Source organism: Hippocampus zosterae, chromosome 3 (genome assembly GCF_025434085.1).
Source record: "Hippocampus zosterae strain Florida chromosome 3, ASM2543408v3, whole genome shotgun sequence".
Classification (NCBI taxonomy): Eukaryota; Metazoa; Chordata; class Actinopteri; order Syngnathiformes; family Syngnathidae; genus Hippocampus; species Hippocampus zosterae.
Window position 1 is genome coordinate 10031551 of NC_067453.1, and position 508450 is coordinate 10540000.

The 508450-nt window shown below is 43.5% G+C and overlaps 14 protein-coding genes and 1 long non-coding RNA gene across 25 annotated transcripts; 9 read left to right on the plus strand and 6 right to left on the minus strand.

The window, feature by feature from the left end:
* Nucleotides 1-34360: 34360 nt before the first annotated feature.
* LOC127597358 (potassium voltage-gated channel subfamily KQT member 4-like) lies at nucleotides 34361-35269 on the plus strand. The gene is given in 2 exon segments (XM_052060347.1): nucleotides 34361-34764; nucleotides 34766-35269. Coding segments are annotated over 2 exon segments (753 nt in total). The 3' UTR covers nucleotides 35115-35269.
* A 5115-nt stretch (nucleotides 35270-40384) lies between these two features.
* On the plus strand, nucleotides 40385-122710 carry uevld (UEV and lactate/malate dehyrogenase domains). Its single transcript, XM_052060098.1, has 13 exons — nucleotides 40385-40394; nucleotides 116152-116239; nucleotides 117763-117847; nucleotides 117947-118012; nucleotides 118086-118249; nucleotides 118315-118453; nucleotides 118528-118622; nucleotides 119582-119687; nucleotides 120049-120219; nucleotides 120723-120887; nucleotides 121036-121120; nucleotides 121220-121343; nucleotides 122089-122710. The coding sequence occupies exons 2-13, from the start codon at nucleotides 116198-116200 to the stop codon at nucleotides 122251-122253; spliced, it is 1407 nt and encodes a 468-aa protein (XP_051916058.1). The 5' UTR covers nucleotides 40385-40394; nucleotides 116152-116197; the 3' UTR covers nucleotides 122254-122710.
* On the plus strand, nucleotides 42051-43007 carry LOC127597359 (potassium voltage-gated channel subfamily KQT member 4-like). Its single transcript, XM_052060348.1, has one exon. It carries the CDS (start codon nucleotides 42051-42053, stop codon nucleotides 42825-42827), a length of 777 nt encoding a protein of 258 aa, XP_051916308.1. The 3' UTR covers nucleotides 42828-43007.
* tmem86a (transmembrane protein 86A) lies at nucleotides 91908-109359 on the minus strand. The gene is made up of 3 exons (XM_052060134.1): nucleotides 109191-109359; nucleotides 101068-101332; nucleotides 91908-96989 (listed from the first exon to the last, which is right to left on the minus strand). Exons 1-3 carry the CDS (start codon nucleotides 109209-109211, stop codon nucleotides 96562-96564), a joined length of 714 nt encoding a protein of 237 aa, XP_051916094.1. The 5' UTR covers nucleotides 109212-109359; the 3' UTR covers nucleotides 91908-96561.
* On the plus strand, nucleotides 110894-115521 carry spty2d1 (SPT2 chromatin protein domain containing 1). Its single transcript, XM_052060075.1, has 6 exons — nucleotides 110894-111404; nucleotides 112229-112343; nucleotides 112413-113861; nucleotides 114510-114666; nucleotides 114757-114834; nucleotides 114932-115521. Exons 1-6 carry the CDS (start codon nucleotides 111342-111344, stop codon nucleotides 115023-115025), a joined length of 1956 nt encoding a protein of 651 aa, XP_051916035.1. The 5' UTR covers nucleotides 110894-111341; the 3' UTR covers nucleotides 115026-115521.
* Nucleotides 122711-122975: 265 nt separating the features above from the next.
* si:dkeyp-19e1.3 (USP6 N-terminal-like protein) lies at nucleotides 122976-147741 on the minus strand. 2 transcript variants are annotated; one of them, XM_052060067.1, is made up of 14 exons: nucleotides 147285-147741; nucleotides 138654-138721; nucleotides 138395-138454; nucleotides 138228-138267; nucleotides 138050-138130; nucleotides 137554-137661; nucleotides 137320-137429; nucleotides 135478-135526; nucleotides 134070-134190; nucleotides 129281-129375; nucleotides 129041-129106; nucleotides 128215-128314; nucleotides 127014-127166; nucleotides 122976-126698 (listed from the first exon to the last, which is right to left on the minus strand). In XM_052060067.1, exons 2-14 carry the CDS (start codon nucleotides 138659-138661, stop codon nucleotides 125467-125469), a joined length of 2223 nt encoding a protein of 740 aa, XP_051916027.1. In that variant the 5' UTR covers nucleotides 138662-138721; nucleotides 147285-147741; the 3' UTR covers nucleotides 122976-125466. The 2 variants fall into 2 exon arrangements, with proteins under 2 accessions (XP_051916027.1, XP_051916026.1); XM_052060066.1 differs by having other exon boundaries at nucleotides 138369-138454; nucleotides 147285-147737.
* Nucleotides 147742-151498: 3757 nt separating this feature from the next.
* On the plus strand, nucleotides 151499-169179 carry cpt1ab (carnitine palmitoyltransferase 1Ab (liver)). 3 transcript variants are annotated; one of them, XM_052060062.1, is made up of 19 exons: nucleotides 151499-151655; nucleotides 155123-155287; nucleotides 155728-155870; nucleotides 156343-156514; nucleotides 156830-156931; nucleotides 157194-157331; nucleotides 157440-157517; nucleotides 157838-157945; nucleotides 158515-158602; nucleotides 163334-163529; nucleotides 163909-164097; nucleotides 164187-164292; nucleotides 164400-164516; nucleotides 165259-165423; nucleotides 165826-165957; nucleotides 166054-166206; nucleotides 167338-167451; nucleotides 167562-167654; nucleotides 167739-169179. In XM_052060062.1, exons 2-19 carry the CDS (start codon nucleotides 155147-155149, stop codon nucleotides 167823-167825), a joined length of 2322 nt encoding a protein of 773 aa, XP_051916022.1. In that variant the 5' UTR covers nucleotides 151499-151655; nucleotides 155123-155146; the 3' UTR covers nucleotides 167826-169179. The 3 variants fall into 3 exon arrangements, with proteins under 3 accessions (XP_051916022.1, XP_051916025.1, XP_051916024.1); XM_052060065.1 differs by lacking the exon at nucleotides 158515-158602 and adding an exon at nucleotides 159072-159156; XM_052060064.1 differs by lacking the exon at nucleotides 151499-151655 and adding an exon at nucleotides 152506-152640.
* A 1848-nt stretch (nucleotides 169180-171027) lies between these two features.
* On the minus strand, nucleotides 171028-208260 carry si:ch211-236l14.4 (SITS-binding protein). 4 transcript variants are annotated; one of them, XM_052060070.1, is made up of 11 exons: nucleotides 207953-208249; nucleotides 207238-207688; nucleotides 205144-205315; nucleotides 188831-189038; nucleotides 187422-187572; nucleotides 184563-184760; nucleotides 184185-184453; nucleotides 183974-184110; nucleotides 178761-178882; nucleotides 175662-175841; nucleotides 171028-175512 (listed from the first exon to the last, which is right to left on the minus strand). In XM_052060070.1, the coding sequence occupies exons 1-11, from the start codon at nucleotides 207955-207957 to the stop codon at nucleotides 175339-175341; spliced, it is 2067 nt and encodes a 688-aa protein (XP_051916030.1). In that variant the 5' UTR covers nucleotides 207958-208249; the 3' UTR covers nucleotides 171028-175338. The 4 variants fall into 4 exon arrangements, with proteins under 4 accessions (XP_051916030.1, XP_051916029.1, XP_051916028.1 ...); XM_052060069.1 differs by having other exon boundaries at nucleotides 207238-207839; XM_052060068.1 differs by having other exon boundaries at nucleotides 207238-208249.
* A 6538-nt stretch (nucleotides 208261-214798) lies between these two features.
* On the plus strand, nucleotides 214799-273398 carry mrpl23 (mitochondrial ribosomal protein L23). The gene is made up of 5 exons (XM_052060142.1): nucleotides 214799-214962; nucleotides 217567-217689; nucleotides 230162-230244; nucleotides 235792-235865; nucleotides 271690-273398. Exons 1-5 carry the CDS (start codon nucleotides 214943-214945, stop codon nucleotides 271852-271854), a joined length of 465 nt encoding a protein of 154 aa, XP_051916102.1. The 5' UTR covers nucleotides 214799-214942; the 3' UTR covers nucleotides 271855-273398.
* nap1l4a (nucleosome assembly protein 1-like 4a) lies at nucleotides 258776-478888 on the plus strand. 4 transcript variants are annotated; one of them, XM_052060111.1, is made up of 15 exons: nucleotides 258776-258786; nucleotides 463416-463444; nucleotides 464275-464310; nucleotides 464428-464500; nucleotides 471132-471276; nucleotides 471695-471781; nucleotides 472727-472861; nucleotides 472946-473017; nucleotides 473091-473230; nucleotides 474108-474253; nucleotides 475347-475369; nucleotides 475465-475578; nucleotides 475665-475694; nucleotides 476040-476105; nucleotides 477654-478888. In XM_052060111.1, exons 3-15 carry the CDS (start codon nucleotides 464295-464297, stop codon nucleotides 477693-477695), a joined length of 1089 nt encoding a protein of 362 aa, XP_051916071.1. In that variant the 5' UTR covers nucleotides 258776-258786; nucleotides 463416-463444; nucleotides 464275-464294; the 3' UTR covers nucleotides 477696-478888. The 4 variants fall into 4 exon arrangements, with proteins under 4 accessions (XP_051916071.1, XP_051916073.1, XP_051916074.1 ...); XM_052060113.1 differs by lacking the exon at nucleotides 258776-258786 and adding an exon at nucleotides 477288-477311 and having other exon boundaries at nucleotides 463410-463444; XM_052060114.1 differs by lacking the exons at nucleotides 258776-258786; nucleotides 475665-475694 and adding an exon at nucleotides 477288-477311 and having other exon boundaries at nucleotides 463410-463444.
* Nucleotides 327101-329383, plus strand: LOC127597210 (uncharacterized). The gene is made up of 2 exons (XM_052060104.1): nucleotides 327101-328143; nucleotides 329137-329383. The coding sequence occupies exons 1-2, from the start codon at nucleotides 327118-327120 to the stop codon at nucleotides 329344-329346; spliced, it is 1236 nt and encodes a 411-aa protein (XP_051916064.1). The 5' UTR covers nucleotides 327101-327117; the 3' UTR covers nucleotides 329347-329383.
* igf2b (insulin-like growth factor 2b) lies at nucleotides 420750-430636 on the minus strand. Its single transcript, XM_052060136.1, has 4 exons — nucleotides 430384-430636; nucleotides 429645-429795; nucleotides 428192-428373; nucleotides 420750-426986 (listed from the first exon to the last, which is right to left on the minus strand). Exons 1-4 carry the CDS (start codon nucleotides 430459-430461, stop codon nucleotides 426747-426749), a joined length of 651 nt encoding a protein of 216 aa, XP_051916096.1. The 5' UTR covers nucleotides 430462-430636; the 3' UTR covers nucleotides 420750-426746.
* On the minus strand, nucleotides 432773-439401 carry th (tyrosine hydroxylase). Of its 2 annotated transcripts, none has more exons than XM_052060095.1 (13): nucleotides 439301-439401; nucleotides 438551-438748; nucleotides 438291-438465; nucleotides 437400-437488; nucleotides 437239-437306; nucleotides 437069-437119; nucleotides 436195-436340; nucleotides 435970-436105; nucleotides 435462-435531; nucleotides 435049-435105; nucleotides 434817-434912; nucleotides 434587-434720; nucleotides 432773-433512 (listed from the first exon to the last, which is right to left on the minus strand). In XM_052060095.1, exons 1-13 carry the CDS (start codon nucleotides 439382-439384, stop codon nucleotides 433353-433355), a joined length of 1464 nt encoding a protein of 487 aa, XP_051916055.1. In that variant the 5' UTR covers nucleotides 439385-439401; the 3' UTR covers nucleotides 432773-433352. The 2 variants fall into 2 exon arrangements, with proteins under 2 accessions (XP_051916055.1, XP_051916054.1); XM_052060094.1 differs by having other exon boundaries at nucleotides 438551-438754.
* A 6794-nt stretch (nucleotides 478889-485682) lies between the features above and the next one.
* Nucleotides 485683-487351, minus strand: LOC127597242 (uncharacterized). The gene is made up of 2 exons (XR_007961616.1): nucleotides 486096-487351; nucleotides 485683-485877 (listed from the first exon to the last, which is right to left on the minus strand). It is a non-coding gene; the product is annotated as an uncharacterized LOC127597242 (long non-coding RNA).
* A 5456-nt stretch (nucleotides 487352-492807) lies between these two features.
* On the plus strand, nucleotides 492808-493987 carry phlda2 (pleckstrin homology-like domain, family A, member 2). Its single transcript, XM_052060143.1, has 2 exons — nucleotides 492808-493357; nucleotides 493638-493987. The coding sequence occupies exon 1, from the start codon at nucleotides 492931-492933 to the stop codon at nucleotides 493345-493347; it is 417 nt and encodes a 138-aa protein (XP_051916103.1). The 5' UTR covers nucleotides 492808-492930; the 3' UTR covers nucleotides 493348-493357; nucleotides 493638-493987.
* Nucleotides 493988-508450: the final 14463 nt, after the last annotated feature.

A 508450-nucleotide genomic window follows, 5' to 3' on the forward strand; every position in this document is an offset into this window, starting at 1 on the left:
TGTTGTCAGGTATGGTTAAGTTCTCCAGTGCTGATTCTATTTCAGAGGTGTATCCTTCCCAGTCTGCTTTCCTGTAATTTGTGTAAGTTTGAAGGTGTTGTTGTAGGCGGAAAGGAGCACGCGTGTTGTGTGTGATTTTGATAGGAAGGTGGTCTGAACTGAGTGCGTGTATTGTGGTCCATGTTGTTCTGTTTGTGATGCTGTTGCTGGCTGTTGTGATGTCCGGTGATGTTGGTTGTTGGTTGATGTTTGTAGGTTTTCTGGTGGGTGTGTTTGTGTTTAGAGTGATTTGTTGGGAGTTTTGTAGTATGTCTGCAATGTGGGTGCCTCTGTGGTCGTCGTAGGGAGAGTGCCATTGTGTTGAGTGAGCGTTGATGTCTGCGGTTAGAATGGTGTTGTTCAGCGAGTTTATGTATTGGAAGGTGTTGGTGATGTCTGTGTCTTCTGTGGCGTGGTCTGGTCGGGTGGTATCTCTGGGGGGTATATACATGTTGCATATGTGATGGGACGTGTGGTCAAAGTGGAGAAACAGATTCAGTCCATCGAGAAGTCTTTTTTTATTTTCAATGCCTTTACAATCATACATTCTATGCACATACACTGGTCTAAACATGGTATTCAGATGAATTTTACCTTTGTGGAATATGAATTATGCAGAAAATCTCACTTGTTTTTATCCAAATCAGGGGGCTAACATTTTGTACTTGCTATTGACCGAACAGTACATCACAGTTTCTGTGAGGACAAAATTTCTGGTTCTGTCACAGTCCACCGGAAGCAGAAATTGCTTTCACATCGCGCAGCTGTAACTTGGGCCGATCACAAGTGCTGCTTAACTTGTTAAACTAAATGAAGAGATGCCTCCGTGCAATACTCAGAGTAAGAAGACGTTGTGTAAAGGAAGTGGCATGATTTATAGAAGCTAATGGAGTGCTGTGTCTGTCTCCTAAATACAATAAGATCTTTTTAAATGGCTTTTCAATTTTTCTTGCAGGGAAAAATGTACATCTATATATCTACTGTATATCTATAAAAAAAATCCTTGTCTCACCCCTCAGGTGGTGTCCATCCCTCATTCAGCTGGGGTCCTCTACCAGAGGCCAGGAAGCTTGAGGGTTCTGCGCAGTATCCTTGCTGTTCCCAGCACTGCACATTTCTGGACTGAGATGTCCGATGTTGTTCCCGGGATCTGTTGCAACCACTCATCATGTAGTTTGGGGGTCACTGCCCCGAGTGCTCCGACCACCACAGGCACGACTGTCCCCTTTACCTTCCAGGCTCTCTCCAGCTCCTCTCTGAGCCCTTGGGATTTCTCGAGTTTCTCGTGTTCCTTCTTTCTGATGTTTCCAGCACTTGGGACCGCTACATCCACTACAACGGCTTTCCTCTGCCCTTTATCTATCATCAGGATATCTGGTTGGTTCGCCATTACCATCTTGTCAGTCTGGATCTGGAAGTCCCATAGGATCTTCGCTCTGTCATTCTCCACCACCTTCGGAGGTGTTTCCCAGTTTGACCTTGGGGTGTCCAGTCCATACTCCGCACAGATGTTTCGGTAGACTATGCCAGCCACCTGGTTATGGCGTTCCATATAGGCTTTCCCTGCCAGCACCTTACACCCTGCAGTTATGTGTTAGATCGTCTCAGGTGCCTCTTTGCACAACCTACACCTTGGGTCTTGGCTGGTGTGGTATATCTAGGCCTCGATGGCTCTGGTGCTCAGGGCCTGCTCCTGAGCAGCCAGGATGAGTGCCTCTGTGCTGTCCTTCAGGCCAGCCCTCTCTAGAACTCTGATAGGACTTCTTGAGATTGGCCACGGCAGTTATTGTCCGGTGGTACATCCCGTGTAGGGGCTTGTCCTCCCATGATGGTCCCTCTTCCAGCACCTCATCTTCTGTTCCCCATTGTCTGAGACATTCTCTGAGTACATCATCCGTTGGTACCTTCTCCTTGATGTATTTGTGGAGCTTGGATGTTTCATCCTGGACAGTGGCTCTCACACTCACTAGTCCCCGGCCTCCTTCCTTTCGGCTTGTGTACAGTCTCAGGGTGCTGGATTTGGTATGGAACCCTCCATGCATGGTAACGAGCTTTCGGGTCTTAACATCCGTGGTCTGAATCTCTTCCTTTGGCCACCTTATTTTTCCTGCAGGGTATCTGATCACTGGAAAGGGCATAGCTGTTTATTGCCCGGGTCTTATTCTTGCCATTGAGCTGGCTTCTTAGGACTTGCCTCACTCGCTGGAGGTATTTGGCCGTAGCCGCTTTCCTTGTTGCCAGTTTGAGGTTGCCATTGGCTTGTGGTATACCGAGGTACTTGTAGCTGTCCTCAATGTCTGCTATTGTTCCTTCAGGGAGTGAGACCCCTTCAGTGCGGACTACCCTTCCTCTCTTAGTCACCATCCGACTACATTTCTCCAGCACGAATGACATCCCGATGTCGCTGCTGTAGATCTTGATTGTGTGGATCAGGGAGTCTATGTCCCTTTCGCTCTTAGCAAACAGCTACATGTCATCCTTGTAGAGGAGTTGACTGATCGTAGCTCCATTTCTGAGGCGGTATCCATGGCCTGTCTTGGTGATTACTTGGCTTAGGGGGTTCAGTCCTATGCAGGACAGCAGTGGGGAGAGTGCATCACCTTGGTATATGCCACATTTGATGGACACTTGGGTAAGTGGCTTGCCATTGGCTTCAAGTGTGGTTTTCCACATCCTCATCAAGTTCGCAACGAAGGCTCTTAGGGTCCTGTTCACCTTATACACATCCAAGCATTCAGTGATCCATGTATGTGGCATCGAGTCATAGGCTTTCTTTTAATCAATCCAGGCTGTGCACAGGTTGGTACATCGGGACCTGCAGTCTTGTGCGACTGTTCTGTCAACCAGGAGCTGATGTTTGGCTCCCCTGGTATCTCTACCAATGCCCTTCCGTGCTTCGCTCATGTATTGATCCATGTGTGCACTTATCTTAGCCGCAACATGAGCTTCCAAAATTGTGGAGGGACAGGTTATTGGCCGATACTTGGATGCGACTGCACCCTTTGAAGGATCTTTCATGATAAGGATCGTTCGCCCTTCGGTTAGCCATCCTGGGTGAGTCCCATCCCTAGGCAGCGGTTTCATTTGTGCTGCTGGGCGCTCATGGAGTGCTGTGAGTCTCTTTAGCCAGTAAGTGTGGACCATGTCCGGGCCTGGTGCTGTCCAGTTCTTCATATTTGAGACTATTTCCTTTATGTCTGCCACTGTTATGGTAATTGGGTTCTGTTCAGGGAGGTGTCTGTGCTCCTCTCTTTGGGTGACCAGCCATTGTGCACTGCTGTTATGTGCAACCTCCTTCTCCCATCTGCCTCTCCAGTACCTTTCAGTTTCCAGTCTTGGTGGATCAGCTCTGTTGTTAGGACCCTGCCACTGAGCGTACACTTTCGCAGGTTGTGTTGCAAACAGCCTGTTTATTCGTCTGGCCTCATTCTCTTTCGTGTACCGCTTTAGGCGGCTGGACAAGGCTTGGAGCCTTTGTTTCGAGTGCTTCATATATGGTCATCTGGATGTACCTCTCAGGATCGGCCTTTTCATCACACCTCTCTGGACCTCAGTCAATTGACTCACATCTTTCCGAGCCGCCTTGATCTTAGCCTCCAACCGTCTTTTCCATGGTCGGTAATGTATCTCATGGCTTCCATGGTTGCTCTTATAGCCAAGCATCTCAAGGATCACTGATGCTGAAGCGTATATCAGTTCATTTCCGTGATCGTTACGGTAAGGATCGCCCTCAGTGCTGCATTCACACTTTCCAAGAGACTTTCAGGTGGTACTTCACATAGCCGTTGTAATCGGATTCTAGGTTTCCCAGCTTTCATTCTTGCCATGATCTTAGCTTTCAGGTCAGTTGCTGCCTCGCTCAGCATTTCATTCATTGGGGCTGGCCTCCCAATCTCATCATCTGCATTCACTCTGGTATGAACTCCTCCTCTGATCTGGCAGCCTGGGGCCCCTCACCATGGAACCTGCGTTGTACCTCATCAATCTCAAGTTGTGACAGCAGTTGCCGTTTGTGGATGTTGGAACACTGAGTTACGAGTTGTTTCGTGGCCACCCGTGACTGTGGGTTTCGAAGTAACCATTTAGCCCACATTCTCTCCATGTAACCTCTCTGACTAGGCTTGCTTGAGTAGTAGCATTCCAACAGAGCCATGTTATTGCATCTTGCCCATCTCTGCTCCATTTTTCATCAAGGTGCTCTGGTTCCCCAGCACCTGACGCAGACCTTGTTTGGCCGGGCGACGTCTGAGCTGGCATGTCATTCATTTTATTGTCTCTCATCATTGTATGAGGTACGCATTAGCGTGAAGGCTCTTGCCCAAGGACCCACACTGGATGGTGTTATGTGCTCATTTTTTGCCCCAAGTGGGGAGCGGAGGGACGGGCGCTGGGGGGGGACCATCGTGGTGGGGCGGGCCCCTACGCGGGATGTGCCACCGGACCGTGGCTGAGGTGGCTGATCTCAAGAAGTCCTATCGGTGGCTGGAGGGGACTGGCCTGGGGGACAGCGCAGGGGCGCTCATCCTGGCTGCTCAGGAGCGGGCCTTGGGCGCCGGAGCCGTCGAGGCCCGGATGTGCCGCGCCGGACAGGACCCGGGGTGTGGGTTGTGCGGGGAGGCGCCTGGGACGATCCGGCACGTGGCTGCGGGGTGTGGAATGCTGGCAGGGGGGGCCTGCGTGGAGCGCCATGGCCAGGTGGCTGGCGTGGTCTGCCGAGGCATCTGTGCGGAGTGTGGACTGGGGGCCCCGGGGTCGGAGTGGGGGGCACCTCCGAGGGTGGTGGAGGGTGGCGGAGCGGGGATCCTGTGGGACTTCCGGATCCAGACTGGCGGGATGGTGGTGGCGAGCCAGCCAGATGTCGTGGTCGTGGATGGGGGGCGGAGGAGGGCCGTTGTGGTGGATGTGGCGGTCCCAGGTGGTGGAGGCATCGGGAGGGGGGAGCATGGGGGGCTCGGGGGGTACCAGGGGCTCGGGGAGGGGCTGGGGAGGGCCTGGGGGGTGGGGGTGGCGGTCGTGCCTGTGGTGGTCGGGGCGCTCGGGGCAGTGACCCCCGGACTGGATGGGTGGTTGCGACAGATCCCGGGACCAGCGTCGGACATCTCGGTCCGGAGGTGTGCGGTGCTGGGAGCGGCGGGGGTACTGCGCGGGGCCCTCGGGCTTCCTGGCATCTGGTGGAGGACCCGAGCTGAATGAGGGACGGACACCACCCGAGGACACCTCCTATTGGCTCCATGATAAGAGCTCCACCCAGCAAAGAATTAACCCTTTAAAACCTGATTCTGAGCTTTCACAATTATTTACCGCCATTTGCGTAATATCTACAGTATACAGAAGGAATCAAGCAATTTTTACCAATGTATCTGTAGGTGATGTTTATTTATTATGTACACAGAGATAAAGAGTAATGGCACAGCTCTGCAGTATCTTTCCACTTTTATATATGTATGCTATACTAAATAAAATGAATAGGGCACCATATAATGCAACAGTTATGCAACTCCCTAAATAATGATGTGAATTTTCAGTTGTTGCTAAATCAGTTAGGATGTTATAATTTGTGGTGTAGATGCGAATTTAGGAGAGCAGTACAATATATCGCATTGCAATTGGAGCAGCAGCTTGGTTGATGATGTCCCCAAACCGGCTCATCTATTATATTTGTCGTGCAATACAATGAAAATGAGCACAATTGCAAAACATAGGCTTCTTATATTTTAAAATAAAATAATCACATGTTTACCGTTCTGGGGTTTCTACAATCATGAATGGAGGCATTATTTACAGCAGGTTGATGTTGTTGTTGTCGACCCCACCCGTGCCCCGACATTGGGGGACCGGGCCCTCACTCCGTCTCCCGGATCCCCAGACCCCCCTCCGCCGCCCAGCGGGCGAGCAGGGCCGCCACTCCGCTTGGGTTTCGCCAGAGGTCCTCCGGAGTCAGTGTGGTGGGTATGTTTGTGCAGGTGAACAGGTGTTGTGTGTCGTGCACTTGCGTGCCGCATAGCGCACAGAGTGGTGTTGGGTGTGTGTCCGGTGTAATGTTGTGTAGGTAGGAGTGGAGGGCTGGTGATTTGTTGGTTCGGAGTTGTGCTAGGAGTTGTCTGGTTCTGTGTGGTAGGTCTTGCTCTGATGGGTCTATTTCTGGTGCTGGTGCATGTATTACTTTGTTGTGTTGTCTGGTGTCCAAGTGTGTTTGTACAAAGTGGGTGTGTATGTCTTTCATGTTCTGTTTTATGGTGTCGTTGTTGGTGTCCTGTGGTGCTGTGTCTTTGTTGTGTGTGTAGTTGTTGTTGTGGAAGATTGTTTGTTTCTTTTGTCTGGGTGGTGGTGGTTGTTGAGTGAGTGGGTGTAGTGGGTGGGTTGGGTGTTGGGCTTTTTGTCTGATTTGCGATGCGTGTAGTTTTAGATGGGTGTTCAGTGGGAGAGTTTTTGTTTCCTCATGCAACTGTTGTATGTTTGTGTCTTGTGTGCATCCTGTTGCTATTCTGAGTGCTGTGTTCTGTGTGGTCTGGAGTTTTGTTTTGTTTGTGTCCGATAGTGTTGGTGACCATATAGTGTTTGCGTATTCGAGGCGTGTGAGTGTGGTTGCTTTGTATGTGGTGAGTATAGTTTCTTTGGATTTTCCCCAGTGAGTGGTTGTTAAGGCTTAAAGTATTTTGTTTGATTGCTCGGCGCGGGTTAGAGTGTGTTGTGTGTGTTTTGAGAAGGTGAGTTTGGGGTCCCATGTTAATCCCAGTATTTTGGGTTCGCGGACTGTGGGTAGGGTGGTGTTATCTATTTGTAAAGTGAGTCTGTTGCTGTATTCTGCCGGATCCGGTGTGAACAGAGTGGTGGTGGTTTTGTCTGCGTTGAGTGTGAGTTGGTTCTGTTTTGTCCAGTTGTATATGTCGTGGAGATATTTTTGTACTTGTTGTTGTGCCTGTTGTGGTTTGACATGTGTGGATAGAATGGTGATGTCGTCTGCATATGTAACTGTGTGTACATTTGGAGGTGGTTGTGGTAAGTCTGCCATGTATATGTTGAATAGTGTTGGTGAAAGTACTCCCCCCTGTGGTACCCCCGTTTTCGTGTTTCTGTGTTCTGATGTTTCCCCCCGGTATTGAGTGTATTGTCTGCGTCCCCTTATGTAGTTGAAGATGTATTTGATGATGATGTTTGGGGTGTTAGTGTTGTTGAGTTTGTTTGTGAGTGTGTAGGTTTACCGTGCCAAAGGCTTTGGACATGTCTAGGGCTATGGCAACTGTTCGTTGTGGTGGTTTTTGTTGATTGAAACCTGTGGCTATGATGTTGTGTATGTGGTGTAGTGCTGTGGTTGTGGAGTGTTGTTTTCGGAAGCCGTGTTGGTGAGAGGGTAGTTGAGTGTTGTTGGTAATGAAGGGTAGTATTACCTTTTCCATTGTTTTGGCTATTGGGCTGAGTAGTGCTATTGGTCTGTAGGATGGGCCGAGTGCGTGGTTTTTGTTGGGTTTTGGTATTGGGATTATTTTTGCAGTCTTCCATATTGCGGGGATGGTGTTGGTGTTGAGTGATGTGTTGTAAGTGTGTGTGAGTAGTGTTATTGCTTTGGGGCCTAGGTGTTTCAGATGTCTGATGTTTATGTTGTCTGGGCCTGTGGAGTTGTTGTTTTTGGAGCGTTGTAGTGCTTGTTTGACTTGTTGTTCTGTGATGGTTATGGGCGTGGTGTTGAATTTTCGTATTTTGCGTTGTAGTTGTCTGTATGTTCTGTTGGTTTTGTGTTGTATTATGTTGGTGAATTGTTTGTTGAATGCTCGTGCTTTCTGTTTGTTGGACATTGCCGTGTGTTGTCCGAACTGTATTGTGGTGTTTTCTGGTGCTTTTTGTTCTTTGTTAGATAGTCTTGTTACTGTGTTCCAGAGTATGTATTGTTTGTGTCTGTGGTTCCATGCATCCGTTAAGTGTTCTTTCCATAGCTCTTGTTTGTGTTATTCGATTTGTTTGTCTATTTCTTTGTTTAGGTCTGTGATGCGTGGGTCTTGGTGGTTTTGTTGTCTGATGTCGTTTCTTTGGCTGATGAGTGTTCTGATGTGTTGTGGTAGGAGAAGTGATTTGCTTTTTATTTTTCCGTGGGGTATGTGGTGTTTGTCTGCTGTAAGTATGAGGTTTGTGAGCATGGTGTTGGCTGTGTGGATGTTGTCAGGTATGGTTAAGTTCTCCAGTGCTGATTCTATTTCAGAGGTGTATCCTTCCCAGTCTGCTTTCCTGTAATTTGTATAAGTTTGAAGGTGTTGTTGTAGGCGGAAAGGAGCGCGCGTGTTGTGTGTGATTTTGATAGGAAGGTGGTCTGAACTGAGTGCGTGTATTGTGGTCCATGTTGTTCTGTTTGTGATGCTGTTGCTGGCTGTTGTGATGTCCGGTGATGTTGGTTGTTGGTTGATGTTTGTAGGTTTTCTGGTAGGTGTGTTTGCGTTTAGAGTGATTTGTTGGGAGTTCTGTAGTATGTCTGCAATGAGGGTGCCTCTGTGGTCGTCGTAGGGAGAGTGCCATTGTGTTGAGTGAGCGTTGATGTCTGCGGTTAGAAAGGTGTTGTTCAGCGAGTTTATGTATTGGAAGGTGTTGGTGATGTCTGTGTCTTCTGTGGCGTGGTCTGGTCGGGTGGTATCTCTGTGGGGTATTTACATGTTGCATATGTGTAGTCTTTTGTGGTTGGTTATGTGAATCTTTACGGTTTGAATTTCTGTAGTGTTGGTGTTAATGTTGTTGGGGATGTTCATGGGAGTGAATGTGACTGATTTGTGAATGTATGTGAGCAGTCCTCCTCCTCCCTTGTGTTCTCTGTCTTTCCTAATGCTGGTGTAGTTGGTGAGACGAGGTGTGTTGTGTTGTTTTTCTAGTTTGGTTTCTTGTATGGTGATGATGTCTGCGTGCTGTTGTGAGGCGAGTTCTTCTAGTTCTGTTTTCTTGTTTTGGATGCCGTTGATGTTTATTTGTAGTATGGTCAGTGTGTGTTTGTTGTTTTTGTTGGTGGGTGTTGTTCTTTGTGGGTTGTTCGGGGGTTGTGGTGTTGGGGTGTTTGTTGTTTGCGTGTGTGTTCTGCATGTCCACGTGTTTGTGTATTGGCGGGTGGTGATGCCGGAGCAATGTCTGTGTATCCAGTGTGGGTGTGTTGAGTTGCATCTGAGTGAGGTTTGTCTGCGTGTGATGATTCTATTGCAGCTATTGCAGGTCCAGGTTTGGGGGGGTGGTCTTGTGTTTGTTGTATCTCTGTTGGAGTTGTCTGTCCGTGTTGCATTTGAGGGTAGTGTTGGTGAGGCGAGTGTGTTGTTTTGGTCTGTTTGTGCTCTGCTGCCTGTTGGTGTCCTACGAGGTGTTGTTGTTCGTGGTGGTGTTTTGGGATGTAGTCTGCATTTCCATGTTATGTTGTATTGTCTAGTGTTTATGTTTGTGCAATGTTTGTGTACCCAGTGTGGTGTGTGGTGGTTGCATCTGAAGGATGTCTGTCTTCTTGTAATCTGTTGTGTGCAAATGTCGCATGTCCAGGTAGTTTGTTGTGTGTGTGTTTGTTGCGTGCGTGAGAGTGTCTGTGTGGGCCCCGGATTTGTCTCTATGTCCCCCGCCTGGAGCAAAAGGTCCGCCCGCCACCCTGCCAGGTTCAGGGGGCGGTTAGCCGAAAAAAAAAAAACGGCCGTAAGGGCACCCCGTTCGGGGTGCAGGGATTGGTTCCTTGATTTGTCCCCCCGTTCGGGGGGAACCCTCCAACTGCGAGTAAGCCAAGGAGTTTGGAGGTACAGCAGGTTGACAGCAGTGTGATCGAGCAGATTAGATAGAGTAGAATTTGAATGGGGCTTCACTGATTTATTTCATACAATTCATATCTAAAACACAGTTGAAAAATATTTGATTGTTAAAATATTTAAATACAAGAACTATATCAAGAAATTAACAAAACATAGTTTTTTTAGTTAGGAGAAAAGTCTAAAAACATATCACAAATGACAAACGTTGTGCCTCTCCTCCTCCTGTTCTTCAATGAAGCTGATCACCCTCCAGCTCCCGTTAGAAACATCGTGCTGCTGAAGGTGTGCCGGCAGAATGGTTGTGATACAGGAGGTGCTGTGGACTCTCCCAGAAACGAGGACCTAGTTTAGTTGTAGATCCAGTAAAACATAGTGCAAATGTGACATTATTTATAATGCACAGTTACAGTCTTGTGAATATTAAAAAATGTACTTCATGTAATGCAGGAAGCGAATATTTCAAACGAACTAAGGAAGCAAACAGTAAGAGCAAAATCGTGTTCCAAACATTAACTCTTTTTTTAAATGTCAATTAGCTTGTGAGTAATAAGACAAAATGTGACTGTCAGACAGAGAACTGTCAGAGCAAACGGCAGATTTTAGAAAGTCCTGCCGAAATAAATCTGCACCCGACTGCGACTGTCAGCGTTGAACTGCCGCCATTGCTGTCAAAGTCAGACACATCTCCAAAATTGTTGGAGCAAATTTTTAAGCAGGCTTCATCTTGATAAATTGACCACGTATTTGACATTTACACCATAACGTTACCGCCTAAAATAATCGTAAAACAAAATTTTGTGTAACAACAAGAGTAATATGTACCCCAAAAGCTTTCAAAGCGCCTGAAAGTTTTCTCCTCCGTTTTTGTTGGGGCTTGGCTCGAAATGCATCATGATTGGCCACCCGAAGTCCACGTGTCTGTCGGACGTGCTCTCATTGGTCTACAATACCATCACGGATGAATAAATACTCAAAGGGCTTGCCAGGCAAGCCCTTTGAGTATTTATTCCATATTGCCCACTAGTTCACTAGTAAGGTCATTTTGACGCTTACTAGTGAACATGTAAGGCCATAAATGTGCCCACTAGTTCACTAGTAAGATAATTTTGAGGCTTACTAGTTGACATGTAAGCCACAAAACGCCCGCTAGTTCACTAGTAAGATAATTTTGAGGCTTCTAGTGAACATGTAAGCCACAGAACGCCCACTAGTTCACTAGTAAGATCATTTTGACGCTTACTAGTGAACATGTAAGCCACAAAACGCTCACTAGTTCACTAGTAAGGTCATTTTGACGCTTACTAGTGAACATGTAAGCCACAAAACGCTCACTGGTTCACTAGTAAGGTAATTTTGACGCTTACTAGTGAACATGTAAGCCACAAAACGCCCACTAGTTCCCTAGTAAGATCATTTTGACGCTTATTTATGAACATGTCAGCCACAAAACGCTCACTCGTTCACTAGTAAGATCATTTTGACGCTTACTAGTGAACATGTAAGCCACAAAACGCCCACTAGTTCACTAGTAAGGTCATTTTGACGCTTACTAGTGAACATGTAAGCCACAAAACGCCCACTAGTTCACTAGTAAGATCATTTTGACGCTTACTAGTGAACATGTAAGGCCATAAATGTGCCCACTAGTTCACTAGTAAGTTCATTTTGAGGCTTACTAGTTGACATGTAAGCCACACATCGCCGACTAGTTCACTAGTAAGATCATTTTGAGGCTTACTAGTGAACATGTAAGCCACAAAACGCCCAATAGTTCACTAGTAAGATCATTTTGACGCTTACTAGTGAACATGTAAGCCACAAAACGCTCACTAGTTTACTAGTAAGGTCATTTTGACGCTTATTAGTGAACATGTAAGCAACAAAACTCTCACTAGTTCACTAGTAAGGTCATTTTGACGCTTACTAGTGAACATGTAAGCCGCAAAACGCCCACTAGTTCACTAATAAGATTATTGTGACGCTTACTACTGAACATTTAAGGCCATAAATGTGCCCACTAGTTCACTGGTAAGATGATTTTGACGCTTACTAGTGAACATGTAAGGCCATAAATGTGCCCACATGTAGTGCTAGTGACATTACACTGTACTTGCATTAAATGCAAATAAGGATGATTACGAAAACATGTAACGGTATCCTATTGGCTGTACGTTTCAAAATAGTGTCATCCCACCAGTCAGGGCTCATGATTTTGGAAATTCTGTGCCCACTTAGTTTTTTAAAACAACAATGGCGGACAGTGTCCTGAGACGTATTCGGCGAAGGTGCAGGGCAATAGAGAGTGCCTGTCATCAAGGGTCTGCCGGTGAAAGTGAAGCACGCGCGATAAACATTTCAATTGCTAATTTAAGAAGAGTTAGTGACCAGTTTAGCGCTGATACTATTCAAAGTTTGATTCAAAGTCCAATAGATCTCCGATCTGTCATCATTGCGGGACCCACTCCTAATGGTGGACGTGTTTGTTCCCATGTGGCACATCGTTTGCACACAGGTAAAATGGCTACCATTTTTTGTCATTGGTTTTTCGTATGTATTTTTATTCGAACTACACATGGGTTTTACTGACGACTTGCTGTGACTTACCTTCTATCACCCTGTCAAACGTCGTTTTATACCAGTGGTTTTCCTGCAAATCAGTAGACTATTAAGTAACGCGATGGCTGTACACTTTTAAGCAATAACTAGTGATCTTTTAGTTATTCAATTATAAGTTTGAATTATTTTTTTCTTGAGTAAAATGGTTAGAGAAAATAGCTGCTCGTGGTTTTGAAGCTGCATATACTTTTATGTACATCTGTGTCTATATGCCTGTACTGTATACAGTATATAAAAAACACGTAGTGATTCGTTTGCTTGAATTCCTTAATCCTTTTATTTCCATACTTTAGGTAGACGAGGAAGACCAGCACTTGACATTACAAGTGATCAAATTGAACTGCTCCCCACTCAGGGCTTTACAGTGAGAGCCATCACTGAGATGTTGTGTTGTTCCTCTTCATACCTGCATAAAAAAAATGAAGTTTTTTCAGATTTCAGCCAGAAATAGATTTACTCCCATTCATGATGTTGACCTGGAAGAGCATGTCAGAAGATTGCACAGCCAATTTCCCAGATCAGGCTCGGAAGCAAGTGTTCTGCTACATACTCTTGTCCCTTCATGTATATATCATTATATTCATTGTGAAAGTGTACTTTCTTTATTGTGTTGTTTTATGAACCTGTTGCAGATGATGAGGGCATACCTGCGTGCTGATGGTATTGTAGTACAAAGAAAAAGAGTTCGAGAAATCCTCAACCGTATTGAGCCAGCTGCTGCAGCCCAGAGATGGAGCCAGACTGTGGCTAGAAGAACATACTATGTGCCATTCCCCAATAGTTTATGGCACATAGATGGGCATATGCGTCTCATTCGGTAATAAGGGATCATCTTATATTTGTACTCGTGGGAGCATTAGAAAGCCATATTGTATGGACAGCACAGATTAAATTGAATTTTATCATTTGTATATCCAAGTTACACAAACTCCAAATTGCCTCCATGTAGTCTTAAGTGCACAGCAATACCTTCTCTACCGAGATGATATTTCAAACAAGATATGAAACTTGATTGTTTTCTTGTATTTAATCATTATTCTTTTCATGTTTGTTTTACAGGTGGGTGTTTGTGACACATGCCGGCATTGATGGGAATTCCAGGCTAATAACGTACCTTCAACTGGAGCACAGACAACACAGCTTTGACAGTGTTGAAATATTTTGTCCAAGCCACCTGCCTGTATGGGTTACCCTCCAGAGTAAGATCCGACCATGGTGGTGAAAACACTGGTTGCTCTTTTAATGAACCTACTGCAGGGACAAGACACCAAAATTATTTCTAGCTCCAGCCAACACCCCCTCACAATTTACTCACACCTCCCATGGCCTGATTATCCACCAACAGGGGCCCTTTTTGGATTATCATTTTGGCATAGGAACTTTCCTTTCCTATCCTAACCGAGTGAGATGAGCCGGTAGCACCTGGAGCAAAGATCGTCTAAATTTTAATAATGCTTAGGAAAGGTTCTGACCATCCTTTACGAAAGGAAAGGAGATATATTATGCAGCAGGAATATTTAAAGGGGAAGTCTTTTTTTATGTTGTTGTTGTTGTTGTTGTCGACCCCACCCGTGCCCCGACATTGGGGGACCGGGCCCTCACTCCGTCTCCCGGATCCCCAGACCCCCCTCCTCCGCCCAGCGGGCGAGCAGGGCCGCCACTCCGCTTGGGTTTCGCCAGAGGTCCTCCGGAGTCAGTGTGGTGGGTATGTTTGTGCAGGTGAACAGGTGTTGTGTGTCGTGCACTTGCGTGCCGCATAGCGCACAGAGTGGTGTTGGGTGTGTGTCCGGTGTAATGTTGTGTAGGTAGGAGTGGGGGGCTGGTGATTTGTTGGTTCGGAGTTGTGCTAGGAGTTGTCTGGTTCTGTGTGGTAGGTCTTGCTCTGATGGGTCTATTTCTGGTGCTGGTGCATGTATTTGTTGTGTTGTCTGGTGTCCAAGTGTGTTTGTACAAAGTGGGTGTGTATGTCTTTCATGTTCTGTTTTATGGTGTCGTTGTTGGTGTCCTGTGGTGCTGTGTCTTTGTTGTGTGTGTAGTTGTTGTTGTGGAAGATTGTTTGTTTCTTTTGTCTGGGTGGTGGTGGTTGTTGAGTGAGTGGGTGTAGTGGGTGGGTTGGGTGTTGGGCTTTTTGTCTGATTTGCGATGCGTGTAGTTTTAGATGGATGTTCAGTGGGAGAGTTTTTGTTTCCTCATGCAAGTGTTGTATGTTTGTGTCTTGTGTGCATCCTGTTGCTATTCTGAGTGCTGTGTTCTGTGTGGTCTGGAGTTTTGTCTTGTTTGTGTCCGATAGTGTTGGTGACCATATAGTGTTTGCGTATTCGAGGCGTGTGTGTGTGGTTGCATTGTATATGGTGAGTATAGTTTCTTTGGATTTTCCCCATTGAGTGGTTGTTAAGGCTTTAAGTATTTTGTTTGATTGCTTGGCGCGGGTTAGAGTGTGTTGTGTGTGTTTTGAGAAGGTGAGTTTGGGGTCCCATGTTAATCCCAGTATTTTGGGTTCGCGGACTGTGGGTAGGGTGGTGTTATCTATTTGTAAAGTGAGCCTGTTGCTGTATTCTGCCGGATCCGGTGTGAACAGAGTGGTGGTGGTTTTGTCTGCGTTGAATGTGAGTTGGTTCTGTTTTGTCCAGTTGTATATGTCGTGGAGATATTTTTGTACTTGTTGTTGTGCCTGTTGTGGTTTGACATGTGTGGATAGAATGGTGATGTCGTCTGCTTATGTAACTGTGTGTACATTTGGAGGTGGTTGTGGTAAGTCTGCCATGTATATGTTGAATAGTGTTGGTGAAAGTACTCCCCCCTGTGGTACCCCCGTTTTCGTGTTTCTATGTTCTGATGTTTCCCCCCGGTATTGAGTGTATTGTCTGCGTCCCCTTATGTAGTTGAAGATGTATTTGATGATGATGTTTGGGGTGTTAGTGTTGTTGAGTTTGTTTGTGAGTGTGTGTAGGTTTACCGTGTCAAAGGCTTTGGACATGTCTAGGGCTATGGCAACTGTTCGTTGTGGTGGTTTTTGTTGATTGAAACCTGTGGCTATGATGTTGTGTATGTGGTGTAGTGCTTTGGTTGTGGAGTGTTGTTTTCGGAAGCCGTGTTGGTGAGAGGGTAGTTGAGTGTTGTTGGTAATGAAGGGTAGTATTACCTTTTCCATTGTTTTGGCTATTGGGCTGAGTAGTGCTATTGGTCTGTAAGATGGGCCGAGTGCGTGGTTTTTGTTGGGTTTTGGTATTGGGATTATTTTTGCAGTCTTCCATATTGCGGGGATGGTGTTGGTGTTGAGCGATGTGTTGTAAGTGTGTGTGAGTAGTGTTATTGCTTTGGGGCCTAGGTGTTTCAGATGTCTGATGTTTATGTTGTCTGGGCCTGTGGAGTTGTTGCTTTTGGAGCGTTGTAGTGCTTGTTTGACTTGTTGTTCTGTGATGGTTATGGGCGTGGTGTTGAGTTTTCGTATTTTGCGTTGTAGTTGTCTGTATGTTCTGTTGGTTTTGTGTTGTATTATGTTGGTGAATTGTTTGTTGAATGCTCGTGCTTTCTGTTTGTTGGATATTGCCGTGTGTTGTCCGAACTGTATTGTGGTGTTTTCTGGTGCTTTTTGTTCTTTGTTAGATAGTCTTGTTACTGTGTTCCAGAGTATGTATTGTTTGTGTCTGTGGTTCCATGCATCCGTTAAGTGTTCTTTCCATAGCTCTTGTTTGTGTTTTTGGATTTGTGTGTCTATTTCTTTGTTTAGGTCTGTGATGCGTGGGTCTTGGTGGTTTTGTTGTCTGATGTCGTTTCTTTGGCTGATGAGTGTTCTGATGTGTTGTGGTAGGAGAAGTGATTTGCTTTTTATTTTTCCGTGGGGTATGTGGTGTTTGTCTGCTGTAAGTATGAGGTTTGTGAGCATGGTGTTGGCTGTGTGGATGTTGTCAGGTATGGTTAAGTTCTCCAGTGCTGATTCTATTTCAGAGGTGTATCCTTCCCTGCTTTCCTGTAATTTGTGTAAGTTTGAAGGTGTTGTTGTAGGCGGAAAGGAGCACGCGTGTTGTGTGTGATTTTGATAGGAAGGTGGTCTGAACTGAGTGCGTGTATTGTGGTCCATGTTGTTCTGTTTGTGATGCTGTTGCTGGCTGTTGTGATGTCCGGTGATGTTGGTTGTTGGTTGATGTTTGTAGGTTTTCTGGTAGGTGTGTTTGCGTTTAGAGTGATTTGTTGGGAGTTCTGTAGTATGTCTGCAATGAGGGTGCCTCTGTGGTCGTCGTAGGGAGAGTGCCACTGTGTTGAGTGAGCTTTGATGTCTGCGGTTAGAATGGTGTTGTTCAGCGAGTTTATGTATTGGAAGGTGTTGGTGATGTCTGTGGCTTCTGTGGCGTGGTCTGGTCGGGTGGTATCTCTGGGGGGTATATACATGTTGCATATGTGTAGTCTTTTGTGGTTGGTTATGTGAATCTTTACGGTTTGAATTTCTGTAGTGTTGGTGTTAATGTTGTTGGGGATGTTCATGGGAGTGAATGTGACTGATTTGTGAATGTATGTGAGCAGTCCTCCTCCTCCCTTGTGTTCTCTGTCTTTCCTAATGCTGGTGTAGTTGGTGAGACGAGGTGTGTTGTGTTGTTTTTCTAGTTTGGTTTCTTGTATGGTGATGATGTCTGCGTGCTGTTGTGAGGCGAGTTCTTCTAGTTCTGTTTTCTTGTTTTGGATGCCGTTGATGTTTATTTGTAGTATGGTCAGTGTGTGTTTGTTGTTTTTGTTGGTGGGTGTTGTTCTTTGTGGGTTGTTCGGGGGTTGTGGTGTTGGGGTGTTTGTTGTTTGCGTGTGTGTTCTGCATGTCCACGTGTTTGTGTATTGGCGGGTGGTGATGCCGGAGCAATGTCTGTGTATCCAGTGTGGGTGTGTTGAGTTGCATCTGAGTGAGGTTTGTCTGCGTGTGATCAGAATCAGAATCAGAATCAGAATCATCAGAATCAGAATCATCTTTATTGGCCAAGTATGTAGAACACACAAGGAATTTGTCTCCGGTATAACACGCTGCACTAGTATCATCGTAAACAACAAGATCATTGAACCATCTTAGAGTATACCAGTAGTTTTGTAATACCATTTTGTGGTGCAAGAAGAGTGACTATGTCAGTGACTGTTTAAGGAGTTAATGGCTAGAGGGAAGAAGCTGTTTAAGTGTCTACTGGATTTGGTACGCATAGATCTGTAGCGTCTGCCTGAGGGGAGTGGCTGAAAAAGGTGGTGGGCAGGGTGCGGGGGATCCAGGAGGATTTTCCGTGCCCTTGTCTTGATTCTTGCAGTGTGCAAGTCCTCAAGAGTGGGTAGGGCGGTGCCAACGATTTTTTCTGCCGTCCTAACTGTCCGTTGAAGTCGGATTTTGTCCTTTTTTGTGGCGGCCCCAAACCAAACCGTGATGGAAGAACACAGGATTGATTCGATGACTGCCGTGTAAAACTGTCGTAGCACCTCCTGTGGCAAGCCATGCTTCCTCAGCAGCCTCAGGAAGTACATCCGCTGCCGGGCCCTTTTCAGGATGGAGATGGTGTTGACTTCCCACTTCATGTCCTGGGAGACTGTGATTCCCAGGAACTTGAAGGTCTCGACGGTTGACACAGGGCAGTTGGATAGTGTGAGGGGCAACTGAGGAGAAGAATGTTTCCTGAAGTCCACGATCATCTCTACAGTCTTGAGCGTGTTCAGCCCGAGGTTGTGTCGGCCGCACCAGAGCTCCAGCTGCTCCACTTGTTGGCGGTACGCAGACTCGTCGCCGTCTTTGATGAGACCGATGACCGTGGTGTCGTCTGCGAACTTTATGAGTTTGACAGCTGGATCTGTTGAGGTGCAATCGTTTGTGTAGAGAGAGAAGAGCAGCGGCGAGAGGACACATCCCTGTGGGGCTCCAGTGCTGGTGGTGCGTATTGATGATGTTGTTGCTCCCAGTCTCACCTGTTGTGTCCGTCCCGTCAGGAAGCTGAGGATCCACTGGCAGATCGCAGGGGACACACCGAGGTGGAGTAGTTTGGGGGTGAGGAGTTCCGGGATGATGGTGTTGAACGCAGAGCTGAAATCCACAAACAGAATCCTTGCGTAGGTCCCTGTGCTGTCGAGGTGCTTGAGGATGTAGTGCAGACCTATGTTGACTGCGTCTTCCACAGACCTGTTTGCCCGGTAGGCAAACTGGAGAGGGTCCAGCAGGGGTCCAGTGACGTTCTTTAGGTGGTTCAGCACAAGGCGTTCAAAGGACTTCATGACCACAGACGTCAGGGCGACAGGCCTATAGTCGTTCAGTTCCGATGTTGGCGATTTCTTGGGAACTGGGATGATGGTAGACTGTTTGAAGCAGGATGGGACCTCACACAGCTCCAGGGATCTGTTGAAGATCTGTGTGAAGACCGGAGCCAGCTGGTCAGCGCAGACTTTCAGGCAGGAGGGGGACACTTTGTCGGGCCCCGGAGCTTTCTTGATCTTTTGCTGCTTGAAGAGCCGTCTCACGTCCTGTTCGTGGATCTGTAGTGGAGAAAAAGAGGGTGGGGGGGTAGGTAGAGTGGTTTCTGGTAGAGGTGGGTGTGTGTGGGAAATGGGGGTGTCCTTTTCAAATCGGCAGAAAAACATGTTTAGTTCATCAGCAAGACCCTTATTGTTCACTGTTTGGGGGGATGGCATTCTATAGTTAGTGATTGCTTTCAGGCCATTCCATACAGATGCAGAGTCGTTAGCAGAGAACTGGTTTTTCAGCCTCTCTGCATAGCTTCTCTTTGCGATGTTAATTTCCTTCGTCAATTGGTTTCGGGCATGTTTGTACAGTGCCCGATCTCCACTTCTAAATGCGGCCTCTTTCTCTTTCCTGAGTTGCCTGAGTTTGGGAGTAAACCATGGCTTGTTATTGTTAAACGAGCGGAAGGACTTCGTTGGTACACACATGTCCTCACAGAAACTGATGTATGATGTTACAGTCTCTGTGTATTCATCCAGTGTGCCCGTTGAAGTTTCAAAGAGGCCCCAATCGGTGCAGTCTAAGCATTCTTGTAGAGCTAGCTTTGCTTCATCTGTCCATTTTTTCACAGTCTTAACAGCCGGTTTAACACATTTGAGTTTCTGTCTGTATGTAGGTATTAAGTGGATTAAATTGTGGTCAGAAAGACCCAATGCTGCGCGGGCGACCGATCGGTATGCATTTTTGATTGTTGTATAGCAGTGGTCTAGAATGTTGCCTTCTCTGGTGAAACAGTCGACGTGCTGCTTATATCTGGGAAGTTCACGGTTAAGATGTGCTCTATTAAAATCGCCCAAAATGATCAGGGGTGACTCTGGGTATTTTAGCTCGAGTTTGTTTACTTGTTCGGCTAGCGTTTGTATCGCCGTGTTAGCGTTAGCTTGTGGCGCAATGTAAACACCGACTAGTAAAAAGGAGGTGAACTCACGTGGCTAGTAGAATGGCTTGCAGTTTAAAGACAGCGACTCCAGGTCCGGGCTGCAGTGTGCGTCGAGCTTCGTGACATCAGTGCACCATTCTTCATTGATATAGAAGCAAATCCCACCACCTTTCGATTTCCCCGATAGCTCCGTGTCGCGGTCGGCTCGGAGAAGGCGGAAGCCGGGTAGATGTAGCGCGGGATCTGGATGGCGGTCACTGAGCCAGGTTTCAGTGAAGCAGAGCGCAGCAGAACGTGCAAATGTTTTGTTGGTCTTTGTGAGGAGAAGAAGTTCATCCATCTTGTTTGGCAGAGATCGTAGATTAGCAAGATGGATCGATGGGAGCGGGGTTCGAAATCCACGCTGCCGGAGCTTGACGAGCACGCCGGCTCGCTTCCCCCTCCGGCGGCGTTTCCATGCTGCGTACAGCGCAGCCGCTCCGCTCGCGATTAGTTCCGAAAAACCCTGTGGATTTTCGTGTACTGGTGAAAAAAGACCGAGCGTAGACTCCCCAATGCGCAGCAACTTTTCCCTCGTGTAAGTAAGCCGCCCAGGGTCGCCAAAAACAAACGAAAATGACAAAAACAGGGATAATACTAGGGAGCGTGTGACCGAGGCTGCCATACCTGTCGGCGCCTGATGATGACGACCTCCTGATGATTCTATTGCAGCTATTGCAGGTCCAGGTTTGGGGGGGTGGTCTTGTGTTTGTTGTATCTCTGTTGGAGTTGTCTGTCCGTGTTGCGTTTGAGGGTAGTGTTGGTGAGGCGAGTGTGTTGTTTTGGTCTGTTTGTGCTCTGCTGCCTGTTGGTGTCCTACGATGTGTTGTTGTTCGTGGTGGTGTTTTGGGATGTAGTCTGCATTTCCATGTTATGTTGTATTGTCTAGTGTTTATGTTTGTGCAATGTTTGTGTACCCAGTGTGGTGTGTGGTGGTTGCATCTGAAGGATGTCTGTCTTCTTGTAATCTGTTGTGTGCAAATGTCGCATGTCCAGGTAGTTTGTTGTGTGTGTGTTTGTTGCGTGCGTGAGAGTGTCTGTGTGGGCCCCGGATTTGTCTCTATGTCCCCCGCCTGGAGCAAAAGGTCCGCCCGCCACCCTGCCAGGTTCAGGGGGCGGTTAGCCGAAAAAAAAAAAAAAACGGCCGTAAGGGCACCCCGTTCGGGGTGCAGGGATTGGTTCCTTGATTTGTCCCCCCGTTCGGGGGGAACCCTCCAACCGCGAGTAAGCCAAGGAGTTTGGAGGTACAGCAGGTTGACAGCAGTGTGATCGAGCAGATTAGATAGAGTAGAATTTGAATGGGGCTTCACTGATTTATTTCATACAATTCATATCTAAAACACAGTTGAAAAATATTTGATTGTTAAAATATTTAAATACAAGAACTATATCAAGAAATTAACAAAACATAGTTTTTTTAGTTAGGAGAAAAGTCTAAAAACATATCACAAATGACAAACGTTGTGCCTCTCCTCCTCCTGTTCTTCAATGAAGCTGATCACCCTCCAGCTCCCGTTAGAAACATCGTGCTGCTGAAGGTGTGCCGGCAGAATGGTTGTGATATAGGAGGTGCTGTGGACTCTCCCAGAAACGAGGACCTAGTTTAGTTGTAGATCCAGTAAAACATAGTGCAAATGTGACATTATTTATAATGCACAGTTACAGTCTTGTGAATATTAAAAAATGTACTTCATGTAATGCAGGAAGCGAATATTTCAAACGAACTAAGGCAGCAAACAGTAAGAGCAAAATCGTGTTCCAAACATTAACTCTTTTTTTAAATGTCAATTAGCTTGTGAGTAATAAGACAAAATGTGACTGTCAGACAGAGAACTGTCAGAGCAAACGGCAGATTTTAGAAAGTCCTGCCGAAATAAATCTGCACCCGACTGCGACTGTCAGCGTTGAACTGCCGCCATTGCTGTCAAAGTCAGACACATCTCCAAAATTGTTGGAGCAAATTTTTAAGCAGGCTTCATCTTGATAAATTGACCACGTATTTGACATTTACACCATAACGTTACCGCCTAAAATAATCGTAAAACAAAATTTTGTGTAACAACAAGAGTAATATGTACCCCAAAAGCTTTCAAAGCGTCTGAAAGTTTTCTCCTCCGTTTTTGTTGGGGCTTGGCTCGAAATGCATCATGATTGGCCTCCCGAAGTCCACGTGTCTGTCGGATGTGCTCTCATTGGTCTACAATACCATCACGGATGAATAAATACTCAAAGGGCTTGCCAGGCAAGCCCTTTGAACCCTTTAAATACTCAATGGGCTTGCCTGGCAAGCCCTTTGAGTATTTATTCCATATTGCCCACTAGTTCACTAGTAAGGTCATTTTGACGCTTACTAGTGAACATGTAAGGCCATAAATGTGCCCACTAGTTCACTAGTAAGATCATTTTGAGGCTTACTAGTTGACATGTAAGCCACAAAACGCCCGCTAGTTCACTAGTAAGATAATTTTGAGGCTTCTAGTGAACATGTAAGCCACAGAACGCCCACTAGTTCACTAGTAAGATCATTTTGACGCTTACTAGTGAACATGTAAGCCGCAAAACGCCCACTAGTTCACTAATAAGATTATTTTGACGCTTACTACTGAACATTTAAGGCCATAAATGTGCCCACTAGTTCACTGGTAAGATGATTTTGACGCTTACTAGTGAACATGTAAGCCACAAAACGCCCACTAGTTCACTAGTAAGATCATTTTGACGCTTACTAGTGAACATGTAAGGCCATAAATGTGCCCACTAGTTCACTAGTAAGTTCATTTTGAGGCTTACTAGTTGACATGTAAGCCACACATCGCCTACTAGTTCACTAGTAAGATCATTTTGAGGCTTACTAGTGAACATGTAAGCCACAAAACGCCCAATAGTTCACTAGTAAGATCATTTTGACGCTTACTAGTGAACATGTAAGCCACAAAACGCTCACTAGTTTACTAGTAAGGTCATTTTGACGCTTACTAGTGAACATGTAAGCCACAAAACGCTCACTAGTTCACTAGTAAGGTCATTTTGACGCTTACTAGTTAACATGTAAGCCGCAAAACGCCCACTAGTTCACTAATAAGATTATTTTGACGCTTACTACTGAACATTTAAGGCCATAAATGTGCCCACTAGTTCACTGGTAAGATGATTTTGACGCTTACTAGTGAACATGTAAGGCCATAAATGTGCCCACTTGTAGTGCTAGTGACATTACACTGTACTTGCATTAAATGCAAATAAGGATGATTACGAAAACATGTAACGGTATCCTATTGGCTGTACGTTTCAAAATAGTGTCATCCCACCAGTCAGGGCTCATGATTTTGGAAATTCTGTGCCCACTTAGTTTTTTAAAACAACAATGGCGGACAGTGTCCTGAGACGTATTCGGCGAAGGTGCAGGGCAATAGAGAGTGCCTGTCATCAAGGGTCTGCCGGTGAAAGTGAAGCACGCGCGATAAACATTTCAATTGCTAATTTAAGAAGAGTTAGTGACCAGTTTAGCGCTGATACTATTCAAAGTTTGATTCAAAGTCCAATAGATCTCCGATCTGTCATCATTGCGGGACCCACTCCTAATGGTGGACGTGTTTGTTCCCATGTGGCACATCGTTTGCACACAGGTAAAATGGCTACCATTTTTTGTCATTGGTTTTTCGTATGTATTTTTATTCGAACTACACACGGGTTTTACTGACGACTTGCTGTGACTTACCTTCTATCACCCTGTCAAACGTCGTTTTATACCAGTGGTTTTCCTGCAAATCAGTAGACTATTAAGTAACGCGATGGCTGTACACTTTTAAGCAATAACTAGTGATCTTTTAGTTATTCAATTATAAGTTTGAATTATTTTTTTCTTGAGTAAAATGGTTAGAGAAAATAGCTGCTCGTGGTTTTGAAGCTGCATATACTTTTATGTACATCTGTGTCTATATGCCTGTACTGTATACAGTATATAAAAAACACGTAGTGATTCGTTTGCTTGAATTCCTTAATCCTTTTATTTCCATACTTTAGGTAGACGAGGAAGACCAGCACTTGACATTACAAGTGATCAAATTGAACTGCTCCCCACTCAGGGCTTTACAGTGAGAGCCATCACTGAGATGTTGTGTTGTTCCTCTTCATACCTGCATAAAAAAAATGAAGTTTTTTCAGATTTCAGCCAGAAATAGATTTACTCCCATTCATGATGTTGACCTGGAAGAGCATGTCAGAAGATTGCACAGCCAATTTCCCAGATCAGGCTCGGAAGCAAGTGTTCTGCTACATACTCTTGTCCCTTCATGTATATATCATTATATTCATTGTGAAAGTGTACTTTCTTTATTGTGTTGTTTTATGAACCTCTTGCAGATGATGAGGGCATACCTGCGTGCTGATGGTATTGTAGTACAAAGAAAAAGAGTTCAAGAAATCCTCAACCGTATTGAGCCAGCTGCTGCAGCCCAGAGATGGAGCCAGACTGTGGCTAGAAGACCATACTATGTGCCATTCCCCAATAGTTTATGGCACATAGATGGGCATATGCGTCTCATTCGGTAATAAGGGATCATCTTATATTTGTACTCGTGGGAGCATTAGAAAGCCATATTGTATGGACAGCACAGATTAAATTTAATTTTATCATTTGTATATCCAAGTTACACAAACTCCAAATTGCCTCCATGTAGTCTTAAGTGCACAGCAATACCTTCTCTACCGAGATGATATTTCAAACAAGATATGAAACTTGATTGTTTTCTTGTATTTAATCATTATTCTTTTCATGTTTGTTTTACAGGTGGGTGTTTGTGACACATGCCGGCATTGATGGGAATTCCAGGCTAATAACGTACCTTCAACTGGAGCACAGACAACACAGCTTTGACAGTGTTGAAATATTTTGTCCAAGCCACCTGCCTGTATGGGTTACCCTCCAGAGTAAGATCCGACCATGGTGGTGAAAACACTGGTTGCTCTTTTAATGAACCTACTGCAGGGACAAGACACCAAAATTTTTTCTAGCTCCAGCCAACACCCCCTCACAATTTACTCACACCTCCCATGGCCTGATTATCCACCAACAGGGGCCCTTTTTGGATTATCATTTTGGCATAGGAACTTTCCTTTCCTATCCTAACCGAGTGAGATGAGCCGGTAGCACCTGGAGCAAAGATCGTCTAAATTTTAATAATGCTTAGGAAAGGTTCTGACCATCCTTTACGAAAGGAAAGGAGATATATTATGCAGCAGGAATATTTAAAGGGGAAGTCTTTTTTTATGTTGTTGTTGTTGTTGTCGACCCCACCCGTGCCCCGACATTGGGGGACCGGGCCCTCACTCCGTCTCCCGGATCCCCAGACCCCCCTCCTCCGCCCAGCGGGCGAGCAGGGCCGCCACTCCGCTTGGGTTTCGCCAGAGGTCCTCCGGAGTCAGTGTGGTGGGTATGTTTGTGCAGGTGAACAGGTGTTGTGTGTCGTGCACTTGCGTGCCGCATAGCGCACAGAGTGGTGTTGGGTGTGTGTCCGGTGTAATGTTGTGTAGGTAGGAGTGGAGGGCTGGTGATTTGTTGGTTCGGAGTTGTGCTAGGAGTTGTCTGGTTCTGTGTGGTAGGTCTTGCTCTGATGGGTCTATTTCTGGTGCTGGTGCATGTATTACTTTGTTGTGTTGTCTGGTGTCCAAGTGTGTTTGTACAAAGTGGGTGTGTATGTCTTTCATGTTCTGTTTTATGGTGTCGTTGTTGGTGTCCTGTGGTGCTGTGTCTTTGTTGTGTGTGTAGTTGTTGTTGTGGAAGATTGTTTGTTTCTTTTGTCTGGGTGGTGGTGGTTGTTGAGTGAGTGGGTGTAGTGGGTGGGTTGGGTGTTGGGCTTTTTGTCTGATTTGCGATGCGTGTAGTTTTAGATGGATGTTCAGTGGGAGAGTTTTTGTTTCCTCATGCAAGTGTTGTATGTTTGTGTCTTGTGTGCATCCTGTTGCTATTCTGAGTGCTGTGTTCTGTGTGGTCTGGAGTTTTGTCTTGTTTGTGTCCGATAGTGTTGGTGACCATATAGTGTTTGCGTATTCGAGGCGTGTGAGTGTGGTTGCTTTGTATGTGGTGAGTATAGTTTCTTTGGATTTTCCCCAGTGAGTGGTTGTTAAGGCTTTAAGTATTTTGTTTGATTGCTTGGCGCGGGTTAGAGTGTGTTGTGTGTGTTTTGAGAAGGTGAGTTTGGGGTCCCATGTTAATCCCAGTATTTTGGGTTCGCGGACTGTGGGTAGGGTGGTGTTATCTATTTGTAAAGTGAGCCTGTTGCTGTATTCTGCCGGATCCGGTGTGAACAGAGTGGTGGTGGTTTTGTCTGCGTTGAGTGTGAGTTGGTTCTGTTTTGTCCAGTTGTATATGTCATGGAGATATTTTTGTACTTGTTGTTGTGCCTGTTGTGGTTTGACATGTGTGGATAGAATGGTGATGTCGTCTGCATATGTAACTGTGTGTACATTTGGAGGTGGTTGTGGTAAGTCTGCCATGTATATGTTGAATAGTGTTGGTGAAAGTACTCCCCCCTGTGGTACCCCCGTTTTCGTGTTTCTATGTTCTGATGTTTCCCCCCGGTATTGAGTGTATTGTCTGCGTCCCCTTATGTAGTTGAAGATGTATTTGATGATGATGTTTGGGGTGTTAGTGTTGTTGAGTTTGTTTGTGAGTGTGTGTAGGTTTACCGTGTCAAAGGCTTTGGACATGTCTAGGGCTATGGCAACTGTTCATTGTGGTGGTTTTTGTTGATTGAAACCTGTGGCTATGATGTTGTGTATGTGGTGTAGTGCTTTGGTTGTGGAGTGTTGTTTTCGGAAGCCGTGTTGGTGAGAGGGTAGTTGAGTGTTGTTGGTAATGAAGGGTAGTATTACCTTTTCCATTGTTTTGGCTATTGGGCTGAGTTGTCACGTCGCGTGCTCGCCAGCAGGTGGCGGGTTCTCCCACCGCCTGTTCGGCACACCTGCCCGTTATTTCGGGCTGATTACGTGCCTTTATTAGGCGACTCCGGCAGTCATCTCACTGCCGGAGAATTCCTTACCGTGCCATTGCTCTCGATTTGCTATTCTCGTCGTTCGACTATTTCTCGCTGCCCTATTGCCTTACGGCCTCAATCATTCGCGTACTTCTTATAGTGATCAGATTGTTATCTCGGTTGTTCCTCGCCCTTTATCGTTTCGCGAGCGTTTTCAGTTGTCTTCCTTATTTTTTCCTGGTCCTTATTTGACCAGCGTTTTCTGTTACCGTTTTCCCTGTTCGGGCTCCTTTTGTTCTTTATTAAAAACCCCTTTGTTCTCACAAGATCTTTTCGTTGTCTGCTTCTCCGGGGATCCACCTCTTTTTTTCTGTTGTGCACGAGGCGATTCCTCATCGCCTCGGGCTCAACGTGACAGAATTCTCCGGCCACCATGGATCCCGCAGGCGCCGAAAAGATCTTGTCCGCTCTTGCTCGACAAGAGCGGCAAATGAGTCAGCACAGCCAGGCCCTTACGGAACTCAACGGCGCGGTCTCCATGCTGGCTCATTGGTTCGATGATCTCGAACCTCGCCTTATTCGGGTGGAGGAACGAAGACCACCTTCCGGGCTTCGTCCTACCATCCCGGAGGCTCCCTCCTCGTACCCTACTATGTCGAGGGAGCCCTCGCTTCCACATCCCCCTCGTTACGGGGGTGAGCACGGGCAGTGTGGACACTTTTTACACAACTGCTCGCTCGTTTTTGACCAACAGCCGTCCTCCTATGCCACTGACGCCGCCAAGGTGGCTTATATCATGAGTCTCTTGACAGGTCCGGCGGCATCGTGGGCAATCGCGACCAGCGACGCTAAGCCGAATCTCCGCACCTCCTATCCTGATTTCGTGGCAGCCTTCCGTCGGGTGTTCCACCATCCCGTGCGGGGCAGAGAGGCGGAGGGGCGGCTGCTCGCCCTGCAGCAGGGAAGGCGTTCGGTCGCTGACTACTCCATCGAGTTCCGGATCCTGGCCGCGCAGAGCGGGTACGACGATCGGGCCCTGTGTGGACTGTTTCGCCGTGGCCTGAACTCATTACTAAAGGACGAGCTGGCGACCCGCGACCACAGCACCGAGTTGGAGGAGCTGATCAACCTCGCCCTCCTTATGGACAATCGCCTGAGGGAGCGAGGCCGGGAGCGTGGGGGTGATCGGTATCCGTCCCGCCGCACCACGTACCGTGAGGAACATCGTGGGTTCGGTGATCACTCCCGGGACGAGCCGATGCAGCTGGGCGGCAAGGACGGTGGTGCGGAGGTAGGAAGGCGCCGTCATCGCGACCATGCTACAACAAACGGCGCCCAACCATCCCCCCGCGCCGCAACCAGCCATCCGGGATCGTCTTTCCACGCTCCTCCCGAGTACTGTAAGTCACGGCCCCGCGCGTCGCCCCCCGAGTCTAGGCGAGTAGACAAGCGACCAGGACACCCCAATAGACTCGAGCTCGAGGCGGAGGTATTCGGCGGTTCCCGGTCAAGACGGGTTCGGGCCCTGGTGGATTCGGGAGCAGATGACTGTTTAATGGACACTGATCTCGCGTCCGAACTGGGGTGCTTTTTAGAGGAGTTGGTTGTGGCGAAGCGGGTGCGTGATCTAGATGGGCGCCTCCTGGCGGTGGTAACGCATCGAACGGAGCCGTTAAAGCTTTCGTTATCCGGTAATCATATTGAGCATCGCCGTTTTTATGTTATGCGGTCCCGGAACGCCCCGATCATCCTCGGTTTACCCTGGCTTCAGACGCATAACCCGGTGATCTCATGGGCGCGCCCCGCTATCGATAGCTGGAGCCCTTATTGTTACCAGCACTGCCTGCAGTCAGCCGTCGGGAGGCACGAACGCGTCACGCCCCCCGAGGAGATCTGCCTTGACGGAGTGCCGGAGTGCTATCGGGACCTTAGGGAGGTCTTTAGCGAGGATCGCGCGCGCTCCTTGCCCCCACACCGCCCCTACGATTGCGCGATAGACCTGCAGGCGGGCGCTCCGTTGCCAACCTCGCGTCTGTATCAGGTATCCCATCCCGAGCGTGAGGCGTTAACGGAGTATATAAACAGCTCGCTCGCTGCAGGTCTCATCAGACCTTCGCGCTCACCGTTAGGGGCGGGTTTTTTCTTCGTGGGGAAGAAGGATAAATCCCTACGGCCCTGCGTGGACTATCGTGGATTAAATGAAATTACAATTAAAAATAGATACCCGCTACCCTTGTTGGACTCCGCCTTCGCTCCATTACAATCAGCCACAATATTCACAAAATTAGACTTACGCAGCGCTTACCACCTGGTTCGCATCCGAGAGGGCGACGAGTGGAAAACCGCGTTTAAGACCCCCCTGGGCCATTTCGAATACCTCGTCATGCCTTTTGGCCTCACAAACGCGCCTGCCGTCTTCCAGAACCTCATTAACGACGTGCTCCGGGACATGATCAACATCTTCTGTTTCGTTTATCTTGACGACATTTTAATTTTTTCTCGTTCTCTGCATGAGCACCGGCAACATGTTCGGCTGGTGCTACAACGTTTGCTCGAGAACCGGCTCTTCGTCAAGGCAGAAAAATGTGAGTTCCATGTTCCCGTCATCTCCTTCCTGGGGTTCATTATAGAACAGGGCAAGCTACGGGCGGACCCCATTAAGACGCGTGCGGTCACTGAATGGCCGGTCCCGTCCAACCGTAAGGAACTGCAGCGCTTCTTGGGGTTCGCCAACTTCTATAGGCGTTTCATCCGTGGTTACAGCCAGATGGCGCTTCCACTAACCCGCCTTACTTCAACCAAGATCCCTTTTAAGTGGGACCCTGCCGCGGATGCGGCGTTCGCTCGTCTTAAGGCGGCGTTCACTAGTCCCCCGGTTCTGCAACATCCTGACCCTGACCGCCCTTTCGTCGTAGAGGTGGACGCCTCGGATTCAGGGGTGGGTGCGGTGCTGTCCCAACGCTCCCCAGTCGACCAGAAGCTGCACCCCTGCGCCTTCTTCTCCCGTCGACTCAGTGCCGCCGAGTCGAACTACGACGTGGGCAACCGGGAACTGTTGGCTGTGGTCACCGCATTACAGGAGTGGCGGCACTGGCTCGAGGGGGCTAAGGAACCGTTTACCGTATACACGGACCATAAGAACCTCGCCTATCTCCGCTCCGCGAAGAGACTTAACGCCCGTCAGGCCCGGTGGGCCCTCTTCCTCACCAGGTTCGACTTCGTTCTCACCTATTCCCCCGGATCTAAGAACACTAAGCCTGACGCCCTTTCCCGGCTCCACGAACCTGCGGGGAGGGACCGTTCCCCGGAGACCATCCTCCCGACCCAGTGCATAGTGGGGGCCGTCCAGTGGGAGATTGAGCAGCGGATCCTGTCCGCCCTGGTGGGGGTGCAGGTGCCGGCAGGGTGCCCAGCAGGGAAGCTGTTCGTGCCTCCTGCCCTCCGTTCGGAGGTCCTGCAGTGGGGACACGCATCCAAGGTGGCGTGTCATCCCGGGGTGAACCGGACTGTGCAGCTTGTCGCCCAGCGTTTCTGGTGGCCGGAGCTCCGCCGCGACACGACGGAGTTCGTCAAGGCCTGCACCTCCTGCGCCTGCGGCAAGTCGTCGCATCAGCCTCCGGCGGGACTGCTCCAGCCGCTGCCCATTCCTCCTCGCCCGTGGTCTCACATCGCTGTGGACTTCGTCACGGGCCTGCCGCCTTCCCGGGGCCGGACGGTCGTGCTCACGATCGTGGACCGCTTCTCCAAGGCCGCTCACTTTGTGCCCTTGTCCAGGTTGCCGTCGGCGCTGGAGACCGCCAACCTCCTCATCCAGCACGTCTTCCGTCTCCACGGCATTCCGGCGGACATCGTGTCAGATCGGGGGCCCCAGTTTGTGTCCCGCGTCTGGAAGCGGTTCTGCCGGTCCCTCGGAGCTACGGCCAGCCTGACCTCGGGGTACCACCCTCAGTCCAATGGACAGGCTGAGCGCGCCAACCAGGATCTGGGGGCAGCCCTCCGCTGTGTTTGTCTCCACCGTCCGGCATCCTGGGCTGACCACCTGCCCTGGGTGGAATATGCCCACAACACTCTCGTTTCCTCCGCTACAGGCAGATCGCCGTTCATGACGGCCTACGGTTACCAGCCACCGCTGTTCCCGTCCCAGGAGGGGCAGGTGGAGGTCCCCTCCGTGCAGCACCACCTTAAGCGGGCCCATCACGTGTGGAGGGAGGCCCGGGCTGCGTTGTCCCGCACTGCGTCCCGGAACCGGCGGATCGCTGATCGTCGTCGGCGCCCGGCGCCCTCATATGCGGTGGGAGAAAAGGTGTGGCTGGCTGCGAGGGATCTTCGCCTGGCCGGCTCGTCTGCCAAACTGGGGCCCCGGTTCGCTGGCCCGTTCGAGGTCGAGGCCGTCATCAGCCCCGTCGCGGTCAGGCTCCGGCTGCCGGCCTCCATGAAGGTCCACCCCGTGTTCCACGTCTCCCTGCTCAAGCCTGTGTCTTCCAGCGCCTTGGCGCCCCCTCCCGCTCCGCCGCCGCCCCCGCGGGTGGTCGACGGGGACCCGGTGTACACGGTCCGTGCCATCCTGGACTCTCGGCGCAGGGGCAAGGGCTTCCAGTACCTGGTCGATTGGGAGGGCTACGGGCCGGAGGAGCGGCAATGGGTGCCTCGCTCCTGGATCCTTGACCCGTCCCTTCTGCGCGACTTCCACACTGCTCATCCGTCCAAACCGGGTAGTCCGCCGGGAGGCGTCCATTGAGGGGGGGGTACTGTCACGTCGCGTGCTCGCCAGCAGGTGGCGGGTTCTCCCACCGCCTGTTCGGCACACCTGCCCGTTATTTCGGGCTGATTACGTGCCTTTATTAGGCGACTCCGGCAGTCATCTCACTGCCGGAGAATTCCTTACCGTGCCATTGCTCTCGATTTGCTATTCTCGTCGTTCGACTATTTCTCGCTGCCCTATTGCCTTACGGCCTCAATCATTCGCGTACTTCTTATAGTGATCAGATTGTTATCTCGGTTGTTCCTCGCCCTTTATCGTTTCGCGAGCGTTTTCAGTTGTCTTCCTTATTTTTTCCTGGTCCTTATTTGACCAGCGTTTTCTGTTACCGTTTTCCCTGTTCGGGCTCCTTTTGTTCTTTATTAAAAACCCCTTTGTTCTCACAAGATCTTTTCGTTGTCTGCTTCTCCGGGGATCCACCTCTTTTTTTCTGTTGTGCACGAGGCGATTCCTCATCGCCTCGGGCTCAACGTGACATGAGTAGTGCTATTGGTCTGTAAGATGGGCCGAGTGCGTGGTTTTTGTTGGGTTTTGGTATTGGGATTATTTTTGCAGTCTTCCATATTGCGGGGATGGTGTTGGTGTTGAGTGATGTGTTGTAAGTGTGTGTGAGTAGTGTTATTGCTTTGGGGCCTAGGTGTTTCAGATGTCTGATGTTTATGTTGTCTGGGCCTGTGGAGTTGTTGCTTTTGGAGCGTTGTAGTGCTTGTTTGACTTGTTGTTCTGTGATGGTTATGGGCGTGGTGTTGAGTTTTCGTATTTTGCGTTGTAGTTGTCTGTATGTTCTGTTGGTTTTGTGTTGTATTATGTTGGTGAATTGTTTGTTGAATGCTCGTGCTTTCTGTTTGTTGGATATTGCCGTGTGTTGTCCGAACTGTATTGTGGTGTTTTCTGGTGCTTTTTGTTCTTTGTTTGATAGTCTTGTTACTGTGTTCCAGAGTATGTGTTGTTTGTGTCTGTGGTTCCATGCATCCGTTAAGTGTTCTTTCCATAGCTCTTGTTTGTGTTTTTGGATTTGTGTGTCTATTTCTTTGTTTAGGTCTGTGATGCGTAGGTCTTGGTGGTTTTGTTGTCTGATGTCGTTTCTTTGGCTGATGAGTGTTCTGATGTGTTGTGGTAGGAGAAGTGATTTGCTTTTTATTTTTCCGTGGGGTATGTGGTGTTTGTCTGCTGTAAGTATGAGGTTTGTGAGCATGGTGTTGGCTGTGTGGATGTTGTCAGGTATGGTTAAGTTCTCCAGTGCTGATTCTATTTCAGAGGTGTATCCTTCCCAGTCTGCTTTCCTGTAATTTGTGTAAGTTTGAAGGTGTTGTTGTAGGCGGAAAGGAGCACGCGTGTTGTGTGTGATTTTGATAGGAAGGTGGTCTGAACTGAGTGCGTGTATTGTGGTCCATGTTGTTCTGTTTGTGATGCTGTTGCTGGCTGTTGTGATGTCCGGTGATGTTGGTTGTTGGTTGATGTTTGTAGGTTTTCTGGTGGGTGTGTTTGTGTTTAGAGTGATTTGTTGGGAGTTTTGTAGTATGTCTGCAATGTGGGTGCCTCTGTGGTCGTCGTAGGGAGAGTGCCATTGTGTTGAGTGAGCGTTGATGTCTGCGGTTAGAATGGTGTTGTTCAGCCAGTTTATGTATTGGAAGGTGTTGGTGATGTCTGTGTCTTCTGTGGCGTGGTCTGGTCGGGTGGTATCTCTGGGGGGTATATACATGTTGCATATGTGTAGTCTTTTGTGGTTGGTTATGTGAATCTTTACGGTTTGAATTTCTGTAGTGTTGGTGTTGATGTTGTTGGGGATGTTCATGGGAGTGAATGTGACTGATTTGTGAATGTATGTGAGCAGTCCTCCTCCTCCCTTTTGTTCTCTGTCTTTCCTAATGCTGGTGTAGTTGGTGAGACGAGGTGTGTTGTGTTGTTTTTCTAGTTTGGTTTCTTGTATGGTGATGATGTCTGCGTGCTGTTGTAAGGCGAGTTCTTCTAGTTCTGTTTTCTTGTTTTGGATGCCGTTGATGTTTATTTGTAGTATGGTCAGTGTGTGTTTGTTGTTTTTCTTGGTGGGTGTTGTTCTTTGTGGGTTGTTCGGGGGTTGTGGTGTTGGGGTGTTTGTTGTTTGCGTGTGTGTTCTGCATGTCCACGTGTTTGTGTATTGGCGGGTGGTGATGCCGGAGCAATGTCTGTGTATCCAGTGTGGGTGTGTTGAGTTGCATCTGAGTGAGGTTTGTCTGCGTGTGATGATTCTATTGCAGCTATTGCAGGTCCAGGTTTGGGGGGGTGGTCTTGTGTTTGTTGTGTCTCTGTTGGAGTTGTCTGTCCGTGTTGCGTTTGAGGGTAGTGTTGGTGAGGCGAGTGTGTTGTTTTGGTGTGTTTGTGCTCTGCTGCCTGTTGGTGTTCTACGAGGTGTTGTTGTTCGTGGTGGTGTTTTGGGATGTAGTCTGCATTTCCATGTTATGTTGTATTGTCTAGTGTTTATGTTTGTGCAATGTTTGTGTACCCAGTGTGGTGTGTGGTGGTTGCATCTGAAGGATGTCTGTCTTCTTGTAATCTGTTGTGTGCAAATGTCGCATGTCCAGGTAGTTTGTTGTGTGTGTGTTTGTTGCGTGCGTGAGAGTGTCTGTGTGGGCCCCGGATTTGTCTCTATGTCCCCCGCCTGGAGCAAAAGGTCCGCCCGCCACCCTGCCAGGTTCAGGGGGCGGTTAGCCGAAAAAAAACGGCCGTAAGGGCACCCCGTTCGGGGTGCAGGGATTGGTTCCTTGATTTGTCCCCCCATTCGGGGGGAACCCTCCAACTGCGAGTAAGCCAAGGAGTTTGGAGGAGTCTTTTTACAGCGCCCCCTATATGTCGGGGGACAGCAGTAAACTGGGCTTCCGGAACAGGATCCGGATGAACAACTCCCGCTCGGCGCAGGTGATCCGGAACAAGGCATCGCCCCAGGCGCCCGGCCTGGCCGTGAGGCACTCGCCCAACCAGGAGAACGTCCCTGAGGCGGCCAGCCCCGGGAAGGTGCAGAAGAGCTGGAGCTTCAATGACCGCACTCGCGTTCGGACCTCGCTGCGGCTCAAAGCCAGGCCTCCCGTTGACGTGGAGGGTCTGGGAGAGGACAGCGTGGACGACACAGGCTACTGCGACATTGCCATGGACGAGGTCATTCCCGCCGTCAAGACGCTCATACGAGCCGTCAGGATTTTGAAGTTCCTGGTGGCCAAGAGGAAGTTCAAGGAGACGCTGCGTCCGTACGACGTGAACGGGACACCTGGACATGCTGGGCCGTATCAAGAGCCTGCAGATGCGGGTGGACCAGATCATCGGGCGAGGCGCCGTCCAGGCCGATAAGAAGGCACGACCAGAAAAGGGCGAGAAGACGCCGCCGGAACTGGAGTCTCTGGATGAGCTGAGCATGATGGGACGTGTGGTCAAAGTGGAGAAACAGATTCAGTCCATCGAGAAGTCTTTTTTTATTTTCAATGCCTTTACAATCATACATTCTATGCACATACACTGGTCTAAACATGGTATTCAGATGAATTTTACCTTTGTGGAATATGAATTATGTAGAAAATCTCACTTGTTTTTATCCAAATCAGGGGGCTAACATTTTGTACTTGCTATTGACCGAACAGTACATCACAGTTTCTGTGAGGACAAAATTTCTGGTTCTGTCACAGTCCACCGGAAGCAGAAATTGCTTTCACATCGCGCAGCTGTAACTTGGGCCGATCACAAGTGCTGCTTAACTTGTTAAACTAAATGAAGAGATGCCTCCGTGCAATACTCAGAGTAAGATGACGTTGTGTAAAGGAAGTGGCATGATTCATAGAAGCTAATGGAGTGCTGTGTCTGTCTCCTAAATACAATAAGATCTTTTTAAATGGCTTTTCAATTTTTCTTGCAGGGAAAAATGTACATCTATATATCTACTGTATATCTATAAAAAAAATCCTCGTCTTACCCCTCAGGTGGTGTCCATCCCTCATTCAGCTGGGGTCCTCTACCAGAGGCCAGGAAGCTTGAGGGTTCTGCGCAGTATCCTTGCTGTTCCCAGCACTGCACATTTCTGGACTGAGATGTCCGATGTTGTTCCCGGGATCTGTTGCAACCACTCATCATCTAGTTTGGGGGTCACTGCCCCGAGTGCTCCGACCACCACAGGCACGACTGTCCCCTTTACCTTCCAGGCTCTCTCCAGCTCCTCTTTGAGCCATTGGGATTTCTCGAGTTTCTCGTGTTCCTTCTTTCTGATGTTTCCAGCACTTGGGACCGCTACATCCACTACAACGGCTTTCCTCTGCCCTTTATCTATCATCAGGATATCTGGTTGGTTCGCCATTACCATCTTGTCAGTCTGGATCTGGAAGTCCCATAGGATCTTCGCTCTGTCATTCTCCACCACCTTCGGAGGTGTTTCCCATTTTGACCTTGGGGTGTCCAGTCCATACTCCGCACAGATGTTTCGGTAGACTATGCCAGCCACCTGGTTATGGCGTTCCATATAGGCTTTCCCTGCCAGCACCTTACACCCTGCAGTTATGTGTTAGATCGTCTCAGGTGCCTCTTTGCACAACCTACACCTTGGGTCTTGGCTGGTGTGGTATATCTAGGCCTCGATGGCTCTGGTGCTCAGGGCCTGCTCCTGAGCAGCCAGGATGAGTGCCTCTGTGCTGTCCTTCAGGCCAGCCCTCTCTAGAACTCTGATAGGACTTCTTGAGATTGGCCACGGCAGTTATTGTCCGGTGGTACATCCCGTGTAGGGGCTTGTCCTCCCATGATGGTCCCTCTTCCAGCACCTCATCTTCTGTTCCCCATTGTCTGAGACATTCTCTGAGTACATCATCCGTTGGTGCCTTCTCCTTGATGTATTTGTGGAGCTTGGATGTTTCATCCTGGACAGTGGCTCTCACACTCACTAGTCCCCGGCCTCCTTCCTTTCGGCTTGTGTACAGTCTCAGGGTGCTGGATTTGGTATGGAACCCTCCATGCATGGTAACGAGCTTTCGGGTCTTAACATCCGTGGTCTGAATCTCTTCCTTTGGCCACCTTATTTTTCCTGCAGGGTATCTGATCACTGGAAAGGGCATAGCTGTTTATTGCCCGGGTCTTATTCTTGCCATTGAGCTGGCTTCTTAGGACTTGCCCCACTCGCTGGAGGTATTTGGCCGTAGCCGCTTTCCTTGTTGCCAGTTTGAGGTTGCCATTGGCTTGTGGTATACCGAGGTACTTGTAGCTGTCCTCAATGTCTGCTATTGTTCCTTCAGGGAGTGAGACCCCTTCAGTGCGGACTACCCTTCCTCTCTTAGTCACCATCCGACTACATTTCTCCAGCACGAATGACATCCCAATGTCGCTGCTGTAGATCTTGATTGTGTGGATCAGGGAGTCTATGTCCCTTTCGCTCTTAGCAAACAGCTACATGTCATCCTTGTAGAGGAGGTGACTGATCGTAGCTCCATTTCTGAGGCGGTATCCATGGCCTGTCTTGGTGATTACTTGGCTTAGGGGGTTCAGTCCTATGCAGGACAGCAGTGGGGAGAGTGCATCACCTTGGTATATGCCACATTTGATGGACACTTGGGTAAGTGGCTTGCCATTGGCTTCAAGTGTGGTTTTCCACATCCTCATCAAGTTCGCAACGAAGGCTCTTAGGGTCCTGTTCACCTTATACACATCCAAGCATTCAGTGATCCATGTATGTGGCATCGAGTCATAGGCTTTCTTTTAATCAATCCAGGCTGTGCACAGGTTGGTACATCGGGACCTGCAGTCTTGTGCGACTGTTCTGTCAACCAGGAGCTGATGTTTGGCTCCCCTGGTATCTCTACCAATGCCCTTCCGTGCTTCGCTCATGTATTGATCCATGTGTGCACTTATCTTAGCCGCAACATGAGCTTCCAAAATTGTGGAGGGACAGGTTATTGGCCGATAGTTGGATGCGACTGCACCCTTTGAGGGATCTTTCATGATAAGGATCGTTCGCCCTTCGGTTAGCCATCCTGGGTGAGTCACATCCCTAGGCAGCTGGTTCATTTGTGCTGCTGGGCGCTCATGGAGTGCTGTGAGTCTCTTTAGCCAGTAAGTGTGGACAATGTCCGGGCCTGGTGCTGTCCAGTTCTTCATATTTGAGACTATTTCCTTTATGTCTGCCACTGTTATGGTAATTGGGTTCTGTTCAGGGAGGTGTCTGTGCTCCTCTCTTTGGGTGACCAGCCATTGTGCACTGCTGTTATGTGCAACCTCCTTCTCCCATCTGCCTCTCCAGTACCTTTCAGTTTCCAGTCTTGGTGGATCAGCTCTGTTGTTAGGACCCTGCCACTGAGCGTACACTTTCGCAGGTTGTGTTGCAAACAGCCTGTTTATTCGTCTGGCCTCATTCTCTTTCGTGTACCGCTTTAGGCGGCTGGACAAGGCTTGGAGCCTTTGTTTCGAGTGCTTCATATATGGTCATCTGGATGTACCTCTCAGGATCGGCCTTTTCATCACACCTCTCTGGACCTCAGTCAATTGACTCACATCTTTCCGAGCCGCCTTGATCTTAGCCTCCAACCGTCTTTTCCATGGTCGGTAATGTATCTCATGGCTTCCATGGTTGCTCTTATAGCCAAGCATCTCAAGGATCACTGATGCTGAAGCGTATATCAGTTCATTTCCGTGATCGTTACGGTAAGGATCGCCCTCAGTGCTGCATTCACACTTTCCAAGAGACTTTCAGGTGGTACTTCACATAGCCGTTGTAATCGGATTCTAGGTTTCCCAGCTTTCATTCTTGCCATGATCTTAGCTTTCAGGTCAGTTGCTGCCTCGCTCAGCATTTCATTCATTGGGGCTGGCCTCCCAATCTCATCATCTGCATTCACTCTGGTATGAACTCCTCCTCTGATCTGGCAGCCTGGGGCCCCTCACCATGGAACCTGCGTTGTACCTCATCAATCTCAAGTTGTGACAGCAGTTGCCGTTTGTGGATGTTGGAACACTGAGTTACGAGTTGTTTCGTGGCCACCCGTGACTGTGGGTTTCGAAGTAACCATTTAGCCCACATTCTCTCCATGTAACCTCTCTGACTAGGCTTGCTTGAGTAGTAGCATTCCAACAGAGCCATGTTATTGCATCTTGCCCATCTCTGCTCCATTTTTCATCAAGGTGCTCTGGTTCCCCAGCACCTGACGCAGACCTTGTTTGGCCGGGCGACGTCTGAGCTGGCATGTCATTCATTTTATTGTCTCTCATCATTGTATGAGGTACGCATTAGCGTGAAGGCTCTTGCCCAAGGACCCACACTGGATGGTGTTATGTGCTCATTTTTTGCCCCAAGTGGGGAGCGGAGGGACGGGCGCTGGGGGGGGGGGACCATCGTGGTGGGGCGGGCCCCTACGCGGGATGTGCCACCGGACCGTGGCTGAGGTGGCTGATCTCAAGAAGTCCTATCGGTGGCTGGAGGGGACTGGCCTGGGGGACAGCGCAGGGGCGCTCATCCTGGCTGCTCAGGAGCGGGCCTTGGGCGCCGAAGCCGTCGAGGCCCGGATGTGCCGCGCCGGACAGGACCCGGGGTGTGGGTTGTGCGGGGAGGCGCCTGGGACGATCCGGCACGTGGCTGCGGGGTGTGGGATGCTGGCAGGGGGGGCCTGCGTGGAGCGCCATGGCCAGGTGGCTGGCGTGGTCTGCCGAGGCATCTGTGCGAAGTGTGGACTGGGGGCCCCGGGGTCGGAGTGGGGGGCACCTCCGAGGGTGGTGGAGGGTGGCGGAGCGGGGATCCTGTGGGACTTCCGGATCCAGACTGGCGGGATGGTGGTGGCGAGCCAGCCAGATGTCGTGGTCGTGGATGGGGGGCGGAGGAGGGCCGTTGTGGTGGATGTGGCGGTCCCAGGTGGTGGAGGCATCGGGAGGGGGGAGCATGGGGGGCTCGGGGGGTACCAGGGGCTCGGGGAGGGGCTGGGGAGGGCCTGGGGGGTGGGGGTGGCGGTCGTGCCTGTGGTGGTCGGGGCGCTCGGGGCAGTGACCCCCGGACTGGATGGGTGATGACGTTGTGGTGGTTTTTGTTGATTGAAACCTGTGGCTATGATGTTGTGTATGTGGTGTAGTGCTGTGGTTGTGGAGTGTTGTTTTCGAAAGCCGTGTTGGTGAGAGGGTAGTTGAGTGTTGTTGGTAATGAAGGGTAGTATTACCTTTTCCATTGTTTTGGCTATTGGGCTGAGTAGTGCTATTGGTCTGTAAGATGGGCCGAGTGCGTGGTTTTTGTTGGGTTTTGGTATTGGGATTATTTTTGCAGTCTTCCATATTGCGGGGATGGTGTTGGTGTTGAGTGATGTGTTGTAAGTGTGTGTGAGTAGTGTTATTGCTTTGGGGCCTAGGTGTTTCAGATGTCTGATGTTTATGTTGTCTGGGCCTGTGGAGTTGTTGCTTTTGGAGCGTTGTAGTGCTTGTTTGACTTGTTGTTCTGTGATGGTTATGGGCGTGGTGTTGAGTTTTCGTATTTTGCGTTGTAGTTGTCTGTATGTTCTGTTGGTTTTGTGTTGTATTATGTTGGTGAATTGTTTGTTGAATGCTCGTGCTTTCTGTTTGTTGGATATTGCCGTGTGTTGTCCGAACTGTATTGTGGTGTTTTCTGGTGCTTTTTGTTCTTTGTTTGATAGTCTTGTTACTGTGTTCCAGAGTATGTGTTGTTTGTGTCTGTGGTTCCATGCATCCGTTAAGTGTTCTTTCCATAGCTCTTGTTTGTGTTTTTGGATTTGTGTGTCTATTTCTTTGTTTAGGTCTGTGATGCGTGGGTCTTGGTGGTTTTGTTGTCTGATGTCGTTTCTTTGGCTGATGAGTGTTCTGATGTGTTGTGGTAGGAGAAGTGATTTGCTTTTTATTTTTCCGTGGGGTATGTGGTGTTTGTCAGCTGTAAGTATGAGGTTTGTGAGCATGGTGTTGGCTGTGTGGATGTTGTCAGGTATGGTTATGTTCTCCAGTGCTGATTCTATTTCAGAGGTGTATCCTTCCCAGTCTGCTTTCCTGTAATTTGTGTAAGTTTGAAGGTGTTGTTGTAGGCGGAAAGGAGCACGCGTGTTGTGTGTGATTTTGATAGGAAGGTGGTCTGAACTGAGTGCGTGTATTGTGGTCCATGTTGTTCTGTTTGTGATGCTGTTGCTGGCTGTTGTGATGTCCGGTGATGTTGGTTGTTGGTTGATGTTTGTAGGTTTTCTGGTGGGTGTGTTTGTGTTTAGAGTGATTTGTTGGGAGTTTTGTAGTATGTCTGCAATGTGGGTGCCTCTGTGGTCGTCGTAGGGAGAGTGCCATTGTGTTGAGTGAGCGTTGATGTCTGCGGTTAGAATGGTGTTGTTCAGCCAGTTTATGTATTGGAAGGTGTTGGTGATGTCTGTGTCTTCTGTGGCGTGGTCTGGTCGGGTGGTATCTCTGGGGGGTATATACAAGTTGCATATGTGTAGTCTTTTGTGGTTGGTTATGTGAATCTTTACGGTTTGAATTTCTGTAGTGTTGGTGTTGATGTTGTTGGGGATGTTCATGGGAGTGAATGTGACTGATTTGTGAATGTATGTGAGCAGTCCTCCTCGTCCCTTGTGTTCTCTGTCTTTCCTAATGCTGGTGTAGTTAGTGAGACGAGGTGTGTTGTGTTGTTTTTCTTGTTTGGTTTCTTGTATGGTGATGATGTCTGCGTGCTGTTGTAAGGCGAGTTCTTCTAGTTCTGTTTTCTTGTTTTGGATGCCGTTGATGTTTATTTGTAGTATGGTCAGTGTGTGTTTGTTGTTTTTCTTGGTGGGTGTTGTTCTTTGTGGGTTGTTCGGGGGTTGTGGTGTTGGGGTGTTTGTTGTTTGCGTGTGTGTTCTGCATGTCCACGTGTTCGTGTATTGGCGGGTGGTGATGCCGGAGCAATGTCTGTGTATCCAGTGTGGGTGTGTTGAGTTGCATCTGAGTGAGGTTTGTCTGCGTGTGATGATTCTATTGCAGCTATTGCAGGTCCAGGTTTGGGGGGGTGGTCTTGTGTTTGTTGTGTCTCTGTTGGAGTTGTCTGTCCGTGTTGCGTTTGAGGGTAGTGTTGGTGAGGCGAGTGTGTTGTTTTGGTCTGTTTGTGCTCTGCTGCCTGTTGGTGTTCTACGAGGTGTTGTTGTTCGTGGTGGTGTTTTGGGATGTAGTCTGCATTTCCATGTTATGTTGTATTGTCTAGTGTTTATGTTTGTGCAATGTTTGTGTACCCAGTGTGGTGTGTGGTGGTTGCATCTGAAGGATGTCTGTCTTCTTGTAATCTGTTGTGTGCAAATGTCGCATGTCCAGGTAGTTTGTTGTGTGTGTGTTTGTTGCGCGCGTGAGAGTGTCTGTGTGGGCCCCGGATTTGTCTCTATGTCCCCCGCCTGGAGCAAAAAGTCCGCCCGCCACCCTGCCAGGTTCAGGGGGCGGTTAGCCGAAAAAAAACGGCCGTAAGGGCACCCCGTTCGGGGTGCAGGGATTGGTTTCTTGATTTGTCCCCCCATTCGGGGGGAACCCTCCAACTGCGAGTAAGCCAAGGAGTTTGGAGGAGTCTTTTTACAGCGCCCCCTATATGTCGGGGGACAGCAGTAAACTGGGCTTCCGGAACAGGATCCGGATGAACAACTCCCGCTCGGCGCAGGTGATCCGGAACAAGGCATCGCCCCAGGCGCCCGGCCTGGCCGTGAGGCACTCGCCCAACCAGGAGAACGTCCCTGAGGCGGCCAGCCCCGGGAAGGTGCAGAAAAGCTGGAGCTTCAATGACCGCACTCGCGTTCGGACCTCGCTGCGGCTCAAAGCCAGGCCTCCCGTTGACGTGGAGGGTCTGGGAGAGGACAGCGTGGACGACAGAGGCTACTGCGACATTGCCATGGACAAGGTCATTCCCGCCGTCAAGACGCTCATACGAGCCGTCAGGATTTTGAAGTTCCTGGTGGCCAAGAGGAAGTTCAAGGAGACGCTGCGTCCGTACGACGTGAAGGACGTCATCGAGCAGTACTCGGCGGGACACCTGGACATGCTGGGCCGTATCAAGAGCCTGCAGATGCGGGTGGACCAGATCATCGGGCGAGGCGCCGTCCAGGCCGATAAGAAGGCACGACCAGAAAAGGGCGAGAAGACGCCGCCGGAACTGGAGTCTCTGGATGAGCTGAGCATGATGGGACGTGTGGTCAAAGTGGAGAAACAGATTCAGTCCATCGAGAAGTCTTTTTTTATTTTCAATGCCTTTACAATCATACATTCTATGCACATACACTGGTCTAAACATGGTATTCAGATGAATTTTACCTTTGTGGAATATGAATTATGTAGAAAATCTCACTTGTTTTTATCCAAATCAGGGGGCTAACATTTTGTACTTGCTATTGACCGAACAGTACATCACAGTTTCTGTGAGGACAAAATTTCTGGTTCTGTCACAGTCCACCGGAAGCAGAAATTGCTTTCACATCGCGCAGCTGTAACTTGGGCCGATCACAAGTGCTGCTTAACTTGTTAAACTAAATGAAGAGATGCCTCCGTGCAATACTCAGAGTAAGATGACGTTGTGTAAAGGAAGTGGCATGATTTATAGAAGCTAATGGAGTGCTGTGTCTGTCTCCTAAATACAATAAGATCTTTTCAATTTTTCTTGCAGGGAAAAATGTACATCTATATATCTACTGTATATCTATAAAAAAAATCCTCGTCTCACCCCTCAGGTGGTGTCCATCCCTCATTCAGCTGGGGTCCTCTACCAGAGGCCAGGAAGCTTGAGGGTTCTGCGCAGTATCCTTGCTGTTCCCAGCACTGCACATTTCTGGACTGAGATGTCCGATGTTGTTCCCGGGATCTGTTGCAACCACTCATCATCTAGTTTGGGGGTCACTGCCCCGAGTGCTCCGACCACCACAGGCACGACTGTCCCCTTTACCTTCCAGGCTCTCTCCAGCTCCTCTCTGAGCCCTTGGGATTTCTCGAGTTTCTCGTGTTCCTTCTTTCTGATGTTTCCAGCACTTGGGACCGCTACATCCACTACAACGGCTTTCCTCTGCCCTTTATCTATCATCAGGATATCTGGTTGGTTCGCCATTACCATCTTGTCAGTCTGGATCTGGAAGTCCCATAGGATCTTCGCTCTGTCATTCTCCACCACCTTCGGAGGTGTTTCCCATTTTGACCTTGGGGTGTCCAGTCCATACTCCGCACAGATGTTTCGGTAGACTATGCCAGCCACCTGGTTATGGCGTTCCATATAGGCTTTCCCTGCCAGCACCTTACACCCTGCAGTTATGTGTTAGATCGTCTCAGGTGCCTCTTTGCACAACCTACACCTTGGGTCTTGGCTGGTGTGGTATATCTAGGCCTCGATGGCTCTGGTGCTCAGGGCCTGCTCCTGAGCAGCCAGGATGAGTGCCTCTGTGCTGTCCTTCAGGCCAGCCCTCTCTAGAACTCTGATAGGACTTCTTGAGATTGGCCACGGCAGTTATTGTCCGGTGGTACATCCCGTGTAGGGGCTTGTCCTCCCATGATGGTCCCTCTTCCAGCACCTCATCTTCTGTTCCCCATTGTCTGAGACATTCTCTGAGTACATCATCCGTTGGTGCCTTCTCCTTGATGTATTTGTGGAGCTTGGATGTTTCATCCTGGACAGTGGCTCTCACACTCACTAGTCCCCGGCCTCCTTCCTTTCGGCTTGTGTACAGTCTCAGGGTGCTGTATTTGGTATGGAACCCTCCATGCATGGTAACGAGCTTTCGGGTCTTAACATCCGTGGTCTGAATCTCTTCCTTTGGCCACCTTATTTTTCCTGCAGGGTATCTGATCACTGGAAAGGGCATAGCTGTTTATTGCCCGGGTCTTATTCTTGCCATTGAGCTGGCTTCTTAGGACTTGCCTCACTCGCTGGAGGTATTTGGCCATAGCCGCTTTCCTTGTTGCCAGTTTGAGGTTGCCATTGGCTTGTGGTATACCGAGGTACTTGTGGCTGTCCTCAATGTCTGCTATTGTTCCTTCAGGGAGTGAGACCCCTTCAGTGCGGACTACCCTTCCTCTCTTAGTCACCATCCGACTACATTTCTCCAGCACGAATGACATCCCGATGTCGCTGCTGTAGATCTTGATTGTGTGGATCAGGGAGTCTATGTCCCTTTCGCTCTTAGCAAACAGCTACATGTCATCCTTGTAGAGGAGGTGACTGATCGTAGCTCCATTTCTGAGGCGGTATCCATGGCCTGTCTTGGTGATTACTTGGCTTAGGGGGTTCAGTCCTATGCAGGACAGCAGTGGGGAGAGTGCATCACCTTGGTATATGCCACATTTGATGGACACTTGGGTAAGTGGCTTGCCATTGGCTTCAAGTGTGGTTTTCCACATCCTCATCAAGTTCGCAACAAAGGCTCTTAGGGTCCTGTTCACCTTATACACATCCAAGCATTCAGTGATCCATGTATGTGGCATCGAGTCATAGGCTTTCTTTTAATCAATCCAGGCTGTGCACAGGTTGGTACATCGGGACCTGCAGTCTTGTGCGACTGTTCTGTCAACCAGGAGCTGATGTTTGGCTCCCCTGGTATCTCTACCAATGCCCTTCCGTGCTTCGCTCATGTATTGATCCATGTGTGCACTTATCTTAGCCGCAACATGAGCTTCCAAAATTGTGGAGGGACAGGTTATTGGCCGATAGTTGGATGCGACTGCACCCTTTGAGGGATCTTTCATGATAAGGATCGTTCGCCCTTCGGTTAGCCATCCTGGGTGAGTCACATCCCTAGGCAGCTGGTTCATTTGTGCTGCTGGGCGCTCATGGAGTGCTGTGAGTCTCTTTAGCCAGTAAGTGTGGACCATGTCCGGGCCTGGTGCTGTCCAGTTCTTCATATTTGAGACTATTTCCTTTATGTCTGCCACTGTTATGGTAATTGGGTTCTGTTCAGGGAGGTGTCTGTGCTCCTCTCTTTGGGTGACCAGCCATTGTGCACTGCTGTTATGTGCAACCTCCTTCTCCCATCTGCCTCTCCAGTACCTTTCAGTTTCCAGTCTTGGTGGATCAGCTCTGTTGTTAGGACCCTGCCACTGAGCTTACACTTTCGCAGGTTGTGTTGCAAACAGCCTGTTTATTCGTCTGGCCTCATTCTCTTTCGTGTACCGCTTTAGGCGGCTGGACAAGGCTTGGAGCCTTTGTTTCGAGTGCTTCATATATGGTCATCTGGATGTACCTCTCAGGATCGGCCTTTTCATCACACCTCTCTGGACCTCAGTCAATTGACTCACATCTTTCCGAGCCGCCTTGATCTTAGCCTCCAACCGTCTTTTCCATGGTCGGTAATGTATCTCATGGCTTCCATGGTTGCTCTTATAGCCAAGCATCTCAAGGATCACTGATGCTGAAGCGTATATCAGTTCATTTCCGTGATCGTTACGGTAAGGATCGCCCTCAGTGCTGCATTCACACTTTCCAAGAGACTTTCAGGTGGTACTTCACATAGCCGTTGTAATCGGATTCTAGGTTTCCCAGCTTTCATTCTTGCCATGATCTTAGCTTTCAGGTCAGTTGCTGCCTCGCTCAGCATTTCATTCATTGGGGCTGGCCTCCCAATCTCATCATCTGCATTCACTCTGGTATGAACTCCTCCTCTGATCTGGCAGCCTGGGGCCCCTCACCATGGAACCTGCGTTGTACCTCATCAATCTCAAGTTGTGACAGCAGTTGCCGTTTGTGGATGTTGGAACACTGAGTTACGAGTTGTTTCGTGGCCACCCGTGACTGTGGGTTTCGAAGTAACCATTTAGCCCACATTCTCTCCATGTAACCTCTCTGACTAGGCTTGCTTGAGTAGTAGCATTCCAACAGAGCCATGTTATTGCATCTTGCCCATCTCTGCTCCATTTTTCATCAAGGTGCTCTGGTTCCCCAGCACCTGACGCAGACCTTGTTTGGCCGGGCGACGTCTGAGCTGGCATGTCATTCATTTTATTGTCTCTCATCATTGTATGAGGTACGCATTAGCGTGAAGGCTCTTGCCCAAGGACCCACACTGGATGGTGTTATGTGCTCATTTTTTGCCCCAAGTGGGGAGCGGAGGGACGGGCGCTGGGGGGGGACCATCGTGGTGGGGCGGGCCCCTACGCGGGATGTGCCACCGGACCGTGGCTGAGGTGGCTGATCTCAAGAAGTCCTATCGGTGGCTGGAGGGGACTGGCCTGGGGGACAGCGCAGGGGCGCTCATCCTGGCTGCTCAGGAGCGGGCCTTGGGCGCCGGAGCCGTCGAGGCCCGGATGTGCCGCGCCGGACAGGACCCGGGGTGTGGGTTGTGCGGGGAGGCGCCTGGGACGATCCGGCACGTGGCTGCGGGGTGTGGGATGCTGGCAGGGGGGGCCTGCGTGGAGCGCCATGGCCAGGTGGCTGGCGTGGTCTGCCGAGGCATCTGTGCGGAGTGTGGACTGGGGGCCCCGGGGTCGGAGTGGGGGGCACCTCCGAGGGTGGTGGAGGGTGGCGGAGCGGGGATCCTGTGGGACTTCCGGATCCAGACTGGCGGGATGGTGGTGGCGAGCCAGCCAGATGTCGTGGTCGTGGATGGGGGGCGGAGGAGGGCCGTTGTGGTGGATGCGACAGATCCCGGGACCAGCGTCGGACATCTCGGTCCGGAGGTGTGCGGTGCTGGGAGCGGCGGGGGTACTGCGCGGGGCCCTCGGGCTTCCTGGCCTCTGGTGGAGGACCCGAGCTGAATGAGGGACGGACACCACCCGAGGACACCTCCTATTGGCTCCATGATAAGAGCTCCACCCAGCAAAGAATTAACCCTTTAAAACCTGATTCTGAGCTTTCACAATTATTTACCGCCATTTGCGTAATATCTACAGTATACAGAAGGAATCAAGCAATTTTTACCAATGTATCTGTAGGTGATGTTTATTTATTATGTACACAGAGATAAAGAGTAATGGCACAGCTCTGCAGTATCTTTCCACTTTTATATATGTATGCTATACTAAATAAAATGAATAGGGCACCATATAATGCAACAGTTATGCAACTCACTAAATAATGATGTGAATTTTCAGTTGTTGCTAAATCAGTTAGGATGTTATAATTTGTGGTGTAGATGCGAATTTAGGAGAGCAGGACAATATATCGCATTGCAATTGGAGCAGCAGCTTGGTTGATGATGTCCCCAAACCGGCTCATCTATTATATTTGTCGTGCAATACAATGAAAATGAGCACAATTGCAAAACATAGGCTTCTTATATTTTAAAATAAAATAATCACATGTTTACCGTTCTGGGGTTTCTACAATCATGAATGGAGGCATTATTTACAGCAGGTTGATGTTGTTGTTGTTGTTGTCGACCCCACCCGTGCCCCGACATTGGGGGACCGGGCCCTCACTCCGTCTCCCGGATCCCCAGACCCCCCTCCGCCGCCCAGCGGTTGTTGTGTCTCTGTTGGAGTTGTCTGTCCGTGTTGCGTTTGAGGGTAGTGTTGGTGAGGCGAGTGTGTTGTTTTGGTCTGTTTGTGCTCTGCTGCCTGTTGGTGTCCTACGAGGTGTTGTTGTTCGTGGTGGTGTTTTGGGATGTAGTCTGCATTTCCATGTTATGTTGTATTGTCTAGTGTTTATGTTTGTGCAATGTTTGTGTACCCAGTGTGGTGTGTGGTGGTTGCATCTGAAGGATGTCTGTCTTCTTGTAATCTGTTGTGTGCAAATGTCGCATGTCCAGGTAGTTTGTTGTGTGTGTGTTTGTTGCGTGCGTGAGAGTGTCTGTGTGGGCCCCGGATTTGTCTCTATGTCCCCCGCCTGGAGCAAAAGGTCCGCCCGCCACCCTGCCAGGTTCAGGGGGCGGTTAGCCGAAAAAAAAAAAAAACGGCCGTAAGGGCACCCCGTTCGGGGTGCAGGGATTGGTTCCTTGGTTTGTCCCCCCGTTCGGGGGGAACCCTCCAACTGCGAGTAAGCCAAGGAGTTTGGATGTACAGCAGGTTGACAGCAGTGTGATCGAGCAGATTAGATAGAGTAGAATTTGAATGGGGCTTCACTGATTTATTTCATACAATTCATATCTAAAACACAGTTGAAAAAGATTTGATTGTTAAAATATTTAAATACAAGAACTATATCAAGAAATTAACAAAACATAGTTTTTTTAGTTAGGAGAAAAGTCTAAAAACATATCACAAATGACAAACGTTGTGCCTCTCCTCCTCCTGTTCTTCAATGAAGCTGATCACCCTCCAGCTCCCGTTAGAAACATCGTGCTGCTGAAGGTGTGCCGGCAGAATGGTTGTGATACAGGAGGTGCTGTGGACTCTCCCAGAAACGAGGACCTAGTTTAGTTGTAGATCCAGTAAAACATAGTGCAAATGTGACATTATTTATAATGCACAGTTACAGTCTTGTGAATATTAAAAAATGTACTTCATGTAATGCAGGAAGCGAATATTTCAAACGAACTAAGGCAGCAAACAGTAAGAGCAAAATCGTGTTCCAAACATTAACTCTTTTTTTAAATGTCAATTAGCTTGTGAGTAATAAGACAAAATGTGACTGTCAGACAGAGAACTGTCAGAGCAAACGGCAGATTTTAGAAAGTCCTGCCGAAATAAATCTGCACCCGACTGCGACTGTCAGCGTTGAACTGCCGCCATTGCTGTCAAAGTCGGACACATCTCCAAAATTGTTGGAGCAAATTTTTAAGCAGGCTTCATCTTGATAAATTGACCACGTATTTGACATTTACACCATAACGTTACCGCCTAAAATAATCGTAAAACAAAATTTTGTGTAACAACAAGAGTAATATGTACCCCAAAAGCTTTCAAAGCGTCTGAAAGTTTTCTCCTCCGTTTTTGTTGGGGCTTGGCTCGAAATGCATCATGATTGGCCGCCCGAAGTCCACGTGTCTGTCGGACGTGCTCTCATTGGTCTACAATACCATCACGGATGAATAAATACTCAAAGGGCTTGCCAGGCAAGCCCTTTGAACCCTTTAAATACTCAATGGGCTTGCCTGGCAAGCCCTTTGAGTATTTATTCCATATTGCCCACTAGTTCACTAGTAAGGTCATTTTGACGCTTACTAGTGAACATGTAAGGCCATAAATGTGCCCACTAGTTCACTAGTAAGATCATTTTGAGGCTTACTAGTTGACATGTAAGCCACAAAACGCCCGCTAGTTCACTAGTAAGATAATTTTGAGGCTTCTAGTGAACATGTAAGCCACAGAACGCCCACTAGTTCACTAGTAAGATCATTTTGACGCTTACTAGTGAACATGTAAGCCACAAAACGCTCACTAGTTCACTAGTAAGGTCATTTTGACGCTTACTAGTGAACATGTAAGCCACAAAACGCTCACTGGTTCACTAGTAAGGTAATTTTGACACTTACTAGTGAACATGTAAGCCACAAAACGCCCACTAGTTCCCTAGTAAGATCATTTTGACGCTTATTTATGAACATGTCAGCCACAAAACGCTCACTCGTTCACTAGTAAGATCATTTTGACGCTTACTAGTGAACATGTAAGCCACAAAACGCCCACTAGTCCACTAGTAAGGTCATTTTGACGCTTACTAGTGAACATGTAAGCCACAAAACGCCCACTAGTTCACTAGTAAGATCATTTTGACGCTTACTAGTGAACATGTAAGGCCATAAATGTGCCCACTAGTTCACTAGTAAGTTCATTTTGAGGCTTACTAGTTGACATGTAAGCCACACATCGCCTACTAGTTCACTAGTAAGATCATTTTGAGGCTTACTAGTGAACATGTAAGCCACAAAACGCCCAATAGTTCACTAGTAAGATCATTTTGACGCTTACTAGTGAACATGTAATCCACAAAACGCTCACTAGTTTACTAGTAAGGTCATTTTGACGCTTACTAGTGAACATGTAAGCCACAAAACGCTCACTAGTTTACTAGTAAGGTCATTTTGACGCTTACTAGTGAACATGTAAGCCGCAAAACGCCCACTAGTTCACTAATAAGATTATTTTGACGCTTACTACTGAACATTTAAGGCCATAAATGTGCCCACTAGTTCACTGGTAAGATGATTTTGACGCTTACTAGTGAACATGTAAGGCCATAAATGTGCCCACTTGTAGTGCTAGTGACATTACACTGTACTTGCATTAAATGCAAATAAGGATGATTACGAAAACATGTAACGGTATCCTATTGGCTGTACGTTTCAAAATAGTGTCATCCCACCAGTCAGGGCTCATGATTTTGGAAATTCTGTGCCCACTTAGTTTTTTAAAACAACAATGGCGGACAGTGTCCTGAGACGTATTCGGCGAAGGTGCAGGGCAATAGAGAGTGCCTGTCATCAAGGGTCTGCCGGTGAAAGTGAAGCACGCGCGATAAACATTTCAATTGCTAATTTAAGAAGAGTTAGTGACCAGTTTAGCGCTGATACTATTCAAAGTTTGATTCAAAGTCCAATAGATCTCCGATCTGTCATCATTGCGGGACCCACTCCTAATGGTGGACGTGTTTGTTCCCATGTGGCACATCGTTTGCACACAGGTAAAATGGCTACCATTTTTTTGTCATTGGTTTTTCGTATGTATTTTTATTCGAACTACACACGGGTTTTACTGACGACTTGCTGTGACTTACCTTCTATCACCCTGTCAAACGTCGTTTTATACCAGTGGTTTTCCTGCAAATCAGTAGACTATTAAGTAACGCGATGGCTGTACACTTTTAAGCAATAACTAGTGATCTTTTAGTTATTCAATTATAAGTTTGAATTATTTTTTTCTTGAGTAAAATGGTTAGAGAAAATAGCTGCTCGTGGTTTTGAAGCTGCATATACTTTTATGTACATCTGTGTCTATATGCCTGTACTGTATACAGTATATAAAAAACACGTAGTGATTCGTTTGCTTGAATTCCTTAATCCTTTTATTTCCATACTTTAGGTAGACGAGGAAGACCAGCACTTGACATTACAAGGGATCAAATTGAACTGCTCCCCACTCAGGGCTTTACAGTGAGAGCCATCACGGAGATGTTGTGTTGTTCCTCTTCATACCTGCATAAAAAAATGAAGTTTTTTCAGATTTCAGCCAGAAATAGATTTACTCCCATTCATGATGTTGACCTGGAAGAGCATGTCAGAAGATTGCACAGCCAATTTCCCAGATCAGGCTCGGAAGCAAGTGTTCTGCTACATACTCTTGTCCCTTCATGTATATATCATTATATTCATTGTGAAAGTGTACTTTCTTTATTGTGTTGTTTTATGAACCTGTTGCAGATGATGAGGGCATACCTGCGTGCTGATGGTATTGTAGTACAAAGAAAAAGAGTTCGAGAAATCCTCAACCGTATTGAGCCAGCTGCTGCAGCCCAGAGATGGAGCCAGACTGTGGCTAGAAGAACATACTATGTGCCATTCCCCAATAGTTTATGGCACATAGATGGGCATATGCGTCTCATTCGGTAATAAGGGATCATCTTATATTTGTACTCGTGGGAGCATTAGAAAGCCATATTGTATGGACAGCACAGATTAAATTGAATTTTATCATTTGTATATCCAAGTTACACAAACTCCAAATTGCCTCCATGTAGTCTTAAGTGCACAGCAATACCTTCTCTACCGAGATGATATTTCAAACAAGATATGAAACTTGATTGTTTTCTTGTATTTAATCATTATTCTTTTCATGTTTGTTTTACAGGTGGGGGTTTGTGACACATGCTGGCATTGATGGGAATTCCAGGCTAATAACGTACCTTCAACTGGCGCACAGACAACACAGCTTTGACAGTGTTGAAATATTTTGTCCAAGCCACCTGCCTGTATGGGTTACCCTCCAGAGTAAGATCCGACCATGGTGGTGAAAACACTGGTTGCTCTTTTAATGAACCTACTGCAGGGACAAGAAACCAAAATTATTTCTAGCTCCAGCCAACACCCCCTCACAATTTACTCACACCTCCCATGGCCTGATTATCCACCAACAGGGGCCCTTTTTGGATTATCATTTTGGCATAGGAACTTTCCTTTCCTATCCTAACCGAGTGAGATGAGCCGGTAGCACCTGGAGCAAAGATCGTCTAAATTTTAATAATGCTTAGGAAAGGTTCCGACCATCCTTTACGAAAGGAAAGGAGATATATTATGCAGCAGGAATATTTAAAGGGGAAGTCTTTTTTTATTTTCAATGCCTTTACAATCATACATTCTACGCACATGCAATGGTCTAAACATGGTATTCAGATTAATTTTACCTTTGTGGAATATGAATTATGCAGAAACTCTCACTTGTTTTTACCCAAATCAGGGGCCTAACATTTTGTACTTGCTATTGACCGAACAGTACAGGACAAAATTTCTGGTTCTGTCACAGTCCACCGGAATCAGAAATTGCTTTCACATCGCGCAGCCGTAACTTGGGCCGATCACAAGTGCTGCTTAACTTGTTAAACTAAATGAAGAGATGCCTCCGTGCAATACTCAGAGTAAGATGACATTGTGTAAAGGAAGTGGCATGATTTATAGAAGTTAATGGAGTGCTGTGTCTGTCTCCTAAATACAATAAGGACTTTTTAAATGGCTTTTCAATTTTTCTTGCAGGGGAAAATGTACATCTATATATCTACTGTATATCTATAAAAAAAAAAATCCTCGTCTCACCCCTCAGGTGGTGTCCATCCCTCATTCAGCTGGGGTCCTCTACCAGAGGCCAGGAAGCTTGAGGGTTCTGCGCAGTATCCTTGCTGTTCCCAGCACTGCACATTTCTGGACTGAGATGTCCGATGTTGTTCCCGGGATCTGTTGCAACCACTCATCATCTAGTTTGGGGGTCACTGCCCCGAGTGCTCCGACCACCACAGGCACGACTGTCCCCTTTACCTTCCAGGCTCTCTCCAGCTCCTCTCTGAGCCCTTGGGATTTCTCGAGTTTCTCGTGTTCCTTCTTTCTGATGTTTCCATCATTTTCAGACCAAGCTGAGCACATTTTTTGACTTTGAATATATCTTCATAGGAATGAGTTGTGCTGTCAAATTAATGCTCATTTAGGCTTCAGGAGGTCAACCTGAACTAAATACATGTTGAGTGTGTGCATAAGTCCTTTGGCTTAGGCGTGACACTCAATTTGAGTTTTATTGCTTAAAATGTATTTTCAGGCCGAGCTGAGCACATTTTCTGAGTTTGAATGTATCTTCGTAGGAATGAGTTGTGTGGTCAAATTAATGCTGAGCTGAGCACGTTTTCTGACTTTGAATGTATCTTTATAGGAATGAGTTGTGTGGTCAAATTAATGCTCATTTCGGCTTCAGGGGGTCAACCTAAACTAAATACATGTTTAGTGTGTGCATAAGTCCTTTGGTTTAGGCGTGACACTCAATTAGAATTTTTATTGCTTTAAATGCATTTTCAGGCTGAGCTGAGCACGTTTTTTTGACTTTGAATGTATCTTCATAGGAATAAGTTGTGAGGTCAAATTAATGCTCATTTCGGCTTCAGGGGGTCAACCTAAACTAAATACATGTTTAGTGTGTGCATAAGTCCTTTGGTTTCGGCGTGACACTCAATTTGAATTTTATTGCTTAAAATGTATTTTCAGGCCGAGCTGAGCACAATTTCTGAGTTTGAATGCATCTTCATAGGAATGAGTTGTGTGGTCAAATTAATGCTCATTTAGGCTTCAGGAGGTCAACCTGAACTAAATACGTGTTGAAATGTGTGCATAAAACCTTTGGTTTATGCGTGACACTCAATTTGAGTCTTATTTATTTTAAATGCATTTTCAGGCCGAGCTTAGCACATTTTCTGACTTTGAATGTATATTCATAGGAATGAGTTGTGTGGTCAAATTAATGCTCATTTAGGCTTCAGGAGGTCAACCTGAACTAAATACACGTTGAAGTGTGTGCATAAGTCATTTGGTTTAGGCGTTAAACTCAATTAGAATTGTTATTGCTTTAAATGCATTTTCAGGCCGAGCTGAGCACGTTTTTTGATTTTGAATGTATCTTCATAGGAATGAGTTGTGAGGTCAAAGTAATTGTCATTTGGGCTTCAGGAGGTCAACCTGAACTAAATACGTGTTGAAATGTGTGCATAAAACCTTTGGTTTACGTGTGACACTCAATTTGAGTTTTATTTATTTTAAATGCATTTTCAGGCCGAGCTGAGCACATTTTGTGAGTTTGAATGTATCTTCATAGGAATGAGTTGTGTGGTCAAATTAATGCTCATTTAGGCTTCAGGAGGTTATCCTGAACTAAATACATGTTGAAGTGTGTGCATAAGTCCTTATGTTTAGGCGTGACACTCAATTTTGAGTTTTTATTGCTTTAAATGCACTTTCAGGCCGAATTGAGCACGTTTTCTGAGTTTGAATGTATCTTCATAGGAATGAGTTGTGTGGTCAAATTAATGCTCATTTAGGCTTCAGGAGGTCAACCTGAACTAAATACATGTTTAGTGTGTGCATAAGTCCTTTGGCTTAGGCGTGACACTCAATTTGAGTTTTATTGCTTAAAATGTATTTTCAGGCCGAGCTGAGCACATTTTCTGAGTTTGAATGTATCTTCGTAGGAATGAGTTGTGTGGTCAAATTAATGCTGAGCTGAGCACGTTTTCTGACTTTGAATGTATCTTTATAGGAATGAGTTGTGTGGTCGAATTAATGCTCATTTAGTCATCAGGAGGTCAACCTGAACAAAATGCATGTTCAAATGTGTGCATAAAACCTTTGGTTTATGCGTGAGGTCAAATTAATGATCATTTAGGCTTCAGGATGTCAGCCTGAACTAAATACATGTTGAAATGTTGACATAATGTTTTGGTTTAGGCGTGACACTCAATTTGAGTTTTTATTGCTTTAAATGCATTTTCAGGCCGAGCTGAGCACATTTTTTGACTTAGAATGTATCTTCATAGGAATGAGTTGTGCGGTCAAATTAATGGTCATTTAGGCTTCAGGAGGTCAACCTGAACTAAATACATGTTGAAATGTGTGCATAAGTCCTTTGGTTTAGGTGTGACACTCAATTTGAGGTTTATTGCTTTAAATGTATTTTCAGGCCGAGCTGAGCACATTTTGTGAGTTTGAATGTATCTTCATAGGAATGAGTTGTGTGGTCAAATTAATGCTCATTTAGGCTTCAGGAGGTTATCCTGAACTAAATACATGTTGAAGTGTGTGCATAAGTCCTTATGTTTAGGCGTGACACTCAATTTTGAGTTTTTATTGCTTTAAATGCACTTTCAGGCCGAATTGAGCACGTTTTCTGAGTTTGAATGTATCTTCATAGGAATGAGTTGTGTGGTCAAATTAATGCTCATTTAGGCTTCAGGAGGTCAACCTGAACTAAATACATGTTGAGTTTGTGCATAAGTCCTTTGGTTTAGGTGTGACACTCAATTTGAGGTTTATTGCTTTAAATGTATTTTCAGGCCGAGCTGAGCACATTTTCTGAGTTTGAATGTATCATCATTGGAATGAGTTGTGTGGTCAAATTAATGCTGAGCTGAGCACGTTTTCTGACTTTGAATGTATCTTTATAGGAATGATTTGTGTGGTCAAATTAATGCTCATTTAGTCATCAGGAAGTCAACCTGAACAAAATGCATGTTCAAATGTGTGCATAAAACCTTTGGTTTACGCGTGACACTCAATTTGAGTTTTATTTATTTTAAATGCATTTTCAGGCCGAGCTGAGCACATTTTCTGAGTTTGAATGTATCTTCATAGGAATGAGTTGTGTGGTCAAATTAATGCTCATTTAGGCTTCAGGAGGTCAACCTGAACTAAATACATGTTGAAATGTGTGCACAAGTCCTTTGGTTTACGCGTGACACTCAATTTGAGTTTTTATTGCTTTAAATGCAATTTCAGGCCGAGCTGAGCACGTTTTCAGAGTTTGAATGTATCTTCATAGGAATGAACACCCAAACACCCGGACATCCTTTACGTGCCCCGGCGAAGGTGCACTCACCGGGGCTCACGCCGAAACTATCAATACGACAACTCCAGCTCCATCAGGTCGTTCTGGTCCACCGCTCGCCGCCCACGGAAGAACACCGGACGCCGTGCGGATGCCTCTGTGTTGACACGCGTCCCGAGGTCGGATAGCATCGCGGTCACTCGCAGCTGCACTCCTGTCAACGTTGGCCTACTGAACATCCGCTCCCTTACGAGCAAGGGCCAGTTCGTCCACGACCTCCTGACAGACCGTGAGTTTGACATTCTGTGTCTGACTGAGACCTGGCAGCAGCCAGATGATTATGGTACTCTTAATGAAGCTACTCCACCGGGCTTTGTTTATCACGCTGTGCCGCGCACGACTGGGAGGGGAGGCGGCCTCGCGATGATTCTGCGCGAGGATTGGAAATTTGCACCTGTAAATGTGCCTGCTTTTTTATCTTTTGAAGCGACAGTTATACAGCTCTCTGGATCAACTCCCACACTGATTGCCACTATTTACCGTCCACCAAAACCAAACAAGAATTTTATCACTGACATTACTACACTCCTCACTCATCTGTATACACTATCACCAAATGTGATTCTCTTAGGAGATTTTAATATACACATGGACAATATCAATAACTCACTTACCAAAGACTTTACCTCCTGTCTGGACAGTTTTGGTTTTCAACAGTATGTCAACTTTCCCACACACAGTAAAGGACATATTCTGGACTTGATCTGCTGTATTGGATTATCACCAACAAACTGTAAAACCGATCTCCTCCCATACACAGATCATCTATTGCTTTCATTCAATGTTAACCTGTCATTTTTCAAATCCAACCCACAACGCATTATACATTTCCGTAAAATCAAGGACATTAACCCGGACAATTTAGAATCACTTATCAACAACCTCCCCAGTACTGATTGTCTTTCTACAACAGATGAGTTTTTGACACACTACAATACAAATCTCCATAACATTCTCAATATCCTGGCCCCACTCAAAACCCGAACTGTCTCCTTCAACCAAACAGCACCCTGGTTTACCCCTACCCTCAGACAACTTAAATCAAAAGGCCGTCAACTTGAAAGATTATATAGAAAAACTGGACTCGCCATTCATAAAGAAATGTACACTACCCACTTTCTCCATTACAAGGACTCAATATCCAAAGCCAAATCAATCTTCTACTCTGGATTAATCAGTTCCAATGAAGGCAACCCCAGATCACTCTTTTCACTCATTTCTAAACTCACTAAACCTGCTGACACTCTTCCCTCACATCTCTATTCCACTGATTTTTGTAATACTCTGGCCTCATTTTTTACATCCAAAATCCAACTTATCCACCAGCAACTCACCCCTTCAGCTGCTCCTAACCCTCCTTCTCCATTCTCCCCGGTTCCTACCCACCTATTCTCTGCATTCACATCCCCATCTGTCCACCAAATCTCCATCTTAATCCAGAAGTCCAAATCCTCTACTTGTCAGCTTGACCCTCTCCCTACTGTTTTAGTCAAAGCTTCTATCCCGGCCCTCTCCCCTCTCATCACTAACATTATTCAAACTTCCCTCTCTACTGGCATTGTACCATCTCATCTCAAAACTGCTGCTGTCACTCCCATACTGAAGAAACCTGGCTCTGATCCCTGCGACTTGAACAACTTTCGTCCCATATCAAACCTTCCGTTCATCTCCAAACTTCTAGAGAAAACAGTAGCTGCTCAACTTCACACCCATCTTTCCTCCAATAAGCTATACGAACAATTTCAATCTGGCTTCCGTCCCCTCCATAGTACTGAAACTGCCCTCCTCAAAATATGCAATGACCTTCTTCTCTCTGCTGACTCCGGTTCACTCGCCATCCTCCTCCTGCTTGACCTCAGTGCAGCCTTTGACACCATCTCTCACTCCATCCTCCTCGACAGACTCTCCTCCATTGGCATCACCAGCATCCCCCTCTCCTGGTTCCGCTCCTATCTTTCTGACCGCACCCAGTTTATCCAGCTCAAACGTTTTAGATCTCACCCCTTTCCCCTCACTTCAGGTGTTCCTCAGGGTTCTGTCCTTGGCCCATTGCTATTTCTAATCTATCTTCTTCCCGTGGGTAATATCTTCAGGAAACATCACATTCATTTTCATTGCTACGCGGATGACACCCAGCTCTACATCTCTACCAAACCTAATACCATACTTCCACCATCCTCCCTAACCAACTGCCTGCAGGAATTAAAATCTTGGTTCACCTCAAATTTCCTCAAACTGAATAGCAATAAAACTGAATTCCTCCTTATTGGCACTAAATCCAATCTAAACAAAATAAACAATTTCTCCATTCCCTTCGAAAGCTCTTCCATCTCCCCCTCCCCTCAGGTCAAGAGTCTGGGTGTCATCCTTGATAGCACCCTCTCCTTCACCTCACATATCAACCACATCACTCGTTCTGCATATTATCATCTTCGAAACATCCACCGGCTGCGCTCTTCTCTCACTCCTCAGTCCACTGCTATACTTGTACACACCCTCGTCACCTCGCGACTCGATTACTGTAATTCCCTTCTGTTTGGTCTCCCTCAAAAAACCCTCCATAAGCTTCAGCTGGTCCAAAATTCAGCCGCCCGCATTATCACACTCACGCCATACATAAACCATATTACACCTGTCCTTCAACATCTCCACTGGCTTCCCATTTTACACCGCATTCAATATAAAATCCTGCTACTCACATTCAAATCCATTCATGACCTAGCCCCTCCATACCTATCTGACCTCATCCATATTCCTACGCCTGTCCGCTCTCTTCGTTCCTCCTCCTCTGTCCTCCTCTCTGTCCCCCCTGCTCGCCTCGTCACCATGGGAAATAGAGCCTTCAGTCGCTCTGCTCCCCAGCTATGGAACTCACTCCCCGCTGACCTTCGTAATACAGCCTCATTAACACATTTCAAATCCCGCCTCAAAACACATCTGTTTCGACAAGCCTATTCACTCAGACCATAAAGCCATTGTTTTATTTATTTATTTTGTTGTATTTTTTTCTTATCTTATTTGATGTAGTTTTTTAACATTGTACTCGTGATTTTAACTGCTTGTTGTAAGGTGTCCTTGAGTTTCTAGAAAGGCGCCCACAAATAAATGTATTATTAATGAGTTCTGTGGTCAAATTAATGCTCATTTAGGCTTTAGGGGGTCATCCTGAACAAAATACATGTTGAAGTGTGTGCATAAGTCCTTTGCTTTAGGCGTGACACTCAATTTGAGTTTTTATTGCTTTAAATGCATTTTCAGACAGAGCTGAGCACATTTTTTGACTTTGAATGTATCTTCATAGGAATGAGTTGTGCGGTCAAATTAATGCTCATTTAGGCTTCAGGAGGTTAACCTGAACTAAATATGTGTTGAAATGTGTACATAAAACCTTTGGTTTACGCGTGACACTCAATTTGAGTTTTATCTATTTTAAATGCATTTTCAGGCCGAGGTGAGCACATTTTCTGACTTTGAATGTATATTCATAGGAATGAGTTGTGTGGTCAAATTAATGCTCATTTAGGCTTCAGGAGGTCAACCTGAACTAAATACGCGTTGAAATGTGTGCATAAAACCTTTGGTTTACGTGTGACACTCAATTTGAGTTTTATTTATTTTAAATGCATTTTCAGGCCGAGCTGAGCACATTTTCTTACTTTGAATGTATATTCATAGGAATGAGTTGTGTGGTCAAATTAATGCTCATTTAGGCTTCAGGAGGTCAACCTGAACTAAATATGTGTTGAAATGTGTGCATAAAACCTTTGGTTTACGCGTGACACTCAATTTGAGTTCTATTTATTTTAAATGCATTTTCAGGCCGAGTTGAGCACATTTTCTGAGTTTGAATGTATCTTCATAGGAATGAGTTGTGTGGTCAAATTAATGCTCATTTAGGCTTCAGTTGAAATGCATAAGTCCTTTGCTTTAGGCGTGACACTCAATTTGAGTTTTTATTGCTTTAAATGCATTTTCAGACCGAGCTGAGCACATTTTTTGACTTTGAATGTATCTTCATAGGAATGAGTTGTGCGGTCAAATTAATGCTCATTTAGGCTTCAGGAGGTTAACCTGAACTAAATATGTGTTGAAATGTGTACATAAAACCTTTGGTTTACGCGTGACACTCAATTTGAGTTTTATCTATTTTAAATGCATTTTCAGGCCGAGGTGAGCACATTTTCTGACTTTGAATGTATATTCATAGGAATGAGTTGTGTGGTCAAATTAATGCTCATTTAGGCTTCAGGAGGTCAACCTGAACTAAATACGCGTTGAAATGTGTGCATAAAACCTTTGGTTTACGTGTGACACTCAATTTGAGTTTTATTTATTTTAAATGCATTTTCAGGCCGAGCTGAGCACATTTTCTTACTTTGAATGTATATTCATAGGAATGAGTTGTGTGGTCAAATTAATGCTCATTTAGGCTTCAGGAGGTCAACCTGAACTAAATATGTGTTGAAATGTGTGCATAAAACCTTTGGTTTACGCGTGACACTCAATTTGAGTTCTATTTATTTTAAATGCATTTTCAGGCCGAGTTGAGCACATTTTCTGAGTTTGAATGTATCTTCATAGGAATGAGTTGTGTGGTCAAATTAATGCTCATTTAGGCTTCAGTTGAAATGCATAAGTCCTTTGCTTTAGGCGCGACACTCAATTTGAGTTTTTATTGCTTTAAATGCATTTTCAGACCGAGCTGAGCACATTTTTTGACTTTGAATGTATCTTCATAGGAATGAGTTGTGCGGTCAAATTAATGCTCATTTAGGCTTCAGGAGGTTATCCTGAACTAAATATGTGTTGAAATGTGTACATAAAACCTTTGATTTACGCGTGACACTCAATTTGAGTTTTATTTATTTTAAATGCATTTTCAGGCCGAGGTGAGCACATTTTCTGACTTTGAATGTATATTCATAGGAATGAGTTGTGTGGTCAAATTAATGCTCATTTAGGCTTCAGGAGGTCAACCTGAACTAAATACGCGTTGAAATGTGTGCATAAAACCTTTGGTTTACGTGTGACACTCAATTTGAGTTTTATTTATTTTAAATGCATTTTCAGGCCGAGCTGAGCACATTTTCTTACTTTGAATGTATATTCATAGGAATGAGTTGTGTGGTCAAATTAATGCTCATTTAGGCTTCAGGAGGTCAACCTGAACTAAATATGTGTTGAAATGTGTGCATAAAACCTTTGGTTTACGCGTGACACTCAATTTGAGTTCTATTTATTTTAAATGCATTTTCAGGCCGAGTTGAGCACATTTTCTGAGTTTGAATGTATCTTCATAGGAATGAGTTGTGTGGTCAAATTAATGCTCATTTAGGCTTCAGGAGGTCAACCTGAACTAAATACATGTTGAAATGTGTGCGTAAGTCCTTTGGTTTAGGCGTGACACTCAATTTGAGTTTTTATTGCTTTAAATGCATTTTCAGACCGAGCTGAGCACATTTTTTGACTTTGAATGTATCTTCATAGGAATGAGTTGTGCGGTCAAATTAATGCTCATTTAGGCTTCAGGAGGTCAACCTGAACTAAATACATGTTGAGTGTGTGCATAAGTCCTTTGGTTTAGGTGTGACACTCAATTTGAGGTTTATTGCTTTAAATGTATTTTCAGGCCGAGCTGAGCACATTTTCTGAGTTTGAATGTATCTTGATAGGAATGAGTTGTGTGGTCAAATTAATGCTGAGCTGAGCACGTTTTCTGACTTTGAATGTATCTTCATAGGAATAAGTTCTGAGGTCAAATTAATGCTCATTTAGGCTTCAGGAGGTCAACCTGAACTAGATATGTGTTGAAATGTGTGCATAAGTCCTTTGGTTTTGGCGTGACACTGAATTTGAATTTTATTGCTTAAAATGTATTTTCAGGCCGAGCTGAGCACATTTTCTGAGTTTGAATGTATCTTAATAGGAATGAATTGTGTGGTCAAATTAATGCTCATTTAGGCTTCAGGAAGTCAACCTGAACTAAATACATGTTGAAATGTGTGCATAAGTCCTTTGGTTTAGGCGTGACACTCATTTTGAGTTTTTATTGCTTTAAATGCATTTTCAGGCCGAGCTGAGCACATTTTCTGAGTTTGAATGCATCTTCATAGGAATGAGTTGTGTGGTCAAATTAATTGTCATTTAGGCTTCAGGAGGTCAACGTGAACTAAATACGTGTTGAAATGTGTGCATAAAACCTTTGGTTTACGCGTGACACTCAATTTGAGTTTTATTTATTTTAAATGCATTTTCAGGCCGAGCTGAGCACATTTTCTGAGTTTGAATGTATCTTCATAGGAATGAGTTGTGTGGTCAAATTAATGCTCATTTAGGCTTCAGGAGGTTATCCTGAACTAAATACATGTTGAAGTGTGTGCATAAGTCCTTATGTTTAGGCGTGACACTCAATTTTGAGTTTTTATTGCTTTAAATGCACTTTCAGGCCGAATTGAGCACGTTTTCTGAGTTTGAATGCATCTTCATAGGAATGAGTTGTGCGGTCAAATTAATGCTCATTTAGGCTTCAGGAGGTCAACCTGAACTAAATACGTGTTGAAATGTGTGCATAAAACCTTTAGTTTACGCGTGACACTCAATTTGAGTTTTATTTATTTTAAATGCATTTTCAGGCCGAGCTGAGCACATTTTCTGAGTTTGAATGTATCTTCATAGGAATGAGTTGTGTGGTCAAATTAATGCTCATTTAGGCTTCAGGAGGTCAACCTGAACTAAATACATGTTGAAATGTGTGCACAAGTCCTTTGGTTTAGGCGTGACACTCAATTTGAGTTTTTATTGCTTTAAATGCATTTTCAGACCAAGCTGAGCACATTTTTTGACTTTGAATGTATCTTCATAGGAATGAGTTGTGCGGTCAAATTAATGCTCATTTAGGCTTCAGGAGGTCAACCTGAACAAAATACATGTTGAAATGTGTGCGTAAGTCCTTTGGTTTAGGCGTGACACTCAATTTGAGTTTTTATTGCTTTAAATGCATTTTCAGACCGAGCTGAGCACATTTCTTGACTTTGAATGTATCTTCATAGGAATGAGTTGTGCGGTCAAATTAATGCTCATTTAGGCTTCAGGAGGTCAACCTGAACAAAATACATGTTGAAATGTGTGCGTAAGTCCTTTGGTTTAGGCGTGACACTCAATTTGAGTTTTTATTGCTTTAAATGCATTTTCAGACCGAGCTGAGCACATTTTCTTACTTTGAATGTATATTCATAGGAATGAGTTGTGTGGTCAAATTAATGCTCATTTAGGCTTCAGGAGGTCAACCTGAACTAAATATGTGTTGAAATGTGTGCATAAAACCTTTGGTTTACGCGTGACACTCAATTTGAGTTCTATTTATTTTAAATGCATTTTCAGGCCGAGTTGAGCACATTTTCTGAGTTTGAATGTATCTTCATAGGAATGAGTTGTGTGGTCAAATTAATGCTCATTTAGGCTTCAGTTGAAATGCATAAGTCCTTTGCTTTAGGCGCGACACTCAATTTGAGTTTTTATTGCTTTAAATGCATTTTCAGACCGAGCTGAGCACATTTTTTGACTTTGAATGTATCTTCATAGGAATGAGTTGTGCGGTCAAATTAATGCTCATTTAGGCTTCAGGAGGTTATCCTGAACTAAATATGTGTTGAAATGTGTACATAAAACCTTTGATTTACGCGTGACACTCAATTTGAGTTTTATTTATTTTAAATGCATTTTCAGGCCGAGGTGAGCACATTTTCTGACTTTGAATGTATATTCATAGGAATGAGTTGTGTGGTCAAATTAATGCTCATTTAGGCTTCAGGAGGTCAACCTGAACTAAATACGCGTTGAAATGTGTGCATAAAACCTTTGGTTTACGTGTGACACTCAATTTGAGTTTTATTTATTTTAAATGCATTTTCAGGCCGAGCTGAGCACATTTTCTTACTTTGAATGTATATTCATAGGAATGAGTTGTGTGGTCAAATTAATGCTCATTTAGGCTTCAGGAGGTCAACCTGAACTAAATATGTGTTGAAATGTGTGCATAAAACCTTTGGTTTACGCGTGACACTCAATTTGAGTTCTATTTATTTTAAATGCATTTTCAGGCCGAGTTGAGCACATTTTCTGAGTTTGAATGTATCTTCATAGGAATGAGTTGTGTGGTCAAATTAATGCTCATTTAGGCTTCAGGAGGTCAACCTGAACTAAATACATGTTGAAATGTGTGCGTAAGTCCTTTGGTTTAGGCGTGACACTCAATTTGAGTTTTTATTGCTTTAAATGCATTTTCAGACCGAGCTGAGCACATTTTTTGACTTTGAATGTATCTTCATAGGAATGAGTTGTGCGGTCAAATTAATGCTCATTTAGGCTTCAGGAGGTCAACCTGAACTAAATACATGTTGAGTGTGTGCATAAGTCCTTTGGTTTAGGTGTGACACTCAATTTGAGGTTTATTGCTTTAAATGTATTTTCAGGCCGAGCTGAGCACATTTTCTGAGTTTGAATGTATCTTGATAGGAATGAGTTGTGTGGTCAAATTAATGCTGAGCTGAGCACGTTTTCTGACTTTGAATGTATCTTCATAGGAATAAGTTGTGAGGTCAAATTAATGCTCATTTAGGCTTCAGGAGGTCAACCTGAACTAGATATGTGTTGAAATGTGTGCATAAGTCCTTTGGTTTTGGCGTGACACTGAATTTGAATTTTATTGCTTAAAATGTATTTTCAGGCCGAGCTGAGCACATTTTCTGAGTTTGAATGTATCTTAATAGGAATGAATTGTGTGGTCAAATTAATGCTCATTTAGGCTTCAGGAAGTCAACCTGAACTAAATACATGTTGAAATGTGTGCATAAGTCCTTTGGTTTAGGCGTGACACTCATTTTGAGTTTTTATTGCTTTAAATGCATTTTCAGGCCGAGCTGAGCACATTTTCTGAGTTTGAATGCATCTTCATAGGAATGAGTTGTGTGGTCAAATTAATTGTCATTTAGGCTTCAGGAGGTCAACGTGAACTAAATACGTGTTGAAATGTGTGCATAAAACCTTTGGTTTACGCGTGACACTCAATTTGAGTTTTATTTATTTTAAATGCATTTTCAGGCCGAGCTGAGCACATTTTCTGAGTTTGAATGTATCTTCATAGGAATGAGTTGTGTGGTCAAATTAATGCTCATTTAGGCTTCAGGAGGTTATCCTGAACTAAATACATGTTGAAGTGTGTGCATAAGTCCTTATGTTTAGGCGTGACACTCAATTTTGAGTTTTTATTGCTTTAAATGCACTTTCAGGCCGAATTGAGCACGTTTTCTGAGTTTGAATGCATCTTCATAGGAATGAGTTGTGCGGTCAAATTAATGCTCATTTAGGCTTCAGGAGGTCAACCTGAACTAAATACGTGTTGAAATGTGTGCATAAAACCTTTAGTTTACGCGTGACACTCAATTTGAGTTTTATTTATTTTAAATGCATTTTCAGGCCGAGCTGAGCACATTTTCTGAGTTTGAATGTATCTTCATAGGAATGAGTTGTGTGGTCAAATTAATGCTCATTTAGGCTTCAGGAGGTCAACCTGAACTAAATACATGTTGAAATGTGTGCACAAGTCCTTTGGTTTAGGCGTGACACTCAATTTGAGTTTTTATTGCTTTAAATGCATTTTCAGACCAAGCTGAGCACATTTTTTGACTTTGAATGTATCTTCATAGGAATGAGTTGTGCGGTCAAATTAATGCTCATTTAGGCTTCAGGAGGTCAACCTGAACAAAATACATGTTGAAATGTGTGCGTAAGTCCTTTGGTTTAGGCGTGACACTCAATTTGAGTTTTTATTGCTTTAAATGCATTTTCAGACCGAGCTGAGCACATTTCTTGACTTTGAATGTATCTTCATAGGAATGAGTTGTGCGGTCAAATTAATGCTCATTTAGGCTTCAGGAGGTCAACCTGAACTAAATACATGTTGAGTGTGTGCATAAGTGCTTTGGTTTAGGCGTGACACTCAATTTGAGTTTTATTGCTTAAAATGTATTTTCAAGCCGAGCTGAGCACATTTTCTGAGTTTGAATGTATCTTCATAGGAATGAGTTGTGTGGTCAAATTAATGCTGAGCTGAGCACGTTTTCTGACTTTGAATGTATCTTTATAGGAATGAGTTGTGTGGTCAAATTAATGCTCATTTAGTCATCAGGAGGTCAACCTGAACAAAATGCATGTTCAAATGTGTGCATAAAACCTTTGGTTTATGCGTGACACTCAATTTGAGTTGTATTTGTTTTAAATGCATTTTCAGGCCGAGCTGAGTACGTTTTCCCACTGTGAAAGTATCATCAAGGTAATGAGTTGTGTGATCAAATTAATGCTCATTTAGTCATCAGGAGGTCAACCTGAACTAAATACATGTTGAAATGTGTGCATAAGTCCTTTGGTTGATGCGTGACACTCAATTTGAATTTTTATTGCTCTAAATGCATTTTCAGGCCGAGCTGAGCACGTTTTTTTGACTTTGAATATATCTTCATAGGAATAAGTTGTGAGGTCAAATTAGTGATCATTTAGGCTTCAGGAGGTCAGCCTGAACTAAATACATGTTGAAATGTTGACATAATATTTTGGTTTAGGCGTGACACTCAATTTGAGTTTTTATTGCTTTAAATGCATTTTCAGGCCGAGCTGAGCACGTTTTCAGAGTTTGAATGTATCTTCATAGGAATGAGTTGTGTGGTTTAATTAATGCTAATTTAGGCTTCAGGGGATCATCCTGAACAAAATACATGTTGAAGTGTGCGCATAAGTCCTTTGCTTTAGGCGTGACACTCAATTTGAGTTTTTATTGCTTAAAATGCATTTTCAGACCGAGTTGAGCACAATTTCTGAGTTTGAATGCATCTTCATAGGAATGAGTTGTGTAGTCAAATTAATTGTCATTTAGGCTTCAGGAGGTCAACCTGAACTAAATACGTGTTGAAATGTGAGCATAAAACCTTTGGTTTACGCGTGACACTCAATTTGAGTTTTATTTATTTTAAATGCATTTTCAGGCCGAGCTGAGCACATTTTCTGAGTTTGAATGCATCTTCATAGGAATGAGTTGTGTAGTCAAATTAATTGTCATTTAGGCTTCAGGAGGTCAACCTGAACTAAATACATGTTGAGTTTGTGCATAAGTCCTTTGGTTTAGGTGTGACACTCAATTTGAGGTTTATTGCTTTAAATGTATTTTCAGGCCGAGCTGAGCACATTTTCTGAGTTTGAATGTAACTTCATAGGAATGAGTTGTGTGGTCAAATTAATGCTGAGCTGAGCACGTTTTCTGACTTTGAATGTATCTTTATAGGAATGATTTGTGTGGTCAAATTAATGCTCAGTTAGTCATCAGGAAGTCAACCTGAACAAAATGCATGTTCAAATGTGTGCATAAAACCTTTGGTTTACGCGTGACACTCAATTTGAGTTTTATTTATTTTAAATGCATTTTCAGGCCGAGCTGAGCACATTTTCTGAGTTTGAATGTATCTTCATAGGAATGAGTTGTGTGGTCAAATTAATGCTCATTTAGGCTTCAGGAGGTCAACCTGAACTAAATACATGTTGAAATGTGTGCACAAGTCCTTTGGTTTAGGCGTGACACTCAATTTGAGTTTTTATTGCTTTAAATGCAATTTCAGGCCGAGCTGAGCACGTTTTCAGAGTTTGAATGTATCTTCATAGGAATGAGTTCTGTGGTCAAATTAATGCTCATTTAGGCTTTAGGGGATCATCCTGAACAAAATACATGTTGAAGTGTGTGCATAAGTCCTTTGCTTTAGGCGTGACACTCAATTTGAGTTTTTATTGCTTTAAATGCATTTTCAGACCGAGCTGAGCACATTTTTTGACTTTGAATGTATCTTCATAGGAATGAGTTGTGCGGTCAAATTAATGCTCATTTAGGCTTCAGGAGGTTAACCTGAACTAAATATGTGTTGAAATGTGTACATAAAACCTTTGGTTTACGCGTGACACTCAATTTGAGTTTTATCTATTTTAAATGCATTTTCAGGCCGAGGTGAGCACATTTTCTGACTTTGAATGTATATTCATAGGAATGAGTTGTGTGGTCAAATTAATGCTCATTTAGGCTTCAGGAGGTCAACCTGAACTAAATACGCGTTGAAATGTGTGCATAAAACCTTTGGTTTTCGTGTGACACTCAATTTGAGTTTTATTTATTTTAAATGCATTTTCAGGCCGAGCTGAGCACATTTTCTTACTTTGAATGTATATTCATAGGAATGAGTTGTGTGGTCAAATTAATGCTCATTTAGGCTTCACGAGGTCAACCTGAACTAAATACATGTTGAAGTGTGTGCATAAGTCATTTGGTTTAGGCGTTACACTCAATTCGAATTTTTATTGCTTTAAATGCATTTTCAGTCCGAGCTGAGCACGTTTTTTGATTTTGAATGTATCTTCATAGGAATGAGTTGTGCGGTCAAATTAATGCTCATTTAGGCTTCAGGAGGTCAACCTGAACTAAATACGTGTTGAAATGTGTGCATAAAACCTTTGGTTTACGCGTGACACTCAATTTGAGTTCTATTTATTTTAAATGCATTTTCAGGCCGAGTTGAGCACATTTTCTGAGTTTGAATGTATCTTCATAGGAATGAGTTGTGTGGTCAAATTAATGCTCATTTAGGCTTCAGTTGAAATGCATAAGTCCTTTGCTTTAGGCGTGACACTCAATTTGAGTTTTTATTGCTTTAAATGCATTTTCAGACCGAACTGAGCACATTTTTTGACTTTGAATGTAGCTTCATAGGAATGAGTTGTGCGGTCAAATTAATGCTCATTTAGGCTTCAGGAGGTTATCCTGAACTAAATATGTGTTGAAATGTGTACATAAAACCTTTGGTTTAGGCGTGACACTCAATTTGAGTTTTATTTATTGTAAATGCATTTTCAGGCCGAGGTGAGCACATTTTCTGACTTTGAATGTATATTCATAGGAATGAGTTGTGTGGTCAAATTAATTGTCATTTAGGCTTCAGGAGGTCAACCTGAACTAAATACGTGTTGAAATGTATGCATAAAACCTATGGTTTACGCGTGACACTCAATTTGAGTTTCATTTATTTTAAATGCATTTTCAGGCCGAGCTGAGCACATTTTCTGACTTTGAATGTATATTCATAGGAATGAGTTGTGTGGTCAAATTAATGCTCATTTAGGCTTCAGGAGGTCAACCTGAACTAAATACATGTTGAAATGTGTGTGTAAGTCCTTTGGTTTAGGCGTGACACTCAATTTGAGTTTTTATTGCTTTAAATGCATTTTCAGACCGAGCTGAGCACATTTTTTGACTTTGAATGTATCTTCATAGGAATGAGTTGTGCGGTCAAATTAATGGTCATTTAGGCTTCAGGAGGTCAACCTGAACTAAATACATGTTGAGTGTGTGCATAAGTCCTTTGGTTTAGGTGTGACACTCAATTTGAGTTGTATTTGTTTTAAATGCATTTTCAGGCCGAGCTGAGCACATTTTCTGAGTTTGAATGTATCTTCATAGGAATGAGTTGTGTGGTCAAATTAATGCTGAGCTGAGCACGTTTTCTGACTTTGAATGTATCTTTATAGGAATGAGTTGTGTGGTCAAATTAATGCTCATTTAGTCATCAGGAAGTCAACCTGAACAAAATGCATGTTCAAATGTGTGCATAAAACCTTTGGTTTATGCGTGACACTCAATTTGAGTTGTATTTGTTTTAAATGCATTTTCAGGCCGAGCTGAACACGTTTTTTGATTTTGAATGTATCTTCATAGGAATGAGTTGTGTAGTCAAATTAATTGTCATTTAGGCTTCAGGAGGTCAACCTGAACTAAATGCGTGTTGAAATGTGTGCATAAAACCTTTGGTTTACGCGTGACACTCAATTTGAGTTTTATTTATTTTAAATGCATTTTCAGGCCGAGCTGAGCACATTTTCTGAATTTGAATGTATCTTCATAGGAATGAGTTCTGTGGTCAAATTAATGCTCATTTAGGCTTTAGGGGGTCATCCTGAACAAAATACATGTTGAAGTGTGTGCATAAGTCCTTTGCTTTAGGCGTGACACTCAATTTGAGTTTTTATTGCTTTAAATGCATTTTCAGACCGAGCTGAGCACATTTTTTGACTTTGAATGTATCTTCATAGGAATGAGTTGTGCGGTCAAATTAATGCTCATTTAGGCTTCAGGAGGTCAACCTGAACTAAATACATGTTGAGTGTGTGCATAAGTCCTTTGGTTTTGGCGTGACACTCAATTTGAGTTTTATTGCTTAAAATGTATTTTCAGGCCGAGCTGAGCACATTTTCTGAGTTTGAATGTATCTTCATAGGAATGAGTTGTGTGGTCAAATTAATGCTGAGCTGAGCACGTTTTCTGACTTTGAATGTATCTTTATAGGAATGAGTTGTGTGGTCAAATTAATGCTCATTTAGTCATCAGGAGGTCAACCTGAACAAAATGCATGTTCAAATGTGTGCATAAAACCTTTGGTTTATGCGTGACACTCAATTTGAGTTGTATTTGTTTTAAATGCATTTTCAGGCCGAGCTGAGCACGTTTTCTGACTGTGAATGTATCATCATGGGAATGAGTTGTGTGATCAAATTAATGGTCATTTAGGCTTCAGGAGGTCAACCTGAACTAAATACATGTTGAAATGTGTGCATAAGTCCTTTGGTTTAGGCGTGACACTCAATTTGAGTTTTTATTGCTTTACATGCATTTTCAGGCCGAGCTGAGCACGTTTTCTGAGTTTGAATGTATCTTCATAGGAATGAGTTGTGTGGTCAAATTAATGCTGAGCTGAGCACGTTTTCTGACTTTGAATGTATCTTTATAGGAATGAGTTGTGTGGTCAAATTAATGCTCATTTAGTCATCAGGAGGTCAACCTGAACAAAATGCATGTTCAAATGTGTGCATAAAACCTTTGGTTTATGCGTGGCACTCAATTTGAGTTGTATTTGTTTTAAATGCATTTTCAGGCCGAGCTGAGCACGTTTTTTTGACTTTGAATGCATCTTCATAGGAATGAGTTGTGTGGTCAAATTAATTGTCATTTAGGCTTCAGGAGGTCAACCTGAACAAAATGCATGTTCAAATGTGTGCATAAAACCTTTGGTTTATGCGTGACACTCAATTTGAGTTGTATTTGTTTTAAATGCATTTTCAGGCCGAGCTGAGTACGTTTTCCCACTGTGAAAGTATCATCAAGGTAATGAGTTGTGTGATCAAATTAATGCTCATTTAGTCATCAGGAGGTCAACCTGAACTAAATACATGTTGAAATGTGTGCATAAGTCCTTTGGTTGATGCGTGACACTCAATTTGAATTTTTATTGCTCTAAATGCATTTTCAGGCCGAGCTGAGCACGTTTTTTTGACTTTGAATATATCTTCATAGGAATAAGTTGTGAGGTCAAATTAGTGATCATTTAGGCTTCAGGAGGTCAGCCTGAACTAAATACATGTTGAAATGTTGACATAATATTTTGGTTTAGGCGTGACACTCAATTTGAGTTTTTATTGCTTTAAATGCATTTTCAGGCCGAGCTGAGCACGTTTTCAGAGTTTGAATGTATCTTCATAGGAATGAGTTGTGTGGTTTAATTAATGCTAATTTAGGCTTCAGGGGATCATCCTGAACAAAATACATGTTGAAGTGTGCGCATAAGTCCTTTGCTTTAGGCGTGACACTCAATTTGAGTTTTTATTGCTTAAAATGCATTTTCAGACCGAGTTGAGCACAATTTCTGAGTTTGAATGCATCTTCATAGGAATGAGTTGTGTAGTCAAATTAATTGTCATTTAGGCTTCAGGAGGTCAACCTGAACTAAATACGTGTTGAAATGTGAGCATAAAACCTTTGGTTTACGCGTGACACTCAATTTGAGTTTTATTTATTTTAAATGCATTTTCAGGCCGAGCTGAGCACATTTTCTGAGTTTGAATGCATCTTCATAGGAATGAGTTGTGTAGTCAAATTAATTGTCATTTAGGCTTCAGGAGGTCAACCTGAACTAAATACATGTTGAGTTTGTGCATAAGTCCTTTGGTTTAGGTGTGACACTCAATTTGAGGTTTATTGCTTTAAATGTATTTTCAGGCCGAGCTGAGCACATTTTCTGAGTTTGAATGTAACTTCATAGGAATGAGTTGTGTGGTCAAATTAATGCTGAGCTGAGCACGTTTTCTGACTTTGAATGTATCTTTATAGGAATGATTTGTGTGGTCAAATTAATGCTCAGTTAGTCATCAGGAAGTCAACCTGAACAAAATGCATGTTCAAATGTGTGCATAAAACCTTTGGTTTACGCGTGACACTCAATTTGAGTTTTATTTATTTTAAATGCATTTTCAGGCCGAGCTGAGCACATTTTCTGAGTTTGAATGTATCTTCATAGGAATGAGTTGTGTGGTCAAATTAATGCTCATTTAGGCTTCAGGAGGTCAACCTGAACTAAATACATGTTGAAATGTGTGCACAAGTCCTTTGGTTTAGGCGTGACACTCAATTTGAGTTTTTATTGCTTTAAATGCAATTTCAGGCCGAGCTGAGCACGTTTTCAGAGTTTGAATGTATCTTCATAGGAATGAGTTCTGTGGTCAAATTAATGCTCATTTAGGCTTTAGGGGATCATCCTGAACAAAATACATGTTGAAGTGTGTGCATAAGTCCTTTGCTTTAGGCGTGACACTCAATTTGAGTTTTTATTGCTTTAAATGCATTTTCAGACCGAGCTGAGCACATTTTTTGACTTTGAATGTATCTTCATAGGAATGAGTTGTGCGGTCAAATTAATGCTCATTTAGGCTTCAGGAGGTTAACCTGAACTAAATATGTGTTGAAATGTGTACATAAAACCTTTGGTTTACGCGTGACACTCAATTTGAGTTTTATCTATTTTAAATGCATTTTCAGGCCGAGGTGAGCACATTTTCTGACTTTGAATGTATATTCATAGGAATGAGTTGTGTGGTCAAATTAATGCTCATTTAGGCTTCAGGAGGTCAACCTGAACTAAATACGCGTTGAAATGTGTGCATAAAACCTTTGGTTTTCGTGTGACACTCAATTTGAGTTTTATTTATTTTAAATGCATTTTCAGGCCGAGCTGAGCACATTTTCTTACTTTGAATGTATATTCATAGGAATGAGTTGTGTGGTCAAATTAATGCTCATTTAGGCTTCACGAGGTCAACCTGAACTAAATACATGTTGAAGTGTGTGCATAAGTCATTTGGTTTAGGCGTTACACTCAATTCGAATTTTTATTGCTTTAAATGCATTTTCAGTCCGAGCTGAGCACGTTTTTTGATTTTGAATGTATCTTCATAGGAATGAGTTGTGCGGTCAAATTAATGCTCATTTAGGCTTCAGGAGGTCAACCTGAACTAAATACGTGTTGAAATGTGTGCATAAAACCTTTGGTTTACGCGTGACACTCAATTTGAGTTCTATTTATTTTAAATGCATTTTCAGGCCGAGTTGAGCACATTTTCTGAGTTTGAATGTATCTTCATAGGAATGAGTTGTGTGGTCAAATTAATGCTCATTTAGGCTTCAGTTGAAATGCATAAGTCCTTTGCTTTAGGCGTGACACTCAATTTGAGTTTTTATTGCTTTAAATGCATTTTCAGACCGAACTGAGCACATTTTTTGACTTTGAATGTAGCTTCATAGGAATGAGTTGTGCGGTCAAATTAATGCTCATTTAGGCTTCAGGAGGTTATCCTGAACTAAATATGTGTTGAAATGTGTACATAAAACCTTTGGTTTAGGCGTGACACTCAATTTGAGTTTTATTTATTGTAAATGCATTTTCAGGCCGAGGTGAGCACATTTTCTGACTTTGAATGTATATTCATAGGAATGAGTTGTGTGGTCAAATTAATTGTCATTTAGGCTTCAGGAGGTCAACCTGAACTAAATACGTGTTGAAATGTATGCATAAAACCTATGGTTTACGCGTGACACTCAATTTGAGTTTCATTTATTTTAAATGCATTTTCAGGCCGAGCTGAGCACATTTTCTGACTTTGAATGTATATTCATAGGAATGAGTTGTGTGGTCAAATTAATGCTCATTTAGGCTTCAGGAGGTCAACCTGAACTAAATACATGTTGAAATGTGTGTGTAAGTCCTTTGGTTTAGGCGTGACACTCAATTTGAGTTTTTATTGCTTTAAATGCATTTTCAGACCGAGCTGAGCACATTTTTTGACTTTGAATGTATCTTCATAGGAATGAGTTGTGCGGTCAAATTAATGGTCATTTAGGCTTCAGGAGGTCAACCTGAACTAAATACATGTTGAGTGTGTGCATAAGTCCTTTGGTTTAGGTGTGACACTCAATTTGAGTTGTATTTGTTTTAAATGCATTTTCAGGCCGAGCTGAGCACATTTTCTGAGTTTGAATGTATCTTCATAGGAATGAGTTGTGTGGTCAAATTAATGCTGAGCTGAGCACGTTTTCTGACTTTGAATGTATCTTTATAGGAATGAGTTGTGTGGTCAAATTAATGCTCATTTAGTCATCAGGAAGTCAACCTGAACAAAATGCATGTTCAAATGTGTGCATAAAACCTTTGGTTTATGCGTGACACTCAATTTGAGTTGTATTTGTTTTAAATGCATTTTCAGGCCGAGCTGAACACGTTTTTTGATTTTGAATGTATCTTCATAGGAATGAGTTGTGTAGTCAAATTAATTGTCATTTAGGCTTCAGGAGGTCAACCTGAACTAAATGCGTGTTGAAATGTGTGCATAAAACCTTTGGTTTACGCGTGACACTCAATTTGAGTTTTATTTATTTTAAATGCATTTTCAGGCCGAGCTGAGCACATTTTCTGAATTTGAATGTATCTTCATAGGAATGAGTTCTGTGGTCAAATTAATGCTCATTTAGGCTTTAGGGGGTCATCCTGAACAAAATACATGTTGAAGTGTGTGCATAAGTCCTTTGCTTTAGGCGTGACACTCAATTTGAGTTTTTATTGCTTTAAATGCATTTTCAGACCGAGCTGAGCACATTTTTTGACTTTGAATGTATCTTCATAGGAATGAGTTGTGCGGTCAAATTAATGCTCATTTAGGCTTCAGGAGGTCAACCTGAACTAAATACATGTTGAGTGTGTGCATAAGTCCTTTGGTTTTGGCGTGACACTCAATTTGAGTTTTATTGCTTAAAATGTATTTTCAGGCCGAGCTGAGCACATTTTCTGAGTTTGAATGTATCTTCATAGGAATGAGTTGTGTGGTCAAATTAATGCTGAGCTGAGCACGTTTTCTGACTTTGAATGTATCTTTATAGGAATGAGTTGTGTGGTCAAATTAATGCTCATTTAGTCATCAGGAGGTCAACCTGAACAAAATGCATGTTCAAATGTGTGCATAAAACCTTTGGTTTATGCGTGACACTCAATTTGAGTTGTATTTGTTTTAAATGCATTTTCAGGCCGAGCTGAGCACGTTTTCTGACTGTGAATGTATCATCATGGGAATGAGTTGTGTGATCAAATTAATGGTCATTTAGGCTTCAGGAGGTCAACCTGAACTAAATACATGTTGAAATGTGTGCATAAGTCCTTTGGTTTAGGCGTGACACTCAATTTGAGTTTTTATTGCTTTACATGCATTTTCAGGCCGAGCTGAGCACGTTTTCTGAGTTTGAATGTATCTTCATAGGAATGAGTTGTGTGGTCAAATTAATGCTGAGCTGAGCACGTTTTCTGACTTTGAATGTATCTTTATAGGAATGAGTTGTGTGGTCAAATTAATGCTCATTTAGTCATCAGGAGGTCAACCTGAACAAAATGCATGTTCAAATGTGTGCATAAAACCTTTGGTTTATGCGTGGCACTCAATTTGAGTTGTATTTGTTTTAAATGCATTTTCAGGCCGAGCTGAGCACGTTTTTTTGACTTTGAATGCATCTTCATAGGAATGAGTTGTGTGGTCAAATTAATTGTCATTTAGGCTTCAGGAGGTCAACCTGAACTAAATACGTGTTGAAATGTGTGCATAAAACCTTTGGTTTACGCGTGACACTCAATTTGAGTTTTTATTGCTTTAAATGCATTTTCAGACCGAGCTGAGCACATTTTTTGACTTTGAATGTATCTTCATAGGAATGAGTTGTGCGGTCAAATTAATGCTCATTTAGGCTTCAGGAGGTCAACCTGAACTAAATACATGTTGAGTGTGTGCATAAGTCCTTTGGTTTTGGCGTGACACTCAATTTGAGTTTTATTGCTTAAAATGTATTTTCAGGCCGAGCTGAGCACATTTTCTGAGTTTGAATGTATCTTCATAGGAATGAGTTGTGTGGTCAAATTAATGCTGAGCTGAGCACGTTTTCTGACTTTGAATGTATCTTTATAGGAATGAGTTGTGTGGTCAAATTAATGCTCATTTAGTCATCAGGAGGTCAACCTGAACAAAATGCATGTTCAAATGTGTGCATAAAACCTTTGGTTTATGCGTGACACTCAATTTGAGTTGTATTTGTTTTAAATGCATTTTCAGGCCGAGCTGAGCACGTTTTCTGACTGTGAATGTATCATCATGGGAATGAGTTGTGTGATCAAATTAATGGTCATTTAGGCTTCAGGAGGTCAACCTGAACTAAATACATGTTGAAATGTGTGCATAAGTCCTTTGGTTTAGGCGTGACACTCAATTTGAGTTTTTATTGCTTTACATGCATTTTCAGGCCGAGCTGAGCACGTTTTCTGAGTTTGAATGTATCTTCATAGGAATGAGTTGTGTGGTCAAATTAATGCTGAGCTGAGCACGTTTTCTGACTTTGAATGTATCTTTATAGGAATGAGTTGTGTGGTCAAATTAATGCTCATTTAGTCATCAGGAGGTCAACCTGAACAAAATGCATGTTCAAATGTGTGCATAAAACCTTTGGTTTATGCGTGGCACTCAATTTGAGTTGTATTTGTTTTAAATGCATTTTCAGGCCGAGCTGAGCACGTTTTTTTGACTTTGAATGCATCTTCATAGGAATGAGTTGTGTGGTCAAATTAATTGTCATTTAGGCTTCAGGAGGTCAACCTGAACTAAATACGTGTTGAAATGTGTGCATAAAACCTTTGGTTTACGCGTGACACTCAATTTGAGTTTTATTTATTTTAAATGCATTTTCAGGCCGAGCTGAGCACATTTTCTGAGTTTGAATGTATCTTCATAGGAATGAGTTGTGTGGTCAAATTAATGCTCATTTAGGCTTCAGGAGGTTATCCTGAACTAAATACATGTTGAAGTGTGTGCATAAGTCCTTATGTTTAGGCGTGACACTCAATTTTGAGTTTTTATTGCTTTAAATGCACTTTCAGGCCGAATTGAGCACGTTTTCTGAGTTTGAATGCATCTTCATAGGAATGAGTTGTGCGGTCAAATTAATGCTCATTTAGGCTTCAGGAGGTCAACCTGAACTAAATACGTGTTGAAATGTGTGCCTAAAACCTTTGGTTTACGCGTGACACTCAATTTGAGTTTTATTTATTTTAAATGCATTTTCAGGCCGAGCTGAGCACATTTTCTGAGTTTGAATGTATCTTCATAGGAATGAGTTGTGTGGTCAAATTAATGCTCATTTAGGCTTCAGGAGGTCAACCTGAACTAAATACATGTTGAAATGTGTGCACAAGTCCTTTGGTTTAGGCGTGACACTCAATTTGAGTTTTTATTGCTTTAAATGCATTTTCAGACCAAGCTGAGCACATTTTTTGACTTTGAATGTATCTTCATAGGAATGAGTTGTGCGGTCAAATTAATGCTCATTTAGGCTTCAGGAGGTCAACCTGAACAAAATACATGTTGAAATGTGTGCGTAAGTCCTTTGGTTTAGGCGTGACACTCAATTTGAGTTTTTATTGCTTTAAATGCATTTTCAGACCGAGCTGAGCACATTTCTTGACTTTGAATGTATCTTCATAGGAATGAGTTGTGCGGTCAAATTAATGCTCATTTAGGCTTCAGGAGATCAACCTGAACTAAATACACGTTGAGTGTGTGCATAAGTGCTTTGGTTTAGGCGTGACACTCAATTTGAGTTTTATTGCTTAAAATGTATTTTCAGGCCGAGCTGAGCACATTTTCTGAGTTTGAATGTATCTTCATAGGAATGAGTTGTGTGGTCAAATTAATGCTCATTTAGTCATCAGGAGGTCAACCTGAACAAAATGCATGTTCAAATGTGTGCATAAAACCTTTGGTTTATGCGTCACACTCAATTTGAGTTGTATTTGTTTTAAATGCATTTTCAGGCCGAGCTGAGTACGTTTTCCCACTGTGAAAGTATCATCAAGGTAATGAGTTGTGTGATCAAATTAATGCTCATTTAGTCATCAGGAGGTCAACCTGAACTAAATACATGTTGAAATGTGTGCATAAGTCCTTTGGTTGATGCGTGACACTCAATTTGAATTTTTATTGCTTTAAATGCATTTTCAGGCCGAGCTGAGCACGTTTTTTTGACTTTGAATGTATCTTCATAGGAATAAGTTGTGAGGTCAAATTAGTGATCATTTAGGCTTCAGGAGGTCAGCCTGAACTAAATACATGTTGAAATGTTGACATAATGTTTTGGTTTAGGCGTGACTCTCAATTTGAGTTTTTATTGCTTTAAATGCATTTTCAGGCCGAGCTGAGCACGTTTTCAGAGTTTGAATGCATCTTCATAGGAATGAGTTGTGTAGTCAAATTAATTGTCATTTAGGCTTCAGGAGGTCAACCTGAACTAAATACGTGTTGAAATGTGAGCATAAAACCTTTGGTTTACGCGTGACACTCAATTTGAGTTTTATTTATTTTAAATGCATTTTCAGGCCGAGCTGAGCACATTTTCTGACTTTGAATGTATATTCATAGGAATGAGTTGTGTGGTCAAATTAATTGTCATTTAGGCTTCAGGAGGTCAACCTGAACTAAATACATGTTGAAATGTGTGCATAAGTCCTTTGGTTTAGGCGTGACAGTCAATTTGAGTTTTTATTGCTTTAAATGTATTTTCAGACCGAGCTGAGCACATTTTTTGACTTTGAATGTATCTTCATAGGAATGAGTTGTGCGGTCAAATTAATGTTCATTTAGGCTTCAGGAGGTCAACCTGAACTAAATACATGTTGAGTGTGTGCATAAGTCCTTTGGTTTAGGCGTGACACTCAATTTGAGTTTTATTGCTTAAAATGTATTTTCAGGCCGAGCTGAGCACATTTTCTGAGTTTGAATGTATCTTCATAGGAATGAGTTGTGTGGTCAAATTAATGCTGAGCTGAGCACGTTTTCTGACTTTGAATGTATCTTTATAGGAATGAGTTGTGTGGTCAAATTAATGCTCATTTAGACTTCAGGAGGTCAACCTGAACTAAATACATGTTGAAATGTGTGCACAAGTCCTTTGGTTTAGGCGTGACACTCAATTTGAGTTTTTATTGCTTTAAATGCAATTTCAGGCCGAGCTGAGCACGTTTTCAGAGTTTGAATGTATCTTCATAGGAATGATTTGTGTGGTCAAATTAATGCTCATTTAGTCATCAGGAAGTCAACCTGAACAAAATGCATGTTCAAATGTGTGCATAAAACCTTTGGTTTACGCGTGACACTCAATTTGAGTTTTATTTATTTTAAATGCATTTTCAGGCCGAGCTGAGCACATTTTCTGAGTTTGAATGTATCTTCATAGGAATGAGTTGTGTGGTCAAATTAATGCTCATTTAGGCTTCAGGAGGTCAACCTGAACTAAATACATGTTGAGTGTGTGCATAAGTCCTTTGGTTTAGGCGTGACACTCAATTTGAGTTTTTATTGCTTTAAATGTATTTTCAGACCGAGCTGAGCACATTTTTTGACTTTGAATGTATCTTCATAGGAATGAGTTGTGCGGTCAAATTAATGCTCATTTAGGCTTCAGGAGGTCAACCTGAACTAAATACGCGTTGAAATGTGTGCATAAAACCTTTGGTTTGCGCGTGACACTCAATTTGAGTTTTATTTATTTTAAATGCATTTTCAGGCCGAGTTGAGCACATTTTCTGAGTTTGAATGTATCTTCATAGGAATGAGTTGTGTGGTCAAATTAATGCTCATTTAGGCTTCAGGAGGTCAACCTGAACTAAATACATGTTGAAGTGTGTGCATAAGTCATTTGGTTTAGGCGTTAAACTCAATTAGAATTTTTATTGCTTTACATGCATTTTCAGGCCGAGCTTAGCACGTTTTTTGATTTTGAATGTATCTTCATAGGAATGAGTTGTGTGGTCAAATTAATGCTCATTTAGGCTTCAGGAGGTCAACCTGAACTAAATACATGTTGAAATGTGTGCATAAGTCCTTTGGTTTAGGCGTGACACTCAATTTGAGTTTTTATTGCTTTAAATGCATTTTCAGACCGAGCTGAGCACAATTTTTGACTTTCAATGTATCTTCATAGGAATGAGTTGTGAGGTCAAATTAATGTTCATTTAGGCTTCAGGAGGTCAACCTGAACTAAATACATGTTGAGTGTGTGCATAAGTCCTTTGGTTTAGGCGTGACACTCAATTTGAGTTTTTATTGCTTTAAATGCATTTTCAGACCGAGCTGAGCACAATTTTTGACTTTCAATGTATCTTCATAGGAATGAGTTGTGAGGTCAAATTAATGTTCATTTAGGCTTCAGGAGGTCAACCTGAACTAAATACATGTTGAGTGTGTGCATAAGTCCTTTGGTTTAGGCGTGACACTCATTTTGAGTTTTTATTGCTTGAAATGCATTTTCAGGCCGCGCTGAGCACATTTTCCGAGTTTGAATGTATTTTCATAGGAATGAGTTGTGTGGTTTAATTAATGCTCATTTAGGCTTCAGGGGATCATCCTGAACAAAATACATGTTGAAGTGTGCGCATAAGTCCTTTGCTTTAGGCGTGACACTCAATTTGAGTTTTTATTGCTTAAAATGCATTTTCAGACCGAGTTGAGCACATTTTCTGAGTTTGAATGCATCTTCATAGGAATGAGTTGTGTAGTCAAATTAATTGTCATTTAGGCTTCAGGAGGTCAACCTGAACTAAATACGTGTTGAAATGTGTGCATAAAACCTTTGGTTTACGCGTGACACTCAATTTGAGTTTTATTTATTTTAAATGCATTTTCAGGCCGAGCTGAGCACATTTTCTGACTTTGAATGTATATTCATAGGAATGAGTTGTGTGGTCAAATTAATGCTCATTTAGGCTTCAGGAGGTCAACCTGAACTAAATACATGTTGAAATGTGTGCGTAAGTCCTTTGGTTTAGGTGTGACACTCAATTTGAGTTTTATTGCTTTAAATGTATTTTCAGGCCGAGCTGAGCACATTTTCTGAGTTTGAATGTATCTTCATAGGAATGAGTTGTGTGGTCAAATTAATGCTGAGCTGAGCACGTTTTCTGACTTTGAATGTATCTTCATAGGAATGAGTTGTGTGGTCAAATTAATGCTCATTTAGTCATCAGGAAGTCAACCTGAACAAAATGCATGTTCAAATGTGTGCATAAAACCTTTGGTTTACGCGTGACACTCAATTTGAGTTTTATTTATTTTAAATGCATTTTCAGGCCGAGCTGAGCACATTTTCTGAGTTTGAATGTATCTTCATAGGAATGAGTTGTGTGGTCAAATTAATGCTCATTTAGGCTTCAGGAGGTCAACCTGAACTAAATACATGTTGAGTGTGTGCATAAGTCCTTTGGTTTAGGCGTGACACTCAATTTGAGTTTTTATTGCTTTAAATGTATTTTCAGACCGAGCTGAGCACATTTTTTGACTTTGAATGTATCTTCATAGGAATGAGTTGTGCGGTCAAATTAATGCTCATTTAGGCTTCAGGAGGTCAACCTGAACTAAATACGCGTTGAAATGTGTGCATAAAACCTTTGGTTTGCGCGTGACACTCAATTTGAGTTTTATTTATTTTAAATGCATTTTCAGGCCGAGTTGAGCACATTTTCTGAGTTTGAATGTATCTTCATAGGAATGAGTTGTGTGGTCAAATTAATGCTCATTTAGGCTTCAGGAGGTCAACCTGAACTAAATACATGTTGAAGTGTGTGCATAAGTCATTTGGTTTAGGCGTTAAACTCAATTAGAATTTTTATTGCTTTACATGCATTTTCAGGCCGAGCTTAGCACGTTTTTTGATTTTGAATGTATCTTCATAGGAATGAGTTGTGTGGTCAAATTAATGCTCATTTAGGCTTCAGGAGGTCAACCTGAACTAAATACATGTTGAAATGTGTGCATAAGTCCTTTGGTTTAGGCGTGACACTCAATTTGAGTTTTTATTGCTTTAAATGCATTTTCAGACCGAGCTGAGCACAATTTTTGACTTTCAATGTATCTTCATAGGAATGAGTTGTGAGGTCAAATTAATGTTCATTTAGGCTTCAGGAGGTCAACCTGAACTAAATACATGTTGAGTGTGTGCATAAGTCCTTTGGTTTAGGCGTGACACTCAATTTGAGTTTTTATTGCTTTAAATGCATTTTCAGACCGAGCTGAGCACAATTTTTGACTTTCAATGTATCTTCATAGGAATGAGTTGTGAGGTCAAATTAATGTTCATTTAGGCTTCAGGAGGTCAACCTGAACTAAATACATGTTGAGTGTGTGCATAAGTCCTTTGGTTTAGGCGTGACACTCATTTTGAGTTTTTATTGCTTGAAATGCATTTTCAGGCCGCGCTGAGCACATTTTCCGAGTTTGAATGTATTTTCATAGGAATGAGTTGTGTGGTTTAATTAATGCTCATTTAGGCTTCAGGGGATCATCCTGAACAAAATACATGTTGAAGTGTGCGCATAAGTCCTTTGCTTTAGGCGTGACACTCAATTTGAGTTTTTATTGCTTAAAATGCATTTTCAGACCGAGTTGAGCACATTTTCTGAGTTTGAATGCATCTTCATAGGAATGAGTTGTGTAGTCAAATTAATTGTCATTTAGGCTTCAGGAGGTCAACCTGAACTAAATACGTGTTGAAATGTGTGCATAAAACCTTTGGTTTACGCGTGACACTCAATTTGAGTTTTATTTATTTTAAATGCATTTTCAGGCCGAGCTGAGCACATTTTCTGACTTTGAATGTATATTCATAGGAATGAGTTGTGTGGTCAAATTAATGCTCATTTAGGCTTCAGGAGGTCAACCTGAACTAAATACATGTTGAAATGTGTGCGTAAGTCCTTTGGTTTAGGTGTGACACTCAATTTGAGTTTTATTGCTTTAAATGTATTTTCAGGCCGAGCTGAGCACATTTTCTGAGTTTGAATGTATCTTCATAGGAATGAGTTGTGTGGTCAAATTAATGCTGAGCTGAGCACGTTTTCTGACTTTGAATGTATCTTCATAGGAATGAGTTGTGTGGTCAAATTAATGCTCATTTAGTCATCAGGAAGTCAACCTGAACAAAATGCATGTTCAAATGTGTGCATAAAACCTTTGGTTTACGCGTGACACTCAATTTGAGTTTTATTTATTTTAAATGCATTTTCAGGCCGAGCTGAGCACATTTTCTGAGTTTGAATGTATCTTCATAGGAATGAGTTGTGTGGTCAAATTAATGCTCATTTAGGCTTCAGGAGGTCAACCTGAACTAAATACATGTTGAAATGTGTGCACAAGTCCTTTGGTTTAGGCGTGACACTCAATTCATACTGAGTTGAAAGAAACCAAACAGGTCCCCAGTGACAACAAGCACATTTGTTAGAGTGCCATGTAACAAGATGCTGACTTGCCAAAGATGCACACCAGGGCATGTAAATATCTTCACAAGCGCATTTGTCCTGTGCGGCTGGAGGAAAGAAAGAACAGTCATTTAGGTTGTGTTAATTAGTCGGAGTCGAAATCCTTAGTTGTTATTTTACCTCTTTAATGAGGACATACTTTGTGAGTACAGAGTAATTTCTGCTTTTTTCTTTATTTATAGTTACTGAGTTTATGTTTGAAATACTCAAATGGGTGCTGTTGTTGTCCCCCCCCCCCCCCATTTCTCATTACCTTCACCATTACCTTCAGCTGAAGAATGTAACGGAGAAAGGGAATCCCACCTGGATTGTTAAATGAGCTCAAAGGATGTTCACATTCATTGGTTGAAACAATGTAAATTCCACTTGTCAAAGATTAATCTTACATTCATTCGAACCATCCATCCATTTTCTTATCCACTTATCCTCATGAGAGTCGCGGGTGTGCTGGAGCCCATCCAAGCTGCTCTCGGGCAGTAGGTGGGGTGTGTGTGTGTGTTTATTTGCTCCAAGTGTCTCGATGGGATCACCACCTTATCGTGGTGAGGCACTTTGCGCGTCTCCATGACCCCGAGAGCTATGTTGGCAGGAGTCCCGCACTCCAGGCAGGGTCACCCAAGCCGAACAGGTCGAAGGGTAGAGGCCAGACAAAGAGTGATCCCAAACCGGCACCTGGGGGCAGGCATAGGCGGAGTCCAACAGACCGGACTACCGGCAGCCCCCTGCAACTCTTGCCAGGAGAAGGTCGTCATGGGTACCCTCATGCCACCGGAAACCACCTGGCAGGAGTGAAGATGGTGGGAGTGAGGACTGTGCACCCACACCCTCACCTTAATCCGAACCGCTGCGCAAGCTTCTTGCCCCAACCCCACACCCAATCCCCCACCCTGCATCACCCTAATCCCCCAAAGTCCTGTGGCGATGTGGAATGGCGGTGGGCACAGGCCAAGGATGTGGCTGGGAGTGCCTAGCCAAACCATGCACACAGGCGGCAATGGAGTGATGGTCGTTGACACTGCGGGATGGAGCAGCGCATCTCTTCGGCAGCTTCCATTGTGACTGAGCAGCTCCACACTGCTCACCCCTGTGATGGGGAGGGACCTAGAAAAAATGGTCTAAAAATTGTCTGCTCTCCACACTCCGGACGGTAAACCGCAATCGTCGGAGCATCCCCCTTGCGGTCGAAAGGATAATAAACGAAATAGAAAAAATCTATGCATAGCTTCGTGGAACGTCCGCACACTGCTGGACCTGGCTGAAACTCCTGACAGGCCCCACCGGAGGACAGCACTTGTGGCCACAGAGCTCACGAGGTATAACATCGATATCGCAGCTCTCAGCGAGACCAGAAAACATGGAGAGGACTCCCTGACAGAAGTTGGTGCAGGGTATACCTTTTTCTGGAAAGGAGTCCCCGAAGGCACTCGTCGAAACCATGGAGTTGACTTTGCTGTGAAGTTCCAACTGCTGAAGCGCATCCCAGAATCCCCCACCGGCATCAATGAAAGACTGATGACATGGCGCATTCCCCTGGCAAAGGGACGCTTCGGCACACTCATCAGTGCCTATGCACCAACTCTGAATGCCGAGCACAATATAAAGGAGGATTTCTACAGAGCTCTGGACACCATCCTGCAGCAAACACCGGCTACGGACAAGCTCATAGTCATGGGAGATTTCAATGCTAGGGTGGGCACGGAACACCTGGTATGGAGCAAAGTTATTGGCCAGCACGGAGTGGGAAAAATGAACAACAACGGCCTTCGGCTCCTCTCCCTCTGTGCAGAACATCAGTTGGTCATCACTAACACCATTTTCCAAATGAAGAACAGGTTTAAGACCACCTGGCAGCACCCCCGCTCCAAACACTGGCATCTCCTGGACTATGTGATTGTCCGTCAAAAGGACATACGGGATGTCCTCATCACCCGTGTCATGCGCGGAGCTGAGTGTTGGACTGACCATCTCGTGGTCAGATCCAAACTCCTCATGAGCATTCAACCCCCTCATCCAAGGACAGCTCCCAACAAAAGGCTCAACTGTGCAGCATTGAACAACCCCAACACCAGAGCCAACCTCCGGCGACTCCTTGCTGAAAACCTGAGGAATCAGGTGACTGGCCAGCTCTGCACCAGGCTATCCAGAGCACAGCTTCAGAGGTGCTTGGCCAGTCAAGGAGGCGCCACCAGGATTGGTTTGACTGCAACTAAACCGAGATACATACACTTCTGAAAGCAAAGCATGAGGCCCATAAAGCTCTCCTGTCCTGCCCTACATCTCTCACCCGTAAAGCCACCTTTTCTGCAGTTAGAACAGTGACCCAGCGAGCACTCCGTATCATGGAGGACACCTGGTGGGTGCAGAAGGCAAATGAGATCTAAAACCTGGCAGACTGTAATAACACCCAGGGCTTCTACAATGCCATCAAAGCACTGTATGGTCCCAAGAAGCGGGCAATTGCTCCAGTCCAATCAGCTGATGGCTCTGCACTCCTCAAGGACCACCATGAGATCCTTGCCCGTTGGGCAAACAACTTTGAAAATCTTCTCAACCATACCAACCCTGTCAACCCACACATTCTGGACAATCTTCCAGACCTGCCAACAATCATGAGCCTCGACACCTCACCATCCTATTCTGAAACCCAGCAAGCCATTGCGGGTCTAAAGAACAACAAAAGCGCCGGTCCTGATGGCATCCCTGCAGAGGTTTTCAAACACGGAGGTTATCTCCTCACGCGCCGACTGCGCCTCCTGATTCAAAACATCTGGGAACATGGGACCGTCCCGCAGGATTGGAAGGATGCTAACATTGTTGTTATTTATAAGCAGAAAGGGGACAGAGCAGCCTGTGGGAATAGCCGAGGAATCTCTCTCCTCTCCGCCGCAGGAAAGATCTTGGCCAAAATCATGCTCAGCAGGCTGGTCAAGCACATCTCAGAAAGTGTGCTTTCAGAAACTCAGTGTGGCTACCGTAAGACTAGATCCACCATTGAGATGATCTTTGTTTTAAGATAAGATACGATATCCTTTATTCGTCCCACAATGGGGAAATTTACAGCCTCCAGCAGCAAGAATGTATGTAGAAAGGAGAAAGAGAAAAAAACCAAACATCTTTCAATTAAATACAATATGAACACAAATGGATAAAAAATATTATTAAAGACATTAAAGACATTCATCTTCCGAGCCGCTTGATCCTCACTAGGGTCGCGGGGGGTGCTGGAGCCCATCCCAGCCGTCTTCGGGCAGTAGGCGGGGGACACCCTGAATCGGTTGCCAACCAATCGCAGGGCACACAGAGACGAACAACCATCCACGCTCACACTCACACCTAGGGACAATTTAGAGTGTTCAATCAGCCTGCCACGCATGTTTTTGGAATGTGGGAGGAAACCGGAGCACCCGGAGAAAACCCACGCAGGCCCGGGGAGAACATGCAAACTCCACACAGGGAGGCCGGAGCTGGAATCGAACCCGGTACCTCTGCACTGTGAAGCCGACGTGCTAACCACTGGACTACCGGGCCGCCCACATTAAAGACATATTAAAGATTATTTAAGACAGCTAATGGAGAAAAGCAGAGCTGGGGGGAAAAAGCGACGCCTCAAGGACTACAGTAGGGACCTCCTAAAGCGAGCCGTCAACCCCCCACGCAGCTTGAAATACTTGCACTCAACAGACCAACCTGGCAGATCACTTGTGCCACTGCAATCTCTCAAATTCACCAAATTAAGCAAGCCAGACGAACCGAGAAACGCATTCAACGACATCAGCGTGCAGCTGATACCCCCCTGGTATCCGCTTTCCCTAGCTCCATCTGTGGTCGAGTCTGTGGCTCAAGGATCGGTCTCTATGCCCACGAGAAGTGGCACCAGCGACAGAGTCGCTGACCCCCCCCCCCCCCCCCCACCCAACCCATCCTCCCCTCCCTTGGAGCAAGTGTCATCATCAGACATGATGGACAGCTAATAGTATATAGTGTGTGTGTGTGTGTGTGTGTGTGTGTGTGTGTGTGTGTGTGTGTGTGTGTGTGTGTGTGTGTGTGTGTGTGTGTGTGTGTGTGTGTGTGTGTGTGTGATTTTGACAGCAAATGTATTTCATAAATCCTGGACAAAAAAATCATAAACTCTATTACAGAGACCCTCCGAAGATGGATTCCTCTGTGTTGGGCATGTTAACAAGCCAGCCTGTAACAGTGAAGGCTGGCCACACTGCCACTATTAAGATCCCTTTCAAAAGGAAGCCACCTCTCAAGGTTACATGGTAGAAGGAGGGTGGGTTGTGGAGGATGAGAGGTTGCAAGTAGACAGCGGAAAAGCACCGGATTGGTGATCAACAGGTGGGTGGCAGTAACATGCATATTGAAGGACTTTCATGCCCTGCCAACCACTGTAAAACTCTTCCAACATACACTACCTCTCCTCACCAAAAAGTTAAGGATATTTGGCTTTTGCGATGAATATAAAAAGCACTACCGTGAACCTACTCTTCATTATTTGCTCCAAATTCACCTCAAGGTTCGAAATGTTGATTTCATTCTTTAAGTCTACTCAGAACATCCGGGCACGGACTTCCAGGTTCAGGTGTCCAATATCACCAAGGTCACTATGACAGTGAGCTGGTCACCACCAATCCATGACAGGGGGAAAAGAGGAAAAGAAGGGCAGCAATACGTGGCTTCAGGTTAATAAAAAGTTGACCACGGGCAAGTCTTTTAACCTTTTTTTTAACGTCCATTTTCAACACAAGTATAAGCCATAAGATAGCAGTTGTGGTCAAAATGCTAATTTCTGCATGAGGCAGGCCAGCTGCAGTGCAACAAGTGGGAACTGTGTCCCTCCATTTTAAATAAATAACCAAATAAATGCTTATGATGTGAGGTTTGGTGCAACAGAGCAGGCCTGTCTTACTTTTCTGACTCTCAGCTCCAGCCCAAAGTTAGCTAGAAGACGCTAGGAAAATTGGGTGGATTCATGGGAGTTATAGTTATGTTTTGGTTTTGTTGTTGTTGTTGTTGTTGCTTTTGTTGTGACCGAATGAAGCATTGGTAGGAGTGAGGCTGTTGCCATATTGTATTGTGTGAGGCCACTGTGGGGGCTCAGCAAAAAGCACTTTTTCTTCCTGGTGGGGCCACTTGTCACATTTGTTTTAATAGCTGTCACAATTCTTAATCGAGTGAAGATTTCAAGTTATATTTCAACAGGATGCCCAAACATAAAAAAATGCACAAATGTTGTGAGTATCTCTTCACCCAAACACGTGCATCTCCTCGATTGTTCAGTCGCAATTTGCAGGACGACAGTCTGACACTGGCAATGCTATAAACGGACGCTAGAGGTCAGTCTCTTACTCTTTTAAAAACGCAACTGTCCACATGGCTTCCAGGTTCAGGTGTCCAATGTCACCAAGGTGTGCATGCAGTCCAACATGTCCAGACCAGTACAGTTAAGAGGAGGGGAATAAATTGCAAAATTGTCAAAGAAAAAAAAACAATCCGAAATAATAATGAGTTAGTATTTTAAGAGCCAAAATCTAGAACTAAAGGGCTAAGGTAGGATACTATTGGCGTGGTGAAACAAAACACCGGTGTGAAGAAATCAGTCTTAATCCAAGATTTTAATATTTCTACAGAGGTAGCAGCTTTAATTCCCAAGGGTAGAACATTCCAGAGTACTGGAGCCCAAATATAGAATACTTGGACCTGCTCATTTTCTTGTGGCTCTGAGTCACCTGAAAAGCAGCATGTTGTAGGTTTCAGATGCAAAAGGTACTTAGTCAGCAAGACGGGAAGGTGCTAATCCATGTAATATTTTAAGTAAAATTTGATTTCATGTGGACCGTGACCCAGCGCAAGTTGACCCAGTATAGGGTTCATTTGATCAAACTCTTTACCCAGTCAAAGGTCTTGCTGCAGCAATTTGTATCAATAACAGGCCTTTGAAAGTAGACATGCCACGACCAGAAACTAGAAATTTACAATAGTCGAGCTGAAAAATAACAAAGGCGTGGACTGTCATCTCTGCATCACTCGTGGATAGAATAGGTCTTATCCTAGCAATGTTTGCAACCATTTTCAAAAAGCAAGTTCAATGCTTTTGGCACAACTTACTGCCTAACAAGGAAGTGGACGGCAAAAAACAGGCGTCTGCACAATTAATGGATTTCCAAGGACGTCCACTTCAAGCTTTCTGAGACTCTTCAGCTGCTGCCGATGACATGATAATTTCAGTTGCCGCTTGACTCTGGCAATGTTCTGTTTGAAGCTCTGCATTGGTGAGGTAGAGTGGATCAATTGTTAGGTGTTATCTTGGTCGCATGATGTCCAAATGTGAACAGCATGATGAAGAGGACTCTTTCAATGCCTATTCCAATTGAAGTAGGTCATGTATGGGTTGATTCATGAATAAACAGTTGTGTTCAGCTACTTGTGAGAGAACAGCAAATTGTACCTATCACAAACCTTTTGTGAGGAGTGGATCTAGTGCCTTAAGGAATTAATGGAATCGTTCTCGGACACGCGAGTAATGGAAACTGCAAAATGTTTTGTGGCACTGACAGGAGTGTGTGACAGCTTCTGTTAGGTCAGCCCAGTCCTGACAGCTGAGGTGCATGACACTGTGTGTGTGAGGTGTGCTCGAGTGTGTTCTGGTTACCAGTTTCCATTAAGTCCGAGGGGAGCTGAAACTGATCTCAGGACATCGCCGTGCTGGCTCACACAAATGCGGAGTCAATAGACGCAAGTGTCAGGTTGCCAAGTTCCAATCAATTGAGCGCCAAGTGGCTGATGTCATTGCTTCCTTTACTCCTGACTTAAGTGACAATAAACTGGAAGTGGGGTACATGCTAGAACAGCCAATCTCACAGAACGTAATTGAAAACAAAGGCCGCTGCTCCAAAGTGGTGCAGCATTTCTGATTAGTTTGCATTGCTTGAGTGCACCGCGTTCAAGTGACTCAATTGCATGCCATCCTTTTGAACACAGAGAAAAAGTGCAGAAAATTCCAAAAGGCTCAACTAGTACTGAGTGTGACCGTGTCTTATATTTCACAGTAAGTTCTTCCGTACCTGCACATGCAGTAAGTAGCCCGCATGCCGGTTTACCCATCACGGGACATTGTGAATTCTGAGGAATACTGTAAAAGTGAGTTCATATCTTGTAGGGGCTATCTCAGAGTCTGTGATTGAATTTTTTTATGCAGTTTGTATAGCAAACTAATGAAGCGCAGCAGTTTTATACAGCCAAGTCAATGGCTGATGATTTCCCTTCATGGATTTGAGGTTTTCTGCTGACGTTTTTCAAAAGGGCTAGTGCACAGACTCTTCTTTTTAGCAGAAGAAAGGAGCTCTTTGATGGGACGAACTTGGCAGTGAATGAATGACAGACATTTGCAGAAAAAAGGCCAGTTTTGTGTGTATTGAAAAAGCAAAAAGCGAGGGAAAAATCAAAGGGGAGATTCATCGCAGTCTGGGGGGGCCTTCCACAGGGTTCCCCACCACAGCCAGACAACAAAATGTAGCAATCACTGTAACAGATCAGTGTGTGCAGTTCCTTCCACCATAACTACACTAAAAGCTGCTGGAGACCTGTTGACATAATAAACAGTTATAAATATGAGCTGACATTTTGGATTCTGACACTTTACCGCTGATAGTATGAAACACTAAGAAAGAGACTTTTTTTTTAAGTTGCATTGCAATTGCATTTATTCCTCCAATAGATATTCACATTCATCGCAGTTTCACTACAGCAAAGGAACTATTTTGTCTATACAGTCTTGAAAGAAATAACAAATCACAAGTGAAAACCAAGGACAATAAGGGATAATAGACAGTATCATAGCGTAGAAATGCAAGGACATTATTTTTCCATTAAATAAAGTTAAATTATACATGGCCGTCTAAAGTGGGAAAAAGCATGCTTTCAGAAGAAGAGAACACTGATGGGTTGGAGAAACACTTTCAAAACAAAAATGCCTTGGTCTAAAAATCCTCACTTCCACATTGCTTTCTTGTGCTTCAACAATCGGTAAAACATTATTTTCCTTTTCATGTCGTTGCTACAAGGGTTACATCATAATAGCAGCACAAACTGTGGATTTGTCTTAAGTGCATCGTTTTTACATCAAGTGAAGCCGACTGAGTTTTTAGTGAAAGTGAATTGATATCGTCTGGCAAGAAATGACACAAGAAAGTAGAACCTTTTCTTGTTAAAGTCGCCCAGTCTTCAACAATTTTGACAAAATACACTTTTGACTTTACTCAAACTTTAAAAAGTGATTCTACTAGCCTCTCGCATAGCTACTTAAACAATGGATATGCATTAATTGCCTTTTTTTTTCATTTGTGTCAAATATAAATACAATAAAATATCTTAAGCTCAAAGTGTTCAACAAGTACATGTGGCCAGCATCATCATTTTTGTTTGAACCTCACCGCAAGTTTTACCTTCAAAGGGATGTTGGAAAAGCGATGTTGGAAGTCTGTCAGTCTTACAATGAAAAACCAAAACAAAATAACACACAAACACAAGGTCTGCACTTCATCATTGAAGATGAGTGTTGACAGTGTGGATTCATTTCAGCCAACATTGTCATGCGCGTGTGGAAGACACAGAGTGATGTTCTGAAGGTCAGTGTGGTCAAGAGACGGAAGATGCAAGGGTCGCAAAATGAAAAACACAGGCGAGAAACAGCAAAGTGCACGTTGAAACCTCGACCTCTGCACTACACTAGCTACTGGCTCTGCATCGTTATGACAGTTGTGCACAGACCCAAAAGGCCTCCTGCGTCTCTCACGGGTTATTTTTGTCCGCTTGCACAAAGCTCAAACTAGTCAGAGCAGTGACAGCCTGAGGTGAAGCGGCCTTCCTAACTGTCTAACAGGCTGATGGACAGGGAGTATTCCACCACATTTAATTCCAGCGAGCTGATCATCAGTCGACGTCAACTTCCTTCCCATTTGGAAAGGCAGCAGGACACTAGCAGCACAGGAAAACGTCATCATAGAGGTGGAGCGGTTTGCTTTGGTTAATTGTGTCCAAGACTAATCCAAATGGCACTTTGGTAGGAATCAATAACTTGCAGCTTTATGATTCGATCCACGGACGAGCAATTTCACCGCACACGACTTTACGAGAGCGTGGGGTTGCCGAAACAAAAATAACTAATGACTGTTCATCTTGTCTTACGCATTGAAGCCAAGAGGATGGGAGAAGACGAATCCTCATGCCTTTTTTTTGACAAGGGGCAAAAGGGCCGCTTACATAAATTGCCCACAGACGAGTAAGAGCGCTTGACTCAATCTTCTTATTCCCGACATGGTTCGATCGCAGCTCAAGACTAAACAAGGAGAAAAACGCATGGATGAGCAAGAATTCCAAGTGGGACTCAGCCACAATGCTGGGTGGACAGATTAAAAAGTCATGGCCACGCTGATGAAACTGACTGACAAAGCGATTACCGGCAACCATGCTGACAGGCCAAAAGCAGATTGAGGAACTATCCAGCGAAACAACAGCCACAAATATAGTCTTGACTTAGTTTTCCACTCCTGTTGATGTCAGAAAAAGTGAAAAACAAGCAAAGTCATCACTATGCTCTCGCTGCAGATTCCTTCTGGTGGAATGGAAACAAGTGTGTGTAAACATTTCTTGCCCGTGTGTGGGTGATTAAGTCTATGGGTCATTGACCAAGAAGAAACCCCAAATCCAGGTCAGATTTTTTTCCTATTCCAGTTTGTTTTGTATGTTACAGTACATATCAGTTCGCTATCAAACGGACTAAACATAGTCAGTGTAAATTTGCACGGACAGTGATTCTCTTTTTATAAAACATTACATCATTAGTGTTATTAATCATAATGTATGAGATCTGAGGAGGCATTTGCAACAAATATAGCGGAAACTCCTAAGTTGAATGCCTCTGAAGGGATACAATTTGGAATGGCGCCCATAAACACGCTGCTTCGCTGCCACAAAAGTTTAAAACCACTGTCATCATGCATAACGTCAAGAGAGACATTACGGTATCATGTGAGGCCGCGTTTTGATTTATTTATTTTGCAGGGAGGCGGGGGGGGGGGGGTGTAGCAATGATTTCAAGATGGGTCAGTCTCAGTAAGATGTGTTGAAAGAGGCACATACACGCCTTCTATGCTTTTCACTCAATGAGTGGTTTGGTTCTTGTTGTATGTATGGCCCGTATTCTCTTGAAATCTTCAAATACTGAATGGTGAGACCTTTGGAGGTTGGCAGGGATGTCACTCACGGTTGTCTTTGGACGTTTCTTCACAGCTCCCACAAGCTTTCCTTTGGCAGACCTGTTCGATGTCTGTTGCTCAGTACACCGGTAATTTTGTTATTCAAATCGTTGTATTGGCAATGCCCAGTGTTTGCGCAATAGCTTTGATCTACTTTTTCCCTCTTCTGTCAGCTTCAAAACGGTTTGCTTTTTTTTCGTAGAAACCTCTCTGGTCCCCACGTTTGCTTAACAGCAAATGCAGTTTTCATAGGTGAAACCCAAAAGCCAAAAACATGCACAACACTAATGTTTAAGCAATCAATCTTGAAGGCAACGCATGAGCAACTCGAAACACCAATCAGTCACACAATTTTACTCACTTGAAAAGTGTGGGGCTTCAAACAGAAGACTCTCTTTCCTGAGTTGTTTGCCATCTACTTGTAAATACGATGAAATAAATATGGAATTCTGAACTATTGGTTCTTACTCATCTTTTGATCTGAAACATGAAAGTCTTCAGTGTATAACAGAAACAAAGGAATTCAACTTGCCGTTCTAATACATTTGGAGGAAATATTATTTTATCTTCCTTGGCCTTAGTTTTGGGGAAATAGGTCACAGCATTGTTTTTGTTTATTTGTGCAACCTATACGAATCAGCTCCGTAGATTCGTAGCATCAAAGCGGAAAATTTCCTCCTAGCATGACAAGACTGGTGCCTTTTTGGTTGAAGAAAAGGCCTCTGAGATTCCAGATACAGTAGATTAAGAAAACACTTTCATTGTATTCAACGTGACACAACTGCAGGCCATTAAAATAACTTTCCTTTCATAATGCACAACGCCAACATTTACAGCTCAGTGTTGCCTGTATCATACCTTTCGGAGGAGAGCTGGAGTGAATCTCAGATCAAGTTGGCGTAAAACGGACTCCACCTTAGACAGGTCATACGACTTATGACGATGACAACCATACACAAAATTATCACTGAGCTTAACCTGCTCAACAAAGGAACGCCACACAAAAGGGGATTGAGTCAAGAATCCTAATACGGCAAGACTGGGTGTGTTGCTGAGTTTTATAAGGGGAACGAAATGCAAAAATGAACAAGAGTAAGTGGTATGTGTCCCAACTAGTCTAAGCAATGTATTCTGATCAATATTGCATTACTTTACAAGGCTCACCTATTTTCTGGATGTGGTCAAGTGACATTCACAATGCAAGCCTGAGGACAGTTGTGACGTCAATTTCAGTCGACAGCAGTGGGCGTTATAATGTGAAAATGGCAGCCCCTTGAAGCGGATGAAAACAGATGGATTTATCTGTTGAAGTTAATTAGGCTAGTTACAGGGTACATACAAAATATTCTTGCTAAGATAATTATTACCCTTAAAAAAAATAGCACCTTCAAATCCGTTAAAGATGAATCAGATAAAGTTTGGAATCCAATATGGGCGAGTCAGTAGGATATCCCTTTTTTAGACAGCTACAGCTACATCACAGTTGCCTTTGATCCGGGGATCACTTTGATCTGGTTACACAGATGTGGCAAAGTTACACAAAACTTACTGAGAAATTATAAAGTGTCATAAATATTGAATTGCATTTCTGGACCAAGTTAAGTTGATGTTTAAGTGTCTTGAGTCTGGAGATGATGTATTGCTAAAGTATAGGTGAGGTATAGGACCTGAATAAAATAAATCCAGGACCTGACCCCCCCGCCCCCCCCCCCCCAACACATTCCTTAAAGGTCCCCAATGGCATGCTCCACTGAAACCAAATAAAATAGAACTAATGCTTGATCAGGTATGTTACCTATACCGTGCACATATCCACGGTCATCAGTTAGCAGGAGGCATTCCATTCAGGAATCAGAAGAAGCAGACTGCGGTTGGGAGTGGATGAAGGTAATACTACCACAGCATCATAGTGAGGAAGAGGTGTGAGACTATCAGACGAGACTGTGGGGTCCAGTTGCCATGGCAACAATGGAGCTGAGGGCTGAGGCCAGGTGATGTAGTCGTGAAATGTGTGTCCACGATCACGCGGGGAGCAGCTACCATCTTGCTGTCACATAGACAGAGAGGCCCCTCATATTCTCTTTCGCGCAACCTCCACATCCTGGCATTCCACGGCTGACAGAGCAATCAGCATCTGGGCAGCGTAGTAGGTCGCCATGATGATAGCACGCGAGTGGGGCACGGGAAAACAGAACTTGTTGACGGCTATCGTGAGGTCAGACACCATGAACAGGACAGCGCCTAGACAGGCTGACAGTTTGGTCCAGGTCCACAGGTCATTGGCTAACTGCAAGCCCGCAATGGCCCTCCAGCCCATGAAGCCAATCAGAGCGATGTAGACAGCCACCAAGTAGGTAAAAGGGCCTGACAGGTAAGGGTAGAGAAGCATGTAGCTCACACTGGACACAGCTGTGATCACCAGGCCTGCGCGCACATTGATGGGCTTCATTCCAAAGGCAGATGAGTAGAGGATGTGGGTGATGGCAAACATCAGCAGACCTGTGAAATAATCAAAACATCAGTCTTAATGTAAACCTACAGAACTAGCCAACAAAGTACGGGAATAGCTGGAGTGCACTGCATTATACAATATATATATATATATATATACGGAATTAAATCTGTCCATCGCACGTAACATTCATTCATTCATTTTCCGAACTGCTTTATCCTCATTAGGGTATGTGGGGTGCTGGAGCCTATCAGAGCTGTCTTCGGGCAGTAGGCGAACCGGTTGCCAGCCAATCGCAGGGCACACAGTGACAAACAACAGCACACTCGGTCCCCTGGGAGAGGCTAACACCAATTGCTGCAGCGTGCTGAAATGACCAAGACATTGGAAGGAGTATTTTCATCAATAAAATAACATGACTCCTTCTTGTGACTGGCTCTATTTCAGGCCTAAGATCCTTCAGAAGATTGCATTATTATGGGTAGATATTATGCGACAAATGTTGCTTCTGACATTTCAAATAAAATGATTACGGCAGACGAAAAGATTGGTTTTCCTTATTGCCTAATTTTGCGATGTTTCTCCCGTTCGTCAAAGCAACCACTGTCGTCATGGACAACATTACCAATTTGCACATGCCTTTAAGATGCTGTATTTCAAGATGCAAAATGAAACTTAGCAATTTGTCTTAGGTTTGACAAATCACATTGCCTGGGTAAATTATTTATTTACTCCATTTATACTCCATTTACTCCTCCCAGATTACACCGTTCAATTGCGTAAATTTCTTTCCCAGCATAATCACGGATGCACCTGGTTCGAAGATCAGCTTCCACATAAGGTCACAAACTAACCTTTACTCAGGCCCTTGGTGTTCTCACAATAAATCTATATGTGTTGAGTCTTTAGGTAAACGATGAAGTCTCAATGTTGGGCTGAATCTTTACATAATCTATAAAGTCTTAACGTTCAATGCTATGGACATCTAGCAGACAAATAAGCAAGACTGCACATGACATTTGGCCTATAAATTATACAGACCAAATTTCAGGTTGTATAGACCAGTATGCCATGGGAAGTATGGCTATGTTTTGCTGTCTGCAGCATAAACTCCCAACTTTAATCTTACCCTCTCTCAATTTGCAGCCTGGAACAATGAAATTGGCTTCCAGTAACTATTTGTTTCCTTATGATGCTAATGTCCATTGAGCCAGAGTATAAACATATAATTAAACTCCAAAGGCATGCACTAAGCCCCATCATTCAAGTGGTAAGTGGTTCCGTTTTAGGAATAGTGGTGGTTGCATCATTTACGTAAATATCAAGTGAAATACCAGATGACGGTGTGAGTGGGATTGGATTTTTCTTTTGAGACTTTTATTAAAGGACTCACAAAAGTGTGCCCTTCTGTAGGGTCTACTTCTATTTTAAATTGATTTCACCCATATTTTATATATCTTATCCTGTTCAAAGGCGCTTCCTTTTCTTCCATTTCCAGCCCTGTTTTCAAACAGAAGTGACAATTCTCTGTTGACCCTTCAACAGAACCCTTGTGTTTAGGTCCAACACCGATTAAAGAGTGCTAAAGGGCACAGGCTTGTTTGCTTTCACATCAATGAAAATGGAAAAATCAAGCAAAAAACACTGCTCGGTGAAAATACCGCCTCGGGCAACAAAGGCACTGGTACTGTGCATTCCCAGGCTGTCACAATAACTTTTAGAGCTCTATTTCCCTCGACAGAGGATGTGCGCTCGGCATGAAAACTAGTCAAACTTGATTTTTGTGCCGGGGCAATCTAATTTACCGTGTTTGGGAATTGGGCAGACCATGCTGCGCCATGATTGGCGTTCCAGCAGATAAGGGGCCTTTTCTTTTCCACAGCCTCAGAGCGCCTGCCTATTTGGTGACTGAAAGTAGACTAGACCTTAGACCAGCTCAGAGAAGGTCTATATTCTAGGCAACAGGACACGAACGATCGAGGTGGAAGGGAGTCTCCAAGTGGCCACTTCACATTGATCTGTGATCACCCTGGCCCATTTTACATGATCCACCCATAAAGGTCTACTTGCAGTTCCACTGAAACCTTCCGTTTTTTGTTGTTTTTGTCTTTTGTTTTGTCACATGGTGTTGTTACGTCTTGTGGACCTGATGTGGATTGTTTTCAGGATTTTTGGCCACGTCAAAGAAGAACAATCTGTGCTTGGTGGTTGCGCCTTCTCGGCAGCACACGTGTACCAGCACTGATTTTTTGATTGGGAGGAATGTCGGCCTCATCTGACTGTCGTTGCTGGACAGCCGGGGACTTGTGTTTTTTGCGCCTGAAATAGGCAGCATTTTTCACAGCCCCACTTTGTTCAGCGGAAAGGTCGATGCTGTTGGACTGTCTGCAGCTGGATGGATGCATGGCTTGAGGAGCCGACGATGATAAGAAAGGAGCGTCAGCGTAGGGTGCCGATGCATATTTGGAAATGGGAGTCGCGGCTTGGAATTGAAGCGGATTTACATGGGACAGGAGATGAGAGCCAATCTCTTTTTCGTTAATGGACGCTTCTTGTTTGCTTTCAAACTTAGCTTGTAGCAGACGTGTGCACATTTTCAGCATGACTTCATTGATACGCTGGTGAAAAGAATACTTTGATTCGCTCCTCTTTCATCTATAATTGCTTCAAACAACAAAGTGTATGTAGGAAAAGTGGTTAACGATTGCACGACTGTCTGTGTCTTATATGTTGTGTTGCATTATTTTGTCATTTTATGTTAACTGTTCCTTTGATGGTGGCATGGGCACCTGCAGCGGCTCCTCTTGTTGTCTTGTTGTCTGGTTGAGAGGGAGGAAATTTCATCTGTGCTGTATGTTGAACTCAAGGGGTGTTCACACGGCAAGATTTGGTTCGGTGCTACGTCGGGGCTGCCCCAGTAGAGTGTTCACACGTGAAAATTAGCTACGGCGTAGCCCCGGAAAACAGCTTACACCGGACCAAATTTGACGCACCTCAGGGAGGTGGTTTAAAAATTTGCTCCGGAGCAAATGCACCTTTACAAAGCAGCACCGATGTAAATTTGCACGTGTGAACGCAACTGGGTTAAATTTGCTCCAGAGCAAATGCTTGTGAAGAGTACGTACGGCGAGAATGCGTTGCTTCCGTGCTCTGTCGGACTTCCGTCATGTGTTTGTTAAATAACAACACAAAACTTGGCTGGTAACATCTTTCCTTTTGTAGGAGACTGGACTGTCTCGGAGTTGTTTGTGTAGTTTGTTCCTTTGTTGTGTGTTCACAACCTCACGCCCCCCATATAATTTATTTTGTGATTTCCTCTCTTGATTTTCTTTTTGGCGCATTACGTGTTTTCTTTTCTGAGTGTCACTGAAGTCATCATTGACTTACGTTTTCGGGGGCGGTCACTCTCGAGCAGAAGGCACGGAACGGAGACCGAGAAGGAGAAGGACGTGCCTGTCCAGTAGTCGCTTGAGGTGTGTATACGTTTTAAAAAGAACCAACACGACAGCTGATTTGTTTTCTGTCGTTTTGCTCCGCTGCTGAAACTGCCGTGTGAACCCAAGTGGCGCCGCACAGACGCTGTGCCGGTGCTGACACACTCAGCGGCTTTGTACGTGTGAACGCTCCTCACAATTTGCTGCAGTGCAAAATATACCGCAACAAAATACATCGGTGCAGCGCTCCGGAGCAAATGTGTGCCGTGTGAACACCCCTATAGAGTGCATTTGACAATAAAATTGTACTTGACTTGACTTCAGTGAGTCTAATTTTGCTTCCACAATGTCAAAGACTGCCCTGAATTAAAAGAGGATGGGGGGAGTTGCTTCGATTGGCCAGGAAACTCGTTAGTTGTGTTCACTTCCACTATACCGAAAACACCAAAAGAGATAAGACTCTACTGAAGCGCTCAGTTAGACCGCGCTTTGCACTAAACTTGTGTTGGGCACGAAAATAGGGCAATGAGAATACATCTCCAGTGACAACCCGATTCTTGCTATGATGACACTCAAGTAACGAACACAATTTCTGACCATTTCTGTTGGATTTCCCTGCTTTTTAAGATAAAATTACAACAATACATTGAAAACAGAATTGTCGGTTAAAGTTGGTTTAAGTTTTTCTCACCATGAACGAAGTAGCCTTGCTCCTGCCAGATGAGGAAAGCGTCACCCAGCGCAGAAAAGATAAGGCCGGCGAGGATCTTGCGGGCACTGGAGTGAGCCCCCAAGAAGCTGAAGCCATGCGCCAGCAGAAACACCCAGAGGCAGAAGATGGGCAGACATTTGATAAGTGCGCTAAACCAGGACGGACTTGAGGTTGGCAGCCAGAGGACGAAGTAAACACAGGTTGACTTGAAGAATGGCACCAACTTGGGGCCTTCACTCTTGACCTGAAAGCAGATTAAATATGGAGATTCACCATTAGAGTCTTAATGTGATGTTCTTGTGTCTCTGATTTTTATGATGTTCTTTGTCTCTATTATTTATTTATGTCCATCAAAATAATACAGGAAACAACGTCTAGACAACCGGTAGTTCAAAGGAGAGTACTTCTCATTATGTGCAAGAGTGGTTTGTGGTCAGACAAGAAAAGCCTGTCCTCCGTGTGGTCAATGCACATGATTGAGTACTAAAGAAAAAGACTGCACATCTGAACGTCTATGTCTATGGAATCGTATGACTCCCAATAACCTTCTCTCTTCCTCTTTTTGGACAAACCAGACATCTTGTTTTTTCTTTCCTCTCGTCTTCCCACTACTTCTCCTATACTTGAAGCTCGTGCCCTCGACTACCCCTGACTGGTCAAACAGTCCTGCTTGTTTCTGTTAAAATGTACGAGGCTCAAGTACATTGTGTTACACACCGGGAAAAAAAGAAATCAAAGCACTGTTTCCTAGCACCTCGAGAACCCACATCCACCCGCGGTTCGTCCAAAGGCAGAAAGCGATGGGTGGTCCGTGTCGATGAAGGTTGTTGATTTCAGTGTGAAAGTTGAGAAAGATGAGATGAGTGGGAAGAAAGGAGGAAAGGGGGCCATAGAGCAGGGGAAAAAATAGGAGATATTGCAAGACCAGCAACTTCAAGTCCCTCTCCCAAACCATGCAGTGGGAGCATTGTGTGACAAAGCAAAAGCGACACTTTACACTGCTCACAAAAGAATAAGTGGGGCAGAAGAGAGGAAGCAGGAGCATGCATGAGGAATGGCTACTCTGAAGTAGGAGAAATAGGATTTAGCAAATTGTCAAGTGATGTGGCTCAGAGTTTCGGAACAAAAGCCCCTTTCACGGTGCCCATTTGTGTCGCCTTTTTCACAGTTTTTTTTCCCAGACTTGCGGTAAGTTAAGACTTGAGTGTAAGTTACCAATGCGACATTGTGGGGTTGAACACTTAGACTGACAAAACACCACCAACGACTGGCAAAACACCACCAACCATGAGTGGGAAGTATCACACTCAAGATTCATCTCCTGCCACAGTTGTCACTGACCCAGAAACCGGCAAAATCATTATTTGGAAGACAGTGGTATCGACACTTACGAGCACCCCAATTTACGAGTAGGTGTCAGAACCTTCTAACTTTGTATTTCGGTGAGTTAAACACAAGTACGAAATGGAGAAAACTCACAGGGAGCACGGAAAAGACACACTGAACAAACCGTGTGGTCAACCGCCCTATAAATCACACAAACATTACTTTGTGTTTGTGACCTTCTGCCCAGCTGTTATTGGAAAAACATTTCATGTGTACAAAATACATCATTAGTCGATTAAGAATATTTTTCATTTTCAATAGAAATGCAAAGAACCACAAGAAAAAAGGAAATATGACAAGTGTTGGAGCTTGTGTGTGTGCGTGTGTGCGAGTGCGAGCGTGTGTGTGCAGTGGATGAAGTCCACCCAAACATGCACACACCAGGATTAGATTAAGACCTAGAAACAGGATATGGTATGCACAGTATTTTCTGATTTGCTTTACACTTAAAACTTGGAAATGTGCAGTAATCATCATAAAAAAAGTTGATAATACTTTCAAAAAGTGAAACTTGTGTAATGCAAACATCCATTCCATATAGACTGAGACATTTCAAGCGTTAATTCATCTAAATTTAGATGATTACGTACTGTATGAAAATGAATTTTAAAAAAAGAATTCACTCTCTCAGAAAATTAGAATATTGTGAATCTTGTATGCCAGACATGCATTTCAGATGTTGCTTTGTGGTCCAAAGTCATGTTCTCTGAAGAAAGCAAATTTTGCATTTCCTTTGGAAACCAGGGTCCCAGAGTCTGGATGTAAGCGAGAGGAGTCATAGAATCCACGTTGCTTGACGTCCAGGGTCAAATTTCCACAGTCAGTCATGAATTGGTGGCGCCATGTCATCTGCTAATGTTGGTCCTTTGTTGTTTTCCTGAAGTCCAAGATCAACGCAGCCAGACGGCTACCAGGAAATTTTAGAGCACTTCATGCTTCCTGCTTCTGATCAGTTTTACGGAGATGCAGATTTGATTTTCCAACAGGACTTGGTGCCTGCACACAGTGCCAAAGCTATCAGGACCTGGTGTAAGGAAGGACCATGGTATTCCTATTCTTGACTGACAAGCAACTCGCCTGACCTTAACCCTATCGAAAAAGGGGTGTTGTGAAGAGGAAGATGCGATACGCCAGACGCAGCAATGCAGAAGAGCAACATGGGCTCTCATAACACCTGAGCAGTGCCACACACTGATCGACTCCATGCCATGTCGCACTGCTGCAGGAATTCAGGCAAAAGGAGCAGGCCCCAATAAAGCATTGAGTGTTGTACATGTACATACTCTTCATGTTTATACTTTTCCGCTGGCCAACATTTCTCAAAGTCCTCTTTGTGTAGACTTAAGTATTAATCTAATTTTCTATTATTAGTTTTCAGATATAATCATCTAAATTAAAATTAATTTACACTTGAAATGCATCAGCCTCCGTGGAATGAATGTAAGCATTGCACAAGTTTCACTTTTGGAGTAGTATTACTGAACTAAGTCAACTTTTTCGTAATTTCTTGACGAGCACCTGTATGTATCGCCTCTCTCACCAACAATCAACAATGGGTTTGCACCCCAAAATATTCTAGAATGTAGGATTATATTGCTATAATATTAGCTTCGTTTTTTTTTGTGCTGAGTTTACGATATTTTAGTATATTATTTGAGATGTATGCCAATCCTAATTCGTCCTTCCCACGAGGACACGTCTGGTACTTTCTGGCAGGAGAGACTAACAACAGACATCAGCCGTGTGACGCTCATAGTAGTGTACTATACTAACATTTTTTGGCACGATTCAAATGTTCATGAATGAAAACTGTTCCTTATTAACAAGTAAAATGCTCGTAGTTTGAAAGACAAAGTGCAAAACGTCCGTCGCGAAAGTAGCTGCCTTAGTGATCTACAGATGGTAACTTGTTCATAGTAACATCACCAAAGACTCTAATCATGCATTTTGGTGCAAAGACAAGGAACGGTTAATGCTAACAAGGCCCTAAAAAAGTGTGCTTGTGTGTTTCTACTCCCATTGACGCACACAGCCAAATAAAACTTCAAATCTCGTACCAAGTCTACCGACTGAGTGGCCACCACTGCTTCTCGTCACCATAATGTCAATGCCCACACACAATAAAATACAATATATGCTGATTTATATAGCGCTTTCACAACAGCGGCAGCTGTAACAAAGCGCTTAACAAAACAGTTAACATAATAAACACAACACATAACATAAAACACGGACAGTCGTGCAGTCACACAAGCCACATAAAGTGGAATGCTCGGATAACAAATATACAAATGTGAACAAAAGTAATAAATACTTTGAAGGCACCTTAATTTTAGAGATTTTCCCCAACAATGAAAAGCTTTTGGGTCATTCTACAGGTTGCCTGTGTATCGTTGGCATATACACGTGCTAACCTAGCCAAAATACCCTGAGAAGGAAAATATTTTCCACTCTGGGAGCGTACACAATAAATGGCTTGGTTGACTTGCTGCGCAAAATAAAGGGTGCCTTAAGGCCATACCAGTGCCCCGGAGAATGCGACATTTCATCTGATATTGGAAAGGGCTATAACAGTTCAGGGACCACAAACTGGTGTACGGCGGGCCGGATGTGGCTCGGGGGGTCACCTTTTGAGTACCCCCGTTCTAGCACTACCTATACCTGAGCTAATTAACTGCACAAAGCAGTAATGGTTAACTTCTCAGAGATAACGGTCAAAATGCCCATCAAGAGTTTATTTATAGTCTTGGGAGCAAGCGACAGACACCAATGTCCTTCACACTTGTGTGCTATTGTGTGTACACATCAGCAGTTCTTGCATCCTTCCTCTGCCAGTCAGATCGGTTTTGACCTGTCCTTCCTCCTCCACAACACCATTGCTTTATTCCATCAACAAAACACACTTCCCTTACATCGGCGTGTACATTTTGGGAGCTCAAGGCGTCACCGACTGAATTGTTTATTCATTCATTCATTCATTCATTTTCCTAACCGCTTGATCCTCACTAGGGTCGCGGGGGGTGCTGGAGCCTATGCCAGCTGTCTCCGGGCAGTAGGCGGGGGACACCCTGAATCGGTTGCCAGCCAATCGCAGGGCACACAGAGACGAACAACCATTCGCACTCACACTCACACCTAGGGACAATTTAGAGTGTTCAATCAACCTGCCATGCATATTTTTGGAATGTGGGAGGAAACCGGAGCACCCGGAGAAAACCCACGCAGGCCCGGGGAGAACATGCAAACTCCACACAGGGAGGCCGGAGCTGGAATCGAACCCGGTACCTCTGCACTGTGAAGCCGACGTGCTAACCACTGGACTACCTGGCCGCCCTGAATTGTTTAATGTCGTCAAAAAACAAATTTCCTCACTGATTTCTACATGTGGCACAATTTCAAAATATACAGCTAACAATCAAATGAGGTGGGTACAGTTGTCCTCTTAAGTTCAAATACACTGGCAGAATTGGGCAATTTGGAAAATTGGCAATCATTTTAGAAAATCAGAGTGAAAATGGACAAGCCCAATTTCTTTATTATGTTTTGTTTAATGACTGTGGTATTCTGAAATACCTTATCATGTGGCTCAAATTGCATCCTGTGAAACAATGAAATGTGTTTGGCCCGATCACTCATGTTTTCTCTTAAGAATGGCACACATCGGCCAGGTTGTGTCAATGTTAGAACACCGCTGTATACTTGACACCAACTTTTAACGAGGAAGAACACTATCTGAACTGAAGCAATGTTCTCTGCTTTTAAGTTGTAATTCAACTTGCAAATCAGACAGTCTTTCTTATGAACTACATATCCCCATGAGTCACAGTATAAGAAATACTGTAACGTCTGGCCCAATGATGCAGTGAGGAAATTGAGTAACACTGGTTTAATTTATGCTGTGTTATAAGGTTGTCTTCCTTTCTATTGTTTGTATCAGGTAAACCTACAAAACCGAACTGAGGCAGCACTGCATCAAGCATAAAAAGGCTCCATGCCTTGTAATAGAAACATGGAGAAGACCAACAGCGGCTCACGAAATAGACACAATGCTTCAAACCAAGTTATTACTGGGTCATTAATTGCATACATGGGCTAAGCGCCTTCCGTCTTTTTTTATTATTGCTTCAGTTTATTATCATCGATTATGCCACTCCACAGTTAAGTTAGAGCTCAGCATCATATTCAAATGTCGTTGAGAAATGTAACTGACTCTTCTCAGTCTGAGAGAGGCTTCAACTTTGTCCGCGGGAATAGGCGTCAAGAATTCAGTGTATGCAGTAGAAAATAATGACATCAATTTGGAGAAAAATAAAAGTCATAGCTACTGATAATAAAATCCTTATATTTCATATAGTTTGTCACTATTTTCCTCTTTACCAAACAAAAACTTCTCGTGGGATGACCAGTTCACAAAAAACTAACGAAACAAAAAAATGCAAAAGCATCAGGAATAAATGAGAACATCCTTGAGCCACAAAGAACACAAAATAATAAAAGCAAATAGTACAGCATTACATACACACAATGCATTTTCTATGAATACAATAACATTAGAGCATAGCAAGACAGGTTGTGGTACAGTAGACACAAAACGTGAATACGGTGTCCTGAAAAGGTGTCACACTCCATCGGATTCATGATATACAAGGCATGGTTGCCAGCTAATTTAAAAAATAAAACCCAGGCAACGCACTGAATGACATCCCTTAAGTAAGACATTCATTATTCAGTCTGACTCGTGTTGCTCACGTGTCAGAAACATGATACAGAGAAACAGAAACCACCTGTAAATGCCTGTATAAATAGAAATGTGTAACTTAAGCATGGCCTTGGCAGACAAATGGAACAGGGGTCATATCATAAAGTAATTCCCATGTAACATCACGTTGCTTCCTGATATAATATGTTAATTAAAAGTTGCTGACAATTTGAAATGCAGTTTTGGAAGCAAGCAAGACTGAGAAGAACATGCATGATTGTGAAGTATGCTTGGGTAATTCAAGCTATCATTCAAAGCTGAGTTATGTAGGACCATGTGGGATGGTGTCAAAGTCCTCGAGGGCCACTATTCTGCATGTTTTAAATGTTTCCCTCCTCCAACACACCTGGTTTAAATGATCGGGTCATCGGCAAGCTCTGTAGGTGTCTGATAACGATCCTGATTGGTTGAAATGGGTGAACTGCGGGGTTCCTTCTAAAACATGCAGGATAGTGGCCCTCGAGGCTCAGAGTTTGACACCTGTGGATCATAAGCCATCACAATATGGCTAACTTGTTAGGTGGCACAAAATTTTGAAGTCAACAGTATTTTTAACATGGTATTAGTCGGGGTCTGTCTCTGCTGCAGACACTATCAGAAACACTTACTTACAGGTACATTTACAACTTAAATTCTAGTGATTGTTTCATGAAACTGCATTCAGTTACTCCCAATTCTGCACTATTTATCTTGGCTGTAGTGCTTCCAGAAACGGGACTGCTCCGAGGCGGTGTGTTACATTATGCTTCGTATAGTTTGATGGTTTCTATAACTGCAACCCGATACTGGCGGTATTAAGAGGTGGATTAAGTTAAGTTCCCACTGGAGGCCAAGGTACCAAATGCATGGCCAACAACCGCTTGTATACCTATTTTACGTTTTTAAAGAATGGTGCTTTGTAAATACAGAATGTTGTGGTAAGTGATTGCCAGTACTTTTTACTCTTGTGCCGTCTTGACATAAAGCGTTGTCCTTAGGTGAACTTGAGCCGGTGCCTCTATTTCAGGCAGCGCATAACTCTATTTTCCATCTCATTGAAATCCTGGGGCTATGGCTGGGTCTAAATTAATTTAACAAATTCACACTGCCTGGGCAGCATCACCATCGCTATGGGAACAAGTCTGCCTGGCACGCATTCCTTCACACAGGCTGCCCTCACCAGTAATCACAGGCTTCACATGAGGGTTTACTTGCAAGGGGCCAAGTTACGACACACCATCCATCCAATAAAGGACCCTGCAAAGGAACTACAGCCTTCCATATCGCTGCTCAGTTGGCGATGTTGAGGACAAGTTGAATTGAATTGGGTAAAATGATCATCTTCCCTCACTTGGGGCAATATGTTAAGGGATTAGGACGCTTCGGCTACACTATAGAAAACAATGCTCACTAGTCCGTACAGCTGTGGCATTATTACACCTAAAAGCATAGTTACGTATGGCACAAACGTCATAGGAAGCGCAAAAAGAAAACACGCCCACAAACACAGACACACACAAAAGGACGTCACGGGACTTTTTCCCTTTAGTTGGTGGCGGCCTTTGGATATTGGTAGAAATGTCTCCATTGTACACTTGCTGTTGGAACTTGCCAAACAGCGTTGACGCAAAGATCGTTTAAAACAACACCGATGTATGTCATCGTATGCAAAAGGGAAACGACGAGATACACAACCTGGTTGATGTGCTGGAAGAATATTATCGTAACGACTGTACCATAAACTGTTAATTACATTGTCCCCGAAAGAGAACACGTTGTAGCCTCCGACGGATCCATGTATGACATGCAGGGTGATGGCGCAAAAATACGTATGCTTTACCGGTGTCTCGACAATGACAACACATACAAGCGTTGATAAGCATGCAGCGATTTGTTACGGGGCGATTGTGCTAATCAAACTAGCAATCACCAACAACACCGATCTTTGTGTCAACGCTAGTTTGAACGTGGTACTCACCACAGTGACCGGGGAAACCATGTCGAGGACGTTGGTGGGGACGTTGTGTCGGGAGATTTTGGTTATGTCCTCTTGTTTATGTTCTTCAGCGAGAGAGATGCCGATTGTTTTTGTCCTCTCTCCCAGGGGCAGGCAGACATCCTAGGGAGGTGAGCGGCTTGTCTCTGTTGACCAATAGCAGGGGACGCTGTATCTGAGTAGGCGGGACAAATGTAAGTGACGCCTAAATGGGAAGGACCAATCTCATGTTTACATCTGGGAGCAGATGGCCTTTTATTTACAATTGACGCAGTACTTGAGCTTATTAGGTACATTCGTATGCAGTACTGTATCTATTGATGTCGTCATTATTGTGTCGTAAATATTACCCCGATATCAACGTGCTACTCTATTTAATTTGTGTCAATAAAAATTAAATTATAAAAACGGCAAATCTCAGTCTTCTAATCAACATAATATGATATGTCGAGGCTCTTATAACACATCAATACTTTAACACAGCGCAGTATGCCATGCATTTGCTGATATACATAAAAATGTACGTTAAAATGGAACATGTCATGAATGACACAGTTAGCATAATGTGTTGCATATACTTATGTTTTATTAGAATCTTGCATCTGCTAGTCAAATTGTTTCAGATGAGAGACTATTCAAAAATATGAAACTCGTCAAGTTGTACATGTATCAATATAGTATTAAATAAAATACACTTCATACGTTCAGCGGTACAGTACGACGTTTGAATGGGGAATAGCATAATAGTGCCACTAGAGGAAGACATTTAAAATCAACTTTGTTTCTTGGAAACTTTGACCATTGTGAGGATAAGAGAGTCAGATAATGGAGTTATGGATTTAAAAGCAGTTTGTCATTAAATAATTCAACCCTTTGCAAGGGTATAGGAAAATAAATTCATATAGGTGCAGCAATCTATTTTCTTTACCGGGGTAAACACACACTCACGCGTTCACAGTCAATAATAAATATATTCATCCTATTGTATCCATACATTAGATGAATCGCTTATCTTCCCAAATGAAATAAATAAATAAATAATTTTAAGAAGCTCAGTAGCTATCTTCATATAATTATCTATAGATTTCTTCGTTCTATTTCAAACCAATGCTATGGATTTATAAATTGAGTTGAATAAAAATAACAATAAGAAAAGTTGGTTTTGAAGCCAGTTTTTTTTTATTGATTTGTTTTTTGTTTGGCATTGAATAACAGTCTAAATGAAAGAAATTTATTTGCGAAATGCAGAAGTCAATATTTATAGTTTAAATGACATGTCCACAAAATTTACGAGAACGTCCAAAAGTCTAGAGATGGCCGACCTTGCAGGATATATTTTGCGAAGAATTTTGGGATTGATTGCTTTTACATGGTACCTGAAATGAAGTGAAATGAATACAATATGTGAGGCAAAATAGGTGAAGGCAGAAAACCAGGACAGGGGAATTCCAGGTACCGAGAATGGTGTATGCTTAATGTTAGAGCGCCCTCGAGTGGTAGAGACATGTCAATGCTATAGGCGGAAGTGCTTTTTAACTTGCTTAACTGTTCAACTGTTAATTCTAAGACCTCGTCCGTTTTTTAACACTGCACTTGTAATACTGAATTGTGAAAATACAAAAATTAATGGAATGGAAATGACATCCCGTTATCTTTCGAATTCATGGCGATTTCAAACACGGAAGTACGTCTCATTGAGCATGTCATTTCCGCAGATTGCCTTCGAGTTCTTTGATATTTCCCGTCGCAATCGTCGACCAAATACCAGTCGCCTAATGTGTTTTGAGTTTTTTATGTTTTATTTCAGAATTACTGAATTTGACTGAATTGCTTCCAATAGTCTTATGTATCGGCCTGCTCACATCCAAAGCTTCTTGGTTACCCCTGACGTAGGCTTAGCTAACTTTGCTTCTCATTGCTAGCCTACGCTCGGGACGCAAAGTAGTTTTGTACATCACTGTTTGCCACAAAGTTGACTAAATACATTTCTAACAAGACATACGTAGCGTTTACGTGTATCACGCCAAATCCAGCGTGACAGCTGTGTGAGCTGTTGGGAACGCTCAAATCAATCAATCTCCCCACTGTTGGAGTTTTGTCCATCGAAAAAGACAGCTGCTATATGCTGCTAAAATGATGGACTTTGACAACGTGCTGTCAATCGCCACTCAAAATCAGGGCGTCGGCAGCGTACAGGTAAGTGAAATGAGCAAAGATCTTGTGTTGAATTTCGAGAAAAGTAGGCTTTCGTGCCCGATCGCGTGGGCACATAAATGCCACCTCATCTTGGCTGTCAATGAGTTTCCGAATGGAGCATTAGCAACCTTGTTGTGAACGTTCACCTGTCTGAGCACGTATATGGTTACTGTGAATACGACGATTAAAATACCATGTATTCACGAAGTAATGTTCACGCAATTTATTGTCATGCACGCATAAACAGACCATAGGCAGTCTATTCTCAAGCTAAAAAAATAAACACACATTACTAATCCTCCATGTGCATCTTATTTTTCGACATAACCTGTTTTAGCACAACTTTAGGGGTATTTTCCATTAAAGATTTTGGCCGTATTTCAAATTGTACGTCACGTAGAGCGTTTGTGCTGTTAAGTCCCACTGTGAATATGTGTCTGTCACTACTCCCGCTCCTTATGTCATCCATGAATTTGCAGGTTAACGTTCAACTTGATAATAACTGAAAGAAGGGGCCATCATGTGACGTTTCAACTTTTAAAGTTGTAACTGGACCAACCTTAACTCGGAGTGTGCGATAAACAAGAGTTACACATCCCTTTTGGGCCGGTGAACTTTCTGTATGTTGTTTTGGGGATAATAAAAAGGCTCTTAATATTAGTGTTACAAAAAACCTTGTAACTTATTTTGGTTTGGACTGAACTTATGGGATAAGAATAAAATGTTCACATTGCTGACTTTCACTCAGCTAGTAGCCTATTTCAGTGTTAGATGCTGACCGGAGAAGATTCTTTCTAATTATATTATCCTCTTTTTCTCAACAGAAAAGGTATAGTTTACAAGCTGGTCCCCCTAAAAAGGACCCAAAATCAAAAGGGGTAAATCCTGCTGCTGTGCAGGCACTGCTGAAGAAGCGACAAAATGATGCCAGAATCAAAGGTAAGAAATGCAATTTGTTTTGCATGCAGTGTGAATTGTTTTAATGAATACATTTATGTATGTTTCCAGAAAATGAATTGAAGAAACAGAAGGAGGAGCTTCTGGCAAAAAGGGTTGAGCTGAAGTCTGATCGTAAAGCGAGAGCCATGGCTTCCAGAACGAAGGACAATTTCCGAGGTTACAACGGCATCCCAGTGGTGGATGTTCCAAAGAAGAGGAGGTCAAAGCAGGAAATTGAGAGGGAAAAGAAAGAGAGTGAAGAAACATTTAGAAATTACTCAGTTAACCCAGAGGATGATGAAGACAATTATGAGTATGAGCAGACAGATTCTGAGCCCGATCAAGATCCAGAACCTCTAAGACCCGGCAAAGACTCAGGTTTTGGTGGATGCAGTGGTGGCTCCAGAGCCTCTCCTAAAAAACCAAGCAGTGCTCCCAAGCCTGTCGCATCCAGCATGAACTTTGCAGACTTGCTCAAATTGGCTGAGAAGAAGCAGTATGAGCCGGTCGAGCTAAAAGCAAAAGTGGTGAAGGAAGAAAAGCTCCGCACAGCCGAAGAGTTAAAGGAGCTTGAGATGGAACGCAGAGCAAAGAGCCGCAACAAAAATTTGAAGGCAGAGAAGGGACACAAGCCTCAGTCTAGTTCTAATACCATGAGAAAAAACATGTCTGAAAAAGAGACAAAGAATTATAACCCGTCAAGGAGTTTATCAGAAAGGCCAAATCAGTCCAATGGGATAGTGAAAAAGTCTGTAGCAACACCTTCGAAGGTCACCAGTGGTGAGAGAGAAAGAGAAAGACCCAAGATCCCAATTACTTCGAAAGCCACTTCTCAGGTTCCTGCCAAAAAGGGGGTCCCTAAGCCTTCATCTAGTCATGCATCTAGCATTTCCAGTGACCTTCGATTAAAAAAAGACAGCACCTTATCTTTTCAAGGAAGACCTTCAGGCATACCTCAGTCCAAGCCTCATGCTACATCTGTCAGAGAACTCAAGCCTTCAAATAGCAACCCACAAAAAAACAAACCTACTCAGCGCAGCTCAGCAAAGCAGGAGCGTCCAGTTTTTGGAACGGGAGGACCACCGAGGTGTGCAAGCAGTCCTGCAGTAAAATCAAGTGGTCATTCCACGGTCAGACCTTCGTCAAGTGGCCGTCCTAAAGAAGGGAACCAACCTCTGGCAAGGCCAGGGGTAACACCGCAGCCAAATGCTATTGGGCGTGGCTTACAGCCTCACCTTGCTAGTAGAGGGGGCCGGCCACCGGGTTTTGTACAGGGTCGAACCTCTAGCGGAGGACCAGCCATCGGACCAGGTCGAGCTCCTGGCGGAGGACCACAACCCTCGGGCAGCTTTGGATCAGGACCTGGGAGACCCAAGTGCACTGTGGTGTCTGAGACCATCTCATCCAAAAATGTTAGCGGAGCCAGACCAGGTGTTCCCCCTCGGCCAGGCATATCACAAAGACCCGGCATGTGCCGTAGACCAGAAGGGCCAATCAGACCTTTGAACAGACCACCAGGTAAAATATAAACAAGACTTGACTGTAGTTATCATTCATTTTGCATTGGTAAGTGGTAAATATTAGGGTTTTTAAAATTTGTTTTAAACTTTTTTTTTCTGGCAGTGCAGAAATGTACAAATGTAAATTGATAATGATTCTGTTCCTGGCTTGATCTGCAACATGTCATCAAATAGGCAAAAATGTTGATCAAAATAAAAGCACATTGTTTGTAAATGTTTTATTTTAAATCAATCCAAAGATAACAAATCTGCTTTCATGGAAGGCAAATGGAGGAAATCTGAGAATATTTACTGTTGAGAGGCGGAAATTTTGAGGATGTGGACAATTTTAAATGAAAGTTTCTAAACCATTAATCCAATGTAATTATCGATGAATTCAAGAATTGATTAGCTGTCAATTATTTGATTCATTATTGTATCTCTACGTGTAATCAAGCTCGCATTTTGAGTTATGAAAGCTATTAAAAATGTTAAAAACTTCAAATAATCGAGAGTCCAACTGCAGGTATAGAGAATGTGTACAATTAATTGGATGCTCGGTGAGATGCAGTATGTTCTCGCCGACAATGCATTTCAAGTTCGATCAGTTAACACTACTTTGTTATAACATCCATACTCGATTCCTTTTTCTTCATCTATTATCTAGGTACAACTCTACCACCCATCACTATAGCATACAAGAGAAAATATGAAGAGGAAGACGAGTATGATTCCGAAATGGATGACTTTATCGATGATGGAGATGATGAGCAGGCAGAGGTTTCCAAACACATCAAGGAAATCTTTGGTTATGACCGAACCAAGTATGAGTTGCTAATATCCTTCTGTATTCTATCATGTGAATGATTGTATGCTTATATTCTTTTTTTCCCTTTTTAAACTATCCCACACAGATACAAAGAGGAAAGTGATTATGCTCTCAAATTCATGGAGAGCAGCTGGCGAGATATGCAGAAAGAAGAAGCAAAGAGGTAACAAAGTGGATTACCTTGATTTTGCATTTTCAGGCATTTTCCATCCTTTGAGCTGCCTTTACTGACTGTCATTTTTTTGTCTTGCCTGTCTTAGTCTAAAATTGGCTGTGCAAGAAGATTTGGAGGAGGAGCGAAAAGAGCAAGAGGCGATGAAAAAGATGAATACCAAGAGGAAAAAAATGAACTGAATCACTTGAAATTATTGTAATGGACAAGAAAGACTCCAGTCGGCTGGCAATAGGACAATGCTTTTGATATTACTTCATGTAAAGCACACTGGCACACCGTTATTTTCACTTTTCTCATCTTGTTTTTACCAACACTGAAAGAAGTGATCATGACATTGAAACAGGAAAGGACCTTGAAGGATACATGATATTGGTTAAAGTCAATCAAGAAATAACTTGTAAAAGCGAAATATGCACAGATGTCTCTGGTGTTAGATACATGTGGCTTCCCCCTCCCCCTTATTTCTCCCCATTATTTATTTCCTTCCATCAAAAGTAGAGTCATTAAAGAAAAGAAATAGTTTAAAAAGTAATATTTGAGCGTGAAAGTGTTTTTGTTGAAAGCTGGCATACAATGCCTGCGATGCCTCTTTTTGAATCATCGACCGTATTTCACATAATTTGGATTGTTAATACACAAAACGTGTAACGTTTGTTTGTAAAAGATTTCGAAACAGGTGGGGCTTGAAGAGTCGTGTCTTCTTAAAATTTGATGTGTGAAGGCGAGGTGGACTGGTAATAAACAGGTCAAAAATATGCATGATGGGTTAATTTAAAGATTCCATAATTTTTCCGATATGTGAAGTTTGGTGTCAACGGTGGTTTCACTTTGTGTGCCCTGTGATTGACTGCATGGTAATCATCAGTTAAGAGTGTACCACGAATCTATCCCAATGTCAACTGGGATTTGCTCCTACTCACGTAAGACCCTTACAACATTCACGTGCTGCTTAAATAGATGACTGGAGTATGAAGACATTGATGTGAGATAATGGGGTTCGTCAAGACTGTCACGAAATTGGGGTAAAGTCATTTTATGTCTGCTGTCAAAATATGATAGAAAAAAAACAATGTATTTACAAACTTACCTATGCAAAAGCGGGGTGGAAATTTAAAGTCCACACAAGAAGTCCACAGCCGAAATTTTTATAGCTGTCAAACATTTTCCCAACTTTATTCGCAATAAATGTCAAGAAGCAAGATCAATATGTTCGTCACGAGCCACCGTACTTGACTAGGAGAGGGGAGGTGCTTGATATTACCTTAGCTACTCGAGGAAGTTTGCGGAAGTTAGTGAAGTTTATCAGAAGCAAGAACCGAGAGGGAGCTCTGTAAACGAAATCATTCCATAGATGGACCTCCGATCGGAGAAAATACAGCGAGTCATATCCAAGGTAAGTCATAAACGCCCTCCAAAATATGGGACTTTGGTAGTAAAACTATGACTTACAATGTAAATTGCCGGCCCGCAAGCACAGCCTCCTCACATAAGTTTACCGCTGTCAGCTGTCAACTGGCTCGACCAGTTCCGTGACTCAGTCTTTCCTAAATTAACACGGAAGCGTTGGATCATTTTGAAAACTGAATGTATTTTATGTATTCTGATTTAGATTTGCCAAGATTTAACAATACCTGATTCCTTTAACATTCAATTGAATGCTAACGAAGGTGGTTCTGTCGTTGGTCATCTAGTACACCCGTACTAAATTACGACACAAATAAAATAGCTAAACTAATTTTCACAAGTTTGTAGAGCTTAAAAATATCTGTCTATCTATCCATGGACCCACCCACCCATCCATCCTAAATACAGTGCTATGAAAAAGTATTTAGCCCCTTCCTGATTTCTGTGTTGTTTGTATATTTATCACACACAAATGTTTCATTCATCAAATGAATTTTAATATCACACAGAGACAACCCAAGGAAATCCAAAAATGTAGTTTGTAAATGCCAATTTAGTTGATTAAGGCACCAAAAAAATCCCAAACTAGCTCCCTGTATATGAAAAAGTAACCCACCCTTTGAAAATCACAAAGTAACTGTGACTAACGGCAGTTTAGTTCAATTTCAAAGGCAACACCATTGCACCACATTTGTTGAATCAAGAAATCACGTCAAAAGAATCTGTCAGAAAAAGTTAAGGTGGCTACACGATCTTAAGAAACAAATTCATCATGCCGCGATCCAAAGAAGTTCAAGAAGAAATTAGGAAAAAAAGTTATTGCTTGATGGGACAATGAATTCTGCTGTCTCCCGGAAAGTCCTGAAGGCGAAAGTCCGATCACCAGTTTGCACCTTCAAATGCAAGCGCTCTTAGATCTTGCAGTTGCAGTTCATGTCAGAAAACCCTCCACTATGGCAGAGTAGAAAAAATTCTGTGAAGAAGAGTGGGCCAAAATTCCTCCACAGCGATGTGACAGACTCCACCAATTATCACAAACGCTTGATTTCACTTATTGCTGTCAAGAGTGGCACAACTCATTAGTAGGTTCAGGGAGCAATTACTTTTTCACAGAGGGAAGAGTAGATTTTGATTTTAGTTTTCGGGCCTCAAATTAAATGGGCATTTAGAAACTGCAACTTTGTTTGTGATAAATATGCAAACAACACAGAAATCAGGAGGGGACTAAGTGGGTTTTCAGCCTTTAAGGAGGCACACCTCTACAGCTGACTCTAGGTGAAAGGCAGGTACACTCCAGACAATCTTGCTCAGGGTCACAGGTGCCCCGGGATGCAACTCGCAACTTTTGGATTGAGAGACAACCGCTCTATCACCCTAGCCATGCTGCCTCACCTGAGCCAGGCCAGAGGAAGCACAACAAAGCGCCAAAACAAACATGATTCAATCTAATAACAGCCAATAGGAAGAAGAAACAATTGAATTGATTCTATCTGCACATGTGTCTAACTTCAGTACAAGTTCCACGATGTTGCTCTGGAAGAGTTGGACAAGATTGAGAGCACCTTTCCTGGGATGATCCCTACTGTAGGCAGATATAGTGAGTTTTCTGCATGTTCACTACTCTCTCTCTCACACTCACACACATACACGTACACAGGGACTGCAATGTCCCACTAACCTTTGTTCCATAATGCAGCATTCAACGATGGCTCCCAGAAAGAGCTCCTCAAATTGAATGGCAACCTTCCAGTCAAGTATGAAGGTAAGATTTATATTTGAAAACGTCTGGTTGCTTGTCCTGTGATGAAGCACATCAATGTCATATCCTCTGCTAGGACGCTCCTACAACTTCCCCATCCAGCTGTGGCTGATGGACTCTTTCCCAGTCACTCCTCCCATTTGCCTCCTAAGGCCCACATCAGACATGATGATCAGGGAAGGCAAACACGTGGACGCCCGAGGACGCATCTATCTGCCCATGTTGCACAACTGGGATCACGTATGTTGTTCTTGTCTGTAAATGTTCAGCGTGACTTGATCTCATGAGCTCTTTCCCCGATGCAGCCCAAGTCATCAGTAATACAGCTTCTGGAGGAGATGATTTCCAAGTTTCAAGAGGATCCCCCCCTGTCCTCTACCATCACAGGACAGAAAGATCCACAGGAGCTCCTGGCGTTTGTCAATAATCTCCGGATCAATGAAAGTACGCCACTTGAAACTGCTCTGTTTATGCTAACCACTTGCCATTCAACAGCCTTTTCCTTTTTTCAATTTCAGGTACTGTCAGACACCACGATCAGCTGGTCCACAAAGTCTCTGTTATCGGAGGAGGGGATTTAGGAATGGCTGCAGTGATGAGCATTTTGGCAAAGGTTTTCAAGTTAATTAAGTACAATGCAAAAGTGTACGCACAAACACCATTAGAAGTACACAAAACATAATTTTCCCAAAGCTGTGTAAGCCGAAGAAGGACCGTTACATTTTAGCGCTGATCAAGATAAAGGAACAGATATCTGAATTTATTTTCACCATTTAAGTCACAATGGTAGAGAATGATGTTGGCACTTTTCTGGGTTTCAATCTCTCTGGTTTTCAAGTGTGGCATTCGTACATTATGTTCCCCCTTTTTGAACTTCCCACTTAATGTACTTCAAAGTCAAAGACTGTTAACCAGTAGTGTATTTGATTTGAAAATGCTTGTTTTGATGTAAATGTTTTTAGAGTATATATTTTTGCATTTGAACACACAATACGCACTTTGATTTCGTTTTAAGTCTTGCCTACAAGAAATACACATTTATAAAAAATACTGTATAGCAAAACTAAATAAAAAAAAGACCCCTCACCCCCCCCCCCCAAAAAAAAAAAACTACCGGTAGTAAAATCAAACAAACTTGCTCTGAAAGCTCATCAAAACTAAAAAAAACAACAACAAAAAAAGTCAAACCTAACTATAATGAAAATTCCCAAACTAGTCTAACAATGCGGCTACAAGGGGGGAGAAAGGGAGAAGTTAGTGACACAGCATCTTAAAATGGATGAGTTGTCACAGTAAAATAGAAAAAAAAATCAATTGTTCATCATTACAAATGAAACTATGCCTAAGGGCCTTAATGTCACCTCTTCCACGATGCTGAAAGGAGACTGCAGCAAACCTTTCTTCAACTTTTTGTCAACAGTCCAGAAGTTTGCATCAGCCCAGCGAATCATGGTTCTATGAGGTCATAATAGTTTACTGATGACGAGGAGTTTTGCGCAGTCACCATTCTTCCTGTCATACATTTGAATTGATTCAAAGAGACGGTTCATCCCTTTTTCTGTTCTCCTGCAGTGTAAAGTTGATAAACTTGTCTTCATTGATGTTGCTGAGAGTTCCACTAAGGGTGGCAGCACAGATCTGGAGATATTCAGGCTGCCAAAGGTGGAAGTTTCCAGAGGTGTGTAGTTCTTCATGCAGCCACACAAAATGTACACACTAAACCAGGGGGAGGCAAACTCTGTTCTATAATTTGCCTCGCCAATTACATGATCAAGAATCCTATTATTCATTCATAAAAAATAATATACTTTATACAGTTTTTCCTTTTACCTCATGGACAAATGACCTGAAGTATCTGTGTTTTCAAAGTCAGTTTGGTCCTTGAGCACAAAATACCCCCTGCACTAAATAACTTGATTAGATTCCATTTACATTGAGGAATTGTGCTGGCAAGGAATTCCCCACATTCTTCATCTGCTTGGTGCCTTCCGTCTGCAACACAGCAGCCATTTTTGACATTTTGACTCCGCTCTTGTCAGATTTGTCTGCCTCCAGGGGGTCCAGGGTCATCGTGGTGACCGCCAATGCATGGAGCGGCGATCAGTCGTACGTAAGCGTGGTCCAAACAAACGTCGACTTGTTCAGAGGGATCATTCCAAAGTTGGCGCATCTCAATCCCAGCGCGATCATGATCATCGCTTCCCAGCCAAGTGAGTGGATCCCCCGCTGACTGTTGTCGACAATGTTTTGGGGATATTAGGAAATTCTTACATCTACTGCTCTCAAGAAAGTGCAGTACAGGGCAGTTTGTGTGCTTGGAGTTCACTGATGTAGGGTGACAGGCCCAGTTGTAGTTCATGTCAGATGTGCTCGATTGGGTTGAGGTCAGGGATATGTACAAGCTCTTCCACAGCAAAAGCGTTGGACGTATTACATTTAAAGGACCTTGCTTTGTGCACTGGTGGCCCAGTCATACTCAAACTGTTCTCATACATCCTGTAGTTGCAAACAAAGAGCTGTGGAATATTTTATCGGTGTAAGCAGAATATTAGGTACAGCTCTCTTGATGAGGTAGTACTGCTCTACACCACTGCAAACAACAACTATGGAAATAAACATATTCTTTAATTAAGGGCGAACGAAGGGCCAAATTAATTCAATAGATTGAGACTGTCCAAAATGTCATCTTGTTGTCTTTCAACCTTCTCTCCAGTGGACGTGATGACCCACATTGCATGGAGACAGAGTGGCCTCCCGCCAACACAAGTCATCGGGGCAGGCTGTAATCTGGACTCTGAGCGTCTTGGTCACATTCTGGATATTTCCTTGAATACTCACAAACAAGCCTGGGTCATTGGAGAGCACTCGGACAATAAAGGTGAATGTGAAACACTCGGTGAGCTGTTTGCATGCTTTTGATTCTTGGCGCGAGTTCACTTGTATTGACTTAACCAGCTATGCTGCTCTATCTGCTAGTTTTGTCCTGCTTCCCATTGAAACTAACTTATCAGCACGTTGTCACACAGTCCCTGTCATGAGTAACAATGAGCCGGGCTCCAAAAACGGGCTGGAAATCCCAGGATCGGAGTCCACCAAACCACTGCTCAGCAGGTTAGATCCTCAGTTATTAATTTCACTCCAACACGGTATTCAACAAAGGACTTTTGAAAATAGTTGAATAATTGAAATGCCTGTGTTGTGTTCCTCCAGAGCCTTTGATATCATGAAGAATCGAGGTCAGCGTTCATGGTCTGTCGGTTTATCTATTGCTGACATCACAAACAGCATCCTAACAGATACGAAGAAAGTCCACTCCATTACCACTCTTGCCCAGGTGACACATAATGCTAAAAACACATACTGTCACCACCAGCACCACAACTGAGAAATCTTTGTTTTATAATCAACTCTCTGGTCCCTTTTATGGGGTAAAAGGGTGCACACATTAACCTTCCTCGAGCAGGGATGCCCTTGCTGTGCTGGTGGCCGTTTGTGGCCTGTTGCGTGTTTTTCCATTGTTCCGCTATATATTCTGATAAGGAAGTTAAACGCGTTAAGTGAAAATTTTGGAAGAGAGTAAGTAAAAATAATCCAATTTAAATGTGACAAGACATCATAAAAAAATACATAGTTCAACTTGTCACACCAAATGTAAAATTATAAATGGATTTAATTGTTACCCAATGTCGATGTTGCTTATTAAAAAAAAAAGGTGGAATGTTAAGATATCATACAATTTCATCATATATTCTCTATGGCTTATCTTGGTCGTGGGGGCATTAGCATTAGCTTTAGCAGGGAAGCCCAGACTTCCTTCTTCCCAGCCACTTCTTCCAGCTCTTCCAAGGGGATCCCAACGCATTCCCTGGCCAGCCAGGAGACAGTCTCTCCAGTGTGTCTTGGGTCATCCCCAAGTCCTCCTGCTGGTGGGACATGCGCAGAACACCTCACCAGGGAGTATTTTGGAGAGTTAACTGCGAATATTTCTTTATATTTAGGCCCACAATGTGTGCTGAATATCTTAAGTGTGTTCAAATGAGAGCTATTTAATGGGTGATTCATGTACACGGTTTGTTCAGGGCTGGAGCGGCATAGGAGCAGAGGTGTTCTTCAGCTTACCGTGCCTTCTGGGGTCGAGCGGGTCCATGCGACTGGCTGGTGTGTCACTGGGGAAGGAGGAAGACTCTAAGCTGAAGGAGAGCATCAGCTCGCTCACGAACCTCATGAGTCAGCTGAGAATATGAAGGATAGTGATTGCATTGTATTTCAGTGAAATCATTGATCAGTCGGGGGAGTGGCTTGTTACTTGTTGGCCTCCAATCACAAATTTGTACAAATTCTATATTTATACGAAACCCGCGGAAATATTTTGTGACAGAAATTGTCATTTGTTACATTTTACATTAAGCTATGCATATTTACAGTGACGGCAAAAACACTTATTTCTGCTTAGAATCATTTTCAAGGAATTATAAGTTTGATGTGATTTTTTTCCCAACCTCATAAACGTGGCAATGGGGCAAGAAGTCATTGGGTGAAGTGCAACCAAGGTATTTCAGTTTTGTTTTGTTTTTAAATTATTGAACAGAACATGCTCTTTGCACAGCTGGGCCATAAAAAGGACATGTACATGTTTGTGGGAGTGCAATAAACCAAATAATCACCCAGGTGCCTGAGTGACGAGGTATAAAACATGCACAATTTCTGTGTTTCTAACACTTATTTTACTTTAAGCGCTTTGTTACAGCTGCCGCTGTTGTGAAAGTGCTATATAAGTCAGCATGTATTGTATTGCTGCACAACAGAAAGCGACTGGACATCACCAAATTCCCACTCGGTGACTATGAATGTTAATGTCTCCGTGTTTGACTGGGGACCACCAGTCCGAGAGGTTATCTGCCTTTATGCAGATGTCAGCTGGCCTCGGCTCCAGCAACCCTCATCAAGATGACCCATAAAGAAAATGTATGGATAAAATTTTTCATTGGTCATTAAATGAAAATAAAACTCAAAGCTAAAGTACATCACTTTTCACTGGACAGTGACAACATGGAGCCTCCATTGGTCAGCTATCCACCACAATGGATTGTAATACAACCATGTAAAGTTCCATATTGCAAGTCTTGAAGAATACAGTATTGTCGAATATGCTGCATAGGAGTGAAAACATATAGAAACCCGTTTAGCAGCACCAAAGAAGGGCAGTTATTTTTGTGCAGTTTGTGGGTCATAAAAAAATAGCACTCAAGATATTTTTTTGATATATCAATTAATTTTTTTTTCCAAGATGGCGCCCGAGTAGGCAGCCTTCGGCAAGTGCTCTTCAAGACCCTTGCTTTTTTGTTCTTTTTTGCTGTTTTTGTCTTTTGTTTTGTCACATGTTGTTTGTTGTTTCATTGTGTGGACCTGATATGGACTGTTTTCAGCGCTTTTTGGCCACGACATTCGTCAAAGGAGCAGTATCTGTGCTTCGTGGTTGCGCCTTCTCGGCAGCACGCCTGTACCAGCACAGATTTTGATTGGGAGGAATGTCGGCGTCATTGACTGTCGGTGTTTTTTGCGCCAGTAATGGGAAGCATTTTTCACAACCCCGATTTGTTCAGAGGCTATGTCAGCGCTGTTGGACAGTTGGCGTTGGTGCGGCTGGATGGATGGCCGCTGAAGTTGAGGATGAGGAGAGAGGAGCGTTGGCGAAGAGCGCCGATGCGTATTTGGAACCGTGAGTCGCCGCTTGGAATTGAAATAGATTTCCATGGGACAGGAGAAGTGAACCAATCTCTTTTTTTGTCAATGGATGCTACAGCTTCTTGTTGACTTTGAAACTTTGCTTGTAGCCGACGTGTGCACATTTTGAGCATGACGTCTCTGATCCACTGGTTAAAGGACACTTTGATTCTCTCCTCTTTCATCTCAAACCGCTTCAAACAACAGCGTGTGATGGAAAAGTGATTAGAACTGCATGACTGTCCGTGTTTTTTTTGTTATGTGTTGTTACAGCTGCCGCTGTTGTGAAAGCGCTATATAACTCAGCATGTATTGTATAATTTAACAGGCAATACAATATTTACAGCAATAACGTAAAGTATATATTGTGGGATTTAGGATCAACCCTGATAAATAGTGGGCTCCACTTCAATCTCTGACTGCCTTTCAAATAAGAGTAAGGCTAAAATTCCACATCTCCAGCACATTTGCAATGGGCCATTACCATAGCTTTAAAATGACCTAACCTCAGACTATGCTTAGACACAAAATATATATATATATGTCTTCATATTCTCACAAGGGTCTCTGAAATGCCTTCATAGAGAAAAATAACTATGCCCATGCGGCATGTCATTTTATAAGCATCATCCCTGAACATGCAATACAGAATGTAACAGACAAAAAGACTACCACTAGCGGGAGATGTTCAAAAGCGATCATTTTCTACTTCATGACATGTTTGCATTTCACTTCATTTTACAGAATGTGGGATTACTAATTTACACGCTAACAAATAAAATTACAACAACAACAAATGGTAACAACTTTGTAATCACTGCTTCGTGCCTGTTGATATGGTTTTCAATGACAAGAACAAAATGCAGGTACGTCAATGCACGAGCAATATGCATGGTAAGGCAAACAGCAGTTTTAAGTACAAAATTAAAAAAAGACCTTCTAAAAAAAGGTTCCGTCGTAGAAATGTGGGCATATTGATAACAAAACACAAACACCCTTGGAGCCACTATGGCAAGTTGTTCGAGCATTTATTCAATGTCCCACTTGTGTGCTGAATTGTCTTGTGTGCCGTCTCTGCAAGAGGAAGACAACATATTTTCCACTACTGTGTGACATTACTGCACACTTGTAGAATGAATGGGGCACGCTAATCGAACAACTACATGTGCACTGCTTAACAACTCTGCGCTACTAGTGACAATATAACATTCTTCAGTGAATATTTAGCGCTTCACAAGTGGAACTAAAAGCACGCAGATATGAAGTTGTGCAGTTCTGCCTCACTAGTAACGTGACTACTCTACTTTTGTGCCATAGTTGATCTACTAGTGTGTGGTAATGTGATACAAGAATGAAAAGTGTGTTCCTATTAAAACACATTCTACTGGTGCGTTGTATTTGTTCTACAAGTGTGCAGATATGTCAGACAGTAGTGGTGAAAAATATTACTAATTAAATGGTTGCTCTACTGATGGCACTCCAGTTGTTTCACTAATGCACAGAAATATTATTCAGTGGTGGAAAAACACCACAAGGAAGACATTGTACTATAATTCACTGAATTGTCTTGCGAGTGAGGACAGAGGGTGTAGTAGTACATGGAAACTTCAGTGCACGAGTACAATTTGTGATAAAAGCTCAAACGACTTGTCATGGAGGCCCACTAAATACCTACTGGCCTTTTAAGTCAAATGCTTTAAACTGGTATGATCAGTCAATATGTGAATTCCACTTCAAAAGGTGATCGATTTTGGAAGCTGCTGTCGAGCAGGAGGAATCCTGCAAAAGTCTGGGCTGGATTGAACCTCCGGCATCCCCAACTGTCCCGAGAAACTGGGGTGACCCGGGGGAGACCTGGTGTACAGGAGTGGTGCAGGGAAGGCAGAACGGTCCCTGGGGCTACGAGAGAAAGGCTTGGAGTAAGCGGTGGGCGAGGTAGCTCTGTGACAGCGCTGGGGAGACAGTCTGTCGGCAAAGTTGGGCGGAGGAGGGGGGATGACGATGGAGTCCTCCACCCAGTGGTCCTCTTCTTCATATTCTGGTTCCTGAGGTAAACTGGGAAGAGCGCAGCACAAGGGTGGCAGAGGAGAAGCTAATGGAGGGATGAAAATGGGAGGTGGAGGCAGCGGATAGTGAGCGGGGTCATAGTCTCTGTTCAAAGCAACCTCCTCGGGGGTGGAGCCCAGCAACCTCTCCGGGCAGCGATCGTCGTCATCTGCTTCAGACAGATTATCATACTGGGAGGTGTTGGAAGGTCGCCTGTTGGCTGAAGACGCCGGAACATACAGGGACACGGGGAATTTGGTGGGTTTGAGGGGAGGGAGCTTCAGAGAGGAAGATGTTGTGAAGCCGCGGGGCGAAGATACCAGCGACTTGGGGGGCACATCTGGACATGGCTTTAAAGTTGCCACAGATCGGGGAGAGGAGCGGTGCTGGGCCAGTGGACTGACTTTTTGCTCCTCTTCTGTAGAGTAAAACAATGGTGGAGGTGGCAGATCTGGAAGATCCAATATCTCTGTATTTATGCTAAGATCATCCAGAGGAGGCGCTTCATAAGGTGGGGGCCAATACATTGGCTCCTTCTGGGCATCTGGGGCGGCACACATTTTCCCTTCTTGTGCTTTTTCAGGCACAAGTTCTTTCACAACACTGACATTATTTACCACAGCACACGATTTTGCTGGTTTGGGAGGTAATGGCGGTGCTCTACAAGGCACCAAGGTAGATAATGTCGCTTTCGCGGGCAATGCAGTCAGGTCAGGTAATCGCAACGAGGGTGTGCTCGACCTGCTGGGGCTTTTTGAATCCTGAGGCTTGATGTCCTGCGGCCTGATTCTCTCCTTATTAGACTGGCTGAAGGGCTGCTGATCACTCTTCATCTCGTGAGGCGATCCAGGCTGCAGAGGGAGTAGGAGAATCGGCCTCTCTTGACCGAGGGGCTTCTTTGGTAGCTCCTCTGACTTTGCTTTAAAAAAAAAAAGGAAACACAAAAAGTCAGCAAGGGCAAAAAAAAAAAAATGCATACGGGGCCCCTCGGTTTTCTAACCCCGATTTATAGGTAAAGCGAGGGACATGCATCATGATAATCCGGCCAAATTTGGGGCTTTTTCTCTCCCTTGCGATCTAAAGCCAGCAAATGCCTGATTCTCAGATAGCTCCAAAAGATTTTCCTAATCACTTACCCTGTGGTGTGTGGGAATGTTTAAAGTGCCATCTCCCCACCGATCTGTACTGAAAACTGTTACATATCTTAATATATTAAAGTGGGCAAAGAATGTACCGGGAGGAGGTTGGTCCAATTTTTTGCTGCGTAGCTCAGACATGGCAGCCTGCAGTTGTTCCACCACTATGTCATCTGGAAGAAGGAACGAAGCAGCCAGCTGCTCCTGAAGAAACTCCCTCAGGTCCTCCATCTGAAACTTCAGCAAACGCTCTGATTGGACACAAAGAATAGGGACATGTTGCATTAAGTTAAAGGGGGGCTACAAATCAGATGCATTGTTATTATTAGGTTTTAATAGTATGATGATGATGATTGTTTATTATTATTATTAATATATCACTGGAGCAGCCATTTCATTTATGTAAGTCACCAAGTTACATGTCACCATTGTATTTATTTGCAAGTTCATAAACCTATTTAAGTTTGAGGCATTTATGAGTCGGCAGGTTTGCAAATAGACATAGGGAGCAATACAGCTTTTGGACTGTCATTACTGGACCAATGTTGGGTTACCGGTAATTATTTTGTAGCATTTGATTATACTTGTCAGATCAATAACGTTTGTAATTAAAATATATTTTCATAGGACTTATTTCGCCAGGTGTGTCAAACACTTCAGGTCGAGTCACCCTCAGTGGCTGAAAGATGGACGTAGCCACGACAATTACGATAGAGCACAGGTGTCAAACCCAAGGCGCAGGTGCCAGATCAGTTCCGCTGCATCACTTGGTGTGGCCCAGTACAGCAAATAAAGAGTATATGTCATATTTCCAAATTTTCTGTGATTTCTGATGGGAAGTCAATTTTTATGTACAGATACATATACAAATCAACTTGGGGGGCAATTGTGCATATTGCAATAACATGAAGTGACTAGACGTTGACGTTGACTATTTTCTGAAAGCCAAAATGGACCTCTAGGGGAAAACCAAACTACAATATGGCATGCGACAACAATTAGATTGTGACCCCTGCTATAGAACAACAACAATTCATTATTGTGTTCAAGGTGGGAGTTTCACAACAGGTTTGTTTAAGTATCGACTGTAGAAGCAATCAATGATAAATCTGCCTTCCAATTTTCTCCACAGTAACCACTTGCATTATGCAAGCCATCCGGTGAAGAGGCAGCCAACCAGAGGGCTGCGTGCGGTAGTATAGCAACAGCAGCCATGTTGAGTTCAAAAAGCTGTGTATCTTGTGTCCAACACATACAGAGACAAGTCACGGAAGACCAGCCGATGGGTCTCATACTCACTCTTGTGTAACTTGAGGGTTGTGTAAGCCATGGCAGTCAGCATCTTCTCTCCCTCCAGAATATAAATGTCCCATAAGCGTAGGGTGAGGGTGAAGGGGCTCTGTTATGTAACAAGATAGGACAGAGACCATTTGATTAAAAACAATGATTTAATATGCTGTGAGAAGGGACTCCCATGAATTATTTATACCAAATTATTTCATCAGTAAAAAAATAGTCTGAAAAATGTACCGGTACTCATTTTCAAGATTTTTAAATGTTCATTCCTTGACATGGTGGTTGATATGATATGAGTTGAGGGAAAGTAGGGCCCATAGGTGGTGTAATGGTTCACATAGCCAAGTCACCAGCTGGAATATGTTACAACAATGGTTCTCAACTGATGAGTCGGGATCCCAGAAGTTGGCCACAGGCCAATTTTGAGTGAGTCGGAGACAGCTAGTAAAAATGTTGCACATTCAGGGGTGGAGCTCCCTGCGTTCACACACGGAATATATTTGTAAAGTTGCAAGAAATGTTACTTCCTTGTGCTCTAGCAACTGGTTTACTCTGCAAACAAATACAGTGCTACTCTGCCTCTGGCTGGCGGACGTCATTGCTAACAATAGGCTTGAGGTGGTACACCAAAATTAATTAAAACAACGTTTTGAAACTATCAGGTAACATGCATGTGTTTTCACAGGCTATTTAAATCCCCAAAAATGGTCTTTGAGTCATAACAATAGGAAACAGGGAGACAACTGTTGAGAACCACTGGCCTACAGAACCCCTGCAATTGTGCACCGGCCAAGGGGAATAGGAAAACGGACGAAAGCAAAACACTCACTCTGTCAATAAAGCACTGGAGGAACCACTTGGTGGTGTAAACCCCACATGACATCTGCTCCTTGTCCTGTAAAGTAGGAGTTCATGAAGAAAAGGCTAGTTAAAATTTTCAGTCCAAGTGAATATACATCGAAACTCTGACAAAAATGAAAGCACTGGTGCAAGCCCTTGTAAGATGTCTCTTAGTCCTCCGAGATTGAGAGGCAAATAAGACGATTGATCTGAATGTGCTGCCACTCACCATGTGCTTCCTCAGTTTCGGCAGCATTTTGGAGAGTATACGCTCATGGTGGGCCTGGAAACGCTGCAGTTTGGGAAATCCCGGAATGAAGAAACCTGGCACAGTGGAAAAACATGCATCAGCAGACCATACATGGTGGCTGGGAGGGACATTGTTTTTTAAATGAAACAATCTTACACTAACTGCGCTGAAGAGCACCGTTATATCCTTAACAAATGTGTTTTCACGGGTTGAAAACCTAAAGCTACTGTAAACTCCTGCACAAAGTATTTTGAAAATATTTTCCTGACTTCAAATAATCCCTCTGTGACAGGCTTGACCTCACCTGTGACCCCAATGAGGACTAGTATGGAAAACATTTGGGTGAGGAAAAAAATATATATATACACAGATATACAGTATAGATATCTATATCTATCTATATATATTAGAGCTGTCAGTTTAGTGCGTTTTTATTGGCATTAATGTAAATGAATTTTAACGGGATTAAAAATTTTCTTGCGAGATTAACGCGGCACACGTCACAAGCGGATGTTACGTTGCTCTATAAATACACCAGAAACAGAACAACAAGCGCGCTGCAGAAGTCCATGCCCATGTCCGTTTTGCCAGCCACGGCAGTGCGAGACACCGAAAACAGATACTTAAGAGTTCATGAATGAAAAGTTTACATTTAAAAAGTCACCATATTGCTCCACTGACAAGACCAAAGTTATCTGTTCTTCTCTCTCTCTGTGTATCATACAGGTATACGATGTATGCCACTGACGCGATTGTTATTTGTTTGGAACTATTTTGTGTGGAAGGTTACAGTGGTCTGTGTCCATATAAATAGAGCGGGTGGAGCTTCTCTGTGTTCGTCTGACAGTGACAGTTAGTGATGGGAATTCCGGCTCCTTTTAGAGAGCCGGCTCTTTTGGATCGGCTCCCTAAAAAGAGGCTCCTCAGTTTTCTTGTTGCTTAAATTGATTTAATACCAAAAAATAACGTAATATTATGTGTAAAATGAAGTACTAATGCAAAAAATAGACATTACATTAAATATTTATTATTTATATGGCGTTATTTATATTCTTCTGAAAATACTCAACATGGAGTGCTACAAAAATAAAAAAGTACAAAGACCCATCTCAAAACAAGGTCGTCAAAACGTTCCAATCTCTGAATGTGTATATTTATAAGCTTTTAACTATTTACAATAAAACAACATAAGTAAGCTTTGAATACCACACAACAAACTATAAATTGAAATTTGTAAAACAAAAAGAAAAAAAGCAGCATCCAGGTAAAGGTTTTAGCTTGTCTTTAGCGAAGACTGGCATGAGGAAAAACCAATTGCCTCAGCTTTGAGGGGTTGATCCTCTTTCTCCTCTCTTTTAATATTTGCCCTGTTTTGGAGAAGATTCTCTGAGGGGACAGATGTTGCGACAACACACAGCCAACACAAAATGGATGAAAATCCCTTGCAATCATTTTACCCAGTTTCTCATCAATTATGTTCTGTTTTGCTGGTTTTATAGCTTTTTGCATAAAGTGGCTCATAGAGCTCTGGGTTGTACATCTAGGCAGTTGTGCAATTGCAGCAGCAGCAACAGTTGCAGACACACTAGCACCTTCATTAATAGGTTGTTCCCTTGCTTGTCTTTTCTCTTCAAATTGTACTGATGTGTGGATATTTCTGATGTGTCTGTGCAGGTTATTTGTGGAGCCTGATCTATGGGATATTTTAACCTTGCACAGTCTACACGCTGCCTTTGAACTATCAATTAAATTGAAATGAGTCCATATTTCACTGCGTTTCCTATCCATTTTCTCACCTTTCCACTTTCCACCGTGTTGTTTTTTTTCACTAACTAGCTCTCTCGTCTCCTCGTCTGTCTTGTTCGCGTGCTGCTCAGTAGTGATGTGTCGTTCGCGAACGAGCCGGCTCCCAGAGCCGGCTCTTTGAAGTGAACGATGGGGAGCCGGCTCCCACCTCATTGGGAGCCGGCTCCTCATTGGGAGCCGGAAGGGGAGGGTTACACGCACACACACACTTACACACGCACACGAACGCGCGCGCTGCAGTTTAGAGAAGGGGGAGGGGTTAGAGAAGAGACGCACACAGCAGCACACTGAGCAGCACGCGAATAAGACAGACGAGGAGACGAGAGAGCTAGTTAGTGAAAAATAAACAACAAGGTGGAAAGGTGAGAAAATGGATAGGAAACGCAGTGAAATATGGACTCATTTCAATTTATATGATAGTTCAAAGGCAGCGTGTAGACTGTGCAAGGTTAAAACATCCCATCGATCAGGCTCCACAAATAACCTGCACAGGCACATCAGAAATGTCCACCCATCAGTACAATTTGAAGAGAAAAGACAAGCAAGGGTACCAGCTATTAATGAAGGTGCTAGTGTGTCTGCAACTGTTGCTGCTACTGCAATGTCACAACTGCCTAGATCAGGCATGTCCAAAGTCCGGCCCGGGGGCCAAATCCGGCCCGCGGTCGAATTTCTTCCGGCCCTCGGCCCCTGTCATAAAATCAGTGCCGTCTGGCCCGCAGTTTGGGCGCAATGGAACACGTGTTGCATTGACTGAGGTCTCGTAGACTGGTGAGTGATGTTTCATAGAGTACTGCTTCCCTCTAGTGGCTAAATGAGTAAAAGCATTCACTAAATGAGTAATAGCATTTAGACACTAGAGGGCATCACTCACGAGTTAACAAGACATCACTCCGTGTTTATATTGACTTATATGTCATATTTCAAATGATCCTTGCAGTTGTGGATATGTGTATTGCTTGTTCATTTCCCCGTTATTCGAGTCAAAGGTTTTGTGACTATTGAAAAGTCATGGTGATACATTTTATGTTTTAAATCAATCAATTTGCACTCAGGAGACTTCTGTTTAAGAAAAAGTCAAGTGAATAAGCAGTTGCATGTGATATACCTGTTTCAAATGAACCAAAAGAAATTCTTAAGATTGTTGAAATTAAAATAAAAATGGAAATGTGAAACAGACTGGCTTACTAAAATTTGTTGAACAATATTGTTGTTCAATGTAAAGAATGTCAGCCAAGGTCGGTCCCCCGACATTTTACCACATAAAATCTGGCCCCCTTGGCAAAAAGTTTGGACACCCCTGGCCTAGATGTACAACCCAGAGCTCTATGAGCCACTTTATGCAAAAAGCTATTAAAACCAGCAAAACAGAACACAATTGATGAGGAACTGGTTAAAATGATTGCAAGGGATTTTCATCCATTTTGTGTTGGCTGTGTGTTGTCGCAACATCTATCCCCTCAGAGAGAATCTTCTCCAAAACAGGGCAAATATTAAAAGAGAGGAGAAAGAGGATCAACCCCTCAAAGCTGAGGCAATTGGTTTTTCCTCATGCCAGTCTTCGCTAAAGACAAGCTAAAACCTTTACCTGGATGCTGCTTTTTTTCTTTTTGTTTTACAAATTTCAATTTATAATTTCATTCATTCATCTTCCGAGCCGCTTGATCCTCACTAGGGTCGCGGGGGGGTGCTGGAGCCTATCCCAGCTGTCTTCGGGCAGTAGGCGGAGGACACCCTGAATCGGTTGCCAGCCAATCGCAGGGCACACAGAGACAAACAACCATTCGCACTCACACTCACACCTAGGGACAATTTAGAGTGTTCAATCAGCCTGCCACGCATGTTTTTGGAATGTGGGAGGAAACCGGAGCACCCGGAGAAAACCCACGCAGGCCCAGGGAGAACATGCAAACTCCAAACAGGGAGGCCGGATCTGGAATCGAACCCGATACCTCTGCACTGTGAAGCGGACGCGCTAACCACTGGGCTACTGGGCCGCCCACTGGGCTACTGGGCCGCCTAAATTTATAATTTGTTGTGTGGTATTCAAAGCTTACTTATGTTGTTTTACTGTAAATAGTTAAAAGCTTATAAATATTCACATTCAGAGATTGGAACTTTTTGACGACCTTGTTTTGAGATGGGTCTTTGTACTTTGTTTTTATTTTTGTAGCACTCCATGTTGAGTATGTTCAGAAGAATATAAATAAAGCCATATAAATAATAAATATTTGATATAATGTCTATTTTTTGCATTAGTACTTCATTTTACACATAATATTACGTTATTTTTTGGTATTAAATTAATTTAAGCAACAAAAAAACTGAGGAGCCATTTGGGAGCCGAAAGAGCCCCAAATGGCTCCTGCATGTGTTTTCACCACTGGCCTACAGAACCCCTGCAATCGGTCTCCTTTTTAGGGAGCCGATCCAAAAGAGCCGGCTCTCTAAAAGGAGCCGGAATTCCCATCACTCCTCAGTGTGCTGCTGTGTGTCTCTTCTCTAACCCCTCCCCCTTCTCTAAACTGCAGCGCGTGTGTGTGCGTGTGTGTGTGTGCGTGTGCGTGTGCGTGTGCGTGTGTGTAACCCTCCCCTTCCGGCTCCTAATGAGGAGCCGGCTCCCACCTCATTGGGAGCCGGCTCCCATCGTTCACTTCAAAGAGCCGGCTCTGGGAGCCGGCTCGTTCGCGAACGACACATCACTAGTGACAGTGCGCTACAGTGGTAGCGACCTAGCGAAAGTAAAATGTCTCCATTGTTGTCATCGAACCAAGTGTAGTCATTCGAAATGAGGTCTACACAAAACCGCGCAAGAAGGACCAACACAATCAACATAGCATGACTGTGTTAGAGGGAGTGAACCACCCGATATTTCAATATTGACTAACTGAACACAGATTGTAAATACCAAAATGCTAGGATTGGTCCAGTCATTTTTCAGCTCAAATTTGTGTTGTCTCACCATGCATGGCATGTTTGCTGTTGGTGAGCAGCTGGGAGAGAGCCCAGAAGGCGTCCTCCTCATTCAGGTACATGAGCAGGATAGCAGCGATCTGACTCATCCCCTGACAGTAGCTCACCTCCTGGGAACGGGGCAGAAGAGACAGTTCTACTCTACTGGCAAATAAGAGGAATCATTCATAATTTATCAGAGCACGCACAAGAGCGAGAGACGAGGTTTTAAGAGCATACTGAATGCATGACGGGGACTTGTGGCGGCTTTTTTGGGGGGGGGGGGTGCACTTAGAACACACAGCCCTCCTCTATGTGCTGCAGTAATATAAACATTTACACAGAGGTTGTTCAAATATTTACTGTAGAGTCAACACTTCCACAACTGTCATGTTTTCATCTTGAATTTCTACCACCTTGAACCGACATGAACGAAACTGCCCTTGTCCATATTTGGGCCTAGGAATTGCCCATTCACAATACCCTTGAAAGGATAAAAGTAAATGTCATTGGACTGAGGTTACACAACATTCTCCACATTCTTCTCTGCTGTCACATAGGCGAAAGAACCCCCTCTGCCCCCACCACCATCACCAACAGGACCCTTCCTCCAATTTTCGCTCCCGTGCTCTCGAACTGACCCACTTTCTTTTGAGCAGTTTGTAAGTGGAGGGAAACAGGGAAAAGGGAATTAGCACATGCCCATTTCCTATGACTCAAACACCTCTTCCACACAGGAACTGCAAACACATCCCTGTGAGGAAAAAAAACTGCACTGGATGATGAAAAATATATCATCCCACTTCAAATAACAGCCGGCTACGCGTTACAAACACTATATTGTAGTCTGATTCGGTTGTCTTCAATTGAGTTTATTTGAAATGCAGTCCACGCAAGGAATTACAATGCGCCTATACATCTGTTTCTAAGATTTTGTGAATACACGTTATTCAACTTTATACAGTCTGTGTAAATGTACATAAACTGCCTCGAGCAAATTGGATAACTGTTGTGCCAATTGCTTCATTGGATTTGACATGTCGTATGGCTCGCATGAAGATGATGAAGGGGTTGGTGTAAAAGACTCATTCATGCATATTCAATTGATTGTTGCATTGTATTTCCCGTACATACAGTACTTTGAAGTGAAATTCATAAATCACATATTGCACCAAAAGATTACCAACCCGACAAAAAGAGAAGCCTTTGCGGTGACGGTTCTTTTTTGCAATACTCACACTATTTGTAATAACACTTCTTGTACATATTTATTCGTAAACCATCGTAATGACTTGTAACTGCAGCACCGCTGAGGTGTTTTTTTGTTGTTGTTTTTTTTGCTTGCCTCTGTATTAATGCAAATGAGACGGCATGATGTGATGTCATGCACTTGAGAACGTGGATCTACTTTATCTTACCGTATTGTAGACAGAGTAGGCTGCGAGTACATGAAAGAGTGCCTGTTGCCTGAAAAAGGAGAACATGGAAACCCACAATTACCATGAGAAATATGACTGGTTTACAATTAGCGAAGCTGAAATACCACTGCTGGTTTCATAGCGTCACGTAAATCAAGATGAAATTGGCATATCCCCAAATTAAAGCTGCCGGCCAGCACATTGACACATTAAAATAGCGATAAGAATCACTTGAGGGAATCGGACAATACCTGGATGCAGTCTAGCGTTAAAAATTGTGTTTGATTAAATTAAAATGTAAACGAGAAGTGACCCAGCAGCATCATAAAGTGCTTCACAGAATACGCTAGATGTTTTATGATTTATGAAAAGTGAATTCACCTAAACTGGAGCCAGGGATACATGCAAATATCCAGAATTCAATTGTGTTAGAAATATGAATGTGTTATTTTTTGAGGGAAGGGGGGGGATTTAAAACTTTTTTTTTTTGTTGCAAAAAAAATCTTCATTAAGAATCAAAATTTGGTCAGAGTTTCTACATAATGAAGGATTAGCCATCAACGAATACAAAAGATATGTTGGTAATTATTAGTTTCGGGCATATACAGCATATACAGTTCTAGTTGTAGCATGTAGACTACTATTATCGGGGAGAACTTCCCCTTCCTTGTCTGTTTTTTCAGTTCCCCATTCAGATGAAAAGGACCTATAGGGGACGTAATACATTGACCTAGTGACTCAATCCATCAATCAATCTCTTTCTTACAGGCTGTTAATCACATTAACTCAACCTCATAAGGATAAGGAATCGATGCATTGTGCTGATTGCTCTGTACAGGTCAAGATATAAAACCTGTCATCAAGTCTGAGCATGTGTGTGTGTGTGCGCAAACACGTGTGTGGAGTTAACAAATACTGTGCGAACAACAGAGGATATCTCCCCTCCAGAGTCCCGTATAATATACACATCTCACAGACATTAACCGAGACAGGAAAGGACCTTTAAATAGTGGCCGGTGTTGACACGCGCATGTGTGGAGGTGTCTATGCATGCGTGTATGCCTGCATTTGTGTGCAGGTGTGTGTATGCAAGTGGTTGGCCATGTGTGGGGGGAGAGCTGTTGACTTGGAGGGAAAGAGTGGGCAACAAAGCAGGATGGAGCCGTTTTGGTCTCAGTCGGTCTCAACTGTGGGGGAGAACACTGTGACGCATGCGGTGCTCGCACAACCAAACCCACTAAGCAAATGACAAAAGCCAAGTATTAAAGCCAGGCATGAAATCTCATGCGTAAGTTTTCTTCCATACCCAAGTCTATGTGATGTCAAATTATTAGGCGGTTGGAGATGTGACTGTTCTGTATGAGCGCATTTGTGAATAAATGTCATTTCCTGTGGGGCTTTGTGCACTCAGAGGAAGGCTAATAAAACAGAGAGAAGAGGAAACTGGTGCTTTAGTCTGTGTGCCCGTGTGAGCACGCGTGTGTGTGTATGTGTGTGTGTGTGTGTGTGTGTGTTGGGCATCTCCCAACACACACACAAGCCAAAGGTCACGCCCAAACGGACACCAGCATGAACAAACCCAAACTTGTGATGTGGAAGGAAACAAAAACAAGAACTCTGGATGGTACTGGATATAACCAAAGACATTTGTGATGAACATTTTTAGCTCTGTCACTCCCTTTGCAAGGACATTAAAAAAAAAGGTTTGAATGATATAAATCTGCAGTGAATTCAAGATTTTCATAGTGCCCTCACAGCTCTGCGTATCTAATTTGAGACAATTATCAAACAATACTTTTTGACGGTTCAAATAAAAGACGCTCCTTATAATGAATGACTCACATGACTCCAAAGCGTTCCATGAACATGATGTGGTTCCGGAAGGTTCTATTGACATCCAAGTCAATCTGTTTGATCTCTGTGGAGAAGTTGCGAGCCTGCAGCTTCATTTTCTAATAAATAAATAAATAAATAAATAAATAAATAAATAAATAAATAAATAAGAAAAGGACAAATGCCATAGGACAGACAGGCTGGTCGGAGCAAATGCATGACATACTCTAGTATTATTCATACCTCATATTTTCCCTCGTTGTCTTTTTTCACCTTCTCTATGTCCAAAAGTAAGGCCCAGGCCTGACCTCTTAGCTGGAGGGGGATGCCTTTATAAACACGCTTCACCAACTGAAACGCCGAAAACAGTGACAAACAGAATTAAGTACATTTTTAATGTGAGAGAAGAGCGTGGCTTAAATAGACAGCTCTTGAAGATTCCATTGCAAATCAGCCTTAGCCAATTCTGGATAAGTCAATTAGACACAAATTAGTGAACATTTAACATTTGACAAGTACTTAGCCAGCAGTGGCCAGGTTGTCGCGGTAAATGAGAAATAGTTCTCAGCTGACCTAGCTGGTTCAATCAATAGAGTTAGAGATTAACTGATTGTACATGTACCGTATTAATCCTCACTCACACTCATGCAGTACAATATTAAAAGTGTGTTCGCAATTTGCACCAGGGGTAGGTGAAGAAAATTCAACGGCATGTCCAAAGAGGCTAAAGAGAAAGCACCTTGTCGCTGTTCTTATACTTGCTCCAGTTCTTCACCATCTTCAGCCACTTCTCCACACGCTCAATCTCCTGCAGCTTTTGCTGGAGTTAGAAAACATGGACAATGCAAAAATGCCAGGACATACAGACAGTGGCATATGCGGCGGTATAATGGTTAGAGTTCCATTGAAATAAATACCTTTTCTTCAAGCACGCTGGGTGTCGGTAACTCTTTCTCCCTAAAACAAAGATCAATAGGTGGCATGAATTAACAAGAAACGCCAGTAGGAAAACAGGAATACGGAGCAAGGAAAAGCAAAGTTACAGCGGGTTAACTTACTGCAGGAAGCCAAAGCGGTCCATCACCTTATAGATGCTGTAGTCAGCATCCTCCCAAGGGTCAATACTGACACCGTCTTGCCTGCCCTGAAAAAAAAACATGCCATAAACATGAAAAGAAAATGTTGTGGTTAAAATAAAAGGTTCAGGTGCCAAAGAAACCGATACAGTATTTTCAAATCCATTACAACCCTTTTCTTGGGCTTCACGACCACTAAATCTCAAGTTTAACATTGCAGGAAATTGCCGACATAGACGCAACAGTTTATGCGTGTGTTTCTCTCACCTTGTCATATTTGGAAATGATGTCAGCACGTTCCTCTGCTATCAGCGTGTCTATGTCCTTCTTCATGGCTAAAACAAAATAAATGGTCGCGAGAACTTATTATTTTGGATACCAAAAAATACCAGTCATCATCTTATTAACAAATCGACAGAGAAATAGTTACATATCAACAAAGACAAGTAGTTGTCCGCTCAGATGCTTTCTGGATCAACATGTCCAACTACTGGGTATGAAAAAAACAACGGTGCTAAGAAAAAGCGTCATTAACTTTCTCTTTTACACTCTGCATGTAGACAATGTCCGTGTGTCTCTACAACTCAACACTGATGTTTACCGGCATGTGTTACAAGCTACGACCTCAGGCAATTTGCATGTTGCAAAGGAACAGGTGTCGACACACCTGTCAAACACACAAAGACCTTTTACTTGTGTCTATGAACCATGTTCGACAACTGAATGCACTTCCTGCAACATGAAGGTTCATCATCAAAGTGGGCACTGAGCAGGAGCAAAATAAAAGAATAAATAATGTAGGAGTAGGGAGCAAGAGGCGACCGTAATTTTCACGACCACGGGATAAACAGTTGAACACAACAGCTAACCCTCTTGTCCAACAGGTGGGCAGTTTAACAAGATGCAGCTCAATGTTGTAGCGGGTAACATGTCTGCCTCAGGGTTCGGAGGCAAAATTGACTGCGGCTTCCTTCTGAGTTTCCATGCACAGGAAGGACACAGACGCTACACAGAAAGGCCGCAACTCAGATTCGGACCCCAAACATTTCTGCCGGGGCTGAGACAGTGCAGTCAACTTCTTACTTTAGCTGCTAGCAAGCCAGCTGTCGAATTCTTCGCTCATTGGCACGTGTTATCACAGGTCAATTGTCTTACTGTTTTAACATGTTCCCATTGCAAGTGGTAAACTTATTTGCATTCGTATTATTTGTCATTCAAAACATTGCCTGCATGGCAAAGAAACATATATATATACATATATATATATACATATATATATATATATATATATACATACATATATATATATACATATATATATATATATATATATATATATACATACATATATATATATACATATATATATATATACATATATATATATATATATATATATATATATATATATATATATATATATATATATATATATATATATATATATATATATATATATATATATACACATATATATATATGATGACAAAAGTATGACTGTGGAATTACTCTTTGCCCCCAATTTCTATTATTTCCTATGGAGCAAGATTTGTGAGAAAAAGTTGACAACAACAGAAGCCGTTTTCATTCAATTCTAAAGATGTTGATATGAAAACATGATCCATGGTATGTAATTTATGGAGTTTCCAAGGGCTTTTTTGATTCACCATATAGGTTGAAGCATTTTACTTCCTGTGTTTGGTCTTCTTACTACAGATTGTATTGTTTGGGGGTCAGGAAGAAAAGGAAACCAGTGACTGCCACTCCTTCAACAACAGGTTGAACAACAACTGCACAATGTGTGAAACAAAACCTTCAGCTGAATAAAGCCTCAAATTACCACTTCACACTTTTTGCTTTTGTTATTTTGCCTGTACTGCTGAAACACTTTTCAAATTTCCAGATGTTGAAATGTGAACGCAAGCTAAGAAAGACTTAAGACTAACTTGTGTTTGAAGAACATTGTGTCAGACAGGAGGAAACTCCAGAAAACACAGAGACGAAGCATATCACAAGTTCATTGAATAGAATATCAAGCATCACACCTAGAGTTGTATTGTGGCAACTACAGTTATTGGCAGCGCATTGTGACAAAGATGCTTTTTTAATTAGCACACAAATACAATCTACAAACAAAAGAAAGTGTGTGTCAAAAGAAAGTGGGACGAATGTGAAGTTGTGAGCAAGTGGTATAGCTTTTTTTTTTTTTTTTAAGAAATTAAAGGAGCTTGAGTATCCAAGCAACAATTGTTCTCTGTTAACTAGATGGTGACAACCTGGTTGCCTCAAGGACACGGGACTTTGAGACAGCGGCCTGAGTGACATCATGTCCTGTTATGACATAAAGTTCCAAATCTAACTCGTTCTCAGCTCATATCTGTAACCACAAACAGTTTGCAAAGTATGAATTCTGGCTTACTCATGATGTGGCTTAAAGACAACATGTGGTCAGATGTCCTTAAAAAAAGAGAAAACAGCAAATGTTTGTGGAGCTCAGAGCAGGTGGTTGGACTGGCATTTGTCAAAATGTCTTTAATTTATTGAGGGAATAGAATGACGGATTATCTGATTAAGATATCCTTTATTTGTCCCACACTGGGGAAATTTACAAGTGTGGTGTTTCTGGAAGAGTAGTGAGAGTACTGTATTCCCATAAATGTTGTCTTGTTGTAGTGCACAGCAGTTTGCACCAGACTCAGTTAATCAGTACAAATCAATTAAACTGTTTTGCTTAGTCCGAGGAACAGGGCTATTAATGCATGACATTTCAAAAATGCTTCCTCTTTAAGGAGAAAGCTAATGCTCTTAAAAAGAGAGGGAGAGAGCGCGATAGCGAGAGAGAGAGAGAGAGAGAGAGAGAGAGAGAGAAATAAAAAGCCTAATCCGTATACTGAGTCTATGTGCACCATCCTAGTTTGTAAACACAAAAATGTCTATTGACTAATCCAAAATGTAAGTAATCATTGCACCTCTCTCCGTTCCCTTCTTCCGCCGATCATCTATTTTCGTGTCTATCATCAAACTTTATCTGATTTGGGATTTACAACAGAGGATTACATTCGGGGAAGATGAAAATCATAGATTAAGAGTCTGGCATTCGTAAAGTAACTGGAAGACCTGAGAAGACCTTTTTGCCACGGGATGATAAATCAATCCTCAGCGGCCGTCCAAACGCTGTCAGCCATTAACCACACATGTGCAGACTTGCCTCGGTGTGAGCGCTTTAGCTCCAGCACAGGAAGGATTTGTATCTCTATTACAAGAGGTCCACCCATTTGAAGGTTGGATTTGAGGGTATTTCCAGAGATACACCACATTCTTCACAACAAAAGCTCTCCAATAGTCACAAAAAGGCACATTTGCTTGAAAGGACAGTAGGAGTCGTCACCATCTGGTCTAATCAAGCCCAAAAGTTTTTGTCTGGATGATGTCGTTCACGCTGCTGTAAACCAAAAATAAAACGGGACCAGTTCTGTCTGTCTGTCTGTCTCACATCAGATCGGCCAGATAGTTGCATCTGATTTTAATCAATGTCAGAGACAAAAGGGTGCACACTTGTTTTGAGAAAGCATAAAAATTAAGGACAAGATGGTGATAAAAGAGATGGGGGGGGGGAAGGGGATGGCCCATTTCAGATTGTGTGTGCTTCGTTTCACTCCAATGTAGAGATGATGGGCAGGAAGCTGGCTTCAAGCTCTTAAATACAATAGTTCCTGTGCATGTTGTTCATGTGAGCAAATTGTTTTTCGGCATGACAAGCAGCCTATATTTACTCATAGGTTCTGGTTATGTTATCATCGTGGCACAACACAGAATAAGTACACTTAAAGTTGCACAGCACAGTGGCTCGTGATCAGCACATCTGCCCCATTTTTCTGAGGTTGGCAGCTGTCATTATTTCTCGTTTGTATTATGTCCAGACTAGAATCTCTGCAACAACTAATGTAGAAATTGCAGAGATGCTTCACGTATGTTAGGGTTTTGAAGGCATCATGGATCATAAATGATGAAATCCCCAAATTCCTTGCAATTGTACATTGAGGAACATTATCCCTAAGCTGTTTGACTGGATAAACCTCTGGAGATTGCACTACTTGCACGCTAAGCTCTATTGGAACACATTTTTTAATTATTATTTTTGCTTTCTCCCTTTATATGGCAAACGCTTTTTTTGTTTTTGTATTGAAAATAGCAGCAACATAGGCATTGTGTGACCCAAGGGTGAACCATCTAAAGGGTGTCAGTGGAAAAAGAAAAAGGCTCAGAATAGCTTGTGGTCACTAAAGGAGAAGAGCCACCACTGTGGCAAAAGCCTTATCATTCTTCCAAAGCTGATAACATAGCAACCTGAGACTCACCAACACCACCCGAAACCTACCCAACAATTTCCACATATTAAGGTTTCTATGGTGACACTCATGGCGGGCTCTTTCACTTCACGTTGCATATGTGTTAGGCCAGAACACCCGTGGTCGTGTCCTTGCTTCCCTATCATTACCTTGGGGAGGGGGTGGGTTGTCTAAATATAACAATGACCACCAAGTTATAGTCACTGGAGCGGCTGGCCAGCCAGTTGTTTCCCAGACGAGGAGAATATTTTAGTGGGGTGGTATGAGAGGGACAGGAATGTCAAGGGAACATTATTCTTAAAACCACAAGATTGTACTCAAGACGTCAGACTCTCATAAATGAAGCATCTTCCTGCCAATGATACAGTCATGCTAATGCAATAAATAAATAAATAAAATTAAAGTAAAATAAAATAAAAAGAAACAGAGAAGTGAACAAAAAGCTAGCATCTACGATTAAAAGACTGGTGCAATGTCAATCTAGACCACCTTAAAAATATTCTTGTAAACTGGCCGGTCTTTCTAAAGCAATGCCATACACAAGCACAAAGAAAAAAAAACAAAAAATGGTGAACAACACACGCGATTTTCTTACAATGCCAAACAGACTAAATAATTCATAGAGCAAGGGAACCATAGTTAAAATGAAGTCAATCACTTCCACCATCAGCAGGTTAAGTCAAAAGCTTTTTTTTTTCTGCTGATGAGTTTTCATGTTCAGTGATGTTTGCAAGCACAGAGGGCAGATTGCAGTACTATAAATGAGAAGGGACATTCCTACAGTGGAGGAGAATGCATGATCCTTCTCAACATTATGTATTCCCGAGCAGAACCAAACATAAGAGTGGAAACAATCACGGGGATTTTTCCAAATCGCCTAATATAGCATTCATATAAACACAAACAGCTATTTTGGACTTCATGTCACGAACCATTGGGTCTTCTCAGTAGAGCATGGTTGAATTTCAAGTGCGAGTTCTCAGTTTGACTCATTTAAAAATACATTCAGAAATTCTGTGGCGTTTTGTTGCTGAGGAAAATTACAACCAATTAAAGTGGCAGCATGCCCACAACAGCTTGTTTGTTACAATGCGGCGCACGTCGTGCTAAAAATAGGCCGATTGTTGCCAATTCAATTGAGTTTTTTTTTTCAACATGACAACATTTTCAGAAGAGCTGCATTTCCATTGTTGTGTTGACTGGGTGGTTAATAAGTCATCTATTTAGTCATTTGTGTTTTACCGATAGAACAATTGTGAAATTGTGCAAGGATGACTGTGATGTCATAAAAGTGTCATATTTTCTCTTTATGATGTGGATTATATTCAAGTAATAATGTTATCTTTTCAGATCAATAATGATGTGGGTGTCAGTTCAATGGCCATTATAATTACTGATCCTAAACATCACCATCATTAGGTGATGAGGATTTACGGGGAGGCATTCCGCATGTCACTAACTTCATAAATAATTCATTCATAAATAATCAGTGATCTCAAAAGAGCACCTCCTTATAGCTATTAATGAGAGAATCTGATGACATGGAATGTGATCCTGCGATTAGTTTGTCATTCTAAGAAACTTGAGTCAGTCAAACGCCGATTAGCGTTACTCTTTGAATACCAGGAAAATTGCACCGTTGGAGCAACAAGAAATCGTCCGGGCCCAACTATGGAAAAGGACTGAACTTGTTCCTTCACCTTGATCAAAAGTGAGCCTCCTACACAAACTATGCAGAAACCTATGATGCAGCACACATCTGTGTGAGCGGGTACAGTGGATCGTGACAAATAAAACAGCCTCCATGTCATATGGTTGGAAAGTAACCAAAAGTCAAGTCAACAGTATTTATAGAGCACTTTCAAACAGCCATCGCTGCATACAAAGTGCTGTACATGGAGCGATTTAACATATACAATAAACAGTAAGACGAATCAGTAATAAGTAATAAGTAATAAGGCGGTAGAAAGCACCAAGCAGTAAAACCAATAGCAAATCTAAGTCATGCTGAGTCAAACGCCAAAGAATACAAGTGAGTTTTGAGGAGGGATTTAAAGATGGGCAGCGAGGAGGCTTGCCGAATGTTCAGTGGGAGGTCATTCCAGAGAGATGGACCAGCAACAGAAAAGGCTCGATCCCCTCTGAGCCTCAGTTTAGTTCTTGGTACGTCTAGCAAAGACTGGTCCACAGACCTGAGGCGCCGGGCAGGGGTGTAGGGGCGTATGAGCTCAGAGAGGTAAGGTGGCGCGAGATTATTCAGAGATTTGAAAACAAAGAGGAGGATCTTAAAAATAATTCTAAAATGAATGGGGAGCCAGTGAAGGGATGCCAAAGTAGGAGTTATATGCTCCCTCTTACGAGTACCAGTCAAGAGGCGAGCAGCGGCATTCTGTACCAGCTGAAGGCGCTTGATGGAGGACTGGCTGACTCCAAAGTACAGGGCGTTGCAGTAATCGAGCCGGGATGTGACAAAGGCATGAATTACTGTCTCAAAGTGTTCATGTGAGAGGAAAGGTTTTATTTTGGCCAGCTGTCTAAGGTGAAAGAAGCTGGATTTAACAACGGCACCAATTTGCCGATCGAGTTTGAAATCACTGTCCAGTTTAAGTCCCAAGTTTGAGACCGTTGATTTCAGATAAGGAGATAGGGGGCCCAAGTCTACAGGATGGAATGTACAAGGTCCACTGGGGCCAAACAATATCACCTCTGTCTTCTTTTCGTTGAACTTCAAGAAATTTTGTGCCATCCAGGTTTTGATTTCTTCCAGACAGGATAGGAGTGGCCTTAATGAGAAGGTGTCTTTCTTGCTCAGTGGGACATAGATCTGGCAGTCATCTGCATAGCAGTGGAAAGGAATACCATGTTTCCAAACCAAAAGAGGTTAACTGCTATCCTGCAAGATGTCCGCATAGCGTGAAAGACTTCACCGTCTTCCGTGGAGAATTCAGCTCAAGGATTAACTACAAGTGTAGTTTGCTTCTGCTTCTTGCACGGAAAGAAAGGTAATGAAGGCAAAGAGGAGAAAGCTTGATGACTGACGGAAACTTAACTTTGATGTTCCAACTATAGCCAAAAGCAATTTGGTGACATGATAAATGATAGAAGAATGGAATGTGCAGTATCAAATCCAGTGGATTCCTGTTCATACGAGGAGACTCACTTCACAGGAAAAGTAATGCTTCCTATGCATAAAGGTGACTCACTTTCAGCAAGCTAGCTCCCTTTCCACTCAAAACACTACACCCGTTACATTTCATCATATGGTGAGTACTTTTATTTTACTGTTTTCCAGAGAAACTTCTAACACTCATGTGACAATTAACTCATTCACTCCCAAAGACGTTTTTAAACGTCTTTTCAGACTTGGTCTAGAATTGGCTGATACTGAATGAGTTAAATTGGGAATGTCAAAATGTTAAAATGTCACCTTGGCTTTACAGGTTAAGACGACAAACGAATCCGATGCAGACCACCAGTGTGACAGAACCAGTCAGCTCTTGGCCTTCTGTCACTCTTGTGATCGTTACAACAGTGCGTCTCTGTGAACTGTTACCGTGCAGGGAGAGGCATACACATCTGCTACGTCACACTGAAGACCAAAACACACAAAATAAACAACAACATCTGGCATGGGATGGAGGATGAGCAAGATCACTCCTGGAGATTTCCAATTCAAATGGTCTGTGGCTGCCCCCCTCCCCCTATATGAACCAGTTAGACGCCCAGTACATTCTAAAGAGGACTGTGCACGGATGAAATAGCACAGCAAAAAAGCCACTGGCCTACTTGTCATGCTGAAGCATTGGTGGTCAGTGCAAAACGGTTATCAGTCCACATACGAGAGTCTGACTGGGAAAAAATCTGCACACATTCATGTCAACACAACTCCTGTATGTAAAGTAAGCACTTAAATGATGCCCAAGATTGTGTGTGTGTGTTTTTTTTTACTTCTCTACCTCTACATCACTGTAAATAGATATTGTAGGTAAAACAGGAGTTGGCCATCAATGACGTTTGCGTGCAATTCAATCCGTGGGAACGTCTGACTAGACCAGGGGTGCCCACACTTTTTGGACGGCAGATCTACTTTTCGATCAATTAACCTCCCGGGATCTACCCTTACCGGCGCACACACGCACGCACACACACACACGCGCGCGCGCGCGCGCACACACACACACACACACACTGGACTAGACCGTGTCTCAAACTACACAGGGGAAACAAATTAACCTCTAATCTTCACGTTTAATTGTACATTTTTAGCTTACTATATTGTACATCCCAATCGAAGTGTTTCCTCGTAGCGTTAACAACAACTGACAAGTGTTAGGAACTCAAACCCCTTTCCTGGTTTGGTTTATTTTCAAGTAAAACAAGAAAAACAATCGAAAAGGGGAATGAAGCGCTACCTGGTCGGTTACATCAACTACACTAGGTGGCCACCCAAACACGAGCTTTAGCAGTCCTGCTGTCAGATATTTATCAAACGAAATAATTCACATTTACAGTTCGAACGCTAACGCCTACTTCCGGCGGCCCCGCTTACCTTTGGAGTGAGTTCTCTTTTGCGCTATACCTCCGAGTGGAAACAAAATCCGCTATTCTCATTCTCTCCTTCACCGTCCAATAAAGCCGCTCATGTCACCGTTCGTACGCTCACTACCCCCCCCCCCCCAAAAAAAAAGCAGCCTCCAAATCGAAGCTGTGGTCAGACTTAATTCCCCTCCGCTGCTCAACTCAAGTCATCTGAACATGCCACGAGCCGGCAGGCAACAGCTGTTAGGCACGCTGAGAGGCTCTTTGGTGACAGTTGCGACGCACGCGCGCGCTCGACGGAGGCGCGCTCCACTCACGCGCATAGCGGTTTGGTTTGATGTCAGTTCACTTCCGTCTCAACAAAAGGCTTCTTCACGTAATTTACTCCCCATTATGTATTTACAATAGTTCTTCTAAGCACGACTAACCAAATACCGTACCAAGATGAAGCCAATTTATTCATTTCTTTATGTTTTTATTTTCACGTGTATTTGCATTGGTGTTGTTTTGTTGTTAAAATTGATGTTCCCCGATTAAGTGAATTTAAATGTCATTCATCTGTTTCAGCTTGCTTAAAACTTCACAATTTTGTGCAAAATGTTTGTAATAGTCAGATAATGTATTGTAAAATATTAATAGAAAAAAATAAGAGCATGCAAAGAAAATTAACTGGTTTTATGAAGTGTAATCAAACAAAAAGTCATCTACCGACAAGTGACTTTTTTCAGTGTACCGGTACCTTGAACTTGAACTCAACTCAACCCTTTCATCCTCTTTCATCTATTACTGCTTCAAACAAAGTGTATGCAGAAAGGTGGTTACGATTGCACGACTGTCTGTGTCTTATGTGCTGTGTTGTATTATTCGTCATTTTATGCTAACTGTTATTTTGAATGGTGGCGGGGGCACCCGCAGCGGCTCCTCTCTCTCCTGGGGAAAGAAATTTCATCTGTGCTGTATGTTGCACATGTAGCACATTTGACAATAAAGTTGACATGAACATGAACTTTATGTAGAGAGCACTTTAACAAGCTGTAACAAAGTGACGTTTACATTGAAAATAAAACATAAAAAACAAATGATAATAATAATATGACATTTTAAATTACAATATCAAGAAGAGTTCCATTTACTTTTAGTATAAAATAGGTACAGGGATTCATCCCTTCTTGTTGTATAGCCTACATTTTGTGTAAAAGAAAAACCCTGCTAGAAAATAGAGAACATCTCAAATGCATTTAGGGTTGATCAGAGGCACTTTAAATTAGTGGCAAATGTGTGCTGACTCACATTTAACAAAAGTTTCATTGTGATTACATAATTCTGAGCACACCATTATTAAGCGAGGGTGTGTAGATTGACTACGTAGAAAGAGCTTCTTCACACAAATGAATAAACTTTGTAAATCACATGTATTTTAGTCTCATGTCTTGAATTTATTGTGTCAGCACCAATTTATGACGCCCCCTAGTGATGATTTATTGAACGTGTGCATCGTGAGTACATCTCATCCATCCATTTTCAACACCGCTCATCCTGAACAGCGTTGCGGGAGGGTGCTGGAAACCCATCCCAGCTGACCTCGGGCAAAAGGCGGCCTAGACCCTGAGCTAGTCGCCAGTCAGTTGCGAGGCACATACATAACCATTCACAGCCACATTCACACCGTCATCGGGAACTGAGCCCACACTGCCCGCACACATATTAGGCGAGTGTACCACTCAGTGAACTATACATCTCAATTAATTTGAATACTTGAAAACTACATACTGTATTACTAGTTCAGTGTAAATAGCGAAACTCATGGTGTGCACTGTACATTGAGACAATATTATTTTTCATAATATGGATTGAACTAATGAAATGAATCAACTCTTCTCTGATATTCTACAAGGTACCTAATGAAATGCATTCATCCTTTGCAATTATTTATGTATTTACTTATTTATTTACTGTACTTGTTTACCTGAAGTTGTTCTCTTGCCACTTATCACAGATCGGCTGCAAGTGTATGGGAGCTTTTGATTGTATATTATTATACTTATTATATTATTTATTATTATTGTTATTATTATAGGGCAGACTGGTAGTCGACAGGTTAGCGCGTCGGCCTCACAGTGCGGAGGTGCAGGGTTCAATTCCGGCCTTCTTGTGTGGAGTTTGCGTGTTGTTCCCGTGCCTGTGTGGGTTTTCTCTGGGTCCTTCGGTTTCCTCCCACATTCCAAAAACATGCGCGGCAGGCTGATTTAACGCTCTAAATTGTCCCTAAGTGTAAGTGTGAGTGTGAGTGTGGATGGTTGTTCGTCTCGGTGTGCCCTGCGATTGGCTGGCAGCCGGTTCAGGGTGCACGCCACCTGCTGCCCAAAGACAGTTGGGATAGCCTCCAGCACGCCCTGCGACCCTTGTGAGGATAAGCGGGATAGATGGATGGATTATTATTACATTACTTAGAGCTACCAAAGCAATAGTGAATAAAGTCATAAACCAGGTGGCTCTGTGACCACCTTGGAGCCCCAAACATCCATTAACATTCAAAAGTGCCTGATGCAGTCTCTTTTTTCCTTTTTGTCTACCTTGTTTCAGATACCTCTGTTTAGTTACATCATAATTTAAGTATCTGCTTGTGATATTATTTTTATTGTATTTAATTCAATGCTCTCTTTTGTACATGTACTGAATATACAATATATCCTAATGATTTTATTGGACTGCCCGAAGACAGCTGGGATAGGCTCCAGCAGCCCCCGCGACCCCAGTGGGGATCAAGCGGTTCGGAAAATGAATGAATGAATAATTGTATTGGTTCTTGCACTTAATTGTTGTTCTTGCTGTGACGGTTCAAAGCCGAGAAGATATTTGGTATCCCGCTCAGTCCTTTATGACTTGGAAACGACACATACTAAGATACAATAAAAATCTGATGCCCCCCCCCCCATAAAAGTGTATTTAATACAGTGAATCCCTGTCAAATTGTGTTTTGCAACTAATTAATTCGTTATTTTATTATTGAATGAATGACAGTGTGGTTCTGGGAGTGCAGAGCAGCAGACAGGAGAGCCCTGCATGTCAATAGTGCCCAAAGAATAATTGGCCACTTTTTACCCTCTATGGACACCATGGCCAGCTCTCGCTGCCTCAGCAGGGGATAGGGAAATTAAATTTTTTGCCAGGTTGCAAAAAGTTGCAGTAATTTATCAGGGCAAATTATCATTTGAAGTAACCAGGAAGTAGAATCGTTGTAGTAACTGAGCATATCTGTTAGTTTTTTATTGAATGTGTGTGTGTGTGAGAAAATGATCCTCGTGTCCTATAGATGCAACTTATGATGATATTTGATGCCTTTTTATTACGTAGTTCAATGGTAAGACATTCCATTGGGTTTTCTATTTTATTTGCCAATCTCTTGATTTTACTGCATTTAAGTGCTTTGTCTACTTAATATTGCAACACCCCCTCCTTTTCTGTTTTCCCTATTAGTTGCAAACATTTCATAACCTTCTATTTCCATTTCACTTGTTTTATCTTTGTCAAGCCAAGTTTCTAATATGGCAATTATTTTAAATTTATTGAATTTAGTCAGGTATTCTTTGATTTTTGTGAAGTTTTTACAGAGAATTCTGCCGTTTAAGTGTATTACTGAAAGTGCATTTTCCAATTTTATATTAGTTGTTCATCCAGGTAATAGTCAGCATTTGTTACCCTATGTTTGTTCTTGAAGAGGTTATTGTGCAGGTCCAAATTGTTCTCTGGGTCGAATGGCTTATAGTCAGTATCTTCAAAGGGTTGGAAGTCCATGTAATTTAAAATGCTAGTGCAATTTATTAATATTTCCATACAGATTTGAAATACTGAGGTCTTGTGGCACACACAATTCTTTACTTACATAATCATACTAAAGCAAGTTAACTACACGTATTATAATATTTTCCTTTTTCTTCCTAAGAGTGCTTTGCTGAGGTTTTTGGGACAACAACAGCAAAATCAAATGTAGGACATGTTTAGATTATACAGTTGCCCATATGTGATCATGGGGGGCTCCTTTTTGCCTGTGACCCCTAGGTGGACTAGAAGCCCTCCTGGTGATCCACGGTGTTTAATTGTCAAGAAAGTTGAAAAAGAAGTGAAAAAAAGTCAAAAAAGAGCTCACGACGCTCAAGTAAAATCCTGACGTCACTTTTTAGTGTCCTCACTTAACTCTTATAGTACCTTATACCAGGACGGTCCTCCCCGTGGCGCTGTTTCACTCGGAACGAACGTGACGTGTAAAAGAAAGGGCGGTCTTCACAAGCTCTCATTCACGTAGCTTTTGTCAACGTTTGCGGTCCACATTCTTCAGCAGCCGAACGGTGTCACATTGTGTGCAGATCCATAGGAAGGCTCGGTGAGTAAAATCTTTCCATGTAATCGCATCTTTCCATCGTCTTGTCTTGCCCACGGTGCGGTGAAAGGACGCACTCATGAAATATGGCTGCGACGTATTTGGCAACACAAACGCTTTCAGATAAATGTGGCGAAATATGGTCCAAATTGTTTTATGATGCCGTTCATTCGAATATTTGAGTTGAGTTGTTAGTGCAGTGAGCGACTCGTGTGGCCCTTTAAATGCGTAGGGGAAAGACTCCCAACTTTTGTGTCAGGAAATAAAAACACATTAAAGCTGTTCAGAGCAGACCATGTTTGACTCAGTTTCTAGACTGTAAATGTCCCCACTGTAGGACAAATAAATGATCTTTAGCACGCACTCGTCATTCTACCACAGGTTGCTGAATTCGGTCGTCAGAACCGTTGGTGTACCTATTCCTTTTGAAACACTCCTTGGTCATTGATTAATTAAAACCATGCGTTACATTGTCCAGGTAGTGGGCAGTATCACTAGGTAAGATGTCCTCCACAACACTTAGGTAGGCAATGGTGCAAATAGAGGTCGTTCATTGTCATGGACATACACAGGGCACTTTGTCGTTCGGTAATAATGCGTAGCATTAAATCTAAGCTTCACAATGGGGCGTGATGAAAACAAATGAGTCACAAACTAGGAATTAATTCCATTATGCTTTCGCCTGATTGTTAAACTCTGAAAAGGGCCAGTAGCGTTGCATCTCGGACTTGTGTATCAACACGTAAGAGACATGATGTACCGGAAGGCTTTCTTATCTTCCTGAAGGCTACAGTGCATTATTGCATGCAAAACGCAGAATTTGGTTATTACACCGGGCTACAAGTGAGTGACCCAGTTTTTGATGGACCACATGCTCTCGCTGCTCCTCCCATACCGTCCCATCAATGGCAGACACGTATGGTGTGTGTCTTTGCCGATAAAATTGTGTGTTTTTGGAGAAGTTTGGTTGTGACGGCACCTTTGAATTGTGAGTAGTTGATGACGGGTCTATAATGCACATTAGCGACGTTACGCACGTTGACTGTGGGGGTGGTTACCATCGAGGGAAATGTTTAAAAACATGGACCATTTGACTAAAATGATGAATCTCTAAAATGGCAGCAGCACAGTATGTACGCTTATAAGTGTGCATAGGACGGGTTGTTCGTGTTGTTTCCAGCTTTTCCTCGGTATCCAGGCGAGTAGCACTGCTCGGCGACCTTTCGCCCAGTTTCCGCAGTGGAGGCTGTATCACGTGATTAAGAGGGGGAAGGGGCGGTCTGCGGAGACACTGCTTTCTTGGTTGATTGAAAATACCCGCGCGACGTGTCCTTAAACCCGGACTTTCCCTCTGTTGGTGTCAGCGTGAGCTTTCCACAACAGTGATAAGCTCTTTTGTAATTACACGTCCAAACGTTAAATGATTGTTCAAATGCATTTTTTTTTGCACCGGGCAGCCGTAAAGCATGGGGATCCATAGCCTAAGACCTACTAAGACAGTGCTGTCGTACATATGGTTGTCATCCAACATGATTATACCAGCTACTAACTAGCGCTAAATATGTCATCTCCCGTTCTAGGAGTGCCTCGTGATCAGTAAATGTATTTCGTAGTTTATTTGACCTTTTTATGTTTTGCATTTTATGCAAATGTTATGATCGGCTGTAACGTCCTAATACGCTGTCACTTATTGGATCAGTAAATTAAGACATGCTTGGCGACACAAGCTGGTTTATTATGGGGAAGTTCTGCGCCCCCATGCATATATTTAAATCACAAAACTATCTGTGTATATATTTTTGAAATACAGTAACTCTGTCACATGCCTTATGATGTCACACATACAGTCCATGACAGCCAATAAAGTTTTCTTTTTAATCTTGTCTGTGAAAAAAACAAGTTGGTTGTGTGGGACTTCTTTGCGTTATTTGCATTCTGTGCAACCTTGCAGGACCTTGTGGGAGAGCATTTACAACAGGGGTGCCCAAGTCCTGTCCACAAGAGCCCCTTTCCAGCCGGGTTTAGATGTGTGTAGCAATCATTTTCATCCCTGGCCCCTAGAGTTACGGTTTCCCTAGGAGGATCGGTTAACTGTGAAACCATTTAAATGTAAAAACTCCTTGTCATATTATTACATAGTAACTTTGCTAATGCATTAATTATTTTTTTAAAATAATTTATTTCCACCAACAAACTGATGAGTAAAGTGATTATGAAATGTCAAGAAATATAGTGGCAAACATACTAACATTTACAACTCCTGTATAGTTTATTAACACTTGGTGTAGACAAAATCCAATGGAAGTATGAATTGGCTAAAAAAATGTATAGGGTTGAACATTTTTTGAAACCATTCTCATCTGAACCACAACGTTGAGCCGAAACGACTGCATTGGTTTGTTTGTGGTAGTTTTGGAATAAAAGTAGGCAATGAATGCAATTTTACAGGACATTTTTGAAGGCTTTAAGAGCTATGTAAATTTATGGGGCGTGTGTGTGTGTTTGGCTGACTTTTCACTGTACTGCACTCTCAACATGTTTCCTTGAAAGCGGTAACAATGATGAGACAGTCAGCCAAACTTGTTTTCATGAGCCAGAAAGATGAGTGTCCTTGCTCCTTTAACGTCCACATGTTGTAAACCAAGAATTGGAGTACAATCCAAACAGGAAAGTCGGTAATAGAAAATGGCTCACACGTGATTACAATCTAAATTTAGCAACAGGGCTAATTTCCGATTGTCACTTTGTGCTCCTATATTTGTATTTTACTGGCAAACAACGCCAAATCGAACATGTATAGAACAAATTAACATACAGCGATGCACTACTCGATCATTGCGTTGTGAAGGGACCACATTAGCCAGTGAAAACAAATGAGTACGCAGCACAAGCAGCAATACCAAACTGTTTCAAACAACAAAGTGCATGCAGGAAAAGTGGTTAAGATTGCACGACTGTCTGTGTCTTACGTGTTGTGTTGTATTATTTTGTCATTTCATGTTAACTGTTCTTTTGATGGCAGCGCGGGCACCCGCAGTGGCTCCTCTTGTTGTCTGGATGAGAGGGAAGAAATTTCGTATGTTCCACATACAGCGCATTTGACAATAAAGTTGTACTTGGCAATCACTGATTTACATGATGTGGGCTTCTTCCCGATTTTACTGTGTCTCTGCCTTCTATGAGTCTGCTTGCTACTTACAAAGCTTAATAACAAGGTTCACTTTCACCAAGGCAATGGCCATACAGGTCCTATCAGTAACTTAACATTAACAACAACAACACATGATGGATCAATCACGTCAAAGGTGTAACAACTTCCATTATGCAATGCATCCATTTCATCACTCTTGCCTTCCACCTCAGTGATTATCTATTAAAAGGTGAAACAAAAATTCGCAAGGTATGCACCTGCATCTCAGTGTTTTTTTCACGTAAGGAGGGCATTCTTTCTCTTTGTGCTTCCTTCACAGTGACTTTGCACAGAAACAGCCGCCATGGCAGAAGCTCACCAGGCAGTGGCCTTTCAGTTCACTGTCACCCCAGATGGCATCGACTTGCAGCTGTGCCACGAGGCTCTGCGCCAAATCTACCTCTCTGGTCTTCACTCGTGGAAGAAAAGATTCATTCGCTTCAAGGTGAGCGGCACTCTGTTGGCTTCAATGTGGCGTAGTCAGACTCTTGAACCAATTGGGGCCATTTCAAATGCACTCACTGAACTCGTACAACCTATTATTAAAATACTGTATATTTGTCTATTGTTTGGGCAACAAATTGCTCCATGAAAGCTCTTTCTCAACAATGTTTGACAACATTGTTCTTGATAATTGTGTGGATTGTTGTAGATTACTGAGCTTCCCATATGTCACGCACTCTCAAATAGCATGCCTGACATTTCTCTCTGTTACACCTTTGTCGACTTGGCTTTTTACACACACCACTCTCCGAAATCACTCAAACATAATAAACTGATAACATTCTCTTCATAATCAGCTACCCGACTTTGATAAATAAATTAATGTCAATCTTTGTTTCCTGGCTTGACTTCACCTTGTTTGTTCTTTCTAACCTTTCACAGAATGGAGTTATGACTGGTGTGTACCCAGGCAGCCCTGCTGGCTTCATGGTTGTGGTCGTGTCTTACATGTCGTACAATAAATACAACCAGCTGGATCCATCTCTTGGCTTGTTTGCCAAACTGGGACAACACATGCCCATTAGGTAAGCCCTGTAGTGACTGCATTCAAAACAACAACAGAACAGAACCAGGGTAGCACTGTTGCCAATGGTAGCTGTAGAATCTTAGTTGGTTATTGCACCTTTTGGTGCGATAAATAGTAGATCCGCGTTGCATGCTAAAATAGCGAGCAACTCGGGAAGATGGCCCCTTCATTTAAAAGCATGTGAAATTATGTTTTTATTAGGGCTGTGCTCGACTCGGCCGTCACTCAAATTAAGCTATCAAAATCTTGTAAACAAGAATCATATTTGGAAAGACACCTTTTATAACCCCCCAAAAAGCCAAGATCGAAGATTACTTAATTTGTTTATGCTCTATGAATTGATGCTCAGCCAATTTATTTTCAGTCGTTCAGGACTTATGATTGTGTTAAAAAAGAGTAGATATGCCTGATAGAAGGTAGCTGAATGCTGGTACAGTCTTTGTGTCACTTTTCTTTCTCCTCCTCTGCAGTAAATATATGTCCACAGACAGTCAGAAGATTGTTGGTGGGGTATTGGTGGGCACAGGTCTATGGGTGACCATAATCATGATCATGAGGAATGTCCTCAAGTGCCTGTTGTCGTGGCACGGTTGGATGTACGCACGCCACGGCTCAGTATCCTGGTCGACGCGGGTGTGGATGGTGAGGCACACTGATTGTGCAATGTTCTCGTACGAGCTGTCTCCATATACTCAAGAATGCAGACATTTTGCAAGAAAATTGGTCAATTCCAAACCTGTTATTTCGTTCTGATTCTTCAAAAATGGCCGCCTCTTTACCCCAATTTCCAATTATTTTTATTATAAGTTTATTGTACTTTAATGATGAATTTGCAGAGTCGGTGAGACCTGATATGTGAGCTGTCTATTTAGTCTTTTAACAAGATGAATGAGTTTTGTTGACTTTTCTGTTTGACGCCACCGCATTCTAATGAAGAATACTGCTTTTCTCTTCCAGCTGTTAGTTAAGGTGTTCTCTGGAAGGAAACCAATGCTCTATAGTTTCCAGAACTCCTTGCCACGGCTGCCTGTTCCATCTGTTAAGGATACTTGCAGAAGGGTATGTTCTGACAGGTGGAGAAAAGGTTCTTGTTTCCTTTGATAAATTTTCATCAGAGCAATGACAGGAGATCAAAGTTCATCCCTTCTGTTGTATCTATTTCAATTATTATAACATGTATGCTCAGGTGAAGGTTATATGTCATCAATACACTTTTTTCTTGGTACCTGAGCAATTAAATAACACTGTAGCTCTACTTGGTTTCCTGACTTACTGTTTACACTTAACCGTTACCTTTTCCCATGCATCTTTTAACTCTCAGTACCTTGAATCGGTCCGCCCACTAATGGATGATGAACAGTTTAAACGAATGAAGGGACTGGCTAAGGACTTTGAGTTGAATCTGGGTCCTAGACTGCAGTGGTACCTAAAACTGAAGTCATGGTGGGCCTCCAATTATGTGAGTCGCAAAGATTTATTTTACCCCTTCAAATTGTTGTGGAAAGAACGTTCTCTCGCAATATTGTCTCATGTTCATCTCTGCCATTCTTCACATGCACCATCACAGGTCAGTGACTGGTGGGAAGAGTATATTTACCTTCGAGGTCGAGGGCCCATCATGGTGAACAGCAACTACTATGCCATGGTAGGAAATCTCGACCAGTTATTTGTTTGTAGAGAAGTATACGCCTGAATAGAGAATTTCATTCTGTCTGTTTCACTCACAAATCAGACCTCGTACGCTTTCGGATTTGCAAATATTCTGTGTAAGCCAGGTGGCTTTAACTACACAAATGAGTTGACCACACAGTGCCGACCTTTAACCATTGATAATTTGGGGAATCTGCACAGCAGTCCAACTTTCCCATCGTGAATGGAAGACTTCAACAGCAAGATAATTTGATTCTCTCTGTAATGACGTTGGCACATCTTGTACCAAGTGTATGATTCCTCTTCTGTCCGCAGGACTTTCTTTATGTGTTCCCCACCTCAATTCAGGCTGCCAGAGCAGGTAATGCTATTCATGCCATCATGCTCTACAGAAGGAAGCTGGACCGAGCCCAGATCAAGCCCGTGAGTATGGAACACCGTTAGAGTTCTCGCATCCCCCTGGCCCCAGTGCGTACAAATGCTTTGTCAAAATGATTCCTTCGTCCAATCAATTCTGTGGTAATTTGTATGTGTTCACAATGCGCAACACTTCGAGCCGTAACTGTAAACTGACTGATTGTGGAGAGTGTTGTTGGCTCACAGTTTTTGCTTGTTTGAATCGAGATGGTGTCCTGATTACTGACAAAGCGAGATGATCAGTGTATTTTTAACCTGTCCTTCTGCTTCTTCAGAGTGCAGTTGAAAGAATTTAAATGAATTTCCTGTTGGCTAAATGTACTGCCAGCTTGACCCCCTTCCCCTCCCCCTCCAACCCGCATGATGCCCACATGCAAATTTCTAGTGTCCTAATGGAGTCTTGGCACATTTTCTGCAGTATATTGCGTGAACTCACACTAGCCCCAGCTACAAAGACTCGCTGTCTGTATGAATCTGTACAAATCCCCACGCATGGGCTTGCGATGTTAAACACTCACATTCAGTTGTCTCTGTCTTACTGTCTTGTCCTTTCGCTGTGTCGGATGCTGCGTTAGATATACTTGCTGGCAAACAAGGTTCCTCTGTGTTCGGCTCAGTGGGAGCGGATGTTTAACACTACCCGCATCCCCGGTTTGGAGACAGGTAAGATGAGGGGACCTGTGCTGTACCCTCTGAACCATACCCTTCCCTCTGACCTGAGCCATCACAATGGCAGCAGCCATTGGAAACCCCTGCCCTCCTTGATTCTTTCTCGACAACAAAGCCCTGAAACAATGCAACCTCTGATTGGCTGCCATAGATATGAGTTTGAAAATGAATGCAAGTAGTTTGTGATGTATTTCTGAAAAGTCTCCACATTGGCGATCTCGGCTTTGCTGTTGGCATTGAAAGGGTTGGTCATTGGTTTCTGGTTCCTGTTTAAATCCCTCTCCCCTGGCAGCCTTCTGAGGTTCCTCCCGCTGCCTATCAAACCAATCGTCATCATTTCCTCTCCACCTCATCCATGCTTCTGTTCCTGTAGGTGTGTGTGTGTGCGTCTGCTGCTTTATCTGGATTATGGCGATTTAGAATGTCCTCTCGATTTGTTTGACTCTCCCCTCTTGCTTTTCAGCTCATGCTCCTAAACACTATTCCCATGTGTTCCGCCCAATACGAGCGTATGTTCAACACCACTCGTGTTCCAGGTGTAGACACAGGTAGAGTCTGCAGTGTTGCCTCCTCCACGCTACTCTGACTGTAATTGTCGTCTCTCTGTGGGGGGGGGGGAATCGGACCCAGTAGATTTCGTAATACTGTACTCATGTGTTCTGCTCCTTGCACATATGGTGAATAATTTGCATGTGGCTGAAGTCCAGGTTAATTGTAAAAAAAAATGGTGGGTGAGATCTACAAGACCAACGAACCTGACCTGGCATGATTACTGTGTTGAATGCTAATGGCTTAATTGTAAATGTACAGCCAACGTATGAGTTATTTATTGCATATACCTACTTGGAAGCGGTTGTGCATTTGGAAGGGGTTTAATTTTTCGTGTTCAGAAATTAGTCCGGCGGTGTGTTTTGTTTCATATTGAGTGGTACACAAAACATGTTGACAATTAGTTGACTGGGCCATATCCCAGAGGCCATATCTGTTGTATTGGAATGAGCTGTGTTTGAGGTGGAGGCCATTTTAGTGCAGTTTTGTTGTGGCCTTTAAATAATTCTGCATGAAACCCAAACTGTGGCTGAAGAATGACCTGCTAACACCACCATGAGACAAAACTGTCGATGTGGTGCAGCACTGAGCCGCTTTTGATACTGCAACCTCAGTTTCCTGTTCTAAGATGACACGGTTGTTCTCTGGTTGGTTCTTTTCCTGCTGTTGCTCCTCTTCCTCATCTATTAATGCATTGCATGTTTAGAGATGCACTTTTGTTTATGTCAGTAGTTGATTTAGCGGCACTGTGTTTTTGTCAGCTCTAACGAGACTTACCAGGCACCTACGATACGGATGGTGGGTTTTCCTCCCTGATTTTCTCTGAACAATAGACAAAGAAGTATGCTTCCCAGTGACAACACTGCTACGAGGTGACATGAACCTCTGTTGGTTGCTCGTCATTGTCTTTGTCATCTTCATTATCAGCGTTTGACAACATACAGCTAGGAGTAGCAAAAAACACTTAACATCCTCTTGGAGTAAAATTCATCGACTTCCATGGCCAAAGCGGAGACCTCGTTCTGCTCCGTGGGCGTCTCGTCTGATTGCCGTGTTCAGTGTGGAAAACTCACTGCTGATTGCCTCATTCTGAAGCAATTACAGTGCTGTAGTGAAATATGGCCTGTGAAAAGAAAGTGGATGAGCAGTGTCTGAAGTGCGCGCTACCAATTCCACAATTATTCCTTTCAAGTCACTTTAACTGCCTTGAATACTTATTTGAACCTCATCAGTTTGGCCATGTGCCCAAATCTATTTTGTGACTGCAGGTTGATTGACTTATCATGACATATTTGCATTGACAAGAAGGGACATCATTCATGAATGAATGAATGAAAGAAGGGACATAGGTATACCTTTATAAAGTAGCTGCAGAGTGTATATTCGATAGAGAACACTTTTTACCTCAGGGCTGTGTTAGTTATCTGAGAGGGCGCAAATAATTTGCAGTGTAGATTAGATCGTGGTTGTCACAATCACACAAACTCAAATTCCAATCAAGTTGGAATGTTGTGTAACACCTAAATAAAAAAGCATACCATGATTTCCAAATCCTTTTCTATCTATATCGAATTGAATACAATACCAAGACAAAATGCATGTAACATGTTCCCAAAAAAAGGCGGCCCGGTAGTCGAGTGGTTAGCATGTCGACTTCACAGTGAAGAGGTACCGGGTTCAATTCTAGCTCTGGCCTCCCTGTGTGGAGTTTGCATGTTCTCCCCATGCTTGCGTGGGTTTTCCTCCCACATTACAAAACCATGCATGGCAGGTTGTTCGTTTCTGTGTGCCCTGCCATTTGCTGGCAACCAGTTCAGGGTGCCCTCTGCAAATGGTCCAACAGTTTACCGTAAATAGATTTCTCAACCTATCGTTGCAAGGAATTTAGGGACTGTCATCATCTACGGTCCATAATATCTGGATAAATCTCTGCACGTAAGACACAAAACCGAATGCCTGTTAGTTTCGATTCCCTCAGGTGGCACTGCATCAAAAACCGACATCAATTTGGTAACGATATCACCACTAGGGCTCAGGACCACTTCAGAAAACCATTGTCAATCAACACAGGTTGTGACAACATCTAGAGATGGAAGGAAATTAAAACATTAGCTTGCAAAGCAAAAGCCATATACATATCAACAGCACTCAGAAACGCAGCCGGCATCTTTGGGACCATGTACATCTGAGATGGCCAGATAAAAAGTGGAGCAATGCTGTGGTCCGAGTGTATATTTCTGATTGTTTTGGGAAATATTGGGTGTTGGGTCCTCCCAGCCAGAAAGAAAAAGGACTGTCCAGATTGTTACCGAAAGTTAGCATCTATGCGGTGTGTTTGTGCCCATGGCATCTATCAAGGCACCATTGATGCTGAAAAGTACATCCACGATTTGCTGCCATCGAAGCAATGTGTCTATCAGGCACATTCCCGCTTATTGCAGCAAGACAATGCCAAGCCATTTTCTGCACTTGCTTCAACAGTATGACTCCTTAGTAAAACAGTGTGAGTACACATCTGGCCTGCCAGCAGTCCAGACCAAACACATTGGTAAACACGCCCATGTCCCATCTCTTTTACAAAGTTGCCCGTATCAAATTTCAATTGAGTGGATATTTGAAATAGTTGACCTAAAGTTGAAAAGGGTTTGCAAATAATTGTATTCTGCTTTTGTGTACATTTCACACAATGTCCCAATTTCATTAGAGTTGTGGTTTGTAATATACTTTTAACATTAACTTCTAATACAGGGGTCACCAACTCCGGTCCTCGAAAGCCTCTATCCTGCAGTTTTTTTTCTATGTTTGCCCCCACCAACCCACCTGCTTCAAATGATCAGGATCATTATCAGGCTTCTGCAGAGCTTGCAGATGACCTGATCATTTGAATCAGGTGTGTTTGAGGAGGGAAACATCTCAAACGTATCTAATCCGAATTATTTTGAAATTGAAATGCACAAGGAACAGTTTGTATTACCTGTTTGAATTTGAATTAATGTGAGGTTTTAATGGTGTTATGGTTGTGCATTACATTTTAGAAAACAAGATGGGAGTCGATAAATCGTAGAAAACACTTACTGTACAATAACATTTTCCTTGATGGAAGTGGAGAAAGCAGAGCAGACTAACTATAATATGCATGTGTAGTACTTGGTGTTTTCGGGGTCTATTCTTAGTATATGCGCACCCTTGTGTTGCCTGTAACAAAGTTAATTGCTGTTTGAACACTACAAGCATCACTGAGGCAATATGATCATTAACTCTGCATTGAACATACCAAAGCTACTTTGTCTCATTGCTACACGGTACTGTTCAAACATGCATGCATCAAACTCTTCCATGTTACATCCTCCTCCTTGCATGTCCTTCATTTCAAGCTCCCTTTTACTACACCCAGGTACACATTTCCGTTTCTCGCAATGACCTTGTTTTACATCGTTGTTTGACATGTGACATTAATAGAAGCCACATCTACATTTTGAAGTAATCGCCGTAAATGTTGCATCCAAACATGGACAGCTGTATTTTTGCGTCGGATCATATTTACTGTTTGGTGCACTCAGAAAGGATTCTGATCCCCCTTGAATTTTTCCACAATTACGTTTTGGGTGAAATTGATACCCTGAGTGTTCCATAAAAGATGTACTTTTTCAGGCAGTTATAGTACCATAATAAAAACAAAACTATTTGATGTAATTGGAGCCCCTTAATGGGAGTTAAATTAACATTAATTGTTTGGTGCCTCAGGACAGTAACCCGACCCTGAAAGAGCAACTCGGTAAAAAAGGTGACGTCAAAAGTTCTGTGCATCGTTTAACAATTGTGCAGCAGAAGTTGTGCCTTTCAATATTCCTGGATAAGTTTCCAGAATGCTCGCTCCTTGAATATGGGGGGAGGGGGGGTGCCTTAAAATGCTTTCTCAGGTGCAAGGCCTTAAATATACTTGTACCGTATTTGCCTTGCTAAAGAATTTCCTGTGAAATTATTTTAAACCATCTGATTTCCGATCAAATTGTACAAACATCTCAAAGATGATGAAGATGGCCTGAATACTCTCTGAATGCACCAAGATCTAATTTAGTTTGAATGAGGTTGTCTAGAGTACACAGGCAAACAGCCAATTACAGCCTCGCTGACTGTTTGCCCTTCCTCAACTTAGCATTGGTGCCTGTCCTCTAGATATCCTTCAGCACACGAACGAGAGCAAACACATAGCCGTGTACCACAAAGGCCGCTTCTTCAAGGTGTGGATGTTTTACGATGGACGGCTTCTGTTGCCACGGGAGATCGAACAGCAGATGGAGAGGATCCTGGCAGACCGGTCTGAGCCCGCGCCAGGAGAGGAGAGGCTTGCTGCCCTTACTGCGGGGGACAGGTGGGTGCATGGCCGCATCAGTCATTTATTTGTGAGCACAGTTGACACAGTTGCAGAGCAAAGGGCACGTGTGTAAGTAAAATTACACATCACGTGATGATTTTAGTCTCCGCGATGGTGTCCAAATTAGTAGCTATAATTAAAATAAAAACTGAAGAAAGCCTCAAAAAATGTTTTCACTGCGATAAATAGCTTTTGTGTCCACAGATACAAATGCATCAAAACATGAAGACGTATTTCTTCATTTACATAAAGTGAAGACAAAATGCTACATTTTTGAAAAGCCTAAAGATGGGTTTCTTATTATTTACTTTTTGCAAACAACAAATTGGATCCATTTATATGTATGCTTTTCTTCATGTCCATTGTCTTTGCGCAGGACGCCATGGGCAAAGGGCCGCGACACCTACTTCAGCCGTGGCAAGAACAAGCAGTCTCTGGATGCCATTGAGAAGGCAGCATTCTTTGTGACCCTGGATGAAACAGAGCAGCGGTTTGATGAAAGCAGCCCAGTCAAGTCTCTGGATAGTTACGCCAAGTCTCTGCTCCACGGAAAGTGCTACGACAGGTTTGAAAAGATGCATGGGGGAGGGGAGGAATCATTGGATGAAGCACAAACCTGTTGAGTACCCTGACAGTTTTCCCCTTTTTACTTAGGTGGTTTGATAAATCCTTTAACCTGATCATTTTTAAGAATGGGACCATGGGTCTGAATGCTGAGCACTCCTGGGCCGATGCTCCAATCATTGGTCATCTGTGGGAGGTGTGTCATTGTCCCTGAGATGATATTGAATTGAGTTTTTGTTTTGTAACACCAACTTGTATTGAATCAATAGTCATGCTTAACCATGACTATTACTTGTTTGGCAGCATGTGCTTTCCATGGACCCATTTAAGCTTGGCTATACTGAAGACGGTCACTGCTGTGGGGAGCCCCATCCCAACCTGCCTGCCCCCCAGAGACTGCAGTGGGACATCTCGGATGAGGTAAGACCAGCTGTAGTTGGGATTTGCATGGCCACAGGACTTGCCTTCCCCCTGCTGGTTACAGCTTGCAGTACAGTGATCCCTCGCTATTTCGCGGTTTGTTCATCGCCGCTTCAGTGCATCGCGGATTTTTTCAAACGTATTCCTAAAAATGGTTTTATTTTTAAATTTTATTTATTTTTTAAGGTCCGCGAGAAGCAGCCAAAGTCAGCAAAACAACACAGAGTCACATAGAGCAACATATACAGTCCTACATGTCTATTTTTACTTGTTTTTGTTATTCATAAACTAACCTAACTTATACATCTTCTTGTTTTATGTTGAGAGGCAAGAAATATCATCTGTTATGTTACACATATACACATATACTGTATATGTTACACATACAGCACATTTGACAATAAAGTTGAATCCAATGTTTAAATCTATTAGTATACAGCATTAAGTCATGCTAATTACTTCAAAAGTTACTTCTACATGTATGTATACCATTAAATTTGCCCTTATAAATATTATGTATATGTACCTATATGGAGGGGGGGGTCGCTACTTCACGGATTTTCGTTTATCGCGGGTGGTTTTGGTCCCCATTAACCGCGATAGATGAGGGATTACTGTCGTCTTAGCTGTATGCAAAGAGCTAAAGCAACTTCCATTTTATGCTAACTGCAGAGTGTTTGAAATATGTTGTCAACGGTGTACATATGTTAAGTCAAGCGTGTCGCCTTTGCATTTCTTCTAGTGCCAAGGGATCATCGACTATTCTCTGACAATTGCGAGAACTCTGGCTGACGATGTGGACAGCCACATTTTCCCCTTCAGTGATTTTGGCAAGGGCCTCATCAAGAAGTGCCGCACCAGCCCTGATGCCTTTATCCAGATTGCCCTGCAGTTGGCTCATTACAGGGTTTGTACTTTCAGCTCCCTGGCCAGATACTAAACTTAAGGATTTTGTCAAATCAGTTTCTGCGATAGTACTTATGTTGAACTTTATATTCTCACAATTCTGTCTTTATTTCCCATTATTTTCTGTGTGACTGATGCACTGGGATTTATTTATTTATTTATATCCCTACCGTAAAAGGCTTCACTGAAAACCTAAAGAAGCAACATGTCCATTGACTGTATTAGAATTCCAGCAGAGGGCAGTCAAAACTTCCAAATCACAATAAGCTGCTATAAATTATCAGCAAACAGGTTTCATCAGCTGTGCTTCTGGAGTGTGTGTGTGTGTGTTTGTGTACACACGCACCGGAATATGAGATTAAAAAAAAAAGCATAACAGCCTAAATTTCCTATCACTAAACAGGACAAGGGCAAGTTCTGCCTGACCTACGAAGCCTCCATGACACGTTTGTTCCGTGAGGGTCGAACCGAAACAGTCCGTTCCTGCACTACGGAAACGTGCACTTTCGTCCATTCCATGATCGGAGATGAGACTGTAAGAGTGGTTAAGAATCGTCTTTTTTTTTTCTTTGCTTCTCCTACAATGGATTGCGATGTGCTTCTGCTGAACAACACTTCTTCTCTTTCTCAGAGAGACCAACGTCTGAAGTTGCTCAAACTTGCAGCAGAGAAGCACCAGAACATGTACCGCCTGGCTATGACCGGCATGGGCATTGATCGCCACCTCTTCTGTCTTTACGTGGTTTCCAGGTACCTGGGAGAAGACTCGCCCTTCCTCAAAGAGGTATAAGCGTTTTAATGTGAATTTTTAAATTTTATCAGGGGACTGTTGGAAGTCGCCGCAGTCCAATTCGACATTGAGACTGTTCAATCCTTTATTTGTCCAAATAAATTTTCCTCCCTCATAAACCTTTTGCCATAATATATTCTAGTTAGAAGAAGAAGAAGAAAACCTTTATTAGTCTCACAATGGAGACATTCCCAATTCACAGCAGCAAAGTTATGAAAGGAAGAAGTAGAACAACAAAATATAGGAGCTACTGGAAAGGCAGCCACTCTCGCAGCGCCAATTTGAAGTCAAAATAACAAACACAACACAACACATAGGAGCTGTAGCGTCCATTGACGAAAAGAGATTAGTTCACTTCTCCTGTCCCACGTAATCCGCTTCAAACTCCAAGCCGCGACTCCCAGTTCCAAATCCGCATCGGCGCTCCGCGCTAACGCTCCTTTCTTCTCATCGTCGGCTCATCAAGACTTGCATCCATCCAGCCTCAGACCGTTCAACAGCACTTATCTCTCCGCTGAACAAAGCAGGGCTGTGAAAAATACTGCCCATTACAGGCGCAAGACACAAGCGCCCCGGGACTGTCCAGCAACGACAGTCAAATGGCGCCGACATTCCTCCCAGTCAAAAACAGTTAGTTAGTTAGGCAGCAATATGTACTCGTGGTTAGCATGTCTGGTCAAGGGAAAGATGTTCTAGGTTCGAATTCCCTCTCTCGTCCTTTTGTGGGCAGTTTGCACATTCTTGCATGTTTATTTCCTCAGGTACTCTGGCTTTCTCCAACACTCCCAAAACATCCGCCTTTCTTTTTGTAACACTCTCAAACTAAACCAAAGTTAACTTGATGATCTATGTCAGAGATGGAAGGTCACAAGCACAATAATTAATTGCTCTTCCATTCAATACTGGTAGCTTCACATCCACTTTTTGTGACAGTTTTATTCGCCTTGACATTTTTCTCATTTAAAATATGTCTTGTCTCGATAAAGTTTGGGAAAGGCCCAATTTGAGCATTTACTGACAGAAAATGAAAAATGATCAATTGTATTTTTTCGGGGAGGGGCAGTGGGCTCCCCCTTCATGTTTTTCCTGAGCAGAATAGTAATTTTCAGGTCTTTTGGTTTTTAGGTGCTATCTGAGCCGTGGAGGCTATCCACGAGCCAGACACCGCTGCAGCAGGTGGAGCTGTTTGACCTCGTCAGTCACCCTGAATATGTGTCGTCTGGAGGCGGCTTTGGACCGGTAGGTTGCCCACACAGCTCAACGGAATCGACGAAACACGGATTGTTGTGGAATACTTCAACATAGCAGTTTGGGAAGATCCTCACTTGTTTTTTTCTTCCCTCGTCAAGGTGGCTGATGACGGTTACGGTGTGTCTTACATCATCGTTGGAGAAAACCTGATCAACTTCCACATCTCCAGCAAACACTCCAGCCCTGAAACTGTACGCTCGCCTGTATTTTACCACCGTGACTCTTGATCTTTCCATTGACTTCTTTAAATCTTGCTCTTGGTTTCTTCTCGACAGGACTCTCACCGTTTTGGTGGCAACATCAGACAGGCCATGTTGGACATACTTGACCTCTTCCAGCTTGAGAACAAAGCTTCCAAGTGAGGGCCTTTCTCTGGTCCATCTCACGATGCGTAATCTTCCTGAAGCTGTACAGAATCAAATATTGGTTTGGGTTATTTTGAGGTGATGTTCCACGAACAAACTGGTGTATTGGGATGTTTTTACAAACCTTGCTCTCATTTTATTTGTGAGGTGTTTATGTGGACTGTACGTACATGGCAAATTGTGGATTCTCGTGGTGTTTGCTGCACCTAGTGCGCACATTCACAATTCAATTTACAGGACTGTACGCACCAGTGCCTTATGATGAACTGCTTGTGTGAAAAGGGCAGGAAGGGAGGAGCGATTAGATCTGACATCTCTTTTATCTCCCGTCATCAGAAGCACTGAGCAATATCCAATATCAAAGGTTTTCATTTGCAATGTGGTGTGAGATATATTTGCTGCTTTGTTCCATTGTTTGTTTTCTTTGAGGTCTGCTTCCATTTCATTAGTTGCAGTTGCACGCGACTTCCACTTGTCAAACTTGCCTTGTCGCGATATTGTGCTGTTTGTCAAGCATTTTAAATCGAAACTCATGATCAGCTTTGGGCCAAAGAGTGAGCTGGATTGTAGAAGACTTCGAGCTGTTTCCATCAATGGGCCCCATAATGCCTTTCTGAATCATGCACATATGATTAAACGTGTTGCGTGTTCATATATGATGTAGCGACAAATGTTTGTCTTGTTTTCATCCTCAGGGTTTGCTAACTTGGTGTAGAAAAGTGCTTTTATTTCCAGCATGTATATGTACAGCGGTAGTTGAGATGCAGTTCGATGCGGCCATGATGAGCCGCATCGGGGATGACGGTCCCTTGCGCAGTCACAACGTATGTCCACAATTGTTCATTAACGAGTTGGTAGTTGTACACTCCATGAATACAATGGTTTTCTCACATCACATCAATTCTATGTTTCACAAGTCCATTTGGAAGTTGTGACACGAGAGCATGTGTCGTTGCTACTCCATCACGCATGCAACAGAAAATGGGGTCTGGACATCTTTCCAGTCCATCATGAGCGGTTGTCTTGCCTCGAGTGCATTTCTATTGTGTACATGCTGATGGTACATTTTATTTATTTTTACCAAATTTTAGAAACGCACAGTGAACAGATGTAGACGTGCTTATTTACCAAGGCTTTTTCTTTTTCTGCTTCGAGTACTTCTCCGATCTGTTGTTGACTGCCTTTGCCAGTAAATATCATCATGATTTATCGGAAAACATTCATGTTTATACCGCTGCATGGTTTTTGAAGATGATGCTGTAAATGTTTGCTTGTAATTTAAGGTAAGAAATGATAAGCAGCTGTTGCATACCAAAAGTTTTAACAATAAAGTGAATTTCAGGAAAAAAAATGAGTGTGAATAGTCTCTGGTGTGTTTTTGTCAATCAAACTTTTAGTTTCACCTTAACTCATTCACTCCCAATCACGTTTTTAAACGCCTTTTGAGACTTGGTCTAGAATTGGCTGGTACTGAATGTGTTACCGGTAATCATGCATCATTAGCTATTTGTAGCTATCAAATATACGGCACATAGCTGTACTGCTTATATTTAAAAAAAAAGGCACATGAAAGGTAAAGAGATCCTTTTTTCAATGTATTTGTAGCAAATCGTAAGGCTTTCATTGTTGCGTTATCATTTTTTACTCTGTCACATTAACCTGACACCTCACCACATGGTTGCACTAGAAGCTCTCAGGTACTCATTTACGTTTTGGAGAGTACCGTTTTTAGTAATTGTCCCATGGAAGGTTCAGCCAGTCACTCATATATATTGAAGGAAGATGTTTGAAGGCGTCACAAGGTGACACCTGTCCAAGGAGGGCACGGGCAGGAAACGATTACATGTGACCCTGTCCGCCATGTCGGCAGTCGCCTTTTCACTCACTCACACACACTCACGCCCAGCCTGATGTCACCCTGGCCTGGGCTTCCGATAGCAGGCCAACATTTCAAGACTGCATTCCTGAGGTCAGCTTACTCTTCTCATATGAGAAACTTCCGTTTGGCTGATTAACATACAAAAAGGACTAATTTTCATCGCCGAATTCACGTGTTTGTTATGTTTTCATACAGCAACGTTTATGCTGACCCTGAATGACCTCGGAAAGATTTGATAAGTGTTGCTACTGAAGAAAACATTCTCATTGCAATTCAAGAATAAAGAGAGAAATTAGGGAAAGCCTTACCAGCCTAATAGAGAGTTTCCTTCTGAACCCCTCCTCCAATTCAATTGTAGACTTAATTGGCAAGCTTGAAGAGCAGACACTGATACTTAAATCCTTGACTTGCACTTTCTAAAAGTAGACTTTGAGAGAGCTCTGCAAGCTGCAGTTGTCATCATCTTAACTCATGACCTGCTTTTGCTCCCTCAAAACAAAAGTGGTGACGTGACTTTGTCCTGTTGTTTTTTTTTTTTTCTCAAAAAGATCATTCACTCCTGCATTGTGCAGCAGTGTTCCATCACAATTGCCAGCATTCATTTCTAGTTATGCTGGACAATATTTTTCTCAGGCACAATTGGACAATTGTGTAGATATACCGAATTGTGATGTATGATTACATGAAAACAAATATAATTTAAATGTTGGTTTGTTGTTGTCTGGATGAAACTATATGTGTTGTCTTCAAATATTATACGTTTTGGCATTGTGAGTGCTTTGTGTGTCCAGAGTAGTATCCTTCAAAGAGATTGAGGCAATAGCACACAGGATCCTTCGTTTCTCCCATCTTCATCAGCTGACATAGCATGGAGCTGCTTTCCCCACATCTTATCTCGATTTAAAAAAGCGCCTTCTGAAAGTGAGCGATTAAATCCAGGGTGTAAATGGAGAGTGTGATCTTGTTTGTTGGCACTGAGAAACCACGCATGACTCCGGCCAGCTGCACCTGTCTTAATGCGGGAGAGGAGCGAGGCCCCCTTGGCCCCAAGGGGGGAGAGGAGCCAAGACCGCAGGGTAAGGACGAGGGGCTCAGTGGAGATTGGGCTGACAACCGTAAGCGAATCTTTCCCAATTAAAGCTCTCTTAACTATAAATAATTTTTATATTTGGATTACAAGCAATTTGTGAAGATTGAATAAGTCTTGAGCAAACTGCTCATGTGTGATGTGGATGGCATGACAAGAGAAAAAACTTCAGTGTTCCTCGCCTTTAAAAAAGCATACAGATGTTGCATAAATGTCAAGCAGCAGACTCAAGGTAGTAAGAAAATGTAAACTTTATTTGAAAATTAGTCATTCTAGATTCTCTGATTTGCAGGAGAGAGAGAGAAAAGAGAAACAAACATTTGTAATGGCACAGTCATCATCATATTTACTTTGCTGATACTGCAAATAATCCAGGCTCTCAAATTGTCCATATTAGATTAAGGCACAGTCTGTAAAGCGAATAAAGCATTTCTGGCAGCTTACACTTAAACATACCACGGCATTTCTGCAACGCGTGACGAGTGGGAACTGTACAGCTCCTCAGGTGGGCGGGAGTGGGGGGGGGGATCACAGTTTGTCCATTGTACATTCATTTTTAGGGGAAATTAAGACATGACTGTGTTGTACTAAGACATTTGGTGATTGAATAAACTTCAGTAGACCTGAGTGTTGGTACAGTATACGGGTCGGTTACAGAAAATGGAGTGGTAAATAAAGCATTCAGTCTGTCTGTATCTCAACACCACTGACACAATAACCACCAGAACAATATAGAATAGGAAGCGAAAAGCAAAGCAAGTGCAAGGTGATGGCTTCTGTCATATAGATCAGTGGATCTCATTAGCCAGAGTATTTTAGTCCAGGAGACGAATGAAAATGAAACAGTTCACTGTACTGAAGAAATGGATGCGATGTCAAGAGAAGCTCAGCACAGTGTGGCAAAATTACATGGAAATGCCTTTCGTCATAAACCCCAGCGAAATCCTGTTGTTATTGTTGTTGTTATTTCACTTGTACTGGATAACAGACAAATCGATGAGGACGCGTCGTGACAACGTGATTGATGTACACACAGCCTTACTAATCCTTTGCTGACCCATTTGCATCCGCAGGAAGGCAGGCCTGTTATAAATATCTGCCATCTAGCTGAAGACAATTACTAACACAGTAAATGGAAGCGAGAAAAGCTCAATGCTTCTGGACAAAACATATTTTGCCATACAAACATTTCTTTTTCTGGTAAATTCCTCCACCGTGCACTTCCTTTGACACATCTGCACAACATGTGGGTCGCCATCAGGGGTGGCCCGCTATCCTGCATGTACACCAACACACCCGATTCAAATAATTAGCATTGTTATCAGGCTTCTGCACAGCTTGCTGATGAGCTGTTCATTTGAATCAAGTATATCGGAGGAGGGAAACATAAAAAACATGCAGGATAGCGGCCCTCCAGCCTTATCCGCCTGTGATCTAAATGGCCTTGACAATGATAGAAATTCTCACTTTTGATCATCTGACACCGAGAGAGAGTTAATACAGTGGTATGAATTATTTTGTGATGTAAAAAAAAAAATGAGACCAATATTAATCCTTTTTTTTTTTGGTTAACGTGACGTATAACATGTACAATTCAGTTTAAAAAAGCGATCCTTTTAGGAGGATAAGTAAAAATAAACAATTGAAATTGCGGAATTGTAAAAGTATGCACACCCTCTAATTCAGGGGTGTCACACTCATTTTTCTCGCGTGCCTCTTTGGAGTTACGTCTTCTAACTGAGGGTCGTTAAGGCAATGAAACCAAATAAATGTTAAACCTCTTATCGCATTATTACTTTTACGCGACAGATTGATGGATAAACAGTTTTGAAGTCAGTCATATCCACTCTAATGGTTTTATATATTATTGTTCAAGTGAGTGTGTACAAGGTAAGAAACTATTGCAAAATCTTAATGTTATTTTTTACACATGACAATTTGGCATTTTGGATTTTGGCAAGGATCATGCAAGTTGATGATTTGCTTTCGAGGGCCACATAAAATGACATGGTGGGCCGGATCAGGCACCTGGGCCTTTAGTTTGATACCTTTGCTCTAATTGGATGTGGCCGTATTCAGAATCAAGCAATCACATTGAAATTCATGTTGAATGAGAATCAGCGCGCGAATGCACACCATTTAAAGTGCCTTTAATTCACCCCAAATAAATGTTATCAGATCGAGTATATTATTTTCTGACAAATCTCCCCAACACGTGGAAAAATGTGCTATGATGAAATCGAGTCTGATCTTTTTGGCCATAATTCCAAAAAGTATGTTTGGTGCAAACACAGCACTGCTCATCGCCAAAAGAACACCACATCTACGGTGAAGCATGCATAATGGCGGCAGCATCAAGACCAGGGGTTGGGGCCTGAGACAAAATGGGAAAAAAATTTGACCAGTTCAAAATAGCAGTCAGTGTTCATGCAAAAGCTTCAGGCTTCCGCAAGACGAAAAAACAATTGAACAAAATCGGGAAACGCTTACTAGAAGAGCTGAAATGTTTTGTGGTGGGAGGTGTACTTTGCTAACATTTAACAAGAGTTTGGATGTGATTGGTTGTTTTTGAACGTTGCCATATTCCATTGATAAATGTGTGTAGACTATTGCAAACACATTATCTTAGTTGTTGACCTTTACTTCTACTTCTCACAAAGATTCTTAAAAAAGTTGACTGAACCGGTTATTGGTGATAATACTGGTGGAAAAGTTTTTGCTTTATATTATACTAGCTGGTTCGCCGCCCTCCGGGCGGCTCATCAGCTAGTTCCTGCGGAAGGCTGGTAAGGTGGGCCTTCGGCCCACAAAAGTGTTGTTGCTTGGTTCAACTGTTTGTTCATCTTCATTGCTTATCGCGAAAATAAAGAGATGTTTAGCTTGACTAAATAACTAACAATTTCATTGCAATGCTTGTGGGTAGACAACATTTTTTCGCTAAGATGCCCGCGCGATCGTAGTGAGCCACTGCCTGAGCGGCGCATTGGCGGCGCGGTGAAGTAGGTACGTTTTGAAAAGGGACAGACCGCGTGCGGGACGACGCGCAATATATATATAGATAGCTCATCCTTTTAGATCACAAAAAAAGGTCATTTGAACAGGGGTTTGTAGAATTTTCATTTCCACAAAGAACAATATATTTATTAGTGTTGTTGTAATTTACACTATACTGTATCATAGGGCCGTGACAAGACTCCCTTTATTGCCATTCAGTCTATTATAGACAGCATGATGTAATTCCTGTGCAGCTGGCTCAGTTAAGAAACAGAATGTATTTGTTTTGAAAAGATGGGATTTTCAAGTAAAAAAAAAAATCCATGATCAAGAATTTACCTGTACAATAAAACCATATAGCAGCGATATGCTGCAGTGAGTATTATTTCAAAAAGAAAGATCTAGCTGATTGAAGTAGCATCGTACAAATACCAACAAATCCAGTATATTGTAAAAAATATTGCACCTAAAAGTTGAACTGTATAAAGCGGAACCCTTCTCATGTCACGATGCAGGTGCATCTCAATACATTTGAGACTATCCTATTTATGATATGCATACATACACGTGCTTTACAAATTGTGAATTGTGAGTTGTCATTGAAGCTTTTCTCATCAAAATTATAAAAAGTAAAATCAAAATTCCACTATGTGTAGTAAATCAATAATGCGAGTTTCACTTTTTGACTTTACCTAGTAAAACAAATTGACTAAACTTTTCCACCATAATGTAATGGATTGTGATGCACCGGTTTATACAGGTTTTCTCCGGGTGCTCCGATTTCATCCCACATTCCAAAAATACGCATGGCAGGCTGATTGGACGCTCTAAATTGTCCCTAGGTGTGAGTGTGAGCGTGGATGGTTGTTCGTCTCTGTGTGCCCTGCGATTGGCTGGCAACCCGTTCAGGGTGTCCCCCGCCTACTGCCCGAAGACGGCTGGGATAGGCTCCAGCACCCCCCGCGACCCTAGTGAGGATCAAGCGGTTCGGAGAATGGATGGATATATATATAAGTAGACGCCTTCTTTCAAAACCTGTGAGCAAGGATTGTGTCTGCACAGTTTCTGTGAGCTAAGGTTCCCTCAATAAAGCCCATTCCAACACCATATTCATTTCACTTCATTTGGTCTTCTTGAGAGATTCAAATTCATTTCAAGCAACAAGGGGCCTGTTTTGCCCCTCCTTTTCGAGAGAGACAGCAGCAGCTCATACCTTATTAGACTGTAGAAAGGCAAAAACAAGTATGTAAACGCACATATTTCTCCAGAACGTACATACAAAGAAGCAACACAAAAAAACAAAATGAAATCAAAATCAGCCAGTCTTTAACAGTCTTAAAAAAAAATAGAAGAAAACTACACCCAAAGAAAAACAACAATAGAAATCACGTCGAACTATAAAGTGCAAGTTTAAAGATATATTTTGACAAGTTGTCTCAATTCATGGCATTGAGGCAAGGTCAATGGTCTCTTGTGGAAAAAGTGCAAATTTAAAACAGCATGAGTGTCAAATATGATGCGAGACAGTAACAGGATAAGTCACATGTTACTCATCTTCGCCGTAAGAAAACACCCACCGCCTCCAAGGGCACAGGGTACTGCTGTAGGAACGTCCCTCCATCGAACACCTGAGCGTTTTGACTGTCCTGCCACTGGAAGCCCCCGTCAGGTAAGTAAATGTCCCTCCTCACTGCCCCCTTCTCCACCACAGGTGCCACCAGAACCTGCAACGTGCAAAAAAAAATAAAATAAAATAAAAAAATAAATAAATAAATAAATAAATAAATAAATAAATACATACATAAATTAAAAATAAAATAAAAGCTTCAATATCTGGATACATGCACAGCACGAGATTGTGATGGAATGTTACCTCATCTCCAATGAGGAACTGGTCGTCAATGGTGAAGGTTACGGGATCTTCTGGATTGAGCCACCACATGGGCCGATAGATGGGACTTCCCGTCTCCTGCCATTCCTTGGCATACTTCTCGATGAGCGGCACCACATCCCTCTGGTGCTTTGTTATGTATATCCGAGTTAAGTTTAGCACCTGTGTTACAGAAGAAGTGCACAGCGCGTACCATTGGTACGGAATCATGCGCACGTTCTGCATTAAAAACCCACATCTCACAAACAGGATGTTAGTTGAGATGGCTGATCTAATTGTGTTTTCTCAGCCATTTAGGCTACATACCAGTAAAACTGCACGACTCTCTTGTATTTGATTTTAATGTTCAAACTTGTCTGCAGAACAACACTGCAGTACAAAGCACCAGCAACACAAATTTTTGGTTGCATTATAAACCTTTGCCCATGCAGTGAGAGAAAAAAAAGTTATATTCCTCCATCTCATAAAAGTGATTAGCCCCCTCACATTCTTGTTCCTGTCTTCATTGGACAGCAATGAAGAAACCATGCTTGACTACATTTTGAAGTACCAGTAATCAGTGTACATTTACTGCCCCCTCAAAATAACTCCACACACAGCGATTCAAGTCTGAACCGCTGGCAACAAAAAGGACTACAGTACAGCCTTAATTGAAAATGTCCAAATTTGGCCAATATTTGGTCTGGTCATCCTTTTCCCCACTCCTTGGCATTGAGTTCAGCAGAGCCTCAGGATTTTCCACTAGAATCCTCTTCCACGAAGCTGACGGATGTTCAAGACCATGTACTTCTTCACCTTTTATATGTACTCAATAGGATTTAGGTCTAGAAGCTTGTTTGGTCTTACTCGCCTACTTTCTTGATCTATTAGTCATCTCCCCTGCTATCATCATCACACACACACACACACACACACACGTCACTCGGGCTCATCCTCGTGTATTTTCTCCACTCCCAGGTCCACTAGTGGGGAGACTGAGCCAGAGTCAAGTATGTATACCGTTGACTGATATAAAATAATACTAAAAAATAAAAAAAGGATAGCTATCCTGCTCAGAAGCATTTGTTTATTTTTCATCTAATTCTATTCGACCACAAACATACAGCATGCTTGAATCAGTCATTACTTAAAATCACTTTTTTTATGTCAGTGACCATTTTGGGTTATTCTGTCTTAAACAAAAGGGACAGCTTAGTCCATCTGAGATTTTGTCACTTTAAGCAGTAGAGGTTCACACAGGATGTCAGTGTTGGCTTTGTGTTTTTGACAAGGTTCAAGTTGTTCTTCTTTTTCCATCTGGGTAATTTACTTGCGCATTCCATTAAGGGTCACATTGTCTACAGTATTCCATGACAAAAACAATAGCTGATGCGCCGTTAATAAAAAAATAAAAAATAAAAATCAAGAAAAGAAATATGGAGAACATTTGTAGGAATGCGCTGAGTTTGACTAGAGCATTGATAAGAAGCCAAGTGGTTTGTGTTTCTTATGATCTTTAACACTTCCATTGTGACAGTATAAATTGTGCATGATGTGTTAGTTTTAAATTACTTTGCAATGCCCACAAAAGAGCAGTGATCTGTACTCCTCCAAAACATCTCCTTTGTCTCACCTTATCCAAACTTGATGAACGGAGAGCAATGCAGAGGCCAAAATGGAAAACATTAACACGCTTCCCAAATGGTCTATTTTTATCTCTGACATCGCAACACAAGTCACGACCAATATCATTTGCGGAGTGGAAAATAAATTGATTGTCACGCTTGTCAACTACTCATGGAACGTTCAACTAGCACAATAAAGCCATGTTCTTTTCTGAGTGGTGTTCTTAAATTCATTATCATTCCTGCGCCAATGGCTCTCCAGCATGTAAGTTATAAATCCAGAGCAGCCATTATAATACAGAACAGATAGACCCCAAAACCACGGGTGATGTTGGGAAGGGGCCAGTCAATCACTCCTATTGGGTGCATGGAGGACGAGGTGGTACGGCTTCCCTCTCTTGACAAATATCAAATGTTGTCTGTCCGGGAAACTTGAACCTTAAGTCCACATTGTGAGAAGTCACCGGATTCTCTGAGACTGTACGACATGTTTTGATGCCATGCAACGAACAGCAGGAGGGATCAAGTAGATAAGTAGCCCTCCTGCAGGGGGCAAAGCCTCTGTTTGGATAGAGCATCTTCTCGTGGGAAACCAACCTGCACAGCAATGAGGAGGCCGTTGGCTCACTGAACAGCCTAAGCCGGGCTCACTTTTATTTGCAACATCGGTCTGCCGTTGTGTGAAATGAGCAAAGGAAATATTCCGCTTCTTTTGAAAATATCTCAAAACCTGTGGGTCTCGATAAAGATGTGGAGGAATAATAATTTTCACAATTTTGTTTGCTGCCCGCTTTACAATTAAAATGTTATAGTCACACCTGCTAGCACACGGTGAACTTTACACAAAATTGTGAGGGAAAGTGGATATATACATTTTGATGATGATAAGAATAAATTCATGGATGCTGGAATAAATTTTGGACTTTTGGGTCCTGATGCAGAGGTTTGAATGAATTCCATCCTTGATCCACAAATCTCTTTATTATTTTCAATGGGATGAAGGAATCTCTGGGTGAACGTTTGTGACTCCTGTTTTAATGTCAGTATTTGTTTTTGTGTAGAATAATGCCACCCACAAGAGTTATGTCAGAGCAGTAGTTTGTGTGGATGCAGCTCTCCTTCCCAGGTTGAACATCTTGTTTGCTTCTTCAAACCGCGTATGAAGCGAGAACGATTGAATCAACAGCGTCTCTGCTCACTGAAGCCAAGTCATGTAGTGCACTCTATTGTGCATGTATTGCTTCAAGAAAAAATTAAGCAACCAATAATTCTCCAATATCAACTTCAAGGGTTGTCACCCTCCAGTTTGAATAATAACCAGTTTGCAGTAAAATTTATGAATTCGCAGCGGGTGGAGAACCATCGAAGGTGTTGTCCAACCAAGGATGGTTTGGTCCTGGCAAACGACTGCCAATATGTTTTGAAAGTTACCGTATAGTTAATTTAACTGTTGACTTAACTGGTGTAATGTATTTACCTGTTCCTCTCTGCAGACCCATGGGGGTGTATGGAAGGTGATTACAGGGAGGAAGGACACGATCTCCAGCCAACGGATGTACAACTCCTCATCTGTGACCATGTCTCCAGATAAAGACCCACCTATATCGATAAACAGAGGCAGGATATTTTATGATGTGCGAGACCTGGAAAGCTGAAATAACTGCATGCAGGCAATTCATTTTACCGAGTAACAATTTGGAAAAAATATCTGCAAAACCAACAATTACACTAGAAAATTGATTACATGTATGTTTTGACATGTATGTACTGTATCTGGCAGTTGAAGCCAAATGCCATTTTGGACTGGTTTTTTTTCCTTTCTTTTTTATTTTCTTGCAATGTATAATTTAGGGTACCAGTATATTTTTTGCAAGAAAAAGTCACTGGATTTTAAAGTAAGTGCTCTCAATTTACCATTTTTATGCAAAATAGATTTTTCATTTGTTGCACTATGACGTGTTTTTTGGCAATAGTACATTGAGCAACCCATTTGAGTTGATTCAGTCATTTGCTGGCAACGCCAATACGAATGCAGAGTTTTGGTGCAAATCCCAGCTCTAAAGGTGAGCATGTCTGTCAGACAGTTCTGAGTTTCATGGCCTTCATGTGCAAACTTTGCATCTTCTCGCTTTTTTTGAGTGAGTTTTATTTTAAGTCAACCAAAGACTAAAAAATATGTGTCTACACTTAATGATGACTTGTCTTTATGTTCTAGCCATCTCTCGCACAAAAATGAGCTGAGATTGTCGCCAGGATTGAAGGCTACATGGATGGACTTCCACTGCCTGTAGGATGCCCACCTCGGCCATTGTTTTATATATGTATCTATATATGTACTGTATATATGTATGTATTTATATATGTATACTGTATATATATATATATATATATATATATATATATATATATATACAGTATATATATATATATATATATATATATATATATATATATATATATATAAAATCCTCATCTCACCCCTCGGGTGGTGTCCGTCCCTCATTCAGCTCGGGTCCTCTACCAGGGGCCAGGAAGCTTGAGGGTTCTGCGCAGTATCCTTGCTGTTGCCAGCACTGCACATTTCTGGACTGAGATGTCCGATGTTGTTCCAGGGATCTGTTGCAACCACTCATCTAGTTTGGGGGTCACTGCCCCGAGTGCTCCGACCACCACAGGCACGACTGTCACCTTTACCTTCCAGGCTCTCTCCAGCTCCTTTCTGAGCCCTTGGTATTTCTCGAGTTTCTCATGTTCCTTCTTCCTGATGTTTCCATCACTTGGGACCGCTACATCCACTACAACGGCTTTCCTCTGCTCTTTATCTATGATCACGATATCTGGTTGGTTCGCCATTACCATCTTGGCAGTCTGGATCTGGAAGTCCCACAGGATCTTCGCTCTGTTATTCTACACCACCTTCGGAGGTGTTTCCCATTTTGACCTTGGGGTTTCCTGTCCATATTCCGCACAGATGTTTCGGTAGACTATGCCAGCCACCTGGTTATGGCGTTCCATGTAGGCTTTCCCTGCCAGCATCTTACACCCTGCAGTTATGTGTTGGATTGTCTCAGGTGCCTCTTTGCACAACCTACACCTTGGGTCTTGTCTGGTGTGGTGGTATAACTGGGGCTCAATGGCTCTGGTGCTCAGGGCCTGCTCCTGAGCAGCCAGGATGAGTGCCCCTGTGCTATATATATATATATATATATATATATATATATATATATATATAGTCAGAGGGGTTACATGCAGAGAATGTGGGCTAAATGGTTACTTCGAAACCCACAGTCACGGTTGACCACGAAACAACTAGTAGCTCAGTGTTCCAACATCCACAAACGGCAACTGCTGTCACAACTTGAGATTGATGAGGTACAACGCAGGTTCCATGGCGAAGGGCCCCAGGCTGCCAGATCAGAGGAGGAGGTCTTACAAGAGATTGGGAGGCAAGCCCCAATGAATGCAGATGATGAGATTGGGTGGCCAGCCCCAATGAATGAAATGCTGAGCGAGGCAGCAACTGACCTGAAAGCTAAGATCATGGCGAGAATGAAAGCTGGGCAACCAAGAAACCGATTACAACGGCTATGTGAAGTACCATCTGAAAGTCTCATAGAAAGTGTGAATGCAGCACTGAGGGCGATCCCTACCGTAACGATCACAGAAACCAATGAGCTGATATACGCTTCAGCATCAGTGATCCTGGAGACTCTGGGCTATAAGAGCAAGCATGGAAGCCATGAGATACGTTACCCACCATGGAAAAGACGGTTGGAGGCTAAGATCAAGGCGGCCCGGAAAGATGTGAGTCAATTGACGGAGGCCCAGAGAGGTGTGATGAAAAGGCCGATACCCGAGAGGTACATCCAGATGACCATACCTGAAGCACTCGAAACAGCCAAACAAAGGCTCCAAGCCTTGTCCAGTCGCCTAAAGCGGTACACGAAAGAGAATGAGGCCAGACGAATAAACAGGCTGTTCGCAACACAACCTGCGAAAGTGTACGCTCAGTGGCAGGGTCCTAACAACAGAGCTGACCCACCAAGACTGGAAACTGAAAGGTACTGGAAAGGCATATGGGAGAAGGAGGTTGCACATAACAGCAGTGCACAATGGCTGGTGACCCTGAGAGAGGAGCACAGCAACCTCCCTGAACAGAACCCAGTTACCATAACAGTGGCAGACATACAGGAAAGAGTCTCAGATATGAAGAACTGGACAGCACCAGGCCCGGACATGGTCCACACCTACTGGCTAAAGAAACTCACAGCACTCCATGAGCGCCTAGCAGTACAAATGAACCAGCTTCTGAGGGATGGGACTCACCCAGAATGGCTAACTGAAGGGCGAACGATCCTGATCATGAAGGATCCTTCGAAGGGTGCAGCCCCATCCAACTATCGGCCAATAACCTGTCTCTCCACAACATGGAAGCTCATGTCAGGCATCATTGCGGCTAAGATAAGTGGACACATGGATCAACACATGAGCGAAGCACAGAAGGGCATTGGTAGAGATACTCGAGGAGCCAAACATCAACTCCTGGTTGACAGAACAGTCGCACAAGACTGCAGGTCCCGACGTACCAACCTGTGCACAGCTTGGATTGATTACAAGAAAGCCTATGACTCGATGCCACATACATGGATCACTGAATGCTTGGAGTTGTATAAGGTGAACAGGACCCTAAGAGCCTTTGTTGCGAACTCGATGAGGATGTGGAAAACCACACTTGAAGCCAATGGCAAGCCACTTACCCAAGTGTCCATCAAATGTGGCATATACCAAGGTGATGCACTCTCCCCACTGCTGTTCTGCATAGGACTGAACCCCCTAAGCCAAGTAATCACCAAGACAGGCTATGGATACCGCCTCAGAAATGGAGCTACAATCAGTCACCTCCTCTACATGGATGACATAAAGCTGTATGCTAAGAGCGAAAGGGACATAGATTCCCTGATCCACACCACCAGGATCTACAGCAGCGACATCGGGATGTCATTCGGGCTTGAGAAATGTAGTCGGATGGTGACGCAGAGAGGAAAGGTAGTCCGCACTGAAGGGGTCTCACTCCCAGAAGGAACAATAGCAGACATTGAGGACAGCTACAAGTACCTTGGTATACCACAAGCCAATGGCAACCTCGAACTGGCAACAAGGAAAGCGGCTACGGCCAAATACCTCCAGCGAGTGAGGCAAGTCCTAAGAAGCCAGCTCAATGGCAAGAATAAGACCCGGGCAATAAACAGCTATGCCCTGCCAGTGATCAGATACCCTGCAGGAATAATAAGGTGGCCAAAGGAAGAGATTCAGACCACGGACGTTAAGACCCGAAAGCTCCTAACCATGCATGGAGGGTTCCATCCCAAATCCAGCACCCTGAGACTGTACGCAAGCCGAAAGGATGGAGGCCGGGGACTAGTGAGTGTGAGAGCCACTGTCCAGGATGAAACATCCAAGCTCCATGAATACATCAAGGAGAAGGCTCCAACGGATGACGTACTCAGAGAATGTCTCAGACAATGGGGAACAGAAGATGAGACGCTGGAAGAGAGACCATCATGGGAGGACAAGCCCCTACACGGGATGTACCACCGGACCATAACTGAAGTGGCTGATCTCAAGAAGTCCTATCAGTGGCTAGAGAGGGCTGGCCTGAAGGACAGCACAGAGGCACTCATCCTGGCTGCTCAGGAGCAGGCCTTGAGCACCAGAGCCATCGAGGCCCAGATATACCACACCAGACAAGACCCAAGGTGTAGGTTGTGCAAAGAGGCACCTGAGACGATCCAACACATAACTGCAGGGTGTAAGATGCTGGCAGGGAAAGCCTACATGGAACGCCATAACCAGGTGGCTGGCATAGTCTACCGAAACATCTGTGCGGAGTATGGACTGGAAACCCCAAGGTCAAAATGGGAAACACCTCCGAAGGTGGTGGAGAATGACAGAGCAAAGATCCTGTGGGACTTCCAGATCCAGACTGACAAGATGGTAATGGCGAACCAACCAGATCTCGTGATCATAGATAAAGGGCAGAGGAAAGCCGTTGTAGTGGATGTAGCTGTCCCAAGTGATGGAAACATCAGGAAGAAGGAACATGAGAAACTCGAGAAATACCAAGGGCTCAGAGAGGAGCTGGAGAGAGCCTGGAAGGTAAAGGTGACAGTCGTGCTTGTGGTGGTCGGAGCACTCGGGGCAGTGACCCCCAAACTAGATGAGTGGTTGCAACAGATCCCGGGAACAACATCGGACATCTCAGTCCAGAAATGTGCAGTGCTGGGAACAGCAAGGATACTGCGCAGAACCCTCAAGCTTCCTGGCCTCTGGTAGAGGACCCGAGCTGAATGAGGGACGGACACCACCCGAGGGGTGAGATGAGGATTTATATATACACACTGATCCATCGCTACTTCGCGGTTCGTTTATCGCGGGTTCAGTGCATCGCAGATTTTTTCAAACATATTAAAACATTTTTGTTGTTGTTGTTGTTTTTTACATAAATTTGGAGTACAGTACTATATATGTTGCTCTATGTGACTCGCTGTTGTTTTGCGGACTATCGCGGGTGGTTTTAGTCCCCATTACCCACGATAAACGAGGGAGTACTATATATATATATTATATATATATATTTATTCCTGGATATATATATATATCAAACAAGTGACCTATAAGATGCAGTTTTACCTACTGCATCTGGAATGAGGAAGTTGTATCCCAGCACAGTGTGGTGTAGCAGAGAGGGAATGATGCCCTTCAGGCCCATTGGGCTCCAGTCAGACAGCAGAGGGGTCATCCTGAGAAAGACTGGTTTGTTGCTAGACCTGAGGAACAAACAGGGTTACAAAAAGCAGAACATTGATTCAAAAATAGGTCGGAAACAAATCTGACAATGCACCTTGTCCCTGCTGACATGATAGTGGAATCTCCAATTCTGGCAGCCACGTCAGCCAGCAGGCTGATGTATGTGTCCCCACCTAGCGCCTCAGGTGGCCGTAGGGACTGATCCTCAAAGAGATTCCTCTCACCACCCTCCAGCAGGATGTACTCCATTTCCAAATGGGCTTGTATGGATCCCACTTTGTCCAGGAACCAGCTTACTGCTCCTGGGTTTGTGACATTCAGCTTTACACAGAATTTCCCTCGCCACTGAGTCATCAAGGGGACCTTCAGAATGGAAACACATTGACGGCATTAGCAGCTAAATAAGATGAGAACAGCCGAGACTGTTCAGTGGTCACGGTAAACCTTTACACGCACATACGTTTCCACTCACCAGATGTCCATGAGGCGCAGATGGGAGACTAAGCCAGAAGGCCTCAGTGCCGTCCATGAGGGATGTATGGAACTGCGTGGTGTCCACGCTCAGGAAAGGGGACAGAGTGATGGAAATGTTAAGAAGCTTCACAAGTGGGAGTTCCCTGCTGAGTCTCTTGGACACCCCCCTCTTCCTGCTGTTGAGGTAGTCATGGTCCTGTGGAGAGAAAAGCACGTTGAGGACATTTTATGGCCAAAAATGTGTATTCCTTGTGTACCTTCAGCAACAAATTGTTGGACATTTTTTAAGCTTTCAGCTGAACATTTTGAGCGTGGCCCTTTTCTGTTCCAGCGCAATTTCCTTTCACTCATATTTTTGTTGAGTTTTGGCAAGCAAGAACTTCAACCCCATCAAAAATCTTTGGGAGAGTCAACAATGTCAACAAGTCTGGACTCCATTCTGGATGAAAGGGAAAAACGTACCACAGACTTGGGAGCCGAGAAGAAAGTTTTCCCAGAAGCGGCCAAGCTGTTAGAGCGGCAATTTATTTCCCAATAAAGGTGAGGTGTCCCAAATTTTATTTTGTCCAGAATAGTCAGTCTCGCCTAATTTATTTATTTTCCATTTTGCAATAAAGTTGGTGTCCCAATTTTTTTTTTTTTTTGTCGAGAAGAGTCACTCCAGCCTTACTTCACACTATTTCAACAATGATTTCACAAACACAGTCAACACATTCAGTTGTCCACAATCTGGTGTTTGGTTCTACATTCAAATGTCTCCCAGTTCGTATTGCAATAAGGCAGCTGTGTCAAATGACCTCAGCCACAGGCATTTAACACCTAAATTAATCCTTTGGAATGTTCATGTAATGTCAGATACTAATTCTAGATTACCTAAAGTGTGATTTAAGAACACAGAAGGGTAAGACCAGGTTGCGAAACAGAAATGGGAAGAAAACGGTTGTTAAAACATCCAATATTATGCAATAGATTTTATCGGGCACATTTTCAATTCACAATTTGGATGTACAAATGAATTTCTATGCCAACATTAAAAGCAATTGCTTTACAGAAAAAAACCCAGATGCAGACTTGAGTAATTACATTTAGAAATGACGCAAAATGATTGCATGACCCACATTTTCTCATGCCAACAGTAATATAATGTGTTTTTCTTCTCCATAAAACTGCTATGGAAAAGAACTGACCTGTAACTGATCATTTCAGAATACCAATAAAACTGGAGGGAAATAAAAGGATCATTGTTGCCCGTCTCATTGCTGCAGATTTATTTCCATCATCAACACTGCGTGCTCGGCTCAGATTTGATGAAAGGAACATAACTGGTGTTTTATATCTTCAATATACCAGAAATGAATTTTCTTGTGGCTATAAGAAATTCTTCTCATCAAGGTAATGAATTATTCCCCTTCTCTATTTTCATGCTTTCACACCTCCTGAACTGGGAATGGGCTCACATTTCAAGGTGGCGTGCACGTGTTTCGTCAAATGCTTGAATTCAATGGCTTTCATTAACATATTGCTTTTATACAACTTAAATCCAACAATCCACGTGGCATAACTCTGCATTGAAGCAGGTTAGAACTGATGTTGGTAATTTTGCAGACAAGTGCAGGCTGGCTGAACTGTGAGAGGGAGAACTATGCCGTTGTGGGAGTGGTCAAAGCCCACATTCATTTTTATTTAATGCCCGTTAAATGCAGTGCGATAGCTGCACACGAGGTTCTCGACATGGCGGATGCGCCACATGGGCACTAGGAGGCTGGAAACCACCCCCGATTATTTGTGTGCCCCCCGTAGCTATGCTAACCCATTGGGAAGAGTTCAGAAATAGAATAGAATGATTCAGAGGTTTTGATGATCCCTGTCCTGTTCATATTGACAGTATGAATGAAATATATCGTGTTCGACCATCTGCCTACCCTGTGCCAGTGTTAAGTCCTTATCCGACTGAAGGGCAAACCTTTCTGAGTTTTGGAGAAGGTAGCAAATGTGCATTCACGTCAGGATTCATTCAAGGTCGCAAACGTTCACCAAATCTTTGCCAACAGTCTGAATGTTATTTCTTGTTTCCATCGCAATGGTAATACATTTCCTTGAATTTTGAACAGGTTCAAAATTTTCTTGTGGTAAAAAAAAAAAAAAAATAGAGGTGAGTCTGGCGAGTGTCTGTAGAATGTTTGGCGAAACTCATCTCACATCACACATCTCCAGGGCAGTCCTGGATGTGCTAGCTCTGCCAATATAGCAATTGTGCAACAAACCTAGCGAGGATCTAAAAATCCGGATGCACTGGCGTTTGCACCAACTCTTGTTTTTCCTGCTGCAAGGTCCCTGCACAGTGCAGATGGGAGGGGCGTCAGGATCTCACGATTACATAAACTTTGTTCCCATCCAGTGTTACATTCCCAGTCAGCAGTCTGATTGTTATCGTTTTTCTGTTTTTATTCCTGGATTGATTTTGATACACTCGAAAGTGATCCTGCTGATCTTGTTTTTTGGGAGTGTTAAAGAACATTCAGAGAAAGGAAAATTAAGTACACAATATTGGGACTGTACAATCTAACAAGAACCCAAATCTATCTATCTATCTATCTATCTATCTATCTATCTATCTATCTATCTATCTATCTATCTATCTATCTATCTATCTATCTATCTATCTATCTATCTATCTATCTATCTATCTATCTATCTATCTATCTATCTATCTATCTATCTATCTATCTATCTATCTATCTATCTATCTATCTATCTATCTATCTATCTATCTATCTATCTGCTATTTTACCAAGTGAAGATAGAAGTCAGGCATCTGCTATGTTTAGCACTATACTATTGATTGAAGAGCATGTACCATTTCAGAGAGGAGGTTGGTGAAATGTTCATTAAGGCTGATGATTCCATCCCCTAGCTGGTGTCTTCTAAGACGATTAGAGAAGGTCCTCAGCTCCCTCTCCACCTTTAGTCCTGAATCCACATTGCTGGGGAGTTTCCAAGATGGAAGCCTGTGGGACACACAGAGGAATGATACACAAATTATCTGAGCAATTTGTACAGTGTGAATTTTTTATGACTATGACTGTTGATATAGTATGCAGTTCCATCCATCCATCCATCCATCCATCCATTTTCCGAACCGCTTGATCCTCACTAGGGTCGCGGGAGGTGCCGGAGCCTATCCCAGCCGTCTTCAGGCAGTAGGCGGGGGACACCCCGAATCGGTTGCCAGCCAATCGCAGGGCACACAGAGATGAACAACCATCCACGTCCACACTCACACCTAGGGACAATTTAGAGCGTCCAATCAGCCTGCCATGCATGTTTTTGGAATGTGGGAGGAAACCGGAGTGCTCAGAGAAAACCCACACAGGCACGGGGAGAACATGCAAACTCCACACATGCCGGAGCTGAAATCAAACCCTGCACTCCTGCACCCCTACACTGTGAGGCAGACGTACTAACCAGTCATCTACCATGCTGCTAGTTTAAAGTGTGTATTTCTTATTAATTGGAACTGCATAGCGGCCCAGTAGTCCAGTGGTTAGCACGTCGGCTTCACAGTGCAGAGGTACCGGGTTCGATTCCAGCTCAGGCCTCCCTGTGTGGAGTTTGCATGTTCTCCCCGGGCCTGCATGGGTTTTCTCCGGGTCCTCCGGTTTCCTCCCACATTCCAAAACATGTTTGGCAGGTATACTCTAAATTGTCCCTAGGTGTGAGTGTGAGTGCGGATGGTTGTTTGGCTTTGGAGTGCGGATGGTTGTTTGGCTTTGTGTACCCTGCAAAGCCCCAGCACGCCAGCAACCCCGGGTCACGGGGTGTGCTGGAGCCTATCCCAGCTGTCTTCGGGCAGTAGCCGGGGGACGCCCCTGAACCGGTTGCTGCGCTCAAACTCACATCTAGGGACAATTTGGAGTGTTCAATTAGCCTGCCATGCATGTTTTTTTTTGGGGGAATGTGGGAGGAAACCGGAGTACCCGGAGAAAACACACGCAGGCCAATGGAGAACATGCAAACTCCACACAGGGAGGCCAGAGCTGGAATTGAACCCGGTACCTCTGCACTGTGAGGTCGACGCGCAAACCACTGGACCACCAGGCCGCTACAACAAGATCATTATTTATTCATTTATTTTTGGGGAAGGATTATTTTTAATCCAAGTAAATCAAAGATGAAGTGGCCTCACCAAATTGATTGGTTTGAGTTCTGATGGTCCATCCATTCTCTCTCTGCGAACGCCTCCTCCTCCTCCTCCACAGCACTTACCACAGCGCCCTCATGTCGGGTATCTCCCTAGTGAACTGGGAGAGCTGCTGCATTGCTTCTTGGTGCACAGCCTTCACGTTGTTGGCAACACAAACAGTGTACTGCAGGGGTAGAAGTGCCATACTGGGCAGTGACTGCAAGCAGAACTGTTGTCTGCTGTCCAGCCCCAGCTGCAGAGGGTGGTCAGGAGATACCAGCACTGCAACGCCTGCATGGCAGAAAACAGGAAAGACCTTATTTTATCGACTCATACTCTCACATCAATGATTTGTCTTTGAAAGCACATATCATATGAGCACCCTTGAGTGACAACTTTGAACAAAATAAGCAGGTCTCCATGAAATGGTATTGCTCCAAAATATTTTCTGCAGTCAGATTTTACAGCATGTGCTGGAAGTATGTCAGCTGTTCCTGGACGATAAATACCCTGATGCTCTTGACGGTGCCGACCCCAAAGTGGAATCCGATTGCGCACACACACACACACACACACACACACACACACACACGAGACAACATGTCACCCTGTCAAAATATTGTGTCCCACTGTAAACTGTCCAGGGGGCTGAATGGTTCTTGGATACAGGTTTGGGAGAAAATCTCCTCGGACACAATCACTTTGTTCATCAGAAGCATGCCTAGATGTACGCCATTCTTACATACGCCTCGTTAGATGTGGTTAGAGATTACAGAGGAGAGAATCAAAGTCCTCTTTCATCAGTGCATCTGAGATGTCATGTTCGCAGCATGCATGACGTCTCACACAATATTCTGGAAAGCGATTTGTTACAGCTGCAGCTGTTGTGAAAGCGTTACATCAATAAACCTATTGTACTATATGTATTGTGTACACAAACATGAGTCTCGAGAGTTTCCTGAAAAAGGAACACATCGGGTTCACGTTGTGGATTGCCATTGAAAGTCCTTGTGTTTGCGAGAGGTAATTTACGCAAGATAATAAACTGACATATTATATTCGCCGATTTCTAGGATGTACAATATTACTGATAACGTTAGTGTGCACTGCTAAAGGCTACAAATGGAAAGTGCAATGGGATCTGAATGACTGCACAGGATCAGGAATGCGACAATTACATACTGTAAGTTCCAGCATGTGTTCTCTCACCTCGTACACTTAGTGCAGCTTTCCAGGGAGAGTGTCAAGTAAAAATTAAATAAGATAAAAAAGAATTGTGTCTCCAGACGCACGTGCCCTGTAAGGAATGTCACCTTTGGTCTCCAACTACCATTCTACCCTTGCCGCTTCTCAGCTGTTGACTGACTCACAGCTTTTTATCACCATTAGTCTCCGTTTTCTATCCTATCAAGCCATGTTTTGTGATTGTTTCCATTCTCAGACAGTGTTGGCCAGACACCTAATCTGCGATTTCCATAATCTTGCCACAATTAGGCAAAGAAGGATTTTGTTTAGAGGAGTTTAGTTGTTAAACAGATTAAGATGTAAGAGTGTTTTCTGGAGCCGGCAGACCGTCTGAGAACTCAGGTTGAGAGTTTGGCTCACTTGTGCTGCCCTCTCCGGTTTCAATAGGGTCACTGTTCTCAGGCACGCAGAAACCAAGAGCAGACAGCACACGGTTTATAATCTGATTCATAGTTTCACAGATTGCAAGGCGTGCAAAAAAGGCGATTGAGCAGCTCCGACCTCAGTCGCGCACCTCTCATGTGTTTGCAATGGATAATGTCAAAGAGATACTTGTATCACGGAAGCTTCCTCCCTTTCCCACACAGGGTATCAGATCTTGCTCTAACTGCTTGTCACATCTACCTAATGCAGATCGCTACAGAGAAAAACAAAACGTGCACGACATGAACTCAAAAGGTTTCATGAGGTAAAGACGGAACTGTACGACCAAGTGGTAGCTGGGCGAAAAGTGGGACAGTGGATAAAATGTGACATCTTTATGGAAGGATGGAGGTGGAATGCAGGCAGTGGAAAAAGAGGCGACCGGCATACACCAGACACCCAGAAGCCTCGTGCAATGGTGTGCAGTGTGTTTTACTCGAGTGCACGCGAGGTGGAAAGTGTTTGCAAGCGTGGTTTCTTGAGTGCGAATGGGAAATGACATTGTGGGGCCTCACGGAAACTGGACAAGATAATCAATGGAGGCTGTATATTTATTCCTTTTTATGACCACAAAATTCCAATACTACGTGAATACCTCAAAGACTGGTATGGTGAGCGCCTATCAAGCTGTCGCTCAAAAAGAGCTACAACTTGTGATTTATGGAAGCGCAGTCATGTCGAACACAAATACACAGCTCTGAGTGAAGAGTATCCCTCGATCACAGACGAGTGGGACTCTGTTGGTTATTTAAAGAAAGGGAAGCAGGTTCGGAGCCTTGGGTTACAGCCAAAGTGGTGTGCCCCAAGAGTTCGAGGGGAAGCAAACGGGGCGGCAAGCTATTTTTAGAACAATTCCTTAAACACTCCAAGCTTCCCCTGAATATTTTCCATCATCCCTCAGAAGAAAAATCATACGCCTGACTGACTGTTTGCGGGCCTTCAAATCCACAGTAATAATAACGGTGAAAGCCTCAAGTCACGGGAAGTCATGGGAACACTCAAATCAACTTTTTACACACAATTAAGAGAGTATCTGCATTCTCTTTAATGGGACACTCATTTCTGCAGGATTTTTAGGATCATAAAAGAGTCTGTTCTTCATCTGTTTTAGAGACCCATGCTTGACCCGATATGGCTTCGGAGGGGTCAACACAAATTTAACGTGGCGTGTGGACCCGAAGACAGCACTGCCATTTGAGTGCCCGCTGCTTTGGACCAGATGGCCCACGCTGTTTTACACTGTCACAGTTCAATGCATAGCGGATAATGCACAACACCTGTGTATGCTAACAAACTGGACTGGGATTATAAAATGCACTTTGAAATATGGAAGCACATGTGTGTGCTCAGCACGAATTCCCTTACAATGGAAACTTCATCTCTATGCCCAACCTCAACAAATTGATGGCCACATAACTTGGATTATGCTCCAAAATGCCAAATCAATATATGAAATATAGTGACACACTTAATTATCCTCGGCTCTGTTCCAAGCATCGATCTGTTTTAATGTTCAAAGCGTGAGAGAATTTAGTTTCCGAAAGTTGCATAAGGTAAATTCAGTGATTTTCCTAATACAGTCATGCTATTTCCTTTAATTTGATCTCATCAGATGATTCATCATTTGTCATTATTCTGTTTTTGTTGAGATTACATTTGGGTTTTTTTTTCTCACAGGTTTTGTTCCATCATGTGCTTTTAATTTTCTCGTTTGGTTTTATTTCCACCTGTTCTCGTCATCCGGGTCCAAAGTGTCAAACAATCAGCTCTATCAACCGTTTAGGTGTTTTTCAAGTTTGCCTTGTTGTCTCGTCAGTTTGCTTGTATTTAGGTCTCTGGGTTGCGTCAGTCTTTGTCGGATCTTTGTGTTGCTGTCGCATTGTTTTGTATTTCTGTTTGTTGCTTTGGTTTCTTGTGGTTTTCAGGACTTTGTTTGTGTTTTTTGATTTCGTTTTTCCAGCATACCCCTGCAAGTGGTTTTTATTAATACATCTTCTTCAGTACTCCCTCCCTGCTTTTTTGGTCCTTTACCATCCCACACCATGACATCATTATGTTAATGTACAGTAGCTTCTACATAAGGCAATGCACTGCTCGGATTTTGGTATGGATGCTATCTTTTTTTTTTTAGAAAAGAAACAGAATTCAAAGTCTGTCCACATTCCGAAGTAAACCAAAATGTATATACAGTTATTCATTTATTTTGCTTATCGTCCATGATGGAAACATTCCATTGGACTTGTGGAAAATGTTCTTACAGTAGCCCTCGCATACACAAGATGACAGCTCGCGATGAACAAGGCACTGGCTGGCTAAATAAGTCATTCTTAAAGTGTTTTGCATCTCTTCAGTGGGCAGCTGCTCAGTGACCTTCTGAATGACACGCAGCATTTGTTTTGTCACTCAGTCTCCTTGTTGTATGTACTGCATTATATTTGTCTTTATACTGGGCATAACGTATGTGCCCAAGCTTAGGAGTAAGACAAGAAAACAATACAGTGAAATGCTTATGGTCGAAGGTTCTTAAGTGATTTCAAATTCCACTACCATTTTTTTCTGGAAATATGTGCTTCTGAAGATTGGCCGTGGGTGTGAATGGTCACTTGTCTCTATATGTGCTCTGTGACTGATTATCAACCAGTTCCGAGTGTAAGTCTGCCTTCCACCCGTAGTCAGCTGGGGTAGGATCCAGCAACTCCCTGCGACCCTCTTCAGGATAAGTGGTATTGAAAATGGATGACGAAATATATATATGTATGTGTATATGTGTGTATATATATATATATGTGTGTAAAATTCCTCGGCTCACCCCCCCCTCGGGTGGTGTCCGTCCCTCATTCAGCTCGGGTCTTCTACCAGAGGCCAGGAAGTTTGAGGGTTCTGCGCAGTATCCTTGCTGTTCCCAGCACTGCACATTTCTGGACTGAGATGTCCGATTTTGTTCCCGGGATCTGTTGCAACCACTCATCTAGTTTCGGGGTCACTGCCCCGAGTGCTCCGACCACCACAGGCACGACTGTCACCTTTACCTTCCAGACTCTCTCCAGCTCCTCTCTGAGCCCATAGTATTTCTCGAGTTTCTCGTGTTCCTTCTTTCTGATGTTTCCATCACTTGGGACCGCTACATCCACTACAACGGCTTTCCTCTGCTCTTTATCTATGATCACGATATCTGGTTGGTTCGCCATTACCATCGGCCACTTCAGTTATGGTCCGGTGGTACATCCCGTGTAAGGGCTTGTCCTCCCATGATGGTCCCTCTTCCAGCGCCTCATCTTCTGTTCCCCATTGTCTGAGACATTCTCTGAGTACGTCATCCGTTGGAGCCTTCTCCTTGATGTATTCATGGAGCTTGGATGTTTCATCCTGGACAGTGGCTCTCACACTCACTAGTCCCCGGCCTCCTTCCTTTCGGCTTGCGTACAGTCTCAGGGTGCTGGATTTGGGATGGAACCCTCCATGCATGGTTAGGAGCTTTCGGGTCTTAACGTCCGTGGTCTGAATCTCTTCCTTTGGCCACCTTTATTGCCCGGGTCTTATTCTTGCCATTGAGCTGGCTTCTTAGGACTTGCCTCACTCGCTGGAGGTATTTGGACGTAGCCGCTTTCTTTGTTGCCAGTTCGAGGTTTCCATTGGCTTGTGGTATACCGAGGTACTTGTAGCTGTCCTCAATGTCTGCTATTGTTCCTTCAGGAAGTGAGACCCCCTTCAGTGCGGACTACCTTTCCTCTCTTAGTCACCATCCGACTACATTTCTCAAGCCCGAATGACATCCCGATTTCGCTGCTGTAGATCCTGGTTGTGTGGATCAGGGAGTTTATGTCCCTTTCGCTCTTAGCATACAGCTTTATGTCATCCATGTAGAGGAGGTGACTGATTGTAGCTCCATTTCTGAGGCGGGATCCTTAGCCTGTCTTGGTGATTACTTGGCTTCGGGGTTCAGTCCTATGCAGAACAGCAGTGGGGAGAGTGCATCACCTTGGTATATGCCACATTTGATGGACACTTGGGTAAGTGGCTTGCCATTGGCTTCAAGTGTGGTTTTCCACATCCTCATCGAGTTCGCAACGAAGGCTCTTAGGGTCCTGTTCACCTTATACAACTCCAAGCATTCAGTGATCCATGTGTGTGGCATCGAATCATAGGCTTTCTTGTAATCAATCCAGGCTGTGCACAGGTTGGTACGTCGGGAAATGCAATCTTGTGCGACTGTTCTGTCAACCAGGAGCTGATGTTTCAGTGACAGTATTGGCATGCATTCTTAAATCACTTTGCAAGAAATTCTGAAGAACAGTTGCAATGTAGCCGCACAGCCATGAAAGATTTTAATGGAAAAGCAACTACACAGGGCGGAAACACGGTTTTTCGTGGTGGAACCGGTCCAGTGGGAAAAGGGCTTTAGCTGCCATTGAACATCATCACTGATGGTGGCCCTGGGCATCAACACACCTTTGCATGCCACTTGTTACAATACGTCCTTAAAGTGCCGCATCAGGACCAACCTTTGCAAAATATAGGCTTAATGCTGTTGACCATTGAGTGAATTCTGCCTCTTCGGTAGCCTTCCTGTTTTTGTATGGATAAAGACAGATGGATCAATAAGTTCTTCGAGTTGGCCTCATGATCAAATGTCACAGTGTACTTTAGAGCATCTTTTTTGTGTCTCTGCTTCACCTGTCCACTGGTTCTTCACTTTACAGTACTGTACCACGTTCATTAAGTTTTCTGTCTTTATTTTAGTCCGCTGCTCACTTTGACTGTCTGCCCTGCTACCTTTAACTGCTACACAAGCCACTTTTAGGTTGTCAGGCACACTTTCCTCTTCCCCTTTCCATTGAAAATATATTTCACAGTGACAATTTTGCCAGCGAAGAAAAGCCTCACAGCAACACAGCGTCTCACATGTTCAACAGATGATATCAAACACAAAAGTCACTCCATGTTTGCTTCCCTAAATTAACAGCATTTTAGCTTGGGACTGGGATATGTGCCCAGATGCCATCTTTGTCTATTTGAATGATCTGTTTTTTACTGTTTAATCAAAAGAGCATTGCTCTTTGTCAGATCTATCCTGGGCAAAACACTCAAAATAAAACAAAAATTCTCCATCAGTTTTTTTTTCTATCAAACAAGTATGTTTATTTTTCTCTGTAAATCAGAGCAGTACATTGTTATTATTATTAATACACAGTCAGTTTGTAGCGTGTTCAATGAGCAATCAGTCTCAGCTCAGTTTGGATAGGCTGCAACGTCTCTGTAACACTGAGCAGAACACTGAGCATAAGTGGCAGGAAATGGACGGATGTTCACTGAGTGGGTTTTTAATGTGCAGGTAATGAGTCAAAGGGGAGCTGGATGTGGTACAAAAGCTAGTATGAATATTCCATACATCCATCTTCTACCACTTCTCTAGTGCCGTGTCATGGGTGAGCTGGAGCCTAACCCAGGTGACTCTGAGGTTTGCAGACTCGGGTCAATTAGTCAAGGCTAGAGTTCAAAGCAAACATGATGAAGTAGCATTTAGTTGTTATGCTGCAAATGAAAATGAAGTCAGTTTTAAGTGTGAATGTTTTAAAGCAGGTTAAAAACATTGCTTTTCTCCCATACCTACAATCAAGTTCTTTTAAAGCATTTTTAAAATGCACCCCACCCCCCCAAATAAATTAGTGCACTGTACAGTATTTTAATCATTTTAGGTAGCCACCTTTTATTTCTGCACTTTGCTTCTAGATGTATTTAATTATTTAGTTTGTAAATGCTTTTAAATGTTGTACTTTTAATGATGTGAAGCACATTCAGTTACCATCCATCCATCCATCATCTACCGCTTATCCGGGGCCGGGTCGCGGGGGCAACAGCTTTAGCAGGGAAGCCCAGACTTCCCTCTCCCTAGCTACTTCTTCCAGCTCTCCCCGGGGGATCCCGAGTCGTTCCCAGACCAGCTGGGTGACATAGTCTCTCCAGCGTGTCCTGGGTCTTCCACGGGGTCTCCTCCCGGTGGGACATGACCGGAACACCTCACCGGGGAGGCGTTCAGGAGGCATCCGAATCAGATGCCCAAGCCACCTCATCTGGCTCCTCTCGATGTGGAGGAGAAGCGGCTCGACTCTGAGCCCCTCCCGGATGACCGAGCTTCTCACCCTATCTTTAAGGGAGAGCCCACACACCCTGCGGAGAAAACTCATTTCGGCCACTTGTAACCGGGATCTCGTTCTTTCGGTCATGACCCATAGCTCGTGACCATAGATGAGAGTTGGAACGTAGATCGACCAGTAAATTGAGAGCTTCGCCCTTTGGCTCAGCTCCTTCTTCACCACGACAGACCGATACAACGTCTGCATCACAGCAGACGCTGCACCGATCCGCCTGTCGATCTCCCGCTCCCTCCTGCCCCCACTCGTGAACAAGACCCCAAGATACTTGAACTCCTCTACTTGGGGCAAGATCTCCTCCCCGACCCGGAGGGGGCACTCCACCCTTTTCCGACTGAGGACCATGGTTTCAGATTTGGATGTGCTGATCTTCACCCTAATCGCTTCACACTCGGCTGCGAAATGCTCCAGCGAGAGTTGGAGAGCCCTGTTTGAAGGAGCCAACAGCACCACATCATCTGCAAAAAGCAGGGATGCAATACTGAGGCCCCCAAAACGGACCCCCTCAATGCTTTGGCTGCGCCTAGAAATTCTGTCCATAAAGGTTATGAACAGAATCGGCGATAAAGGGCAGCCTTGGCAGGAGTCCTAGCCCCACTGGAAACGATTCCGACTTACTGCCGGCAATGCGAACCAAACTCTGACATCGGTGGTATAGTGACCGAACAGCCCGTATCAGGGGGTTCGGTACCCCATACCCTCGAAGCACCCCCCACAGAACTCCCCGAGGGACACGGTCAAAAGCCTTCTCCAAGTCCACAAAACACATGTAGACTAGTTGGGCGAATTCCCACATACCCTCGAGGACCCTGCTAAGGGTGTAAAGCTGGTCCACTGTTCCACGGCCGGGAAGAAAACCACACTGCTCCTCCTCAATCTGAGGCTCGACTTCCTGACGGACCCTCCTCTCCAGCACCCCTGAATAGACCTTACCAGGGAGGCTGAGGAGTGTGATCTCTCTGTAGTTGGAACACACCCTCCGGTCCCCCTTTTTAAAAAAGCATTCAGTTACCTTGTACATGAAATGTGATATTTAACTAAAGCGTGCCCTGGGCAAGACACACTCGACTTTTCACCCATCATTTTTCGGACAGTCAATCATAGACAAACGCCCTCCAACTCACATTCACACCTGTAGATAATTTAGAATAAACGTGCATGTTTTTGGAATGTGGGAGGGGCTCAGTGTACCAGGACAAAACCCATGCAAAACACATGCAAACACATCAATATGAGAACATCGGAAAAAATATTTTGCAGATGATGCAGATGCACTAAATACATGTTCTAATGTGTCACAGATTGCAAAAGTTAAATGTTAAATTTGAAAGATACAGTATGCATACACCACTTTAGTTTTAGTCATATTCTGTACATGTATGTACAGTACTGTGACATGTGGCGCATATCATGGCTGATGAGCCACTGACCAAAGAGGCTCATTTGTACGGAACATTTATGATCCAAACAAAGTGGCATATTTACCATCAAACTATCTGATTGACATTAAAAGCTGCAATAAATAAATACCGGTAAATGTAATTACATCAACATTCATTTCTTGTTGGGCAGACTCACAGCCAGTTCTCATGGTTAAGAAAAGACACTTCTGGAATTGCACTCTGGACTTTGAACTATGCATTATGTCAGCAAATATTGCAAGAGCTCAGTCTAGCCAGCCTGAAAGGATTAACTCTGCAAGTGTTTTTGTTTGTGTGGGGACTTTTTTGCAAAACTTATTTCAGCATGTTTGACGAAGAGATGAATAAGAGTATTGATGAGGGACATTTTTTACATTAAGTTCACTTACATTCAAGGCGGTATGACTCCAACATGCTCATGTCCCATGACTTATCCACGGGGTTGGTAATAACGTTGTGGATAAGTATAACGACGTTACCAACGGCGGTGGAAACAGTTTAAAACACTGTAACATGTAAAACTGCTTGGCGTGGATAAGTGTCAGAAAACTACAACCAGTCGTTATCAAAATTCATATGCATGTCTCCACTTATGCTCACTTCAAGCTCTGCAAATACGGTACCAAAACAATCGGCAACAGTATTTTGAATTTTATGGGCATCCATCTTTTTCCTCCTCATAGACATTCACTATAGAGAAAAAGCTTATCGTGGCTTAATGTAAGGACATTTCGACCAATCGCCACCGAAATTCATGTGCATATTTCTATCCATGGCCACGTTGATGTCTGAAAATACGAAAACAAGTTAATTAAACTCAGCAAAACCTGCATGTGTTACGGATGTGTCGTGTGTTGGTTCTGGATATATGTGAATTTTGTTTTGGGGAACGATGCCTTTCTTCTTAAAGAACACAAGCAGCAAATGCGCGTGCTGTGGTCTGTGTATGTGATTTTAATCAGTGAGGGCTAAGTTGTGCACACAAGTGCAATCCCGAGTGTGTGCACAACATTGAGCGATGATTGTGCATACTGGTGAGGAAGTCAGTTCATGTTACCAATAATAATGGACTTGGTTGCTTGGAAATGACTGTCTGTCCCGAGTATTGAACAACCTGCAGATACCGTATAGCAGTGAATTCATATCCCTATAAACATGTTTGTTCCTGCTGAAAGTTTACGTATTGGAGAAAAGCTCAGAATACTGTGCAATAATGTACAAATACAGAGAACATTACATCATTGATTTTCCTTCATTTCTAATTACATTAACATTTATGTTTGCGTGTCTTAGTTTCGGACTTTAATGCAGTTTCGGACTTTAATGCAGTGTGTTAATATTATTTATTTTCTATTTTTAATTTTGATACATTTTTGTTTCGATGCATGTGCCAAGTTGCAATCTATTGAGTTGGATAATTACCAAATGTTCTAATCTAAACTATATTTATTCATTCGTTCATTCATCTTCCGCAGGGGGCGCTGGAGCCTATCCCAGCTGTCTTCGGGCAGTAGGCGGTGGACACCCTGAATCGGTTGCCAGCCAATCACAGAGACGAACAACCATCCACGCTCACACTCACACCTAGGGACAATTTAGAGTGTTCAAACAGCCAGAGAAAACCCACGCAGGCCCGGGGAGAACATGCAAACTCCACAAAGGGAGGTCGGAACTGGAATCGAACCCGGTACCTCTAAACATTTCCCAGTAATTAAGCTGTAAGTAAATAAGCTGAAACAAAATATAAGACGTATAAAAACAAATTAGTAAACATTATAAGAACTAGCAAGAGAGACCATTTTCATGCTTTATTAGAACAAAACAAAAGCAACACACAAGAAATTTGGAAAATCTTATTCATTCATTCATCTTCCATACCGCTTGATCCTTACTAGGGTCGCGGGGGGTGCTGGAGCCTATCCCAGCCGTCTCCGGGGGACACCCTGAATCGGTTGCCAGCCAATCGCAGGGCACACATAGACGAACAACCATCCACGCTCACACTCACACCTAGGGACAATTTTAGAGCGTCCAATCAGCCTGCCATGCATGTTTTTGGAATGTGGGAGGAAACCGGAGCACCCGGAGAAAACCCACGCAGGCCCGGGGAGAACATGCAAACTCCACACAGGGAGGCCGGAGCTGGAATCGAACCCGGTACCTCTGCACTGTGAAGCCGACGTGCTAACCACTGGACTACCGGGCCGCCTTGGAAAATCTTAAATCATGTAATAAGAAATAACTCTAATAAAGTAGATTATCCAGAGTATTTTATGAAAGACAAAAATACCATTATTGAGGAAATGGCAGAAATAGCAAATGAATTTAATGAATATTTTGTTAATATCGGCAGTAACTTAGCAAAACAAATTCCCGATCCAATAAACTCTTTAGAAATAGATATACACATGGAAAAAAATCCTTCCACAATGTTTCTTACTGCTGTGAATCAAAATGAAATATTAAATATTGTAAAAACATATCAAAGTAAAAAGTCAACCGACTGTTTTGATATTCATATGTCAATAGTAAAACATATTATAGAACTTGTAGTGCGACCCTTTACATATATATGCAACCTGTCATCTAAAGTCGGTGTTTTTCCATCAAAAATGAAAACAGCTAAAGTTATTCCAATTTTTAAAAATGGTGAAAGACAATTTATAACAAATTATAGACCTATATCACTGTTACCACAATTTTCAAAAATTATCTTCTCGCAGACTCGATAACTTCATTGATAAACACATGCTATTAAGTGAAAATCAATATGGCTTCAGAGAAAATATGGCTTCAGAGTTTGTGGAAGCAATAGCCACTAATATAGATAATAAAGAATACACGGTCGGGATTTTTCTAGATCTAAAAAAAGCTTTTGATACTATAGACCATGCTATATTATTGAAAAAATTAGAGAGATATGGTATCAGAGGCACAGCACATAAATGGATTGAAGGTTATTTAGATAACAGATATCAGTATGTGCAGTTCAAAAACAAAAAATCCAACTTACTGAAGATTATCCATGGAGTGCCTCAGGGGCCAGTGATTGGACCAAAACTGTTCATTTTATATATTAATGATATCTGTAGTGTGTCAAAACAATTCAAATGCGTCCTTTTCGCTGATGACACAACCTTTTACTGCTCTGGAAAAAATATGAAACAACACCTGAAAATTGTGGAAAACGAATTGACAAAATTAAAGAACTGGTTCGACAAAAACAAATTATCTTTAAATTTAACAAAAACTAAGATAGTTGTTTTTGGCACAAGACCAATTAAAGACCAAATTAAAATAACGATACATTCAATTGAAATAGAACGAGTCTATGAATATAAGTTTCTTGGACTAGTAATAGATACCAAACTATCCTGGAAGCCACACATAGATAACATAAAAAGAAAAGTATCCAAAACTATCGGGATACTCCACAAAACGAAGGATGTGTTGAATAAGAGCTCCTTGTATACATTATATTACTCATTATTACTCCCATATCTGACCTACTGTGTAGAAATATGGGGAAAAGCCTGTAAAACGAACACACTCCCTGTTTTAAAATTACCGGTACAAAAAAAAGCAATCAGAATAGTCAACAGGTCAAAATATATAGAACCCAGAAATCCAATATTCATCAAATTACACAGAATGAAATTCTACGACCTGGTTGACTACAAAATTACTCAATTAATGTATAAAGCACATAACAACCTCCTTTGCCAAAATATCCAGCAGCTTTTTGAAATTAGAGAGAGCTGGTATCATCTAAGGGGCACTAATCAATACAAAAAATCCAGAACAAGAACAAACATTAAGCAAAGGTGTGTATCAGTACCGGTAATTGGTGTCAATCTATGGAATAAGTTTGAAACGGATCTGAAAATGAGCAAATCGTTGGAGGAGTTCAAAAACAAATTCAAAAGATTAGTGCAAAATAACTACAAGAATCTGAATTAAAATAGATAAATTTGATATACTTATAAAATATAGTAATATAACTGTTTGTTCTTGTTTTGGATTTTGATCAACTTAACAATTGTATTCAAGGAATGCTAATTTTAATGAAAATCTGAAAATTGAAATACAAAAGAAGAAAGAATAACTATATATATACAAACCAAAAGGTGTAGAAATATAATAGCATAGTATACACAAGGGTAAAAATATTTAATGATATGTAGTTTTTCATTTCTTTGTTTTGAAAAATGAACAATTCAGTTACATAATAAGGGCTAGGACTAAATAAGTTATTTACTTCTTCCTACTCCTTTGAGCATATAACTGTGATGATGTGTGTTTTTTTTCTCTTTTAACTATTTCTAATTTTCCTTTTATAATTTTGTTTGACCTTTGTCAACCTGTTATTGTGTGTACTATATATGCTCAATAAAACAAACAAACAAACAAACAAACAAACAAACAAACAAACCCACATGCACAACGTCGCTCAGTGGGAACCAATCTCCCGCTTCCCGCTCACAAGTCAGGTGAGTCTCCCATTACACCATCAGCGACTGGGTTTTATTGTTTAATACAAAATGTGATTGAAATTTAACATGATTAACTGACATTTGATGCTTCCAAAGTAACTTTGACCCTACAATGGTTCATTACCATAACAGTACATTCAAATCAAACAATTGTTTCAAAATCTGGTTTGAAGTTGGAGGCTGATTCAGAGAACACCCGGCAGAATCCTCCCATTTAAACGAGTCATGATTAAACATAATTATGGTCATTGCATTTTGTGTGATTCTTCAGTTGGAAAGTTTGAAATATGTTATATTAAAAGAATATTGTTTATTATTTATTATAATAGCTTCATCATTACAGTGACTTTTGTAAAGATCAGGAACTGAAAATCATTTGAGTACCGTACTTTAAAAAAAGATGATTCAAGTGAACATATTGTTCCCAGTGCTTTCCTCTAACTGGAGCTGTTCACTTTTATATGTCTGTGAATGCTTCCTTCGTGACATTTGTTTTTATTCGTTCTCTGCAAAGCTAAACTAAGAAACAAAGGCTTATGGGGTTGCCCTCTTTAAAGTTGGAGAGGGGAGGTTGGGCATGTGACACCTTGTTCAGCCTGCTACTGTATTACATAACACGTATGCTTTGTCTTCAGTGGGGGGTGAGCCTATCAAAGCTGTCCTATGAAAAACACGCATGTCCATTTCTGTTATTTTTTACATTGTTATGTTAATGGTCGGTCACATATAGATGCGTGATCGGGGTGCAAGGCAGTCTCCATTTACCCATGTCACATGCACGTCCTACAGCATCATCTGCCAGGGGAAATCTTGCAGTTTACCTTTATAAAAGCATTTTGAGCATGCCAATCTCATGTATTGACCCCATGGAGTCAATTTCTGCTTCCGCATCATCAAGGGCCGGGTGCACAACGACCACCATGATTTTAAAAGGAACGAGGAGATCTGCTTCAATTTGCCAGGAGTCGACTGTGTTCCATCCCACAATGGCGCACAATGGTGCAAATGTTTCCTTTGTGCTGTGTGAGTCTACACAAACATCAAAACAAAGAAAACTCCCCACATGCATAAGACTGTGGCTTTTCGCCAGTTTTGCGACGGGAATGAAAATATGGTCCTTCAACTTCGTATGCAAAATGTTATTTCAAGGAATACTTACTTATATTAAAAATACGTCCTAACAGTCACCACCTGACAAAAGAAACTGGAACTATTGTCACAGTCCAGCATAGGGCTCTACTATGCTGTGTATGGTGTATGGACATTTTTTAGCACATATGAGACCAGTAGTACAATCAATTGCAAAATATACAAGGAAATACAATAAAAGCACAATTGAAATAGGAACAGTGAATATTTTTTTGAACACAATGTCACATCTTTGACAATTTGACAATAAAGCTTATCCAATCCAATCCAATATTTGAACACAATATGCTTTGAAACAAACCAGTTACTGGTACAAAGCACCTGCTGCCTGAAAACAGCTGGCAGAGGTTCCAGCACGCCCACAACCCTCGTGAGGATAAGCGGATTAGATAATGGATGGATGTTATTGAAGATAATATCACGCCGGCATGGCAAAGCAAACTTTACGCAGGGCTCCCATTAATTGCAATGAGTATACTCAACATAAAAGTGAATTGTACATTTTATTCATTCATTCATTCATTCATTCATCTTCCTAATCGCTTGATCCTCACTAGGGTCGAGGGGGGTGCTGGAGCCTATCCCAGCTGTCCCCGGGCAGTAGGCGGGGGACACCCTGAATCGGTTGCCAGCCAATCGCAGTGTACATTTTATCATTTGATTTTATTTGTTTTGGTTTGTCGCAGTATAAGTATGTTTTTATGAAATTGGGGCATAAACGTTTGTTGTCCTTGAGTAATCAACTTCGACCTGACTTTTGTCACATTAGAAAAAGCTTTAATCATTGAACAGCAGTGTGACATTTACTGTAAATACATTGTTTTTATGACCAAAATTCCACGTCTCACATGCACCACGTGTTCCTCATCAGCCACATTAAACCATTCATGTCCACTCGTGGCCCACATTAAGATTAAGATATCCTTTATTTGTCCCACACTGGGGAAATTTACAGCCTCCAGCACCAAGAATGTGGATAGAAACCACATAACCCCCTTTTTACCACCAGGATAAAAATTTAACACCTCTAAAATAAAAGGACTCCCATTCAGCCTATTCGTTTAATAGTGACAAAAGGCAAATACCACAATGTATGTAAGAATTGATTTCACATGCAAATGGATACTGGTTTCTCTTTATAGTGTAAACTCTAAATTAATAAATCAACCTGTCACGGACAGTACTTTTTTTCAGTCTATTTATGGGTCACTTCACCATCCGGTGGGTTATATTTTGAGTGTACTGTTGCCATCCACATTATTTGTCTACACTTGCACACAAACCAGCATGTTTGTAATGCGGGGTGGGGAGGTGGAATGCACGTAAAAATCTGAGGGGGGTTACGCCACACCCTGGGATTCACACCACGCTTTGTGTGTTCCCTGAGGTGGGGTCATATTTCTTAAGCGCATCATGATGCACAAAAGGCTGTGTCACAATTAAGGTTTATGTCCAATATTGCATGAACACAACATGTTGAGTGATTGGAATCATTTAAAGTACGAGCTCTTACCTGACGAGCCAAGGAAGTATCGCTCGAGAGCCGAGCCGTAACCAAAGGGATTCTCCTTGAGATCGCTGACAACGAAGGGCTGCATGGTGGCGTTTTGATCATTTATAGGCCACGTCTGACCGTTGATACTGGCGCCGCCATACCAGGATACGTTTGTCATGGAGAAGCAGTCCTGACAGGCCCAAGAAGTTGTCATGTATGAAAACACAACAAAAAATGTTGCCAGAGGAACTTGTAGGTTGAAGACACAAACACAGTGTTTGAGAATCAAAAGAGACATACAGAAAATATCTTTTTGTACTTTTTTTTCTTTTTTTTCTGAGACAAAAACAAAACATCTCTTTTATGTTATATAAGTCTGAGCCTTATTCAAGACTTGTCGAAGGGCTGCCAAGTGGTCAGCTGAGTGGCACCCAGCAGGATTTTGGAAATTGTGTGTTTGGAAAGATTTTCTGAGCCCAAGCAATCACGCCACATGACAGGGAGTTATAGTGGTGGGGACAGATTAACCTCACCGAGCATGCCAACAGTGAAATGTCTTTGAGAATTAAGCCGAGGGAAAGTACAATATGTACTAGTCTTGTTAAATACATAAATGATTTGATACGGCATGCTTGAAGTGTCTATACAGTTATAGAGAAGACTTAAAACATAATCACAGTGGATTGTTGCCATCTATATCTATCTATCTATCTATCTATCTATCTATCTATCTATCTATCTAATCTATCATATATATATATATATATATATATATATATATATATATATATATATATATATATATATATATATACTGTATATGCTTTAAATGGACAGAAAATTATGATTATATACATCGTAGCATTCAAACACAATCACACAATGTAATGCAGCTGTACACTCATGGCACAACTCTATGTACACCTCTAACAGGAGCTGATTTTTTAAAAAGATCTGCTGATACGATATAAGATAATAATGCTCAATTCTGATTGACACTGGCACAATACAGTGTTTTAAACTGAGATTATTTTAGAAATCACAGTTTGCTATGGTGTGCAATATCTCATCAGACCAGGGATCATCAGACCATTTATTTTTTGCTTTCCTTAATTGTAGCTCAATGAGCGAGTAAAATGCTCTCATTAGGATTTAGTTAAATTGTACATGAATGCAAAAAAAAAAAACCCACCTGGGATAAGACACACATTGTTGTTTATTATTATCAATTAAATACAGCTATCTCAAATGGGCATTATTATCTTTTATAAGCATATTTTCTTTCATTGATTGGTTCTTACTAGATGAGTGTTTCGCCAAACGTTTTCTGTCTGAGAAGCTAAATTAGTTATTTGCTTTTACTGGGGACAAAAAATAAATTACATGATGCAACACCAAACATGATTCAAAAAGCCAGTGAAGCAGTTGCCTTGCAGCTGAGGCTATATGACTGACCTTGAGTTCCCACCACTCTCACATTAGACCAGGGGTGGACAAACTTTTTGGCTCGGGGGCCGCATTGACTTGAAAATTTGACAGAAGGGCCAGGTCAGCACAAGCTATGGTACATTAAAAAAAACTGCATTTGTTGACAGTCTATATCGAACATCAACAGAACAAAAGCATGAAAGTACTGTATTAATGTATATTTTTAAAATGACAACAGTGTTGTTGATGACCTATTTTAGCCTGTGCATTGCTGCAGATGGGATTGTGATCAGACCAGTAGAAGTAGAGCGATACAGAGGTACTAGGTGGTCGAAAAGATCCGCCCCCCCCCGTGTTCTGCAACTTCAAGTCAATGCGCCACCTGGCGGTGAACTGTCTGTCATTACAAGTCCAATTGAAATGGACTTGCATTAAAAAGACCAACGGGCCGGATTCGGCCCGCGGGCCGTAGTTTGCCCACGTGCATTAGACTGTGCAGGTATATGTGTTACTTTGGCGGGTGAGTGGATTTATGTTGCTGCAAATTTAACTTTACAAATAATCCCCCGCGCCCCTCCAAAAAAACAAAAACAAAACATTGTTCTGTGCTTTCGGGCATGCACGTTAAATGAGAAGCGCAAACCCTTTCCGCATGAACACAAACGAGAGTGAGAGGAAACCTACCTTAAGCTGCACATGGCACTGCACCGGCGTCCATGTCATACTGTAGCACTCGGTCTCCGTGTCCTCATTCACATCCAGGGAGATTTTGATCTCGGCCACCGCGTCCCACGTGTAGCAGAACTCGGTCTTGTTGAGCCAGCACAGGTTCCTCACGAAGGGCACCTCCAGGTCAGGGTTCCCCACGTTCCCGACGTCTATCTCCACGTAGGTCTTGTCCTCCGTCAGGGTCTGGATCACGAGCGAGTGGGTTCTTCTTTCCCAGATCAATCCGCTCAAAGTCCCCTTAAGGATCCAATTCTTGTTGGGCTGGTCCACCACTTGCCAGTATATGATCCCAATGGTCATTACAAAGAAGACGGCCACTCCGAGACACGCGATCGCTCCTTTCCACGTCTCGTTCATCTCCTTCAAGCCCGTGTCCCATGTTACCTCTGGGATGGGGCTAGGGTTCCTATTTCGAGCGTGAGGCATGTTGTTTTTGAGATCAGCAAAAAAACAAACACCAAGAAATACTGCAGAAAGCTCTGTGCGCCAAACGACTCTGTTGCTGCTTCATCATGCCATCACGATGTAATGGTATATTCTCTCTTTTCTTGTCTTATCTGCACACACCATACACCGTGTGACACTTTGTCAATTGTACCAGCAATAGAGACATGCCATGTGAGGAAATCGGCGTGGGTAGCAAAAGAGCACGAATGGATAATTGACTTACCACATAGCGCCGCTTTTTTTTTTTTTAACTTGACTTAACGTGCATTGGCCGCAGTAAAGTGGTGAGCTGCCCCAAGCGGAGTTTGGCAGCAGTGGCCACTAATACCCTCAAAGACGCGCTCTCGCTTACCGCGCACTGTTTGACGTAACGCTGCGCTCTTTCTTCGCATGAAAGGTAGAGGGAGGGAAATGGGGGTGGGAAGGCTTGAGGGGGACCGGGAGGGTTTGCCAGAGTAGTAGAGTTTCCCGTGTGGGCGAAGCGGCCAAGGTCGACCTGGAAAAGGGAGCGACCCCCCCCCCCCCCCCCCCCACCCCCATGCGTGGCCGCGTACTATTCGTGAGCTCAGCGTGCGTAAAGGTTGTGCAGTCCAAGCAGCCGGGATAGGGGCGCGTTCGGGTGCGTGGTTACAGGCGTCATGACACGTGTGGACATTTTCCATACCTTAGCCACATTTGATCTTGTGGCATTTTCTTGGAGAGCAGGGAAGGATGTGAGCCTGCCAAAAACGTGTGAACGCTGAAATTTTACAGCCGATATGCAATATTTCAACAAAACAAATATCAGTCAACTGTCCAGTCAGTACAATTAGTGAAGATGCACCTAGGTGAAACAACATTAAAAAATTCACGCAGCAAATTCAATGTCTGCATGTAACAGCAAAAAGCACAATAAAAGTGAGTGAGCAACTTTTGAAATGAAGCATACTTTTTAACATTTTACCATACTGGTAATTTCCAAAGCAGTTCACAGAGCATCAAGTAAATAGAACAATCAAAGTGAAATCATTTTGTGCTCTTCATCAATCACTGTTTATTGTAGACATGACAATTGTTGCTTGGTTTGATTTGTACGAGATTTGACGGCCACACTGTTGTTTATGTGTGCCTCGAAGGGACCGATGCCAGTGCGACTGGTCCAAGGTGGCAATCGTTGGTATTCCGACTGTCACCCTCTATTGTGTCTGGAATCACAGTGTCAACGTTGTGCCACTGAACCACATTTTGACACACGCAGCTCAACCATGAATGCATTGCTTAAGACAGCGCAGATTTAGTGGCTGTGCAGAACACGCTGACACATCTTAAGTGATTTGTCAGCACGTCGCAACCGAAATGACATAGCTCAGACTCTCGTTGTTAGGTTTATGATGGTAATCTGATGCAAAGAATACATCAGGAGTAGTAAGAGAGAGTGCGCTAAAACATGTCTTGATTCACAATCTCGGGGCAGCTCTCCAGCTGGCTCTGTCACGTAAACCGAAGCAACTCTGAAGAGACGGCGTTTGTCTCCTTGCATTTATTGAAAGGATGTCCCTAATACACGATCTTCTCATGGGCGTGGGGAGTATTTGCACATTTCACAACACTTTCAGTCGAGGAGTATTTCAATGAGAACACACAGTTCATTCCTGAGGTGTCAGACGGCTCCTGCTGGAGGTCGGTGGTCTGCGAACACAGCTGTGGATGTCCCTCACATTATGTCCTGGGGTTGAAGTTATCTTCTCACAATCAACAGTTAATTTGATCAGAAGCCGTTAACTTAACAAAAGGATGTTAACTTAAGAGCCAGAACAGGAGCCGTCTGGGCTCTCACAGGCCGACAAGTCTCCCTGAATAAACCTACCCTATTGTAAATGAGGTATTTGCGAAATCGCACTCTGGAACAATGGTTTATAGTTACACTCAGAGTAATTATGGGATAACAGAATTACACGTATTCCAACAATCATCATGTCAATAACAACAACAATAATAATAATGATAATAATAATAATAACACCAGGTTTTAGCAATAACGCTATGTTTAGTTAAGGTTTTCCACGGTGACACACCAGATGTCCGAAGAGGTGCTGGCTGACATAATTTGAAGATCAGTTGCTCTTGTTCGTGTTTATGCATGTCAGTCCCCCCTCAGCTCCTAATCCATCACATACCTCTGTCAGAGGCAGGAGTACGGGATAATGCGTCCAAGCATGCGTGCCTGCCCAAGTTCAACATGGGTAGTGCAGCGGTCCGGCTCATGGGTTAGAGGTCAGGCTTATGACTTCAACGGAACATCCAGGGGAGGGGTGGAGAGGGGGGGGCTGAATTTACAGACCATCCACCCATCCCTTCCATCTATAAATAAGCAGAGGACTGTTGAGTGGCATGCTCCACTCCCTTAGAGAGTGTAAACACGAGGCATGAAAAAAAAAGACAAATCACTCCCGAATTGGCCATTTTTTCTACCACTTAATTAGCCTTGATGGCAAAGGGGCGAGGTGAACGTGATAGTGTGCGCAAGAAATAGCTTCATCTACTCTGTGTTGGAATCTTTGTGCAAAGTCTCGCAGTGCTGAAACATAAGTGTCACAAAAGTGACATTGTCATGGTTACAGGTAACCCATTTTGTTTGCAACATTCTTGAAGATGATGTAATGTGCTTGAATCATGCATATATATTAATGACATTTGATTCTCCCAATTAACTTTTTTTTAAATCCAAAATGGCGCTCTTTTAAACTAATCATTCCATCAATGAATGGTTGATGGTGATGGAAAAGGACTGATTTATTGCCCTAACCAAATGACAGTGCTACCAAAAGACATGGGGCAGACAAACACACAAGACAACATACACAATACAGCCAGGCCCAGGTACTGACTCGACACACAACACAGGGCAAGTGTGCCACGTGTTGTGTAGTTGTGGCCTGCCACGGCCGCCTCAAAGGGTACCATGACTACACCGACGGCACGCTGAATTTCAATGCAGCACACACAATGAAGAGACATGGTGGCCAAAAGACGGCCACATGTCGAAAGCAATCAATCAAAGGAAAGCTGTTTTCCATGAGTTTACTCGTAAATTCCCCCAAAATGCACGGTAGGTTAAGTGGTCACTCTGAATGGGTCAATAGGTGTGGTTATGAGTGTTAATGGATGTTCATCTTTGTGTGCCCTCCGATTGGCGGGCAACCAGTTTCGGGTGCATCCTACCTATTGACTGAAGATGGCTGTGGTAGGCTCCCCCTTGACAGTCATGAAGATAAACAGTTCGGATAATGGTTGGATATTTGGTTTTACTATTGGATACATGCGGGTCTCTTGAATCTAACTGGTGTCTACTTACTACTTCTTTTAAAGTAAAAACATTTTCAACATCCAGTGATTTTTTTTGTATTGGAGCAACATGTCTGACGTATTCAACCAACTAAAACATTTCTAATCCTCGAATCGCTGCCACAATGTTATTTTGCTTCGTAGTTTAAACTTGACATGCAGATATCTTGAATTGAGATAGTTCAAAGATATCCTGAACTGCAAGAGTCAAAATGGCTATATCATAGTTACAATTCAGTTGCGTAATTCACAGAGCAGATATCTGCAATGAGAAACCACGACGGTACACACGAGCATAAAATGTGACGTAATTTGTCCTTGGGAAAATGATACCGCAGATATCGGTTCTTGAGACAAAGTGGCTTCAGGGAAATCGCTCAAACAGGAGGGCTCACTATTTAGTGCAACCGTTCCTTCTCCGGTCTGGATCTTTTTTAAAACTTCCCTTTATTTTATCTCCATGTTATTCAAAACCGATTTATTCCCGGCTGCCTTTAAGATGGGAAATCTCCAAGCACCCACTCTTGGCGGGTCGACACTGCTGTGGACCCGACTGTTTCCGTCTATCCTCATCTCTCTTTCTGCCTCTTTGTCCAGTCGGAAAAAACAGCCGCTTTCCAACGTTACAGGTCTTCAGAACAGTCATAACACATTTCTTAGCTTTGTGGTGTGCTCAACAGAAAGAGAGCTTTAACTATGAAATGTCTATGATACTAATTTACAGTTTTTAAAAATGTTATTGATTAATTGTTTTACCTGCCTTTGTTCTTGTATGACTAAGTTTTGCTCAATGTACAGCAACTCGTTTGCAGCTTGTTTTAAAGTGCTCTATAAATAAAGTTGAGTTGAGCCATTATCAGACAGGTGAAGGAGACTTTTACTGTAATGCTTGGCTGCACTGCAGGTGGTAGACCAACATGGAATGTCCGCACTGGTGATACTACATTGATTGCATGCTCTAAAGTAGAAACAAACAAGCTCTGGAGCAGTATAGCCAGAAATGGTGTCAACACATAAAATCTGACAAACATGCGTAATGATGCGCAAGCCTTTTTGCCATTTTTGCCAAGTCTTCCTTGGCAAAAATGGAATCAACCAACCAGACAATGTCAAACATCTTGGCCCCATGGTCAGGGTTAATACAGACTGAACACCCGAGATGAGTGCTGGATTAGCGTTTCCACGAGATGCCGTCAGTCAGCTAATTAGCGTGTGGAAGGCAAAAGAGATGGGCCTGAAAATAAACGAATAGGAGGTGAAATCCTTAGTATGGAGCATTACCTTGTATGGTGGGGAACACTGGACTTTAAAACAAGGTGACATGAGTAAGATTATGTGAGAATGGTGCAGAATGCTACAGGTCAGTTGCAAGGACAAGACCAATTGTGTGTAGTATAGAGAAGTAGAGAGAATGGCAGACTGCTTGCCCAGTTAGAGAGAGAAAAGGGAGAAAAGAAGTCCTGTATGAAGAGACATTGGAACTTGCTTCCAGATAGTGTAACTACAAATGACCATCGAAGGAGAAGTTGAAGGAAAGGGGAGGCCAGGAAGAAGGAAAACAAGAGAGGCTGATAACATCAGGATGTGGACAGAGGTTGAAATTAATATGGCAAGGGAGAATGCACACAAGGGCCAACAGTTCTTACGGGACAATGGCTAAATAGCATCAATGTTCTGCCGGCTTTTGCCTCATCCAATAAATGGAAATAATGAAGTTTCGGTCACATGCACACATGGATCTTCCAAGCCATTATAATCATCTTAGTCCCCAAGCGAGCAGAGCATTTGTTCTATATTGCTGCAACTGCCTGGAGACCGGTTCAGGTTGTAGCTATTGCCTCTTGCCCAGCTCAGCTGGAATAGTCTCCAACTCATCAAAAACAGTATAATGAAAAAGAGGAATTTAAAAAAAGGACACAAGTTACTCTATATATTGTTTTGGTAAGGATATGAATACAAACTACCGGGTTTTTGATTTGCTCTTTTGTCACACAAAGGGTGATTGTTTCCTCGCTGTCTATCCTATTTATAAAAACTGGCCCAGTAGTTTTTGCATGACACTCAACGTAACAGTCTTGACTAAGTTTGCAGTAACAGAAATAATTATGTTGCCCCCCACCCCCCCCCAGATATCAGGGTGTGGTTTACATACCTGTCAACTAATACGGTTTAGCCATAGTTCATACGGATTTTGTGGTAAATCTTACGTAATATGGCCGTATCGCACAAATCATACGGACACTGAAAATTTCAGTTTTTTTTTTTTACCCACTAACAGGTAGTTCCGTTTGCTTTTGCCCAGAATGGTGCTAGTCTACTCGAATGCTTTCATTTCCGGTAACTTTCTCATCACACAGATTTCCAAAAATCGCTTGCACCAGAAACACTGACAGCATTATTGCGGTGCAAATTAAATATGAATGGATGCTGTAACTTCGAGCCGATCGGTCAGTATTTGGAGTTGGTGAAAAAAGTAACGCAGGAATACAACTCTGAACACAGTAATGCCACTAAGTAGAATGATGATTAGGCATTAACCAGACATTGTATTATGGAGATCTACAATAAATATCATTGAATTTTTCGTGTGTGCTTTTCTGCCGTTATTTTGACATATAAAATGCTGTGATATGTTATAAGAATTTTTTGCTCTTTATAAGGATTTTTTTGGTACTTTATACAGGTTGGCGCTTGAAAAGTTGACAGGTAAGGGTTTATTTCAAGAGGCCCTTCTCTTCAATAACATCTCACTTGCCTTCTGCTGTAGAAGTGGAACCGAGTCTCCCTCTGCTGCTCCCGCTTTAGGCAAACATGTACTGAGTGATAAAGTGATGAAGTGTATCCCGAATGTTCCAACAACGTTAAGTAATCTTAAAAATAAACGACCTCTGATGTTCACCGTTCCGTTCAGGGCATCACAGTACCAAGTCCAGATTGATTATCCAAAAATACATGGTGTTGTATGATATGATAATGTGAACAGCAAATTATTAAAGAGTTCGTAAAAATATGTCTGTCTATTTATAATATATTTGGTCTTGGCCAGTGAGAAGCGTGTCATCTTGAGCCCATTCGCATATTCGCAACCCTGATACGACATTTTAATGCAATTAGAATAAGACTAAAATTAAATTAAACAGACCTTTTTTTTAAAATTTGATGGTAAGGGATTTTTTCTGCAGTACTTGTGAAATATATGTATGTGAGGTTCCGGAGTGTGTGTTCCAGTGCCGGCAAAAATAGACAATAGAACAAATATCTCTTAAATGTGTAATGTTGATGGTTGCCCTGGATGCATGTTGTATGATAGTTAATTACCTGCTTTTCTTGAAAACACAACAATTGTAAAATAATGATCAATGAAAAAATGCTGGTGCCTGTATAAAGTCGGGCAGCAGGAATATCAGGATTCAAGATATCCTTTATTTGTCCCACACTGGGGAAATTTACAGCCTCCAGTAGCAAGAATGTAGGTAGAAAGAAGAAAGAAGAAAAAAAGAAAAAAAACAACAAACACCGTTCAATTAAGTACAATACAAACACAAAAATGATAAATCGCTGTGCTATTTATAATTGTCTCACACATCATTTAATTATTATTATTATTATTATTGTTATATTTTATTCACCAGCCTGACAGCAGTCGGTGGGAACGAGCGTCGGTATCTCTTGCACAATCATATATCAAAACATAGGCAAGCAAAATGGGCAAGCCTTGACTGCACCCCAACGTTGCAACCTGGCACGACCCAATGCGGCTGTGCAGATTGGTGCGCATGCGCAATGAGTTTGTTCCCGGAAGTACGCGCACATGCTCTGCTGAAACAACCTTGGAAAGCCTGCAAAACAACTACTTATCAAGCCTATACCACAACGAACCAGAACAAAGATGCCAGTAACGAGACTACTGTAAGTTATCGTGTTCTATACTGCTTCAATTAGAATGACAAGCGCAAATATAGTCATTTGACCCATTTTTCCATGCTTTGTCTCCATCTCAAGCACTTGATTTATGAAGCGAGCATAACCAATTTAAAGGTTGCAAGACTTCCGTCCGACTTTACCCATCCACTGTGCTAATTTCGTGTTTTTGTCTTGTCTTTGCTTGAAGTAAGGCGGAGGATGCGTTGTGAAGAACAAACCATACGAGCGTTTTGCAACATGACTGTCCTTTGTGTTAGCCTGATATGCTAAAAACATGCAGTACATTAACGCAGCAGTGGCTGTGCTCCAGGTCACAATACAATAGATCCTGATTTTGTATAGCGCTTTCTCAACAGCTGCAATGACATAAACGACAAAGTGAAGATGCAGTCATCTGTTGTAAATTTGTTTTGAGTATGGGGTTCTACCCAAAGCTAAATAGTTTACTTGTCTCGCTTAGAAATTATATGTTGTTCTAGGAGCCTGTGATCTCTTTCGATAAAATTTGTGTCCTTTAAATTCGGCGGTGTCAGTGTTGAGTAGCCATAGTTGTTGTTTTGCGGAATTTGTGCTACTCTATCTGTTTCGTCAACTACATGGAACACTGGTGCACATGCACGACCCTTCCTAACTAGAATCAACTGTACAGCCCACACTGGTGATTCCCAACCACTATTCCATGGCACTTTAGCGTGTTTAGATGTGTCATCGGAATTATCCAATTTCACTTATTTATTTTCTGTAAGTAATGCACAACAGGTCTTTTCGGAGACTGATAAATGCCAAGGGCTCACGGTTTGTTCAAATTACATGGAAATACACATTTTTTTACAATCAATGAAATTCATCGGGCAGAACGGTGGTCAACTGGTTAACACGTGTGCCTCACAGTGGAGAAGTGCAGGGTTTATTCCGGCTCCGGCTTTTCTGTGTGGAGTGTGCATGTTCCCCCCATGCCCGCGTGTTTTTTCTCTGGGTACTCCGGTTTCATCCCACATTCCAAAAACATACAGTACATGGAAGGTGAATGGAACTCTTAATAGACAATTGAGTGTCTCTGTGTTGCTATCCAATCTGTGTGCCCTGCGATTGGATAGCAACGAGTTCAGGGTGTCTACCACTTACTGCCCGAAGACAGGTGGGATACACTCCAGCACGCCCGCGACCCATGTGAGAAAAAAGCGGATTAGAAAATGGTTGGATGAATGGATGAAATTCATGGATGTGAAGACACTCAACAGTGAACACGTGAATGATTTCTTGCAATAATTGTTCACAAGGTCAGGAACATATGAATATCCGTATGCAATGCTTCATTTCTACAAATGTTTGCATGTGTTTACATTTTTAAATGCTCGCTTCTACAACATTCCTAGGAAATCACAATGTCCCATCACTTGAGAGCTTATTATAGAACAGGCGGTGATGAGAGCTAATGTGGTCTTTGGGGGCTACGTAGCTCCCCGTGCCCACAGCTTTGTGAGCACATTGACTTGCTCTAGCCAGGTGCAGAGCAGGGATTGATAGAGAGCAAAAGCAGCTTTGTGACTTGAGTTGGAAGAAATGGAGAGAGAGAGAGAGAGAGAGACGGACAGACTGCCAGTGCCAATTTTTTGTTGCCAAAGTGAAATTGTCTCACATAAGGGGTGTTCACACGACACACATTTGCATCGGTGCTGCACCAATGTATTTTGTTGCGATATATCTTATACCGGTGTAAATTCTGTGGAACGTTCACACGTATAAAGCTGCTTACTAAAGAGAAGCGTGTTAACCCCGGTGCAGCCCCACTTGCGTTCACACGGCAGTTTCTGCGGCCGTGCAATACGATATAAAACATGCGAATGCGTGAAGTGTACTTCCTTTTCCCCGCCTTGTTTGTGACATAACGAAAAACCATGGTTTATACTTGTATATATTCAACTCTATACCTAGTTGAACCGCTGAACGTAATGGGTGGAACACCAGAAATGGCTGGAGGGGCAATCTCTTCGTCTTTAAAAAACCCCACAAATTCAGATAACATTTGCACCTTAAAAGCACCTTGATTATACAGTAGATATCACACAAACCCACTTTAACCCACATTTCAAGAATGAGTTTTTTTTTCTCCAGAGGGCATCCCAGTTGCACATAACATCAACAACAGCTTTGTATTCAAGTAAACAGGCTCAGAGTAACTGAATTTGTGAGTGAATTGAAAAAGCTCATTATTGTTACAAATAATATGAACTAATGATGGCGAAATGAAGCTTCATTCAGCACTGAAGTATTCCAGCCAATTGGTTTGCACATGGTGTAAAGCTTCATGATGCTTCATTTGTTAAAAAAGATGAAACAGACTACAGCGTTGAAAATTTTAATCATTGCAATTTGATGAAGACCCCTATTAATATGCATTGAATACGCCAACATCAATGGTGACTTTGTTTTATGTCTTGTCTCGCTGTATGCTAGCAAATCCACCCCCCCCCCCCCATCTGACAGTGGGGTGCACCGTTGAGTGGTCATCAGCTTGTTACAGCAATTCAAAAGTAAATTTTCTATGACAGGAACTTTTTAAAAGAGTTGACATTGTTTTGCTTGCAGATATCCTTTGTACCAACTGGGTAACCCACAGCTGAGACTCTTCAGACCAAACTGGTTCTTGAAGCTGGTACGGCCTGGAAGAGAGCAGCCTACTGACACCGTCCAGTTCCGCATCCCAATGGAGTAAGTCTTCCAACTTACGACTTGCGAAGATCCATGAGGCATTAGGCCAAGCTACATTAACAACCTCACAAGTGTTATCATCTAAGAAAGAACCCGTTCATCTCAAATGTTTCAATCAGTTCAGTGTTTTGTCAAAATCAAAAATTGCTACGTTACGAAATGCTTCCCCACTTTGTCGGCCAAAATGTTTTGACATGAACTGCACTTTGCGTCATGGCCACAAGGTGGTAGAGCAACCTCAAGAACAGAAGTCAGACGCATCAGTCAGCAGGCCAGAATTCTTTCAGCGCCTTTTAGTCCTCTATATTGAGCTGTGTTGCAGCGATGGCTTGTGAATGGCTGACACAGGCAGTAGAGTGGAAGATGTAAGTCCACACTCTGTATTTGGCTGTATGACTCATATTTTGACTCATTCTCCAAAACTTCATCCCATTGCATTTCCCAAATAAATGCTCTATTTTTAATAGTACCTCTGGATTCCAAATATACATTGTACTTTTCATTTGTTGTGTCTTATAAGCCTAAATATATAACACAAAGAACAATTCTGAAATGAGTTCTGAAGGTCGTTTTTTTTTTCTTCAATCTTCCCATTTTGGGAGTTGTCGATTCCACTTAATGAAGATGTTTGTAAGTTGTAATTTACTGTGTGGTAGTCCACAGGGCTATGTTGCACTTGGAAAGCTCCCTCATGTTTATCCAATTTGTCTGTCCAGTTTACGTCGTTAAGGCATCATCTCAAGCTATCTGTCCTCTTGTGTTTTTACACACATTTACCGATTGAATCATCCATTCAACGCCTTGGGAGTGTGATAAATTTGCAAAGCAACACATTACAATATTACTCTGTGTCATGAAGTCCAACAGAAGATTGTTGTTGTCAAGGTCACTGAGGTTAGCAGAACTGAGAGGTCCAAAGCTTGTGCTGTGCTTGGGAGAAAAATAGAAGATTAAGATGGGTCTCCGGTGGGGTTTTTGACTGTAATCTGTTCATCCAGGTGCTTGGCCTCCTACGAATGTGACTCTTGTCTCTTGTCTGCTGAATTCCAAGAATGCTTACATAATTTGGTGTGTGCGTGTGAGTGTGTGTGTGTATGTGTGTGTGTGCCAGGTGGACACAAAAGTGTTTGTGTATATTTGGAGTTTAAAGAGAGTTTTGGCAAAATGCTGTCATGGTTGGGGGGGTGTATACGATTGGACACAATACCTGACTTGATCCATGTTGAATTACAGTGTTTATGGAAGCATTCGTTTACATTTTGTGATCACGTATACTGTATGGGAATGGGCTTTGTATGTAAACACGCAGTACTTGCATAAACATGCATTCTGCTCGACCAGAGTAACCTCTTCAGTCCAAGGTCAGTGACTTACAGTTCCAAAGTTGACGGTCAACATTTAAAGAAATTGCCTGCACGTTCTTAAAAGAATTGACTTTTGAGAAACTTTCAAAATCCGAACAAACTGGTGGTTGACCAACTCCCCCAGAACAAATTGTTCAATGCTTCGGAGGTTTGGGTGTGCCCAATTTATTGATTTATTTATTATTATTTTTGCACTGCCTGGTCTGGTAAAGGGCAATGGCTCATTGATCTAACCAGGGGTGGGCAAACATTTTGGCTCGGGGCCGCATTGACTTTTAAAATTTGACAGAAGGGCCAGGTCAGCACGAGCTATGGTACATAAAAAAAAAAACTGCATTTGTTGACAGTCCATATCAAACATCAACAGAACAAAAGCATGAAAGTACTGTATTAATATACATTTTTAAATGACAACAGTGTTGTTGATTACCTATTTTAGCCTGTGCATTGCTGCAGATGGGTTGTGATCAGACCAGTAGAAGTAGAGCAATACAGAGGTCCTAGTTGGTCGAAAAGATCCCCCTCCCTCCTCGTGTTCTGCAACTTCAAGTCAATGTGCCACCTGGCAGTGAAATGCCTGTCATTACAAGTCCAATTGAAATGAATGCAATCATTCACATCGAACCTTAATTGTGGACCAGCCTTCGGCGGGCCGGATTAAAAAGACCAACGGGACGGATTCGGCCCGCGGGCCATAGTTTGCCCACCTCTGATCTAGACAAAAGCCGTAGATGGACAGATGGGCAGTGACACATCAAATATCAACTCCGATTTGCTCATGAGTTATTATGGCAATGAACGCTGTCGTTAGGCCTATTTAGCGTAGGCAATGTTTGTGCTGATAAGTTGTAATGCTCAACAGCTGTTAATGCGAAGTAGTAATGATGGCGTTCTCAGGCATTGAACACAATGTGGCCTTTGTTTCAAAAGCCGCGTTCACACATTCACAGCAAACTTGAACTTATGAGGATGTTTTCCCCAAAGGGGCTTCTTGGGAGAGAAGAAATGTCCAATCTACTCTCACTGCACTCTCCTGCTTTCTGCACAATGGTGTTCACCCAATATTTCTAATGAGTAAGGCTAGACATTAGCTTTTAGCAGGCTGTGTGTGTGATTGTGACAGCCTTTTGAAAACGAATTCTGGACACCACTAAGAGAATTGGACATTACCTGTCAGTAAACCTAACCCTAACCCTAATATTGTTGTGCTAACACGGAGATCAGATCGCTGTGTTCCTTGTGTGTACCTCAGGTGAGTCTGAAAATAAATACCGGTACCGCTTTTCACTTGTGCGTACAATGTACTGCAAATACAGAGTCTCGAATGACTGACATTTCAAACATCTCGATGTATAAGTTGAAGAATCAATCTTAGTGATGTCAGGAGCGTCGATAGCTCAAACAGTATCGTTCCGTATTGGCCATTTTGTCACAGCACAGTTGGTACTCTTTTTGTTGTCTGAATGTGTTTTCGCTTGAAAGCACCATTCTATTTTGGGTAAGACCCGTGTTCAGGATATTTAGAGTTTACATCAAGCAAACCAAAGCTGCGGCGCCAGACTGTGCACTGCGATTGATTAAGCGGAACTCTGTTAAACTGCATTGCACTCTCCACAACTATGCAATTTGTATGTTCTGTAAATCAGCTTTGTGAAACAAAGATAGCTGTTAAGTCCCATGTCCGCTATTGACAAATACATGTGTCTTGACTATTGTATATATTTTCATCTTATTTACTTTATTTTAGTTTTAGCCCTTTTTACAATTCCATGATGTGGCTTTCACCTCAGTGTAAATTTGATAATGTCACACTTCTTCTTGGATCTTGCTGCATGGGCCACAAAATTGCGCCCTGAGTAGACATAACCTTTCCTCTTTCTTTTCATATTTTTCACCTAGCTTTTAGTGTAAGTACCTTTAGTTTAGTTATTTCATGACCTCTCTGACACTTGGCTGAGTTACTTCAGGAAATTTGTTTTCATGCGCACACTTTCACTTGATAGATCTAACAAAGAGAATAAAACAATAAGTGTTAATCTGTTCTTTGCCAACAACCTTTGTGTTTATATGTAGACTTTCGTCTTTCCACTTTCCATGTTCTGCTCTTCCCCGCTGATTTTCTCAGTGCTTTACATTTTCATTAACCTTCTCTTAACTATAGCTTTGTAGTTTGTATATTTTATGGCCACACATGTTTTTCCCCCCCCAGTTTGCTTTATGTTCTCGGTTATTTGCATTTTCATCAACTTTCTATTAACTGTAGCTTTACATTCAATTTTTTTGGCCAATTGCTATTTATTTTTCCAGTCTGCTTTTTTAAAATTACATTCTTTTGCAGAACACACGAAACCAGTTCGTCTTGGGTACTTTCTGTGCCAGACACCTGGATTGTCCTACCTTAGAGACACATTTCTTTGTCTTTGGTTCTTAAACCTTTGTGCTGTCAGCATTTTCCCTTTGCTCTCGAAGGAACATCATCAAATTTCTAGGTTTCCTCCCACCACCCCTGAGTCTCAATTTATAACCCTCACCTGGCATGGGTAAAGACGCATGCACACAACAGAGAAAAACAACGCTGAACAGTGTTCAGTCTTCTTCTCAGTCACATTTTATGCAACTCTGCTGACTAATAACTATGAAACCAGACCATGCTGTGGTTTCTCACTGTAATCTGATTTGAGAAAACTGAGCCTTTGTAATAGCAGCTACCATTGTCTGGCAGCTGTACAATACTGTACCTGTTGGATCAAACGATGCCGCGATTACCGCTGTGATCACTTCATGTTTGCGCGTTCCGCTTCACAAATGCATAAGTGAATTTGGAAACCCTTTGCAGAGTAATTAACCTTCAAGTATGTCACGAGCAACTACTTCATGACGGCTTTTTAGGGCGACCCCGTCAGATCTTTTCTCAGAAATGAATCTCAACAATGTTTGCTGAAAACTATTCATCTTAGTTGAACAACGATATTCGACATCTATTAAGTGTCCATTAAGTGCTGGAGATACAATTTCATTTGTTCCACGACGACGGTGCTCACTACTCCAAGCACTCATCTCAAATCATCTTTCCTCATTGAAATGAATTGAAAACAAACAAAATATTTTCAGTGTATATTTAAATAAGAAAGATCACACGCTTTAATATTGCATTTTATAAGAACATACGTAACATAATTAAATAGAATAACCAATAAAAAAAATTGAAAAATTTGGACTGTTTATTACAGCTTATTATACAGTTTATTACGGCCCTTGGGAAGCGTTTCAGTTTTTCATTTGGCCCCATTGCAAAATGAATTGCTCGCCCTTGTTTTTGAGCCACAAATTGTCATTGACATGACATTAAATATCTCCTCTTGCAATGAGCAATTTTAGAAAACTGCTTGCTTAGTGGTTGATCTCATGCTTCTCACATTTCCCTTTTGTTAAAGAAAAATCAAGATTCACCTGGGAAAAAGGCGAATGAAAATCTATAGAACTATGTTTGCGAGGTTATAATTAACAAATATAATATAATGAACACAATTACTTATAACTATACCATAAGCAGCGGAGAGTTGTATATTACTGAGCAATACAGTTTGCAAACTTTTCTCGATTTATTTTTTTTGTGTTGTTTTTGAATCTGCCCTTGTTTTTTTTCTCTCACACATCACAATTTCCATTATTATAATTATTGTTGTCATCATCATCATCAACAACATTATTATCACCATTATTATTATTATTATTATTTTAATATTATCATCATCATCATTGTTATTATTGTAACAGTCATGTCATATATAACAGTAATCTATTCAGTAATACAAATTTACGGTTAGGTGCTGCAACAGGTGGATTTTTTCGGAAATGTCCGAAATCATATAACAGTGGTCCTCAACTAGAAATGCTGTCGGTCCACTTTTTTTGTTTTTTTTAATAAGACCAAGGTCCGGTCCCATGCACGGCGGGCATGGGGAGGAGGGCTATATGCCCATTTAGTATGGCCAAGCTTATACAAATCAACACTCCTCACAACCAACCAATAATGGGGTGCATGAAAATAACAAATTTTCACTTTGCCTGTACACAGCAAATAATGAGAGGTATTGTGTTGAGGCACAGGAACTTGTTTGTTTGTTTGTTTATTGAACATAAAACATATACAGTAATAATTTGACAGAAAATAAGGTAGATAAAAAAGTAAAAAGAAAGAAATCAGTCTTCATTCAACACAGTTATTATGTTCAAGGGAGTAACTTTTATTTTGTTAAGTTGTGCCTGCTTAATAATAGAAATAGCCCTTTTAGGGAAATAAGACATTTTTACTTTAACTTTGTTAAACAGTAGTTGTCTTTTTTCCCCCTTAATTTAACAAAAACAAAACAAAATACTAATTTTACCAAAATAAATACTAAACGTGAAAACAAAAATATCTTTTTCATTTGTACAATTCCCCTTTTCACATCCCCTCTGAAATCACTTAAAAAATATATCAGAAGATGAGTTAAGAACCATTTTAAATACTGACACAAGGGAGCACAGGAATGTGCTTCCACTATAGGTGAATGCAATGTCTGAGGCATGCAAATATTATTTGACGCCATTGTGATGCCCATTTACCATGTTGCGGTGTTCTGCTATTAAACAGCTGCAAAGATCCCCGGGTAGACGGGAGCATAACTGCACACAATCGAAACCTCACGCGATTCGTCTTGTGTAATTGTCTGTGTGCGGCTCTCCTAGGCTGAAGCTGTGAGCACACTGTGGCGTCGCGCATGCGTCTGTTTCCTGACACAATCATCCATTTTGAATGCGTGCGTATTGGGATAGACGCGTGCTGACGCGTATGTATGGGCACACCTTAAGTTCATAGGAGCCAATCAGCGCATCGTATACGCTGACGCGTATGTATGGGCACACCTTCAGTTCAGAGGAGCCAATCAGCGCATCGTTATCGCCGACATGCTCTGCTCAGCCAGGGTCTCCAGTGAGTCAAACATTATACACACAAAGTCGCGCTGCCGCGGTCCTCTGCATTACGTCTGTTAGTGCACGCAAAGAATACAACGGATAATTTTAACAAGCGATCGCGGTAATGTGCAGATTATAGTCCACAAATATAAAATGTATAACGTAAAAATCACTTTATAAATTATCATTTTATACAATTTGCCGAGGGTCCGGACAGAGGAGGTCGGCGGTCCGGTCGTGGATCGCGGTCCGCCAGTTGAGGAAGAGGGGCATATAAATTACAAAGGATAATAAAATCCATATTGCTCAAAGTTTTATTGGTGAAACTTAAAAACGAAAATACCACAAAAACCTGATGTAAGGAAAGCCATTTCTGTAATTGCGATCAGATATGCCATCTTGACATCTTGACTAGTGTAATCATTTGCGCAGATATAAGATAAGATATCCTTTATTCGTCCCACAATGGGGGAATTTACAGCCTCCAGCAGCAAGAATGTATGTAGAAAGAAGAAAGGAGAAAGAGAAAAAAAACAACAAACATCTTTCAATTAAATACAATATGAACACAAATGAATAAAAATTATTATTATTATGATTGTTATTTTTTATTCATCAGCCTGACAGCAGTCGGTAGGAACGAGCGTCGGTATCTCTCCTTCTTGCAGCGCGAGTGTCACAGTCTCTGGCTGAAGGAGCTACCAAGTGCTGTCAGGGCGGGCTGGAGGGGGTGGGAGGGGCTGGCCATCATAGCTTTTAGCTTAGTTAGCATCCTTCTGTTGCCCACCTCCTCCAGAGTGTCAAGGGAGCAACCCAGGACAGAACTGGCCTTCCTGACCAGTCGCTCCAGTCTCTTTCTGTCCCTGGCCGAGATGCTGCCTGACCAGCAGACAATGCCATAATGGATGGCCGAGGCCACCACCGAGTTATAGAACGTCTTAAGGAGTGACCCCTGAACCCCAAAAGACCTCAGTTTCCTGAGTAGGAAGAGTCGGCTCTGTCCTTTCCTAATCAGGGTGTCCGTGTTTGTAGACCAGTCCAGTTTGTTGTTGAGAAGAACACCAAGGTACTTGTAGGAGGTCACCCTCTCTATGGACCCCATAGAGAGGGTCACATCCCCATACCCTGGATGTTCATCGGTGCTGGTGAGGACTTTTTCCTGCAGAAATCCACAACCAACTCCTTAGTTTTCCTAGGGTTGATCTGGAGGAGATTCTGCTGGCACCAGTCCACAAAGTCCTTTGTCAGTCCCCTGTACTCCCGATCGTCCCCTTCTGTAATGAGGCCAACAATCGCAGAGTCATCGGAGAACTTCTGAAGGTGGCAGTTTGGAGTGTCGTGTCTGAAGTCCGAGGTGTAGAGGATGAACAGGAATGCCAAAGCATTCGCAACGTATTCAATTAAATGAGAAACAGATTTCATTTGTTTTATGTTGCACGAGTGACACTAATCTACGCTGTGAAGATTGAATAAGTAGTTCTGAGAATTTAAATTCTGCTCTGAGAAATGTACCAAAGCCACAGAGGAAAAACTCATTTAACCACCACTGTTTTTGATGTGAAGTTTTTCTGCTTTGACCAGGCAGCCACATTGAAACCTCAAACTGAATAGCTATTTGAGGACTTTTGAAAGTGCTGCCAACTCATTTTGTGCGCTTTGTTTAAGAGAATGTATACCACAGGTATAATTGTCCTCCCGTTGTGTTGACTGTCTTAGTACTTCATGCCAAGAATTTTAAAGCCCTTTGAGATGTACTGCATTCGAGTGCATCTTGGACACCTTGACTTACTTGCTTCAGACTTGCCAAGATACAGACCATCTCTGTGTTGGGACTTACACTTTCCACTCTTTGATCTATTTCTGTTCTTTTGTCTCAGCAAACCCCAAACAATAAATGTAATTCTTCACACGCCGCTCTTATATTCTCAACTTCTCAGCTGTCCTTTCTCTTGTCAAGTCTCAGGTTTCTCAGTGGCTGACTCTCGAGACAAAGTCTACTATTATCATCTTGAACTTAGTGTTGATACTTATTGTTATTTCTGGGCAATACATATTGTCTTATGGAAGGGATGAGTGTTGAGTCCACCCAAACTTGACAAGAGGGCAGAATGACAATGAGTGGCGGCTTTGTTTGGCTAACTCTCCTGTTTCGTGCTTGGCACTAAACCGCTGTGATGTGATTTCCTTCACCGTTAATGATACCGTTTGTGATCATTTATTTGGATTTCACCTCGAGTTAGACGTGAAATAACATCATTGAACCATATGGCAATTCAAAACATCACGCATGATAGCATCACTCATTTGAAGACATTTAAAGCATTTACACATTAAAAATGGGTAGTGATGTGTTTGAATTTGTATTATTATTATTATTATTACTTTCAGATGTTAGCACAAGTTGTATAATTTAGAATCTGAGAATCCAAGAGTCGTTTTCCATTCCCACCCAGCTTTCCGTTCGCAAATAATTGACACTGCCCTAAAATTTATTATAATTGCCGATATTATCCCTTTCATGTACCCTGATAGCATGATACTATGCCCACTGTAGTAAGCGCTGTCCCTGAAAGGGTTAATACTTTCAAACTTTGAAATGAATACTTTAAAACACAAGTCAACAGTTGCTAAAGCCTCGATGCAATGACATGAACCCACAACAGAAATGCAAACTCCACAACAGCCACAAGCTCAGATATGAAGATTCGTGTGCCGTTCAGTGATTCAGTGCCGTAGAGCGCTCTCGAGGCCTTATCCCACTGAGCGGGGAAGGTTTGCGAGTGTTTGCGAATGTAGCGAATGTTGAGTTCTCGTCAGCATTCGTTCAAGGTCGCAAACATTTGCCAGACGTTCGTCATATGTTCGCCAACAGTTTTAGTGCTTTTTCTTGACGCGAAAACTGTTTGCGACCATTAAAATGAATGCCGATTGTCCGGTAAACGCCTTTGCGACCGTTTGCGACCTTGAATGAACCCTGACGAGAAATCAACATTCACTCCATTCGCAAACGCTTGCAAACCTTTGCCGCTCAGTGGGATACGGGCTTTGCTGCTCCAACTGGGGATACGGTGTATTTAGTGCGTCAGGCAGTGCAGATAGAAACAGTTGAAGCATGAGCCGCTGATTTGTTTTATAACATACAGTTGGCTGGATTCAGAAATTGCGAGGGGAGCACGCTTTGCCTCTTTAAAAACATGCACTCGCAAAGTGGTGTTAGTGCGTCAGTGAATTTCTAAAATTGCCCTAGATATGCCAGTGCATTATAGCAGCCTAGCTAATCACCGTCCCGACATGGCAGCCATTTTGGCAGGGGTGACTTTCTGGTCAAAGGCATAGACATTAAAAATAATTTATAACTTGCTCACTTATCAACCAATTTTCTTGCAGTTTTCTTTTTTTGTCGGTGCCAAATCATGTGCTATCTCTACAAAACACGTAGGGAAAAAAGACCAAAAAATCTTTATCGTGTCATAAGATTTTTCAAATAGTTTTTTTTTGTTTTTTGGTTGCAATAATTGTGTACTGTACTGTACTGTACTTTTAGGCCATGTAAAAAAGTACTTTAATTTAATAGACAATTGGTTCTGAAGGAGAGACCTCTTGCCCTAGTTAGTCCGTCAAATCAAGGTTCCACTACACTGGGAAATGGTTGTCAAAAATACCCCATTTTCAATAATTGTTGTTGTACATTACTGTTCAATAATATACCGGTACTTCTAATCTAAATTTTGACACCCCAATTATGACTAGCTAGTATGAGTTGGCGATTGGTCAAAATATCAGTACGCTTTAATAAAACTCATGCATACTGTGGACATTTGTTTTTGCTAATGTCAATTTATGTTTTTTTAAAAAATGTACCAATTTTAAATGACTGCTTATAATGTGTATTGTAGAATTATTTCAGTCCCTGCTATATTTCTACAGTTGTCAGCTTTTTAAAGCAAGACAATTTAATGCTTTATATGAATACACTAAATGATTGTAGAGCACAGAAAAAGTTAACATGCTGGCATGGCCCTTGACAACCATTCCAGTTTCTCATGTTGCCCATTTGGAAAATTAATTGGTCTACTCGGTATTGTTCGCTATTATTCCATTAACCTCCCTTGCCCATATGCCGTCAAATATACTTCTTTCTTGTTGTGTACGTTTTGGGCTGTGCCCTTTCACCTACCTCGTGCTCTCAGAGCACAGGTGTAATTAGACCGCCCTAAACTTCTTGGAACTGATACTCTTAATCTTTTTGGCTCAGTGTAAGTCCACCTTTTAGAAACACCCCGAAGCTTTAAAGGTCACAGCATTGGATAAATTTCATCTGGGATTGTCTGTCAGAAGAATGCAGGTTAATCTGTACAGCAGGCCAACCAGTCAGAGACGAAGAGCCAATTTTTTTTACTGTGTTCCTGCAAAGAGCCACATCACGCACATCCACATGGGCGCACGCGCGCCCACACACACACGCACACGCACACACACACACACACACACACACACACACGAACAGACACCGAGATGAGCGAGAGCGAGAACCTCACTGAACACAAACAAAATCAAAACACACAGACATCCCCCCCGACCCTCCATTTCCTCCTCCCAACGCTCGCGCTTGACTTGGGACCAGTCCGCCGGCTCCCTGTTTGTCAATCATTTGCGCTAAGCACCGTTGTTTGCGCATGAGCGGTGATTCAGTTGTCATCTCATTGGTTGCCCCGTATGTCAATCAAGTAACGAGATTGATGATAGGCTGACGTAGTTAGTTCTGTGTACTTAGCGCCGACAGCGCCAACGACGAGGCGTTTTCGACGCTTGTCTTGTGAACCAGCCAAAGAGCCGCATGCGGCTCGCGAGCCGTGGGTTGGCCACCCCTGCTGTACAGTATGTAAAGAAGAATAATGGAACAAACACAAATCTACTATAATTCCCTGAAAGCTGTCAAAACCTGTGTTTAATCGATGAGCTGTCTGTTTTTGAACCATGTGATATTATTTAAAATAAAGCACAATGTACTGGAAAACAGTTCCCAATTTTACTTTGTGTATGTAGAGTATCCTACAAATATACCTGGCATTTGGTCCCCGGGTCGTACCTGAAGATCCGGGACTCTGGTTTACATCATCACGTATTATGCTTATCGCTTGATAACCTCATACAGAAAATACATACTGAACTGAAGAATAAAAGGATATGCAAATAAAAGCATCCATCCATTGTGGGATGTTGCTAAAAATGAAATCGCTATCAACAGTTAAGCTTTGCATACCATTTTGTTCAGAGGAAAAATGTGTTGTTGTTTTTTTTTGTGACACCTTCTAAATTCAAAGGAGTTTAACCAGCCCTTTACAAAAATGTCAGCTTTGTTAACATGTACAGTATGCCAGTATAGCAGAAAAGGCAAATTGTTGTACAGGATGGAACACATATTACCTCATCCTGAGTTTGAAAGACTCTTTGTGTTCCACAGAATCGTTTATTTTATTTTATTTTTTTATTTTTGGCCTCACCTCATATTGTTCCAACATTTGGAGATATTTATGTTGTATCCTAGTGAAATTCAGGCATGCACATTATCCTACTCAATCAAAGAAGCGTGTAATGTGATAGAAGACGCCATATCCGAGGTACTTATGTTAGACCACAGCGTCACTATAAAGCACTTTGTCAGACGCATTTGGGAAGTGCTCTCTACCAGGCTAATCAAATTCGCTAAATTGATTAGCAGTTAAAAGCCTTTCTTCCTCTGGTCAAAGCAGTATGTTTCAAATGCTGCCCAGTGGGTTAGTGGAAGCTTGAATGGTCCAGCACAGTGGCTGGTGCCAGGCCTGCTTCCTGTATAGGATTTCACTGCACTCGATCAATACACACAGCGAGCTAATTGGGTGAAGACCGACGCTCTCTTTTCTTTTCTCCTGCCGTTTTATGCCGCACAGGGATAAAATCTGAATGAGAGTGTGATGAGTATGTTTGATGTAGGGCCTTCTCTTCAGTACTAGATTTTAAGGAAATAAAAGCGACTGCTCATCAACTGTTTCTATATAAAAACATTATAATCAATGGTAAAAATGCCTTCTATAACCAATGTTTTCTTCTCCCTTCCGGAACCTACCTGCGGGTTTTACCCCCCCTGTCGTGCTGGCATGTGTGGACAGAATGACAAAGTATGATGTCAAAAACTATCTGGAGAAGATATACAATGTTCCAGTGGGAGAAGTTCGCACAAGGATACAGTATGGTGAGTGTCTTTTCACTTTGTCCATACCTAATACATCCCAGAGAGTTACTGACTACGGTTTTACACTGTCTAACGAATATCTACAATGTACTGATTATGTCTTTTAAAAAAAGATGAGTAGTACCTCTGGAATTATTCATCCATTCATTATCGGAGTGAGCCACTTATCCTCACAATGGTCACAGGCATCCTGGAGCCTATTCCAGCTGTCTTCAGGCAGTAGGCGGGTTATACCCTGAATTGGATGCCACCCAATCGCAAGGCACACATAGATGGACCAACATGAGCCAAGTTGCGGTGACCCTGCCACAGCTGGCCTTGGATGTCCATGATGTAGTTTGGCAAGTTTTAGATAAGGATGCACGAGAACTATCGGACAGGTAACTATCGGGCCGATGTTGGAAGGGGAAAAAATTATGTCACATTCATCAGTCCAGCATCAACAGAACTAGACCGATAACAAGGCATGCCTCAAATAAATACAATCACACCAACATTGGTCAAGTTTAACTTTAAGAAAGAAAAAATGAAGAGTGTCACACAACAAGCCTCTGCTGCATCATGTTTTTTTGTTTTCCTTCCATTCAATTTTTTTTGGGATGCTATTTTGTTGTTTGAAGTTGAATATTCTCCTCACAGTTCCAGCAAGACATCGGTGAAAAGTGGACTTGATCATCCCCCACGCACTTAATTCCAGTGTTGGATGCGCTAGCAGTGTCAGTCTTAGGCTAGATAAGCAATTAGCCTGGCTTCTCTGTCTTTGCTCGTCATCCTTCTGTGAGAACAACACCACGGACAAACACACGAGACGGGCGGGGCGTGTTTCTCTCAGCAAAACGGGCGTTCATCAGTGATAGACTGAGAGGACTGTCAGCACAGCATAGTGCTTTAGCCAGGTTGTTGCTGTCATGAAGGTCATAAACTGAAAATGCATTTTCTGGAAGGAACCGACTCACCTTTCCAATATCATGTGGTTGTCATTCTGGCACTTCTCATTTTTCTGAGAATTTCTGGGACTCCGGCAGTTTCATGGTCACACTACTTACAAAGGGTCTCCTACCTCGATTGCTCAGTTTAGCCGGGCGGCCACCTCTAGGAATTGTCCCGGTTGTTCCAAAGTTCTGCCATTTAAGAATTATCGAGGCCGCTGTGCTCTGAGGAACATGAGTAAGTACAGCGGAAAATTATTTGTAATTTTGCCCAGTTCTGTGCCATGCCACAATACTGTCTCTGAGTCCTTCCAGGCAGTCCCTTTCACCCCAAGGATTGTTTTTTTTACTATGATATTCTTTGCCAGCCTTTCCAAGTCATGTCCTCCATTTCAATTGAACACAGATGGATGCACGTCACACACACACATTACTGTGAGGTTTATACTGTATGTTTGCAATGTAAGTACTGTATACTATATTTGTATATTAAAAATAATTGGGAGAATGGAAGGTGTACTTGAATATCAAATTCAACTCACAACAGTCACAGTACTTGTGTGCTTAAAATATTGTAGCATTTAGTTTTTGCTGGTTGTAAATAGCTTAGGGCTGATGGGCCACATTTTAAAAAATTAATGTGAAGATACAACACAAAAACAATAAACAGAATTGTAAGTAATACTTTCTGAATGTGCTGTTTACATGTTTCACTCCAATACCCAAGCTGGGCGACCACTTGGCGGGCCTACTTTCTGCCTGCCCCTGAGCTTCCTCAGATTTTTGCCTGATCAGACAGAATTTCTCATCTAGGTCCGAATCCACAAACTCAAGGTCTACTTCCTCAACGTTGCATCCGTGTCGAAACAATTATGGTTCGACTGAAAAGCATGTAGACAGATTTTAACCATCCCCTGACTAAACTACTGTGACCCACACAAAAGCCATCTGTGAGTGAGGGACAGTGTTTTTTCGGTCTGTTTTGATGAGGACTCATACTACCACTATACTGCACTGTGATACAGACTAAATTTCATAAAACGGTTAAATTGTGACTTCTAATCTTAGCAGTTAGATGACTTGAACTTTGCATATCTGAGATCCCGGATACAAGCGGCTGAAATGAGTTTTCTCCGCAGGGTGTCCAGGCTCTCCCTTAGAGATAATGTGAGAAGCTCAGTCATCCGGGAGGGGCTCAGAGTCGAGCCGCTTCTCCTCCACATCGAGAGGAGCCAGATGAGGTGGCTTGGGCATCTGATTCGGATGCCTCCTTAGCCCTCCCCGGTGAGGTGTTCCGGTCTTGTCCCACCGGGAGGAGACCCCGAGGAAGACCCAGGACACGCTGGGGAGACTATGTCACCCAGCTTGCCTGGGAACGACTCGGGATCCCCCGGGGAGAGCTGGAAGAAGTAGCTAGGGAGAGGGAAGTCTGGGCTTCCCTGCTAAAGCTGTTGCCCCCGCGACCCGGCCCCGGATAAGCGGTAGATGATGGATGGATGGATATATATATATATATAAACACATTACATGGAGTAGGACTAGATACGTTTTTTACTTCTTCCTACTTGAACATAATAATTGTGTTGAATGATGACTGATCCTCTTTCCTTTTTAATATTTTACTTACCTTACTTTCTGTCAAATTATTACTGTATTTGTTTTATGTTCAATAAACGAACGAAACGAAAACGAAACGAAGCTTTGTGAGGCAGATGTGCTAGTCGTCTACATTTCCACCCATCTAAAAATAATAATATATTATTTCAAAAAAATAAAGGTACAAATAAGTTGCCGGATGCTAAAAACCTGTTTAAATGAGCCATGCCACATCTTTTTTGAAATTCGTGTGGTCCTGAGATTTGGTATGGTAGTACATAAGACAGAACAAACATCATTCAACTGTGTAACTAAAAATGTGTAACGATATGTTTGTACACTTCTAGTCCTAATGGAAAATGTTGTTTATCCAGCCTGTAACTATAGTAACAGGGAATAATATCCCTCCTATCCCCAGCCTACATTGTGAAAGATTCATCAACACTATTTACTAGGGTGGTGTCATTAAGGCTTGACAAAAAGGAGAGCCCCTTAGGAGGAGTGTAGATGGAAACAGAAGGACTGGCGCATTGGCAGAGGTGGCTAGAGAAGAAAGGGGTCTTTCGGGGCTTCTGTGATCCTGTAGTGCGTCAGAGAAGGTATCCCTGTCTATGTTGAGAGTTCCACTCCATTGGCAGCATAAAGACAGGAAGAGGCAAAAAAAGAGTGAGGGGCGCACATGGACCCTTTCTTCCCTCCATGGGCAGGAGGGCTATTTTGGAAGGAGTTACCATGGATACCCTACTGGTCTGGGATTTGTAATGTGATATCTGGCTGCCAAACCGCAATCTCTAAGTGGGAGAAAGTGGGAGTGGTTGCATTTGCGAGTGTTTTATGAAAGTGTTGCCTGTGTTTCCGTATATGTTTGGAAAGGATTACCTGAAGCTGAAATGTTTTTCCAACATGCTTGTGTGTGCGTGTGCGTGTGCGTGCGTGTCTTTGGATCCACTGGGTGGGTGGGTATTTAATTGTTTAAGGAGGGACAGGTCAGTGTCTTAGAAAGGTAGTCATATTTCCCTTTGGATTTTCTCAGCAACGTGACCGCAAACACACACACAGAGCCACACGCACCTTACCTCTGTCTTCCACTCACACAGGGACCTCCAGTTGGCTTGGGAAGGGAGGGTATTAGCGTTTTACAACTTTGCTTACGGTTTTCCCTGTGCAGTGGGCTGCCATTCTCATGAATGCTCGCTACATGTACCACACAAACACACAGACACTCAAATGTCACAGTGGAAAGTTAATTTTTTTCATATTGTAATATATAACTGTTCCGATGGAAACATCATTGACATTGCTTTTTGACTTGACCAACAGCAAGCAAGTTGTCAAAAGGATTTAAGCATTTTGATGACCTGGACATTGGCCTGTCATAGATCATAGATGTTGATTGATGACTTATTCTTGAACTCCTTTTCTCCTCTACGTACTGTACTAGGTTGGTACTAATTTATGAAAGGAATGGCATCTGATTTATGTATATGATGCAAAGCTGCTCATCTGACAACTCTGCTCCCCGCCTTACCACACACACACACGCGCGCACACACACACACACACACACACTTTTTTTTGGGGCCAAAGATCGACTTTTGAATCGACCAACTTCCCAAGAACGACCTGATCATGCACGTGCAAGCATACACACACACACACACACACACACACGCTCGCACTCGCATGCACTCACGCAGGTGCCCACCAGTGCATTCGCGCACGTATGCACGCACACCACGATGAGCAACAGTCGAAATGGGCCGAAAATGAACGAAAGCTAAAGATACAAACAAACAAACCTCCTCCCACGCTGTGCGGTTGACTTGGGACCAGTTCGCTGGCTCCCGGTCGATTCTGATCGACGTATCTGGCACCCTTGCCTTAAAATCTGAGGTAATTCGCTGACTAACTTAGCGCCATTGTTTGCGCATGAGCTGTGATGCAGTCATCTGATTGGTTGCCCTCTGTGTCAATCAAGTAACGGGATTGATGACAGGCTGACGTAGTACATTCTGTGTAGTTAGCGCCTTCGTTTGAATGGCATCGCCATTTCGAGACATTTTCGATGCGAGTCATGTTAAAGCCCGGGAGCCGGATTGAACCAGCCAAAGAGCCGCATGCTGCTCGCGAGCCGCGGGTTGGCCACCCCTAGCTTAGCCCATCCGCCTCATAGTACAGAGGGGATAGAGGGATTGGTTCATCAAGTCATGGCCATAAGCCTGAATCCAACCCTTACTTAAAACAAATCTGAATTACTGCCGTCAATCTGGACCAAACTCTAACATCAGTGGTAAAACAAACAAATTCCCCGCATCAGGGCGTTTGGTACCCCGTACTCCAGAAGCACCCACCTATTTATTTTATACTCATATTTCAGTGAAACGATTCTGTTGTTTCATATGGGCCACCGCTACCACAAATGCAATCGCATTTATTGGGCCTTAAAATAATCAACATTAATTAGGATGCGATTAAGCCATTGTTTCCTTCCCTTCGCTCTGTATTCTGTCCATTTATTTGTTAGTTTGGTTTTGTTTTGGGGGGAAATGCCCTCTTAAATGAATCCTGATATCAGTACTTGAACATTTTTCAAACACCCTCTTATTATGGCAACACTGAGGTCTCGTACACGAGGGCAAGTTGCACATGCATCAAAATACATACAGTATTTTACATATTTTGAAAAAAACAACAGAATAAATCTTTACACAACTGAAAAATAAAGAAATAATCTGTACTTGACCTGGTGTTGATTTAACATCTAAGTATATATCGTATTTTGGGATGGAGAGTTAATAGGTTGCTTAAAAGTATACAATTTTCCATGGGGACTTAAACAGTATGTTTTCTGTAGCCTGTATGCTCAGTTGTCTTCAAATGTATTTTAAAAATCTGGTTTCAGTTGGGCCTGATGCACTCATAAGATTTGCTCTTGTGTCATGTAAATGTAATTAGTGTCTCATAATTCACATTTGCCTTATGTGATGATTACACATTGATTACGCTGTTCTTTATTTCTCAGGTTCCAACAAGAAGAGGAATCACCTCAACCAGAGGGTGAAGCAACCTGACTACAAAGTAGCTTATGTTCAACTGGTAAGAATACGCACATACACGTCTACTTTTTCCCAATCTATGTGTTATTTGGAGAATTAGCCCGTTGACTCCTGTCTTGTTAACGGTGGGGGGTGGAGACCTTTCAACACCGAAGCCCCTTTTCCACTGCACTGTACGTATTCAGTTTTCCGCAGCCTTATACTTGGCTCTGCTTGTCTCAGTTTGGGGTTTTCAATTTTCCACTACAACAGAGGACTGCCTCAGTAGTTGCGTGGAACTGATCTGCCCTCACTTGTTTAAAACTGCATAAAATGTATAGTCGGGGAGATGGGCCAAAATGCGAGATGTGACAGTGTGTGTCTTAATTGGTTTCAACTAGATATAGGCGTGCCATGAGTGCAGATAGACAGGAAGATGGTGAGGCAGAAGGAAAGGTCACAGTGACACAACAGCCTAGCTCAAATCACTAATGTAATTATTAAGAGGCCTCGTCTAACACAGGTCAATTTACTGTTGGCTCCTCAAAATTTTCTTCGGGTGCTCCTAAATTTAAGTTAAGGACTAATTTGCTTACTACAATGGTTAAAGTTGAACATAATACTACTACTAATAATAATAATAATTATTGGCCGGCCCGGTGGTTGACTGGTTCGAGCGTCGGCCTCACAGTGCAGAGGTGCAGGGTTCGATGTCGGCTCAGGCCTTGTTGGAAAGTGTTCTATAAATAAAGTTGATTAGAGTATACTGTACTTGTTCTCCCGGTGCCTGCGTGAGTTTTCTCCAGGTACTCCGGTTTCCTCCCACGTTCCAAAAACATGCATGGCAGGTTGATAGAACACTCTTAAGTTGTCCGAAGGTGTAAGCGTGAGCGTGAATGGATGTCGATGTGTGCCCCACGATTGGCTGGCAACCGGTTCAGGGTGTCCTCTACCTACTGCCCGAAGACGGCTGGGATAGGCTCCAGCACACGTCGTGACCCTTGTGAGTATAAGCTGATCAGAAAATGGATGGATTGGTGCATGGATGGATTATTCTTATTCTTATTTTGTACTCGTTATTTTGAAGAAAGACTAAAACTCAGAGAGGTGTCCATTTTATTATTTATACATATGCCGAGTCAGGTTATTGCACACATTTGTTGATGCTGTTCTGAAATTAGAAACAGAGCTTCGAAAAACCTGTGTTGAATGAGCATGAGCATGAGTAAATGTGCAGATAAGGAATTCAGCAAGTAGGACTTCCATCTTTTCCTTAATTTCAGGCCGGGTCTGTGTTCTGTATGCCACCCTTGTCAATTCTGTCCACTGTGTTCATAAAATATAGTTCACATACAACGAAAAAAAGGAAACAAATTAAGTCCGCTTTTGGCGCGGACCAAATAAGCAGACCAAAGGTCTTTTCAGAATCATAATCAGAATCATCTTTATTGGCCAAGTATGTAGAACACACAAGGAATTTGTCTCCGGTATAACGATCCATCCATCCATCCATCCATCATCTACCGCTTATCCGGGGCCGGGTCGCGGGGGCAACAGCTTTAGCAGGGAAGCCCAGACTTCCCTCTCCCTAGCTACTTCTTCCAGCTCTCCCCGGGGGATCCCGAGTCGTTCCCAGGCAAGCTGGGTGACATAGTCTCTCCAGCCTGTCCTGGGTCTTCCTCGGGGTCTCCTCCCGGTGGGACATGACCGGAACACCTCACCGGGGAGGCGCTCAGGAGGCATCCGAATCAGATGCCCAAGCCACCTCATCTGGCTCCTCTCGATGTGGAGGAGAAGCGGCTCGACTCTGAGCCCCTCCCGGATGACTGAGCTTCTCACCTTATCTCTAAGGGAGAGCCCGGACACCCTGCGGAGAAAACTCATTTCAGCCGCTTCTATCCGGGATCTTGTTCTTTCGGTCACGACCCATAGCTCGTGACCATAGGTGAGGGTTGGGACGTAGATCGACCGGTAAATTGAGAGCTTCGCCTTTTGGCTCAGCTCCTTCTTCACCACAACAGACAGATACAACGTCCGCATCACAGCAGACGCTGCACCGATCCGCCTGTCGATCTCCCGCTCCCTCCTACCGCCACTCGTGAACAAGACCCCAAGATACTTGAACTCCTCCACTTGGGGTAAGATCTCCTCCCTGACCCGGAGGGGGCACGCCACCCTTTTCCGACTGAGGACCATGGTTTCAGATTTGGAGGTGCTGATTTTCATCCCAACCGCTTCACACTCGGCTGCGAAACGCTCCAGTGAGAGTTGGAGAGCCCCGTTTGAAGGAGCCAACAGCACCACATCATCTGCAAAAAGCAGGGATGCAATACTGAGGCCCCAAAACGGACCCCCTCAACGCTTCGGCTGCGCCTAGAAATTCTGTCCATAAAGGTTATGAACAGAATCGGGGACAAAGGGCAGCCTTGGCGGAGTCCTACCCCCACTGGAAACGATTCCGACTTACTGCCGGCAATGCGAACCAAACTCTGACATCGGTGGTATAGTGACCGAACAGCCCGTATCAGGGGGTTCGGTACCCCATACCCACGAAGCACCCCCCACAGAACTCCCCGAGGGACACGGTCAAACGCCTTCTCCAAGTCCACAAAACACATGTAGACTGGTTGGGCGAATTCCCACATACCCTCGAGGACCCTGCTAAGGGTGTAGAGCTGGTCCAGTGTTCCACGGCCGGGACGAAAACCACACTGCTCCTCCTCAATCTGAGGCTCGACTTCCTGACGGACCCTCCTCTCCAGCACCCCTGAATAGACCTTACCAGGGAGGCTGAGGAGTGTGATCCCTCTGTAGTTGGAACACACCCTCCGGTCCCCCTTTTTAAAAAGAGGGACTACCACCCCGGTCTGCCAATCCAGAGGCACTCTCCCTGTTGTCCACGCGATGTTGCGGAGGCGTGTCAACCAGGACAGCCCCACAACATCCAGAGCCTTGAGGAACTCCGGGCGGATCTCATCCACCCCTGGGGCCTTGCCACCGAGGAGCTTTTTAACCACATTGGTGACTTCAACCACAGAGATAGGAGAGCCCACCTCAGAGTCCCAAGGCTCTGCTTCCTCCAAGGAAGGCGTGTTGGTGGAGTTGAGGTCTTCGAAGTACTCTGCCCACCGGTTCACAACGTCCCGAGTCAAAGTCAGCAGCGCCCCATCCCCACTGTACACAGTGTTAGTGGTGCACTGCTTCCCCCTCCTGAGACGTCGGATGGTGGACCAGAATTTCCTCGAAGCCGTCCGGAAGTCGGCTTCCATGGCCTCACCGAACTCTTCCCACGCTCGGGTTTTTGCCTCGGCGACCACCGAAGCCGCGTCCCGCTTGGCCTGTCGATACCTGTCAGCTGCCTCTGGGGTCCCACAGGCCATAAAGGCTCGATAGGACTCCTTCTTCAGCTTGACGGCATCCCTTACTGCTGGTGTCCACCAGCGAGTACGGGGGTTGCCGCCACGACAGGCACTAACCACCTTACGGCCACAACTCAGATTGGCCGCCTCAACAATAGAGGCACGGAACATGGTCCACTCGGGCTCAATGTCCCCCGCCTCCCCCGGAACATGGGAAAAGCTCTGTCGGAGGTGGGAGTTGAAACTCCTTCTGACAGGGGATTCCGCCAGACGCTCCCAACAAACCCTCACAATACGTTTGGGTCTGCCAGGACGGACCGGCATCTTCCCCCACCATCGGAGCCTACTCACCACCAGGTGGTGATCAGTTGACAGCTCCGCCCCTCTCTTCACCCGAGTGTCCAGAACATGCGGCCGCAAATCCGATGATACAACTACAAAGTCGATCAACGAACTGCGGCCTAGGGTGTCCTGGTGCCAAGTGCACATATGGACACCCTTATGCTTGAACAAGGTGTTCGTTATGGACAATCCGTGACGAGCACAGAAGTCCAATAACAAAACACCACTCGGGTTCTGATCGGGGGGCCGTTCCTCCCAGTCACGCCCCTCCAGGTCTCACTGTCATTGCCCACGTGAGCATTGAAGTCCCCCAGCAGAACAAGGGAGTCTCCAGCAGGAGTACTCTCCAGCACACCCTCCAGGGACTCCAAAAAGGGTGGGTATGCTGAGCTGCTGTTTGGTGCATATGCATAAACAACAGTCAGGACCCGTCCACCCACCCGAAGGCGGAGGGAGGCAACCCTCTCGTCTACCGGTGTGAACCCCAATGTACAGGCACTGAGCCGGGGGGCAATGAGTATGCCCACACCTGCTCTGCGCCTCTCACCGTGAGCAACTCCAGAGTGGAAGAGAGTCCAACCCCTCTCGAGAGAACTGGTACCAGAACCCAGGCTGTGTGTGGAGGCAAGTCCGACTATATCCAGTCGGAAATTCTCTGCCTCACACACCAGCTCGGGCTCCTTCCCTGCCAGAGAGGTGACATTCCATGTCCCAAGAGCTAGCTTCTGCAGCCGAGGATCGGACCGCCAGGGTCCCCGCCTTTGGCTGCCGCCCAGCTCACATTGCACCCAACCCCTTTGGCCCCTCTCATGGGTGGTGAGCCCATGGGAAGGGGGACCCACGTTGCCTCTTCGGGCTGTGCCGGGCCCCATGGGTGTAGGCCCGGCCACCAGGCGCTTGCCAACGAGCCCCACCTCCAGGCCTGGAGGTGACGTACAAAGTTGTGTTGATGCCTGACTTGGTCCGGGGTGAAGGAGCAGCGGCAGGCTGGGCAGGGAGGCACTAGGAAAAAACGAGCAAGAGTAAGAAGTTGTACACCAAACAGTTGTGCGCTAACAAAAGGCCTAGATACCACTCGTAGGTCACGAATCATCTCGCACCCGCTTGCAGATCAGCAGAGGTCTTATACACAGGTGGTGATTGCTGTTCAGCTGCAGGTGTGGGAGCACCTCCGGCCCAGAATGGAGGAAGCAAACAAAGTCCCCGAAAGTGGACCATCAAAATAAATGAGGAAGCATAATACAAAACCCTAAGGAGTATCGTTTGACAGCACATCACAAAATACCTCTTCACGACAGGGTTCGTTCAAGGTCACAATGAAAAATGTTTGCCGAACATACACCATGCGCTCTTCAAGAGTTTTTCAGGGTTTTTTTCATACTTCTACTGGTATCAGTCTGAAAGAAAGTGGTATTGAACATTCCTAATCGCCACATATGCACCCATGCAAGTTCACTTGACCACGGATAAATTCATGGGCAAGGTAGGGCCTCTAACCAAACCCCAATTAAATCTTTTGCTAACCAGTTACAATAAATGGCAGAGAAGGCAACACAGATATTGTATAACAAATTGGCACTAATAGTTGATTTACGGTACTTAATAGCACACACACACACACACACACACACTAATAAGCGTAAACAACACACACACACACACACACACTAATAAGCGTAAACAATACCCGTATTTAAACAAAAAAAAGATGATTTGCAGATGGAAACAATGTCAAAATATGTAGAAAAGTTTAATTTTAGTATTTATGCAGCACTTCCCACATGAAACACAATCTTCTGTCTCGAAATGGATGAATTATGAAAATGGTGTAAATGCAACAATTTCGATGCAACATTAGTGCCATAATTGAAGTAACCATGAATCTTTCAAAAGCAGACTCTGTGTTCTGTTACCAAGCAAGTAGTGTGGAATTCCCAGCAGAGTTTAGTGTTGCCACTGTCTCACACTTCAGTGTGTGTGTGTGTGTGTGTGTGTGTATGTGTGTGTGTGTGTGTCGGTCATGCATACCCTAGTGCAAGGGTCGGCATCCTTAAATACTCAGTCATTTGGACTGTCTCACACTGATTTTTTTTTTCAACCAGGAGTCCTAAAAACAAATTGAGAAATTGAAGATTTTGCTACATATATTGTTGTCTTCCTTTTTTTTTTTATCTTACCTGCTGTATTAAAAAAAGAGCTGCTACATAGAACTTGCAGTCTTTTTGTTGGTTAAAAAAAACATTTTAACTGTATAAAGAGGTCTCTTTGAGTCCTCTTTCTTGTATGGATGAAATTTAAATGATCCACTGCAGTGAACCAAAAATGCCATCTGCTTCTTTGTTCTGGCATCACTTTATCTTGATCTCGGTGACGTACAAAGTTGTGTTGATGCCTGATATGAACGGGCTTTTGCAAATGGACTTTTGCCGGAAACCAATAGGTCGTTTAGAGGTTTTGATGAAGAATGAATGCCCCCTGAGTTGCGGGTTGAGTTACTTCTGACTTCAAATAAAAATTACCAGTTCACTTTTGGGATGTAGCTCTTGAATATTTTGGTATTTGGATTTTACATCATCGGGTATTCAGATAAATACAAAAACATTTTTTTTGCTTGGTCGTAATAACAACAACAACAACAAAAATAACAATTTAATCAACGAGCGACTGGTTTTCATTTTTAGGTTTTCAAAAAAGACTTTGTGTTTGTCTATGTGGATGTAATGTTTGTCACACTTAAATGTGAATAGGGATTTCACGGCTGTTCCGGAGTATGTTAGCACCATTTGTCTGTGAAGGTCTAAAAACTACAGGCAGTTGACAACAGACCAGTTACATGTATGTACATGCGGGAGTAAGGTGGATGGGAAGAGTTGCTGTCCACAATGCCATTTTCTGTCTGGTCATTGATGTTATTGCAAGCAAGAAACATCCCACATACCAGCATGTTTAAAATATGCAAACAGTATTTGTGCTTTACATATTTGAGACAGAGATTACAACAGTACACGTATTTACTTATATCTTTAATTCTAAAACCTTATACGGTACAGTAATTAACATTCATGTTAATGGGCCATCTTGGGCACAACTTGGTGTGTGCCCAAGATGGCCGCTTGTGCGCCAGTGTGTTCGGCGACGCTCCTGCCATTTCGGGTTTTTTTAAATTTTTTGCAATGCTTGTTACCTCCCTAACAGCGTCTCGGTTGGTTTATGATCGCCGATCGTTGTTATTGATTCAACAACACGTCGGAGATTCGGCCGCGTTTTGGCAAGACAGTGGTGAAAAGACGCTACCTCCGTTCTTGGCTAACCTGCCGTCTGATCTCTTCCGCGTTCGCTCGCTCCCTTCACAGAAGCGCCGCCGCCGTAGCCGCGGCAAACGTAGCGGTCAGCTCGTGAAGCTAAAACGGGATCTGAGACACACTTCGATCGCTCCGGCGTGGTGTGCCCTCGACCCCGTCGCCTCGTGCTTGCTAACAGTCGTTGGCTCTCCCAACGCGCCATGGCATTTCTACTCTCCACGCCTTTCTCGGGGAGGAATCCAGCGAAAGCTTTTGAGGGAATTCCCCTGGGCTTGGCGATCGGAAGAGGCAATCCCTCCCCTTGCTACTCCCACAAGGATCGCGTTGTTAAACGCCTGGTCGCTGACGAACAAGACCCATATTCTGAGGGAGTGTTATTATAAAGCAAGTATCAATTGCTTTATAATAACGATCATGCTCACTTGATGGTGAACAGTATGATGAATTTTAAATATAAAATAAAAACCTGCTGCCTCATACTCCCTCTGCTTCCCCATATGCTCTCTTGATCTCTCTCTCTCTCTCTCTCTCTCTCTCTGTCTCTCTCTCTCTCTCTCTCTCTCTCTCTCTCTCTCTCTCTCACTCATACACAGAAAAATACTTTCTTTTGCAACATTTTGTACAAAACAAGTTTTTTTCCTAATTGACTCCACATGTGGGAGAGTGTTCTGTAGGTCGATGCTCACACCAAGGCCCCCATTCCACCCTCATCCTTTCCTCCATCAGCTAATATTGCAGCTGTAATGCATTTTCTTTCTCTCTCTGTCTCTCTCCACCCCTATCTCTCTTTCTATCTCTCCCTCTCTCTATGTATCCCTCCCCCTCTCTCCTCTCTCTCTCTCTCTCTCTCTCTCTCTCTCTCTCTCTCTCTCTCTCTCTCTCTCTCTCTCTCTCTCTCATTCCTTACTCTTGGTTTGTGGTTGAGGGGAGGCCTCCTGTTAGCGGGGTTCCGTGACTGACATTTTCCTCACCCAACTATTGGGTAAAGAGCCTGTGTGCGTGTGTGTGCATGTGCGTGTGTGCGCAGATGCACATGCGTGCAGTGACCATTGGAGTTGAATAAGGTCATGATGGAGACATGCCAGATTGGGGAGGTCCAGAGATGGCGCAAAGTTATCGGGGCTGTTTTGTGTGTTATAGAGTTGAGGTGCTGGTACTGGGATGAGCAAAAAAACAACAGCTGAGCAATGAACAATCTTTTGCCGATTACATTGTTTTTAGGTTTGGCTACACTTCACAGGGAATGATGTGTCAGAGTGAGATTGGATTCATGCATTGCTAACGGCTACGCTCGGAGTAAATGTTTTTAAAAATGTTTGCAGTCAGCTCTCACACTTACATCTGTTTGATTCTCCAAGAGGCTTATTCGGGGAAAACTAATTTGACATTGCACTTTTGACCCCATTTTCTTGTCACATAGCACTTGTTTTGTTTTTAGGGCTCTTTTGAAGATTTTTGTTTTATCATCTCAATGTGACTTATTGTCAGGAGTTAATTTATTCCACACATTCCTTATAGGTGTTGATTCATGACATGACTTCAAGAGGATAGGCTATAACTTCTGACAATGTTCTTTGTGTATGTCAGACACCTCATCTCATCACCATTCTTTAAAGGTTGTTTTCATTTGAAAAAAAATCCGTTCTGTGAACTTTGAAATTATATGACATTTGGAATATGTTTAAAAAGTATTCATAACAATCAGAAGTGCTTATAACAATTTTAGTCTGGTTCTCAAATGATTGGCTGAGATTGTTGTTAGGGGATGTTGTATTTATTTATTTATTTTCCAGCACCCACCTAGCTCACTGGATGAACCTAAAGACTTGGACTACGTTCAAACTGCAGACAAATGCGACTATCTAATTTTTTTATTTTTTCCCCATATGTGACCTGTATCTGATTTTTAAAAAATGTATTTTGTCTTTAATGACAGACTGCCCAAAATGCTCTCCGCACTGGTGGGGAATGGTGCTTGGGACGGATATTGACATTTGTCTGTGAATCTGCAAAGTTGTTTTGAGAAACAGTATTGACTTTATATGTGACTTAAATTTAATCCCAATGAAGAAATGAGGCAAAAGTGGGCATTTGTGGTAATCCCAATGAAGAAATGAGGCAAAAGTGGGCATTCGTGGTGATTGCAGTAATTCAGCCACGCAGATGTTTGATTTCTTAAGCATGGCAATGAATTGATGTCATCGTTAGTAGAGGTGTGTATGCATGCAAGGAGGTCGAAAAAACTCACCTCAATTTCCTAAAATATTTTTACCTCGTCCCGCATCGCTCGTCTGTAGACATGAGTTGATAAAAAGATCAGCCCCTAAATGCTGAACTGTATTTACTTCCTTAAGCACCATGTTATGAGTGACATTCACTCTAGTTATTCACATGCAGGTAACTTTGAGGACGCATTTGGTTAACACAGCAGACAGACTGAGGTTACCATTAAGATGTAGTGTGAACATTCATTCATTCATTCATCTTCCGAACCGCTTGATCCTCACAAGGGTCGCGGGGGGTGCTGGAGCCTATCCCAGCTGTCTCCGGGCAGTAGGCAGGGGACACCCTGAATCGGTTGCCAGCCAATTGCAGGGCACACAGAGACGAACAACCAACCACGCTCACACTTACACCTAGGGAAAATTTAGAGTGTTCAATCAGCCTGCCACGCATGTTTTTGGAATGTGGGAGGAACATGCAAACTCCACACAGGGAGGCCGGAGCTGGAATGGAACCCGGTACCTCTGCACTGTGAAGCCGAATGAACAAATAATATTGCTGATATTGTGTGTATTGATACAATATATTAACTTACTTTTGACCATAATGTAATTTTTACTAATTCCAGTTTTCGGCCATGTGTCTTTGCTGCATAGCTGTTGTATTATTGTTTTGTGTTTTGACATATGTTAACAGGGTTCCCACGGGCCCTTAAAGTTCATAAAATTCCATCAAAAAAGAAGCTGTATAATTATGTTCTTAATTGTCCTTAATTTTCAGGGAAGGCTTCAAAAATCCTTAAAAATTAACCCGTGGTGTTCATTTCATTTGTGTATGTCATTTTCCCCATCCTTCCAATTCATAGTTTTGTCATGCCTTCCTGGTTCCCGCTCTGCTTTTCCCGCCGTCTCCGATCAGTTCCAATGATGATCACATGATCACTTTGGGTCATTTCGGGCCAATTTGACATTCAGTATGTCAAATAAAGGGCTAGCTGATTGCCCCTAAAAATAAAGATGAGCCCTTCCTTTGGCAGCAATGATTTGACCACCAGCTCAGTGATATGTGGCTTTCTGTTCATTCAATCCACAGTGAATGCCCCCCTGAATGGAGAAAAAATCTTTAAAAATGGCTAAATTAGCCCTCAAAAGTCCTTAAAAGGCCCATAAATAAAAAGCAAGTGGAAGAGTGGGAACCCTGGTTAATTAACCTGCTGATTTGGTGTCTGTATTTAGTTACTCTCTGCTTTAAAAAATGTGAAAACCGTACGATACCCCAAGCACTTGTTCTTGTGACTCCATTTCCGGATAGTTCAGTGGTTCTCCGTCTTCCCCTGTTAATTGCTCTTCGTCCGTCTCTATTTGGAGGTAATAATACTTGGCACAAGTGTTACTTCTCCATGGAGTCGAGGATCAGTGACTTAGAGGAGTGGCTCTTTACTTTGGGATGATAGTGTTTGGCCACGTGAGGCATCCAGTCGCAGCTCGTAGATAGCGGGTGTGGAGCAACATAGCGTAGTGACTATCAGTGGGAAAAGGAGGGAGGATGGACATGGACGCACCATTCTCTTGTTTTGTTTTGTTTTGTTTTGTTTTTTGTTAATTTTTTTTTAACCAGCTCGGAGGTGGTTAAAAAAAACTGTGGCGACAGCTCCTAGAGCTCCATGGTCAGATGTGCTTGAGCTACAGCATTGTACACTGAGGCAGATATTTTGATGTCATCAACAGCCATTATCGTGATTGGGCAGGAGTGTTTGGGATGCTTACCATAGGTCCAATTTATACCCTCTACCACACTCTACTCTGTACTGCTATAAAATGTTTGGTACTCAAATGCGCAGCAACATAACAGAATCTGGTGCACTTACATCAATATTTTCAGCCCTTATACACACTTGTGCACCACTTATATGCATCAGATAAGAGCACTCCTGATGATAATTTACATTTGTGTTTAGTTTGGGTTAGATTTTTTTTCTCTATCTTTTGAAGATGCAGTAGTAAGCAAGTACACGTTTCGGGTTGCCAGCTGCAGCACTTGAAGTGAGCTGAGTGATGGGGGTGCAGGTTGAAAGCTTCGGCAGAGTGATGCTGGGATTACATGAATGGGTTGTTGGATGGCTCTCTGCATTTATGAATGATACAGTTGGATGCCAAGTATCAGATTCCCCATAGAGGATATGGGTCACATCCAGTGGGTATAAAAAGCCTACACACGCTGTTCAGATGCCACGGTTTTGTTTTTCTCATATATAAATATATCCTCCAAAAAATAGGTCATGGTCAGATATTTTAATCATTTTTCTTCCATAAATGAATTTATAAACTGTAAAACTAAATTAGAAAATGCAATTTTTAGAGAAATTGTGTGTGGAACCTCAAATGTGAAATGATATGGAACATCATGGAATGATATGGGATAGGTCTGTAACAATACATTTTTTCGACCGATACAAAATGTATCAAGAAAGGCCTAATGAGTCAACAGATCGCTTTTTGTGAACGATAGAATTCAAAGCAATTTCAAGGTATTTCAACACGTTATTTTCATACAGCAGCAATGGTTTATGTGTCAATGACCATAAACTAAGTGAGTTTATGGTCTTTTTTTCCCCGAAGATCTGTAAAATACAGGAAAAATGTTTTTTTAAGTACACTTGGGGGGGGCGGTAATAAAATTCACACACACATCAAGCAAAATCATTGAATAAGAGCAACAAAAATGAAATTAAAGACAGCGGTCAAACCGATTTAGCCGCTTGTACTTACAGTACATGTTTGAAAATGAGATGGAAGAAGTACAAACTCTTCCGTTCCTCCACCTTTCACTTTCTTTGGAGTCCGACTTATCATGTAGCAATTTGCACCAAAATACCAAGATAGCTGAAATGCGCGAGACACAAAGTAAGTGATATTTAAGATGTGAAAGAGAAATCTCAACTGAGTGTTCGACAAGGATGCTCTAATGGTTCGCCAAATGAAGGGTACCGTATTTTCACGACTATAAGGCGCCATTAAAAGTCTTAAATTTTCTCCAAAATGGACAGGACGCCTTATGGTGCGGAGCGTCCTTTATATGCGCCGAGTTCCAAAATCTGACTGACAGCCGACACGCTGTTTATATAGAGAAAAGGCGGAAGTGACTGTGGCCAAGCATGCGGGAAAGAAGTCGGCCAATCAGGGAAGGGTGGGCGTGTATATATACATATATGGAGAGGGAGAGAGAGAGAGAGAGAGAGAGAGAGAGAGAGAGAGGGAGAGAGAGGACAGGCAAGCTAGTCCGCCAATGGTGAAGGGTGGGCGTGTAAGTGGATGCCGCAAGCCAGTACCAACATTTGTATAGTGTGGCAATGTGCATTGTTGCAAAACAACTCCGGTTTTGGTTTCGAAGAACCCCTGAAAATAAATTTGACAAAAAGACATGCCTACGAAGCTCAGTTCAAACTTAAAGCCACCGGTTATGCTTTTGGCATGCGTGCCCATCTCACAGCAGCGGTGAAAAAAAACAAGTCAAGCAAATGAACTCTGAGCTTGCCGTTATTCCCGGAGGGTTGACTAAAGAACTCCAACCGCTGGACATTGGCATCAACCGGGCGTTCAAACTAAAGTTGCAAACGGCATGGGAACAATGGATGATCGGTGGCAAACACAACTTTACAAAGAGTGAGAGACAGCGCTTGGCGAGTTACGCCACAATACGCAACAACGAGAGGGAACGCGGCGTTTTTGATGGATTACGGTACTTGCACAATTGTTCAATTCTTTCTACACACACACGTGCTGCCACCATGTTTCGCTCTGTTCTTTACTTTCAAATGTGGGAAAGCTTCACACGAGAGAAATGTTGACTTTGCTGTTGCTACTCCTTCTTTCCGCTCGGCAATGCGTAGCAACTCACACTAGCATGTGATGCATTCAATGACAACTGAGATGTGCAGTCCTCTGCTTCTGATACAGAGGATGAGGACTTTGATGGATTTCTGGGTGATGATTGATCGATAAACGTGAGAACATTGTACGATGGCTAAATAAAATACAGCCGAACTCAGTTCTGCTTTCGTTGCCTTTTTAAAAACGTGTTTTTATCTTATCTGTATGTCTTGGCATGCTACCGTATGCTTCAAGCTAACGTGTTAGAGTGCGCGCATGCATGCCGTATGTTTAAGCTGGCGTATGTTTTACCACTGTAAAACTGCGGCCATTAGTACGATGCGTCCTGTGTATGTGTAAAATACAGAAATGTCACCCATTAATGAGACTGCGGCCATTAGTACGATGCGTCGAATAGTCGTGAAAATACGGTAGTTTTGGGAACCCAAACAATATTTTTGCAAAAATATTGCAACCAAGGTCGCACTTTATTTTGTGGCACAGTCCTTTTCCTCGACATTGAAGTATTTCAACCATTTTATTCCCTAAGTAAGATATGCAGGGTTAGCTGACACATGCTCCTCAAAATGAGTGATGTCATTCGTGTATGGAAAGGAATCTCAGACATTTTCCTCATGTTGTTTTCAGAGGAGGTCAAGAGGGGAGGAACCACAGTTGGTGTTCTCTGTGTGATGGGCGGCGCATGGCACATCCAGGCACGTGTGGGATGTTTGTAGCCATGTAACAGAGAAATTCCCACGAGTTCATACCTGCTTGACAGTTGTTTTGCACCTGAAAAACGTGCAGAGATGGACCGAGATGTGTGGCCTATGTGCTCGCTGGGAGCATTCGAGTAAACCTCCCCTTTATCACTCATACAATCACCACAGACTTGTCCGCCTTGTAGTGTTTGAAAATAGTCAAAGCAAAGATTTAGAAACTGCACAACAGAAGGGAGATGAGGCACACAGATGGTCAAATGTGTTGCCATAATCATCATTGTCATGAAGTGGGCAGCTGATCTGTCTCCACATTGACACATCATCATGTAAGTCAGTGATTCCCTACCTTTTTTCGGCTCGTGTACCAACCACTGAACCAGACCATGAGCACCCACTCACAGATACATTGTAGAATAACTTGATTAATAAATGAAAATAATTGTATTTAGTTTCCTTAAACTGTCCCTTTTATTTTGATGTGTTTTTTATTTAAAATGAAACAAAGATTATAGGGTATTTTGCCTTAAAAAAGAGGAATTAAAAAACTGCCATTGTTTTATACATAACATAACATTTATCACAAAAAAAATCAGCTTGTTTGAAAAAAATCCCCTTTAAACAGCTTTTTAAACTTGAAAGTGTAAACAATATAGTATATATAATATTAATAGAAGACCCACTATCGCAATTTTACATTTGTTTCCCATCAGCCGTCTGAGCTATTATTTCTGCCTAATCTGGCCACAGAATTATAAAATGTTTCCACGCACCCCATGCAGTGTGCTCATGTACCCCTGAGGTACAATTATCTTCTGTTTTCATTTATGTTTAACACAAAGTTAGAAGTTCAGTGGAATTGGGGTTCCCCTGGATGGGAAACACTGATGGATGCCCCAAATATGAAACTCAGTCTGAACAAAATGGCAACAGCCTTTGTTTCAATTGATAAAATGTTACATTTGCAATTTCTAACTCCCCCCACCCCCGCCCCCCACACACCTTCTGTTTTTTGTTGGTGTTCAGTCACTTGTGTGTCTTTGTAGATCTATTTAAAATCGCATATTCAGTTTAAATTCATCTCTCCTTTTATTATTTATTTTTATTATTTATAATTTTATCTGTGGTTTTATTGTTCTTGTCTGGATTGTAAAGTGTCCTTGAGTGTTTTGAAAGGCACTTTTAAAGGAAATGTATTATTATTATTATTATTATTATTATTATATTATTATTATGAGTAGAGTGACAAAGCAATGTCGATCAATTGCAGGGCAGCATACTGGACGCTGCAGATGGATTATCTTGTATGACAAAAACAAAGATTCTTCCCTGACAAGCATGGACCACAAAGAAAAGACCCGCATATGTAGAGTAGAAATATGTATTTCCTGTGTGTGTTTCTATCATTTCCCAGTTTGAATGAGAGACAACAGAAAAACAGGGGATTGGAACTGCCTTCTTATGTAAAATATGAGGGGGAACATAGCTTATATTTCTGCTTGACCGACACTAGATGGCAACGTTTTGCCATTTTACCGAAGCATTCTTCTGTGCATCCCACTTACTGCCTTTTCACTGCCCCAAAGTAAAAACTTTGGGTTTTGTGGATGGTGTAGGGTTGGGAGATGAGACCGATTCATTGGTAAATCTGAGATGTCTCGTTAAGGTTCAGCCATTGCTAGTTTCATGGTCTGCTGCCTTAAAAAATAATTTATTAACCCTTGAAAAACATATTGGTGGGGGATTACACCATACAAAAAGAACACTTGTATTGTGCAGCTGCAAAAACAAGTTGTTTTTTGGGGGGTGGGAGGGGGCGTTGGTGGGGTCAGCTATTGTGTGACTGATGTGTTGATGTTTTTCAATTGGAAACATCCACATTGAATAATTGGCCAAGTCTGAAATATTATTCACAAAGGAAACTTCCCCTTGAACTTGAAAATCAAGTCCTGTTGTTTTGAACGAAGGTCACTTATTTTACTCTCAAAATAACACTGACCACACGGACGTTAGAACCCCTAACTGGCCCCCTTCAAAAATTTCAGAACAATGGATCGCTTCGCTTTTCCGAACCGTTGCCTGGATTGCAGCAGTTCTTGGTGGATTCGTAAACAATTTCCTCAAGAATACAGTGCCATTAAATTGTTGAGGAGTAAGAGTAGACTACATCAAGGTTCGGACACATAACCAAAGCCAACGGCCAATGTGTTTATCTAGCTGGGAACGTGGTGGGAAGGGGCGCAGGATGTGTGGGTGTCCAGCCCCGATGCTTTCTGTTGCTGATCTCCGGTTTGAGTGAAGCTGCGGCTCTGTGGAGCAGCCTGCTGGATGGGGAAATGTTGCTTATCTGTAAGGAATTTTATTATTTTCAACTATTTGGATTGCTGTGGCTCGCACTCTCATTCCCTCCCTCTTCTTCCTTTTCACCTAGTCACGCAAACACAGGCTTTCCTCACACAGCCCTGTCTGTCTGCCTGTCTGTCGCTCTGCTTCCTTCCCTTCCCTGGCCTGCCTCACCCTTGCTTATCACATCAATTAACATGTTTCACTTGTGGCACTTTGCCCTCATTGCCCTCTGTGTTTGGCCCATTCTCACCCATTATAATTCAAAATGCCTTTTTTTAACTCTCCTGTACACTTTGTTCCAAAATATTATACATGTAGAATTTAAATTGAATACATCTTTTAATTTTATTTTTACTGTGCGCACACTGTGTTTGTTGTTTCTCCTCTCCTGTAATTCACTAACATAAAACTCTCATGTATTTCAGTGATTTCCCAGGTGAGCCTAATTAATGGAAAATTATCCACAGTGGTTTCATAGTATTAAGCAAGTGTTTTGGCGGAAAAAGAAGGAGCCACTGAGTCATCCAATGACTGACAAAGGGAATGAAAACATACTTTTCAAGAAAATTATTTGACTGCTAAATCACTTGTATGTGATTCTGAGAGAAAATGAGCTAGTTTAGATCGAGGTCCATGGTGCAAGTGCTTCATATGCAGAGAGCGGCTTTTAAAAACCCACTCATTACTTGCAAGCCCTCTTTGAAGTTGCTCGCGTATGTGGAGTCCCAAGAGCATCGCCATGCAGGGTCTCCAAATGTTTGCAGCCCACCTAAACACAGTATATCAGCCACCTCTAACCATTCTCACAAGGAGAGACATTTAGAGTGGGCTCAGAAAAACATGAACACAAATTTTCAGCACTTTTATTAACTTGTCCTCTTTTGGATGGTTCACATTGAATGAGTTGAGCATTTTTGGGAAGATGTAAAAAGAACTTTACCTTCCGTAGCAAAATCATCATCCCCTGACCTGTTGTACCCGACGGACAGCATTCTTTAAAGATCAATCAAGGGTGGACAGCAACTCTGGGAGGCACTTCTTGCATACTCAAATTAAGAGACACAAACCATTCATGGACAAACTAAATTGTTACTTGAGTCGGGCTCAAATCCCCTTTGTATTTTTCAAATCGATTTAGTCAGTCTAACATTTTGAACTGTTGTGGATTGGACTGTATTTTTAGTCATTTTGGAAGACCATTTCAAAATAAAGTGGAGGGTGGAGAATACAAAGCATGATATTCAGGAAGTGTTTTAGAAGACTGGTAACTAGGTGGGGAGGCTAATAGGGGCATTAAAATGTTTAAAAAGTCAACCACTACCTCGCTGAAATTCACATAAAGCGGAGGATCATGAAACATATCACCCGCAAAAATTGAGGCAACGCTGTATTGGCGAGTCAAGTGTCCTCATCTCTTACAGTAAATCTTCTTTGGTTTTCTCTAAGAAATCCTGACTTCATCTCTCATCCAGCAGCATCTTTTGGCATCTTCTTCATTTCCTACCATATTTTCTCCAGTTGCCCTTCATTTAGACGGCACACCCATGCACAAATGTGCATGCTCATAACCTTTCCTAATTACCCCTGACCTCTTGACCTATAATGACACAGCTACCCCTTTGATCAGTCACTCAGCATGCGGCGCCACCCAGGTTCTCAGTTGGGCTGCCGCTGGCCTGATAAAGCCTTCTGATAGGCCCCTGCTGATGCATTTCCTGTTTTGCTATGCGTCTTCGTTTTTTATTTTCTCCACCAGCTGGTCGTGCATTCCTGAGAGTCGAATAGGGGGCAGGGGCATTGCCTGGATGTTTACGTTGTATGTGCTTGTAGGGGTGACTGTGTGTGTGTGTGTGTGTGTGTGTGTGTGTGTGTGTGTGTGTGTGTGTGTGTGTGTGTGTGTGTGTGTGTGTGTGTGTGTGTGTGCGTGCGTGCGTGCGTGCGTGCGTCCGTGCGTGCGTGCGTGTGTGTGTGTGTGTGTGTGTGTGGTTGGTAGCCTAGATAGTTGGCGCGGAGGTGACTGAAATGGAGAGGGCGGGGCTGTTGTTTTCATGAGTAATTCGGGGAGAAATGGGGTACATTGTGGGGGTTGGGGCTGACATAGATGGTTAAAGGGATAATGATAGTGAACAGCTGTTCGTGTGTGCGCGCGTGTGCGTGCATGCATCTTGGGGGTTCACAAGGTTTCGGTGTGAGCTATAAAAGTGGGCGGTTCAAGATGATTTGATTCAGCGCTTGGTGTTCATTGCATCTAACATGGGAATATTGGGTGGTGTTGTTCCTAGTTGTTGTTATCATCCTTGTGTCCACTTCAACACTAGATGGATGTCAACATCTTTGTGGGTGGTTGGGTGTGTATTTAGATGGTGATGATCCTTTTCCTGAGAGCTCCGTTACCAAGGTCCTATGTCTCCAGTCGCCGGCTGGGAGCAGACATGCACACGCACGCACACGCATGCGCTCACACACACACACACACGCACACACACACACACACACACACACACACACGCACACACACACACACACACACACACACACACACACACACGGTTTGTTACCAGGCAGAGGTATTTACACATGCGTATTTATGTCTCACTGGACCCACTGTAGGGTCTTTCTTTCTTGCACATTGTTCATACACCTGTCGGATTCTTGGTTTTTATCTCATAAAGCATGTATAAAAAGGGTCTTCGGTTTCTATGGACTATGAACTTATTTTTTTTATATATTTACAGAGAGAGAGAGTATCTATCTATCTATCTATCTATCTATCTATCTATCTATCTATCTATCTATCTATCTATCTATCTATCTATCTATCTATCTATCTATCTATCTATCTATCTATCTATCTATCTATCTATCTATCTATCTATCTATCTATCTATCTATCTATCTATCTATTATTTTACATTCTGTCTCACAATTGAAGTGTGCCTATGATGATAAGTTTAGACCACTGTACAACCGGTGGCTGACTAAATACTTTTTGTGACCACTTTGTCTTATGGCAGCTAAAAACTGGAGCTTGTATTTTTGAATCTCCCCGTTTATACTGGTTGAAAACGCTGGGTCAACTCAAATGCAAAAAGGCCGCAAACATTGGCATATATATTTTATACCAAGCCAGCATGTGTGCAAGAGAAGCTCTCTGTCCAGAATGCTTAATCATATTGCCTAAATAAGACCTAAAAAAATTTCCTCTCTTCGTACTTTTAATTTGTACTGCACTTGCTGCTCATCGAGACTGGTGCGTCACGGTGTTTTGTTTGATTTCCAATCACTCACACCAAGAGCTCGCTGACGTCTTTTACGTGCATACTGTACCAGGCACGCAACTCCAGATGTATTTTCAAGACATTTTCAAAAATAATGCTGGCAGCAAGACACTTCTCTGCTTGCGCAGCAATAACAAGCAATTCTTTGAACTGGAGGAGATTAATGAACAAGTTGTAGGAAGAAAAAAAAGGCGGCAACACCTTTTTGGTCTGTGCTACTACCTTGCACAGCTGCTGTCACTGTTGATTCATGACTGATTTCTTGCTGTTTGTGATGCCATGGCGACGTCCGAGACGTGACAAATAGTCGTGTTCCCGTTATATTTCACTCGGCATTTGCAAAGGCTGTACATGGCAACCGTCTTCTCAAGACATTCTTGTTTCTTGCAAAATCCAAAGTGTTTCCACAGAAATTATCGCATTGCTCTGTCTTAAAAATTCTTCTCCTTCTTCACCGCCACCAATTTTTTGGTATAAAATGACTTCTTGAATTATAATGATTCAAATCAATGCATCACAAAAATGATGTTATGTCGAAATGTAGCCAGCATCCATGTGCACTCACCCTGTGCCTGGGGTTACGAGATGGTCGGCCAAAACGCATTAATGGGATTTCCATTCATTTCAATGGGGAATGATGATTTGACATAAACGTGTTTTGAGTTTACAAGCCTGATTACAGACTAAATCATACTAATTCGGCAACCCATCACTGCACGAGATCTGAATGTGTGAATTGTGCACTTCACATATTGGATTAAAAAAACTACAACGTATGCCAATAAATGACAGGATTTATACGATAGGTTTGCTTAACTGGGAAAAGGTATTTTTAGATAATCCAAAAATAAATGTTTGTATTCTCTCACAGTAAATTGCTAAAACCGAGATGGGACAGTCAATTTGCCCAAAAAACACAATCAGTGTCAACAGAGCAATCTCCTCTGACCTCCCCAGACCTCCCTCTTCTACCCAAGACTGTTTTGACACACTGGAGCACCACCAAATGACCTCACTTGTGGTGATATTTTCTTGTGATGGTTACAGCAAACGTGGAAGAGGAAATATTTTCTTCAGAACTAATTTGAGTCAGATTTTGTGCGGGGGACAACCTTCACCACAAACAACCCCCTCACCACATACGCACACACCACCACTTCCTCATGTTCACATCTGTCCCTCACTCCTCAGTTGTTGAATTGTAGTACTGAGGTCTGGACAGAGACGCAACAGTGAAGAGAGATTCTGAGTGTGGTGGATGTGTGTTCTCTTCCTCACTGAGAAAGTAAGAGTAAATGTGGGGGCCACCCAGAGGTCTGGCTGCTGAAGCTGTTTGTAGTCATCTGGCTACATCTCTCAAACTTTTACATCTTCTTTTCTTGCCTTTCCAACATTTCCTCGGCCAATTATTTTCTGTGATTGGCAATGCAAAAAACTAAAACACTCAATTGTGATATTACGAAAATAAACTTTAGATTGTTAGACAAAGTCGGCCTTCTACGAAGATTGCAACGGCATGGAATATGTGCGGGTTCATGCGCACGAGTTGGTGTATATGTCTCAATCGAAATCTCCACGGTTTTTGGACGTTTCATATATATATATATATATATATATATATATTTTTTTTTACAGCTGTCAAACAATTAAAATATTTAATTAAAAACGCAACCGCCATAATTAACTGAAAATCCTTTGATTTTTTTTTTTTTAGTCCTATATTTCCCCATTTTAATGCTCTCATTAACATGGAATTGTGAATCAGTTATGTGCAAAATGCAAATATTTACTGAAATAACAATTTTGATTTTCAATTTTACATGAACATTTTTCACTTGGAGCAGTTATTCACACATAAACTCTCACACAATATAACTGTCCATGAACAACAGTGAAAAAATATTCTGTCACACAACAGCTGCTCGAACAGCTCTTTTTATGGAATCAAAACAGAGCAATATAAAATTATGAAGTGCACATCTAAGGAAAACTAGTACTCAGCCTATAGTGGATTTAAGCCATGCAACGAGTCGTTGCATAACTGTTTTTTCTCAAATTTGCTTTGAACACAGAAGTCAGGCTATGTTGATTGTGTTGGTTCTTCTGGCGCGGAAGTCTCTCTATGGTTTTGTGTGGACATCATTTCGGATGACTACACTTGGTTCGATGACAACACCGGAGACATTTTACTTTCAGTGTAGTCGCTACCACTACGATGTGCCTCGGCGCACCGTCGCTGTCAGACGAACACAGAGAAGCTCCACCCCCATTATTTATATGAACACGGTAACCTTCCACACAAAATAGTTCCAAATAAATCCCACTTGGTGTACCTTCACCTTCTCTGCTCCGTACAATTTCTTTTTCATAGCTTGTAATGGAGGCTCTCGCTGGCAATCCGTAGTGGAGTCGTTCGATGCAATGCAAATGATTTCAGCTTGAGTCTGGCTATGGACAATGTTGACAGGCTTGCATGCAGTAGCCATACATTTAGCTCTGGCTTCAGCAAATTTCTTCGTCATGTTATCCATTTTCTTCGCTTTGAAATTATCCATAGCTGTCTGTCTTAGTAGAGGGGGCGGAGTACCGTATTTTCACGACTATAAGGCGCCATTAAAAGTCTTAAATTTTCTCCAAATTGGACAGGACGCCTTATGGTGCGGAGCGTCCTTTGTATGCGCTGAGTTCCAAAATCTGACTGACAGCCGGAGGCGGAAGTGACTGTGGCCAGGCATGCGGGAAAGAAGTCGGCCAATCAGGGAAGGGTGGGCGTGTATATATACATATATAGAGAGATAGATAGATATAGAGAGAGAGAGAGAGAGAGAGAACAGGCAAGCTGGGGAGCAGTCCGCCAATGGGTGGGCGTGTAAGTGGACGCTAAAGGGACGCCACAAGCAGGTACCAACACCTGTATAGAGTGTGGCAATGTGCATTGTTGCAAAACAACTCTGGTTTTGGTTTCTAAGAACCCCTGAAAATAAATTCGACAAAGAGACACACCAACGAAGCTCAGTTTAAACTTAAAGCCACCGGTTATGCTTTTGGCATGCGTACCCATCTCACAGCAGCGGTGAAAAACCAAGTCAAGCAAATGAACTCTGAGCTTGCCATTATTCCCGGAGGCTTGACTAAAGAACTCCAACCGCTGGACATCGGCATCACCGGGCGTTCAAAGTAAAGTTGCGAACGGCATGGGAACAATGGATGATCGATGGCAAACACAACTTTACAAAGAGTGAGAGGCAGCGCTGGGCGAGTTACGCCACAATACGCAACAACGAGAGGGAACGTGGCGTTTTTGATGGATTACGGTACTTGCGCAATTGTTCAATTCTTTCTACACACACGCCCGCTGCCACCATGTTTCGCTCTGTTCTTTACTTTCAAATGTGGGAAAGCTTCACACGAGAGAAATGTTGACTTTGCTGTTGCTGCTCCTTCTTTCCGCTCGGCAATGCGTAGCAACTCACACTAGCATGTGATGCGTTCATTGACAACTGGGATGTGCAGTCCTCTGCTCCTGATACAGAGGAGGAGGACTTTGATGGATTTCTGGGTGATGATTGATCGAAAAACGTGAGAACATTGTACGATGGCTAAATAAAATACACCCGAACTCAGTTCTGCTTTCGTTGCCTTTTTAAAAACATGTTTTTAGCTTGTATCTGTATGTCTTGGCATGCTACCGTATGCTTCAAGCTAACGTGTTAGCGTGCGCGCATGCATGCCGTATGTTTAAGCTGGCGTATGTTTTACCACTGTAAAACTGCGCCCATTAAGACAGTGTGGTTTGTCTATGTGTAAAATACAGAAATGTCACCCATTAATGAGACTACGCCCAACCGTACGGTGCGTCGAATAGTCGTGAAAATACGGTACTCACATCAGCTGTGTGCTTGGCCTTGAGTGGTATTTCAGACTCGACGTGCTATGATGATAGCTCAGTTTACTACTGCAAAACATCCAGGTAACTTTGGTCTTGTCAGTGGAACTATCTGGCACCTTTTTAAAAGTAAACTTTCCATTCATAAACTCTTTAAGTATCCGTTTTCAGTGTCTCGCGCTGCCGTGGCTGGCAAAACACATGTGCGTGGACCTGTGCGGCATGATTGTTGTTTTGTTTCTGGTTTATTTATAGAGCAACGTAACATCCGTCGTGACGTGTGCTACGTTAATCTCGTGGAAAAAAAAAGAATCCCGTTAAAATTCATTTAAACTAATGCCGATAATAACACGCTAAACTTACAGCTTTAATATATATGTATACACACCGTATTTTCGGCACTATAGGGCGCACCATTTTCTTAAAGGCTCTACGAGCGCCTTAAAATCCAGTGCATCTTGTGTATGGTCATTACGGAAATATGTCAACACCAAGATGGCTCCTAGCTGGAGATATGCTTACAATGTTATAACTTGCTGCTGGTTCAGTGAACTGTATAACTGCTTTATTAAATACGTTTTTGTTGCAGATCCGAAAAAATTAGAGCTGTGGTGTTGTTTTTTTTTAAGTCTCAACAAATGCAGGTACGTCTTTGTTGGTCTCTGTGCCTTCTCTTCTTCATTTCGACTCGAGAGACGTTCAAGACCGCCTCCGAAAAACGTAAACGAACGACTACTTCAATGAAACTACGAAAATTGAAAATATAATACAATATTATACATGCTGATTTATATAAATGATAAGATCACAACTGAAAAGCAAGCGAGGATATCACAAAATAAATTCTAGAGGCCCCCCTATACTCTCTCTCTCTCTCTCTCTCTCTCTCTCTCTCTCTCTCTCTCTCTCTCTCTCTCTCTCTCTCTCTCTCTCTCTCTCTCTCACTGAAATATATGTATATGTGTATATCTATAATTTAAAAAAAATGTATCTATATATTACATATATAAATGCACACACATATATATGTATGTGTGTGTATATCTATAAATTTGAAAAAAATACATGTATGTATATATTACATACATAAATACACACACACACACACACACACACACACACACACACACACACACACTATTATCAGGGTATAAGGTGCACCTGCAATGGGTGGCCTATTTTAACCCTGTAATTCCTGGCCCATCAGGCAATAGCCAGATAAATCAGATTTTGGGCAACTGAGATGTTCATTAATGTGTTATAAGATTTACCTTATAACACATGTTATAAGGTAAACCTGATGTTATAAGGTTGTATATATCAAACATATGTTGTTTTAGATTATGTTTTAATCTATTATAATTAATATTATATTTAGATTAATTTACATAATCACACCGATTATGTAAATTCATTCAATCATTCATTCATTCATCTTCCGAGCCGCTTGATCCTCACTAGGGTCGCGGGGGGTGCTGGAGCCTATCCCAGCTGTCTTCGGGCAGCAGGCGGGGGACACCCTGAATTGGTTGCCAGCCAATCACAGGGCACACAGAGACGAACAACCATCCACGCTCACACTCACACCTAGGGACAATTTAGAGTGTTCAATCATCCTGCCATGGATGTTTTTGGAATGTGGGAGGAAACCGGAGCACCCGGAGAAAACCCACGCAGGCCCGGGGAGAACATGCAAACTCCATACAGGGAGGCCGGAGCTGGAATCGAACCCGGTACCTCTGCACTGTGAAGCCGACGTGCTAACCACTGGACTACCGGGCCGACCGATTATGTAAATTACATCTGAAAATGATAATTTGGGGAAAATCATATTTTAAACCTGCAGTATCAAATTTAATACAGATGATTTAATGTAATATAAAGAATGAGTTACATAATGAAAATGCATGTATCAAAAATGATACAAATGGCATACCTGTCTAGGGTTAAAACTGTTTTCATATATAGAGCACACCTCATTATAAGGCACATGGGAGGTACAATAGTAAATGTGGTTGCATTATGCATCCACTAGATGATGCTACGTGCGCATTATAGGGTGAAAAATGCTGTTTTTATAGCTATCGATCTGTGTATGTGTGTGTGTGTGTGTGTGTGTTGTAATTCTATAATGGTATTATGTGTAGTGTATTGAATTAATAAGGTCTGTGCTTTATTCATGAGATAATAATTTTTTTATCTGTTCAGATGGGTTCGTGGGTGAATGTTGGCCAGGTTTTGATAAAACCGTGTGGTGTGAATGAGAAGCAGCTATCTTGTCTGTTGATATGTGATTGGTTCACAGGTTTTTCTAGTGCAGGGGTGCCCAAACTTTTTGGACCGAAGATCTACCCTGGATCTACCCTTACCGGCACGCACGCGCGCGCCGCACACACACGCGCGCGCACACACGCACGATGAGAAACAGCCTGAAACTGAGGCATGCAATGCACTTTGGCAGCCTGTTAACGATCATAGCTCACACATCCCGTTTTAAAGTGCTTCCCTGGGCCCTCCTAGATTCCTATTCTTTGCCCGTGCCCTCGGTGAATTGTACACAAAGCAAACTCTGAATGAGAATAATGACGATAAAAGAGCGCAACAGCTCTGATCACAAACTGCAATTGCAGACTGCTGAGCGCTAACAACTTCCGGTGACGTAATCACGTGCCACTGTAAATTCAAGATTTACCTGCTTTATTTTATTTTTTATTATTATTTTTTTTGTGTGAAAATGAGACTGATAGGATGATTAGGGTGCAGCGTACATTAACAATAAATTACTAACTAAATAATAAATTACTAACATGTACAAAGACACACAAATGGCTGTTTGTTTGTTTGTTTTTCTCCTCGAGACTCCTCGGATCTACTAGGGACCTGTCTTAGATCTACCGGTAGATCAGGATCGACGTAATGGGCACCCCTGTTGTAGTGGGTGATGTTGACTTTGAAGTCAAGATGGCGCCCGAGTAGGCAGCCGTCAGCAAGTGCTCTCATGAGCCTTGCTTTTATTGTTGTTCTTGTGTTTCTTTTGTCACTTTGTGTTTGTTGTTACGTCGTGTGGACTTGATGTGGACCTTTTTCAGCATTTTTTGGCCATGACATTCATCAAGGAGGAGACTCTGTGCTTGGTGGTTGCGCCTTCTCGGCAGCATGGCTATACCAGCACTGTTTTTGACTGGAGGAATGTCGGCGCCATTTGACTGTCGGTGCTGGACAGTCCCGGGGCGCTTGTGTCTTGCGCCTGTAATGGGCAGCATTTTTCACAGCCCCGCTTTGTTCAGCGGAGAGATCGGTGCTGTTGAACGGTCTGCGGCTGGATGGATGGAGGTCTTGAGGAGCCGACGATGAGAAGAAAGGAGCGTTGGCGCGGAGTGCCGATGCGGATTTGGAGCTGGGAGTCGCGGCTTGGAGTTTGAAGCGGATTATGTGGGACAGGAGAAGTGAACTAATCTCTTTTCGTCAATGGACGCTACAGCTTCGTGTTTGCTTTCAAAACTTTGCTTGTAGCAGACGTGTGCACATTTTTCAGCATGATGTCTCTGATCCACTGGTGAAAGGACACTTTGATCCTCTCCTCTTTCATCAATAACAGCTTCAGACAACAAAGTGTATGCAGAAAAGTGGTGAAGATTGCACGACTGTCTCTGTCCTATGTGTTGTCTTGTGTTATTTTTTGTTATTTTGACTTCAAAATGGCGCCGCGAGAGTGGCTGCCTTTCCAGCAGCTCCTATTTTTTTGTTGTTCTACTTCTTCCTTTCATAACTTTGCTGCTGTGAATCTGGAATTTCTCCATTGCGAGACTAATAAAGGTTTTCTTATCTTATCTTAAGCTGATTTCTTGTTTTCCAGTGTATGAGGATTGTTTTCTTCGTGTTAGCCAGTATTGTGAACAATGTAGGATTTGTGTAGTGGTTAAGTTGCATGAGTGATCAAGATCCCAAGATGCGAGGCTGAGAGGAAAGAGGGATGCAGCTCATGTGTGTGATTAATGGACTGTGACTTGTGCCCAGAACTCCCAAACCGGTGTGCAGTACCAGAGAGCGCGTATTTATGTGTCTGAAGTGTTCTGCGTGCTTTCAATGCATTTATGTGATGTGTTGACCCCCATTCTGCCAAATGTCTCTCCTGTGAATTCTGTCATTGACCTTGAACTGAATAAGATCGGAGGTTTGCAGTCAGTAAAGTTGTTGTTTTTTTTTAACACACATCAGCAATCCTAACAATGTGATCAAATGTTGCTTTTCAGGGAATTTGCTTGGCGAACTGTTGAACTTCAGTTATTTTTGTCAATTTTTCACCTGTGCTTTGGACAAAGAAAAAAGTAAATTCTGTGTGTGATGGCTCCTAATGTTGTTCATTCTCTCCAAGTGTTGGTCAGAAATCCCCAATAACAAACTGTCTGCCTGCATTTCATTTTCAGTCATCACTTCTTTAAAAAGAGCATGATAAATGCTCACTCAACAGAAGATGAATCGTTTCATCCACACAGGCATGTGTGCGAGCAGACACATACACACACACACACACACACACACACACACACACACCCTGCGGCCACGCACGCACAGACGTAGACTGCACATGCACGCGCTGATTGAGATTAGAGTCGCCTCCGGCTCTACTCCGTGTGACCTCACCGCTGTGGTCTCCTTCTGTAGTCCGCCACTCTGCTACCGTGTGGTGAAAACTGCATAAAACCACAACTTGCATACCTTCTGTCGCTCTCACTCACACACACAAACACAGCAAGCACCACACACACGGCCATCATCTGTCAAAATGTCTACTTGGGAATGATTCATCCCACCACACAGCCACCAGGGCCATAAGACCGGCTGCTTGAAGAGATTCCTGACTGTGTTCGACAACACCTCTGTTTCACTCTACTGATATGGTCAGTGTTAAAGGCCTGACCACCAGCGTCTGTTTGACTTGATTTAATGAACCACCCTGTGGATGCAATTTCTCTCAAGAGGCTTTTGGATTATCCCTCCTCAACAATTGATGTCAATTCAGTCACATTGTCAGACTGTTTAAAACCTTCTTTTTTCCTTTTTAAACTCTGACCTCAGTGAGAGTTCCTTCTGTCAGAAAATCCGGTCATGTGCGGTCACCCAAGAAGCCGGCGTGCGTAACCCTCCCCTCATTCACATCTGATTGAGCTCAACAAATGCTCTGAAATTTTGAGACCCCACAAAGGAAAGGTTGATGTCAAACTCTGGAAATTTTCTATTTTTGGCGCATTTGGTCTTATTGTCTTAGATTTTCTCAGCCCATTTCACTATTTCATCTCAAATGATGTTGCAGATGTCAAATTTTTTAAAATAAACGTTGTTTTATTAAAAACATTTGACACTATTCTTATTGCGGTATATGCCCTCTTCTAGCTCATCTGCGATTAGCCTATACTGGTGTTAATACTGGTGTTGCCTCTTCCAGATTTTTTTTTTCCCTCAAAGCAGCAGATTTAATCTACCTTTTGTATTCACAGCATCTGACTGTGCCATAATGTTCTATTCAGACAAAAAGTGCAAAAGATACAAACATTTTAACACATCAAGTTAGAGCAACTGTGTCTCCATATTTCATACTTAAATCTCAGCCGATGAATAATAGAAGACTCACCCTGCTCACATTCTCGTCGTATTGATTTCACATGCATTCCAAGGCTGCCGGACATACAGCATTTTCTTCTTATTATTATTATTGTTATTATTTGAGCTGTCAGTTTAGCGCGCTTTTATTGGCATTAATTTAAATGATTTTTTTCTCGCGAGATTAACGCGGCATACATCACAAGCGGATGTTACGTTGCTCTATAAATACACCAGAAACAAAGCAAAAAGCGTGCTGCAGAAGTCCACGCCCATGTCTGTCTTGCCAGCCATGGCAGCACGAGACACCGAAAATGGATACTTAAAGAGTTTATGAATGGAAAGTTTACTTTTAAAAAGATGCCCGATTGCTCCACTGACCAGACCAAAGTTATTCTCTCTCTCTGTATCATACAGGTAAACGTTGTATGCCACTGACACGATTGTTACTTGTTTGGAACTATTTTGTGTGGAAGGTTACAGTGTTCTGTGTCCATATAAATAGAGCGGGTGAAGCTTCTCTGTGTTCGTCTGACAGTGACAGTGCGCTGCAATGGTAGCGACCTAGCGAAAATAAAACGTCTCCAGTGTTGTCATCGAACCAAGTGTAGTCATCCGAAATGAGGTCTACACAAAACTGTAGAGAGACTTCCGCGCAAGAAGGACCAACACAATCAACATAGCCTGACTGTTAGGGGGAGTGAAAACCCCCTCTTTCAGAATGGTTTGCCCCAGCAGCACGGGGAAGTGCGTGCGCTTGTTTGTACGGCCGGCAGTTTTGAATACAGCGGCACATAACGAACACTGGTGTCCAGTGTCTCGTTATTCTACAACAAACATATATAAACAGACTGTTGTGTTCAAAGCAAACTTGAGAAAAACGAAGTATGCAACCATGGTTTAAATCCACTCTAGGCTGAGTAACTAGTTTACCTTAGATGTGCACTTTATAATGTTATATTGCTCTGTTTTGATTTCAATAAAAAAGCTGTTAAAGCAGCTGTTGTGTGAAAAAAATATTTTTTTCACTGTTGTTGATGGACAGTAATATTGTGTGAAAGATTATGTGTGAATAACTGCTCCAAGTGAAAAATTGTTATTTCAGTAAATATTTGCATCTGGCACATAGAAAACTGATTCACGATTCCATGTTGATGATAGCATTAAAATGGGGAAAAATAGGACAAGGAAATTCAGAAACAATAAAAAATGTGTGAGTAATCACGATAATTTTTTTTAGTTCTTTTCAGTTAATTATGACTATGTCAGCTCTAATATATATATAATTCTTAATAAAGGTGTTTGCCTGCTATGTTCACAACTGGAAAAGATGAAACATTGAAGTCGGTATGTTTTCCTGAGGATAAAAAAATATCAGAAATGAGCTGTTTTGGGCACAGAAGCATACAATAAAACTCCCTCCATCACAGGCTCTGGGTTCACAATCTTGGCATTTTGCTTTCTGTGTGTTTGGGGGGGGTGAATACCATTAAGGTTATTCATTTTGTACATTCTTCCTTTGCTGGCGTTGTGCGGCATTGTTTTGATTTTAAATCCGGCGTGTCATGATAAAATACCTGTATCTGCTGATTCTGCCAATCAAGACGTCACGATCGTTTTGTCAGCCGCTGATTGACGGTCAATGTTTTATTTATTTATTGTACCGAAGTTCTCTACTGAGGTGTTTCTGAGAAAAAATCCCTGGTCAAAGTCAACAACCTATGCAAATCCATTTCAATCTATATCCCAAACTTTTATTTTTGTTTTCTACCCCCTCCGCCCAATGTTGCTGCTCTAGACTGCAAATTTCCCCAGTGTGGGACAAATAAAGGTTATCTTATCTTAGCTTACCTTATCTTTAACCGGTCCATCGAGAGTTTGGAACCACCACGTTTTTCACCTCTTCCAAATGTTTGTTCACTGGCTGTTTTGATCATCACTCAATTTGCCCGCATGTTCGATGACCCGACCTCACTTGACAGAGCATGGCAAGCTTTAAATAGGGCCCGCAAGGCAACAAACACACATTGGAAGTTGAGACTACCGTATTTTCACGACTATAAGACGCCATTAAAAGTCTTAAATTTTCTCCAAAATGGACAGGACGCCTTTTGATGCGGAGCGTCTTGTGTATGCGCTGAGTTCCAAAACCTGACTGACAGCCGACACGCTGTTTATATAGAGAAAAGGCGGAAGTGACTGTGGACAGGCATGCGGCAAAGAAGTCGGCCAATCGGTGAAGCGTGGGCGTGTATATATACATATATGGAGAGAGAGAGAGAGAGAGAGAGAGAGAGAGAGAGAGAGAGAGAGAGAGAGAGAGAGAGAGAGAGAGAGAGAGAGAGAGAGAGAGAGAGAGAGAGAGAGAGAGAGAGAGAGAGAGAGAGAGAGAGAGAGAGAGAGAGAGAGAGAGAGAGAGAGAGAGAGAGAGAGAGAGAGAGAGAGAGAGAGAGAGAGAGAGAGAGAGAGAGAGAGAGAGAGAGAGAGAGAGAGAGAGAGAGAGAGAGAGAGAGAGAGACGTGAGAGAGGACAGGCATGCGGGGGAGAAGTCCGCCAATGAATGAAGGGTGGGCGTGTAAGTGGACGCTAAAGGGACGCCCCAAGCAGGTACCAACACCTGTATAGAGTGTGGCAATGTGCATTGTTGCAAAACAACTTCGGTTTTGGTTTCTAAGAACCCCAGAAAATAAATTCTACAAAGAGACACGCCTACGAAGCTCAGTTCAAACTTCAAGCCATGGTTATGCTTTTGGCATGCGTGCCCATCTCACAGCAGCGGTGAAAAACCAAGTCAAGCAAATGAACTCTGAGCTTGCCGTTATTCCCGGAGACTTGACTAAAGAACTCCAACCGCTGGACATCGGCATCAACTGGGCGTTCAAAGTAAAGTTGCGAACGGCATGGGAACAATGGATGATCGATGGCAAACACAACTTTACAAAGATTGAGAGGCAGCGCTGGGCGAGTTACACCACAATTTGCGAATGGATTGTGGCTGCTTGGACGAACGTGTCTGCTTGCACTGTTGTTCGAGTTTTTGGCAAAGCCGGCATCATTTCTGTGGAGCCACATGGCAATGAGAGTGACTCTGACAACGAGAGGGAACGCGGCGTTTTTGATGGATTACCGGTACTTGCACAATTGTTCAATTCTGATACAGAGGATGAGGACTTTGATGTATTTCTGGGTGATGATTGATCGAAAAACATGAGTACATTGTACGATGGCTAAATAAAATACAATGGAACTCAGTTTTGCTTCTGTTGCCTTTTTAAAAACGTGTTTTTAGCTTGTATCTGTATGTCTTGGCATGCTACCATATGCTTCAAGCTAACGTGTTTTTAGCATGCGCGCATGCATGCCGTATGTTTAAACTGGCGTATGTTTTACCACTTTAAAATTGCGCCCAATGATACAGTGCGTTTTGTCTATGTGTAAAATACAGAAATAGCAGCCATTAATGAGACTGCGCCCAACCATACGGTGCGCCGAATGGTCGTGAAAATACGGTAACTTCTTTCCAATTGAGGCAAACTGTGGGTGTAATGGGTTGTTCATGTGCTAAAGAGGGGTTTGGTTACATGGTTCGGAGAAGGGGCCTCGTCCCAGTATTCCACGATGGCAGCTTGATTCAATTGAGAGCTTGGTGAAGATGCTGGCAGGGGGCATGAGGGGAAAAAGCTCTTCTTTCAGTTGAATTCGAGGCAAAATCTTTGCCTTTTGGCCTGCCTTCAGTCTTCTCCATTTACTCACTCACTCACGCACACAACCACACACACACAGACACACACATGATTCTTCTCTTTCACACAGACAACTACACAAGGCGAGTGAGGCAGACAGCCACACACGACAGAATGTTTCCGCTGGGAGCACTTGAAGGCCGAGGGGGCCACAGGATAAGTTGTGCTGTAATGTGATGAATATTTTCAAACAGCAGCAGCCTTCTCACTGGCTTCAGCAAAATGTCCGGAGAAGGTTTAACATGCATACGCGATCATGATGAGGACTGTGGCCAACAATAACACTTAAATCTCACTATTTTGTGGATGTGAGTGTCACATAGCTTCATTTCTTTGTGCTAGGCAAAGCAGATTCTTCTTTGTCGGGGTGTCCTTAACTGCTCTCAACCACCGGTAATTACTATGTGAGGGCACGCAATTCAATCTGAGTTTAATATGGCCTTTTGTTGCCTTTGCAGTCAACATATTGACAAAAATATATTCACAATTACATTTTTTTTTTCCCTATGATCAAGTTAGTCTTCAATTTAGTCTTACCCTGCATGTTTGAAGTAGTCAGCAATCAACACAATACGGGGGGGGGGGGCTTTTTAAAATGGAGTCAGTGACTTACAATAAAATTTTTAAAAAGTGTACATTGTACAGTGAAACTCCTGTACAACGAAACCTACATGGGTGAAAATACCCCCTAATGTGAAAAAATATTCATGCATTAACACCATTCCCACTCTCCTGCCCACCATACAACGAAAAAAATACCATGTTGCGTTATACGGAATCTTTTTCTCTGCTCTTGCCTTGCAAAGAGATTCACTACAACAAAGTCTAATCCAACAGCGATCTCTACTGCTTCTTTCGGAAACGGCAACAGAAACCACCACACTGGTTTACACAACTCCGAGTTTCCTGAAAGCAACATACCCATAGCTGCTCTGCCATTGGCTTACCGGGCACCATCCTGGCCTCCGATTGGCCAAGAGGGACTTCACTTTCTGTGTGTGTAGATACTGTAGCTAGATCCGTGGAAGATAGAGTGGAACGCATCCGATTAGCTGCTCAGAGTAAATTGCTTGTGGCTCGACGGACAGTCAAATAAACAAACGTTTCCTCGAATGCTTTACTTGTTATCATGCTAAAAACCTTACGCTAACTGAAGCGCTAATTAGAGAGAAGGCGAGTTCCATCGCGCTAACTATGGCCATCGAGGACTACGAAGCGTCCCATGGCTGGCTTAAAAATTTATTGCATGATATCAGCTGAGCAACGCTGTCTTACGTAGCAATCGAGGGAGTTCGAGTTAGAGACAGTAAGATGGTGGAAAGAAAAGCCACCGGGTCCAGGAAGTATTTGTTATTGGTCGATTCAGACGCAGCATGAACGTTGCATTGCTAAAATGACTACAAAACAAAATAAAATATATTATCCAAGAAATTGGTGAAAGTGAATGCTGATCGTACATTTTGCAATTTCTTTCCCTTTTTTTTCTTTCTACACTGACTATATAAAGTGTCAAATATGTGTGTGCTCATACTTATGCACTATTGGAATAAAAATAAAGAGTACACATACGTTTGTATGTGCATGTACACATGTTTGCGTGTGTGTTTTCATCTGAGATCAAATTTGCTACAATGAAAAACCCCCGTTGCGAAAAATTTCTTGCTGCAAACATGATTTCGTTGTAGAGGAGTTTCACTGTAGTAAAAAAACGTGATGGAATTTGAAAGGCGTATGAAACAGGAGTGCAGTTTATTTCCTTAGTATTCCATTCATTCTGTCACTGTTTCATCTTTTGACACTTTGCGGCACTTGTGTTGGTTATGGTAGTAGGAAGTAATCTACCGGTTCTAAGAATGTAGGAATGTGTAAAATGGCTTTGCCAAAGGACTTTATTTTGCAGATTGAACCTGATTAAACCGGTTCCAAACCATGCATATTTCAAAGGCTAAAAGCTGACTTTTTTTTTTTGCTGGACTGCTGTGTTTCCCTCACGTCTACGATAGTCGCCTGACGTCACAAACAACCTGTATTGCATGCGGGACGTGATATCACGCGTGAATTGATTATAGTTAAATGCCACCCTTCGAGTGATAATCGAGTCACCGTTGTTGGTTTATCAAGTCACAGATAGCAGTCGAGGTAAATCTAGCAGCAGCTGTCTGTTAGTCTCATATCAACTGTGAAAGAAACAAGTGCATGACATGGACTTCCACTTGGCCACATACGCAATGTACCAGCGTAAATATACAATGATCATGCCAGTAGAAGCTCCCCCTTCGTTCTCCCACTTTAAAAGGTTTTGGAAGCCCACTCCGGTCTGCCTCTTGGGAATCGAACCAAAGTATGTGGTAATGAAAGGCTTGTCTTTCGCGGTATTTTGGGGTGGGGGCTGCGGTGTGGTAGGGGGGCGGGGGCTTGGAAGCAGACAATATAAAATTCACATCAGAGTCAGCCTCTTTTATGCCTACTCATTGAACCCAAAATACTTGACATATTCAAATACAATATTTGATGTACAACGCTGGCGATTTACTTCATGGTGTTGGACTTGAAGTGGAAGTCGTTGCTGGTGTGAACGACAGCGTTTTCAACCATAGACCACTTTTGAGGGTGGAGGGATTTATGATTAATGGCTTTCACACGATCCAAGCAGTGATCGCTGCTTACGATCTGGCTGTGGACGCAGTGGAGTCATTTCAGGATTGCAAGAATCTGTCTGGCTCCACTTGAAAGGCTCTGCCAGGTGTCCATTGGAGAGGATAAGAAGGACAGACGGTGTTGGATGTGTGCATACTGCACCCACTGACCTGCGCGCACTTGTGGTGCGTGTGCGCGTGCATGTGCACCTACCTGCGTGCGTGCCTGCGTACTGTACTGCACACCAGCCTGACAGACTGGTGGGCCAGTGATGCATTAGCCATGGCCAGAGATTGGTATGGAATAAATAATGGATACCATCCTTTACTTCTGAATAAATCAAGACCTGAGAAATGGAGAGAGACAAGAGATAACATTAAGGAGTGAGTTGGAGAAATTGAGAGTCAGGCAGAGCAAAGTGTTTGTCCAAACCGGAAGAATGTAATATCACGGGGTAAAATGTTGTCCTCCTTTCCAAATCTCACCCTTTGTATCTGCATCTTATATCATATTTGTTTGGATGAGATCATTCTGTTTTCTTCAATAAATTCTTTGTTCTGTTGTTGACTTCGCATTTCAGGCTGAAGGCCAGACGTTTGCCTTCCCTGATATCTTCCCGGCAAAGATCAGCACGCCAGCAGAGGGTTCACTGGAAGAGATGCAGGAGAAGTTCATGGAGGATGAGAAGCAGAGGCAGAAACCTGACCCGAGGAGAGGAGGGGTCACCGAGTGGTTCGGACTCTGAGGCTGCTCACATATTGTGTGTGTGCGCGCATGCGCGTGTGCGTGTGGGCAGGGCGGAGGCTGTCTCACAGGCTGAAACACACCGAAGAAGCAACTGTTGGGATGCCATATCCATTTCTGCATACAAAGCTCACCAGCGTGCACATGTCTGCATCTGTTCTTCTGTCCGTGTGCGTGCGTGTTTCTGTGAGAACTCAATAACCAGAGCCGTAACAGAATCCTCAGAGGAGGCGAACGGCCCGGCCTCCGTATTTCATTAAACTATCCCACCATACAGCACCTCCATCACCGCAGTTGACCTCCTCTGAGACTTTGTTTCTCCCGCCTCCTTCTGCGGGGCCACATCTTTTCTCCCCAAAATCCCGTTTGCACGGAAATCTCATTTCGAGTGAATAACAAACATGAAAATTGTACATGAACACTTGAGTAGCTGTTAATATTTGCAACATTCTTGCCAAGTGTAAAGAGAAATTAACCATTGTTCGTGTTAAAATGTAGCACAATAAAGTCCTCTTAAAACTTTATAAAGTCCAAGATGTCACCTGTCATGACGGTCACACAAGAAGTTGAAGAACCCCCTGCTAATGTACAGTATAGTGTCAATCATTGAAGCGCGCTACCTTAAATTTAATGAACGATAAAGACACTGTAGACTAAAGTTTTGGGACAGTGCTTAAGTCATACAGCAACATCTCGTAAACCAAAAATATTGAAAATTTACTTTTTAATGTTTGTATACATACAGCTGGTTGTCTGGCGTGCGTTGGCGTGACACAACCAACTACAATCTTTTGTTATTGTCTCTTTCTGAAAGCGCGAGGGCAAGCCCCTCTGCACTTCCATCTCACTGTTAACTGAACACCGAGTTGCTCAGCCAATGACTGGCAGTTAGGCTGGCTTTGACATGGCGGCTGAGGCACAATTTTGTCAAAGCCAAAGGGTAAGCAGATCTGCACGGAGTGTTAGCACAGATTATCACGTGCTAACAGTGTTACCAGCATGATTATAATATTCAGGTTAAAGTGATGATGTTAGGGTGAGAGGAGTAAAGCCTGTTATTTTTATTTTTTTTATTTTTTAATGACTCCTTTAATGTCTTGTGCAATATTGCTTAGGAGCAATATGGAATCCACTTTAGAGGTGTCCTTTTTTTTGTTAATTTGTTTTGTTGTCCAATACCAAACGATGTCTGTGGTTCACTGCAACTTCATCCATGCTTTGTCCATCTTTCGTCCTCTTCCGCATGTTTCTACACTGGTCTTCCTCTGACACGGCACGAATAGAAGTGGTATGGTATTCCTTACAGCTTTTACTTTCGGCCAGTTGGAAGAGACCGCCAGGACAACCCACATCCTTTTCTTTTTATGAGTTTGCCTTGGATTAATTGACCAATTTAGGTAAACAACATTTGAGATATTTCAGCAAAGCAACATCATGCAGTGTTTTATTATTTAGTTATAGCACCTCTTGCCATGAGTTGAGAAAATCTGTCTAATTGTTACTGCTTGTTGCAATAAGAAGCAATAAACAGTCACTTGCCCAAAAGCGGCGCGCTTGCTTTTTCTTGCTCTCCTCGCCTCATCTCCCATGACCGCTGCACTCAACAACCGTCTCTCAGAGCTGCTGCTCGCCACACGCGCTGGCACGCACACGTGCCAGCGTGGTCTGGTAGCTCTTTTGACAAAGTAATGATCTGTGATTGAATCGGACCACTGGAGGACTGAGTTCTCTTACGGTAAAAAGGCCCATAAAGGGGAGGGACCGCTCCCAGGCCTGCTCAGATCCTCCATTATGCCTGCGGGCCAAGGTTACAGTTTAAGTGTCCCCCAGCCGTGACCACAAAATGCTGGCTCGTACGAAAGCTCCGGTCCCCGACCCACAGCAAGCTAACTCTTCTATCACTAAGGAGAATGTCAATATTGATCCTGTTGGCCCATTCTGTGCTGCCCGGAACTGCTCGCCCCCTGCGCCGCTTTCAAGTGAGCCGATTCTCAACACTGCAATTTACTTATTACTCAGCTATTCTGTCTCTCATCTCGATATACCTGCTGTGCCCCCCCCCCCCCCAATATATTTTCTATTTGCAGTTTGGGTTTTTTTCCTCAGGAAATTCTATTTTTGCTGTCCTTGACCCCCTGGAGGTAACCATTTAGTTTACCGGGAACCATATTTGGTCACAAGTTCTATTCACAATGGAAGCCGCACTCCTCACTAGAAGACAGGATGTAATTTCCAACCAGTGAAGCGTGATAGGAATAGTCAGGATTTATATAACACAATGAAAAAGAAACAGTTATAGTCATGCTAAAATATATTTTAAGGAAAATTCAGTCACCCCCCCCCCCCCAAAAAAAAGTAAGGATTACAATCGATCAAGTCTAGGCACTATAATTTTCAAATGCATTTGTTGGACACACTTCTCCTTCTCCCTCTTAAATTCTCCGTGAATCATGCAAATTTAAGACTTGTGACAATTCCATCATTAGGTTCATCAGTTGACTATACTGTATTAGTGATATCATATACCCGTATATCCATCCATCCATTTTCCGATCCGCTTTATCCTCACAAGGGTCGCGGGGGTGCTGGAGCCAATCCCAGCTATCTTCGGGCAGTAGGCATGGGACACCCTGAACTGGTTTCCAGCCAATCGCAGGGCACACAGAGACAAACAACCATCCACGCGCACACACACACTTGAGGATAATTGAGAGTGTTCAATCAGCCTGCCATGCATTTTTTTGGAATGTGGGAGGAAACCCGAGTACCCGGAGAAAACCCACGCAGGCCCGGGGAGAACATGCAAACTCCACACAGGGAGGCCGGAGCTGGAATTGAACCCGGGACCTCTGCACTGTGACGTTGTCACACTAACCACTGGTCCACCGCTGTTATGCTGCGAAACATCAGGCCAGGTTAAAAAAAAAAAAGTCACTTCAGCCAGGATCCAGGGAGGAGATTTTCCCGTTTTCTTTATTGCAAGTGCAAACAGATTAGCGTAACACATGGACTAATGCTCTCCAAGTTGTCCGGCGCGCAGTGACTTCCTCATTCCTCTTTTAAAAGGAGTTCACCTGAACTTCCCAGGTGTTTGCAATTAGCTCTCTTGAAATAATTAGCGTTCTGTAAAATGCATTGAGCATCACACGCTGACATCACACAGTAACAGTTTGGATGGAGAGAAAGAGGCACCTTTCTCTCCATCCAAAAGCCACAAAAAAACCCCAACCATTTTTAATGGGTCATTTGGTATCATATATACTGTATATAAAGAGTTTCTATGTAAAGGGCACCTTTCTTGACACTATCAAACTGAACATCTACATAGTTGGACAGTTGTGAACCAACCACTGCATTTGGGGATCCAATCTCACTCGCTTCTTTTAAATATCGGAGCGAGAACAGCGGACATTTTGCAGGATTCTAATAATCTCCCTTTACAGTGTTAGTAATGAAACAAGTTGGCCTGAAACTGTCCGGGATAATATTCAATTCATGTTTTATGATTGTGTTTTGTGGTTTTCACGGGTCTAAAGTTCCATTGCCTCATTTCTCAAAGGTGCTAATCTGTTGATCGTTGGACACCGGATTGGTCAAACACATTTGGATGATGACACACAGAGAAGAGGATGATTTGAACCTTGTTTTTCAGAGCATTGTCAGACAGTCAGTTAATGAGATCATTGCTGCTCCCACTGATGAGTAAGTCAGTGAGCAGAATCAAACAGGCTGCAGGAGGTGTTAAACAATTGAATGACTCACGGATCGTCGAGACATAATAAAGTCTTAACAGCCTGATGTCTGTTTTCAATTTGAGGGAATGCTTGGAGGTTCCATAACGACGTGATAATAATGATAGGCTCACATTTTTGACCCATAGTCACAGGGATTTACTTGGAAGGTAATAAATAGTACGGTGTGAGATACGCTTTTCAGAAGTATATCATCTCATATTTCGAGTTTGAAGATGTGGCAATCCAGCCCAACTAGCAGAGTGTCTGCTTGTGAATAAACCAGATGACGGATGATCTTGCCAGAAAAGAACGTCGAGTATGTGAGGGTCGACCACTAAATGCAAGATTTAGCCCCAAATCAATAGCGGGAAAATTGTCATTTATGTAAGATGCATATATCATGTTCCCCCAACATTTATGAGACAGCTTCATGCATCCACACTATGCTTAATTTACCGTTGCCACAGCCATTGTTAGTCTTTAACTGATGAGTGGAGGAGCACGCCGAGTCATAAACATGGCCAGACCAAGACCTGAATGCTGACATTTAAAACTCACTCAACCTTGCAGGTGAACTTGATTTGACCTTGTCTGAACTTTTAAAGGCTGTTCAGTGTTTCTGTTTCCTCACAAAGGAACGAGCAAACGGCAAATTTCATAATCCGTATTTGATCCATGAATCAATCAGTAGATCTCCTGGTTCAATTCCAATTGTCATTGAAAATGTCTTTATTTTGTAACATGATTTTCTCAGACAGAAGTGACAACTTATCTTGCCGTGTCACAGTCTGTCATCAGTGGGTTACAACAGAGACAAATTGAGAATTGAAGAGTTACAGAAAGGCGTAGAAGTGGACCGCCTTGCAAAAAACAACAGCCCATTTTGACTGTTGGCTCCTTGTTCAAGAACAGTACGTTGTGAAAGAAACAATGAACAACGGCACATTTTGACAAAGGGTCAAATTAAGTTCAACCTGGAATGTTGGAGTCTGGATATTTCACCAATATCCCGAACTTTTTGCAAGTAGCTTATCATTGTTCTGCTGATTTTGTAACTTTGAACCACTCAAATGTACTGTAGATTTAGAGTCAACCCCATTGAACAGAATGACTGTACTGACCGCAGACACCCGATCCTGTCTGAGAGAAAGTGGAGCCTGGTGCTCCTCTCTGGTATTTTGCTACGACAGAGACTACAGGATAGCTGTGTCTGAAACTCTTCGAAATTAAGTCGAACACAATAAAATTGAGACCGGAACTGACCAAGTTAACGTACCGGTAATCATGGAAAACCACGTAGCTCCGCCTATGTATGAGGTCCGACTGGGGGAATTGCCGCACCTTGAAAGTGCATAAGATGGAATTGACCTAGTGGGAGAATATGCCCACGCTTGTGAGCAGAAGTTCAGGCATTGTGTCAATGAACAATTTCTTTTGAGAATGCCCCATAGAGCCCAGGTCAAAGACGGGGGCAATTCCTCTGACAAACTTCTAATCCGATGACAATGAGGTCATTCCTATTCCGCTCATAGCCCCTAAGGGGCATACAGTATGTTCATGCTATCTGGAGATTTTTGTATATTGTTGTGCACAATACATGAACGTGTACATGAACTCTACACCTTGGTTGATTTCCTTCTGTATTTGAAGCCTGCAGCAGTTTCTGTTGGCAAATTCATCCTTTACTATTTTTCAACAAGCAGCAATTTCTAGTCTTTTCATACAATTTTGCAAACATTGCCTGGCTTTTCACAGTGGAAGAATGTGGTTTGAAGTGACAGCTGAGTGAACAACCTGGTTTATTTCCAAGAGAAACCGTGCTTCTTAAAAGCGCGTCCTTGCAAAGTATGCCTCTCCGATCCTTGGAAATTACGTTGTAATGGACGGACCGAAGAGTGTCCGCCCTCAACGCACTGCAAGCATCAGCAAGAAGCTCCTTAATTATAATGTAAGGCAATTTGTGGTGAAAAGTGCCTTGATATTTCATGAGAGAGAAAACGGTCATTGTAGATACTGTGTCTGTGTAGATACTAAGACTATATATATATATATATATATATATATTAGAGCTGTCAAACGATTAAAATATTTAATCTAATTAAAAATGCAACTGTCATAATTAACTCAAATGAACTAAAAAATTAATCGTGATTACTCACACCTTTTTTATCATTTCTGAATTTCCTTTAACATTTTTTATCCAATTTTTCCACATTTTAATGCTCTCATCAAAATGGAATCATGAGTCAGTTTTCTATGTGCCAAATGCAAATATTTACTGAAATAACAATTTCGATTTTCAATTTTACATGAACATTTTTCACTTGGAGCAGTTATTCACACATAATCTTTCACACAATATTACTGTCCATCAACAACAGTGAAAAAAATATTTTTTTCACACAACAGCTGCTTTGACAGCTTTTTAAATTGAAATCAAAACAGAGCAATATAACATTATAAAGTGCACATCTAAGGTAACCTAGTACTCAGCCTGTAGTGGATTTAAACCATGGTTGCATACTTCGTTTTTCTCAAGTTTGCTTTGAACACAGCAGTCTGTTTCTGTATGTTTCTTGGAGAATAACGAGACCCCGGACACCAGTGTTCGTTATGTGCCGCTGTATTCAACACTGCCGGCCGTACAAACATGCGCACGCACTTCCCCCGTGCTGCTGGGGAAAACCATTCTGAAAGAGGGGGGTTTCATTCCCCCTAACACAGTCGGGCTATGTTGATTGTGTTGGTCCTTCTTGCGCGGAAGTCTCTCTACGGTTTTGTGTAGACCTCATTTCGGATGACCACACTTGGTTCGATGACAACACTGGAGACGTTTTATTTTCGCTAGGTCGCTACCACTACAGCGCGCTGTCACTGTCAGATGAACACAGAGAAGCTCGGAACACTGTAACCTTCCACACAAAATAGGTCCAAACAAGTAACAATCGCGTCAGTGGCATAAATCGTGTACCTGTATGATGTGTATATATAGAGAGAAGAACAGGTAACTTTGGTCTTGTCAGTGGAGCAATCTGGCAACTTTTTAAAAGTAAACTTTCCATTCATAAACTCTTTAAGCTTCCGTTTTTGGTGTCTCGAGCTGCCGTGGCTTGTAAAACAGACATGGGCGTGGACGTCTGCAGCGCGCTTGTTGTTTTGTTTCTGGCTTATTTACAGAGCAACGTAACATCCGCTTGTGACGTGTGTCGCGTTAATCTTGCGAGAAAAAATTTAATCCCGTTAAAATTCATTTAAATTAATGCCAATAAAAACGCGCTAAACTGATAAATAATGCATATAATTATGTGCATCAACAAGAGAAAGTTGTGATCCTTCCCCATGATTTGTTTACATGTTACCATGAATGTGTCCTGAAGAGAGCGTCACCCCCTTGTCGCAGTTCACAAAGCTTATATTTAAATGCTCGTGTTTGTTTAGTTTTTGTTTCATACAGCATGAAGGCATTTTAAAGTTGAGTTTTCAGTGGAGTACTGTACCACACTGTGCCGCAATGTGCTGGGGAAGCACTGAAGGAAGTGTTAAAGCATAATGAAGAACAGCGACATGTCATACCACGTTTTGTGATTTTAATATTTGTCGGTCCCGCAGAGGAGAGAGAAAATTCATGTGTGAGTATTGTTCTATGCTCCATGTGTTTGTGTTGCTGCTCCATGTGCGTTCTAGTAGAAGTTGTACATATGAAAGTTTATAACATGTTAAAGCTATGCTACTTTCCATTAGTCCCTCTACTGCGTTTCATATTATATGATAGCATTCAACAAGTGGACTTTCATTACAGGAAGTTTCATGCTTGCACGAACATTTTGGTGTTTAAATAAACAATGCTTGAATCTTTTACATTGTTTTTTTTTTACAAGTCAGTTTTACAGTGAACTTCAAATGCGAGTGACAAATGAACAGAATGAAGCAAGCAATTTGCAAGCTAGTACCTAGCAGTTGCTGAGGAACATTTTAGAAGGCGTATTTCTTATGTGATGTTTAAAAGGTATGGGAGTGGTTCAAAATATAATGAAATGTATTTTAACGCCTGTCTGCATCACAGATTTTCACATATTGCGTGTGTGTCTGGTTCACTACCGTGGGAGGCCAAAAAAGTGACAGTAAAAAAGACAAAGGGAACATCAAGCTAACATCAGGCTTTAAACTGGAAGCTGTCCAGCAGCACAGGACTGCCAGGATTAATTGAGACTCTGATTTTACGCCACAAAAGTCCAGGAAGGTACATTAAGAAATAGTCTCTATCGAACTATCACACAAGGATTCCTGCAACAGATGGTATGGACGCCACTGATTCTTGATAGAGATGTCATCTAAATAGACACAAGTGAAGCACTTAGCTGAGAACAACCCTCCTGCCAAGAACTCGAAAAAAAAGTGTCCAAAAGAGAAGAACTGATGTTCTTTTACTGAACACCCAAAACAAATAAGTCTGACACCACTTGTAAATGTATTTTTAAGTACCTCCAAGGTTGTATGCCTTCAAGTCACAATTTACAATTTAGCGTTCATTTTGGAGTTCCAACCCATCAATCCTCACCGAGGAAAAAAAATGGAGTTGCTCAGAAACTTCTCGTGAGACTTCAAGTATCAAGTACAACTTTATTGTCAACTCTTGGTAAGCATCTCAGGGAAGAGCACAGTCCGGTCCAGACTTGAGCCTTCCTTTATGGACCCAGAGCTATTATTGCGTCCTTTGGGGTATGCTTACAATTTACCTGGCGCAACCTTTTGAAGATTTATGGTCACCTTTCTGGTCATCACTGTCATCCGGGGGTCACTAACCTGAAACACGTAGCTGCTTCTGGGTACTGATTCATGGCTACCAGTTTAACATTCACTTCTGAAATAACAAGTATGACCTTTAATTTTGGATTATTGTCACGTTGAGCCCGAGGCGATGAGAAATCGCCTCGTGCACAACAGAAAAAAACGAGGTGGATCCCCGGAGAAGCAGACAACGAAAAGATCTTGTGAGAACAAAGGGATTTTAATAAATAACAAAAGGAGCCCGAACAGGGAAAACGGTAACAGAAAGCGCTGGTCAAATAAGAACCAGGAAAAAATAAGGAAGATAACCGAAAACGCTCGCGAAACGATAAAGGGCGAGGAACTACCAAGATAACAATTAGATCACAATATGAAGTACGCGAAGATTGGGGCCGTAAGGCAATAGGGCAGCGAGAAATGGTCGAACGACGAGAATAGCAAATAGCGAGCAATGGCACGGTAAGGAATTCTCCGGCAGTGAGATGACTGCCGGAGTCGCCTAATAAAGGCACGTAATCAGCCCGAAATAACGGGCAGGTGTGCCGAACAGGCGGCGGGAGAACCCGCCACCTGCTGGCGAGCACGCGACGTGACAGTACCCCCCCCTCAATGGACGCCTCCCGGCGGACTACCCGGTTTGGACGGATGAGCAGTGTGGAAGTCGCGCAGAAGGGACGGGTCAAGGATCCAGGAGCGAGGCACCCATTGCCGCTCCTCCGGCCCGTAGCCCTCCCAATCGACCAGGTACTGGAAGCCCTTGCCCCTGCGCCGAGAGTCCAGGATGGCACGAACCGTGTACACCGGGTCCCCGTCGACCACCCGCGGGGGCGGCGGCGGAGCGGGAGGGGGCGCCAAGGCGCTGGAAGACACAGGCTTGAGCAGGGAGACGTGGAACACGGGGTGGACCTTCATGGAGGCCGGCAGCCGGAGCCTGACCGCGACGGGGCTGATGACGGCCTCGACCTCGAACGGGCCAGCGAACCGGGGCCCCAGTTTGGCAGACGAGCCGGCCAGGCGAAGATCCCTCGCAGCCAGCCACACCTTTTCTCCCACCGCATATGAGGGCGCCGGGCGCCGACGACGATCAGCGATCCGCCGGTTCCGGGACGCAGTGCGGGACAACGCAGCCCGGGCCTCCCTCCACACGTGATGGGCCCGCTTAAGGTGGTGCTGCACGGAGGGGACCTCCACCTGCCCCTCCTGGGACGGGAACAGCGGTGGCTGGTAACCGTAGGCCGTCATGAACGGCGATCTGCCTGTAGCGGAGGAAACGAGAGTGTTGTGGGCATATTCCACCCAGGGCAGGTGGTCAGCCCAGGATGCCGGACGGTGGAGACAAACACAGCGGAGGGCTGCCCCCAGATCCTGGTTGGCGCGCTCAGCCTGTCCATTGGACTGAGGGTGGTACCCCGAGGTCAGGCTGGCCGTAGCTCCGAGGGACCGGCAGAACCGCTTCCAGACGCGGGACACAAACTGGGGCCCCCGATCTGACACGATGTCCGCCGGAATGCCGTGGAGACGGAAGACGTGCTGGATGAGGAGGTTGGCGGTCTCCAGCGCCGACGGCAACCTGGACAAGGGCACAAAGTGAGCGGCCTTGGAGAAGCGGTCCACGATCGTGAGCACGACCGTCCGGCCCCGGGAAGGCGGCAGGCCCGTGACGAAGTCCACCGCGATGTGAGACCACGGGCGAGGAGGAATGGGCAGCGGCTGGAGCAGTCCCGCCGGAGGCTGATGCGACGACTTGCCGCAGGCGCAGGAGGTGCAGGCCTTGACGAACTCCGTCGTGTCGCGGCGGAGCTCCGGCCACCAGAAACGCTGGGCGACGAGCTGCACAGTCCGGTTCACCCCGGGATGACACGCCACCTTGGATGCGTGTCCCCACTGCAGGACCTCCGAACGGAGGGCAGGAGGCACGAACAGCTTCCCTGCTGGGCACCCCGCCGGCACCTGCACCCCCACCAGGGCGGACAGGATCCGCTGCTCAATCTCCCACTGGACGGCCCCCACTATGCACTGGGTCGGGAGGATGGTCTCCGGGGAACGGTCCCTCCCCGCAGGTTCGTGGAGCCGGGAAAGGGCGTCAGGCTTAGTGTTCTTGGAACCGGGGGAGTAGGTGAGAACGAAGTCGAACCTGGTGAGGAAGAGGGCCCACCGGGCCTGACGGGCGTTAAGTCTCTTCGCGGAGCGGAGATAGGCGAGGTTCTTATGGTCCGTGTATACGGTAAACGGTTCCTTAGCCCCCTCGAGCCAGTGCCGCCACTCCTGTAATGCGGTGACCACAGCCAACAGTTCCCGGTTGCCCACGTCGTAGTTCGACTCGGCGGCACTGAGTCGACGGGAGAAGAAGGCGCAGGGGTGCAGCTTCTGGTCGACTGGGGAGCGTTGGGACAGCACCGCACCCACCCCTGAATCCGAGGCGTCCACCTCTACGACGAAAGGGCGGTCAGGGTCAGGATGTTGCAGAACCGGGGGACTAGTGAACGCCGCCTTAAGACGAGCGAACGCCGCATCCGCGGCAGGGTCCCACTTAAAAGGGATCTTGGTCGAAGTAAGGCGGGTTAGGGGAAGCGCCATCTGGCTGTAACCACGGATGAAACGCCTATAGAAGTTGGCGAACCCCAAGAAGCGCTGCAGCTCCTTACGGTTGGACGGGACCGGCCATTCAGTGACCGCACGCGTCTTAATGGGGTCCGCCCGTAGCTTGCCCTGTTCTATAATGAACCCCAGGAAGGAGATTACGGGAACATGGAACTCACACTTTTCTGCCTTGACGAAGAGCCGGTTCTCGAGCAAACGTTGTAGCACCAGCCGAACATGTTGCCGGCGCTCATGCAGAGAACGAGAAAAAATTAAAATGTCGTCAAGATAAACGAAACAGAAGATGTTGATCATGTCCCGGAGCACGTCATTAATGAGGTTCTGGAAGACGGCGGGTGCGTTTGTGAGGCCAAAAGGCATGACGAGATATTCGAAATGGCCCAGGGGAGTCTTAAACGCGGTTTTCCACTCGTCGCCCTCTCGGATGCGAACCAAGTGGTAAGCGCTGCGTAAGTCTAATTTTGAGAATATTGTGGCTGTTTGTAATGGAGCGAAGGCGGAGTCCAACAAGGGTAGCGGGTATCTATTTTTAATTGTAATTTCATTTAACCCACGATAGTCTACGCAGGGTCGTAGGGACTTATCCTTCTTCCCCACGAAGAAGAAACCCGCCCCTAACGGTGAGCGTGATGGTCTGATGAGACCTGCAGCGAGCGAGCTGTTAATATACTCCGTTAACGCCTCGCGCTCGGGATGGGATACCTGATACAGACGCGAGGTTGGCAATGGAGCGCCCGCCTGCAGGTCTATCGCGCAATCGTAGGGGCGGTGTGGGGGCAAGGAGCGCGCGCGATCCTCGCTAAAGACCTCCCTAAGGTCCCGATAGCACTCCGGCACTCCGTCAAGGCAGATCTCCTCGGGGGGCGTGACGCGTTCGTGCCTCCCGACGGCTGACTGCAGGCAGTGCTGGTAACAATAGGGGCTCCAGCTATCGATAGCGGGGCGCGCCCATGAGATCACCGGGTTATGCGTTTGAAGCCAGGGTAAACCGAGGATGATCGGGGCGTTCCGGGACCGCATAACATAAAAACGGCGATGCTCCATATGATTACCGGATAGCGAAAGCTTTAACGGCTCCGTTCGATGCGTTACCACCGCCAGGAGGCGCCCATCTAGATCACGCACCCGCTTCGCCACAACCAACTCCTCTAAAAAGCACCCCAGTTCGGACGCGAGATTAGTGTCCATTAAACAGTCATCTGCTCCCGAATCCACCAGGGCCCGAACCCGTCTTGACCGAGAACCGCCGAATACCTCCGCCTCGAGCTCGAGTCTATTGGGGTGTCCCGGTCGCTTGTCTACTCGCCTAGACTCGGGGGGCGACGCGCGGGGCCGTGACTCACAGTACTCGGGAGAAGCGTGGAAGGACGATCCCGGATGGCTGGTTGCGGCGCGGGGGGATGGTTGGGCGCCGCTTGTTGTAGCATGGTCGCGATGACGGCGCCTTCCTTCCTCCGCACCACCGTCCTTGCCGCCCAGCTGCATCGGCTCGTCCCGGGAGTGATCACCGAACCCACGATGTTCCTCACGGTACGTGGTGCGGCGGGGCGGATACCGATCACCTCCACGCTCCCGGCCTCGCTCCCTCAGGCGATTGTCCATAAGGAGGGCGAGGTCGATCAGCTCCTCCAAATCGGTGCTGTGGTCGCGGGTCGCCAGCTCGTCCTTGAGTAATGAGTTCAGGCCACGGCGAAACAGTCCACACAGGGCCCGATCGTCGTACCCGCTCTGCGCGGCCAGGATCCGGAACTCGAAGGAGTAGTCAGCGACCGAACGCCTTCCCTGCTGCAGGGCGAGCAGCCGCCCCTCCGCCTCTCTGCCCCGCACGGGATGGTGGAACACCCGACGGAAGGCTGCCACGAAATCAGGATAGGAGGTGCGGAGATTCGGCTTAGCGTCGCTGGTCGCGATTGCCCACGATGCCGCCGGACCTGTCAAGAGACTCATGATATAAGCCACCTTGGCGGCGTCAGTGGCATAGGAGGACGGCTGTTGGTCAAAAACGAGCGAGCAGTTGTGTAAAAAGTGTCCACACTGCCCGTGCTCACCCCCGTAACGAGGGGGATGTGGAAGCGAGGGCTCCCTCGACATAGTAGGGTACGAGGAGGGAGCCTCCGGGATGGTAGGACGAAGCCCGGAAGGTGGTCTTCGTTCCTCCACCCGAATAAGGCGAGGTTCGAGATCATCGAACCGATGAGCCAGCATGGAGACCGCGCCGCTGAGTTCCGTAAGGGCTTGGCTGTGCTGACTCATTTGCCGCTCTTGTCGAGCAAGAGCGGACAAGATCTTTTCGGCGTCTGCGGGATCCATGGTGGCCGGAGAATTCTGTCACGTTGAGCCCGAGGCGATGAGAAATCGCCTCGTGCACAACAGAAAAAAACGAGGTGGATCCCCGGAGAAGCAGACAACGAAAAGATCTTGTGAGAACAAAGGGATTTTAATAAATAACAAAAGGAGCCCGAACAGGGAAAACGGTAACAGAAAGCGCTGGTCAAATAAGAACCAGGAAAAAATAAGGAAGATAACCGAAAACGCTCGCGAAACGATAAAGGGCGAGGAACTACCAAGATAACAATTAGATCACAATATGAAGTACGCGAAGATTGGGGCCGTAAGGCAATAGGGCAGCGAGAAATGGTCGAACGACGAGAATAGCAAATAGCGAGCAATGGCACGGTAAGGAATTCTCCGGCAGTGAGATGACTGCCGGAGTCGCCTAATAAAGGCACGTAATCAGCCCGAAATAACGGGCAGGTGTGCCGAACAGGCGGCGGGAGAACCCGCCACCTGCTGGCGAGCACGCGACGTGACAATTATTAATAATGATTTATTATATTCACATGGAGGCTGATCATGTTTAGAATTATTTAATCACCATCAACAACGATTTTAACTGGTAGGATAAATATCAATGAACCCTGATCATTACATCTATAGAAAGAGAATATTTTGATACAACTCAGGGTGCGTCCAGCCAGGTCATTTCACTCTGTACACGACAGTGACAATGACGCTTGGTACTAAGATATTGCTGCTGCAGGATGCACAAGTGGAAGAATGTGAAAGCAATTCGAGTGAGCATCAGAAATGCAATCAAATCCTGTCTCATAGAGAAAGGTTGCCAGCTTTCAAGACAATTGGTGATCGGTGACATTGCACACTCAGATCTACCTGGCATATTACTGTGGTGTGAAGAAATGACTACAACAAAAAATGCTAAGATGACTATGCAAAACGTAAACGCACAAATATATTGAACGGATGGGAAGAAAGGGATGGAGTTGATGAAGAAAGGGAAGAGGTCAGAGCAGTGGTTCTTAACCTGGGTTCTCAGCGGTTCGATGGAGCCTCTGTCATGGAGGGTAAGACACGCGACTCAACATGTCAACTAGTTATGCCACACCCGCTTGGCGATCACTGGCTGCAAATAATCACATTACATTACTCGTCCAATCAGTGCTGTGGGCAATGTAGTTTGCTTAGTAGTCAACGTGTGACTGTCGTGCAATTAAAAAAAAAAAATCCTCATCTCACCCCTCGGGTGGTGTCGGTCCCTCATTCAGCTCGGGTCCTCTACCATAGGCCAAGAAGCTTAAGGGTTCTGCGCAGTATCCTTGCTGTTCCCAGCACTGCACATTTCTGGACTGAGATGTCCAATGTTGTTCCCGGGATCTGTTTCAACCACTCATCTAGTTTGGGGGCCACTGCCCCGAGTGCGCCGACCACCACAGGCACGACTGTCACCTTTACCTTCCAGACTCTCTCCTGCTCCTCTCTGAGCCCTTGGTATTTCTCGAGTTCCTTCTTTCTGATATTTCCATCACTTGGGACCGCTACATCCACTACAACTGCTTTCCTCTGCCCTTTATCTATGATCACGATATCTGGTTGGTTCACCATTACCATCTTGTCAGTCTGGATCTGGAAGTCCCACAGGATCTTTGCTCTGTCATTCTCCACCACCTTCAGAGGTGTTTCCCATTTTGACCGTGGGGTTTCCAGTCCATACTCCGCACAGATGTTTCGGTAGACTATGCCAGCTACCTAGTTATGACATTCTATGTAGACTTTCCCTGCCAGCATCTTACACCCTGCAGTTACCGTATTTTCACGACTATTCGACGCATCGTACTAATGGCCGCAGTCTCATTAATGGGTGACATTTCTGTATTTTACACATACACAGGACGCATCGTACTAATGGCCGCAGTTTTACAGTGGTAAAACATACGCCAGCTTAAACATACGGCATGCATGCGCGCACTCTAACACGTTAGCTTGAAGCATACGGTAGCATGCCAAGATATACAGATAAGCTAAAAACACGTTTTTAAAAAGGCAACGAAAGCAGAACTGAGTTCGGGTGTATTTTATTTAGCCATCGTACAATGTTCTCACGTTTATCGATCAATCATCACCCAGAAATCCATCAAAGTCCTCATCCTCTGTATCAGAAGCAGAGGACTGCACATCTCAGTTGTCATTGAATGCATCACATGCTAGTGTGAGTTGCTACGCATTGCTGAGCGGAAAGAAGGAGTAGCAACAGCAAAGTCAACATTTCTCTCGTGTGAAGCTTTCCCACATTTGAAAGTAAAGAACAGCGAAACATGGTGGCAGCGCGTGTGTGTGTAGAAAGAATTGAACAATTGTGCAAGTACCGTAATCCATCAAAAACGCCGCGTTCCCTCTCGTTGTTGCGTATTGTGGCGTAACTCGCCAAGCGCTGCCTCTCACTCTTTGTAAAGTTGTGTTTGCCACCGATCATCCATTGTTCCCATGCCGTTTGCAACTTTACTTTGAACGCCCGGTTGATGCCAATGTCCAGCGGTTGGAGTTCTTTAGTCAAGGCTCCGGGAATAACGGCAAGCTCAGAGTTCATTTGCTTGACTTGTTTTTTCACAGCTGCTGTGAGATGGGCACGCATGCCAAAAGCATAACCGGTGGCTTTAAGTTTGAACTGAGCTTCGTAGGCGTGTCTTTTTGTCGAATTTATTTTCAGGGGTTCTTAGAAAACAAAACCGGAGTTGTCTTGCAACAATGCACATTGCCACACTCTATACAAGTGTTGGTACCTGCTTGCGGCGTCCACTTACACGCCCACCCTTCACCATTGGCGGACTAGCTTGCCTGTCCTCTCTCTCCCTCTCTCTCTCTCTCTCCCTCTCCATATATGAATATATACACGCCCACCCTTCCCTGATTGGCCAACTTCTTTTCCGCATGCCTGGCCACAGTCACTTCCGCCTTTTCTCTATATAAACAGCGTGTCGGCTGTCAGTCAGATTTTGGAACTCAGCGCATATAAAGGACGCTCCGCACCATAAGGCGTCCTGTCCATTTTGGAGAAAATTTAAGACTTTTAATGGCGCCTTATAGTCGTGAAAATACGGTATGTGTTGGATCGTCTCAGGTGCCTCTTTGCACAACCTACACCTTGGGTCTTGTCTGGTGTGGTATATCTGGACCTCAATGGCTCTGGTGCTCAGGGCCTGCTCCTGAGCAGCCAGGATGAGTGCCTCTGTGCTGTCCTGCAGGCCAGCCCTCTCTAGCCACTGGTAGGACTTGTTGAGATCAGCCACTTCAGTTATGGTCTGGTGGTACATCCCGTGCCGTGGCTTGTATTCCCACGATGGTCCCTCTTCCAACATCTCATTCTCTGTTCCCCATTGTCTGTGACATTCTCTGAGTACATCATCCATTGGAGCCTTCTCCTTGATGTATTCATGGAGCTTGGATGTTTCATCCTGGACAGTGGCTCTCACACTCACTAGTCCCCGGCCTCCTTCCTTTCGGCTTGCGTACAGTCTCAGGGTGCTGGATTTGGGATGGAACCCTCCATGCATGGTTAGGAGCTTTTGGGTCTTAGCGTCCGTGGTCTGAATCTCTTCTTTTGGCCATCTTATTATTCCTGCAGGGTATCTGATCACTGGCAGGGCATAGCTGTTTATTGTCCATGTATGTGGCATCGAGTCATAGGCTTTCCTGTAATCAATCCAGGCTGTGCACAGGTTGGTATGTCAGGACCTGGAGTCTTGTGCGATTGTTCTGTCAACCAGGAGCTGATGTTTGACTCCTCTGGTATCCCAACCAATGCCCTTCTGTGCTTCGCTCATGTATTGATCCATGTGTCCACTTATCTTAGCTGCAATGATGCCAGACATGAGCTTCCATGTTGTGGAAAGACAGGTTACTGGCCGACAGTTGGATGGGACTGCACTCTTTGAGGGATCCGTCATGATCAGGATCGTTCGCCCTTCGGTTAGCTATCCTGGGTGAGTCCCATCCCTCAGCAGCTGGTTCATTTGTGCTGCGAGGCGCTCATGGAGCGCTGTGAGTTTCTTTAGCCAGTAGGTGTGGACCATGTCCGGGCCTGGTGCTGTCCAATTCTTCATATATGAGACTCTTTCCTGTATGTCTGCCACTGTTACGGTAACTGGGTTCTATTCAGGGAGGTTGCTGTGCTCCTCTCTCAGGGTCACCAGCCATTGTGCACTGCTGTTATGTGCAACCTCCTTCTCCCATTGCCTTTCCAGTACCTTTCAGTTTCCAGTCTTGGTGGGTCAGCTCTGTTGTTAGGACCCTGCCACTGAGCGTACACTTTCGCAGGTTGTGTTGCGAACAGCCTGTTTATTCGTCTGGCCTCATTCTCTTTCGTGTACCGCTTTAGGCGGCTGGACAAGGCTTGGAGCCTTTGTTTGGCAGTTTCGAGTGCTTCAGGTATGGTCATCTGGATGTACTTCTCGGGTATCGGCCTTTTCATCACACCTCTCTGGGCCTCCGTCAATTGACTCACATCTTTCCGAGCCGCCTTGATCTTAGCCTCCAACCGTCTTTTCCATGGTGGGTAACGTATCTCATGGCTTCTCTTGTAGCCAAGCATCTCTAGGATCACTGATGCTGAAGCGTATATCAGCTCATTGGTTTCCGTGATCGTTATGGTAAGTGCTGCATTCACATTTTCCATGAGACTTTCAGGTGGTACTTCATATAGCTGTTGTAATCGGTTTCTAGGTTGCCCAGCTTTCATTCTCGCCATGATCTTAGCTTTCAGGTCAGTTGCTGTCTCACTCAGCATTTCATTCATTGGGGCTTGCCTCACAATCTCTGGTATGACCTCCTCCTCTGATCTGGCAGCCTGGGGCCCTTCACCATGGAACCTGCGTTGTACCTCATCAATCTCAAGTTGTGACAGTAATTGCCGTTTGTGGATGATGGAACACTGAGCTACTAGTTGTTTCGTGGTCAACCGTGACTGTGGGTTTTGAAGTAACCATTCAGCCCACATTCTCTGCATGTAACCCCTCTGACTAGGGTGCATTCCAACAGAGCCATGTTATCGCATCCCTCCCATCTCCGCTTTGTTCCAGTAGCCCATTTTTCATCAAGGTGCTCTGGTTCCCCAGCCCCTGACGCAGACCTTGTCATTCGTTTTATTGTCTCTCATCATTGTAGGCATTAGCGTGAAGGATGTTGCCCAAGGATGGTGTTATGTGCTCATTTTTGCCCCAAGCGGGATTCGACCCACCGTCTCCCGTGGTGGTTCGACAAACCGATGCCTTACCAACTGAGCTATCCAGCCGCCGCTGAGCTATCCAGTATATATATATATATATATACAGTACTGTATGTTTATCTCTCTGTTTTTAACAAATGTATTTTTTAAAATATCTTGAATATGTAAAAAATATATTTGTATTTTCCAACAATGAAGAGTTCGGTGAATGTGCATATTATCTGGTTGGGTTCGGTACCTCTAAGAAGGTTAAGACCCACTGGGCTAGAGTAAATGTGAAAAAGAGATGACATCACTGTGAAAATGCTGAGCTGGATTTAAAGGCTACTGGTTGGAAGAGGTCCACTCCCACTGAGCACCATGCCGCTCACTGTCATGAGATGTACAGCGCAGGTCGTGTTCTCATCCGTACACGGTTGGTTAATGGAAGCGAGGTTGAATATTTTAAGCAGCCCCTCCACTCATCTACTTTTGCCTCCCGACTCCTCTCTCTTCATTTCCTCTGTTCAGTTGTGCATTAGTCAAGTGCACACATGACCCGGTTTTCTCCTACTGCAGCTCACATTTGAAACCGGCATGACATCATACTGTATTTTTGAGGACAGGTTGTATAGAGCGCAACATCAAAGTTTGAATACTGTCTGGTTGGGGATGTTGCTGGATCTCCAATATATCAGTTTTAAAAACAATTGCGTTGTAGCAAATAATTAAACCGTTTCATGGTCAAACTGTGGCGCTCATTTAAAAAAAATATCAAAAATAATGTAAGCGTTCAACACCCTTTCATGTGTAAAAATAGCATCAGCAAGAAAATGACAACTGGTAAAGGCACATTCGGAATTGTCACACAATTGTAGAAAGAAACCAGCCTTTTATTCTCAACATTGTCATATTACAGCACAAAATGTCAGTGCACATCGCTTCTCCACTCCTACAGTGTACGACCACATTAATATACATCGTTTCCAAAGTATTGCTTTGTTGAGACTGTCACTCAAAACCAAAGCAAACTATTATGTTTTAAAAAGGTGTCAGTTTTGATTTAGCTCTCATGCTGAATGAAATTAACGTGGTGGTGATTATGTGGTATATCGACCATGCAATCACAACAGCATTGACACTAGTCTGAAGGCGGGGAAGTGTCATAAACACTCCATTGTCACAATTCATGTCCAACTGACTGTAGAAATGACCCACACCTCATGGAAACACAATTCCAGCCTTGACTATCATCTTGTACAGAAGCATATTGCCACACACTCACACTTGGGTTCACTAAGACAACCAGCACAGCCTGCTGAGTATTCTGAAGGCCTCTCTTGGACTCGCGCCATACACATTCCTCCTTCCCCATTGGTTCATCAGAGCTCAGGCAGTGGACTCTGTCACCCCATAAGAGATTGTGTGTGTGAATGTGTTTGCTTGTGCGTGTGTGAACCATTGGCCGATAAAATGTACCCTAATGCGGCCCCACACTGCCCATACAGTATATATATATATACAGTCTTACTGTACTCAACATCTATACACATGTTGGCTGAGAGCCAGGAGCAACAACTGAGGAAGGATACGCTGGAATGAATGTCGGCTGGCTTTTACTCTTACAAGAATACAAAGAAGCAGTGCATTGCGTCATGAAACACTATTAAAATCTGTTCAGTTTTTGGGGTGCAAAAGGCTGGGAAATAAATATATTTCGCTCCTTATAAAGAGTGAGTTGGACCTGTTACCAAAATAGGTACTGATTTGGTGCTAGTGCATTTTGTTTTACTTGCCTGGGTACTATTTTTCAGCGTTGTTGGAGTTGCATGAATCATCTGGCTTCCAATTTATTCAAACATGGATTGTTGCTGTGGATTGTACTGAATAATGTGGTCATATTTGTTTTGAGCAGAAACATAAATGTCTGCCATTCTGATTCATGGGAATAATATATCTTGGAATAAAACATATGGTTGGTTGATTTTGGGGAGCGAAACAATTTTGCCCCATTTAGAAATAACAGAAATATAAGTAATCTGTTGCAGGATTTAAACACTATTCATCATAGCTTTAATTATGCTTACAGTTGTAACATTGTAACATATTTAACTTCTTGCAAATATAAAATGAGTTAAACAATGTAAACGATCAAACATGTTGGTTTAATAAGACTACCGTATTTTCACAACTATAAGGCGCCATTAAAAGTCTAAAATTTTCTCCAAAATTGACAGGACGCCTTATAATGCGGAGCGTCTTTTGTATGAGCTGAGTTCCAAAACCTGGCTGAGACCCGACATGCTGTTTATATAGAGAAAAAGCGGAAGTGAGGTCGACCAATCAGTGAAGGGCGTCCGTGTAAATATACGGAGAGAGAGAGAAAAGATGTACGTGAGTGACGACAGGCATGCGGAGAAGAGGTCGGCCAATCAGTGAAGGGCGCCCGTGTATATAAATGTAAATATATTGAGAGAGGTGCACGTGAGTGAGGACAGGCATGCAGGGGGGGGGGGGGGGGGTGTCCGCCAATGAGTGAAGGGTGGGCGTGTAAGTGGACGCTACAGGCATGCCTCCAGCAGGTACCAGCACCTGTATAAAGTGTGAGTATGTGCATTATTGCAAAACAACTTCGGGTTTGGTTTCCAAAAACCCCCGAAAATGAATTCCACAAAGAGACACGCCTACGAAGCTCAGTTCAAACTCCAAGTCATCGGTTATGCAGAGAAACATGGGAATCGAGCATCCATGGTTCGCAAATGGAGGAAGCAGGAGAATGAGCTTCGCCAAGTCAAAAAGACGAAGCTGAGTTTCCGTGGAAATAAGGCGAGGTGGCCCGAGTTGGAAGACCAACTGGAGCGGTGGATTCTTGATTAAAGAGCGTCTCCACGGTCACCATTCGACTAAGGACGAAAACGTTAGCCGAAGAATTGAAAATTGAACATTTTCAAGGAGGTCCGTCTTGGTGCTTTCGCTTTATGAAACGGCGCCATCTATCCGTGAGAGTGAAGACGACCGTGGCTCAGCAACTTCCAGCGCACTACAAAGAAATGCTGGCCGTTTTCCGCACCTACTGCAGTAAGAAGATTGTCGACAAACGCATCCAGCATAACCACATAACCAACATGGACGAGGTCCCGCTGACTTTCGACATCCCGGTGAACCACACTGTGGAGAAGAAGGGGACCAGCACGGTTGCGATACGCACAATGGGGCATGAGAAGTCTGCTTTTACTGTCGTTCTTGGTTGTCATGCCAACGGACAGAAACTGCCACCTATAGTGATTTTTAAGCGAAAGACACTGCCGAAAGAAAAGTTTCCTGGCTGCGTCATCAGGAAAGCAAACCAAAAGGGCTGGATGGACAAGGAGAAGATGAGAGAGTGGCTAAGTGAGGTGTATGTTAAGAGACCGGATGGCGTTTTCCACTGCGCCCAACCGTAAGGTGCGTCGAATGGTCGTGAAAATACGGTACGTTTAAAAAATGACAAGCCTGAAGAAGACTTCGTTATGCTAAAAAAATCCTAGCTGTCTGATTGTCATGTTGTCAGATCATGTCAGGCAGGCTGACTAGCTCGCAGCAAAACAAAAGCTTGCTTTTTTTTTTGACAGGTGATGACTGGGCAGCCACACCAGAGACCCAACTGTCTATAAACACCAAATAAACAGTCCACCACCCGCCCCCTCCCCAACTTAACCTAAAAACACAAAATAATTAGGTACTGTAGCTACTGTCTGCATTAGACAGAAGCCGGAGAGGCAATCGTTGTTTTTGCATTGGCATGTAAATTGGTTTGAACACTACACCAACCACTAATTCCAATTCATATGTTGGTCAGAGTTTATTTTAGTCGGTTCTTTTACAGGCTCTTTTGTCACTAAATATTTTCAAATCCAACCCACCAAAAGGCCCCCAAAAATTGATTTGTAATATTTAAATTCACTCCCATATTATGTCGGTGTCTTCATCAATCCAGTGCTCCTCTCCCACACGGCTGCCACTTTGCACTTCCAGATGCTTATATTTGCATGTTAAGCAACTTAACTGGAGAGACTCGTCCTCGCCCACCTTCGACCGCTGGTGAGCCCGGCACTGGACCCGCTGCAGTTTGCCTATCAGCCTGGCATGAGCGTGGAAGACGCCATTATCTATCTCCTCCTTGGAGAAGGCTGGGAGCACTGTGAGAATCATGTTCTTTGATTTTTCCAGTGCCTTCAACACCATCCAGCCCAACTTACTGGGAGTCAAACTGCACAACGCCGGAGTGGACCACCATCTCACAGCATGGATCATAGACTACCTCACAAATCGGCCGCAGTACGTGAGGTTGCAGAGCTGTGAGTCGGACAGGCTTCTCTGCAGCACTGGAGCGCCGAAGGGGACTGTTCTGGCTCCATTCCTGTTCATCCTCTACACCTTGGACTTCAGACACGCCACTCCAAACTGCCACCTTCAGAAGTTCTCAGATGACTCTGCGATTGTTGGCCTCATTACAGAGGGGGACGATCGGGAGTACAGGGGACTGACGAAGGACTTTGTGGCCTGGTGCCAGCAGAATCTCCTCCAGATCAACCCTAGGAAAACTAAGGAGTTGGTTGTGGATTTCTGCAGGAAACAGTCCTCACTAGCACCGATGAACATCCAGGGTATGGACATAGAGAGGGTGACCTCCTACAAGTACCTAAGTGTTTCTGAACAACAAACTGGACTGGTCTACGAACACGGATGTGCAGCGTACGTGTGTGCGTGCCTTCAGAGATGAAAAGAGTAAGACTCAATATGTCATATGGGTTCAATTATCATAACAGAATAACAGAAATCAACTGCGGCCTGGCCACCCATCTGGGTTGCAGAGCACATAGCCTGGTCTGGAGTATGAAGATGCACAAGGGAACACACACACACACACACACACACACACACACACACACACACGCACGACCGCATACACACACCTGCGGATGTTTGCACAAACGTACACACGTAAACACACACACACGCACGCACACACGCACGCACGCACGCACACACATATCTAGATGCACGTTTAAGTCAGTGAAGCCCTCACTTGGTGGAATTGGACTGGCTGGAGACTGTGCCAAGTCAATAACCCAGAATTATCCGTGATGCTGAACTTCCTGGAAGGGCTGTCTGGTCTCAGCACTCCATGTACCTGCTTAGTGCTCCAGCTACTGCCTGGCTGAATAGTGGGCTATATGGGGATCAGGAGGGTCTATCACGATTCAGTATCTGCCTGCGACTTACTCAAACTTAAAACATAATAATGGATCTCCGAGGTTTGGCGAATTATTTTTTTCTCTGGGCAATAAGATCTCATGTGTTGGGACTAGTGCTGTCAAACGATTAAAATATTTAATCATGATCAAAAATGCAACTGTCATAATAATTAACTCATAATTAATTTAAAGTACTCAAATTTTTTAATCGTTTCTAAATTTCTTTTATATATTTTGGTCCTATTTATACAAAATGTTCTCATACTTCTTGCCTTTCAAATACATTCCTGGAAACATTACCAACACCAATCAGTCAAAAAACAGTTTATCAAGTGTAATATATATTTTTTTGGTTTGGTCGCCACCACCACTGTACCCCTTTTCCAGCACTTTTGGAATTCATGGCACCGTAATGGAATCCACTCCACTGAAGACACTCTAATCCCAACGCTGTCCTCAATCAGAACTCCGCAAAAGTCCCGGCCAGAAGAATGTTGAACGAGACTCCGACGACGTTACACGGTCGGCGAAATCCTGGATGTACGGAAAGCTAACAGCTACGTTAGCCAGGAACAGTGCTCGACGTTGTGTAGAACGACTCTCTCGTTCTCCCGAAACACCTCCTTAGAACAGCCGAAGAATACGTCTGCTCGCATTCAGGTCCCGTCAGAAAAGAGAGCGAGATAGATCAAGATATCCCTTAATGTCATGAAGGTGAAAAAACGGCACCTCTCATTTGCTGACAGTCCACTATTGTTCTGTGCCCTTATTCGCGAGGGCCACAGCAATACTTAGCTCTTTTTAATTAAAAGACAATTTTAACGACACCACTCTTTTATTCAACAGAGATTATATTTATATTTTTTTACTTTTTTCAATTTGTCATGTCTACTCCCCATTGCCTCATGCCTTGAGGGCTGTTCACACGGCAAGATTTGGTCCGGTGCTACGCTGGGGCTGCCCCAGTAGAGCGTTCACACGTGCAAATTAGCTCCGGCGTAGCCCCGGAAAAAGGCTTACACCGGACCAAATTTGATCCACCACTTCGACAGAGCATGAAAGCAACGCATTCTCGCCATACTACTCTTCACAAGCATTTGCTCTGGAGCAAATTTAACCCAGTTGCGTTCACACGTGCAAATTTACACCGGTGCTGCTTCACAAACGAGCATTTGCTCCGGAGCAAATTTTTAAACCACCTCCCTGAGGTGCATCAAATTTGGTCCGGTATAAGCCTTTTTACTGGGCTACGCCGGAGCTAATTTGCACGTGTGAACGCTCTACTGGGGCAGCCCCGGCGCAGCACCGGACCAAATCTTGCCGTGTGAACACCCCTAATGTGTGCCGTGTGAACAGCCCTATAATATGGGTTACAAGTACATACTAACACGATGTCTCTGAAGGAGTCTTTGAAGTCTGTGCAAGACGCCTAAGTATGAGTCTTATAGTCAAAATTGTGACATTGTGGTCGGAAATACATTTACTGAAATGTACATGTTTTCATTTAAAAACCTCACAAATGCCATATTACCCCAAAAGAACATTGAGTTCTGAACCAGTTCGCTTCTTATACTCAGCAACACTATTGAGGGAAGAGATGTCATTCTTGTGTTTATTAGATTAGACAATTGGGCAGACTGGTCAACATTTCCCAACAAGACCAAACAGTGAAGAAATGCCAGTTAGCTAGCTGACTACTTTGTGGCTGATGGAGGATGATTATCTCAAAATGACTGATGTGAAAATGGTTTTGAAAATCAGCAGAGCTAGCAATGACACAAGACTTTTTGCTTTATTTTTTTTAGCTTGACTTTTTTCTTTGTTGTTGTCATTGTTGCTAGTTTAATCAAATGGAATTGTATGTTGCTTGTGTTTGTCATTCGCATATTTATCCAAGCATGAAATAACATCGACTATGAAATGACTTTTCAAAGTTCAAATGGGGTCAAAAGCGTCAAGTATCATTTTTTTCAGGATTTCTCCAGATGGATGGGGTAAAAGACGGATTCTAACTTATCTTTGGTTGAAATGGCTTCTGGTCTCCTGCCTTATATTGTATCTGGCTGCCAACCCTCAGCCGCACACCACTTACGTCAGAGAATCCCACTGTTATCCAACACTTAGCCAAACCAATGACAGAAGTGCTCACTCAACCAAAAATAGATCAATATTTTCTGGCCAAATTTAAACGAGCATGACTGGACGTTTGTGACCTGGATTTCTTTGACGAGTTTCAACTCCTCTGTTCGAAGTGTGGCTATCGGGGCTTGATTAGAATGGCTTGGCGTGCTCGCTGGCCCTGATTCAACAACCCATAGGCAACTAGCATGACCTTGATTTGACTGCTTGGCTGCCTTTAATGCGGCCTGTCTTCAGTAGATAGAGCCTGACTTGTATGGCCTGAGTGTACCAGATGGAGCCCCAACTTTTTTGGCCAGGGCTTGTAAGACAGGGCTCAACTAGTGTGGCCTTGGCGAATGCAGGGGCCTCTGGGTGATTAAGGATGTGTTTGTTTCCCAGGCAGCAAGCAGGCAAGGTGGCGACATTGCTCCTGCACAGCCAAGGACTTAGTGTTGGGCTCGAAAGCGCCAAAACAAACTTCTGTGATTGCCTCCCATATGCCCTTCTGACCTTTGTGTTTCAATTGCCAGGCAAAGTGGAGGAAAAGGGGTAAAAGGGAGAGGGAAGAGGTGCGGATCTGAGGGGGGAGAGGATGGAATTACGACAGCTTGGTGGTTTGGTTTTGAGATGAGAGGTGGGCTCAAGGGCAGGAGAAGTCAGCATAGATGACCTTTATCATGACCTCTCACCCCCCCCCCCCGTGCCCCCCAAACGCCTTTGCGTGATCTATTGATCTCAAGTACTGTGGAAAAGTCTTGGAAGTCAACACGATATTTGTTGGATTACATTTTTTTCCTGTCCTTTCAATATTGTAGGACGGATGCTAAGAGCGTGACAAAATTTCGACAACACTTTGAAGAGCAGTGTCGAATGGAAACCCTTATCATTTTTGTGAGGATTTGGATAAGGATGCAAATACAGGAATGTATGTTGCAGACTCCCTGTGGCAACAATGGAAGCATCCATGCCATACGATTATGTATCAATTATCTGCTTCTGATGATGGGTAATTTTTCATTTTATTTTTTAATGGATGAAAGTTGAAGATGGTACAGAAATGAAAGATTAACGAAGAGAAACGGACAGGAGTGAAAGGGAGTCTTGAGTTTGAGAGGTAGTGTGGTTCGGTTAGGCTGTGGTCGAAGCCTTGAGAGCAATGGGGGACGTGGTCGCGGTGGGTGGGGGCACAGGGGTTGAGCAAAGCAGCGCATACCCGCAGCATTCAAATGGAGCTCCCATTGGGAGTTTTTACGCTTCAAAATGGTTTCCTGTGACGTGGATTGTGTGTTTGATTTGAGCTTTGAAGGGTTTGTGTTATTCTCGGGAGGGGAGAATCTAGCACGCTCTCATTTCCGCAATACCAACAGCCAGCAGAAAGTTGGCAAACCGAAACAGGGGATTGTAAAGACAGATTTCACTCTCCCTCCTTGTAAGAACCGCATTATTTCTGTCCTTCGTTGCTTTTTGCCCCCACCACCCTCCTCATGTTTTTTTTTCTGCTGAGCCTGCTCCAGGACTTGCTCTGCATAAAAATGGATTGTTTGTAATAGTAATAGTAATAATAATCCAGGCCCTTGTACATCTTTGTGTTTCCTGAGCTTCCTGCTTTTTCTCCCATCATAAAATGTTTGGGAATCTCTCCAAAAATGTACCATACACTTAAAGCGCATGTTCATGCTGTCAAGCGCAACAGGGTGGCAGAAGCAACAGTGAGGAGTGACGCCTCGCCAAGATTGGATGAATAAAATTGTGCTCCACAAGAGTATGCAGGCAAAAGGTAGAAGAGGGAGGGAAAGCGCATACACCGAGGCAGCGGGAACCCACCTTTAAGCCCATGACAACAAGTCATACAAACCACCAGAGTGCTTACTGTTCTGCCAACTACTGTATTTGACAGAGCCAAGAAAATGACAAAAATCAACAGTGGACGTGTTTGTGTTCAGGGAAATTCTCTGGAACCCCACTCATTTTCCCTACTCAGCAATTTTTTCCTTTCTTTCTCCTTCATTTTCCCTCTTTCCCTTTTTCCTTTGCTTCTCTCACATACCCCCCATCTTTATTTTTTTACTGTAACTACTGTACACTATGTCCTCTGCTCATGTAAGGGGACAATTATTGTAACAGCGTGTCGACTGCATGGCGCTCATGGAAAAAGCTGACTCCTATAGGCCAATTTTCCCTCTGAGTTATGTAAATAGTTTTCATGGAATGAGTGGGCTTTCCCCAGCATGTGGGCGAGTGCAGCAAGGTCTGAGGGGTTCCACTGACGTCCACATACTTGAAGCCACCCCTCCATGTATCACTGACTCCTTTGTTGTCCATGTAACTGAACCTTTTGCTTCAGGGAAGATAACCAACGCACACCCAATGAGTATCCATCCATTTTCCGATCCGCTTTTTCCTCACAAGGGTCGCGGTGGGAGGGGGGGGTGCTGGAGCCTATTCCAGCTGTCTTCGGGCAGTAGTCTGGGGACACCCTGAACCGGTCGCCAGTCAATCGCAGGGCACACAGACATGAACAACCTTGGGACATTTTGGAGTGTTCCATTAACCTGCTATGCATGTTTTTTGGAACTTGGGAGGAAACCGGAGTACCTGGAGAAAACCCACACAGGCCTTTGGAGAACATGCAAACCCCACACAGCTAGGCCCAAGCCGAAATCGAACCCTGCACCTCTGCACTGTGAGTTCGACACGCTAACCTGGGCCACCGAGCCAATGAGTATTTGTTTGGAATTTCCTTTCATTTACGCACGACTTTCTTCGCATCCAGGGTTTTTTTTGTTTGCTTGTTCAGTTTAAATGATGTTTATGTGTCTTAAATGATAAAGGAATGCTTTCTCTCTCCCAACAGTACAAACAAAGTGGTCTTATTTGGCACACAGAAATACCAAACGAGTTCCAGGCGATGCAAAACTAAATGACACGTTTACCATTAATCTCCAGTTTACCTTGTGTCTATCTTTGATAATCAAATATGATCCGGTTAACGCATTTCTAAATTTGAGGAGCTTTCTGAAGAGCACGGATGTAAATCAAGTGTTAACATTTTACCACCATTCCCGAATTGTGTGGAAAGGCGAGTGAGAGCTGCTGAATCTCTGAAGTCACAAGAGAATTGGATTTATGAAAATGTCCTATAAAAACACATGCAGTACATTCCAAACCACTGCCATTCATGTCTCCCGCAAATTTCGCAAGACTCAGCATCTAAAAGATTCACCCCAAACACACACACGTGTTTTTATTTTTCTTTGGCTTTTGTGTGATGGCAACCGCAGTAGGGTACCAGTGATGGTGAAAATTTGAAATGCGATTAAAACAGAAATGAAGCACACTGTGACATGAGAACACACACGTGGTCGGCAATCCTTCTGCTGAGCATTCATTACTGCACTCATCACGTCTCACAATAGTCAACAAGAGAGCAATTTATGAACATATGTACATTAAGCTATTCATACACTTGCACAACAGTGTTTTAGTAGACTGGCGCCTGTGCGCTCAGGATAAAAACAAGATTAACTTCATTTTCTTGTCAGTGCAAGTCTAGCTTAGTGTGTTTGGTGCCGTGTTGAGCCCGCTCTGGTCGTGCTGGCGCATGAAGCAGCCTCGTCACCAACGCTGGGGACATGTATTAGTCTGTCTTCAGCATGACAACGGGCGCAACGTCATTTTCGTGCCAGGGCTACGGTCTACATCGGCGTGTTTGTGAATTTGGTAGAAGTGCTATTTCTTGCTGGGCTTCAGCACACCATTTTTTTCAGTGTAATCTCATTTTTAAAACACGAGAAAATCTCTCGAATCAGTCGTAAACTGCACAGTGACAATGATGTGATTTAAAACAAGTGATCTCAACAGACTATTCTGGGAGTTGAACTCAAAGCAGCATCCACGACGGTTTTTCATCATATAGGGGCAGCCATGGACAGTGGACCAACAAACATGTGGGGAAATTACCAAACGTACCAAAACACAACGTGCGCCATTGGACAATTTCTTTTCACCTTAAGTGTACAAGTATAAGGTGACAAGAAAAGACCTTTGCCGGTTGAGTTATTTTTGGATGGGTCAAGATTAAAGTACTTAAATTAATTTGTGCTGATCAAGAGCTGCATAGCTGCATGCTAAGCGAATGCACGAGAAATCGCTGAGCCAGGTGCACTTTCTAAAGTCCCACCCAAAAGATGAGAGGGAAAAACGGACAAAAATCCCGCTGTCTGGGATGAACCATTTTAAGCACATTGCGCTCCTGTTATTGGACAGTGAAAACTAACAAGATAACATCTGACTCCTCTTATAAGCTATAGACTTGAACTTATCTGTCGAGCCACAGAGCACATATTATGAATGAACAATGACCACTACATATTTAAGTTGCCAGCATCTCATTCTGTACTTAATGAGGGAACTCGCTAAATAGGGAAGCGAATCGATACAATTTTAACAATTCCAATTCCATTAATTATTCTGTTTAAAAGATGGCGGTAGTGACACAACAGCACAAAGTGTGGCAACCCCTTCCAGCCGTATCGTCAATCAGAGCTACGAATGCAGAGTGGCGAGTGGCATCTGGTTGATAGTCTGGATCAATTAACAACAATTCTATGGTAATATTTCAATTTGCTTTTCTTAAACTGCCATGTGGTGATGTGATCAAGCAGTTCCTTCAACTGCTCTGAGCTCAGATTGCTTTCCAGGTTGTGGTTAGAGTGACGTTTTGTCGACTGAAGTTTTTTGTGTGTTGAGTTGATTGGCAAATGCTGTTTTTTTGCGCACATACGAGACTGAATGCGGCTCTGCTCCTGCCGTATTGTGTTCCAGGTAATGTTTATTTCTTCTCAATTTTGATTACTGTAGTTTTTTTCATGTCGTTATTTTTCATTTGTTCGACTGCTTTTGTGGTGCAAACCCGGAGTTCAAGCCGCCATTCATTTGTATGATGCAGTTCCGTCTCTGCTGCGTGTGGTATGTTCAATGATATACATACAGTATATATTAATTCTTTGGTCCAGAAAGATTTCATATGATGTAACATAACTACAGCAGCCAGTGACAAATACAATCAATTCAAGTCCGTCCGTTATCTAAAGTTATCACATGCTGAGTGTGCAAACATATTTTGCACACTTTGGTAGTTTTTTTCTTCCTTTGATGAAATGTTAAGATTATTTGCAAGCTGCCCTGTTTTTTATCAATTCTTGTAAAATGTTAACAACCTTAGGAATGTTCGGTGTTTCGTGCTAGCCGCGGAAGTAAATAACGTTACTACGCAATGTGCACGGTGATGTCATTTGTCACGACAGGAATTGATAAGTGAATTGTTTACAAAAACGCCAAACGATGCCAAGGAATTGAAACTCGGAGAACCCATTTTCAACAAGATTCCCATCCTTACCGCTTACACTGTTTGGTGTCACACCGGCAAAAAGCAGTGACTCAAGACCACCTGACAGCATTATAAACAAGTTATTTGATCAAGAGTTAACAGCAGTGAAACACATACATTGCATTCAGTTTAAAACGGGATATTTAAGAACTAATTTATTGATTCATTGATTGCTAACTCACTTAAAAGGCCATCTTTAACCAATTGCTCTCACTGTAATGTGGGTTTTAAACTTTTGTCCTGGAGTTGTGTTTTAAGGTGTACATTTAATGCCCTCATCGTAGAATAGTTGAGCATTTGCCAATCAACAAACAAAGCCATTAAAGATGGATCCGTATAGAATGGTAACTGAACAAGATAGATCGTGGTTGTTGTCAATGATGTGGAATGCTCACTTATCAGCTTACTAAAAGGTGCCATTGTAAGTTACGTTATGATCCATTCAATCTTACCTTGTCGGCATATTTGCATCTCAATTCGACATGAGTTTCCCCTTAAGGTATCTTGTGGTGTTTGATGACGCACGGCTAGAAGCGGGCAGCAGTTGTTGTCTGACAGTGACTTGCTGCCCGAGGAAAGACAAAGACCATACGCTGGCTGCACTCCCACCCCGCCCCTCAGCAAATTGGCTCATGATTGTCCACAGGCATCATGGTTGGTGCTCCCCTGTACCAATAAAGCACAGCACAGAGAAATGCACGGGCCCTCCAGGTCTTGTTATTGCACTTTTTGGCAGGTACTCCCAGTCTCAGCATGAAAAACAACAATAACAACATCAGCCCACAGCTCTGGGTCCTGGACCCAAGTCAGATGCAGGCAGAGAGGGGGGGTGCATACGCAGTTAATGTTGCATACTGCAGATCCAGTCTGACTCTTATCTAGTGCTCTGAAGTGAAAACTTTGTTTTGTATCACCCTTTTGTGTTACCATTCAAAAGTATGCTTGTTGCGTATGAACTCAAGAAAGGGGATACCTCTGTCCTCATAAATTGGGTCTCCATTGCAAAGAGAGATCGTTGGTTCTCCTAAAGACAAACAAAAGGAAGGGACTCCACAAAGTTTCTAAACAATTTGTTGAAGCAGTTTATATAAAGACCACACAACATCACAGTGGGTTCAAAGCTACCGGTAGTTGTAATTAGAAAATTCTCCGTGTGATGTATGCAACAACAGATCCATCTTGCCTCGGTGTGTTGTGATTGTGGACTGTTTTGTTTTTGCTACGCCCCTTCTGTCCTTGTTGTCCCTGTAAAATAATATGTTTGCTCGTGTTTGTGTCAATGTGTGTGTGTGTGTGTGTGTGTGTGTGTGTGTGTGTGTGTGTGTGTGTGAGAAAGATCTATTGTATTGACAACATCTTGAGAAGGCCTCCCATCACCGACTCTATCATGACGGATAAAGGCCTCTTTTGTTTCTTTCACCGTTCATTCATTCATCAATCCACATCCCTTGGAACCAATAGCGTTATGTAGGCACTTACACAGTGCCTTGCGCTTGACTTGCACTTGGTTTTGAAAACAGAGTCTCGAGACCCTCACTTAGGTCCATGGTCCATAAGTTCTTGGTTTCAATTTCCGTTGGCTCGGGCCTTTGTGTTGAAGTTCTCCCTGTTATTGTGTGGGTTCTGCCTGAGTGTTATGCGTCCATGCTGTCCATTGCAGAGTGTGCATAAATTGTCCTGAAGCGTAAATGTGAAGTTTCAATTGTGTGTCTCTCTATGTCAGCTACAACTACAATCGTGGTGAATCGTGGTATTTGTTATGGTGAATCTAATCTGTCACCTTAACATCGCATTGACAATCACAGGTTTGGTTTGGTTAAAATTAAATGTGTCGCAAATTTTCTGATAGTGTAGTTTATTTGAAAAGTGTGAACACTACCATTAAAACTGTGGTACACACCAAATGAGTAAACCATACGTCGGTCTCTGTTGGTAACTGCCCACTGTTGCAATTGCAGTCAGTTTCCAAATTTGCAGTTGTGTCTGTGCGCATGCACAATAGGGATGTGAATCTCAGCACTGAGGACGATTCGATACACATCTCGATGCACTACCAGCGATGCGGTACTTAAACGATACATGGAATTTTCTGGCGACACGATGCGATACGTTTCACCGTCTTCACGATGTGATACGACGCGATACACATTTAGTTCAAATCAATGCGATCCGATACGATACAGTGCAATTTGTTGTGATATTGTGCAATTAAACATGATGCAAATACGCAAAGAAAAAAAGTTTAAACAGTAGAACGTGTAAAACAACTTATTTAAGCCCTTTCACAACTGGGTTTTGTGCAAAGAAAATGTAAACAATTTGGCACCTGAGACTCACAGCTGTTGCTGTAGTGTAAACACAAACAGACCACTCTCACTGAGTGTCAAAATGAAATCTCCAAAAGAGTCATCCATATATAGTTTTTCCTTGCGCGGTCACAGTGAGCTGCAAGGGGATCACCAAAATAAGAGGCGACTTTTTTTCTGATCCTGACCTGGTTTGCCAAGAGTTTCTCCGGTGTCCAACGAGGAACTGGACGTGGAGGGGCGGGAAACTTGTCAGTGATGCGGTGCCATTGTTTTAAGTGGTCTGCATATTTGTGGTGCTGCCGTTGTATGGCTTCGTAGTGCGACATTCTTTGCAAATTACGGAGCTTTTATCAATCTTTCCGTCTTTCTTTTCGAAGCCGTAGTATTTCCAAACATAAAATCTGAATGTTGCGGAAGCTTAAATACAGTAGTTTCCTCGCTGCTGCTTGCGCGAACTTCCATAGTGTTTCGCTAGTTGTGTACTGGACTGTATATGACGCACGGCTCCCGTCCGTATTCAACACAAAATGCAAAACAATGATGGTGCATTCATGCGCCTAGGAAAGGGCAGATAGGTGACGTTTAACATGAATAAAACGGCGCTTGAAACGGATTTTACCGATACCCACCAATGCATCGCGATGAATCTCGATTTCACCCGTCAATCGCGTCGTACCCAGTGAATGAGCCGATGCACTCGCATCGCGCATGAGCGCATCGATGTATCGATTAATATCGATTATTTTCCGCACCCTTAATGCACAAGTGAATACCCCGTGGCATTTTGGAAAAACATTTAGCCTACATATGATACATTTCTACAGTTTGTAATTGCAAAGTATGTTGAAATGATCGGTTTTTGCTTTTAGTTCAAATTCATTGAATGACTTATTTTGAGAACAGATCTGTACTAGGATCCCACAAAGGAGGACACATTATGTCGATCATTATTATGTGCACACATATTTGTTTACCATTCAGACAATTCTTTCTTTTTTAATGATTATTTTTATCTCCAAATAGGTCAAGAGCAGTGGTGTCCATCCTTTTTGACCAAAGATTTACTTTTCAAGCAACCGACCTCCCCCCTCAACCCGTGACTGCACATGCCCGCTACGCACACGCACGCACGCACGCACGCACGCACACATGCATGCCATGATGAGCAACAGTCACAATGGCCCCTAACATGAACCAAAAAGAAGAATAAAGTAGATACAATAGTTTGGGAGTTTGTGAAAAGGAAATCACTATTAATACCCTATTAATACCCTATTAATACCCTATTGAATACCCTATTAATAGCGACTTGACGCGCAGGCATGGGACGCACTTTTGCAGCACGTTAATTCTTAGAAGAGAAATTATCGTATGTATACTGTTTTAAAATGCTTCTCCTGGCACTACAGAATCCCGATCCTTACCAGTGCCATGAGTGAAGTGTACATGAAACACTTCCAATGAGAATAATAATAATAGTAAAATGATATATCGCAACAGCTCTGATCGCAAGCTGCAATTGCAAACTGCTGACCGCTAACTACGTCTGGGGATGGAGAACATGTAACACCATAGGTTAAAGGTCAGTGCGACACACACAGGAGACAAGGACATAATCCACCACAACAGCATAAATCCATGTCGGAAGCACCTGGTCTGGACCTAAGAACCAAATGAATTAAATGTGACCAGCTAACTCTGGCTTTTATGTGACCCTGAACCGGTTCAGCTATATTGAAAACTGACATTTAGGATGACATCCATTCCATCTTTTAAGATGGTCTTTTCTTTGCCACACAGTTGGTTCTAAAGCCAAGGGAGAAAGAATCTTTCCAAAAGAACTATGAGATGGATTTAAAAAAAAAAGCTGCAGCCCACAGGCGGGTTCAGGTGACTCAGCTTTCCCTTTCCCTCTGGAAGCTGAAACATGGGAGCTGCGGGTTTTGAACCCCCCCCCCCCAAAGTTTTATTAGAGCACAGACTTTTTAACGGGAGGAGAAAACAATGTGAAAGCGGCTTCCTGCACCAAGTGTTCCCCAGCTGTAAATATAACAAGGATTGGGTTATAATGACATGATCTGGCATCAGGCAAATGTCATCGGGACGTGCAGAGGAGTACGCTGGAAAAAAATACATTTCATTGAGTATCAAATTGTATTGTACTTTCTCACTGAATAAATGAATGGACAGCTCTCACATAGTGTACGTCCATCCCACGACCATGTGCGCTTGCTTTAGCGCCTATTTAATGCCTGACATTATTGTCTACAAAGGCTTAGAGGAAACTGGGGTGTATGCAATTTTCCAAGATCCCTTTTTTTCCCCCTTTGGTTTTGATTCATGCATGATCCCATGGCTTCAGGTGGAGTGTATGTGGTAGTCATGTGTTAATGACCTACGAAGCACGGTTTGCAAGCCTTATGATACAAAGAAGCTCTGTCAGCTCTGCACTATGAATCAGAATGCAAGGGCAAGTGAACGTGTGACAGTAGCAGTAAAAACAAACAGAATTTCTCCACTCTGGAAAAATCTAACACTATGAAATGGCAGTGATGGGAACTGATCCATGTTAAGTTTCCAAACCGTGTTGTGGCTGGCGACCAAGGAAAATGGCAACGGGATAAAATAACATATCTGTAGTGAGACGGTAACCAGCCAACAGTTTATTGCATGTGCCGCATGCGCATGAGGTTCCTGAACACAGGTGCTTGTTTGTGAGAACATGATATACACAAAACATTTTTACGAGATGTTTGCTCATTAAATGTATGTGTGTAGCCTAATGGGATTCGCTTCCCATTTCAGCAACTCTCCATCTGTGATTACCGTACATAAAAGCAACGAAGCGGACATGAAACATTACGCAATACTTTGCCGGTTCATTAGCGTGCAGATGTATGATTTGTTTTGCAAATTGGTGACAGGACATGGTACTCCGATTAAGCATACATAAACAGCTAAGCAAATGAATGGATGCCGTGTGTACATTTCATCTCAACCATGTGCAATGGATCACCCGCGCTCCACCTCGTGATTGTTTTAGATTCAATGGACTGTGCTCCAGTCAGCCTGAAGAGAGTGGGTTGTTCGTATATTGTGTTTGCACCAGTGCATGTTTGTATGAGCAGAACACTGCGTGAAGGAACGGGTCTCGGCCAGGCAGGCGCTCATCATTGAATCTCATCTCTGAAACTTCTTGGTGAGCGCCGCGAAGACAGCACGCTGACATTCTGCCGTCATGAATCATGTTGTGCGCACGTTTGTGTATGTGAGTAATACAGAAAGTGGGACGGTGCGCATCATAATTCATTCATTGTGTGTTTGTCTAAAGCAGGGGTGCCCATTAGGTAGATCCTGATCTACCGGTAGATCTAAGACAGATCCCGAGTCGATCTGAAGAGTGTCGAGGAGAAGAAAAAAAACAAATAAACATTTGTGTGTCTTTGTACATGTTCGTAACATATTTTTTTTGTGTTCATGTACGCTGCACCCTAATCATCCTATCGGTCTCATTTTCACAAAATAAATATTAAAAAAAAAAATCAAGCAGGTAAATCTTGAATTTACGGTGGCGCCTGATTACGTCACCGGAAGTTGTTAGCGCTCAGCAGTCTGCAATCGCAGCTTGTGATCAGAGCTCTTGCGCTCTATATTTTATCGACATTATTCTCATTCAGTTTGCTTCGTGTACAATTCACCGAGGGCACGGGCAAAGAATAGGAATCTAGGAGGGTCCAGGGAAGCACTTTAAAATGTTACTTGTGAGCTACGATAGGTAACAGGCTGCAGAAGTGCGTCGCATGCCTCAGTTTCAGGGTGTTTCTCATCATGGCGTGTGTGTGTGTGTGTGTGTGTGTGTGTGTGTGTGTGTGTGTGTGTGTGTGTGCGCGCACGTCGGTAAGGGTAGATCCCGTGAGGTTAGTTGATCGAAAAGTAGATCTTCGATCCGAAAAGTTTGGGCACCCCTGGTCTAAAGGGAAATGCACATGTGTTTGCCTGGGTGCCTATTGACTAAATGAAATGACCTAACCTCACCCTTGGAGGGGTCTAATCAATTCATGGCAGATGATAAGTGCTGAACTGTGCTCTCTAATAAGGTATCACTTAAAAACAGCATTATTATTTGGTTACATTAAATAAGCACTGTGTCAAGGATAATCTCCCAATAAGCAACCCTGAACAGTCTTGAAACAAAAAGTTAGAGCCATGATCATGATCCTCTACTGATTACCATAATTTACAGACGACGAAACGCACCTGATCAAAATTTAGCCATCAAAACACATTTGTACACACATTGGTCGCTTCGTGTTAATAGCTGTGGGTCTCCGCTTTATGACATGGGATATTTGTAAAGAAAGAGGCCGCACAGATGGATTTACCTGAACCATCAGTAGACACTTTTTCCCTAGAACCTAACAATGTAGAACGCAGCTTGTTTCACAGTCGTGTCTCAGACCCTCTTAGTCTCCCTCACACCAGGGCAATTCTCTGAGAAGCTTCACCAAACAGCAGTGCAGCCTTTGGAAATCAGTCTGTTTCAGGTTGGGGAGATGCAGGGGATGTACGGATGCATATAATACCGGATATGTTTTCTCCAAGATGGACGGGGTGCCTAATAATGCGGTTTGCCTTGTGTATGCACAGAGTTTTACAATCAATGAATGCTGTTTTGTGATTTCGCTGATGTTTCCGCTTGACAGACCGATGCTGTGCCGACACGTTGCTTATATAGAGGAAAGGCGGACGTAACTGAGGACGGCATGCGGACGTGGCAAGGGTGGGCATGAAAGAGGAGGCCAAGAATTTATATCACTTAAATGTCTCTTATTTCTCCCTGAAGACAGATATCCTCACATTTGAAAGGAAAGGTGGCTTTTCAGTGTTCATTCAGGCTGAAAATCTCTTCAGCAGTGATTCCCAGCCAGTGTGTCACGGCACATTAGTGTGCCGTGAGAGCTCTAACGGTGTGCTGCGGGATATTATCAAATTCCACTTAATTTTGAATTTTTAAAAAATACATAGATTCATCACTTATCAAAAATAATTATCAACTAATTGTATAATTAATAATTGTGAAGTGATCGACGGTTGCACCTCAACATTTGATCAACTTTAGGAAAAATCTCCTCATTCTGTCGCCAAACCAACTTGGTTCCTCCAATATCATGGCAGCCATATTTTGTTATGTAGGCTATGAGCATGCTTGTGTGTGTGTGTCGTGTGTGCGTGTGTGTGTGTGTGCGTGTGTGTGCGTGTGTGTGTGCGTGTGTGTGTCTGTGTGTGTGTGTGTGTGTGTGTGTGTGTGTGTGTGTGTCGTGTGTGTTGGAAAACGTAAATTGTGGGAACTTCAGTTCCAGTGAATCCACGTGTTTAGGATGTTGCCATTAAGACACAAAGCAGAGACAACCATGTTGGCTAATGACCTTAAATGGCTGTGTGTGTGTGTGCAGGGCCGGGGAGGAGGAGTAGGAGACTCGTGGAAGTTTTGGAGATGTGTGCCCTCATTTTAACTTTACTGAAGGGCTGAACAAATTTCAGAGCACATTCATGAATCCAATTAACACATTCAATACAGAGATTTCAGTGCAACATTTGCATTATGTAACCAGGAGGAAATCTGGCACATCCAAACCATTGATGTGAAATGATTGTTATATGGTGTAATGGGTGAAAGGCATTTGGCTATAGTTAGATGAGATACACTCTGCTGTATTGACAAAAGTATTTGGCCACCCGATCGCTGAACTCACATAGAATGGGAATGGAAGAAAATGAGAAATTGATCCAACTTTTGCAGCCAGAACACCTTCCTCTACTTGGCAGACTTTTCTTGGAGTGCTTCTGTGGAAATATTTGTCCTTTTCTACAGACAGCATTTGTAAGTTCAAACAGATGGAACATCCAAGCATGCATTTACGATACTATATCGACTTTGCTTTTTGCACTGAGGCACAGTCACGCTGGAACAGAAAAGGTTCTACCCATAAGTGTTCCTGCAAAGTCGAAAGCATAAAATTGGTTGCTTAAGCCACTCATTGAGAATCATGTCTAAATACTTTGGCTTTACAGTATATTTTACTGACATTGCCCAAGAATATAAATGGCCTTGCCCAACTATGCCCAATATTATATGTCATTCTCCATGAAAAGTAGCCTATTGTAACTGATTGACACACACAAAAATGCCAATTGACGATTTCTCCACTTCAGCATGAGGATTTTTTTATTTTTTATCCATGAGCTGCAGCTTTTCGAATTTCTCACACTCACACTCACGTTCATTCGGGGGACATCATAGCGTGCTCGAGGTCAGAGGCTTCAAATTCAGCAGGATTTGCCTGTGTGACTTCCTGTTGCTTTTGCATAGGATTTCCATTTTGCATACATCTATTTAACTTAGGGGGGGGGGGGGGGGCTCAGTGGTCAGCAGCCCACCTTGGAACCAGCTGCATCCGCCTTTCCCCTCTTGCACCTTGGGGAAGGTTTTCAGGATATCACTCTGACACCAACCTGCCTTTGCCGGGACGTGCTTTTGTCCGTCAGTGCTTTTCACAGGAGAAATGATGTTTATTTTGCTGTGATTTGTTTTTCAAGTGCTGTCCTTTTTTTTCCAGACAGCGCGGTTCTTTCCCTTACCAAATCCTTTTCTTGATCTAATGTGTGGGGAGGTGTTGTCCTTTCTCGAAGCTTGTGTAGTTCGTGACTCTGGGATGTCACAAATTTAGAAGAGAGTAAGCCATTAAATCTAACAGAATTAGCAAGGCTCGGTATAACGTTTCTCTTCATGGCTGCAGTAGCTGGGTTCATGCCAATGAAGTCAAAACACCAACTTCACTTGCAGCAGCCTGGTCAACTTATCCTGGGTTTGACTAAACCTTCCCATTGATCTCCTCATATTTGCAGTAACCTGCAAGTTCTATTCCAAACTGCAAAGTCCCACCTCATCCTACTGTTATTGAGCTACTTCTCTTTCAATGTAATTGTGACCATCTGAAATGTTTTCCAACTCCGATTGACTGTAAAGCAATCACTGCAATGTGTCCCTTGGCTCCATCCCAAGTCCAACATTACTGCCTGTTGTCTCCCAATTTCCAGCTATTCCAGTCTTTCCACAAATGATCAAGAACAGAAGGAAAACGCCAGAAAAAAAATCAAAAGCAAAATGTAAATGTTTAAACTTTTCCATTCAATATCCAAATTGGCCAAGACTGGCACAGAGCTGAGAAACAGCAGCAGTCCTGACTAAGGCTCATCTAAATGAATCCCAGTTGCAGTTTAATAGTGTGAGCCTTGACATTCAAATAATGAACAGCCCCTGTGTTACACAAGCACACACGCACATTCATGCATGTACGCAGACAACCTGTGGTGCGGAGACATCACAGCCGCAGTGGACACGCTCAGGAAAAAAAACTCATCTTTCTCTCCTTGTTGAGCGGCCACTGTGACTGGATCGTGGCAGGGGTGCTTGAAGTTGGGCTTGTTTTCACTGGAACCACGTGTTTTGGGGATGACTGGTGACTGCGGAGGACCTTTACACATAGCTCGCTTCTGACAGCAGCCTCCAGTGGCCACATCAGGATGCAGTGACTTCTACTTTCCCTGATAAAGTGCTTGTTTTTCCCCTGGAAGCTCGTGGAATTTAGCCCCCCCCCACTCCCCTCCACCTCCCCTTACCAGCAAGCTGAGTTGTACGATCTAAGCTGTGCCCCCCGCTTCCCTTCCCTTCCCTTCCCTTCCCTTCCCTTCATGAGCTCTCAATAACTCATAAATACTTTCATGGGATCCCATAAGCCATACATTATCAAAACACTGCAGGCATTTATGAACTTAGCAGAGGTTAAAATCCAAATTTTCTTGCCTCTATAGACTTCTTTAATGCGCCTTTGGTAATTTTGTTAATGAGGATTAGCACATGTTGAACCCCTTGTTGTTCTATACGTACAGGCTAATGCATTGAATTTGGGGGGAAAAAAATAAGTGCGCAACACGAGCTATGAAAAGTGATACCTTAAAGGGAACCTGTTGAATTTGGCTTTATTACTCATTACATTATAGCCTGGTGGAAAATGTTTCCATATTCAGTGCGAATTTTGGGTTGAGTAAATTGATCACAAACCCTTAAACGCTGCTGTTCATGGTATGACTAGTAGGTTTTATCTGCCATTGAAATAATGCTGAGGGGGAAGTCAACAATAATTCTCTGTTGTGGTGAAATAACCTTAAATCCGTCAAACATTTATGTTGTTTTGCTCATGAGAAATCATTAATTCACCAACATAAGTGTTTTGAGTTCATTTAGAATTTACATTTGTAAATCTTCATCTGTGACATTGGCATGACGTTGCTTCTGCCGCAATTTCACCGCACGTCACGTCCACATTCACATTAAGCCTGTCCAAATTCACCGCGGTTTATGTGGTCCATGGAGGCTACGTGAGGAGGTGCCTTTGAAGGCATTGAAGGACCCACCTTGCGAATTGTCTTTCCACAATTTGGAAACCACATGCGGGAAAATTGCGCCGGAAGTGACGTCGTGACCGAAAATGCGGCGTTCCGAGAACGCAAGCTGTGAAGTTGGACACAGGCATCGTCTGCTGCAGGTCGAATTGGGGAGATATATTACAGAATAAGCGATAGTAGGCCATTAATCCTTTTTTTTTTGCGGTTAATTCGTACTGCCTCTTCCCCCTTGCAAAAAGTGAAAAAACGCAAAGTAGGATTTGAACCCCCACGATTCTTCGTGTTTGTATGTGGATATAATGTGTGCATACAGTTACATGTAAATCGGGATTTAACGGCTGTTCCACAGTATGTTATCACCCCCAACTGGGTTGTATGTTAAAATACTGATAACAAACCGTAATTAACATTCATCAATATTGCCTTCTGAAAGAGGCAAAGAGACTTTTGTTTGTGGCATAGAAGGCGGCAGGCACTTAACTCTGGAGGCGCCGAGGTTTTTAAATTGGAGAAGAACATGGTCGGCTTAAAGCAAAGTCAGACAAGCAGCGCGTTGCATACAGTCTGTATTGTTGTCGTGGATTACACACGCAAGCCAGGTTGGGCGTGTGTAAGTCTGTCAGTCATTTGTGAAATGGGCGTCTCTCAGTACATGACCAGGTTAAGGACGATTACAGGGTCGGACGAAAACCCACTTCCGTCCGTTTTGAAAAATTTCTTGTCGTCCATCCGCTCTCCCCAAAATGGGCATCCATCCTCGATGGACGGACGGACCATTCTGTCCCACGAATGGAATGCCCATCTCTGCCACCAACTACTGTACAGGAATTAGAAAGCGTTTCCTTATACAGTCAATGGAAGGAATTCTGCACCACAGTGAACAGACATACGGAAGACAGGAGGGGACATGTTTCCATCAGTCGTCAGCAAAACAGGCGCCCGTTAGTGATGGATGGGAGGCCCCTCATTACTTGACCCGGTTCGTGACGATTACAGTGATGGACAAAAACCTATCAGTGCTTCATTCGGTCCATCATTTTTGTTTGTCGTCAGTCATCATCAATCAGCAAAAGGCGCATCCATAACGATGGACTGACGGACCTTTCGTCAGTACTGCCGGAATGCCAACCTCTGGTATTTGTTATCGCTACCCGGGGTGAAAGCAGGAGGTAGTGTTTTTATGCATTTATTGGTTGCTTTGTTAGCTGGTAAACCAGCAGCTATTGTGCATAAACGATCCCCCATGAAATTTTGTGGCAGTGAAGCACTGAAAAAGAAACCATAGATTGTAAGCCTATAATTCTGACTGACGGTAGACGACTTTGGTCCTAGAGAGCCGCAGTCGTGTTTGTTTTTGAAGTTTCCCTCTTTCAACCGACCTGATCCAAATGATCAGCTCATCAGGAAGCTCGGTAAAAGACTGATAATGATCCTGTTCATTTGAATCAGGTGTGCTTGTAAAACAAGCGGGACTGCGGCTCTCTAGGTCCGGAGTTGCTTACCCCCAATCCTGACAAAGTCAGATACAAATGGAGATAGAAAAATTTATTGTCTTTGGTACAACATGGAACTGTTCCAACTGTCCCAAAATTCAAATAGTCTTGCGTAACTATTCCGAATATCACACAAGAACCAGAAAACAGCCCGCTACAATGGCTCAACAAATGTAATTTTATCTTTCAGGATTTGTTTTCTTCTGCTTTTGCACAAGGAATGAATAAATGTATATACAGTGCACTCCGCTTAATAGAACACCGGTTAATAGAGTAATCCGCTTAATAGAGCAAAAGGCTCTGGAACGGATTTGCCTAATGCAATTTCCAATAAAGATACTCCGCTTAGTAGAACAGATCTCCGCTTAATAGAACAGGCCGTAAGCAATGAACATTGTAAACTAGTGGTTTTTGAAGTGTAGCTATCGCGATACAGTACCACTATCGCGAGAAAACGCGGTAGTTCTAGCCGTATACAGTAACAGGTAGCACGCGTCACTCCACACATAGACACACGCACGTCACAATGGCTTCAACTTCATTCAAGAGACGAGGGCTATAAGAAGGACATACTCAGACGATACGATGCATTGCCGGATTCTCAGAAGGTACGCCCGCGGTTTCCAGGACTTCCCTCTTATCCAGCGCATTGAAAGGGAAGTCAACCGCAAAATTACGGACTCCTGGTTCCAGACAAAAGTAACGAAATTTTTCTCGTGATTTGAGATGTTTGACTGAAGTTGATTAAAGTTGTTGTTTTGTTGTTTGATTAAAGATATGGACGTCCACAGTCGAAATATCTCTTCTAACTCGTCAGCAGGGGTTTTTCTGCGTGCATAACTTGGTCGTCGACGTGTCTGAAGGTGTACCTAATAAAGTGTCTCCGGTTAATAGAAACTCCGCTTAGTAGAACAGAAGCGCTTCGGCCCAATGGTGTTCTATTAAGCGGAGTGCACTGTATTTTTTTCAATTTCATTTCATTTCATATGTCTTACAACAGCCTCTTTGAAACAGGAAGTGAACAAAGGTTAAAACAAAGACGGCTACACAATTTTCTCCCGCTACTGTTCAACGGTTGCTAATATTGGCAGAATCACGCCGACCTGATTTGTAGTTGTACTACGAGTTTTTCCACACAAGGTGTTTCTCCCCCTGTATGTCTCCAGATATACGGTAAGTGTCTTATCTGGCAGCAGCGCTTGCTCCAACTCAACCTTATCAGCCCGGACACAGCAGGCCTTGCCGGGAGGCCGTCAAACCCCTTGCAGCCTTCCCCCAGGGGTTTTCTGTTAGACGCTTGTTGGTGGATACGGTATCTATGCATGGCAGGGCTGGGAAAACTGAGTGAGTCAGATGCGGAGGAGATGAAGAAAGAAAGCAAGAAAGAAAGACAGAAAGATAGAAAAAAAACTGAAAGAAGGAAAAATGGCAGGATGGAAAGAAAGAAAAATTAAGAAAGACAGAGTGAAAGAAAAACGGGCAAAAGCAAGCTTTCGAATAAAGTAAGAAACAGAGAGGCAGAAAATGTGGGGACTCACAGAAGGGATTGGTTAAAGGAGGCTCACACAGGGGGAGATACAGTTCTCCCTTTCTCCCACTTGTTTTTGACGGGCCAGTTGATGTTTTTTCTTTTCCTTCCTTCCCTCCTTTTTTTTTTTTTTGTCCGACAGAGGCAGTGGAGACTGGATCTCCCGAGTGAAACCACCTGGTGTGTTGCCTTCCCTTCCTACCCCATTTTCCATCCATATATGCACTAAGTGACCAACTCTCTCCCTGGCCGCATGCCATGTCACCTTGGCAACCCCACCACCTTACAACACGACAGGAAATATACTACCCATTCTTATCTCTTCATTTGCTGCTTACTGTGCTCTTTGCTAATGTCTCTGTGTGTGTTCAAGCATGTTTGTATTTTGCTCAACTCTCCCTGTATCCATTTTTGAGGCTTGGAGCTTAACATACTGTGTGTTCCCCTGATCAGCACAATGCCAGAGAGCGGAGAGAGTGTGCAGCTTGCTTTAAGTGGAACTTTAAGAGTCACACAACATGCAGCTGGTCTTTATTACTTCCCCTTCGGTTCATTGAAGCATAATTACATTCTGACTTCATCCCAACCTTAGCATGACCTCTGCTCTCCTGTCAGACACGCTGACTGCCCCCCACCCCTCCCGCTCCCACACACACAAACGCACACACAATCCTGTATGTTTGCCAGCACGCAAACACAAGTATCACACTTTTTGTGCAGGCGCATGAGCGCGAAATGCGCTTACGAACAAGAGACAGACTCCCGCCTGCAAACAGACAGACATTTAGCCTCAGTCTAAGCTGAGATCATACCGCCCAATATAATAGTGTAAGTGAGCCCAAACACAAATTGGGCTCCCGCTGGAAAACTCTGCTGCATGCAAAGACTTTTGTGTGAGTGTGTGTGTGTGTGTGTGTGCGCGCGCGCGCGCGTCTCTGTGGATGTGTGAGGCTTGCCGGATGGAACTGGGCCCCGGCGACCCCTTACTTCCCTGCCTGTCTTTCCTGTCGTCCGCCACTCTAATTGGAAACGGTTGCCAATCAGTCGCAAACGATGACTTTTTACTGTCACTTTTCCATCCTCTGCCTCTTCTTTGTTTTCTCCTCAGCACTGCTCTTTCTCAAAAGAGGGAGTGCTTTCGCTGTTTCCCGCTGTTTGGCGGTGTGATGTTATGGGTTTTCCAGTCCTTCAGTGTTTTTTTTCTCCTTTCCTTATGTTCTAATTATCAGACAGGGTTTTCCTTGCATCAAAACAGCTGAGCCATGTTCTTCAGTAGGCCAACTCTAAGCAGCCCATCGCCTGCAACAACTCAATAAAGGCGGGAACGTTTAACTGAGGTTTATGAAGGGTTGCGCTGAGCCGAATGTCTGTTTTTGTTACCTTAAAACAACAGGCCGCACAACTGGGTTAAGTGGGTGTTGGGTTTTCCAGTGCTGCAAAGTAGTTGGACATGGGACGAAGGGTACATAAGGGTTGTTTATGGGGTGATTCTGGACTGGGTGGGCTTGTTAAATATCATTAGGGCCTCCTGACGTCACTGGCCAAGTGTTTGGGAAACACAAAATGTCCCTGTGATGTACCGATGCCATGCAACTCAGCTAACAGCAAATATTTACCAGCACAAAGCCGCACTGCTGGCAAAGCCGAGACACTGCCGAGCCAAGTAATCTGCTTGATTATTCTCGGTTTATTCCATAACAGCCATTACAAAGATGTTCCCCCCTTCATCATTTAGTTGGAGGAAAAACAGCCATGTGACATCAGTACTGTACTCTACATAAAAAAGTAAGACGTGTGTGTGTGTGTGTGTTCTGATTGTCCTTTAGCCTCAAGGAGCCATGCGCTGACATCACGTGGATTCTTGTATTTCCAGAAAGTAACGTCACTATGTGTTATGAGATCATTATCATACATGGCAGAGATGTGGGGGTACCCTGCCACTGCTCCAAAACATCCATCAGTGTTTTCTTTCGTCTGGAAATGAGGTCACTTTTTAAATTGCAACATGAGTCAAACGTTAACCAGGTTGGGTCAACTGAAGCAATATCGCCTGATATCGCCTGAATATCGTTCTGAAATCACTTACCGGGTCCATGTGTGTGCGTGCGCTCGTGTGTGTGATTGCACACAGCGGTACAAAAGAGTGAGTGTGTGTAGGTTAAAATAGAGTGTGAGACCATCACATAGTCCAAATAAAACAGCTCTGAGTGTGTGGAATGGAAAAGCCTCTGTGAGTGATGTCAGATACATTTTACACAGGACTGACTTGGAAGGTCATTGCTTCAGTCATGGAACACACTTGGGGCTCAAAAAAACATTTTAGCACCTCTTCTCCCCTGCTCAATTTACATTTGAAACTGGGAAGACTTCTGCCACCTTCCCTTTTTTTGTTCTGTGGGAATCATATTCATGATGCTCTGTTGTGGTCTCCTCCACCTGACGTCTCTGTGAAGATGCTTCTTAATGTGTCAGTGTCCACGGCACGCATGTCCAAATTTAGCCTGCCACGGTTGGCTGATCATTTTTGATGGCGCTTTGTTACTGCTGCTGGTTACTATCAGAAGGGGGCAAAGCCACCTTGGGCTGCTAAATGCGTCTGCCACTACTGAATGCTGCCTCTTGCTTCTGTTATCTCTTTTTACCCTTTTTGCTTCTTCTATTTCAAGCTGCTTACCACAGCCAAGGCCCATTACTGAAAGAGAGTGTAAAGGCAGATTTATATGTCTGCGTTAGGGTGTTGCAGGAGCTATGAGTGGAAGCTCTGGCGCGAGAGACCACGAGAGCTTTTTTTTTTTTCAGTTTTCTCTACTAGAGCAGGGGTTCCCAAACAGGACCGCAAATACATTTTTTTTCAGAATGTCTTTTTGCCTAGCAATAAATATTTTCTTAATGTAGAAAACAACGTTTGGCATCTTCCCCTTTGAATGCAAAATCAGAAAAAAAATGTTTTCTAGGGTGATTGAGGCATATTTAATAATTGGGAATCACTTTTCCAAATGTTTTTTCAGATGACAGAAGCATTACAGACACCGTGCAGCAGGTTGGAGAGTGGTTTCTTTATTTTATTCCATTCAGTTGTCATTCGTCCGTAAAACCAATATTAATTTCGCCCCAGACTCATTTGTAAAACAACATCGATGCCCCAGCTTTTGTTCTTAAGTGACGCATGCAGCGAACACATCTCCAAACACCTATCGCAGCATGTCATAGTTAGGCAAACGAATATTGCTTTTATGTTTGAAACACGCATACCAATCGTTCACCAGAAGAAGTGAATTACTTTCAGCAGGGGACTTAGGGTCATCACCGAGGACCTCACGAAAACACCCTCTTTTGAGAACCTAGTCCGTCGCCTACTTGCATCACAATCTCCAGATGAGGGTGTGCACATGTCGGGAAAAATTTACAGCTCTCCCTATGAAATTGATTCATGAACCTTCACTAAATATGACAGAGTTATCAATTTAAAATTACGACTCACTATAGTTAATGTGCTACATTTTCCAAAGTTGAGACTCTTCTACAGCAACTATTTATGGCAATAAAATTTGACATTAATCTGCACATCTGTTGCTGCACATCCAAGTATCTAAAGGAGCTGAGAAAATCTCCTCAGCCTCCCAACCTGCCTGAGCATGTGGGTGGGTGTGGTACAGGCTGCAGGTTGAGGGGCCGTGCTGGGAAACACACTTCAATCCAAAGTGAACGGGCCATTATGTAAGTGCTTACAACATTGAGAAATTACGTAAATGAATCAGTTGCGACACAACAATTCCCCCCTGTCAAAACATAAACAAGATTGCACAAATGAGTAAATGTTGAATTATGATGACATCTGTCCTGTGGTGTATAGAATGCCCTCTCCCATTGAAAATAAACACAAAATTTGCACTCCCAGACTTAGTATCGATAAAGTATCGTAGAGTATCGATAAGAGTGATGTTCAAGTAACCCTCAGGTAGTCCACTCATGAGTTGGACTTCTCGTTGTGTTTCAACTGTTCAAGCTGGCGTGGCGGGGAGGTCCAGCTGTGGGCTATCACTGAACACGGTGTTATCCCACCTCACGCACCCTTTATGCGTCACTTGCTGTTTGAACTTCGCAGGCATGTTTTTATTTGGTTATGCATCTAAATCATCAGGGGTCAAATAAACTGCTCTAGTGGAGGTAAACAGCCTGAGGGATAGGCTTTTTCCTCTTTGGGCCTCCAGCCACTGAGTGTCACACACACACACACACACACACACACACTCCAATGTGAGTGCAGATTGTCGTGCTCGCACCCATTTGGCACATATCATACTCCAAATGCACGTTCATCCTCAAACGTCCTCAGCAGCTCGGGATGAGCAATAGAAAATGCTGGGCAGAATGAAGCAGCGGATCAAAGCATGGTGAGGGGGACAGATCCTCTGAAATGAATAGTGCTGGGGGATATTGCTTTAACCTTTGTCCAAAGCACTGTGCGCGAGGACCTCCCTGTTTGTTTTAATGGCCCAGAGTTGGGAAGATTCTCTGGAGCTGCAGAAAGAAGACAGACTAACCAGACAATCACTATCTTTAAGTGGGTGTCTCATGTCACCAGAGGTCGGTCATTTCTACACCACCGCTGTGGCTATTTTAAGGTATTATCTGCGGTAGAAGTTCAGATCCTCGAAATCCCCCTCGAAAACATTGCATCCCTATACATACAGGAACTAGGTCAGCAGTCTCGTGTTGGGACGTAACGCAGCACAAATACTTTGTTCTTACACTTTGTGCCATTGACAGCTATTTATGTCAGATATGCATGTTAACCGAGAGGGCATGTGAACCAGCGAGCAATCACGACGATACAGAATGAGAAGCAAGATATTCTCGACGCATGGCCGCATTTTTTTCAAGTGGTTGGCAAATTATTCCTGACGAATGCCAGCCATAAAACAAAAGCGTACGGCATTCAGAAATTCATTTTCTTATCTGGAAAAACAAAACAAAACAAAACTAAAAAAAACCAACTTGCGTAAAGTATAACGTTTTGGTGGTGAGTATGAAATAATGATTGACACTTCTTGCGAATGCCGGTTCTGGCAAGACCAGCACAACATGGCTCATGTGGCTTGACAGGGCTTAGTGTTAGTCTGTGTGGGAGCATGAAATTAATGGCTACTAAAGTATTAGGGACTGTTGCTCGGTGTATGCAAAACCCTATTAATTAAAATTTGGCTTGCAGCACAAAGCAAAATGGCCACCAAGTGACGGCTTGTAACCCCCAAAATTTGAAGCACTGACAAAGTTCCGGGCGGCCCGGTGGTCCAGTGCTTAGCGCGTCGATCTCACAGTGCAGAGGTACCGCGTTCAATTCCAGCTCCGGCCTCCCTGTGTGGAGTTTGCATGTTCTCCCCGGGCCTGCGTGGGTTTTCACTAGGTACCAGCCCGCCTCGAGTCTTGCTTCTGTTCAAAGTTTCTTTCTGTGAGAAGGGAGTGTTCCCGTTGACATCTTTGCTTTTGGTCTCTTGAACACAGAAGGATCAGCAATGATCATGTGCAAAGTGCCTTTTGTTGGTGCCGTACAAAAGAAAATTAAAATGTTCAACTGCTGCCTGTCTATGGTCAGTGTGATATTCTTGGCAACATGAAACAGTTTGATCATTCGCTGAGGCAGATGTAAAAAAGTGTTTTATTTCAGGGGTAGATCAAAAGTCCCTTCACGCTGCGTCTAACCGCATCTAGGGTTATATTAGGATTTATTTATGTTGGGCCATTCCACTTCACAGGGAGGCCCGGCCATCAACAAATCCTCTCCACCACTCCCTGTTTTGATCGAAATCTGCGCATGAATCTGGATGCACATCAAACTGCTCCTGTCTGTTATGCACTTATCACAATGGGCGCAGCTCTGTTCTCCACTGGCGTTGAAAGGTCCCATTGTATGGCATCGGAGCCGGCCACTGGCAGATCTTGGCTAGCTTTGGCCGAAGCTTCCTCTCCTCTCATCACCATCTGTGTCACTGCCCGCCCCTCCCTTTCAGGCCACTGGAAGGATGTTGTGCAAACAGAGGATCACACACACGCATGCAAACCTGCTATCGTTTGCCGGACCAGATAATTCATTTGGAGTGATTTCATGTTTTGAATTGGAGTAAGCAATATTTCAGCTTCCTCTCGCCTCTTTGTCCAGAGTCATCTCACATGCCCTTCATCGTCCTCAAAACTTGATGGTGCTTTGAGCTTTTTTGTTCATGTCAGAAACAGCAGCTGACCTCTGGAGCGTAAAAAAAAAAATGGAGGCATGGAATAGGACGGCGGGTGGAGGTGTAAGCGAGAGTGGGTGGTTGGAAAAACAAGCTTTAAGTGCAGCAAAGGCCAACTCTTTTTGACTCGCTCAGCGTTCTCTCTCGCCGCCGTACTAATAATCAGCCAGTTCCCGGCCCCTTTCTGCTGGGCCTCCATCAGTACACACACAGCTGCACTGCAGCGCCCATCAGACAGGCTGGGACCAGGCGGGGCTGTGAGGGGAAATAAGGAGAGCATTTAAGCAAAGGAAAGCAGATTCCACACATGGAATAGAAGATAAAATTCAGCTACTTGATGACAAGGAGAGCTGGCAGTGTATGATCTGTAATGACAGTCAGTCTATGAGTATGTGCGGCTCATCCTCACGCTTCCTCCCACGTGGAAAAAGCCCATGCCTGCGGTTATGACTATGATGATTTGTGGCTGACGTTCCCCTTTAATTCCAGAGCGCACATGACGGCAAACACCTTGCATGTAGCAGAACATCATTCATACCTGCGATTAGCCTCTCAGTCCAGGTGCATATTCGAACACAAAGGATGAGCAAAATATTGGCTATGCGAAAAATGACTGATTGTTCATCTTCCCGATAGAAGTTGCGAATTTCTCTGTCAATGCAAGCGATTTGGGTTTTGTGAGCAAAGATGACATTTTGTGGACGAAGCGTAACTATTGGTGGAATGTGACACTCACACTGACTGTAAGTTAAACACCATCTAGTAAGGATTTATATTTTAGTTTTTTTTCAATGTAGCACTTTTCACAGAGAGGAATCGCAAGGTGCACAGAGATACACAAAATGCACAATCGATCATTTGAAGGTAAGTGCTAGGAAAAACAAATTCATTCAAAATCAAAACAAAATAAAAGTCAAAACAAATCAATAAGAATCTAGTCTGACTGGGAGGCCTGCCTGAACAAAAAATGTCCACTGAAGGAGCAGCCCTTAGTTGAAAAGCTGGTGAATTCCATAATGTGGGGCCAACAGACTGCAAGGCTCTATATGGGGCTGTTTCACGCCCATGCCAGGAGTTTGAGTCATTTGTTTTAAGTATCTGCCAATACTGAGTCTGTTACCTTGGAAATGCATTATAAAGAAGAAAAGAGGGCATCCAAATTGGGTTGGCTTTTTTGATTTTACAAATGAAGAAAATTCAAAAATCCGATCTTTTGCAGCCGATATTGAGCAGCTGCAAATCACGTGATTGGCCCCAACTTCCGATCACGTGATGGTATCTGGACAGCTTGACCCTATTACCTTTCGTTTTTCATCTTGTGTCAGGCAAAGTTAGTAAAAGTTGCACAGCAGACTGCAGTGACCCAAGAGAACCCACAAAGTATGGCTGATTTCTGTCACTTTAACCACATTCTAATCAGGCGTAACTGATGAATGTGTTCAAATGAAGTACATGAGTGAGTTTTTTTCTTCCTGCGATGTGGAGAAGCTATGAAAGGCTCTCGGTGACTCTTGAATTTTGTATTGAACTTAAAAATGAATACATAGTGAGCCAGTGCAAGGCTTAGAATGAAAGTGATGTTGCTATGAGATGTTGACAAAAAGGCTACCAGCATCTCCCGGACCCAACTGGAGGAGGTTTCATGAGGTTTTTCACGGACAGGTGAATAAAAAATTGCAATAGTTCGGATGTGAAAAGTTGGCGCTCGTCTTAGAGTAGTGGACATCACATTTTTATTCTTTTTCAAAAAAACTAATTGATATTGATAAATCATCACCTCTCCTGGTTCGAGTCAAGAAGTGCACTCCATTTAGCCTCAATTACTTCTCGACAACACAATTAATTGTGCATGCATAAGTGACAAAAGAAGAAAAATGAATATATATATATATATATATATATATATATATATATATATATATATATATATATATATATATATATATATATATATATATATATATGTATGTATATAGCGGCTGGATAGCTCAGTTGGTAAGGCATCGGTTTGGCATACGGGAGACGGTGATTCGAATCCCGCTTGGGGCAAAAATGAGCACATAACACCATCCAGTGTGGGTCCTTGGGCAAGATCCTTCACGCTAATGCCTACCTCATACAATGATGAGAGACAATAAAACGAATGACATGCCGGCTCAGACGTCGCCCGGCCAAACATGGTCTGCGTCAGGTGCTGGGGAACCAGAGCACCATCAAGCAACCCTAGTCAGAGGGGTTACATGCAGAGAATGTGGGCTAAATGATTACTTCGAAACCCACAGTCACGGTTGACCACGAAACAACTAGTAGCTCAGTGTTCCAACATCCACAAACGGCAACTGCTGTCACAACTTGAGATTGATGAGGTACAACGCAGGTTCCATGGCGATGGGCCCCAGGCTGCCAGATCAGAGGAGGAGGTCATACAAGAGATTGGGAGGCAAGCCCCAATGAATGCAGATGATGAGATTGGGTGTCCAGCCCCAATGAATGAAATGCTGAGCGAGGCAGCAACTGACCTGAAAGCTAAGATCATGGCGAGAATGAAAGCTGGGCAACCTAGAAACCGATTACAACGGCTATGTGAAGTACCATCTGAAAGTCTCATAGAAAGTGTGAATGCAGAACTGAGGGCGATCCCTACCGTAACGATCACAGAAACCAATGAGCTGATATACGCTTCAGCATCAGTGATCCTGGAGACTCTGGGCTATAAGAGCAACCATGGAAGCCATGAGATACGTTACCCACCATGGAAAAGACGGTTGGAGGCTAAGATCAAGGCGGCCCGGAAAGATGTGAGTCAATTGACGGAGGCCCAGAGAGGTGTGATGAAAAGGCCGATACCCGAGAGGTACATCCAGATGACCATACCTGAAGCACTCGAAACTGCCAAACAAAGGCTCCAAGCCTTGTCCAGTCGCCTAAAGCGGTACACGAAAGAGAATGAGGCCAGACGAATAAACAGGCTGTTCGCAACACAACCTGCGAAAGTGTACGCTCAGTGGCAGGGTCCTAACAACAGAGCCGACCCACCAAGACTGGAAACTGAAAGGTACTGGAAAGGCATATGGGAGAAGGAGGTTGCACATAACAGCAGTGCACAATGGCTGGTGACCCTGAGAGAGGAGCACAGCAACCTCCCTGAACAGAACCCAGTTACCATAACAGTGGCAGACATACAGGAAAGAGTCTCAGATATGAAGAACTGGACAGCACCAGGCCCGGACATGGTCCACACCTACTGGCTAAAGAAACTCACAGCACTCCATGAGCGCCTAGCAGTACAAATGAAACAGCTGCTGAGGGATGGGACTCACCCAGGATGGCTAACCGAAGGGCGAACGATCCTGATCATGAAGGATCCCTCAAAGGGTGCAGTCCCATCCAACTGTCGGCCAGTAACCTGTCTTTCCACAACATGGAAGCTCATGTCAGGCATCATTGCGGCTAAGATAAGTGGAGACATGGATCAATACATGAGCGAAGCACAGAAGGGCATTGGTAGAGATACTAGAGGAGCCAAACATCAACTCCGAGTTGACAGAACAGTCGCACACGACTGCAGGTCCCGACGTACCAACCTGTGCACAGCTTGGATTGATTACAAGAAAGCCTATGACTTGATGCCACATACACGGATCACTGAATGCTTGGAGTTGTATAAGGTGAACAGGACCCTAAGAGCCTTCGTTGCCAACTCGATGAGGATGTGGAAAACCACACTTGAAGCCAATGGCAAGCCACTTACCCAAGTGTCCATCAAATGTGGCATATACCAGGTCCTATGCTGTTCTGCATAGGACTGAACCCCCTAAGGGCTATGGATACCGCCTCAGAAATGGAGCTACAATCAGTCACCTCCTCTACATGGATGACATAAAGCTGTATGCTAAGAGCGAAAGGGACATAGATTCCCTGATCCACACAACCAGGATCTACAGCAGCGACATCGGGATGTCATTCGGGCTTGAGAAATGTAGTCGGATGGTGACTAAGAGAGGAAGGGTAGTCCGCACTGAAGGGGTCTCACTCCCTGAAGGAACAATAACAGACATTGAGGACAGCTACAAGTACCTTGGTATACCACAAGCCAATGGCAACCTCGAACTGGCAACAAGGAAAGCGGCTACGGCCAAATACCTCCAGCGAGTGAGGCAAGTCCTAAGAAGCCAGCTCAATGGCAAGAATAAGACCCGGGCAATAAACAGCTATGCCCTGCCAGTGATCAGATACCCTGCAGGAATAATAAGGTGGCCAAAGGAAGAGATTCAGACCACGGACGTTAAGACCCGAAAGCTCCTAACCATGCATGGAGGGTTTCATCCCAAATCCAGCACCCTGAGACTGTACGCAAGCCGAAAGGAAGGAGGCCGGGGACTAGTGAGTGTGAGAGCCACTGTCCAGGATGAAATATCCAAGCTCCATGAATACATCAAGGAGAAGGCTCAAACGGATGACGTACTCAGAGAATGTCTCAGACAATGGGGAACAGAAGATGAGGCGCTGGAAGAGGGACCATCATGGGAGGACAAGCCCCTACACGGGATGTACCACCGGACCATAACTGAAGTGGCTGATCTCAAGAAGTCCTATCAGTGGCTAGTGAGGGCTGGCCTGAAGGACAGCACAGAGGCACTCATCCTGGCTGCTCAGGAGCAGGCCTTGAGCACCAGAGCCATCGAGGCCCAGATATACCACACCAGACAAGACCCAAGGTGTAGGTTGTGCAAAGAGGCACCTGAGACGATCCAACACATAACTGCAGGGTGTAAGATGCTGGCAGGGAAAGCCTACATGGAACGCCATAACCAGGTGGCTGGCATAGTCTACCGAAACATCTGTGCGGAGTATGGATTGGAAACCCCAAGGTCAAAATGGGAAACACCACAGAAGGTGGTGGAGAATGACAGAGCGAAGATCCTGTGGGACTTCCAGATCCAGACTGCCAAGATGGTAATGGCGAACCAACCAGACATCGTGATCATAGATAAAGGGCAGAGGAAAGCCGTTGTAGTGGATGTAGCGGTCCCAAGTGATGGAAACATCAGGAAGAAGGAACATGAGAAACTCGAGAAATACCAAGGGCTCAGAGAGGAGCTGGAGAGAGCCTGGAAGGTAAAGGTGACAGTCGTGCCTGTGGTGGTCGGAGCACTCGGGGCAGTGACCCCCAAACTAGATGAGTGGTTGCAACAGATCCCGGGAACAACATCGGACATCTCAGTCCAGAAATGTGCAGTGCTGGGAACAGCAAGGATACTGCGCAGAACCCTCAAGCTTCCTGGCCTCTGGTAGAGGACCCGAGCTGAATGAGGAACGGACACCACCCGAGGGGTGAGATGAGGATTTTTTTTTTAATATATATATATATATATATATATATATATAAACATATAAACATATAAACATCCAAGCTCCATGAATACATCAAGGAGAAGGCTCCAACGGATGACGTACTCAGAGAATGTCTCAGACAATGGGGAACAGAAGATGAGGCGCTGGAAGAGGGACCATCATGGGAGGACAAGCCCCTACACGGGATGTACCACCGGACCATAACTGAAGTGGCTGATCTCAAGAAGTCCTATCAGTGGCTAGAGAGGGCTGGCCTGAAGGACAGCACAGAGGCACTCATCCTGGCTGCTCAGGAACAGGCCTTGAGCACCAGAGCCATCGAGGCCCAGATATACCACACCAGACAAAACCCAAGGTGTAGGTTGTGCAAAGAGGCACCTGAGACGATCCAACACATAACTGCAGGGTGTAAGATGCTGGCAGGGAAAGCCTACATGGAACGCCATAACCAGGTGGCTGGCATAGTATACCGAAACATCTGTGCGGAGTATGGACTGGAAACCCCAAGGTCAAAATGGGAAACACCGCAGTAAGGTGGTGGAGAATGACAGAGCGAAGATCCTGTGGGACTTCCAGATCCAGACTGACAAGATGGTAATGGCGAACCAACCAGATATCGTGATCATAGATAAAGGGCAGAGGAAAGCCGTTGTAGTGGATGTAGAGGTCCCAAGTGATGGAAACATCAGGAAGAAGGAACATGAGAAACTCGAGAAATACCAAGGGCTCAGAGAGGAGCTTTAGAGAGCCTGGAAGGTAAAGGTGACAGTCGTGCCTGTGGTGGTCGGAGCACTCAGGAAAGTGACCCCCAAACTAGATGAGTGGTTGCAACAGATCCCTGGAATAACATCGGACATCTCAGTCCAGAAATGTGCAGTGCTGGGAACAGCAAGGATACTGCGCAGAACCCTCAAGCTTCCTGGCCTCTGGTAGAGGACCCGAGCTGAATGAGGGACGGACACCACCCGAGGGGTGAGATGAGGATTTTTTTATACTGTATATACATACAGTTAGTTAGTTATATTTAGAGTTGAGTTGAGTTAATCGTTCGTCATTTTCTGTATGCTTTCCCGACACACTGGAATTAATGAATACAGTATTGCTGGTTAGCATCTAAAAGTGAGCAGCAAGTTATTGCTATCTGGTTGACTCACAAACAAGCTGTGTTTGCGTTCGGGCAGGTTATTAATATGCTTGAAAGTCATACAATGATGCACTCTATGAAAAATGGCAAAGGCTACTACGTGATAATATCAAACACTTTTTTTTTTTGTGTGTGGCAGATGCTGCTACACGGCACCATATTTACTGCCATCAGCTTCCCAATCCGTACACTAGTGCACAGTGCTTCAGTTTGATAAAGCCACTTGCCACAATACGCAAAGATGAAAACCACTGTAAGCAATAATTAAAACTGGTTGATTGCTCTTTGGGGGGGGGGGGGGATAACTTGCAGATCTCACTCTTCTTTTAAAAAACAACACTTCAAGACCAACCTCAAGGGAACTTTCAAGTGGAAATGAGAGCGAGAGAGTGTGTGAGAAATAGAGCGAGAGCGAGAGTGTCAGAGAGAGAGAGTGAGAAAGAGAGAGAGAGAGAGAGAGAGAGAGAGAGAGAAGGACAGCGAGAGGGGCGCACAACAGGCAGGACAGGAGCTGGAGCCGCCTCATTTCCAAGTTATTAATATTGGTTTTTAATGAAATTCAAACACTCCCCGGGTATTAAAGAGGAGGGGGCAGGGAAAAACAAAGAGGGTGGTAGATTATCTCTCCCTGTGCAAGTTTTTGGGGTTTAGCTGACCTTTTCAACATGGGAGAGATGGATAAAAGTTAAAAAACAAAAAAAAACAAATCAGCAGTGGCCTTGGTTATATTTAAAACCCAAAACTGAATGTCACCTTCTCCTTACAGCAATGTTAGAGCAATAATTGGAACTGCCACTTTCTAGCTAAAAAAAATAAAAAAACATCCTCAGCGCTGAGCGTGTCTTTTCATTCAGGCTCTTCGTTTTCTTTCAGTTATAAGCAAGCTCCCCGGCCCAGTCAGCTGCTAGTGGTGGACACACAGACACACAATGTCCAGCCACTTCCAAAACACACTGCCACACACACACACATTCCCTGCCTGCCTGCAAGTGTACCACACTCATGTTCGTATCATTTCCCAATGAGCATAAGGCAGGGCTAAAGAGCAATACAAATAATGTTGTGCAGAAGGAGCGACTGGTGTGATAGCAAATAGCAGTCTGGGGGCGTTTCAGCAATAACAGTGCTCTGAAATCAGATAACAACAACCCCCCCCCCCCGCCCCCCTAGATTTCCCTCAATGAGGGTTGTTTTTCTCGCGAGGCCATTGGGAAACACTATTGTAGTGATGGGATAAGTTGTCGCATTAAGGCAGTTGTGTGCAACACGGAGGTCCATCTTGCATCAATTAAGAGCTCCGAGACGTCTGGTTTTGATTAGGGTTCCTAGCAAAACCAAGTTGATTCCTTTCTTAATTAGAAACACCAGAGAGAGGCTGAGCAGTGCTAAAAAGTGTTTAACAAAGAATAATAGCTGAACAGGGACGGTACCCTGAGCTCTCATCTCCCCGCCATGTGCTGCCTTCACATGCCAGAGAGGGGTTCCAATCTCAGAGGTCTGCAAAGGGTGATGAGGTGAAGGGTTACGGCCATCCATCCACTAAAATGCTCTCTATTCCTATTCCCGGAGCTTTCAACCCGCCTTGCTTTTGCCTTCCCTCGTGTTAGAGTCCAGGAGAACCGTGTTTTCCTTCTAAGGCGCCAAACGTTTACCGTCTGTGGTGATTTTTTACACGGAACCATCACTTCTTCTTGGCTGCTTACACAGCCAACAACGACCTCATTTCCTACCTCTTGACTGGTGGCGTTTTGTTTTTTATTATTTACATGTGCACTCTCAAAGTGTGATGTGACCTTCTCACTTGGTACGTTTATATTGATTTATTGTGACCACGGAAGCCAAATTAAAGCAATTACTCTCGGCTTCATAATTCCCCACAGCGTGACCACACAATTGAGAGTAGGCCAAGAAGGAACACGGTGACCGTTTAAAAGTGATAGTACAACAGGAACCGCTCTGCCGCTGCTCTCGTCACAACAAATTCCAATAGCCAGACAACGTTTTGGCCCCTCAAAGGTTCCGACAAATGTGCTGGTCACCAAGAGTGCAGGAATGTGATTGGTGCTGTAAACAGGCAAAAACATTTCGATGGAAAAGACTCACATCATCAAAAGACGGGGGCGTTTCCGAAGACAATGCCTGATCTAATGTGCGACTCAGCTGGTGACGCAGCTTTCACCTTCTTTCATCTGAGCAATTTTCTTATCTTTGTCTCTCCCAATACGTCATCGCTGTGATCGGGTCCCCGGTGGGGCAGCATATCTGCGTGTCATCCTCCTGCGATTCAAAGCAGAGGAAGCCTTGAAGAGGCCTACAAGTAAAACAAAACCAAGAGAGCTAGTTGCCTCGATCTGATAAAAGCTCAAGACATTTGCATAAGATTATGCAAGACGTCTATGGAGGAAGTAGTTGTAAAGACCCGCTGTGCATGAGCTTTGTACACGCAGACATTTTCATTGATTTTCTTTACATCAGTTATACCTCTTGTTCTGGCCAGTAAGTATCTGCCGGCTTTGTCAGTCTGTGCACAGAAGCAAGCAAGAGAGATTTCAGATTCGTGCAGAAATGGATCATAAATCACGGACCTTTGTTCTTGCTCTCCAACATGTGCTTTATGAGTAAAAGTACGGAACATAACATACCAAATATGTTCCGTTGTCAAAATAAGAGCAGAAATGTGTATGCGGCCCAAGAGGCTTGAAATAGTGCTCCCAATAATTAGAAAAGAGGCCAATTGCTGTGGGAGTGAACTGTTCCTGCTTACTTGAGTTAAACTCAAGTGTCAAACCATGCCAGTTGTGTTTAACATATCACACTGATGGATATTCGCAATTAAAAAAGAAAATCCCTTCCGTTAAAGGACTTCTCACTTAAAACCTGGTACGTAGTCCTTGAAATACTTGTCGATGTCTCAATCACAGCTGCCCAGCTCGCATACAATACAATACAATACATGCTGATTTATACAGCGGCAGCTGTAACAAAGCGCTTTACAAAACAGTTAACATAAAGTAAAATAATAAACACGACACATAACATAAAACACGGACAGTCGTGCAGTCCTAACCACTTTTCCGTCACACGCTTTGTTGTTTGAAGCAGTTTGAGATGAAAGAGGAGAGAATCAAAGTGGGACCAAGGCTGCAATGGGTTGGACAATTTCTTCTGTCACACAAATCTGTCTCTGTTTTGTGCAGATTCGGAGCAGTTACCTTATTGTCTGCAGCAAACCTACACCACCAACAATTTCTTTACATCCACCTGCACCAGCTAGAAAGATGTCTGGGGAATTGGGGCACTTTGGTCGTGGGACATGAGGTCTCGAACATGCACACAATGAACTATTTTGCACCACAGGAAAGTTACCGCAGAATTTTCTTTTTGTTCAGTCCGTGAAACGTTGACTGTCTGAAGGCAGGTGTGTTCATGGACCATACTACATAGTCTGAGGACAAACAAACAACAAAAAAAAATTTAAAAACCCAGCACTTGGGTCTCCTCAAAACATTGTCGTGCACTCAGCAGGTACGCACCGGACTGAATTCATCAGCGCCTGGCAACGCCAACGCGACAGAAACAGAACCATTAGACCAACAAAAAGCCTGGAAGACCATTTTAATAAAACGAAATACTCAACAAAAATTACTCCAAAATTTTGGAAAGTGTTTCTTAACCTTGTTTGAGGTCCCGAACTCATCCGGTTCATATGCACATTCACCGAACCCTTCATTAGTGAAAAAATAGAGTATGATTTTTTTTCTTACAAATTTAAGACATTAAAAAAAACACATTCATTAAAAACAGAAAGAAATTCACACAATTAATAAAATCATAAAGTATACGTTTTTTAATTGTGCACAAAATGAACCAGCCAGTGATGGCCAGGCGGCTGTGTCATAACTAATTGAGTTTGGCGTGTCTTGGGGGAGAGAGAGAGAGACAGAGAAAGAAAGAAAGAGAGAGAGAGAGAATGAAAAGCTTGGTAGTTCGTCTTCCAGGAGGGACTCAGAGTCGAGCCGCTGCTTCTCCATGTTAAGAGAAGCCAGATTAGATAACTCGGGTACCGGTATTTGGTTTTGATGCCTCCTGGACGCCTCTCAAGTGAGGTGTTCTGAGCATGTCCCACCGGAAGGAGGCCCCAGCGATGACCCATGACATTCTGGAGAGATTTTGCTATTTCTCCCGGCTGGCCAAGGAACGTCTTGGGATCCCCCCGGAAGAGTTGGACTTGGTCGCTAGGAAGTGGGAATTCTGAGCTTCCTTCCTTAAGCTGCTGCATTGGGATAAAATGGACATTCGTGTTTTCGAGTGACTTGACGAAACATTAGCTGATTGATTGGAGAAACAACTGAAAAAACAATTTAGTATCCCCCCGCAAGGATGAAACTGTTCAACTCACTCAAGGTCGACTTGTTTACCAAGTCGTATATGTCGTTCATTCGCACTGAAACGAATCACAGTTCACATTCAGTGCATTGTACAGCGGCAATTACATTCCAAGGCATAATTATCACAGACCCTTTATTTGTAGTTGAATTCAAAGTGATTAAATAAATCCCTCCATCCATGTTGTAGTCTAATGATCCTCATGTACGCTGCAGCCTATGCCAGCTGTCTTCGGGCAGTAGGCGAGGACACCCTGAACCGGGGGTCAGCAAATCGTAGGGCACGCATGGACGAGCAACGATCTGTGCTCACACCTAGGGACAATTTCAAGTGTTCCATTCAGCTGCCATGCATGTTTTTGGAATGTGAGGGGAAACCAGAGTACCTGGAGAGGTACACTGCACCGTGAGGCCGACATGCTTGATTAAATGAATGTTAAATGAGATGGGCTATAGAGTATTTCCTTCAGAATCAGAAGAATCAGAATCAGAATCATCTTTATTGGCCAAGTATGTAGAACACACAAGGAATTTGTCTCCGGTATAACACGCTGCACTAGTATCATCGTAAACAACAAAATCATTGAACCATTTTAGAGTAACCACTAGTTTTGAAGTACCATTTTGTGGTGCAAGAAGAGTGACTGTCAGTGACTGTTTAAGGAGTTAATGGCTAGAGGGAAGAAGCTGTTTAAGTGTCTACTGGATTTGGTGCGCATGGATCTGTAGCGTCTGCCTGAGGGGAGTGGCTGAAAAAGGTGGTGGGCAGGGTGCGGGGGATCCAGGAGGATTTTCCGTGCCCTTGTCTTGATTCTTGCAGTGTGCAAGTCCTCAAGAGTGGGTAGGGCGGTGCCAACAATTTTTTCTGCCGTCCTAACTGTCCGTTGAAGTCGGATTTTGTCCTTTTTTGTGGCGGCCCCAAACCAAACCGTGATGGAAGAACACAGGATTGATTCGATGACTGCAGTGTAGAACTGTCGTAGCACCTCCTGTGGCAGGCCATGCTTCCTCAGCAGCCTCAGGAAGTACATCCGCTGCCGGGCCCTTTTCAGGATGGAGATGGTGTTGACTTCCCACTTCATGTCCTGGGAGACTGTGATTCCCAGGAACGATGTCCGTCCCGTCAGGAAGCTGAGGATCCACTGGCAGATCGTAGGGGACACACCGAGGTGGAGTAGTTTGGGGGTGAGGAGTTCCGGGATGATGGTGTTGAACGCAGAGCTGAAATCCACAAACAGAATCCTTGCGTAGTTCCCTGTGCTGTCGAGGTGCTCGAGGATGTAGTGCAGACCTATGTTGACTGCGTCTTCCACAGACCTGTTTGCCCGGTAGGCAAACTGGAGAGGGTCCAGCAGGGGTCCAGTGACGTTCTTTAGGTGATTCAGCACAAGGCGTTCAAAGGACTTCATGACCACAGACGTCAGGGCGACAGGCCTGTAGTCGTTCAGTTCTGATGTTGCCGATTTCTTGGGAGCTGGGATGATGGTAGACTGTTTGAAGCAGGATGGGACCTCACACAGCTCCAGGGATCTGTTGAAGATTTGTGTGAAGACCGGAGCCAGCTGGTCAGCGCAGACTTTCAGGCAGGAGGGGGACACTTTGTCGGGCCCCGGAGCTTTCTTGATCTTTTGCTGCTTGAAGAGCCGTCTCACGTCCTGTTCGTGGATCTGTAGTGGAGAAAAAGAGGGTGGGGGGCTAGGTAGAGTGACTTTTTGTTTTCACCCTCTGCATACCTCACCTCCCTTGGCCTCCCACTCACCTTCACAACCGCCCCATACTGTGAAAAAAAGAAAAAAAAGTGTGTGTAAAAAGAAACTGTCCATGATGAGAATTCCTTCATCCATTCTCATCGGCTGTTCTAAATAAGAGTTACTGCCTCCTAACCTGCCACATAACGCATGTTTGAACAAAAAAAAAAAAAGGGAAAAAACGGAGCAGTGTAGATTATGTAACAATTGAGGAAAAATAGTTGGCCCGTTGTCATAAAATATACAAATGCGTAACGCAAAATTTGGTGAAATCACTGCTTTCTATAATTTAGTCCTGATTCCGTGTCTGAACTTTCTCCAGCTACCACCCTCAGGATAACATTTTAACGACCACACCATTCATTCCTTTAAAGCTAAACATAAATGTAACTGCTTTATAGGACTCACAGGGTAGCAAGAGGAGGAACGCTCCGGAAAGCAATGAGGAAATAAATAATCAAGACAAATTGTTGAGCAAAGGTATGCAAATGGGGTTTTGGAACAGTTTTTATTTCCCCTTTTGCGGACGAGTGACAGCGGTTTGCACTGGAAGAATAAAGAATTGATTTGGCATGCAGGAGAAGGCCGCTGGGCTCCGGGGGATGAGAGAAAGGTTCCTGATGAAATATTGAAGAAGACTGGAGATGGGACCAGAGCATGTCCGTGTCCTGCCTCCACTGATCTGGCAGCAGCCAACAATGTGCGTGCTCCATAGAGGAATTCAGCTCGACAGCTAAGGTGAGCGGGTTCTTCTAGGAGAGTGTGTCCAAGTCTGCGTCCAATAGCACATGACATGACTATCTGCATCTTTAACAGTGGGTGTGTCGAAATCCTGACTTTAATCCAGAGATGTGAAAAAGAGCTTGTTCCACTTGAAGCAAACCTGCGATGCATATAAAAGCATACACCACAGTGGATATATAAAGTGTACGTGGTCAATCTTGTTTTTTTTTCAGTTAAAAAAAAAGGAATACTTAGGGCCTATGAGAAAGGTGATGTCACCTTTTCTTCACCCTTGATGGATTACGTCAACAAATCAAGGAAAGATGAACATGAGATTCCTTTCCTACATAGGAAAGAACACTACTGATGATGGTTTTTTTTACATTGATTTTGTTATTGCTCACTCATTATAATAAAGTATCCAAAGTCGTTTAGAATTCTATTTCTGTTTGCGTGGAACCAAGGCTTTCCTTTTGCTTAGAATGTATATTTCTTGGCACGCTGACGATGTCCAATTGTGACAGAAAAGAAACTTTTGTTACTATTTTTTTCTTAAATGATTGAAAAAAAAAAGTTCTTGAAAATCCTGAGTGTCAAAGTCGAGGATCTTCGCAGTCTTTCACATCCATTGGTGTTGCTTCAAACATTGCTGCTCTCAAGAATTACGGGTAATATTCCTTTCGTCAAATTTGGCCAGGAGCAACCTGTGCTAAAGGTGGCATAAAGGTTGCATGCAGCCACCTTTCCTAAACATTTGTAGAATTTGAACCCTCTTAAGTAGCAAGAACTTTCACGACCTTCTGAGTGAAGGTCATCAATGACACCCTCCTTGTTCCCCCCCAAAAACGTCTCAGATGATTAGCAACAGAATGGTTGTTTTGTGCTATCACTTTTTTTTTTTTGTCTATGCTTTATAGAATGGTCTGGACTCGTCTTACTTTTGGGAGCATTATTTCAATTCAGAGTGTCGGGACAAAAAGTCGTTATTGATATACCGGTAGTTGAGATTGAAACAATGGCTGTTGAGATTCAGATAGAAATCCAATTACAAGGTTATTTTTCAGTTTGTCTCATGCTTGAACGCTAGCACAAACCCAATTAAAAGACATTCACATGCTAACGGAGAGACCTTGAACACCATAATTGCCTGTAATTTCTCATGAAGGTCCCCCTATCAACATTGGCGCATGCAGTGGCACGTACTGGCAAAATAGAATCAGAGGCACCAAAGGCAGGAAGATGAAACACACAGAGATAGAGGATGTATTTGTTTGGGTCATTAGGAACTCATAGTGACCCAGTGAGCCACGACATTATATCAGCAGCAAGGCCAAGGCTCTTGCAATCCGTGTTAACTGTGCAAGTCTGTGCAGGGCCAATTGGCCTGCACGGCTATCCCCCACTTCCTAGAATCACAACAATCGCTTGCATGCATTGCTTCACCCCACCTAAATGGAGACAATATGAGGGCAAGTGGACACCGATGGCCGCAACTTGTGTTTGGTGTGAAAGCGCGACAATCTACATTCACTGCTGGGTCGTTGTCAATAAAATGGTGTAAACTTTGTAAAATAATTAATAATTGAATGATGTGCAACTATGGGTCGTGAGTGCAGTGAAGGCTGCAACGCTGCTTGTTTACAAGGTCACGTAGGCCTGTGGGGGTAGAATATTTTTTGTTTTTCCAAGCAAACATACCTTTGTGACTCCATAAAATATGATGTCAATAACTACTTTGACATCCAAACCACGGCTTTGAAATAATAATACCATTTTAACCCAAGTTTATAGCTCACATTCATTTAACTCTGGTGGAATGGAGTCTGCCGGGGATAGTACCAACAAAACGGTAATCCAGTGATTTGCGCTGTTGACCCCCTCATCCTGCACTGGATAGGCAATATTGAAAATGGTTGGTGGTACCTTTTGATCCCACTGATTTGAGATTTCTGGTGAGCTGGACACTGAATAAACAGAATTGATGAAAGCAGTGGTCTAAAGTTACAGGTAAAGATGGAAGCTAACCCATAAAGATTGCAGGGTAAAAGCGGGTCATGATGGTGGAGACAGAGAATAACAATATGAAGAGCAAAACATTAAAAAATCTAAATCCTTTACATTTGTTGCAAACAGGAACACGCAGCTCGCCTTGGTAATTGGCATGCTCATGCCACAGAGCGTAATAAGGCCTAATTTTATACTCTGGGAATAATTTTAACATTTTGGTTCATGAGCCAAAATAGACGTGCTAGCACATCCGGGTTTCAAATCCAGTCTCTGGCCTTTCTGTCTGATGGTTGCATGTTCTCGCTGTGGCTGTGTTGGTTTTCTCTGAGTACCGTACTCTGGTTTGTTCTCACATTCACTAAAATGCATTGTAGACTAAATGGAGACACTAAATTGCCCATCGTTGTGAACGTGAGTGTGAATGGTTATTTTTGGATATGTGCCCAGGGGATGGATGGATGGTGAACGAGCTCACACAGCCTCATTATTTTGTGCAAAATAAATGTGCAGTTTCATAATATAATTCACATGTTTCAATTGATGTATTGAAAATCCACTATCCTAACCCAATAAAAAAGGGTTTGAAGAAAACAACAGAATATCTCGATACTGTGATTTTTTTCCCAGCATAAATGCCTGTCTTGCATCAAAAAATATATCACCCAAGAACGGCACAAAACTCCTGAACGAGAAACTAAAATGAACTGCGAACGAGAAACTAAAATGAACTGCAAGAATTCATATAGTGCATTTTTCACACTCACTCAAAATGTGAATATTAATGAGGTGCTAAATTTGTCCCCTCCGTGAGTCGTCACCTTACCGTGGTGGAGGGGTTTGTGTGTCCCAATGATCCTAGGAGCTAAGTTGTCTGGGGCTTTTATGCCCCTGGCAGAGTCACCCATGGCAAACAGGTTCTAGGTGAGGGGCCAGACAAAGCACGGCTCAAAGACCCCTGATGAAGATTAAAATAAATGGATCGAAGTTTCCCTTGCCCGGACGCGGGTTACCGGGCCCCCCCTCTGGAGCCAGGCCTGGAGGTGGGGCTCCTTGGCAAGCGCCTGGTGGCCGGGCCTACACCTATGGGGCCCGGCCGGGCACAGCCCGAAGAGACAACGTGGGTCCCCCTTCCCATGGGCTCACCACCCATGAGAGGGGCCAAAGGGGTCGGGTGCAATGTGAGCTGGGCGGCAGCCAAAGGCGGGGACCCTGGCGGTCCGATCCTCGGCTGCAGAAACTAGCTCTTGGGACATGGAATGTCACCTCTCTGGCAGAGAAGGAGCCCGAGCTGGTGTGTGAGGCAGAGAATTTCCGACTGGATATAGTCGGACTTGCCTCCACACACAGCCTGGGTTCTGGTACCAGTTCTCTCGAGAGGGGTTGGACTCTCTTCCACTCTGGAGTTGCTCACGGTGAAAGGCGCAGAGCAGGTGTGGGCATACTCATTGCCCCACGGCTCAGTGCCTGTACATTGGGGTTCACACCGGTAGACGAGAGGGTTGCCTCCCTCCGCCTTCGGGTGGGTGGACGGGTCCTGACTGTTGTTTGTGCATATGCACCAAACAGCAGCTCAGCATACCCACCCTTTTTGGAGTCCTTGGAGGGTGTGCTGGAGAGTACTCCTGCTGGGGACTCCCTTGTTCTGCTGGGGGACTTCAATGCTCACGTGGGCAATGACAGTGAGACCTGGAGGGGCGTGATTGGGAGAAACGGCCCCCCCGATCAGAACCCGAGTGGTGTTTTGTTATTGGACTTCTGTGCTCGTCACAGATTGTCCATAACGAACACCTTGTTCAAACATAAGGGTGTCCATATGTGCACTTGGGACCAGGACACCCTAGGCCGCAGTTCGATGATCGACTTCGTAGTTGTATCATCGGATTTGCGGCCGCATGTTCTGGACACTCGGGTGAAGAGAGGGGCGGAGCTGTCAACTGATCACCACCTGGTGGTGAGTAGGCTCCTATGGTGGGGGAAGATGCCGGTCCGTCCTGGCAGACCCAAACGTATTGTGAGGGTTTGTTGGGAGCGTCTGGCGGAATCCCCTGTCAGAAGGAGTTTCAACTCCCACCTCCGACAGAGCTTTTCCCATGTTCCGGGGGAGGCGGGGGACATTGAGCCCGAGTGGACCATGTTCCGTGCCTCTATTGTTGAGGCGGCCAATCTGAGTTGTGACCGTAAGGTGGTTGGTGCCTGTCGTGGCGGCAACCCCCGTACTCGCTGGTGGACACCAGCAGTAAGGGATGCCGTCAAGCTGAAGAAGGAGTCCTATCGAGCCTTTATGGCCTGTGGAACCCCAGAGGCAGCTGAGGGCTATCGACAGGCCAAGCGGGACGCGGCTTCGGTGGTCGCCGAGGCAAAAACCCGAGCGTGGGAGGAGTTCGGTGAAGCCATGGAAGCCGACTTCCGGACGGCTTCGAGGAAATTCTGGTCCACCATCCGACGTCTCAGTAGGGGGAAGCAGTGCACCACTAACACTGTGTACAGTGGGGATGGGGCGCTGCTGACTTCGACCCGGGACGTTGTGAACCGGTGGGCAGAGTACTTCGAAGACCTCCTCAACTCCAACAACACGCCTTCCTTAGAGGAAGCAGAGCCTGGGGACTCTGAGGTGGGCTCTCCTATCTCTGTGGCTGAAGTCACCGATGTGGTTAAAAAGCTCCTCGGTGGCAAGTCCCCAGGGGTGGATGAGATCCGCCCGGAGTTCCTCAAGGCTCTGGATGTTGTGGGGCTGCCCTGGTTGACACGCCTCTGCAACATCGCGTGGTCAACAGGGAGAGTGCCTCTGGATTGGCAGACCGGGGTGGTAGTCCCTCTTTTTAAAAAGGGGGACCGGAGGGTGTGTTCCAACTGCAGAGGGATCACACTCCTCAGCCTCCCTGGTAAGGTCTATTCAGGGGTGCTGGAGAGGAGGGTCCGTCAGGAAGTCGAGCCTCAGATTGAGGAGGAGCAGTGTGGTTTTCGTCCCGGCCGTGGAACAGTGGACCAGCTCTACACCCTTAGCAGGGTCCTCGAGGGTAAGTGGGAATTCGCCCAACCAGTCTATATGTGTTTTGTGGACTTGGAGAAGGCGTTTGACCGTGTCCCTCGGGGAGTTCTGTGGGGGGTGCTTCGAGGGTATGGGGTACCGAACCCCCTGATACGGGCTGTTCGATCACTATACCACCGATGTCAGAGTTTGGTTCGCATTGCCGGCAGTAAGTCGGAATCGTTTCCAGTGGGGGTAGGACTCCGCCAAGGCTGCCCTTTGTCGCCGATTCTGTTCATAACTTTTATGGACAGAATTTCTAGGCGCAGCCGAAGCGTTGAGAGGGTCCGTTTTGGGGGCCTCAGTATTGCATCCCTGCTTTTTGCGGATGATGTGGTGCTGTTGGCTCCTTCAAACGGGGCTCTCCAACTCTCACTGGAGCGTTTCGCAGCCGAGTGTGAAGCGGTTGGGATGAAGATCAGCACCTCCAAATCTGAAACCATGGTCCTCAGTCGGAAAAGGGTGGCGTGCCCCCTCCTGGTCGGGGAAGAGATCTTGCCCCAAGTGGAGGAGTTCAAGTATCTTGGGGTCTTGTTCACGAGTGGGGGAAAAGGGGGAGCGGGAGATCGACAGGCGGATCGGTGCAGCGTCTGCTGTGATGCGGACGTTGTATCGGTCTGTCGTGGTAAAGAAGGAGCTGAGCCAAAGGGCGAAGCTCTCAATTTACCGGTCGATCTACGTCCCAACCCTCATCTATGGTCACGAGCTATGGGCCGTGACCGAAAGAACGAGATCCCGGATACAAGCGGCCGAAATGAGTTTTCTCCGCAGGGTGTCCGGGCTCTCCCTTAGAGATAAGGTGAGAAGCTCGGTCATCCGGGAGGGGCTCAGAGTCGAGCCGCTTCTCCTCCACATCGAGAGGAGCCAGATGAGGTGGCTTGGGCATCTGATTCGGATGCCTCCTGAGCGCCTCCCTGGTGAGGTGTTCCGGGCATGTCCCACCGGGAGGAGACCCCGGGGAAGACCCAGGACACGCTGGAGAGACTATGTCACCCAGCTGGCCTGGGAACGTCTCGGGATCCCCCGGGGAGAGCTGGAAGAAGTAGCTAGGGAGAGGGAAGTCTGGGCTTCCCTGCTAAAGCTGTTGCCCCCGCGACCCGGCCCCGGATAAGCGGTAGATGATGGATGGATGGATGGATGCTAAATTTGTGCTGCATCTCATTCCAAATCCGCTAAAAATGATTCGACTTACTCTTGCAGTTGTATAGTGCAGAACAAGAGCTGCTGTAAGGGCATTTAAGCCATGTCTGCCACATAATGGTAAATGGTGATATTACAACTTAACACTACAGACGATGCATATTCACAATTCGCCACCCGCAAATTGGCAGACTTTTTTCCCATAATTTTCACTAGTTGCACATCCCTCATCCAAAAACTGTTTTTCTGTTTTCTTTGTTCTTTTTCCTTTTCACAGCTTTTCCCATTTTGGGATTGCTGTTTTGGAGAAGCTTTATCCAATTTCAAGGGTAATTCCCGTAGATATTTTGGCATTGGCTTGATGGAAGCATGCCCTTTGGGGACCAACCCTCTCTGTTTATCCGGGTTTGCCACCGGCACTTGGGGTAATCCAGAGCCGAACTGGGTTGATTTTGTATTTGAACATGAAAAACAAACAAAAAATCCTTTCAACCTCCTTGTAGTACCTGTCACGAGTGCAGCTGTCATGTGAGGAGTGGAATTCGGACCAAGAAGCAGACATGACACGGAAGTTGAAATTGAAATAGGAAGTTTTATCAATACAAATAGAAAGTAATTACTGAGATCAGGGCCGGATGGAGACAACATGAAAGAAAGTTGACATTTCGACTGCAGGAAATCTTGATGTACTGACAATGTGTCACTCAATAACTCAAATGTAGATGCTGTGAGAAAGCAGGCCTATGTGACCAAATAAAGGTGTCATAATAGAGGGAACAAAGCATAAAAGGGCCACGGCAGCTGTATTTCAATAGCAACTGATACATCAAGGAACAACCCCAGGCACACATTGTTTTACCATAAACAAAAGGAATTTATGTTTTGAATTCCGTTTCAGTCAGTCAAGTGCTTCCAGGACAATGTCGAACCTCTGTTTGATGAGGTGCTGGAATTAGCCAATCAAAACATAACATTCAAGTCTATATTCCAAACAAAGCCAGCCATTGCTCGCCATGGCTCGTATGGGGAAGGGATGAGGCTCAATTGGCAGCTCCAAACTGGTTGTATGACTACGGATTGAATGTCTGTTGTTTGGCGGTGACTACAATGTCTCACGGGTTTATGACTCGATTTTCCAGCCTGGAGCCCTTTCACTTCACTGAATCGAGTAGATAAACACTATGTACAGCATGTCCTGTTACAAAGGATTCTGTTGCAAGTAGACATCACCCTGTATCTCCTTGTGTTTTCATCACCAAGTAAAAGCACAGTTGATACGAGGAGCACAAATGAAAATGGCGGATATTGTGACGGTGGAAAGTGAATTTGGGTGCACAATTTACTACTTCAGTTTCTATATATTTATTTTTTTGCCCTCGTGTGACTGTAAGAAATTTTAGATGCTACTTAAATACGTTTATAAAGGTTTGCCAAAGGATCGCGTCAATAAATATATATATATTTTTTTTTTAATGGGAGACTGGCAACGCTATGACTAAACATAAGGTGATACAACCTCTCTGGGACACTCGACAATTAATGCATGTATTCTTTTACATGGATTTACATTGGACAATGAGAGCCAATCTCTTTTTTGTTAATGGCGCCGCGGGCACCCGCAGCGGCTCCTCCTGTTGTGTTCTTGTCTGGTTGAGAGGGAGGAAATTTCTGTGCTGCATGTTGCAAATGCGGCGCATTTGACAATAAAGTTGTATTTGACTTGACTTGGTTGTTGTCCTGAGTTCCAATGAGACTTCAACTAAGCTCTGCGGCATGTATATTGTGAAAGTGGAGTGCGGAAAGCCTGTAGCCGGTGAAAACATCTCTAACCCAGCGGTAGCGCGTTGACAAAGGAGGTCAGTGCCAAGTCAGATGAAGTTTATTTTATATTTCTATGTCTTCCTTTCATCAGTGTTCACGCCATAGCAGATACGATCCCAACGTTGCTTATTTATTCGCAGAACCCCACCTCCGCACAGCCCTCATTCAGCACTTAATGCCCATAACGCCTTGGGTAATTGTTGTTTTCCTCTGCCCCTGAAATCTTACCACTTCACAAGACTAAGATCCTCTGTCCTCTTGTTTATTTTCAAAGGACCCAACCAGGACAAATACCCTTAGGTCAACTTCAACAGACTGGCAGTCCTGTGTGCACCTCCAAAATCTGTTGAGCTGACAAATTTGTTCCAGTTGCATGAGGAGGCAGGAAGAATTTGACCATGTGTGAGAAAGGGAAAGGTTCTGGTAGCGGGACTGTGGCTTACAGCGGGGATTGCTCAGCTTCGTTCGGCTCTTCCTCTCTTCAAAGGCTGGGAGGAGAGGTTCTGTGAAATCATACAATAACAGCGAATGTAACCACCCTTTCAAAACACAACAGGACTCAACTGGATAGGTGGGAACAAGACAAGAGGAAGGGATGGTGTTACATTGCAGACACAAGAAAAGCTATGAATACATATGACTGGCTTATGGGCTGAGTAGACATATGAAGATGTTGCACAAACATTCTCACGCCTATTAAAAATCAAACAACCTTTTGTGAATTTGGATGACTGGATTATATTATTGTCTTTGGGTTGAGCGAGGCAGTTTGCCTGTGTGGATTTTCTCCGGGTACTCCGGTTTCCTCCCACATTCCAAAAACGTGCATGGTGACTTAATGGAACACCCTAATCTAATGTGTCCTTAGGTGTGATTGTGAGTGCCAATGGCTGTGTACCCTGCAATTGGCTGGCAACCGGTTCAGGGTATACCCTGGCTCCTGCCTAAAGACAGCTGGTATGAGCTCCAGCACGCCCACGACCCTCGTGAGGATAAAGCGGTTCAAATAATTGATGTACAAGGGTAGAGCAAGAGAATAATGTGTCAGTGATAGTGCTCCATCTGATACTGAATGAACAAAAGCAGTCACGCCGAAGCCTGGAAGACACATTAATGAATAATATTTCTCTTTCTCTCAATGGGAAATAGAATTCGTTGTGCAATGCGGGCCGCGCACCAATTTGTTTGAGTCTTGAATAGATTGTTCTGGTCCATGTCATGGTCATAGATCCAATGAATCCATACTAAGATCAAACATAAAACCATTATTGACCACCGTCATTAAAAACAATAACATTCTTTGCGTTCTTTTAACACAGTAAACAGTTTCAAAGTTGTTTAACCACTATGACAGTTGAAACAGAAACAATAAAATACTATGAACAGAAACCCTCACACAAGCCTGGGAAACCCCCAAACCCCACCCCCCACTCACTTTGCTCACCAAGCCAACTTCTTATCATTGGAGGTAAAGCTGCTCCAAAAACACCAAATATAAAAACATGGGAATGCAAATGGTCCTGGGTGGCTTTAGGATTTTTTTTTGCTCTCCCGGGGCGAAAGGGGTTGCTGAGAAAATAAATAAATACATAAATAAATCAATTTTACAATCTCCAATTAAATGCCCGAGGGACTTAACTGGGGCTACACACATTTCTGATAGGGCTATAGTCCCCTCTAGCCCCGGTGTAGCACCACCCCTGCCGTCAACACTCAGCATTCCAACGCACACAAACTGAGAACACCTGATGAGATTTGTTAGCAATAACAATATTTTTGAGGTTTGCCCAATTTAACTTTGCATTTGCAGGAATGTGGACATGGCTGAACAACCTACAGCACAGCCGTATTGGGCTTGACACTGGGGTAACCCATGCTGAAAATGTATGACCTCATCTAAGTGAAGGTTTTATGGTTCCCTTTTCAATGGTGGCTTTTCACAGGAGGAGGCATTTTGGGGGATGCCACAGTGTCGGGTTGCTCTCCCTCTGCCATGGAAAAAGGTACATTTCACCGCAGATACACAACACATGGAAGCCATCAGCAGGGGCTGGAGGCTCGCGTTCGGGAAATTGGGAGCGGAGCTCGCAAGCCCGTGCACACATATGTACAGTATGAAGGAAGTAGATAAATCAAGGATAGCAGGAAGACTCACTGACTACAAGCAGCGTGTTTGTCTGAGGAAGTGTGTTTGATGTGTGTGTGAATTCTGTTCTTTTTATTCTCTCTGTGACATCTAAATCATCCACATCTGCCTTCGCTGAGTGGAACTACAGAAGATGACGGCTTGGTATGTTCCCCACAAAGCATGGCCCTGTCCCTTGTGCCTCGCTATTATCTGTTTTATCGATATGCTCCGAGTCACTCCGTAAATAGGTCAGTGTTGTGAAGTGTGATGTATCGTGCGCGCCTTTCCAACTCAGAAATGTTTCCTCTAATGAGCCCGGTGATTTCTGGAAAGGGAAAACACCACAGTCCTTTTCCAATAAAGCCTCTTTGGCCTCTCCAATCCTTGCATGACAAAAACAAAAGCTGTTTGTCCTTTGATGGAGTGGTGAGGCAGTGTGGGAGTGCATGTGAGCCCAAGACAACAGTTCCGCCGTAAATGCTTCCTTTACAGTAGGAGTATCTTCTGCTAAATATGTTCAAACCTACAAGGTGCACATACACAATCTGACCATTTTCAAGCAGGTAAATACACAATTTGTTGATTTTCTTGTCATATCTGTGCCTAGCATACCATCTTGGGAATGGAACTGCAAACCTATGGAGACCAATAACAATGCCAGTCAAGCAAAGTACATTTGATTTATAAAGCACGATCCCCAAAATACTTGATCTCAAGGCACATTAATAATGGAGTAGGTCTAGAGCCATGCTCCTCACACACACAAAAAAAACCCCCAAACAAACAAAAACACCAAAAACACCAATTGAACCTCACATGAGAAACCATTTAAGTGACGGAAGTAACAGAAAATTGCTTGAATGTTTTTTTGCTTTTTGGGTTCTAGTTTCCTCTCTGTCCATTACTGTCCATTAAATTCCAAGTTATTATTAATATGCTTTCTTTCCCCGCTGCCATCTTGCAAAGTTCTCTAGTGGACATGCAGATTTGTGGGTGGTATTCCCCTCAAGCACAAGTGGCTAACTCAAGTCCCTGGGCATGGTATGAGCATGCCACATCATTTTATGTGGCCGGCAAAGCAAATTATGTGCATCAACTTCAATTCTCACTGCCCAAATACTTCTGGGCCAAAATTTACACATACATACATACATACACACATATATACGTACAGGTACATACATACACATACTGTCACGCTGCTGAATAAACATACGCAAAAACCTGTAACCATTGTAAATAACACAGCTACCTTATTCTGTGTTTTCTATGCTATTGCTAATTTATTATATTTATTCTACAAGTATATTGCTAATGCTATGTTTTATATTGCACTTATATTTAATGTGTACAGTAATTTTCTGAAACGTTTATTTTGTGCAATGAAACACTTTGTTCGCCCAGACAAGTTAACCCAGAGATTGAAGGTGGTCAGCCAGTTTCACAAAGTGAAAAGACAGGAACCCAGGTGGAGGATGTGGGAACCCCACATCCCGTTGCTGTCCATAAATTAAAATTTGCTATCATACTTCTAGAGTTGTGCTCACGACTTTACATAGTTTACTTTTCATTTCCTACCATTGCATGGTCCTGGTAAATCCTAAAAAAAGTGGTTTGTGGAAAAAAGGGCCCCCTAGTGTTTTAGTGCTGGGTAATTGGTAGTTCTGATTGTTATGGGGGAAAATATTGTCAGCGTATCTAATTTACTGATTGGATTATAATAGATGTTTGGCAGACAAAAAACTGTCAATCACCTTCAGCGCCCTATTCCAAACAGCTGCTGTCATATCCCACCCAGAAGAATTTGTGACAGAAACCAGGACATATCAAAATAAATGTAAATTGATGGCATTGTCATTTAACCACAGCCACATAATTACGACATGCAAAGACACACAGTATGTAAATCATGGACCGACTTATGCAAAGGATTCCGGGTGCTCCAGACCCTTTCTTGGCACATGACACACACAGCGTGCACTAAAGGGCCCCGGGTTCACGCAGAGCGCCCACAATATCTGAACGCATGTATCTCCATGGGAGGGCTGGGGGAGCTGAGCGGCTTTAACATTTTTCTTATCGTGATGGCGTACGCTCATTGTGGCTGTGATGCGTTTTGAAGTGGTGTTTGGCCCTTGAATCATAAGGTTGAACGCTCAACTTATTTCCCAGAAAGTCCACTGTTGGCTTGTGACAGAGAAGATGATGATAATGGGAAATCTGTGTTTTTCTTTTGATAGTTGGTGTTTTCGTTTTTCCTCAACCTCACATTTTTTTGGGAAAGCCTGCAGTATTAATCAGTGACACACATGTGTGCAGGGCTCCCCGGAGCCTTTGGTTCAACAGGCTCTGCAAAGAATTTCCAGATTTCACTCTGATTTGCATGGAAATATTGACAAAAACAATGAAACTGTTGCATGATTCATTGTGAAATACTTTGTTGTCCTAATTGCAAATCCAACACGTCAGAATGTTGGGTGGCCCTCTTACATAATGAAGCCAAAATGTTCAAAATGATGTGGAGATAATGGAGGCATTCACTCTTATCATGTGAAACACACGGGAGGGGGGGAGCGCATAAAGGTGATTTGAATAACAGCTCAGCATATTGAAACAACATACATCACACTTGATTTGAAATGCGGGATATTAAAGAAGTTCAAAGATTCAAGTGGTGCATTCATTAAAAAAGCATCACGCTCGTCCGACCGGTTGTCTCCGATTAGAGTAATTGTCATAAAGCTGAGTGTGAGAAAAAATGTCATAAACACTGGAGCTCAAGTAATGGAACCGACCGAATAAGCCTTGGTTCTGCATGATTGACCTGGGTTAGAGGAACGTGTTTGAAGTTAACGATGGGATAATGCCATGTGGAAGGAGCCACTAGAAACTAGATGTATGGCGACATAGAGTGTCAGAGAGAAGTGCTCTTGTCAACGATGCCCATGATGCCCGAACGGGTGCCAACCGAGTCAAGCGGCACCGCATGGCCAGGCGCCTCCTAGATGAAGAGACCCGATGAGACGTGAGTGGCGTTTGCGCAGCATGGCGTAAAGGTCGCAACGGCATCTGCGGATAATTCCTCTCCCACCCTCCATCACCTTTTGCAATTCCCCAGTTTCTCATCTCATTTTCTCTCCTGCCTCACTATAATTCAAACCCAGAAATGTAGATCCTAACTGAGCATCTCCAGTGACAGGATCGTGCGATGCAAGTAGCATTGTCAGGGATGCAGCATGCCTGCGTCCTGTGGATCCCACCTCATAGCGGTCCATTCATTTTATTCACTGACACATTAACCTTTCAATTAGCTCTGCTCTGAGACCTTAATCTGCCTTTGACCACACAGACACTTTAATTCCCTCACATGCGCTCACTCATGCACACACGCACAAGACTGATGAAAGGCATCCGAGGGGGGTCAAGGAGCAGAGTTTGACCATTAGTGCCGTCGACGCTAAACTCATTTAACTTCACGCGAAGTGATGTTTGCATTGTGTGTTTGTTTTTTGCCAATGTACGGTATGTGGGTCAGAAGAAAAGACCTTTGGCCTTGAGCAGCCAATTGTTGCTTCGATTTCTGCCCAAAATTAATAAAAGCTATTTAGAATACAGTTTAAGATGATTTTAATTCATTGATATACGATACGTACGTTTGTTTTGAACATTCGGAGATACTGTAAATATTTACAGTATATACACATACCCGTTCACAGAGTGAATATTGGGTGCCCCTCTTCCATATGCTAGGGCTGCAACAATATTGGAAAAACGTGCGATATGCATGTTGAATTTTGCGACGTCGATATTATATCGATATCGGCCAAAATAAGCACGTTCACTGTATTCTTTGCTAATTCATTGTAACGCCCTTTGATCCTGTTGACCTATTGTATGGTATTTAAGGTTGTAGGTCAACGTTATGGCAAACAATTCCAGTCTGAAATTTATCGCACATCTTTGCGATTTGCATATTGCATGCAATGATGATAGTTTTGCGATATTTGACAATGTACTCACAGGATACTCTACATACTATGTACATGTTATTCATATCATACAATTTGTGGCCTTCCTAGTTTTATTCCATCTGCATTTCATAGCCCCAGACCAACCCATAAATACACTTTTGTTTTCAAATGAATCTCTTCACTCCCCTAGACAAAAAGACCGAATCTTGTGGAATGAGCATCATCTTTTATACTAAAAACTTCCAATTTGAAGAGAGGAGGTGGGGTATTCACATATGTAAGATGCTGGCAGCACTTATAGTGTCACAATCAATGGTTAATCTTCATTGAAACAGGGAGCGCCTTTCATGTCAGGATGCCAGCGTGACCCTCTGTGACCTTTTGTCCCCTCTCATTGAACCCGCGCTTTAATCACGAACCTACGTTGACAATGACCGAGCATGACGAGTTGGATAACAATGTTCTGAAGGCACAAATACCCCTCCTGGGTCTGGGGAGCTCCAACCTCACTTCCCAACCCGGCACATAAAGACTCAAAATAGGGCAAGGGGAAGAAAGGGACCAAAAGGGAGAAAGCAACGAAAAGTGTGAAAAACACACAAATAATGGAGAAACACAGAAAAATACCAGTACACCAGCCGGCATGGCGGATAAAAGCTGCTGTTAAGATCAGGCTGGCTCATATATGTTTTGATCATGTCACAGGGCTAACTTTGCCATCTCACATCCACAGACGTGTCCAGATGTTGAAGATATTCATACCCAAAACGATGGACAGGGATACTACCGCTCACTGGCTGTGTTTGGCAGACATCAGGAACAATGAGCATGTAAACCCATATGCGCGTAACATCATTTGCCCAAATGATACAAATATTATAAAACATGCAGACTGATGGAGTGTATGTCAGTATGCAAACTCCAACACAAATACATTCATTATTCATGTGTGTGAATGCTTGCCAAAAATCCTACCGTTCAAACAAAGGCCATTTCTCAGTGTGTGACTGACAGTGTGTGTTTATGCGTGAGTGTGTGCGTGTACGTGCACTTCAAAAACACATCCTCACTGAACTCCTGTCATACCCTTCCAACATATGCTATGAGTTTGGCATGTGTCCCAAGGAGCACTGCCACATGACTCAGAGCCCAGACAGCTCAAAACAATCAAACAATCCAGACGCTGAATTACATTCCAGCACTGTACTCATTTGAAATTGGATACTTGTAGTATGGGATTCAACTGTATGGCCATATTTTTCAACTTGAGTTATCTCCCAGTCCTGATAGTTTAAATTCCCGGCACAGAATTCTCATGTTGTCCTCAGTAGAAATTACACGTGTACTAAATCTCAGTGAGAGGCCACAGGATGCTCCCAAGAAGGAGTGAAGAGTGTTCCATATAGCATGCGCCTTTCAGGTGACCGCCGTGGCTAAATTGGCGCTTGTGGACACAGGATTACTCATTCCTTCTTTCTCAAACATTATCTGTACAATTTACTTCAGGCAATTATTTACTGGGTGTGACTGAAATTTGAGAAAAATGAGAATTCCGGAAAATATGGTCACAAACACAAACAAGAATCCAGTATGTTATCGGCAGATCTCCCTCGTTTGGTTGCCTTTTGGTGTTTGATTTGGCTGTTTTGTGTTTGTACATCATTTCCAAAGTGTATGATATACTGTATATAGTGATATGCTCAAGAAGAAAATTTTGAGGGAGTGAAGATAATCAAGTTAACTACTTTGTTCTTCACTTCCAATGTATATTCCAATTTATGGTAATACTAGGCAAGAGCAGTTTTCAAAATGATATACAGTACCGTATGAAATTAATTAATTTTTTTGGATCCAGGAACAGGTACAGAAAGTTACTCCAACTACCGAGCAGTCATGATGTCACATCTAATTGGCCAACAGGTGTTTCACAAGCGATACGGCGAGGAACTCGGCTTCACATGCCTGTTTCCTGTTTTACATGAATTTGTTAAGTATTGTTGTAAAAGCAATATACAGTATACGTACTGTATTTACTGTAGTTTTATGTCTTGGCGTCGGCCGGCTGTATCTCTCTTGCTTGAACGTGTAAGTGGAAATGGATTTCTCATTGGCGTGAGGGACCGAAATGGATTCTTATTGGAAGCCCTGGAATTGAAGACCAGACAAGAAGTTGTCGTTATTTTTAACAACTGTGGCTGATAGCTGTTTTGAAAGCTATCAGCCACTCAGACGCACATCTGTTTCAAATGTAGTCAAGTTTGTCGCATCAACTAAAGCTGCTCGAATAAGATGCCTTTTGGTGGTGGGGCCGACATGACCATGGGGAATGACGTCAGCGAGACAGCAGACGGGAGCAGTGGGACTCCAATTTCCAACTACGCGTCGAGTCTGTTTTTGACCAAACGCTGATGCTGTAATGGGATATATCGCTGTTCGCTTCCTGTTTCCAGTCATAAGCTTTATGCCTCCAATCGCAAGTGATGTCATTGAGGTTATTTCTTAATAAAGTGATGAAAAGGGTCGAACACTCAAGAAAGTAGTAACTTTCACCAAAGCCACAATCTTTCCCTATCTTAAATAAAGTGATTTGACCTCAAATGAGATTTCCCTAACTCGAGACGGTTTTTGTGCCTGCTGAGCAAACAGACCACAGTCTTGACAGATCATAAAACATCATTATTATTCGAGGCAAATTGTGGAACTTGTCTGAAATGGTAACACTGAATTTAAACTTTAAAAAAACCCTACTGGCTCCGTTTTAAGTTTGATGACAATGTTGGTCAACAGGCTGACACCAATCAAAGTGGGTGAGTCAGTCAAGACAGCAGATCTCTGGAGTCAATTCTCCCAGAATTAATTTTTTATTTTTTTGGAGCAGAAGAAACAATGGATGGATTTAGTCAGATGTCAAGTAGGGTGAGTTTGTGTCTTTCGCAATTCAAACCTCTTTTTCATCAGAACTTTCTCCTTCGTTGCCTCGCATACAAACACACGCACCACACCTTCCCATGGTAGCTGGGCTCTTTCGTGTGTTTTCAATTACGCGCCCTCTGATTGTTTGATTCCTCTCAATCTGTAGTGTGGGCAAAAGGTCTGTAGCCATATTGGAATGACAGCAAGACCATGTGGGAATGGGAAATGCACAACGGAGATGGTATGTTTCCTTTTAGAGCAGTGGTGCAGGTTGTGAGAGCACTGCACTGCTTCCACAGCGAAGAGTTTGGTATATTTTCCTGACGTACAATCAGAAAGACGCTTGAATGTGTGCACTCACAAAATAAAGTCAAGACACATCAAGTACATACAGTAGTCGTGTAAGGAGAGTAGTTGGTTTTCTCTGGTCCAAATCAGTTGATGGGTTCCTCCAAGGTTCATTTTCTGGTGATGTGGTAAAACTTTGAAGCGAACGTAACAATACAACAAACCCCTTGGGATTGTGGGCTTCGCGTATTGGTTACTGGAATACGAAGAGAGAGTTTGATGCTGGAGTACCAATCGAAACTACATACAACATGAGGCAAAATTAAGGAGCCGTAGTCTCGGGTTTACATGCTACCTGTGGATATGTCATCACTGAAGTGGAGGGGCAACAGTGTGTCAGACATTCAAGATTGGATCTTTTTCTCATCATAACTGAATCACACCAGACATCCATGAGATTGGTCATTTCTTCTTGTCACATGACAAAGCAAATCAGACAGAGAGGGAAAACCAACTAAGTATTAAAACGGTAGGGTGTCCATAAAAGCTTGCGCGTCTCATCTGCAGCAAGATCAGTGTTCAATGTCTGTGTACTATGTTTGAGACTTCAAAGCTATGTCAACATGCCGAATCTTTAATTATGCGTTGAGGATCCAGTGTGTTGATGATATACTTCTAACATTGCACCTTTATTATCCATTTGAACAACACCAATGACAGTTACAGCGAATCCAGTGAGCACACATGCTCCACTGCGTCGCCACTGTCTCAGCAGCTCAACAAAGCGTGGCCTGTCTCCCTACTTAGCGTGTGTTTACCTTCATGAATGTTATTTAAGGACACACCATGGAAGCCTGCGTGTGTGTGTGTGTGTGTGTGTGTGTGTGTGTGTGTGTGTGTGTGTGTGTGTGTGTGTGTGTAGCATTTATCCTTGGTTTGGTTTAGGGGGACAGGAATGGCCAAGGCTGTTTCAGAGGGTCCGCAAAACAAAAACTTGGAAACACATGATTAAAAAAATACAAGATTGCATGTGCACAGACACGCACACACACACACACACACATACACATCTATTTGCCAATAAATTTAATTGTTAAGTACAGCGGGAACATGCTGGTGGCTGACTGCTGCTGTTTTAACTCCTATAAAAACAAAAAGGTTTTCTTTCAAGTTGAACTTATTTGAACCAAAGTCTCGTTAATCCTTGTGGAAGCCAAAACCAAGCAGTCATAACTATAGGGCTGTTCACACGGCACACATTTGCTCCGGCACTGCACCAATGTCGCTGAGCGTGACAGCGTCGGCGCAGCCCCACTTGCGTTTACACGGCAGTTTCTGCAGCGGAGCAAAACGACAGAAAACAAACGAGCTGTCGTGTTGGTTCTATTTAAAACGTACTGTATATACACAACTCAAGCAACTGCTGGACAGGCACTTCCTTCTCCTTCTCGGTCTCCGTACCTTCTGCTCGAGAGTGACCGCCCACGAAAACGCAAATCAACGATGACTTCAATGACACTCACAAAAGCAAAGACTAATGCGCCAAACAGAAAATCAAGAGAGGAAATCACAAAATAAATTATATGGGGGGCGGGGGGTTGTGAACAAACAACAAAGGAACAGACAACTCCGAGACAGTCCAGTCTCCTACAAAAGGAAAGATGTTACTAGCCAAGTCTTGTGTCGTTATGAAACAAACACATTACGGAAGTCCGACAGAGCACGAAAGCAACGCATTCTCGCCATACGTACTCTTCACCAGCATTTGCTCTGGAGCAACGTTAACCCAGATGCGTTCACACGTGCAAATTTACACCGGTGCTGCTTCGCAAACGAGCATCTGCTCCGGAGCAAATATTTGACCCACCTCCCAAATTTGGTCCGGTATAAGCTCTTTTCCGGGGCTACGCCGGAGCTAATTTGCACGTGTGAACAGCCCTCAAGTTGGCGTTTTCTGTCTTTTAGAAGGTTGCAAACAACGTTTGGTACAATATCGCCCCCATCTGAAATGAGGGGTTGGGTTAGCTCTATTTTACAACCTCCTGATTAATTTAACCCTACTATTTCCGAAAATATAAAAATTCACAAGAACTTCTCTGTAAAACTGTATCTCGCGTTCAATGCTACTTTCTGACCTCTTAGCTTATTAATTAGATGTCGCCTTGACTGACTTTACTTAACACATTATTTTAATACTGCACTCTTGTCTCTTTGGTGCATAGCGCCAGTGAGTGTACAGAGGTGCAAAGCATTTCCATGTACAGTTAATGCAGTCCACTCAAACAAAACCGCTGTTTTAACAAACACGCGGGACAGGCGGCGCATCAGTCATCAAGAAAATGGATGTCACTTAGGATCGGACTAAGAGGCCCGTTAGGATTTGACCTCGTTGGTGACGGTGACACTTTCGTCATTGCTTAGTCTAGCATGTTTTTAAAGTTTGTCGCCATTCATCAGCAAAATAGGCGTTTGCCAGTGACGGACTGACGGACATTATAACATTTGTTTGTAATATCGTCTGGTGTGGCGTTTCCTTCGTATTGTGTCATTGGTATTATTGTATGGTGCCCAGTTTATTTGAATGTTTTTTTTTGTATCTAGCTAATGGTTGCAAGATTAATTCGGAAACATTTTAAGGATATTACATTTCATATTTGAAAATTCAATGCTTATGCATTTGCAGGTTATATTTAAAAACTGAATGACAGAAATTTTCAAATGTCATATTAAAATGCAGGACAACTGCTTAAAAAATGTAAATATCTACAATGTACTGTAAATACTACTACTACTACTACTACTAAAAAGAATAATAATAATTGTAGCGGCAACTTACTATCCTTTTGTCGCTACGTCAGCACGGCATGTAGGTTTTGACTCGTGCTTTTCTTCAACGGGCTTTTCTTTTCCACGGCGACGACAAGGAATACACTAGGCCGCAATCGTTGATCCAAAAAAAAAACCCGAATCTCTTTATTTTCTTGAACACAAATTAAGGCTTTATCAAATGGATTAATAAAACTTATACAACACACTTAAACGAAATACGAAATCAGTTCCCATAAAGTACGAATTAAGCAAATACGAAGTACGATCAAAAAAAGGTGTTGCTCCATGCCCTACTGTCTTCCTAAAGATGTTTACATAAATCTAGCCTCTTAACAGACTAAAAACAGGACAACCAATGGAGCCCAGATACTTCGATGTTCTTAATAAATTTGTTCTAATAAAATATCAAATATAAACCAAATGCCTTGCATCTATTAAATTCTAATTATTCAAAAGGCTGCATTTATAATTTAACCAAATTTTCCTTATGGCTCTAACAATAATTATTATTATTATTGTTATTATTATTATTATTACTATCATGTACTGTATGTATTTATTTATTTATTTTAGAAACCCCATCAAAATTCTACAATTCTACTCTCTCTCTCTCTCTCTCTCTCTCTCTCTCTCTCTCTCTCTCTCTCTCTCTCTCCCTCTCCTTTCCTGTCCTTTGACCTCCGAATACAAATTTACAACACACACTGTATATATATATATGTATCTCGGTATATGTATCGGTTTGGCATACGGGAGACGGTGGTTCGAATCCCGCTTGGGGCAAAAAATGAGCACATAACACCATCCACTGTGGGTCCTTGGGCAAGATCCTTCACGCTAATGCCTACCTCATACAATGATGAGAGACAATAAAGCGAATGACATGCCGGCTCAGACGTCGCCCGGCCAAACAAGGTCTGCGTCAGGTGCTTGGGAACCAGAGCAGCTTGATGAAAAATGGGCTACTGGAACAAAGCGGAGATGGGCGAGATGCGATGACATGGCTCTGTTGGAATGCTACTACTCAAGCAACCCTAGTCAGAGGGGTTACATGCAGAGAATGTGGGCTAAATGGTTACTTCGAAACCCACAGTCACGGTTGACCACGAAACAACGAGTAGCTCAGTGTTCCAACATCCACAAACGGCAACTGCTGTCACAACTTGAGATTGATGAGGTACAACGCAGGTTCCATGGTGAAGGGCCCCAGGCTGCCAGATCAGAGGAGGAGGTCATACAAGAGATTGGGAGGCAAGCCCCAATGAATGCAGATGATGAGATTGGGTGGCCAGCCCCAATGAATGAAATGCTGAGCAAGGCAGCAACTGACCTGAAAGCTAAGATCATGGCGAGAATGAAAGCTGGGCAACCTAGAAACCGATTACAACGGCTATGTGAAGTACCATCTGAAAGTCTCATAGAAAGTGTGAATGCAGCACTGAGGGCGATCCCTACCGTAACGATCACAGAAACCAATGAGCTGATATACGCTTCAGCATCAGTGATCCTGGTGACTCTGGGCCATACGAGCAACCATGGAAGCCATGAGATACGTTACCCACCATGGAAAATACGGTTGGAGGCTAAGATCAAGGCGGCCCGGAAAGATGTGAGTCAATTGACGGAGGCCCAGAGAGGTGTGATGAAAAGGCCGATACCCGAGAGGTACATCCAGATGACCATACCTGAAGCACTCGAAACTGCCAAACAAAGGCTCCAAGCCTTGTCCAGTCGCCTAAAGCGGTACACGAAAGAGAATGAGGCCAGACGAATAAACAGGCTGTTCGCAACACAACCTGCGAAAGTGTACGCTCAGTGGCAGGGTCCTAACAACAGAGCTGACCCACCAAGACTGGAAACTGAAAGGTACTGGAAAGGCATATGGGAGAAGGAGGTTGCACATAACAGCAGTGCACAATGGCTGGTGACCCTGAAAGAGGAGCACAGCAACCTCCCTGAACAGAACCCAGTTACCATAACAGTGGCAGACATACAGGAAAGAGTCTCAGATATGAAGAACTGGACAGCACCAGGCCCGGACATGGTCCACACCTACTGGCTAAAGAAACTCACAGCACTCCATGAGCGCCTAGCAGTACAAATGAACCAGCTGCTGAGGGATGGGACTCACCCAGAATGGCTAACCGAAGGGCGAACGATCCTGATCATGAAGGATCCCTCGAAGGGTGCAGCCCCATCCAACTATCGGCCAATAACCTGTCTCTCCACAACATGGAAGCTCATGTCAGGCATCATTGCGGCTAAGATAAGTGGACACATGGATCAATACATGAACGAAGCGCAGAAGGGCATTGGTAGAGATACCAGAGGAGCCAAACATCAGCTCCTGGTTGACAGAACAGTCGCACAAGACTGCAGGTCCCGACGTACCAACCTGTGCACAGCTTGGATTGATTACCAGAAAGCCTATGACTCGATGCCACATACCATGGATCACTGAATGCTTGGAGTTGTATAAGGTGAACAGGACCCTAAGAGCCTTCGTTGCGAACTCGATGAGGATGTGGAAAACCACACTTGAAGCCAATGGCAAGCCACTTACCCAAGTGTCCATCAAATGTGGCATATACCAAGGTGATGCACTCTCCCCACTGCTGTTCTGCATAGGACTGAACCCCCTAAGCCAAGTAATCACCAAGACAGGCTATGGATACCGCCTCAGAAATGGAGCTACAATCAGTCACCTCCTCTACATGGATGACATAAAGCTGTATGCTAAGAGCGAAAGGGACATAGATTCCCTGATCCACACAACCAGGATCTACAGCAGCGACATCGGGATGTCATTCGGGCTTGAGAAATGTAGTTCGAATGGTGACTAAGAGAGGAAAGGTAGTCCGCACTGAAGGGGTCTCACTCCCTGAAGGAACAATAGCAGACATTGAGGACAGCTACATGTACCTTGGTATACCACAAGCCAATGGCAACCTCGAACTGGCAACAAGGAAAGCGGCTCTTCTGTTCCCCATTGTCTGAGACATTCTCTGAGTACGTCATCCGTTGGAGCCTTCTCCTTGATGTATTCATGGAGCTTGGATGTTTCATCCTGGACAGTGGCTCTTACACTCACTAGTCCCCGGCCTCCTTCCTTTCGGCTTGCGTACAGTCTCAGGGTGCTGCATTTGGGATGGAACCCTCCATGCATGGTTAGGAGCTTTCGGGTCTTAACGTCCGTGGTCTGAATCTCTTCCTTTGGCCACCTTATTATTCCTGCAGGGTATCTGATCACTGGCAGGGCATAGCTGTTTATTGCCCGGGTCTTATTCTTGCCATTGAGCTGGCTTCTTGGTGGCTCCTTTAAAAATTGTGCTCCCAAAGCCTAAACTCGAGCCATGGTTTAACGACATTACCCGCGCAGCTAGGCAGGAGTGTCGCAAAGCTGAACGCAAGTGGAAAAAAGACAAATTGCGTGTCTCTTATCAAAATTTGGAAAGACTGCTGGCGTAACTACCAGCTCACAGTAAAAGAGGCAAAAAAGAGATTATCTGTCGGACCTTATTCTAGCTAACCGTCACGACCCACGCGCACTATTCAGAACGATAGATTCTGTACTCAAACCCCCTCTGCCTACTTGCTCGGATTCTTCACCCGAGATGTGCAACAGATTCCTTCAGTTTTTCATTGATAAGGTCTCTACAGCTAGGACTCCGGTCTCAAATACCGCATCTGACCCCTCTGTCCATGTTCCATGTTCAGCTGTACTAAATTCTTTTGATACTGGGGCCTTGCCGCTTTTGGAGGATGTAGTTCGCCAGACGAAGCCATCTGGATCCCCTTGCGACTCTCTTCCCCCACGCTTCTTTCTGGAGGTTCTCCCGAGTGTTGGTGCATCGGTCTTGGATATCATCAACAGCAGCCTTTCTTCTGGTGTAGTTCCCCAACAGTTTAAACATGCTGTGGTCCAACCCTTGATCAAGAAACCTGGTCTTGATCCAGATGTGCTGTCAAGTTACAGGCCCATTTCCAAACTGCCTTTCATTTCCAAAATTCTGGAAAAAGTGGTGCACATGCAGTTGAAACTTTTCTTGGATGAACATAACATCTTGGAGGTCTTCCAGTCAGGTTTCAAGACGATGCACAGCACGGAGTCAGCCCTGTTACGCGTTTCTAATGACATCCTCCTGGCAAATGACTCTGGAGACCACGTGTGTCTGGTTTTATTGGACTTAACTGCAGCATTTGATACAGTGCATCACAGTATTCTGCTGACTCGTTTGCAGCACTTGGTGGGCATTGGCGGCAGTGCTCTTGAGTGGTTTAGGTCCTATCTAGCTGACAGGACCTTTTGTGTCAGCCTTGGCTGCTCTGAGTCACGCACTGCTCCCCTGTCATGTGGTGTTCTACAGGGCTCAATTCTGGGGCCTTTGCTGTTCTCGCTGTATCTGCTCCCATTGGGTTCCATCTTAAGGAAACATGGTATTCCCTTCCACTGCTATGCAGATGACTGCCAGATCTATGTCCCACTGAGCAAGAAAGACGCCTTCTCATTAAGGCCACTCCTATCCTGTCTGGAAGAAATCAAAACCTGGATGGCACAAAATTTCTTGAAATTCAACGAAAAGAAGACAGAGGTGATATTGCTTGGTCCCAGTGGCCCTTGTACATTCCATCCTGTAGACTTGGGCCCCCTGTCTCCTTATCTGAAATCAACGGTCTCAAACTTGGCCCAAGTAAACTGGACAGTGATTTCAAACTCGATCGGCAAATTGGTGCCGTTGTTAAATCAAGCTTCTTTCACCTTAGACAGCTGGCCAAAATAAAACCTCTCCTCTCACATGAACACTTTGAGACAGTAATTCATGCCTTTGTCACATCCCGGCTGGATTACTGCAATGCCTTGTACTTTGGAGTCAGCCAGTCCTCCATTAAGCGCCTTCAGCTGATCCAGAATGCTGCTGCTCGCCTCTTGACTGGTACTCGTAAGAGGGAGCATATAACTCCCACTCTGGCATCCCTTCACTGGCTCCCCATTCATTTTAGAGTTATTTTCAAGATCCTCCTCTTTGTTTTCAAATCTCTTAATAATCTCGCGCTACCTTACCTCTCTGAGCTCATCCGCCCCTACACACCTGCCCAGCGCCTCAGGTCTGTGGACCAGTCTTTGTTAGAGGTACCAAGAGCTAAACTGAGGCTCAGAGGGAATCGAGCCTTTTCTGTTGCGGGTCCCTCTCTCTGGAATGACCTCCCACTGAACATTCGGCAAGCCTCCTCGCTGCCCATCTTTAAAGCCCTCCTCAAAACTCACTTGTATTCTTTGGCGTTCGACTCAGCATGATTTGTCCTTGATTTTACTGCTTGGTGCTTTCCACCGCCTTTATTACCGATTCGTCTTACTGTTTATTGTATATGTTAAATCGCTCCATTTACAGCACTTTGTATGCAGCGATGGCTGTTCGAAAGTGCTCCATAAATACTGTTGACTTGACTTGACTTGACCTTGGTATACCACAAGCCAATGGCAACCTCGAACTGGCAACAAGGAAAGCGGCTACGGCCAAATACCTCCAGCGAGTGAGGCAAGTCCTAAGAAGCCAGCTCAATGGCAAGAATAAAACCCGGGCAATAAACAGCTATGCCCTGCCAGTGATCAGATACCCTGCAGGAATAATAAGGTGGCCAAAGGAAGAGATTCAGACCACGGACGTTAAGACCCGAAAGCTCCTAACCATGCATGGAGGGTTCCATCCCAAATCCAGCACCCTGAGACTGTACGCAAGCCGAAAGGAAGGAGGCCGGGGACTAGTGAGTGTGAGAGCCACTGTCCAGGATGAAACATCCAAGCTCCATGAATACATCAAGGAGAAGTCTCCAACGGATGACGTACTCAGAGAATGTCTCAGACAATGGGGAACAGAAGATGAGGCGCTGGAAGAGGGACCATCATGGGAGGACAAGCCCCTACATGGGATGTACCACCGGACCATTACTGAAGTGGCTGATCTCAAGAAGTCCTATCAGTGGCTAGAGAGGGCTGGCCTGAAGGACAGCACAGAGGCACTCATCCTGGCTGCTCAGGAGCAGGCCTTGAGCACCAGAGCCATTGAGGCCCAGATATACCACACCAGACAAGACCCAAGGTGTAGGTTGTGCAAAGAGGCACCTGAGACAATCCAACACAAAACTGCAGGGTGTAAGATGCTGGCAGGGAAAGCCTACATGGAACGCCATAACCAGGTGGCTGGCATAGTCTACCGAAACATCTGTGCGGAATATGGACAGGAAACCCCAAGGTCAAAATGGGAAACACCTCCGAAGGTGGTGGAGAATGACAGAGCGAAGATCCTGTGGGACTTCCAGATCCAGACTGACAGGATGGTAATGGCGAACCAACCAGATATCGTGATCATAGATAAAGGGCAGAGGAAAGCCGTTGTAGTGGATGTAGCGGTCCCAAGTGATGGAAACATCAGGAAGAAGGAACATGAGAAACTCGAGAAATACCAAGGGCTCAGAGAGGAGCTGGAGAGAGCCTGGAAGGTAAAGGTGACAGTCGTGCCTGTGGTGGTCGGAGCACTCGGGGCAGTGACCCCCAAACTAGATGAGTGGTTGCAACAGATCCCTGGAACAACATCGGACATCTCAGTCCAGAAATGTGCAGTGCTGGGAACAGCAAGGATACTGCGCAGAACCCTCAAGCTTCCTGGCCTCTGGTAGAGGACCCGAGCTGAATGAGGGACGGACACCACCCGAGGGGTGAGATGAGGATTTTTTTTATTTATTTATAATATATATATATATATATATATATATATAATTTTCATGTGCTGGCATAATACAAAACCCATTTCAAAGGAAATGATGATACAACAAAAAACGTATTTGCTATTTACTAAAATTAACCAACATTGAATCTTCTTATATTGAGAAATTTCATTCCCGGTCAAAGAATTTGAACTTCACACAATTTATTCACGATGTACATATTACACTTATATTCGCGCTGCAATATTTATAAATCGGTTACATGCACACAAAGACAAGCATTTTCTCAAGTCACAGTCTGCGTTTATATGAATGAATCTGTTTTCTTCTACTCTTGGATGCAAATCAACGGCTATATAGCTTCGGTGTAGATTGTCTGAGAAAGAACAAAAAAACTGTTGACTGAGAAACTGAAGTTGATTTCGAAAGGTTATCTTCTCAGCCAAGTAAAATATCTCAGTTCATATAGTCTGAGTATGTCTTCCATCTTTGGTTTGGAGAGGTCCTCTCAAACGTGTTGGGCAAGGATATATGTTGTTTCTATCTGCCTCTCTGAAGATTTATTTCAATTCTTGTTAGTGGAGATCCCACTCTGACTTTACTCTTAAAAGCACACGCTGTACCGGCTGCTTCATAGCCAGGCCTCCTCCTCTTTCCTCGAGACCTTCTCTCATTGCATTTCTGGAGAGGTCCTCTCAAACGTGTTGGGCAAGGATATATGTTGTTTCTATCTGCCCCTCTGAAGATTTATTTCAATTCTTGTTAGTGCAGATCCCACTCTGACTTTACTCTTAAAAGCACACGCTGTACCGGCTGCTTCATAGCCAGGCCTCCTCCTCTTTCCTCGAGACCTTCTCTCATTGCATTTCTGGCCTTGTCTTCCATTTCTGTCAACATGGAACAGCCCATCCTTCTTCTTCTTATCTCTTCTTTCAAAGGCTAGGTTGCCAAGCGAGAGTTTCGAACACATTCGTGCAGTGGCCACGATAAGACAGCTGCGGAAGCAGTGAGATAAAACCAAACCAGAAAAACAGCATCGGCTCTAATTCACCAGTAGCTCTTAGATGCAAATGTGTTCTAAAGTCTTACTTACACGCTTTCCAAGAAATGTAGGGTTTAACACTCTAATCCACAAGAACTGCAGACCACACAGAAAAGATTAAAATGTTTTTCAGTTATTTCACTTTGATTAATCCGCAAATAGCAGCATAGTGGGTGACTGGAAAGTACAATACATCTGCATCAAAGAGAAAAACCAGGAAGAAAATGTCTAAATATGTGTGTGTGTATTATTATTATTGTGTTTGTGTCCAATAATTAGTGCATCGACCTCACAGTGCAGAAGTCGTGGGTTCGATCCTGGCTCCGGCCTTCCTGTGTGGAGTTTGCATGTTCTCCCCGGGCCTGCGTGAGTTTTCTCTGGGTACTCCGGATCCTCCCACATTCCAAAAAACATGCATGACAGGCTGATTGAACACTCTACATTGTCCCTAGGTGTGCACAGATGGTTGTTCGTCTCTGTGTGCCCTGCGATTGGCTGGCAACCGAAGACAGCTGGGACAGACTCCAGCACCCCCGCAACCCTTGTGAACATAAAGCAGATCGGAAAATGGATGGATGGACAGATAGTGTTCGTGTCATGTACACTACAGCCTACGAAACTATCAATCTCACGTCCTCTAAAATGAATGAATACATATATTCTTTAAAGTAGGTCAGCTTTATCCTATGACGTGCATCATACATAGTTGTTAGCAGTTGCTTGGAGCTAGCAATGAAAGCCATTGAGATATGTCTTTTTTTTTAAATTATCATTCAAAGCTTATTTGTTTGATCTGCAATGCACCGATGGCATTGGCCAAATAAGGCAAGAGGAACACATATTAAAACAGTTAACATGAGCTACGTTCTATCATTATTCTGATTTTATTTAGATTAGATTTGGTTTTGTTTCACAGATTATTGTCATGACTCTGTTCCATTTGTGACAAACAGGTGAAATGGGAGGGCTTCTCCTTCAGTGTCACACCTGTTGGTCATCATGTCATTCACTATTTTTATTTTATTTTTTGTTCAAAGGACTGCCACGCCAACCACTTGCTGTCGGATCGTTGTTTTAATCTCATGGTTTGGATTATTGGGGTTTTCAGGACTTTCTTTGTGTGTCTGCTATGGGTTTTTGTTTGTTTGCTTGTTTGTTTGTTACTTTAGTTTCTTGGGATTTTCGTGACTTTGGGTTTTGGATTTAGTTTTTCCAATGTTCCCTTGTAAGTGTTTTTGTTCATATATTTTGTTCAGTGCACCCTGCTTCTCCTGTCTCCCTACTTTTTTGGGTCTTCTACCATCACACACTCCATGAGTAGTGATTATTGGATAGTTTACATGCTACAAAAGTGCATCCCTGCCTCACTGTGTCCAGTCTCACTGTAAAGCAGGTAATCTGGTGTGCGTGCTTGGGTGCATATGTGCATGTGCATTGAAGTTGGCTGTTTAAGTTGTTGTTTGTTGGCTGCTGGAGGCTGTAAATTTCCCCATTGTGGGACGAATAAAGGATATCTTATCTTATCTTAAAAAGTAGATCTTGGGTCAAAAAATGTTGGGATGAGGGTATACTTTTATTTTAAGAGCCTGACTTTCCCCCAAATAGGATGTTTTGCGCTGCTGATGGCAAAATGTTGCGTTTTGGTTGTGAATAAAAGGTTGCATTGTGAAAAACGCCCAAACGTCTGATTAAACCCATCCATACAGAATACCACAGAGTGCAAGCGCATAACGCAGGCATACTCTCATAGCAGCAGGATAAAAACAGGTGGGTTGTGTGGGGAAGACATAACAAACACATTTGAAACACTTATTTACAAATCTATTTCTGTAATTATGTTTTAAACTCTTAAATACTATAAGCAATTATTGGTATAATCCATAACAAGTATCCATCCATCCCTAATCCGAGCCGCTAATACTCAAAAGGGTCACGGGCATGCTGGAGCCGAGCCAAACCGTCTTTTGGTAGCAAGTGGGCACATCCTGAAATGGTTGCCAGCCGACCGCAGGGCGCACACACACGCGCGTGCGCACACACACACACACACACACACACACACACACACACACACACACACACACACACACACACACACACACAGACTGTTCAATGAATGAATAATTCTACCACGCATGTCTTTGAAATGTGGGAGTATCGGAAAAAATACACACAGGCACAGACATGCAAACTCCATACAGGAAGGCTGGAATCTAACCCAGGACCTCTGCACTGTGAGGTGGACGTGCTAACCAGTCAATCACCGCTCCACCGCCATCGCAGTTATTTATGGAAATTTGTCCCCTTCGAATACCAGTGTCCACGGTACTTTCAAGACAACAAATGTGAATGAACCCAGGCTGTATAATTCTTGACTGTTGAAAGACAGTTTAGCAAAGATTGGTATGTGGCACTTGGTCACATCTGGCCAGAGGTGTCCAAACTTGGTCCTCAAGGGCCAATGTCCAGCCTGTTTTCTATCTGATCTTTTTGAATTCAGCAGGGAGAGATCGAAAATTTCTCTTGTCTATGTGTGCATGTAACCGATTTATAAATATTGCAGCGCGAATATAAGTGTAATAAATACATCGTTGAATAAATGGTGTGAAGTTCAAATCCTTTGACCGGCAATGAAATTTCTCAGTATAAGAAGATTGAATGTTGGTTAATTTTAGTAAATAGCAAATGCGTTTTTTGTTGTATCATCATTTATTTTGAAATGGGTTTTGTATACCAGCACATGAAAGTAATACATATATATACAGTATATATATATATACAGTGTGTGTTGTTGATTTGTATTCAGACGTCAAAGGACAGGAAAGGAGATGGGGGGAGAGAGAGAGAGAGAGAGAGAGAGAGAGAGAGAGAGAGAGAGAGTAGAATTGTAGAATTTTGATGGAGTTTCTAAAATAAATAAATAAATACATACAGTACATAATAGTAATAATAACAATAATAATAATAATAGTTATTATTATTCTTCCTTTTAGTAGTAGTAGTAGTATTTACATTGTAGGGTTAGGCATTTTAAGATGACATTTGTCAATTTCTGTCATTCACTTTTTAGATATAACCTGCGAATGCATTAGCATTGAATTTTCAAATATGAAATATATCCTTAAAATGTTTCTGAATGAATCTTGCAACCATTAGCTAAATACAAAAAAAAAACAACCCAAAAACATTCAAATAAACCAATGACACAATACGAAGGAAACGCCACACTAAATAATGCAATAACTTGATACTATGTTCTATCAATAATGCTAAATTGTGACAGTCGCTCAATCAACACATACACCATAACCACACATTACTCCTCACCCTGTGTGGATGAAATATGGTCGATTCACTGTGTTGTTAGGGCGCAGGCTGCTGTGAATTCTGCCTTTGTTTTAAATTATTTCACAGTTGAAACAGATTTAATGATGAATAGGTTGAGGTTTTAATGACAGTAACAATAACATTATTATGCAAAGTAATATTTCCATGATCATTTTAGAGTGACATCCTGCACTTATTTCATTATTCATGACATAACTACTTTGTTCTTGTTTGTGTGATACACAATTCTGGATTCAGCACATGTGGTTGTGGGATAAAAATTAAAAAAAATCTGGGAAATAGTCATACTTACTGAAAACAATAAAAAATAGTTGGGCAACGATCTTGTACGGCTTGCCAGCCCGATTAGTGGCACTTGACTTGTGTCACTTGAGTCATTCTTTCACACTACTGGTAAATGTACTCTGCTACGATGTGTTTGTTTGCATCAAAGTGTTTGCTTCAAGTCCCAGGTCCATTCTGCCGTCTGTGGCGGAGAACAGGAAATTCCACCGCAAATATTCATATGTGTAGTCACAGTGGTCTAAATGGCACACCCGCACCGCACCATCTGATTCTTTTGCTGCTTTCTCGGCACATTTATTTATTTATTTTTCAGACAACGGTTGTTGAAACCCCAAAATCTTACTGGCAACATGAGGTGAATTGCTCTGTAAATAACCAACCATATTCTGTTTGATTTAAATATTGGGATCATTTACTGTAAGCAATGCCACACTGATTTGGAATTGAAATTAAATGTGTCTTTACTTTTTTTTATTGTCCTTCCGCCTTTACTTAGCACAAGTGAGAACATATTCTAGTTTGCAATGTCAATTTGGCTGACAGATAGTGGAGTAAATGAAACTGAAATAGGAAAAACAAAGAAGGGAAGAGAAATTAAAAGGGAGGAAAGTTTGGTTTATGTTCCACATTGCTCTTTTGTTGCCCATGCAGTTGTAACGCTTGTAAGAATATCATCATTTTAAATCTGTCTGTCAGTCTGTCTCCCCCAATTTTCTTCTGTGCACTACAAATGCTGAATCATTTCTGTTTCTGAGGTATTTAAATCTGTACTCAACTGTGCATTTCATGTCCTTATTAGCATCATGCAGACCAAATATGAACATTTCCGAAGCTAATTGTGAGAGGAAGAAATTGAAAAGATAGAAATTATTATTATTATAATTTTTTTATTTTTTACTTTTCAACGATTGTTGACATTGCTGTGCTGCCATTTGGCTTTTCAAGTTCTGACAGCACTCCAATAGCAAAGGCAATGTCGCTCTGCCGCAAAAACAACAACATTTCAGGCTTGTTTTGGTGTATATTTAGAGGCTGGGTCAGATCAGGTCAGTTCCAGCTGGTTTGCATGGGGGTCACTTGTGTGTTGTTCTCTAGTCACAGACTACAACGAGAACAGATGCTGGTCGGAGTGAATCACGCAATGTTGAATATGCCACATGTCTGGGATACAATGACCACTGAGTCCAGACACAATACCCACACATAAACATGCCAAATTTACCAACTCAATGGCCGCTCCAGAATGAAGCACACACCGGGCGTATGATGCTCACAAACAAATAATCCAAAGGGCAATCCTATCATCCCATCACGATTATGACATTCACAGATTCCAGGCATGCATCAGTTTGTCTGAATCACCTTCCCCAACTCCAAATAATATGTCATTCTTTCTGTCTGCACTTCTACCCCATCTATGTTTTCCTTTCCTGGAAGCTCATTTAGAGTTTTGGCCAGACGACAGTGAATCAGTAAGACGCTTTGCCATGAGATAAATGCCAAGCCATAATGATGTTTTTGTTGTTCAAATGTTACTTGTGCTGGAGGTGTGGGGGTGTTGAATGGTCAGAATGAGGCGTCACTCTTTGGGGGCCTCATGGGTTGTGTAAGACATTTCCAGCACCGCTAGGAACATTTCACACATTGGTTATAAAAAAAGTCACTTGCACCCTGAAAGAGACGTACAAAAATGATTGCTCACATGCCGCTCCTCGTCTCTCTTCCTTTCTCACGCGTTTGCATTGTCGCGTACACACACAGACACATATGTGTGCACTCGTACGTGCGCGTGATTATACACAGAAGTTCCTACGGCCATTTCCGAGAGGCTATTTACACTTATATTTATTTGTCTTTTTCTTCAAATATTCGATTTATGTCTCAGACTTACTGGAATCGCACTTTGGCGCGTGCCAGGGAAAGCATTTGGGTCCACTTTAAAAATGATATCAGGCCAGACAGACTGGGAGATGAAAGGAGTCCTGAGGAAACAAACAGAACACAATGAAATGCCATCATACTGATGTGAATGGGTAGCGGGTCATGGAGGAAGAATAGATGAAGGAAAAAGCAGAGGAAGGAACAAATTTGCTGTAAACTTCTCTGGTAGTAAATCACAACCAAATGGCCCACAGAATGAGTAGCTCACTGGTGAAAGTGCAGAGAGGTTCTTTGCCATGATGACTGCATGGATGGATGACGGTGAGCTGCGTGAGATAATGAACTGAAAAAGATTGCCCAACGCTCTCCGGGAACTATGGAATTCACCAGGACTCCACCTGAACACCTCCTAGTTATGGTGTGTGTATGTGTGTGTCTATATATATATATATATATATATATATATATATATATATATATATATATATATATATATATATATATATATATATATATATATAAATATTTAATCTATAATATTTAATCTAATTAAAAATGCAACTGTCATAATTAACTCAAATGAACTAAAAAATTAATCGTGATTACTCACACATTTTTATCGTTTATGAATTTCCTTTTACATTTTTTGTCCTATTTTGTCCCCATTTTAATGCTCTCATCAACATGGAATCAGTTTTTTATGTGCCAAATGTAAATATTTACTCAAATAACAATTTCGATTTTCAACTTTACGTGAACAATTTTTCACTTGGTGCAGTTATTCACACATAATCTCTCACACAATATTACTGTCCATCAATAACGGTGAAAAAAATATTTTGTCACACAACAGCTGCTCTAACAGCTTTTTTTATGAAATCAAAACAGAGCAATATAACATTATAAAGTGCACATCTAAGGTACACTAGTACTCAGCCTATAGTGGATTTAAACCATGGTTGCATACTTCGTTTTTCTCAAGTTTGCTTTCAACACAGCAGTCTGTTTCTGTATGTTTGTTGAAGAATAACGAGACACCGGACACTATCTATCTATCTATCTATCTATCTATCTATCTATCTATCTATCTATCTATCTATCTATCTATCTATCTATCTATCTATCTATCTATCTATCTATCTATCTATCTATCTATATATATATATATATATATATATATATAGGGCGGCCCGGTAGCCCAGTGGTTAGCACGTCGGCTTCACAGTGCAGAGGTACCAGGTTCGATTCCAGCTCCGGCCTCCCTGTGTGGAGTTTGCATGTTCTCCCCGGGCTTGCGTGGGTTTTCTCCGGGTGCTCCGGTTTCCTCCCACATTCCAAAAACATGCGTGGCAGGCTGATTGAACACTCTACATTGTCCCTAGGTGTGAGTGTGAGCGTGGTTGGTTGTTCGTCTCTGTGTGCCCTGCGATTGGCTGGCAACCGATTCAGGGTGTCCCCCGCCTACTGCCCGAAGACAGCTGGGATAGGCTCCAGCACCCCCCGCGACCCTAGTGAGGATCAAGCGGCTCGGAAGATGAATGAATGAATGAATATATATATATATATATATATATATATATATATATATATATATATATATATATATATATATATATATATATATATATATATATATATATATATATGTAGTATTTTACCAAATTTGTGTCAGTCCCCAGGTATATTTATTCAAAAGCCTTGAGAATCATGAAGATGCTTCTTGGCAAACGTGAGCCCTTTTGTACTTTTTTGTCCGAAAGTTTTTTTCTTTTTTTTTTTTGGGCCTCGAAACTGCCCTATCGAGGCTATTTTTGAATGTGAATGTTTTGTTGTGTATCGTGCCCTGCGATTGGCAGGAACCCATTTCAGAGTGAATCTTGCCAAAGTCAGCCTTTTCCGTTGCTGGTCCTTCTCTCTGGAATGACCTCCCACTGAACCTTCGACCAGCCCCCTCGCTGCTCATCTTTAAAACCCACCGCAAAACTTGTATTCGTTGGCATTTGACTCGGCATGACTCAGACTTGATCTTAGTTTTACTGTTTGGTGCCTTCTACCATCTTTGTTCCTGATTTGTGGCTTTATTGTTGTGTGTATGTTAGCTGCTCCATGTTCAGCACTTTGTATGCAGCGATGGCTGTTTGAAAGTGCTCTATAAATACAGTTGAGTTGAGTTGAGTTTGTCTTCTTCCTCTTTAACTCAATGTGGGAGCTGTCAAAGTCTGATGATGTCATCAGATGAGGTCACTCCTCTGCACTTTAAAGAATCAGTTTTGTTACAATGTTTTTTTTTTAATTTTAAGTAGTGGGTAAAGAGTCCCATTCTCACCTGGAATGACTACATTTAAATGGAGTACTCCATACACAGCCTACAGTCGTCTGTCCACATTGGCGTTAAGGCTGACGGGTTATATTTTAGGTTATGTTATTTGCTTCCCCATTCAATGAGGACGAGACGGATGCTGGGCTCTATGATGGGAACGTCATGCGGCCGGCATTCCACTGTCTGGAAGTTTGCAGCAATTCTGTGTTGGAGGATTTTATTCATCGAAGTCAGGAAATGCACAGTTAAGTTCTTCCATCTGCAAATGGGCTTTAGTATTCTAATGCTGTGAGCTTCATAAACCCATCTGAGTGCTTTCTCTCCACTCCAACATGATCTCATTACATTGTTTAACCGTTGCTCTGGCACGATTGTTCCTGAAGGTGATATGGGCTGAATTATTGAAGCTATTCACATTGCAAAAGCCACCAGGAAAAAATAGACACAGCGAAGTATTTTATTCTAAACGTTTTAATCCCTAAGAATACGAAAGTTATATAGAGCTGTGAACAAATGTTTTATGGCTTCATAAAGGCAAAGGAGCGATCTCCTCTTATCAGCTGATTTATTTATTTTTTAATAATAGATACAGTATGTAACATCATGTCTGTCACCATTCATTTCAACCTTTTCATTCAAATGCTCAGGCTACCTGAATCAGTTTAACTAAATTAGACCGACATTGTTCTCATGCGCCTTTATCCAAGAGTCCAGTAGCACTTCATATCGGTTGGCCTGACCCATTTTCTCTCTTGTATATGTGTAGACTGTTGTGGATGATTAGAAGTTTGGGGTTGTTGTTGGGTCATTTGGATTGAACTAGATGTTATGGCCCCTTAATTATCCATGAATACAGTGCCCTCCAAGCTATCAAGTATTCAATTGTGTTCATCTATATCTGAGAGTATAGCATCATCACCAAAAGTGATGGCTCATTCTTACATAGATAAAGTCTTGAGGGGAAAAAAAAGGAGAAGAATTTATGCTGGCGTTGGCTCCATAACCTTAGGGCCCTCTATTCTGTGACCTAATAAATCTGGCAGCAGCATATCAGGGCACAGGACCAATGTAACATTAACCTCTTTTTCCAACCTACTCATGACCTTTGGGCAGCCAAGAGAAGCAGTCGCGGTTCTGGGAGGGGGTGGGTTTGGGGGGCAACGGCGGCCAGTGCCCCTGTAGCACCGATTCTGGCCCCCCCTGTGCCCCCCCCCCCAACCCTCCGACTGCAGATTACGCAGTCGTGCCAAGTCGAAAGGTGGAACCAAAGTGCGTGATTTAACACTCTAGTCGGACCCTTTAATGCGCTGCGCCACTTAAAAATGAGCGGGAAAATCAGAAGCAGTCCGCAGAGAAGGAAATTACCACGACACGAGTGCTATTTGCCTGTGAGTGTGCGTGTGTTTGCGTGTTTGTGTGTGTGCGTGTGTGCCTGTGTGTGTTTGTGTGTGTGTGTGTGTGTGTGTGTGTGTGTGTGTGTGTGTGTGTGTGTAACTTTTTTAGTCTCCCTTTTTATTTTAATTTTTATTTAACAGGATCAATATATAAGACGGCGGCCCGGTAGTCCAGTGGTTAGTGCAGAGGTACCGGGTTCGATTCCAGCTCCGGCCTCCCTGTGTGGAGTTTGCATGTTCTCCCCGGGCCTGCGTGGGTTTTCTCCGGGTGCTCCGGTTTCCTCCCACATTCCAAAAACATGCGTGGCAGGCTGAGTGAACACTCTGAATTGTCCCTAGGTGTGAATGTGAGTAGTGATGGGTCCAGCAACACAGATGCATTGACACATGCGCCGGGCTCACAGAGCAAACCACGTGTCGATGCATGTGCTGCTTCATTATGTCACGTGATTGACACGTGAACTGCATTGACACAGTCCAGGCTTCTAATTGACACACCGGCTGCGTTGACACAGTCCAGGCTGCTAATTGACACATCGGCTGCGTTGACACAGTCCAGGCTGCTAATTGACACGTGAACTGCACCGGTGCAGTTTAGACCGCATCGGCTGCTTGGCACAGTACAGGCTGCGCCACTTAGTCCAGGGGGTGTCGACTCAGTGCAGAGGGCTTTGACGCAGTAAAAGCCCGCCGCACAGTGTTTATAAGGAAGTGGGTTTGGCGACACAATGCTACCTGCCGAAACAAGCCAGACCCCATTCACGCTCGCTTGTCGAAGTTCGTGTCAGTGCAGACGTCGTGTTCGTGCCTTGCCTTCCTTGCCGATTATGGAGCAGAGACGCAAATCATCCGCCGTGTGGGACCATTTTGATGTCCTGGAGAATAAGGTATTATTTATTTATTTGTTCAAAACGCCTTCTGTCGCCGAGAGCCTCTCGGCGAGAGGCACTCGCCGAGTGCCTCTCAGATTATTGACATGTGTTGTACAATTCTAATCCGAATACATTTCAAGGTAACTCTTAGTTACTTCTTATTCACATTTCATTACAGGTGAAATGTCGAATTTGCCCAGTCGAATTGTCATACACCAACAGAAGCACCTCCACCATGCTGAGGCATTATCGGGCCAAGCATGAGAATGAAGTTCGCGATACACCCGGTATTACGCCAGGTATACAAACGTTCACTCATCTTTTCACGGTTGCTATGTTGATGATTAATTGACAATCAGTAATTATTATTGGTTGACTCTCCACTCCATGTTTGACAATCAAGGTTCCAGGAAGCAGCTGTACTGGAAGGACCAACACATTTCTTTCCCAAACCTCTCCCACCTCGCAAAGGAGTTCCTTTGTACGCCAGCCTCATCCGTCCCTTGTGAGCGTGTGTTCTTCACAGCAGGAGAAATTGCTTGTAAAAGACGCAACAGGCTGAAGTTTAAAACATTGGAGCATCTTATTTTTCTCAATAAAAATGTGAAATCAAAGCCCACAAGCATCCTCATTCAATTGATCTTCACATTATTTGAACACATTGAATGTTGCAAAATGAATGCATGGATGTGAATGATATTGTATACACTTCATCATCAAATCGATGAATGACCTTATGAAAATGTCTTGGAACAGTTGTAGATGCAAAACCGTGCTGGCAGCTACATAATAGATAATAAAAGAAAAATATCCCAAACCATAGGGATCATCCCAAAAACTAAGGATGTGCTGAATAAGAGATCCTTGTACAAATACTTTTATTACTTCCGTATTTGACCTATTGTGTGGAAATATGGGGAAATGCCAGTAAAGTAGTAAGTGTTTTAAAACTACAATACAAAGCAATCAGAACAATCACTGGCTCCAAATAGACGGAACTCACAAATCCACTGTTTATCAAATTAAACAATGAAATCTCATGACCTGGTTGACTTCAAAATCGCCCAATTAATGTACAAAGCACACAATAACCTCCTTTGCCAAAACATCCAGAAGCTTTTTAAAATTCGAGAAAGTTGTCATAATTTAAGGGGTACTAACCTATACAAAAAAATCCAAAACACGAACAAACATCACACAAAGGAGTGTATCTGTAATAGGTGTAAATCTGTGGAATGATTCTGAAATGGACCAGTAAAATTAGTAACTCTCTTGCTGAGATTAAAAATGAATTTGAGAGTAGTACAAGACAACTACACAAATCAGAATTAAGCTAATAAATTCGATACACCCATGAAATATAGCAATACATCAGAAATACATTGATGAGATTATTTAATATATTAATGAAATGTAGCATCCATTATGAATATGAGAAAATCGACATATACTTGTGCTCCAATGAGTATGTACTGTATAAACAAACCTAAAGTTGTAAAAATGTATAAGTACAGCATACATAAGGGTAAAAGCATTTGTTGATATGTAGACCTTCTTTTCTATTTTGAAAAATGATCACTTCATATATAAGAAGGGGTAGGACTCTAGGGGTTTTTTACTTCTTTCTACTCATTTAAACACATATTTGTGATGATGACTATTTTCTTTTCCTTTTTTTATATCTTACCTTCACTTTTTGCCAATTTATTACCGAATTGTATATTTTATATGTTCAATATACAAAAAAATTATCAGTCAGTTCAGTCTGTTAAGTGGGTTGGATGCAGGGATCTTCAAGGTCCAGCAGGTGGCAGTGGTCAGTGACACAGTATCAGCACAGTATCAACACAGTGTGTCAGTGTGTCGACACGCCTCATGAGGCCTCATGGACCCATCACTAAATGTGAGCGTGGATGGTTGTTCGTCTTTGTGTGCCCTGTGATTGGCTGGCAACCGATTCAGGGTGTCCCCCGCCTACTGCCCGGAGACAGCTGGGATAGGCTCCAGCACCCCCCGCGACCCTAGTGAGGATCAAGCGGTTCGGAAGATGAATGAATGAATATATAAGACATTGCCTTTTAAAATTTGGATAATTATATGCATGTAAAACATCTAGCTTCAGTGTATTTGTAATTTTTGTCCCCGGCAGGCTGGTACCATATCATCCCCTGGCTTGAATATTCTTGTTCTGTACCAACTAACGGCTAATCTAAATTTGAGTGTTGTATTTAAGTTTACACTGAAGTAACGTTAATATGTCTGCATAGTTAAGAGTATTTTCTTTATGCAACGTAACCTTATTGATTCATTGTAAGCAGCGTAGTTCACAACCGGACGTGACGTCATGAAAGCGGAACACGCGTATGCAGAAGCAGGAAGTCAAGTGATAGATCGCCACCAATAGAAACGTATGATAGTCAAGTTTAATCCAGCACAATCCACATACATCTCACGCCTCTGGTAGCATCGTGGGCATGTACAAGTTTGTTTTCTTATTTCTGAACAGTTCTGTGGAACTTTGTGTTAGAAATGCTGCTTGACAATGTGAAAAAAGAACATGTTAGGATTTGAGCTAGCGCTCGCTAATTCTTTTAGCACCATGACGTCTCGCTAATCTCGCGATTCAGGTAATGTTATTTTATTCCGTTGGTTGTGAATTCAAAGTAATATTGCCTTGAATTTTATGTTACAGTTTCACCTTTTTCTCCATCATTAAACCTATGGACTAAGAATAACGTCTTCAGAGTCGTGGTGTAGAAGATGAGTTTAGCTGACTGTCCAAATCTGGCCGTGACAGTACAATTCTCAACAGATGGACACGGCGTATTGTTACGCTTGCAGACATTTTAGTCCTAATACTGTTTTTCTCATCACTAATGTTATGACTACAATTTCAAAGTCTGAAGAAATAAAAAGTCAAATAAGATTTTGAATCTGTCTTTTTAGCCCTGGGTTGAATGTGCCCCCCCATCAAAACCCCTGGCCCCAACCCGGCCCCCTCAGTGAAATTAATCCAGAATCGCCCCTGAAGAGAAGACATGCGTGACCACTTCTGGGTGTGTTTGTGCCAGTTGTTCTAGGCCATGTCGGCATAACAGGGTTTGTGGTCTCAAGTCAGCAAAAAGATTTACTCTCAAAATATTTGGGGAAAACTGGGTCGGGCTGAATTCATTTTATCCGTTCACAGGCGATGGCAGAGCTCAGCGTGACTCATTACGTCGCTGACCTATTACAGAACCATTCTAAACTACAGACACTTCATGTGGCCTGCAAGCAGTCAAGCCAGACCACGGCTTCCTACTCAGCATCCACCACCCGCCTCTGTCTTCTCCCGGGTAACTTTTCATTAGCAGAGAAAATGAAGGAAAAAAAAGTCTTCTGCCTCATAGTCCAACCCACCCCATTTCATTAAAAAAAAAGTTTAGCGTAGGGTATTTAAACACAAATTATATATGGCTGTGGTAGTGTACTTGCTACTTTGTGTCACCATCCTGTAAATTTTGATGAATAAAAATTCAATCCCATAATGCTTTGTTTTGTAACAAAGCTTGATGTGCAGTATATTAATTTCAATTTACTGCACGTCTACATTTCCATATACGGTACGGTACATTGGTTACATTCGTAAACAACATAAAGGAACAGAATGATTAAAGATCCTTCCAAAATATGAGTCTATTGGCTTGTTTCTCATTGAAAAATTTGTATGTAGCAATTACCAAGGTTCTAAATTCAAATGCAAAATGTACAATCAGTCTCGATCAAATTTTTTAAAATTACATTGTAAACATCTCCTAAGTGTAAAAATAACCAAAGGTTAACTAGGCCATGTAAACAGTGCCTACATTTTCAAATCAAGTCCAAATATTAGATACGATATTTTGTTTACCTTGTAAAAGTCATATTTTTTTAAAAAAAACAACAGTTTACTATTCATGATATACATTTAACAATGGATGATGACAAATATTTTTGCTGAAAGAAATTTACTCCACCTATGTGTTGCTGAAACAATTTTCCATCCGCATCAACCACGTCGAGTTCAGCAATTCAGATCTCAGGTCGGAGGGAGGTTAAGCAGAAAATAATGAGGCCAAAATCAGAATCAATTGACTACTCCAGCAAAGCATTTCAATGTGGGGGAATTGATATCAATTCGTTACTGGTTGACGTGAAAGTACTTTTTTTTAAATTGCTGCGAATTGAAAAGCACATGTTGGGCTGCACACCTCCCCCCTCATCTGTCTTCAACTAACTGAAACACAAATGACTTGACACAAGTGCATCAAGATGACAGTGCTTAACTCCAAAAGTCGCTTTGAGAGGAAAAAGAGACTGGACAACTGCAGATGGCAGCATACCACTGCTGCCTTTGTGATGACGTAAACATATCCCCCCTAAAGCCACTTAGGTGCTAGCATCAACAGGAACGTCATTAATGAATTCCCAATGTTCACTCTGACAGAGACCTGCTGGTGTTTAAATAGTGCTCAAACTCATAGTTGTTATACTGCTGCTGCTTGTACCACTGCCATGGGACTCTGGGTTACTGTGACCCAGACAAAGTCTATTCAAGGGAGCCAAAGAAGACAGAGTCGGCATGGAAATCCTTTGGCTGGGGTGATGAAACTTTGGAATTCCACTAGTTGTCAGAAATTCGGTCTCAGTTCATAGTCCAATAAAAAGGAGTCACACGTGCTGTTAAAAAGCTCTTAGGCATGATTTTGTTCATCATGATGAGCTGATATAATGTGATTAAGACATTTCTGTTCCATCAAACAAGCAATTCAAACTTTACCACTGAGGTAATAAAAGATGTGGATTGTTCTCACCAGTCTTAAGTACACCTGCATGATGGAATGTGAGCTCTAACTTTAAAATGCTCGGTTTTGGTTGATGGTGTCAGATATATAATAATAAATTTAGCAACGTGATTATCTTTACCATACTAGTTTTCAGCAATGTAGAAAGGCACTGAAAACTGACAACGGTTTGTAATACTGACCCCCCGTGCAAAGTCAGCAGGGACCGACTCCTGTAAATTTTGATAGCATAATGAACAAAGTGATTGGCTTTGGTTATGATATTTCTTGACATTCATCTGTTTTCTGTACCTATCCTGATTTGGGTCACAGGTGAGCTGGACCCTATCCCAGTTATTTTTGCACAATGTATGGTCTACACACTGAAGTGGCTACCAATCAATAGCAATATTTAAAATATAATATTCACATGTGGTAGTTTTAAAATTTACCTAAGAAAAAAAGGGAAAATAAACAGAACAAGCCGGCGACAAAGTACATGATTCATTACACCGGGTGTGGGCAACTCGAATGATGGAGTGACCCAAATTGTTTCATCATACAATACTGGGGTGCCACATAGGGTGATGCACCCATTGAAATGCAGTGTGTGTGTGTGTGTGTGGGGGGGGGGGGGGGTTAAAAACATTTTTTAGTGTAAACCTTTTTTTAAAATGCTGATCAACATTCAATGTTTTTCATGAAAAACGGGGATCAGCCCCCAAAACAATCAACACAGAAAAAACTCTCCCCATGAACCAATGAGCTGATATACGCTTCAGCATCAGTGATCCTGGAGACTCTGGGCTATAAGAGCAACCATGGAAGCCATGAGATACGTTACCCACCATGGAAAATACGGTTGGATGCTAAGATCAAGGCGGCCCAGAAAGATGTGAGTCAATTGACGGAGGCCCAGAGAGGTGTGATGAAAAGGCCGATACCCGAGAGGTACATCCAGATGACCATACCTGAAGCACTCGAAACTGCCAAACAAAGGCTCCAAGCCTTGTCCAGTCGCCTAAAGCGGTAAACGAAAGAGAATGAGGCCAGACGAATAAACAGGCTGTTCGCAACACAACCTGCGAAAGTGTACGCTCAGTGGCAGGGTCCTAACAACAGAGCCGACCCACCAAGACTGGAAACTGAAAGGTACTGGAAAGGCATATGGGAGAAGGAGGTTGCACATAACAGCAGTGCACAATGGCAGACATTGAGGACAGCTACAAGTACCTTGGTATACCACAAGCCAATGGCAACCTCGAACTGGCAACAAGGAAAGCGGCTACGGCCAAATACCTCCAGCGAGTGAGGCAAGTCCTAAGAAGCCAGCTCAATGGCAAGAATAAAACCCGGGCAATAAACAGCTATGCCCTGCCAGTGATCAGATACCCTGCAGGAATAATAAGGTGGCCAAAGGAAGAGATTCAGACCACGGACGTTAAGACCCGAAAGCTCCTAACCATGCATGGAGGGTTCCATTCCAAATCTAGCACCCTGAGACTGTACGCAAGCCGAAAGGAAGGAGGCCGGGGACCAGTGAGTGTGAGAGCCACTGTCCAGGATGAAACATCCAAGCTCCATGAATACATCAAGGAGAAGGCTCCAACGGATGACGTACTCAGAGAATGTCTCAGACAATGGGGAACAGAAGATGAGGCGCTGGAAGAGGGACCATCATGGGAGGACAAGCCCCTACACGGGATGTACCACCGGACCATAACTGAAGTGGCTGATCACAAGAAGTCCTATCAGTGGCTAGAGAGGGCTGGCCTGAAGGACAGCACAGAGGCACTCATCCTGGCTGCTCAGGAGCAGGCCTTGAGCACCAGAGCCATCGAGGCCCAGATATACCACACCAGACAAGACCCAAGGTGTAGGTTGTGCAAAGAGGCACCTGAGACGATCCAACACATAACTGCAGGGTGTAAGATGCTGGCAGGGAAAGCCTACATGGAACGCCATAACCAGGTGGCCGGCATAGAATACCGAAACATCTGTGCGGAGTATGGACTGGAAACCCCAAGGTCAAAATGGGAAACACCTCCAAAGGTGGTGGAGAATGACAGAGCAAAGATCCTGTGGGACTTCCAGATCCAGACTGACAAGATGGTAATGGCGAACCAACCAGATATCGTGATCATAGATAAAGGGCAGAGGAAAGCCGTTGTAATGGATGTAGCGGTCCCAAGTGATGGAAACATCAGGAAGAAGGAACATGAGAAACACGAGAAATACCAAGGGCTCAGAGAGGAGCTGGAGAGAGCCTGGAAGGTAAAGGTGACAGTCGTGCCTGTGGTGGTCGGAGCACTCGGGGCAGTGACCCCCAAACTAGATGAGTGCTTGCAACAGATCTCGGGAACAACATCGGACATCTCAGTCCAGAAATGTGCAGTGCTGGGAACAGCAAGGATACTGCGCAGAACCCTCAAGCTTCCTGGCCTCTGGTAGAGGACCCGAGCTGAATGAGGGACGGACACCACCCGAGGGGTGAGATGAGGATTTTTATATATATATATATATATATATATATATATATATATATATATATATATATATATATATATATATATATATATATATATATATATATATATATAGTGGAGAGAGAGAGAGAGATCTAGATCCATATACTGTAAAGAGACCTCGATATAGAAATAGATATAGATGATATACTGTACATAAAAAATAGATGACTCTGTGGCTGTCTGCAAGTAAGCAGAGGCACCACTTTCTTTTTTCTTGTTCTATTTGAGGGGTCCCTCACAGTGTGGGCACGGGCCCAAGTTGCCCATCCGTGATTTCAATGGTGCTAATTATAACTGAGGTTGGCAAGATTCTCACTTTTATCTCAGAATTCTGAGAAGTCAGAATTCTAACCTCAAAGTTTAAGAAGAAGAAGAAGAAAACCTTTATTTGTCTCACAATGGAGACATTTGCAAACGTGAGAATGGGAGAATTCTGACATTAAAGTCTCAATTCTTGTCAAAATTCAGAGAATAAAGTTAAAGTCAGAATTCAAAGAATAAAGTCAGAGTTCTGAATTTGAAGGGAGAATTCTGGGAATAAAGTCTGAATTCTGAGATAAAAGGAACAATCTGGGCAACCTTGTTTTTTTTCTTCTTCATTGACCCTAATCCTCCTCCATAGCAATACTGTTTTCGTAATTTAAAAAACTAGTTGAACTCATCAAAAGTGATGTATATGATGTTAATTATGTGTCTGTGTAGATACTGATATTTCATTGACATTTTTAGTGGCCATGATATAAGTAGCTCTAAATTAGCTTTAAGCCAAGCTAGCTCATTGCTAATGCACTCGGGGACAGTTGTAACAAACTTGTCTGGGGTAAGTAGTAACGTTTATAAAATGATATACATTTTTTGACTTGTACAAAAAAAAAAGTGAAATGAAGACAAGCAGCCCCTAGTCCACCCTCAACCATAATAGTGCTCTTTTCACTGTATATGACCTCAAGGGGGAAAAAGACAACCAAGAATCTTCATTCTTCATAGAACAATAAGTAACAATGTGTTTACAGGTTTACTAGAGGGTTGTGAAAATGTATTCAATGTGTTTTTTATACAGTGAAGTGGAGGCACATACGATGACTGGTTAGCCAACTTAATTATTAAGCAATTAGAAGAAATGTGTTTACATGAAGTGAAAAAGTTCAAGTTGCAGTCAATAATTATTTTCATGAGTCTAAGTCCAAATATTAGGTGTGACAGATTACATCCATTTTTTAAATTGATCCAATGTTTCATTATTTCCCTTGTGTGAATCTAAAGTCCGGAATGTACCTTACCAAACAGCGTTATCTGCTCAAGGGCAGGTTGTGTTAAGCAAAGTTTTTTGCTCCCTCCCTGGAAATATACCGGTAGTTCACATGAAAGTCAAACTAAAACGTGTGTGCATGAGCCTTCAGTTTGTGCAAACGTGACAATGTGTCATTTTACATGCGTGCATGTACCTGAGTGAGGAACGGTTTTGCAATATGCAAATATGGCAGTCATGACTTCCTTTTAAGTCTCATGTTGAAGATTGGCTGACACACAGATTTTGTAGAAAAGTACGGCAGATATTTTGTCAACATTAAAAGCATGGAATTTTAATGAGGGCTTTGAATTTGATCTTGTATCTGATTATCCATTAAAAAAAATCATTCAGATCATAATGTTGCTGCTCACTTTTATCAATTAACTTAAGTTGATTTTATGAATGAAGTCTTCCTGAATCTGATCAGGGTTGCACATGGTTCTCTGTGGGGCGGACCTTGGGACAGCCAGTTGTCTAACAGTGGGCAGGGTCAGGTTGTGACACAAAAAGGTTTTTTTGAATAAATTCATTCAAATTCACAATTAGCAAAGACTTTACAAGAGGAGGTGCTCTTTTTTTCCAGAGACTTGTATTTTTTTGACATGTTTGCACGCAGTAATAGTTTGTTGAAATGCTATTATGATTATGGGCTTTCAAAACACAAATGTACCAGGTCATGTGGTTTGGATGGAGGACCACAATTTTAGGTATCTCACTCGACACCTGTGTGTGCCACAATTTACAGTTTTTTTTCCAACAATGTGTTTATTTTCATTGTTTTATTATGTCTGTGCAGGGTTTAAAGACTTCTGAGCTGATCAGAAATATTACTGTAGACAAACCTGTACCCATATGACTGTGAATCTAACCTACCCTTTTCAGGAAACACATTTCCTTGCGTTGACTGGGAATTTCACAACAAAAATTTGTGTCCAAAGCTTCTTTCCTTTTTTTGGGGGGGGCGGGGGGGGGGGGGGGGGGCTAATGTGACAGCACTGTCATTAAGCTGTGGTTAGGTTGAGGCACAAGAATGATTGCAATGGGTTCAGGAAAAGGTTCACATTGGACTTGAAAGCCACCACTTCCTTAAAACACAAGGAACTTTATCATCATGGATCCAGCAGAAACGACTTGGTTACGGTTAAGGGGATCTTCCTGCTGTTTTTGTAACTTGCAAATGAGAAACAGACCTCTTCTGTTTACACTGGAAACATTCAGCTGTGATTTCATCTTTGAATGCATTCTCTTGTGTAAGAAACTATTTTGTAATTATTATTTTGACATTATTTTATACATCCATCATTGTGTTTTCATGCACATTTAGGTTCGGGCGGTCTTTTTGTATCTTTATCATCCTCATTCTTGCTCATCTTCTTTCAAAGTATTTCAACAGTCTTTTGTCAATTTTCAATTGGAAGACCTGATCCCAAAGAGGACTCTCTCCCAGCAAACACGTGCTGTAAATTTAGTATGACATTCACATGCCAAAGTACAAGTGGTGTTCTGGTAAAGGTTTAGACCATTATGCGGCCAGACCAATGGTCATGTCACACATCCCATGCGCACACACACTTACACAGAACACAATCGATCAATGAACCGTTCACTTCTGTGAAAAGACGGCTTGCTGCAGATGCAATGGGGTTTCATAATGCTGGCTGGCTGAATGTCAATGATCTCAACACGAGAGGCCTTATCAGCTCAGCCAACAGATCTTATCACCACATTGGTGAATCAGTGACTAGGCCGAGGTAACTGGACATTGTAATACTGGACGGGTCAATGCTGATGTCTTATATCCCCCATGTGGCAAGAGTCTTCAAGAAATTCCAAGAAATGCTGCTGGAAAGAAGTTTTCATAATTTACAGAGGGTGATGTAAAGGTTTCCCCCAGAGTTCTATAGGCCTGGCAGGCCGCATGCATTTTTTTCAACCCTGCCAAGCAGGCCTCGCAAAATGTTCGCAATTGTGTGCAGTCCTCAGGCTGTGTGCTCTCCTGTTGTAATGAGAGAGAGCGCCATCTACTTATCTATGCGTGCGTTCGGATGAAACTACGGTTGCATTCAGAAATAACTGCGTGTGTGTTCTGCTCCACTCCGACCATTCGGAAACTGAAAGCAATTTTCAAATCTACTTTTCAGTTTTTCCGATTGCCCCAAGCGACCACTGGTCGCTCCAACCGGGTACAAGGGCTGCCAATGCATCAAGCAGTACTGACGTCAACTGTTCAAACATGAGCTTCTGATGGTTTATAACACAGGATGCGTTCTTAAGTAAGAGGGGAGCCTGCTTTGCCTCTCCAAACGCACCCTTATTTCGCCAAGGCTGGTTGCTGCTTCTGCATAAATCATGTCAGGGACAGGTCCAGGATTTTTTTTTCCCTCCAAGGCTAAGGAGGGGTTGACCAATACACGGAGTGCTGAGAAAACAATTAATAAATATACTTTAGAATGCTAAATAAAATGCTCGAGGGGCTTAACTGTGGCTACACAAATTTATGACAGGGCTATAGCCCCCTTTAGCCCCAGTGTAGCGCCATCCCTGGGGCACATGCAGCTGTACACCTGTACAACGAGCTAACAGGATAATAAAATCCATCAGCTCTCCATACATACGCATCGTACATACATACGCATCATTTTTCTCTTCTTTTTTTTTTTTTCAAAATGAGAAGAGAGATGTGGATACTGCTTGTTAAGGTCCTTTTCATCACTGATGATGAATAGGACAGGGAGAGGGGGTGGGGCAGTCGAAGAAGGGGGTGGGGTTGAATTGCTTTCAATGGCGTGATTCTCAACACAAAACAGAATGATGTCCAATGTTGAGGCAAGAATCTCCAATCACACTGTGAAGCAGTGGTTCCAAACCTCTTTTGGTTTGTGTGCCTCCAAAACGTTTTGCCATACCATCAGAAACTATCACTACAAATGATATTGTCTGAAAAAATGTGTTATCGTGACAGGCTTACCAACAAATAATGTAAATACAGTACACTGACTAAAATAAAGCTGGTCGGCTCTCTGCCACCAGGCTCTGGGGGAAACCCTGGTGGTTTCCACAGACGGTATGTTAGATTTTGATCAGTATCAATATTTGTTTAGATTATAAGTGACCCCAACATTTTAGGCACTATTGTATCGATATTGTGTATGACTTACACATAAGCGGTTCTGAATTTGAATCTTTGCTGCACGTACAACTTGTTTGTCTGGGTTCCAGTCCAAGGTGCCACTTGAGATAAGCTCTGACTCACATGTAAACCTGAACAGAAGGAAGTGGTAGAGGGCAAATGAGCGAATTAATGTCTTTTCATTGGTGTACCTTGACACCCTCTGGATAACAGATTTCAAACTCAAGACCTCGGGGCCAGACTTGATCCACGAAAGCAATTATTTTGCATCAACACATCTCTTGCTAAAATACCAAAACTATAGATTGTCTTCGCGTTTTCAAAAATGTTGAGATTTTTGAGCATTTTTTAAAAATTAATGCCCCTTTTAAAACAAATTTAATAATATTGATTACACTCGCGATGTGCATTCAACCCGTTTAATCATCATAATTCAAATCATCACTAATCATCATCACTTTAATTCCATGTTACCATTGTTTAATATTCCATTGGATTGTTCAAAGTTAAAAGGCATCTGTCCCAAATCATGACATGAAGAGGCTTTGTTGAGTGTACTCATTTAATCCTAATGTTGGCAGCAAAATTGAATAATGAGAAAAGAACACTGTCTGGGTAACATGAATGATTTGGGCCACAGTGACGTTTTCGACCACGCCTTTGAGTGGGGTGGACATAATTATGATTGGAGCACGGCAGTTCTCAGGCGGTTCTTTCCAGGTTTTATGGTCTGTGGCTGGAGGTGAGTAAGACACGTCGGTACAACCGCAAAGAATATCAGAAATGCTGTTAAAACTGGCCCTCTGTAAGGATGTGAGATAATGGTCTAATTAGCTGATTGAGCTGAAACTTAGATGCACACTGTGTGCAGCCCAGTTGTCAGCGGCACGGATAGTGCCTCTTTGCATGAGTCACACATGCACTCAAACACACACCGGGAAGCCGTCTGCAGAGACGACTTATTTACAGCCACTCATTTAGCTTTCAGAAGGCAGGATGTTGGATGCAATCGATAACTTCCTGTTGTTGCATTTACTTAAGATATCTCCTCATACATATACTTGGTGAGTGGATTGCATCTGAGGTGAGTGCTCTCCTCTTCCCAGCATACGCATTTCATTAACATCTCAGGAGAGTGAGAAAATGCTACAACCGAAGCATGACACGGACGGTAAAGTCATAACGTAAGATAAATTCATGTTAATGTGTGTTCATAGATCAAGAGATTTTATTCAATATGAATGATGCAGATGAATGTCTACGAGTAGTGTGGGCATATCGTATCGTATTTCATTCATGTTTTTTTTCGGCTTTGCAAGTAGAGAAAATGCTCTTTTCCAGGCAGTCGTTTGAATAAATAGTTGGACGTTCAACTTGCTCACTGACAGAAAGAGCAAGAAAGAGTAGCGTGCAGTTTCAGCTCCCTTGAAACATTTAAGTAGCCTCTCTAACAGTTCAAATCAGGCCACACGGCACCATATATGAGACTGTGCATTGAAAAGAAAGCCCCTCTCCAAATCAGAATCAGAATCATCTTTATTGGCCAAGTATGTAGAACACACAAGGAATTTGTCTCCGGTATAACACGCTGCACTAGTATCAAATTCCTCCCCATCTACTCTACTGACACAAAAATTAGATCTGCCTCATGTTGCCTATTGCACTTGTTTTTATATTAGAGCAATCATCCTGCAAGTAAAATAAATTACTGTCATAGCTACTGTACATTCACAGAATATTTAAAGAAAAAGTATTTGCCCTCTTATCAAATTCTTATTTTTTGCTTTTTAGTGTTTAAGATGGTCATTAAATATCAGATAAAGATAACCCTAGTAAACCTAAAATGTAGTTTTTAATTGGTGACTTTATTTATTCAGGAAAAATATATACAGTACTCAAAGCTACCTGGCCCTGTGTCAAAAACTGACCCTTCAAAATCCGGACCCGCTCAACAGCAACAACTCGGGAACGACCTCCAAGCAGTGTTGGGCGTGCCTTCGGGCTACGTACAGTCAACAGCCGACAACTGGGTCTGCAAGTACCCGGGTCACTGCGGCTTTAGAAGCCGCTTTGGGACCCAGTTGGAGGTTGCTCAACAGCAACAGCAAAAGCAGCAACAACCTATTTTTTATTTAAATAACTGGCAATGAATCTTTCTCATCTCTGTGTCTGTAGCCCAGTCTTCCTTGTGGAATTGTTTGAATTCCCCAACACTGGAGGGTTTTCAAGCATAAACTGACTAACGGCATGCCACAATATTTTCATTCGGATTCAAGTTTGACTAGGGCAGGCCCGCAAATAGCAAAAATCCCTGTATAATTGCCAACCATTGAAATGCGTTGGATTATTTTTATTTATATACTTTTTTTAAACCTTCAAGCATTATTTAATAAAAACACTGATATTTAATATAGGTGTTCCACAAAAATGGGTGGAGGACAAAAACAAAGCCAAAAAACTAAAAATAATAAATAATAATAATGTGGATACAAATCAATGGATACGCAAAGCCATCATTATGAGTAGCTCGGCTGTTCATAAACTCACAAATAAAAGACATATTACACCAGGTAAAAATGCACAAGAGAGCCCTGAGAAAAATGAAGACTAAAGTGCAGAGTTCACGGGTTCATTTCCAGGCCGCAGCCTTCCTGTGTGGAATTAGCATGTTCTCCCTGTGCCTCCGTGGGTTTTCTCCGGGTACTCAGGTTTCCTCCTACATTCCAACAACATGCATGGTAGGTTAATGGAACACTCTAAATTGTCCCCAGGCGTGAGTCTAAGCACGAATGGTTGTTCGTCTATGCCTGCCCTGCAATTGGCTGGCAACCACTTCCGGGTGTACCCAGCCTACTGCCCAAAAATGCTGGGATAGGCTCCAGCACGCCCAAGACTCATGTGAGAATAAGCTCATAAGAAAATAGATGGATGGATAGATATTTATAATGCCTCGAGGGACATTCTACTGACATTCAGCTGGACAATTTGGCACCACATGGAGAGCCAGGCATGCAAAGAGCAATGTCAAGGTGCAGTGAATGTGCCTGCAAGGAGGGCTGCTTTTTCAGTGTCTAGTGCTTAAGGACACCTCAAAAGTAGTTGGGAAGCAGACTGGTATCCCTCCAAGATCTAGTTGCTGGTGTTTTTACCAGCAGCAAAACTACAACTGTGATCTCTGATTCCAAAGCTTAACAGATGAGCTAATGCTGCTACATATTTTTCACAATATAATTTTTTTTTTCCTCAATAGCTCAGGAGAGACTCGCATCACACATAGTGGAGAATCATTATAACTTTACATTCGCTCAACCTTCTTTGCATGCTGAAGGTGTATGCCTGTCAATATGTCCCCCTCAGCACCACGGACAGAGACACAGACAAGCACAGTCAGTTATTGGACGTTCCCCCGCGGTAGAGGCCTCCCACCGTCCGGGTCATCGCCACTCATGTCATTACGTGCCATCACGACACCAGTTAAAGACAAAATTGATGTAAGCTGCTCTGCATTTCTTCCATGCACAAGTTGCGTACCAAAAAGTGTGCGCTTCTGGTTCAAAGTCCAATATGTCTTTCGATTGCATATATATACGTAATATATACGGTATAGTATCTGATGGCAATCAGTCCAGGGTATACCAAGGTCAACTGGCGTAGTCGTCAGATCACCCACAACTTAAATTTGGACACAAGCTAACGAGAATGGAATGATGGATAGACAACTATAAAAAGTACGAGATTATGCAATCCACCGCCTCCAGATCGTTTAAAAATGGCTAAGGTAGTCGAGGTATTTTTTGGGGTGTTGGGAATTTACAATCATGTTTTATTTCTGTCGTTTTAATCATTTTAATTTGCAGTGGTGTCCAGCTGCACTGCATCATCATAATACACACGGAATCATACAGATGCCCAACGTTTAAAGTATATGTGATGACTGAGTTTAATACCAGCATTTGAGTTATTTAGCAAGATGACCATAAAAACATGTGAGAAACATCACATGTATTGAGTGAGAATCTACACAGAAACTACAACAAACACAATAAATAATCACCAAATTAGTTAAGTCATCAACTCAAACCATCAACATACTGTCCATTATTCAAATCATTATGAATTGCTACTAGCAGATACAAAACGGCAGCTGTGCAGTTCTCCACATTTGCAAACTACTCTAAGATCAAATAAAATACTGTCTTGTTATATTTATATATAACAATATATTTGATACCATTGAATGTTGACACCATTCTTTCAAAAGTTATTGTGCGAGTTACTATTTTCTATGTAACTGCAGAGGAAAGTCTATATTGGTTATTTTTCAAATATGTTCATAATAGGTTGTAATTGATGCCGTTCTTCTCGTTGAGTTTGTGTCATGGCTTCAGAATTCCGTTAAGATGTTTGCACACCACTAGTCTGTATTTGCCCATGTTTAACAAGCACATATTATGGCTAAATTGTATGCTCCATACTGTGTCCAAATGTATTTCTACTTCCCAGATGGATTGGGTTGTTTTTTTAACAATCATGTGACAGGGTGCGTATATGTTTTCATTTGGAGACTATTTAAGGTGCTCCAATATGCAATACACTTGTCAAAAGTAGAAATTGCTCTTTTTCTTTCTTTCACATGGTGAATCACTGAATGACCGAGGCTACTTATAAATCTCAGGATTGCATTGATTCTGCAGTTTTACAGAAGTGAAAGCACTTTCAAATGTCAACTCATTAGTTGGTCAATAATTTCAGGAAATTCTGCAAATACTTTGCTGAGCTTGCAAATAAAAACTGCAGTTGTACTGGGGAAAAAAGAGGATATCCTCACTTTGCAAGAAACAAATCTCACATGTGCATTCAGTGGAACACTCATGAGCAGAAAATACTGTGAAACACAAAATTTTTGTTGGGCATTAGAAAAATGTACACCATATGGAGAAAAATGTTGAAACAAGGCTCTTCTTGCTGGATATATTTAGTTTGTATGTTACCAAGTAGAGCTGTCAAACGATTAAAATACATAATCTAATTAAAAATGCAACTATCATAATTAACTCAAATGAACTAAAAAATTAATCGTGATTACATTTTTCACATGGAGCAGTCGTTCACACATAATCCCTCACACAATATTACTGTCCATCAACAACAGTGAAAAAAAATATTCTGTCACACAACAGCTGCTTTAACAGCTTTTTTTTATTAAATCAAAACAGAACAATATAATATTATAAAGTGCACATCCAAGGTAAACTAGTACTCAGCCTATAGTGGATTTAAACCATGGTTGCATACTTCGTTTTTCTCAAGTTTGCTTTGAACACAGCAGCTGTTTCTGTATGTTTGTTGGAGAATAACGAGACCCCGGACACCAGTGTTCATTATGTGCCGCTGTATTCAAAACTGCCGGCCGTACAAACAAGCGCAAGCACTTCCCCCGTACTGCTGGGGCAAACCATTCTGAAAGGAGGGGGGTTTCACTCCCTGTAACACAGTCAGGCTATGTTGATTGTGTTGGTCCTTCTTGCGCGGAAGTCTCTCTACGGTTTTTGTGTCTACCTCATTTCGGATGACTACACTTGGTTCGATGACAACACTGGAGTAGGGATGTGAATCTCAGCACTGAGGACGATTCGATACACATCTCGATGCACTACCAGCGATGCGATACTTAAACGATACATGGAATTTTCTGGCGACACGATGCGATATGTTTCACCGTTGTCACGATGTGATATGATGCGATACACATTAAGTTCAAATCAATGCGATCCGATACGATACAATGCAATTTGTTGCGATATTGTGCAATTAAACATGATGCAAATAAGCAAAGAAAAAAAAGTTTTTAAAAAGATGGAATTCAGTATGGTATTACAAAAAGGATACCACTTTATTCCTTATAAACAGTAGAACTTGTAAAACAACTTATTTAAGCCCTTTCACAATTGGGTTTTGTGCAAAGAAAATGTAAACAATTTGGCACATGAGACTCACAGCTGTTGCTATAGTGTAAACAAAAACAGACTACTCTCACTGAGTGTCTTATATGAAATATCCATCTCCATAGGACAGAAAATAAATACAATTTAAACAACATGGCAGTCACAGGCTCAAAGCTGCTGTGCGTATTGTAGCGTACACAGACCCCTAAGTGTCTCAAAATGAAATGCCAAATGAGTCAAAAAAAGAAAACAGATCTTTCTGTAAATGCCACTCTCATTATCAACATCTCACTTCATATGGCACTGCTTCAGGTTTTTTTCAGGAAGATTAGTTGGTCCACATGTTCAGGAAGAAGCCGACTGCGCTCTGCTGTTATAATGTCACCTGCTGTGCTGAACACTCGTTCAGAGGGAACACTTGTTGCAGGAACGGACAAATAGCTCCTGGCCAATTTTGAAAGCAGTGGAAGATCTACTTGTTTTTTCCACCACTGCAACACGTCACCATTGACATCCAACCCATCCCTCCTCCTGTATTTTGTTATTTCTTCCTTAGCTCTCTCCCTTATGGTCTTCTCTGGTGCTCTAGGAGCAAGGAAACCTCCAAGCAACTGGTCCATAGTGGACTTCTTCTTGGGAGGCTCTGGCTCATCATCTGGAGTAGTCAAGACAAAGCAAGACAGGACAAAAGAAACATGAGTCAAAACAATATGTCTACAATACTATCGAACACCAACAACAAAAAAACAGTATAATGCACATCCTCCTGGTGCTGATACAGGAACAGGAATCATAAACAATAGTGCAGCCTCATAACTCACTTGGCAATGCTCCAAATTAATTCACACACAGCTGTGCAAACCAATAATATCAGCATATTAAACTAGTTATTAGTTAAATACCATATGAATGCATTACAATACCATCATCACACCTCTTTTCAAATCAATGAACTATTATAGATAACATAACCAATTCCCAAAACAAACCTCTCTCATCTTCCTCCATCTCCTCCACATCATTTTCATTGTCCTCCTCCTCCCTGTGGCCTCTCCCATCACCTTCTGCCTTAGCTACCTGGCTCTCATCATCCAGCATACCTTGCCTGACAATCAGCAGAGCAGAGAGCAGATGAAATTATCATCATCATCCTCTAGAAAAGCCAACCTGGACAAGTGTTGAAAACGAGCATCAGTGTTGATTTATTTTCGATGTGAAAAAAATACATATAATATCATTAGAACTAAAAAAGAAAACCCTTAAGTGAGATGGAAAATACTAAGAGTAAACTAAAACTAACTGCTGATAATACTGTATTGTATTTCTTACCATATCCTCCACTTGTTGTGCTATCTTCAGAAATATCACATCCTTTGCAGTGTTGTCACCATCCATGAAGTGCAGGTCCTTGAAGCGGGGATCAAGGGCTGAGGCATTGTCGAGGAAGTCTTGGATGTAGTTGTAACGAGAATCAAAGTCCTGTCTGAAATTTTCTTTTATCTTGCCAATTGCGGCTAGATCGCTGTGGTTTTCTCCAAATTCTGGCCGTAGTTTGGCCAGTAGTGGGGAAACGATGGAGATAGTGGGGGGTCTTTTCCTCACTGATGAGCTTGGTTGCCAATTTCAGGGGGGACATCAGTTTCACAATTTCTGGGATTACTTTCGTCTCATCATCTGAGAGGGGAGGCAGTGGTTCTCCCCTTGGCTTACCGTAATTTTCCTTAATGCTGCCGCCACAGCAGCCTTCTGTTCCCAGTAATGCTCCAACATATCAAGGGAACTATTCCACCTTGTGGAAACATCATGGATTAGCTTGTGGTGTGCCAGACCAAAGTTGTGCTGCTGATCACGGAGAGCATCGGATGCTTTGGTACTTCTGTGAAAAATGTAACGACTCTCCTTATTTTCACCAGGATATGTTTCACCTGGTCTACTGCAAATGATTTTTGGGAGGACAAATTAAGTGTGTGTGCTATGCATCGCACATGCGGCTTCATTTCTGCGCCAGACCCCGCCAGTATCATGTTAGTGGCATTATCCGTGACTAATGCTGGCTTCTTATCGCCAATGTTCCACTTGCTGCAAACGTCGCGCAGTAACTCCGCAAGGTTTGCTCCGGTGTGCGACTCACGGAAAACTCTGGTCTGAAGAACGACGTTTTGCATTGCCCACTCGTTGTCAACATGGTGTGCCGTCACTGTTATATATGAATCAGTAGCGCAAGATGTCCACCCATCCACTGTAAGTGCAACTTTTTGCGCACTGTTCAGCGACACTTCTCACTTTGTTGTACAGATCGAGAATATGTTTGTAAGTGAACACAGACCTGTCTGGTATTTTATACCTGGGTTCCAAAACGTGCACGAGCTGTCTGAAACCCTCGTTGTCCACCACGCTAAGGCTGGAGGTCTTTGCATATGAAATAAGCAGTGGCCTTAGTTATAGCCATTGCGCGGTCACAGTGAGTTGCAAGGGGACTCCCAAAATAAGAGGCAATTTTTTTCTGAACCTGACCTGGTTTACCAAGAGTTTCTCCGGTGTCCAACGAGGAACTGGACGTGGAGGGGCGGGGAGGGGGCGGGAAACTTGTCGGTGATGTGGTGCCATCGTTTTAAGTGGGTCTGCATATTTGTGGTGCTGCCGTTGTATGGCTTCTTAGTGTGACATTCCTTGCAAATTACGGAGGTTTTATCAATCTTTCCGTCTTTTTTTTCGAAGCCGTAGTATTTCCAAACATAAGATTTGAATATTGCGGCTGCATTAAATATAGTAGTTTCCTTGCTGCTGCGTGCGCTAACTTCCATAATGTTTCGCTAGTTGTGTACTGGACTGTATGTGACGCACGGATACCGTCCGTATTCAACACAAAATGCAAAACAATGATGGTGCATTCATTGCGCCTAGGAAGGGGCAGATAGGTGACGTTTAACATGAATAAAACGGCGCTTGAATCGGATTTTACCGATACCCACCAATGCATCGTGATGAATCTCGATTTCACCCGTCAATCGCGTCGTACCCAGTGAATGAGCCGATGCACTCGCATGGCGCATGTGCGCATCGATGTATCGATTAATATCGATTATTTTCCACACCCTTACACAGGAGACGTTTGATTTTCGCTAGGTCGCTACAACAGCAGCGCGCTGTCACTGTCAGACGAATACAGAGAAGCTCCACCCGCTCTATTTATATGGACACGGAACGCTGTAACCTTCCACACAAAATAGTTCCAAACAAGTAACAATCGCGTCAGTGGCATACATCGTATACCTGTATGATACACAGAGAGAGAAGAACAGGTAACTTTGGTCTTGTCAGTGGAGCAATCTGGCAACTTTTTAAAAGTAAACTTTCCATTCATAAACTCTTTAAGTATCCATTTTTGGTGTCTCGCACTGCCGTGGCTGGCAAAACAGACATGCGCGTGGACTTCTGCAGTGCGCTTGTTGTATTTCTGGTGTATTTATAGAGCAACGTAACATCCGCTTGTGACGTGTGCCGCGTTAATCTCGCGAGAAAAAATGTAATCCCGTTAAAATGCATTTAAATTAATGCCAATAAAAACGTGCTAAACTGACAGCTCTATTACCAAGATATTTTGGACAGTTGAGTCTTTCTGTGTGCCAACTGTTTGGGGTAAGCCCTTTTCTGCCTTTGCAAAGGTAATCCATTTTAATTGAAAACAATGGGGAACAATTTAAAAATGAAAATCGGTTGAGGTTTTTTTTTTGATTAAAACTAAAACTGTCATGCAATTTTTTTCTTCAGTTTTTTTCTCAATAGCTTACCAGATAAGCAAAATTCCACTGATTAGCTGTAGAAAGAGTTGCCAGCTAATTACAGTTGGACTCATCTGCAGCAAGGTGGTTGTTTGTGCAGTCACAGTTGAGACAGTGCGGTGAGAGGTGTGTGCGGCTCCCATTAGGTCAGTACTAACAATATCTGCAAAAAAAAAAAAAAAACAGCATTGCAGTAGTTAAGAGGATTGGTGCTGGCTTTTCTCTTAACCTTACAACCATACATAAGTCCGGCTTTGTTTCATGCTGGGTTTTTTTTTCATTTTCAAAGCTAATAACTATTCCATATTAGTGTTTTATTTACACAAATGTAATTTTTTTTTAAAGAAAACTGAGATCTGATGGCCTAAAAACGTAACGTGATAAAGAAGAACTGAGATTAGCTTTGGATTCCACACCCAAAAATGAATTAAAAACAGCTGACAGACTTATCTCAACAAAACACTGTTGATACACTGTGATACACTGTGTTCCCAGTGTAATATCAGAAATTTATTCATTTAACAATATATTTATTTTTGTGACAGTAGCTTGCAGTAGGACTGACACTTGTGTCAAACAGTACCTGAAAAAATCACAAAAGAGGCAAAATATTAAGGGCAGTTCTCAGTATCATGTACTACAGTTACACCACTACATAAAAGTATTTGCTCTCTGCACAAATTCCTATTATTTTGCATAGTACCCTCACTTTAATGTCAAATAAAGAAACCAAATCCAACATAAAATACATTTATAATAAACACTTAATTCGTAAGTAATTAATTAACTGTGTTTTCATTTATCAAGGGGAAAAGAAATATTCAAAGCAACCTGGCTCTGTGTGAGAAAAGTACTGGACCCCTAAACCTATACGGATTGGCCCCCTTTAATATCAATCAAGCATTTTCTAAAACATAAAAATAGGAATCCGCGAAGTGGGCAACCAGTTTTTCATGGGATTGTAAAGAAATTCGTTTTCTACATGCGCTGTATTTTGCGCATGTCCTCATTAGGATCATGGTAGGTAAATGGAAGCTGTGAGCACCCAACAGGTGTCTTTACTTTTAAGACACTGTTTGCACCTGCAAGAGACTCGTCTAATTCACGTCATCCATTTCACTGTCTCTCTTCTTTCATGTCTGGTCACAGTGCAACTATGTGTTCATCATCGGGTCTCCACTGTTCATTCCAGCTCAACATCTGCTCTCAATAACTGGCCGCACTGTGCATGAATAACCACAGTGTTGCAGACATGAGGGAAACGTCAGTGGAAGTCTTTATTACGATACTGGTGGCCTGAGCGTGTGTGTATGTTGGAGAGCGTACTTCTGTGGTTGTGAGGCCTCTCTCTGTCCATCAATCTCTGCTACTCTAGCGCACAGGCTTGGGGTAACCTAGCTTAACCTCCGACCCTGCTCTTCCCCCTGTGTGACCCTGCCCCTTGGCCCCGCCTGAACCCCGTTTTATCCCCTCCGCCCCTTCAGCTTCTGGCAGAGATGGATGAGAAGGAGGCCGACAAGAGATCACACGCATTCTGCACCCCTCCTCAATGAAAACAAAGCATGTGGCATTTAAGGACGACTGGGGGAGCCCGGCTTTAATCTGACAGGCTGACAGGCCACAGACAGACCTGGGGAATAGCTGAGGAAAAAGAGTACCACACACATAGGGGATGGGGAGTGAGGGGGTGGGCGTTATTAATGACTGATAGAGATGTTCCCAAACATTCCTGCAGTTGTCCAAGTGAGCTGTAAATATTTGTCAATGGCCCACAATATGTCTTTACCTTTCCCCACTGTTTCTGTAGAATGGGTCGCATATCTGAGGTCTGCAGCCCACAATGTCTCAGGTGACGGCCAGAGCTCCGTTATGAAGTGTTTGGTTTCCCCAAATGCACCTCCGACTGTTTGTTTGCCCTCCAAGTACAGAAGTAAAACATGGCCTTTCACTTTTACAACATGATATTGTGGGAATAACGGTGTAGATCTGGAGGAGGATATAGAAGTGTGACCCACCGGTCAGTATGTCTAAACAAAATGGGAGTGGAGGGTCAGTCAGATAGACGCGACCTGATAAGCCTAGTCCAGGCCTCCACTAGCCACTGTTTACTCTGCCAACATACCATGGGCTCAGTCACTTTCCTGCAAGTCGATCTCAGGGAGGCAAAGGGTTGAGGGAAAAGGATGCGAGGAACATGCCGCAAAGTCAACCTGAGAAGGATCACCTCCACTCATTGTAAATGCACTGTAAATAAATGCAAATACATGTACCTGTAAATAGGTAAGCAAATAAGGGAGCTACATTACTCTCCCCTACTGTGTATGATTTATTTTTTTCACACAAGTGAAGTTAATTAATGTATTCACTTGTCTTCCATTGCAACGCTATAAATGGCAACCACAGCACAAGCCGTAACAGAGGCAACCAACTTCCACATTGGGCAAGACAGATTCGAGCACTTTGTTCCACTTTGGGTAATTAGCGGAACTCATAGCTGTAGACTGGTGCAAAGCACCCATTGGAACTTTGAACATCGACCGTGTCATTTTATTTTGTCTTCAAGAGCTGCCACAGATCCATTCTTGATTGCATACACTAAATTGCATTTATATACAGTATATTTAAAAAATATTGCAAGTTCAGATTACAGGTACAGTATATACAAGCACTGGAAGCCCACTATGAATTCCAGGTTTGGTCACGTGACGTTCAACATATAGTGGATTGATTTTAAAACTGCACAAACAAACATCCGTCCATCCATCCTTATTCTATTCCACTGCTCCTTGGCAGCAACCCTGAGTCTACTGTAGGTCTTCAATTAACTAGTACTAAAACTGTACAGTAAAGGCAGCAGGTGCACCACAGGCCGATGAAAGGCCAGTCTACAGATGTTTCAATGGCAAACTTGGGTCTGATTACACAACATCCCTGGAGCAATGAGGCATTCCAGACTACTGGAATGAGCACGGTTTCCCACTTGGAATATCTCAAGACATACAGCAAACAATATTTTGGGCAAGTTTTACCTGTTGTCAAATAAATTGTCACACAGGGCCTATAAAGCTTAACATTTCATCCTTACATCAGTTTTCATGCTGAAATTTTGTTTAGTATTGTTTTTGTTTGTGTGTATTTAATATAAATGGTGACATCTAGTATAACAAATTAGATGAAAATAAATGCTTAAATGTTCATAGTACTCAATTTTATTTTAAGTCGGTGTGCAGTCTACTTAATGAATCAGGACCCTGATGATTTCATTTGCGCACCCATTAGGTGAAATAAAAAATAATAAATTCAACAGAAATACATAACTTCCTGTGTACCTTTGGTTTACTTTCCACTCAGACGCGAGATGAATGAGAACGTAAATGGTTGTCTGCCTCAACAGTATACTGTATGTGCCGTTAGATTGACTTGCAACCAGTCGTCTGCCTTTTGCCCCAAATCAGCTGGAACAGACCCCAGTGAGCAATGCACTTTTCCAGGTCAGAGGATGGGAATTTCTAAGTTCCCACTTTCCACGAATGCAGCAAGAGAGCCGACAAAAAGAGCAAATCAGACAGACGCACACTAAGGAAATTACTTTAAAACAGCACTGCAAAGGATTATGAGACAGGTCTATTGCTACACATTTCCCCATCACTAATGCGTACTCAACACTTGGGTGTCGTTGAACTCACATCGAAAAAAATTCGAAGGGCATCGAAACACTTTGGGTTGATGATGGCAAAGGCCACTTAGAAAAAACAAAAGGTGAATCAAACATCAGGTCAATGTCAATTCCACCAGTGAACTCGGGAAATGTGATGTCATTAAGACAAATGGTCTGTAGTTGCTGTTGCAGGAAGAGCTTCACTGTCGGGCTGCTTGTGCGGAAGCCACACACAGCTTTGTGCAGACGCACAGCCATAAAACCAAACCAAGAGGTGTAGGGAAGCACCTAATAAATTAGACCAAAAGCTATGAAATAATCCCCCAAATCATCCTTATTAGAGATAAATCTTTGAATATGTCAGAGGAAGAGGATCATGTCATTTGGAATAAGGGCTTGGCAGTCGCTTATCTTCGTCTTCTCTTTTGATGATTATTTTAGGGGTCTTCAAGAAATGCCAGCACCTCTGGATGTTTGATCCCAGACATAAAGCAGCAAATCGAGCAGACATCTGTCTCATATTTCCTCATTCTTATTTTCTTTGCTCGTTGTTGAGGGCTCTGATAAGGCATTATCTAGTGGCTTAATGTGTTGAGAGGAAACAAATTCCCAGGGATGACAAAAGCCTGGAATGTGCTACAAGGAGCCTGTCTCCCACACTACCCTCAGAGACCCCCCTCCTTTGGACCCCTTCTCCGCCTTTCTTTACTCTCCCAACCCCACTGCCTCTGAAGGATGTTTTTGTAGGGTAATTGATGCAAAGGTGCTATTGATAAGAATGAAAGAAACATCAAACCGCTTGAATCAAACATCTTGAGAGTACCGCCACAAGGGAGGATTTATCCGCCTTTCTCCCCCTTTTCTATTCTCACATTGTCTGGGTTTTTTTTTCTCTGTAACTCCTCCTCCATAAGTCTGTGTGTGTGTCTGAGCACACAATTGTTTTTGTGTGCATATGTGTGTGTGTGTGTGTGTGTGTATGTATATATATAAAGATTCATCGATTTGGGTAACGCATAAGTCTGAAATAAGACATTTTTCTTGGATTCTTTCACAGTACTGTCATACATTTGACATCATGTGATCCATGAATGATACGCCACTACACTGTAGTAAATGTTAATAAAATAAACAATGGCATGAATTAATGGTTGGGGTTGAAGATTGAGAGACTTTAATTGTGGCTAAAAATAATAATAATAAAAACTACAGACACATTTGACCTTGCATCTGTTTCAATTCATGTGTCTGTCTCATAATCTTTTTGTGCCCCCCGCCCCCAAAGAAATCTTATAATAGTTCACTTTCAATGCTTATTTTGGAACATTCTAGGATATGTTTAATGTCTCCCTGGTTTGTCTGGACATGAATGAGACAGAATAGAGATGATGGGAAATTTCATACAACAAAATCTTTAAGACAGTCCACCTGGACATTATTGGGCCTATGTCAGACAGACTTTTGGGCTTTGCGGCAGACTGATGTCATAGGTCGAATTCCTGTGCAGAAGTAGGCCAGGGCCTCGTATGATAGCAGATTGCTGACTAATCATAGAGAGCAAGCCAGAGAGGATACAATGCTCAAGCTCAAAGGAGCTTTGTATTGACAGCAGCTCATCCATGGCTTGATGCTGCGGAGACACAAGCTGGAGCTGCCATTTGTTTAGTTCCAACATGTGCAGTGTTGCGTATAGGCCTGCATGATATCTTGACCCTGAATAACAAATCGCTTGGTTGATTAAAGTCCAAGGCAGGCACATCGTGTAGCCAGTAGAGATGCTGAGCGAATCTTTCGCTGTGGCCTCTTCAAGAGTGGAGATGCCTGTCCGTCGTGAGAGGGGGGCGGGGGAAGGGGGGTGAGAAAACAACAATAAAAGGAAGGGGGTAGGAGACTGTCTGCTTATTGTTGCCTCTTTGTATGTGTGTGTGTTACAGATGTGTTGTATAAGTCTGAACTTATCCAGCAGGGGGTTTGGGCCTCGCCTGCTCTGGAATGGTGTGTTCCTCAAATGCCGGCCCTGGAATTCCAGGGCCTTGGGGCGAGGACTGATCATCTGATTATCTTGCTCCAGTCCCCAATACACACATCATGGATCTTCAGCAGCCAGGGGAAACAAATAGCTTCTGTAAGGGAAGTGTTTACTCATATGGGTACAAGGCGTGTGCTGCTGGCTGTCATGCATTCTAATGCAGAGCTATCAGATAAAACAACAAACAAGTTCTTTCTTGCACTAATTTAGGAATTTGGCAGGGCATTTGGAATTCGCACAATCTGGGAAATGTCAGCGATGTGTTGCCCTAAGGTTTAAAGGCCGAGATTTTAAGATGTTGCAGGTGATCCAAACAAGATCTTGTCATTCGTTTAATACCCCAGACTCACTTGGAACAAGTTAAAAGAAGAACTTCACATTGAAAAGAAAAGTTCAAAATTGCATCTATCACTATGAAGATAAATATTATTATTATTATTATTATTATTATTATTATTATTATTATTATTATTATATCACCGGAATACTGGGATACTGTGATTCATTTTTTGGTCATCATCACTGGTATCCTTAGGTGCTATTTGGAATAAAGACCATCAAGAACAGAAACTGAATTAGAAAAGTTGTAGCACTTCTACAAATCTTAAGAGAGGTACCAAAATCTTGTGTGACCGCTAATTCAAAATGTTGTGCTTCGGACCATATTTGGGAATGATTGACTCATGAACTGTCCAACTTCAGAGATTGTACTTTATTTTCCATCAATCCATCCATCATATTTCATACTGCATGGTTTTCAGACGCGGGAGTCCACACGCCTGATGTTCAGATTGAGACTCAAACCCAGAAGACGTGACTTTGAGGCAGACAAATTGTTCATGGTGCTGACATAATAATAATAAAAAGATGACGAAGAAGAATTTGCAATTGACTGGCAACCAGTTCAGGGTGGACACTGCCTCCTGCCCAAAGACAGCTTTGATAGGCTCCATAATAATAATAATAATAATAATAATAGTTAATCAAAATAATATTTCATCATTGATGTAAATGCTAAACCCTCGGACAAGTTTGGTTTGCGAGGCAAGACACAAAAACGATCATCTGTGAAAGGCCGGCAAATGGAAAAAAAATGCTTCAGCGAACCCAATGACGATGTTGCTGTAAGTTTTGCATGTGGTCTAGTGGCAGCGTTTACAATTTTGACTTAGCTTTACGTAGCCAAAACCACCTGCAACCGATCAAGTTGCAGAAAAACTTTCAGTCAGCACTTTTATCCAGTGGGGCCTTCTATAGTCTGTGAGGGAGGGAAGATGTACTCTCTACTCCGTCAAAGGTGTTGAATGGCAGGTGAACAGCTTGAGAATGGAAAGCACTTTCCCTGCTATTAATGACACCACCAGGGATCGCTGCTACAGGTTGTGTCAGGACACCATGTTGTTCTCTTTTACTGAGGAATTTGATCTCTTTGTGACCCGTGTTTAAGTGTCCGTGAATGTGCCCAGTCAACCGATTAAAGGAAGAAGAAGAAAAGAAAAAAAAACACATGCTCAGCATGATATATTTCATCGCCGATGTTTTGGCCATATATCTACTGTATGTTATGTGATATATTGTTGTTGTAAATGTCAGCTCTAGGGCAGCAAGCAGTATGGCCGTCTGTGTCCTGAAGCTCTCCGGAGTCCAGGCAGCTGAGGACAGTCAAGGCTCATATGGAAAACAACTTGGGTGTAATGGTGTCTCTAACAAGGACCAATGTTAAGACATTCTGGCTTTAAGGGAGTAAAATGTGTTTCTTAAACGATCTGGCACAAAGGCTCACTAATCTTTCTTTCAACATCACCTACTGAAGTACATGTGTTGTATACTTTGAAAGGGATTGGCAAAAATGTCACAATTACACAGTGATTACAATCTCATTTATGTCCACAAAATGCTTGTGAGGACCCTATCATACTTTCCTTATAGATCTAATACATTGTTTTGACACCTTTAATGCCCTTCTAAACTTTATTGTGCATATTGCCATTGCCTGCTGTCTAAGACAAGTAAAACTACAGAAATATGTGTGAAAGATTAGGTGATAGGATGGGAGCTAGTTGATATTGTGTATGAGGAGGTAGACACAATAAAGGGTTTATGGCGCAATGTTCTGGAGCCCCAAAAATAAAGGCTACGCGAGTATTTAATATAGAAGGAATGTCACAGGCGTCATCTAATGGAAAACATATTGAGTTCGGAAAATGGCCTACCTGCTGGAAATAATTCCTTTGGCGAAAAAGTTGGGTACAGCAATGAATCCGGGGCAATGCGAGAGCTGTGTTTAAAATCGGAATTACAGATCTTTTCGGTGGCGCGATGTACAAGTGGTTGGCACGACAGCCTCACAGTACTAATGCTGTGGGTTTGAATCTGGGCTCCGGGAGTTTGTATCTTCCGCCTGTTCTTTCGTGGATTTTCGTTACATTCCAAAAACAGGTATGTTAAGTGTGCTTGTGAGTGGGAATAGTTGTGTGATTACACGTGCCCCGTGATTGGCTGGTGACCAGTTTTCTGAAGTCAGTGGGATAGGCCCCAGCACACCAGCGTTACAGGAGATTGATGTATGGAGATGTTTTTTCTTCTTGAGTATTGCCAAGTCTGTGAGGCCTCAGATTACTTCACATATCATCAAGCCATTCAGTTTCTGTTTTGCTTATCCAAGTATGTATGTAGATGATGACACTGCCCATCATCTCCCTCCCTAGTGAGATGCATGCAATAAAAATATGGTTGATTTCATTTTCATGAGAATTCACTGCCCTGTGACGGGCTGTTGACTGGATGCACGCTGACTGTTCGAGCCTGTGCCGTCTGTCCGAAAGGTATGTATCACTATAGTACCAGTGTAAAGGTATGAATGATTGATTGGGATTATCATCATTCGTTGAATAAAAGTAAAAAAAGAAAGGAATACAATAACACTCCTTTTTCACTGACAAGGTGACAAAGTAAGGAATGCATTCATTTAATGACTGTTTATTATGATGCAGTTTTAAGGCATTCATTCGATATGACTTTGCACTTTTCAAGTGAGCAACTGTAAAACTGAACTTCAGATTTCGACCATGAAATGTAGGAAAAAATATGTCACCCTGTTTGCATGCAGAGGACAAGTGCAAATTGGGATTTAACTGCCAATCGGGCCAAATAAATGCAGGCTAATACACTGGCATGTGAGCACCGCGCTTGTGTTTCGTGTCAGCGATGTCATACTGACAACACTGAAAAGCAAACCTCAAAAACTGTGCAGGGAATACTCTTCATACCACGTACTGTTTCCTAGGAATGTGTGTTAAAGAAAAGCAGACACACTCAGACAGATACAAACACACACGTACACTGTGGTATAATGAAAATAGCAAAGCAGCGAGTATACCTTATTCATTTCCTTGGACTGTTTTTACTCATTGCACACATGCAGCGGCAGACACTGGCACATGCAAACACACACAAGCACCCTAACATCATCCAGGCACACTCAAATCAACGCACGGTCCCGGTTTTGTATGTGACACTTTGTTAGCGGGAAGCCCGGCTGTGAGCTAACCCCACCATGTTTTTCTCATCTTCTCTGTTTTGTTTGGCACCTGTTATGGGCTCAAAACTCTTACACATTTCTCCCACTAAGTCCCACTTGTTACCGCTTTGCCTTGTGCTATTAATAAACTCACCAGATCACAAATCCCTCATTTTACTTTGACAATGAATACAACACTTTATGTTGTCCTTCACATGAATCTGCATTTAAACTTTGAAAACATCAGGCAGTTACATTTACATGCCGATATCAAATGATCATAACCTGTAGTATACCAACTTTAAACAGTCCTAAGAGTGTTGTTTATGAACGCTGAAGAAGGGGAAATGACGTTCCTAAAAACAAAGTGTCCTCTGTATGTTATTTTTCTCCAATGTGTTGTTTTTGTCAGCTTAGGCCTCTTCCTTTCATCCTGTGCAAGCGAGATGTCTCGAGTCGACATGTACAGTAAATGATACCAAAAAGTGTTATTGTGTCCCTTAATCTCCCTGTTTTTCTGCTGTTGTCCCCCTAGCCCTTCCCCCCTCTTGCCAAACGAGTTGTTCTGACGAGCTGAGCTCCATACGCCATCAGGCTCCCGGGCAGCCAAGGACCCCTCGATGATCCGCATTCTCCCTATAGGGAACACACATCAGCATGTGATAGTGCTGGAATGTGTTCGGGGACAGGTGGATGAGGATATTTAAGAGGCAGGACTGGGGGTAGTGGTAAGGGGGTAAGTCCACCGGTGCCATCCTTGCTTAAAATCCTCCAAGATGGTTTGCTGCCAAACTTCTAACGACAACCCTGGAATGTTTTATTTGGCCAAAGTTGTCATGGAACAACATCTTTATTAATAAACGTTGACGACGGTGTGGGGATGTTTTATTAGCTTTCTTTGTTTACTTTGACAGCCAATTGCAAGATCTCAATCTTTCTTCTGACTTATAAAACTTTGATTATAAAATTAGGATGCTATCTCAAAGAGGCCAATGTTGCCACGAACAAATGAGAGCAGTCAAGCTTGCAGTTTCATTTTTTACCTTGTGTACTGCAGGGAGGGGCAACTTACATTAAATGAGGGAGGGCCGACAATTTTTCATCAGCGGTACTGGGGCGCCACATGGGACTTCCACATGGGACACTTATTTAATTTTCAATGCATGCATGAAATTTCCAGCCTTCAACAAGAAAGGTTTTGAACAGTCAAAAAAATAATCACATACCGTATTTTGTTTTCCAGTGTGGAGGTTCCTGTGAATAGTGAATAAAATCCTTTTTGTTTTTCTCTCAAAAATCGCTTCACTCAAAATTGTTATATTCAGCTGCTAAGTTTGTCCCGCATGTCATTCATTCCTAATGTGCAAAAAATGATTCAGCCGACTGACATTGTAGTATTGGTCGGTGAAAGACCTGATGCAAGCATGACACGAGTCTTGGCTCTGGTGGTGAATGTTGATATTACAACTTAAAACGATACAGGGGACGCCAAGTATTCACTGGGTATAGAGAAAGGGCCGGTGTGTAAAAAGTGAAAATCTGAGTATAACTGACACCCATTAAAGGGCATTGAAATGAATTGAAAACATTTTTCATTAAACCCAAAGCAAAAAAAAACTTTCATGATCCTCGTGAAAGCAGATGTCCGCGCAGTTACAGGTGTTAAAAGAAACCAGAGTTCATGGACAGGGACAGTTTGTTCCACACAGACATTCACAGAAGTGGGAGTTGAGCAGGTCTCATTGTTTATCGCAGCAGGTGGCCAAACCTTCAGGGCTAACAACTGACGTCAGACAAACTCAAACTTCAAGAGTTTGCTGCAGCTATCAGGGCAAGGACAAAGAAGTCGAATCAGAGACTAACCACTATATGACATGATACCAGGAAACTACACGAACATCCAGATTTCCACATTCCTCACCAAGGACATTAAGAACTGACTTCACAATTGTGTTTTGTATTTTTCTTGGGATTTTTTGTGAGATGCCATTATAGAAGCGTGATGGCAGCATGGACTGATATAAGAATTGAAAATGGAACTTAATGAGATCAAGGTGTGGGGAAAAAACGGGAACCCGTTTATATATAACGAGACACAGCATGTGTAATTTACCGCTGACCAATAGATACATGTTGGCCAATGAGGAGGACACAAAGAAAAACCATGCTATCGTGCAATGCAAATATTTGCAAGGGGTCAACCACAAACACCAAACAAATGCTGGCATGTTTCAATTTTTGCAAAACATGTCATTTTCTCACGTTTTATCAATCCCTCTGTGTGTACAAGGAGCAGCAGACATGCGTGCGTGTGCAGTGAACGTTTCCACGACAAGGATCGATTTACACTTTGAGAATGGACACGGCACATGGGTGACATTAAAAACCAATGCCAGTATTTTTAACAAGCCAGAGGTCAGAACTGAGCTGAACTGCCCCAGGGAAGATTGGTGCGTCTTGTCAATCCTTGGCTTCCCTGGCACATGAGGCGGTTTCTGACTCATTATATCCATTATGCAAGCGGGGTCAGTGAGACACCGAACCCAAAACGCACCCTGTTCATCATTTACACAAGGTAGAAGGACTATTATTTCCATTTATCAACATCTATCTATCTAATATCTATCTATCTATCTATCTATCTATCTATCTATCTATCTATCTATCTATCTATCTATCTATCTATCTATCTATCTATCTATCTATCTATCTATCTATCTATCTATCTATCTATCTATCTATCTATCTATCTATCTATCTATCTATATACTGTATATATAAATAGATAGATTTATATACTGGACTCCTCTTGTTGTCTGTTGAAGAGGGAGGAAATTTCATACACCACAATTACAGCACATTTGACAATAAAGTTGTACTTGATACTTGATATATAGATTTAGAAAGATAGACACATCTACATGCTTTCTCTCTCGCTCCCTATCAGTGGCTAGAGAGGGCTGGCCTGAAGGACAGCACAGAGGCACTCATCCTGGCTGCTCAGGAGCAGGCCCTGAGCACCAGAGCCATCGAGGCCCAGATATACCACACCAGACAAGACCCAAGGTGTAGGTTGTGCAAAGAGGCACCTGAGACGATCCAACACATAACTGCAGGGTGTAAGATGCTGGCAGGGAAAGCCTACATGGAACGCCATAACCAGGTGGCTGGCATAGTCTACCGAAACATCTGTGCGGAGTATGGACTGGAAACCCCAAGGTCAAAATGGGAAACAACTCCGAAGGTGGTGGAGAATGACAGAGCGAAGATCCTGTGGGACTTCCAGATCCAGACTGACAAGATGGTAATGGCGAACCAACCAGATATCGTGATCATAGATAAAGGGCAGAGGAAAGCCGTTGTAATGGATGTAGCAGTTCCAAGTGATGGAAACATCAGAAAGAAGGAACATGAGAAACTCGAGAAATACCAAGGGCTCAGAGAGGAGCTGGAGAGAGCCTGGAAGGTAAAGGTGACAGTCGTGCCTGTGGTGGTCGGAGCACTCGGGGCAGTGACCCCCAAACTAGATGAGTGGTTGCAACAGATCCCGGGAACAACATCGGACATCTCAGTCCAGAAATGTGCAGTGCTGGGAACAGCAAGGATACTGCGCAGAACCCTCAAGCTTCCTGGCCCCTGGTAGAGGACCCGAGCTGAATGACGGACGGACACCACCCGACGGGGGGTGAGACGAGGATTTTTTTTAAAATATATATATATGCAAGCCAGCTACATTATTTTTACATTACTTTTGAAGTTATTAAATGCATCTGAAAAATAATAGTTAGCAAATTAATTGTAGACAAACTATTATTTATTTATTAAATATAACTGCTGCAAATGGTGTACATATGTGAAGCATACCTTTAAAGTTCTGTTAATATGCAGAGCATTTTTTTGTTAAAAAATACATAAATATGTACAGTTGTTTGCCAATGTTTTGCACTTTGATCAGTAATCGTAAATATTAGTATTTAGAGCATTCTTGAAAACATTGCCTATCAAGGTTTTTGTCACCGTTTGACCCTGGAAGCGAATAGTTAAATTTACATGATTTATTCATTCATTCATCTTCCGAACCGCTTCATCCTCACAAGGGTCGCGGGGGTGCTGGAGCCTACCCCAGCTGTCTTCGGGCAGTAGGCGGAGGACACCCCGAATTCGATGCCAGCCAATTGCAGGGCACACAGAGACGAACAACCATTCGCACTCACACTCGCACCTAGGGACAATTTAGTTTGTTCAATCAGCCTGCCACGCATGTTTTTGGAACGTGGGAGGAAACCGGAGTACCCGGAGAAAACCCACGCAGGCCCGGGGAGAACATGCAAACTCCACACAGGGAGGCCAGAGCCGGAATTGAACCCGGTACCGGTACTTTTGCACTGTGAGGTCGACGCGCTTACCACTGGAGCACCGGGCTGCCCAGGTTGCTTACAGTGCACTCAAAAATGAATGCACTCCCAACGCGCAGTTGGGTACATTTGTACTGGTCACTCAAGTGTTGTTGTTTTGTCTTTGACCTGGCCTCTCACACTTTTTGTGTGCATTTCGCTGATTTTCTCTGTTATTCTGTTTCGCTCATCTGTGTCTGTTTGGCCTTCCTCTCCTTTGTCATCTGCTTTCAGTCTTCTTTTGTTCCTATTTCCTTGTTTGAGCCTGCTGTTGTCTGCTTTTTTGTACAGTCAAACCTCGTTTTTCGAACGTCTCTGTTCTCGACCAAATCGATTTTCGACCAAAAATTTCGATTATTTTTTTTTATGCCTCGGATTACGACTGAAAATTGGTTCTTGACCAAACTTCCTTACACGATGAAGTGACGCTTCCTCGGGTAGACAAGGAAGTGACACTTCCTATTGTAACGTTCCATTGTGAGCAGACGTGTTCAATAAAGATTTTTTTTCTTTTAAAAAGAGCGTGTTTTCGGTTTTCAAACAGCCTTCTGGAACGGATTATGTACTCAAAAACCGAGGTATGACTGTATTTTATTTGGATTAGTAATGTAAGTAATGTGAGGCCGGAGCTGGAATTGAACGTCTGCACTGTGAAGTCGACGTGCTAACCACTGGACTACCGGGCCGCCTTTACATGATTTACTTTGCAATTAATTATTTTAAGGTTTCCCTGCATCAACACGCCACCCTCAATCATCATAGATTTGCATTCAGCAGTTTAGAAAGTCAAGTCAAGTCAACAGTATTTATAGAGCACTTTCAAACAGCCATCGCTGCATACAAAGTGCTGTACATGGAGCGATTTAACATACACAATAAACAGTAAGACGAATCGGTAATAAAGGCGGTAGAAAGCACCAAGCAGTAAAATCAAGAACAAATCTAAGTCATGCTGAGTCGAACGCCAAAGAATACAAGTGAGTTTTAAGGAGGGCTTTAAAGATGGGCAGCGAGGAGGCTTGCCGAATGTTCAGTGGGAGGTCATTCCAGAGAGAGGGACCAGCAACAGAAAAGGCTCGATCCCTTATCTGCTCCTGAGACCACAATTACAAGCGTAGCACACTGAACACACAAGCTATGTCTCGGGAGCAAGCCTCTGGAAAGTTACTGCTACCTGTCAACACACATGGCATTTACTGTATGTGTCTTGAGAATAAATGCTGTACAAATCACAGTACACTCTAAAGCCGAGTGCAGGTCCACAGACCTGCATCTTGGAACATGCATACGCTACCAATAAAACGTAGCCAAATTGGTAGTGGGAGCCAAATGTGAATTCTGAGCTAATTTTCAAGCCTAAAAACCAAGACTGAAAGTGAACCTGCTGATACTCACTGCTCTTTGTTGGCTGTCAAAACAGTCCGTACAATGATAACATTGTTGCTTCTTCTTCACTTATTTGCAGGGGAGATACTACTGTATACACAGAGACGAACAACAATCCGTGTTCACACTCAGACATAGGGACAATTTAGAGTGCTCTATTAATCTTTCTTTTTGGAAACTGGGAGGAAACTGAAGTACCCAGAGAAAACCCACGCAGACACGGGGAGAACACAGGAAGGCCGGAGTTTTGTTTTGGAAATGTTGGTTTATGCATTTTATTTTATTTTTTATTTTTTTGACAATGATACAGCCCCTTAATTGAAATGGTTGTCACTTGCAAGCATTGATACACATAGCTGCATATTACCTAGCCGAAGTTGGTGTTCTGAAAAACTTGACCCGAGGATAGGTGAACAAAAAGGATTCATCCATGAGGGACCTCACATGTCATGGCCATTCGATCAGACATAAAACTTCCTATGATCACAAAATAACTCCTTTCCTACAAATAAAGCCTTCAAACTAACCTAACATGCATGTGGGTAGAATACCTGGAAAAACTCTACTCAAGGACAGGGAGAACATGCAAACTCCAAACAAACAGGAAGGTCCGTGCCTCACAAATGTTAAGCTGTGCTAGCCACTAACTGCCGTGCTGAAACTGTGTTCAATTACTTGCCCAGCATGTGAAAAATCTTTCCCTGGATGCGTACAATTTATCAGATTGACCATAGGGAAAACTAGCTATGAATTAATGGACTTTTATACTTTTTTTAAAGATCTTTAATGTAATAACAAAACACTTTCTAAAAGTCTCTGGCGTTGCATTGAGCAAGTATAACTTGGATATTGCACATTTCACAGCTGACTTGTTGATATTGAATCAACACTGTCTCTTCCGGTTTCATGCAGCCGAGAAGTGAACCTCGCTTTTCCTCACTTACATCAAGACATGATTATTCAATAATGCAATCTATCCATTTTCTAAACCACTTATTTTTTTCAGAGTGGCAATGAGCTGGAGCTCATCCGAGCTAATTTTAAGGGAAAGGCAGACTACATATTGGATTGGTTGCCTATCAGTCACACTCAAGTGGGAACAAAACCCATCCGACCAGCACAGAAGTCAGGCAAATGGACCACAACATCACTGCCTCTTAATCAACAGAGAATTTGACACAATAAGTGGATTTTTTTAATGGGGTGGGGGGAGCCTCAAAAAAAGCGATTATAACAAAATCAAACAAAAATCATGCCGTTATACCATTAACTATGATCATGTGTTACCTGTTCGGGAACGTGAAAAGGAAACTACGTAGTGCAGTCGCAGACCCTCGTACCCTCATGTACTCATGGACCTCCTGTTGCAAATTGGTCGATATTGTGTTGATAGACTCAGTCCTTTTCTGTCATTTCAATAGAATTGGCAGTGTACGAAGACCAGGCCACAATGTCTGACTTAACCTTGAAATTGTAATAGTTAAAAACATTACTGTCAAGCGGATGTTTTTGTTGGTTCATAAAATGATTAGTGAATAGTGATAGCATGGAAGTTGATTTGATTTAATTCTTCCAAAACATACAGTGTAGACTTACCAGTGTAGTTCTCACATGCACACACAATACACGCACACACTTCTCTCTAAACAACACACTGTCACAGAAGCAGAATTTGAGAATGTAAATGAAGAACTAATGCCATGCCAGTATTCGATTGCTCCAAAAAATGAAAGTCAGACAAACAATGAAGGATTGTGCAGCAGCCTGAGAGAGTTGGACGGAAGGAAACGTATTGGCTTAATTGCCACGATCGAAGCAACGACATTGACCTGTGCTGCAAATAAATATCTCCAATCGTTTTTATACTGGCAGACGAGACCTCGGCCAACTTCCTGTCTTCAATTTCAGGAATGGTTCACGGGTCTTCAACATACCAGGATTTTGGATAATTCCCTGCTCTCACCATTGTGGCCAGCAAGGTCCATTGAAGGAATAGTTGGATGAGTTTCCCCTGTTCATCTTTGAAACGCTCTCAACCACATCAAACATCCCTTGGATGACACAGAACAAAGATTTCGGGCCAGGCCCTCTCTCAGGCCCAGCACGAGTGAACTATGACCTCACAAAGGTTCTTCTGAATGAATGGGCAAACATCTTCAGAGACACACTCCACAATCTTGTAAAAAGTCTCACCACAAGGTGTAGAACAAATCATTATTTACTTTCATGTTCTAATTTGTGTCCCAATGCTTTTCCCACTTTGCAGGTGCAGCATTCTTCGGCCTTTTATTGGCGCTCATCAAATATCACCAGGACATATTTTTTCGACAATTTCAAGCAGTTCCAATCTGTCCTAATAACATTTACAAGACGTGTTTTAATCGAAATAGCTCAATGATCAACACTGTTTTTTTTGCTAGGCTACTAGGTTGCGCTCTGGCCCAGAGGGAACACTGCACCCGACTTACTTTTAAGACAACAATACCTGAACTGTCAGTGGATTCTTGGGACATACTGTATCTATTGGACCACTGTAAGAGGAGATGTCACCTTACTTTGCTGCAAGGATATTGATAGCATTTGGAGGAGTGGGGCGGGGGGGGGATCACATTTTCTCGCAGCCAATAGCTAAAGGTACGCTTATCTTCTACCGGTTTTATCCTGAACAAGGCTCATTGTTGATGGTTTAGTCTGTTATATGCGTCCTCCGCTTTGGGGGGTTTAGATGGTTGTTTTAAGCATATTTTAGCGGGCAAACATGCAAACATTGTTGGTTTCGATTCCGCCTACTGGAATGTGAATATTTTTTCAGCTTTGTTTTGACAAACAATCGGGTATTTGCTATTGCGGATATATATATATATATATATATATATATATATATATATATATATATATATATGATTGTATTATATATATATATATATAACACTGAGCTACTAGTTGTTTCGTTGTCAACCGTGACTGTGGGTTTCGAAGTAACCATTTAGCCCACATTCTCTGCATGTAACCTCTCTGACTAGGGTTGCTTGAGTAGTAGCATTCCAACAGAGCCATGTTATCGCATCTCGCCCACCTCCACTTTGTTCCAGTAGCCCATCTTTCATCAAGGTGCTCTGGTTCCCCAGCACCTGATGCAGACCTTGTTTGGCCGGGCGACGTCTGAGCCGGCATGTCATTCGTTTTATTGTCTCTCATCATTGTATGAGGTAGGCATTAGCGTGAAGGATCTTGCCCAAGGACCTACACTGGATGGTGTTGTGTGCTCATTTTTGCCCCAAGCGGGATTCGAACCACCGTCTCCCATATGCCAAACCGTCTCCCGTATGCCAAACCGATGCCTTACCAACTGAGCTATCCAGCCGCTATCCTATATATATATATATATATATATATATATATATATATATATATATATATATATATATATATATATATATATATATATATATATAGCTATCTGGTTGCTGTGGTAACATTTAAACGTGCCTTCAAAATAAGATGTGCCGCAAATAAAAAGTGCATGAAAAATACGACTCACCATTGCCGCTTATTATGCAGAGTAGGCCTGGTGCGTGTGAATCTCCCTTTGGGATAAAGCCGTATTTTAAATAGGACTCCTGATACTGTCTATTAAATTTAACCTTCTCTTTCTTGAAAGTTGTAGGCTCCTCTGACCGAGAAGCGCGCCTTGACCTGAGTCAAGACTGACACTACAACTACTCAAAGATGACCCTAATTTTCCATGAACTGTTTTTAGGCACTGCGATTACCTGGCAACTGGTCCATGGTGTACAACATGTCTTGCACAGTCAGCTGGAAAGGCTCCAGCTAACCCGTGACCTGAATGAGGATAAGTGCTTGAGGAAAATGGAGGGATGCTTTTTAAGTGACATGTTAATGCATTAAATCAGTTTTCCCCTTAAGTTGGATGGAAAGTTGAATTGCAGATTGGTCCATTTTAGATACATTTAGTAGTTTTTGAAACATATTTTCCAATTAGAAGAAAGAAATACTGCCAATACAAATAATCTGTTTCAGGGTCAAACTGTTGTAATTTTCTGACTGCCGTCTCCCACAAGCAAGATCATTATTTGCTTGGTTGCCACTGAAGAAAAAAAATGGGAATAGACAAACAAAGAAAACGTTTTGTTAATAGTCTGCTGTTGGCTGCACATTTGCTCCAAGTAGTAATGCCAATTCTTTGGGAACACACACAAGCATCATACTTCCACCCATCATTAGTGGAGTTATGTGAACACAAACCCATTCTGGATGTGCAAGTTTCTTTTTGTTTACATCTTCATGTGCGTGAACATGATGTATATTGTGTTTATGTTTGCATTTGCCTGTTCATTTGTGTTAGTATACTTTGTACATTTATGCCCTGTGAGCGCTTTCACAGCCAATCTGCCATCACTTGTGTGTGCCAGAGTGGCGGAACTACTGTTATATATGAAAGTGCTCACACGTTCAGGCATTGTCTTTCAGTTGTGGTATTTCTGGACCCATTCCCATCAACCTTACTGAACCATGAGAATGAAATTGACAGTCTTCAGCTAAAAGATGGCACGGCACACACAAACAAGAGTTGCCAGATTCCATGGCATGTCTCAACAGACAATGGTTTGGAGCAGCCAAATGGCACCAACGCAATGCCCTTCTTAAGCAAATATTTTCACTCCTCTGTGGTTGCTTGTGTGTGTGTGTGTGTGTGTGTGTGCGTGTGTGTGTGTGTGTGTGAGAGTAGTGCGTAGGGTATGAGATCAGATGATTTTCTATTAACAAGACTGCAGCCAAAATTCACAATTAATTCTGAGTGATTTAAAAAAATATATATTTGTATTCTTAAGCGCAACTATATATTTATGTTTGGTGTCTTTAAGAACGCATACTGAATCCTGCTCACAGACTTTGCCAAAAAAAGCTGAAAAACAAGGAGGAAATGATCAAAGAGAGGAAGAGGAAAAGCACAGAAGGGAAAGAACTCTGTCACCCCAAGGTTTTGGTTGGGGCCAACGAAATGGAGCTTATCTTGTTTATGTGGGGAAGATAACCAGAACGCTCATCTGGCTGCAAAGAGAGGAACGTTCCCTGTAGCTGTGTTCTTAAAATGTTAATTGTGCGTGGGCATGCATTTGTGTGTGTGTATGACAGAGAGAGAGTGTGAGTGTGTGAGAATGTGTTAGAGAGAGAGAGGGAGAGAGAGAAAGAGGGAGAGAGAGAGAGAGCGAGAGAGAGAGAGAGAGCATGATATCTGCTTAACACACTCTGGCACCAACTCTTGAGTTGCACAAAGGTCCAAGTCAACACTTGTCATTCAAAAGCACATAATAACATCCACAGGGATCAGGGTATGGCTTATTAAACTGGCAAGATACGCGGAATAGAGGTTGCCAGTGATTTTTACTCCCGTGTGACATTTTTACTTGTTAGAAAGACGAAAATACCTACCGTATTCGAGGTACCCAAAATATCCGTGACTTACTTGAAGATAGACAGTTGGTAATCTGAATAATAATGATAGCCTCTCCAGTAAAGTTATTTTAAAGTGATATGAGCCTTGAAATTTAGAGAGATTGCGGTTTTCCCCCCAAAATGGGCTCTCCTATGCTGACCCGAAATTATGTTGTTCGAACAATGAGCAAGGAGTGTCCTTGCTCATTGTACAGTCTGATTTATTTTCCTCTTCTAGCACAACATGCACTAACATTACATACCTACATATGATTATTTGAATAGATGTATTTTTTAATGAGCCATTGGATGGTGACATCATGGAGGTCACAACTTCATTTGCTGTCTTGCTGTTGATATCCTGAAATGAAAAAGTGTAAGTGCGTCCGTGCGTTCGTGTGTGCACGCGTGTATAGTGTGTGTGTGCAACATGTGTGCGTGTGTGTGTGTGTGTGTGTGTGTGTGTGTGTGTGTGTGTGTGTGTGTGTGTGTGTACTCCAAATAGTACCCTGGTGACCTCCACATTGTGACACTGATGTGCAACAATGATGAATGCCCTGGGAGAGTGAAGTAAGGACCCACCTGCATAATGTTAATGTTACAAAGTCAGAAACCTTAAACGTTGCAAGATGCTGACCTCCCTGTCTAATTAAGTGCAGCATTCTGCCTTTAAAAGTCCACCACAGATCACTTGTCTCATCCGTCCGATAATGTCTTTTGTTCCGTTTTTTGTTTGTTTGTTTGTTTGTTTTTATAATGAGATTTTGTGAAAACACACTTTATCTGTTATTACTCAATATGAAATCTTAATCCTGGGTGTTTTACCCTGTGAGAAACAGAGGTGCAGGCAGTCTTTACACCACAAACAGAGTACGTTTCAGTGTAGTGTTAAGCTCCGACCCCTTGTTTTCCAGTGAAAGGAAATGATCATGGAGTGACCCAGTGACCACACAGAAAACCACTTCCTCGACTGGTGATTTTATATGGCTAAACCACCTCCCTCCACAACCCAGTACACATCACGTCAAATCCACCAACGCTCTGACAGATCAATGGTGACACCAGAAACCTAAAAATTGCAATATTTTAAGATGCAGCATCCAAAACACTCTATGTTTAGTTTGTGAGTGGGTTGTATGTATTCTTCTGATATATATATATATAATTATTTTTTTTCAAACGCAATCAGGCACAGACTATAAAAAGGACAAGCAGTTGTTGACATGAGGTTAACTCATTTGTTTTGGTCATAATTTCAAATCTGTAAACATGTTTCATTGTTTACTATATAATGGGATTTATTTGTTCAGATCACGAGTGATTATAGGATCACAGGCTTGGGGTGTTGGGCGCCCAGCTGCGTAGGATCAATTTCACAGTTTGTTTTATATTTAACACAATTTCTAAGAAATAAAAGCATGAAACCTTTTGGGAAAGTTTTTGACTAAACCATCAAATCTGATAAATATTTTTAACTGAAAAGGGGGAATGGATTGTATTTAAAAATAACACACACTGTAACCCCACTAATTGGGGAAAGAACACTCTTTTTAATAGACCAGCACTTCGAGATTCAATTGAGTATTTTATTTGGAGTAAACCATCCCTCGATAGTAAGTTTTAAAAAGAAAATACCCAAAATGGACCTTGGACTTAGTGTGGGGACTTTTATATAAAATGCACTGCACAGCATGTAAAATCCATTCCGAAATTGATTTTGTGAATACTGGAGCCCCATGTAGTTGTGATTCGGTACCCGCTGATCCACCTGTTAGTGGATTTTTTTTAATATTTTTTTTTGCGTGTGGGCTGGGGTGGGGGCAACGCCCATTTTTCATGGAATATATAATTTGAAAGTTCAGCAGTGTTTTTGAAGAATGTATTTGTTTCTTTTTTTTCCCACAGGGCATCAATGACACGTGTATTTTCGGTATTCTGACCCAGGCCCTATCCGCCTGCAAATACCAGAGGTCTACTTTACTTCGACTTTGCTCCTCTCTCTCCCTATGTTCTCATAAGAGTTATATAATATTAATGGGGACTCAGTCAGTTTATTTGACAGCATCTTGGCCTAAATAATAAAACATACACCTGACCCAACAGCGAGCTTTTCTCATTCCAATTTAAAACAGAGGACAGCAGTACTGTCTGTGACCACCTGAAATACTTCCTAAGAAGGAGTTAGAAAAAATACATCACCTTACTCCTACCTAATTTAAACATTTTTAATTCATTCATTCATTTTCCGATCCGCTTTATCCTCATAAGGGTCGCGGGGGGTGCTGAAGCCTATCCCAGCCGTCTTCGGCCAGTAGGCAGGGGACACCCTGAACCGGTTGCCAGACAATCACAGGGCACACAGAGATGAACAACCGTCAGCGCTCGCACTCACACCCAGGGACAATTTTGAGAGTTCACTCAGCCTGCCATGCAAGTTTTTGGAACGTGGGAGGAAATTGGAGTACCCGGAGAAAACCCACGCAGGCCTGGGGAGAACATGCAAACTCCACACTGGAAGGCCAGATCGAATAATTTCAGAATCAGAATCAGAATCAGAATCAGAATAATCTTTATTGGCCAAGCATGTAGAACACACAAGGAATTTGTCTCCGGTCGTACACGCTGCACTCGTATCATCATAAATAGACATGACAAATAAGTACGGAAGGGCATTCCGTAATGTAAGTGTACTACCCAATGACAACTGTGAGACAATGTGCAAGGTATCAAACAGTGGTAGACTACAATACTATAACAGTTGTGCAGTTGGTGCAGAAAATCATTGAACCATTTTAAAGTGAACAGTAGCAGTATTTGTAGTACAACAAGTGTGCAATTATGCAGATGTCCTTGAGCGCTTTAACGTGTCTGGTGCTGTGGAATATAGATCAGTGACAGTTGTTCAAGACAGTGAGTACAGAGCTGGAGCTACAATGATTATAGCGTTCATGCTGTTCCACAGGGTTGTGCAAAATTTCAAAGAGCCACTATACTGGTAGATTTGGGTTACTGTTTAGGGAGTTAATGGCTAGAGGGAAGAAGCTGTTTAAGTGTCTACTGGATTTGTTGCGCATGGATCGGAAGCGCCTGCCTGAGGGGAGTAGCTTGAAAAGGTGGTGGGCAGTGTGCGGGGGGTCCAGTAGGATTTTCCGTGCCCTAGTCTTGGTTCTTGCGGTGTGAAAGTCCTCTAGATTGGGTTGGGCGGTGCCAATGATTTTTTTTCCACCGTCCTAACAGTCAGTTGCTGTCCTGATTTTGTCCTTTTTTGTGGCAGCCCCAAACCAAACCGTGATGGAAGAACACAGGATTGATTCGATAACTGCCGTGTAGAACAGTTTTTCATTGTTTAATTTAAACAGTGGGCCACAATTAAGTGCAGCAAAAATGAGGAACAGCGATTTTCAACTCAACTTTATACACTTTTTGGCGCTTTCACAACAACCATAACTGTACCAAAGCAGGGTACAGGAAATATAAGAAGAAGACTGGATAACCAAACAAAATCATCATTTCACAGTAGCACTTTGCATACAGGTGATGCAGAATTGTATTTCTCCTTGTTCCACAAGTTAGAAGCTGTTCTAGATGAAACAGCGAAGGGGCAATTTGAAGTCCCCTCTGACCAGCAGAGGTTGCTGGGATCATAGAATTTGTGATCACTATATGCATGACGTGACTGAAGTTTGCTACAAGCTAAATAATCAAGCCACTGTCGCTTTCAAACAGTTGAAACACACATGACTAACACATACAGAAAGATTGGTTCAATTCTCCAGTCCCGTTTCGCCATCAGTCTCGCTTCACTTTGCTTTAAAGTGCCTGCTCACTCCTCTATACATCCCTTCTATGTTCCATAGTGAAGACGCCCCACATGTTGCAGTAGGGCAACATGTGGGGTGTTATTTTTGTTGTTAAAATCCATCCATCCATCCATCCATTTTCTGAACCGCTTAATCCTCACTAGGGTCGCGGGGGGTGCTGGAGCCTATCGCAGGGCACACAGAGACGAACAACCATCCACGCTCACAATCACACCTAGGGACAATTTAGAGCGTCCAATCAGCCTGCCATGCATGTTTTTGGAATGTGGGAGGAAACCGGAGCACCCGGAGAAAACCCACGCAAGCCCGGGGAGAACATGCAAACTCCACACAGGGAGGCCGGAGCTGGAATCGAACCCGGTACCTCTGCACTGTGAAGCCGACATGCTAACCACTGGACTACCGGGCCGCCCCTGTTGTTAAAATATTCATTTATTCAGTACTTTGTGTTATGTTTAAGCACCTTTCTTGCTTGTTTAGAAGGCCATATGAATCAACAAATGAATGTTAAATAACTAAATAAATAAACTATCTCTCAAATTTCAGGGTTGATGGGTGCTTGACCACCCCCAAATTGGGCTAGCAACGCCTCTGGTGTAGAATAATCAGGAGAAAATTCCAAGAGCCTCATCACGCCAAATTTTAAAAAATGAAAATGTCCACTTCTTTGCAAACATATATTCTAGAGCCAACAGTTACATAATTTGGTAAGCCTCCTCACACCGACGGGTTGATTAAGAATCAACAATTAGACTGTTTTGTGGGGAGCCGAAGAAACACAATCCCCTCTTTATACTCCCAGCCCATGTGAGGGTTCAGACTGAGTTATATTTTTGATTTGTGGAGTACTTGTTTTCTTGAAAATTAGCCAAATCTTTCAGATATCTGTGTAATGAATGAACAGAGAGGTGATTCATGCTCACATTCATGCTTCACCTGGCGCAAACTGCACACAGTGACACGGACTCTTCCAGGGGCCAGTACAGTTTGTCCTGCCTGTGTAGGGTGTGTGGTATGACCCCCTTTTTTCCCTCTCTGCGTCCCTTTCTCTCAATCTCATTTCCCTCTCTCCATCCCGCTTTTCAGCCTGCTGCAATTAGAGAGGCAAAGTGGGATAAGAGGAATGTGTTAGCATGCTTTGTGAAGGTTGAGAGAAAGAGAGAGGGAGTACGAGAGAGAGAGTCAGAGAGATAAAGAGAGGGGGAAGATGAGAGAGAGACAACCGAGGAGAGGAGAAGAAAAGAGGGAAGGCCAGTCTTAATTGGCCTGTGTGGCCACACTGGCTGCGATGGTCTGGGTTTGACGAACCCTGCGCCTCAATACTTGGCCGGGCCCTACATGTATCCCGTGCATCCGGCCAACCACAACTAACTCTAGTGTGCTCTTTGGCAGTTTCCAGTGTCAGGCTTGGGAGAATTGTGCCACCCACATCTACACTCCACTCTGCCATTCAGGAGGCCTCTCTGATGGGATGAATGCAGTGATTTGAGATTATGGTTTGTATAGCCCCTGCGTTTTGGAATTCTTCAGTCATCAGAATTATGCTCTGTTGGTGTTAGAGTACGGTGGACGTAAAATGGCCGTTTTGAATGCAGATGTGTGTAGGCATTTGTTGACAATAAACCCAACATTATGGATTGCATGCTTCTGCTTAATTTAATTGTACACACATATGATTTATCAGTATTTTATATTGTCATTACACTCATGTATGCAATTAAGGCCAAGACATTTAAAGTCAGGTCAAATTTTGAAGTGTCTGGAAAAGACACAAAAAAGTGGCTCAATCCTGGGAGAAGTTGTATCAGGATAAATACATGAAAAATGCATTAAAAAAAAGAAATCATCTGAAAATAAGTCATTTCACTGATTTTGGCTGCCGCTGCTCAACCCATTATGTTTTGTCTTTTTTGTTATTGTAAAGTGTCCTTGGGTGTCTTGAAAGGCGCTTATAAATAAAATGTATTATTATTATTGTATTGGACAATTTTGAGGAAGCATAACTAGAGGGTTAACCCATTCTAAAGAAAACCTAACTTTAAGAATTCTAATAGACTGTGGCCAAATATAGATGTTGTCTACCCACAAGCATTGCAATGAAATTGTTAGTTATTTAGTAGAGCTAAACATCTCTTTATTTTCGCGATAAGCAATGAAGATGAACAAAAAGTTGAACCAAGCAACAACACTTTTGTGGGCCGAAGGCCCACCTTACCACCCTTCCGCAGGAACTAGCTGATGAGCCGCCCAGAGGGCGGCGAACCAGCTAGTATTCCCATAACCACATGGCTACATCACAAAGCAGGTGATGGAGAAAGCAGTCACCTGCATAGAGCTAGTACTGGTACATTTGAAGTGACTGTCCTGTCATGCAGGAGACAGTCCAAAACAGCACAAATCAGAGTTGACATGATCAATTATGGCCACACAGTATCACATAAACATGAAACACAACTGTGCAATAAGGAAACGTAGCATTTCTCATTTTCGGGCCTTAACTCTTTGATAGTAAAATTAAACAACACTGTCAGCCCAAAGTAAACTCCATGATAAAACATTCCCCAGAAACGGTTCCATTTGGGGAAGTTATTCTACTGTAAATCTACCTGGTAACAGACAAAAGCATGGGTGGGTGGGTATATGTGCATGCATGTCTCCAAAAACAGGTCATGCCATTTTCCAAATATGCAGCTGATGATTTGAGACATGTTGGCCTCCAAACATAGCCACAGAATAGCAACTTGCTCCATTAGTAATATGCCACTGCAGGATGGGAGTGACAACGGGCCACATTTAGTGTGGCATGCAGGAGAGAAACTGCATCCGGCCTTTCTGCCTTGGTGGTGATGTGCATGGTGCAGAAGACAGAAGGGCAGATACGGAGGCAGGCAGAGGTGGAAAAAAGGTGGCGAGGGGTAGCATGATATAAGCGGCAGAAAATTCTTTATAAGGCCTCGAGACATTAAATCATTTAGACAGCACAGAACTTTTGATTGCTTCCAAAAGAGGTCCGAAAAGGCCTGATAAAGCCCGAACTCAAAAAGTCATTATTGAACAAGCACCATTACAGAAGGCGGACAATGCAAAGGATACAATAACTATGCTTCATGTTGTATGTTTGATAAAATGTTTTTTAATTGATATTAAAAATCATAGTACATAAATTGTGCATTTCGGACGTTCTAGCGTGCGGAGGTTAAATAAAAAAAAATACACACAGTCTGAGTGAGCTTGTGACAAAGAAGAAGTTGCCATTGCTCTGCATGATAGCTCTTCATATTTAGCAAAGGAAGTGGTTGTATTTCATTATAACAACTCTAGAGTAGCCTGTTTCAACATTACAAGAGTGAATGAATGCAGTCCCAGCATAATAATAATAATAACAATAATTGCACTGTCTGTCTCTTTGCACAATGGAAATCGAATATAATCTGAGAAGGATATAGAAGGTATCTGTGGAAACAAATGTAAATGTATTGGCTTGAGCCTTCACCTCAGTATGGCGAGTATCGATTCGGTCTTCATTTGGGTGATGCATAACCCATTTCCGGAGGAAGTGGTAAGGTCTATGTCATAGGCTTCAGTGGTTTGCCACATGATTATGAAAGGTTCTAAATAACAACGCAATTATCTCCGACTCAGTAACTATGACACTCTTCCCTGCAGAGTGCGTATTTCTTTACCCGAATCCTATGACTGCATTAGCCCTTCATTTAAACACATAGTGCATGGTTGAGTGGGAGGTGATGGTTCATAAGATCAAGGCCATTGATGTGGAAGAGCCAGATAGATAGATAGGTGGCTAGATAAGACAGACAGACAGATAGATAGATAGATAGATAGATAGATAGATAGATAGATAGATAGATAGATAGATAGATAGATAGATAGATAGATAGATAGATAGATAGATAGATAGATAGATAGATAGATAGATAGATAGATAGATAGATAGATAGATAGATAGATAGATAGATAGATAGATAGATAGATAGATAGATAGATAGATAGATAGATAGATAGATAGATAGATAGATAGATAGATAGATAGATAGATAGATAGATAGGCGGAGAGATGGATACAGAAGGTGAAAAGAGAAAGCAAGAGAATCAATGACCGCTGACATTAATCTCAACGAGGGTAAAGGCGCACTGTGCGAATTAAGACCCTCTAGTGACATTTGATCTGATCAACACACTATTTATGACGGCATTTGCATTTCTGGCACATAGACAAGATGCTCCTTAGAAGATCGCTGGACACCGTGCACAATTATGAAGACATTATTTAATTAAGGACCCAACATTCCCCCGCCATCAATACTAAAGTGGCTTCAAAAATAGTGGGTTGAATATAACTGTTGTTGAACAGTTTCAGTTACTAAAGTTACTCGATGATACTTTTGTTTCTCTTGTAACCTTGACAGGCTTCTGGAGATCCATGCAGATCACTATTATTACGAGTATGTGAATATTTTGTGACATAACATGCCTACAAAATTCAGACTACATGACACTGTTAAAATATTAATTTAAAATAACTATGGCAAATGAAAAGGGGGATAAAAGACATTATTTTTGGTACAAAGCATCTAGAAAAAAAGCCTTACAGCTCCAATTGGAAAACAGAGATCATACAAAATAAATCCGTCAGTTGAGCATCAGTGCTGCGCATATTATTTGGACCAATTTTCAAATATATTTTATAACAAAATAAATAATGCCTTTATACAGTGCCCTTATTTGTATTTCAACAAACAAACAAAAAAGCATGACGGCTCATTACGCAAGATACAGCTCAGACTATAGGAAATAACACAATGTCCCTAGAAACTAATTATATATATAATGTGTGTGTGTATATATATATATTTATATATATATATATATATATATATATATATATATATATATACGTACACCTTTATTTATATATGTATAGATAGATATATTCAAGTATTTGTTTTCAGGCAAACGCATGTGAATACTACTGATATAAAATAAAAATAAATGTTAGTTGACATTATTGCTGTTTTATCCCTTTGAATCAAAATGTCTGTGCCTTTTTTTAACATCATATAACATAACCATGAAATTGCCTAACTTCGAAAAAGAGGAATGTCATGGTACCAGAAACAGACGGCTGGGGGTGGGGTTCCTTTTTTTTCATTGAAATATTGATATGAAAAGAAAGCAAGAAACAATAAGATGAAACTAAAATAAAATCATCAATTATCCCACTTGTCCATGCCATGATACCTCCTGCCGGAGCAGTCCGCAAAGCCAGAAGTACTGTCCCAGGACTATTGTACTGTCCCAATCCAGGCAGTCCATGGTGTGTCCCATATTATGTTCCCTGTGTTCATCTGCCTCCGGGACGGGAGACAGAAGGGACAAGACCAGAGTCTCTTGTCCTCCTTGTGATGAGCAGCCACTCGCACTTCCCTTGAGCATTGATGCCCTCATCGCCCCCATAGTTTCTCAGTGACACTTCCCCCTTGACTTTGCCACTGTCAGGAGCGCCCCCATATTCTTTCTCCCTATTTTTTTAACGTCACACTTTCCTTAAAACGGAAAGTTATAATATATTCAAAGAAAAAAAAAACAAACGTGCTTTTCAACCTCTTCTTTGAGTCCTTTCCCAAAGCTAGCACCATGGCATTTTTGAAGCTACGCGTCCATTGTTCATAAAAAAATAGTGCCATATATTTTTCTTTACTTTGACGTAATCCGTGGCAATGTGCAATTCTGCAGACTCTTTTCTGCTTTTTGTTTGTGATCAAAAGGTGCTGGAACAGGAATCTAATTTTATAAAATAATTCCTTACAGTGTGGAAGTCCCTTTATAGGTAGAGGTGCAAACTAAAAAATTTAAAAAAAAAAAAACTTTTTTTTGCCTCAGGAAAAAAAAGGTGGAATGGATACTGTCATGCAAGCTTGTCATTTCTTTGAGTTCCACAAGGACACACACACACACAAAAAACATTCCGTTGGGTGTCCTCTTGACACTTGCAAACCACAGATCTCTTTCATCTTCTTGCTCTCTTCCATTTATTCTTTTGCTTACGGGTCCACCTGAATGGCATTCAGTCGAATTGTTAACTTTTTGTTCATCATTTGTGTTTGTGCCTTTTGTGTCTGTGAGAAAAAAAAAGAAAAAAAGTTCAGACAGGAAGAATGTGAAGGCATGTTTGTGCTCCGTAGGATGGCGGTATGGTTCGAGGGGTATTAGAAAGGGGGCAGGGGGTCAAGAAGTAGTGGATGAGAATGGGCTGGGGGTACTGGTGGGCTCGGACAGGGCAGGGGAGGTCAAAGAGGACTGCCACAGAAATGACGTCAGAGACAAAGCTATAATCCCCTAGGCTTTTTTGTCCTTCCAAACTCTTGTCTGTGCAAAGGGCTGGCAACGGGTTCATTTGTGGTTGACATAGTTGTTGGTGGTGAGCAAGACGGGTGGTAGTTTGCTGGGCAGGCTGATCAGCGGCCTGTGGAAGCTTGCTTCCTCCTGGGCTTTCATCTTCTCCGCCTGCCTTCGGAACTTTTTGGCTCTCAGGATGGCGGGGACACCCCTCCGGAGCCGCTGGGCCGCCTTCCTTTGCCACTGCTCGTATTTGGAATACTTCACGGGCACATGCGGCTTCCTCTGGGCTTCCTTTAGTGGCACGCCGGTAAAAACGCAGGAGAAAAAGGGAGAAGATGGAGTCATTTCATTGGAAGTGCTATGCTTATTTGGAGGCTATTCAAATGTGATTCTCAATGCGAAACGTCATAACGGTCTTGGCCGGCTTCCAAACGCTACTTGTTTTGGTTTCCTTGACTGAGAAAAGCCGTTAACAAGTGCTTAGTTCGGCCTCCTTAACAAACTGTGAAAAGGATGGCCGCTTGTCTCATCTACATATGAGGGGGCATGCAGATGCTCACCAAACAACCCGCTGAATGACCAATCTGCCGCATAGCGAATAACAATACAAACATTGCAAATTTAACAATGCTAGGTATTTTTGCCGAGTACCACTGAATGAGAAACAAGTAGGAACGGAAGCAGGAGGGCTGGAATTTATGCGCCAGTAGCCAGTGATCCATGTGAATGGCTTGTTTTGGTCCTGCCACTTGAAGAGTGTTTATCCCCCTTCATTCACTTGAGGGTCGCTCAATAGCTTAAGAACAGCTGGCCCTCAGAGCAGGCTGTACCCATCAACTCTCCCTGCCCGGACAAACCAGGGACATGCCCAAACTAATTCCCAATCGTCATTTTCCCCCCTCCGTATTGGAGGCCCTGTTACTTTTCTCCGATGGATTTACGATGGGACTGTTCATTCAACTGCTTGTCACTGACACGTGAACATGACCAAGCAGAAAAGAATTGTAAAAGGTCGGGAACGCAGCCATTACTATGCCTTCTGGTGGCCTTGGTGAAGCAACTCTTCAACAACTGAGCGACCGTAAGGGCTTGGTCAGGGCTTATTTCTATTTTATTTTTATTTCATCTAAACGCATGCATACCGGACTCAGAGAACTCAAAGTTGCATGTATGGAATCAATTTTGACTTTGAACACACTGGGGTTTTTTTTGTTTTTGTCCCAGCATCCAGCAGTCAATGTGCGAGCATGTACTTTCTTGATCGCAATGTGCTGAAGACTGTCTGGTCGGTTTCCACGATGGTCAGCACTTTACATGGAACTGCTTATCGTTAGACCATCTAACAAGATAGAGAGGTTTGCGCGCACATTTCAGCCTGTACAGCGTGTCAGGGATATATAGGGGTGAGGCAGAGGTGAACGGAGGACAACATGATGGGAGGAATAGGATTTCACTGGTTCCCAGACTGCCGTTGTTGTTGTTGCCGTGACGCATACCTGCTTTAATGGAGGCATCACCGGTACGACCTGTAGAGAGGTGGCCGACACGTCTCTTTCTGACTTGGCGGGTTTGGCACAGTACTGCTCCAGAAGGTTGAGGTCACAGCTACGGAAACAACACTCCTCCACTATCCCACGGTTCTGCGTGCGCCTGGTGTTCCCCCTGCTGGTGGGCCTACCTGAGGAGAAACACAGGGTAGCGTAAGGCGAAGAAGGCCTACCGCAGGGACCGCAGACTTTGATCAGAAATCAATCTAGGTTGTTTTTGCAGGATTACAATGGGATCCGAGCAGAGAGGATGAAAGGAAATCTACGACCAAATGCAACAAATCTTTTTGTTTGCAGAAGATAATCTGACGAGGGCTATCTGGAATACCCTTCTTGTGCGCATGTAAACACCATGTCGTGGGCCGGAGAAGCCTGTCCCTTAGGTGAGCAAATACATAAAATGGAAACTCCTCTGTGACCTTGTCCTTTGTCAAGTCAGCAGCGATAACAAGGATGAGGAGGGGCGGAGAGGTAGAGAAAACAGCCCGAGGGATCAGTGCAAGAGTGTATGAGCCTTGAGACACGGAAGGCGAGTGCAAATCAAAAGGGGAACCGAGTAATGACGGGAAAGAAAAACACCACAGAAGAAGGTGAAAGGGGTGAGCGTTTTGAATGTTCCACAGGGTACCGCCGTGCATGATTAAGAAAGGACTCGTGTGATGTCCCGCGCTCCACACAATGGAGGAGAAATCTCACGAGACACTTGATGAGATTTGATTGCGGGAAGTGAAAGGAGAGGGAAAAAAAACAAGGGAGGAGAAAGCATCCAAATTGGATAGTGATCTGTGATTTAAAAAAAAAAGAAAAGCCGAGTAATAAGACATTGCTTGTCGGTTAAAAGTCAACGTTTTTTTTAGTGGCTACACAATATATGGATGTGAGTCGCGACAGTTGAGGATTAACAACCCATCTCCATCCAAACATAAAAAAAGGTTTACACTGTTTGCCATCATTATGCCACATCGATCCAATGATCTAGGGTTAAAAAAAAAAGATTAAAAAGAAACTCTTCGGACCACGGTGGTCTGCTCTGTGAATACTGGGCTGGTGGTGAGAGATGTGCCTCTTGGAGTGCTGTTCCTCTACTTTACTAGTTAGCAAGCAGCCCATTGTGTTGAATGTGGCTTCATGGCTCTTCACTTTCATCTGCAATGAGAGGTACAGTGCGGCGCGCAAGGCCCGCGGTGCTCATCCGTACTAATAACACTGAAGACGCAGCTGTCCCCTTCTCTTGTGCATGTGCGTGTGTCCATGTATGCGCCAGACCCAAAACCACAGACGGAGTAAACGGTCTCAGTCACCTATGCAAACAACCGTGGTGTTTTGTTTTGTTTTTTGTTTGTTTGTTTGATTTGCGCACATGCACGCAAATGACTAGAGGCCAACGTGTGCACAAACGTACTGAAATAGAATCCTCTGTCTTCGCAGACAAACTGCAGCGCGTCCACCAGCTCTCCCCCACACAGAGTTTCAGCCGAGGTCATCTCCACCGCATAGAGGGTGAGCGCCAGTGCAAAGAGCAACGAACGGCTGGATGAAGACATCTTCTTGACCTGCAACCGCACACATACACACGTGGCAAAGGTGAACTTGCAGACAAAGCATTTAATTAATGACGACACGGTGCGTCTGTCGGGGTTTTTTTTTCTTGAACAGTCCACTTTCTGCACACTTTTAAATCCCAACTCGGCACCTAAGAAGATCATATTATGGAGTAAAATTGCTAGATAAGTGTCGTTATACCTCTTGCACAACATGCCAGACTTTGCAAGCGCGGTTGTTCGATAGTTAACCATCAGAAAAGCGAGACTCAGCATTTGTTTTTCCCCCTTGCTCACCCTTTATTGAGCAAACTGACCCTCGCTTACCGCCCCCTATCTTCCGGCAAATAAGACCAGCTTTTTGCTTCAAGTCCCGCACCAGCCGGCACACGGAATTAGCACAAATGTTGATCCTTTCGGTTTGTCTTTTGCATTATATGTCCCTAATTAATACGGGCACCATGACCTTGTGCAAGTAATAAGCAGTCCATTCATGTTCTAAAATATTGTGATTTCAAGTGATTTCATTGTAATTAATGGTCCACGTGCAAACGTCACCAGAAAATGCATACGTCAAATTTACTGTTGATTCTTGCTAACCTTTCTTCTGCTCTCCTCCGTTGTCCTGCAAGTATGGCAAAATGAGTTGTGTCCGGGTCTCGATCGCAGGGTCTCCATGACAGTGGGCAGTGGTTACACACAAAACAAAAATAACAAAACTGAAAGAAAATTAATATTTGTCTGATTTGGTGGTCGGGCGCTTGCAGGTGAGTTAGTTTCCCAAGTTGCTAAGTTAGATGGTGTGTGAGAGGCTGTCCCAGAGACCGAGGCGACAGACCAAACTTCTGAGGGAGAAGTATTATATACCAAAACGCGCCCACTTTACACCCACACTCCACCCCTCGCTCCTCCCCTCCTCCTCCTCCTCACGTCGCGGTTAAAAAAAACACGTAGATGACTTACACAAAAGTGCTTTAAAAGAGAAATATGAGGAAAAAGAAAGACCTTGAAGGAAGATCACATCTTGTGATCATGTTCAACAACTTTTGCGCACAGAGAAAACGGAACACCTCGCATCATCCAGTCAATGAAGCCCGTGTCTCCACATCACTGCACGCGGGCCAAGTTAAAACAGTGCGTCTGGTTGATGAGGTCAACTTTGTTGACTGACCAAGGGGTAAAATGTCAGTGAGCGGTGATACGCTGCCAGGAGGAGATTTTGGTGCAGCAGTGCCTCTCAGTGACCGATTGATGCACCCAAAAGTCGAGCCCGGGAGTATCGCTCATGACCCCCCCCCCCCCCGCCCCCCACACACACACATATAAACAACCCCCAGAGCGCCCCCCCCCCCCCCCCCCAGCGAGGAAGGACGGGAGAGGTTAGAAAAACAAAGCAATGAGGGAAACACTCAATAGGACCTTTAAATGGTGTTTAATCAAAAGAATTCAAAAAACTGGAATGACGTCACTCACAAAGTGCAAAACTGACTTATCTAAGAGTGCCGAGTACAGCAGGTGAAGATGTAGGCATGATGTCATCCTTACCTTGTCATCGAGCGGTCGTTGATTGAAACCCCTCACCCCCACCCCCCTGTTTGTCAACGGTTCCCCCTGGAGTTATGATGCCTATATCAATTTTATGACTTGGGATAGGACCGACAGGAGCAGCTGATATAAACACAAATCCTCATGGCTAATTAGCGATGCTTGTAAATTTCACGATCCATTTTTTTTGAGAACCCATGAATGGTATCAGGATGGTTCATCAACAAGCCGTTTTTTTGCCCTGATGGACCATGCCCTTAAAATTACTGGTTAACAGTACCCTCCTGTGGCAAAATATTGCAATGCAAGTACTTTGTCAAGGAGGTAATACTGTATGACCTTTCAGGGGCTCATAAAAATACATTCATTCATTCATTCATCTTCCGAGCCGCTTGATCCATCATATAATAATAATAACATGAATATGAATAGTAATATATTTCGGAATATTTCTGAGTTAAGGTTCAGCAACATGTGGATTTTTTTTCCTGAAATGTCAGAGCCATAAATACATTGCAAGGTAGAACCTGTATGTGCAGGCTTTTATACGTCAAATTTAAACACACAAAAAATGAAAAGATCTCAAAAACATGATGTGCCGGAAAAAAGTAAATATATTTTGGAATTCGGCATCAAAAATACATTTAGTGTCACATAAAACATTCTCAGATTAAAATTTGCTGTGGACCACTGTTATCTGTGTGCAAGAGATTTACGGTAGTTACCGTAGTCACGGACAGGGTGGAGCTTTACTCGCCTGGCTTCAGAATAGGGCAGCTTGTCTCGCTCTATACTGTATGTGCCCTATGATTGAATCGTGGCCAGTCCAGGGTGTTGACTGCCTTTTGACAGTGTTACACATTCATTATATGTTTAATAGCTTGATTGTAACATCCGGTGGTGCACTACATTTTATCGACAGCTCTTTCTATTTTGACTTGTCATCTAACTAAAGTAAAGCAAATGTACACCTTACTCAAACGTCATGCTTGACACCACTGCAAACTTTTACAAAATAATAAGGACACTGTTTAATTCTGCTTAACCACAAGATAACGTATAATGTCATGTGGAAAAAAATGTGACCGCTGAGGCAGAAAGTAGGATAGTTGCTAGCAGGTCTGCATCGCAGTCGAGAGCTCTCAGGTTCAAATCTTGGCTCAGGCCCCCCTGTGTGGAGTTTGTATGTTGGCCTCGTGCTTGCATGGGTTATCTTCGGGCACTTCTGCTTCCTTCCAGGTTCCAAAAACATGCATGTGAGATGAAATGAATGATTTTTTAAATGTAGGCTTTGCGATTGTCCAGAGTAAACACCGTGTTTCGCACAAATTCTGTTGGCATAGATTGCAGCTTACTCACTTACTTGGCTCTCAAATGAGGACAAAACAAGTGGTATGGAAAATGAATGTTTTGAATGGTTAGAGACAGAAATAAGCCCAAAATGTGGTAGTTTAGATTTTTAGTAAAGCAGCAATCAACAAACAGGTTTTGCGTTTTTTTAAAATCGTGCATTGACATTGCAACACATAAGACATTAACAATTTTAAATAATAATAGCCAAAATACTTAACTTGCATACAGCATTTTTCATATAGCAGATACTGAAGACACAATTAGATTTCATACAGTCTCACCTTCCCATCTTAGATACTGTATTATGTTGCTGATTATAAAATAATCAAACTATACTCTTTTCTTATACGCACATCATACATTTCATTTTATTTTTGAACACGACACCTTTTTTTTTTTTTTTTTACAGACTGTATGGCCATTATTGTCTCTACATGAGAGGCACTGAACATCTGTGGAAATATCGTCTTAAATGTGGACTTTGAGGTTTAAATGGTTGCAATCTTTTTCAGAACAGCTACAAGGAGATGACATTTTCATGATCAACTCCATCGAAGTGGAGGTACCAAACACACACATCTTGTCACACTTTCGGTGTTGCAGAGCACATCAGAGAAGAGGCAAACAACAGCAAGGTGGGGTGGCAGGACAGGAAGTTAAAGAGTGGAATTTCAGGACAAAACACCAATGGCATCAATTAGCATCTTCAGTTCATCCTTCACTCCTTCCAAGCTTCCTTGGATCTTCAAGGGGTTGTCCAGGACTTCTATGCTGCTGGTGTATGGATCGAACTTCACCGAGAAGGGACGGTGGATACCAGCAACAAATGCCCTGGTTTATATTTAACATAAAGAGAGCCATAGAAATAAAGGTTAAGCAGCATTGGAACTCTGAATGGACCGGTGAAGGGTTCTGGGTTTGAATCTCGGCTCAGTCTTCCCCATGTGTGTGCACATTTTGCACCCCAAAACAGGTATATTATGTTTATTGAGGAGTCTAAGTTGTTTATAGCTGTGAATGGGAATGAAGGCTTTCCTAAAGTATAGTATTGTTTACAGTCTTGGTATATTTGTTTCTATTACCATTGTTCGTATGTAATTATTGCTAATCAGTACAGTTTTTAAAAATTATGCAGACCATTATTTTTATCATAAGCATATGGAATACACCTTTTTTTCTTACTCGGTTTCCTATATTCGTAGGACTTGTAGAGATTTAACTTCAACATTCAGGAAGCGAAAGTTACGATTTATGACTTGTAAGACGGGGTTGGGATTTAATCAATTTTCTCCTTCCCAATTCCTTTTTGAGCAGCATATGTAAAAAGGTTGCAAATGGTGACACGTGGATGTCTTTTTTATTTTCTTTTTTTGTCATGCTCATTTTTTTCTCACCTATGGCAGGATAAGCGGTAAAAATAATGGATTGGTGGATGAACGTTGAGCATAAATGTTTCACTTGGCCTTACAGCACGCTATACCTGTATACAGAAAATGAAATGTGCACATCAGAAATATTTTCCTATGTAATGATATTCATTGTACTTTTGTTCGTATCAATTCTGTTTAGATAAACATTCCCCCGCTGCTATTTTCAAATGGAGTGTGACTAAATACTGTCAAAACACTCACCAAAGCTACTTGTTTTGCAAGGCAGCATTTGATGTGTTTGCCAAACAAAACAGCAGTATTTTGCTATGGTGAGAGGGCCTACATTAGTAACAGCTGTCTTCTGGCTGACCGACAAACGCTCATGGCCTCCGGGGTTGGATGGCTGTTTTCTGACCTTGCCTTTGCATAACCTTTATCACTCCCTTCTGTCTGCCTCTTTTTTTTCTTCCGCTCCTCTTCTTTTCTTCAGCTGTGTTTTTTTCAAACGCTTTGCATCCACGCAAGACGGCAGTACCTGAATTTCTCCTTTGCATCCGAAAAACTCTCTGAAATGAAGTAGACGGGCTGGTAGGTCTGGTCTTGGTAGGGCTGCACTGCTGCAGCTTCTGGATCAAACTCCCTCGTCTCCGGTTCGTCAGATAGCGAGTGCTGCATGGAGAGGAAATGAATACAAGGTGGATTGGATTGCTGCATCATCTTTAATCAACAAGAAAAAATCAAAACACAGACGAGGTTGGAACCTACCACAAGTTCTCCATATGAAGAAAGTAGTCCTGCACCATAAGCTCTCACTTCACCATTTTGTTTGCACAAACCGTACTCCACAGTGAACCAATACAGCTGGGAGAAGAACCATGCAAATAACGTGTATCATGAAATGAATTATCTATAGTACTTGAGTTGATCTAACTTAAATCATTACAGTCTGACAAATTTAGTATGTGCAATACAAAGGCACGTGCACTGTCGCTCTTACTGTGGAGAGTTTCTCAATATCTTCATCTGACGCACCCAATGATGCCAGGCCAAGATTCTGTAGAAAATAATCCAATGAGGTTTTGATACAGAGGCGCTTAAAGTGGCTCAGCACCCGTTAATTTTTGGTTGGGTTTTTTTTGTTTTTGTTTTTTTTAAACACTTGTGCACTGTAATGCCTTCCATATAAAAATAAAATCTGCCTTTTCAACACCAATAATGCTCAATACTGTCTGACACATTTTAAGAAGTAATCAAAATGTAGAATCCACCATTGGAACCTGAAAATTAGACCAGAACTGAATTTTATCTTTGGCACATTTGAACATAGGTCAAATTTTAGGATTTAGGAGCAAATTGTCATCAATGTCTCTTGTCATAAATGAACTGCAGTTGGATTGCGCACTACCTTACCTGGGAAAACTGTGCAAATGTGCAGTCCGCCAGCATAGGGACGTGGCCTAAAAGTTCATGGACACAGTCGCTGGATGGAAAGAGAAACACATTTTGATCATTAATAATGTACTTTTTCATGTGATTTTTTTAAAGCTGCGTCTGTGGACATAGTTCATGCTTAATCTATTGTCTGTCTTTTTCTTGTCAAAGTAAAGGAGGGAGATTAAACCACCATGGAGAAATTTCCACGGTGCGTAACATTAGATCACATAAAATATTATCGTGGTCATAAACAACCATGCATTGCTTATGTAATATAGTCTTTTAGACTCAAATGTACTCAACAAAATTTAGTGTTATTAATTTTCTTTATTTTGTTGTTCTTTTCCTTCATTTACAGAAGCGTACCAACAATTGTGTCCATATGTGCACATTAATCGAAATGTGGAAGGGATGATTGCAGATTTTCCCCCCTCAAGCACTCTGGGTAAAGAGTGTTCAGTTGGTATGACAGAGGCATACTCACGGCTCTGGGGAATGCATCGGAGAGGAGCCATGACGGATGTACTGGGTGCACTGAAACACCCTGAATGCCAAACTGGCCAGGAAATCTCGAGCTGAGAGGAGACCTGCCACTGGACGCAGCAGAAAGCCAGTGCGCTCTGTATTTCGTTAATGAAAAAAAAAGTGTACTAATCACACACTGTGTCACATCTGCATTTTTTTTAGTTAACTGCAGCTCCATTTTTACCTTTAAGAAAGCGAGACACATCTTCAAGCTGGGGAATGTTGTTTGCACTGTATCCACAATGCCTTTCAAGGAGACGGAAAGACTCAAGGTACTCACTGCAGGCATGCGTGGCGTACAGGTCTCTGAGTGTCGAGTAGACTTCCCTCCTGGCAGGACATGAAGAATTGTATCATTTCTCCATGTAAAAACACAATCTCGCTGTTGTCATTTATTTATAGTCGACATCCATCGCCTAATGCCTTGATTTGGATTTGTGTTCAAATTCAATTCGTTTTTATTGGTAAGTCAAACCCATTTCGGTATGCATGAGGACAAATGTGAAGAAAAACAGTAGGTTGGTGACTAATTGAGTGGATAAATATTATCCATTGTAATTCAGCAAAAACATCTATTTTGGTAGGTGTGTTTTGATGAATGCCTTCGGCTCCTTGACCTGATCACTCCAATCAAAGTAAAACCACGGCTTCGCCTAAGTAGGGTAATGCGTTGCCACATGACTGCTTTTCGAGCATTGTTTTAGAACTCGTGTCAAGTTCAAACAAAGTGGCTCACAATTTTTCGCAACTCAGAACACGTGGCCTGCACTTGGTACAAACTGAGCAGAAAATGAAGTGCTTGTCTGAAGAATCCTCTCAAATTACAGGCTGCCTACTCTAATGGACTGCTTTGATAGTGTCGTTCATCTGTAAATAATAGACCAAATTAGCCATGAAAGACACGTCATAGGCCACAGTCACAGTATCCCACTCTCGGTGGGAAACGAGAGGAGACAACAAAACAAAAGGAATGTCTGTGGTAACGTTTGAGCCTCTTGTGACATTCATGTACTTTCTTGCAACAGGGTTTAAAATAAGAAGATGCCAGCAACCCTCACCATGTGCCAATTTCCTCGTCTGTATATTCCACCCTGGGAATCGGATCTCCACTGGGGACAGACAGATGTCAACTTGTATCAACGCTAACATGTGTTTTTGTTCATTTAGTAATTTATCTTTTAAGTTTTCTGGGCAGTAGCCAGTCAGCTATACAATAAATGTCTCTTACTGTCTGTATCCAAAGGCAATGTCTCCAATCATTTTCCTCCTCTGTCTGTAGACGGGGTCTGTGAAGCCCTATTCAAATCAAATTTATCAGAAACACTGATCTTATTTTCATGGCCGATGGCATTCATTTCCCCGTATTAGTCATGCGAGGTCTTGACTTACAGGATGATCATGATCAAAGTCTGGATCAAATTTGGTGATCAGATGGTGACATTTATCCAAGTCTGCTATTTTCTTTGGAAACCAGTGAACTGGAAGAAAAGGACACATTCAGATATTTTGTGAACAAGGTAACAATAAAAGCAATTTGACGGACAATGAAGAGTTGTGAATGGAGAACAAATGAGGTGCTGCGTGGTTCTCCGGGAATACATGACAGTTTAAGAGGGCATCATTTTTGTGTGTGTGTTTGTGGGTGGGGGGGGGCGGGGGCAATGTGTTTGCACAAGTGTGCACATACTGGGATGTGGCTGTGTTCAGAATAAACTAAAATGACATTCAAAATCATGTTCATTGGAAATCAGCACACCCTGCCACTATTAAAAGAGCATTTGATTCATCCAAAATGAATTTCAGCTGTTTTATTGTGACTTTCCTGGCCTTTTTTTTTGTTTTGCTTCATATTAGATGTCAGAAGGTTTTGCAGCAGCTGATGCTATTTCAAATTGTTATGTTGAATTCCCTCGACTTCGTCAAAGGCCCCAAAACATGATTTGAATTGAGATGTTATTTTTGGGCCATAATTTGGCACACACGAAACAACTTGAACTGGTGACTTGGAATAAAAATGAAAGGAATTCTGAACAGTTTGAACAGTTCGTCAGTACTAATGGAAGGTCCGTCAGTCACTGACAGACTTCCGTTTCGCTGAACGAAACTTTCAAACACGGAAGGAATCAATGCAGACAGAAGCAATTTTTCGTCTGTCACCTGACCCTTCACTAACCCAGAAAGCAAAGACGGGCAGGATGGGGTGGAGGGGGGGGGGCTGCATATTATATCAACATTCTGCAAAATATTCGGCAGTTGAATACAGGCAGAGGAGAGCCTTACATTTGACTTCCTTTGTGGTCTTGACGTCTTCTGCATTTCTTTTGATGGAGCTGATGAGAGTGCTGACGTCCGAGAGGTGCACTTCACAGCGGACAAAGTACTCCAGGCTGTGCAGACTGTCCTTGGGCTTGCGGCACGGCCGCGTCTCCAAATGATGGATCTTTGCTTCAAATGTCTGAAACGCGGTTAATGACCTCCCAAATGAACACAAACGCATTGGAAAGGGGAATAATAAAATCTCAATTTGACGCAAAACCTACCTCAAACACTTTGAGAGTCCTCGAAAGCACGGGCGTCTTGTTGCCGGCTAAAGTGAAGAAGAGGTTGACAAGGGCTCTTCCATCGTCCTCTTCGAATACGATCTGCTCGCTGGCCTCTGCAGCCTCCGCTGCAGCCGCGGCTGCCTCGCGCTCCTTCCGTGCGTCATCGATCAAGCTGTGCCGTCGTCCCAGGAAGCGCTGTGACTGTTAGAAAAGAAACGGAAATGGTCTTTATTATTCAACCATATTGATGCCTGTATTTATCAGTTCATGTTGACGATACACAAATATTACTTGGTGCGCAAAAAAAAAAAAAGAACAACTTTTCCAAATGCCTGAAAAGCTTACAAACCGTCATAGTTATAGAGATAACCGTCATAGAGTGAGGCTTGTAGTCGTATCATTGTAAAGTTAAAGGGGGCCGTTTGCCCGCTTTAAATTTACATTGCCGGCACACAGTAACGTATTTAAATCTAATTGCTGTTTTGAAGAAAGACACCCAACAAAATGTAGTACAACGCGTGTAAAAATAGTGCTTATTCTTTATGTTTTCGAATGTGTCTTTATTTAACTATTTTCTTGTGTTGACGCCCATAAGCGTGCGCACGCTATCGAGAATGTCGGTGCGTAATGTTCATCTAAAATTGCGCGCACAATAAAAACACTTAACTGTTCCTCTTCAAAGAATCCCATTTTCCGCACCCTGGTGCAAATGTTTGAAAAGGTTTTGAAAGTTTCCTTTATTCCTACCGTGATGGAGTCCGACCTTTCCAACTCGGATGCTGCCCTGCGGATGCTCTTGGACGAGGACGTGGAACTACTCGAAAGTGGCATCTCGTGTTAGGTCTTCTTTTTTTTCCAAGCCAAAGAAAGATGCACAAATAAATGCGTGCTTCTGAGTGTACCTTCCCCGCCTTCCTCCTTCTTTTTATAGGCTCATTTTTTGGAGTTTGTGACGTCAAACTCTGAGGTCAGTTCTCATCAATCAAGACGCCACCACTGTGCACTAAGTATATTTAAACATGTTCTGTTTGCAGATCTCAATTGTTCCCTTCACCTTTCATAAAACACACACGTGTCCATCAATCAATTTTCTAATCATTTTATCCCCACAAGGGCTGCGGGCCAATCCAAGCTGTCTTCGGGCAATAGGCGGGGAACAACTAGAACTGGTTGCAGGGCACACAGAGACAAACAACCATCCACAATCACAATCACAATCACAATCACAATCACACCGTGGGCCAATTTCGAGTCATCAATTAAACTACCATGCAGGCCTTTGGAATGTGGGAGGAAACTGGAGGACCCGCAGAAAACCCACGCAGGCACGGGGAGAACATGCAAATTCCACACAGACATATATACATACACACACACACACACACATATATATATATATATATATATATATATATATATATATAATTTCTCTCCTGGAGGTAATATATATATATCCCGTGCACTGACATGATAATCAAAGTCTTTACTTTAGATGTGTAGACCTGAGTTGGGAGGGGCTGCGGGGGCTTAACTGTGGAAAAATTAGTCACTTTATCAGAGTCAATCCAATCGGTGCATCTCCTCAAAATTAGATTTCATTGTGGAGGGGCGATAAAACACACACATACACCCACGATGGACACTGTTCTTCCCCAGTTTAGGTCTGTCTGTGTCTGACCTCAGCAACAAGCACATTACATGGATTTGTAGCCTATTGCTTTTGGCTAAAGATTTAGCTGCTTAACGTGATTGTGGAGTGATGTACATTGCCCCCAGGCAAGCAGAGGTAAAAAGATTATCTGCGGACCTCTGGTCAAATGCTACCACGGCTGCAACCTTGAAGAGGTGCAGAGGAGGCAAGTGTGACACAGTGCGCTCAGACGTTTCTCGTTCAACCTGAGTCAACCGGCTCAAAATGCTGAAGAGCACTACTATCACCTCCGGCATATGACAGTTCTGGCCCCATTTTGTGGAGCACCTTCGCCCTCATAGTGAAGGTTAAAATATAAAACAAACTGCTGTCCAGGAAAGGATGTACACATCTTTCCACTTTGTTGGAATAAAGTTTCTGAAAAGGCATTGCAGTGATGGGTCTTGTCCTAACAATAATGTAATATGGGCTAATCAGTTGACACTTTATTGCCCAGGGCAGTCCAGTCGAAGAATGTGAGAGAACGCTCAAAATTGTTTGATTTCACAAAGATTTGACATTAATTTTAATATTCTTACACTTCTATTGTCAAGAGACTTATCGGTACATTTATCATTCTTAAAAAAACATATTAATATACATATTAAAAACACAACAGAGGTCATTAATTAAATGGTAACAACAAACATGTCATCAGTATATGAAAATTTAAATGCTTCTTCAATTTTTCATAAAACTTTAATGTGAAAAAAATTACGCGAATTACCTCCAGGAGAGAAATTCAATGTTATTATTTTGACCTTTTGTTGAAAGTGCTATTTTATGAAAGACAAAACAATGTGCCGCTTGACATTTATTCGCAGTTAGGCATAATTATTCACAAGGTAGGTGATGCTCCTCCGTGAGTCGTCACCTTACCGTGGTGGAGGGGTTTGTGTGTCCCAATGATCCTAGGAGCTAAGTTGTCTGGGGCTTTATGCCCCTGGCAGGGTCACCCATGGCAAACAGGTTCTAGGTGAGGGGCCAGACAAAGCACGGCTCAAAGACCCCTGATGAAGATTAAAATAAATGGATCTAAGTTTCCCTTGCCTGGACGCGGGTCACCGGGGCCCCCCTCTGGAGCCAGGCCTGGAGGTGGGGCTCGTTGGCAAGCGCCTGTTGGCCGGGCCTACACCCATGGGGCCCGGCCGGGCACAGCCCGAAGAGGCAACGTGGGTCCCCCTTCCCATGGGCTCACCACCCATGAGAGGGGCCAAAGGGGTCGGTTGCAATGTGAGCTGGGCGGCAGCCAAAGGCGGGGACCCTGGCGGTCCGATCCTCGGCTGCAGAAGCTAGCTCTTGGGACATGGAATGTCACCTCTCTGGCAGGGAAGGAGCCCGAGCTGGTGTGTGAGGCAGAGAATTTCCGACTGGATATAGTCGGACTTGCCTCCACGCACAGCCTGGGTTCTGGTACCAGTTCTCTCGAGAGGGGTTGGACTCTCATCCACTCTGGAGTTGCTCACGGTGAGAGGCGCAGAGCAGCTGTGGGCATACTCATTGCCCCCCGGCTCAGTGCCTGTACATTGGGGTTCACACCGGTAGACGAGAGGGTTGCCTCCCTCCACCTTCGGGTGGGTGGACGGGTCCTGACTGTTGTTTGTGCAATGCACCAAACAGCAGCTCAGCATACCCACCCTTTTTGGAGTCCTTGGAGGGTGTGCTGGAGAGTACTCCTGCTGCGGACTCCCTTGTTCTGCTGGGTGACTTCAATGCTCACGTGGGCAATGACAGTGAGACCTGGAGGGGCGTGATTGGGAGGAACGGCCCCCCCGATCAGAACTCGAGTGGTGTTTTGTTATTGGACTTCTGTGCTCGTCACGGACTGTCCACAACGAACACCTTGTTCAAACATAAGGGTGTCCACGTGTGCACCCTAGGCCGTAGTTCGATGATCGACCTTGTGGTCGTGTCATCGGATTTGCGGCCGCATGTTCTGGACACTCGGGTGAAGAGAGGGGCGGAGCTGTCAACTGATCACCACCTGGTGGTGAGTAGGCTCCGATGGTGGGGGAAGATGCCGGTCCGTCCTGGCAGACCCAAACGTATTGTGAGGGTTTGTTGGGAGCGTCTGGCGGAATCCCCTGTCAGAAAGAGTTTCAACTCCCACCTCCGACAGAGCTTTTCCCATGTTCCGGGGGAAGCGGGGTACATTGAGCCCGAGTGGACCATGTTCCGAGCCTCTATTGTTGAGGCGGCCAATCTGAGTTGTGGCCGTAAGGTGGTTGGTGCCTGTCGTGGCGGCAACTCCCGTACTCGCTGGTGGACACCAGCAGTAAGGGATGCCGTCAAGCTGAGTCCTATCGAGCCTTTATGGACTGTGGGACCCCAGAGGCAGCTGACGGGTATCGACTGGCCAAGCGGAACTCAGCTTCGGTGGTCGCTGAGGCAAAAACCAGAGCGTGGGTAGAGTTCCGGTGAGGCCAAGGAAGCCGACTTCCGGACGGCTTCGAGGAAATTCTGGTCCACCATCTGATGTCTCAGGAGGGGGAAGCAGTGCACCACTAACACTGTGTACAGTGGGGAAGGGGCGCTGCTGACTTCGCCTCGGGACGTTGTGAACCGGTGGACAGAGTACTTCGAAGACCTCCTCAACTCCACCAACACGCCTTCCTTAGAGGAAGCAGAGCCTGGGGACTCTGAGGTGGGCTCTCCTATCTCTGTGGCTGAAGTCACCGATGTGGTTAACAAGCTCCTCGGTGGCAAGTGCCTCTGGATTGGCAGACCGGGGTGGTAGTCCCTCTTTTTAAAAAGGGGGACCGGAGGGTGTGTTCTAACTACAGAGGGATCACACTCATCAGCCTACCTGGTAAGGTCTATTCAGGGGTGCTGGAGAGGAGGGTCCGTCAGGAAGTCGAGCCTCAGATTGAGGAGGAGCAGTGTGGTTTTCGTCCCGGCCGTGGAACAGTGGACCAGCTCTACACCCTTAGCAGGGTCCTTGAGGGTATGTGGGAATTCGCCCAACCAGTCTTCATGTGTTTTGTGGACTTGGAGAAGGCGTTTGACCGTGTCCCTCGGGGAGTTCTGTGGGGGGTGCTTCGTGGGTATGGGGTACCGAACCCCCTGATACGGCTGTTCGGTCACTATACCACCGATGTCAGAGTTTGGTTCGCATTGCCGGCAGAAAGTCGGAATCGTTTCCAGTGGGGGTAGGACTCCGCCAAGGCTGCCCTTTGTCGCCGATTCTGTTCATTACTTTTATGGACAGAATTTCTAAGCGCAGCCGAAGCGTTGAGGGAGTCCGTTTTGGGGGCCTCAGTATTGCATCCCTGCTTTTTGCAGATGATGTGGTGCTGTTGGCTCCTTCAAACGGGGCTCTCCAACTCTCACTGGAGCGTTTCACAGCCGAGTGTGAAGCGGTTGGGATGAAAATCAGCACCTCCAAATCTGAAACCATGGTCCTCAGTCGGAAAAGGGTGGAGTGCCCCCTACGGGTCGGGGAGGAGATCTTGCCCCAAGTGGAGGAGTTCAAGTATCTTGGGGTCTTGTTCACGAGTCGGGGTAGGAGGGAGCGGGAGATCGACAGGCGGATCGGTGCAGCGTCTGCTGTGATGCGGACGTTGTATCGGTCTGTCGTGGTGAAGAAGGAGCTGAGCCAAAGGGCGAAGCTCTCAATTTACCAGTCGATCTACGTCCCAACCCTCATCTATGGTCACGAGCTATGGGTCGTGACCGAAAGAACGAGATCCCGGATACAAGCGGCCGAAATGAGTTTTCTCCGCAGGGTGTCTGGGCTCTCCCTTAGAGATAAGGTGAGAAACTCGGTCATCCGGGAGGGGCTCAGAGTCGAGCCGCTTCTCCTCCACATCGAGAGGAGCCAGATGAAGTGGCTTGGGCATCTGATTCGGATGCCTCCTGAGCGCCTCCCTGGTGAGGTGTTCCGGGCATGTCCCACCGGGAGGAGACCCCGAGGAAGACCCAGGACACGCTGGAGAGACTATGTCACCCAGTTGGCCTGGGAACGTCTCGGGATCCCCGGGGAGAGCTGGAAGAAGTAGCTAGGGAGAGGGAAGTCTGGGCTTCCCTGCTAAAGCTGTTGCCCCCGCGACCCGGCCCCGGATAAGCGGTAGATGATGGATGGATGGATGGATGGATGGATGGAGGTAGGTGATGCTTTCACGTATGCGTGCGTGAGTGCGCATGTGTGTGTGTGTGTGTGTGTGTGTGTGTGTGTGTGTGTGTGTGTGTGTGTGTGCGCACGCGTGTATGTTTGTGTGTGTGTTTGTGTGCAACTATGATTTAAGAGGTACCAAATTATTCAAAAAACTCAAAACAAGAACAAACATCAAGCAAAGAAGTGTATCTATTAAAGGTGTTAATCTGTGGAATAATTTCGAAAGGGACCTGAAAATGAGTAAATCGCTTGCTGGGTTAACAAACAAATTCAAAAGAATAGTAGAAACAACCTACATCAATCAGCGTTAAAATGATAAATTCTAAACATTAAATATAATGATAAATCAGAACTACGGTAAGTTGAAAAATAGAGAAAGGTATTGAAATATCCATTATGAATACAAGAGAAAATTGACACAAGAGTGCCAGGGTGTGGATGTATATAATCCCGATACAAACCAAAAGTTGTAAAATTATCACAGTTACGGGTAAAGTATGAGCTTTAATGGAGACTTCTTTCTTCTTACTTTTTTTTCTTTTCTGATTGATGTAAAAATGATTTATTACATATAAACACATAACACGGGGTAGGACTAGATATGTTTTTTACTTCTTCCTACTCCCTTAAGCATAATAACTGTGTTGAATGAAGACTGATTTCTTTCTTTTTACTATTTCATCTACCTTAATTTCTGTCAAATTATTACTGTATATGTTTTATGTTCAATTAACAACAAACCAACCAGTTGGTGCAGAAAATCATTGCACCATTTTAAAGTGACCAGTAGCAGTATTTGTGGTGTAACAAGTGTGCAATTATGCGGATGTCCTTGAGTGCTTTAACGTGTCTGATGCTGTGGAATATAGATCAGTGACAGTGGTTCAAAACAGTGAGTACAGAGCTGGAGCTACAATGATTATAGCGTTCATGCTGTTCCACAGGGTTGTGCAAAATTGCAAAGAGCCACTATACAGGTAGATTTGGGTTACTGTTTAGGGAGTTAATGGCTAGAGGGAAGAAGCTGTTTAAGTGTCTACTGGATTTGGTGCGCATGGATCGGTAGCGCTTGCCTGAGGGGAGTAGCTGGAAAAGGGGGTGGGCAGGGTGAGGGGGGTCCGGTAGGATTTTCCGTGCCCTTGTCTTGGTTCTTGCGGTGTGCAAGTCCTCAAGAGTGGGTAGGGCGGTGCCAATGATTTTTTCCACCATCCTAACTGTCCGTTGCAGTCGGATTATTTCCTTTTTTGTGGCGGACCCAAACCAAACCGTGATGGAAGAACACAGGCTTGATTCAATTACTGCTGTGTAGAACTGTCGTAGCACCTCCTGTGGCAGGCCATGCTTCCTCAGCAACCTGCCCACATAAACATTGGTAGTTGGCTAAAGCAGAAGAAAATGGGTGGATGGATCCCAAAATAAATGTTGTAGAATCCAAAATGAGTCATGACCAAGCTAGATCATTTGCAGCAACCCTCAGCCATTGCTCATCGAGTTACGAGACTAACTTTTGTCAGAATTGCAAAGATGTGATATCTCGCCACCGTTCATCCCTCTGTGTTTTTCTTGAAAGTTTCAGAGGTACTTGCAAATGACACCAGGATGATAATTATTCCAATTACGCATTGATTCAGTGGTTGCATTGTAAGTGTCAGCTTTTGCCTGCATAATTGTGGGACCTCAGACGGGTTAATTGCACCTAACGAGACCAGCTGGGCTATTATCTATCATCCTCCACATTTCTTTCTGTGCAGGGCAGCTGAACAACATCAGTCACTCTTGAGTTTAGCATCACAACACCTCATGTTGATGATCAGAAACAGATACACAAGATTTGGTCCTAATAAAGGTTTTCTCAGTCACGCAAGGATAAGCGGATGACAAAATGGATGGATTGTCAAAACTATTTGTTCACCATATCATAGTGTCACTTGTGCACATCAAAAAACAGCTTCTCATTTATTCAAACAATGCTTTGGCACACATCCATGCAAATGATTGTTTAATTCATAGCTGTTTCCTCACATTATTTATTGCTTATGTCTTATTGATTGAAATGTCTTAAAATGGGTCTCTGTTGAATTAGATCACACCACACAACATTTTGGTATTAGTTCATGGCATAAGTCTTTCCATGCTAAACAGTTGAACAAGTTACATATGTCAAGCATATTTCCATACATTTCCATGAGACTTTTTTTTCCCCAGTGGTCTTTCTCTTGTGGAGGGTACTCTATGCAGCAATAAATCAACTAATAACCCTGGTCAACAGCACATTTTACCACACATTGTAATGTATAAATAGAATTCATAGATAGGCCTTTTCCTAAATATATTACTGCAAACAATATTATAATTATCATTATTTTATTATTATGAAAAGCTGATGTGCTAGAGATAAAATGAGGGCAGTTTTGGAATCAGGGCAAAAATAAAAAATCTTGAATTGTTTACTTGTATCTCTGATTTTGAAATATACCCCAAAAAATTGACCAATGTAATCGGCCAGTTTTCTGAAATAGCTCATCCCAAGAGAAAATATTTATTGTGGCGTGTATGAGAATTTGTGGTACAAAAGCCAGACTGCACTGTCATTTCTATGGTTGCGTGGGTACAGTTTTCCCGAAGGAGACTGCACTTATGTTCACTTTCTTTTGAGTCTTGTCCAGTCACTTAGAATCAAATTTCCACAGACACTAATGTGGAAATTCCAAGTCATTTAAACTTTAGCTGTGATTTGCATCGGAACATCCTCCCCTACCCCCCATGTGCTGTATCCAGATAAAAAAGAACAGAAGGATAGCCATTCTGATTTGCCGCTTGTAGCTCCAGGAGATGAAAGATGAAAGTAGTCTCTATTACCGTAGTCCTCAACCCTCTTTAACAGATCATGCTCTATGATTTCAGATGCATTGAACTATTCCGCCAGTCACTACACCATGCTTGACGATCGTGACTGTTGCCGCACACTTACTTTGCAAGTAACTGGAGAGCTCTGCGTAACAGGGATTTTTCTTAGTATGTAAAGGTTATCCAAAACAACCATGACAGAACTTAAAGATGCATGCAAAATTTCACTGAAGTGCTTTGATTCATGCGTTTTGAATAGATCTGATATTATAAGTAATGCAACAATGCATCCACACCGTATATTACCAGTGCTTTTGACAACATTAGCCATGGCTATCTCTTGTTTTGTTTTACAACAGAGCAAAATGTCACTTCTGATAAGCTTGACTGTGGTCCTGTTACGGTCATATATCTACTGAATGTGCCATGTTTGATAAGCTCAGCAAGATGGAGGAAAAAAAGGGGAAGCGCTATCGTAAGTCATGCTAGTAAAAGAGCTCCATCAATCTCAGAACATCAGGCCAGGAAAAAAAATGTTCTTGGACACCGGCACAATTGTGTACTTACCTGTGGATTACTTTCATTTTATCTGGAAGATATATTGTGCCTACATACATAAAAATAAAGCGCAGTGATCCATAAGATAAGATAAGATAAGATAAGATAACCTTTATTTGTCCCACACTGGGGAAATTTGCAGCCTCCAGCAGCAAGAATGTAGGTAGAAAGAAGAAAGAAGAAAAAAAACAGCAAACACCGTTCAATTAAGTGCAATACAAACACATGGATAAATCGCAGTGCTATTTACAATTGACTTTCACATCATTTTATTATTATTATTATTATTATTATTATTATTATTATTATTATTGTTATTCAGCAGCCTGACAGCAGTTGGTAGGAACGAGCGTTGGTATCTCTCCTTCTTGCAGCGCGGGTGTAACAGTCTCTGGCTGAAGGAGCTACCAAGTGCTGTCAGGGCGGGCTGGAGGGGGTGGGACGGACTGGCCATCATAGCTTTTAGCATAGTTAGCATCCTTCTGTTGCCCACCTCCTCCAGAGTGTCAAGGGAGCAACCCAGGACAGAACTGGCCTTCCTGACCAGTCGCTCCAGTCTCTTTCTGTCCCGGGCTGAGATGCTGCCTGACCAGCAGACAATGCCATAATGGATGGCCGAGGCCACCACCGAGTTATAGAAAGTCTTAAGGAGCGACCCCTGAACCCCAAAAGACCTCAGTTTCCTGAGTAGGAAGAGTCGGCTCTGTCCTTTCCTAATCGGGGTGTCCGTGTTTGTAGACCAGTCCAGTTTGTTGTTCAGAAGAACACCAAGGTACTTGTAGGAGGTCACCCTCTCTATGTCCATACCCTGGATGTTCATCGGTGCTGGTGAGTACTGTTTCCTGCAGAAATGCACAACCAACTCCTTAGTTTTCCTAGGGTTTATCTGGAGGAGATTCTGCTGGCACCAGTCCACAAAGTCCTTTGTCAGTCCCCTGTACTCCCGATCGTCCCCCTCTGTAATGAGGCCAACAATCGCAGAGTCATCTGAGAACTTCTGAAGGTGGCAGTTTGGAGTGGCGTGTCTGAAGTCCGAGGTGTAGAGGATGAACAGGAATGGAGCCAGAACAGTCCCCTGCGGCGCTCCAGTGCTGCAGAGAAGCCTGTCCGACTCACAGCTCTGCAACCTCACGTACTGCGGCCGGTTTGTGAGGTAGTCTATGATCCATGCTGTGAGATGGTGGTCCACTCCGGCGTTCTGCAGTTTGCTTCCCAGCAAATTGGGCTGGATGGTGTTGAAGGCACTAGAGAAATCAAAGAACATGATTCTCACAGTGCTCCCAGCCTACCGGTACTCCAAGTGTGACAGCACTGAGTGGAGGAGGTAGATAATGGCGTCTTCCATGCCAGGCTGATAGGCAAACTGCAGCGGTCGAAGTAATCTATTGTATGTTGTAAAGATTTAGAGCTGAAAAGAGTTGAGAAAGAGCTGAAAAGCCCCCATGACTATGGGAGCAGAACACCAAAAATATGGCAAATGTATTTTGAATAGTATTATTTGCTTTAGATGAATGAATAACATCTTCAAATATTCATCCATTTTGTACACCAATTGTCCTCATTAGAGTCCCTGGGGGTACTGGAGCCTACCCCAGCTGACTACACCCTGGATGCAATGCCAGTCAGTCACAGATTTTAAAAGTAGTAGTAACAGGAGCATTCAAATTTGGCCAAACAGTTGAAAACAACTGCAAAGATTGACAGGCCAACTTTGCTTGCAAACCTTCATCTATTCACTTTGATGCAGCCTGAAGGGTTGCCATCAAGGGAAGGGAATGTTCTGAACTTTGGTTTCAAAACATTTGTGATGTTGAGTGAAGTAATGATCCCTGAGAAATGTGCCGTCGCAACGTGGTTGCTGTAGCTCACTATCCGTAATGCAACTTAAACCAGTTGAGAGTTGACAGTGAATCAACATCACATTCAGTTTTATTTTGCCCCTATTGCTCCAATATTGCAGTCCGCACAACCTGGATTTCGTAATACAAATGCTGGATGACCAGAATTCCACGCAATCAACAACATTCTTCATAAAAGAAATTAATTGAATGATTTTTTTTTTTTTGCCTATTGCAGCAACACTTGTCAGAAGTACAACACACCCACTTATTTTTAGACTCGTTCAACCATTTGCTCACGTCTGGGGACTGGGTCATAGCAGTGGTAACATCTATATGGTTTGTTGATACTGGCCACCTTCCCTCTAGCAGTGACACACAAGCTCTGTGGATCTAGTGACTCCCAATTGGATTTACCTTTTCTTAATGGGCCGCTGTCATCCACCAGCCTGGAGCGTCTTGCTCGTGCTTGATGAACAACACGCAGCTGTGGCCGCAGACACACACCACCTGCATGTGCTATGTATATGCCTACACCTTGAACAAGTTCTCATCTTTCAGTATTTTTGGTTTGTTGGTTGATGTGCAACGCCAGACCGTGAGAATTATTTTTCCCAAGAAAGTTCATTTGTGTTGTGTTCAAGACTTCCCAAGCATTATGAAAAAATGCACTCCGGTAGAAAGCTGAAATAGCTTCCGTTCTTCCATAAAGACTTTTTAAACATGGAGGTTTAGGTCAAAGAGTTCTTCCCCACCAAACTCATCCAACCATGCTTTGCCATGAATGGGAAACAGTCTCAGGGTATTTTTACACTCCAACAACCTAGTTTTGTCCTTGCTTGAAAGGTTTCTGTCAGAGATTTTCTCGGACAAAGTTAAAGGAACGACTCGGCACACAGGAAAATCGTCTTCAATATCGGCGGGAGCGGACCTCTGAGAGCGAACGACGGTTGTTGCTCCGCGATCACACTCGGCTCCCTCTCCGCCGGTTCGAACTTTTATTGCAAAATACAAGAAAGACCCTGCCCCAGAGATTAGCATACCGCGCCCCCCGGTCAGGGCCCTCGGTAGTGATCTGATTTACCCGAATACACAAGTCACAGACTTGGCTGATGACTAATGTCCACCTGGGCGCGACAGCTGTTCCCAAACTGTCTTTTGGTATTCAACAACTCTTTGTTCCCAATTTGTTTATTCCCACTCTGTGATTGAATCTAGCCTTCGCCCCCCTTGCTTTGACGTGATTACTCAAGAAAAAAAGGCCCTCCGCCCAAACGGCCGACATCTCTGCGCTGAGCATGTCCAGACATGCCCAAATTAACCGAAACTTTAAACATGATACAATTTTGCTCATAGATTCATCTAACAGTTTCATGTACAGATGACAATGTTAATCAAGTCCCGATTCACACAACCTTAAAATGATACTGTAAAATGCAGTCTCGCCCAATAAGAAACACTACACAGATTTAGTTCAGCATTTGAAACCATCAACTAGTCGTCTTGTCTCGAAACTATCTGACTTTTTCAAAACTATTGTGAATCTATTCAAACCGAGTTGCAGCAAATAATCAACTGCTCACTTCAGTTAGGCAAGTTTCCTAAACCCCTGGTAACAGCCACCTTTGAAGCCCTTCGAAAAAAAGAGAAAGCTGGATGTCTCCCTCTAAGCAAAATGATATATCCATCTCAAACCTTCCCTTCTTGAACCAAAATGGTCGAGAAAGTGTTTTGTTTGTTAGTTTGTTTGTTATTAATCTACTCAGCAAATTCTTTGAACTGACTTTTTGATCAATTCCAATCAGGATTCCCAGTCGGTTTTGACCCCTTCTTTTCAGTCTGTATATGTTACCTTTGGGTAGTTGCTTGAGAACGCCGATCTTGGCTTTCACAGTTAACGCAGATGACATAGCGCTATATAATAAGAAATGTCTCAAAATGATCCTGTTGTATTTAAGAAGACCACACCAACCAAGACGAAGACTTGGTCAAGAGACTTGAGAGTATCAAGACCGAGACAAGGCCAAGACGTTTTGGAGGTCAAGACCAAGACAAGACCAAGAATTTTAGAGGTGAAGACTGGGACAAACTCAAGACTTTTGGAAGTCGAGACTGAAACAAGACCAAGCCAGTTTTTTATCAAAGAAAAATCACAAAAAGAAAACACAACAAAATGACTAGTATCTTTTTTTTCTCAATATTTTTGCAAAAACAACAAATTCTGCTATGTTGTTTTTCAAATAGTACAAAGAAACAAATCTCAAATCTTAGCAAATGTGTTGTTTTCTTATACAGATTATGTACTTAACAAAACTGAATTGTTTAGACAAGCCATGATAAATGTCATTTTGCAAAGAAAATTTGAAAGAAAAGTTCGGAACAATGCAGGAATTAAATGAAGTGAATGAAAAAATAAAACCGGAACGCTTGCAGAGCCCGCCCTGTTCGAGACCGAGATAAGACTGAGTAAAAATGCCTTTCATTCTGAGATGAGACCAAGAAATGTTGAATGAATATAAACCGAGCAGGGCTGAAGCATTGTCATCATCATCATCGTTAAAAATGTTGCTTTTTTCCCCCCCATAGCTTTGATTCAGGTCCTCTTAGTGTAAGCATTTTTTTTCCTTTAGATAAATTTAGAAACCTACGGAGCCCCTAAGGGGACATGGAAGGAAAAAAAAAACTTTGCGAGATCTCGCATTACTTTGCGAGATCTCGCATTACTTTGCGAGATCTCGCAAAGTTTTTTTTTTCCTTCCATGTCCCCTTAGGGGCTCCGTAATACGAAATGGTGTCAATGTAAGCTCGGGTCATTTTTGTGAGCTGCTTTTCTTTTCTTTGCAATGCTTCTGAATGTCATTGACAGTTGTGCTTGTAAATATTTGTTGCCGCTGATTTGCTCGCAGACATGACCTTTAGGTAAATTTCAAGCACGACACACCCTTAATGGGTCACTAGTTGCAGGGCTCTGTAAACAATCAACCATTCACACTCACATTCATACTTACAGAGAAGTTTGAGTCTTCGGTTCATGTAATTATGAATGTTCATATAATGTGCATTATCCTGCATCACCTTTATGTTATTTCAAATCTGCCTCTTAGCCAGATACTATTACAGGGACTATTGTTAAACTCAAACCCTGATTAACCGGCGCATCACCACTACTAATACAGGACTTTCTACCACGTAATGTTTTTGAAGATCATTAAAGCTAACAACCATGATGGTTGAAAGTTGGTTTGCCCTTCAGTGAAAATCCTTAACTGTCAAAATATGAACACGTTCTGTTTTGTTGTCCAGAGAGAGATCCTCAAATTACAGGCAATCAATAACCTTGGTCTTTTACATTTTGTCCACTCACAGTCGCTCATTGTGTGTGGCTGCGTGTGCTCAAAGGTGTTTTCTGTGATTATCGGTGGTGGCTATCAGGTTTAGTCATGAAACAGCACAGGCTGTAGTTAGTGGGAAAGCATACAAAATAAAGATGTTATGATTACAAGTGCCTATTGGTGTGGCATATTGCACACAAATTGCACACAGTTGAGATCCCAGCTTGCCATAAACCAGATTAATTATTTTGCTAAATTTGTTACGAATATAGAGCTTTGTGACACAGACACATTAGATGAGACATAGCAGTTCCGTTTGCCACCCTTCAACCCCCCACCCCCACCCACCACACACACACACACACACACACACACCCTAAACCTCTTGTGAATAATGACTGCAGCTGTGTCAGTGCGGCTGCTTCGCTGCGTGTCTTATTTTGATGGCTTTCTATAGTCAGTGTGGACGTGTGTGTCTCTCTGATTATGGTGTACAAATAGGCCATTAACCATAAGTTAGGAAGCGAGAGGCTTAATGGACAACAGAGGATGCAGGGGCAGGACGGCTCGTAAACACCGCCTCGTCCTCCGGTCATATCGATAAAACCATCCATGCCATCTGGGAGTTTGGCCACTTCATTCACAAAAACCAATACCCCAGTGGAATGAGGTGGGTCACGTTGTACGCACATGACGTGTTGAATCACCAGAAACAGAAAAGTATTATCGCCACTTCTTTTTTTTCTTTTGTCTTCTGTTGATGCTTGCTCTAAATGCAGACAATGTTATCCCAGACCATGACAAAATTACGTCTTGAAATATCTGGGTAAAATTGTTCAAATCTTTGCAATACGTGAGGAAAAAAAATCATGCATAACATTCATTAAAACATGAGCAAGGTGTCTGTTAGAAAAATAAAATAAATAAAAAAACTCCCGGGAGACAGGAGATTGATGTTAACAGATTGATTGCATTGACCAAAGCTTTCATGTTAGTGCTGGCATTCAAAGAAATCAACACAGATGAAGTGGGAGACTGAACAATGAATAACAACACTTGTCTTGCAAATGCCTCTGTATTGAAGGAAAACAGGACCTTATCACAATTCTGTGTTTCAGCTACAGGTTCATCCTGAGTCCCTGCTCGGGGAATTGTGTTTTCAAATGCTTCCAAAATTTCTAGGATGGAGTTTGCAGCAATGAACATATCTGACTGGTTGACCGCTGCCTCTTTAATGTCACCAACCATTTTTACCCACATCAGTTTCCTCATTCACTTTTGTTCAAATATTGCCTCACTGCAAAGTAATTCATGAAATGAAAGCCTAAATGATGGACGAACGCTCAATGAGGTAGGCTGTGTTACCCACATTTTCCAAAGGCAACATCACGAACAAAAAATGGAAACAGCAGTCTGAGATGTGCTAAGTTTGATAAGTTTAGGATACATATACACTTTAAGTTTCCCCAAACAGCAAAAAACAAAAAAGAAAATAAAAGAAACTGTATGAGGATACATCTCAGACAATTTTAGATAGGCACTGCACAGAATACGCAGTCTAGTCGATGGATTGATGGAATTCACATATTTAAAAAAAAAACTCTTCTATTTGCCTCATCTGTATTTTCTTATGACAAGTGCGTAAGGATGTTTGCTATCAACCTGTTTGACTTAATGAAAGGACCTGTGACCAGATCTGTTTGCTGATTGCTGAGCAAATATTTCTACTCCTTAAACAATTTAAGTGAGTGCATTCCTGTAACCCTGGCAATGGGAAATGAACCATCATATTTTGCATCCTAACAGCCATGTATGTGCCTCAGTCCTTTCAGGAATGAGGCATGGTATAATTATTTTTTTTTTAAATAAGACGGTCATCATCTGGTTGTGGGACTCAAAGACTGATGCTACAAAGTACATATTTGTGCAAAAGCATCAAGTGTTACTATTGTCTGAGTGAATGTGGTGCCTTCAAAAAAAGCTTAGCCTCCAAATGTTCACAAGATGCTTTTAAATAAGTCTCTCATGTCAATAAAGTCAGTCAAGTATGTCAACATACTTGCTACACTAAAACCCTACCATGAAAGAAAGAAAAACTTAAACTGATAATTTGATTAAAATAAAATAAATTGACATTCATAATAAACAAAACAAAAAAATGAAAACTGTGCAATGCTTGTGTTTTATTATTACTTTTATTATTAATAATACTAATAATAATAATACTAATAATAATACTAATAATAATTTAGACAAATTGGGCTTAATCCCCCACCCAAAAAAGAGCTCTCTCTCAGTAAGACTGTCTTGTACATCTGTTAACGGGTATTGCATAACTTGTGTGTTCCCTACTTCACATGTCTGTTATAAAATGTGCCTTCTGCAGACTGCAAGTTTCAGCACAGATTTTCAAAAGGTTCATCAGAATAGTCCAAAGTTTTGTTTCTAGCCATTCTTCTTGGTTGTTTTGAATGTCTCTGTTGTTTTAGTTGTTTACACTTGGCAGTTTCTCTGATGCCTGAACTACACTTGAGATTTCAATAGATACTTTACAGATTCAAGACCCTTTCTCAGACACAGCAAGCAGTTCTAGATCATAACCAAGCTTCCTCCACATTGGTTCTTCTTTTGTATGTTTCAGTGTTGCGTCCGTAAATATATTGTTCATGTTACTTACCAAAGAAACTTCATTATTGCCTAAAGGCTGGTCATGCATTTTGCCAAATTCATCTGCAGTAATCAGTTTCAAGTTATTCCGTGACGATTGCGGATTTTTCTTTCTTGAATCAAAGTGTGCACATTTAAACCACTTCAATTAATAAATGCAGCACAATCACCACACTTTTCCAAAATTAGCAATGATTGTACATTTGTCTACATCTGTGGCTCGATCCCAAATGCTACAATCACATTTGATTTCTTCTGTGAGTACAGATCTGTTCTGGTAAATGTCACACTGTGACAGGCACAAAGCCTGGTCACCACAATCATACCCTGAGGGACCCCAGCACTGTCACTTCCTCTCAAGTGTGCGCACGTTGCAGCAGTTGATAGCAAATAGAGGGCCTGATTTTAGTGACTTTATGCCTTTTGTAGAATACGCTATTTCTGTAGAGAGCATATTTCCTTGACGCAAAAAAAAAAAAAACTCAACAACAGCAACTTGATAGATCATTTAAGAAATGATGACCATATCTAAATGTATGTATTTTGTTAGTTTTGTGTACTGTATTAAGAGTCACTATATTGTTCTATATATTATTCATAAATGAGTGAGGTTGCAATAGACTGCAAATGTGCTTGTTTTGACATGTAATTTATAACGAAGAGGAAACTGTCATGTTCCGTGCCTGCCTGCAGGGGGCGGGCTTTCTCCCCGCCGACTGCACACCTGTTATTCATTCGGGATGATTATTCTTCCTTTATTAGGAGACTCCGGCAGTTTACTCACTGCCGGAGAATTCCACGCCGTGCCATATTTCTCTCGTGCTCTATTTCGCTATTTGCTATTTGACTCGTTGCCTTTTTGCCTTACGGCCGATACTCTTGTGATTCGCGTTTTGCCTCTAAGATTTTGTACTTATCGTATTTCCGCCAATTCAGGCCCTCCTCGCGTTTTTTGTTTTCCGCGAGCTTTTTCAGTTGTTATTTCCTTCTTTGTTACTCCTGGTCCTTATTTGATCAGCGTTTTGTGTTACCGTTTTTCCCTGTTGGGCTCTTTCTGTTTTTTTGTCATTAAAGACACCTTTTGATTTTTTCGTTGTCTGCTTTCCGGGGATCCAACTCTTTACTTCCTTGTTCTGCACGGAGCGATCTGTTATCGCTTCGGGCAGAACGTGACAGAATTCTCCGGCCAACATGGATCCCGCAGATATCGAGAAAATATTGTCCGCTCTTACCCGACAAGAGCAACAGATGAGTCAGCAGGGCCAAGCCATTTCGGAACTCCGAGGCGCGGTCTCCATGCTGGCTCATCGGTTCGACGATTTCGAACCTCGTTTAGTGCGGGTGGAGGAACGGAGACCCACTCCCTCCGGGGGCCGTCCAGCCACCCCGGAAGCGCCCCCCTCACATACCATTATGTCGAGGGAACCATCGCTTCCACACCCCCCTCGTTATGGGGGTGAGCATGGGCAGTGTGGCCACTTCCTTCACCAGTGCTCACTCATATTCGACCAACAGCCGTCTGCCTACGCTAATGATGCCGCCAAAGTGGCCTATGTGATGAGTTTGTTGACAGGTCCGGCGGCGTCATGGGCGATTGCGACCAGCGACGCCAAGCCGATTCTCCGATCGTCGTTCCCTGAGTTCGTGACGGCATTTCGCCGGGTGTTCCACCATCCCGTGCGGGGCAGAGAGGCAGAGGGTCGGCTACTCGCCCTCCACCAGGGAAGGCGATCGGTCGCAGACTACTCTATCGAGTTCCGGATTCTGGCAGCACAGAGCGGATACGACGATCGAGCATTGTGTGGACTGTTTCGTCGCGGCCTGAATTCTCAACTCAAGGACGAGCTGGCGACCCGCGACCACAGCACCGACCTGGAGGAGCTGATCGACCTCGCTCTCCTCATGGACAATCGCTTGAGGGAGCGAGGCCGGGAGCGTGGGGGAGATCGTTTCCCGTTCCAACGCACTCCATACCGTGAGGAACATCGTGGAGTATCCCGGGAGACAGCACCCGCGGAGGAACCTACGCAGCTGGGAGGCAAAGACGTTGGTGGAGAGGAAGGAAGTCGCCGTTTCAGCCGTCGAGCGACTAGTGACAACACCCAAACATCTCCTCACGCCACTACCAGTCATCCAGGATCGTTTTTTCACGTCCATCCCGAGTACTGTGAGTCACGATCCCGCGCGTTAACTCCAGAGTCTAGACGAGTCGACGCGCGACCGGGACACCCCAACAGAGCTTGAGGGGGAGATATTTGGTGATTCCCGGTCGAGGCGGGTTCGGGCCCTGGTAGACTCAGGAGCAGACGACTGCCTGATGGACACCGAGCTCGCATCCGAGCTGGGTTGTTTTTTGGAGGAACTTATCGATAGAAAGCGGGTTCGTGATCTCGATGGGCGTCTCCTGGCGGTCGTTACACATAGAACGGAGCCATTGAAGCTCCAACTTTCGAGTAACCATGTCGAGCATCGGCGTTTTCTCGTAATGCGGTCCCGCAACGCTCCCATCATTCTCGGGTTACCCTGGCTCAAGGTACACAACCCCGTAATTTCCTGGGCGCGCCCAGCAATTGATAGTTGGAGCCCGTACTGTTATCAACACTGTTTACAGTCGGCCGTCGGGGGGTACGAACGTGTCACACCCCCCGAGGATATCTGCCTTGACGGAGTGCCGGATTGCTATCGGGACCTCAAGGAGGTATTCAGCGGGGACCGCGCGCGCTCTTTACCTCCACACCGCCCCTACGATTGCGCAATAGACCTGCAGGCGGGCGCCCCGTTGCCGACCTCGAGGCTGTATCAGGTGTCTCAACCTGAACGCGAGGCGTTGACGGAGTACATTAACAGCTCGCTCGCTGCAGGCCTCATTAGACCTTCACGTTCACCGTTAGGGGCGGGTTTTTTCTTCGTGGGAAAAAAGGACAAGACCCTGCGACCCTGCGTCGACTATCGTGGGTTAAACGAAATTACAATAAAGAATAGATACCCACTACCTTTGTTAGATTCCGCCTTTGCCCCATTGCAATCCGCCACCGTTTTCTCCAAATTAGATTTACGCAGCGCTTACCACTTGGTCCGTATCAGAGAGGGAGATGAATGGAAGACCGCTTTTAAGACCCCTCTGGGCCATTTCGAGTATTTAGTGATGCCTTTCGGGCTTACTAACGCTCCTGCCATATTCCAAAATCTCATCAACGATGTTTTAAGGGACATGATTAACATCTTCTGTTTTGTTTATCTGGACGATATATTGATTTTCTCCCGGTCTTTACATGAGCACCAGCAACATGTTAGGCTGGTGCTACAGCGCCTATTGGAAAACCGGCTCTTCGTCAAGGCAGAGAAGTGTGAATTCCATGTTCCCGTCATCTCCTTCCTGGGGTTTATCATTGAGCGGGGTAGGTTGCGAGCAGACCCCGTTAAGACACAGGCAGTCACAAATTGGCCGGTTCCAACTAACCGCAAGGAACTGCAACGTTTCCTGGGGTTTGCAAATTTCTATAGACGGTTTATCCGTGGCTATAGTCAAAAGGCGCTCCCCTTAACCCGCCTTACGTCTGTTAAGACCCCATTTAAGTGGGACTCTACCGCGGACGCAGCGTTCGCAAACTTAAAGGCGGCGTTTACCAGTCCCCCCGTACTTCAACATCCTGACCCTGATCTTCCCTTTATTGTAGAGGTGGACGCCTCGGATTCAGGGGTGGGGGAGGTGCTGTCTTAACGCTCTCCGATCGACCAGAAGCTGCACCCCTGCGCCTTCTTCTCCCGTCGACTCACAGCGGCCGAAGCCAATTACGACGTGGGCAACCGCGAACTGTTGGCTGTTGTCTCCGCCTTGCAAGAATGGAGACACTGGCTCGAAGGGGCAAGGGAACAGTTCACGGTCTACACGGACCATAAGAACCTTGCTTACCTCCGTACCGCCAAGAGACTAAACTCCCGTCAGGCCCGGTGGGCCTTGTTCCTCACCAGATTCAACTTTATTCTCACATACTCCCCCGGGTCGAAGAATACCAAGCCCGACACCCTTTCCCGTCTCCACGACCCTACGGGAGGGGATCGGCCCCCGGAAACCATCCTCCCGGCTCAGTGCATCGTGGGGGTCGTCCAATGGGAGGTTGAGCAGCGGATCCAGACTGCCCTGGAGGGGGTTCAGGTATCGGCGGGGAGACTGTTCGTGCCTCCACCCCTGCGGTCGGAAGTTCTGCAGTGGGGACATGGGTCCAAGGTGGCATGCCATCCGGGGGTGAACCGGACGGTGCAACTCGTCGCCCAGCGGTTCTGGTGGCCGGAGCTCCGGAGCGACGTGACGGAGTTCGTCAAGGCCTGCAACTCCTGCGCATGCGGCAAGTCTTCCCGTCAACCTCCGGCGGAATTGCTCCAGCCGTTGCCCATTCCGCCACGCCCCTGGTCCCACATCGCTCTGGACTTCGTTACGGGCCTTCCCTCCTCCCGGGGTCGTACGGTCGTGCTCACGATCGTGGACCGCTTCTCCAAGGCGGCTCATTTTGTGCCCTTGTCCAGGTTACCGTCGGCGCTGGAGACCGCCAACCTCCTGGTCAAACACGTTTTCCGTCTCCACGGCATCCCAACTGACATTGTGTCTGATCGGGGGCCCCAGTTTGTGTCTCGCGTCTGGAAGCGGTTCTGCCGGTCCCTCGGAGCTACTGCCAGCCTGACCTCCGGCTACCACCCCCAGTCCAACGGACAGGCGGAGCGCGCCAACCAGGATCTGGGGGCGGCCCTCCGCTGTGTGTGCCTCCACCGTCCCGCATCATGGGTCGACCACTTACCATGGGTGGAGTATGCACACAACACCCTCGTCTCCTCCGCAACCGGCCGATTACCGTTCATGACTGCTTACGGCTACCAGCCGCCGCTGTTCCCATCACAGGAGGGGCAGGTGGAGGTCCCTTCCGTTCAGCACCATCTTAAGCGGGTCCATCACATGTGGAGAGAGGCCCGGGCGGCGTTGTCCCGCACTGCGACCCGGAACCGGCAGATCGCAGATCGTCGTCGGCGCCCGGCCCCCTCATATGTGGTGGGACAAAGGGTGTGGCTGGCTACGAGGGATCTTCGCCTGGCCGGTTCGTCGGCAAAGCTGGGACCCCGATTCACTGGACCGTTCGAGGTCGAGGCCGTCATCAGTCCAGCTGCAGTCAGGCTCCGGCTGCCACCCACAATGAAGGTTCACCCCGTCTTCCACGTCTCCCTACTCAAACCCGTGTCTTCCAGTGACTTGGCTCCTCCTCCCACGCCGCCGCCACCTCCGCGGGTGGTCGAGGGTGGTCCAGTGTACACGGTGCGTGCCATCCTGGACTCTCGGCGCAGGGGCAGGGGTTTCCAGTACCTGGTCGATTGGGAGGGCTACGGGCCGGAGGAGCAGCAATGGGTGCCTCGCTCCTGGATCCTTGATCCGTCCCTTCTGCGCGACTTCCACACCTCTCATCCTTCCAAACCGGGGGGTCCGCCGGGAGGCGTCCGTTGAGGGGGGGGTACTGTCACGTTCCGTGCCTGCCTGCAGGGGGCGGGCTTTCTCCCCGCCGACTGCACACCTGTTATTCATTCGGGATGATTATTCTTCCTTTATTAGGAGACTCCGGCAGTTTACTCACTGCCGGAGAATTCCACGCCGTGCCATATTTCTCTCGTGCTCTATTTCGCTATTTGCTATTTGACTCGTTGCCTTTTTGCCTTATGGCCAATACTCTTGTCATTCGCGTTTTGCCTCTAAGATTTTGTACTTATTGTATTTCCGCCAATTCAAGCCCTCCTCGCGTTTTTTGTTTTCCGCGAGCGTTTTCAGTTGTTATTTCCTTCTTTGTTACTCCTGGTCCTTATTTGATCAGCGTTTTGTGTTACCGTTTTTCCCTGTTGGGCTCTTTCTGTTTTTTGTCATTAAAGACACCTTTTGTTTGACAAGATTTTTTCGTTGTCTGCTTTCCGGGGATCCAACTCTTTACTTCCTTGTTCTGCACGGAGCGATCTGTTATCGCTTCGGGCAGAACGTGACAGAAACGGTTACCTACGGTACTGTTTGTGCATGTTGACTGAGAGTGACTCGAGCTAAAGTTATGCCGCTCATACAATACATCATACTCACTGGCTTTGTTTTGGGTTTTGATATGAAAAAAATTGTAATCTGACAAACATTTGAATAGTATTAGAAGAGCTTCAATCACTTTCCCAAACCCACCAATTGGAAAGACTGATCATTAAAGCATACTTGTGTTCAGTAAAGGGTTTTAAAATGCAATAAGCAAAAAACTGTGTCTTCTCTAATCAATCGAAAAAATATATGATAATCACACATAATATACAGTATTGACAAAGTGTTGAAAGAAAGTCCTACAGTCAGCCTTTTATCAGACCGTGGAAAAGTCCATTTGCTATAGGCACTCACTATATGAGATGAAAGGACAATAAAGCCCTCTGGCAATCATACTACCGTGTTCACCATAAATATAGAAAGTGCATTTCACGTATGAATTATTATGTTTATGAGGTCTAGTGTTGAATTGAAGCACTAATTGTGATTTAAACCACTACCAAAACAAGTTTAGAAAATGATTTAAATTGTTCTCTGATTTTGATTATCAGAGATCACAACTCTGTGAAGTCGGAAAAAATGGACCCACTTCACCGACCGGCTTCAAAGTGACGCCACTTGACAATGGCAAGCCCCATGAAGACCCTGATCGTGAAACGCAAAACATAGTTTACATTATAGAAATCTTCATAGATCTTCATTTATTATTACATTAATTTAGTTATCAACATAACTTCACGTAATGCAGTGTTTGTCAAATAGTAGCGGACAGCATGAAGCCAAATAAATTAAGGCGTCACTTAAAGGCATTACATGTACACCCCAATCACGCTGATAAGCTGCTTGAGTTTTTTCAGCAAAACGTGCCGAATATTGCCAACAATCATGCCGCTTTGTGACTGCTACTTCAGTAAACTAAAATACAGGTCCCGGCTACACATTAGCAGGAGCCGGGAGTTGCTGTGTCCTGCTTCAAACCTCGCTTCGAAGATCTATGCATTGCAAAAACGTGCTCATTGTAGCCATTAATCCAGATGTCAGCATTGATTTAAAAAAAAAAAGAAGCACAAATTATTGTATATATTTTTGTTTTGCTGGTTAAAGGTTTTTTTTAATATTGTGCTCCTAGGATAATGTTGGTGATTAGTTTGAATACATTATTAGTTATTGAGTTTATGTCATTTTATTTTTCAATATCGTATGGTGGGCGGCCCAGTAGTCCAGTGGTTAGCACGTCGGCTTCACAGTGCAGGTTTTTGTTCTTGTTTTCTTTCGCTTTGAACGCTTTGTGGTCATAAGTGGGACAATCGGAATGGAATAAGGCTGACATCCCACCGTCCTCTAATGCAGCATTTGTGTCGAGCCAATTAACAATCTTCATTTATTAATTTAATGTTATTCCGCTGATTGTTAAATTAGGTACGTAATAAATAGCATAACAGCCCATCAAAAACGTATATTATTTATTTAAGTTTTGGAATCAGAAGAAAATTAATGATTCGCTTTGATGAAAGATTAATTACATTACGTCATGAAAATGTGTGTCAATGTCATATTTTAGGGTGCCAGGGCCGTTCTGCTTGACATGTTTATTAATAGGCAAGAAAACAGTAACTGCATAAGAACAACCGTCCATTTTTCCTTCCGCTTTTCCGTGGTCACCAAAGCAACATTAATTATTATATTGAGTCGGTAGAGGGCAGTAGTACATTGGTGAAATATCAGTTGTGTCACACGACCGAAGAAGAATACAAGACGCGTGAGGAGGTCTGCCACTTGATCGCCCAACGTCATAGGTAAAAAGATCCGTTTAATCGATGCTCAGGAATTGTGACAAGCGATTGGTGCAGTACTGCGAGCCAGCAAACTCTCACTGCTTTAAAGTTACTTTTTGTCCACTTTTAGCAAGTGCAATACTAGCGATAGCCAGCAATTACTAGCGTGCCAGTGTTGCTAGCGAGGAGCTAACACTTAGCTGTATGAAACGGTCTGTTTATCTTGTAAAGCAAAGGGCAACGTCACGTTAAGAAGTTACGCTTTTACTGTTAATGGTTCTTCTGGATTTTTAGTAATTGCACAATGACTGTTACACGATCGTTGTTTCTACTCTGTCAGCTAAGGGACTAGTCACAACACGTTGCCTCGTACTTTGTTACTCGTTAGCTAGCTCTTGAGCTCCTGTCAAAACGTGTGCTGCAGCCCAATTGTTGTTATTCAGAAGTGTTTGTCAAGAAGCCAAACTTAGACAGTCAGAAATCGTCCACATTTTCTGTGTTTGTTTAATTCCACCATGCAACTGTCAATCGGCTACGAGAGCGCCTTGACTCGCGAGCAGACGCTAACTTTATTGGTCGTAGGCTAGTCCATCTGCCAGCCGCGTTCCAGTGCGTCATCGGTCAACGCATGTTCGCCACTCTGATCCCGTCACAACTGGGCTCTTTGTAAATACGTATGCTGCTTTGTAATTATATGTTGTTTCCTTTGTGGCACATGCTGGAATCTGCGGCGTAAGGGAATGTCTTCACACTCCCGATTTCTGATGTTACACTTGAGTAATCCCGTGCGGAAAGTAAAACGCAGTCACTCTCGCTACCCGTGTTAGATTGAACTTTTTTTTAAATCCTAGGAAGGAGCAGCAATTCTGTAATGGAGGTCAATAAAGGTAAATGCAACGTTTTCATTGTTCACCCCGGTGAAACATTACTCAGTCGAAGGCTGTACACTCTTGAACAAGTTTGACCTCATGAACATGGTTTCTCTATCGTGCAACTTTGAACAGGTAAAGGGGAGCCGGGATTGCAGAATCCTGCCAGGCAGATGGACAAACCCGTTCACTTGCATGCGGTGGAAAGGTTGGTTGAGTTGCATGAAACACCAAAATTACAAAAAGATGTGTGCTGAAGTCATGCTTTTGTTTCCCTATCATACTATGCAATCTGCATGGTACAATACTGTAAGGAGATCCGACTGCACTTAAAAAGCAGCGCTACCTGTGGTAGTAATAATGAGAAATCAATCAACTTTTATTGCAGACTCATTAGAAAGCACATACACTATGCCCCTCTTCCTCAACTGGCGGACGGCGATCCACGACCGGACCGCCGACCTCTCTGTCCGGACTTCCTCTGTCCGGACCCTCGGCAAATTGTATAAAATAATTTATAAATTGATTTTTACGTTATACATTTTATATTTGTGGACTATAATCTGCGCATTACCGCGATCGCTTGTTTAAATTATCCGTTGTATTCTTTGCGTGCGCTAACAGATGTAATGCATAGGACCGCGACTTTGTGTGTATGTTTGACTCACTCGAGACCTTGCCTGAGCAGGGCATGTCGGCGATAACGATGCGCTGATTGGCTCCTCTGAACTTAAGGTGTGTCCATACATAAGCGTCAGCACGCATTCAAAATGGATGATTGTGTCAGGAAACAGACGCATGCGCGACGCCACAGTGTGCTCACAGCTTCAGCCCAGGAGAGCCGCACACAGACAATTAGACAAAACGAATCGCGGGAGGTTTCGACTGTGTGCAGTTCTGCTGCCGTCTACTTTGTAGCTGTTTAATAGCAGAACACCGCAACATGGTAAATGAACATCCCAATGGCGTCCTCAAATAATATTTGCATGCCTCAGACATTGCATTCACCTAAAGTGGAAGAAAAGCACTGCACATTCGTGTGCTCCCTTGTGTCAGTATTTAAAATGGTTCTTAACTCCTGATAATATTTTTAAGTGATTTCAGAAGGGATGTGAAAATGGGAATTGTACAAATGAAAAGGATATTTTTGTTTTTGTTTAGTATTTATTTTGGTAAAATTAGTGTTTTGTTTTGTTTTTAAATTAATGGGAAAATTACAACTACTGTTTAACAAAGTTAAAATAAAAATGTCTTATTTCCCTTAAAGGGCTATTTCTATTATTAAGCAGGCACAACTTAACAAAATAAGAGTTCCTGTGCCTCAACACAACACCTCTCATTATTTGCTGTGTACTGGCAAAGTGAATAATTGTTATTTTCATGAACCCCATTATTGGTTGGTTGTGAGGAGTGTTGATTTGTATAAGCTTAGCTTGCCCATACTAAATGGGGATATTGCCCTGAACCCCATGACCGCTGTGCATGGGACCGGACCTTGGTCTTATTAAAAAAAAAAAAAGTGGACCGACAGCATTTCTAGTTGAGGACCACTGCACTATGCCATAAACATTAAAACAAATGAAAAGGCAGTCTCATGTCCACAAAGGTGACTGACTAGTGACTGGTGACTGCACTGAAACCAGGAAACAATTGGAATTCTGAGAATCATTTAATAGACATTGGATTCCTCAACAAGGCATGAAACACACTAACCTTGCACAACAAAACGGTTTCCTTGTACTACACCACCTGAGCTTTGTAAGCAAATCTGTACATGTCATCATCATCAATCTTAAACTTATGCTTGCTAGACTTAGTTTTAAACTTTATCTACATGGGAGCAGTATACATAGAAGCACAATAACTTTTACAGAGCTTTATCTTCAATACTAGTGAAAGTTCCTTAACCATCATGTTAGCTTGTGAATTTAACATCTGCTGCTATCTATATACATGGTCATAATTTTCAGACATTTAATCTGGATGACATGTCCCAGATACTTTACCCTTTCATGCACCCTGTAACCTAATAACATGATAAACTGTCCTCTGTCACAACTGCTGTCCCTGAAAGGGTTAATTTCACATACAGATATGACATGCCCTTACAGGTAAAATGATGGGAAGTTGATCTATGTCCCCTTTTGCTTTGTAAGTCATAACTCTTTTTACCATGGTATTTCACATCAAATTGGACATCGTACTCTGCTATATTTACTATCGACAGGGCTTTAAAGTGCGACCATTATGCTCACAAATGTGCCCTTTTCTCCTCATTATATGTCTGTAAAAATTTCAGCCGATCACAGCGCGGATGCATGTTTTAATCCTTCTACTGGTACATACAGCAAAGGCGCTCCAATTCTATGTCCACTGTCAAACTACATGCAGAAGGTGGAATGTGTCAGGTTAAGTCCTTCCAGTATTAAAAAAATATATATATATCAATGTCTAGATGTTTAATTTTACTAGCTTAACTTGCTTTCTAAAGAATGGGTTTCTATTCAGTTCACTCCCATATATAAATAAAAGTATCGGTAGTGTGAATTTTAAAAAATCATGTTGAGCGTTTAAGAAAAACCTTTACTTGTCTCACAATGGAGAAATTGGCAATTTACAGCAGCACAAATTATGAAAAGGAGAAAGTAGAAAAACAAAAAGTATTTGCATGCACAAAAAAACCAAACAGACTGTCCACAGTACAGAGTATATATTTGCATAAATATGTCTATATTTTAAAATTATTTACCCCTCCGTGAGTCGTCACCTTACCGCGGTGGAGGGGTTTGTGTGTCCCAATGATCCTAGAAGCTAAGTTGTCTGGGGCTTAATGCCCCTGGCAGGGTCACCCATGGCAAACAGGTTCTAGGTGAGGGGCCAGACAAAGCACGGCTCAAAGACCCCTTATGATGAGCAAAATATATGGACCAAGGTTTCCCTTGCCCGGACGCGGGTCACCGGGGCCCCCCTCTGGAGCCAGGCCTGGAGGTGGGGCTCGTTGGCAAGCGCCTAGTGGCCGGGCCTACACCCATGGGGCCCGGCCGGGCACAGCCCGAAGAGGCAACGTGGGTCCCCCTTCCCATGGGCTCACCACCCATGAGAGGGGCCAAAGGGGTCGGGTGCAATGTGAGCTGGGCGGCAGCCAAAGGCGGGGACCCTGGCGGTCCGATCCTCGGCTGCAGAAGCTAGCTCTTGGGACATGGAATGTCACCTCTCTGGCAGGGAAGGAGCCCGAGCTGGTGTGTGAGGCAGAGAATTTCCGACTGGATATAGTCGGACTTGCCTCCACACACAGCCTGGGTTCTGGTACCAGTTCTCTCGAGAGGGGTTGGACTCTCTTCCACTCTGGAGTTGCTCACGGTGAGAGGCGCAGAGCAGGTGTGGGCATACTCATTGCCCCCCGGCTCAGTGCCTGTACATTGGGGTTCACACCGGTAGACGAGAGGGTTGCCTCCCTCCGCCTGCGGGTGGGGGGTCGGGTCCTGACTGTTGTTTGTGCATATGCACCAAACAGCAGCTCAGCATACCCACCCTTTTTGGAGTCCTTGGAGGGTGTGCTGGAGAGTACTCCTGCTGGGGACTCCCTTGTTCTGCTGGGGGACTTCAATGCTCACGTGGGCAATGACAGTGAGACCTGGAGGGGCGTGATTGGGAGGAACGGCCCCCCCGATCTGAACCCGAGTGGTGTTTTGTTATTGGACTTCTGTGCTCGTCACGGATTGTCCATAACGAACACCTTGTTCAAACATAAGGGTGTCCATATGTGCACTTGGCACCAGGATACTCTAGGCCGCAGTTCGATGATCGACTTTGTAGTTGTATCATCGGATTTGCGGCCGCATGTTCTGGACACTCGGGTGAAGAGAGGGGCGGAGCTGTCAACTGATCACCACCTGGTGGTGAGTAGGCTCCGATGGTGGGGGAAGATGCCGGTCCGTCCTGGCAGACCCAAACGTATAGTGAGGGTTTGTTGGGAGCGTCTGGCGGAATCCCCTGTCAGAAGGAGTTTCAACTCCCACCTCCGACAGAGCTTTTCCCATGTTCCGGGGGAGGCGGGGGACATTGAGCCCGAGTGGACCGTGTTCCGTGCCTCTATTGTTGAGGCGGCCAATCTGAGTTGTGGCCGTAAGGTGGTTGGTGCCTGTCGTGGCGGCAACCCCCGTACTCGCTGGTGGACACCAGCAGTAAGGGATGCCGTCAACCTGAAGAAGGAGTCCTATCAAGCCTTTATGGCCTGTGGTACCCCAGAGGCAGCTGACAGGTATCGATTGGCCAAGCGGGCCGCGGCTTCAGTGGTCGCCGAGGCAAAAACCCGAGCGTGGGAAGAGTTCGGTGAGGCCATGGAAGCCGACTTCCGGACGGCTTCGAGGAAATTCTGGTCCACCATCCGACGTCTCAGGAGGGGGAAGCAGTGCACCACTAACACTGTATACAGTGGGGATGGGGCGCTGCTGACTTCGACTCGGGACGTTGTGAACCGGTGGGCAGAGTACTTCGAAGACCTCCTCAACTCCACCAACACGCCTTCCTTGGAGGAAGCAGAGCCCGGGGACTCTGAGGTGGGCTCTCCTATCTCTGTGGTTGAAGTCACCGATGTTGTTAAAAAGCTCCTCGGTGGCAAGGCCCCAGGGGTGGATGAGATCCGCCCGGAGTTCCTCAAGGCTCTGGATGTTGTGGGGCTGTCCTGGTTGACACGCCTCTGCAACATCGCGTGGACAACAGGGAGAGTGCCTCTGGATTGGCAGACCGGGGTGGTAGTCCCTCTTTTTAAAAAGGGGGACCGGAGGGTGTGTTCCAACTACAGAGGGATCACACTCCTCAGCCTCCCTGGTAAGGTCTATTCAGGGGTGCTGGAGAGGAGGGTCCGTCAGGAAGTCGAGCCTCAGATTGAGGAGGAGCAGTGTGGTTTTCGTCCCGGCCGTGGAACAGTGGACCAGCTCTACACCCTTAGCAGGGTCCTTGAGGGTATGTGGGAATTCGCCCAACCAGTCTACATGTGTTTTGTGGACTTGGAGAAGGCGTTTGACCGTGTCCCTCGAGGAGTTCTGTGGGGGGTGCTTCGTGGGTATGGGGTACCGAACCCCCTGATACGGGCTGTTCGGTCACTATACCACCGATGTCAGAGTTTGGTTCGCATTGCCGGCAGTAAGTCGGAATCGTTTCCAGTGGAGGTAGGACTCCGCCAAGGCTGCCCTTTGTCGCCGATTCTGTTCATAACCTTTATGGACAGAATTTCTAGGCGCAGCCGAAGCGTTGAGGGGGTCCGTTTTGGGGGCCTCAGTATTTCATCCCTGCTTTTTGCAGATGATGTGGTGCTGTTGGCTCCTTCAAACGGGGCTCTCCAACTCTCACTGGAGCGTTTCGCAGCCGAGTGTGAAGCGGTTGGGATGAAAATCAGCACCTCCAAATCTGAAACCATGGTCCTCAGTCGGAAAAGGGTGGAGTGCCCACTCCGGGTCGGGGAGGAGATCTTACCCCAAGTGGAGGAGTTCAAGTATCTTGGGGTCTTGTTCACGAGTGGGGGTAGGAGGGAGCGGGAGATCGACAGGCGGATCGGTGCAGCGTCTGCTGTGATGCGGACGTTGTATCGGTCTGTCGTGGTGAAGAAGGAGCTGAGCCAAAAGGCGACGCTCTCAATTTACCGGTCGATCTACGTCCCAACCCTCACCTATGGTCACGAGCTATGGGTCGTGACCGAAAGAACGAGATCCCGGATACAAGCGGCTGAAATGAGTTTTCTCCGCAGGGTGTCTGGGCTCTCCCTTAGAGATAAGGTGAGAAGCTCAGTCATCCGGGAGGGGCTCAGAGTCGAGCCGCTTCTCCTCCACATCGAGAGGAGCCAGATGAGGTGGCTTGGGCATCTGATTCGGATGCCTCCTGAGCGCCTCCCCGGTGAGGTGTTCCGGTCATGTCCCACCGGGAGAAGACCCAGAGGAAGACCCAGGACACGCTGGAGAGACTATGTCACCCAGCTGGCCTGGGAACGACTCGGGATCCCCCGGGGAGAGCTGGAAGAAGTAGCTAGGCAGAGGGAAGTCTGGGCTTCCCTGCTAAAGCTGTTGCCCCCGCGACCCGGCCCCGGATAAGCGGTAGATGATGGATGGATGGATGGATGGATGTCTATATTTATGCATATGCAAAGTGGCTGTGCTATTGAAAATGGGTGAGTGGGGGGTGAGTCCAGGTTTTCATTGTGTTTATTCTACAGCCATTAGAATTGTTTAAAAAAAAATTGTGACCACAATCAAATTGCAATCATTGTACTTTTTTGCTGACTTACACGGTAATACAAATAAGACACATTTGAAGTTGTTTAGCTGTCGGATATTTCACTGCTTTTTACTGATGTTTTAAAGTTTTAGCATGGTATCTTTATTTGGTCTTTTAAGGTTATAGAAATTAATTGACCTGTTTTGTCAAGTCACTAGTTGTTGCAAAGTTGTTCCAGTAAAATATTTTGTGCATATATCTTCAGTCACTATCAAACTTTCATCATATGAAACTACAGTATGCCAATTGAGATGACTATACATCAGCAACTATGGTCATCCTATACCACCCCTAAAAAAGGGTGCGACCAAATCTGTGCTGCTCCGACCGACTGAAAAAGTTGGTTGCACTACTGCAAAAGTTAGTGTAGAGATTCGATTGGTTGAAATCCAGCATTGCCAAGACAAAAATTTGCCAGATCTTCGGCAAGATAAAATGGGTGTCACCAATCATACATCCTGTTTGACAGCGACATAACATTTTGTTGTTGCTGGCATTTTGATGATTCGGGGATGACAAATTCACAACCGTGCCTCCTCAAACCGTTCTTGCTTTTCCTTCGACCACAGCATGCTGCCTAAAGCGGTGAAGAGGCGAGTGCATGCTTTGAAAAGGCTTCAGGTGCAGTGTGGCAACATCGAAGCCAAGTTTTATGAGGAGGTCCATGAACTGGAGAGGAAGTATGCTGCCCTCTATCGGCCATTTTATGACAAGGTATCTTCACGCTTTTGTGACGGAACGCCTTTTCACCAGACTCAAATTGTAGATGTAAACATGATTTTCTTAAGTGGCACTCGATGTAGTATCTCTGGTCCTACCTGAAATCAGTTAGATCACATCCTTGGTGCTACATTGGATACTTGTAAGACGAGTAGCCGACTGTTGTCTTGTCAGTCAGGGCTATTTCCAGAGCTAGTGACAAGAACCAAGCAATTCCCAGTTGCTCTGATGATTGACAGTTAAAATTGGCTTGCACCTGTGCGTGCGCCGCTTTGCCCCTCTAAAGGGGTTTTGATTACAATGTGCATGTGTATTTCAGTCCATTATCCATGTCTGTTTGCATTCGGTCTGTTTGACCCGAGTTGTCAATAATAGTCGTTGTCGGTTCTGATTTTGTGTGTGTGTGTGACAGCGAAGAGATGTTATCACAGGCACAGTGGAACCCACAGATGCTGAGTGTGAGTGGAACAGTGACAAGGATGAGGAGGAGGAGCTGTCTGTAAGTAGAGCTTTCAGCCTCTGGCAGTTTTAAATCTTCAAAGAAGACAAATTACCCCCCACCCCCAATCCACAATGCAAGAGTTTCCAAGTGTCTTTAAAAAGAAGTCTGACAAGCCTCCATCAAAATACAGATAGGATATAAATATACATAAAATATATATAAAATACACTTAAATATACACACTATTGAAATAATGCTATTTTGGGGGTTTCTGTCTCGTGCAAGTGTGCAGAGTGTGACTTTTCCTTCCAAAAGATGACTAGGCTTCAGTCAACTTAATGTTGACAGCTTAGCATTTGTTGCTGCGTTGGGAAACTTTTCTGACCCCTCTATTGACTATGTCACCCCGCAAAAAGTAATTACCTACAAATCTAACAACTGATGTTCACGCCTACAAATAAATGGCAGCAACGCAAAGCTGGATACCTCCAGGTTACAAAAGTGAACTTGTGAATAGGAATGCGTTTTGGCTATTTTGTGCCATGTTTAAAACTGTCTTGACAACAGTGTCCTGTCCCTGCGATGTCAACACTTTGCTTGCTTCTAGTGCATGATAGGAATAGGCAGAATCATCGCACAAAGTGTGGACAAGTTTTGACCTCCCCTCGTAGTTTGTGGTCCAAAAAACATCTACTATGGGAAGTCAAGCTACTGTACAGCCACGTAAACATTCACTAAGCATCTCCTTCTGCATTATTCTGATCAATAAAATTGTTTAGTTTTCCTCATGGCTCAGGAAATGAAATCAAGTCAAATACCCTGCTTTAGTCATTGGTCAAATCAATAGGACTCATGTGCGAGTTAAGTCCCTCTTGGTTTTTCATTGAAAAAAAAAACAGACTTGCAAAATCGAGCCTCTATGTTGTGATTTATTTGTTTTTGTCCCTCACTGTTTCAAAATAAGATTTTTGATTGTTCCCATTCTTGGTCCTCTTGCTGCAGGAGCAGATAAAGAAAAAAATAGCTATTGACCCTGCTAAGAAGGAAGAGGCCACACCAATGGAAGACCCAAAAGGCATCCCGGACTTCTGGCTCACCATATTCAGAAACGCAGACATGCTCACTGATATGATCCAAGTACACGGAATTCTTCTTAACTTGTTGACCAGTATCTCGCAACACTTGTCTTAACGTTAGTGTTCACTGTTTGCCTTCTGCTAGGAACATGACGAGCCCATTCTGAAGCACCTGAAAGATATCCAAGTGACGTTTTCTGAACCTGGAGAGCCCATGGTCAGTATTGAGACGTTAAATGAAAAAGTCAATCCCAAATGTAACAGCAAGAGTTCTTGTTTTGCTCTTCCAGAGTTTCACACTGGAGTTCCACTTTGAGCCCAACGGCTACTTTAACAATGCTGTCCTCACTAAAGTCTACAAGATGAAGTCTGAGCCTGATTCTTCAGAGCCTTTTTCATTTGAGGGACCAGAGATCGTCGACTGTGGCGGGTGAGGCTGTGCACTTGGCAGGCTCTTTGGATTGTCACTTGGACTCTATAAACCCATTTTCATTTTGGAAACAAAGATGACATAATTTGGATGTGCGCATATTGTTAAAGCAGAAAGAATTGCGAGGTTTGTTAAAATGCACGCAATCCGACTAAAGTGTAGTGAAAATTACTTTTAAAAAAATTGCCATAGAAAGCAACTTTCCAGTCATATAGGTTTACATAGTGGGAGGAAGATTTCACAATGTTTCACATTCTCACATGAGATATTTTAGTTGTCTCCTACTGATCAATGAGAATAGTCAAGTCAACTGTATTTAACAACAACATAGACTGATCTAACATTTCAATTAACAATGGAGTCATTCAGCTTCAAGAGATATTTTGATTTTGCAATAAACTTTATGCCACTCAGGATTTTTGTTTTTTTTGTAGGCCGAGTAGATTGTTACATTTTGAATCCCAATTTTTGTATAAATGGTACTTGACCAGAACATGTTGTTCAATGTAATTAAAGTTTTTTTTTAAACCCTCCTTATCATGACCCTTTCGTTTGTAGAATAGTTTCAAGTGAGCTTTGTTTAAATTGCAGTGTTGTGCAAAATACAGTAGTGAATCTCTAACCATGTCATTGTATGCTAAAGTGTTACCTTATTGGAAGGCACGCTTTCCAATAATGCTGTAATTTGGTTGACCAGGTTGTCATACAATGGTGGGCTGTTATGTATGTGTAAGAAAAAAAGTAATCGCTTTATGGCACAAACCGTATTCTACAGACAAAAAGAGAAACAATTGTCGGGTGCCCGTTGCCGTACAATGTGATGGTCTACCGTGATGAAACAATTTTACCAATAAATGATGTTTTCTTCTTCCCACAGCTGTGTGATAGATTGGCACAAGGGGAAGGATGTGACCGTGAAAACTGTCAAGAAAAAGCAGAAGCACAAAGGTCGTGGCACCGTGCGCACCGTCACCAAACAGGTTTCCAACCCCTCGTTTTTCAACTTTTTCAACCCTGTCAAAGGTGAGTGCACAGAACTCATTTACCACGTGGTTTTATAGTCCTCAAAATTATGTTTTACACTACTTCTCATTTATTAACTCCACACATTTGGTAGCTTGGTTCTATCTTTACTTGCACATCTTTGAGCAGGACTCCTTTAAGGGGAGAGGAGTTAACATGCTACATGTCCACATTTGTCAAGTAACTCAGTGCGTTAAGCTAAACTCAACACCAGAGGTCGCCACACTTTGACCGTATTAGAACCAGGCCACTACTGGGTAGATGTTGAAACGTTGTCAGCTGTGTGGTAGTTCCCAAACTGGTGCAACTGCTTATTTCCTGTAATCACCATCAATTTAACCAGCAACCAACATGATAGCTGCCCCAACCTGTGTGCGTAATTTCTATATGTAGTCAGGCCAAGCGCCAGGCCATATCAAACTATGTCATATTTCCACATAATGGGCTGTTATACTGCTTCAGTGGGGATTCACGGTTTCAGATTTTTCTCCGTTTGTACATCAGACATGTTTGGGCAAGTTGTGTGGCTCTTCAGAGGCTGACCTGACATCTGATTTGTTAGCCCCATGTTTGTCTTCATGCTATCAAATTGTGATCGGAGAATGTGAATCGTGCTTTATTGTCTGCTCATGAGAAGGGCATGGGCTTCCTCGGACTATTTATCTGTTGCACCGCACGAGTTGCAAAGCTTACCTTACTCCAATTTAGTGCTGGAGTTTTGCTCTTTCCCTTGTAATTTGTCACGCCCAGCATTAAGAAATAATTTTCTTTTCCCCACTGGGCAGAATGTCTCGGAGATGAATTAACATGGCAACATGATAAAATGAGGCATCTGACGAATATTTTTTTTCTGTAAAAAAGGAAACTCACACTGCTGTTTGTGGAAGCAGTGCACGTCAGTGGGGATACACTTTGAACTATGGAAGTTGTTCGAGAAAAATGGTTTCATCAAATTGATTTGAAATTTGACGTCAATCTTGTGCATCAGTTGGAAGTTGCATGTATCCACGCTAGTAATTTATTTGAAATTCACTATGACTTCTTTGCTGGCCGTTATAAAAAGATGATTCAGACTGTTTATTTTCTTCCCCAGCTCCACCAGACGGTGGTGAAATGGTGAGTTGAGGTTACAATTCTCTGAGCAGTGACGTGAAGTGCACTATTTGGTTTGAACTGTTTTTGTTCTATATTTCCCCCCGCACCCAACCTAGGACGAAGACTCTGAGCTAGCTTTTGACTTTGAGATTGGTCATTTCTTCCGTGAGAGAATAATTCCCCGAGCAGTGTTGTATTTCACTGGAGAGGCAATGGAAGACGACGAGAGCGTAAGTAAAGATGTGATATTAGGTGCAATTAACATGATCTGATGTGTCGTGATTTTTTTTTTTTTGTTGTTTTGTATTTAATGCAGTTTGATGAGGAACTAGAGGAAAGCGATGAGGTTTGTCATTTTTCTCACTGGACATATTCACTGCACAATTCTGAGATGTGATTGAAAGAGCTATTTACGAATATTACAAATTTATTTCTGCATTGTGAGGCCACTATAGGTCTTCTTATCTTACAATGAACAAATACAAATGTAGCTTTTATGAAGATAAAATCATCTGTCTTGATTGACAGTTTTAAATCTTGATTTTCAAACCACAGTTCCCACAGCTACACTGGTTTATTAGAAATGACACTGATGCAGTGTAGTTTTATGTCACTGAGGAAAGTTCTTAAAACATCTTCCCTAAATATGCAGTTTTGAGTACATTATCTCAACATTCGTTATGTGAATCAGGAGCAAGATGAGGAGGAGGACGACGACGACGACGATGACGACGACGAGGGAGACTTTGATCCGAGGGTCTGTATGAATCCATACATTATACGGTCATTTACATATTTTAATGTCAGTACAGAGTGTTCTGTTTATGACGGTTACAATCTTACTTATATTTTTAGTAGTCTGTCACAAGCATACTGAGGCACCAGTAGTCATAACTACAATATATACAGTATATGTATGGAAAAAACATTTCTAGGCCGTTGGCAACCTGTGAAGTGCAGCAGTAATATGAGTTGCCTTCTTCACTAATCACTCAAAGTAATTAACACCCGATTAACAGAGAACAGGAACCACACGTTGAGTTGAGCCCTGGATGCACAATATTGCTAAATGCCATGTTTTTAAAAAATGTATATTTTGCTAGATCACTGGAAAGAACGTGCAGAAAAGCAAAATTTCAAATTCAGCCAGACTTGTGTGTGTGTGTGTGTGTGTGTGTTTGTGCGCGTGCATACACCCAACTTGAGACACTCGTGCTATCTCGGAACAAATTCTCAATGCCATGCTAACTGAATAGCCACCCCGTTTTCCAAATAATCCTAATGTAATTCCCACAGTACAGAGTGCGCCTAATTAAAAGCTAAAATAACTAAATTTAGCCATAAAAACAATGTGTACCCTAATTTGTGGACTACAAACCACACTTGAGTAAAGGCCGCAACAGCTCATTTTAGCCATAAAAACAAAATGTGTACATATATTCGCCGCTTTGGACTGATAGCTGTGTTTTTTCACTAGTACCACGCAAACAAAAAATATATTTTCTGCTTTAAAAAATGAAAGAATATCATTTTTGGACCAGTGAGGTGAGATTCAAATTCTACACTTTTGTGTATAATCACCTGTTAAATCCCTGCACAGTGGTTGGGAATCACTGGCCTCAACTTCTGATTGTTCTTCTAAACCTTTAATACAAGAGTTTGAGGTAATTGATGTTTCTCTTGTTTACCAAGCGTTTTGTCTTGCCTCATTTGCTTGTGAAGTGCCTGCCCTGCAATAGCCGTTCAGAGTTGTGAAGGGCCATCATATACATGAACGAAATTAGCCAGCATTGTCATCGATTCATTTCTCTCTGAAGTACTCTGGCCCCTTTAATTGCCGAGCTTCTGCCTCATTTCTGAGGTGTCAGTCTCCTTGATGCTGAAAGTGTCGGTGTGATTGTGGAACATGTGCATGACAGTGTCTCTCCTCCCACCACAGGCCTAATCAATCATGCATTTCTAGGTAAGGAAGAGCTAAGGAAGGCCGCCCTCCCCATTCTGCGTTCTCCATCCATTCTAAATTGCCTGTATGGATCTTCAGACCTTTGCACTCACTTCTTTTGGCTTCTGTTTTCCTGTAATCAAGGGTTGTTTCGGTGGTAACTCGCATCCTGCTCCTCCTCTTCTTTTTTTTTTTCCTCTGTTTTCTGTCAGGCTGCACCCAACACCCGTGCCGCACAGTCCAGGCTCTAATCGGTCGCATTTCCTTTTAGCTGCTTCTCGCTGTCAGCCAGTGGCTCTCTTGAAGCCAAACCGCAGTTGCTGCTTGTCTAAGTTGTGTTTGTGTCATGTTTGTGTCATACAGAAAGAAGCGCCCGCCCAGCCTGCTGAATGCAAGCAGCAGTAACTGCAGTCAGCAATGCACAAGGAGACCTGCCATCCTTCAATTTAGCCAATCATCTTGTTGCCTGCCCCTCTTGTCCTCCTATGAACGGTCAGACCAACACAATAGATACCCACCAAACTGAATTTTTGTTTTGTGCATGACTTTGTTTTTATTTAGCCCACTCTTCTTTGTTTGGCTTCTTTCTCACTTCAAACGGAGGTGTCCTGGTAATTGCCATCTTTTGGTAAGATGGACTTTAGTACATTATTGTCAAGAATCTCATGAGGAAAAATGGAATGTAAAAGACCCAAAATTAAATGTTCATGGATCTGTTACTCAGGGGTTTTGTTTTGTTTTTAACATCAACGTGAAAGTTGTTAATTCACCTCGGCACCGCTGAGCAATGTTGACTTTGGCTGGGCTTTGTTGTTGTACAATATATAACTAATTTAGTTTTCATACTTGTGCTTGTCATTGAATTATTTATCCTGGTTTCAGGCACCAGTTTGGTGATGTATTTCAGCAAGCCGCGTTGTGGAGGGTTAACTCTTATTTTAAAAAATAGAATAAAATAACTGCCATGTTCCAAGTTTGAACATTTAAACGTTATGGGATGGTGTTTAACGCGATACCGCAGTCAGATGCCAATTTTTAACAAACCATTTCACATAACGTGAGCACTTGAATGGACGCTACTATCACCGCCCTGCGAAAATAAAGCGCTTTATGCTTCCACTCAAGATCAGTCCAGTCAGTATCACAGCACAAGGGCAGACGGAAGCGAACTCTAACCTTTCAAAAATGTTGACAGTATGCAGGTTGTTTGGATGTTTTCTGCTCCCCAAACAAGCCAAATTGAATGTTATCTTCATGTATTATTTCCCCACTTCCACATTGTAATCACCATTTAAAGTTGCTCAAATATTTGTTGTATATGGGATTCTTTTTGAATAATTTGCTGAAAACAGTGTTGCCAATGTATTTTGCGCTGCCCTTCCAATTGAATTTGTTTGGTTTGGATCCCCCTGTTGGGAGGTCATCAGAAGCGGTCTCGATTGTATTGAGCTGGTTGCTTGCATCTGAGGCGTGGTTGTCCTACTCAAATGTATCACACGGGGTCCTGTGCTAACAAATGGCCTTAACTTATCTTGCTTTATTCTCTTCAATTTGTACAGAGTTAAGATATTCTATTAAAAGTTGTGCACCAATGAGAAGTGTGTGTCTGTGAATGTCTTTAGATCATGCGGTTTAGCTACTCAGTTCAAATTCAAAGTGAAATCTGCAAATGTGTGTTAGATAACATCAGGGGTCACCAACTTTTTTGAAACGTAGCTATGTCTTGGTTACTGGTCAGTGATAAGGTGCACCAGTTTGATAGACGCTAAGAAAGTTTGGATCACATGAACCTTCTGTTAATGCTATTTGTGAAGATGCCGGTCATGTTATATCTCAATAGTTTGGAAACAAAATTGAAAATGCAACGCTTCTGTAAAAATCTGCCGTAGTTGACATTTTCAAGTGATTTCTTACACGATATTCAGTGAAAATCGTGTGCCCTCACTGGTGAGCTAATTTCCGGCTACGCGTGATCCTTGGGAGCTACCTATCTGTTGCCGGAGGTCACCATGTTGTGACCCCTGGACTACAAAGATGGAAAATTGCCGGATGATCCTAAAAATACGACACTCTTAAGCCAGTTCTGAACCAAGTCTGAAAAGATGTTTAAAAATGTCTTTGGGAGTGAATGAGTTAAGTTAATTTGACCTTATTTCACCACTACCGAGTGCCCGTTCTTCCATTCTTTTGCACCAAACTCATCAGAGCCCGCCTTTTATCTCATGCACTGGGAGCATGGTCATGGAAGCATGCAATTGTCCAAAATGTTGTGATACTATGATTTCGGGTCAACAGGAGACCGTAGCCCACCATCTGATGTATGACGTGTTCCAAAACATTGAAATAATTAACATCTTTATCCAGAAATAAAATGTATGTACTTGTCACCCGGGGTGACTGACCATTTTTCACATGTCAACAAGTAGCAACCTGAAAGGAGTGGACCATGGTCTTGCTCACTCACAGCAAAGCCGACATCACCCTTGAAGAATTTGCTGCACTGCCAAGCATCATACAAGAGAACCAGAATGCCAGGAATTCTGTCCCGCAGATAGAGAAGAGAGTGTCCGCTCTTGTGAGAGACCTTTGTAATGCATCGTGGGAGATATGGCCAAGTGCTCTGAGGTTTCTGGAGGTGGAGGCGGCCTGAGCTTGTGTCTCATTTAGCAAGCAAGTTTTGTCCTTTCTTATGTCACCTTGTGCAGAATCACCTCTCAGATGGGTGTGTTCATATTAAAAACTAGTTGAGGTGACAAAATGAGACATCTGGCTCAGATCGACAACAGCGCAGTCCAGATTTTGTCAAAACACGTATTTGCTCAAATTGTAAAGATGTCAAGAAATGGGTTACCGCTTTATCAATAGCATTGGTTAAAAAGAAGCATTTTGCTACCAACCTTTTTTCTTCAAGAAGAAGCAACTTTCCCCTGTCAGCGGTCACCAGGATGCCGCTTCTAATTTCAGATAATGAATCTGAAATTAGATGTGCTAAGATATGTTTGATACCGTTTTGAAAGCAATTTTTTTACTGCCTGTTTGTTTTTCCTGGCTCCTTGTGACCAGCGATTTCTGTTTGTCCGTGTTCTCTTAAATAAGTATGTTTCTTTTGGATTTTGTTGGTGTCTACATTTGTGGGATTCAATCACCATTCAATTCGTCCACAAACTGAGTCAGTTACCTTCTGCACACAAAACTGTCCAGAAGGAGGACCATCTTCGGTCGCTCTTCAGCCTGCCCAAATCCACTCTTCAAACCAATCTACCAAGTCAAAAGAATTAACCCAACCTTGAATGAAAGTAAACCAATCTACTCAAAATACTCCTACCCAGCGAGTGGGATCAGGAAAACAACATAGGTTTTTTTTTAATTATTATTTTTTGTGTTGATACGTTTTTTTTTTTTAAATTGAGGGAGGTTGCCCCCTGTACCTCAATCCAGCACAATTCACAGAGGGTGCTCTCTTCATCTCGAGCAGCTGCAGTCGCAGCCACTGTCGCGCTTTTTGGCTCCAAGGTGCACTTGGCAGCATTTCTGAACTGTTTGAATGTGAGCGTGGAGCAGTTGAATAAGTAGGTTTGTGTGTGACTCTTGTGTGCGGTCGGAAGCGATGCGAGCCAAATTGAGTTCCAGAGAGGATGGGGTGATAGAGGGTCACTTATGCAGATGACCTTGCTGTGACCTTCAGAAGTCAACGAGCGGGATGAAGAGCTCGTCGCTTGTGATTTTCTAGTTGCTGGTGTTGACATACGGGTCGCACTCTTATGCAGACGCTACAGTTAAATATGGTTTGTGATTGGATGTGTCTGCCATCATGGAGAGAGCCCTCAGCAGACCGGACATGCTGACTTTTCAGTCTGAGTTTGTGAAAAGACAACATTCGGCCAAACAATCAATATACATTTGCTTTTAAGTTCAACTCTTGCGAACACACACACACACACACACTGCACATATGCTTGGTGGTCTTCAATAAATGAAACGAATGCTGTGCACAGCTTTCATCAGAACAAAGGGAAGAGAAAAGCACGAGAGGAAAATGAACCGCTTGCAGTCCAAAGTATATCACAAAGTGAAGACACCAAGACCAGCAAAGTAGCAACCGAAGGTATTATTCTTTTAGGAAAGGCAAAAAGGTTAATTCTGTCATGCACTGGAAGATCATTTCATTGTTCTGTCTGTCTCTGTAGGTCGCTGGCATAGATAGATGAATAAATATACATAAATTGGACTTAATGTATAAGCCTGATTTGGGAATTTAGATCATTTCCCGCAGCACACCGAATGATCTCTCTGGCACAATGGTTGCCACTCAGGTGGGCCTAGAGCTACTTTTGTCCAAGTATGTATTTGTAGTGTGCCACACGCTGTTATTTGTTGCCCTAGCTGTAGGTCAAGCACAAGGGCTAAACCTGTCAAGTGCAAAATCCCACCCACGGCCCCGCTTCCATCACGGATTACCTTCAATAATATAGAAATAGTCCACGTCGATCACATGATCTCCTTTCAGGCTTTGCGGACATTTCGTTGTATGGCAGGCGGGGAGACAGCAGACCTGCATAGCTGCCATTCTTTGACAAAGTCGCCGGAACAGGACCCGGGCAGATCTCGTCACAGTAGCTCTTGCCCGAGACTCGTCAATGTCTTCACTGAACGTAGCAAAGGAGGAAGTATCTTGCCTGCTTAATTACAGAGGCACGCCGCAATTAATGCAATTGTTATGACATTTAGGACATTTTGTGCCTAATGGCATTTCCGTTGCTGCAAGTGTCGGCAGTAATCGTCGACCTAAGTCAGATCACAAAAAAAATGTCGCAAGAAAATCCAACACGTTTGATTACACCACTTGGATGCGAGTGCTATCATCGATATTTTTTTCCCAGCTGGATCTTCTGGTTACCAAGATGCATGATGTGCATTCTTCAAACAGGATGCGGAGGTGCTTGTATGTAATCACAGATAACATAACTGACTGCTGCGGAATGCGTGACAGAAGCTGCCTATTTATTTGACTTTTTTACAGTTCCTACAGCAACGCAATGTTTGACACACATCAGCCATTTGTTCTTTTTCCCACGCTGCTGAATGCCACGCGCTCACACACGCACACGCGCACACACACACATGCACACACACACGCACACACACACGCACCCACACACACGCACACAAACACACACACGTTAGCATACACTGGGTTTATCAGAACAATGCTTCAAATAGCTCCTGGAGTTTCATCGCGAGGGCATGTCACCAAAGAGCATAGGCACAGTTCTGACTTTACAACTGGTTTCCAAGTGTGTATGCACACGCGCGTGCGTGTGTGTGTGTGTGTGTGTGTTCGTGTGTGTGTGTGTGTGTGTGTGTGTGTGTGTGTGTGTGTGCGTGCGTGTGTCACGTTGCAGCTGTTACCTACGGGCTCTGCTGTGCATGTCAGCAGACCGTCACGGCGCAAGCTCATCCACATTGCTGCCTATTGTTATCACGGCTATGTATAGCGCAGCAGGCTTTCATCGGATATTAGGATGTATGTAAGCACATGGCCTCCCACTGATTTATCAGCAATAATTTGTAGATTTCCAAAAGCCATGTGGAACTTTCTCGCGAAATGTATTCTGATCAAGCAAGAATGTTTTATGTGCGGATGCTTGTGTGGAAGTGGGAGTCGCTGCTCGGAATTGAAGCTGATTTACATGGGACAGGAGATGTGAGCCAATCTCTTTTTTTGTCAATGGACGCTACAGCTTCTTGTTTGCTTTCAAAACTTCGCTTGTAGCAGACGTGTGCACATTTTCAGCATGACGTCCCTGATCCACTGGTGAAAGAACACTTTGATCCTGTCCTCTTTCATCTATAACTGCTTCAAACAAAAAAGAGTATGCAGCAAAGTGGTTAAGATTGAATGACTGTCTGTGTCTTATGTGTTGTGTTGTATTATTTTTGTCACGTTGCGTGGTGGTGGTGGACCCCAAAAAGCAGGCAGGAGAGAGGAGCAGGGTATATTTGAAGATGTGTATTGAATAAAACACAGAAAACAAAAACAGCAACCAAAGCATGACAGTAGCAAACGCAACAATGACCCGACACCGAGTGTGCGGGCAGGAGTCCTTTTATATGCCTGATTACCTATGACCAACAGGTGTGCAGCTGCCAGGGGAGCTCCACACTGCCACCTGTTGGTCCCTAAACCGAATCGTGACAATTTTGTTATGTTATTATGACTTCAAGATGGCGCCGCGAGAGTGGCTGCCTTTACAGCAGCTCCTATACTTTTTGTCCTTCTACTTCCTTCCTTTCATAGCTTTGCTGCTGTAAATTGGGAGTTCCTCCATTGTGAGACGAATAAAGGTTTTCTTATTCTTATTATTCATACATTTAAAATAATATCAGTAACATGGCTCATACAGTAATTAAAAATACAGCATCCCTGCCAGTGCCGCAGTGACCCACATTACCGACTTTCATGTGTATACATTGCCAGATATTGGTGATCCTGCCTTTCCGGGTGTCTTTGCGTCAATACGAATATGATGGAACCTCTAAAGATGAGGGCTTCAGATATGATGAGTTTTGCGCAAAAAAATTTCATTTAAAGCTCCAACCATGAGCATCGACTCATCAGGATTAAATACTGTATAAGCACGCATTTGCCTTTTTCTTTGGCTTTTTGAGTGACTATTAAAGTAATAAGACTCCAATGTCATTACAGTGGATATAAAATGTCTAAGCAGCCCTTTTCCCTTTCCATTTTTTGTGATGTAACAAATGACACGAAGATCATAATTAAAAATTTTTTTAAAACGTTTTGGTGTGTCCTCTATGTGCTACGATTCAAGTGAAAACAACAACTATACAAACTACCCCATGTGTTTGGGGGCATTTTATCATGGTCCAAGGAAATTAAGGTTGAATGTTTAGGCCAGGGGTGTCCAAACTTTTTGCCAAGGGGGCCAGATTTTATGTGGTAAAATGTCGGGGGGGGCCGACCTTGGCTGACATTCTTTACATTGAACAACAATATTGTTCAACAAATTTTAGTAAGCCAGTCTGTTTCACATTTCCATTTTTATTTTAATTTCAACAATCTGAAGAATTTCTTTTGGTTCATTTGAAACAGGAATTTGAAATATGACATATCAGTCAATATGAACACGGAGCGATGTCTTGTGAACTCGTGAGTGATGCCCTCTAGTGTCTAAATGCTATTACTCATTTAGTGAATGCTATTACTAATTTAGCCACTAGAGGGAAGCAGTACTCTATGAAACATCACTCACCAGTCGACGAGACCTCAGTCAATGCAACACGTGTTCCATTGCGCCCAACCTGCGGGCCATACGGCACTGATTTTATGACAGGGGCCGAGGGCCGGATGAAATTCGAACGCGGGGCGGATTTAGCCCCCGGGCCGGACTTTGGACATGCCTGGTTTAGGCCATCATCTCAAATGTTATGTTTGGCTCAAGCTCAGCACTGCCAAACACTAAAAGAACATCAAACCTACAGTGAAGCGTGGTGAGAACACTATCCTACTTTGGAGCTGTTTTTCCTTCAGCTGAAACTACGGTCTTAGTCAAGGTGGATGGAGTTAGTAGCAGTTTCAAATACCAGTCAGTGTGAGCCTGAAACCTCCAGGCTTCTGCCAGAAAATAAATAAAGAAATAAATCCCGGAAAAGCCTGACGGAGCAACTGAACTTTATTGCGCGTTAATTAATCAGAGTCACTTTGAAAGGCAGCAGGTGTGTGCCAACTCCCATTTAACATGAAGTTGAGTGTACCGGTAATTGCTTGTGGAACAGTATTCCATTGATGTGAATACTGCCTGATTACATGCTGTTCCTCTGAAGGTGGTTGTACAATCTTTTTTGGCTGCACCTCTGGTGAATCTAGTAGCAAAGGATTGGAATTGCATAAAGGAGGAGGAGCTAAATCATGCACGGTCCTACATATTTGACAGGTATTTTTGTCGATGATAAGATTTACATATAGATACACATGTATATGCATCATTACCTATTATTAAAGTTATGTGATATCGTTCGATCTTTTTTTGAACATTTATACTAAGAATATATACTTAGCACTTATTGAAGTTAAGTTTGAGTGGTATATGATATTAAAATGTTCCTATTAATAGTGAGTCACTTATTGTTACGTTTGTATGCCGGTTTAGAATATGGTAGTGATATTTAACAAAGCGCAAGTGCAATGTAAAAAAAAAGTTGAATGTTAGTGATACTGGAACAGGAGATTTGGTTTTCCCTCTTTCCAAGTAAAAAAATGAGTTTGAGATCATTTTTCATGACTTTCCATTGAATTCACTGATTTAAAAAAATGTTTACTATGTGCACAAACCTTGACATACACAATCACTAAGACCATCAGACCATAACATCTGTTTCTGCATTTATTTACTGGACTTGACCACAAGGACTTCAGTTACGTGAACACCCCAACACTGTACTGTAAGGGTGGGGCCCCAGGGGCAAAAACAAACAATAATACAACTTCTTAAGCCATCCTTTCATCCATTCTGATCCTGTTCAGAAGGTCACGAGGAGCTGGACTGGAGCATATCCCAGCTGAGTCCTGGTGGAAGGCAAATTTACATTCAGAATCGGTTGCCACTGTCAACGTTGTCTTTATCATTCAAGGAATATAAGGAATTCATCACAGTTACTTTTACACATATGAATGAAGAACCACTGCGTTAGTTTTATCGCTAACGATTAAAAGTGCATAAAATGAGTGTAATAAACACAATTAAAAAAAAAACACGGACGTTATGACAACCAAACACCTCTCACCTGATGTGTCATACCCAGCCGTGCCCTCGGCTACAAAACTCCCTCATGCTGAAGTAGAAAGGAACAAACAAAGAACATTTTTCTTTTTTTGGGAATCTGTTTATGTCCTCCTCTGCATTTATACCTGGCATGTTATCATGTTTCCGTTGTGTGTTTCTGGGTCTGCAGTGTTGTCTATGTCGAAAGAGCGAGGGCGAGAAAGTGCTGATATTAATTTCGAGGCCGCCACAGCACCCACCACCTTAAAAAAAAAAAGCTCATGGGAAACAGTTGTTCTTTCCCACAAGCTGTGACACGTTCTGCTTTTATGACTGTTGCAATTCAGCGGCCACGTGACAGCGTTGCGTTCTCCATTACTATTTACAAATAAAGAAAATGATGCCTGGTTTGAACAATATCTCATTTTTCTCATGTCCAATAGGATGATTCATGATTCGAATGCTCTAGATCGGGGATGTCCAAACGTTTTCCGCTGATGGGAAAAAAATGAAAGGAAGAGGGTGACCCACTTCATCCCGTTTTTCGGAAATATGCTGACACCAATAATATAATGAATGAATTCATTATAGTAGGTCAGCATATGCTGTGTGTTTAAACATAGTAAAAGGAAAGGTAAGGCAGATTTCCATTGTGAATTTTATACACAAGGTAACTACCGTATTGGCCTGAATATAAGACGGCCCTGATTATAAGAAGACCCCCCTCTTTTTCAATACTCAAGTTTGAACAAATACTTTTTGAACACCAAATTAATTTTTATACAAAAATAATTAACAATAATAATATATTCAAGAGGAAAAGCATGTTATTTTGCCTCATTCAAATCTTAATATTTGAACATTTAAATATGTAAACTAAAGTGCAATCACATTTGTAAATGAATGGTTTCAGGTTTTTGAAATATAAATTACATCATAACTTCTCCTCAGCTGCCTGGCCGATCTTCAACCCACTTTTCTCCAGATTGTCGCTACGTTTCTCTATTTTCTGTTATGTCTTCTATTATTTTCTTCTCTTTTCTTTCTTACCGCTATTTTTTATTTTTCTTCTTCGTGCTACCGCTATTTTTATTTTTCTTCTTCGTGACAGGGGTTCACTTTGGCCTGGGGAGTCAAGTTCAGCATTTGCTTCTATGATATCTGGCGCTATCTAGCGTCGTGAATGGGTATAACGTCTAGACCCCGACTATAAGACGATCCCCACTTTTTCAGTTTCATTTCAATGCAAAAAACACCGTCTTATAATTGGGCCAATAGTATAGTGTGATTTACGTAATTTAAAGAACAACATTTAAAAGCAGGTATCAACAAAACAGTTTAGACATTGAAAGATAAGTCTGGAAAAAAAATTGCTTCGTAAAATTGTTCAAAGAATGTAGAGTGATTTTTGTGTTATCGTTGACAAAGTAAAATGCTGGTATTCGTGTAACATCTATTTTTAAATGATTTGTAATGTCTCTTTGTATTCAATTTAAAATACAATAAAAATGGTGGTAGCGTTTGATAATCGAATGTATGAAGTAAAAAAAAAATACTGTGATAATGTTTTGTTCCACTGGAAAAAATGAAATAAGAGGAAAATCAATATTGTTCAGTTTTTTGTCAAATTATTATTGTTTTTTTTAAACGTGTGCTGTCTTTGAATGTTATAACTGCGATGTCGTGTACTTAAAAAATGTCAACTTTGTTCTCCAATGAGGTACCAAGTGCAGTTGAATTGTAGCTCAAGGCAAAGAGTGCCACAATAAACTTGGAATGTGAAGATCGCAAAATGGGCCTCTTTCAAACACAACTCATCTTTATCTTGAAATAAACCATCACAAGAGGAAACTACAAAATTCTAAACAACCTTCAATATCATTTGTTGACGGTGGCATGTGCTTTTTAAAAAAAAAATTTATTTACGCAGTGTTTCGCTTTACGGAAAAAATTAGGGTGCTAAGACTTTAGATTGGCTCCATACCAAGAAAACAAACTAACTCTCTTACTCATTCATTTGCTTTTTTAATCCCAATTTCCAAAAGTTTTCTTACGAATTGCAAAGACAAAGCAAATAATTGTACATAAATAAATAAAATGGTCAAATGGGACAACTTAGATCAAAAGACTCCCATTTTCTAGTGACTCATATATGACCGTTTCGACCAGTCGTCTGTCCCTTCCCCCAACCACAAACTGCAACCTCTCTCACTGAGGACTTCTTCTCCTCCCCCTCCTCTTTCGACCAGCTCTCATCAACCCAGTTTGTCACCTGGTTCCTGCCTGTCCGTCACAACAGAGCAGGTAAGGAACCAACTGAGGAAGATGAATGTGAGGAAGGCAGCAGGTCCGGACAAGATCAGTTCCCGGCTCCTCAGGACCTGCTCTGACCAGCTGTGTAACATTGTCCAGCACATCTTCAACCTGAGCCTGAAGCTGGGCAGAGCTCCACAGCTGTGGAAAACTTCGTGCCTGGTCCCAGTGCCCAAGACCCCCCACCCTAAGGAGCTGAACAGCTACAGACCGGTGGCGCTGACGTCTCACCTGATGAAGGCGCTGGAGAGACTCATCCTCGCCCACCTTCGACCGCTGGTGAGCCCGTCACTGGACCCGCTGCAGTTTGCCTATCAGCCTGGCATCGGCGTGGAAGACGCCATTATCTACCTCCTCCATCCAGTGCTGTCACACTTGGAGAAGGCTGGGAGCACTGTGAGAATCATGTTCTTTGATTTCTCCAGTGCCTTCAACACCATCCAGTCCAATTTGCTGGGAGGCAAACTGCAGAACGCCAGAGTGGACCACCATCTCACAGCATGGATCATAGACTACCTCACAAACCGGCCGCAGTACGTGAGATTGCAGAGCTGTGAGTCGGACCGGCTTCTCTGCAGCACTGGAGCGCCGCAGGGGACTGTTCTGGCTCCATTCCTGTTCATCCTCTACACCTCGGACTTCAGACACGACACTCCAAACTGCCACCTTCAGAAGTTCTCCGATGACTCTGCGATTGTTGGCCTCATTACAGAAGGGGACGATCGGGAGTACAGGGGACTGACAAAGGACTTTGTGGACTGGTGCCAGCAGAATCTCCTCCAGATCAACCCTAGGAAAACTAAGGAGTTGGTTGTGGATTTCTGCAGGAAAAAGTCCTCACCAGCACCGATGAACATTCAGGGTATGGACATAGAGAGGGTGACCTCCTACAAGTACCTTGGTGTTCTTCTGAACGACAAACTGGACTGGTCTACAAACACGGACACCCTGATTAGGAAAGGACAGAGCCGACTCTTCCTACTCAGGAAAGGTTTTTTGGGGTTCAGGGGTCGCTCCTTAAGACTTTGTATAACTCAGTGGTGGCCTCGGCCATCCATTATGGCATTGTCTGCTGGTCAGGCAGCATCTCAGCCCGGGACAGAAAGAGGCTGGAGCGACTGGTCAGTAAGGCCAGTTCTGTCCTGGGTTGCTCCCTTGACACTCTGGAGGAGGTGGGCAACAGAAGGATGCTAACTAAGCTAAAAGCTATGATGGCCAGTCCCTCCCACCCACTCCAGCCCGCCCTGACAGCACTTGGTAGCTCCTTCAGCCAGAGACTGTTACACCCGCGCTGCAAGAAGGAGAGATACCGACGCTCGTTCCTACCGACTGATGTCAGGCTGATGAATAAAAAATAACAATCATAATAATAATAATAATTAAATGATGTGAAGGAAAATTGTAAATAGTACTGCGATTTATCCATTTGTGTTCATATTGTATTTAATTGAAAGATGTTTGTTGTTTTTTTTTCTCTTTCTCCTTTCTTCTTTCTACATACATTCTTGCTGCTGGAGGCTGTAAATTTCCCCAGTGTGGGACGAATAAAGGATATCTTATCTTATCTTATCTTATATGGTTTGAGAGAGACTCAATCATGCCACTTGTTCCATGCCTGTCAAGCCGAGCCAATGAAATATTTACTTGTCAGTGAAGACTCAAATTCACCTCACTTTGTTCTATATTTATAGTACCGTCTACTCCGTGTCTCTTTTGACAAACACACATGCACGGAATCCAACTGAGTCACCGGGTCTTCCTTTGGCAAGTTAAAGTGTTCCACTGGAGCCTGCTGCAGCCCACGCAGAGTCACTGAGTACGGGCATGCCTTCACCGCAAAGTTTCCTCTAAAAGGATTCAGCAAGTCGCACACCCCCAGGCAACACCAAAAGTCCCGACAACAAACTGGAAAAGATCAACAAGTGAGTTATGCCACTTCCTAAGTGAAAAATCAAGACAGGGATTAAAGAGGTAGACATGAGAGCTGGAGCTCCTCGAGTTGCCTCGAGGGGTCAGGCTTGATTGGAGTGGAGGTTTGATGACGGTCCACCTCGTACCAGCCTCTCTTTTCAACAAACTCTGGGAGACGGGGCGATGCACAGCAAATATGAGTCATGGGATGAAGTCAGTTAGAGTGAAGAAGCATGTGAGGATAATAACACAGTAAAAGGAGAATGGCGTCATGTTGACTCATAATTATTACTTTGTAAGTAGATCATTTTTTTTCGCCCTGACAAAAGAAAGCACTTCCTTCTTTTCGCTGTCTTTGTGTCTCGTGAACTAATCGAGTACCATGGACTTTTTTTTTGTTTTGTTTTTCTGCATGACCTTTTAGAGCCATTTTTTCCCCTATTGCTGTACACTTCAAGAGGAGTGCTTCTGACTCGTTTGGGTGTGGTTTTTATTGGCCTGGCAACCAGTGACAGAAAAACAGAGTCAGTCAGAGTCATTTACCTCTGCTCTTGTCTCCTACTACGTCTATTTCAGTCTTTCATAAGGCTGGTTAATTAACCCTTTTTTTAATGCAAAGATTGAACACATACTGTCTTATCCACACATCCGTTCAGTTTGTACGATAATGATTCCAAACTGGGGTATTTTGATCATCAGAGTGCGAAGGAAATCAGAAATTTTCATTTAATTTGACTGAAAATTCATTCATTCATTTTCCAATCCGCTTTATCCTCACGAGGGTCGCGGGGGGTGCTGGAGCCAATCCCAGCCGTCTTCGGGCAGTAGGCGGGGGACACCCTGAACCGGTTGCCAGCCAATCGCAGGGCACACAGACAAAACAGACCATCCGCACTTACACTCACACCTAGGGACAATTTGTTGTGTTCAATTAGCCTCCATGCATGTTTTTGTAATGTGGGAGGAAACCGGAGTACCCGGAGAAAACCCACGCAGGCCCCGTGCAGAACAAGCAAACTCCACACAGGGAGGCCGGAGCTGGAATTTAACCTGGCGCCACTGCACTGTGAGGTCGACACGCTAACCACTGGACCACTGGGACACCCTTGACTGAAAATTATTATTCACTAATTGCAAATTTATCTTTGTTCATCTATCTGATGTACAGTGTGGTGGGAAGGAGGACAATTGAAAGTTTTTTTTTCATTAGATGACAGAGGGTAGAATAATCGCGTCCTTTTGTCATTCTTAAACGAATAAGTTACTGCTTCCTGCGAGTGCATCAGCTTTGTTGCTCATTAGACAGGCACAGGTTTCATTGAGTGGCTTAATTTGTGAGTAAATTGAGAGAGACAATCATCATTTGAGGACTCACACTTTTTGAGAGACTTTGGTTAAGTTTTCTTATGTAAAATGGGCGAGTTGAATCAAAAAGCTGGTCAACGCTGTTCTGTGTCAATTGTAGGGTTGTAGGTGAGCTGGAGGTGATTTTTGGCTGGGTGCTTGGGGTCCAGGGTTTACCAAGCTTCTCGACCAATTGTGAAAATGGGCATGAGCTGAACAGGCAATTTGATGTCGTTTCACTGATGTGTAATGCAAAAAGAACGTTGCCGTCTTCATAAAAGCACTTACAAATCGTGTGTACTTTTCTCATATCGTGACCACACACTCTTGAGGGCAACCATAACTAAAATGTGCTTGCGATGCAAACAAGTTTGACGCCACTGCTTTCAATTATCCATTGGTGTGGTAAGTTGTTTGTCGATATGTGCCCCTATGATTACCTGTTGACCAGTCTAGGATGTACCGTGCAACTGGTTAGCGTGTTAGGCATTAGCTTACCCCAAATGAGCACTTCTAATCAAAATGAATGTTGTACGTTATATGATTTCGGTGACTCAAATATCATTTGATCATTTTCACCATTAAGTTTATCACGACAAGAAAAATTTGATTCTCTATATCGTTACATCTTACTCAGTATTGATCGGCTGTGCAAAAGCGTCATACAGACTCATCGTAATCGCACGTGTGTGTGTGTGTGTGTATGTGTGTGCGCTCGTGTGTGGCTTTCATGCTGAAATTGAGTTCAGTTTACCAAATATGGTTTCTTCACGTAATTGTTCTTTCTTAGAAATCAAATCCAACAGAGAAATAGCAGGAAAAGAGTTCCACTTTGTCGTTGAAGATGAATTTTGACAGTCACAACACGCTGAGAAGGCACATGTTTGGACTAATCTCCACAGTAGGATGAGGGTTAGTGATTAATTAATATGTTGGGTGTGTTCGGCGGTTTGGTCCACCTTCAGAACTTCCTCTGCCCTCTGAGCCTCTCCGCCCACACGCACACACACACACACACACACACACACACACACACACATTCACACTCGCGCAGACACACCGCCTTGAATCAACCCACTGACAACTGCTGATGCATTCCAAAACCAACTGACGTCAACTGGGCGGAACCCAGGCCGGGGCCGGGGCCGGGCTATAAAGTTGCTCGTCCACGTTGTGCTTCATTCACAAATAGGCACCGTGGATTACTCCAGCCGGAAGAGAGGCACCTTCCTCGGGCTGCTCTGACCCAGGTTGACGCAAACAATTTTCGTCCCAACATTCTCCCAAAAATGAAAATGTCCGCGGCCGAGATCTCGCAGGTGCTCAAAGAGGGCGAGTTGGAGAAGAGGAGCGACAACCTGCTCCAGTTCTGGAAAAGGAAGACTTGCGTCCTGACCCCCGACAGCCTCAACATGTACGCCGACACGCAAAAGCGCACCCGGGGCAAAGAGCTCAAGTTGCAGTGCATCAAGAAGGTGGACTGCGTGGAGCGCACCGGCAAGTTCGTCTACTTCACCATCGTCACCACGGACGACAAGGAGATCGACTTCCGCTGCCCGGGCGAGGACAACTGCTGGAATGCGGTGATCACCATGGCCCTCATCGACTACCAGAACCGAAAGGCCATTCAGGATTTCAAGACCCGTCAGGACAACGAGAGCACGTCCCCGGGCCAGCAGGAGCGACGCATGGCGAGGGCCCCGTGAGATTCATATGGTGAGTTCACGTTCTCGTAAGAATATCTCGAAACAAAATGAGAAAGCGCTTCGAATTGAAAACTGTCATACGCAAAATAGTATAAGCGTTGCGAAATTCAAATACAAGTGGGGTAAAAAATACATACAAATAGAATGGAACTGCAATACAGCACAATAAAACTTAAAAACAGCAGACCACCTAAACAAAAGAACTTTCCATTTCCTAAAACTCGTTTTTATCCCATAACCTAATTCCCTTCAAGTGGTTTCTCAACTCTCCACTCCTTGTTTCCCCTCAGGATGTGTGCGTGTGGCACACACAAGAAATAATCATTCAAGGACCAACCAAAAGGGAACGATGACGTCACCGGGTCCAGAGATGAAGGATTGGACTGAGATGTCACAATGACTCTCGCATGTCCAGCACAGATTTTCCAAACTCCACTCACATGGACTGAAAAGTGAAGTTTGCTCTCATGAGAGGAAGTGGGGGGGGGGTGTGCCTATAAAAGAATGTCTGTTAATTTATTTGTTTCCAGGATAGGGTGTCTACTGGTAAACTGCACTTGTTTAAATTATTTGCTTGTTTCAAAGCGTTATGTGTTGATGTATTTATTTCAATAAATATACGTGCATCTTTTTGGACAAACTGAAGCGTTTCATTACTTTCGCTACTTCTGATTTCCACAAACCCTTTAGGAAGGGTGAGACATTTGAGTGCAGATTCATTTTTCCTCCTGCTTTTTTTGAACAATGCATTGTCTGCTTAATGTCTCGTTCTGTGACAAAAAACGGTACCAGTGGTGGGAAGTACAACTACTTTGTTCTTGGTTACTGTACTGATTTTTCAGATATCTGTACTTTACTGAAGTATTTATTTTTAGGATGATTTTTTTTTTCTTACTCTCTGAAAGAAGACGCTTTATTTCCTACTCCTAACTTTTTTACGTTTTTTTTTAAAGTTTTTAAACCTGGATAATGACTTTTCTATTTTATCAAATTAGATATTGCACATAATTGACAGTAAAAACGATTTGTACCTTAACTTTTGTACTTAAGTACATTTCAGACTCTTTTTTTTTTTTTTAAACATAAGTACAGGAGTTGAGTCCTGTTACTGGTGCCTCTATTTTCTGCAAGTATTTGTACATTAAACAGTACAAAGTGTGAGTAGTACTGACACCTCGAAACAACACAAGTGATGAGGCCTTGGCTTTGATCTGTGTAAATAAAGTATCGACATGGCAAAACTGCATGTATATAACGTGAGATGGGTGCTGTATTTTTTTGAAACCGGTGCAGATGAATTTAAGCAAATTAGTCTTCGGCTTCAAGAGGTCCACTTAAAACGGAATTTCATTCTGCAGAGTTCTTCCCAGCCTGCAGTGTGAGACTCTGCCCATATCTTATGACCTCGCAAGTAACAGTATACAGTTCACTCCGGGGAAGTTCTCTGCGACTACATTTCTCGGTAAATGCCAGACATGCTCAGTCAAAGGAGAAGGGTGGACCGGAAAGTCCCTTTCCTTTTCTGAGTCAGGTGGAATGTGGCTCTTTATTGTCAGCGGGAGTCGTTCAAGTTGAGGTCTTAGCTGATAAGCAGAGTAGAGTTCTTCTGAACACACCTTAACTACTTCAAAGGTGTGGTGCGAGTGCGATCTGGCACACGTACTGTATGTTGTTTCACAATGTGCCTCGCATGAGCCCAAATGCATTGGGTGATTTTTTGACAGTTGTGAAGGAATGTGTTGGATGTGATTCTTTCCTCTCATGCTTCCTTGTTGTTACTGGACTTCAAAATGTACAAAGTATTAAGCACTTGAAAATTCATGTCAATTTCTTCAAGTAAAAATTTTGACAATGGAAATGCATAGATCAACTGTATTGCTCTTGAGCAGACTACGCTGTATTTTCATGACCGGTACAAGCCCAGCGCCTCACGAGTTCGAAATATGCATGGAGGCAGACTAGACCAAAGCAAGCCGGCGCATTAAAAAAAAAAAAGACTGTCAATTTGTGCTATTGTGGGTGTGAACACAACCGGTTTTATTCGCTGGCAAGAAAGGCGGATTCTCACGTTGCCTTCAAATGTGGTGCACTCACATCTCACGTGAAGACATACTGAATCTGTGTGGAAATTGATACACGACGAGATGAGCATTGCCCCTGTTTTTGGCTGGTGTGGCTGCAGGCAATGTAAGCTTAAAAACATGTAAGGGGAAAAAGGAAACATAGGTAAGCATGGGAAATATCTTTTTTTTTAACTCTTTACTTTTAACTCGCCCTCAAGAATAAGCTCAAAACTCAAATCAGAAATGTTATTCATCCCCACAGACTTACAAGTACGTAGTTTCTTGAAAGGAGCGAGGCCAAAGAAATAGAGTCGAGGCGTGTTGCGAGCGCACATGTGCCGAGGTCAGAGGTGAAAGGAGGCTAAAGCAGGAGGGAAATACTAGTTGGGGTCGCGGTCCTTTTCCCCAGCTTTGAAATGGGATTCGCCCTATGATAAAGGCAGATGGGCCTCCCTTCTAAAAATATGGTCAAACAAATTGTCACCATTTTAATCTCGCGCACGTGACGTGCCTAAGTCAAAGGGCTCACGAGGTCATGTGGGCTGAAGTTTTTGTTACTGTGGGAGAGCTGCTCATTCTTCTTTGTGAGTGCACAACGTTTAGCGCTACTCTGGGGGAACATTCCTGACTCAGCAGCAGGTCAGGAGTCGGACATCAGGCGGACCTTGTCACGGGTGGAATGAAGCGCACCCCCACGTGCATGCCGGCGTGCACAATGTGTCTTCCGCTCAAAGTTTTAACTATACAAACATCATCTCCATGTCGTACTTGCAGCGGCGCGATGAATACATTGCTTCATACTCATGAAAAAGATAAGCACACAAAGACATGCAGGATGCGTCACTCATTGTTAAGACGGTTTTCCAAATTCCGAGTCATTCTGATCTGTCTCACAGAACTAAATAGGAATGTCTTATATATGGAGTAATTAACACTTTTTTCACCGGCTCCAATCGAATGAGGTCCACGAGATTCAATTAAAATACAGATAGAAGATATTTGATCAATCACACACTGTAAAAAATAATAAGTTGAGTGAGCTGGAAATTTCACAAAGAGTTTACAGAACAAAGTGTTGTATTGATTGTGATCCAACTTAAAGTTACAAATAAAACAACTCTGCGAATTGTTTTGGAACAAACAATTTGCTTGCATTGTTGTGCTAACGAACCTTGTTGACATGAATGTCAATAATTGATATTTTGAAGTTGATTCAACTTAAATTGCTGCTTTCGCCCAAGAAAATACAAAATTGTGGTTTGACAGTGCTTGAGGGAAAATTCATTTGAGATATTCCAAAATTACACATATCCTGTAAAATCATTACTCATCCTGTGTGTGTGTGTGCATGTGTATGTATATGTATATATATACACACACACACACACACATATATACAGTATATATACTGTATATATACAGTATATATACAGTATATATACTGTATATACTTTTCCGATATTTATCCTCACAATGGTCACAGGGCGTGCTGGAGCCTATCCCAGCCGTCAGCGGGATACACCCTGGACACAGGGTACACATAGACCAACAACCATTCTCACATGTATGTTTTTGGAATGTGAGATGAAACCAAGGTGCCCTGAAAAACCCCACACAGGCACGGGGAAAACATGCAAACTCCACACAGAGGAAGGGTGGGGCCTGGAATCGAACCCTGAACCTCTGCACTGTGAAGTGAACGTGCAAACCAGTGGCCCACCGTGCCACCTCATCTCAATCCACAAAAAAAAATAGATATTACAGTTATTGTATTTGCTTTTCAATTGTTGATCCTTTGGATATTTCGGCAATAGAATGACACAAACATGTGGGAAACACCTGGGAACAGTTTGAAATGGTGAAAGCAAATTCCATAACATGTCTAACTGAAACGTTTTCATGAAAAACCTGCCATGGCTGCCATGTTTGAGTCATACGTCGCTACGAGGTCTGGCACGTTGCCCACTTTTCCCACAATTTTCCTGTCATTTTAATGAGGTCAGGTTGCAGCTGGATGACGGCATTGCTCTAATGTGGGTGTCGCTGTGCTTACAGGAAGCCAACCCAACAGACGGCCGCCCCCTTGCTTCCTGTCAGAACATGAAAGGTGACGCCAACAGGATGAAACACCGGCGGCGCCATGTGTAAATATAAAAGCTCTCAAAGCCAAACATCACAGTCCACCAGGATGTGACGCAAACCCTATAGAGGTTTACTCACAACCAACCACGACCAGAGTTATTTGATTCAAGAGGTGTTTTTTTTTTTTTGCCTCCTCTGATAAGAGATTTTCACCAGCTTGTTTTACTGGAAACAACCTGCTTTGGTATTTTACAGCGTGATACATTACTCAGGTGATCACATACCTGTCTCCATACGTAAGTCAGAGCCACACCCTGAAGCTATCCGGCTCGGCCAAATATGGAAGCCAACGCTTTGAATGCTGGACCAAAAGCCTTTTTTTTCTTTTAATAATTCACTGGCATTCAAATTCATTCCTTTAAATGGCATTGGCTTCCCATGTCAAATTTCCAAAAGGACCTGATTCTTTGTGTGCTGTCGTGACAACAATGTTTGTTTATGTTTTTAATGGACATTCATTTTTGCTGAGTGACTCACGGGGGAAAGAAGTCCACACATCGGCATCTCCGCCTCTTCTCTGGCCCACTTAGTGAAGTGAAGTTAGTGACGCAAAGACCTTCGGGCTCCAAGACACAATAGTGATACGAGAGAGAACGGATAGAAGGATTCATTGTGTCACAACCCTGGCCCGTAAATCACAAGACAGAAACCAAAATATCCTCAATAATCATTATACATTATGCTTTTGTGAGTATTTTCCCTTACGTTGACATTGCGCTTTCTGGGAGATCGTTACTCAGGAAATGCTGGAAATAAACATCATCTGCAAAAACAAGCATTTACATGTCAAAGTATAGTTATATTGTTCTAAATATAGTTAACAAGAATGTTTTTCAAAGGGAATCTTGTGAATGTGGCACATACATACACACACACACACACTCATCGAGAGTTGGTATAAGGGAAGCCAGCTGGGGATCATGTTGCTGGGCCTCAGCTGTCCGGACAAAAGCTTCAGGCCGAGGCAGGAGACATTGTCAGGAATGTCTGCAAGGCAGCAAGGAGGTGGACGTCTAAAGGATGAGCACATGAAGGCGTCGCAAAGATTTACACCAAATAAAGACTTCAGAGGAGGACTTTAGTTCGATCGGATTTGAAATTGAAGTTAATACTTCAATATGTACAAAGCTGCAACATCAAAAACAAAATCAACAATGTAGAAAGTCACAGTAATCTGTGCGTGACGACTCATCACATTACACCTATGATGAAAATAAAGAGGACTCGAAATGGTGTACAGTTTTGAAAAGCATGTCTTGACAATGATAATCACACTATGTTTTGACTGACAAAGAACATATGAAGTTAAAATTCCGCATTCCATCTTGCAAAGCTGATTTGCGCTTGCGTTTGGGCTCACTAGCTTGGACAGGTGTACCGAATGTTGCGGCAAATTTTCCTGGATTGTGCTGAACATTCGGCTGCCACAACAATTGCAGATTTTGTGCGGCACACATATTTCAAATGTACAGGAGAGGTCGCTTTACTATACTCTACTTACATTTGCCAACAGTTTATGGGCCATTACATTTATTTCATGCCATATGCGTCCCCACGAAATAAAATGCATAAATGCACAACAAAATGAAGGCTAAAATGTATTTTTTTTAAATCAAGCAAAGTTCCTACACATTAATCTGATTGCATATTTAATAAATAGGGCTTCTCTGCTTTATGCAGATGATGTGATGCTGTTGGCTTCTTCAAGCAGGGCTCTCCAACTCTCACTGGAGCAGTTCGCAGCCGAGTATAAAGCAGTCGGGATGTCAATCAGCACCTCCAAATCTGAAACAATGGTGCTCAGTCGGAAAAGGGCGGAGTGCCCCATGTGGAGGAGTTCAAACATCTTGGTCACAAGTGAGAGGAGGATGGAGCGGGAGACCGACAGATGGATTGCTGAAGGGGCTGAGTCACAAGGCGAAGCTCTCAATTTATCGGTTGATCTAAGTTCCTAACCACACTTATGGACTTAAGCCGTTGGCCTGTGACCGAAAAAAAATACGATCCCGGATACCAGCAGCCAACATGAGTTTCCTCCGCAGGCTGTCCGGGCTCTCCCTTAGAGATAAGATGAGAAGATTGGTCATCCGGGAGGCGGTCGGAGTCGAGCAGTTGGTGAAGAGAAGTGAAAGGGGCCAGATGAGGTGGCTCAGGCATTGTGTTAGGATGCTACCTGGATGCCTCCCAGCTGGCTTCGGAACACCTCGGGATACCTTAGGACAAATTTGACTAAGTGGTTAGGGAAAGGGTAGTCTGGGCCTCCCTGCTTAAGCTGCTGCTCACACGACTGGACCTTGGATAAGCGGAAAAGAATGATGATGAGGATTATGATTAAGCAATGACCCCCCCCCCCCACCACACCCCCCAAAAAAGGCGTCTGAGATTGACCACTGCACAATTTGAGTAGTTCAGTATGTGTACTATATTATCAGATGTTGAATTTAAAAACACAGACAATCAAATTTACAGTATTAGTAGAAACAAATAGCACAGATGATAAAAAGGTTCATATTTTGAGATGAAAATCTCCGTTAACAGCAGCACTGTGACCTAGCGGCTGGCATGTATGTCTCACAGTTCGGAGTTCTGGGGTTGGAATTTTGCCGTGATATATTGACTGTCGACCTCTCAGTGCCTTCCAGCTCCGGCCTCCCTGCGTGGGTTTTCTCTGGGTACTCCAATTTCCTCCCACATTCCAGAAACATGTGGCAGGCTGATTGAACACTAAACACGCTCAATTTTGGGTCTCTAGGTGTGAGTGTGAGCGCGAATGGTTGTTCGTTTCTGTGTGCCCTGCGATTGGCTGGCAACCGGTTCAGGTTGTCCTCCACCTACTGCCCGAAGATGGCTGGGATAGGCTCCAGCATGCCCCGCGACTCTTGTGAGGATAAACGGATCGGAAAATGGATGGATGGATGAACCTATCAAGGGTTTACTCTGCCATTTGTTCAAAGTCAGCCAGCAGCAAACCAATTGAGGACAAGTACTGAAGGAAATGGATGCCTAGATGACACATCATTCACACAACCGAACTTGCATAGCCAGTAAGTGGTTAGTACTGCTGCCACACAGAAAGAGCGTTAAAAACCATGCTTGGTCTTTCTTTTGTTGAGTCTGCATGTGCTGTCTATTTCTTCTCTCTGGACTCCCATTGCCCCCCCCCCCCCAAAAAAAATGTTAGTATAATTTAACACTCGAAATTGTTAGAAAATGGACGAATGAGCCAAAATGGAGAGCAAAACATGAACCTCCATCTGCATTGTTTTCAAGCACACGTGATATATCTTATAAGAGAAGAGTGAATTCCACAGTGACTGACTGATGAGAGTGTTGGTGGCTCAGAAGGTTTGGAGCTGTTTCACTCAGGCAAAAGAAGCTCCAGGGAGCCATTTGTCTTACTTGCACCTGCCTGAGTGGGTGTGTAAAGAAATGACCAAGAACAGATGACAAAAACATGATATCTCCCTGTCTCAATGTCAAATATGAGACACGATTATTTTGTTTAAGTTTCACTTCTTTTTGGACAATCTCTTCATCAAGTGCCGTGTTTCAGACATGCTGTTGAACTAAAGCCGCTGGATGTACGAAGATGAATAATACGTGAGTAATTGAAGAAATCCAGACTATCGAGAGTGAGAGGAATCAGGGGGGGACAGGAATCAGGACAAGTGAGGACAAGATGAAGAATAGTCATTGAGGTGTAGCTCAAAACTCCAACGCAGCACATTGTGTAACCGGCATGAAAGTGAAGGTGAAACAAATGCCTGCAATATAGTGTAATAACGATTCCGGTTAAACGTTATTATCATGATCAAAATGAGGGGAAATGGTTTGAGTTCTGCACCACAGGTGAAAGAGTGAAAGAGAAAGCAAGATGAATGAGTACGGTAGATTAATGCCATGAAGGGGAAACCCACGACAGAGAATATTGCAAAAGGAAATATCCACGGGTAAAATCGCGCACCAAATAGTCAACTACTAAGATACTGCACCCTCAGAAGGAATCTATTTCATGCTTTCGGAAAGGAAATGGGTTAACTTTAGCAAACATTCTTACTTGAGTTGATTATTTGATATTTTGCAGCAGGGAACTTCCAAGTTGATTTCTGCATTGGGGAAAGCAGTCGGGGGATTTGCATCATTTTAGTGGAAATGATTTAAATGAGGGCGGCCCGGTAGTCCAGCGGTTAGCATGTCGGCTTCGCAGTGCAGAGGTAACGGGTTTGATTCCAGCTCTGGCCTCCCTGTGTGGAGTTTATATGTTCTCCACGGGCCTGCGTGGGTTTTCTCCGGGTGCTCCGCTTTCCTCCCACATTCCAAAAACATGCGTGGCAGGCTGATTGAACTACAACTCTAAATTGTCCCTAGGTGTGAGTGTGTTTGTCTCTTGGTGCCCTGTGATTGGCTGACAACCGATTCACGGTGTCCCCCGCCTACTGCCCGATGACAGCTGGGATAGGCTCCAGCACCCCCCGCGACCCTAGTGAGGATCAAGCGGTTCGGAAGTTGAATGAATGAATGGACAATACTGTACTTGAAAATGAAACCAAAGATCAAAACCTGTTTCTGTGGCAAACTTAAATTTGGTAAGCTGTACAGAGAAGGGGCGGCCCGGTAGTCCAGTGGTTAGCACGTCGGCTTCACAGTGCAGAGGTACCGGGTTCGATTCCGGCTCCGGCCTCCCTGTGTGGAGTTTGCATGTTCTCCCCGGGCCTGCGTGGGTTTTCTCCGGGTGCTCCGGTTTCCTCCCACATTCCAAAAACATGCGTGGCAGGCTGATTGAACACTCTAAATTGTCCCTAGGTGTGAGTGTGAGTGCGGATGGTTGTTCGTTTCTGTGTGCCCTGCGATTGGCTGGCAACCGATTCAGGGTGTCCCCCGCCTACTGCCCGAAGACGGCTGGGATAGGCTCCAGCACCCCCCGCGACGCTAGTGAGGATCAAGCGGCTCGGAAGATGAATGAATGAATGAATGAATGTACAGAGAAGAGGCGTGGAGACTGTTGACATTGTTCTACAGTCCCTTAGCCAATCAGGATGCAGAACACAATGCACTGTAAAAAAACAACAACAAACTTTTTTTGTTTTTTAAAGCACAAAATGAAATCGGTGAAACAGCGAAACTGTGACAGGTGAACCGTGTCATAGTGAGGGCTCACTGTCCAACCGCTTCGTAGTCGATACCCTCGCTGTGGTGCTGCCATTTTCTTTTTTCAAAAGTAAAAGGTCAGAATTCCAAAAGGTCTTTCTCACACAAGTCATTTCCGCTGCAACAAATCCATTACTTTGTTTGGCTACTTGGCTCCAGCCGCGGTTCACATCCCCATTGCGGCTTTTGACCTGACTGCCAAATAATCACACCAGATTGATCATTTAACTAAGGTGTGTACCAAACAATGTTTAAACTGGGCGTAGGCTTCAACTTTACGTCTGCATACTTTCACGATCATCCACGACCAGCATGTCTGGGAAATGAAAAATTATGATGTAATCATTCACTGGCCTAATTACAAATGGCTTTGTATGGCTTTTTATATGAGAAGTTAAGCCTGGCACTAATTGGCTCTAATTTGAAGCCCCATTCACACTTTGCGAGTCCACTTTATAAATCTCATGCATGTAGAGGAAGGAAACGGAAAGACTAAGCCTTGCACAAGAAGGAAGTGCTTCTCTTCATGGCCTGAGGGTCTTTCCCAAGAAGAACAATGGTCCCCTCAGTCCGAATGCTGCCCTTGTGACTTTGCAAAGTGGCAACCTTTTGGCAAATATTCAACAGTTGTTTTGCATGAAACGTTAATCAAATTAGACAGCAGGGTCAAAGTGTAGCGTAGTGCTATCACATCACACTTTATTAAGGTACCCCCGTGAAATCGACTTAGATCCTGTTTGAGAGTGTCTCTCTTTACAATCTTTTGCATTTTTCCCATTAGAAAAATTTGGGTGGAACATTTAGCATTATGGCATGTCAAAAGAGAAAATATTTGAATATTTATATAAAAAATATCATGTGGCAGTTACAAAAAAAAATAATAATCCTGCACGCTGACCAAAGAGTTGACATACAAAAAGTTATATTTTCCCACAGATGCCACTGAAATTATGTGAGGATATTCTAAATCACCGGTTACTTGGGAATGCAATTTTCGGTCTTGTCTTCTAGACAGGAAGTCCCAATGATGTCATCTCCCACAGATGTCATCTTTAAGGTGCACAGCTACATGCAGACACAAGGCAGGATGTCAAAAACAGCTCTCTTAAGCCAATGGCTAAAACATGACCGCAAACGTCTGGTTTTTATCCCCATGAGGCGCCCTATAATGTCCACGGCCGTTTGAGTGTAGATCTCCGTGAGTTGTGGGAACCCAATTTCAACGAGGACCTTTACCCAGTACTGAGGGAAGCGTGAAGAGAGACATATTTGCAGGCTTTTGCGTGACAGATGAGAAGAGTAAGTGTGAAAAGTGAATCATCTTATAAAACCTGCACCATATACGGTTGAAATGGAGACATATTAGACACAGCGGCATTGAGATATGAAGACAGGGCCACACAAGCAAGACAAAGGCTATACAGTATACAGTCTTACTCATTAACGTTTCCCAAAGTTTGAGATTTTATTTTGGTTTTTCGAGAGCTACACGTTGCAGCACAACTAAACAGTTTTGCTCAGATTCACGCATTTTTTAAATGCTTTTCCTAAGCAAAAAGAAGTTTAGTCAGGTATACTAAAAGTACACTTTGATTTACACTTTCTATATGAAATTGGAAGCAGTACTACTGTATCTTTTAAACACGATATTTTTATAAACTTTATTGAAGCATGCTTAGTATACTTGGCTTGTTCTAAAAAAGTATACAGACAGATACTTGTAGTATACTTTTAAAACTTAATTTGTTCCAATTTAGTATGAAAATGTACACTGTATATTTAAATGTTTGGCTGGCAACCAGTCCAGATTGCACCTCAGATCTGGGAATTGTTTCAATGACCCAAATGAGGAAGTGCTATGGAAAATAGATGACTGGGTGTTTATTGTGCATACAGTGTAAAAAATGTGCAGTTGTGAGAAAATGTGAGAAATCATTCGAGAATCTCTTAAAAATTAAAAACAGATGTTGGATCGCTTCATTGGCTTGAGAAAAAAAATTAAGTAATATGACGACAGAGTCCACTAAGCTCGTGAACGTCAAAGTGTGACATGTAAGAATCACTGATTCAAAAAACTCCAGCGAGTATAGCTCAGCTGTATTTACCTTTAAATTACAATAAATGTTCATTTCATATTCTAAAAGTGTTTGTTTATCAAGAGCTATTTAGGTGCAAATTTCAGTTACCACATATGTACAATTCTATTTGAATGAATATTTATTCAAGTACTTTTTTTTAACCCTTTTTGCGCAGTGTTAATGTTCAAACTGTGCATTGTGTTAATGGTTGACAATAATATTACATCAACCTTTTGGATGAACACTTGGGCCTATTGTGCGACTGTATTTTAATGTTGGCCGTTGTGGTGGTACTCAGAGAGCAAAGTATTTTATTTTATTTTTTTCCGCTGCCGTTTGATGTAAAAAGAACCAAAGCAGTAGGCCATTCAACTGACAAACCTGGGGCTGATGATACTTTGTCTTTCTGGATAGAAACCCAGAAGTCGGGAACAGGAAGCCACTCAGCAAACTAGTTTTAAATCAGCACTATGAAACAACAGAATTGAGCATGAATATGATTTCTCAATTTAATCTCTTTTTTTTTATATTTATATATATATTTATTTTATTTGTATTAAATCTAGGGCGGCCCGATAGTCTAGTGCAGGGGTGTCCAAACTTTTTGCCAAGGGGGCCAGATTTTATGTGGTAAAATGTCGGGGGGTCGACCTTGGCTGACATTCTTTACATTGGACAACAATATTGTTCAACAAATTTTAGTAAGCCAGTCTGTTTCACATTTCCATTTTTATTTTAATTTCAACAGTCTTAAGAATTTCTTTTGGTTCATTTGAAACAGGTATATCACATTCATTCATTCATCTTCCGAGCTGCTTGATCCTCACTAGGGTCGCGGGGGGTGCTGGAGCCTTTGTGAAGCCGACGTGCTAACCACTGGACTACCGGGCCGCCCGGTATATCACATGCAACTGCTTATTCACTTCACTTTTTCTTAAACAGAAGTCTCCTGAGTGCAAATTGATTGATTTGAAACATAAAATGTATCACCATGACTTTTCAATAGTCACAAAACCTTTGACTCGAACAACAGGGAAATGAACAAGCAATACACATATCCACAACTGCAAGGATCATTTGAAATATGACATCAGTCAATATAAACACGGAGTGATGTCTTGTTAACTCGTGAGTGATGCCCTCTAGTGTCTAAATGCTCTTACTCATTTAGCCACTAGAGGGAAGCAGTACTCTATGAAACTTCACTCACCAGTCTACGAGACCTCAGTCAATGCAACACGTGTTCCATTGCGCCCAACCTGCGCGCCAGACGGCACTGATTTTATGACAGGGGCCGAGGGCCGGATGAAAATCGACCGCGGGCCGGATTTGGCCCGCGGGCCGGACTTTGGACATGCCTGGTCTAGTGGTTAGCGTGTTGACTTCACAGTGCAGGGGTATCGGGTTCGGCCTCCCTGTGTGGAGTTTGCATGTTCTCCCCGGGCCTGCGTGGGTTTTCTCCGGGTCCTCCGGTTTCCTCCCACATTCCAAAAACATGCATGGCAGGCTGATCGAACACTCCAAATTGTCCCTAGGTGTGACTGTGAGCACGGATGGTTGTTTGTCTCTGTGTGCCTTGCGATTGGCAGGCAACCGGTTCAGGGTGTCCCCCGCCTACTGCCCGAAGACAGCTGGGATAGGCTCCCGCAACCCCCCGCGACCCTAGTGAGGATAAAGCGGTTCGGAAAATGGATGGATGGATGGTATTAAATCTAAAATCCCGAAGAAAAAAACATGCCATCTACTGGATCCGGCGGCATACTGCTTCCCGTCTTAAATCCAGTCGCCACTGGTCAGACGTCATTTTCCACAATGCAACACACATGAAGACAGAGGGGCCTTTCACAAAAATCTGAAACACAATCTGCATTCTTCATTCAACGACTGGCGAGTGTCTGCAGGCTGCGCCTCAGGGGCAGGGGTTTGGGCCGAGGTGAGGAGAGAGATGTTTTCAAGCGTGGGGGCGGGGGCATGCAGGGCACATGGAGGGTGAGTGGATTGTTGGTTAATGAGTCACGAGAGCCTCCTTCAAAGCCTGCTGCGCAACCTCAACAACCCTCTCAGCTTCTCGCACCCGAGCAGGGAGGTCTGCAGGAATCTGGGCCGAGATGGAAGAGCTGAGTGGGCAGTCGACATAGGAGTGAGCCGCAAAGAGGTCCAGTTCTTGCTACAAAGGCATGAGCGTTGTGATAAAGGCCTCTACTGTTGAAAATTTGGAGGCCGCTTGTAAAGTCGCACATGTCGATGCTTTGCGTGCAACGCAATTCATTATTTTTCCCCGATGGAGCTCGATGATGTGCCTGCAGAAAATACCCAGGGGTGGCGTCCGCTCCTCATCGTTGAAATGTGTTTCTTTTTTTTTTACCATTCAGATTTCATACTCACCCCAAAAAAAGAAGCCTTATGATTTTTCCGTTCTGATTAGTTCAGCTATGTTTATACTTATGATTGGTTGAGCGTCTGCACCAATGATTGCTTTACAGGGGAGGCTGATGTCAGACATGATTTAGAAGGCTTTTTCAAGGTGCACTTTCAAGGAAAACCAGACTTGGCTCGGTCCATTAAAGTCACTGCGGCCTGTTTCAACCCGGAAATTTAATTTTTTTTGTTTTGGGGCGGGGGGGGGGGGGGGGCTACTTCACAGCTTGGAGAGAGATTTGTGTCAAAATTGTTCACAGAAATACATCTGCGATTTTCAGATCCACAAACAAATTTGTGATTTTTTTTCAGATTCACAAATAATAGGCGGACATGGGGAAAAAAAGAAGACGACCGGCATCTTTGCACTCGCACCGCAACTTCGCCATGCTGCAATGACAGAACGAGTCATGGCGTGAAGTGGAGGTGGCTAACCGCATCTAATAATGCGCGAGTAAATAGGGTGAGGCAACAAGATCAAACAAGTAACACTCACGCAGATGTCTCATCTATCTTTAGTGACCATGTGACCACGTGAGCCTGCGAGACAGATCACAGGTCGCTTAGGTCACCACGCAGTCTATAAACTTTTAGGAGGTGTGATAAAAAGGGCACAATGCCCCCTTTTCCCTGATTGGATTTTCCGCTTAAACAAACACAACATAGTAGCCAGTGGTGGGAAGAAACGAAGTATGGATTCATTTGTGATTGTACATTGGGAGATCTATTGGGCACTAAATACCTATTTTGGTCCTCCGAATGTATTTCAACACCTCCAACTTCTGCTATTCAAAAATTCCCCTTCCAATCAGAAAAAAATCAAAATAAGGCGTATTGTTTCGCAGGGTCAATTTAGCAGACACAATGGATTATTCATTCATTCATTCAACTTCCGTATCGCTTGATCCTCACTAGGGTCGCGGGGGGTGCTGGAGCCCATCCCAGCCGTCTCCGGGCAGTAGGCGGGGGACACCCTGAATCGGTTGCCAGCCAATCGCAGGGCACACAGAGACGAACAACCATCCACGCTCACACTCACACCTAGGGACAATTTAGAGTGTTCAATCAGCCTGCCGTGCATATTTTTGGAATGTGGGAGGAAACCGGAGCACCCGGAGAAAACCCACGCAGGCCCGGAGAGAAGGACAGGGAGGCCGGAGCTGGAATCGAACCCGGTACCTCTGCACTGTGAAGCCGACGTGCTAACCACTGGACTACCGGGCCGCCCCACAATGGATTATTCTGTCGGAATTC

What these genes read in the sequence shown, in the direction of transcription:
- LOC127597359 (XM_052060348.1), top strand. Translation starts at nt 42,051, where the DNA reads ATGTCGGGGGACAGCAGTAAACTGGGCTTCCGGAACAGGATCCGGATG.
- tmem86a (XM_052060134.1), bottom strand. Translation starts at nt 109,211, where the DNA reads ATGGTTTCCCCGGTCACTGTG. An exon ending in TGGTTTCCCCGGTCACTGTG is followed by an intron (nt 101,333 to 109,190) that starts GTGAGTACCACG and finishes ATCTGCTTTCAG; the next exon opens with GTCAAGAGTGAAGGCCCCAA. An exon ending in GCAAGGCTACTTCGTTCATG is followed by an intron (nt 96,990 to 101,067) that starts GTGAGAAAAACT and finishes ATTATTTCACAG; the next exon opens with GTCTGCTGATGTTTGCCATC.
- spty2d1 (XM_052060075.1), top strand. Translation starts at nt 111,342, where the DNA reads ATGATGGACTTTGACAACGTGCTGTCAATCGCCACTCAAAATCAGGGC. An exon ending in AAATGATGCCAGAATCAAAG is followed by an intron (nt 112,344 to 112,412) that starts GTAAGAAATGCA and finishes GTATGTTTCCAG; the next exon opens with AAAATGAATTGAAGAAACAG. An exon ending in TTTGGTTATGACCGAACCAA is followed by an intron (nt 114,667 to 114,756) that starts GTATGAGTTGCT and finishes TATCCCACACAG; the next exon opens with ATACAAAGAGGAAAGTGATT.
- uevld (XM_052060098.1), top strand. Translation starts at nt 116,198, where the DNA reads ATGGACCTCCGATCGGAGAAAATACAGCGAGTCATATCCAAG. An exon ending in CCCTACTGTAGGCAGATATA is followed by an intron (nt 117,848 to 117,946) that starts GTGAGTTTTCTG and finishes TCCATAATGCAG; the next exon opens with CATTCAACGATGGCTCCCAG. An exon ending in AGAGCACTCGGACAATAAAG is followed by an intron (nt 120,888 to 121,035) that starts GTGAATGTGAAA and finishes GTTGTCACACAG; the next exon opens with TCCCTGTCATGAGTAACAAT.
- si:dkeyp-19e1.3 (XM_052060066.1), bottom strand. Translation starts at nt 138,719, where the DNA reads ATGAAGAAGGACATAGACACGCTGATAGCAGAGGAACGTGCTGACATC. An exon ending in CCTACTCTGTCTACAATACG is followed by an intron (nt 134,191 to 135,477) that starts GTAAGATAAAGT and finishes CCCCGTTCCCAG; the next exon opens with GAGGTGAGCTACTGTCAGGG. An exon ending in AACCCTCAAGTTACACAAGA is followed by an intron (nt 127,167 to 128,214) that starts GTGAGTATGAGA and finishes GTGTCCAATCAG; the next exon opens with AGCGTTTGCTGAAGTTTCAG.
- cpt1ab (XM_052060062.1), top strand. Translation starts at nt 155,147, where the DNA reads ATGGCAGAAGCTCACCAGGCAGTGGCCTTTCAGTTCACTGTCACCCCA. An exon ending in TTAAGGATACTTGCAGAAGG is followed by an intron (nt 156,932 to 157,193) that starts GTATGTTCTGAC and finishes TTTAACTCTCAG; the next exon opens with TACCTTGAATCGGTCCGCCC. An exon ending in CTGGAGGCGGCTTTGGACCG is followed by an intron (nt 167,452 to 167,561) that starts GTAGGTTGCCCA and finishes TCCCTCGTCAAG; the next exon opens with GTGGCTGATGACGGTTACGG.
- si:ch211-236l14.4 (XM_052060069.1), bottom strand. Translation starts at nt 207,708, where the DNA reads ATGCCTCACGCTCGAAATAGGAACCCTAGCCCCATCCCAGAGGTAACA. An exon ending in AGTGCCATGTGCAGCTTAAG is followed by an intron (nt 205,316 to 207,237) that starts GTAGGTTTCCTC and finishes TGGGCCTGTCAG; the next exon opens with GACTGCTTCTCCATGACAAA. An exon ending in AGTTCCTCATTGGAGATGAG is followed by an intron (nt 175,513 to 175,661) that starts GTAACATTCCAT and finishes TGCACGTTGCAG; the next exon opens with GTTCTGGTGGCACCTGTGGT.
- mrpl23 (XM_052060142.1), top strand. Translation starts at nt 214,943, where the DNA reads ATGCCAGTAACGAGACTACT. An exon ending in CAGTTCCGCATCCCAATGGA is followed by an intron (nt 217,690 to 230,161) that starts GTAAGTCTTCCA and finishes ATGTGTGGACAG; the next exon opens with AATGACAAAGTATGATGTCA. An exon ending in TCGCACAAGGATACAGTATG is followed by an intron (nt 230,245 to 235,791) that starts GTGAGTGTCTTT and finishes TTTATTTCTCAG; the next exon opens with GTTCCAACAAGAAGAGGAAT.
- LOC127597210 (XM_052060104.1), top strand. Translation starts at nt 327,118, where the DNA reads ATGGATGACATAAAGCTGTATGCTAAGAGCGAAAGGGACATAGATTCC. An exon ending in AATGGGAAACACCACAGAAG is followed by an intron (nt 328,144 to 329,136) that starts GTGGTGGAGAAT and finishes CACCGCAGTAAG; the next exon opens with GTGGTGGAGAATGACAGAGC.
- igf2b (XM_052060136.1), bottom strand. Translation starts at nt 430,461, where the DNA reads ATGGAGACCCTGCGATCGAGACCCGGACACAACTCATTTTGCCATACT. An exon ending in AGACAGAGGATTCTATTTCA is followed by an intron (nt 428,374 to 429,644) that starts GTACGTTTGTGC and finishes GTTTCTCCTCAG; the next exon opens with GTAGGCCCACCAGCAGGGGG. An exon ending in TGATGCCTCCATTAAAGCAG is followed by an intron (nt 426,987 to 428,191) that starts GTATGCGTCACG and finishes GTGCCACTAAAG; the next exon opens with GAAGCCCAGAGGAAGCCGCA.
- th (XM_052060094.1), bottom strand. Translation starts at nt 439,384, where the DNA reads ATGCCACTTTCGAGTAGTTCCACGTCCTCGTCCAAGAGCATCCGCAGG. An exon ending in GGACTCTCAAAGTGTTTGAG is followed by an intron (nt 438,466 to 438,550) that starts GTAGGTTTTGCG and finishes ACCGCGTTTCAG; the next exon opens with ACATTTGAAGCAAAGATCCA. An exon ending in ATATTGAGAAACTCTCCACA is followed by an intron (nt 434,913 to 435,048) that starts GTAAGAGCGACA and finishes TTCTTCTCCCAG; the next exon opens with CTGTATTGGTTCACTGTGGA.
- nap1l4a (XM_052060111.1), top strand. An exon ending in GAGATCGTCGACTGTGGCGG is followed by an intron (nt 473,231 to 474,107) that starts GTGAGGCTGTGC and finishes TTCTTCCCACAG; the next exon opens with CTGTGTGATAGATTGGCACA. An exon ending in CAATGGAAGACGACGAGAGC is followed by an intron (nt 475,579 to 475,664) that starts GTAAGTAAAGAT and finishes TATTTAATGCAG; the next exon opens with TTTGATGAGGAACTAGAGGA.
- phlda2 (XM_052060143.1), top strand. Translation starts at nt 492,931, where the DNA reads ATGAAAATGTCCGCGGCCGAGATCTCGCAGGTGCTCAAAGAGGGCGAG.